The sequence below is a fragment of the Ambystoma mexicanum genome, chromosome 14, assembly GCF_040938575.1.
Source record: "Ambystoma mexicanum isolate Mex_15411 chromosome 14, UKY_AmexF1_1, whole genome shotgun sequence".
Lineage (NCBI taxonomy): Eukaryota > Metazoa > Chordata > Amphibia > Caudata > Ambystomatidae > Ambystoma > Ambystoma mexicanum.
The window spans coordinates 136,708,422-137,243,033 of record NC_090940.1 but is presented as its reverse complement, the minus strand read 5'-3'; the positions used below and the strand labels follow the sequence as shown (position 1 = coordinate 137,243,033).

The 534,612-nt window shown below is 46.8% G+C and overlaps 1 protein-coding gene across 1 annotated transcript; it reads left to right on the top strand.

Moving 5' to 3' along the window:
- The first annotated feature begins 276,007 nt into the window (after nucleotides 1-276,007).
- Nucleotides 276,008-530,136, top strand: LOC138527493 (retinol dehydrogenase 12-like). Its single transcript, XM_069638729.1, has 7 exons — nucleotides 276,008-276,324; nucleotides 384,575-384,693; nucleotides 455,559-455,714; nucleotides 480,094-480,198; nucleotides 483,382-483,591; nucleotides 507,372-507,561; nucleotides 529,308-530,136. Exons 1-7 carry the CDS (start codon nucleotides 276,257-276,259, stop codon nucleotides 529,408-529,410), a joined length of 951 nt encoding a protein of 316 aa, XP_069494830.1. The 5' UTR covers nucleotides 276,008-276,256; the 3' UTR covers nucleotides 529,411-530,136.
- The last annotated feature ends 4,476 nt before the right edge of the window (nucleotides 530,137-534,612 follow it).

Here is a 534,612-nt window from a genome sequence, read left to right as displayed (position 1 = left end):
GGTGGATCCAAAATCGGCATGGACCGTCCCCCATGGCTGGTCACTTCTCTCCATGGTTTGGATCGGCGGGGCCCTCTCCACCGGGTGGGCTGCTTGGCAGGGGATGCACCTTCTCACAAACTCCTCCACTCTGCTTTCCAGGTCGGGGAACCAGACCTTGAGTCTCAGTCTTGCTTTCATCTTGGCCATCCCCTGGTGCCCATTGTGTGCGAGCTGCAGGACCTTGTCAACCAGTGTTCTCGGAATGACAATCTGGTGACCTCTTAGCAGGAGGCCATCCTCGGCTATCGAGAGCTCATGGCGCACTTTCCAGAGGGCCTGCAGGTCTTTCTGAGCCCCTGCGTTCCTTCGTGAGTTGTCCTGGAGCTCACGCCATTCTCCATCTGCCATGGCCACCTTGATCCTTGCGAATGTCTCGTCCCTGTTGGAGCCTTCGGCGATCTCCTGGCGGGATAGGGCAACAGGCAGCGCCGATTCGACCGCGAGATGTATCGCTTCAACGCCCTCTGTCACTTCCACTGTGTCTTTTGGCCTCCCCATACCTGGATGACGGGACAGGTAGTCTGCCGGGTTGTCAGGGCCTGGTCGATACAGCAGTTTGACCCCGTACTCCATTAACGACAACATCCATCTCTCTATTCTAGGCGGTGGTTTGGATGACGTTCCGGACAGGATCGGGATGAAAGGCTTGTGGTCAGTTACCACCACGACCGGTTTTCCCAAGATATATATCCGGAAGTGCTTGCACCATCATAAGATGGCTAGAGCTTCCCTCTTGATCTGAGAGTACCGTCTCTCCGTCTCTGTAAGTGCTTTGCTGGCATATGCGATGGGCCTCATGGTTCCTTGATTGTCGGCCTGCATGAGGACGGCCCCCAGTCCTACGATGACAATTTCGGACTCCCGAACCGGATTAAAGTATGCCATCGTTTCTTGTCCCGATAGGGCACTTCTGATGTTGTCGAAAGCCCTCTGCTCTTTCTCCCCCCAGTTCCAGGCGATGTCGTTTCTTGTTAGCGCTCTCAGGGGCTCCGACAGGGAGGCTAGATCGCGGATGAAACGACCACAATACGTCACCATACCCAGGAAGCTTCTGACTTCGGAAGGTGTTATTGGCGGGGTCGCTTCCCGGATATCCTTCACTTTCTCGGGATCAGGTGATATGCCCCCCGCGTGGAAGACAAACCCGAAAAATTCCAGCCGGTCCCTCAGGAACTCACGCTTCTCTTTGTGCAGTGTCAGCCCTAGGTCGCGCAACCTCACCAGTGTGTTTTCCAGGCGCTTTAGGTGTTCAGCTTCGGAACGGGCAAAGACCAGAATGTCGTCTGACATGTTTATCACTCCTTTGAGTCCGGACAGGGCTCCCCTGATGGAGTTCTGGAAGACCTCTGCCGCGGAAGAGATACCAAAACTGAGTCTTTTATATTGGTATAACCCCTCGTGCGTCGTAAACGTCGTGATGTATCTTGACTCGGGGTGGAGCTCTAACTGATGGTACCCAGACCTCAAATCCAGTTTTGAGAAAACTTTCGCCCCTTGAAGCTCCCCAATGATGTCGTCCAGTGTGGGTGTTATGTGGCGCTCTCTTTTGATCGCTAGGTTAGGAAGCCTCATGTCCACGCAGATGCGTACCGCCCCCGGTTGTTTGGGCTTTGGGACTACCACGATTGGGAAGACCCACGGGGTGGGGCCCTCTACCTTCTCGATTATGTCCTTGTCTATCAGGGATTGCAGTTCGCGTTCCACCTGTGTCCTTAGATGGAAAGGGACGCAGCGGTGCTTTAGAGCCATTGGTCTCACAGACCCATCGATGTGAAGGCGTATCGGGTCAGCCTTTAGTTTCCCTATTCCTCGGAATATCGTTTCGAAACGACTCAACAAATTATCCAAGTTGGTGTGATAGACTGCAAATGAGAAGTGTACTAGGTCCAATGCCTCAGCCGCAGCACAACTCAGAAGGGAATGCGGGCTCACATCTGTGATTAAGAATCTTGCCCTTATTCTATTTTGTCCGTGAGTGACTGGAGCAACGAATACGCCTTGGATGGGAAGCAGTGTGTGTCCTCCGAAAGTGTATATCCGTGCTGTGGACTCTGCTAGGCCCGGTGGACCAGGGAGTGCGTTGTAGTGTTCCGTCGCCAGCACACAGACGGACGCCCCAGTGTCTATCAAGACCGGTGTCGGTGTCTCCCCAATGTTCACTGTGCACTTGGGTTGTCTTCTGCCTGGGCCTTCGGCTATGCTCGAGATGAAGAAGATTTTGTCTTCCTCCTCCTCCTCCTGGGCGATGTTCATGTCCTGTACGCCTTGTTCAATGGATGATACACCCCTCACTCTCCAAGCGCCGCCTCTGGCAACCCTTTCAGGCACTCGCGACGCGGCGACAGGTGCTGAAGCCCTGCACACCCTAGCATAATGTCCTGGGGTGTTACACCGGCCACAAGTCCTCGATTTGGCTGGACAGTCGCCTGCATGTGGCAGGTCATACCTGCACTATTGGCACGAGGGGGCGTTGCTCGGCCCCCCCGGGTTATCACTTCCTCTTGACGACCACCTTGACTTTCCTTGGTTATTGCGGCCAATTGCAAAAGCCTCACCTTCGTTCCTCCCATGCGTGGCTGCATCCATTTTCGCACCCCTCGCGTCAGCCAGCTCATAGGCCCTTCCTGTGTCCAGAATCTGTTGTAAGGTCAAGCCAGGTTCCCTCGATACCTGCCTCCTCAGTTTGCCAGAGCTGCAGCCCTGCAACAACTGGTTCCGAACCATCTCCTCTTCATTTCCCCATCTACAGGAACTTGCTAGAACTCTGAGTCGTGCACAGAATTGATCCAGTGACTCTTCCTCTCGCTGTCTTTCCGCACTCATGACGAATCTATCAAAGTCCACATTCGCCATTGGCAGAAAATGATCTCGGAGCTCCAGCTTCACTGCCGCATACGTCGCCACCGGAATGTTCAGAGAGTCATATATCTTGTGCACCTCGGCCCCTGCCGAGTACACCATGATTGCAATTCGTTCTTCGTCCTCCGTGATCCCCGAGGCTGTGAAGAACATCTCCAACCTCTTCACCCACAGGAGCCATTTAGGCCCCAACTTGGAAGGTGGGCCTGTAGTATCAAATTCGGGCATGGGGGCCAGTGTACTGCTCACCCTGCGAGGGATGGGGGCAGGAGCACCATCCTGTTCATCATCTTCTCCCATTTCCTTTCGTGGTACTTACAGGAGTACGTTGAACTGCTTCTAAGACCGTGCCCCGGAACACCCTTGGCTCAATATCTTCACTGTTGCCTTGGCAGAATGCCACAACCTTGCGGCTGCACAGGCTGAGGAGGGTCCGAAAATTCACTGAACTCGGTGTGGATTGCAGGTGGCGCACGCGCACCCTCACGGGCCGCAACCACTGCGTGTTGTGCTCGATCCAAAATGGCCGCCGGCCACACGTGTGAGCCCGTGCCGACACGGAGCAGCTGTCATGCTTCCCCAATGGAAATTGTGGCATTCATGGAGAAGCCATTGAATGGGTCGTTACGTTCTTGCAACGTTCCGCAGTGCGCGGTCTAGTGCTTTTCAAGATGGCCGCCCACTCCTTATACTGGAGACGGTGCTGGCGTTCTTCGCGTTGCACCTTCGGTTCTTTCTCCGTGCTGCCAACGCTAGTGTATTTTCATTCTGTGAGCTAACGCTCCGCGTTATTTGCTTCTGACTTTCTCTCCCGCGACCGTCCCTTCGGTTGCTGCTCTGTCTTCATTACTTTCAACTACCTTGTTCTTACCTGTTTTTCTCCTGTTCCGCTCTCCTTCGTCCGTACACCCCGTGTATCGGAACTTCCTCTTCAGCTCCAGCTTCCTCGCTTCTTACCTTCTTGCCTCCCCTGACTATTCCGTTGGTTATATCCCCCGGCTGCTACCTCGTTGTCGGCAAAGGAGTGCGTCTGATTCCTCGAGGCTTCTCGTCCGGAACCCAGGCACTACACAAATAGGGAAGTAGGTCTCCTTCCAGCAATCCCGCAAACCAGCAAGCCGGCAATCCAGAAATCCAGCAATTCAGCACAGGGTTTTTGCCGGGAGGCTTTTTTCCCTGTTGGAGGACGGTCTCCCTGCGGAGCCTCGCTCTCTGGGGGATTCTCTCCCCAACAGCGTGGCTTCCAGTGGAGACCGACCTTATTTACACGAGAAAAAGAAGACTAAAGAGCCTAAGGAAACACGCAGGAGAAGAAGGGCTACTCTACAGGAAGACGCCCACGAAGGCAAAGGTGAGGAGGAAGGGAGGAAGGATTTGGGTAGTTTTGACAGCGTGCAACGCCAGGAAGTATCAATGGCTTCGCTTGAACAATATCAAGAGCTAGTAGGGGCTATACAAAGTTTGACTGCAGAAGTACAGACACTTAAGAACGAAAACCAGATCTTACGTCAGCAAGTTAATACTCGTGATGATCATAGGAGAGATCTGCCTCCTCTCCCTCTACCTTTTGGTAATTACGATGGAAATCCAAGATCCCTAAGGGAATTTCTAGACTCTTGCATGATCTATTTTGCCTTCCGCCCAAGAGCTTTTGACTCCGACAGAGCAAAAGTGGGATTTCTTGTTTCAAATCTAGCTGGGAATGCCTTAGCTTGGGCAACCCCTCTTATAACCCAGTCTGACCCTGCTATTAATGACTACGCAGCATTTACACAATTGTTCAAGACACGATTTGAACGACCTGAGGTTCAGTTCTCATCCTATGAACAAATAATGGATCTCAAACAGGGTAGTCTGGATGTGCAAACATACGTCTCGTCCTTCACGAGACTCGCCGTAAACTCTGATTGGCCTGATTCTGCCAAACAAACCTTGTTTCGCCGAGGTTTAAATGACGAGATCAAGGACGAAATAGCCAGAACCGGAAGACCACCTTCTTTTCAGGATCTAGTGACTCTGGCTCTCCAAATCGAATTCCGGATAGGCGAAAGGAGGCAAGAACGCAGAAGAAATCCAGCAACACGGATGCCTATATTCCATCCACCTTCCCAGGATAGACATGCAGGTTCCCCTCAGGGAGAGGAACCTATGCAAATAGGGACCACACGAGGTCCGTTAACCTCGGATGAAAGAAGGAGGAGAAGAGACCTAGGTCTCTGTATGTATTGCGGTTCTCAAAGACATCTCTTACGCAACTGTCCAGAAGTACCTCCTCGACGACAGGGAAACGCTCCCCCCCGAACCTGAACAGGGGAAGGTCCGGGGAAAGAAGATCGACTCCCTGCGTAAATCACTTACCGGCGCCTTCCAATGACGATACTCGTCTGATGGTTTTTCCCGTTCAACTCACAAGCAGACATTCAGAACCATGGGAAGTGATTGCAATGTTGGATTGCGGTGCCGCTGGAAATTTTGTTGATATACAATGGGCAGAGAAGAACGGGCTACCCCTTCGCAAAAAATTACAGCCAGTACCCGTGGAAGGTGTAGATGGCCTTCCCTTATCCTCCGGGCCCATCCAGTTTGAAACAGAGCCAGTCAGCATCAAGATATTTCAACACCAGGAGATGATGGTGTTTGACCTCATTCGTGCAGCTCATTTCCCCATCATTCTGGGGATCCCTTGGTTACGCCGCCATAATCCTACCATCAACTGGACAGCCAATACCATTCATTTCAAGTCCTCTTTCTGTGCCGAGAGCTGTTTTCAAGGACTTATTTCTCCGCCTCGATTAGATTCTGCACAGTCCTTGTCAGCAGCCTCTATTCACCCGATTCCGTCTCATTACTTGGAGTTCAGGGAAGTGTTTCTAGATCATCAGCCACATCTCCTTCCTCCTCACAGAAATGGAGATTGTGCCATTGAGACTGTACCAGGAGCACAAATCCCTTTTGGGCGGATGTTTCCTCTATCTTTGCCGGAACGTCAGGCTCTCAAAGAATACTTAGACAGTAACCTTCATAATGGACTCATTCAGGAATCGAAATCCCCAGCTGGAGCTTCATTGTTTTTCATCTCCAAAAAAGGAACCTCCGAACTTAGACCGTGCATTGACTATCGTGGTCTTAACCACGTAACAATCAAAGACCGGTATCCGATGCCTCTTATTAAGGAGGTCTTACAGGCAGTACAAGGAGCCACCATTTTTACAAAGCTGGACCTGAGGGGAGCGTACCATTTACTCAGGATCCGGGCTGGTGACGAGTGGAAGACCGCTTTTCGGACACCCTTAGGTCATTTTGAGTATAAGGTAATGCCTTTTGGGTTAGTAAACGCTCCTGCCATTTTTCAGCGTTTTATTGACAAGTTATTTTCGGATCTTCTCTTCTCCACTGTAGTGGTATACTTGGATGACATATTGGTGTATTCGAACTCGCCCAAAGAACATCACCATCATGTAAGGGAGGTGCTTCAAAGACTCCTGCAGAACCAATTATTTGTGAAACCAGAGAAGTGTATTTTTGACTCCTCTTCAGTGTCCTATCTTGGCTTTATCTTGACTAAGGAAGGAATACGTATGGATCCCGGGAAGATAAAAGCCATCTTACAATGGCCTACACCCAAGAACGTCAAGGACATTCAGCGGTTCTTGGGGTTAGCCAACTTTTACAGGCAATTCATTTCGAGATTTTCCAACATGGTACTTCCTATCACAGCCCTACTGAAGAAGGGAGTGGCATTCAACTGGTCTCCCGGAGCTGATCAGGCATTCTTGTCATTGAAGCAAGCCTTTACGTCTGCTCCCATATTAATACAACCGAACCAAGCACATCCTTTCATAATAGAGGCTGACGCTTCTGACGGAGCGATAGGTGCAGTACTGCTACAAAGGCATACAGACGACAAAGAACATCCAGTGGCTTATCTATCACGCACTCTTACCCCCAGTGAACGGAACTACTCAGTGATAGAACGGGAACTGTTGGCTATCAAATTAGCCTGTGAAGAGTGGCGGCACCTGTTACAAGGAGCTGTTCATCAATTTACTGTTCGTACAGACCACAGAAACCTGAAGATACTCCAACAAATGGAATGCAGAAATGCTAGGCATGCCAGATGGGCATATTTTTTCTCCCAATTCGATTTCACTATTTCTTACATCCCGGGAAAAGAAAACGTTCTGGCTGATGCTTTATCCCGAAGCCAAGGTATGGAGGTTGAATCAACGAGGAGATCTGAAAGAATACTGTCGAACAATTCTTTTCGGATCATTGCCAATACCTTTCTCAATGCTACCAGAGACAGTCTCACCCACAATAAACCTTCCCAGGCATTAGGAGCGCAGTTACAAGAAAGATCTGGATTATACTTCAGAAAACAAGCCTTATATCTTCCCGACAAGGAACTGCAGACTCTAGTTTTGTCCTGGTGTCATGACACTCCATTGGCAGGACACAAGGGCCAGAAAGCTACCCAGGATCTGGTTTCGCGATATTTCTGGTGGCCCAATTGCAATAGCGATGTCAAGACGTATGTCGCTACTTGCCCTATTTGCGCCATCAGTAAACACCAAACGTCTCGCCCGCTTGGTCTACTTCAACAAGAACCAATACCATCTCAACCGTGGACTCATATTTCGATCGATTTTGTGGTCGATCTTCCGGCCTCCCAAGGGAAGACTGCCATCATGGTTACGGTGGATTCTCTCAGCAAATTGGCTCATTTCACATCCTTAAAAGGAATACCTTCGGCTCCGGAAACAGCCAGAGTCTTTTTTAGAGACATTGTAAAACTTCATGGCCTTCCTCAGACAGTGGTGTCCGACAGGGGCTCCCAGTTTACCTCGCTTTTCTGGACCTCGTTATGTAAACAGTTGGGTATTCAGAGGGCCCTTTCATCCGGCTTTCACCCCCAGAGCAATGGACAGACTGAGCGATTGAATCAAACTATGGAACAGTACCTACGTTGTTTCTGTAGCCAGCGACAGGAAGATTGGAATCTCTATCTCCCATCTGCAGAATTTGCATACAATAATACCCGCCACACGGCCATCAGAATGAGTCCGTTTTTTTGTACATATGGATATCACCCTCGCCATATGTCGGTAGGACTACCTGAACCTTCAAGATTGCCCTCTATTGAATTTTTAGTTCAATCACTTAAGGAAACCCATCAGCTCGCCGGTAATACATTATCGGCTAGCCGCAAGGAGTACAAGAGATGGGCTGACAAGAAAAGACTTCCTAATCCACCCTGGAGAGAAGGGTCCAAGGTATGGTTGGCTACAAAGTTTCTACCCCGGTGGGTTCACTCTGGGAAATTCGCGCCAAAATATATCGGACCCTACAAGATCAAGAAAAGGATCAACCCAGTGGCTTTCCAGTTAGAACTTCCCACTCAACTACGTCGAGTTCATCCGGTGTTCCATTCCTCATTGCTCAAGGAATACCGTCCAGATCCTTACCGAAGAAGAACCACCCGACTCACATATAACAAGCCCAGTGAACCTGAGGAGTATGAGGTCTCTTATCTAGTGGATTCCCGTTACTTCAAGGGAGAGCTCCAATACTTGGTCCATTGGAAGGGTTACTCTATTGAAGAACGCACTTGGGAACCCCACCATCATATACATGCTCCCATGCTAGTTCGGAAGTTTCATCGTCTCCACCCAGGGAAACCGGGAGGCCCCCCGGTGAGAAGGAGGCATACTGTCATGCTTCCCCAATGGAAATTGTGGCATTCATGGAGAAGCCATTGAATGGGTCGTTACGTTCTTGCAACGTTCCGCAGTGCGCGGTCTAGTGCTTTTCAAGATGGCCGCCCACTCCTTATACTGGAGACGGTGCTGGCGTTCTTCGCGTTGCACCTTCGGTTCTTTCTCCATGCTGCCAACGCTAGTGTATTTTCATTCTGTGAGCTAACGCTCCGCGTTATTTGCTTCTGACTTTCTCTCCCGCGACCGTCCCTTCGGTTGCTGCTCTGTCTTCATTACTTTCAACTACCTTGTTCTTACCTGTTTTTCTCCTGTTCCGCTCTCCTTCGTCCGTACACCCCGTGTATCGGAACTTCCTCTTCAGCTCCAGCTTCCTCGCTTCTTACCTTCTTGCCTCCCCTGACTATTCCGTTGGTTATATCCCCCGGCTGCTACCTCGTTGTCGGCAAAGGAGTGCGTCTGATTCCTCGAGGCTTCTCGTCCGGAACCCAGGCACTACACAAAGAGGGAAGTAGGTCTCCTTCCAGCAATCCCGCAAACCAGCAAGCCGGCAATCCAGAAATCCAGCAATTCAGCACAGGGTTTTTGCCGGGAGGCTTTTTTCCCTGTTGGAGGACGGTCTCCCTGCGGAGCCTCGCTCTCTGGGGGATTCTCTCCCCAACAGCGTGGCTTCCAGTGGAGACCGACCTTATTTACACGAGAAAAAGAAGACTAAAGAGCCTAAGGAAACACGCAGGAGAAGAAGGGCTACTCTACAGGAAGACGCCCACGAAGGCAAAGGTGAGGAGGAAGGGAGGAAGGATTTGGGTAGTTTTGACAGCAGCGTTCTCCTCTCTGGATGCCACCGGAGCGGAGGACTGCTCCCGCGCCGTCCTCGTCGCCAGTGTGATGTGTGGGGCGATGATAGGCCCCACCTGTGGGCGCACACACACGCAGTGCGCGCTAAGAGACACGCCGGAGACGTGTTGCTGCTCTGGTCTCCGGCGCGAACTGCCGGCCGGGACCATCTTTATTTCAAACACGCATGCGCGAGCCTCATTGTGGGCCGCGCATGCGTAGAACCGCGTATTACTACGCAACATAGAGGGAGAAGTGCAGGGGTGGGGTGCTGAAAGGAAGTTGCGACAATCCTTCTGTGCAAGTGCAAAACGTGGGGGTAATTTTTGGGGTTTGTGGGGGGGTTAGGGGAGCCAACTGTCCCATAATTTGCTGGATTGTCCCTTAATTGGGGTCTACGTCCTGCAGTTTGCTGAGTGACTCTGCGGGACACGGGTTGTCCCGATTTGATCTGTTTGAGCAGAATTAGGCGTGCTGGCCGCTACAGGGCGATGTCTCACAGACTAGCTGCCACTTGCCAGCCACTGTTATTCCGATTCCCGGGAAATGTATGTATATGACCCCCTCCCCAGCGGGGAGTGGTCACATACATATATTTCCTGCGAATCGGAATAACAGTGGCTGGCAAGTGGCAGCTAATCTGTGAATTTGAGTCCTATTGCACTGCATTGCACCCGCAGCTGCTGACCTGTTAGGCCTGCAGGCCTGTCACGTCAGCAGCTGTGCGTGTAATGCATTGATTCTGCCCGGTGAATGACGCTGTGACGTCATCACCGCCTTGTGTCCCACAAAAGGATCTCATAAGTTTGCCACCCTGGGGTGGGTAGAGGGAGAAGTGCATGAGTAGGGACTCGAAAGGAGGGGGAGCAGGTGCGGGGGGGGCAAGACTGCAAGTGCTAGGGGACAGGAGGATGAGTGCGGTAGACAGGCATACCAGCCTACATTCCAAAATGATTAACCCAGAGATCTACTTCACAGCAAGGCCACACCCACATATTCACAAGGTCACACCCATACTTTGGTGAGGGGTCGTGATTACGTTTTGCTCACACTGCTTCCTCTTCCAACCCAAAGAATGAGCCATTAGCTTTTAAATATGTTGACTCCCGCTAAATGTCTGCATCTTAATAGCCACATTTCTCTCTAACAAAAGGAATTCCTGAGGAGTAATATTAATGAAGGACGAGGCAGACAAAACAGATGGCACTCTTGGGAACCTGCATGTTTTTTAAAAACTTTTTGAAGCCTTTCTTTGTTGCCTATTAGCAATTATCAGAGTCACATTCATTTTCCTGAGTCTCTCTGCTTGATAAGGGACGTGGGTCTAGAATTTGATCCTTGTGGTCACTGGGAGCCAGTGGAGGTATTTTCAGGCTGGAGAGATGCAGTCCCTGCACTTGAGGCCAAGGATAAGTCTTGCAGTCCTATTCTGGATTAGTTGGAGGGGGCAAAGGGAGGAGAGAGGCATGTTGAAGAAAAGGTTGTTGCAGTAGTCCAGCCTAAAGAGAACCAGGGCTCTGGAGACGTTGAGCTTCTGGGGAAAGGTGAGGAAAGGTAGAATGCCCCTGAGGAGGTGGAGATTAAAGTTGGACTTCTTGGTAAGGTCTGTGATGTGTGGAGAGAAAGAGAGAGTGGAGTCTAAGATGATCTCAAGGTTGTTTGCCTCACAGGTGGGTAAGGGAAGGGGACCGAAGGAGGCTGGCCGGAGAGTGGTGGGTGGAAACAAGGAGCAGGCGTCTCAATGAAAAGGATCTCTGTCTTACTGGTATTCAGGCAGAGATCATTGGCAGCCCACCATGCCTGAATAACAATCGGGTATGAGAGAGGAGAGGGAGGAGGTAGAGGATGGCAGCCTGAAGGAGATCTGTGTGTCATCTGCATGGAAATGAGGGGAGAAGGTGGAGATCAAGTGGGCCAGGTAGATATTGAAGAGCCATGGCGATAGGATCAAGCCCTGAGGGACGCCACAGGTAGAGAGTGAGGTGGAGGAGAGAAAGGACCCATTTGCACTTGGGAGGGTCTGTTTGAAAGGAAGGAGGTCAGCCACGCCAGTGCCCGGTCTGTGTTGCCTACGGTATCATGGAGACAGTTTATGAAAATGGAGTGGTCGACTGTGTCAAAGGTAGTAGAAAGATTGATGAGGATCAGAACAGAAGGAGTGTTTGACCCAGGTTAGAGAGCAGGTCTTTGTGGGTGTTCAGGAGAGCAGCTTCCATGCCTCTTGGATTCGCTGAAACCGGACTGGTGGTCATATATTCAGCCAGCCATTTCAGTGTGGACGGTGAGTTGGGGGATCGCCCAAAAATGGGGTGATAGAGCTAGGGTGATAGTTAGCCGGGCAAGAAGGGTCAGCAGACGTTTTTTAATGAGATGATGCACAAGAGAGTGCTTAAGGGGTTGTGGGAAGAAGCCAGTGGCAAAGGAATGGTTGCAGAGGTCCGCCAAGGATGGGGTGATTTAGGCAATGTTGTCCTTGGTGGTTCTGGAGGGGCAAGGGGGCACCTATTTAAAGGAGACTTTGAAAAAGCGGACAACTCTAGAGATCTCGTTTGGTGCATTGGGATAGAAGGAGGAGAGTATGGGGAAGAGGGAGGCCAAGGGAGGCAAGAGAACGTGGGGTGTGTGGGGGGGCAGATGACAGAGAGGACAAGATGTCCAGAGTTTTGGAGGAGAAGTGGGCAGCCAGTGCGGTGCAGAGGGCCTGGGAGGGAGGAGGAGAGGAGGAGACTGCAGTGGGATTGGCAAGTTCCTTGCAGATTCCAGAGTTCATCCATGTTATTGGTGGCTCCAGAGATGTAGGCTTGGACATGACCCCCCTTCTTGGAGCAGATGGCGAGACGATATTGCCATTGGAGTAGGTAGCAGGTCAGTTTGTCAGTGGATGAGCTAGTTGCCTGCCACTTCTGCTCTGCAGCTTTACACTTGCATTTCAAAGCTGCCAAGTCAGAGTCATACCAAGAGTTGCATTTGGAGGCAGGGTTCATGCGGATCCGCATGACGGGCGCTAGGATGTCCAGGGTGTTAGAGATAAAGAGATGGAGGTTAGCTAGAGTAGAGTCAGAAGGAGAGTCAAATGAAGGGGGCGGAGGAGCGATGAAGGAAGATGCAAATGCAGCGACTGAGACACGCTTAATCGGTCGAATGATGGAGAAGGAGACTGGCAGTGCGGGCAGAGGCTTAATCTTGAGACAGGTGATGTCAAGGTGGGAAGAGAGGAGAGGGTGGTCAGACCAGGAGAGAGGGGTAGTAAGAGGCTTGGAGAGTGGGATGCCTGTTGAGATGAGAGCATCCAAGGTATGTCCGGCAGAGTGGGTTGGGCCAGAGGGAGGATAGTGAGGGAAAGAGAGTCACAGAGGTCGCAAAAGAGTACAGTAGCCACATCTGGAGAGTCAAGATGGATGTTAAAGACCCCAAGGAAAATACGTTTGGGGAGGAGGCAAGAAGAGAGGAGGACAGGTCCGCCCATTCTGAGAGGAAGAGTGAGGTCAGTCCAGGGGGCCTGTAGATGGTAGCGAAAGAAAGAGAGAAGGTAGGCGAGACAGCCTGCAGACTAGGCTTTCAAAGGATGTGCAGGCTTGAGTGGGGATGATGGAGGCAGGAACCCACTCGGGAAAGATCAGAGCCCTCTGCCACCAGGCTGGGAGGGCCTGAGATTTGACAGGATCTTGTAGCCCTCAGGGAGAAGAGTGTCAAAAGCAGTGACAGAGCTGGCCTTGAACCACGTTTCAGTAAGAGTAAGGACGTCAAGGTCTTTAAGGAGGAGACAGATGTCAGAGGAGTGTTTGATAGTAGAGCGATAATTGAGAGTAGCTAAGTGAAGCTGGTTGCCTCCTGTTAATGATTTGCAAGGGGGCACGGGAGTGCGGTGCCACCACTTGGAGGGATGGGGGCTAAGGGGTGGCAGGAGAGGGGGGAAGTTGAAGAGATATGGAAGACCCCTGTCAAGAAGGACGAGGTGGGGCTGAGAGCTCTGGGCCATGATATTGCCATTGTGATAGACATTAATGGTGCACTTGAAAGATGCAAAGTGATCCAAGAGCACTTCGCATCTGGTGCCACCAGAAATGGGTGAAGAAGAAAGAGGGGAGAGGACACAAACCACATTGAGAGTCCATAAGTCCGAAGAAGGAACAGCAAACAGAATGTCAGTGATAGTCTGTCTGGAGGAAGCTTTGATGTAGGTGTCTGCAATGCGTAGACCAGGGTTGGATGTCAGGAGTACCTTTTTTAAATGTCTTCCTTCCAGACTTTGGGAGAGAAGGACGATAGGTGACGGAGAAGCAATTAGAATAGATAGGGGAGACAGAGAGCACCATGGGGGCAGAGACAGAAAAGGGAGGGGGGAATCGGAGGATAGCAGGGGACAGGGTCAGAGGCACTATGCACAATAGAATCTCACCAGGCGTCTAGGAAGAAGAAATCAATGAGCACACTGGAGATGCCCACATTCAAAGATCATTAACACATTGGAAAGCACACCTTAATTCAAATTCACCAGAAATCACTAATAAGCAGTACAAAATGGAGGATGCACAGTTGGAAAGCACACCTAAATTCAATTGTGCCAGCAGGCACTAAAATCAGTGCAAAATGGAGGAGGCACAGTTGGAAAACACACCTGAGAATCAAAATTGAGTTTAAATTTTTATTTAAGCAGGGCATTATGAAAAACAGCAGATAATATTCAGTGAGAGGCAAAATATACATATTTCATTTGGTGCAGAGATTAGAGTTTATAGGGAAAGGAGCAGAAAATAACCAAAGCAGCCACAGGTAGAGAGTGAGGTGGAGGAGAGAAAGGACCCATTAAGCACTTGGGAGGGTCTGTTTAAAAGGAAGGAGGTCAGCCACGCCAGTGCCCGGTCTGTGATACCTAGGGTATCATGGAGACAGTTCATGAAAATGGAGTGGTTGAGTGAGTCAAAGGTAGAAGACGTGCTGTGTCCAAGGGAGGTGTGTGGGCCAGGCAAATGCAATCCATGTTTCTTACCAAAGCAATAGAAAAAGTAGGATTTTGTTTGTGGTGAAGCGTACAGTGGTCCCAGTCAGTGTGAATCATTTAGGAACATTGTCAAATGGCCAAGGCTCATGGAGTAGAAGCAGGCATTGTTACGCTCACCTGGTATCCATGGGGATGCCACCCAGCCCTGGTTGGATGATTTGCACTCTCGAACCATCTCCCGGTCCCTTGGTAAGGCCTCTGGTTAAAGATGGGTCTGCAATATAGGAGAGCTGGATGCAATACCAGATTGTCTTTATGTTTTCCCACCTCCCTTGGCCTGAACTCCTTCCTTCCCCCTGGGCCTTCTCCTCAACGAAATATTGTAAAAGGTGGATTCTCCGTCCTGCTCCTCGTGGCAGGGGCGCGTAGATGTGGGGGCGAGCAGCGACCAAGTTACTTCACTGGTGCAAGCCCCCCTGTGGGAATCCAGGCCTGCTGCGACTCCGTAGGTTTGCTGCTTTACAATCTTTATATGCAGTTCTTATGTTCCTCTTAGTTCGAATAATAATGTCTTGCTTCTTTCCTTTTAGGTATGGAAAGGTATTTTGGTGTTGTCGTGCAGTTTGAAGATGAGCATGGGCCGGTAGGCGAAAGCGCGGTGTGCGCAATGCTGTCCGGTGAGTAATGCGCGAAGCGTGGCGCTGTTTCGCCTTTTATATTGCTAACCTGTGTCTTTTCTCTCCTTGCAGGTTGCGCTGTTCCTTGCCGAGCGCCGTAATGTTCCAGCAATGATACTGACCAGGAGATGACTACCCAGGTAAGAATTGTGTGGCTTTCTTCATTCGGTAGGAAACGTGAGTAAACGCCTACTAATGCTGTCTTTCTTTCTCCTCTTTCCAGGTTATGGTATTCCAGGATGCATGCAGTGCCGGATGATGGAGTTCGTATCTTCAGGTCAGTGGAACTGAAGTCAGCGATGGATTGAAGACAGGATACTGTTCCAGGTAAGTTTCGTAGTGTTCTTTCTGTCGCTGCAGGTCCTTGGTTTCAGGTAAGATGGTATCAAAGAACTGGACACGGTGAGCGTTACATTGCCCATAGCAGAATAACGCAAAGCATGTTCTGCTGTTTGGGTGCGGTTTAAATAGTCTCATGTAAAGTAGTCCAGGTAAAGTAGTCCCAGGCCTACCACACTCAAAAGACTAGATCGCATAGCTCAGTTCCTTGTAACTGAGCTATATGTCTGCCTCCATGTTTGCTGAACCCCCCCAAGTTAAATAGTCCCAAGTAAATAGTCCCATTCTAATGTTGGTCTTCATGATGGTTATTAGCCTGGCACCAAAGGCACCAGGACTGACTCCAAGAGAGTCTTGGGTGAGGTTTTAAGGCCATTGACCTGGCCCTAAATGGAAGGCTGACTTGCCAGTGAGGGGCAGGGGCAAGGGTCATGACAGGCATAGGTGCTCCCTCCAGCTCCGGACAGGGCCAGAGAGGAGCCTTGGTGTGGGCCTTTGTTAGGGGGCCGGCTCAAGCTTGCTGGCTCCCCTAATGGTTAGAAGTAAAAACAAAGGCCCAATCAGGGATTCTGGGGCAGCCTCCCCCGGCCTCACAAAGAAGGCACAGAGGTGCCTGATAAGGTGGCGGCCATCTTTGGGTAAAGGAGGCCGGCCTGTATTCCAGGAAGCCCAAAGGATTACCTCTGTGTTGGCGCTGGTGGGGGCTTACTCTGGGCACATTCACAGGCTCCTGCTGCAAGCTGGTGAAGGCAGCGTGCCTGCTGGATTGTGCAGTGCCAATGGTAGTCATCAAAGCTTATGTAGATGACGTGCATCTCAACCTTTGAGGCCACCAGAGTGGATGAAAGTAGACGATTTAATTTCAGGTGGATGAGAGCTCACATGGACGTGGAAGGAGCTTGGCGGGTGAAAGAACGGCGAACAAGGCGGGTGAAACCTGCCAAAAGCATGTGAGTTGAAACATATGTATATATTGAGCAGCTGGAGGGCTAACTGCTTGCAGCTGCTCCCTGCTTTTTCTTGTGCTCCCTGCAAATTAACAACCAGGCCTACACTCCGCGTTTAACCCATAGACTCTCCGTTTTTACACTTTTCTCCTGGTCCCCGGTAAGAGTGTTGAATCTCCCGGATTCACTGAACCCCCAGCAACTCACCTATGCCTTTATGTGTTTGGCTACAAATAGACCACTAGTGTCCAATCAGGTGGGGTTGTGGGTGGATTTTTGCATGCAAATCCCACTCCTATCTGGCTTCACAGGGTAGTGTTTGGCTTTTTTTTTGTTTAAACATGTGGAGATGGGTGGAGTCTTAAGTGTTAATGGGCGAAGCATTGGATGACGTAGGTCTTCAGGTTTTTGTTTTAGATATGTAAGCAGTTCTGGTCACAATGTCAGGCAGATCTACCCTATAACGTGGTGCTCGGGCAGATACAAGCGTGCATCACTACATCATCCTCTTTTGTAAATCAATAGTCATACAGACAATATTTCAGGAATGTTCCTCTTCCTAGCTGTCTGTTCATAGCATACTGTGATCTGGTAGGTCTCTAAATGTGTTTATTGTTCTCTTCTTGCTTTTAAATGTTCACACTTCTCTGTCTGCTCTGTGGATCTTTCCTGTGCTCCTCCATCACAGTGAGGAATAACGTTCTCACTATTACTGTCACATGCAATTGATTTTCCTAGTCTCAGGACATCCTTCCCTTCCGAAAATGTTTGTAAGAGCAAGGATGGGGGTAGCTGAGTTTGTTCCTTTTTCACAGTGCAACTCATTACATGTTCGATTTCTTAACCCCCTTTGTGGTAATGGTGTCTTGATGTATCTTGATAATGTGCACCGGGGCTGTATCCTGATGACGTGGTTGTGGTCTTTTGCTGCATTATTATCTTCATTAGATCACCTGTATTGAACTCTCTGGGTGGGTATGCAGTAATAAAATTGCAGCAAAGAAGTTGCCTGTACAAAAAATCGCGGAAAAAATGCTGTGGTTTGACCCGGTAAAGGTGTAGCCCATTATACCACTTAAGGGGATCGGGGGTTACTGGGGTGTCCCCCGCTCCTCTTAAATGGTAAAATGTATCCAGGGGTTGCTGGGGCGTCCCCATGCATCCATTTCATGGATTGCGGTGGCAAAACCACAGCCTTTTTGTCACAATATTTTGTGTAAACAGCAATTTTTGACACGATTTTAACACATGGAACCTCTGGGTGTCATACTATTTAAATTATTTCCTTTGACAGTCTCGCGTGCAAATCACTTTTCCCTGGATCTCTGGAATGTGTGCTTACAATGTTCTTTCGTGAGTGTATTCAAGAAGGACTAAGCTTAATGTTCACTTTACGCACACTCATGAGTTGAAATGGTTTAACTCCTATGGTGGAGTTTTACGTAGCTCTATGATGTGTTAACATCCTTTGCACTGCTCCATGACAGTTTGTGCTATTTGCTCTGGCATGATTGGTTTGCTTTATCTTGGCCACGTGGGGAGACCTTGTGCTTACGCCCCGGACCCTTTCAAAAATCAGGCAAAGAATTACAAATAATACGTTTATAATAATGATAATATAAATGGCTTGTTTATTCACTCATAAGATAAAGAAAAAATAAACACACAATCAGTTATACATAAACATAGAAAAAATGCATCACAGTTAAGATAGTTGCAGAAGACACCTTCATCTTGGCCACAACAACACTGTTTACTCCCACAGCAGGTGGGCAAAGAGATTGCTCTTCCTAACAGGATTTGGAGTGGAGCGTCCATCCTCTCAGCGAGACTGCATCACCCAGGGTCCAAATTCTAACTGCTTTCCCAAGAGGGATACCTCTTCTCTTTATGGGGCTACTTTCGATTTCTGACCCTCATTGCTTACCAGACCGCTCTCGGCCGAAGAGCATACAATAAGCATGAGGAACAAAGAGTGGAATATACCAGCCAGAAGAGGAAAAAAACAACTTCTTTCCTTAATTTCGTTCTCAGTCCCTTTATCACTGCACTTGCAGAGCGCTCCGACTCCCTTTCTAACTTGTCCTTCGGCGGACAGTACAACAACTATTCTCCCCGGCTTGGTCGTCTGACATTAATATGCAACCTTGTCTTTGCTGCAGAAATACATGTTTACTTGCTGAACACACGAAAACGTAGACTCTCATTGCTGTTTCATTGTGGTAAATGGAAGTGACTGCCCAAGATGGCCGCGCATAGGCGCCATGTTTTGTTGGCTCATTTTTCGCACACTCACTACACTCCACCCCTTGGACAGTCAACTACCACAACCCAATGGGCGAAAAAAGGAGGTTCCGAAAACCTGCGAAACAAACTCCATAAATTCGGAATACACGAAAAACAACAACAACAACAAACCAAAATAGCATAAATACCAAAAAACAAAATCAAAGGTGAATGCAACGCTTCGGAAATCCAGGAAAACATTTGACCCACCAGTCTCCGTCCTTATCCTGTGTCATTCAGGTAACCAGATCTTTCAATTCTTTAATATGATCTTCAATGGAACGGGAACAATCTTCCAAGTCAAAACAACACATCCCCCTATACAGCGTTACACCCCAAATTATGGGTTCAGAAACAGATAATCAATAACTGCTCTATTTTACAAAATAGCCTTCCTAAACTTTTTATCATCCAACAATAGCTCAGTCAAAGCCTGCAAAGTCTCATTAAGCCCTTTAACTACCAAGCAAGCCACTTTAATCATGGATTAATATCCCCCAGCTGCCAGTCCCCAAATCCTGACTAAGTAAATAGCTAATGCCAACACTTCAGTCTCGGATAACAGATGGACATCGGAATTACAATCAAGAGATAGGGCGGTATACGGAGTGGATCGCGTAGACCGCCGAACAGCATGGCGTAAAGGAAATAGCCTCAAGCCAAGATGTGTTAAAGTGTAAGGACCACCTGAAATATTAGCAGTCTAGGAGGTTTGGTCTTTTGGGCAAATTCTGGATTTGGCGGTATTTTCTTACTGTGGTAAGTTGCTGGTATTTTGGCAGTAAACTGGACTTGCCATTAGAGAGAGTTCAGTCTTACCCTATTTTGGTGAGAATATAGTGTAAGCTTATATTGGCAGTAATGATTAGTAGTATCTTATTTTGCTGGTATTTTATAATTATGTTTTTTGTGGTATAGGGGTGAGCATGTTTTTTATACTACCGCCCCATCATAGAACAAACTCTCCCTCATTACAATTGTGACCCACCTTTGGCTGACTGTAGGTACTCCATGGACCTAGCACACCTTTAGGGAACCCAGTGAGTTTATTCAGAATGAAACTTATTGCATGTAACTCGTGTTACTGACTTATTTACATTCAGTAACCTATGTGCTCTGGGGCCCCGCCTGTCACACTCTACCCCCGGTCTTACCTGTTTGTCCTTTGTCGCTTTCTTCTTTGTAGGTTTCTCTGCTCTCCGGGATGTCCGGGACTTGAACAGGTAAGGCCGGTGGTCCTCCGTATCCAGCATGGAACGAGAATGGACTCAGAGGAAGAGTTCAGGATTCCGGGAAGGTAAGAGCAGTCAATGTCTGTCACAAGTCTAGGCCGAGAGTACAGGGCAGAGGCTATCTCTCACTGTATGCAAGTAGATTAAGAGAGATTCCGGAGACAATGTTAACATATAAAAGATTAAAGGTACATACCAAGCTGTTAGTTGAAACAGGTATTCACAGGAACTGCAGGAGCAGGCTGTAAACAAAGAGACATAGAAAAGGCAAAGACAAGCAAGTACATTGGGCAACACGGATTGATCAGAAATAAGGGTGTACTGGAATATGACAAGGGGTCTCCAGGGATTAAGGAAAGCCCTTGGGATAGGTACCAGCAGATTACTTTTAACAACAGTCATACAGCAACGTCATGACTTAGGATAGGATATCAGAAGTTAGAACAGGCAGGTTGCAAGGCAAAGAGCCCAGAGGAACAGGGCAGAAGGCAGAGGAGTGTGGCAAGGCTGCCAGGCAGGGAAGCCCAGAGGAGAAGGGCAGAAGGCAGCAGAGTGCGGCAAAGCGGTCAGGTGGGAGCCCAGAGGAACAGGGCGGAAGGTAGCGGAGTGCGGCAGAGCTGTCAGGCGGGAGCCCAGAGGAGCACGGCAGAAGGCAGAAGCGCCATCAGGTGAGAGCCCACAGGAGCAGGGCAGAAAGTAGAGGTGGGGGCCCAGAGGAGCAGGGCGTAAGGCAGCAGTGTGTGGCAGAGCTGCCATGTGGGAGCCCAGAGGAGCAGGGCGGAAGGCAGCGGAGTGCGACAGAGCCGTCAGATGGGAGCCCAGAGGAGCGGGGCGGAAGGCAGCAGAGTGTGGCAGAGCCGCCAAGTGGGAGCCCAGGGGAGCAGGACAGAAGGCTGCAGCAGACTGGAGAGGGAGCTGCAAGTATCAACAGCAACAGGAATCAAAAGGCAAAAAGAGGATTTCCAGGAAAGGTAAAAAACTGGTAACGGGAGCACCAGCACGAACTCCCAGTGGAAGCATTTGACTGACAACTGCTTCTGTTCAAAGTGAGCTTATAAAGGCCCTACCAGCCAGCAGGCCAGCAGGATGGAGCTGATTGCAGACTCTGGCAGCCGTGTTCAATTAAGCCCTGGCTTCAGTAGCCTGCAGCAGTAGCAGCAGTGGTTTCTAATCAAGTGCTCTCCAGCTCTCTGCAGCCTAGCCTGCAGTAGCTTGGAACAGGTGAATGCAATCAGGCTCTCTGCAGCTCTTAGTAGCTTGCTGCAAACACATGTATTTAGTATGCCCCATCCAGCCCTCTGCCTTTTGGACAGCATACATGCCCCAGAATGCATCTGCTGGTTTAACCCAAAAGCCGGAATGGAACATGCAATTAGATTAGTCCAAAACTGCAGCGGTAAAACAAGGAAATAAAGCAAGAGGCGCATGTATCGGTGCTGGGTGGCAGGCAAGCAGGATCGTGACAGTATGCCCTCCTCACAGGACCCCTCCTGGTGCCCTAAAAGAAGGCATAGTCCATTGTGTCTTTCAAGCAGTAGAAAGAGTAAGGGTTGAAGCACTAAAGTCAAAATCAATGCGCAGGTAAAGGTTTTATACTCCTTCAGTGTAGTACTTTGATCAGAAAATGCAAATCGATGATTGTTCTTCACAACCCTACCAAACGACACGCAAGGTACATCAGTATGTAAGGTGGGTGTGCAGGAAAACAGAATTGTAGACTGAAGCTCTTTAGAGGATACAGAAATCGAGGCTGGCACAGACACAGGATTTGCTGGTTTCAGGTTGTTCTTTGGATGCAGCGGTTGTAAATGTGACTCAGAATGCAAAGGAAATGTTTTACCTTCAGATGACTGTAGCATAACTGAACTATCTTGGTGACTTTCAGAAAGGGTAAGTTTATTCTTTGTCACAGAGAGCTGGTTTTCTGATGGCATTACTATTCCAATAGGTAGGCTTTGGCATTTAGCCGTGGATACCACACTCATGTAATTGGTTATTGGCTCAGAGTGTTCAAGTACTTGGGAAGGTGATACTGCTGAGTGCAAGGCTAGCATAGGCTTGATGAAAATCCTTTCACTGACAGGGAGTGCAGGTATCTCGTTCCACTGGTTTAAATGTTCAAGCAGCATAACACTAACAATGGTACTGATCATAAGGTCTTAACACTAAATCCATTACTGAATCTTCCTTTTCACTGAAGGATATGCTTTTGCATTCAAGGTAATCTTCATTAATTTCTTGTTGTTTAATTTCAGTTATGGGCATTTGGATTACTTCAGGTGTTGAAGTGGACACCGGGATAAGAATGGATGCACAGTCTTGATTCAGGTCACAGGCATGAGCAAGCGTTGAAACACAGTCTTTGAAAAAGAGGGGTTTTGGACTGGCAATCTGTTCGGATACTGCAGTAATTGTGGGGTTGTAAACACTAGAAAAGTCAATTGCATTGCTGTCTGTGTGCAAGGCAGTGCTCATTACTGGCATTGTAACCAGGGAAGGAGTTTGGTCCGAATAACAGCATTGGTGTTAGACTATGGTTAGGCTCCTGGAAAAAGCCTTGTACGGAGTCTGCAGAAGTGTCAGAAGAGATAGCAGAGGTAGACTCAGCTGGAGGCAGAAAAGGTCTCTCATGATTCCTGCCCCTCATGTCTCCAGCCCTCCAGGATGTCAGGCTGGAGCCAGGCACAATCACCTACATGGCCCTCAAGGGCCTCTCCATCCCTCCAAAGACCCACTTGGAGTCAGACTTGGCGCTTGTGGCACCAGACTCACTCACTCCCATAGGATAACATTGGGGATTGGACTTGTAGTGCATTGATGGGGACAAGATGGATGCCGGCACATATTTCAGTTCCCAGAACTGCATGTGCGGTCTAGTCTTTTGAGTGTGGTTCAGCCCAGAGACACCTAGGATATCCAGAGACCATTTAAGCCACACCCAGGCTGAGAAACATGCTTTGCATTTTCTGCACCTGCAGCGTGACACTCACCGTGTTTGGATCGGTCTCCAGTAGGCCTGCATCTTTCTTCTGCGCTCAGCTCCTGCAAGAACAAGAACACCGTTAGGAACAGCCTTACCCTGCAGCGCTTCTGCCCATCATTCATCGCTCCTTCTGTTCTGCGGGCATCTTCGGCGGTGTCATTCCCATCCCGGCATGCTACTTCCGGAGGAGAATGGAAAAGAACAGAAAAAAGGCATTAGTAAGCATTCTGCAAATCTTCACTTATTTTTAAATACTGTACGAGCTTCAAAAGCTTACCTGAATCCCAGCCGCACTGGGGGAACTCTGTCTCTGGAACTTCTCATCCATCTGCAAGAGGGAAAAGACACTCCAGGTTAGCGTGGAAACATCTAGAGGCACCGCATACCGCACTTACCCACCGCATTTGTTCTTCATAACCGGAATCCACGCTGAAAACGTCGTGGCACCCAAAAGACACAGAAAAAGAACTCAGTTCAATGCAAATACAAAAGGGGTGCATCGCACATCGCGCTCTCACTCACCTTCATCGCTACTCATCTCAGCAGCACGCCGCCATCCCCGGACGCCGGCCATCATCTAAAGAAGGAAAGGAACGAAGTTAGAGAACTGTTCAAAAGACTCATTATACTTACCTGTCGGACTCTTGCCAGTGAAGTAACTAGGCTGCAACGAGCCCGCATCAATCAACGCGCCCCTGCGCTGAAAGCAGGACGGAGAGCACACTATCCAAGAAAACAAGGTGAGCTGTGGATCAAAGGGAAGGGTTGGACCGCGGGGAAGAAGGGGTTCAAGCACACAGAGACAATAGGGAGTTAAACTCTACCAATCTTGTGTTTCTGGCCCAGTCTCCAGTCGAATAACCGCCAGGGAAGGGTCCGAGGTCGTAAGAGGTCATAACAGGCTGAGTGACCTCCCTGTGGATACCAGGTGAGCGTTACAAGGTCTTTTCAAAAAGTCACCCAGTGAGGTACAGGAGGACAGGTCTTCACCTAATAGATCGTAGTTGGGGAAAGCCTGGCTGGCATCTCGAACAGAAAGAGAAGAGCACTCCAAGTTAACCTGCAACTGGTAAACATATTCCTGCTTCAGTCTTTCTATTTGCTCCAACCTTCTTTCCTTTAACTTATGCAACTCATTAGGAACCCAAATTGTAACGCTCACCTGGTTCCCACGGGGGCGCTGGTCTAGTCTGGATTGCTGTGGCCTCTTCTAGCGTGATGCGCAGGACCCGGAACACCGATTGGACAGGACCTCCAAATCGTGCTTGCCTGGCCCGTAGGAATATCCTTCTGCAGATGAGAAAGGGGATTAACAGTCTGCGGAATAGTGTGCTAGCTCCCCCCTTTCCCCCTTCCCCCTTCGTTCCTCTCTAACTTCCTCCAAACCCTGGTTTAAGCTCACCTTATGGTTTGGAAGGATGAACTCTCCATCCTGCTTCTGGTTCAGGGGCGCGTGTTCGTCCAGTTACTTCACTGGTTTTCAGAATGGCGCTGGCAAAATCCACTTGACTTTCCTGAGCGATGCGCCGTAAGTATGAAAGTTCAAAGTTCAAGTGAGACCCCCTTTATGTTGTCTTTCTAACCTGTGATCTGTCCTTTATTTCAGGTGCAGAATGAAGGTGATGCGTCGAGGGGTTAAACTGCCGAGGTGAGTAGTGATGAGGGCGATCCCTCTAAATGTCCTTATCATTCCCCAGAAATGTCTCTTGTCCTTTCCCCATAGGGGCCGGGGTACGGTACCTGCCAACGGGGCGGCGCCGACCCGAAATGTGGAAGAAAAGCCGGTAAGTATTATGGCTGTTAATCAGGCTTTCCTTCTGTGTTCCTTCTGCTCACCTTTTGTTTCTTCCTCTCTCCCCTAGGTGCGGGGATGTGGCGTCCGATGCTGACAGTCGCGATGGAGCCGGGAGATGTCTCGAGGACAGGTGAGTGAAGCGTGGCGCTGAAGCGAGCAACGCGATGCTTTTAAATGGAAGTCTTTCTTCAGGGATGCTGGCGAGAAGATTCCGGATGCAGGTAAGAAGTTTGAAATAGTCCTTGGTTTTCACCTTTCTCTTCTCTTCCTTCCTTGCAGGTCTTCCAGGTTCGAAGCGGGCGTGGCTGGAGTCCAGGAGCAGGAGCAGACACGGTGAGCGTTAAGCTGCAGGAAGCAGAACAACGCGAAGCATGAGCTGCTGTCTGGGCGTGGCTTAAATAGCCTCCAAAGAAGTCCCAGGTATGTATCCTTCCCCAACTAGGTATGTATCCTTCCCTGGCCATGCCCGAGTGAAAAAATAGTCCCTATGAAAAAATAGTCCCTTTCAGGTCTCAGGGAGGCCTGAAGCGTGCAGCATGGTCTGCATCAGGTAACTGCACAAAACACCTCCCTTTATGAGCCTGGCGCCTATGGCGCCAGGACTGATGTCCAACATGAGCCTGGCGCCAAGGGCGCCAGGACTGAGTCCAAAGAGCCCCTATAAGGGGCCGCTGGGCTTTTACCCGAGGGCATGATGCCTGCTTCCGGGGGTGCTGGGCCTGGCCTGGTGCTCCGGGGGTAGGCATCATGACACAAATGTCATCAATAATTAGAGAGAGAATGTCTGGTTCAAGGTGACCTGGGTTACCTGAAGATGAAATGTATCCCTCTCTTATGTTTAGCCCGTACAGTATGGCATAGTCGTCATTTAAATCCATAGATTGCCTCTTTAGAGCAAATAGCTGTTTCTGGATACTTTCCAAATCAAAGACCTCCTCGGGGGACTTAGCTGGTCTTTCTTTAGCAAAATGTTTATTGGTAGAAGGCTCAGGATCTGCTGTTATTTTAGCATAAGACTCTGGGATTTCAGAGTAGATCTGTGGTTCAAAACAAAGTCTAGAGGCATGAGTGGCATTGTTGCGGCTACATGCTTGTTTGTCCAGATAATGTATAGCACCAACATAAAGCTTGTTGGAATCTTGCTTCATGTCGTCAGCCCTAACACACTGAATAGTGACAGGGCAATAATTTACAGGTTCACTGGAACAGTACACAGTAGGAAGACTATTCTCAGTGGGATACGTTGAAGCCTTCCAACCAGCCCTTATCTTGGAGGGGCATGCCAAGGATTGAGTCAAATACCTATTTTCTTCCTGTAACTGTTCTGCTGTCATCAAGTCGGGGTTCGCAGAAAACACAGAGTCCCATCCCGGAGTACTTGGTTTGGTAGAAAAATGTGAAAAAAATGTGGCACGGAGATACCCATTCTCTCTGAGGACGGTAGCTTCATTATGGGTAAAAGTCTCAAGTAACTGGGTGCTGGCAGTTTGCTTGCAGGATGTAGGGGTTCGCCAAGGGTTCTTGTTTTTCTTCAGAGGCATCTTGGATTGAACAAGCATTGGCCCAAGAATCAAAATGTCCTTTTTGGTCAGTCAATCTGTCAAGTCTAGGCGGAGAGTACAGGGCAGAGACCATCTCTCACTGTATGCAAGTAGATTAAGGGAGATTCCGGAGACAATGTTAACCTATAACAGATAAAAGGTACATACCAAGCTGTTAGTTGAAACAGGCATTCACAGGAACTGCAGGAGCAAGCTGTAAACAAAGAGACATAGAAAAGGCAAAGACAAGTAAGTACAGTTGGCAACACGGATTGATCAGAAATCCAGGGATTAAGGAAAGCCCTTGGGATAGGTACCAGCAGATTACTCTTAACAACAGTCATACAGCAACGTCATGACTTGGGCGTGCCGAGGAAACTATTGTACTCAGTGCAAGGGTAAAACTGAAAGACCATATACTGAGGCAGGTACGACTTCAACGGACTACGTGAAGGCAACAGAAGTCTTCCCTTGTCTGATCTGAACGGAGACCAACCCAGGGTCACACTGTAAAACGGATTCAAGTGGAGACACCACAGTGGACCAAAATGTATACAAGTAGAAAGCAGTGTTGAAAGAAATAACCAGGTACAGGACAGGATAGGATATCAGAAGTTAGAAAAGGCAGGTTGCAAGGCAAAGAGCCCAGAGGAACAGGGCAGAAGGCAGAGGAGTGTGGCAAGGTTGCCAGGCAGGGAAACCCAGAGGAGAAGGGCAGAAGGCAGCAGGGTGCGGCAAAACCGTCAGGTGGGAGCCCAGAGGAACAGGGCGGAAGGTAGCGGAGTGCGGCAGAGCTGTCAGGCAGGAGCTCAGAGGAGCACAGCAGAAGGCAACGGAGTGCAGAAGCGCCGTCAGGTGAGAGCCCACAGGAGCAGGGCAGAAGGTAGAGGTGGGAGACCAGAGGAGCAGGGCGTAAGGCAGCAGAGTGTGGCAGAGCCGCCAGGTGAGAGCCCAGAGGAGCAGGGCGGTAGGCAACGGAGTGCGGCAGAACCGTCAGGTGGGAGCCCAGTGGAGCAGGGCAGAAGGCTGCAGCAGACTGGAGAGGGAGCTGCAAGCATCAACAGCAACAGGAATCAAAAGGCAAAAAGAGGATTTCCAGGAAAGGTCAAAAACTGGTAACAGGAGCACCAGCACAAACTCCCAGTGGAAGCAGTTGACTGACAACCTCTTCTGTTCAAAGTGAGCTTATAAAGGCCCTCCCGGCCAGCAGGCTAGCAGGGTGGAGCTGATTGCAGACTCTGACAGCTGTGTTCAATTAAGCCCAGCCCTGGCTTCAGTAGCCTGCAGCAGTGGTTTCTAATCAAGTGCTCTCCAGCTCTCTGCAGCCTAGCCTGCAGTAGCTTGGAACAGGTGAATGCAATCAGGCCCTCTGCAGCTCTTAGTAGCTTGCTGCAAACACATGCCGGTCAAGTGGCACAGTGAGTAGAGCGCTCGCTTTGACACCCGTGCAGAGCCTGCTAACGCAGGATCGAATCCCGGCGGGGCCAAACTCAGCCTTTCATCCTTCCGAGGTCGATAAATGAGCACCACACACCGTGGGTAAAATAATAAGCAGCGCTCAGATACCTGAGGGTTTGTAGCGCTATATAAATGCCAAATTATTATTATTATTATTATTATTATTATTATTATTATTATTATTATATATTTAGTATGCCTCCTCCAGCCCTCTGCCTTTTGGACAGCATACATGTCCCAGAATGCATCTGCTGGTTTAACCCAAAAGCCGGAATGGAACATGCAATTAGATTAGTCCAAAACTGCAGCAGTAAAACAAGGAAATAAAGGAAGAGGCGCATGTAGTGGTGCTGGGTGGCAGGCGAGCAGGATCGTGACTATGTCCAGGAGTATGCGCGGAACCAGGAAGGGAAACACTACTCGCAAGTATTGCAATGGAGTTGCGAGCGCGGAAGCATCGAAGGGGGGAGTCCAGGAAGGAATGAGCGGACAGCCTCGGAGAAGGCAGCAGGCCACTTCAATAATCCAGGAATGAAGAAGAGTGAACACGATTGGGATCGGAACAACGATACGAGGAAAGGAAGGAAACAGTGAGCACACTAGCTGCAAGCTCGAAAAGGAGCGTTGAGACGCAGAGCGCTGTGGGGGCGTGCCCTTTTTCTAGGAGTACATGGCTCCGCCGTAAACGCTACAGCGCAGCATGGCTCATATGCTGGCCATTTTGAGAGGAGTCCGGCTCCAGCGGTACGGTGCATCATGGGCCAGGATGTCCAGAAGGGACGTAAATGGCGAGTCATGACACTGCTTTCTCTTCACAGCATGCAGAGAAAGGCGCATCCACACACACGCATAACCTTCTGTCTTGCTTATTTGTATATATTTTACCTTATCCTAAACTTGTCCCATGTGGTAAATGAGGTAGCAAAATTCTTTACCACATTAGTATGGCACTTGGATTACCCACTGACTTTTTCCCCTAATACAGTAATAATGGGAGACATAAATTAAAACCAATAAAGTTGCACCAGCTTTGTTTTTTTGTTATAATATTGGTCTTTGTTCTACACAATACAGAATATTACAATTCCACATATGCTTATCAACATCGTGCATCACTTTCTTACCCAGTGCAGACATGCGGAGAGAAACATGACATTTTTCTTTTAAACCTATCTCACTACACTGATTTTCAATAAGTGTAATGCATCTCATGCATTCTCACGCTCCTCATCTTTGAGACCTGACTCACCAAAATGTGCGAAGTCTGAGCCTTTTGTTGCCAGAGCCTTATCTATGTGAAACTCCTTCACACAGCCCCCGGGTGCAGCTTTCGGAATGCCTTCCACTTCAATGCCAGCAGACCGACACTTCTTTGCACTGCCTGCAAGCTATCTGCAACGCTGCATTCCTGGAGCCCGTCCAGGAAGGCACCAACAGCAATCCCTGGAAAGACTGACCTCTCTCTCCAGCTCACCTGATAAAAAAAACTCTGGCTGACTGTCAAACTCAGATCAGCCTCATCTGACATCATCATTGCCACATTTTGATTTCTACCAATCATATCACAAGAATGTCATAACAATGAAACTTCAGTTAACAAGCAACTGTTTCCCATTTATTTCAGCCGTGCACATATTTCTCCTCTCCATGGAAGAATACTAAATGGAATGAATCTCACTGTGTTTAATGAACTGCATTATATGTTAGAGGAACAATTAATGGGTTAGTGTCAGATGGGCTCTCCTCCTCCCCTGACTCCTCCTCACCTGTATGCTCAGGTACTTCCTCTACCCTGACTGAGCTCTTCTTCTTGGTCTTTATCTTCGTCCCTTGTCCAGGCTTCTTCTCCTTTTTTTTAACGTAAGTAGGGTCGCGCTCCCTCGGCCGCCTCCGTGGTCTGAATATAGTACAGATCCGGAGGTAACCCGAGGAGCACGCCCTAAAAATGGGGAAAAAGCCGGTTGGCAGAAAAAACCCCGATGGATTCCAAGACTGTTGTAATGGGAAGGTCCGATAATAAACTTGCAGAAGTGGGGAATCTGGTCTGCTGACACCACAGACGCGAAGCTCTGATGTAAATAGAAGAGGCTGGTTGCTGGATCCTACGGGACCCGGTGTAGGGGGTCCGTAGGCTTAAACGGTATTGCGGACTTCCGTGAAAGATACTGCACAGAGGTAACGATGCAGGTAAGAATTGTCAGAAAAGGTAACAATAGAGGGAACACGAACATTAGGATAGAACAGAGTAAAGATAGAAGTCTCCCGACACCAGAGAGGGATATGACGGCGGAGACTAAGTGGGTTGCAGAGAGAGACAAGTACACGGAATACGCGTGGAGAAAGGGAACGCGTAGTGAAAGCGAAAGCCGCTAGAAAATTCCCCGATCACCTTACCTGAAAACCATTAGACACCGCGAGTGGCAAGGAACAGTAAAGGCAAAAGCAAAGTAATACGGGAGACGGAGTAAAGCTAGTCGCTGTAAGAGACTGGCAGCGCAGGTAACACATACGATACAATGCGCCGTGTGCTAGTTTTATCAGCCAGTTATAGGTTCCGTCGGCCATCTTGGAATAAGCTAGACCGTTGGTTTTGCTAATGGATTCCATCTTAGCAGTACTTCCAACGGTCAGCTATCTTCCAGGGTTGGTGCATGACAGTATGCCCCCTCCTATACTTTCTTCCTCCTGGTCTCCCCGGATACAGTCTATGGAAACGCTGTACAAGTCTGGGGGCATTCACATGGGTTCTTGGCTCCCATGTTCTTTCGGCTATAGGATAGCCCTTCCAGTGGATCAAATATTGTAATGTTCCTTTCCTGTAATGGGAATCCACTATTCTGTCCAATTCATATTCTTCCGGTTCCTTCTGAGGTGTGACTATGGGTCTTCTCCTAGATCTCTTAAAGGGATCTTACTTATGTGTCTTGAGTAGAGAGGAATGGAAGACATGATGTATCCGCCGCAAGGCGTGAGGTAGCTTTAATCGGAAGGCCACTGGATTGATTTGAGACTGAATCTGATAGGCACCTATATATCTGGCTGCGAACTTTCCCATATGCGCCCACCGGGAAAGATATCTTGTAGAGAGCCAGACCAGATCACCCGGCTTCCATAGAGGAACAGCACTGCGTTTGGCATCAGCATAGGTCTTGTATGTCTTGCGGCTGTCCTCTAGTGTTTGTAAGGCTTCCTTGTGGGTACGACGGAGATCAGTGAGCATCCTTTACAAAGCGGGAGTGGTGGTCTGACCTCTGAGAACGGAAGTTCCTAGTAGATGGTGAGGATGATATCCATACGTGCACTTAAAATGACTCATTCTGATTGCAGTGTGGTAGGTGTTATTATAGGCGAATTCCGCCATAGGCAGCAGGACTGCCCAATCGTCTTGTTCCTTGTTACAAAAACAGCAAAGATACTGTTCTAGGTTGGCATTTAACCTCTCTGTCTGCCCGTTGGTTTGCGGGTGAAACCCAGAAGACAGGGCTTTTTGGATACCCAGTTGGGTGCACAATGAATTCCAGAACTTTGGAGTAAATTGCGTCCCTCTTTCGGATATGATGGAACGTGGTAACCCATGTAATCTAACCACCTCACAAAGGAATACAGTAGCTGTCTCTGAGGCAGAAGGAGGTTTTCAGCATGCAGTGATTGCATATCAGCTCTAAGGCCTTGTATGGCGTTACACATCTCTTGGATTTGTTCCGGAGATGCCATTTCCTTCCTTTGGCGTTGTATACTGTCAGCCGGGCTCTCCTCCTCCCCTGACTCCTCCTCAACTGTATGCTCAGGTACTTCCTCTACCCTGACTGAGCTCTTATTCTTGGTCTTTATCTTCGTCCCTTGTCCAGGCTTCTTCTCCTTTTTTTTAACGTAAGTAGGGTCGCGCTCCCTCGGCCGCCTCCGTGGTCTGAATATAGTACAGATCCAGAGGTAACCCGAGGAGCACGCCCTAAAAATGGGGAAAAAGCCGGTTGGCAGAAAAAACCCCGATGGATTCCAAGACTGTTGTAATGGGAAGGTCCGATAATAAACCAGAAGACTTGCAGAAGTGGGGAATCTGGTCTGCTGACACAACAGACGCGAAGCTCTGATGTAAATAGAAGAGGCTGGTTGCTGGAACCTACGGGACCCGGTGTAGGGGGTCCGTAGGCTTAAACGGTATTGCGGACTTCCGTGAAAGATACTGCACAAGGTAACGATGCAGGTAAGAATTGATCAGAAAAGGTAACAATAGAGGGAACACGAAAATTAGGATAGAACAGAGTAAAGATAGAAGTCTCCCGACACTAGAGAAGGATATGACGGCAGAGACTAAGTGGGTTGCAGAGAGAGACAAGTACACGGAATACGCGTGGAGAAAGGGAACGCGTAGTGAAAGCGAAAGTCGCTAGAAAAGTCCCCGATCACCTTACCTGAAAACCATTAGACACCGCGAGTGGCAAGGAACAGTAAAGGCAACAGCAAAGTAATACGGGAGACGGAGTAAAGCTAGTCGCTGTAAGAGACTGGCAGCGCAGGTAACACATACGATACAACGCGCCGTGCGCTAGTTTGATCAGCCAGTTATAGGTTCCGTCGGCCATCTTGGAATAAGCTAGACCGTTGGTTTTGCTAATGGATTCCATCTTAGTAGTACTTCCAACGGTAAACTATCTTCCAGGGCTGGTGCATGACAGTTAGTGGGACAAATTAGTATAGGATTAGTTAATTATATATTTCCAATGCAGTTCCACACAGAGAAAATCACCCCATCTGTACATATGCACATTTTCTACATTTTAAAATGACAGCACATTGTGCAAAATGTTTCTGAAACTAAACTCATTTTGCTAGTTTGGCTAAAGGCTTTTCCAAAAATTAATGCTTGCTGGCTTGTTGCTAAAAAGCTGCCCCTAGCACCCATTTCAAACTAACTGTATTTACATATTAACCAATGAAACCCCCACTTTTGCTGCCATTTGAATCTGTACACATGTGCTTTTGTTTGCACAAATATGTAATTCATGAATATATCCCCACATACCCTCCTTTTTCCCACAATTCTGGCTAATAAACCCATCATTGGATGAAACACGTATCAAACTCTAAAATGTATGTGTCCCGGGACATCTCTCTTTCCCCATTGTTGCTAGATGAACAACTGTTGAACCAATAACATCTTAATAAAATGAACATATATGCATTTCACAATAAAGCATTGTTAAACTGTAACATAAAAATGAAATAGAACCCAAATTGGGCATATCAGTCCTCACACACATGTGCATGTGTGATCTAATTACATGTGCATACCTCTGACTGAAGCGCACACCTCCATATATATTTTTGAATCATAGTCTTTGTTTATGCATTTTATGGAGTAAACAGTTCTCATCAATGTGTATGCATCACAATAAAACAATAAAATAAAATAATTAAATAAAATAACAAAATGGCTTAAAACTAAAAATATCCAATTTCCACTGTCTCCAGTTCAAGTCTCACTGGGTAAAGCACAGCACAATACTATGCCCCACCAGCAGTGCTGTGGAATTAAGTTAAACTAACCACTGTTCCATTGATGGCATTCACCATCTTCAGTACCACACCTCTGAGATGTCCTGATCACCAAACTTCCATACTCGCATCCTTTTCAGTGGAATCCCTTTGGGCCGGCGCTCATGGGCTCTTCTCCACTGAAATCATCTCTTTTGGCATCTGAAACTATTTATCTTCACCTCCATACTTTGGTCCGGAGGCTTTCCTGTGTCCTTGGTACTGCGGCCTCCCATGGACTCCCGTGATCCGTCATCTCCAGGAACCGGCCATGCCAGTACAATTGGTTAGTTGCATCTAAATTGAATAGAAAAGAACAGATTAAGTCCATAGCACAAAATAAATGTCCATCCCGTTCACCACTCAGCCAAAAATAAAAATGTGTTTCAAGCCCTCATGACTTATCACTTTGGATATCTGCAATTAAACACACATTAGAGAAAAACAACAATATTTACTCCTCACATTATTATACATCACAACAATGTTCATGCAGAATACATTTACCACACTGTACCAGAGTAATTTAACCTGATTCAGCACCTTCCATGAATGCATAGTACCACACATTTTTTTAAAATGTGACATTTTCATTTGCATTTACTTCTACACTAAACTATATCTCTGGTTCCTCACGGAGTGAAACATACACCACCTTGTCATTAGGTCACATGCATTATGAAACCACCCTTCTATGCATCCGCTAACATTAAACATATTGTGCTCTCAATTCTTTAAGACATTTTGTTTTATTTATTTATGCAACCAGTACACTTAACCCGTTTCCACTTGCTCAAGTCTCCTGATTTCATGCTTTGGATGACAGGGCTTAATTTGGTTACATGGACAAACTTTTCTGTCACCATTTCACCCTCTGTCTTTAGTATATTATACATTACGGGAGATATCTTATCTACAATCTCAAATGGTCCTTGCCATGCTGCGAGGAACTTTCAATTTGTATGCTTGTTTTTACCAAAATGGAACTTGTATACCCGATAACCTACCTTATATTCTCTCCCAGATGTCTTTTTTTTAATCATAATAGGACTTTGCGCTTTCAGCAGCCCTTTCCAAATTTCGTTGTGCAAACGCAAATGCATGTTGTAAATGCTTCCTCAATTATTCCACATACTCGTGAACTGTAGCTGCACTCACAAGTGTTTACTCATGTGTCCTGTACAATACATGTTGTGGCATTACCATTTTTCTTCCGGTCACCACCTCATGAGGACTGATACCTGTTGCTTTAGCAGGAGTCAACCTAATGGCCATTAACACTAAAGGTAAGTGTAAATCCCAACTGGAACCTGCCTCTGCCACAAACTTCTTTAGTATCTCCACAACAGATCTATTGCTTCTCTCTACATTCCCCGAAGAGGCAGGCCGATATGCGATATGCAATTTCCTTTTTACTCCCAATATCTGCCACATGTTGCTCATCAAGGTGCTCGTGAAATGACTTCCTCTGTCTCACTCTATTTATTGGGGTAACCCAAATCTTGAAAATATGTGATTTACCAGCAATTTAGCTGCTGTTTGTGCACTACAATCTGGTGCAGGAATGCATTCCACCCATTTCGACATTAAACATACCACCGTCAATAAATATTGGTTTCCTCTACCTGATCTCTTCACAGGCCCTACATAGTCGATTTGTAAATCTGACCATGGAAGGGTTAAACCTCTTTTCATTAATGGAGCTCTATGCATTGGTGAAGCAGGTTTAAATTGTGCACATACCAGACAGCCCATGGTATATAATTCCACATCTTGGTACATGTGTGGCCAGTAAGCATAACCTTTTAGTATTTCTAAAGTTTTTTGTGAACCTCTGTGTCCTGCAGTTATCGCATCATGTGGATGGTGTACTATTAGCCCTATGAATGAAAGAGGTACCACCCACTGTATCTGCCCTGTTATGGATTCCCTGATCATCAGACCATCCTGTAATTTGATTTGTTTTTTGTTCTTTAATAATACTCTCAACTCTTCTTTCCCTGTACAATCATTTTCAGTTAAGGGATTTTGTTCGGGGTCTATCAAATGATTATAATAAACTCCCAATATTGGGTCTTCTTTTTGTGCCTTAATCAAATCCTGATCTGGGGTATCATAACTCAATTGAACTACAGGTTGTTCAACTTCATTTGGAGATCTAGAGCGTGTAACTGCATCTACTTGTATTTCACCAATTAGGTGTTCAATGGGCAACAATTCTCCCATAACAGCCCCAATCCTGGCCAATTGATCTGCTCTATCATTTCCCTCCTTATCCTCTCCTGGTGTTTTCAAATGTCCACCACCTTTTCTCCAGTATATTATTAAACCATTCTCTGACACTAATTTGTCTATAGCTTGAATGATTTCCCCATGTTCAGGGGGATTTTTGTTATATGTGAGCATGCCTCTTGTTTTCCAGCCAGGCAAATATTCTACAAAGCTATTTCGTGCATAATTCGAATCTGTCACCAGGAAAATTTTACTGAATTTGTTATCAACTGCGGTAGTATTTGCTTTATAAATGGCAGCTGGCTATTCCTGGCCCCAATTCTCATTCCTGTACTAGGAATATCCTCACATCTCAACCAGACATTTCCTATCCCTGACACCAGCTGTTTATTGCTGTCATTTTCAATGTGAAAAGCACACCCGTCGACATACACAACTAGCAAGTCTTTGCATGTATTTCATCAAAAGCTATGTGTGGTGATTGTTCAAACTCCTGCAAACCGGACTCCACCTCTACTTCATCTGAGACACACTCAGCTGCACAGTCATGTAGATCCGTTAACCCTTGATCAATTGGGCTCTTTTTTATTCTGTCCATATCTTACTTCTACAGGGAACCCCTGCAATGCCAATGTCCAGGAAGTAATCCTGGACTGCACTGGATTGCCTGATCTAATTCTTTTACTTTGTAAAAACTGCAATGGTTGATGATTCATTTCAATAATTTATTTATTTATTTATATTTATATAGCGTGCAAGCAGCCCAGGGGCATTGAGGCGCTGTTACTTGCAATAACTTAGTTACAGGGTACAGGCATGATAGCGATTGTTGACACATTATGAATACTACACGACATCATACTATTGTTACAGATATTGCATTTGGTCATATATTACAATTTATATGATAAGTATTTGTGCTGATGTGTCGGGCCTTGTTATTGTAATCACCTTTTCCCCTTGAATAATGGGACGAAAATGTTGCAACGCCCATATAGTGATCAGAAGGGCCTTTTCACATTCACTGCATTTAGTTTCAACTTGAGACAATGCCTTGCTTGCATATGCGATAGTTTTATGATTCAAATCATGTTTTTGAGATAACACTGCTGACATACACTTCTCAGTGAATCCTATTTCTACAAAGAAATCTTTATTCGTTATGGGATAGGCCAAGCATGGCACCTTTATAAGACATTCCTTCAATTTAGCAACTGCATCAGACTGCTCCTTTTCTCATTTCATTTGGTGCATTCAGCTTCAATAATTTAGTCAATGTTTGAGTGATTTCAGTATAATTTTCAATACATTTTCTGTTATATCCTGTCATTCCTAATAGACTTTTTAAACCTTTCATGTTTTTAGGATTTTTCAATTTCTGTATGGCCTCCACCTTTTTCTTTTGTGGATTTAATCCGTGTTCAGTTACTTCATGGCCTAAGAAATTCACTTTTTTCTTGCACCATTGGGCTTTCTGTAAAGATACTTTGGCACCCGCCTTCTGCAATTGGCCAAGTACATGTCTAATGTCATCAAAATGACTTTTTAGGCTTTCATTTTTTATCAGGACATCATCCACATAAACTATGGTCCTTCTTTCTGCCGCATCTGGCATAGCTTTTCTCAAAAATATGCCAAATTCGCTCCCACTATTGACATACCCAAATGGTGTTCTGGACCAGGCATATTGCGTTTTATCAAATGAAAATGCGAACAAATTCTGAATGTCCTCTGCCAATGGCACACACCAGTACCCAGATGTAAGATCTAATGTGGTAAACACCTTTGACCCATGTAACAGAGCAAGGCTTTGATCAATGAATGGCAGCGGCCATCTAGACACTGGCACTCTTTTATTTAATTCCCTCAGGTCTGCACACAGCCACCATTGACCATTCTGCTTTAATACACCCAAAACGTGAGTGTTGGCAGTACTATGAATGGGCCTGATAATTCGCCGAGATGCTAGGTTTTTAATTATCTCTGCCAACGACTCCAAGCATGCCAGTGGCAATCAATATTGGCGCTCAAATACCGGATTTCTACCACACCCTTCTGGTAGTGTAGCAAAATATAAATCAGTTAGGCCGCAATCATATGCGTCTTTGGCAAAAACCTCCTTAAATTCCATAAATATTTTTCTCAATTCATTCTTATCCTCTTCGCTATCAAAGGCATCTGCTAATAGAATTTGCTCCTCTATCATTATGAAAATTCTGGCAAATCCTCCAATGGAGGAACCTCTGTGCTTTCTTCCAACTGTGTGGCTGTATCTCTTTGCAGAGTTGCCACTTTTAAATATTTTGTCATATCAGCCTCCATTTCAATGTGCTGATTTCCTGGTTCATTTTCATTTTAATCAAATAATATGCAATTCTCTTGGTGGCAGCACACTGTCTCATTTGAATCATAAGGGTATGCAGACTGAATTTTGAACATCCCTTTCGGTTGAGAATCCAGGGACTCTGCAACACACCCTGTACATCTGCATACCTCTCAGGGATATTCCCAATCACCATATTGTTGAAATCTGCAGTATAATGTGTTTTTTGAATTGCCATTCCTAGCATGGAATTCTCTTCTAAATGAACATCTCGACACCTTTTATTATTCACCATTATTTTGATGGGCCCATCCACAATATCTACCAATGGGGTATATTCACAGTTCAGCCCTTGCTGTTTTGCGGACTCATTCAAGCACACAAATGCATCAGAATCCTTCATTTGCTGTCCATTTTTACATTTTAGCGTTACAGCAACTTGTCTGGTGAATGCAGGAATGGTAATATCCTTCTTCACCTGTAGCTCAATTGCATATGGCACCAACTGTGCACAATAATAAGCCTGATTTTTATCTTCAAATTCAGGGACAGGCCCACCTAGCCGGGACCATACTTTTTGGTTAAGGAAATCTAACACCATACACATCCTGTGCATTATATCATTGCCCAGAAAAAAACCATTTTGTGTTACACTCACTATCCACACATTGTGTTAGATGTTTTTTTGTCCAACAGTAATCTTTAGAATACACCTACCTGCACTACGATTTTCAAAATCAGGTTTGTCCAATCCAGAGATGTATTGGTTTTTAATTCTAAACTTTGGGATCTCCTCCCTTTCCATTATTCTCGGAAGTAATTTCTCATTAATAAAACTCCTTTCCTGTTCAAGTGCCAAAGTGGCTTTTATCACTCCAGAATCGCCATTTATACCAATATGAATCCATAGCTGCTCATCTTCCATATGTATTTCAGCAAGGGTGGTGATATGTTTTTCTATGTCTGCTTTAGGGATGGGGTTTTGTTTGCACTTCTCTTCTTTTAAATAGAAGCGCAATGTGTGTTCATCTATTTCAGTTTGCCATTTCTTCCTAGGATCCAAACAAATGTGCACGGATTGTTTTTCTTTTTCCCTTTGCATTTTGTCCTGATACATTAAAATAACAGTGACACTAGGCACACAGCTATTCTGGAGAAACACTTCCACTGCATCTTTTGATTTAGCAACAGTATGGCATTCATTTACACTGCTGTTTTGTAACTTTGGGCCTCATCACGAGTTTGGTGGTAACCCTTAAATGCGGCGGTAGCGCTATTACCACCGCATTTAAGGGTCCGCCAAATCACGGCTTCGGCTGATTTCCACCCAACTCTTAGCTAGGGGGAAATCCGCTGAAATTTCACGCTCTTACCGCTGGCGGGCAATCCGCCAGCAGTAACAGCGCAAAATGTCCCCATTGATCCCAATGGGAAATGGGGAATTCTCGAATGGGCTCAATAGGGAATGGGCAATACCCGTTCCGCCAAACACGTGATCCGGAGCTATTAGCGCCAGGGGGTTTGGCGGTAGGGCTACTAACGCTGGCGCTAATAGCGCCGGTGTTACCGCCCAACTCGTGATGAGGCCCTTTCTCTTCTTAGGCCTTAATGGTTGTTTGGTTAAAGAACACAGAACCCCATTTACTCCATCAATGAGAGGCGACAATCTTTTCAGGCAATCTGTTCCCATCAAGAATGGAATTTCACAGATAGATGTGATCAATACTTCCTGTCTCATTCTGTGTTTTCCTATCTTTTTGTCAACTTCAGTGACACCTTCAATAGGTACCCCCTCACAGTTAAAGTTATGTACTGGGTCTTCATTTTGTCTCACTTTGATCTGATTCTGTGGGGATCTCCCTTCATTGATACTTTTTATCAATTCTTTGGATATAGTCGTGGCCTGTGTCAATCATTGCAAACGTATTGCACCTCTCTTCCACAGTAATGGGAGCATATCTGTCCTCAACTTCCTCCAATACACACAGAAAGTGTGAGTTTTTACTGATTTCAGGACTTTCTTTTCTCAGGCCCTTCTCACTCTTGGATAAGCACATCAGTAAATGAAAGGACATTTTCCCTCCTTTTTTCTCATTTCCTTTTGATAAATCTTGCCCATCTCCCCATGTTCAGAGGTCATTTGGAGTGTGGCCACTGTTTACCCCTCTGCCCGGGGTTCATCAGTGTTCACACTGCAGTTCTGCAATCATAAACACCACATGATAGGTTGGCGTTTTCTAATTCTGGTCATATATTGGTATCTGGCATGATATCAGTCTTTTTGATTTCCTCAAAAATATGTGGCTCAAAAAACTCTTCAGGTGACTGAACCGCACCCTCCCTTTTAGCACTTATTTTTCCTATCTGGATTTTATCGGCATCTTGATTATCTAGGGAGGGTGTTCTAACCGTCACATCTACTCCCCCATCAGTTATTATATCAGTGCGTAAGTTGTCTTTTTTGAATCTGTCTCTTTGCTCCTTTGGAACTTCATGTCTTTCTCCTTTTCCTTTTTCATTTGTACAGACTTCCAAAGTTTGATTCAACACTAGGTTAAACCAAACCTCTTTTTTAGGTGTGGTTGCAAGTTTAACTTAGCAATCCGCTCAGGACCGTTAAACAAAACTGGCTCATGGGAATCTGTATTTATATCATTGCAGGTGTCATGAATATTTAGTCACTTGTTATCAGAAGCCACCAGGTCACTTCTATGACCTTCTGCCCCCTCATTTGATGACTGTTTTTGAACTGTACAGAGTTTCCCTATTTGTTCAGCCAACATTTTTACCTGGGCCTCAATACTTTGAAACCTGTCAATTTCTCTGGATTCTTCTCTTTGCGCGTAGGCCGGTATTGGTTGTTCTCCCCCTGGCTAAATCTGTTCTGATATCTCTCAGAGGACTGGTTCCTATTTGAATTGTTTCTGAACTCTTGATTCATGTGAGGCGGGCAACGGGGTGTGCCCATTCTTTGGTTGTGATCCCCTGGTGGTAGTGATTGATTGTATTGACATGGAGCATAGTTCATATTTTGCCTCATGTTCTGTCTCTCATTTTGTGGGTACTGTTCCCTATGCTGATTCCCATTTTCAATAAATCGAAAGACAGCTACTGGATGCCGGCATCCAGATTTACGAAGTCAACAATGCCTTGATAAATTCTACTGTAGGAGTGGTCACACCCCAAGCTACAAAACCAAAGGTAAAGAGCGTCAATCCGAATCAAAATAACATTTGAATCGGCGAGGGCGAGGAGCACAAGCTGCAGATGGATGGGGCCAAGTTGCTCGAAGAACAGAAAATGAAAAAAATAAAAATCACAGTTGCAAATCCTAAGGCGAATAGTATTGAAAACAGTGCCATAGTAAACCCGAAGCAAAGAAATGTTGAAGAGGAAAATTTGACCTGGTTAGCAAAGTCTCTAAATGAAACATCCGAAAGCTAACACCATGAAGAGATCAAGCAAGTTGTATTAGCAACTTGGAATACTAGAGGATTTGCGCATCTAGTAGATCGCCCACCAGTTGAGCTCAGGACATGCGATATAATATGTCTCCAAGAGACTTGGTTGACTAAATGCCCATGCATAGATGGTTTTGAGGTAGTCCTGAATCCGGCAATACAACAAAAGAAGGGTAGACCAATGTCAGGACAACTTATTTTAGTAAACTGCAAAAGTGGGTTCAGCATAAATACAGAGCTGAACCAGTCACCTTACATCCAATATGCAAAATTAGAGGCGATTACTATGATGAACCATGAGAAAAGAGGTCCACATCATCAACGTCTATTGGAATCATCAAGCATCTAACCAAGAAAAGTTTATAGAAGAACTACTAGACCTTGTCGACAGTGTTCTGGTTGAGAATTCTGACCCACACATTGTGGTGTGTGGAGATCTGAGCATGAAACTAATTGAAATACAAGCGCACAAAGGAGACAAGTCGAAAGCTACACAGCAAGAGTTAAAACTGAAAAAAATCTGTTTTGAAGAAATGAACAACCGAACCATGAATATGATGAACGGGAACATCAGTGGAGATATTCCCCCCCCGCCCCCCCATGGAAACCTGGGAGAGAGGTAGCCAAAAGTCAATATTGGACTATTTCTTTCATCTCTGAAGCAATGGCACTTGAGATCACTACTCTAAAGGTCACAAAGTGACCATAACATGTTAACCCTGGCATGGAAACAATCAAACCTGAAACAAAAAGTACAATGGAAACAAGAGGTAGGTCTCTAACCGGGACGGAATCTCCTTCGAATGAACAACAACGATATAGCGACCTTAGCCGAGGATATCAGACCAAATCCTGTGACGAACAAGACAAATTTTATTGAATATGTTATGATCCGACCATTTTTTTTGGCAACAACAGCGTATGTGCACCCCTTATATCACCTGGAAAATCCCCTGGCGTCTTGGTCAACGCCGAAAGTGCGGTGGTCCTGTTCGGACTACAACTTCCAGCATTTCGTGTTAGTAGTTGAATCAGACGCTATGGTCACGTGAGGAGCACGGAACGTCTTCCGGCGTCCGTACGCGAGTAGTCTATTTATTGTTACCTCAAATGCGGCTCAGGTGCTCCTTAACTGTGTAATTGTTGCCAGTTTCGTAGTGCTTTGTATCCTGATACTTACGTCCGGATTCCTGTTTTCAAATTCTTGGCCTGTTATCACGGACTATTCTATTGGATTGCCCTTTGGTTCCTGGTGCCTGGCTCCTTCGGAATGATTCCGCGGTTTCCCCGACACCGCATTGCTTACCTGGATTGCCCTCTTGCTTCGTGTTTGGTTACGTCGATACTTGAATTCCTGTACCTTGGTGTTGCAACTCCTGAAACCTTGTCAAGTACTTCAGATTTCCGATTGGGCCATTTTGGTCTACCTGTGTTTCCCCTTCTTCAGTTTTCTTCCCTTTACCTTCCCTTCTTACGTTTGTTTTCACTTTCTACCCCTGGCAAAGACTCACTTACCTTCAAATCTTCATTATATTTTTGGGACGCTTTGCTGAATTTTCGAGGATCCTTTTTCTGGACATAAAGGTGACCACTCTGGACACTCTTCTGATTACTACGCTGGTCACTCCTCCATCTAACTCTGGGACGCTGTGCAGAAAACTAAAGGACTGCCGTGGAAATATTTGTTGGTTCACGCCCTCTTTCAGTGCTTTAACCTCTCCTCTTCTATTGGGATCTCGGGACTTCCTGTGAGGATTTGTTACCTTGTTTTCACCTTGCTGTATCCTGTGGGGCCAAGTAAGTTTTGGGTCTTTTCCTTCACGGAGCAGGTAAGAGTGGGAAGCAGTGGGTGGTGGCTGGCAAGGTTGGTATCCTTGATCATCGTACTGAACTGCTGTTGTTGTCTTTTCCTCTAGCTCTGTTGCTGCTGCTCCTGTCTTTTCCCTCAAGTCCCTGGTCTGTCAGGTAGATTATATTCATGCAGACTGTGCTCTTGTGAGAAAAGTCTGGTTGCAATTTAGCTCCAGACTAAGAGGGGATTGTATGTTAGAACTGTCTAGGTTTCGACAAATATCAAGAGTTTATGGAAATCTATAAGGTCAAAACAACAGAGCCCTGCAAACTCAAATATCAGCAACATAAATGCGATGAGCAAGTTGCCCAAAATAAAAGAGAACTAAGAAAAGGCATTAGGAAAACAAAAAGGGATAATACCGGAAACCAGAATGACCAAATAAGGACCTTAAAGAATAAACGCAAAAATTGTCTAAAAGCACACAAAGTAACTCTGGAGCAAAATGATGCAGAAGCCATTCTTAGCGCCTTGTCACAAAGAAACTCCAGAGGATTCTGGTCGCTAATAAATGAAATCGAAAACTCCCAGAAGGCTCTGGTGAGGAACATGGTAAATGAAAAGCAATGGATATCCCACTACAGTAAATTGTTTGCGAAACAAATGGACACAGAGTGCCCGCAGCTAACAACAAAACAACCATGGGAATTGACAATAGAACGTGACGATATAAGGAAGTGCATTCAAAACATCAGCTCTTCCCGAGCTGCCGGGCCCGATGGCCTATCCAATCTAATATTGAAAAATAACTCTGAAGAATGGTCTGATTTTTGCGACGTCTTATTCCAGAATATGATACAGGAAGCAAGAATACCCACCACTTGGAAAGAAGGAATAATAGTACCAATCTTTAGAAAGGGGTGTCGAACGGATCCAGCAAACTATCGGCCAATAGCCCTCTTAGATGTCGTGGGAAAGTTTTTTGCAAGCCTGTTATTAGTGCAATTATCGGACTGGATAAGATCAAAAAAAGTGCTGGACGTACGACAAACAGGATTTGTTAAAGGAGTAGGGTGTAGCCTGAATCTCTTTATACTCAACCTTCTAAAAATTGACGCTATTCGAGCTGGCCGCAAAGTCTTTCTGGCATTTATTGACCTAGCCCATGCCTTTGATGGTGTGGACCGAGAAATCGTATGGTCTAAATTAATAAACAGAGGATGTCCTAGCAGTCTAATACTGGCCATAAAAGAACTGTACTCATGCACCTATGTCAAGATTCGTCTAGATAATGAAGGACATCTTTCCAAGGCAATATTAACGGTGCGTGGAGTGAAACAAGGGTGCCCATTCGGCGCAAGGTTGTTTAACGTCTACAGTTCAGAAGTTGGAGGGGCCCTGGACGGAGTAAAATCTTCTCCACCAAAGCTGAATGGAACTCAAATAAGTTGGATCCTGTATGCGGATGATATAGTCATACTAGACTTGACCCCTATAGGATTACAACGAAAGCTAAATGCACTAAAGACCTACATCGAAGATAATGGGCTAGAAATAAATACTGCAAAATCTGAGATCTTGGTGTTAGAAAACCTAAAAGGAAGGACAGCCATAAAGAAAAACTCCCGATGGACGTTAGAAGATCTGTTAAAACAAGTAGACTGTTGCCGGTACTTGGGAACATACATCAACTCAAGTATAAGCGACAAACCCATGACAAAAAAACGATAAGTAAATGTAATCAAATAACAGCTCAAGCCGCCACGATACAAAGAAGATACAGCACATTTTCGTACAAGCCTGTCATAAACTTTTACAAGAGTAAAGTGGTACCAGCATTAATCTTTGGTGCAGAAAGTATGTTCGGCTGCACAAACCGGATCTGGTCCAGGTGCAAAGGCACGTTTTGGAAGTGAATTTTACAACTCCCCCAAGGGTGTCCAACGGCATGCATACTATACGAAGTGAGTATGGCGACCTTGAACGCTAGAATAATGTGGAACATGCTTACATTATACAGTAAGACAGTTGAAGTTTCATCTCCACAATTTGAAATAATGGCTGAGCAAAAAGCCAAGACGAATAAACCAATACTGCAAAAATGGAGACAAACATGTAAAGAGATCCTAAACCACATAGAGACAGATGTAAAGACTCTCATATCCAATCCGAATGCAGTAAAAAAAAGAATTATTCCAACTCGATTGGATTGAAACGAAAGAAAAGAGATGGAACCATAAATGCATGGAAAACATGCCATTTGAGGCAAAGAGCCTCAATAGTATACCAAAATATATGGAAGTGTTTCCGTGCAAGTGCCTAAGGAAAAATTATCTGAAATTTAGGCTGAATCTCTATGAAGCAAGAGAAATACAAAGACAAAGGCGGGATCTGCGTGGGGTAGATCTCAAATGTCGTTTTTGCCAAAAAGAAGAAGAAACTTTAAAACATCTGGTTTTGTTTTGTTCAGAATTAAGAATGTTAAGAACTAAATACCTGGGTCAGGAGTTGAGTACTGGTGTGACGTACATCGCTGAGTACTGGTGGACAAGAATGCATAGCAGTAACTGCAAAAATTTGGCACTCGCTCTCACACTGTTTCTTGAACAGCTAGAAACTAAGTTGAAGGAAGATGTTTGATCATTCGATTGAATGAAATACTTAAAAGACAATAAGGAGTTCTTAGATAAAAAAGAAAATGGACAGGAACTAGTTAAAGTACAATGTGAGATAACCTTAAGTGCTTGTTAGGTTAACTTGTTTTTTTAGGTTTTCAAAAGTTTGTAATAAACTAAATGAAAATAAAAAATTAAAAAAATCTGTATTTTTATCATTGCAGGTGTCATGAATATTTAGTCACTTGTTATCAGAAGCCTCCAGGTCACTTCTATGACCCTCTGCCCCCTCATTTGATGACTGTTTTTGAACTGTACAGAGTTTCCCGATTTGTTCAGCCAACATTTTTACCTGGGCCTCAAGACATTGAAACCTGTCCATTTCTCTAGAATTTTCTCTTTGCGGCCTAGCCCGGTATTGGTTCTTCTCCTCCTGGTTAAAACTGTTCTGATATCTCCTAGGGGATTGGTTCCTATTTGATTTGTTTCTGAACTCTTGATTCATGTGAGGGGGGGAACGGGGTGTGCCCATTCTTTGATTGTGATCCCACGGTGGTGGTGATTGATTGTATTGACATGGAGCATAGTTCATATTCTGCCTCATGTTCTGTCTCTCATTTTGTGGGTACTGTTCCCTATGCTGATTCCCATTTTCAATAAATCGATCCACATACCGTGGTCTGTCCTGGTTACCATATACCATGGTGTTGGGGTCAAATATGCTCTGTGTCCCCAATGTCTGGTAGGGCTATTACTTCTTTGATCTTGATTTTGTCTCTGATTGTTGTTCATGTCTGACATATCAGGCCGGTATCCTACTCGGAGTCTGTCTCTTAGGTACCTAGATTTAATGTAACTTTCTCTATTACTGTGACTGAAACATCGGTGCCTGGGGTGGCAGCCTCTGTGGAGTACCCCTCTGTTCGGATGTCATATTATTTTTGCCTGAAGTTTGAGCGGACTCTAGTTATATTTTAGCAGATCTGATCTCCATTCTGTTGCTGAAGATTCCTTAGGTTTTGATCTTGTTTCTTTCATTGTATATCCCTCTCCACTCTGGCAATATAGCACCTCATACAGTTTAGTACTTTGGTGTACAATCCATTCAAGGGACTTTTCACGATCAAACCCGCAAATTAACTGTGATATAATAGCTTTCTGCAATTCTTAGAAATAGGCAGTTTTAAACTCATTGGAATTGGGATTAAAAGATACATCAAAGCGAGAGAAGGCTCTTTTTAGTTCTTGGAGAAATTGGCGAGGCGACATATTTGGCCTAGCCATCATTGTATAGGCAGCTTTTTTGCATCTTGCAATGACTGACATGGAGAAAAATGGTGCCCAACCTCTTTTTCAAATTCTGCCCATGACATGTTCTCCTGTTCATTCAATCCACTGATGATGCTCGCTGTGGGAGCATCCACAGGTAAGTGAAAGTGTTGTCTGTATTGTTCCTTAGGTATTTCTAGGGCTTTAAATATATCATGTACTGCTTCTAGGTGTTCTTCTATACAGCACTCACCTCCTTTTCTGAACGGTTTAATTAGGGCCTTGATTGACTTCATTATCTTGATAGGGCTACTCAGCGCTATGTTTAGAGTTGCATTACTTTGTGGTTCAACCCTTGTCTCAGGCGTATGGGATTGGTGGAAACCCCCAATGGGTGAGTCAAACCCCCCAAATGCGTTGCAACCAAGTCCAGACACCGGTACAGCCACTCGGACACTATTTCCTCATGTAGAAATGGAGTTAACCTCAATCCCATTGAATGTGGTACCTTGTCGCTTGTTCTGAGACCTGAAGTCGCATATCTGCTGTTCCAAATCTTTGCACTTTTTATGGAGCCGGTCTGCCTCCTGACACAGGTGTTTTCATCGCCCATTTTTATTAATCACATTCTGCATATCGCTCATCTGTATTTGACATTCATTAAACTCTTTGTCCCGCTTGTCCCTTTCTTGAAACATTTTAGCTATCTCTTGATCAACAGCTTTGAGCTCACCTTCTTTCACTAGATTCTCTCTTTGTAAAGCATGCATCTCTAAAATAGCCTCCTCTTTGTCTTGTCTAATGTGGCTTACCAACCCTTTCAGGTGTTTTAATTCTTGTTCACTGTCCTCAAAATGTTTCTACTTTGGGACAATTGGGTGTCAAATTCATTGCATTTTGATTGCATGTCTTTTTGACATACCTCCAGTTCTGGGTTTTAACTTTTTCTCCAGTTCACCAGCTCCATTTAATTTGACTTTTAGTCTGCTAATTAGCTTAGCATAATTTTCTTGCATTCACAGAGACCTATTTAAAATGAACCACGTTTTGGCACAGAGCCGTATCAAACAGTCTTTCTCTGAATGTTTGTCATCAGCATTAAATAATCTCAGAAGACAGACCTGAATTATGCTGCCCTCTTCAAAAATGCTGTCCAGTGGTGCTTTCTGAACTTCCCCATTGATACGGTCATGCCATTCTATGGCATCATTTGATGACCATGTTCCATGTGCATATAATTTTGCCTCTAGGTATTTCACCAATTCTGGGAATGTGGCATCAATTTGAGACATCCTGAGATTCCACTTTCGGTGTCACAATGATCTCACAAATGAGTTCCCTTTAATGCACGTATGGCGGTGTGGGACACACTTGCCACGCCCAATAGTCACTCTACAGTCTGTTCCCACAAGGCCAACGCACCATTTTATCAGGAGGTATTGTCTTTTGGGCAAATTCTGGATTTGGCGGCATTTTCTTATCGCAGTAATTTGGCGGTATTTTGGCAGGAAACTGGATTTACCATTAGAGGTAGTTCAGTTGTACCCTATTTTGGTGAGAATATAGTGTTAGCTTATAATGGCAGTCATTTTTAGTAGTATCTTATTTTGGTGGTATTTTATAATTATCTTATTTTTGTGGTATAGCTGTGAGCATGTTTTTTATACTACCGCCCCATCATAGAACAAACTCTCCCTCATTACAATTGTGACCCACGTTTGTCTGACTGTAGATACTCCATGGACCTAGCACACCTTTAGGGAACCCAGTGAGTTTATTCAGAATGAAATTTATTGCATGTAACTCGTGTTACTGATTTACTTACATTCAGTAACCTATGTGCTCTGGGGCACCGCCTTCTCTTCACAGCATGCAGAGAAAAGCGCATCCATACACACACAACCTTCGGTCTTGCTTATTTGTATATATTTAACCTTATCCTAAACTTGTCCCATGTGGTAAATGAGGTAGCAACATTCTTTATCACATTAGTATGGCACTAGGATTACCCACTGACATTTTCAGCTAATACAGTAATAATGGGAGACATAAAATAAGTTGCACCAGCTTTGTTTTTTTGTTATAATATTGGTCTTTGTTATACACAATACAGAATAATACAATTACACATATGCTTAGCAACAGCAAGCATAACCTCGTCTTCTAGAAAATAAACACAGAAGAGAAAACAAGTACATGGCAACATGGAACAAATAAAAACAGTGTATGCAATTTTTCTGAAACACATGCAGCAAAAAGATATCAAAATAAAACACATCGCAAAATGAACTCAGTGTGCATCACTTTCTTACCCAGTGCAGACATGCGGAAAGATACATGAAATTTTTCTTGTAAACCTATCTCACTACACTGACTTTCAATAAGTGTAATGCATCTCATGCATTCTCACGCTCCTCATCTTTGAGACCTGACTCACCAAAATGTGCGAAGTCTGAGTCTTTTGTTGCCAGAGCCTTATCTATGTGAACCTCCTTCACACAGCCCCCGGGTGCAGCTTTCGGAATTCCTTCCACTTCAATGCCAGCAGCCCGACACTTCTTTGCACTGCCTGCCAGCTATCTTCAACATGCATTCCCGGAGCTCGTTCAGGAAGGCAACTACAGCATTCGAATCCCTGGAAAGACTGACCTCTCTCCCCAGCTCAGCTGATAAAAAAAACTCTGGCTCTCTGTCAAACTCAGATCAGCCTCCTCTGACATCAGCATTGTCACCTTTCGATTTCTACCAATCATATTACAAGAATGTCATAACAATGAAACTTCAGTTAACAAGCAACTGTTTCCCATTTATTTCCTGCCGTGCACATATTTCTCCTATCCATGGAAGAATACTAAATGGAATGAATCTCACTGTGTCTAATGAACTGCATTATATGTTAAGAGGAACAACTAATGGGTTAGTGGGACAAATTAGTATAGGATTAGTTAATTATATATTTCCAATGCAGTTCCACACAGAGAAAATCACCCCATCTGTACATATGCACATTTTCTGCATTTTATAATGACAGCACATTGTGCTAAATGTTTCTGAAACTAACCCCATTTTGCTGGTTTGGCTAAATGCTTTTCTAAAAATTAATGCTTGCTGGCCTGTTGCTAAAAAGCTGTCCCTAGCACCCATTTCAAACTAACTGTATTTAAATACTAAACAATGAAACCCCCACTTTTACTTCCATTTGAATCTGTACACATGTGCTTTTGTTTGCACAAATATGTCATTCATGAATACGTGCCCAAATCCTGACTAAGGAAATAGCTAATGCCAACACTCCAGTCTCGAATAACAGATGGACATCAGAATTACAATCAGGTGATAGGGCGGTATAAGTGGCGGATCACGTAGACCGCCGAACAGCATGGCGTGAAGGAAATAGCATCACGCCAAGACGTGTTAAAGTGCAAGGACCACCTGAAATATTAGCAGGAATATATTAATAGGTTTAGTTCCCACCGGAAAATAACCAACCCGCAGGAAGTTTCACATGGCTCAGGTGGCTGGCTGTTAGAACAGTAAAGTTACACCACATATTATTCGAAACATCAATACAAACAGAAGTCGGTCGAGCGCATAGGCGCCGCTCAAAATCCGTTCTTTTCTCATTTTGTTCTAAATTCAGTTGACATTTGCCAACAAAGTTCGGATCACAAGTCATTTGATAACAGACATCGGCAGGGGCAATATTGTGAGTAATAATACTTTTCATATTTCTCCATTTGCGGTTCGTATCTGCACAGAATTTACAGTATTCATACACTGAAAAGGAACTTCGCACATCAGAGTTCTTAGCTAAGGAATCCTAATGTAAGACTCCAAATAAATTTTGTAGCACCGGGACAGGCGTCGGCATTGCGACGAAGCAGGTGGAAACCAAAGTCGCTAAATCATGCTCATCCGACATACAGAAATATGAGGCGTTCAGCACTCGTCGGGCCAGGTAAACCCATATATTTTTGGTCTGTCTGACAAGTGTAGGATAGTTATTTTGCACCGTGGATATAGAAAGAGCAGAAAGGTGCAAAGCGTCGCACTTTCGTCTTCATTGTTTCCTCAAAGCAATGCGGTATGCCCCAATGGATGCATCATTGGGCTCAACAGTAGTAACAGACGTGTCACTCTTGATCCAAATCCCCGACACCATTGATAGAATGGAGACATTTGCCCCTTCCTCCAGCATGTCCCCGGACCCTCCTGAAGACACTCCAGCGCGCCTCACACAGGCACTCAGCATACACAGCGATCTGTGATCAAAATTCAAAAACAAGATATCAGCAGAGTACATCACTCACGTAAATAACATTTGTCAGCGAGAATATGAGTCGATTTCCTTTTCCCAGGTTCCATCACAAGAACCAATTGATCTTCTCCCGCCGCAATCAGATCCGCCGGCACGGGTGGACCATTAGGTTTCTCGACCCATACCTTGGCACCTAGCACCATTGTGTCTGATGAGCCAAAACCCTTGTGCCCACAAATGGTCAATACCGTGGGCGGCTCTCCCATTTTTACCATGGATAATTTCACAGGCACTAATATCAGTTCGGCCACTCGGTCTCCCTTATGAATAGGCAACATGTTTTCTCCACTATTTATGAGGATAACCTTGATTTTTCCCTGATAATCTGCATCCGCAATCCCACCCAACACTTGAATACCTTTCAGGGCTAATCCGGATCTATGGGCAATCAATCACATATGTTCAGATGTAATTTGCACCCCGATACCTATATCATTTACCCCAATACCTCTGGGCTCAAGTCAGATTTCTTCCTTTGCAAGCAAATCCACCCCAGCTGACTCAGGAGTAGCACAATAAGGAGCTAACGCTCCAAGAGACATTTCCCAATACAATGTTAATGTTAGTGCGCGGTACAAATATCCTTTAACATTATCACCAACGGAGGGGTCCCTTGGCGCTCTGGCGGCTCTGAAAAAAGGAAGGGGGATTGAGTTAGTGGGAATAAGCTGGAAAAGTGCAATAGAGCAGTGATGTGCTGTTGGCAGCCTCAGCCCATTGGGTCCGTTGACTGGGCTTCGGGTGTTTTATGGTCGGTAGTCGTTGTGGGCTGTTGTGCGAGTCTATGTTGTGGTTGTGTTTGGTTAGAGTTTGAGAGGTGTATGCATAGGGGTGAAATTGTTAGTAAATCGGTTAATTGGCATTGCTGTCCTTGCAGTTAGGTCTAGGTGTGATGCTTGCTATCATTCACTATTCCATCTGAGTGTGGCACTTGCTAATCTTCAATATCCTATCTAGATGTGAGGCAGGATAGTGATCACGATTCCTTCGAAGTGTGGCACTTGGTAACATTCACAGTTCTATCTAGATGCGATGCAGGCTAAAGTTAAGAATTGCATTTAATGTGGCACATGCTAACATTCACAATCCTATCTAGATGTGACACAGGCTAAAGATAAGCATTTCATCTAATTCCATCTAAGTGTGGCACATGCTAACATTCACAATCCTATCTAGATGTGATGCAGGCTAAAGTTAAGAATTCCATCTAACTCCATCTAAGTGTGGCACATGCTAACATTCACAATCCTATCTAGATATGACACAGGCTAAAGATAAGAAACAGAGTTTCCACAGCTTTATGGGTTCTAAATTGTAAGGCTAGAGTCAACATGCACATTAATGGAATCTCACCATTTGCTATGGGACGGTTATTATGTATCTGAACGGCATCTAATACACGTTCTCGCCACCTTTTCAAGGTTCCCTCATCAGATTTGCACAACTGTGCTTTCAACAATCCATTCATTCTCTCAATTGGCCCTGAATCCTCGGGGTGATAGGGGACATGAAAGATCCATTCAATTCCTTTTTCTTGACAATAGTCTAAAACCAACTTTCCATTAAAGTGGGACCCATTGCCACTTTTTATCTGCAAGGGAATACCATAGTAAACAGCTACTTAATCTAACAATTTAATTGTGTTCAATTTGTGGCTCTTTTACATGGTAATACCATCAAGTAACCAGAATGCAAATTGACATCCTCTGCTAATGGGCATGGGATAGATGTAATCGATCTGCCAAATCTGTCCAGGCAATTTTCCCTGCTTCAATGTGCCCTGAATTATATGTGGGATCTTTACTTCTGATGTTGACATATGGGACATTGTAACATTTTTATTTTCACAATCTCTAACAGAATGCTGATTCCCCTGTCTTGTGCCCACCTGATAGTAGCCTTCTCTCAGAGATGTCCACTGTTCTCTTGGGCCCATTTAGCAATTTCTTCCAGATCATCTTCCTCAGCCCTCACATCCATGATCGAAATCTTTGCATGTTAGTCTGCAACAGAATTGAACCACCGCTCCAATGAATCCGTTACACAATGTGCGTCTACATGATACACAGTTACTGTATAATGCAGTAGCATCTCAGCAATGTCTTGCCACAATTCTTTCCCCCATACTTCTTTAGCATGGACCTACCACCCATTCCTCTGCCAAGTAGGCATCCACATCACCAACCCATTTGCAATGGACCATGAATCTGTATACATGTAACAACTCCCTGGCGTTTCCTGTTTCCACAGCATATAATTCCACAAATTGGCTACTCTTCCCTTTGCCAGAGGTAGTTAACACCTTTTTCAATTTGGGATTATAGGCTACAGCTTTCCAGTGTCGCTCTACTCCCAAATATTTGGCTGAGCCATCAGTAAACCAGGCATGTTTAACTTGCTCACTCGATTGCTCTCCACATGGGTTTCTCCATTTAACTGGAGATTCACCAATCATCCCTTTCCTCTGGTTCCAAGTCTGCTAACAGAACCCCTGCCACTTGTCCATGTAATATGGCTACTCCACCCTTTCCCGTCTTGGCACGATCTTGAATGCACCATTTCCATTTAATAATACTTGCCTATTGTGCGTTCCCAATCTGATGTGTTTTAGGGGAACTCAGTATCCATTGTATGATAGGTATTTCCAGTCGGATCAATACATCATGACCCACCATCACTTGTTCTGTATCCACAAGTGCCCAATAACAGACCAACAGTTGCTTCTCAAATGGAGTATATCTGTCACCAGCTTCAGGCAACTTCCGACTCCAAAACCCTAAATGCACGCGCTTCCTGTCCTGTTTCCGCCACAAACTCCAGTTGGCATATGAATCTTGGACGTATACGTTCAGTTCCACCTCTCCTTCCCTTAATGGCCATAAATCAAGTACTTTCTGAATGGTGTCTTTGGCTAATTTGAATGCCCTATCTTGCTCCTCACCCCATTCAAAATTGAATTTCTTGCGTGCTACTTTGTAAAGTGGTGCCAAACTCTGCCCCAAGTGTGGTATATGTTGTCTCCAGAATCTGAACAGCCCAATAAACTGCTGGGTTTATTTTTTAGTCCTCGGAGTCGAAAACTCTAGGATCTTTTGTTTAGCATTTGGCACCATTTCATGATGTCCATTATGCCACTGAATTCCAAGAAAAATCACTGTCTCTGCCGGACCCTGGGTTTTAGTCTCATTGATTTCCCACCCTTCCTTCCTTAGACCATCCATAATAAGATCAAGGTGCACTTGCACGCTATGCTCATGTTTCCCTTGGATCAATATGCCGTCAATGTAGTGTATGATCTGCACATATCTGCTTGCGCAGGATTTTGTCCAGGTATTCTGCCACCAGCTGGTGACTGATTGTTGAACTATGCATATAACCCATAGGACAATGTTTAAATGTATACTGCCTCCCATTCCAGAAAAATGCAAACTGCTCCTGACATTCATCAGCAATCAGAACGGTGAAGAAGGCATTAGCCAAATCTAACACTGCATACCATGTTCCCTCAAATTTCTGTACATTTTCAATTAGAGTTACAGTGTCTGGGACTGCCGGTATTAGCAGAGGAGCATGCTTATTCAACTCGCAATGGTCATCCTGTAGCTTCCATCCGGTTTCTTAACTAGCCAGATCGGGTTGTTCCAAGCTGTGGTCACGGGATGCAACACACCGGCTTCCACATACCCTTTAATGGTTTCCTTTTTTTTTACTTTTCTTTATTGGCATGAGGCAGGAGCAGGCAAACAATACAGTACATTAGCAAATGGTGTTACAAATTCAAGACTGGTAGTGCATACAGGGGTTTTCTGGAAAGGGCGGACAAATAGCGCGCTTGACTTTTCAATTACAGGACATAGCAAAAACTATATGCCTGGTAGGGGGGAGGAAAGCAGTTCAATATCATGTTTACTGTTCAGGTAGCTACAAAAGTCTGTCCACACATTTTTGGGACGAGAGGTCGTGGGGAGGGAGTTGATGTAGTCCTCCTCGCACATTTGAGTCCAGGTGAGGGCCTTCAGCCACATCTCGAATGGGGGGGGGGGTGAGTGGCGCTTCCAGCACTGTATTATGCATTTTTTGGCCACCATACCTCTGACGTTCAAGAACCTGGACACCTTTCTCGCCCCAGCCCCGTCCCATAGCCCAAATAGAACAGCCAGTGGACCAGGGACGATCTGGATCCCAAATATCTCAGATAGGGCTTCCATGACGGCTTTCCAGAATGGACCCAAAACATCACAAGACCAAAACATGTGAGTGTGGTCAGCCTCCATAGATTTACATCTCGAGCAGGTATGGGACTGGCTGTGTGCAAATCTCCCCACCCTATGAGGCGTATAGTATATCCAGTTCAGGAGCTTATTTTGCATACACCTGAATCTGGAGTTGAGGGAGACCTTGCGTGTGTGTAAGCACATTTTACCCCACATTGCATCTGTGATAGCTACGCCCAATTCATCACTCCATGCATCCTGCGGTGTCTGAGGTGCATTATCCAACTATGCCAGCAACATTTTGTACAGGGCGGACGTTATATCCTTACCACCGGCTGAGTTGGTTATGAAGTGGATTTCAGGTGAGTTAGGGGGTTCGTCGGGATAGGAGGGCCACATGGCGCGAACCGCCGCCCTCAGTCTGAAATATTGCAGTAGCTCCAGCGCTGAATCCGAGTGCCCAGGTCTCCATGTCTGCGGGGTGATGAATTTCCCTTCGGGGTATAGGTCGGACAGCGCCTGATAACCAAGATCGTGCCAGTGTCGCATGAGGAGTTTGTCGTGAGTGGGGCTGAGACCCGGGAACTGCCAGATGGGCAGCCACTTATAGTATGGATGATGCTGTGGGTGGGACTGCAATAGTTGTCTCCATGCCATGGTTGTGGCGGCCACGAGATCCGCCAGGGCATCGGTGTGATAAGTGCGATGAAGGATTAAGGACATAGGGCCTCATTACACGGACGGCGGTAAGGAAATAACGTTACCAGTAAGTGAATACCGATAACGCAAAATTTCCTATCCAATTACGACCCGGACTTGCCTCTATTAGCGCCATCGTTAAGTACGGTGGCACTAATAGCGGCAAGTCCGTGGGCGCGCGACCCCCATGTCAGAAAGGGCGGCATGTCAATAATAGCATCCGATCACAAGGTAGGCGGACATGGTAATAGCGGCATGGTAAAGACCCCAAAACACCCTACCGCCATGGCGCTAATACCGGCATCGCGAACCACCCGTTAAGAGACCTGAGCAGTCCACCTGCCACAGGTGGACACATCCAGCACAGGTGTAGGGGATGGAGACTGTGGCAGCACAAAAGGGCACACCACACCCCTTCCCACACCCCTTCCCACACAAAAATGCTTCCAATACTGCCCGCATTACATGGGCTGGAGGATGTGATTGTAGTGCGGCACCATCAACAACACGAAGCACAGAGGAGACGCAGGAGGAGTAGGAGTAGGAGTAGGGCAAGACAGGCGCAGCAAGCACCAGCAGGGCACCCAGAAATACCACAGAACCAGCAGGAAGAGGACAAGAAAATTGCACATAGCCGTACCTGCGCTGTGATGGAGCAGGCATCCGGCCTCTACAACACACAGCACCGGTTCCTAAGCGTGCTGGGTGAAGCCCTCCTGTACGGCCATGACAAAGTGCCGAAGTAAACCATGGCATGTGTGTTGCGGGACTAAAATTACATCAGGCGGAATGTGACTATGCCACCTGACATGCAAGCACAAGATGAGGATGATGTGGATGGTGATGAGGATGGCTCAAAAGGCCGGAGGGACATGCAAGTGGCAATGTCCGGCAGGACACGATGTGCTTCAGCATCTGATGCATCAGATTGCATGTCATACAAGGTATGACTGTAATGGATAAAGATGGGTATTACTGCCCTGATGCATGTGGTCAGTCCCACAAAGAACCATCTTCCCAATACAGTACACACACAATGATGAATACCAAGCCAGTGTAAACTTTCAAACAGTGTATTGTGAACAAAAGACAACAATAAGTGCAGGGCCCCAACTGTGAAAACACCCTTACCCCCCTCCCCCCACAACACTCCCAAGATCACCCTTACCCCCCTCCCCCCACAACACTCCCAAAATCACCCTTACCCCCCTCGTCCCACAACACTCCCAAAATCACCCTTACCCCGCTCCCCCCACAACACTCCCAAAATCACCCTTACCCCCCTCCCCCCACAACACTCCCAAAATCACCCTTACCCCCTCCCCCCACAACACTCCCAAAATCACCCTTACCCCCCTCCCCCCACAACACCCCCATGTGAGCCTCATGGCGTGAATGTGTCCTTCTCCACATGTGGCACCCAGTCCTTGCTGGCCCTAATTGCCAGTGCCTGCTCCGTCATCTGGTGGTTGTGAAGTGGTGCGCCGCAGGTTGTGCTGAGACCGGCGTAGGGGGCTAGTTTGCCGTGAACTCCCAGAGGAGGTGGGGCCCAGTTCATCCTGGGTTGTGAGTGGGCATCGGCGCTCAATTGCGTCTGCTATGCGGTTCATGGCCTGCCTGAGTTGGGCCATTTCATTGCAGATTCTGTTGGTGCATGCCTCCATGCACTCCCTCGTCTGCTGTGCAAATGTACCGATGTCCTCCCTCAGACGGCCTGTCTCAGCCACATGCTGCCCTACTAGCCCAGTCATCTTGGTCTGCCTCTGAAAGATGGATGAGAGGTCATGTCGCATGGTGGGTGCTGGTTGGATGGCTGATCCGCCTGGATCCATGGCACTTGCATCAGGTGAGAATACCTGGGGGCTCCATGGCCCTTCAAGGGTGGGGTGGGTGATTCTCCTTGGCTACCTGATGACAACCTCGGGCTTGCCAGTAAGGGGCGTGTTGGTCTGGGGCTCTGGCTTAGATCCTCAATGCCAGGTGCTTCCTCCTCATCCGAAAGTGGGGCAGTGGTTGCTGCCTCACCCGTTGAGCTGGTGGCAGCAGAGTGCATTCCCTCAATGCTGCCTTCACTTGCTGGGAGACACACTCCCGTGGGTGCCACGACGGCAGCAGGCATGGCCTGTGGCTGCGTGCAACTGGTGCTCCTGCTGCCTTTGTCCCTGTGGTCATGGTCACTCCTCCTGGCTGCCCTTGAGGATGTGGCGGTGTCCCCTGTGGCATCCCTCCTGGGTTTTTTGCTGGATGTGGGAGCAGGTGTGGTAGTGCGTGCCTCCTCAGTTTCTGTGTGTGATCCTGTACGGGCGAGAAATGGGGAAAATCATAATTTATGGGTCGACCTGCCTTATGCTGAATGAATACGTCATGCCGTTCTATGCATTTAGGGCTCTTTAGTGTGGATGCAGGTAATGGGGATGTTGGGTGGGTCATGCATGAATGGCTCTGTGTTGAACGGGTATGTGGTGATGCATGCATGTTTGTTTGTGGCTGGATCCATGGCATTCTTATGGACACATGATTGGGGGGACCATCACACTTCACTGTGCATTGTTTGATGCCTACACTCACCTCCATCAGACGAAATGGCCACGCCATGCTCCATTTGTCCAACTCCCTCGATGGATTCCACTCCGATTGTCGATGCACAGGTCTCCTCCCACTCACTGAGCTTAAAGGGATGGTCTAGTAAAAATTTTTATTTAAAAAATAGATAGGCCACATAAAAAAAAAAATACTAGCATCCTCTGTTTTAAAACTTCCTATGTAAAATTTTGAGCTATTCAAGCTCAAAATTAAAAAAAGCAAGCACAGGGGCGCAGCCATTTTGTGAAATGGAGGCCCTCCTGTGCTGGCTTTTGCTTTTGCGGCACTAATGAAGGAAAAGCCAGCCAGCTGTAATAAACAAAGGCTACCGCTGGGTGGCTTTCCCTTCATTAGTGCTGTAGGCGGAGGACGGGGACCGGAGACCAGAGCAGGAAAGCTGCAGCTGAATCTCGGTAAGTGCTATTTATTTTTTTTACAGAAAATAAGCACTAGCTGCGTTTTTTTTCTAAGTTTTCCGGGCTGGAGGAGCCCGGAAAACTTAGAAATAAAACCACAGCTTTAAAAACGTTGTATTTATGTTTGCGGTCGCTTTTCAAGCGACCGCAAACATAAATACAACGTTATTGTGTTGGAAAACGCTGCGGTTTTTCTTTCCAAGTTTCTCAGGCTCCTCCGGCTCGGAGGAGCCTGAGAAACTTGGAAAGAAAAACCGCAGCGTTTTCCAACACAACCGCGTGTGTTTCTGCCTGCTGTGGCTATCACTTTGGGTCTCCGGTGCTCCCAGGGGAGCACCGGAGACCCAAAGTGAAAGCCACAGCAGGCAGAAACACACGCGGTTATGTTTACATGCCACGTAGTGTTTCGACCTGCAGCTGATTTCCCATTTGGGGCTCTCGGTCTCCCCGTGGGGAGCCCGAGAGCCCCAAATGGGAAAGCAGATTCAGGCAGACACAACGCGGTTGTTTTCCGCAATGCCGCGTTGTGTCTGCCTGAATCAGCTGCAGGTAGAAACACTACGCGGCATGTAAACACTACGCGGTTGTTTTCCGCAATGCCGCGTTGTCTGCCTGAATCTGCTTTTCCATTTGGGGCTCTCGGGCTCCCCATGGGGAGCCCGAGAGCCCCAAATGGAAAAGCAGATTCAGGCAGACACAACGCGGTTGTTTTCCGCAATGCCGCGTTATGTCTGCCTGAATCTGCTTTACCATTTGGGGAGCCCGCGAGCCCCAAATGGTAAAGCAGATTCAGGCAGACACAACGCGGTTGTGTTGGAAAACGCTGCAGTTTTTCTTTCCGAGTTTCTCAGGCTCCTCCGAGCCGGAGGAGCCTGAGAAACTTGGAAAGAAAAACCGCAGCGTTTTCCAACACAATAACGTTGTATTTATGTTTGCGGTCGCTTCAAAAGCGACCGCAAACATAAATACAACGTTTTTAAAGCTGCGGTTTTATTTCTAAGTTTTCCGGGCTCCTCCAGCCCGGAAAACTTAGAAAAAAAACCGCAGCTAGTGCTTATTTTTTGTAAAAAAAATAAATAGCACTTACCGAGATTCAGCTGCAGCTTTCCTGCTCTGGTCTCCGGTCCGCGTCCTCCGAGTCCCGGCACTAATGAAGGGAAAGCCACCCAGCGGTAGACTTTGTTTACTACAGCTGGCTGGCTTTTCCTTCATTAGTGCCGCAAAAGCAAAAGCCAGCACAGGAGGGCCTCCATTTCACAAAATGGCTGCGCCCCTGTGCTTGCTTTTTTGAATTTTGAGCTTCAATAGCTCAAAATTTTACATAGGAAGTTTTAAAACGGAGGATGCTAGTATTTTTTTTAATGTGGCCTATCTATTTTTTAAATAAAAATTTTTACTAGACCATCCCGTTAATCGGTGATTCGCTGCCTCCTCCTGTGCCCGTAGCCAGGTTGCGGTTTACAGATATGATGTTCCTCACACGGAGCCGGAGGTCGTCCCACCTCTTTCGGCAGTCTTTAACTGTGTGGGTGGTGGTGCCTACCGCGCTGACCTTGTGGGCTACCTCTTCCCAGAGGGCCTTCTTCTTCAGGATGGTCTCCCGCTGCATGTCGTTGCAGAAGACCACCTGAGCATTTTCTGCTAGTGTCTGAGTGAGCATTATGAGCTCCTCCTTACTGAATTTCTCCTTTGCGTTGCCGCTCTGACGATTTTTTCACGGCCCTGGGCATCTTTACAGTGTCCTGGAAGGATTTTCGAATGTGTTTCCTGGTAAGGTGTCCTGGATAAGGAGTATGGCAATGGATTGTGTTTTTAAAGATGGCCTCCGTGCTGTTTCCCGTTCCTGTGTGATGATGCTATTTCCGGTTCTGCAAAATAACGGTCACTGCTATTAGCGGTGACCGCTAATGCCGATGTCCGCTAATTGCGGTGACCGCTATTTGCATGTGGCGGCAGGTCGGAAGTGCTAACAGCGCTTTCGACGATGCCGTTAAGGGACTTTGTGGGGACTTTTTCGGCATGGCGGTAGGATCATTACCGGCATGGCGCTATGCTCGTGCCCGTGAACTCGTAATGGCACGCAATTGGCGGCCTCTTGCGAGGGCGGACACGCTAATTACGCCATGCCGGTAAATTCCTATTTTTACCGCACAACGTGTAATGAGGCCCATAGTGTTTACCTCTTCACTTGCTAGCCTCCCGAGTCTCACATATGGGGGTGGATCCGGGTGTGTGTACCAGTATGTGGCGTGTTGAGTTTGTGTGGCAATCCAGTATTGGGCGAGATCAGGGGCTGCGAAGCCCCCTGTCTCGTATGGAAGAGACATGTGTTGCCGCTTCTTGCAAACCGCACCGGAGTGCCATAGAAATTGGGCACATGCGGAATGTAGGTTCCTGAAGTACTGTTTCCCGGGCCAGATCGGGACATCCGCAAAGATATAGAGAAGCTTGTTATGTTATGTTATATGATTTGTAATGCGCACCTGATACCCGAAGGCTGATGGGCGCAGACTGACAAACACAAAACAAAACAACACATGCAGCCCAACTAAGAGCTGTCCATTGTAGCGACTAGCGAGACTCTAGGCGAAGAGCAATGTTTTCAACTTCTTTTTAAAAAGTTCTGTTGAAACCAACATTCTTAATGAAGTTGGGAGTGCATTCCAAGCGGTAGGGCCGCTACTTCAAAGGAACCCTGCCTTGTTTTGGTGGTCTTATGCTGTGGTACAATGAGTATATTTGAGTCATCTGATCTAAGTGATCTTTTCTTATCTTTCACAATTATGGCCTCCTTCAAATAAGATGGCATTGGACCTACAATGCATTTTTGAGTGATGAGAAGAAGCCTAAACTGAATTCTTTCTCCAACCGGTAACCAATGAAGGCTCCTTCTGGCCTCAGAGACGTGATCTCTTTTACTTAGGCCCCTCACTACTCTCACTGCCCCATTTTGAATTACCTGGAGGCGATGGATCTCAGTCTGGGGGATACCCACCAAAAGACTGCATCCATAGTCTAGTTTTGAGTCAATAATGGCTCTAGCCAGTGTTTCTGAATGTTTTTCAGAAATGAATGGGCGAAGATGGTGGAAAGGTTTAAGGAAATAGGAGGCTGACGAGACGAGGCTATTCACCTGCGCCTTCATATTTAAATGTCTATCCGGACATACGCCCAGTGTCTTAACTTTGGACAAGGTTTTAATGACACAATTGTCTAGGTTGACATTCTTGTATTCCGCTCCTAGTTTATCCAATTTGCTTGGAGAGCCTACAAGGAGGAGTTCAGTTTTAGCACTATTCAAGGCCAAACCATTGGACACCATTCAATTTTGAATTTTCTAATAAATAGCATTAATGAAAGCTTCATCTTTTTGATATATTCCTGAGATAGGTAGGATGCATTGCGTGTCATCCGCGTAGTTAGCGAACACGATCCCTTCCTCTTCTAACATCTGGAAGAAGGGGACCATGAAGATGTTATAAAATCACGGGGACACGCATGCTCCCTGTGGAACTCCATACAATAGCAGCATGTGATCAGCTTCTGCCAATTCACTGGCAACTCTAATTTGCCTATTCTTTAAAAAGGATGATATCAATTGAATGGCCTCTTCAGAAAAAGACGCATTCTCTCTTAACCTGGTGGACAAGATCGAATGGTCCACCAGGTCAAAGGCCGTGGAAAGATCTAAGATCATCAATAAGGCGTTCTGACCTTTATCCATACCCTGAATAAGATGGGATTTGAGAGCAAGAAGCACTGTTTCTGTGCTGTGATTGGCGCGGAACCCTGATTGATAGTTATGCAGAATTTGTTTCTGTTCCAGGAATAGAGAAATCTGATTACACGCCACCCGATCTAGTATTTTAAGGAGAAAGGCAGTATTGGTAATAGGCCTGTAATTAGAATGGGGAAGTGGGCATAGGTTGGGCTTTTTTAATAGAGGTGTAATCCATGCGTTTTTCAGATTAGCAGGCACTATCTTTGACTCAAATGAGGCATTAACAAATTTTGTAAGAGCTGGTATTAAAGTGGGTAGGCATTCCTTAATTATGATGGCAGAACATGGATCGCCTTTACAACTTGTGCTCTTCAGTTGATGAATGGTTTTTGCCAATTCCTCTTCAGATATGGGCAATAATCTGAATATAGGTTGATCTTTATCTTTAGCTGGGGAGTGAATGATCTTCTCCTGCTGATCTGATTTTAAAGAAAGTTTTTTAATCTCTATGATTTCTTTGATCTTGTCTAATTTATTCGACATAGCTGATTGAATTTCTGTGCACCAAACCTTGTTTTTAATAATCGGAACTGGTGTGGGTCCTGGCGTGTGTGTTTGTTCTTTTAATATTTTAAACAGATTCTTGCAATCTGATTTGGCATTGATGATCCTCTCATTCAATGCCTCCTTTGTAGCTGTTATAACCTCTTTTTTAAAGTTTGTAGCGCTACTTTAAAAAAGTTTTAGGTTACCAGGGGATTTATCATTTCTCCATGCATGATAGAGTTTGTTTTTCTTGGATTTTAGTTCTGATAACTCCTTAGTGAACCAGTTATTATTATGCTCAGTTCTCTTCATTTTATTTTTGATAGGAGCAAGCTTGTCGGTCACTGTTTTCAGTGAGTTTGTAAACATATCCGACATGGCATCTAGATTCCCTAATTTACTTATGTCGGTATTCAAGGATTGGGCCCAGGGATGTAACGCCTCTTTATTCAGGTTTTTTCGATTTCTACTCGTAAAGAATAATTTAGGGAGGGAAGGTTTAGTCCTAATGGATTCCACTTTAGATTGGAAACCAATACTGAAGTTGTCTGACCATGGACAATGTTATACATCTACATTAGTTACAGGGACATTAAAGGTGGATATCCAATCCAATGTGTGACCCTTAATGTGTGTAGCAGGTCTGACATGATGAACAAAACCTAAGGCGTCAAGGGTATTCTCCGATGTCTTTGCTATTGTGTTCAAGTCGCTACCCAGCCAGAGGTTAAAATCTCCTAACAGAACCAATTTGGTATTAGGTTTCAGAAAGGAGAGTAGTAAACTATTTAGAGAGTAGGGAAGGGTGGGGTCCACTGAAGGGGCTCTATAAAGTAAAAGAACATTCAGGGTCGTTTCTGCACTAATAGCAATTTTAATGAGTAGAATTTCTGAACCTGGAATGGAGTCAATCTTGGTTCCCCACTTTTTCAAAGAGAATTTGATGATAAACGCTACCCCCTCTTCTGAGTTCTATCTTGTCTGATCATATAGTAACCTTCGGGAATGGCAAGTGATAATGTAGGATCAGCAGCTTCATGGCTCCACGTTTCCGTCAGGGCACAAATATCAAGATCATATTCTTCTATGATCGAAGCCACCTCTGTGGCATGTTTTAGGAGTGACCTAGTATTAAGTAACAGATATTTGAGAGAACATAGCGGAGTACTGGAGTTAGAACTGATCTCACAATTATCTGTTGTTTTTATTGAGTCTATATTAATTTGGTCATCTTTGGTAGAGATAGGCATCCCACTCACAGCTAATGGGACATTGTGTGTCTCCATTCTCATATGCGTGATCCCTTGGGTGATACATACTAAATCCTCTTTAATTTCTATGTTGAGTACATCCGGCGAGGCAACTGGCAGGGTGGTGGACAATATTTGTGGTGTCTTAACATCCTCTATCTGTACAGTTGCTATAGCCTGGAACTTACAAGAATCAGATGTAAGCATGGGTGTAGTACTCTCATTGAATATGGTTGTCTGGAGCCCTAATATATTCATTAGACGATTTCTCTGAGAGCAGAGAATGAAAAGGGGCGGTGCTAAGCACTTCCGTTTGAGTGGCTTGTGTGATCTTTTGTGATCGTGTGTTAAGATATGCCCGTGAATCTATCTTTTCTCTTGCAACCCTGATAGCTTCCAACGCCTCTTTAATTCCCATAATGGGTACTCACAGTGTACTGCAAAGAGGGTGGCCCTTCTCCCTACTCCCGTCGCGAACCGGAGCAAACCGGCTTTGACGCGCCGGCGCTGACGCACCTGACATCGTCTAAAAATGCTCAAGGAACTACAAAGAGTCTGGGAATTGTAGTTTCCTAATAACAAAACACTCCTGCAGCGGGCGAAGCACGCGATTCAGCTCACTAGTACCACTGATTCCAATACAACTTTACTAATGTAGTCAAACAAGTCTCATTTAACCAGGATTCTACACTAAAAATATATGAAACAATTCTGCAGTTAAGGTAAGTTAAAACTATGGATAAGACCTAAAAACTAGCGAACAGCAATAAGTTACAACTTCCGCTTTCCCTATTAAAATAAATCTCTCTGTTCAACTAGCAGGTATTAAAAGACAATCAATGGGAAGAAGCCACTCGGTTGAATCTTTATACTGGAGCAAACCGGCTTTGACGCGCCGACTTAGGGACTAATATCATTTTTATTAGGGACAGCTTGCCTGATAGGGAAAGCGGGAGGTTGCACCATCTCGACATCTGGGACTCTGCAAACTGCGCCATAGTAGTGTAGTTGTCAGCCAGTAGCCAAGATCTTGCGAGGGATACCTGGACCCCGAGATATCTGATCCCGCCTGTGGACCAGCGGAGAGGGAATGTGCATGCTGGCTGGGGGGTTGCTGCGGTGAGAGGGAATATTTCATATTTAGTGTAGTTTATGGTGTAGCCCGAGAATGTGCCGATTTTGGTTATGTCCTGAATTATCGGGTCTAGATGGGCGGACGGATCTCTGACGTAGAGGAGCACATCGTCGGCGTACAGTGAGATTTTCTCTGGCGTGTCCCGCAGACGTATTCCCCTGCGGGTGTGTCTATCTTTGACACTATCAGCCATAGGCTCGATAGCTAGCCCGAATACTATAGGGGAGAACCGGCAACCCTGACGAGTGCCCCTGTGAAGCGTGAAGGGTGAGGACACCTGGGAGTTGATCAGGACTCTGGCCACATGGTTTTTATACAGTAGCTTAATATATGTCATCATGCACCGGCCAATTCCCATTTTATGAAGTACAGCCCACGTATATTGCCAGGACACCATGTCGAATGCCTTCTGGGCGTCGAGAGGAACCGCAACGGCCCTGGCATTGGGATCGATTCTGGACATAACGTTAAACAGCCGGTGGATGTTGAGGGCTGTTGAGCGACCGGGGACAAAGCCGCTCTGATCTGGGTGGACTAAGTGCGTTAATATGGGGAGGAATCTGCCTGCTATTACCTTGGCAAAGATTTTTGTGTCTGTGTTTATGAGTGATAGGGGTCTATAGGATCCACAGTCGTCGAGCGGCTTACCCGGCTTGGGGAGCACCCTTATGAGGGCTTCACGCATGGATTGGGGCAGGGTGACCAGACTAAGCGATTCAGTCCAGATCTCAAGGAGTCTGGGTGCTAGGATGGAGACATGTTCCTGATAAAATTCTGAGGTCAGCCCGTCTGGGCCGGGAGCCTTGCCCTTCGGGAGACCCGAGATAGCCTCAGTGATCTCGTCAAGGGTGATCGGGGTATCCAATTGCTCTCTGGTGGCACAGGAAATAAGGGTCATGGGGATTTGATCTAGTAGGAGGTTCATGTCATGAATGCTGTGCTCTCGCTGGGGAGCATACAGAGCTGTATAGAACTCGGTGAATGTCTCAAGGATGAGTTGATCTGACCAGTGCTGGACGCCACTTGCATCGCTGATACATTCTATGCGGGTTCTACCCCCTCCATGCGGACCAGTCTAGATAGAGTTCTCCCCGGTCTGTCTCCCTCGCTGTATTTCCACGCGGCCAGGGGACGGGCGTAGTATTGTACCTCCCTGAGGGCATGGGATTCGAAGGCTTCCAGTTCCAATCTTATCTGTGCTAGTGTAGCTGGGTGAGGTGCAGTGGTGTACTCCCTCTCGAGTTCTTTAAGCTTGGTTTCAGAGAGTTGTAGGCTATTATTAATGTCTTTGACAACCTTGGCTTCCCTGGAGATGCACATACCTCTAATGAAGACCTTGAACGCCTCCCACCGGGTCCCATCGGATGTGACATGTCGTTTGTTGCAGTCAAAAAAGGTATTGATGTCAGCTAGGATTTCAGCTTTAAAGACTATATCCCGCAGTGCCTCTGACTTGAAGCGCCAAGCAGAGCGGGTGGTGAGGTCGGGCCCCAGTTTGATCCGCAGTGTTACAGGGAATGGTCTGCGAGTGTGCGCAGCAGTATCTGTGTGTCTATGACCTTGCTCACCATCCCACTAGATATGAGGAAAAGGTCTATTCTGAACAGGCTATCATGTACTGATTGGTAAAAAGTATAGTCTTTCGTGTGTGGGTGGAGAGCCCTCCACGCATCCCTGAGGCCCAGTGAGACCAGGTGTGTGTAAGCAGTTGGCTGCCCGTGATATAGCTCTGTGGGCCGTGCCGGATCTGTCCAGATCGTTGTTCAGGATCAGGTTCATGTCCCCCCCATATGATTGGGACTCCAATGTATCTCATGAGTAGGGTGGTCACCTCATCGAAGAATTCAGGGGCGTCAAAATTCGGGGCATATGTGTTCACTAGGAGGCATTACATGTTAGCTATTAGACAGTGAAGGATTACATATCTGCCTTCCGAATCTATGCGGCTAGTGCACAGTGAAAATTCAACCGATTTGTGAACCAGGGTGAGCACTCCTCTAGAATGAGTTGAGTATCTTGTATAGTACCTATTGGAGCCCCAGGCCGGAGCCAGACATGCTGCCAGGTGCCCTAGAGCATGTGTTTCTTGAAGGAGGAGTATTTTAATTCCGTGTCTCTGGGCATATGCGGTTATCCTGCGGGCTTTAGTAAAATTACTTAATCCCTGGATGTTACAAGTCATAAGGTTGACAGACATAGGGCAGTATTATGGAACATCCCTGCAGTGATATTTGTCACCATTTGGTACCTTGCGCACAGCTACAGTGTAGTTGTACCACATTGTAGCCATAGCCCCTGTTCTCGTGCCGTTTTCATTAAACCATCCCCAAACTTTGCCACCCCCACCCTCACTGCCCACCCCCAACCAGCAGTGTAGTATTCCCCACCCAGATCGCAGGTGCCGGAGTGCCATACCCAACTCGGCAACACCAGCCCATGTGCCCAACAGAGACACAACTGAGAACAAACCGCCAGAACAGGCATTGCAATTACAGCGGGGGCCGCCACTGCCGTGTACACAATTTACCAGATGATACGGTGCAAGAACTATTGTCTGTTCGGCACAAGTGATGTGTTGTGCTGTCGGGTTAGAGGAAGGAGGATCTCATGTCAGTGGCCATGGGTGTGCCCAAGAGGTCCCCCTCCTGACAGGAAGTATCAGCCGCCACAGTCAATTGTCCATTAGGTCGTCTGCAAGATCCCTTAATGGGATCTGTGATTCGATGTATTTTACTGCTTCGTCCGGAACCGCGAAGAAGTAGAGTTTGTTGTGGTGGGTGAATTTCAAGCTTGCCGGGAAGAGCATTGCGCATTCGGTTTTCCTCTCTCTGAGCATTTTCTTAACTCCATTAAATTGTCTGCGCCCCGCCTGGACCCCCATGGAGAAGTCCGGGAAAATTCTGATGATTAGCGAATCCAGTCTAAGTTCACCCTTCTCACGTGCAAGGCGTAGTATGTGGTCTCTGTCTCTGTAGCTAAGGATCTTAGCAATTATTGGCCTGGGAAAGTCACCTGGTTTGGGGCGGGGAACCAGCGCACGGTGCGCCCGCTCAACTGTGAAGAATGGGTAAAGCTGAGGGTTGTCGAGGAGGTCTTTGAGAAGGGTCTCCACCGCCAGTTCCATCCGACCCTTAAGTGCGGACTCCGGAACTCCCACAATGCGGATGTTATTCCTGCGCGATCTTGACTCCAGGTCATCACACTTAGCCTTGACATTTTTCATGTTGCGTGCTAGCTCCGTGTCCGTGTTCTGGAGGGCGAGCACGCCATCCTCATTTGCCCCTATTCTGGTTTCCGCCTCAGTTATCCTAGTGCCATGTTGGTCCAGCTTAGTTCTAAGTGAGGTCACGTTCGCGTTTATATCATCTAGCTTCTCATGGAGTTTACGTTTATATCATCTAGCTTCTCATGGAAGGAGGCAAAGTTCTTTTCCATGGACCCCATCATTGCCGTGAGATCAGTCTGGGGGGGGGTCTGACGGTGATTCTATGTCATTGTGGTTAGAGGAGGAGGCCCCGTGCTCAGCCCTGGATGTTGACTTGGTAAACTTGTCCATAGCCCCAACCTTGTTGGCTCCGCGAGATCTATTCGACATCCTGTAGGTGGATGATGATATATGCAGATGCTGGCAGGTGCCACCTATGCAGCCCGGGGAGCAGGCCCTCCAGGCTCCAGGATCACTGGCCAGACGGCAGGGGGGAGCGTCGGCCAGAGCTAGGATGGGCGCCCCACTCCTTGGTTGATATACCCCCCAGGGGGGGCTGTTGAGTGAGGGTCTTCTCTGTACCGTCTGTAGGAGCACCCTGCTGTCACACCCGAGGCACCAGCCGGAGCGCAGGGCTATAAGAGCAGACAGGGTGCGATGAGGCAGTAGGAGCGGGTGCAGGCTGGGGTGACAGAGAGTACTGGTGCAATGGGTAGTAGATATAGTGCAATGGGGCCCAGGGGGCCTCCCACCGGTTCGGTCACTGAACTAGGCTCGAGGAGCAGCACTCAGGTACCCTGGATCGATGGGGGGCAGCAGGAAATCCACCAGACACCAGGTACAGCGAGGAAAGGATGCAGGGGCGGGATGCTCTCAGAGGGAAGGCAAAGTCGACTCCAGGCAGGGGGGGGGTAGCGGGGGTCCAGTGGATCAGAGCAATGTGGGCCCACTCAGCTGAGCCCCGCAGACCAAGTGTGGGGGGTCTCTGCAGCAGGGGACCAGGATATGAAGCCAAGAGTAGAGCCCACCACGGGAGGTTATTATCACAGCATAGGAGTCCTATGATGCGCTCCAGCAGGTTAGGCCAGCACTAGCCCCCCAGCAAGGGTGATCCACCACCTCCAGACAGTAGTTATTGCATGCACGGTGGGCCGTTATGAAAAGCGGGCAGCGAGGAGGATTAGCAGTTGTGACCTCCAGCACTTTTGAGTGACACTGGTATTTTGCACGTGGAACTCATTTGCGGCCCTCCATTGATGAGCCGGAAGCCGCCGCCGGGCCACCCAGTAAGCCGCAGTAGTGCGGACGCTAGGGGGCTTGCCCTGTGGGGATACTGTGTCAGCTGGGGGGAGAGGCAGGGGTCCGTCCAGGCAGGCGAAAGGGGTCATGCAGCGCCGAATAGGTGGCCCCCCAGCTCCTCACCTGCAGTCATGCTGGCCCGGGTCAGGACGGTGCGCGCGAAGGAGCAGTCCGCCTAGCTGCAGAGATCTGCACCACAGGAGGCGGCCTCCGGAGCGTGGGATCAAGTAGGGCCATGGGCCGCCCACGGCGCGCTGCCTTCCGGTGTCAGCGTCAGGCCGCGTGGAGCAGATGGGAAGCGGATGATAGCCACTGCAAGCGGGGGCCGCTCCGCGTCAGGTGAGCCAGCCTGGGTCCCAGGCGCAGCTAGAGGTGGAGGGCAGACACCACACGTTCCTCAGCACTGGGAGGTCCGGGCTTCGCAGCCCACAGCGGGTCCTAGGGTATAGATAGGAAGACTTTATGGGACAGCGCCGCCCCAGTCAGGGCCCAGTACGAGGAGGTGCAGAGCATCGCAGTTAGCCGCACTTCAGGCAGCAGGCGAAGGGTACCGCCAGTCAGCTGCACTTCAGAGGGCGCGCGGCGTCCACTCGCGGCACAGTATGGAGTGGGCCCTAGCAAGGCCCGCTCGAGTCAGCCAGCAGGTCGTCCTAGTATGGCTGTGGGGGACCAATTCTTCCCAAAAATGGATGTGGGTGTAGCTTGGGACAGCCGCTACACTGGGTGAAGGTTTCTGCTGCAGGATGGTGTTTAAAGCCGCTGATGCAATCAGATGAGCGTTGTCAGAGCTCGAAGGCTAGGCAGCCATTTTCCAGGCTGCACAACAGCACCCCCCGCCCTTTCATGGTTTCTGAAATCTCCTTTTACCCCCCGGGAATTCAATATTGTTTCAATATTGTTTCATGGACACTCTCTTAGTGGCTATCGGAACTTGCATCAGGGGCAGCTTTCCCACCACCACAGGGGTACAAGTAAACTCACTAACCCTAAAGTTTACCTCCCAATTTGAGTGTTAATCCTTCTAAAATGTAAAATCCAATAATATATTCAGGAACCGGGACCACCAATACTTCATAAGTATCCCTTTTCAAGCTTCTGATTTTCATGTCTACATTTGTTTGAACGGCAGGGGTCTCTTTGCCCCCAACCTTGTGATTGTGAAATGTCGTTGCTTAAACCTTGAGGGATTTCGATGTATCAATGAGGCCTCTGCCCCGGTATCAATTAAAGGGATGGTCTAGTAAAAATGTTTATTTAAAAAATAGATAGGCCACATAAAAAAAAAAATACTAGCATCCTCCGTTTTAAAACTTCCTATGTAAAATTTTGAGCTATTCAAGCTCAAAATTCGAAAAAGCAAGCACAGGGGCGCCGCCATTTTGTGAAATGGAGGCCCTCCTGTGCTGGCTTTTGCTTTTGCGGCACTAATGAAGGAAAAGCCAGCCAGCTGTAGTAAACAAAGTCTACCGCTGGGTGGCTTTCCCTTCATTAGTGCCGGGACTCGGAGGACCGGAGACCAGAGCAGGAAAGCTGCAGCTGAATCTCGGTAAGTGCTATTTATTTTTTTTACAAAAAATAAGCACTAGCTGCGTTTTTTTTTCTAAGTTTTCCGGGCTCTGGTGCTCCCCTGGGAGCACCGGAGACCCAAAGTGATAGCCACAGCAGGCAGAAACACACGCAGTTGTGTTGGAAAACGCGGTTTTTCTTTCCAAGTTTCTCAGGCTCCTCCGAGCCGGAGGAGCCTGAGAAACTTGGAAAGAAAAACCACAGCGTTTTCCAACACAATAACGTTGTATTTATGTTTGCGGTCGCTTCAAAAGCTGCGGTTTTATTTCTAAGTTTTCCGGGCTCCTCCAGCCCGGAAAACTTAGAAAAAAAACCGCAGCTAGTGCTTATTTTTTGTAAAAAAAATAAATAGCACTTACCGAGATTCAGCTGCAGCTTTCCTGCTCTGGTCTCCGGTCCGCGTCCTCCGAGTCCCGGCACTAATGAAGGGAAAGCCACCCAGCGGTAGACTTTGTTTACTACAGCTGGCTGGCTTTTCCTTCATTAGTGCCGCAAAAGCAAAAGCCAGCACAGGAGGGCCTCCATTTCACAAAATGGCGGCGCCCCTGTGCTTGCTTTTTTGAATTTTGAGCTTGAATAGCTCAAAATTTTACATAGGAAGTTTTAAAACGGAGGATGCTAGTATTTTTTTTTTTATGTGGCCTATCTATTTTTTAAATAAAAATCTTTACTAGACCATCCCTTTAAGGCATTGACCTCCTGTATGTTTACCGACTGCCAAAATAATTTTCCTTTCACATGAGGCCACCTGTCTACCTTAATTTGGGCATTTGTTTACCAGAGTATGACCCTCACCCTATTAATATTTTGAGTGCATGTTTTTGGATTCCATCTCCACCATCGCACTCGCCATTTTCCTCAAATCAGCATATGCCGGCTGGGATTGCGGAACGTACCTGGTGACTCATCATCTCCCTTTTCAGGAGGCAATTCAAAAGAATCCTTCTCCCTCTTCGGTCTATGTACTTCTTGCTATTTCACCTGTTTATAACGCTCTTTCCGATCCAAACCTGTCTTTTTATACATTTGATACGTTTCCCTTGTCTCAATCGCATCAATATCTCCCTGTGGCACTCCACAAAGCTAGAAACATATCCTTTCTAGATACACGTGAATCTGGGCTGTCAAACCTCTTCCCAGTAGTGCGTTTTTAACTTCGCCCCTCCCTCTCTCATTCTCGAGGTTGTTTCTCTGTCTTTTCCCATTCTCTTAAATCTGGCAATTGCCTAATAGCATCCACCACCTCATACGTTATTTTACCATTCGTTCCCACCAATAGGGTCATTAAGACATTCTTTTATGGGGGTGAGGGAGGGTAGTCCAAATAATGGTATTTCTGGCTGAAACAGATAACTCTTCTAACCTCATATGCCCGGGATCATCTAAATGAATTGCCTCTTTCATGGCATGTCCCCTCACTCTTTGAATAGCTTCTTTCAGCGTATACCATTTTTTCTCCTCGGTCGGCCAATCTGAGGCTATAGGATACTTGTGATTACATCCTTGGGCCGCTAATTGCAACAAGGACATTTGAGACTCTCCCCCATCGACCTCTCACGGAGGGCCTACACGTAGAATCTCCTCTATTTGGACTTCCTGCGTCAAGAGTAAAAACCTGGCAGAATCTGTTGCATCTACGTGAAGACCCGCTGCCCCTCCATCAATTAGCCTGACCATCCAGGCCAGCAAGGGTCCTCCAGCCCTCTCATTAAATCGGTTACCTATTTCCCCAATTTCTTGCTGTGAATAATCCTCTAGTGCGGTCATATCCACTACCCCTCCTCCCGAATTATTGGGATTACGACCCATCCTTCTTCGTATCACAGGCTGGACCTCTGGTTCTGAACCACTCTCGGTACTAGTGCTATCGAACACATCTCCATCCCAATTATCGGGATCCCAATCCACCCCTGCGGCAGCAATCACAGTGGCTACTTTGCGGGAGTTCACTCTGCTACTTCTCTTTCTATATTTGTAACGAACAAACAACCCTCACAGTCGGCCGTTCGGCTACAGCTTAATATTTGTCTGCTTTATCATGATACAATTTCATCTGGAGCTGCTGAATTAAGTCAAGTTGTTTTTCCAATTTCAGGACATTTGCCTTTAATTCTACATTCTGACGATATATTTTTCGGAAGGCATGTAACAAATCCAGCCCCTCCTACCTAGAGCCGAACACTCCTTCCCTTTTTCCACCAGCACCTGTTGTAGACAACCCACTACTTCAACCGGACTTGCCTCCCCTATGTTAGTATCTCATTCCTCGTTCAAGCCAGCACCACATGCCCAAGTCTGTGCGACTTTGTCATACGGACTCTTAGTCCATCCTAGCTCTGCCTGCGGAGCTTCCTTTTTTCCTAAGTAGAGAACTGATGTTACCAAAATGATATTTCACGTCCTTATCGTTAATACCTCACCACACACTATTCACTTCCCAAACTATTGCCCATCTGAGTCCAATATCCTTTGCGTATATCCAACAGGCAGGGATCTTTTGCATCAATATCAGCACAAAGACCCTGCTCACAGCACCAATTGTTTTGCTTTATCTTGGCCCCGTGGGAAGACCTTGTGCTTACACCCCCGGACCCTTGCAAAAATCAGTTATTGGACCCAGGTATGCAAAGAATTACACATAATACGTTTATAATAATGATAATATAAATGGCTCGTTATAGGCTGTTTATTCACTCATAACATAAAGAAAAAATAAACACATAGGGCCTCATTACGAGTCCGGCGGTAACCGTGCCGGAAAAACCAGCAGGCTACTGCTGGACCCGTATTACCATTCTGTCTCCATGATTCCCGGAATCACTGGGGCATTACGACCCCGGTGACCCGGGAATTCCGGAGGCGGAATTCTACAAGTCCCCATTCCCATGGAGTTCCATGGGAGTCCATGGGGATGGGGACAATGGAAACACCGGTTCCGTCTATGACGGATCCAGTGTTTCTATTTGCGCCTGCAGGTGGGTGGTGTAAATCCTGCCAGGTCAGACCTGGCGGGAGTGATACCTCCCGCCTGCAGGACTCTTAATCAGCCGGTCCGGAAACAACGCTGGCAGCGGTTTTACCGCCACCGTTCTTTCTGGGCCGGCAGGGTCGTAATGAGGCCCATAGTCAGTTATACATACACATAGAAAAAACGCATCACCGTTAAGATAGTTGCAGAAGACACCTTCATTTCGGCCACAACGACACTGCTTCGTTCCAGAGCAGGTAGGAAAAGAGATTGCTCGTCCTAGTGGGATCTGGAGGGGAGCGTCCTCCATCTCAGCGGGACTGCATCACCCGGGGTCCAAATTCTAACTGCTTTCCCAAGAGGGATACCTCTTCTCTTTAAGGGGCTACTTTTGATCCCCGCCCCTCATGGGTTACCAGACTGCTCTTGGCCAAAGAGCAGACAATAAGCATGAGGAGCCAAGAGTGGAATATTCCAGCTAGAAGCAGAAAAAACCCAACTTCTTTCCTTGCTTTCATTCCCAGTCCCCTTATCACTGCACCCGCAGAGTGCTCCAACTCCCTTTCTTACTTGTCCTTCAGCGGACAATACAACAACTATTCTCTCCGGTTTGGTCACTTGACATTAACATGTGACCTTGTCTTCGCTGCAGAAATACATGTGTACTTGCTGAGCCCACGAAAACATAGGCTTTCATTGCTGTTTCATTGCGGTAAATGGAAGTGAATGTCCAAGATGGCCGCGCATCAGGCCCATGTTTTTTGGCTCATTTTTCACACACGCACCACAACGGTCCATGGTTTTTTTATCATGCAATTTCCCCTCTACACTTTGTTGTTACCAATACGGTGGTAGAAGACTACGCCAGGGTGTTTGATGGTGTTTCTCTCAAGGAAAGTAACCATCTCATTGGATTTGAATTGGACTCCGGTGTCTGATATTAACACCTCAGGACATCCTTCTCTTCTGAATATATTTGTGGGAGCAAAGATGGTAGTTGCTGTAGTGATTGTAGGCATGAGGGTTCGCTTCAACCCACTTCGATGTGTAATCGACCAAAACCAGTGCATACTTTTGTTCAAAGGGAATATGCTTCAAGGGCCCTATAATATCTAGACCAATCTTTTGCAAAGGAATTCCTGTCCACTTCAATGACAGCATTGGTGGTGTATGTGTATTACGTCTTGTGTCTCCTTCTTTGCATGCTGCTCAGGTTACTACATGTCTCTCAATCTCGCTGACCATTTCTGACCACCAGAAGTGTTCCCTCAGTTTGCGCTTGGATAGCGTGCTCCCCAAATGGCCTTTGTGGGCAAATGACAGCAAGCTTGATTAGTGATCTGGGATGAATGAGCTGCACTCCGTCCCCATCTGTAATTTTGCCAGCCATTTTGCAGAAAACTCATAGAGTGGGGGAGAGGTCCTTTTTTGGTGGCCATTCGTTCTTGGTATTAATTATGTGGGGAAGTCTTCAACATTCTTCCGCCATGCGGGTGTTGATATGCTGGATACAGTGCTTTCCTCCACATCTTGAACTGATGCAACTACACAATCATTTGCGTTCCATTCTTTATTGGGTATGTTAGGTAGTGGAAGCTGTAAAAGACAGCCAGCCTGAGTGTTCTGGCACCCAGGAACATACTCTATTTTTAATATGAACTTGAGTAACTTTGCTGCCAGCCGTGCCAACCGTGATGTCACTTTGTTGGTACCTGTCACAACTGTGCCACTGGAGCACCAATTGGCACTCATATTGGACTATTTGGGACTCATTCATCACCATAATCTTCCCTGCACAATACCTATTCATATTTTTGGCTTTACTTTCCTTTTGCAAGACTTTGGTACTTCATTATTTAATTTCACAAACTATATATCCCATAATGCACTTTGTGGCAGTACTCATTCCTTGGCTATTCCTATGCAGCAGTCTGAGAACTACCATCCCTCAATGCTCTAGAGAACAGTGCTGCTTTCACTTTGCCAGGTCCATAGAGGGAGGAGGCAAATTACCTTCAGGTGTGGTGCTCGAGATGCTGCTAACGAGCCTACTTCAGCACCGGGCGAGTCAGTATTTAAGCAGCTGCCTGCAGGAGCACAAGGCTTTTGAATGGAGTTGGCATATAGCCCCCTGTGCTTTGATAACTGGCTTTATGCTGTGCCCTGTTGCTGCCAGTACCCACTCCTGTTCCTGTGCTTCCTGCCTTGCAGCCCTGCTCCCCTGCCTGCTGTCCTCTGTTCCCTGGCTGCAGTCCCTTGCTCTCTACCACCAATTATCTTGTTCCCTGTCTGCAGTTCCTTGTTCTGTGCCCATCATCCATGTTACCTGGCTTTAGCTTTCTAGATTCCAGTACTGATTTTCCTTGTTGTTTGTCTGCAGTCCTGCCCTTGTTATTCCAATCCAGAGGTACAGTTCCTTGAAATCCCTATTACCAATCTGCAGTTCAGTCCTTGTCCTAGTCCAGAGTTTCGGTCCAGACCTTTCTTGTACATGGTCTATGGTTCAGACTGCTGTTCCTTGATTTCGGTCCTTACTCTGCAGTTCCAGTCTCCTGTACAATTGCACTTGGATCCTTGTCTTCTTGCTTTTCCTCTTTCTTCCAGTTCTCTGTCCCGAACCTTGCTCACATTATTTTTCTACTCTTTCCCTGAATATTTCTGTTACTGTTCTTGTGCTTGTGTGTTCCTTTGTTCAGAGTTTGGCGGCTGGGTTTCCCAGCAGGCAATCTCTGCCTCTTTAATTTTTCGCATTACGGTATTGTGCCTTATTGTTAACAGTGTGCTGGTTCCTGTTTCAGGGGGCAGTCTCTGTTCAGTTCCTGCTGGACCCATACAGGTTCAGTCTTCAGTACTGTTTCCTTGTTCATGCCTTGGGGTCGAGACACAGACACCGACTCCTGATACTCCTTTCCATGAGCATTCAGCGTGGCACCCTGTAATAGTCACCAGCTCAGAAGGCTAGAGTTTCCCCTGAACCCGTGGGAAACTCTTCCCCCATTCTGTATACACCACAATTGGGAGCCTAACATGCTTGTCTTAATTGTACTCCCTGCCCCTTTCTGTCCACTTCCTTTATTGCCTATACTTTCTTGTCTGCAGGATTCCTTACACTCCTGTCTATTGTGCACGTTTCTCCCCTCAACTTTGTCTCTGCTCTCAAGCCTCTGACAGTACCTCCAGGCGTTAGATTACAGACTAACGGTTTGTGGTCAGTGCGAATAGTATGTACACACACATGTAGTTGCAGGAATGCTCTGTGGATCATGCACATGTAAGCATTTCCAAATAGTTCTTTTCAGGATCCGAGAGTGCTTGTGATGCAAAGGCACATGCTGAGTCACTATCTCTATCTGTTGCATCATAGTAGCATTGAGACCATATGCACTGTCATGATGCCTACCCCCGGGGACCCAGAACAAGTCCAGCAACCCCGGAAGCAGGCATCAAGTTACCCCAAGCAAGACCAACAACCCCCGCTACGGGCTATTTGGAGGCAGTCCTGGTGCCTATGGCACCAGGCTCATATGGAGAGTCAGTCCTGGCGCCATAGGCGCTAGGCTCATAGATTAAAACTTACCTGATGCCGACCATGCTGCAAAGTTACCTGATGCAGACCATGCTGCAAGAGCTCCAAGCCAAACGAGGCTTGGAAGGGACTATTTTACCTAGGGACTATTTTTTTACTTGGGTGGGGCTGTGGAGGAATACTTACCTAAGACTACTTTGGAGGCTATTTAAACCACGCCCGAAGAGCAGCACACGCTTCGCGTTATTCTGCATCCAGTAGCGTAACGCTCACCGTGCCTGCAAGTCTGCATCCAGTCTTCTGCCATGCCCGACTCAAGTTTGGAGCTCCTAGAAAAAGGGAGAAAGAAGGAGAAAAGGTTAGAACAAGAGCAATACCTTTGATCCTTACCTGAATTCCCGATCCATCGCGCCTTCAAGCTGGAAGAAAGAAGTTATTTTATGCGCGTCGCCTCGCCTGCTGCAGCGCCGCGCTGAACTCACCGGCCTTCGCAGCATCTTCACATTTCACCGCATCCTCCTGCATGTTCCCGCCGCACTCCGGCACCTAAGGAGAAGACAAGAACAGCAAGGTGTGCCAAGGGAATACACATAAATACACATAGGAATACCCACCATAGACTTACCTGATTTTACCACCGGGGGTACTATTCTTCTTCACGGGTCGGCGCAGCTTCCACTGCATCCTAGCCGAAACCCCAGTCCCCTAAGGGGAAGCAAAGGGACAGCAAGGTGAAACAAGGGACTAACAAGGGGAACCCTCCTCACCACAAAAGACTTACCTTATTTTACCGCCGAAGGCATTATTCCCCGAGACTTCATAATTTCTCTCAGCGGCTGAATAAGGGAGAAAGCAACAGGTTAAATATGGAAATTATTTTATCGAACTGTGTTGGATAATAAAAATCCTTACCAGACCATTACCGGTTGCCACGAGGAACTCTTCAGTAGGGTCAAGCTGCAACCTGCAAGGAATTGGACAAGAGTGAAAGTCAGGCATTTGAACTCTTACGAACTACATAATTACAGCGTCTTGCTGGGAATATCGGAGTCAATATTGTCCTGGAACTCACGAATTCTTTCGAGCCAGTGAAGCTACTGGTTATCTACGCGCCCCTGCGCTCAATGCAGGATGGAGAGCTCATCTTTTCAAATCATCAGGTGAGACTATAAGAGGGGACATCCAAGGTGACCAGTGGGGAGAACAGCGGGGTTGGGGGATTTACGCTCAACTCCACGGGTGGTTAATTCCCTTTCTCCATTTGCAGAAGAATATTCCTACGGGCCAAGCAAACGAAGCTAGGTGGGCCAGTCCAGTCCGTCATCTCGGCCCTACGCGTCACATTGGTGGAGACCGCAGCAGTCCAGTCCAGATCGACGCCTCTGTGGGAGCCAGGTGAGCGTAACACTGGCATCTGTGGTGATAATAGTAGGCGTGTCTGGTATAAATGGGCAAAGAGTATGGGCACTTATGTCCGGTTTAATGGTGTTGAACGCCGACTGACACAACAATGTCCATCCACTCTGGTGCATTCTTCTTGAAGAGAGCTCGAAGTGGCTCGGTCTTGGCTGAGAACGCTTGAACGAATTCGGCATAGTACTGTGATAGTCCCATGAATAAACATAATAGTCCTTGTTCTTGTGACTGGGGGCCATTTGTCGTTGCCTAGTGTATTGAAAGGTGGCCTGCCATTGTAACAAAAGCTGTGAAAGCTTTCGAGTCGGGATGAAGGTGAATTTGGTGGTTTGCGCTCTTAAGGCCCAACTTGGTGAACACTTTTGCATCTTGCTGAAGTTCCATTATGGTAGGTAGAGGATATAATCAGTGACAATGTTCATGTTTGGGCAATGAAAATCTATGCACAGATGCAGTTTCTGACTGCCTTCTTTCTTCATGAGTACCACAGGGCGTAGCTATTCTGTAGCTTCTATTGGCTCAATGATGCCTTGCCCAAGAAGTTCCTCCAGCAGCTTTCTAGGTTTATGGATGTGTGCACACACAGCAGTAATTTGTTTCACTGGCATCCAATTTGGACGCAGAACTATCTTGTGGACATATTGTTTGAGTTTCCCTGTTGCTTTCTGGAAAATCTCACAATGATTGTCTAGTAAATCTGTAACTATCATTTGCGAGACTGAGAACACTTGTGTGGAGAAACAGGGGTCTCATTTGATCGCCAGAATTCTTTGGTCATCCCAATCTAAAACAGCAGGACGTTTTTTTGATACATAAGCTTTAACAACTGCTGATTGACCTTTGAATAGGATCGTACTGTGTCTATACCCAATTAATTCGATTTTGGGTCTGCCGTAGGCTTCTGGTGCTATGTCTGGACAATGTAAACGATCCCTGCAACATGGTCATAGTTCAAAGTATTTCTCTTGTGGAAGAATTGTGTAGTCAGATCCGAGTCAGCTAAGACTGCTCTGAGGACATTGGGCTTCCTTCCCAGTGTAGCAGAAAAAATCTGGTGTTACCGTTATGAAGGTGGCACCAGTACCACCACCACGGGGTGCCGGAAACAAGGTAGGATTCTTCCTTGTCAGCCGCGCACATCCCCTATCTGTGGACCCGGTGCCACCGCCATCACGGTAACACCGTTTGAGACGGACGTACCGCCGCCAACGTTGGCAGTGCATCTGCCCCCCGCCGCATGCATGCCGGACATAGCGGCACCGCAGCCACGGATCTGGAAACACCAGATCTGGAAATAACGTGATTGCCGGAGAGAGCCCGGCGGCCATTACAATCCACTGCAATCTCCCTGTGCCTGAAGCCATCCCGCCTTTCCGACAGCCAGAACCTATCTAGGGACATGCCATCCAGGATTCGTGAAAGCCACGCTTCGGTGAGGCCGAACTGAACATGCTGGTCGACCACATTGGGTACAATGCCGGGGAGCTATTCTCAGTGGACGAGCGCCGCAGCACTCGGCTGCGGAGGAAGGCAATTTGGGTGGAAGTTGCCCAGAAGGTGACTGCTGTGGGGGTGACAGCATGCAGTGTTAAAGACTGCCATAAGCGGTGGGACGACTTGTGCTTGAGGGTGCACAAAATTCTTGCTGCACACAACAGGCACTGCACAGCTGCAGACGACGGACCACCATCAACCATCAAGCTGCTGCCCTGGGAGGAGAAGTGCAGGAGTGTGCTGCATTTGGGGGGCATTGAGGGAGTCGGTGCAGCAGAGGCTAGAGCAGGGACACTTGTTGAGGCTGGTGAGTACACAAACTCCACAATAATCAAGCTCACACCTGCCCACCCTGCCTCCCCTGTACCAACTGAAAGGTAGCCCAACTTACAGGAGTACCCCTAAAATACAGGTACCCCTAATAACACTCACACCAGAGTAAATGCACCTGAGTCATCTTGCAAGGGTAACAAACTTTAATCTTTACAAAGATGAGGATGGGGGGCAGAGGACTCTGCCCCACCCGACCAGCATTCTGTCTTCCGTGACTGGCTCCTGCAGACTGATGGCAAGCAGGCGTCTTTATATAGTGTTTGACTTGGTCACTGGATACCGGCATAGCTCATCCAAAACTATTCTTCTTCCTTAAAAGGGATGATGCAGTCACCCTTCTTGCGTGGCCAGGTTACAACCTACGTAACATACTGCTGCCTCTGCAGGAATACATTGTAGCTCTTGTTTAGCATAATTTTCTATATTATAAACAGTTATATAATATAAACACACTTTCCCGTCGTACTCTCAACACTTCACTCAATATTCTTACTTTTTATCTGGTCCAGTAATTCTCCTAAAAAACCTTATTTCCATAGTACTCTGTATGTCGTGCATTGAATATTTTTGTCTCCATTGGCTTTTTATGGACAGGGAACAGCTGCTGAGTTACCGCGTGCTTTCTGCCAGCCGTAGCCGACACCAGGCAATGCCTGTAGTCTATTTGTAGCACAGGCTGCATTCACCGTGCCTTGAGAAAAGCTAACTACAATTTAACAGTTTTACAAATATATTCAGCTAAATAATTATTGACACCTTATATTTAAATCCTAACTATCTTCATTTAGTAACCCTCCTCCCCCCTGGACTCTTGTAGTGCTTAGAAAACAGTGAACAGAAGTCTTGCCTATTTCTAACGTGCTTGGGAAGCTTGGGAATGAATAAAAGCACTACTCCTTCCCAACATTCCCCCTTTCGTTACTTCTACAGTAACAAACTCATCCCCACCTGACATATCTACAACCCGAGAAATATTAGATTGAGTTTTGCTGCTATTCTATGGCACGGTGTTTTAGATCCCCCAATTGATACCATCATCTTTGCACTATTAGGGATTATATGAACACAACATCAGAGACCCAATTGGCATGTGCAGAAGAGAACCAAGAAGAACATGATTACACGAATAGTAGTTTTACTACTGCCCCCAGCCATGACGGGACTCAATCAAAGGCAAGCAATAGCCACTCCGTGTTCTGAACTCCACCTTCTTTCTTCATTTGAACACCTAAATTGTGCACCGCCTTGGTGACGTGGGATAGCGATCCATTCTCAGCATCCTCCGGGGGTATAAAAGTGCAGCAGCTGCTTGTACCCCAGGAGCCAAAAAAGATGAAAAAGAAAGTTTCTGCTGAGCTAAAAAGTAAATACTTGTCAGGTATTCCTCTCAGCACTGCGGAACAGAGTCTTGAGACAGTTTGATCTCTTCTTTCTTCACCGCCATTGAAATCATCCTTTTTCTGGCAGCATCCCAAATTCTTGTGTGTTCTGCAAGCTTCTTTCTGCTTCCTTAGGTGCTAGAGTGGCTGTTGGCACCTCCACAGGCTTTTTTCTCCCTTCAGGTGTTTTCCCAGGAATACTAGTAGCACTGAGTGCAGGGTGGCCATTGAACTCTTGCCCCCAAGATGGTAGGAGATGCACGTAGGCTTGTCGGCCACAAACCCAGTAGTAATTCATCACTGCTGCTGTACCTTTTGTCATACCAGGGATCGCAAGAGTGTGGTTGCACTGCGTGTTTGTGCCAACAGGAACTGTTCCTTCATTAAGTCTATGGCTCTATGTACTCACACTAGCTTCTTTATTGTTGCAATTCGTGTCATCCTTTTGATGTGTTGGGACCATATTTGCGCACACATAGGGCCTCATTCGTGGAACGTTTTCCTATGGGATTGCGCCATTATAAAACACTTCCATGAATCAGGCCCATAGTCTCTACTTGGGATATTGCTTTGTCACTGTACTCGATCAGTGCCTCTGCGGGCACGTAACTGTGGTGCCCTGCCATTTGTCGTTGCCATTTGAGTGACCTCCCAAGGAAAAATATGGTCCTTGTATGCACTGGCGGCATTTCGTGCTCCCATTACATAACACTGGGATCAGTGCTCCTCAACTGCACGCTGTGTGCATGGAATGTGCCATTTATCCCCTATAATGCAAGATGTACCAAGCATTGTGCCTCTGTAATTGGGACTGGATGTGGAACTAAAACCTTTCTGTAATGCGCATATGAGAGTACCAGCTATTCAATGTTTCTAAATACTGGATGTCAGAAATACTGTCAAAGCCCAACCCCTTATATCAATCATACGTCATTCATACTTCCCATTTCATTCGTCTAAGAAAACTAGTAGAGGTGGCCAGCAAAAAGTGAGCCATTTTGTATTTCTTTTTTATAGACAGTAATTTTAGAATTTCTTTTTCTTCAACTGTTCATCCCCCCCTCTTTATATGGCCACCCCATATAACATCCCTTCATCCACTCCAACAACCGTAACCGGTGTCATACAAAACAACATAGTACTTTATATAATACATAGTTCCTAAAACAAATAACTTTTGTCTTAATCTAATCCATACATAACAGAGAGGTCAGTCAGCCATCTTTGCTTATTCCTGGGGACGAGAAAAAAGGTTATCGAGAGAAAGAGGGAGAGAGAGGGAGGGAGAAGGAGAGGGAGAAAGAGAGACCCTTTTCCACCAGGGGCGACCGGGTTCTGGACCGTCAAAAAATTTAAAAAGATAAAAAAGAAAAAACAATAAAAAATGAAAAAATCAGGTGTGTGCCATTGCACACCACCCTGGCATGGATCCTCAAAAATGTCTTTTCTTTGGCTATGCCCTTACTAAACTTTGCCTTGTCACAGGTGCTCTTCAGACATCCAAGAGATGCACCCAATAGCTAACTCCTTCATACGAACGGCGAGAGAAGTACAGAATACCACCTCAAATGGACCTTTAAACCTGAGGCTGATCAGTTCCTCAGATAATAATGGCCCAGTTGTAATATGGGTAATGCTGTGTATGGAACTATGGTCTTGCTTTCTATGGGGGTGTTCACTATTTCTCCCCCCTTTTACCGTGCCCCACTACCTCCCCTGTGTGCCTCCGTCCCGTCCTCTGGTCAATTATTTATGACCCATCAACATATAATATATCTTCTTTCCATCAATGCATGAACCGTTCATCAGAGTGAGAAAATAAATAAAACTCCTGTATATAATCAGGAGTTGCTAAAACAGGTGCCATGCAAATAGCTTAAGTCCTTAAATTTGCTGGTCATTTTATCTGTCTGTTCAAATGTACTTTTAAGTCCTCTGTCCTTCCCTGAGACTTTGTAACAGTGGCCTTGTGTAGACTGCGTAGTCTAGGATCCATGCCATACAATAATTATATAATCCCAAAAAATGGCTTAATTTCCTTCAGAGTACTGGGCCTAGGGCAGCGCGTACTGCCGCTGCCCTATCTGATAATATTTTTACCTGTTTACAAAAAATGAGTTGTCCCAAGTATAGTCCCTCCTGTTGGCAGTATTGTAGCTTGTTTGTGCCTGCCCTGTACCATTTGTGAGCCAGCAATTACAATAATGCAACAGAATACCTCTTGCACTGATGTTCATTTTCACTACATACCAACCGATCATCTACATACTGGATGACTGTGCTAAGCACCTGACTTCAATGTAATCTGTACTGAGGTCATATCTCTCAGTAACCCAACATCATGTGGATTAACAGTCCATAATTATGCTGGCACATATCGCATGTCCACCTCAAAAATAAAAATGGGTCACCACTGCCATCAGGGGCACTGTACCTTCCCATACTGCACCATGATATCACAGGGGATGCAGATTTCCAAAATAATCTCCCCATTTTGTTCACTGTCCTCAAATAACACCTCGTCAGTCATTTTGTTCAATTATACTGTCAGATCTACACATAGTACTGTGCGCCACTCGCACCCGTCCTTGTCTGTTCCAATCAGGACTACTCTTTTTTCTGACACTACTAGTCCTTGTAAATCTAATGACAATATTGTCCCTGCCACCATCTCGGGTGGCACCAAGGGGTTGAAAGTAAAATCTGTAGGTACTTGCCAACATTTTATCACAATTTGAGGCACTGCTTTTACTAAGACCTTAATACCATAAAAAAAAATATATATCTAGGTCCACAGGAACCCCATGGACTACTGACTACCTTGCTATTGCATTGATTATTACCATTGCTCGAGTTACACACATCCCTGGATTTGAACACACTACCCCTTGATCTGTGAATGATATAGTTCTATTTAGTTTACTGAGCAAATCCCTACCCACCAATTTCTCAGGGGAACTCTCTGAATATAACAAGGGGGCTCGTACTATCTCCACTCACACTTTTATATCCAGCTCCTCAGTGTATGGAACTGTATAAATCACCCCAGAGAATCCCAGCATGTAAAGAGTTTTACCTGACAATGGAAAGTTCTTCTCTATGATGCATGATTTGGTTGCACCTGAATTTACCATAAATATAAAGTGCCTGTTTCCTATTTCCACCTCCACCAAGGGCTCCTCCTCAAGGTGTGCAGTTATCAATAGGATTGTACATGTGAGCGCTTTCTGATGGCTGTCCTAATCTGAATATGTATTTGTCCCGGGGAATGAAAAAGGGCTGCCTCTGTCACTCACCGGTTGGTAATCCTGGTGGTTCTGCAGAACCTTGACCCAGGACTTGATAGTAGAGCCCGTAGTTGAACCTAACCAGGGCCTCCTCTCTGTTGAAGGAAAAGAACTCTTTTTAGCAATATGTCCCCAGACTGTTCAAAAGATAAAATCAAGGAGACCGATCACTCAAAAGAGCGGGAACACACACTGCTATCGACACCAGCTGTTAAGAAATGAAAATGTGTTAATATCAAGGAAGAATAGAGCATTCAACACAGCTAATTCTCAGTAATAATCATAATACCTGCACTGACTACAGCTGATTCTTCCTCTAAGTAACCTAACACTGCAATTAGATAAGACAATGGAATAAGTGGAAAGCTAACTAATTATAACAGGGTAAAACTGTAGAAGCAGAAGTTGGTACTGAGCTGTTAGTCTTACCGTGTTGATTGGAGCTTAAGATAGACAGAGTAAGGAAGAAGTCCACAACGACTGGTATAAAACAACAAATAGGAAGATTAGTAGGGGAACTACACCCGACGGCACGCGGATCTCTCTAGAGTCGGGGTGGTGCATGTCCCTGCAGAGCGTTCTCGTGCACGGAGGAGGTAAGTAACCAGAAGTATGAGGAAACAGTTTAACTAGTAAGAAGCAACAACCCACAGGAAAGACAAACTAGGTTACCCAGGTTAAGACACAGATACTTGCAATGCGCTTATTCACGCTGTAGAGTGGATGTGTTCCAAGGCCAATCCGTATAACAGTCCAGGTTCGGTACACAAGCAGAAGTGATCCAAGGCTAAAGTGGCGTTGAAGAGGATGATCCGTAGGCAGGCTGATGATTCGGTACACAGGTTGGAGCGATCAGGTACAAAGACGAAGGCAAAGAGAGTGGTCCGTAAAAAGGCTGAAGGTTCGGTACACGGGTAGAAAATCTCCAAGATAAGAATGCTGAAGGTACGCGAAGACGGAACTTCAGGAGAAACAAATCACCGGAGTAACTTCAATAGGAAGCATACTTCAGTGTTACGTGAAACATAATATGCAACTCAATGCAAGGCTCCATGATTCCCATTGGATGATAGAACGGAACCAAGGAAGATGGGAATTGAAGTCCGACCAAATCACGGACCATTAATGTAACCTCCAGCGTCTATGAAATGGCGCCACAAAGAGCTGTATTCGGTGACATAAAAACATGCCATGCCTGGCAGAACTTTGTCGGACAACATACCGGGTAAGAGTAGAAGTTCCATGAGCCTCCGGCGGTCTCCGTGGCATAACATCCTCCACCATTGCAACTCCTTGGATTGGAGTGCCTGGTCCCCCTTCCATCCTGTTAAACTGTGTTCCCTCACCCTGCTGTAGGCATTGCCCATGTTGCCGTTACCTGTCAGCTCCATAAGGGAACTGATTTTGACCCCCTCGCCAAATTGCTGTTGTCTCCTTCGTTGAGGCTCTTGGAGTCTTTGCCCTGGAGGTGATGGCCCATAATTAAATCTCATCCCAGGCCTATTCCTGCTCTCCCTTGTGAAATGTCCCATTTACCGCAATACCAGCACTATGATTTTCCCAATCTTCCTCCCTGAGGCCCTATCCCCCCCTCCCTGAGGCCCTATCCCCCCAAAGCCACCTGTTCTCCTTGGTGCTCCTTCATACTGCCCCTGTGGGTTGGGGTACTGTCCCCTCCCCCACCCCATTGTCCCTGTCCTCCTTCACCCAACCAATAGTGCCGCAATTGTGGCATTCCCAATTTTTTGAGTGTCTCCTGTACTTTCTCCGTGAGCTGGTGCCTTCACTGGTGCTTGAACGACACCCTTATTTAGTTTCTTTTCCACTAGTTTTGCCTCATCAGTTTGCCGATTCTGGACTGTTTCCTTGTCCCGCTCCTTGATTCTCTTACAATTGCAGACCATTATGCTTTGTATCTCTGCCCGCCCTTTGGCTTCAATTCGCACAATTGTATCTAGTGCCTTCTGGTCTTCTTTTGGTAGTCCCCTCTTTACAATAAATTAGAAAAATGGTACTGTCTTAACTCTCCACATTTCCTATAACTTAAGTATAAACCTAACTGGGTCCTCATCATCAGCCATTATGCACTGCATTAAAGAATGTAAGTCAGGGGTATCTGGGTACATCCTTCGTAGGGCAGCCCATACCCTTGCCCTTACCTCATCAAAGGCTGCTCCATCATGTTCATTATCTGCAAGACGTACCCCAGCCCTTGCCCATATGTCCACAGCCGTGTCCCCAACTATGGTGACCAGTAGACTCTTAAAATCTCCTAGTGCTAAGGCTACCCATGCTGTTTGTTTTTAAAATTTATAGATCCATTTACTAGCTCTGGCTATAAACTGGGGAGATCTTTAATCAAGTTATTTTTGTCAGTTTGAGTCCTTGGCACATACTGCATTATCCCTACTCCTTTATGTATAAGAGGCATCTGCATATCTATTTGGTCTTCCTCCCCTTTATTATTCTTCTGATCTTGAACTACCATGATTAAATCTGGTATATTTCTTGGTCTGTCCCTCCTCACTGCCTCTTGTGGCAGGGACGGGTTTCTTGCCACCTCCTCTCCTTGATCTGCCTCTTCATTATTTCTACCACCTTGATCTTCCCCTCCATTAGCCCTTGCTTGCTCTACTTCTTGTCCCAGGACTGTCCATACCCTCTGCCCATCATCTTTTTCAACACAAAAATTTCTTATTGCCCCAGGGTTAAACCTAAACAATGATCTCCTGACTTCCAATCCCCTATTTTCTGTACCGGTCACCTTTCTGATCTTCCATATCCTCAACTAATTGCCAGAGATCTAGAATCTCTTTTCTTTTTTTTGTACTTGTCCCCTTCATATTTTGCTGCTACAAAGATGGACATTTTTTCTAGCATGTTTCTGTTATGGGAACCCTGCTCTGGCAAGGAGCAGGACGTCCCCCCTTCCTTTCTTTCCACTATCCATTGTTTATTTATTCTGTCACAATACAGTGGCAGAACCCTATGCATGTGTTTTATTGGAGTTTCTTCCTCCATAATGTTGTGCGTGTCCCTAATACTTCACTTAGACCCTATTGCATGCTTCTGCTTTTTACACAAAAATACAGTTTAACCCACTTTTTCCCCACCCCCTTATACTTTATCCACTTTGATTTCAGAAATACACACACACACTGTGACTCATCCACCTTTCTTCCTTTTTTACCACAAAAGACAGTAAGAGAAAATATCAAAAATAATTGACTCCTTACTGAGCCACTGCTGTTTTTCCTTATATCCTTTGTAATACCACCTTCCCAGCATTTTTAATGTGCTGAGGATCCCATTGCTTCTATCGTCATGGAAGAATAATGTGTGGTACTACCTTCTGAACCTATTATGGCTGAGGATCCCTTACTTCCCAGTCGTTATAAACTGAGTTTCCCTTCTTCCACTATAAAAAGTAGAAAAACTAAAATACATGACAATTGCAATAAATAACCCACCTTCTATCCAATCTACTCCTTAACACATCACCTGAAATCCTATCCAATCTATCCTATCCAATCTGTTCCTTATCACCAAAAGTCCTATTCCATACTACATCACCAAACGTCCTATTCCATAATACATCACCAAAAGTCCTATTCTATCTATTCCATTGACCTTGTGCATCATTCACATCACCATAATACCATTCAAATCACCATAATACCATTCACATCAGCATCATATCATTCACATCACCATATCATACATACATGTTCCCATGTTGTTATGACTTGCAAGAGTATACTCACGCGGGCCTTGTTCACTCGAGTTTCCTCCGTTACGAAGCTTGCCTGTGTTCTGGAGCCACGCCCTGTTTCAGTCAGCGGAGAGGATTTCTTTTAAAATGGCTCCTACTAAAGTCTCTCAATATACATGGGGTTTTTGATTAAGAGGTCCGATCACAATGGATGGGCGGGGCTCTTTTCCTGGTGACTAGGCCTAGGCTTCGCAAAGTGCGGGAGAAGACTGAGGTCACGTCGGGGTCCCCACTGAAAGGTAGCCCAACTTCCAGGGGTACCCCTAAAATACAGGTACCCCTAATCCTGCTCACACCAGCGTAAATGCACCTGAGTCATCTTGCAAGGTTAACAAACTTTAATCTTTACAAAGATGAGGATGGGGGCGGCAGAGGACTCTGCCCCCCCCCCCCCGACCAGCATTCTGTCTTCCATGGCGGGCTCTGGCAGACTGATAGCAAGCAGGCGCCTTTATATACTGTTTGACTTGGTAACTGGATACCGGCATAGCTCATCCAAAACTGTTGTTCTTCCTTAAAAGGGATGCGCAGTCACCCTTCTAGCATGGCCAGGTTACAACCTACTTAACATACTGCTGCCTCTGCGGGAATACCTGGTAGCCCTTGTTTAGCATAATTTTCTATATTATAAACAGTTATATATAAGCACACTTTCCCATCATACTCTCAACACTTCACTCAATATTCTTATATTTTATCTGGTCCAGTAATTCTCCTAAAAAACCTTGTTTCCATAGTACTTTGTATGTCGTGCCTTGAATCTTTTAGTCTCCATTGGCTTTTGATGGACAGGGAATAGCTGCTGAGTTACCTCGTGCTCTCTGCCAGCCTTAGCCGACACCAGGCAATGACTGTAGTCTATTTTTAGCACAGGCTGCATTCACCGTGCTTTGAGAAAAGCTAACTACAATTTAACAGTTTTACAAATATATTCAGCGAAATAATTATTTGCACCTTATATTTAAATCCTAACTATTTTCATATAGTGGCCCTCCTTCCCCCTGGACTCTTGTAGTGCTTAGAAGACAGTTAACAGAAGTCTTGCGTAATTCTAAAGTGCTTGGGAAGCTTGGGAATGAAGAAAAGCACTAGCTCCTTCCGAACACATCACTGCACATAAATGGCCATAGCATTGGCCACATCACCACGACCAGACCCAGCACTCCCATGCCCCCCCCACTAGTTAATGTTGCGCAAAGCAAGTCACATGCCCTGCCGCCATGCATGCCCCATACCCAACCACATGACAAGGCACCACACATGACTGTGTGTGAACTGAAACAAGGGTGCCTATAAGTTGATCGACACACATGTTACCGGACCGGCACACACATGATGATGCCCCATTACAGTGGCTGCCAGGGCTGCACCGTCCAACAGGCCTCACCGTGGCGGGTTTTGCGGTCCTGGCAAGCTGAGTTGCCATGGAAGCACCGGCACTGTCAACATTGTTGCCATTGCTTCTGCCTACCTACTCCCATCGACCCCTATGGGACTCCATGGGAATGTGTATCAAGAAAATGTCTGCCATCTGACTTCCCAGCACCTGGACCTTTCAATAGGCCAGTGGCACCGAGAAGTTAGGAAATGGTCATTATCCATGGGTCACACAACAACCCACAGGTAGCACTGGCAGGGCTAACACTGTATCCATAATGAGGCCCAGTGAAACCTGCACACTGCATCACACATACCCCTGCAGGGACACCCATACACACCTACATGTACAACATGGTTACGGCATAGACCATGTACCTCAGAACACTGATGAACAATTTATAGGCAGTCTCAACTGACAATAGAAAAAGACTGAATCCATGATGCAGACACTGTGCATCCTGGCCACAAGTACTGCATGTGTGTCTGCCGTGCTGCCACTGCCACCATGGGGCATGTGACTTGCTTGTGCAACATTCAATGGGGGGCATGGAAGTGCTGGGTCTGGTCGGGGTGATGTGGCAAGCACAATACTGGTCGGCCCTCACCTGCACGTACACTTGGGAACCCACCCACCCAATGGGGAGTGCAAGTCCCTTACATGACGCTGCCAGACCTACTACAAAAACCCCACCCACATCCTGGGCATGCAACCAGATCACATATCGACTCCAGGCACGCATCCCCTAACACCCCCTGCAACACATCCCAAATACCTGCACACGGGCAGACCGGCATTGCACTACCCACAGCCAGACGCGGGTGTACATGTCGCAGTCCCAGCACATCTGTGTCACATGAGTCCGCACAGCACATGCATGAGTTAGACATACCATGCAGCACTACATCGCCCCACAATGTAATATTGCACAATCACCATGTTGCATGTAAATGTACAATTGTTAGCCAGGCAGGTTTCTAACATCATGCCTTTCATTCACCCACAGGAACATCATCTGACATGGATGGTGGCAAACCTGGGCAATCGAGGGCCAGCGGACGTGCAAGGAACACATCACAAGGTCCATCAATGTCCCGTGCAAGCACATCTAGCATTGTGCAAGTGACAACTGCCACCATACACCAGGCAGCCTCGGCAGATACCCCAGCTGCCCCTGTCACCCAGGCAGCCCCAGTGCCTGCACCACCAGCTGCCCCTGTCACCCAAGCAGCCCCTGGGCCTGCACCACCAGCTGCCCCTGTCACCCAGCTAGCCCCTGTGCCTGCACCACCAGCTGCTCCTGTCAACCAGGCAGCCCCTGTGCCTGCACCCCAAGCTGCGACGGGCCACCTGGCAGTATCGCTAGTGCCAGAGGGACACACAAGTGTAATGCCACAGGAACATGCACCACCCCCACCCCAGCAGCCCGACTGACATGCCACAGTCAGCAGTGATGGGAATGCAGCTGTTGAGGCAGGCCTTAACACTGGCGACGACACAGATCACACCCCGGATATCTTGGGCACATTCAGCCCCATGAGCCGGAGAAGTCCACAGCGCTCGCCCTAACCCTTAATACGAGAGATTAATGTGCATCTGCATCACATGGTGGAGCGTCAAGACACACTCACTGCCCTGGTGCAGTAGCACTTGGAAGAGCCCCGTCTCATGAGGTAGAGTAATCAGGCAATTGGACGGCGGGTTGCCCGTGCCATTGGGTGGTCAGCTTGTTCCACCATACTTTTGGCTAGGAGGGTCCGTGAGGGCAATAGCATACAGTAAATTATTGCTGAACAAAGGCCCCGGCCCTCCAGACATGCATGTCCAGACTCTCTCGGGAAAACGCACTGTGGCCCTCCACTAGCTCCACGCCTGCAAGCTCACAGGCAGCCAGCTCTAGGAGGAGATCCATGCGCCTGTCTGGCTCCTCTCACAAGCACACACATGCCGCCAAGCATGGCTGCAAGTAGTGTGGAACCATGTGCACTTGCTCCACGTGTGACTAGTTGTGGAGTGAGAGGGGGGTTCACAGTCGGGAGAGATAGTTGCGGAATGGGAGAGGGGAGGATAAGTTGGGGTGTGGGATGGGGGTTCACAGTTGGGAGAGATAGTTGAGGAGTGGGAGCGGGGAGGGTAAGTTTGGGCGGGTATTGAGGTTGCACCTGTTTTTCAAATGTCTAATTAAAAATACAGTGGGTTTCCCATATCAATCACGACTGGACATTCTGTTTCTGCCTGAGTATTAATTCTTTAATGGAAGTGCTTGAAAATACGTGCCACCAGTTGTGCACCATGTGCTTGTGAGTAGTGTTCAAAAGATGTTTTGTATCAGTGCATCCCGTGCATGTTGCCCATCCATTGCCTCCCGCCGGGGTCGCACTGGCTTCCCGTCATCGTCATCCCCATCCTCCTCCTCTGCAGGGTCCATGTCCGGGGGCAGTGCAATGTTGCATCGAATACACACATTGTGCAACATGGCACATGCCAGGACAATCTTGCCAACCTTGATGGGGCTATACATAAGTGCACCGCTGGATCTGCTGAGGCAGCAGAACCTTGCTTTGAGTAGTCCAAATGTCCGTTCTATAGTGCCGCGTGTACGTATATGTGCCCGGTTGTAGCCCTCCTCATGTCATCAGCCATGGCGTGAGAGGGTATCCGGCATCACCTGCATGGGAGTGACAGAATGGTGATTTAATGTTTGTGATGTCAGTTTCATGTCAGTGATATGAGCATGTACACATTTCCAACATTTAATTAGCACAAGACGTAGCACATGGCACAGATGACCCTATTGATGTTTGCAGTGTTACATGTAATGCCATGACCATATTCAAATGTTTGGTCACTCATTCAATCTGAGATTGTTTGGTCTGCTCACTATCTGCAGTCATGATATGGCCTTCCATGCTACTACATGTTTTTTTGGCTTGTATGGAAACAAGGGTGCGTGGCTGCCTACTAGGACCCTCCTATCTTGTCCGGTGCTAACAATCTACCTACTGCACCCGCAGCGCCCAAGAGGCCAGACACTGCTGTGCGCTGCTGTCCCAGTAGGTAATGTACTCAGGGGAGCACCAGCTACTTTCTCAACAGTGACAATACTCCCATGTACATATCCCCATTGCGTACTGTGGCACTCCATGTATAGGGGGAGTTGCATTTTACCGGCACCTGGCTTCCTGTGCCACAGAAACCTGTAAGGGCCCTGTGGCACCGGTAAGCCAGATGGATGTAAGGTGTGTGGGGTCCGAAACATCCCCAGCATGGGCAAGCTCAAGCTTCCCACAGGCCTACGGATGGGGCCCATGTGTGTGTTGGCAATGATGTCTCACATATTGATGCCCAATCCCACTGCATTGTTCTTTCATGTTGTGTGTTTTGCCTGCTTCACCATGCTAATCAACATCTTCAGAGTGCTCATATGTCAATTTGAGGTGCGTGTATGACCTGTACTGAGCACTTGGTTGTGTAGGCATGTGTACTGGATACCTGTGTGGGGGTCAATGCAGATGGTGTGTAGGTTTGCATTTTTAGGACTTGTCTGTGAAGCAGGCGGTAAAGGATGTGCACAGTCTTTTAGCAAGCACATTAGTAGGTTGTCTGATGCATTCTGGTACATGTGGTAGCTTTTTGTTGCCATATGGTCCTTTGGTACAGGCAGTACATGCCTTGGGTTTAAGGGATGCAGTGTATTTGTTTTGGTTTGCTTTTGCCACATGCTCTTCTGACTGTGCTTCTTCCCCCTCACCCGGGGGTCATGCATTGGTCATTGTACTCACTCAACAGCCAGGTGCACTCTATTGAGTGCCTATTTACCCCCCCCGCCAATACACATAGGTCATGCATTGGTCATTCTACTCACCCAACAGCCAGGTGCACTAGTGAGTGCCTATTTACCCCTTCTCCCCAATACACAGAGGTTATGCATTGGTCATTCTACTCACGCAACAGCCAGGTGCACTCTAGTGAGTGCCTATTTACCATCCCCCCAATACACAGAGGTCATGTATTGGTCATTGTACTCACCCAACAGCCAGGTGCACTCTAGTGAGTGCCTATTTACCCCCCTCCCCCAATACACAGAGGTCCTGCATTGGTCATTATAATCACACAACAGCCAGGTGTACTCTGGTGAGTGCCTACTTACCCCCGCCCCCTAATCCACAGAGGTCATGCATTGGTCATTCTATTCACCCAACAGCCAGGTGCGCTCTCCGATATGCCATGTACCCAGGCAATGTGGAGTATCGCAAGACCATTGAGTCGTGTGTGGATCCCAGAAACCGTGCACAGCAATGGGTGATGAGGTGTTCTGCATCACAGACCATCTGCACATTGAGGGAGTGGAATTATTTGCTGTTTCTATACACTGCCTCAATGGCATGTCTGGCCACCAACTCCACATGTGTGCAATCTAACGCAGAAAAGCAATTGGGCATGCCTAACAGGGCATGGAAGGCTACTTTAGTGGCATTACCTGGGCTGGGGTTCGGGGTAGGGCGATGTGGTCTGCCACATGGCGCAGCAGTGCATCCAGTACCTGGAACAAGACCCTGGAAAAACAGGGTTGTGACAGCCCATGCAGCATGCAGCTCACCCACGGTGTGTTAGTATGTGCCGGTTGCAAGGAAGTGCAGTACCGACACTACCTTCAGCAAGGGGGGATTGCAGTCCGTAGATTTATGAGGCTGCTGATGTCATCATGAATGAAGGTGACAATTGATGTTATGGTCTCCCTGTCAAGCCGGTACAAGGTGTGGATTTGGTTTGGGGTCAGGTTCCAGGGCGATGCCTTGATGCGGGGTATTGGGGGCTGCCTGAGGGGTGCTACCTGCTGGACATTGATGTAAGGCATGGCCAACTGGTTCCTCCTTTGCCTCCTGCACCTTAGCCACCTCCTCTGCCTCTCAGCTGCTTCATCCTCAACCCCTCCTTGCAGGTTCCCTAGCCCAATTGCTGTTACAGCGACTGCCCGCATGTCTGTGTCGGGAGGTGGGTTGGGTGTGGGTGTGGTCCTTTTGTACATTCCCAGTGGTCAATGGTGTGCAGCTTTGGCGGTTATGGATACCTGGGGCTTGTTGCTGCTCAACTGGCACTGTTTAACACATGGTCCGCTGTGCCGGTATTACAGTGAGTGCCAACAGCATTTTTATTGCAGTGTTTCTGCACTTGCGGCTCTGAATGTGCTGGTCCGGAAAACGGTGCTGGTATGGTGCTACCGGCACTGCTCTTTCCGGACCGGCATACTTGTAATGCGGGCCATTGTCTATCCTGATTTCACAAAACCATTTCCTATGATTTGTCTGGAACCCATGTATCAGATGACCAGTTGTACTCCAACTGTTTGCTAGGTTCATTGTCTTCCGATGCGTCTTGCACTGCCGCCACAGTGAGTCTTCTCCTGGTGTTGCACATGGATGCAAAATGGCCTATCTTGTGGTACTCTATGCATTCCTTTCCGATGGCTGGCCAGGACCTATTGCTGGCAATGTGACTGTGAAAATCTCTCTGGCTTGGTCCTCTTCTCCTGGTTTCTGGCAGACATCTTCTTCTAGAGTGTTTTGAGGGTCTGTGGTCCATGGGAACATTCCCTCTCTGTTTTGCGCCTTGGACTTAAACTTCCTCCTTGACTTGTGCTTAGCTCTGTAAGGAAGGCATGGTATCAAAGTAAGACAGACACAAGTGATCACAGTTCAAGGGTGTCTATTCAACTGCAAAATGGGTCAGATAAATGCCTAATCTAAACCTAAATCTAATATGGGACCAAGCTACGGCCATCAAATAATAATAATACAGTCCTTGTGGAGTCTAGTCAAATAAAAGGGCCTATGCTAAACTAACTATTGCCAATCCTTACTGCTATGCTACATAATAGTGTGGGATCATGTTCACAAAAACAAAGAAGTGTTCACAAAATGATAAATCGGGATGTGTAGGCCAGGGGCTCCCTTCCCCATGTTTTTAGCACGGGACATGGAGGGTCACTTGAGCGCAGCACACTACGGGGCTCCTCCGGCACCAGGTCAGAGTTCCTTTCACCAACATCAGGGCCTTCTGTGCCCAAGATTCTTTAGTGCAAAGTCTCTTGACTTAGAAGACCTGATGTCTCATAAACAATAAAGAAAAGTTCCTTTCTCAATATTCGCATAGGGTGATTTACTCTTCATCCAGGATCCCCCTTAGCCTGTCTTCGATCCTTCCTTTGCCATTAGCCTCAGTCGGGTTCAGACCAACTTCAATTTGTAGATATACACCCCTCAGTTGGGTTCACATTTAATACAACAATCTTCTCAGGTGTGGTTCATCCAGGATCCCCCTCTTCCGGGGTCAGACCCTTTCTTTACAATTAGTCCCCCTCTTCCGGTCTCAGACCAACTTCTCTACAATTAGTCCCCCTCAGACGTGCTCAGACCAACTTCAGTTTACAGAAAAGCAAAGACTTTCGAGTGTGCACGGGATTCAACGCAACCCGCTGCAGGAACACTTCGATTTTACAGTTCAACAATTCTTCCCCTCTCAGACGGCTGGAGCACCAAACGGAGACCTTCGAGTGAGCACCCACGCAGTGCCGGACCACTCTGTATCTGGTACCGATCTTAAGTTTCCCCAAAGTTCAATTATATTCAAGTTCTCTTACTTCATACAATGTTACTGCTTGCAACCTTGAGCATAACGCAGTCTGGACTGCTATCATTTGATCCAACTCACCGGCTGTGTTGAACTTGTTGGCGTTGCTTGGCTTTTGGAGTCAAGGCCTGTACCACATTGGCAATAGCTTCTCCCCGTCCTCTCTATCAGTGCGGGAGGGCCCTGTGTACCATTGACACACACTACACCCCACACCAGCTACAATTTCCGGTCTTATGTTTCTTTTCCTTGAGGCTTCTTGAAAGTAGCGGTTCTGGGTTGAAAAGGGCAAGGGTAATTCCCTCCTTGCCATCCTCTCAGCTCTTGCTGCCTTTCCCCTCAGTTTAAACTGCCGTCTCAGGATAGCTGCTTCCTTGTGCATTTGGGCTTCCTCAGAGTGTGCTTTCGTGCTCTGCTTTTTATCCACGTGAGCAAGTGTAAAGGGAGTCAGGTGTCTGTAGTTATCAGTAATTGCCTCACTAAGCCTCACACTTGTGTTGGGACATGTCAGTTATACGGGTCTGGTTTTAGCCTGTTGTCTCTCACGGTGAACTGTTCGTGAGAAGGTGTTTGTGTCGGAAAAGGGGGCAGGGTTGAGTTTCTAGATATCCTATCTGGTAGCATGGGGAAAAGGTGCCATAAGGAAGGGGATACCGCGTCCCACCCTTCGGTGTCCCACTTCCACTCCCTGAAGACCTCCCATCCAGGTGATCCTCCCTCACTGTCCACCCCTAGGAACTGGACCCAATATCGATACCTGTGTCCTGGCCACCTGGATGACAGATCCCTGGGGACTAGTGGGTGAGACACCTTCAAGTTTCTCACAGCTCACTTTCATGATTGCTCGAAGAGAGTGTTCCGCTGTCTTTGCTATAGCAATGGCTTGTTCAAGGGTGGGGTCTCTGCTCATCCATAGCACCCCTTGGGTTTTGGTATAGCAACAGTGGATAATGAGTTTGTCTCTTGTAATTTGGTCAGCCATGGTGCCGAAAGCGCACATGCTCACCAGTTCTTTCAATGCGGTCACAAAATCATCTATTAACTCGGAAGCTGATTGTAGTCTTGTGTAGAACATTTGTTGCACCAATACGATATTGGAGATTTCCCCAAATCTATTTTCTAACTTGGCCAACGCTTCCTCAGAAGCAGGTTTGTGCGCTGTGCAATTTTTATGTTAAGGGATGTTGTGAAAAAAATTATACAGGCTGTATAGTGTTTTCTTTTCACAACATCACCTAACGTGAAAAGCCGTTAGCCCTTGGTTCCTAAAGTATGTCTGCGTAGCGCTGACTTTCTTTCTGGGGAGACTTTGGTACTGTCAGTGGCCTCCATATACACGTGGAATTGGGAGTTCCACTGTGCCCAGGGAATTGGTGGCTCACCTGAGGTTTGAAGAAAAATGGGTGGAAGATTGACTTCTTGCATGTTGCTGATGAGCTTTCGCTTGTTGTCTGCTTTATTCCTCTATTGCTCACTGTCTTCAGATGTTTATGCTGCAGTGAGTGACTGGATATGGATTCATCCCATCCTCATTGCCACTGTAGAATGCAACCTGGTAGGCAATAATGAGGTAGTCATCAAAGCTTGTTTAGAAGAGGTTTATTTTTCATAAAATATAAACACCAACACCTGGTGTGTGGGACTATTTATCATATTTATATATATATGTAGCCACAGAAGGGCTAACTGCTCCCAGCTGCTCTGCACGCCTCTCTTAGGCCGCCCGTGCTCTGCGTCGCATCATAACATCAGGTGGGCCAATGTTATGACACAGCGCAGAGACAAGCGCGCATCACTACAGTTAGTTTAATCAGGCTTCTCAATTTATTGACTCTCCAAGGTAGGTGAAATAAGGTGTGATTGGCTGGTGGTCCCATTTAAGTCAATGTGAACCAATGCATTTTTGACAGTTGGTAGAGATTGTTCTTGGCTGTGAGTCCATTGAAAGTATAAAAGACAGTTGGTTTGATGGGATGGTAAACATTTGTCCAAAAAAGAGGGTGAGTTGAAGTTTATGTGTCGATGGAGCTGTTAGATGAAGTCCTCCAGTGGGAGTTTTGAGAAAATCCAGAGTTAGAGTGCTAGTGTTTTATTTATTCTCATAGTGATGGCTTAGTTTCTCACTCCTTCCCAACATCAACCGCCCCCCCACTCTGTGTTAGTGAGTGTTGCTCTGTCTGATGTTTTGCTGGGAACATTATGCTATTAAAGTCTATGAGAACGATTTGCCTCATTGAGATGGTGGCATTGAGTGCAGGTAGAGTGACATGTCCGATGATAACATGGGTTGAGGTTTGCAACATTTGTTCCCTATACATTGAAACGTAGTTTAAGGGATCAAGTTACAGTCATTGGTCATTTTGATCCCCATTTCACCTTCAATTGTGATTGAAAAAATGTAAAGCTTCTTTATCAACTTTGCATGTAGCATCTCCCTAGGTCAAAACAAGGGTTTGGAACAGCATCCAGTTGCCTTGTTGGACCAGGTGAGACCTAGGCTCCACTACCCCTGGTGTCCAAGCCAAGCCAACTACTCTCCTGCTCGCAATACTGTCATCATCCCTATAAGAAGTAAGTGAGAGGAGAGAGAATCATGACACACGATGGGTCCATCCTCAGTAGAGAGGCTGATTTTGCACTTTGTTTTCCTTCAAGGTCACATTATGTGTGGCTTCTCTGATTGTTTCGGAGTAGTTCTGGGTATAAGGAATCCGGTCATCCCGAACACTTGGAATTAATTTCCCTTTATTTGTACGATCTCCACCAATTTGGAAAGTGGAGGTGAGTACAAGCTGGCTACAACCATTTGTGGTTGAAACAGTATAATGTATTTACTATATGTAAGAAATGAGGTGGATTACAAGTGAGTGTTTTGTATTGTAGGTAGTGTGAAACCTTTGAAGGGGCAAAGACTTCTTCCACTGACATATAATAACAGGAGTGAGGATATGGTCACTCTCTTTGTCCTGAAGAAGGTCGCCCAATCATCGGGCCACAGTAGTTGGCCATCTATCGACCGAAACATATGTAGACAGATGGAGTCTATATGAGAACATTATTGGACTTTTGTGCATTTTGAGAAATTTGAGAATTCAACAAAAATATGGAAATGTGGTGCTAATATGATAAGAAGGACTGCACTAATAGTTGTTCATTCTGTTCATTTAGAATTGTTGGTGTAGGAGTGTAGGTATGGTGGTAGGAATGAGTATGACAGGTCGAAAATAGTGATTGTGCAAATCTATAAGAGCCCTGTACAGTATTTGTAAATTGTTTTGATAATTTCTATGGAAAATAAAAGCAAATATATATTTTTTAGATATAGAGGTTTCTAGGAATAGTGTGGTAATTCAGGCTCACCGCCACGGTTCATTTTTGATTATAATTATTACAAAAATCATCCCTGCACTAGGCATCTCCTGATCAGCTAGTTTCCCAAATGGTTGATCTAATCATGTGACCGATATTTACCAGCTGTCCTTATGCTCCCTTTTGCAGTGCAGTGCTACTGTGAGAATAATCTGCTTGGTCCTGCCTTATTCCACCCTCAGCCCCACAGGTCCCATTGCATCACATTGGCACCATTTTAATTGTGAGTCATGCATTTGTATCTTAAAAGTTGTATTTAGCTCATCCCTGGCCCTATGCTTTTTAACTTTTATTTTTGTAAGTTGCATTTTGGTCATCCTTTATCCAGTACATTGCCACCTTCCGCTGCTGCTGCGCTGTCTGTATTAGCTCCCTGTCCTTAACGGAAGCTGTGTATAAAAAATAAATCATTACCATTACTCTAGCTCACCATACCTTACTCACAATCCCCATAGACACATTTCCCGTTTGCCTGTTCCCCTTATCTCTTCTTTCAAGTTCTCCACTTTCTATTGTGTGCCAGCACTTATCCCACCCAGAAAAAGCCTTCTGCTGACCTGCTTTCATAAATCCTAACTATCCTCCATGCCTCCCCTTTAGTAATCGCTGCATCCTCTAGATTCTCCCGCTGCTCTCAATCTTGGAGTCTTGATTGCCCGATCAATCTGCCACAAAACTGCCTTCAAACCTGATTATGGGTAACTGGACAATTGAAAACTGGGAAAGTGATAAAAGGGAAAGAAATGAGCAAGGAGCAGTCTTAACAGGCGGAGGAACCCCGAAAGGGGTGGCCTTCCCAACATGTTTACTTATTTTAATAGCACTACATGTGACATATATATATATATATATTTTAACTCTTGGCATCATTTGACGCAACGGAACAAACATGCCCTGTTTCTAATTGAAAAGACCTGTAACTTAGATAAATCGGTAGCTCTTCGGCTGTGTAAGGAACTCATGGTGGCAACAGTAAAGACAGACACAAGTGATCACAGTTCAAGGGTGTTTATTAAACTGTATAATGTGAGAAAAATGCCTACTCTAAACCTAACTCTAAGATGGGAACAAGCAACAACCATCAAATAATAATAAGGCAGTCCTAGTGGCATCTAGTCCAATAGAAAGGGCCTATACTAAAAAAACGTATTGCCAATCCTTACAACAACTAAGTTTGAAATAGTGGGGGATAATGTTCAGAAGGAAAGAAAGAAGTGTTCACCAAATGATAAGTCTGCATGGTTTGGCTGGGGTCTCCCTTCCCCACATTTCTAGCATGAGACAAGGCAGGACCTCTAAGCACAGGACACTGTGATTGCTTAAGCTGTCGAACCCCTTCGTCTTCCCGTCCCTCCACACTCTCCTCACCTGAGTCTTCAGAGTGACCTGAGTTTCGTAGATTCCGCCGGCTCAGGTAGTCCCCTTCTTTTTTAGGTAGCACTTGCCTGTCTCGGTGAGAAGCCACAGTGACTGCTGCATAGACAGCCGTCCCGGGGCCCCTTTTCCAGGAACAGGCCGGAAAAAAGGGAAAAAACCCACTCGTGGGAAAAACCCTTAGGAGACTTCTGGCAAAGAAGTAGGTGAAGATCCACTGTAGCTGTAGGACTGGAAGCAGAGACGAGATCCACAGGGTTGACCACAGGAAGTAAGTCCAAAACGACAAAACTCCGATGAATGGGAGCAGGAGAGGGGAGGATCCCTAGGAAAACGGGATCCACCAGCCGAGGCGAGAAGGAAGCCACTGAGCAACCGGCCCAAGGAAAACACAGGCGCGGTAGAAAGAGAGAGTTTCTACAGGAGAGACAAGACAGAAAGAAGAAAGGGAAAAACTGGAGAACCGCGAGTGAAAAGTGCGGCAAAGAGGAGAAAAACGCCCGCCGCCGAAGCAGCGACCGAGACTAGGAGGAGGAAGCGAGAAAGTGCCGAGAGGTCGGCGAGGGAGAGACTGGAAGAGGGAGAGCCGCCTCCAGAAAACGAACCAGCAGACAGGGAGGAGAGAGGAAGCTCGTTCCCAAGAATGAGGAACGAGCCGGCAGAAACAACCCGCCGCACGCCGAGGCGAGCAGAGGGCACAGCTGGGAGAGTGCAAGAACCAGAGCCGCTGGAGCGAGGGCCAGCAAAGGGTTGAAACGCAGCAAATGTCGGGATTGAGGGGCAGATAACTTCCGGCAGTGCTACGATTGGCCAATGACCCGAGACCAGACACAAAGAAGGGACTGCACTGCCCTACCTGCCGGGTTGCAGCCTCCAACGTGGAAGGAGCCGCCACCCGCGGTAGCGATTGCGGATGACAGACACTCCTGGGCCTCACCAGCACAAGGTTACTGTTCCTTTCAAGGATGCCAGGACCTTCTGGGGCCAAGTCTATTTTCTAAAAAGCCTCTTGCCTTAGAAGGGCTGCTGGACAACAAACAATAAACAAACAAATGTTCCTCTGGTAATCTTTCAAGGTGGGCAATTGCTCTTCTCCCCTTGGATCCCCCTCAGCCGGGCTCTGATCCTTCTTGCAAAGTTAGCCTCCCTCAGTCGGATTCACTATGGCCTTTCACTCAAAACGTAACATTCAAAAAGTCTTAATGTCTTTGCAGGCATCCCTCAGTCGGGTTCACATTTGCCCATATCAAAGTTTACATTCTCATCGGAAAGCAGGGGTTCCCTTCCCCTGGCATCCCTCCATCGGGTTCACACGTGCCAATTTCACAGTTCACTCTGTTTCGAGTGTAGAGAGGTTTTGCTCAACTCTCGTAGGACCACTTTGACACTTCACGCCGGAGTCTCCTAAGGCCTCTTGGTTCTCGTAGTTTCAACAAAACAACAAAACACAAAAAGGCTCCAGTCAGAGTCCTTCGAATGAGCGCCCCACAGCGCCGGACCACTCTGCTTCTGGACTTTTCGCTACGGTTTCTTTAAAGTTCAATTTGCACAAGTTCTTTGTTCAACAATGTTGCCGCCTGCAACCTGGGGCTCAGCACAGTTCGGTTTACTATCATTCTTCTCCGACTCACTGGCTGTGCTGAACTGTCAGAGCTTCTTGCCTCGGGAGTCCAGGACGGCAACACAGTGGCATGCGCTTCTCCCCGCTTTGGCTATCGCGCGGGAGGGCCAGTGTGCCATTGACACCTGTCACACCACATGCCAGCTGGATTTCCTGGTCTTATGATTTCCCTTTCGGGGGCTTCGTGGGTCTGAGTTGAAAAGGGCAAGGTCAACTCCCTCCTCGTCGTCCCTCACAGTCTCACCCCCTTTCTCCTCCGTTTAAACTGCCGGTCCAGAATGGCTGTTTCCTCGTGCATTCGGCCTTACTCACAGTGTGCTCTCGTCAATTGCCTGACTCTGCCTGACCCTGGTATTGGGACATGTCTGGTAAACGTCTCTGGTGTTAGTCTGTTGTCTTTCCCAGTGTAAGAATGTGTTCGTGTCGGAAAAGTGGGGCGCGGTAGAACTTCTAAATAGCCTATGGGGTAGGATGGGGAAAAGGTGCCGTAAGGAAGGGAGTACCATATATCGCCCGTCGGTGTCCCACTTCGACTCCCCAAAGAGCCCCCATCCAGGTAATCCTCCCCGACTGGTCCACCCCCAAGAACTGGATCCAATAGCGATGGCTGTGTCCTGGCCACCTGGATGACAGATCTCCGGGGGCTAGCAGGCGTGACACCTTCAGGTTTCTCACAGCTGGCCTTGATGGAACAGATAAGTGACTAAAGCAGTGGGGAGTGTTTGCACCATCATTAGTAGGGTCGACTGCATGTCTAAATGTCAGTACGTTTAGGGTTGAGGGAAGTGAATAACTTACACAGACAGATCAAATATTTGAGATCTAGGAACGTGGGTAAGACTACGCACTTGTGCCATCAGAAAGTAGAGAAAAAGTAGAGGCGGAGAAGGAGGAACAGGACATTGTTGAATTCTTTACCCATATGATACTGCCAGTAATTGCAGGACAGAGACCGCCCCAGCAAGGCTGCAGTAAATGGCAGATGCCCAATTGCAAGCACTCAGTTGGTTCAACCCTCCACACCTGTAAACTTGGTCTGAGTAAATAGGGGGGCAACATGAGGGCATATGCTGATCGATGTGTCTGCCTCTTATACCCTGTCAGTGGCAAGGGGAGGAACAATATATGGGAGAGATCCTAAGGTCCTCCAAGCGTCTATTAGGCAAGTGCTGGCAAGTAACTAAGGGAAAGAAGGGGAACAACAGCCACGCCTCATTACTGTACATGTCCCGTGGACGCCAAGTGATTTGCGAAACTTGGCTAAGGAGTTCCCGAACATCAGAGAGGAACTGCAGCACTTTGTGGAAGAGATATAGACATCCTCCAATGGTACAATCCCTCCTAGATAGATATGAATCAACTCATGAGGATAATGATGTCATCGGAAGTAAGACAGCAGTTGGTGGACAAGCGGCTTGTCCGACTCTGGTTCTGGGATCAGGGGATCCATTGGTCTAAATCAGAGAGAGAATTGCACTCTCGATCTCTGAGATTTGCCTAAGAAAGACTGATTGGACTAAGATAGGGAATTGTAAGCAGAACAGGCGACAATCTCTGGCTGACTACTTAGATATGTTAAAGGAGGTATGTACTCCATAGGCAAGTATTACCGAGCCAGATGAGACAGCCCAGGAAGCTATTGCTAACTCTTTTGTCACTGGGTTAGGTGAGAAACCTGAAGGTGTCTTACTCACTAGCACCTGGGGATCTGTCATCCAGGTGGCCAGGACACAGCCATCGCTTTTGGATCCAGTTCCTGGGGGTGGACCAGTGCGGGAGGATCAACTAGATGAGGGGTCCTCGAGGAGTGGAAGTGGGACACCGAGGGGTGAGATGCGGTATCCCTTTCCCAATAACACCTTTTCCCCATCCTACCAGGTAGGATACCTGGGACCCCAAACCCCCTTCCCCTTTTCCCGACACAAACACTTTTTCACGGACAGTTCACAGTGAGCGACAATGGACTAACACCAGAGCCGTATACCTGACATGTCTCAACACATGTGGACATGCAATATCGGACAGTTACGGATTATTACACTCACCTGACTTTCATTACACTTCCCCACATGGGTAAAAGGCGGAGCATGAAAGCACACTCTGAGCGAGGCAAACACACGAAGAAACAGCAGTTCCAGGGTGGCAGTTTTACACAAGGAGAAAGACGGCGAGACCAGAGAGAGTCGCAACGAAGGAAATACCTGTGACCTCTAGAGACCATTACTTTCGTGAGCCTTGGAAAGTAAGAAATCGAAGACCAGGAACTAAGGGTGATAAAACCTGCATAAGGCCCAAATCCAGCAAAAATCTTCCTATGCCAAAAAGGTGAACTTCAGATCATTTTCCGTAGGATAAAAAGTATTGGTTCTTTTGCCTACCTCGGAAAACAAGCTTGTCTCTAAGTGGCATGGGCCATATGAAACTAGTAAAAAATAAGGTGTCTGTACCTTATTTAAACCCAGTGCTCACAGTTGACCCTTGTCGGGGTTGCACGGTGAAAATATTAAATTACTGAATCTGTTTATCTTCAATATTTCCAATGATTAGTCGTGAAAAAAATATTAAAATAAATATCACTTTAATTTTCACCAAAGAAATGTTGAATTCACATTTATATTCCCATATCTAATTTTTAGTGAGGCATCACATAAATACATGGGTTGTTTCATGAGTTAGTACATGTGCCAATGCATTTCGGTCTATGACCATCTTCAGGGCTGTACTAGTTTCAAAACACTGTACAATTAGTTCAAATAGGACAACACAACAATTTCAATTGGAATGGTAAATATATAAAATGTTTAACCTTTTTTGAAACCTATATACAGAACACAAATTGTGGTGCCCACCTACACTCCAGTATTCATGGGCCATATGAAATACTGGACCAAACAGGAACCTGTACTTATGAGGTAGCACAACCTGACAGGAAACAGAAGGTCCATCTATATCATGTAAATCTGGAAGGAAAACCCGTGTGCCACCAATACCACCATACTATCCTGTTTTGTGCCAGAAGAGGTAGACATCTTTGAATTCCTCAAGAGCTGTCTAGTCAACAACAACAAGATTTAAAAATGTAACTATCTCTTTCCCCAATGTATTCTCTGAGAAACTAGGAAGAGTGAAAGGCACCTATCACTACATTAGAACACCTGAAGGAAAAGTGGTTTATCTGAAACCATAGAGACCCCGGAAGCCCTCAAACAGATAAGGGTTGAGGAAGTGATTAAAATGTTAAAAGCAAATGTCAAACCCTCTTCAAGCCCAAGGCCCTCCACTATCATATTGATCACCAAACCTGACCATTCCTGGAGGTTTTGCATAGATTTCCGTCAATCGAATGCCATTTCCAACTTTGATGCTTATCCCATGCCACGCATCGATGACCTAATTGATAAACTCAGAAACGCCACCCTTCTATCAACCCTAGAATTAACAAAAGGATACTGGCAGGTCCCAGTATACAGGCCTGATAAGGAAAAGACAACTTTCACGACACTCCTAGGACTGTTTCAGTTTAAAGTCCTCCCTTTTGACTTACACAGGGCTCCAGCCGCTTTCCAACGGCTTATGGAACAAATATTACAGCCCTACTCTGATTTCTGTGAAACCTATATTGACGATATCATCATTTATAGTTAAACCTGGGAAGACCACTGTTTCCATCTTTTTACCATTATGAGAGTTCTCAGAGAAGCTGGCCTAACTACCAATCCATCCAAATGTCGACTGGCCTAATCAGCCGTGAAATACCTCAGCTTCTTTGTAGGGAATGGAATTGTGCAACCTCAACGCCAGAAAGTGAAACCCGCACTAGTTTCCCCTACACGTAAAACTAAAAGAGATCTAGAGCATTTCTAGGGTTAATCAGTTATTACCGTAGGTTTATCCCAAACTTCTCGGACAGGACAGCTAGGCAGACAGATAAACTAAAGAATGCAGAGCCCCAGAAAATTCATTGGACCGACGAGGATGATCTATGTTACAACAACCTAAAACAATCCTTGTGCCAGAACCCGATCCTAAAATGTAGTAGATTTCTCAAAAGAATTTGTACTGCAGACAGACTTCTCCCTTACAGGGTTAGGAGCAGTCTTATCTCAAATCTGCGACTGATTGGAACATCCTATCTTGTTTACGAGTTGCACATTTTTCCCACGTGAAATAAATTACATGCCATCAAGTGGGCCATTATCCATCTTAGATGCTACCTCCTAGGAAGAAAGTTAACACTTGTCACTGACCATTCTCCACTAGTTTGGATAAGCCAACAAAAAGAATCTCTAACCCTCGAGTCATGTGATGGTTCTTAGACCTGCAACCCTACTGTTTCACTGTGGAGCGCCGAAAAGGTAAAGACCAAGGGGCCGTGGATTTCCTCTCTCAGTTCCCCTGTGAAACAGATGCGGCTACATCGCATAGGGGAAGGGTATGTGAGAAACCTGAAGGTGTCTCACCCTCTAGTCCCTGTGGATTCTTCCATCCAGGTGGCCAGGACACAGCTATCGCTTTTGGATCCAGTTCCTGGGGGTGGACCAGTGCGGGAGGATCACCTGAATGAGGGGTCCTTGGGGAGTGGAAGTCGGACACCTGATGGTGAGATGTGGTATCTCCTTCCCAATAACACCTTTTGCCCATCCCACTAGGATAACTAGGAACTCACTCCCTCCCCACCCTTCCCAACACAAACACTTGTTCACAGACAAAGCACTGTGAGCGACGACAGACTAAAACCAGAGCCATATACCTGACATGTCCCAACACCATGGACAAGCCAGGGCAGGCAATTACAGATTATTACACACACCTGACTTCCATTACACTTCCCCACACGGATAAAAGGTGGAGCACGAAAGCACACTCTGAGCGAGGCAAACCACAGAAGGAAACAACAGTTGCACGGTGGTAGTTTTACACAAGGAGAAAGACAGTGATACCAGAGAGAGTCGCAAGGAAAGAAATACCTGTGACCTCTAAAGACCGTTACTTTTGTGTGCCTTGGAAAGTAAGAAATCAAAGACCAGGAACTAAGGCTGATCAAACCTGCACAGTGTGTCAGAGGTACCCGGGGCTCTCTGTGAGAAACCTGAGGGTGTTCTCCCAAGTTGACCCCAATAATCCCATATTCAGATGGCCATGGAAGGGCTGGCACTCTCAGATACCAACTATGGTGGTGGGCAAGCGAGGGGGGATCACCTGGGTAGGTGAACCCAGGGTTACGTATGCTCGGGGGATTACCCCAGGTGAGATGTGGTATTACACCTGGGAAGAGGACGAGGAGGACAAAGTCCCTGAGGCTTTTATAGGCTGCTCCAAACCGACCTCCCTTCCACCCAATGAATCTCCCTTACCAGAATCCAACAACCCCTCTGCATCTGGTAAACCTATTTGGAACCTAAACGCTGTTACAGCGGGAAACTACATCTCCCAGAGTCCCTATTTTCCACCGCCTGCCCGAGTACTCCCTGTCATTTGTCTCCCCGTACCTCTGATTATTATTTCCTGAACTCCCAGTCTGATTTGACAAAGCACTACAGTTTCCACAATCCCCCCTATTCATTTTACGTCAATAATCTAAGTCATTCTCTCGACAGACCTCCAAATTATTATTTTACAGATTTTTCACAAACCCTACAATTCTCACCCTTTCGAGTTTACCAACCCCCCTAGGATGAGGGTTAATGTACTAGGAGGTGGAAAGAATCTCCATGGGAATACAAGGCTTATAATTCCCTATGAAAGCCTGCTAGGTTGCCCCAGTCTTGAGGCCAGGCAGAGTCAGGAAATTATCGATAATCACACATACCTGACTTCCTTTCTCTTCCGCATGGGGATAAAAGGCAGAGCATATGAGCACACTCTGAGCAAGGCCGAATGCTTGAGGAAGCAGGTATTCCAGGATGGCAATTCAAACGGAGGAGAAAGGCGTCGAAACCTGGAAGGACATCAAGGAGGGAGTTGCCCTTGCCCTTTGCAACCCAGACCTGCAAAGCCTCCGACAAAAGAAACATAAGACCGGGAATCGCAGCTGGACAATGGTGTGACGGATGTCAACGGTACATGGAACCCTCTCGCACTGATAGCCAGGGCGGGAAGACGCGGTTGACATCGTGGTACCGTCCTTAACTCCAGCGGCAAAAGAAACACCAACGAGTTCAGCACAGCCGGCGAGTCGGAAGAACCTGATAGTGGGCCAGACTGTGTTAGGCTCAAGGTTGCAGTGGCAACATTAAGAAGATTAAGATGCAGAGGTCTTTTGTGAACGAATTTGCTACCAGAGATAGATTGGTCTGGCGCCACGTGGGTGCTCATTCAGGAATCTCTGGCAGGTATCCCTCTCCTGAACAAAGAGACTGTGTTGAACAAAAAGGGTATTGAAATTACAGGTACCAAGAGGCCATAGGGAAGGCCAACGTAAGGTGTCAAGGTGGTAATAGAAGGATCAAGCAAAATCCCTTGTACAATCGAAAGTCCTTGACACGTTGCAGAAGTTTTGACAATTGTGAACCCGACTGAGGGAATTGTGAAACTGGCGTTTGCACCCAGCGGAGGGGAAAGCCGTGCAAACTGTGATTTTGTGAATAGACACGCACTTGCCATAGGCTAACCGAGTGACCCAGCGAGACCTGATCACCCTTCGGAAATCTTTGTTGAAAATTGGCAAGTGCTGTGGAAGGTCTGAGCCCGGATGAAGGGGACCTAATTAAAAAGGTGGCTGTTTAAAAAGGGCATTGAGACTTTTGGATATTACAAATAAGGATATTGTGTTTGAAAGACGATAGTGTACCCGACTGAGGGACGTCAAGAGAAAAGTTGTGAAGGAGCTAAGTGAACAACATTGTGACAACAAGATTGAACCCAACTGAGGGATGTCCACAGTGAATGGTTGGTCTGTGCCCGAGTGAGGGAGGCTAATGAGTGAGATAAGGATCGTAGACTGCCTCAAGGGAATCCAAGGGTGAAGGGTAATCACCCAATGTGAGATTTGGAAAAAGGAACTTTTGTTTTGGCATACCAGGCACCCTGAAAGCAAGAGACTTTGCATGAGAAGAGACTTGGGCACAGAAGGTGAGAAAAAGAACTGTAAGATTGTGCCAGAGAAGCCCATGAGTGTGCTGTGCTTAGGAGTCCCACCTTGTCCCGTGCTAAAAACGTGGGGAAGGGAGATTCCGACCATAACATCCTGACTTATCATTTTGTAAACATTTCTTTCTTTTCTCTTTTCTTGTGAACATTATCCCACACTCTTTTGTAGCATAACGGTAAGGACTGGCAATATTATTTTTTAGAATATACCCTGTTTATTTGACTAGACTCCACTAGGACTGTATTATTATTATTTGATGGTCATAGCTTGCTCCCATCTTAGATTTAGGTTTAGATTAGGCGCTTATCTCACCCAATTTTACAGTTTATTAAACACCCTTGAACTGTGATCAATTGTGTCTGTCTTCATTTGATACCATGCGTTCCTTACATATGGTGTTAGAAGTGGGATTTGATTCAACTGAGACAAGTTGGGCACACTGCCAAAGCAGAGACCAGCACCCCTTAAGACCTTACACCTTACCACCAGAGTTAAGGCAAAAATCCACTGACTATCAATCTCCAAAAAGTGAATTCAGCTCTCTCTACCAAGAAGAAAGCCTATTTTCCTCAACCCCTTTTTCCATCAGTGGGTGAGGTCTATGGAAAACATGAGACAACCCTTCAAGCCCATGGAACAAAGAATTGGAATCCAATTTTTCCCCCGACCTCTCAAGCCATTACACCTGTTTTAAAGAATGTTGAAGGCAACACTTATTATCTTTTTTGCCCTCAGGATTATTTAGTACAGGGAAGGGACAAAGCCTTAATCTTTCTGCAAATAAGAGTAAGATATCCCTTGGGTTGGCCTGTCTATATTTTACCATGCAAGGAAGGTAAAGTGAAAATGTTACCCCTGTTTTCTTGTGAAGACGAATTAACACTTGTTTTTCTGAAATTCTTCACAAACCCTGTCAAAATCTATAGGCTAGACAGAGTAGGGATCATAGTATATGAAACACCCTGGGAAACACCCAGAGAGAACCTAACATGTTTTAGCCCCCTGAATAAGGATAGGAGAGGCTCAACATCCACTGTATCTCTGATTGACTCAGAAGCCTGTCATTTAGAACAATGCTTGTTTTGTGTAGAATGGGGGCATATTATGGAGGTTTGCACTGAAAATATAAAGGAAGAGTTAATGGAAGCTCAAGACAGAGAAAGGAAGACAAAGAGAGAAAAAGACAGAAGAGAACTCTTTAAAACATCTCCAGAACATACCCTTATTACCCTGATAAGGGTTGAGGGCCCAATCAATAACAAATTGTATATACTGGCGTAAGAGACCAATCCAGGTTATATGCTGGAATGCTTGGACCAGCAGTCTGGGTGTTCCACGGTGTAATCTCCAAGTGAAACACTGCAGTCCAACCAGCATAGGGGAAGGGTATATGAGAAACCTGAGCGTATCCTCCCAAGTAGACCCCAATAATCCCTTATTCAGGTGGCCAGGGAAGGGCTGGCGCTCTCAGCTCCCGAGCCTGGGAGTTGGACGAGCGAGGGAGGATCATCTGGGTAGGGGAATCTGGGGCTATGCCCCTTCCCTATAACACCTTTTCCCCATCCTACAAGGTAGGATATTTGGGAACTCAACCCCCTTCCCGACATGGACACTTTCTCACGGACAACTCACTGTGAGCGACAAAAAGACTACATCCCTTTTCTTGACAGTATTTTTCCGGATTTTCCTAAACTTACTAGTGCAAACTACAATCCCCGTAATTGCTCCCCTCTGTCATTTTTCTACAGTCACTGAGACGAGGAGGAGAGAGATCAGGACGATGAAGATTACCAACAGGTAACCACAGACACAGAAAACAGACTCTCCCCTTTCTACAGCAGACTCTCCCATTAATGAGGTCAGGCTGAGCCAGGCCTCCCGCTCTAATTACTCGCACCTGACTCCCCTTGTCTCTCCCAGGCAGCATAAAAGGCAGAGCAGGAAAGCACACTTTGAGGGATGCATGCGAATAGGGGTGAACCCTAACACAACCTAGAACATTGTGATGAATGAACTGTGTGAAGCCTGACTGGGGCTTTAGAGAGAGCCTGACTGGGGGCTTCTCATGCACTGGTGTTCCCTCCCGTACCTCCTCCTCACCTGGGTCCTCTGTGGAACTGTCGTGGTCTTCAGACTTCTTCTTGCGTCTTGGCTTCTTGGGATCTTTTACCTTCTTTACATCGTTTTGTTGTGGAGGTTGGGGCAATCGCCCTCGAAGGCCACCTTGGCCTGTAGCGTCTTCCAGGCCAAGGGGAACCCTGAGGAGCAAAACTGGGAAAAAGCCAGTCGGCATAAAAAACCCTGTGTACAGAGTGTTTCCCGTGTTCTGTGTTCTGGCGAGTCTGTTCGCCATTGCCATTGAAGGAAGAGGCGGGGTTTACCACAAAAACCACCATCACGCCAAGCGGAGCGTAGCGGAGTGTACAGAGTGTTTCCTGTGTTCTGTGTTCTGGCGAGTCTGTTCGCCATTGTCATTGAAGGAAGAGGCAGAGTTTACCACAAAAACCACCATCACTCCAAGCGGAGCTTAGCGGAGTGTACAGAGTGTTTCCTGTGTTCTGTGTTCTGGCGAGTCTGTTTGCCATTGCCATTGAAGGAAGAGGCAGAGTTTACCACAAAAACCACCATCACTCCAAGCGGAGCGTAGCGGAGTGTACAGAGTGTTTCCTGTGTTCCCTGGTGGTCCGTGGGGTTTGTGGAGTACGGTGAACTGTTCTACAGAAACTCCGGTAAGAAGATCAGCGAGCAAGCGTATGACCTTCTGCCCTCTACTTTCCACCCACCACCATCCACTGACCTGCCGCGTAGGTGGAGCACGGGGTAAGAGCGCGCGCGAGCTGATTGCAAAACAGAGCAAGCTAGCAAGCGAACTAAAATGTGGACTGGAGCCACGGCGAATACCCCTGCTCATGCGCAAGCTCAGGCCAAGCGCCATATAGAAACGGCAAATATTTCAAACCTACAGGCTGTTTTAGGAAGGAACGCGCATGGAGATGTGAGACGCTCTGTCCCGGCAACTCTGCTTGACTCACCGTTTCCCCGCCCAGCGATGATGGTTCACGCGGGCGTACGAACTGGTAGAAAGGTGAAATGGACTGGAGCGGTCACAAATAGAATGCTGCACGCTGATCGCGAAGCGAGCGATGACAGCGACTGCATAGAATTGAGTGAGAATGAGAGTGAGAGTGAGTTGGCGGATTGTGAGGACGTAGGATCAAGTACGGCAACGAGTAAGAGGGGAAGAACGAAAGGTGCAAATGGGTCAGCCCCTAATGAACATCTAATAAATATGAGCTCTCAGTCATCACAAGTGGACGAACAAATAGTGAAGAGAAATCAGGAGGAACCCTCGAGGGCTGTGTGCGCTGTCGGCGCAGGGAAAGATAAATGTCCGGTAATGATACATCATCTACAGGAGGAGAGCCCTCGTCCCGACCCAACCTCCTCCTCTCAACTCGATCAGAGGCAAAGTTTGCCTTACGATACATGCAGCGAGAACAGGGCCCCCAAGTTGAGCACTGCAGACTTGCCTACCCCGTCGTCCCCCAAAAATCAATGTAATACAAGCCCAAGTCCAAAGCAAAAAAACCACCTGGGACTAGAAGAGACGAATTGTCAAGGAAGTTCTATTGAAGAACATACATCGCCAGAGATGACTCATTTAACTAATGAGGCAAAGCGTGGGAAGGAGCTTTGCAATAAGGATCTATCACCTTCACAAAGTGCTTCAAGTATGGAAAAGACAATAAAAGCTGGATCTTCACTAAAACTCTTGGCGTGGCTAAGAGTGGCAGCAATGCACAAACCTGAAAATAAAACGCCTGAACGAATGTCCACATACATGCCATCACCTAATTTGAAGCAGACGGAGGACCCTAACCAACTAGTAATGCAGGAGAATGCAATCTCTGTTAGACCATCGAAAGTGCTAAGTGAGGACTGGTTGAGTCCCGAGGTATGGAATGAAAGGAGTGCTGCATATAATGTACAAGATGTGTCTAAATTATCAACTAGAAGGGACTCCTTAGAGATTGCGGACCAACTATTGAAAGATCTTGCAGAGATGAACCGCAAAATAATACATCCACGAAAATCCTCCCAAACATATGAGAGCGGGAGAACGTGCCCACAAGCAGAGCGAAGATTGCTCAATGATACGAACATCGGTGAAGTCTTGAGACTTGAGGCAGATACCCCTCCCTTTGAGACAAGAAATGATGAAATCATTGCCTCACAAAAGAGGAACAGAAGAAATATAAGCTCTGACACTGAAACAGATGGCACGAACAAGCGCTTCAAAGGAGGGAGTGCCGCGAAAGCCTCTACACCACCCAAAAGAGTGAGTGAAGATAAAAAGAGCTCTCCATCCTTGGAGTCAGCGAGCGATGAGAAGATTGAGCAAAGACTAAACGAGAGTTCGCTGAAGGGGGATCCTATAACGGCGAATGAGCGAATGAACTCTGGGATCAGCTCTGCATTACTGGAATCAGTAGTTACAAAGTTAAGCCTGATCCTGATGTCATCATCAATGATAGCCGTGGCCCCCCTGATGAAATTATACAAAAATCTAAATGAGAATTGGCGCGATCAAACCACGTTAATTGCACTACTCAACTCAAAATTGATAAAACTAGAGGGAGACTTAACGGACATGACAGCGCAGGTGGTGATATCAAGAAGAGGCAACGAAATCTCTTTAACAGCCCTGAAAGAGTCGTTAAAAAATTCAGCTGAAGACAAAAGACTGTTAGCAGATGTCACAAGACAAGCATTGTCGCTACTACAACATGAACGTGAATACAAGAATACCTCAGTCCCTACAAATCAGCCTTCTAGCATCTATCCAAGGGCAGAAATAACTAAAGATCTGACGCTCGTTGGCAATAGCACGAGTTTACCAGGTGTTAGACAACAAGAGAAATCATTAAAAAACAACAAGATTATTCCGATTCAAAACTGCAGTTACGGAAAAGAACTTACAATGAGTACTGCAGAAAACGATACCTCAGAGAAAGGTCTCACGGAAAATGGTATCCATATAGATACGGATACGCATTTAGTTGCCACTTGCACAACGATTCCAACAAACGTAGTCCCACAAGAAATAGTCCGTATTGGAACGGAGAAAGAAAATGGGGATAATCCTCTGACAATTGATCTGACCCAGGCTGATAAGTGCTTAAAAGACATTTCAGTGAGTGTGGACACCGACCCCAAAGTTGCATCCACAAAAAAGAATGAAGCGGAGTGGTTCGACATTTTTGAAAACGGGAAAAGTATGAAATCCAACAAAATAAAGGCAGTCAATCAGAAGCAGAACAAAGGTATAAAAAAATCGAAAAACCAACAAACCCAAAAGAATCAAAAGCCGAGAAGTTCAACAAATTTCTTTAGAAACATCAAAGCTTTGAACATCACAGTTAATAACCCTGAGCAAAAACTAACAAAGAGCAAACAAAAATGTGCCGATGCTGTGGTGGAAACAGAGACCCTTGAGTCTCAAACTGAAGCCAATGTCTCCGTCCCAGGATCAAACATAAACCCAAGGAGTCAGAATATTCCTCCAGTGATAGAAGATGATGAGGCTGAGACTAGGGAATTACTGAACCTGTCAACGTACAGCTCACCTGATATAGATGAAATGGAGAGTGAAAACATTGAGGAGCTCGATCAAAAAGGTGAGAAAAAGGGCTGTCAATGCCTGGTCCACAAAGGACGGAACTGGGCCACGGACGCCTTTAAAAGACCTTGTGAAAGTGAGCGAGTCTCAACCAAAAGGTAAAAGAGCTTTTCGTGGCCAAGGACTCCAAAGAAAATCAACGAAATAAAAGATAAGGACCGAGCAAAGCCTCAGGAAATCCAAAGATACTATACATTAGAGGAGAAACGGATGATAAGTATGCAGAAAGCTGAATCCACGAAGAAAAGCACATCAGATCCGCTGAAGAATATAAATGACTCAGTGCAGGATCTGTGCGCAAAGTCTGAGCCTACAAATGCATCTCAGCACTCTGGAAAAAACTCTGAGAGGACAGGATGGGATAACCAACCTAAGTCGAACCAGCAACAAAGCCCTGTCAAAAATAACATTTCCTCAATGCCTGCAGGACACCAGGCGTTCCGACTTCTAGTAGAAAAAACTGAAATCAGAAAAAGTGATACGCCTTTAAACAGGTATACCATCCTGCAGCTATTCCAAAAAATCCCTGCTTTAAGATCAATAAAAAGTGCCCGAATCGATTGAGTCAAAATAATAACAGATGCAAACCAGAAATTTGTACTATTACACATTATAGACAAAAAGGATGTGGAATTGGTCATGAGATGTGAGAGGCAGCTGTGGGATGCCGGGTACCTAGTCTACGAGGTGGACAACGCGCTGGTGGACGAAGTAACCGAAAAACCTACAGGCACCAACCCACCTGTTGAAACAGGAATCCTCCCACTGGGGAGCTCCCATGCGCCAACAAATGGAAGAGTTGAGGCTCAGAGGTGCAATGATGCGAAAGAGAAGATAGGAGATGAGACTAGCCTCTGCCCGTCGATCGTGACAAGACTAAAAGAATTCAAAATAACAGTAGATAACCGTGAGATGGTAATGTCAGCGGATTCTACGGTTGAGAAGAAGAACGTCCTGGAAGACACGGGTGATAAATGGGCATGGCTCGCGAAAACTCTAAACAGTCCAACGATGAGTTAATGCCATGAGCAAGCGACAAAGGTGATGATGGCCACCTGAAATACGAGAGGCTTTTCACATCTTTTGAACTCAACACCTGAAATTTTGGCAAAGGCTGATGTGATATGTCTCCAAGAAACGTGGCTCGCGAATACACCATGCGTAGAAGGTTACGAAGTTGCACTAAATCCAGCGATTAGACAAAACAAAGGCCGCCCAATGTCCGGCCAACTAGTTCTCATTAAAAGATCATCCGGTTTGAGAATTATATCAGCATCAAACATCTCTCCTTTCCTGCAGACAATTAGTGTAAGTTCAGTAAACCAGATAGAGAAAAAGGAGCAAGTTATCTATCTCGTAAATGTTTACTGGAACTCAACACCAAAAACGCACCAAAAATTTGAAGACGATCTGTTAGAAGCCATAGATAACATCCAAAGCGATAATCCGGGAGCCCCGCTGATTGTGTGCGGTGATTTCAATATGAACCTACTAGAAATTGATCAAATAAAGTCTCCCAAGAAATGTAAGGAGAGAAACAAATGTGAATGCTGGCTTGACGAAATGGCGCACAGGAATTTGATAATGCAAAATGGAACAACTCGAGGAGATATCCCAGCAAAGCCAACATGGGAACGAGGAGGACAAAAATCTATATTAGATTACATCTTTATCTCAAATAGTTTAGTCCAAGAGATTGTTACACTGAACGTGCTCAAGACAACTAAAAGTGACCACAACATCGTATCAATGGAATGGAAGATGAACAATCCAGTATTGCGGAAGCAATGGAGACAACCAATCTGAGTGGTTCCAGGACACAACAGACTGCGTGTAAAGAATGCCGACATAATGGCAGTGACAGAATCGTTGCTTCAACATCAGCGGCTCGGTGGGTGCAATCCGATTGAATACCAACAATTCTTAGAGATCTTCAAAATTAAAAAAAAGTCCACTCTGAATAGAGCTAGGTACCAAAGGCACCAATACGATCCTGAAGTTGCAGCAGAAAAAGAGAGCTAAGGAAGACACTGAGAAGAATTGGCGCTGAAAATCTGAATGATGCTAGGGCACTGATAAAAAAGGCAAAGAACCGATACACTAACTGGCATAAACAGCATAGAGCCTTAATAGTGCAACAGGATGCCGAACAAATGCTGAAGGCCCTAAACAAAAGGAACTCCAAGGGCTTCTGGGCCATAATAAATGAAACAATGAATCCCGAAAAAGCGATAATATCAAATATGGTAACCGAAAATGAGTGGGAAAGGCATTATGCAGAGTTATTTAAAAAAAGGTTAATCCCAAGTACCACAAATTTCGAGTGGAGCCACCCGTGGGAAATTGCAATAGATAAAGAAGACATACGTGCAACCATCATAAAAAGCAGTGCCTCATGTGCCGCAGGGCCTGATGGGTTATCAAACGCGGATCTGAAAGAGAACATCGAAGAGTGGGTGGAGTTTTGTGACATCTTGTTTCAATTAATAATAAAAGAAGGTCGGGTGCCATCCACATGGAAATCCGGAATAATCGTCCCCATCTTCAAGAAAGGAATCCGCACAGACCCCGCAAATTATCGGCCAATAGCTCTGCTAGATGTAGTAGGTAAAGTGTTTGCATCGCAATTACTTACACAACTTACAACATGGATTCGGAAAGAGAAGATCTACGACGACCGTCAGACCAGGTTTGTTAAAGGTATAGGCTGTGGTGCGAATCTGTTCATTCTGAACCTGTTAAAAATCGAGGCAATTAGATCCAGCCAAAAAATATATCTCGCATTTATTGATATGGCAAATGCGTTTGACGGGGTGGACAGAGAAACCCTCTGCAACAACCTTATGAGAAGGGGGTGTAGTAAGAGCCTGATCCAAGCCATTAAAGAGCTATATTCGGACACTTACATCCAAGTTCGCTTGGACAGTGAAGGAAACCTAACAAACCCCATAGCAACAAAGCGAGGAGTAAAACAAGGGTGCCCATTAGGGGCAACCCTTTTCAACTTCTACATATCAGAAGTTGGTACCGCCCTATCAAATGTAGTGTCTTTTCCACCGCGGATCAATGGAATTAAGATCGATCATATCATGTATGCAGATGATATGGTGATATTAGACCATACACCAATTAGCCTCCAACGAAAATTGTCAGCACTAAGATCCTTCCTAGAAGACCTGGGATTGGAGATCAATGCGGCCAAATCTGAAATCTTGGTACTTGAAAATAAAAAAGGAAGAAAAACCAATAATTTCAGACAAGGCTGGTCGATCGGAGAGAAAAAGCTAAATAAAGTACCTCAGACAAGATACTTGGGAACAATCATCAGCTTGAGTATTAATGATGAGCCGATGACCAAAAAGCTCTTAAACAGCTGCAAACAATTGATCTCACAAGCCATCATAATTCAAAAAAGGTATGGGAAATTTTCCATTGATCGAGTAAGAAATTTTTTTCAGAGCAAAGTATCCCCGATCTTAACCTATGGTGCAGAGAACATGTTCGGGTGCGACCATAAACTATGGTCGCGATGTGAAGGATTATTCTGGAAGAAGGTTCTTCAGATTCCACAAAGTACGCCCACGGCCAATGTACTATACGAAGTAGGGATTACAACACTTAACGTGAGAATCCCATGGAATAAGTTGGCCTTGTTTAGGGAACTACACGAAGATGCAAACCTCCCTCCTCTTATAATCTTGACGGCTAAGAAGACGCAAAGAAAATCAGCGTTAAAAGAATGGAAACTACAATGCAAGGGGATCCTAAACCAATTAGGAATGGATGAGCAAGTACTATGGTACAATCCAAATTTAGTAAAAAGGAAATTGTTAGATTTGGATTGGATCGACATAGGAGAGCAAAGATCAGCGGATAAATCCATGCTAAATGCACCAGCTGAAGCAAAAAAAGTAACACACTTTCAAAATATCTAATGTTATCACCTTGTAGCCGTTTGAGAAGGCTGTTTCTAAAGTTCCGTCTAAATATCTTTGAAACGAAAGACATTTTAAGACATCGACAGATGATGATTCCTGAAAGTAATGTAAAGTGCAGATTCTGTGGAAAAGAAGATGAAGATCTAAAACACCTGGTGCTGTCTTGTACAGATCTGAGAGTGCAACGCGAGAACTGTTTGGGGAAGGTGAAGAGTTCAATCCAGTCATACAAATCTGAAGAATGGTGGAAACATCATCACATTGGCGAAAGCAAAGCGCTGATGATTGGCACGATGAGACTCTTAGAGCATATTCAAATCCAATTAGAGAAAAGCCCTTATACTTCAACAGTGAAGCTTGAAACTAAGAGGGAAAGGAACTATGAAGATCTAATGGAAGGAATCAAGAGTCATTTATTAGTCATTGTTATGCAACATGGAGTAGAATGAATTGAACATTTTAAAGGTTAAAAAGTAGGACAAAAAGTGTCAAATAGTTTTGTTCTATGTTCTTTTATTTTTTTCTTCTTCTTCTTTTTAAATTTTCAAAAAGTTTGCATAAACTAAATGAAAAAAAAAAAGAAACCCTGTGTAGAGTACAACTGTGGATCTCACGATGAAAAGGTGTTTCCTTTGTAGAGGATTCTTCAGAATTAAGTTAGCAGTGGAACTGGATGACTTCAAGAGAACCGGGCTACAGGCAGAGTTCCAGTCAATGAATGCACAAACACTGATTCCAGCCGTGGTGCTTGGGGTATGGTCTGTATGGGTCCAGTGGTACTGAAGCAAGATGCATGAATGCACCTGGTGAGATGGAACAATAAGGGGACTGCTCCTTTGGTCCACTGGGAAATATAGCATAAGGATCAGGAGTAGTAATAGAGGAGAGTCCAAACCCAGGTGGAGAAACAAGAAGGGCTTCCTGGGAAGTCAGAGGAGAGTCTGAGTAGTGAGGTACTGCCCAGCGAGCAGTAGGAACGAATACCAAAGGAATTGAGACTCCCAGCGAGAAAGCGGGCGAAAGAATAAGGAAAAGGGGAACAACCCAACGAGAATCCTTGAAGAAGACAGGGGAGCGAAGAAGGCTTGTAATCAAGCAGATCGAGAGGAAGAAAGGGAAGAGTGAAGCCCAGCGAAGGCGCGTGAGAAATCTGGTAAGTGTGAACGCCATGCGAGAGAGCGGGCGAAGCCAGAAGAAAGGAAGAGCCCAGCGAGACAGTGGGAGAAACTGGGAAGTGGGAAGTCCAGCAAGGAAGCAGCAAGAAGGAAAAAGATAGCAACCCAGTGTAGACTGGGTATAACAGAAAAGAAGGAATACCCCGTGAGCGCGGGTGAGCAGACAGAGAGAGACCCTGCAGGGGGCAGGGTGAAAAGGGGCTCAGTTGGAAAACCGAGCAGGCGGTTCAAAAAAGGGCTAGCAAGCGGAAGGCAGTGGCTCACCAATGTGATGGGATACAATGCACTGCTCCTCAGTTTCAGCCTGCAGAAATACTAGCGGCTGCCATGTTGGTGGAGAGCTAGACCGCTAACTGACGTTGATGGGATAACGTAGTGGCAGCTCAGTCGAGTCTCCAACGCTGCTAACACTTCCAGGGATGCTGCATGACAGTATGACCCCTCCTTATTGGGGGTCCCCCGGGTTTGCCAGGGTTCAGCTGATGTAAACCTCAGATCAATCTGGGTGCCGGGATACGTCTTCTGGGTTCCCAGGTCCTTTCTTTCACAGTGTATCCCTTCCAGTGTACAAGATATTGCAGGGTGCCGCATCTGTTCCTGGAATCGACCAAATCGAGAGACTTCATACTCCTCGGGTTCTGGTTGTGTGGAGGAACAGAGACCTGGTGTCTTCCGTTGGAAGGGATCTTTGATGTATTCCTTCAGGAGTGATGTGTGAAACACAGGGTGTACCTGTCTCAGGCTGTCGGGCATATTCACTTTGAACACCACAGGGTTAATATGGACATGATAGGGAACAGCCCAATGTATCTGGGAGAGAACTTCCCTGCATGAGTCCATCGAGGGAGGAACTTGGTAGATAATGATACCAGGGTACCCTTGTCACAGGTAGGGTTCCTTCTTCTCCGCTGATCTGCCCTCTTCTTATAGTCTCTTTGGCTGTTCTCCAGAGACTGCAGGGCAGCCTTGTGGGTTCGTCTTAGGTCTGACAGGAGACGGTCTATAGTTTGGTTGGAAGGCGACAAGTCCCAGTGGAGGTGATGAGGATGGTACCCATAGGTGCAGAACAAAGGACTCATGCCAATAGCGGAATGCTTAGTGTTGTTATGGGAAAACTCTGCCATTGGAAGATATTCAACCCAATCCTCCTGCTCTTGATGACAAAAACAGCATAGATACTTTTCAAGGGTGGCGTTTAACTGCTCACTCTGGCCTTTGCTCTGTGGGTGATAGCCGGATGCTAACGCCCCCTGAATCCCTAGTTGCTTACACAAGGATGACCAAATTTTTGAGGTAAACTGGGATTCTCGGTCTGACATTAGGGTGCGTGGAATACCATGCAGTCTGACAATGTCCCTTAAAAAGACGGTGGTATCTCGGGGGCAGACAAGATCCCTGGTAGCAGGGAGAAGTGTGTCACCTTGCTGTAGGAGTCCACAGTGACCCTAATGGCCATGCTGCCTCTTGACGGCGGGAGCTTTCCAACAAAGTCTGTGGAGATATGTTGCCAGGGTCTGGATGGCAACATTTCCTGTTGATGGAGACCAATTGGTCTTAACGTAGAGGATTTGTTGGAAGCACGTGTAGGGCAGGAGGACACGTAGGTCTTGACTTTTTTATGAAGCGAGTGCCACCAGAAATTTCGAGGCACAAGGTCAAGGGTACCCTTCGATCCCCTATGTCTGGCAGTGGGGAGGTCATGGCACCACATCATCACCTTCATCTGTAAGGTTTTCAAAGTTAGGAACAATGCCTGGTTGTGGAAGTACAGCCCTTCTGTTTTGATCAAGGTTTGAGTAGGCGAACTGGGAACAGTCATCTTGCCGGTTTCCCCTCTCACATCATGAAGGAAGGTATTCACTTGAGTGAGGAACTTCTCCTCTGGAAGCAACATCTCATGTCCTTGGTATGTTCCTGTGTCTTCTCCGAAGTTCTCTGATAAGGTGCCCGCTAAGCATTTTCTGAACCTGGTAAGTATGTTATGGCGAAGTTGAACTGCGAAAAAAAGTTGGCCCAGCGGGCATGGTGGGATTTTCGACACTCCATTTGTTGAAGAACCCGTATGTTCCGATGGTCGGTATGTACAAGAAAAGGATGAGCTGCTCTCTGTAAAAAATGTCTCCATTCCTCACATGCTTGCATGATGGCAAGCAGCTCCTTCTCCTAAACAGAATAATTATTTTCGCTGGATGTAAGGGTTTGTGAATAGTATACCACTTAATTTTCTAGGTTGTCCGGAGTCTTCTGCAAGAGTATGGCCCTGGGGCTACTCCTGAAGCATCAGCTTTCATAATAAACGGCTAGGCCTGATCTGGTTGGATGAGAATGGGATCTGTGGTGAAGAGAGTCTTGAGTGTAAGAAAGGCATCTTCGACTCCCTGGTTCCAGTCAAACTTCACCCCTTCTTGAGTAAGGAGGTAATGGGCAAAACTATGTTGGAGAACCTAGGGATGAAATGCAGATAAAAGTTTGCCAGACCCAAAAACCATTTTACATCCTTCACGTTCTTGGGCTCGTGCCACTGTAGGATCGCCTTCACCTTCCCAGGGTCCATCTGAATCCCATCTTTGGTTACCTCGAGGTTGGCACTTCTCTGGCTTGGCGAACAACTGATTGTCTCAGAGACATCTGAGGACTTCCTTGACATGTCTGCGGTGTTCCGGCAGGGACGTGGAAAAGATCAGAATGTTGTCTAGATACACGACTACTGACACATACAGGAGATCAGAGAATATCTTATCAACAAAACACTGGAAAACCGCCAGGGCATTCACCAAACCAAAGGGCATCACTTGGTATTCAAAGAGACCCAATGGTGTCCGAAAGGCTGTTTTCCATTCGTCGCCTCTTCTTATCCCCAGGAGGTGCTATGCACCCGGAGATCAAGCTTGATGAAGACTCTGAAGCCTTGTACCGCCTCCAGCACCTCCTTTATCAATGGCATCGGATAGCGGTCTTGTATGGTGAGGTGGTTGAGGCTGCGATAGTTGATGCAGGGGCTGAGTTCATGCGTGTCCTTCTTAGGAATAAAGAAGAGTGAAGCACCCCCTGATGATCTGGACTCCCTAATGAGTCCGTTCTGAAGATTAGCCTCCAGATACTCCTTGAGGGCCCTACATTCCGGTAGGGAAAAGGGATACATCCTGCCGAAAGGTACAGAGGAGTCGGGCACTAGATTTATGGCGTAGTCCTCTGGCCAGTGTGGAGGCAACAATCAGGGTACCTTGCCTTCGAACGCTTCGGAGAACTCATGATAGTGGACAGCGGCCGAGGAATCCACAGATGTAGTAAGCGAGACAGTTCTTCCTTTCTGCGATTGGGTTTTTGTAAGTCTAAGTGTCAGGACTCCCCACGTGTGCCTAAACAGCTTTATGCCAGTAACAATTCTACAGGCACATTGAAAGGCACATTGAAACGTTCAGTAATGCGGAATGCATTTTCGCCCATCCATTCACGTTTCTCCCCACATTTGCAGAAGGCGTCATTCCTCGCTTGCTACTTTTTTCCATGGAAACTAGGACAGTGAGGCCAGATGCTCCGTCACGTGACTCACGCAGGAAGATGAGTTACATCCAAGTCACGTGACTAACTAGACATAAACATGCCCCCTGCCGATGAACGCTGCTTCTGAATGAAGTTGCTTGTTATGTCAGACCAGGCGTCCTTAGCGGGTCCCGCTAGAAGTCCAGGATGCTAACAACGGGCCCGTCATTAACGGGCCTGTTGTTAGCATCCTCTCCATTCCCATTGAGCCCTATGGGGGCTCAAATGGGAATGGGGATGTACCAGGTCCGTGTCCTGTGAAAGGGATTTACCGGGCCCTCCAAGGTTGGAATGGCCCGGTAAGTCCCCTTTTGCGGGACCCAGAACCCGGTATGGAGGTAGCCAGGCCGCTTTTGGCATACTGTGGCTACCTCCATACTTGTAATGAGGCCCCATGAGTCTATTGTCATCTCCTTCTTCAATCGATTGTGTGTTGTTGCAGGGATTTGAACTGCGCCCCCCTGAGTTTCAACCTGGCTAGGATAGGGGTGGAGCGTTTCTCTGGTGTCGAGGCGGAACTTCAGGGCAATTCCTCAAGATGTGTTTGGAGGACCCACAGTACATACACAAGCCAAGATCACGCCGTCTCTTGCTTTCTTCTGGTGTCAAGGGCCCTCGGGTGGTGCCAATCTGCATGGGTGCCTCAAGCGGGCCTCTGTCCTTAGGAATGGAAGGAGGGTTGGGATACTCTAGGTAATTCCTTGTCTTTCCCCTTTCTTGTCTGCATTCAGTCAGTCGGTATTCTATTTGCAGGGCCAAGGTCACCAATTCCTGAAAGGTAGCGGGTCGCGCTACACGGGCAAACTCATCCTTTATATCTTCAAAGAGACCCCTCCTGAACAGGGTCTGCTGCGCCGAGTCAGGCCATCCCGCATCTACAGACAACTTCTGGAACATGGATACATAAGATTGCACCTCCTGGGATCCTTGCCTGAGATCCAACAGTGCTTCATATGAAGAATGCTGTACTTCTGGTCGGTCAAACCTGGCTTTGAACAGTTGGACGAACAAGGCAAAATTGTTCAAGGCTGGGTCTGCATTGGTGATTAAGGGTGTTGCCCATGCCAAAGCATTGCCGACCAAGTTGGAGACGAGAAATCCAACCATGCCTCGGTCTAGTTCGTAGGCACGGGGTCTGAATGTGTAATAGACAAGGCAAGCATCCAGGAATTCCTTTAGCTGTTTCGGATTTCCATCATATTTTCCAAATGGAAAGAGTAGAGACGCAAGGCGACCAAGGTCTCCTCTGTTGTCGTCTCAGGTGCTAACCTGCTGACGTAGTACGATGTTCTCAGAATGGAGTGACTGGACTTTAACTGTCAAACCCTGCAAAGCTGCGACAAGTTCCTGGTACTGTTCCACGGAAGCCATGGGGTCCTGTTGGGGTTGTATTCTCTCATGCACTGGTGTTTCCTCCCTTACCTCCTCCTCAAATGGGTCTTTTGTGGAACTTCCGTGGTCTTCAGACTTCTAGTTGCGTCTTGGCTTCTTGGGATCCTTTACCTTCCTCTCCTTCTTTTTGTCGTGGAGGTGGGGGCGAGCTCCCTCGGAGGCCACCTTGGCCTGTAGAGTCCTCCAGGCCAAGGGGAACCCCGAGGAGCAAGCTCCCAACAGGGGAAAATCAGTCGGCACAAACAAAACCTGTGTAAAGTACAACTGTGGATCTCACAATGAAAAGGTGTTTCCTTTGTAGAGGATCCTTCAGAATTAAGTTAGCAGCGGAACTGGATGACTTCAAGAGAACTGGGCTACAGGCAGAGTTCCAGTCAATGAATCTACAAGCACTGATTCCAGCCGTGGTGCTTGGGTTATGGTCTGTATGGGTCCAGTCGTACTAAGTTCACTGAAGCAAGATGCCTGAATGCACCTGGTGAACAGTAAGGGGACTGCTCCTTGGGTCCACCGGGAAAGATAGGAAAAGAATTGGGAGTAGTAATAGAGGAGAGCCCAAACCCAGGTGGAGAAACAAGAAAGGCTTCCTGGGAAGTACTAGGAGAGTCTGAGTAGCGAGGTACCGCCCAGCAAGCAGTAGGAACGAATACCAAAGGAACTGAGCCTCCCAGTGAGAAAGTGGGCGAAAGGAAAAGGGGAACAACCCAACAAGAATCTGTGAAGAAGACAGGGGAGCGAAGAAGGCTTCTGCTCAAGCAAATCGAGAGGTAGAAAGGGAAGAGTGAAGCCCAGCGAAGGCACAGGAGAAATCTGGTAAGTGCGAACGCCCTGCGAGAGAGCGGGAGAAGCTGGAAGAAAGGGAGAACCAGCGAGACAGCGGGAGAAACTGGGAAGTGGGAAGTCCAGCAATGAAGCGGCAAGAAGGAAAAAGATAGCACACCAGTGTAGACGGGGTATAACGGAAAAGAAGGAATGCCCCACGAGCGCGGGCAAGAAGAACAGGTGAGACCCTGCAGGGGGGCAGGGTGAAAAGGGGCTTGGTTGGAAAACCTACCAGGCGGTTCAAAAAAAGGCTAGCAAGTGAAAGACAGCGTCTCACCAATGTGACGAATACAACACGCTGTTCCTCCGGTTCAGCCTGCAGAAATGCTAGCGGTGGCCATGTTGGTTGAGAGCTAGACTGCTAACCGACGTTGATGGGATAACATAGTAGCACCTTAATGGAGTCTCCAATGCTGCCAACACTTCCAGGGACGCCGCATGACAGGGTTTATGGGAAAGCCTGATTGGGGACTAAGACCCGGACCTAGGTAAAGGGAAGAACCTAGGGGGTCCAGAATTACTTTTTGTTGAAATGAGAACTGTGGCAAATGTGAACCCGACAGAGGGATGCCAAGACAAAGTTAGGAGAAAGGAACCCCTGCTTTCTGATGAGATTTGGAAAGTGTGAACCCGACTGAGGGAATTGTGAAACTGGCGTTTGTACCTGGCTGAGGGGAACGCTGTACGAACTGTGATATTGTGAAGCACTCACTTGCCATAGAATAACAGAGTGACCCAGCGAGACGTGATCGCCCTTCGCAAGCCTCTGTTTAAATTGGCAAGTGCTTTGCGAGGCTAACGCTGAAAGAAGGATCGAAGCCTGGCTGAGGGCATCCTAGGGTATAGGGTAATCACCCGACGTGAAAGTTACCTGAAGGAACTGTTTGTTTTGTTGTTTTTGGCATATCAGGCCCTCTGAAGCAAGACACTTTGCATGAAAAGAGACTTGGCACAGAAGGCCCTGATATAGAGAAAAGGAACTGTAAGCTCGTGCCAAAGAAGCCCAGGAGTGTGCTGTGCTCAAGAGTCCCACCTTGAGCCGTGCTAAAAACGTGGGAAAGGGAGACCCCGGTTATAACATCCTGATTTATCATTTTGTGAGCACTTCTTACTTTTCTTGTGAACATTATCCCACACTCTTTTGTAGCATAGCGGCAAGGATTGGCAATCGTTTTATTTGGTATAGGCCCTGTTTAGTTGACTAGACCCCAACAGGACTGTATTATTATTGTTTGATGGTCGTAGCATGCTCCCGTCTTAAATTTAGGTTTAGATTAGGCGTTTATCTCACCAATATTTACATTTTAATAAACACCCTTGAACTGTGATCACTTATGTCTGTCTTCATTTGATACCATGCCTTCCTTACAACAGGGCCTCATTACGAGGTCAGCGGTAACCCGCCGGTGAGACCGGCGGGTTGCCGCCGACCTCGTAACACCATTTCCAGCAACCAGCTTCCCGGTGCCACCAGGACATTACAGGTTCTGGCGGCCTGGGAAGTCAGTCGCCTGAAAATGTAAGTCCCCATTCCCATGGAATCCTGTAGGACTCCATGGGAATGGGGACTCGGAAGCACGAGCCCCATTGCCGGTGCTTCCATTACAACTCTGCCTGCTGGGGCCGCTGTGCCCGGCAGGGTCAGACCTGTCAGGAACAGCAGCCCCAGCAGGCAGACTTGTAGTGTGGCGATTTGGAACCAAGGGTGCCAGTAAGCTTACCGGCACCATTGTTTCCAGACCACCACACTTGTAATGAGGCCCAATGTCTTCCACTCCACTATACCCTTTAGTGAGATCAGCCCCAGTTCTCATCTGATCACCTGTATTGGGGTCGATCTCGGGAGGTCCAGTACTTTCTTCCAAAAGAGGCCTTCACCAATGGACCATTTTGTTTTGCAAAGAGAAAATAGGTACTCTGCGCCGTAGGTCAAGGCCGCCGTCACCTTTAGTTTGCAAAAGTCAACTAGCGGTATGAGTAAGAACCGACAGAATCTCCTGTTCAAAATCCCTGCTTGAACCTCCAGTGTTTTTGCCCTGGTCCTTATTAGATCTTCAGTTTTAGTCTCAACCCTACTGGAGTTGATAGAGATGTCCAGTTATTTGAAGGATTCAATTTCTTCAACTCGGGATTGCCCAAGATGCCACCGGAACCGCACTCTTGCCCTTGCTTGAGCTTTCTTTGGGACTAGAATTTTTGTTTTGGCCGTGTTGACAGCCAACTCGTTGGCCTTGACGTAATCCTCCAGTTTTGTCAGTTGTCTTTGCAGGCCAATGACCATCTGGTCGATTAATAACAGCCCCACTAGAGTGCTGTTCATCCTTGGTAGAAACGAGGTTGCTTGGCGTAAATTCAACCCTATATCTGAAATATAGAGGTTAAAAAGGGTGGGGCCAAATGGCAGACCGGCTTTAGACCTCTAAAGGTCAAGATTTCTTCAGAGAGCAGGCCTGCCCTGTTCAACCTTACTCTCAGGCTGGTTCCAGTGTGAAGGGCCCGTAGTTGTTCTAAAAGATCGCCAGGACAGCCCCATTTCTCCAATTTGTCCCACAGCCTTGGCCTGCTCACACTGTCAAACGCCTGGACTAGGTAAACAAATGAAACAAAAGTCTTCCCCTTTCCTGCCATCACCCTACCCTTAAAGATGTTAATCAGGGCAATGTTAGGGCTAGTTTCCAGGCCTTTGACAAAGCTGGACTGCAGCGGGTCCAAGTGGCCCGCTCTTTCCACCCACTCATTCAGCCTCTTTAGTAAGCAGCTTCCGTAAATCTTTCCAGTGAAATCCAGAAGGGCGATAATTATTAGAATCATCCCTACTGCCCCTCTTAAATATCGGGACAATGATGGCATGCGTCCATGAATCAGGGAGTGCTCGATTTTGCTCATTGCCAAATATTGCATTGAAAAAATTGAGCCCACAACTCTGGTTCTTGTTTAAGCATTGAATTTGGGAGAATGTCGGGGCCCGGGGAGTGAGAAGTGCTCAACTTTTTCATTTAGTCCACCAAATCTTCCATAGTTTGGAGGATTATCCAAGCGGCTGAGACTCCCGTGCCGGCAGCCAGGTCTGGGACTTCACAAGTAGAATAGAGGTCTTTAAAGTGCCGAACCCAGGAGGACTTAGGAACCCCATTCACCTGGAGTGCATCCTGTGACTCATAGGCAGACTTAATTAACCCCACAATTCCCCTGTATTTTTCCTGCTCATGGCCCTCAACATGTCCTCAGCGTTTTGTTGCGGCATCAAGAATTTATGTCCCCGCAGCCAATATTTGTATGTATTTTTCAGCTGGCAAGTTTCGGGCGCTCGCATCTCCTGTCCCAGCAGATTAGCCCTCCTATAGGCCTCCTTCAGCTCCCTTCTTTTCCCGGCCACCTTCTCGTCATATACATGACGGTGCTTCACCTGGGTGGTCATTTGTCCATATTCTGTCACCATAAAGGACTAGAAGTGGCATGGGTCATCCAGCAGGAGCTGTGGGGGAAACTCCCATGGTCGAAGTTAGCATTGAAGAGTATCTGGCCACCAAAGAATCTACGTTCTTTCTAGACATTCTAAGTCTACCTCCTCCATTGACTACATCGATGTTCAGAGCCACCCGTAGCTCGGCCCCCCAAGCCTCTTCTTACCATTGCAGTTTCAACAGATTATGGTCACTTAATGTGCAGCCCACCACCTCAAAGGCCTTCACTCTCTGAAACTAGTCATGGGAAACGAATATGTAGTCAATTATGGCCTCTTGATTGCCTCTGGACCATGTGGGCTTACAGAGGATGTCCTCTACAAAACAGCCATTGAGGAGATGAAAGTGTCAAGGAGTTCCCCCCTTCTCACCTGAGTTCGATCTTTGCTGGATTTCTTGATCGATGCCTTCTTGCGTACTGCTGAAGTCTTGAATAAGGCTGCACGAGTCTCTTCCGACTCCAGCGTGCATTCAAGTACCGGGATGCAGGGGTCCAGTCATCCAGGAAATAACAGGGTGCGCAACTAGCACACGAGTCCAGGAATCAAGAAAGGAAGGAAAGGGACTAGAATTGGGTAAGAGTGGAGGAAGCAAGGGAAACAATACTGGGAACTACGGAGCACACGTCTGATCGCTACTTCGCAATAGCATTGAGATGCGCAGGGCCGCGGGGGCTTGGCATATTTATGGAATGTACTACGTCCCCCGTGAAGGCTGGTGCGAGGCGTGTCACATGATACGGCCATGTTGGGAGAAACAATGAATGCAAGCCCCGCCGTGACAAGGACCAGGAAGTCCAGAAGCGGTGCGTTCTGTCATGATGCCTACCCCCGGGCATCCGGATCAAGCCCATCAGCCCGGGAGCAGGCATCCAGATATTTAATAAAACCTCAGCAGCCCTGGCTGGGGGCTGTCTGGGTTCAGTCCTGGCGCCTTAGGCATCAGGCTCATAATAGAAATCAGTCCTGGCGCCATAGGCGCCAGGCTCATAGACTTTACTTACCTCATGCAGACCATGCTGCAAATGAATCCAAGCCAACGTGAGGCCTGGATGGGACTATTTTACTACATGGACTATTTTTTACTCGGGTGTGGTTCTAGGGACTTCTTACCTGGAACTACTTTGGAGGCTATTTAAACCACGCCCGAACAGCAGCACATGCTTCGCGTTATTCTGCATCCAGCAGCGTAATGCTCACCGTGCCTGCAGACAGCATCCAGTCTTCAGCCACGCCCGTCTCGAATCCAGAGACGGTCGCAATAGAAGAAAGAAGAAGGAAAGGTTAGAAAACAGATATTATTTCAATCCTTACCTGAATTCCGGATCCATCACGTCTTCGAACTTTAAAAGGACATTTTTCTACAAGCGTTGCATCGCCAGCTGCAGCGCCGCGCCATACTCACCAGTCCTCACAGCATTTTTTTTCGATCCGGCGCAGCCTCCATCATTTTCTCCGCCGAATTCCACCATCTAGGGGACAAAAGAAACATAAGGTGAGCCGAGAGAGCCAACAAATACAAACTCTCCACCATAGACTTACCTGATTAACAACCGGAGGCATTATTCCGTAACTAACCACGACTTCTTATGCTGCACCTGTAAGGAGAGTGAAACCAGCAATTTAAACACACGAATCTTTTGCCGGACAGTGTTGGTAATACAGACTCTTACCTGAACACCATCAACTACCACAAGACAATCTTCCCTTGGACCCAGCTGCAACACAAGAAAGGAATGTACAAAAGTGAACATCGGACATATTGAACTCTTTGAACTTTATACTTACGGGTTCTCGCCTGGAACCTCGGAGTCAATATTCATCCGGAACTCCTCCAACGCCTTCAAACCAGTGAAGTAATGGGTATCTACGTGCCCCTGCGTTCCACGCAGGATGGAGAGCTCATCATTTACAAACATAAGGTGAGCTTACTGAAAAGTCAATATCTGTGATGATTAGTGGGGAGAACAGTGGGGTGCCATTACAAAAATCCACGGGTGGCTAAATCCCTTTCTCCACTTGCAGGAGAATACTTCTACGGGTCAAGCAGACGGGATTAGGCGGTCCAGTCCAGTCTGTCATCTCTGCACTACGCTTCACGTTGGAGGAGGTCGCAGCTGTCCGGGTCCGATCGACGCCCCTGTGGGAGCCAGGTGAGCGTAACACGTTCTGTGGGCCATGACAGCATGCCTCCTCCGAAAACCTGTTCCACCAGGTTTGCCCGGGTGTATAAGGTGAAATCTTCTGAGTAGTCGAGGGGTCTTCAGATTAGAAAGTGGTTCCCAGGTTCTTTCACTAGGAGAGGATATCCTTTCCATTCAACCAGGTATTGAAGCTGACCCCGTTTATACCTGGAGTCACATATTCGAGATATTTCATATTCCAATTGGTTGTTGACCAGTAGAGGAGTAGGTCGGTGGGATTTCCGGGAGCATTGGTGGTAGGGTTTTAATAAGGATGTGTGGAATACTGGGTGAATTTTCTTCCAAGAGTCTGGTAGACTAATCCGGTATGAAACTGGGTTGATAATTTCCTTGATGGGAAATAGACCATAGTACCGAGGGGCCAACTTGTTTGGCCGTAGATGCTTGGGTAGTAATTTTGAAGACAACCAGACTTGATTACTGATTGCATAAGAAGGACCTGGTCTCCTTTTTAAAACCGCATACCTCTTAGTCTATGTTCTGGCCTTCTCTAAATTTTCTTTGGCCTCTTGGTGTACGTTGATGAGGGTTTCAATCCAGGAGTCGACAGTATGTACTGGTGTAGGATGAGGGAGGACAGAGGGTAGAACTGATGGATGGAAACCTTGGCTACAATAAAAGGGGCTGGTCTTAATTGCTGAATGGTCAGAATTGTTGTAGGCGAATTCAGCCACGGGTATCAGGAGCGAACAGTCATCCTGAACCTTGGTGGCGAAACATTGAAGATACTGTTCCAGGGTCTGATTAGCATGTTCTGTGGCCCCGTTGGTCTGGGGATGATAACCAGATGAGAGGGCGCGTTGTATTCCCAGAATGCGACAGAGATGTTTCCAGAATTGAGAGACGTACTGAGGTTGTCTATCAGATATGATCTTGGAAGGGAGTCCATGTAAACGAAATATGTGTTCCAGGAAGATTCCAGCAAGTTTGGACGAGGATGGTAACTAACACAGGGGTGTAAAATGAGCCATATGAGTGAACAAATCTATGATAACCATGATGGTCATGTACCCTCGGGAAGGTGGTAATTCCACAATGAAGTCTGCAGCAATGAATTCCCATGGCCTTGTTGGCAGCGATGGTTGCATTAGAAGACCCGCCGGTCTCTTGTTATCATGTTTGTTTTGACTGCAGACAGCACAAGCTTTGATGTACTGCTGTATGTCGGTCTTCATTCCAGGCCATCAAAACTGTCTTTGTATAAAACGGAGGGTGTTGGTTGTGCCATGATGTCCGGAGTGAAGGGTATCATGACAGAGGTTTATCATTCTTTGTTGTAATTTCTGTGTAGGAATGACCAGTGCATTGTCCTTGAATAAGTATCCTTCCCTAAGTCTTAGGTTTCATGTATTCTTCCTTGAAATATCCTTCCAGCGGTCAGAGGATTGGGTTTGTACTCGAATTTCTTCCAGGAGGTTGACTGCTTGAGCTACAAAGATCGTGTGGGGAAACATCTTAGGATAGGCCTTGTCTTCAGTAGTTACATAGTCAGGACGTCGAGATAAGGCGTCAGCAATCATGTTTTGTGATCCGGGAACATGAGTGATTTGGTAATTTGGTATTGGGCAAAGAAGCAGGCCCAACGTGCCTGACGACTGTTCCTGCACTCCAATGATTGTAGAATTTGAAGATTCTGATGGTCCGTGCGGACCTGAACTGGATATCTAGCACCCAGAAGTAGATGTCGCCATTCAGTGAAGGCCTGACGGATGGCTAACAGTTCCTTTTCCAGGACAGAATAGTGTGTCTAACTGGGAGTCAGGGTTCGTGAGAGGTAAGCAATGGGGTGTTCCAGTTTATCCTCAAGTTCCTGTTTCAAGACCGCTCCTATGGCGTAGTTAGAGGCATCCGTTTCCACCAGGAATGGGCGATTTATATCTGGTTGGGCCAGGATGGGGGGCTTGCGTGAACTCTGTCTTCAATCATTGGAATGCTTTGTCTTGCAGTGTAGACCAGATAACGGGAGTGTCTTTCTTCAAGAGAGCAACAATCGGCTGGACAATCTCAGAAAAGGTAGAAATGAACTTCCGGTAGAAGTTGGCAAACCCCAGGAAGGATTGAACTTACTTGTTTCACAGAGGTGGGAGCAGGCCATGCCAGTATGGCCTTTACCTTTGAAGGGTCCATACGAATTCCTTCTGGGCTAAGGATGAATCCCAGGTAGTGAACAGAAGTAACGTGAAACAAGCATTTTTCGGGTTTGGCTAAAGGTTTGTGTTCACTGAGTTGTTGGAGTACTGCCTTTACATGCTCTTCATGCTTTAGAGGATCCTTGGAAAAGATCAATATGTCATCCAGATAGACAATGACAAAAAGGAATAACATGTCAGAAAACACCCTGTCTATAAAACGTTGAAAAACCGCGGGGGCATTAGCTAGTCCAAAGGGCATGACTAGATATTCATAGTGACCAAAGGGTGTTCTAAAGGCTGTTTTCCATTCGTCTCCTTCCTGGACACGGATCAAATGATAGGCACCCCGGAGATCCAACTTCGTGTATACTACAGCGCCTCTCACAGCTTCCAGGATATCCGAGATCAGGGGTAGTGGGTACCAGTCTTTGAGGGTGCATTGATTTAAGCCACGATAGTCGAGGCAAGGTCTGAGTTCCTTGGTGTCCTTCTTGGGAACAAAGAACAATGAAGCAAGCGCTGGAGATTTTGAGGGTCTTATGGTGCCGTTTTCAAGGTTGGTATCCAGGTATTCCCCGAGGGCCTTTTTCTCAGGTTCGGAAAGAATGAACATTCTGCCAAAAGGAATCACTGCTGAGGGATCTGTATCTATGGCACAGTCCTCAGGTCTGTGAGGGGGTAAGGCCTGGACTATGGTAGTTGAAAATACATCAGCATATCCCTGATAGGCCTCTGGGACTTGTATGATATTAGAAACCATGAGTGGTGTTTTCAGGTCTCTTGGTGGTTCTTTAAGGGGTGTCGAGGAGGGATCCAGGATTAGACAGTGGGACATACAACACTCTGAGCATAGGAATAGTGATCCTGCTGTCCAATTGATATACGGATTGTGCTTCTGTAACCAGGGCATACCCAATACCATGGGGTAATGGGCTGACTTGATGATGTTGAATGTAATCCGCTCTTGGTGATGGTTTATGGAAAGTTGGATCTCTTTTGTCTGCAGGCTTATGGGTCCTGAAGAGAGGGGTCTTCCGTCGATTGCTTCCACCGGCTGCATGGTGCTTCGTGTCTTGTACGGAATATGATGACTAACAACCCAGTCTTGATCAATGAAAATTCCCATAGCTCCGCAGTCCACCAAGGCCAGAATGGGATAGGTCTTATTCTTGGAGGGCAAAAGGAAGGCTTGTTGTATCACCAAATTGTTTTGTCCAGGAGAGTTCAAGGATGGAATTGATGTGGAGCAAACATCTCTCTCCCGAAGCTCTGCTCCATCTAGGATCGGGAGCTGGCGTTTCCCGAACGCCGAGGAGGGGCCAGAGGACACTCCCTAACTAGGTGTTTGTCTGAGGCACAATACATGCACAACCCCGTATGAATCCTTCTCAATCTTTCTTGCGGGGATATAGGTCCACCGAAGGCTCCTATCTGCATGGGTTCTGGTTCAGAGATTGAGCCTGGGTTTGTGTCCGCCTTGGTGGTACTCTCAAAGGACGGCTTCGGAGGATTAGCTTTGGATTTCTTCTTCTCTGCCTTTCTTTCCTGGATACGAAAATCTATTTGCATGGCAAGGTCCATTAGTGCCTGGAATGAGTTTGGGCGAGCCACTCTGGCCAACTAATCCTTAATCTCCTCATTCAGTCCTCTCCTGAAAAGGGTAAAACTCGCCTCCGGGGACCAATCAGCTTCCTTGACTAACTGCTTGAATCGGGTAACATAGGTGAGCATATCCAGGGATCCATGCTGAAAGTCTAACAGGCGTTCCTGGGCACTATAGACCTGTTCTGGACGGTCAAACATGGTCTTAAGGGCTTGTATGAAGCCATCATAGTCATCTAGAACCACGTCGCTGGAATTAACGAGGGGCGTGGCCCAGGTTAAGGCGTTTCCTGAAAGGTGGGAAATTATGAAGCCCACTTTAGCCCTGGGAGTTGAAAAGTAGTAGGGCTTAAAAGTAAAGTGGACTAAACATGAATCCAGGAATCCTCAAAGGGTTTTTGGTGAGCCATCATATTTGTCCACTATACCGCCCAGCAATACACTTTCTTTTGTGGCAGAATCGCGGGATAGAACTAGTTGTTTGAGAGCGGCGTTTTCCGCCTTTAGATTCTGCACCTCGGTTGATAGCTCTTGCATGCCACGCATCCGGTCCTGGACGGCCGCTTCCATGTCCATATCGAGTTCGGTCATTTGGTGTCTCAAACTGTCAAGGAGTTCCCCCCTTCTCACCTGAGTTCGATCTTTGCTGGATTTCTTGATTGATGCCTTCTTGCGTACTGCTCGAGTCTTGAATAAGGCTGCACAAGTCTCTTCCGACTCCAGCGTGCGTTCAAGTACCGGGATGCAGGGGTCCAGGAATCCAGGAAATAACAGGGTGCGCAACTAGCACAGAAGACAAGGAATCAACTACAGAGCACATGTCTGTCGCTACTTCACAATAGCATTGAGACGCGTGGGGCCGTGGCATATTTATGGAACGTACTACGTCCGCCGTGAAGGCTGGTGCGAGGCGTGTCACATGATACGGCCATGTTGGGAGAAACAATGAATGCAAGCCCCGCCGTGACAAGGACCAGGAAGTCCAGAAGGGGCGCGTTCTGTGGGTCATGACTGAAAGTCCCTTGAATCCATTAATCTGCACCAAGCCAACCCCCTTTTTTCAGAATGGAACATGTTTGTTCTATCCACTCGATTTATCAGCCCAGAGCCATTCAAACAGGTGTTATTCAGGTCCCCACAGATTATGAAGTGGTCCCCTCACCACTTCGTCGATGAGGTTGGAGGCTCCCTCAATAAACTCCTTGGCGGCAAATTCCTTCAGGTTCCAGTAGAGATTTATTATAGATAACAATGTCCCTCCCTCTCTCGTGGGCCCCGACCATGTTTACCCCGGTGCAAGGTCACCTTCTGCATCAGTGGGTTAGGCTTATCTACCCTATCTACTTCGATGCCAATTCCGTTTCTTGCTGCAACTAGACATCAGAGCTGACGCCTCCCACACCTCATTTCGAAGAAAACCCAAGGCCTGGTTCTTCACTTCCAATGTGTAGCCCGCAATGCCTACAGTATATTCACTATACAATCTGCCTATGTAAATACTTCTACTCTACTTCATCAGTACACCACTTATGTGAATAAGATTGCATATGTAAATATCACTGATTATTATACTCACGGATCCTATGCATCTGTAAATTATCCTATGTCTGTAAATATGTTGCTTATGTGAATAAGATGGCACATGTAAATATCACTGATTATCATACTTACGGATCCTATGCATCTGTAAATTATCCTATGTCTGTAAATATAAATAATAATAATATGTTCAATATAATATATGCCAAACTTATGTTTTCTCTTGTTGACTGTACCGCATTACCTGTTTTCCAGCGCTCAGATACCCACGGGTTTGGCGCGCTCTATAAATGTTAAATAAATAAATAAATAAATAAAATATCAAACCTGAGGATGGTCTTCCTATTCGGGCACATGAAGCAGGATTTAGTACAACGGTGAAGCCATCCAGAGTCGGCTTACTATGGAGCCAAGTCTCTTGGAGGCAGATAAAGTCGTAGTCACCCAAGGTAACTGCACCCTTTGTAAACCGGTGATAGAACCCCTAGTGTTCCACGAGGCCATGGACAAGTGCCTTGGGCTCCCATCCTCTGCCAGCCACTGAACCTGTGGTTGGGAGAGTGCCCCCCAGCTCCCAGATCCCCTGGTCTTCAGAGGGCATGGCCGAAAGAGGCTGTCTTGGAAATTCCACAGTTCTGGCTATTGTGAAGCCACCATTTGGCATGATTTGCATTCTTGGGTCCTAGTTTTGGCAACGCTGAAAATCGTTTGTGCGAGTCGGCCCGATTAGAGGGCCGGGCCCCCGAGGCCAGTCTCCATTGATTGTGGTTAGGGGCAGTGGCATGAGGCCCCACTGCTGCATTTGCCCCACCACGGCACTGATTCAGGGGATAGAGAAAGCTGTCAGTCAAAGCTTCTTGAGGGCCTTGTTCCCTGCCCTTTTCACTCGTCGCGCCCTGAAACGCTTGTGTATGGGCGGGATATAACTAAAATATCATATCATATCAAAGCCGGTTTCTGTCAGAGGAGTAAAATCGAAGCCCAGCAAATGAAGGCCCCAGCTTGCGTCAGGCAAGGTATGCTTGACTACGGATGATGTAATGTGCAGGAAATCAGTGTCAATGCGAACCTCGTCAACAAATTCAATCACTTGCAGGTCCTCAGAGCGGCATTGGCGCAGACTCGGGATACAGTTGAAAAGTACTGTAAAGTTTTTTCTGTTCAAGATCAAACGATCATTCCAGTCAATCAGTCTTTCCAGGCACAAGGAGTGAGACTCACACTTAGGGGTGCAATGATCCATCATTCTTTGACCCTGCTTATTGATGTTTTGCCATTGTTTGAGCGTATCTCTCCAAAGCAGCTTGTTTTAGTCAAATGACATCTCCACTAGTACCCCCCTCCCCGGCCTGTTTGGTAAAGGGGTCAGGTTTTGAGGCTTTATGAAAAACCGCCTGCACTCTCCTCGAGGAGAGCCTTCCATTCCTTCTTGACTGCTTTGGGATCTCGCAGGCCTAACACTCTAGGAAGCCCACTTTGGGGTACAGGAAAGATGGCAGCTTCTTTGAGATTCTGGGTTACTCGAAATTTCCTATCCGCTGCCAATCGTTTTTCTGCAAGAGTTTCAAACTTCTCTACAATTGCGTTCGAGGAGTCGAGGGACCTGGGCGAAGCTGAAGAAATGGGATCCACAACCTTCATTTGACAGTCACAATCTCCCACCACCTCTGATCCAGTTGAGTAGACTGACCAATCAGGAATCGAGTTCTGGTCCTTGGGGGGCCTCAACAGTTTCAGCCACCATCGACTCTGAGTCTACAGCCTCTGATGGCCTTGCAGCAATCCCCTCAGCCCCCTTCTTTAGTTGTTTCAAACATTTCCTTGGCCGTTTAGTTTCCACAGGTGGAGCAGAGGAATTTTCAATAAAGCGTCTTGAGTCGTTTGATCTAGTTGGTGGAATTATGTTTTGGTTCTTTGACTTCCGTAGTTGTTTTGCTTTACCCGTATTTTTCCTGTGACTTCGGACAAATATTTGGTAAGCTCGAGGCCATTTGAGAGGCACGTCTGCCCCTTCAATCTCGACATCAAGGATTGAGTCGTTGTGCACAGCTTTTGTAGCTGCATTATCAAACAGCTCAGGGCCCACCGAAGGAGGGGCCTCTTCTATCCGTGCATTGTCACTCATGGACAGACCTTCAGTGAGGTCACAGACTGAGTTGTCAGGTTTATCAGGACCAGCCTTTATGTCTGTACTATCCAGGGTGGAGGCGTGAATGCAAACGGGATTACACCCGCCCCCCATGTTTCCGGGGCCCACCGGCTTGACAGGTCCTGGGAAACGGTGGTTCTTCCCACTGCCAGGCACTCCAGGAATTTCTTTAACCACTACTCCACCATTTTCCCCAGTGGCTCTGATGTACCCCTCTATAAAGAGAACTTTGCTGTGCAACATAGCCCGCAATGGCCCTTGTCCTTGATGTTGTCATTGATCGACTCGTACAATTTCAAAAACGGGGCCAATGCGATGGTCAGCATTGACATGCCACTACAGAGGTCAGGCATGAATGTGCCTTTACCCGCGTGACAACTGTTTTTGCAATGATTGCTCATATATGCCACCAGGGTTCTAAGGAAAGCTTGGTATCAAATTAAGACAGACCCACACGTGATCACAGTTCAAGGGTGTTTATTAAACTGTATAAATGGGTAGGATAAACACCTAATCTAACCTAACTCTAAAATGGGAGTATGCTACGACCAGTAAATAATAATAATACAGTCCTAGTGGAGTCTAGTCAAATAAAAGTTCCTATACTAAAAAACCTATTGCCAATCCTTACCGCTATACTAGAAAAAGAGTGTGGGATAATGTTCACAAGAAAAGAAAGAAGTGTTCACAAAATGATAATTCAGGATGTTATGGCCTGCGTCTCCCTTCCCCAAGTTTATAGCATGGGACAAGGCGGGACTCGTGAGTACAGCACACTCCTGGGCCTCTACGGCATGAATGTACAGTTCCTTTTCAAATATCAGTGACTTCTGTGCCCAAGTCTCTTTTATGCAAAGTCTCTTGCTTCTGTGAGAAACCAGAGGGTGTTCTCCCAAGTAGAGTCCAGGAATCCCTTATTCAGGTGTCCAGGACATGGCCATCGCTGTTGGATCCAGGTCCTGGGGGTGGACCAGTGTGGGAGGATCACCGGGATGGGAAAACCCAGCGTTATGCTCAGGGAATCGCCCCAGGTGAGATGCAGTATTGTACCGGGGAAGATGGAGAGGAGGATGGTATACCTGAGGCCTTTGTAGGCTATAGCACATTCACCCACCTTCCTCCGGTTCGATCTATTTCACCCAAATCTACCATCCCCTCCGTTTGTAACAAATCCCCTCGGATTCCACACCCTGTTGCATTTTAAAACCTTCTCTCTCAGAATCCATGCTCTCCTGTTCCCTATCCGAATGCTCCCAACCATTATCCGTCTTGTCCCTTTGATTATTATTTCCCGCACTCTCAACTTGCCCATGTAAAATACTACAGTCCCCACAATCCCCTATGTTCTGTTCTCCATCCCGGTTATTCCCATCCATTTCACAAACCTTCCGTATTCCGTCCTGTAGGATACTCTGACACTCCAACCTCAGCCCTTTACCATGAAAGGACTGTCATTTCCGATACCCACACAAACAACAGACTTGTAATGTGAAACCTGTGTACCTTGCAGGTCCCAATCCGAGAGTCGGGCAATTAACTTGAATCACATACACCTGACGCCCCTTCCTTTTCCCCACAGGGATAAAAGGTGGAAGAAGAAAGTGCAGAACGAGCAAGGTGGATATGACAGGCAGCACGAGGGGACGGTTTATAGAAAGCTACAGTTCAAGAGAAGGAAAAAGGCGGCGGGAGGCGAAAGTGTGGCAAGGAGAGAAGCGACCTTGCCTTTTTCATCCCAGGCCCGCGGAACCTTCGTGTAGAGGAATCTGAGACTGCGTACAATAGCGCAAGTGTCCTGCTGCAGATGTCAGCGGTGCACAGTGCCAGCCTATAATGATAAGGTGGATCAGAGGAGACTCCGGCACCCGTGGTACCGGCCCCGACTCCAGAGAAGCCGAAAACCGAGCAGTTCATCACAGCCGGTGAGTCAAGGGGAGAATCGATAAGGACCGGGCTTTGTTGAGCGAGGATCACAAAGTGGCACATTTTGAAACTAGGCTAATAAACTTTAAAGGAACGGTTGAACGGGTTAGGGGAAGACCAGCTGCAGAGGAAAAAGCAGCACCAAGTGGGCGTTAACTCAAGCCCCATGTTCAGAAACTACAGAAACCAGAAGGCCATAGGAAGGCCGCCAAAAGGAACTCAAAGTGGTCATACATGAGGGTTGAGTAAAACCCCCATACAATCGAAAGACTTTGATCAGTAAATTGGCTAAAAGCAAGGGAAGCAAGTCCCGATTTGTGGATGAAGGAAGGGGACGTGAATCCTATAAACCTTTGAAACCAGTAGAACATTTTGAAAGGCAATAGTGAACCCGAAGGAGGGATGCCGAAGGAGAGGGACGGTGTCTAAAGGTGCAGCAAAAACAAGAGTGTTGAAGTGAACCCAGAAAAGGGCGATACACTGAACTGTTTGACAAAGACACTAAGAAACTAAGAAGGGACGAGCCCGGATGAGGGAGATCCAGGGTGAAAATTATACTCACAACACTGGTAGTCGAGAGAGATCCGAGCCCAAAGGAGGGAGATCCAGGGGTGAAGTAGTCATCCAAGTCCTGCCAGTCGAGAGAGGTCAGAGTCCCAGCAAGGGAGATCCAAGGAATGAAGCTATCACCTAAAGTTTAAAGGAGAAAAGAATAAGAGATGAAAAGAAATACGATTGAGAGAGGGTCAGCCCAGAAGAGGGGGACTCAGGGGTGAAGCCATCACCCTATCTGAACTTTGGATTACAATTGACAAGGGTCAGCCCAGAAAAGGGGGGCCCAGGGGTGAACCCATCGCCCAGCGAATATTGGGAACATACTTTTGTTTGTTAAAGGAACTTCTGTTTTGTTGGTTATCTGAACACCTCAGGCCCGAAAGCAAGAGACTTTCTAAGGAAACAAGACTTGACCATCGACGGTCCTGAGAACTGCCATTGGAACTGTCGTCTCGTGTTAGAGAAGCCCGAGACTGTCTGCCATTGGAACTGTCATTGTGTGCTAGAAAAGCCTGAGACTGTCTGTCTGTCATTGGGACTGTCGTCTCATGCTAAAGAAGGCCAAGATTGTACTGTGCTCCACCAACTCCACCTTGTCCCGTGTCTAAAACGTGGGGAAGGGAGACCCAGGCTACCGCCTCCTGACTTATCATTTGAGAACACTTATTTCTTTCTTTAAACTTAACTTATCCCACACCCTTTTTGTATGAAGCGTAAGGAATTGGCAATAGGTTGTAATAGTATAGGCCCTTTTGTTTGACAAAACCCTACTAGGACTGCCTTATTTTTATTTAATGGTCGACACCTGTCCCCATTTTAGATTTAGGTTTAGATTAGGCATTTTTCCAACCTGCATACCATTTCCATTGTTCAATAACCACCCTTGAACTGTGATCACTTGTGTCTGTCTTACTTGTTTCACCATGAGTTTCTCACACTTCAGAGGGCCTGATGTATTGTACATAACAACAAAAGTTCCTTAGCTTTGGTTAATCTTTACGGTGGCCGATTACTCCTCGCCCCTGGATCCCCTTCAGCTGGGCTCTGAGCCATCTCTCACAATAGCCTCCTTCCGTCGGGCTTAGACAAACCATTCACTGTGGACATCCCTTAGTCGGATTCACGTTTGTCGACACAATGTTTGCGGGTGTATTATTGTTTACCCCTATTCATAGGCATCCCTCAGTCGGGTTCACATTTTCCACAAACACATTTCACTGGGCTTCCACAACGTGTCAAAGACTTTCGACTGTACAAGGGTTTTGGCTTGGCCCTCATGACCACTTTGACACTTTACAATGGCCTCCCCGAGGCCTCTTGGTTTTTGTAGTTGAATAACCAAACAGTTCTTAATTAATTTCTTTCTCTTTCCTTACAAGAGGGGTACCAGTTAGAGACATTTGAATGGACGCCCAGGTGGTGCCGGACCCCTCTATTTGTGGTACAAAGTTTTTTTCACAAAAATACCTCTGTCTTATAATCTTCATTTTTATGATGTTGCCACTGCAACCTTGAGCCTAACACAGTACGGTTCAGTATCAGTCTCCTCCGACTCAACGGCTGTGTTGAACTCGTTGGTTCTTCTTTTGCCTCGGGAGTCAAGGAAGGTACCACAGCGGCAAGTACTTCTCCCCGCCCTGGCTATCAGTGCGGAAGGGCCCTAGGTACCATTGACATCTGTTGCACCACTCGCCAGCTGCGATTCTCGCATTTACGTTTCCTTTTGTGGAGGCCTTGTGGGTCTTGGTTGAACAGGGCAAGGGCAATTCCCTCCTGGTCGTCCTCTCAGCTCCCACCGCCTTTCTCCTTCATTTAAACTGCGGTTCCAGAATGGCTGCTTCCTCGTGCATTTGGCCTTGCTCAAAGTGTGCTCTCGTGTTCCGCCTTTTTTCCCCGTGGGGAAGGGAGAGGGTAATCAGGTGTGTGTAGTTATCGGCAGTTGCCTGACTGCCTGACCCTGGTGTTGGGACATGTCAGGTAAACGACTCTGGTGTTAGTCCCTTTTTGCTCACGTAGTGAGAAAGTGTTTGTGTCGGGAAATGGAGGCCGGGGGGTAGAGTTTCTAAATACCATGTTGAGCAGGATAGGGAAAAGGTGTCTCAAGGAAGGGGATACCGCATCTCACTCTTCGGTGTCCCACTTCCACTCCACGAAGACCCAACATCCAGGTGATCCTTCCCCACCCCCAGGAACTGGATCCAATAGCGATGGCTGTGTCCTGGCTACCTGGCTGACAGATCTCCGGGGACTAGCAGGTGAGATACCTTCAAGTTTCTCACAGGGTTGACTGAGTTGATTCTGATCTTTCCACCAAGGGGTGGAGGTCATCAGAGGCAAGCACAAGATCTTCCACAACGGCCTCTATGTTAGGTTTTTCCCCAGTGGGGGGGTATGTCTTTCCCTAGATCTCTAAGCATTTAATCAAATAAGTCTTAAGCCACAATATGACTTTTCCCAGGGTATTTGCCAGGCCTGTAAACTCATCCAGGTACCTAAGGTCACTGGCCTGTCTTCCCAAAGTCAATGGGCGGCTGGCATTAACCAGTTCTATCAAATTTTCTATTCTGGCAATGTCTCGCCTCAGTGAGCGTTCCATTGCCCTGTCACCAGCCTTTTCCTCCTCAAAGACAAATTGGCCTGAGGTGCTAGTTTGTTGTTTTGTAAGGGGCCCAAAGCCCTCCACCAAGTAATTCACTCCAACATTAGGTTTCTGAATGAGATTTTTCCCAGTTCGGGAGATGGAGTTTGTTGGAAAAACGAGGGGTGGTCCTATAACATTTTTTCCTTCAACAAAGAAATATATAAACAAATTCAAGGAACAGCAATGGGGGCAAAATATGCCCCATCTTATGCCAAACTCTATATGGGGCATTTTGAGACAGAACATGCGTGGACCCATCCTTATTTCAACATAACTAATCAGGTGACATATTGGGGCAGATACATTGACGACATTATCATGATTTGGAACGGCACAGAAAATGAATTGAAACAATATCATGAAGGTACCACATTAATATTTGAATTCCAATAACTACAAATTGAAATTGGCTATACAATACAGCCAAAGTAGTATCAACTTCCTGGATTTGAACCTCTTCATAGAAAACAACAAAATCCATACAACTCTCTTCATAAAGGAAACAGCAGTTAATAGCATTTTACATGCTGCAAGCAATCATCCAAGCCATATAACCAAAAATATACCATATGTAGAAATGTTAAGGATTAAACGCAACTGCACAAGGACACAAGATTTTGAAAAACATGTAAGAGAAAGCATTAGAAAATTCCAAAACCGAGGTTACAACTATAAACATCTAATTAAGAGCTATCAGAAAACCAACTTCAAAACAAGAACAGATCTTCTTAGAAACAATCCCAAGAAAACACAAACAGGAGAAACCATAAGATTCATCACAACATACAACAGTAAAAATAAAACTTTGAACAATATTCTCAAGAGGAATTGGAATATTCTACAAACCGACAAAAACCTGGAAGCACTACTAGACCCACAACCCAGTATTACTTATCGGAGAGCTAAACATTTCAAAAACATACTCAGTCCATCTCACTTTGTTTCAGAGAAAACTTATATCACCCCATCACAACAAATGTGGTTAAGAAATCCAATGACAGGATATTACAAATGTGGATCCTGCAACCAATGCCAATTTTCAGACAACAAGAAAACAGAAATGTCATTGCCCAATGGACAAACTAAGAAAATAAAACAGTTCATTAACTGTAACAGTAAACTGGTAGTATATGCACTACAATGCATCTGCACAAAACTGTATATTGGAAGCACTAAACGCATGCTCAGAACCAGAATCAGAGAACTCATTAGAGCAATAAGAAGTGAAATACCCGAAACACCTCTGGCATACCATTTTAAGCAGTATCATTCATTAACTGACATTGGAAAGCTTAAATACTTTGGCATTGAAAAAATTGTAATTCCACCCAGAGGTGGAAATGTTGAAAAAATGTTAAGGAAAAGAGAGGCATTTTGGATTTGTCATCTTGATACATGCCACACAGGACTCAACAAAGAACAAGAAATGTACCATTTCCTCTGAAGCAATATCAATGAATAAACCATGCCATTGGGCTATTTAACAACACATATAGAAGTATACCATACAACAACATTAGAAGTCTGGCAAGCAAAAGGACGAAATGTAAGACAAGTAAGAATCTACTCAATAGCATAGAAATAATTGCCTGCAAAAAAAGAAAATACAACAAATACAATATTTGCAACAAGGAAATGCTTTTTTTCAAAACGCAAGGTACCAATGAAATGCAAAATAAGAAGGAAAACTACAAGTTCGAACTGAAATAAGGATCTATAAACGTGACCAAAATTTTGAAACAGAGGAGAAACATAAAATGTATTCAATAATATAAAGCACAGAATCACCGAAAAACATATTTATTTAAGAACGGATAAGAAAAACAATAACAAACGTAGTCTCAAAACGTGTAAGATAAGAGAGAATAACATGCCCAAAACAAAATGGCGATCGTCACTAACAAACGTCACGTGATCGCAAATCTGAGAGACACGTGATGCGGAATATCGTCATCAAAATGAAACTAACACAGCCGCGAGAACAAAACACGACAAACAGAAGAAACGAAGGCGGACCATCGCACACGGGGGAAGCACAGAGATCACACAAACAACGGTAAGGCAACAGGGATGTTAGAGACTCAGACAGATTAGGACCATACGATTGTGCTATATATGAAAGTAGATGTCAAACATTTCTACGAAGTCAGTTACTACTAAGGGCTAAAACATTGCTATTTTCACATTTCCTGTGTAGACATATCGTAAAAACATTGGAATCCAGCGAAGGAGCACATAAATGATGAACAAAACATCTGATATTTCGAAAGAAGTAGCAAGGAATTAATAAGTTTGAATTTAAAAACGGACAGACAATTGTCTAAGAGCTAAGCACGTAAATAAGGAAATCGGAGAGATAAAAAGGTTTTCTTCAGAAAACAAGACATTTTTTAGAAACAATGGTAACCTAAAAGAATTAATGTCTCATACATATTGGATAATAACCATGCTTTTATTTTGGACTAAATGATCAGTATCAGTTTAAATAACAGAGCGACAAAAAGCAAATAAAACAGTGACACCGGTTTTTCTTTTACAGGCAATTTGAAACACAGATGAAATAGAACAGTTATTACAGTGATTTCCGAAACATCCACACATGGATAAAAAACCATAGCAAACAAATATCAAACCTAACAAGGAATAAGGAAAGGCAACTGAGTAGAGCAAACAAATTCAAAGCAAGGCAACTGTGTAGAAAAAATAAACTCAAATATCCTCCTGAAGAACCGTCAGATAAGTAGACGGGGAAACACGTGTCGAGGACACAAATAAATCAAAAGAGGACAAGTATTAAGAGGACACAAGAGGAACAAGTAAAAAAGCAAGAAGATAAAGGACTTAAACAAAGTGAAAATAATGAGCACATCAACAGACTGGAAGTCATTTATTACAGTGATAAGAGGACACAAATAAATCAAAAGAGGACAAGTATTAAGAGGACACAAGAGGAACAAGCAAAAAGCAATAAGATAAAGGACTTAAACAAAGTGAAAATAATGAGCACATCAACAGACTGTAAGACATTTATTACAGTGATAAACTAAGTGAACAACTGCAAGAAAATTATTGCAGTAATTAGTAACATGAATGCTTAATAAAAAGGCGCAATTTCAATCAAGTACAAATTCAAAAGGATCCCACAATACAGCTTCCTTCCCTTGCTGTTCAGAGTGAGTCACCCCAGATGCATATACACTTGCTCATGCTCGCCTCTTAACCAAACAAAAGGGGCGAAAAACCATGTACTTATCAAAAATATACTCATATTTTAATGTTTATCAAAAAACACATCACATTCACAATAAATTTTTAAAAAAACACATCATTGTGGTCCAAACTCATTGTGAACCACATATATCTGTACATACATTTTCCACTGTTGGCATAGAAGCTGACACTTCAAAAACCTTGTCTATGCCTAAATATGGGGTATTTATATATTTCAAACACCACTGTTACTCATGCCCTCCCTGATTTCTGTGGGCAAAAAGGCTGTGCCGACACTTCAAGAATGTGTTTCTAGAACCAACATAGATCTTAAACATACGAATATACATAGAAATACATCCGCTCTGTATATCCTGTTGGTGCTATCTTCAGGGCACTCAGTCTTTATACATGTTCTGGTTTTCACGCGTGTCATCACGTGTCAGTTTGCCACAATTTCAACATTTCTACAAAACAAACAAACATTGAATCTTAAAAACATGGTTTCTTTTCTTTTGTGCATAACACGTCGTACATCACATCTATACCAACTTCACCTCCATTATCAATGCAAACAGCAGGGTTCATTTCTTCCTGGTCTTATTACTTTCCCAGCTTTACTCAATATTTACACATTTTGCATATTCTCATTTTTTTACCACAAACTTATTTCAAGGAGGCACTATCCCATTTTTTATCGCCTCTTACCACACTTTATGTTCATTCTATCGTAGGGCTTGATTGCCTCTGTCTGTCTCTCTAAGATTTTCTCTGATCTATACATTTATTTACTGTCTCAATGTTACAGTCTATACAAGTAGGTTCTATTGTTTCCAACCAGATAACACCTACTTACCCTCCACATGTCTGCACTATATGAAGGCTTACCTATTAGAAGCAGGGCAATAGTTTCCCACTGCTATCCTTCCTTCAAAAGGTGTGGACTGTACTTTTACTGCAGGTCTCTGCGGCGCAACAATCTGTTTGGATACCTACACCAAAGACCTATAAAAAAATAGAGATCCATGTTGTAAAAAAGTTTACTCTTTGAAAAATGAAACGTGTTTCCTCTCTACCTCGTGCTGCTTACCTATTTTACTTCGCCCCACAATCTTCTTCTCTGGAGAAAGATTAGTGGTTTTCCACCACATTCGGCATTGTATTCTTGCTACGAAATCTAAATGGCCAAACACAACCAAAGGCACTTATTAGGTTTCCCTTATGGTGGTGCATCAGTAAATCTTCACACAACCGGCATCCTTCTTACCTAATGATCTCTGTGCTGGTCTCCCGTGTAACTCGCGTACGCTAGTCTCCTCTCGGAACGCTGGAGCGGATAGTTCGTCCCAGCTGCCGTCTAAAATAACCGGCAGATCTATCTCACGTGAGACATACGTCATCGCGTGCGTTTCTCGCTCATGTGACCGGCACCATCTTGCTTAGGTTCCCTCATTCGCCATGGTGGAGCGGGTGCATAAACTCGGTACTTGCTTCAGACATATTTGTATGCATGTAGATTAACCATGGAACACAAAAGATATAGGGTATCAATCTGCACCACTACCTATGTATTTTCCAAGTGTGTAGTCAAATATCTTTTACGTTTTTCATTTTTTATGGTGGATGAATAGAGACCATTCAATCGAAATGTTTAGCCCATTTTTTACACTGTCTAGGGAATAGATCCATTTCTGTTCCGCCTGTCTTAATTTCAAATCTCTGTTACCCCCTCTAGGTTGGGGGGGTATCATCTCAATGATGAACCAGTGAATATCATCCACTCCATGTCGGGCGCTCTTAAAGTGTGCTACCAATGGTTTCTCCGGTACCTTGTTCTTCACACAGGATCTGTGCTCACAGATCCTCTGACGAATCGGTCTCTTGGTTTTCCCAATATACAGTAAACCACATGGGCATCTGATGTCATAGACTACCCACTTAGAATTACAATTCGTGAAGTTTTTTAATTCCCATTTTCTTCCTTTAAGGTCGACTGCTCTCATATTGGATGTTAACTTGCAAACCGAGCAATGCCCACAGGTATAATGACCCACTACCGGTGGTAAATTCCACAATGTCGGTTGGGTCATAGACCTTTCTTCTGTGGGAGCTGTATAAGTATGCACCAGTTTGTCTCTGAGATTAGGCATACGCCGAAATGCAAAACGTGGTTTACTGATGGAAAAATCATCAGTATTGATAGTGTTCCAATTTTTCAAGATGCACCGGCGTAGCTCATTACTAACCGGTGAAAATGTGGATACACACGTAATCTTGTCTTCTGTAACTCTTGGTTGTGGTGTAAGACAATTGTTCCAATTTTTCAAGATGCACCGGCGTAGCTCATTACTAACCGGTGAAAATGTGGATACACACGTAATCTTCTCTTCTGTAACTCTTGGTTGTGGTGTAAGACAATTGTGGTACACGGCGATAAAAAATGGGATAGTGCCTCCTTGAAATAAGTTTTTGGTAAAAAAATGAGAATATGCAAAATGTGTAAATATTGAGTAAAGCTGGGAAAGTAATAAGACCAGGAAGAAATGAACCCTGCTGTTTGCATTGATAATGGAGGTGAAGTTGGTATAGATGTGATGTACGACGTGTTATGCACAAAAGAAAAGAAACCATGTTTTTAAGATTCAATGTTTGTTTGTTTTGTAGAAATGTTGAAATTGTGGCAAACTGACACGTGATGACACGCGTGAAAACCAGAACATGTATAAAGACTGAGTGCCCTGAAGATAGCACCAACAGGATAAACAGAGCGGATGTATTTCTATGTATATTCGTATGTTTAAGATCTATGTTGGTTCTAGAAACACATTCTTGAAGTGTCGGCACAGCCTTTTTGCCCACAGTAATCAGGGAGGGCATGAGTAACAGTGGTGTTTGAAATATATAAATACCCCATATTTAGGCATAGACAAGGTTTTTGAAGTGTCAGCTTCTATGCCAATAGTGGAAAATGTATGTACAGATATATGTGGTTCACAATGAGTTTGGACCACAATGATGTGTTTTTTTAAAAATGTATTGTGAATGTGATGTGTTTTTTGATAAACATTAAAATATGAGTATATTTCTGATAAGTACATGGTTTTTCGCCCCTTTTGTTTGGTTAAGAGGCGAGCATGAGCAAGTGCATATGCATCTAGGGTGACTCACTCTGAACAGCAAGGGAAGGAAGCTGTATTGTGGGATCCTTTTGAATTTGTACATTATTGTCCTCACCCACACAGCCCCTAAAAAGAGGACATTCGTAGCTCATCAGAATTGATGAGGCCATTTCAATCAATACAGTATTGTTCTGTTGTCTTTTTTAATTTTTCAACCCTTGGACAGCCTAAGGGAAACTGTATTTTGAATTAGAGCTGCCAGTTTGATTATAAAAAGGAAGAAGCTTTTACAAAATAATCTATATACATCAACAACATTGGGCGCCAGTAGCTGTCTTAAGGCTGATTTTCTACAATTCAATTTAGTGGTCCTCTATACGCCCACTTGTTTTGTAACCCGGCCAAAGGTACAGGTGTGGCCGGTTCCTGTGCCACAAAATCAGATGCGTCTTCCAATATCTCTGCATCAGTAACCTTCCTGGGATCTTCATGCCACTCCTATTGAACACTCAGCTTTTTGGGGAAGAAAGATATCAGTCCACTGAGCTGTGGTGCGCCCCCTTCTTAAAAGCAGTGTAGTTGGATTTAGCCTCCATCACCTTGGCTGTCCTTAATGTCACACTAGGAGGTCCACCCTTAGTGACCAAGGTGGCAGGGTCAGACTGCTCAGGTTGGACGTGGGGGTTGTTACTGGTCAAGTCATTAAATGTAGGCCACTCCAGTGCGTTGATGACATTGTTAGCTTCAGGGCCAAACTTGTGGTTTGGAGATAGTTAACAATTCACAGAGTGCTGCCTATTTTCATGGATCATCACCTTTATGGTATGAACCGCTACAGGGGCTGTTTCAGGAACTTTTGCAGGGGTACTCCCATCACCAACAGCTGGGAGACAGGGTTCCTGGATTACTTCACCATCTGTCTCAGCCATGACTCACAAAGGCAGTGGCCCCCCACAGTCTGACCCCAATTCTGGTCCAAACCTGGCGCGGGCCGACCCATCACACCTACAACATGAGCCTCCAGTGCGGCAGGCTGATCGACTTGAGGGGCTGCTACCGAACTTCTGATGACATCACCTGGCTCGCAAAAGGCCATGCACACACTGGCAATCCGACTTGTGTCAGGGCTGGTAGGATCCACCATGGCCCCGACTGTGGGAGCAGTGATCAACACAACAGGCAAGACTAGGTATAAGAGAGACCTCCCACTTGGGTTTAATTTAATGATTGCAGATGTTGTCACACTAAGCTTTGGAGCTGTCCCTTTTGGCCCTACAAGCACGCATCCCAAGTCCCAAGTCATAAATCTATAAATGCTGTACTTACAAGGGGATATAGCAACAGTGGTTGGTTGGCCAAACTCAGCGAGCCCAAGGGGGCTGCCCGCTCACCCGCAGCACTCCAACTGGGCTTTGCAATGTCTGATGAGACTGCATCGTCTCTGTCAGGAGTTGCAGGGGCAGAACACAATTGACCCAGAGGGGCTGAGGGGAGCAGGTTTTCCTAGTGGGCCAGAAACAGTTGCAGGACAAAACAAGTCAGGCTTACCACCGCCCCCTTTTCCTTTCGCCTTCAGCGCTGAGGCAGTTTATTGCCATTACCAACGCCAAGGAGCTGCTACCACACTTCCCCCTTCCACTTTGTAAGGTCCGGCCATTGCACGTCTCCATACAGTGGGTCTGGCTGAGGCAAAACTTTGTGCACCGTAGCGCACCAGGCACCAGGATCCTGGGAATCAGCGTCTGACTCTCAGCTCACTTGTTATCTTTCTGCAATATACCTTACCTCCTTGGTGTTCTGCTCTCCTGCCCCTCAAAGCCTCCCACATCACATGTGCAATGCATTTGCTCCAGATTGCAGAGTGCATTGTGCATCGCTACATGGCAGGAATTCTTTGTGTCTAGACCTCTTCAGTATGTGTAAGTAATTTGTACTCATTGCAAGCTGTAACTTACAATGAGTATCCCAATGTTTTTCCTTTCTCTGCTGGTCCACTGACCTTGTTTTCCCACCTGCGAGACCCCAACTAGGCGCTCACTGGCCATCTACCTCTCTCAATATGTGTTCATGGGAGTCTCTAAGATTGTCAGTACCGGGTGCCCAAAGGTCCCCTTAAGTCAGTTACCGAGAGCAGGTCACCCAGCTCGACTTCTTGCACTATTGATTGGCTGGTGGTATGTCCTTCTGTTCTTCTAGGAGGCTGCATGCTAAAATGGTGTCTGGGGTTTAGAAGGTCAGCAAGGCCTCACAACGAGGCTGTGTTTACATAGAAATCAGGGAAGCACATTTTGCTGTATATGGCTGTAGCCCTCTTGAGATTCCAGGTTGAATGCTCAGGGCAGTCAAGGTGACCTCTGGCCATGTGTAATGTATATATCAGTGTCTGGGATGTACTGCTGAATACACATCCTGAGTGTTTGACCAGGAAACGATCCAAGGACGTTTGGATTAGCTGGCTAAACAATGTTTGAATGATGCAGTGTGCAAATATGAATTTGGATATGCAAGCTCCCAAGAATATGTACAATGCCTTTCAGCCATCAATGTTTGTTGCAGAGCAGCAGGTAGAGGTTTTTATCCATGGAAGATGAAGGCTCTGCCTTGCTCTGAATCTATAATCCATTGGCGGAGTCAACCCTACAGTTGAGTGGCATATCCGCCACTATTAATCCCTAAAAACAAGCAAACATTTTCAACAAAAGAAATAGGGAGTAAAAATAGTTCCAGCAAAAAATAGGAACCAATGGATACATAGGAGCCTGCCCCCTGCGTCCAGAACTCTGTGTATATGTTTGGATCAGTGTTATAAGCAGAGCAGTGCTATAGGAAGGAGCTCTAATATTATTACTGCCTGGTGTGAGGAATCCTGCGGCTCTTTCACTAAAACCCTGCCTAAGGTCTCCTCCCAGGTGGCCAGGGAAAGGCAGACGCTTCCTGATCCTGACCTTGGGGATGGTGCACTGCGGGAGGACCAACTGGGAGGAGATAAGGCCCAGTGTGGTGTGGAGATCCCGTGGGATAAGACGCTGTACTTTTCCTTGAAAGGGAAGAACCTTTTGGGAATGCCAAAACACGTAATGGCTTATTGTCGTTATTATATATCTGAACCACATATTAAGTGAGTTGATGCAGGCAAAGTTGGTGTGACACCACAACGAAAGGAAAACCGGCTAAAGTCTCTGTAATATCTTTCAGGTGGACCTCCTTACACTTCCAGCCGTACTCTCTCTCATCCAATGACGGGGCCGACACGGGAGCTGGGGTGCAACACCTCTTGTCTTTATTAATCTCAGACATGAACTGCCGCTCTGCGCGGTAACCCCTCCCCTTCCTAATACGTGGGGCGCATCCCACTTGACAAGTGACAACAGAGAGAGGACTGTTCCTCTCCTCAACAATACGGTGACGACACCACAGTCTCTAAGATTGAAAATCCCCCTTTCTCCCAAACGTACACTGAAAGGAAACGTATAAATAATAATTTGAACAATCGGCCTACCTCTTTCAAATGAAATCCCAATGATTCTTCTTTAAATGCATTTAAGAAAACTAGATCTGCAGTTAAAACTAAGAAGTTAATAAAAACCCTAATATTATTATTTGGGAGTCCAGTTAATAAAAACCATAATATTATTAATTGGGACTACAAGTCCCACAATTCCATGAGTACTGGGATTTGGAAGAGGGCTGAAAAGCAATGTGTCAGACTTCGGGTCGATGGCACCTCTAGTATTCGTCTCTTCCTCCCCCTCCTTCTCACCTGTGTGGTCGCTGCAGTCTGGACTGATGGATCTTCGGGTCCAGTAGTCTTTTCCTCTCTTTGTAGGTCGACCGCGTCTCCCACGAGACGAAGCCACAGCGGAGGCCAGGTAAAGGCACCCGCTGGGACTCCGGTCCCGGGAGGGACAACTAGGGGAAAAAGCCGCAAGCGGCAGAAAAAACCCCTGCTGAAGGCACCGGAGTCCTGATGGAAGCTGAGCTCCGTGGGAAGTAGCTCGAGAGAAAATACAGGCTACAGGATGCGAAGCCGACCGGGAGAAGTGAGAGGTGAGAGGTAAGCAAAACTGGGCAAGGCGCCGAGGGGCATGGCAGGGGGAAGGGAAGCAGAGTACAAAAGAGCGAAAAACAGAGAAGAGGAGGCAGAGCAGAACTAGAGAGAAGGAGAGCATACACAACAGCGGCAGCGAGGAGAACAGCTGACGGAAAGGGTTGCAACGCGAAGCGCTGAAAGAAGGCGGGGCCTAAATAGGAAGCATGAGCCAAGGGAAAAGACTAGACCGCGCTATACGCTCGGCTATGATAAACCCGGGTCCTTGGCCAGTGACGCCAGGAAGGAACGCGGCGCGTTACAGTATGCCCCCCCCATACTGAGAACCCCCGGGCTTCCCTGGATGCCCTCTATGAAACCTCCAGAGGAGGATGGGGGCGTGGATATGAGAGACAGGCTCCCAGGAATCTTCAGCACTGGAGTAACCCTTCCAATGGACAAGGTATTCTAAGCGACCCCTGTGATACCTGGAATCACGAATGCTTGAGACCTCATATTCCTCGTTAATGTTCCCGGGTACAGGAACAGGAGAGGTACGGGCAACCCGGGAATTATCCACACTCCTCAATAAGGAGGCATGTAAAACAGGGTGAACCCGCTTCAAGGAAGGAGGTAGGTTAAGGCGAAAGGTCACTGGGTTTATTCTGGCTGCGATGGAAAAGGGGCCCACGAACCGTGGAGATAGTTTGGAGGGGCGAGACCAGCATAGGAGGAATTTGGTGGAAAGCCACACCTTGGAGCCCACCTTCCAATCGGGGACATCCCGACGGTGCCTATCAGCTTGTTGTTTGTACCCCCGGAGACTCTCAGATAAGCTCAATAAAGCTGTTCTCTGGGCTTCCTTCAGCCGAGACAACACATCTTCCACGTGTGGCAGTGAGGAATAGACAGGCGAGCGAGGGATTATAGAACGAGGGTGATAAACATAGGAACAGTAGAAAGGCGACATCTTAATGGCCGAATGTCTCGAATTATTATATGCAAACTCGGCTGTGGGCAGCAAAGCCACCCAATTATCTTGTTCATCATTGATATAAATCGTAGATATTGTTCCAGAGTAGAATTTAACCTCTCTGTTTGCCCGTTCGTCTGCGGGTGGTAACCTGATGACAAAGCCCTCTCGATGCCTAGATTTTTACATAAAGACTTCCAGAACCGGGACACAAATTGGCTCCCGCGGTCCGACACAATCTTGTCCGGGAGACCATGAAGACGAAAAATGTCCCTGACGAAAACCTGAGCCATGGCTACTGCAGTGGGCAGGCCCGAGAGTGGTGAAAAATGAGCCATTTTGGTGAAAGAGTCTATAGTAACAAGGATACAGGAACAGCCTTGTGAGAGCGGTAGATCCACAATAAAGTCAGTTGAAATATGGCTCCAGGGATGAGTAGGTACTTCTTCTTGTTGCAAGAGGCCCACCGATTTTTGAGTACAACATTTACTTAGTTTACAAATGGCGCAGGTCTGAACGAATCGCCTGACATCCTTAATAAGATGGGGCCAGTAGAAAGTCCTTTGGACTAGCTCCAGAGTGCTAGTTTGCCCCCTGTGTCTGGCTGTTTTGTAATCATAGCACCACGAAAGGACCTTGTTCTGAAGTTCCTTAGAAGGTATCCACAGCTGGTGTCCCTTAAACATCAAACCATCCCTCTTGATTAGGCCAATCGGTTCTTGGTGACCAACTGTTGCTTCTTTGACTTGCTGCAAGAAAGAAGGAAGGGTACTCACGATCTTGTTTCTAGGAAACATCCTCTCCAGAGAGCCAGTGAGATGCTTGGAGCTGTACGTCTTCCTGGAGAGGGCATCAGCCAATGTGTTTTGACTTCCAGGTATGTAAGTAATTAGAAAATCCTATTGAGAAAAGAAATGTGCCCAACGGGCCTGTCTGGAGTTCATACAATCCATAGATTGTAGCACCTGTAGGTTTTTGTGATCGGTCCTTATGATAAAAGGATAGGTGTTACCTTGGAGCAGATGTCTCCATTCCTCACATGCCTTTTTCATAGCTAATAGTTCTCTCTCTATAACAGAATAGTTGCGCTGACTCTCGGTAAGTGTCTTTGACAGATAGGCCACCGGATGTTCTACGCCTAGTGATCTTGAAGAAGAACTGCCCCTATGGCGGCGGACGAAGCATCGGTCTCTAGAATAAATTGCTTAGTCTGATCAGGCTGCCGTAGAATGGGTGCTTGGCAGAACTGCTCCTTGAGACGACGAAAACTATCCTCTGCCTTTGAATTCCAAGTGAACGGTCCGGAGGATTTCTTCAACAGGTTGGTAATGGGTAAAACAATGTTTGAGAAACCTGCTATGAACCGCCGGTAAAAGTTGGCTAGACCCAAGAATCTCTGTACCTCCTTTACTGAGGTAGGGGCCGGCCAGCGAAGGATGGCATCTACCTTGCTCTTATCCATCTGTATCCCATGAGGTGACAGAATAAATCCCAGATAGGGAACAGAAGAGACCCCAAAAAGGCATTTCTCTCTCTTAGCCAAAAGATGGTTACATTTGAGTCGAGTCAGCACTTCAGTAAGATGCTTGGTATGGTCGAGCATGTTATTGGAGAAGACCAAGATATCGTCGAGATAAACAACCACTGAAATAAACAACAGGTCGGAGAACATGCGGTCCACAAATCTTTGGAAGACAGCCGGTGCATTTACAAGCCCAAATGGCATTACATGGTATTCGAAGAGGCCAAAAGGTGTCCTAAATGCAGTCTTCCATTCGTCCCCCTTCTTAATGCGGAGAAGGTGGTAGGCGTTCCGTAGGTCTAATTTGGAGAATATTGTAGCACCTTGGACGGCTGCTAGTATATCTGGGATCAGAGGCATGGGGTAGCGGTCCTTCTTGGTTACTTTATTAAGACCTCTGTAGTCGATACACGGTCGCAGATCAGTGGAACCCCTCTTGGGGATAAAAAACAGTGGGGCTCCAGCAGGTGATTTAGACGGCCGGATGAGACGGTTACAAAGATTGTCATCCAAATATTTCCTCAAGACATCCTTTTCCTTCACCGATAGCGCAAACATCTTGCCGAAGGGTACCAAAGCATTAGGTGTCAGGTCTATGGAACAATCTTCAGGCCTATGGGGGGGAGGTAACTCCAAAGGAGAAGAGTCAGCAAAGACTGCATCAAAGTCCTCCAGGATCTGCGAAATTGTATGGACTCCAACTGTAGCAGCAGGCTTACTAGAATACGTCCTCACTGTTTGGTAATTGACGCCCTGCAAGCACTGTCTTTGGCAGTAGGTAGAGGAGAAATCTAGACGGTTGGAGGCCCAATCAATGTAGGGATTATGCTGGCGGAGCCAAGGAATACCCAAAATGAGAGGGAAATGAGCTGCTCGAATGATGTCAAATGTTATACTTTCAGAGTGTTGGTGGATGGTGAGCAATAACGGTTCTGTAGATTGGGTAATAAGGCCAGAGCTCAGCGGTTTGCCGTCCACGCCCTCCACCTTCTGTCCCTCCTGTCGGTCTATGCGCTTAGCTCCCATTGATTGACCCATAGAGTATCGGCAAAGTTTCCGGCGGCTCCACAGTCCAGGAGAGCCAATGCCTCAATCTGGTTCTCCCCGATGGTAATTTGTACAGTGATGACCATGAGGTGAGAGTCTTGGGAGGAGTCAGATGATCCGATTGACATGGAAACATAGGGACTATACAGCACCCCTCAACATCCCGTCCCTTCTAGGATCGAGGGTGTTTGTTTTCCGACTGTTTGGAAGATAATTCAGGACAATTCCTTAGAGAGTGTCGGTCTGATCCACAATAAGCAGATAGGCCTTGCTCCCTCCTTGTCTTCCTTTCTTCGGGAGTAAGAGAGCGGCGTGTAGCACCTATCTGCATTGGTTCTTCAGTTTGTTTGGATGAAGTAGGAGGAGGAGGGTGTCCCCCAGGGAAGAAACATCGGCTTCGCTGTTTCTCTTGTCTTCTTTCAATCATACGAAATTCAATCTGAAGGGCAGCTGTCATTAAAGCAGCTAGTGATTCTGGGCGAGGAGAGCGGGCCAATTCGTCTTTTAGATCTTCTCTAAGACCTCGTCGGAACAAAATTATCTGAGACTGTTCCGACCAGCCAGTTTCCAAGGCCAGCCTTTTAAACGTTGAAATATATGACTACACGTCAGATGATCCCTGTCGAACATCCAGCAGGTCTTCCCCTGCTGACATGGCGACTTCAGGTCTTTCAAAAGTGCTCTTAGAAGACCCAAAAAGTCCCCATAGTCCTGTAGCACAGGGTCAGAACTGGTTACCAGAGGAGTAGCCCAGGCTAGGGCATTACCTGACATATTGGAAATCATAAAGCCGACCTTGGCCTGGTCGGAGGTATAGGAGCGGGGCCTGAAAGTAAAATATACTGTGCAGGCATCTAGAAACTCTCTCAATTTTTTCGGTGAGCCTTCGAACTTGCCCGAAGAGAGAGCCATAGGAGGCAGATCTATGGAAGGTGGCTCCTGGGAGGCTATCATCTGTTTCATAAGGGTGTTCTCAGCTTTCATATTTTGCATCTCCAATGAGAGATTCTGGACCGCTGCCACCAGTTCCTGTACCTGCTCAGGGGTGGCCCTTGTAGATTGTGGGCGTTGCAAACTGTCAGACTTCGGGTCGATGGCACCTCTAGTATTCGTCTCTTCCTCCCCCTCCTCCTCACCTGTGTGGTCGCTGCAGTCTGGACTGATGGATCTTCGGATCCAGTAGTCTTTTCCTCTCTTTGTAGGTTGACCTCGTCTCCCACGAGACAAAGCCACAGCGGAGGCCAGGTAAAGGCACCCCGCTGGGACTCCGGTCCCGGGAGGGACAACTAAGGGAAAAAGCCGCAAGCGGCAGAAAAAACCCCTGCTGAAGGCACCGGAGTCCTGATGGAAGCTGAGCTCTGTGGGAAGTAGCTCGAGAGAAAATACAGGCTACAGGTCTCAGGTATGGACTGTGTGGTAACACCAGGTTCCCCGACCCCCTCCTCACCTGAACTGGTATGAGCTGTAGAGGATTCTTCCGATTTGCCTGAGGAGATTCCTTTCCTTCTTTGTCGCCAAGTTTCGCTGGTCTCCTTCTGGTAAATCCTTCCCTTCTGCTTGTAGTTGCAGGTATGGGCTCCACCGGAAGCCACTTTGCCAGAAATGCGGGTAAATCTGGCAGCGGGGACCCCAGGGAGCCCACCCCAGACCAGGGAAAAAGCTTGTCGAAAAAACCCTGGCAAGTTGTGACGGCGTATACCAGCTGAAGACTTCAATTCCCAGGATGCACTGTGATGCGGATGCGTGTATTCGGAGAAGGATTCCGGGAAGAGTGCTGCGCAGGAGATCGGCGAAATGGAACAGCAACAGTACAGCAAAGATTGCCAGGCGGAGAATCCAACAGAGGGAGTGGTCAGGCGAAGGTAAGCATAGCACAAGGCTAAGTAAACAGGGAAGCACGGAAAAGGTAGAAAGTACGAGACACAGGGAACAACGTACTGGAAAGAAGTCAGAAGGAGGGAAGGGCAGGAAAGCCGGGAAAGGAGAAGGAAGGGATCCCGTCTGAAAACGGGAAGGAAGAAAAACAAACGCACCGGAGCGTTAGGAAAAACTTTCCCGTAGCACTGGAAAGTTGCAATGCATGCGCGTTAGCTTCTTCCGGGTAATTATAGGCTGGAAGACTAGAATGCGCCTGATGTTTACAAAGACGGTGTCCGTCTACCATTTCCACCTTCTCCATACCTGCCAGGGTCGGCTGCTCATGATAGTATGACCCCTCTTCAGTGCTCTCCCTCCCGGTTTTCCGGGATGGAGATAATGAAACTTCCGAAGCAATTTAGGAGCAGAAATGTTCCTAAGTGGTTCCCATGTGCATTCGGTCTTTGGATACCTTTTCCAAAAGACCAGGTACTGCAGAACTCCCTTCTTGTATCTGGAATCGAGAATGCTGGATACTTCATATTCCTTTGTAGAATCCGGAGTCTTCTGCGGTGGTCTTTGTATCTTTCTAGAATGGGGATCTTCACTGTAGGCTTTAAGAAGCGACGTATGGAAGACTGGATGAACCCTCTTGAGACTTGATGGGAGATCCAGCTTGAATGCTACTGGATTGATCTTAGCTGTTATCCGGAGGGGACCCAGATATCTGGGTGCAAACTTTCCTGGACGAACCCATCTGGGTAAGTATTTAGTAGACAACCATACGCGGTCTCCTATTTCCCACTGAGGGTTCGGGCTCCTTTTGGGATCCGCCCATCTCTTGCAGTCTTGTCAGGCCTTCTTGAGATTAGTGAATGTATCCCGATGCAATCTTTGTATCGTGTCCAGTAATTGATCCACTGAAGGTGTAATGGTAGGAGGCAAACCAGACAGTGGTATATGCTTGGGTTCGTATCCGTAGGTGCACTTAAAGGGACTCATTCCAATGGATGTATGGATGGCATTGTTATATGAGAATTCAGCCAGCGGAAAAAGATGGAGCCAGTTATCTTGTTCCTGGTTACAAAAACACCTAACATACTGTTCTAAGGTGCCATTTAGACGTTCTGTTTGTCCGTTGCTTTCTGGATGGAATCCTGAAGAAAGTGCTCTCGTTATTCCTAACATGTTGCACAGAACGGTCCAGAACTTGGATGTAAATTGTGTCCCTCTGTCGGAGACAATAATGTTGGGGAGCTCATGCAGCCTCACTATGTCCTTCAAGAAAACTTCTGCGGTAACACTGGCAGCAGGGAGTCCTTTAAGTGGAGAAAAGTGAGCCAGTTTACTAAAGGAGTCCACTGTGACCATTATGGCGGTGTATCCACATGAGTCTGGTAAATCCACAATGAAATCCGTAGAAATGTGTTGCCATGGACCACCTGGAGGTGCTTCTTGTTGAAGAAGACCCAAAGGTTTATGGCAGGAGTATTTACTCTGAGCGCACACTGGACAAGTCGCTACATATTCTTTTACATCTTTGATCAGAGAAAGCCACCAAAAATGACGGGATGTAAGTTCTATCGTGGCTCTCTGACCCTTATGTCCTGCTGACGGAATATCATGGCACCAAGAAACCGCCTGTGTTTGTAGGTCTCGGGTAGGTAAAAACAGGGCATCGTTTTTGAAGAGAAAACTACCTTTCTCGTTAAGACATGTTCCCGTGCTGGGGTTTCTTTTTTGTCCTGCCTGTACCTTCTGTAGAAAAGAGTTGATTGTGTTGATGAATGTCTTTCCTGCTAGTATGAGTTCCTGTTCGTGTGGCTCTTCTGCTTCTTCGCAAAAGCTGCGTGAAAGGGCATCTGCTAGAGTATTCTCTTTCCCTGGGAGATAGGTGATAGAAAAATCAAACTGTGAAAAGTAGTAGGCCCATCTGGCATGTCTTGAATTACGACACTCCATCTGTTGTAAGACCTTAAGGTTTCGATGATCGGTGCGAACTAGGAAGGGAACCACGGAACCTTGGAGAAGATGTCTCCATTCTTTGCAGGCCTGGCGAATAGCTAGAAGCTCCTTTTCTAGGACTGAATAGTTCCTTTCACTTGGACTTAACGTTCGTGAGTAATAGGAGACAGGGTGTTCCAAATCATCTTCTTCCTTCTGTAGAAGAGCAGCCCCAATCGCACCTTGGGAGGCATCGGTCTCCACGATAAACGGTCTAGTCTGGTCCGGTTGTCTCAAAATAGGAGCACTTACAAATGCCTCTTTCAATACTTGTAAAAGGCTTGTTCGGTGCTTGTGTCCCAAATAAATTTGACTCCTTTCTTTAGCAAATTCGTTATGGGTAGAATAATCATTGAGAAGTCCGGTATGAATTTTCTATAGAAGTTCGCAAGTCCTAGGAATCTTTGAACTTCCTTCACGTTGGAGGGTACAGACCACTGGGTGATTGCTTTAGTCTTAGCTGGGTCCATCTGTACATTGTCAGCGGATAAAACAAAACCCAAATAAGGTACCGTGGTTGCTTCAAAGACGCACTTTTCGGGCTTAGCTAATAGACTGTGTCTTCTTAATCTGTGTAGAACCTCTGTAACCAACGTGCAATGTTCGTCCAGGTTTGTAGAATACACTAAAATATCGTCTAGGTAGACTACTACTGAAGAGAATAGCATATCTGCAAAAACATTGTCCATAAATCGCTGGAATTGAGCAGGTGCATTGACTAAGCCAAATGGCATAACCCTATATTCATAATGACCTAGTGGTGTCCGGAAAGCAGTCTTCCACTCGTCCCCTTCACGGAGACGTAAGAGGTGGTAAGCCCCTCTCAGGTCTAGTTTCGTGAATACTCGAGCTCCCTGAACCGCTTCTAAGATGTCCTTTATTAGGGGCATAGGGTATCTGTCCCGCACCGTAAGACTGTTCAGGCCTCTGTAGTCTATACAGGGTCTTAACTCAGTCGTCCCTTTTTTGGACACAAAAAAAAGTGAAGCTCCAGCTGATGACGACGACTCCCTGATGAGACCATTCTTTAGATTGGTTGCAAGATACTCCTTTAGGGCTTCTTTCTCGGGTAATGACAAAGGAAACATTCTTCCGAAGGGAACGACTGCGTCTGGAATCAGGTCGATCTTGCAATCTTCCTTGCGATGAGGAGGTAGTAGGCGGGGTTGTGTGTCAGTGAACACATCTACAAACTCTTGGTAGGGTGCTGGGATCATGTGGATACTATTAGAAGGATGTAGTGCTGCTTGTACACACCTTGAACTTTCTGCAGTAAGACAATGTTGTTCACAATACTGGGATCTGAAGTCCACTGTGTTAAGACTCCAATCGATATACGGGTTGTGTTTCCTCAACCAGGGTATGCCTAGTACCACTGGAAAATGTGCCGCCCTGATCAAATCGAAAGTTAGATATTCTTGATGGGAAGCCATTGTGATCTTAAGATCCTGAGTTTCATGACTGATGGGACCGGAGGTTAACGGGCTACCATCTACCCCTTCTACGGTTATAGGTCGTATCTTGGGGCGTCTAGGAATCTGTTGGTCCAGAGCCCATTTATCGTCCACGAAGTTGCCGGCAGCTCCGCAATCAACCATGGCTAGACATGTCACCGGTTCATGTTCGACCCACTCGATCTGGACCTTGATAACCAGTAAACAGTTATTGTTCAAAACCGGAGGCTGTGCTGGGCGACAGGGATTTACGTTATTCACCCCTTCCCTTTCCCTGTTTAAGGTTGGGGTCTTTCGTTTCCCTGTCTTCTGAGAGGGATTTCCGTACAGTCCCGTAGCAGATGGCCATTTGAACCACAATACATGCATAACCCAAGGTCCTTCCGTCTCTTGCGTTCACTGTGGAAAGCGGTCCTCTTGTGGTGGATCCAATTTGCATCGGCTCTTCCATGGATCCTCTTTCAGGTATTGAGGAGGGGTTTGGGCCTGGAACGAAGGTTCTTGGTCTTCTTCTTTCTGCTTTCCTTTCGGCCATGCGAAACTCTATTTGTAGAGCTAGTGAAATCAACTCTTGAAAGGTATTCGGTCTGGCTACTCTTGCCAGTTCATCCTTGATATCCTCACGGAGTCCTCTTCTGAAGATAGTTTGTTGGGCCGTCTCTGGCCATCCAGCTTCGGCAGCTATCCTTTGAAAACCCGTGACGTATGTCTGGACATCAAAAGAACCTTGGCGGATGTCCAACAGGTTTTCATATGCCGAATACCCTACTTCGGGTCTTTCAAATCTGTCCCGAAATCTTTGGACAAAACCGGAATAATCAGTGAGAATCGGATCTGCACTTGTCACCAGAGGAGTGGCCCATGCAAGGGCATTTCCTGTCAAATTGGAAACCAGGAATCCCACCCTTGTTTTATCTAAGTCATAGGTTCTAGGCCGAAAGGTAAACTGGATAGTACAAGCGTCCAAGAATTCTTTAATCTTTTTGGGATTTCCGTCATATTTCCCACAAGGTAATGGAATGGGAGGCAATTCTCCACGATTGTTATCTTGTTGTGGGACATGCTGCCCTGCTTGTTGGATTTGTTGGACTTTTTGTCTGAGTGCGGAATTATCCGCTCTCAGGGACTGTACTTCTGTGGTCAGAGCCTGAATGGCATTTACCATTTCCTGAAACTGTTCAAGGGAGGCCATTTTTGGGCGTTGCAATCTCTCAGGTATGGACTGTGTGGTAACACCAGGTTCCCCGACCCCCTCCTCACCTGAACTGGTATGAGCTGTAGAGGATTCTTCCGATTTGCCTGAGGAGATTCCTTTCCTTCTTTGTCGCCAAGTTTCGCTGGTCTCCTTCTGGTAAATCCTTCCCTTCTGCTTGTAGTTGCAGGTATGGGCTCCACCGGAAGCCACTTTGCCAGAAATGCGGGTAAATCTGGCAGCGGGGACCCCAGGGAGCCCACCCCAGACCAGGGAAAAAGCTTGTCGAAAAAACCCTGGCAAGTTGTGACGGCGTATACCAGCTGAAGACTTCAATTCCCAGGATGCACTGTGATGCGGATGCGTGTATTCGGAGAAGGATTCCGGGAAGAGTGCTGCGCAGGAGATCGGTGAAATGGAACAGCAACAGTACAGCAAAGATTGCCAGGCGGAGAATCCAACAGAGGGAGTGGTCAGGCGAAGGTAAGCATAGCACAAGGCTAAGTAAACAGGGAAGCACGGAAAAGGTAGAAAGTACGAGACACAGGGAACAACGTACTGGAAAGAAGTCAGAAGGAGGGAAGGGCAGGAAAGCCGGGAAAGGAGAAAAAAGGGATCCCGTCTGAAAACGGGAAGGAAGAAAAACAAACACACCGGAGCGTTAGGAAAAACGTTCCCGTAGCACTGGAAAGTTGCAACGCATGCGCGTTAGCTTCTTCCGGGTAATTATAGGCTGGAAGACTAGAATGCGCCTGATGTTTACAAAGACGGTGTCCGTCTACCATTTCCACCTTCTCCATACCTGCCAGGGTCGGCTGCTCATGACAACAGGATGCAAAGCCGACCGGGAGAAGTGAGAGGTAAGCAAAACTGGGCAAGGCGCCGAGGGGGCACGGCAGGGGGAAGGGAAGCACAGTACAAAAGAGCGAAAAACAGAGAAGAGGAGGCAGAGCAGAACTAGAGAGAAGGAGAGCGTACACAACAGCGGCAGCGAGAAGAACAGCTGACGGAAAGGGTTGCAACGTGAAGCGCTGAAAGAAGGCGGGGCCTAAATAGGAAGCATGAGCCAAGGGAAAAGACTAGACCGCGCTATACGCTCGGCTATGATAAACCCGGGTCCTTGGCCAGAGACGCCAGGAAGGAACGCAGCGCGTGACACAATGTTGCAGTGCAGGCCAGCCTGTTAAGCTTAATGACCCACATCTGAGGGAATGTCAAGGAACGACTCCGCGATGACTATGAATACCTCTGTCCCCAAGCACCGGCCAGGGAGGGACCAGACCCACTCCCATTTGAGGCCACAGGTGACGAAAGCAGGAACATCGGTACCCAGGCAGCTGCAAAGGAAACAGTCAATCACACATGAGTGAGTACAATGAAATGACACCTACCAGTAGACTGTCTGAGGATGCTATGTAGATGAGGAGGATCCCTGTGACTCCCTCCCGAGATGGAAAAAGGGGGAACCCAGCAGCAGCAAGGTAATAGTAGCAGGTCGATATAGGGATCTGTGATGTTCAAGTTCCTGCAATTTCTGATGGTAGTCACCAGAGCCTGAATAGGCAAGTAACAGATGTCCTGGAGTTGTAACAAGTCACTGAAAGCCAGAAACCAGACGTCCTTCCATAGTATCTTTGCCAAACGAGTATCCAGATGCAGTCCGTAAGACCAAATGTCAAAATTGGAGAAAAACCTTGAAGACAGGTAGCTGAAGCGTCAGGTCCAAGGGATAAAGCAAGTCAAGGTCGGTAAGCGTTAAGCAAGGTCCAAAATACCAGAAGACAGAAGATCAGGAATCCAAACGCCACTCGCCGCAAAAGAAAACAGCTAAGAAGTAGTGTTTAATGCGCCCGGTGTTCTTTTATTGCAGAGTATTTCCTAATTGGTCACGTGAGCGTGCTCTCAAGGGATCACGTGAGCGGAGCTGCGTGGAACCACGTGATGGGGAATGAGTAGCGAGGACGGACAGTGGCTTGATGTGGATGCCCCTTGAGAGCCATGGCAACTGCCAATGCCATCATGACCACAGCTGCCATGCCCGAGGACACAGTGATCTTTTTGCAGACTTATTGCGGTGGCGAGGATTTGCTGGGCAACGTTGAAGCTGCTGGGAGGGGACCAGGGTACAGGTATCATGACGTGATGTGTGTGTTGATGAGGGCATGACAGAACCCCCCCAAAGACCCATGACCACGTGGGCTGGACAGATTGTCCCGATGAAACCTAGAAACTAAGATCGGGGTGTGGACATTAGAAGCAGGTTCCCAGGACTGCTCCTCGGGACCAAACACAGATCAATCCACCAAGTAAAACAGGAGTCCCCCATGCATGCGGGAGCCCAGGATGCCACTGACCTCATATTCATCTGTTTTGCGGAGCAGGGTGCAAAATAGCTCTCGTGGTAGCCAGGCAGGGTTTTAACAAGGAGGTGTGGAACACAGGGTGTATGCGCCAGGCAGGAGGTAAAGACAAACAGTAAGCTACCGGGTTGATGACTCTGGTGACCAGGTAAGGACCCACAAAACGAGGAAGCAATTTACGACACCCAGGTATATGAAAGTGCCGGGTCAACAGCCAGACTTTGTCACCAACAGCATAAGTGGGAGCTGGAGCACGTTTTTTGTCTGCCAAGTGGTACATAACAGCTTGAGCCTCCCGAAGATGGGTAAGGACCTGTTCTTGAATGCCCCTCAAATCCCTTACACAAGTATCGGCAGCAGGGGCATGAGAAGCAGAGTTCAGGAAAGGGCAAAACACGAGGATGCTGGCCGTACGAAGTATAGAACGGGGAAAAACCAGTGGCGGAGTGCGGGGCATTGTTGTATGCAAATTCAGCAATGTGCAAAACCTGATACCAAGAGTGTTGGTGTTGCAGGGGGAGACAACGTAAGTATGTAAGTATTGTTCGAGGGTTTGATTGACGCGTACTGTCTGCCCGTCTGTTTCAAGGTGGTAAGAGGAGGAAAACCGGGCGTCAATACCCAGGAGTTTAGTGAGGGAGCGCCAAAACCGGGAAGTGAACTGGGCACCCGTGTCAGAAATCAGAACTGAAGGTAACCCAAAGAGACAGAAGACAGAGCGAAAAAACAGACTGTCTAAGGTGGGGGCAGAGGGAATGCCTGTGCAAGGGATAAAACATGCCGTTTTCGTGAAGGTGTCCACAACAACCCAAATCGTGTCGTGACCCTGAACCTTAGGTAGATTTGTGATGAAGTCCATAGTAACCGTGTGTCAGGGACGTAGGGGAAGAGGTAGGGGTTGAAGCAAGCCTAATGGGTGTCCCCTGCGATTCTTACACTGGGCGCATATCGAACAGCTAGACACGTAGTCACAGGTATCTCTACGCATGGAGGGCCACCAACACCATTGCTGTAGCAAAGCAAGGGTTAGTTTTTGACCGGGATGCCCGTTGATCGGGCATCATGTGACCTTTCTAGTGCATGTATGCGGGTATCATGGGTAGGCAGATACAGTCTATCTTGTACAAAAGGCAAATCCTAATGGAAAACCGGGCTCCATTTGTCTGCAACATCAGGATGCAGGGAAACCCATTGACGAATGGAGTCAAGCAGGCTAACCAGTGGGGTACAAAGGCGAATAACATGTTTTTTGTCCAATAGGGTCTCAGGAAAGATCGGAATGAATCCCCGGCTGGCAGAAGCGAAAGTGCATCCGCTTTGCCATGGACGACACCAGGGCTATGACGTATGACAAAGTCATAGGTCGAAAAAACAGGTGCCACCGAACCTGTCGGTTGTTGAGACTTTTCAGGGTTGCAAGGTCCTGTAGATTCCGATGATCGGAGTAGACCGTAATCTGATGTTTGGCCCCTAGTAAATGATACCTCCAGACCTGGAATGTGTCTCTTACAGCTAAAAGCTCTTTCCCTGTGACAGTGTAGTGTAGTTCTGTGGGTGTGAATTTGCGGGAGTGAAAGGTTGTGGGATGAAGGAGCCCAGTGGCAGGACAAGCCTGGGAAAGGACTGCGCCAAGTGCATATGATGAGGCGTCTGCTTCCACAATAAACGGCAGGTCAGCATTGGGATGTTGTAGAATGGGTGCTGATGTAAATGCCGCTTCCAGGGTCGTAAACGCATCGTCCTGTACTGGTGTCTAAATGTAGGGGTTCCGTGGACTGGTGACGTAAGTCAGAGGCGCAGCAATAGCAGAAAACCCTGCGTTGAACCGCCTGTAGAGGTTTGCAAACCCAAGGAATGATTGTATGGACTTGACTGTTGTGGGGACAGGTCAGTTCAGAACCGACTTGACTTTGGCAGTGTTCATGGAAAGCCCTTTAGACGTATTGTGAAACCCCAGAAAATCCACTTCTGTGTCATGAAAGAGGCACTTCTCAGGTTTCGCAAACAAGGCATTGATTCTGAGTCGATGGAGAACTTCACTGACATGAACCACGTGGGTCTGGAGGGTTGGTGAGAATACCAAAATGTCATCCAGGTATACGATGACGTAGGAATCGATGATGTCATGGAATATATAATTCATGAACCTCTGAAAGGTTGCGGGGGCATTACATAAGCCAAAAGGCATGACCGTATACTCATACAAGCCGTGCCTGGTGCAAAAGGTGGTTTTTCACTAATTTCATCGTCTAATTTGAATTAAGTTGTAGGCCCCCCTGAGATCAAGCTTGGTGAAGATTGTGGCATGTGTAAGACTGTTGAGTAGAGGATTGATAAGTGGTATGGGGTACCGGTTTTTTACTGTTACTTGATTGAGGTGTCTGTAATCCACACATGGACGAAGATCGCCTTCCCTCTTTGGTACAAAAAAGATGGGGCTAGCTGCAGGTGTTGGGGAAGGATGAATATGGCCCACTCTTAAGGCGGTCTGTCGGTACTCTTTCAGAGCCAGGACTTCAGTGGGTGATAACGAGTAGATCCGCCCACAGGGCACGACAGCCCCAGGGTCGAGTTCGATGGGGCAAACTGTCAGGAAGGTCTGTAATCTCCTCTTCCTCCTGAGATGCTCCAGACTCCCTTTCCTCCCCTTCCTCCTCACCTTGAAGTCTCCGGCGTTGAGTTAGCTTTGGATTGTCCTTTGTTCGAGTCTTCACCCCTTTTTTTTGAAGATAGGGACGACCAAGGTAGGACGCCACAGTGACACCCTTTGGGTGATCTGTGGCAACCCTCCTCGGTCGCTGGTCAATGGGGAAAAAGCCAGTGGCACAAAAAACCCCAGAAGATTTGGATCTTCAAGTGCAGAGAGGTTGTGGTATACACACTCCGGAGGCAGCAGCAGAGGGAGAGGAATCTGGTGAACACGGTCCAGAAATAGAAGAGGTTCCAACAAGGATCGGGTATGAGACCAGATAATGGGAAAAGTTCCAGGACAGATAGACAGTAGAGGACTTGGCGAGGCAATCCACAAAACAGGCTATGGTCGGTACACCGGGAAATCAACTGGAAGTAGTTCCGATTCAGAATAAACAGTTGAGGGCTGGGCGAGGCAATCCACAAGACAAGCAATGGTCGGTACACGGAGATGAAAGCAGAATACGAACAGGGGAGGCCAGTAAGGAGAGGACCAAAAGGTAAGCACAAAACAGGAAGAAAGCAAAAATCCACAGAGTAAGTACAGAGAGAAAAGCACGAGACGGGACGGAGGAAGGATAAGAGATGGGAACGGAACAGACAAGGGAGGAGGAGTCAAGAAGGCGAGGAGAAATACTGGCAAAAGGTACGGAGAGCAAGGAAAGTGAAACAACATGGCGAAAAAGGAAAAGAAGGACTAGGAGAAAAAAGGAAACTCAACGAACAGCAGTGCTGGAAACGGGGCGAAAAACACTGTATGTTGCAACGCACCTGACCCCGGAAGTGAAAGGATTAAATACCGGTGTCAGGGACGCTGCAACGACAGCTAGACCTGCACCGCGCGCTTCCTAAAAAACGTGATGGAACCCGCTATGGCGGGCGCAGCTTCCACCTCTTCCAAAGCCGCCAGGTCCCCTGAGGCATGACACAATCGTATGACCGGTGAGGCGGAAGATGCACAGCACACCCCTTGTCAAAGACTTCCGAGAATTCTTGGTATTCCACCGGGATACTGGAAACAGTTGCCCCCACAACATGGCTTGGTGAGTTTAGTTCCATGGCTTGGTCATTATTGAGCGTTAAACGGGCTGAAGCACCTAATGCTTGGGAAGCCGATACTACTTCGTCCGGAGAGACGAGACATTGATTCTGGCAATGGGTTGATTCAAAGAATACATCGCCCCGAGACCAGTCGATACCTGGGTTATGGATGTGCAACCAGGGAATACCAAGGATGAGACCAAACTGGAGTATGGAGATTAGGTCAAAGGATAGGGTCTCACTATGTACATCATGGATGATCAGAGTCAATGGGGCTGTCTGCTGTTTGATCGAGCCTGATACTAGAGATGAACCATCAACAGCCTCTACAGGTTCTGGCCGTCTCTTGTTCTGAAGTGGTAAATTAAGGGAGGCGGCCAGGGAGATGTCCACATAATTGCCCGTGGCCCCTGAGTCAATCATTAGTTGTACATTGTGTCGAGTGTTGTTTGCTGATATCAAAAGGTCGTGGATCAACATAGGTCCCATAAGACCGGAAAGGGCTACTGAGGGGGTCGGTGGTAGGCCTGTCCGCCCCCACATCTAGGGATGAGCCTTTCTGAAAAACCGTTGGTTTGGGTTTGGGGCGTCTAGGGCATTGCCTAACATAATGGCTGTTCAGTCCACAGTAGAAACAAGCATTTGCGGTCCTACGGCGTTCCCTTTCTGTGGCTCTGATCAGACTGCAAACATCCCCAATCTGCATGGGTTCCCCTAAGGCTTCGCCGGGTGAAGGACCGAGAGAGAAAGGCACGCTGTTCCCAGTTTCCATTCCCCTTTCTGCTCTGCTGGCGTCCACCTGTAGGGCCAGATCTACGAGTTCGGGATACCGGGCAGGTAAGGAGGGCACCACGGCTAGAGTGTCTTTCATTGCATTGCTAAGCCCCCGATAAAACACCACGGCCTTCTTGTTCTCGGGCCAGGCTGTTTCTACCGATAACTGGTTAAAGCGGGTGACGTAGTCAACTAAGGGGGATTTACCCTGGGTTAGATCCAACAACTCTAGGTCACGGGCGTGGGCCTTGTACCGGGTGTCGAAGACTCTGGTCATCTCGGCTACCAGTAAATCAAAATCGTACAAAACGGGACTATCAGCCTCTAGTAACGGGTTGGCCCAAGAAGCCGCTATACCTCCCAGATGTGAAAGAGTGAAGGCTGCCTTTGGCGTGGAATCCAGAAAAGCCTGAGGGCGACACAAGAAGTGGAGCTTATATTGATTCAGGAAGGTGCAGAATTTACGGGGGTCACCCTGGAACTTCTCAGGGTGGGCCAGAGGAAATGGGGTAGGCACATAGACGGGTGCTGGTGTCGGGGCAGTACTAGGTGGACCTGCTTGGGGAGATGCATCCCCAAACTCAGGGTCAGCGGATAATGCATGTCGTTCGCTTTGGATTGTGTCTAACCGCTGATGGATGGCGGCCGTAGCGGCTGACATATCAGCTCGCAACACTGTGATTGCAAGCACCAAGGCTGCCACCATGTCCCCAGCGGCGGCATCCATAGTCGAGGCGGAAGGCTTCTCAGTCTGTCAAGGAACGACTCCACGATGACTATGAATACTTCCATCCCCAAGCACCAGCGAGGGTGGAACCAGACCCACTCCCTAGCCAGTTATTGAGGCCACAGGTGACGAAAGCAGGAACACCGGTACCCAGGCAGCTGTAAAGGAAACAGTCAATCACACATGCGGCCCCAAACTGTAAGTATACAAGGAATAATCCCAAGTAAGTACAATGAAAGGACACCTACCAGTAGATTGTCTGAGGATGCTATGTAGATGAGGAGGATCCCTGTGACTACCTCCCCCGAGATGGAAAAAGGGGGAACCCAGTAGCAGCAAGGTAATAGCAGCAGGTCAATAGGGATCTGTGATGTTCAAGTTCCTGAAATTTCTGATGGTAGTCACTAGAGCCTGAATAGGCAAGTAACAGATGTCCTGGAGTTGTAATAAGTCACTGAAAGCCAGAAACCAGATGTCCTTCCAAAGTATCTTTGCCAAACGAGTATCCAGATGCAGTCCGTAAGTCCAAATGCCAAAATTGGAGAAAGATCGTGAAGACAGGTAGCTGAAGCGTCGGGTCCAAGGGATAAAGCAAGACAAGGTCGGTAAGCGTTAAGCAAGGTCCAAAATACCAGAAGACAGAAGATCAGGAATCCAAGCGCCACTCACCGCAAAAGAAAACAGCTGAGAAGCGATGTTTAATGCGGCCGGCATTCTTTTATTGCAGAGTATTTCCTGATTGGTCACGTGAGCGTGCCCTCACGGGATCCCGTGAGCGGAGCTGCGTGGAACCACGTGACCGGGAACGAGAAGCGAGGACGAACCGTGGCTTGATGTGGACGCCTCTTGAGAGCCATGGCAACTGCCAACGCCATTGTGACCACAGCCGCCATGCCCGAGGACACAGTGATATTTTAGCAGACTTATTGTGGTGGCAAGGATTCTCTGGGCTGCTGGGAGGGGACCCGGGTACAGGTATTGTGACGTGATTTGTGTGTTGATGAGGGCGTGACAGGGAAGTAGGAGGCTTAAAAAGCCCCCTCGGGTGCAGGCCATTAGTTGCGCAGTCAGTGCAGCAACAGTTGTAGCAGAAAGAAGAGAGTACAGTGTTGGCAATCCCAGCAGAAGTGGGTGAACAGAAGAGATGCTGGGACTTTGAACAAGCAGATTTCAATTGCCTGTCCTAAGAGGGTCTTGTTCCCCCAAACTCTGAGGTGCAGAGGTTTCGCAGTGGAAGGCATGAAGGAGCACTGCTTTTCCACATGTGAACCTGATTGCAGAGATTGTGCAGCGGAAGGTGTGCTGGAGACCGTGGCTGAGAAGAGTTTTGCAGACGAGGGTCTTGAGAGCAGGAGAAGCTTTGCGACTGCATAGCGGGGTCGGAGGCACCTTTTTAGAGGAAGAATGTATGCCCCAGAGAAGCCTGAAGCATTCCGAGTACTGCGTGACATGAAGGGAGTAACACAGAAGCCGGTGAGTGAAACCGAGCATTCTGAACTCTTGTGCGATTACAGGCAGGCAACAGTAGCCAGCAAGATTGTTTGCGTATAAGTGAAACCTGTTATAATAGGACCAGTGATGAATGAAGAATGGGAAAGAGGGAAAAGTAACACTTGCGTGCATGTAAAACTTTATTCCCTTTTCTAGCGTAAAAGCAACACGCAGAGAGACACTTTAATTGAATGTTTAAACCTCGGAAAACAGATGAAAGACTGGTTGTGTATAACTAAAAGCAATTCTGAGGCAAAGGTTAGCCTCTGAGTCAATTATAAAGTGGTTGAATGCAATGTTACACTGAAAAAAAGTGACTAACACATTAATAATTGTGAGTTGAGGAGAACTAGCATTGTCCAAGCCAAGAAGGATACAAGCACTGCCCAAGCCAAAAGTGTACCAGCATTGCCTAAAGTCAAAAAAAGAAACTGACCACAAGCTCTATTACTAGAATACTCTGGTCGGCAAGTTATCAAGAGGCAAAGACAAGGTTGGGAAGAGTGAAGTTTACTGCTTGTGATTGTTCTCTACAAGTTGATATAACTCACATTGCCAAAGCAAGGCATAAATTAGTTTCCCAAAATTGATTAGCAGAGTTTGCTAATTAATATGTTCTTATTAGAAAACCAACTCATTTGATTAGCAATGTTGTACTAATATTTTTAAGGCTACCAAAAGATACTTGTACCATACAAATAAAAATGAACAACAATGCAGCAGTTTCGTGTACCACTGAAGTAAGACATTAGCGAGATAGGTCAGACCCTGCAAGTTGTTTAAAATTCCACTAGACCTGCAGGTTGCGTAACTTAGTTTACCCACTTGAGCGAAGAGAATTGCATTTGACCCATGGCAAGGAATGAGAAAAAATTTAAATGTGATTTCTATAAAATGATGCATGTCACCACAATCCCACTTTAGTTTGGCACACTGCTGCCAGCAAGAGGCCAGCCCTGTGCAGTGAAACATTTATTTGACATTTACTGCAAACAAAGTAAAATTTAAAAACAATTTTGAAACATCCCCTGCAAATGGTACTGTCCCTTCTTAAAATCTACTTGACTGTGTGAGTGGGCAAAACTACTTAGCCATCCCTGAATGAGTGGCTGTAATAGGTTAGCTGCATGAATGGACACAAATAGATATGACAAAAAGGCCCTGAAAACAGTTTGGCCATGTCTCTCTCTACTGCAGGTGCTAATATATAATGTAATTGTAATCCTAGAGCATAGCTGTCATGCCTGCGCCATGGGCGCACACATTGGCAACCATCATGGACTATTTGTAATTCATTTATCTTCAGCATACTCTTGGAACAACCCCTATTCACACTTTGGTACTTAATTCCCATTTGCGTGACTTTGGTGCCTTCTTATATTACTCAACTAACTACATGTACCACAATGCACCTTGCCACAGCTATCAATTCCTGGCCATTCCCATTTGTCAGCATTGGAACCACAATCCCCAGAAGCCCTAGGGATCAGTGCTGCTTCCACCATCTCAGGACCAGAGAGGCAGATTGTTTTTAGGTGTGCTGCTCCAAGTGCTGCCAATTAGCCTGCCTCAGTACAGGGCAGGGCGGTATTTAAGCAGCTGCCTGCAGGAGCTCAGTCTCTTGCATCAAGAGTCCTCCTAGCCCCCTTTTGTCTCGAATGTGTATGCTGTTCCTGCTGCTGCCTTTTCCTGCTTTTGTTCCAGTGCTCTTTCTGGGCTTCCTGCCTTGCAGCCTGCTACACCCTGCTGCCTACAGCCCTAGCTTTTTGGGCTCCCTGCCTCACAGCCCTGCTCCGCTGGGCTTCCTGCCTTGCAGCCTGCTACACCCTGCTGCTTACAGCCCTAGCCTTTTGGGCTCCCTGCCTCACAGCCCTGCTCCTCTGGGCTTCCTGCCTTGCAGCCTGCTACACCCTGCTACCTACAGCCCTAGCCTTTTGGGCTCCCTGCCTCACAGCCCTGCTCCTCTGGGCTTCCTGCCTTGCAGCCTGTTACACTCCGCTGCCTACAGCCATAGCCTTCCGGGCTTCCTGCCTCGCTGCTCTGCTCCTCTGAGCTCGCTCCTTGCTGCCCTACTCCGCTGGGCTCTCTGTCTGCCGCCTACTACAGCTCTCAGTCCTGCTCCTCTGGACTCTCTGCCTAGCAGCCTACTACAGTCCTCTGCAATCCATTAGTTTTTCTGTACCTTGTACCATTTGGTACTGCAGCCCTGCTTCCTTGTTTGCAGCCCCCCTCTTTCCTGGCTGCTGCTCCCTTGCTCTCTTCCTTGTTGCAAACCCTTGTTCTTGATCCCTGTCCTTCTCTTCCTTGTCTCCTCTGCCCTCCCCTTTAGTTTACCCATTTCTATTGTACTGTTTCTTCCTTCATTCCCTTCTGCTAGATTTCTCTTAGACTTCCTGGCCCCTGGTTATTTCTGTTCTTGTCTCTCTTTTGTCTTATGTTGATCCTTTGTACAGAGCTTGACTGTTGGTTTCCGGCAGGCAACCTCTGCCCCTTCCCTTGTCGCGTTTTCTGTTTAACAGACACCCACAGCTGTTGTTCCCAGCCATGAGCAGACAGAGTGGACCTCTGTAATAGTAATCCGTGCAGAAGGCTGGAGTTTCCAAAGGTCTGTGGAACACTCTTTTTCCATATCTGCAGACACCCCAAGAGGGAATCCAGTTTGTTTGTATCTTTGTATTTCCTGCCCCTTTCTGTTCACAACTACAGTTGCCTACTTTTATTTCTTGATGAGTTTCCTGCTGTGTGTGTACTTATCTGTCACCTTACATCAACACAGCCACCCATATCCTACCTGGGGGCCCTGTGCCACTCTTGACAGAGTGCCATCCTTGACAGAATGCAAGAGCAAAAAAAATCTTGTTCCCTAGGCAGGAAAGGCACACACAGACCAAGGATGCTTTCCTTTCGATTCAAGAAACCTCTGCAAAAATCTAAAGCTTTCTTAAGGACTGCAAACAAAAACCCTAGATTAAAAGACAGACTCACCCTAGTGAACAAAGGTTTACAGGCACAGTACTACACTCACTGGCTCGCTGACCCTTCTATGTGTAACTACTATGACATTTGCAACTATGATCCGCAGTCTGTATCTGTAGAAGAACTACAGCAAGAAAATGAATTCCTGCAGATTTTGTGAGCCCAACCAGTGGAAAACACTCATGCGTTTTCTGGCATTTCTTCTGACACTGCATTCGACATTCAGCCGGTACACGAACTTTGTATTCTTTTATCCCAGGCTACCCTGTCTCAGGACCAATGTCGTAATACTGCTACAGCCAAGGATATTGCACTCATTGTGGCAGACTCTCAACCAGAGTACGCTGTTGCCAAAGTGATATGCTCAAGATCAGCTTGGCAAGCTACACAACCTCGCCAGACTGCTGGAAATACTCATTTAACAGGACAAGGCATTCAGTATCCTGAGGTTAGTGCAGCTGGTCCTGGGTACAAAAGACCAATACTGACCATTGGTTGTCTTAATGCTTCCCCAGTAACTACTAACCATGATAACTCTAAGGTCAGTCTTCCTATTGCAACACCTGAATTTTCTGCTACACCAGATTCTGAAGCTGTAGAACAGGCTAATGGAACATACCTGTTACAAGAACAACTCTTACGCCTTAAAAGACAAACCGAAGACCTCTATGATGAATTTGTCTATTTGCATAGTAAGAATCTAGCAAAGGGACACAATTTACCAGACCATCTGGCACTATGCCCAACACCCGACATTCTGTCTTTAGAGATTAGCATGATAAGGCCTGGAAGGGTAATAGAGAAAAGGATACAGACTTATACAGAGCAGATGGAAGACCTGAACTTGGCATATGCATACCTTCTAAGGTTTGACTTGGCTCATTCACTTACTAGCCACAGTAACTCAGGCTGTTGCTCAGATAGTGAAGAATTAACTCCTTCTGTGGGCCAAATCACTCACACTGCCTTTACACCACAAATCAAGTGTAATCATCTGGCTGGAGATCCTGCTGAGTCAAAGGATTGTCCCGTTCTTACCCTTGATGGTGGTCCTTTACTCACACTTACAGTCTCTAAAGAGGTGACCAAGTCAGAGAGGTACTCTGCTTCTATGGACTTTTGTGCACCAAACCATGTGTCAGATCCTGAACTATACCCACTACCTGTCTGGAATCCAGCTTTGCCAACAGTCAATATCCCAGACCCATCTATCCACCGGAGCACACAAGACTTTGAAGGCCAGCCATCAGAAAGCCTACCCTTCCCTGATCCTCCGTCAGCCATGCTACCTGTTACAGAATCTGCAAGCCCAATCTATGCTGCTCCTCCTGCTAGTACTCCTAAATCTGCTACTGAAGCAGCATCTCAAATCACTCTTACTGCAGTTGAAGTACCCCCTTCCTCTCTCCCTGCAAGGACAATACCTGTTGCAATGCCAGTTAACAGCTCTCCTATTAAGGCTACAGCTCCGGTTGTTCCAGCTGGTGCCTCTGCAGCACCTAAACTACCAGACTGTACTCCTTCAGTCTCAGTTGCGTCCCTACCCGCTGGTACTCCTGTGGCACCTATACTCCCAGCTGCTACAGCACCTGAACTTCCTACTGCCATTCATGATCTCCCAGCTGCGGTGGCTTCTGAAGTCCCTGCAACATTTGTGACTCCTGAAGTCCCTGCTGCAAATCTTAATGTTGCTATTGCTGCTTCTGAATATTTGGCAGACCCTCCTAGAGCAACCTATTCAGCTGTATCTCTGGTTCCACCTTTCAGCACTGTACCATTGCCAGCCCTAAGGAAAACCACTACTTTCAAAGAAATATATGCCATGGAGCCTGCAGCAGATCTTCACAGTCTCTCAGTTCATGAACGCACTGTTGGGTTTTGGGCCCTTAAGACTTTGTCCTTTCTGACTTCTACCTCAAAGGTTCGGAACATTGGTATTGTCTCCTCCCTTCAAGACTCTTACCTTGCAGCCTTAAACAGTTTTTGGAGCTTCATGATGTACCTTTTTGGTATAAGACTTTTTCACGGTGTGGCAGGACTTGGTCTTGCTCTTCTTGTTGGTCAGTCTTCAGGGAGCCTGGAGAGGGGCCTGGAGAGGGGCATACTGTCATGCCTGTGCCATGGGCGCACACATTGGCAACCATCATGGACTATTTGTAATTCATTTATCTTCAGAATACTCTTGGAACAACCCCTATTCACACTTTGGTACTTAATTCCCATTTGCGTGACTTTGGTGCCTTCTTATATTACTCAACTAACTACATGTACCACAATGCACCTTGCTACAGCTATCAATTCCTGGCCATTCCCATTCGTCAGCATTGGAACCACAATCCCCAGAAGCCCTAGGGATCAGTGCTGCTTCCACCATCTCAGGACCAGAGAGGGAGGAGGCAGATTGTTTTTAGGTGTGCTGCTCCAAGTGCTGCCAATTAGCCTGCCTCAGTACAGGGCAGGGCGGTATTTAAGCAGCTGCCTGCAGGAGCTCAGTCTCTTGCATCAAGAGTCCTCCCAGCCCCCTTTTGTCTCGAATTTGTATGCTGTTCCTGCTGCTGCATTTTCCTGCTTTTGTTCCAGTGCTCTTTCTGGGCTTCCTGCCTTGCAGCCTGCTGCACCCTGCTGCCTACAGCCCTAGCCTTTTGGGCTCCCTGCCTCACAGCCCTGCTCCGCTGGGCTTGCAGCCTGCTACACCCTGCTGCTTACAGCCCTAGCCTTTTGGGCTCCCTGCCTCACAGCCCTGCTCCTCCGGGCTTCTGCCTTGCAGCCTGCTACACCCTGCTGCCTACAGCCCTAGCCTTTTGGGCTCCCTGCCTCACAGCCCTGCTCCTCTGGGCTTCCTGCCTTGCAGCCTGTTACACTCCGCTGCCTACAGCTATAGCCTTCCGGGCTCCCTGCCTCGCTGCTCTGCTCCTCTGAGCTCGCTCCTTGCTGCTCTGCTCTGTTGGGCTCCCTGCCTTGCAGCCTGCTACTGTCTTCTGCTTTCAGCCCTGACCCTCTGGTCTCTCTGCCTCTACGCCCTGTTCCTTTGGGTTCGCTCCTTGCTGCCCTACTCCTCTGGGCTCTCTGTCTGCCGCCTACTACAGCTCTCAGTCCTGCTCCTCTGGACTCTCTGCCTAGCAGCCTACTACAGTACTCTGCAATCCACTACAGTGTTTCTGTACCTTGTACCATTTGGTACTGCAGTCCTGCTTCCTTGTTTGCAGCCCCCCTCTTTCCTGGCTGCTGCTCCCTTGCTCTCTACCTTGTTGCAACCCCTTGTTCTTGATCCCTGTCCTTCTCTTCCTTGTCTCCTCTGTCCTCCCCTTTAGTTTACCCATTTATATTGTACTGTTTCTTCCTTCATTCCCTTCTGCTAGATTTCTCCGAGACTTCCTGTCCCCTGGTTATTTCTGTTCTTGTCTCTCTTTTGTCTTATGTTGATCCTTTGTACAGAGCTTGACTGTTGGTTTCCGGCAGGCAACCTCTGCCCCTTCCGATGTCGCGTTTTCTGTTTAACAGACACCCACAGCTGTTGTTCCCAGCTATGAGCAGACAGAGTGGGCCTCTGTAATAGTAATCCGTGCAGAAGGCTGGAGTTTCCAAAGGTCCGTGGAACACTCTTTTTCCATATTCCCTGGCCCTTTCTGTTCACAACTACAGTTGCCTACTTTTCTTTCTTGATGAGTTTCCTGCTGTGTGTGTACTTATCTGTCACCTTACATCAACACAGGCACCCAAATCCTACCTGGGGGCCCTGTGCCACTCTTGACAGAGTGCCATCCTTGACAATAGCAAGCTCTGGAGGCTAACTACAGTGATGGTAGTGCAGTAGATCTATAGATGTACAGACTGGATGGAACTATTGATCACTGCTATGCGTAAACATCTAGTTAGCTTTGTCTATTTATTGTGCAAGAGGAAAGAAAGTAAGAGACTAACGAGAATGGATGGTGTAGCAGGCAGAGAACTGGGCAAACTAGGTGGAATATTGCAGTCAGTGGCCATCTCACTTTCAGGGTAGCTGCTATAAAGCAACAGGGTGATAAGACAGAATGTCAAGGAGTACGGGATCAGCTCGTGAGTTGAGCACCAGTTGTAAACTGCATGTAACCAACAGGTCATAGAACTAGGTTTGCCATCAAAAGCATTTGGCCGTTTGATCATGTACATTTTCAAAAGTGTCCACTCATCAATATGATGCATCTTCCCCAACAAAATGAAATATAGTTCACACTATGATATTTAGATACACTAACCTACATGTTACTGTAAAGCATGGAGACCATGCAGTGTTTTACAGTAGCAATACTGTATTTATGCATTATGTAACAAATAACATTTTTAGAAATGGAATTAAATGACTGCAGTAAAAAAAACATACCTGTCTTTGGCAGACAGGCTACGTACAGTTAGCTTACTAAAAGGCATTATCCCGATTACATCTGTTTTGCAATTATTTGAAAAAGAAAATCCAGTCTTGCTTGCATACTCTCAAAGGGCATGTAAGGGTGGAGGAGAGTGCTGCACTTTCTCTCCATTAACCTTTTTGAACTTGCATTGAATAGAGAAAAGAGGGTGGAGAGAGGCCTGAAGGAAAGAGAGGCATGCAGGGCGATCTGTGCTTTCATGGAACAGGGTAACTTAAATAGTTAGGTTTGCTACACAAGTGCCACTTTAAAAGCTACAGAATTGCATAGCACTGCTTATTTTATGCCGTGCAAAGCCAAGAGGTGAAAGGGAGAATTGCATCATAAAGGCATTTTGGTTGTTGTTGCAGACAGACAAGAGTGGCAAAGAGGCTGCCCTTCTGGAAAGTGAATGTCAGAAGAAGAGTGCCTTGCTTACTTTAAGGTGCTGGGGTGCACTAAAGTGAATCTTGCCTTATCTGTTTAAAGTCACAAAGAAAAAATTGTTCAAGCTTTGGTATTACTTTTGATTGTCAGCGGATTTAAAACTTCAGAAACACAGTGGCATGTGGAAATCTATGGAGCAGGCGAGTAAACCCGCATAGTGAAGTCTTACAGAAGGTAACCTGATATGAGAGTTGTTCAGCTGAGGTAGAAGTGCTGTGAAACCATTTTGACAAAGATATAAACTGTGTTTCAATAACCTAACTTGAAGCTGTGTTTCATTAACCTATCCAGAAGTTGTGTTTATCAAACTCTATTAAGGAACTGTGTCTCTTTTTTGACATTTATACAAAGCATCTCAGCCTGTAATAATATTGATGCTATTTGATGAAGTGGAAAATCATTGTTCAAGGAAGAAGAGGAACCTTTCTGTTGGTTGAACTGTGGTTAACAATTCTTTCTAGAATTCAATTGAGACTTGGTTTAAAACCCGTATTTCCTTGTTTCATTTTGTTGAACATTGGAACTGAAACTAACTTGAAACCTGCGGAAGGGGAGTTCACCCAGGTTACCAAGCGAGACTGACTTGGTGATATTGTTGTGAATTGCCATATATATTATTTGTGTATTTTATGTTTAAGTGAGAGTGCCATTTATCCTGTATTAGAGTGTTTTTCTTTAGTTTTGATAGGCAGGGAAATCCTCGTCCGAGTACGGATAGTGAGGTGTTTTATGAAATATATGATGTAATAAAATGGCACAATTTGAGAAATCATCCAAAAGTTGTCCACCTGACATTTCTGACCCCTCACAATGGTCTGAAGAGGAAGGTAAAAGGGTATCTTTTAATTTGCTTGAGAAGTATGAATTACAAAAACATATCTGCTTTCGAGTTCAAATATAATTTTTCTCACTCCTCATTGGGAATCAGAATTACTTTGTAAATCGCCAAAAGATGAATGTACTCACAAATTTCAAGAATAGAGAGTAAAATACTCTCATTTTAAAAATCTTATCTGAAGCCCAGAGCGTAGTACCCTGCATGACCAGGTGGAACCACACCAGTACACCATAAAGTTAATTCAGCAGGAACAGCTGTGTCCCTCCCCTCCCGAATTCTGGGCTCCTTGAAGAATCCTGTCACTGCACAGTCCTCCTTGTGCCTGGAACCTCTGATTCGCTTGCAAAGGACTGGCAGTAGGTAGGATCTGTGACTGCGACCGCCCATAATACAAATCCACCTTCTTAAACACATTGTGCAACTATCAGTAGTGGTTTGGCTATCAAAACTGCAATTCCTGGTACTCAAACAGCTGCATTGCATGCCGGCATCTAGTTAATCTTATTTTACTCCAACAACGGCCCCCAGGATCCCTGTGTCCCCGTCCTGGCCGGGAGTTTCTGCCGGCATACCCTGCACCACCTTTGCCAAACTGCAAATTTGACAGCTTCTTTTCCCTCTAACCAGAGGCTTTCCGGTTATCTTTTTCATATTGGATAACATAGGCAGTAGGAAAGCACTGGGCATAAGCTGACCACAAACACGACTTGTACTCAGGCGTGGAGCCAGCCTCAGCATTTTTGGGGAGGCTGGGTGGCAGTTTTGAAAGCTGGTAATGAATGGAGCCATAAAACCCAGTGCAAAGTGAAACCGTCTGGCTCAAAGTTGGTGGGCTTAAGCCCGCCCAGGCCCTTTGAGGGTGCCACCCATGCTTGTACTGACTCTGCTTTTGTTTTGACAGCTCATTTTTCCTATAACTGGCAGCCCCCCTCTTGTGTTCATCTCTCTGGATAGGAAAACACCTAATTTTAAACTCTAATAATTTTCTGAACATTTAGTGACTTCTCTGGAAGTCACAACACTAAAGACCCCAAACTTCATTTTTCTCATGTGCACAACTCTACACAAAGAATATTCTTTAACTAATATATTGTGTGGGCAAGCCCTTATTGTATACTTGTGGGATATATTGACCCACTGAACAGCATTTACCCACATCACCAAGCTGCCTGTCTGCAGAAAACAGCAAATGGCTGCGCAGGCTACTTTGCGCACCAGGACCTCAAAACTGCATTTGTGCAGCAACAAAAAGATGGCTGCACCGTCCTGCCAAGCACACTTCAGGCAGTATGGAACAAGGGGACAAACTGAAGGAGTGTGCCAGTGTGTTCTGAAACATATAAGTGGAATAAAGTGAAAAGGCAGCACTGCTTTGCTGAAAACCCAAAATTCCCCTTCAAAATGAAACTTTTTCACCCTTTAAAAATGCTGCTTTGACATTAATTCCATCTGTTTTATTCTTAAACTACTGTGATTACAAAGGCCCTGCCATGCTCAATATATTTCATTGTGCCTCAGCAAAACCAGGCATATTTCCTGTATGACAGGCCCTGTCAAACCAACTCTAAGAGAAATCAACAAGGAACTTCACTTTTACTCGTATAGGAACACGCGTTTATTTCTTTCCAAAAGTATCCAAACCTCAGCAGTTCAAAGAGATTCTAATTCTCTGAGCCAGGGCAGCTTCAATATATCTGTGCTTCAGACAAAACTCCTGCTTTCAAGAAAATGACTTTGGCTGCAAAGACAGTGCGGCAATCTGATGGAGCTGTCAAACCGAATTAAAGAAAGAAATGCTTGCTTTTCACCACACATGTAAAAATTGGCCTTTGCAAACTGAAGGAAAATCATGAGAGCAGTACTATGGATTAAAGCACAAAACAAACATGCTTTTAGATGCATTTTCTTAAATGATGTTTCTGCAACACACAAGCTGCATGTTGTCTTTTAAAACCATATGCGTTCCACATTCATTATATGTATCAGAAAAGCTCTTGAAAAGAAAATGGCCTGTTTAAAAAGGAAATTGTTGAATGAAAGCTTGCCTTATTTAGCAATGTAAAGGGGTTTGTTGTTGGTGATAACACACACATAGGCTATTTTCTTTCACAGGTTTGTTTTAATTTAGGACCCAAAATAAGGAAATAAAGGCATAAAAACACATGGGCTTGATTTGCAAGCTCTCAAAAACCAGTTATTCCAGATGGCAGAGCTAAAAGCTTCCCCCTAAGGAAGGGAGCCACACCATGAATTCTCAGCAGATACTAACACCTAAATGATATTTACTAGGTTGGAAAGAATCTAGGCTAGGCTAACCAACGGACAATGGGACTCCCAGGGCAAGGACGTTTGAAGTGTGAAGGGGCAATAAAACCTTCAATCAAGCTGAGAAACCCCCACCTTGCTTTGAAGGAAAGGACAGTTGGTAGCAGTTGAAGGAAGGAAAAAAAAATGATCCCTTGACAAAGGACTGCCATTTGTTTCCAAAGACTATTTCATAAATAAACTTTAAAGACGTTTATCTCTGCAGCAAGACTTTGTAAATATGTAGAATTTTCGCAGTATAAACGTGATTTTTGGGGCTTTCTTTTAAGACATGGTAGAATTCACTGACACCTTGGGGACAGAAATGGCAATGTATGGCAGATTACAAGAAAAGCATCCATGTTGCAAAGGCACATTTTTGTACATGCATCCCTTATGATAATCCACACCCATGTATAAAGTTATAGAATTTTGAGTAATATAAATCCCATTGAAAAGCGCGAAAAACTGGTAGAACGGCGAAACAAGGTCTCACGGACTGGAGGATTGGACTGCCATGTGCTGCACAAAATATGTAACCTGTGTATATAATTTGCTAAGAGATTCAAATTGTGTAAATGTATGTTTGTGGCAAAATCGGATTTTAGTTAAAGTAACTGTGGGAGGTTTTTGGACATTGTAATCCAACCAGCTGAGAGCGAGGCAGAGACTATCACCCTTGTCCAATCCCGGTGTTAGAGACATGTTTAGTTAACCCTGCCCCAGTCATATACTTTGATGCTGTCACTATGCATTATAAATAGGAGTCCCTGACAAGACTCTAGAGACACAGTCTTCCAGACGTTCCTGCGCTGCGTTCCTGTTCCATCCATCCAGATTCCAGATCCCAACTACAAGGCCAAAGCATTGCTGACCCTACTTCAGGGCCCACCACAAACCCCAAGCAGTGCTGATCCTATCCCCAGCAAGACCTCAATTCCAAAAACCCACTAACATCCCCAAATAACCAAAGGGGAAAGCTGTGGTATTTTTGGGAAGCATCCTGATATCACTAACTGCAGGCCCGCTGTAAACCTGCCATCCTGCTGATCTTTAGTATCCAGTGACCAGAATTGCCATTCTGGTCCAGTGCATTCCGGTGACCAGAACTGCCCAGCTGTTTGCCAGGCGCTCTGCCATGTATTGACCAGAACCATTGACTGTCCAAAATACAAAACTAAAAAGTAGACTGTGAGTATTTCACCACCCAGTAGAAACCCATAGCCTATCTTGTCTATGTCCTTGTCCCACTCTCTAAGTCATCCTATCCTTATCCTGATAACTTGTTCAAACTGTCAGAATCAATTTTGCAACCCTGCCCTTGATTTCTAGTGCTAGCGCATCTCTTTAGTAATTTTGTCTTCTGTAATCCTAAACCATTAGTCCTATTTCGAGTGATCGGACTGGTTCCACCAGGGCTGGGTGCTGGGGTGAGAGGATTGAACTCGCGAATCAACCCTGGAGCTTACTGTGTCCATCTTTGGTGGTCTAGCCTGAATACTCTAGTGTAAAGTAAAACTGTTCTTGCCACAACTGATTTCCTTTCCAATTTCGCACCTTCATTTTACTCAAAGTGCATCTTTCTATATCTTGCATAACTCACCCAATTTACAAGCTAGAGACTTAATCTCACTTCCATATTGTTCCTCAGATATACCTCTATCCCCAACCAAAAAACGGCACTCCAAATCATTGTATTTCAGTGGTTATTATTAAAAACCATTTGGGTAATTTCAGACGGGAATCGCAAAATTGCAAAGTTTCCAACGTGTCATTTTGCTACATGTTTTAAACTTTCCACTCATTTTCGAACTGTATGCTTTTGGTAATCCCCTCTTTGTGATTGTTAGTGTATTTGCATTGTTGCTGTAGTGAGGAATTATATTTGCTTCAAGGTTTTTGACACACATTCATTATTTATTTGTCCATTTCCGAGTGTCATTTCATAACATTGCAAGGGGTTTAAAATCTTTCTCTCTTATTTGGGGAGGCAAGGTCAGATTTGGATTCTGTTTCCTGTTCCTTATTCCTGACTACCTGCTGCTTCTGTTTATCCACTCAGAATTGATTATTTGTGGGTTGAGGGAACATTACAGGGGGAAATTTAACTTGGGTGCTATCTTTCCTAAACCAAAAAGTGCTGCTTTTGTGCTGTGCTGTGTCCATGTTCCACTAGAAGGTTAAACCCAGTGCATTACCCACATTCTCATTGTAATTATCAACCCATTGGTGACTGCTGCCGAATATTAAAAATGTTATGATTTCTTTTGAATTTAAATATAAATAAATAACTATTGCAATTTTACCAACCATCCTGGCTCATGGTCCATTGTGACCCGGGATATTTGAAAAGGAGGTGTGATATGACTGGTGTACCATCTCAATATTGAATCAATATAAAAAGATAAGCATTTCAGTCGTGCGCTGCATACTAGGCCGAGACCAAGGTGTGTGTCGCCTGATTGAAATCCTTAACATTGTATGGTAGCTGTGCCATTTATCACCCTGCACCCCGTCCTGAAAGGGTAAGCTGGACTGCGCAGCTACATATACTCTCTGGGAGAGTTATAGACAAAGAAGCCCCCCCCCAACCTAGGTGTGGATTGATCCTGCGGAACCCTAAACTTAGGAACAAGTAAAATCCTCCTTGGGAGACTCAGAGGCTGCTGCACATCTGGGTTGTGTCATCGCAGCCATTCTCCTCACGCTTACGCACTCCGTCATTCAAATCGGGACTATTGTGCCTTTCTTCCATTTTGAATTCTCCAATTCCTTCTCTTCCTTTTCTGAAGGATTTCAGAAGAACGGCTTGTTTTCTCTTTCCTCCTCGGATTCCAGGAAATTCTCTTGGCAAATCTGACATTTGAGTCTCTTACCTTTAATGCAGCACCACCATCTCCACGTGCAGACCGTTAGTCGTCCTCCGTGAGCACACCATTGTTTCCAGTTATTAGCACCTTATCAAGGCTACTGCAGGTCAAGACGGTGTCCTTCCTGACCGTGTTGGTGGATGGTGGGTCTGGGTGAACCGAGAACCAACAATGGTCCTACACCATTATTTCCAGTTATTAGCACCTTATCAAGGCTACTGTAGGTCAAGACGGTGCCCTGCCTGACCGCGTTGGTGGATGGTGGGCTTGTGTGAACCAAGAACCAACAATGGTCCTACACCCTTATTTCCAGTTATTAGCACCATCAAGGCTACTGCAGGTCAAGATGGTGTCCTGCCTGACCGTGTTGGTGGATGGTGGGTCTGGGTGAACAAAGAACCAACAATCGTCCTGGAAAAGTGGCTCCAGATTATAGTGTGTAGCAGCCGAGAGCAACCCCTCTATGAAAGGTTTGGGGGCTATCCCTTAAGAAAATTTAGAAACATGAGGTCAAATGGTGTTTTTTTAAACTCAGTCCCCATGTAATTAAAAAGAAGGTAGACCGTAAAAAACGGATAAATATATATGATTTGTTAAAAGTGAGGAATAACATACTGGAAACTTTATAAGAAACCTTGAACTTCAATTGTATGTGTGAGAGGAGGAGAGATGGGAGGAAGGGGGTAGTGTGGGTGGGGAGATAGGGACAGAGGAACAGAAACCCACTGCGTCCATGCAAAAGAGGCCATGGTGCAGAGGCACACCGGGAAACTTCCTGACTTTCCGGAAGACCAGCCACCCACTGATAATGTAATAGGAATAGAAAAGGCCAAACATATACTAGGCACATAATTCATAGACTACATCTCAGATATGGATTATTACAAAAGAAGACAGCCAGTGCTAGGCCTGCCAGGATGTCCGCCAGAGTAAGAAAGACATTGGAATCACTCAGATAGGAAAGGACTGTGTCATGTGTGGGAAGCATGCATTGCATGGTTGTACCGGGTGGGGGTCGCACCTGCTGCCAATGCCGTCCCACAGTTTGAAGCTTATTGCAGTGATTCCAGCTCCCCAACAACAAACCTTGTCCTAGCACCAGTGGGTGGATGAACCCTCTCTCACCTTTCAGCACTTGGCAGCCAGTATGCATGAAATATTCCTAACATGGGCTGAAAGCTGATGTAAACGAAGGCTCCAGGTGCATCCTCTCTCCCAGGAGAGCCACATCCACAATTGAAAAGCCTCCCCTAACGGGAGTTGGCAGATTGACGACTCTTTATTCTGTGCGGCAAATAATTATGGTAAATGCTCAGTAAAGCCAAGGATAGCTTTCTAACAAGTCCCCCGAGAAGAGCTTTCGAACAGCACTGAACGGGCTCGGAGGAGGTACCCAGGGACTTTAGAAGTCCCCATGTTAGATGCTGCTCAGTGCAGGTTCCATGCAGCAGTTTCTGGTGACAACCATCGCATTGCCCCCTTTCAGGAACCCTGCATGAGCTGGCAAGTCAACAAGGGGCTTGTAAGGGACCACCACACTTTCTATTACCAGACTTAGCCAATGGGAATTCATAATTTATTTATTTGCATTTGTATAGCGCACTTACAGCCATGGAGCATCGAGGCGCTGGATCACATGGCAGTCTCCAATAGCCGTATGATATAGCCTGTAAATAGTGTTCTTTTTACAAGCTAGTTGTGACAACACTACTAACCTGAAATAAAAAAACACACCATTACTGCTCTTTAATCAGTTATGCTTCAGATGTGACCTCACAGAGCAGAAAGCAGACTTCCAGCTCCAGCTCCTGCTGCAGCGTTTCATTAAAGCTGTGACAAGATTTGTAAATCCCTTTCTTGTAAAATATCTCTCAGACACACTGATAAAGCATCTTCTGAATGGCATGGCATGCATGTTAAGATGGAAGGTGATAGGGAGCAAGATCGCAGAGGCATTTAAGAACCACACAGAGTGACCGAGCTTGGAGCAAAGACTGACCAGGAGGGCTTCCAAGAGAGAAGAGGCAAGGAATGACGTGAGAAGATAAAGGGAGTATTGAAAGGAGGGGATTGTAAAATAACAATATTAAGTAAAGAGATTGTTTTTCTATGTAGGTCTGTGCGCATTCATGTATACGTTATTAGTATAATTCTATTCTGCAATCATTTTCTAGTGCACACTGTTTAGTGATTAAGAAATAAAAATGGTTTTCATTCAATTGCTTACAGTGTTTTAACATACGTAAATTGTTATTGAACTTGTGCCCAGTGGTCGAAGTGTACGAAAAGAAGTAGTGGTCTGCACCGCTCCCCGCAAACCCATTGCCACACGCCCTCCCATTAACAATACAAACCCCCACACATATGCGCCTGCAGTTTAAGGGAATGTTCAGTGCACTGCAAGTTTCAACTGCTTCCTACACTTTTATTTTAAAACGAAACCATTCCGGAGCAGTTTCTTTTTAAAATAAAAGTATAGAAACAATAAAACTTAATTAAAAGAAGTAGAGGAGCACCGCTGAAGACTGCTCCCGCCACTTCGACCACTGCTTGTGCCAACATACCTCCGCTAGGAGGCACGGGCATGTGTTTCATCCTTTCCTGGGCTTTGTCAAGGCACTAATACATTGGTTTAGCACATCAAGTGTGATTCATAAATACATTCCATTAGTTTGCATAATCCAAATACATTTTTCATCAACAATTCATTAACAGTGTTTTTTTCCCGTTGTCTTCGACTATTGTAGTTATTGAATGAACACATTTCCCTTGTCCTGAGGAGTTAGAGGGGAGAAGGGGATCGGGTTAGTTGGGAAAACTGTTGGTGTATAGGAAGGAGTCACCAACCAATTATCACTACCGATTGTCAGTTTGTCAGAATAGGGGAATCCCCACCTTAATTCTGGTGAGTGGTTCCCACTGTGCTGGGGTCCTGTTATAGTTGAAGATACTGCAACGTTATGCAGTCCATTTTCTGTTACACTCACCTGATATGCACGGGGACGCCACTCAGCCCTGGCTGGAAGATTAGCACTCTTGAACCCTCTCCCTTGACAATGTGTTTTCTTGGCTACAGTTCCTTTTGGCTCTCATGAATTCTCCAATTGATATGTTTTGTATAGTCTTCTGGAGATGGCAACTGTTTGGCTGTAAGGTTGCGTTAACTTCTGTCTTTTTACGGTACATTCTTGTTTCCAATTTCCCACCCTCTATGTATATGAAAAGATCCAAGAATGTCACTTCTGTCCTACTGGTTTCAATTGTGAATTATAGGCCAAATTCATTACTGTTGAGATATTCACAGATTCCAACATTTCAGTTTCATTTCCGTTCCATATGATGAGGATGTCATCTATGTATCATTGCCATTTAACCACTTTGTGTGACAGATTAGGGTGTTTGGTTGCATGTTTATGTTCAAATTCCCCTACAAATAGGTTGGCCATGGAAGGCGCAAAGCAAGTGCCCATGGCTATACCCTTTGTTTGCTGGTACAAGGTTTTGTTTAATATAAAAATATTGTTTTCCAGTACAAAGCTTAACAGTTCCTTGATCATTTCCATGAACATATAATGTGACGCAGATACATTTTCATGCACAAAGTCAATCTTTTTGATAGCTAAATCATGTGCAATACACATGCACAATGCTTTTGCATCCATTGTTACCAGCATATATTCATCATTCCATTCTGTGTCATTAAGTATTTCTAGGATATGCATGGTATCTTGTGTATAGGACTTACCTCTGGTCAAATGATCTTATCAATGAATTTTGATACATTTTCGGTGACCCGCCCTATTCCACTTACTATGGGTCTCACCTCAGGTAGTGTGCCATAATCCTTATGTACTTTGTGTAGAGAATATATAATAGGGTTTTTGTGTTAGTTGTTGCTCATGAAGGATTTCTCCTTATCAGTAATGAGTGCCATTTCCTATGCCATTTGGCTGTCAGTGATCGTAGTTCTTTAACACTCCGGGTTACAAAGCTTTTTTTAACAGTTTTGTAGCAACCTGGTGTTGCTAAATGCTTATCAGCTATTGCTATGTAGTCCATTTTGTTCAGAATAACGATATTTCCCCCTTTGTCGACTTCCTTTATTATTATTTCTTTGTCAGCATTCAATTGGTTCAGAGTACATTTTTTTTTGTGGTCAAGTTCTTATCTCTTCCCGTTTTGTTTCTGTCCCTTGCCAATTCTGTGACTTTTGATGCTGCTTTGCATCAATACAATTCCCCTGTTGTATAATAGGTATGAACTTAGATTTAGGTTTAAGTCCACTTTCTCTTAGTGCACTGCTGTGTATCGCCAGGTGGTCCAATAGGTCTTCCTCTGGTATATCCTTATTTTCTTCTAATGATAGTACAAGTCTAGTGTTGTTTAGATTTTTGATGGTTAGGTCACTAATTTGAAACTCAAATGTTTCTTCCTCCGCTATTGGTTCTAGATTGTGAAAAAACGTTTTTAGGTGTCAATCTGTAAATTGGTATAGTCCGGGTCTGTGCTTGGCGCAAAGGATAATCCTTTATTTAGCCCGCTTAGCTCTGTTTCATTCAGTATTTTGATGCAAAGGTTCATTACTAGGTTCTTCTTTGCTCTATTGTCTCCTTCCTGTGGTCTGATATGGTTTTTATTCCTTGTCTGTCTCCTCTTACCCTTTCTCCTCTTCTTCCTCTTCCCCTGCAGCCCCTGTTGTGGGAGTTGTAGTTGGTATAGTATTTGTTGTTGAGGTATTTAAAATTAATGGGTTTCGAAATCTCATTTGTTTTTTTGTTGTAAGTCTGTTCCCTCTGTGCTAGCGTTTTATTTCCTCTAAAAAAAACTTTTTGTTTGGTTCCTGGTTGTCTGACCGATTATTCTTTGTGGTCTCGTTCTCACTTTCTCCATCCGAACTTATAGTTGATGTACCTGGTGTGCTATCCCTTGAAGAGGGTTTTCTTTTATCATCATATTTCTGCTGGAACGTGTATACTCTGTCCTGTCTATAGTCCTTGTAATCTGACATGGAACCCGGGGCCTGTGGAGTACACTTGGATGCAAAGGGGGGAAGGGACACCAAGGGAGAAAGGGAAGGGTTGGAGAAGGGGGTGCTGGTAGAGATGGTGAGGCGGAAAATGAGAGAGAGGCGTGCGCATGGAGGCACAGAGAGACACACAGGGGGACAGACAAACAGGGGGACACACGGACAGGGGGACAGACGGACAGGGTAACAGACACCGAGGGGCACAGGTGCAGAGAGGAACAAGGAGGTACAGAGAGGCAGGAAGGTGGCGGCACAGGCTGAGAGGCCAGGAGAGTGAAGCAGGCGAAGAAAGGACGCAGAGGCCAGGAGACCCACTCGTGGACACATAGAACAGGATTGGGGAGGAAGGGAACTAGGGGCCTTCTTAGTAGAAACTACAAACAGCATACGCGAGAAAGAGTTGAACCCTTGTTGAGTCCTACTACAGGAATGTCTAAAAAGCTCCAATCTAATTTAGAGGCTACCACCAACCCCTTGGCTCCTCTTAAATGCAGAACATTTAGGGAGGGGGCTAGAGATAAGCAATGTTTCTCGTCAGAATTGAAAATACTAAAATCTTCTACTTTTAAATTATTCTTCAGCTGGAAAACGAGTCCCTCACCTAACGCGCTGTTGGACTATAAAAGTGCAGTCAAAGCCTACAAATTGGCAATTGTGGAAGCCAAGAAAAATTCCCTTAACTCTAGGATTTTGAATGCCCAATCAGAGGTCAAAGAACTCTTCAAAATACTTAAAGAACAGGAAACCACCAGTTCCCCCAATACGGGCCAATTAGCTAAGGATGCCACCTGGTGTCAGGACATCCAGGATGCCATGTCTGATAAATTGGAGGGCATCAGGTCAGACATTGTATGTAGGAAAGAAGATCTTCTTTTGGGCCCTACTAATGCGGGGATGGAACCATTCAAAAGAAGTTTTTCCATACCCTAATTGAGTCATCCCTGTGGTTGGTACTCATGCGACGAATGAGGCAGAATTAAACAGAGTTTATACCTCCATCGAGAACTGGTCGGGAATAACTGAATAGGGGCAAGACAGAGCTTTTGATCGTCGGCACGCAACTCCTATTATCTAAGCTGGGTCCGACATATGAAAGCTTCTAACTCGGCGAGGTCAAGATAACCCCCCTGAAGAAGGCCAAACCTTGGGTGTTATCTTTGACCAGTAACTCACTGTGAAGGCTCATGTGGGGAGCCTTGTCTCCTCAACAGCCATTTATATTAAACTTCTAGCCCACCTTAGGCCTTTCATCATTCAGGCAAATGCTGCGACAATTGCCAGAGCTATAGTCGGAACAAAATTAGATTATTTCTGCAGCCTCTTACCTGGCCTTAGTAAAAAAGAGGGGAATAGATTACAGGTCATCCTAAATGGTGCTGTGAGGGGTGTGATGGGCCTCTCACGCCGAGACCATGTGTCGGACGCTAGAAGAGGACTGCATTGGCTCCTGTTGGAGGCCTGTGTGCGCTACCGCCTTTTAGTGTTCACTTTCAAGTGTATACTGGGCATTATGCCCAGTTACCTGCAACAGCTTATAGTGGAAAAAGTCCAAAGTAAATCTCTTAGATCGAGTAATCAGAAACTCCTTATGCTTCCTAGATGCAGAACTAGAAAGGCAGAAAGGGTAGCTTTCTACCTCACTGCACCCAAAGCTTGCAATGATCTTCCTCTTGACCTCAGATGCCAGCCTAACTTAGAATCTTTTAAAAGAAAATTGAAAACGTGGCTGTGTGCTTAACCTCATCCGGTTTCATCCCTCATTTGCTCATTCTCAGTGTCCACGCCTTTATGTTTTGTCAGCGCCCTAATGCCCATAGGTCAAAGGTTTGCACTTAATAAATGTTTTAAAGTAAAGTAAAAGGGAGAAGGATAAGGCCAAACAGGAGAAGGGTACCTGCCAGAAGGGCCTCTGCAGCCACTGCCCCCAAACCACGTCAGCACAACACATCGCCAACAGCCAAACAAAACAGTGCATGCCCAGTGCTTTCTCCACAGGCTTATATAAGGCTGTCACTCCACCCATTGCAGGGACAGCCTCTCGCCCAGGAAAGTGTTTGTTTGGGCAAGTGTTTCCATTGTCGTTTCCAGGACCAGCCCCCCTCACCAAGGCAAGTGTTAGTTTGGGCAAGTGTTGCCAGGTTCGTATCCAGTGCCATCCCCCTCACCCAGGAAAGTGGTTGTTTGGGCAAGTGTTGCCAGGGTCGTTTCCAGGACCAGCCCCCCTCACCAAGGCAAGTGTTAGTTTGGGCAAGTGTTGCCAGGTTCGTATCCAGGGCCATCCCCCTCACCCAGGAAAGTGGTTGTTTGGGCAAGTGTTGCCAGGGTCGTTTCCAGGAACAGCCCCCCTCACCAAGGCAAGTGTTAGTTTGGGCGAGCGTTGCCAGGTTCGTATCCAGGGCCATCCCCCTCACCCAGGAAAGTGGTTGTTTGGGCAAGTGTTGCCAGGGTCGTTTCCAGGACCAGCCCCCCTCACCAAGCCAAGTGTTAGTTTGGGCAAGTGTTGCCAGGTTTGTATCCAGGGCCATCCCCCTCACCCAGGAAAGTGGTTGTTTGGGCAAGTGTTGCCGGGGTCGTTTCCAGGACCAGCCCCCCTCACCAAGGCAAGTGTTAGTTTGGGCAAGTGTTGCCAGGTTCGTATCCAGGGCCATCCCCCTCACCCAGGCAAGTGGTTGTCTGGGCAAGTGTTTCCATGGTCGTTTCCAGGACCAGCCCCCCTCACCAAGGCAAGTGTTAGTTTGGGCAAGTGTTGCCAGGTTCGTATCCAGGGCCATCCTCCTCACCAAGGAAAGTGGTTGTCTGGGCAAGTGTTGCCAGGGTCGTTTCCAGGACCAGCCCCCCTCACCAAGGTGTTAGTTTGGGCAAGTGTTGCCAGGTTCGTATCCAGGGCCATCCCCCTCACCCAGGCAAGTGGTTGTCTGGGCAAGTGTTGCCAGGGTCGTTTCCAGGGGAGATGGGATGCAGAGTGGGGCACACACTTTCAGGTATTCTGTGTGATTCCCAGGTCAGGGGAGCTGGAGTTTGAGCCTATAGGGGATGTTAATTGGACGGTATGGGGAGATGAAATTATACAGTGCAGGGCAGTTGGGGCCAAAGGGGAGGTTACTTCTTGGACTAGGGAATGGAGGAAGTTCCCAGAACAGGGGCTAGCTTGGTGACTCTGGATAATTACATTGTGTGGACAAGTTGCCTTCCAGAGCGCCCCACCCATAATGGTCACAAGTGGAACATGTTTTGCAGGGCCCAGGGAGGAAGACAAAGTGGGGATGGAGGACAAGTGGGTAGCTCGGCAGGGAACAGGTTTAACAGGTTTAATGACAAAGGTAACTGCTTTTCTTAAGAGTCCTTTTCCAGGGCTGGAGGAATTCCACAACCCCCCTCCCCCCACATAGCACAGGTGCAGGGGACAGAGTGGAATAAACCCAATGGCACACACCGGGGAACATGCAAGCACTTGACAGAAATAAACACCTAGCATAAACAGTGCAGTGAATATACAGTCATATGCAGTGCAAGGTGAAAACACATTTGGGAAACGTGAAAGTCACACACAGCATTTCCACAAGTGCAAACTTGATCAAACGACATACTGCATGAAATCTTGGTGGATACCTAAGCGAGTTCAACACTCGCCACTGGCAAGAACAGTCTTCACTAGACAAGTTCAAATCTCAGAAGGGCTGACTCGGCTCTTATCCAAGGTTGATGAAGTGATTACTATTACAATTTGTCAATTTTAACACCTGTTTGACAGCACTGTGACACAGGAGGAAGCAGTCATGAACAGGGGTGTATTGGGAACCAAAAGGGCCCTCATATTACACATTTTCAAGAAGGCCATCCCTTTTCCTATGAGAACATTTAGAAATACAAGCATTGGCAAAGCCAACACGTTTGGCTTGTATGGTAAGTATTAGGCATTTGCTAAGCACTACTATTATATATCCAGGTACTTGCACCATTGTGCAACTGCTACCATTGATTGTCAGTTAATACCACTTACGGCAGTGCCTTGCAGAAGCATTTCTTATCCCTATACAAAAGCCAAAACTGTTGGCATCACCAATGCTTGTTCCTGAGTTGCCGGCCTCTCTGGGTCTTGTGAGGTCTCGGTACGCTGCTTTCCTACTTCGAAGAAGGCTTTGCTCGTGTTGGAGGCTGCCACAATGGTGAAGGGGTTACCGCTTTGGCCTCAGTGATCTGAATCCTATGGTTGGTGCAGAGCGATTTGAGGTTAGTGCAATGTCCAGGGTTGCTGTTTTTGCACCACCATTTTCCCAGCGCTCTGATTGAGCAATTGTTAGAGGTGAGCACAGGGGTGTACCGAGGGGCAGATATTTTGCTCTTAGCACGGCTGGTTTTTAGGGGGGCATGAGTGTCCACCAGTTGCATATCCGAGTCGTTGAATAATTCTAGGAGAGTCAAGGCATTCCGTGTGGCAGCGAAGTCTGTGAAGTTTGCATATTGCAAGGCTTATAACTTAGGCTCCTGCTGGCACAACTGCACATAACTTTCCAGCACCCCAAAGCGGAAAGACTACGCAAGGGGCACGGCTAAAGACATTGCTGTGGTCATCATGGTTCCTGAGGCATAGTTGAAGGCACAGGGTCTATGGCTGCAGGCCTTGACCTATGGTCACTACAGGTAAGTTTACTGTGCCCGTGGCATTGCTGAGCACTGCAAACCAGGCCATTTCACGGGCGCACTCAGGATTTAAAAAAATGCAAGACAAACTGTAAATTCATCGATGCAACTGCAGTACGTTTGTGCATGTGCTTTTATGTTATTTTCTTAGTTTCCCAATCTTTATTTGTGTCTTCAAAGCGTCCAGCAAAACATCCACCCGCTTGTTTGACCCGTCTTTGCCTGATGTAGATGACATATGTGTCAAGCGAACCCTGCCTTGCACAAGCACCTGCCCCACCCCCACACTCCTTGCTAACCACAGCATGTTAGGCTGCTGCAGGTGCGCCGCCTGCACTTCCCTCTTTGGGGAAGACTGTCGTGTCAGCAGACCAATGAAGACACTGACAACCTCTGGTTACAGATTATCGGGTAATAAAATCGTGGTAAAAATGTCTCCGGTAAAAAAAATCGTGGGAAAAATGCTGTGGTTTCACCCGGTAAAGGTTTATCCCATTATACCATTTAAGGAGAGCGGGAGGTCTGGGGATTGCGGGGGTGTCCCCCGCATCCTTTACATGATTGTGGCAGCAAAACCACCGCATTTTGCCGCCATATTTTGTATTCACAGCCATTTTTGCCATGATTTTAAGGCATGGAACCAGTTAAAGAAATTGCAGGAAAACTCGTTTCCCGTGTTAGGTGTCCGTCAACTTCAATAGCAGTTCCACGCCAGGCGCCCTGCTGCTACTGTGTGTGTGTGTGTTAATTATTGGGGGACCTGTGAATGGGGGCGAGCGGAATAGCACAAGCAGAGGGACAGAGGTCCTGTGTGTGATAACAGACTCACAAGGGCAGAGGCGTAGAGAGGGTAGGGCCTGGAGCAGGCAAGGCCCACCAAAAATCTGCAGATGCCCACTTGGCAGCACTGCGTGGGCATTTACAGATGTTTATGTCACTGCGGTGGGCCCAACTACATTAGCTTCAGGCCCCACTTGTTAGACAATCCTGGCTATGCCTCTGCACAAGGGTGGTATGAAAAGGAGGGTTCTTTGGAACGTGGTGGCATAGAAGAGAGGATAGAAGGGTGAGAGTTGGGGTATAAATGTGGCAATACGTAACAAACGTGCGGGCAATAAAGTTGAAACCAGTATATTATGAACAAAGTGTAGAATAGAACGTATTTTATTTATTGTGCACTTGTTTAAAAACTTGCACATATAAAAAAAACATTCAAATTAGAATAGCATGAAAAGTAAGTTATTAGTTCATCATCTATGCCACAAAACAATGCATGCATAGACTAGAAGGTGTTATAGAAGGCGGGCAGTATAATGTTAATGTTAACGTTAAAGGTATTTGTATTGCACACCGCCACCAACGGAATTGGTCCCCAGGCTATCAGGCGCATCTGTAAACAAGAAGGCGGGGTGGGTTAGTAAGGTGAAGAGGAAGTAGGATAGTGAGAGAAGTGGTGTCCTGTTGGCGGTGTCAGTTCGGTATACACCGTGCGCTGAGCGTTGGTGCAAGTATCGGTTGGTGCGGCTTATGTGTTGTTTGTTGGTGTGGTGTGGTGAAGTGCGTGCAGCTTGCTGTGCGAGAGGTGGTTGTGTAGATTTCTGTATGAGTTAGGTATGCAGTTTTTGAACTTTTTTGGTTAGTGGGTTCTTTGTCTTGCAACTGACCTTCGCAGTTTGGCTAAATGCCTAGGGTTAAGAATCCTGTATGGGGGGGCAGAGGCCCAGGTCTCACAATACACTACGTTTCACCATACAATAGACAATGAAGGAGGCTATGCCTAGAATTGAGTGTCCTGTAAAGTGGGCATAGGCACCGGTTACACAGTAAGTGGGATTCCACATATGATAGACCGAGATGGAGGCCACACCTGGATTCGAGGACTCTGCAGAGTGGGGGAGTCTCCCAGGCCTCACAATACGTTACACTATACAGTAGACATCCATGGGCACTATCCTGGATTGAGTGTTCTGTATAGAGGGAGAAAGGCCCAGGTTCCGCAGTGAGTGGGTTTTAGCATATAATAGACAGAGATAGAGGCTACACCTGTACTTGAGAATCCTGCAGAGTGGATGCGACGCAGGCTAATGAATACAGTATAGAAGGGCGGAAGATATAGAATGGGGAGGGAGAATGGGGTGCAGGGTCGCAGTCTGCAAACAGTCGTTTCGTTATTAAATGAGGGTAGCATTGAAAGGAGGGTGACTTAGAAGCGAAGATGCCGTAGATGGGGCGTATCGAATTAAGGTGAATCTAGAAAGAAAGACGACGTCAAAGGGTGTTTTAGAATGGAGGACATTATAGAAAGCTGGGTGGTGAAAGGTGAGGTACGTAGTGGTATTTTAGGCAGCATGGTACAGGCAGTTAGTAAATAAAGTTACAAAATACAAAGGCAGCATAGAAGGAATGAAAGTGCACAAGGAAGGGCGAATTAGAAATAGCACACAAAGGCAGCGTTAAAGGGAGGTGTCATACGGGACAACAAAACAGATTCGTCCTACCCTGGTCTCGGGCATAGTGCCGGATAGAGGAGGAGCAAATTGCGGCATGCCCCATGTGCCCATGATGTCATCTGGGTGCGCCATTAGTGCTAGGGTATCAGGTTCTTTATTGCCGGCGCTCCCGCAGGAGAGCAGTTTTCAAACCTGTTGCGCAATCGTGAATGGTTGCATAACACAGAATGAGGCCGTTTTTCCTGCGGAGACCTGCTTTATAAGATAAACAGCTTGCAGGGGGCTTTCGAAAAGAATCACTCTGATTGGCCACCGAGCTGGCTGCTGGTGATCAAGAAGCAAGCAAATTGAATGTGCATTAAAGGCAGTGCCATATTATGTGCGTGTACAGACGAACAAAGTGAATAAAATGTGTGCCTTGTTAGGTAAGCAGGATGCAATGTAGGTTTATCCACCATGTCCTGGACAAACATGAAACACAACCAGTTTGCTTCGTGGAATCCTTTACAAGCGGCAAATAAGGTGCGATTTGATGTGCTCATCAATGTTATTGCATCAGTGGAGGGGTGTTGCAAGGTCTGTGAAATATCCGGGGCTAAGCAGATGTCGGGACTCAGGGCTAGTTAACCTTTCGGTTGTAGCCCCAGAGCTTCTATCCAGAGGCTATAGCCCTCTCACCCCCCCCCCCCCCCCCTAGCAACGCCTCTGCATCAGTGCAAAGCTGCTTGATGTTCTTCAGATAACGGCTGCTTGGAGCCGCTGCTCAGGTTGTTTGCCGGCCTCGCACTGCTGGGCTCCTCCATCTTCAGGGACTGGCCTGCCTCGTACCTGAGAAGCCTTCATGCCAGCACTAGCCATTCCCCGGGATCACACTGACCTCGGGGTTGGGGGACGGGATGGAATGGCAGAGAACCGAGGAAATGTTCGATGCTACCTGCGAAAGGCACAGGCGGTCTAATACGACGGCAAAGATGGAAAAGAAAGATCAGTGGGTGCCGGTGGCGGGTTAACAACATTCAATATATTTCTAACGTATTTCTAACATAAGTAAAGCAAATTATATGTCGGCGGCGGCATCGAAAAAGCCAAGCCACCGCCGACGTTCAAGTAATTGCACTAACTTGTTGTTAAGCTGCTGCCAGCACAGATCTGCAACGTTAATAAAAAAAATTCAAAACACACAAATTGACATACTTGTCCTCAGCTAGGAAAATAGAAACAAAATGGCTTATTTCTAGAAACAAACACACATTGCAGATCCAATCATATCACTAACTGCACAGCCAATCAGGCGCTCCTTACATCTAAAGCACTGGACCAATCCCCCACAAGTCACTAGATGTACATTTTCTGTGCCATTTAAAAAAAAATATTGAACTCTTACATTACCTTGTTTATTTTTCATAAACAATATTGTAAAACATTAAAACATGGCGGCTGCCATTTTGGAAGGAAACATGGCTGACAAATTCACCACAAAGTAGAAAATCAGCCAAAGAGTGCAAAAAGAGGTGTGGTTGGAAGGAACATGGGTGGGAATGGGATGTAAATCATATAGATTTCATTTAGCAATGGGCGTTGAATGGGTGGGATACATAGACACACTACATATATCCATCCTCATATGCCAACCTGCAGTGAAAAGCATTACAAACGTGCATTCACAGCCCCTATTTCAAGCTCTCAGGTTAAAGCTCTTATTTTAATGACAATAGTTTCGGCTTTATAGGTAGAATTTTCAGTGCCACCTAATACCCAAAACTAAAAATGGGTTACCACACAAAAGAGGCCCAGGAAGCAGAGGCCTACTCCAGAGTTCCCTATAGGGCTGTTCAGCCCTGGCCACAAAGCCCTATTTAGAAAACTAGTCTAGCTGGCTACTGGAAAACCTAGCCCTCATTAATATCAAAACATGCATTATTTTGCCATGCACAAAATAACAGGGCACAGTAAAATAAAGCAATCAGTTTGGCTGTAGATGTTAAGCACTGGGTTTGTCACATCTAGTCCGCTTGTCCTGTGCACCCACATTTTCTCGCTTCATTCTTGCCATTAAGGAAATGAGCTGCTGCAAGAAAGCCAGACAACAAGAGGGCAGACTTCATCCCGAATGATGACATCAGGGCCTTTCATCCTTTTCAGTTGAAAGGGGCCTTGAGTGTCATGGGGACTCCCAGCAACTGCCCGCATGTTGCCAGTCAGCATTTTTTTGTTGTTGTTGTAATTTTCTCTTTATTGCAAATTTTTGTACATCAACAACAGTAAACCATCTGGACAGGAAAATCAAACAACAATGGACAACCCTTTTGCGCCCAAGACCTCCCCTGCCTTTTAATTAATCCCCCTCATTCCACCCCCCGTCTCCCGGTTTCCAGCCCTTCCCCGATGGTAACGGGAACTTTTTTTAACTAAATAGAATCACCATTAAGAACCTTCAGCTGACTTGAGGTAGCGAGCAATGTAATTATGTAAAGCACTTGTGTCCTTGGCCGCCTCACAGGTGTTTTATCACATCATAAGGTGCTGCCTACCTGAAAATAGTCCCCAGGGTGAAGCACACCACATTTGCTTCGAGTCAGGCGAAAAGTCTTTCTTACAATCAACCATTGTTCTTGCAATTTTCTACATTCCAGTTTTCAAATATTAGCTCATGAATTTCCCCCATATCCTCTCATGCGGAGCTGCCCTGCCATGGAGCCCAGCAGTTATTCTTTTCATGAGGCATATATTCAGGGCCACGTAGTTCCAATGCCTTTTACATGGGTTTTGAGCACATTTCAACTTCATCACTAGGCAGGCCCGTGCTGCAAGCAGCAGTGACGCTGCCAGTAATGTCAACCTAACCAATTCCCCCTCCACTTCCTCCATGCCAAACAAGATCAGAAAGGGCGATTTGGTTTGGGGGATCCCTTCTAGGTCCTTAACCCATCGCAGGACTTCGTCCCAAAATACATGTATATGAGGACCACCCCACCACATATGCCAATAATCAGCTCTGGCCCCACATAAGCGCCAGCAGAAGGGGCTCGCAGTCTGAAATATCTTTGAGGGCCTGACAAGGTCATACTGCCACCTATGGAGGAGCTTGATGGAATGCAATTTGTATTGGCTCGAGATCGATGTCTGAGAGGCCCCCTACATAATCTTTTCCAGAGCACTGGATCTATTTCCCTCTCCATGAGGATCAGTTGGGGCATGTACCCCTCAAGTCTTGCTGCCAGTACCCGTGTGTAGATCTTGGCATTGATGTTCAGAAGGGAAATGGGGCGATAGGATCCACATAACCGGGGGTCCCTGCCCTCCTTGTGTACCACCGTTATCAGCGCACAAGAGAAGGATTCCAGGGCTTCCCACGTCTCCAGGATGTCATTGACCAATTCTAACATGAACGGCAGATGTGGGGCAATGAAGGTCTTGCAAAACCCTGCCGAAAAAACATCCTCCCCTGGGGCCTTTCCCATCAGTGATTTCACCACTGCTCTCTTAATTTCTTACTCCGATATCAGGGCCTCCAGTGCCTCGGCTTCCTCAGGGGACAGCCTGGGCATCCAGGTTTCCGCCCGCTAGGCTGTTATGTTTCCCGTTTCTGGGTTAGCCTCTGTTTCAGACAACTTTGCAAAGGAGGAAGCAAATGCTTCTTGAATCCCTTGTGTTGCTGGGTGTTGTATTTTATCCACCCCTTCTATAGCCTCCACCCACCTTTCGGCTCGCTTTCCCCTTAGCCTGGCAGCCAGTAGAGCATCCGCATTGTCCTATCTCTCATAGAACTTTTGTTTCAGGGATTTTCGATTGATTTGACCTTCCTCCAGGAGTATGAGTTGTTCCCTTTGCCCCCTTGCCTCCAATTCCCGATCCTCCCGCCCCTCGGTAGTCTCACAAACCCGTTTGTCAACCTGGCTAATTTCTGACCTCAGCCTATTTTCAACGAGTGTGCGGTCCCTATTTTCCTTGCTCCTTCCCTAATCAAAATCCCTCTCCATGTCACCTTCCCCGCTTCCCATACCACTCTCTTCGAAACCTCTCCCGTGTGATTTGTTTTTAAATATTCCCTAATTTCATTGGCCACCTCTGCCTGGAGCACCGGGTCCTTCCATATGGTATGAATTTGTTCCACCTTCATTTGGACCCCACAGGGACCATTCCCTGCCAATTCAGGTCCACTGATACCGAATCATGGTCCGACCAGGTGATCAGGAAATCTCTGCGCCCAATGCTTCCTCCCATAGGCCCCTTGAGATATTCATATAATCAATTCTGGTGAAGTGAAGGTACTATGAGGGGCAGAGTAGAAGGTGTACCACCGTTCATTTGGGTGCAAGTACCGCCATAGGTCGCGCATCCTTTGTGGATGAGATCACATCTTTAGTATTAGACAAATCTAAATCTAATTTGCAAATTATCCTCCTGGGAGATCTCAACTTGGGCTACAAGATCCTAACGACACTCCCGCGTTAGACCTCGCCAATACATTAACTGACCTACGATTTACCCATCACATCCAAGATCCTACCCACATCAAAGGTAGGACACTCGACTGGCTAGCTGATGCTAACTGCAACATTAGTTTACAAACTAATTCACCCTGCACATGGTCAGATCACCACATTATTACTTTCAATGTTGAAGCTACCCATAGACCCACACCTACGATCGCGCCTGCCTTACCGACCAGAAACAAAAGGGACATAACTAAAGTCAAATGACTCCCCCTTATTCTTCCCACCCTTAATAAAGCTACAGATTCTTGCATTAATCCATACATTTTAGCGGATACCTATAATCATGCCATGCTCACTGCTCTAAATTCTATAGCTCCCATTAAACCTAGGAATCGAAACCACACGCACATCTCAACTCGTGGGTCACACCACAGCTAAGAGTGCTCCGCAAAGCTAAACGCTGTGCTGAATCCCGGTGGAAAAGACACCGTTCTGATGCCCATAAGGACAGTCTTATTCTAGCCTCCCTCAATTACAAAGAAGCTATCTTCAAGGCTAAAAAAGAGATTTTTAACAACCGCATCTCACAAGCAGACTCTAACACTAAAGAATTATTTAAGATTCTAAAGGAACTTGAATCACCTGCCCCGCCTCTTGATACCTGTATCAAAGATAGTAAATGGTGCGCTAACATTCAGACCGCACTCCTGGACAAAATTGCATCCCTCCAAATAAAAATCAAAAATAAGCAAAATTGCTTACAGACAGATAAGCCCTGTACCACTCCTCCGAGTGGTACCCCTTTGGCCACCCCTAACATTAAACCTTTTACCTTCTCTCCCCTCTCTATCGCCAAAGTAGAAGGTATAATTAACAAAATCAAACCATCCAACTGTCAAGGTGACGCATGCCCTGCTTCTATCATCAAGGAAACCTCACACGATCTAGTGCCATTTATCACAGCCTTCATAAATTCATCTTTCAAAACAGGCATTGTCCCGGACAATCTTAAGGATGCTTGGGTCATCCCCTTGCTCAAAAAAACGTCCCTAGACCCCAGTATACAAACTAATTACAGACCTATCACTACTGTCCCGTTTATGCTCAAAATATTAGATCGAGCGGCATACCTTCAGATCCAGGAATATCTCGAAGTCAACAATCTTCTCGGTTTGAGACAATCTGGCTTCCGCCCTAGGCATGGGACTGAAACGGCTTTGATTGACCTCAAAACACAAATTGAGGTTTTAAAAGACAATGGGAAATTAGCTTTGCTCTTACTACTTGATCTCTCTGCTGCTTTTGATTTGGTCAATCACCAAATCCTGTGCCAGCACCTTACAGCAGCCGCCCACTTCTCTGATTCTGCCACTGCTTGGATCAGTTTCTTCTTAAACAATAGATCCATGCAGGTTTTCTCCCCTTCAGCTGCCGCGGACCCTGCTCCCATTCACTGTGGTGTCCCCCAGGGCTTGTGTGTGTCCCCTACACTTTACAATGTTTTTACCAAACCACTTTTTGATGTTCTTGACTATCTGGGTGTCTCATAAACTAATTATGCCGATGACACCCAGAAACTCATCCCCATCACGGGTGATGATACAGTGGGCACAAAATCCTTGAACAACGTCTACATGGTCATTCAGGCTTGGATGGCCCAACATGAACTTTGCCTCAATGATGACAAAATGGAACACCTCATTCTGGGCTCTACCCAACGTCTTAATAAACTAGATCATGCCTTCAAGTCTTTCATCATTGACGGCAACGTCATCAAGGTCTCCAAGGATACAAAAAACCTAGGAATTTATCTTGACTCCACACTATCATTGACAAGACAATCTAATTCAGTCAGGTCTGCGTCGGCCTACACATGCAAACTGATCACGGCCTGCAGACCATTTCTGTCCACCCCCAATTGCATCATACTGGCCAGAACTCTTATCATGTCTAAGATAGACTACTGCAGCGCCCTCTATCTAGGGACTAGCCAGTCCAACATTAACAAACTACAAATAACCCAGAACAAGGCTATTAGAGCGGCATTAAACATCCCAAGAAACCAACACATCCCCAACCACAGAAGTAATCTTCATTGGTTGCCTGTCAAGCACAGAATCTCTTTGAAAACGCTTACCTTGATGCACAAGTCCCTGGCCAACAAGGCCCCCTCCTACTTTGCCAATCGCCTTACACTTCACACGTCCACACGACCTTTGAGAGCAGCCCAAACTTACACTCTCTCCCTTCCTAGATTCAAACCACAAAAAGCAGGGAGTGCAAGCTTCCCTGTCCTGGCCACCAAGTTATGGAATTCCCTCCCTAATGGCATTAGAACTGAGCCATCATTCCACTTGTTTAAGAACAAAACCAAATCAGGGCTCTTCGCACAAAACTGATATACGTGTTTTGCTACTTATGACTTGGCCTTGCGGCCCCGAGCTCAGAGTACGTGACCATACTGCCTCGCTTGTCCTATTGTATATATTGCCGTGTACCTAACTTATGCTGCCACACTGCTAGCTGGTTCATACCTTCTATGACTGTAATATGGTTAGTCCAGCAGCACCGAGCACTAGACCCCTACACCTTTACGGTTTTATTGTACATATCGCCCTGTTCTTTAATTGACATTACATTACTGCTAGCTCATACCAATATGTGTCTGTAAATTGGTTGAGCCTTGTTCCGTTCCTTACTGTACTTTTTTCCACAAAGATTACGTGCCCAGTTGCCCTTGGGCCCGGTGCGTTTTATAAATAAATAAAATACAAATACAAATACTAGCCTTACAAGCTGCGTTTGCTGGTGCCTTTCTGGCTGTCACTTCCCTCGGCACTTGCAGACGAAGAAGGATTTATAGCTTTTCAGAGGGCATTTAGTGTTTCAGCTCTTTGCTGTCGGGCTGACTCGTGATAATCGGCGGCTATTAACCCCCGGCTGTATTACTTTGTCTCAATTATAATGTATGCACCCTAGAGGTGCCTCACACTGTTTTCTGCTGTAAGCAGGGAGGACACCAACCATCATGTTGAAATGGGCCCACGCACTTCTTCCGTCGGGCCTGGGTCGTTCCCCGTGTGTTTATTTGCGGCCGGAAGTAAAAACAAGTTCATTAGCTCTGTTTCTTCGAATTTTACCTTTTTACTTCGTTTTAGAAACAGAGTCCAATACTGGGTCTACGCCAAATAGTCCCAGGTCCGACTCTTCACCACTACACCACATTACCCGAAGCTCAAGGTGAAATATGTCTTATTCGATTCCCTCTCGTGGGTTTTGTATTTGTTTTTATTATTTGTATCGCGCACCGAACCCTGAGGTAACTGGGCGCTTGAGAAACTTATAGGCAGTGTACAAGGTGCAGGCATAATTCAAACAATAAGGAAAACAATGGAGGACCCTGGTTTTATTACGGAAAGCCAATTGAATGCATTTTGCATATTTCACTTTGATATGTTAATTTTTGGTGACAGTTACTTCCCATTCATTGCGCATGTTAATGAACTCCCCCACACCCAGGGCTTTAAGTGGGCCGGGGCCTGCTGGGGCCGGGCCTCGGCAGTCTCCAAAAAGTGGGACTGAGCCGGGGCCCTGCCGGGGCCCCCCCTTCCACTGCACGCAACATTGGCGGGATGCGCCTGCCATGAAGTCAGGCATCTGACAGAAGTGGCAGCCAACCACACCGATGCTGTGCCTGGCTGCCACTTCTGTAAGTCATAGTAACTGCCTCTGGTGACCTCTCCTCACCAGAGGCAGTTACTGTCCCTTTGTTTCCCCAGGTCGCCGAGGCGTCTTTAACCCTCGGCGAACCTGGGGATTCCTCGACATTTTTCGAGGTTTATGAAAGATGGCTTGAAAAGTACACAATTCAAGCCATCTTTTATAAAGCTTTGCCGACGGACAATTTTGTCCGTAGTCAAAGTTTTATAAAAGATGGCTTGAATTGTGTACTTTCAAAGCCATCTTTTATAAAACCGAAATGTCTAAAAAAAAATGGCCTGAAAAGTAGGCAAACCGTAAGGTATAAATATTTCTATGTTTAGAAAAGATGGCTTGCAAAGTACACAAACCATAGTAAGGTACGCACACAGATATATAACATTCATATATATCTGTGTGCATACCTTACGATTTGCGTACGTTTTAGGCCACGCCCCCCACAAGCCACGCCCCCAAATGAGGGCCCCCCTCGATTTCTTACCCCACTTAAAGCCCTGCCCACACCCCATATTTTTAGAACGTGTGCAGTCAAAACACGCGTGAAATGTGGAAGGATTGTCACAATGAGGAAATTTGACGAAAATATCATACGGCAGCCCACATTAACAGCCATGTATGTGTACACGTTTAAGTTCCCTGTCGTCTACAATAAAGGAACTCGCCATCATGTGGTGCTTCTCAGTTTCATTTTCGGCGGATGCACCTGCCCTGCGCGGAACTGACTGCAGGGGGGAGATTCGCACTTTGCCTGAAGAGGTCGCCAAAGGACAGGAGATAGCATTTGACAGCAGCGATTACATTACAAATCCATTTTTATCTGCAGCTTCACCAACCCACTCGTGAAACATCATGTTTTAAAAGTAAAGAGAATCTCGCGTTAAGCAGACAAATCTTATGCAAAAGAACAGAATGAGAGAGCTGATACATTGAATGCTACCTCATGTGCTTGTTGCTAGCTTTCAAAACCACACAATTGCCTACCGAGTCATAATAACACGTATTTTTGAAAGGTAGCAAGTTAACCACCAAAAACATGACACAAGCTAAAAAGACAGTACATGTGCAAGAATACATTTTTTGTTGACTTTTAAATAAAAATATAAAAACGATGCTCATTTGTAAAATTTCAAGAGCATTATTTCAGCTATGTTTTAAGTCGAATACTAAAAGCAGCACCAGACGAGCATGCCTTTTACAGAATCATGAGAAGGCCAGGAGGAGACTTCAGCTGGTTGGAATATCTCAGGTAACCTCTGTCAGAGTGGCAGGTGGAAAGATTGCGGAGGCTGCTAGCGGGCACCTTCAGATAATATTTGATTTTTTAAATAGTTCTTGCTAGCACGGAGTCAGCCTCAAAATTTTGGGGGTTGGGGGAGGTCTGGATGGCAGTTTGAAAACTGTTAGTGAGGCGAAACATTAAACCCCCTCCGCCATCCTGCCACCCGCTGAGTTCAGGAGGCTGAGTAGATATCACGCCTTCCTTTGGCTCATTAGATCCATATTTCATTCCAACTCACCAGAGGCGTAGCCAGGATTCTGTGACAAGTGGCGTCTGGAGCTAATGTAGTAGGGCCCACACTAAGAGGAGCCTGCAGAAGGAAGGGCACTTGTTCTGCCCCCAGCCAAATGCACAGGAGTGACAGAGAGTAGTGAGGGAGGGAGAACCAATCAAGGGGTGGGGGGTTTTCCTTTTGAGAAAAGTTTTCAAATAATAGGTTAAGACACTTTCTGTGATAATTTAGATAAAAAGTCACACAGTTTATAATCGGTTTTGTAGGGTAATAAATAAACTCTGTTAGATGCCAAGCCACCAACAATACACAGGAGCATTCCCAAACATATTTTCATAATGCCTTTGCCCACTATATGCCAGTACTCTGCAAGTGTAAAAAAGCATTTTGATACTGATTGTGCTCACACATGTCCATTCTGGTGCACCTATGTATGCCACTATTCCCACATATGGGAATACTCATATTTGCTTTGTCCATAATGCCTGTAACAATACTATAACACAGCAGGTTTATGCTGGCTCTGCCAATACATACCAGTATCCCCATATAAGAACATTCTCCTTTTGGCTTTGCCTTAATGCCAGTGAAAAGAAGCCATGCAACAGTAAGAAAACATATCCTTGGTGGCTGCACAAAGCCTCCACTCCCCAAATAAGAACTCTCATGATGTATTTGCTCCCAAACGACAGGTAAAATGTCATTTCATAGTAAAAAAACATTGCTTTGCAGGCTGCATGAATGCCCCCACCCCAATGTAAGAATACGTATGTTGCCTTTGCCCTTAACACCAGTAATAAACTGCAATGCCATAGTAAGAAAACATCTTCTGCCGGTAAAATAGCTCAGCGGGCTGAGGGCATGTTGTTATAATCTGAGTGTGATTCGCAGGTTCAAATCCTGGAAAGGCCGTCTCAGCCTTTCATACTTCAAAGTGACCTGCCTGATCTCTACCCTCCTCTACAGGCCTTGTACTGTTATGTTGTTTTTGCACCTTGTTACCTCCATCTTACTCTGTACTGTACTGTACTTTCCCTGCTCACCAAGTTGTACCAGCGCTGGGATACTTGCCGGTTTAGGCGCTGTCAATAAATGCGATATATAAATAAACAAAGCTCATTAAATTAGTGCAAACTTCGGTTTGGTGATCCATTTTATGTAAATATGGCCCATGGCCCACAGAACTAGGAACAGCACCCCCACCATTGGAAATAGTCAAAAACCATGGAGTCCTAATGGACAACGGGCTAACATTAGAATCACAAGTAAACGCAATAATCAAGAAATGCTTCTTCCTCCTACACTCGATAAAAAGAATCCTACCATTCCCGTCCTTCACACATAAAACACTGACAATCATTGCTCTCATCATTTCAAGAATTGACCACGCAAACAACCTCTACCTTGGAATGCCGGATCACCTGCTGAAGAAACCGCAATCCAAAACGCAGCAGCCAGACTCCTCCTTAAACTATCATGAAGGGACCACATCACCCGAGTGTTAGAAACTGGCTACACTGACTGCCAATCAAACAACAAATCACATTCAAAATGATGTGCATAACGCACAGAGAAATCCACGGCCAAGGAGCAGAATTCCTACAAAAGGAAATGACCATCTACCAACCGACAAGAACATTCACATCAAGCAATGCCACCCCCCTGGAACCAAAACCATACACAAAAAAACCTGGGTGATCCTCATTCTCCCACCTGGCAGAAAAAAGGTAGAACACCCTTCCCAAAGAAATATGCAATACAAAGGAGAACCCAAAATTCAGGAAACTACTCAAAACCTGTCTCTTCACCTCAGAACGAGACGGAATCAACTAACAGACACCAATGGAAATAGAACGTGCCACAAACAAACGCACGTGGCAAGAAGTAGCTGGGGGGGGAAGCGGCCCAGTATTCAACCTCTCCCAAGCCAAACCCCTATGCTAGGTAAAGCCCAAGGGACATGGACTGTAGGTGGAGATGAAGGAGCATTAATCATTAACTAGCACCCAACAGGACAGAGGGTGCTTATGACTGACTAGGAGGGAGGGGATAGAGCCCTAGGAGCTCAGGAAGGTAATGGCAGGCAGACCCTATTGACAACCAAAAAGCAACCCACACACCTAGTGATCTCAAGCTGGGGAGGGGAGGCCCTCACCACCTTCCCACCCACAGATCACTAGACAGTCACAGAGACATGCCACCGCCTCATGCAGAACCAGACGAATGAACCACCAAGGAACGCTCCAGCAGACAGCAAGGGCAGAGACACCTAACACAGATGTCCGAAACAACGAGGTAACCCCTCTAACCCACCTGCTAAATACCTCAACTCTCTGCTCACATCGCTTTGCACCCTAAACAAACACAACCACTTTCTTGCACAGCAAACCTCATGCGCTTCACTACACTGCAACAACAAAACAAACCACACATTGCCTCGCACAACAGCCCATGGGAGCTCAGCGAACAGTGTTAACTGAACTGAAGCTGCCAACAGGACATCACAAATCTCGCTCCACCTTTATCCTGCTACACTCTACCAACCTTCCTCTACCCTCTTACTTTTTCAGATCCGCCAGAGCGCCAGGGGACCACTCCGGTTGTGATAGTGCGTGGTATAAATGTCCTTTAACAATAACATGTACAAATATTTATGTTGCCTTTGACCTTAACACCAGTAAAATAAAAAGCCAAGTCAAAATAAGGAAACGTGCCCTCCCCATGTAAGAACACTCATGTTGGCTTTGCCCTTAATGCGAGTACAACATTCCATGACACAGCCCAGCCAGGCCAGCCCCACTGTAGTATTCCACCACCCCCACTCAAACCGCACCATCACATAAAAACACTCAAGTTGGCTTGCCTTTGCCCGAACACTGCAGTAAAACATGCCATGCTCTTGTCAAAAAATGTTCATGCTCCAATGCCCCTGCCCAGGCCCCAGCGTGAATACACACAGAGATATAGGGCCTCATTACGAGGTAGGAGGTAGCCATGGTGCTCTTAGCACCATGGCTGCCCCCTTACCGCATACCGGTTCTGGGTTCTCGGAATGGGTACTTACCGGCTCATTCCGGCTTGGAGGACCCGGTAAATCCCCATTCTGAGAACCATTCCTCATTCCCAGTTGAGCCCCCATACGGCTCAATGGGAATGGAGAAGTAGCTAATAACGGTACCGCGATTTGCTGTACCGGTATTAGCTCTGAAGTCTCTTAGCGGGTCCCGTCCTTAACACCTGGTCAGACCAGGCATTAAGGAAGGGACCCGCTAAGGGACCTCGGAATATGGAGGTAAGGGATTACCGGCACTGGCACCCTTGCTGGTGCCGGTAATCCCTTACCTCCTACCTCGTAATGAGGCCCATAGATACACTCAGACACATTCAACCATCGGTCATGCACAGGAGCACCCACAACATTTAGACTGTGCGCTCATTAACACGCGCAGTCACACCCATGTACACCATTCGGTATCAGGTAATAATGTCCCTATATATATGGTCGCCATACATAATGTCGACAGGAAAAGTTTGTGGTGACATCATATAGGTGACAATATATATAGGGACAGGGGTAGTGGGGGTCGCAGTGGTGTCTCCCGCTTCCCTTGAAAAACAAAAACTTTTGGGGGTTGCGGCGGTGACCCCAGCATGTTCCATATAATAACAGCAATTTTTACAGTGATTTTTTGCATGGCGACATTTTTGCAGGGACATTATCACATGGAACCCACCATTCACATTGCATTCATTCATTGGTGTGAACTTGCAGACACCTCCTAGCATACACACATAGACCCACTTACACACTCCCTCGCATGCATGCATACATTCATACATGTATGCATACATACAATCCCTGCATGCATACATACAATCCCTGCATGCACACAAATACACTTTTTTTAAGTAAATGGTCATTATTGAAAGCATGGGCTATGTAAAAGCTGAGCCAGCAGTTAAGCCTTTAGCTACCACATGGGGACGGGATGGGGGGGGGTGGAGTTCTACTGATGGCAGGATTTTGTACTCTGCCAATACGGTCACTTCAATGCCTGCTTTCTCACCTCAGAGAGCAGTGTATTTGCTTAAGTAAATACACCTCTCTCCGAGGTGAGAAATGTGACAGGTTCTAGTGGTCTGAGCCCGGGCTGGGTGTAACAGCAGAGTGTTGCCTGCTGAGTCAAAGTGGGGGGGGGGCTTTAGCCCTCCCAAACCCATGCCTGGCGCCACCCCTGCTTGCTAGTACTGAGTTGCTATTTCATAGCACATCCATGAAAGGAATTACCCCGTTTAACGGTACCCCACTTTTAAACGTTGGAAAGGAGAACAACTGAGTCAACCTTGATGGGATTTGAGCCTGCTTCCTACAGGGTGAACACGTCATTGCAGGGAGAACTTTGCTCACTGAGCTATCAGCCCGTTGTTACCTGTAAATCAGATTTTCTGTGTGATTTAGTTTACTTAAAACTTACACTAAATTTTAATGCCATATTTAAAAACAATAACATATACAACTCAATTAATTAGATAATAAAACCACTCCAAATTAAAATGTAAATTCCAGAAACATTAAACAAATTGCATATCGTCTCTCCTCTCTTCAAAATCTATCTAAACCCAATCCCTGCACTCATCCGCTCCCTCAATCCTACCTGCTACAACTATGCAGACGACACCCAGATCATTCTTAAAATCCCCAAATTGCCAGGTTCCTACCATCCAGATCTGTCATCATGCCTCTCAGATTTTAATACTGTATGACTAACAACCACCTCATCCTCAATCCTGGGAAAATGAAATCCTAGTCTGCAGAAAAACAGCGCTCCTTCTACAACCTATTCCCTGGCCGCAATCCCTAGGCCCCCCACCGGGGACCTCCACCTCAGTGAAAAACCTTGGAATGTACACTGGACACAGATGTACCCCTCTCCCAACACATCCAGAACCTGGTTCTTCCATCTACGCATCCTCAGGCCTTTCTTCCTATTCCTCACATATCCTCATCATTTCTCCGTCATCATCTCCATCATCCTCTCCTGCTTACATATGCAAACTGCCTTTACCTAGGCGCACCAGCGTTTCAGCGAAGGAAACTGCAAAGAATCCAAAACGCAGTGGCCCCCTTGCTCATTAACCTACTTCCCAGAGAACACACAGGCACCAAACTGAAAGTCCTCCATTGGATCCCTATTGGTCAATGCACTACCTTTAAAGCCATCTGCATCACTCACCATGCCATCCACAACACTGCCCCGGAATTCCTCCAAGGCAAAGTCACTCCCTACCACCCATCAAGTACACTGGGCGGATCCTCCTTTTCCGTCCAGGCGCAGATCATCTGGAACTCCCTACCCCTGCACACCCACAATATTGACAATCACTTGGCATTCAGAAAGGCCCTCAAAACCTGGCTCTGCCCTGCCTCCACTTGAAACTGACTTGCACTCTATACTGTTGATAGGTGCACAGAAACATTGATCCAAACACAACAACACTCCTATCCACCACTACTCCACGGATGCCGGCAGCATTCGCAGGGGCACAACGTGACAAACCCTCTTCCTCCCCCCAAACCCATTCACTGACAGATGATCGTACATCACCCCCTACACGTCCTAACGGGCCGCTCGGCAACTGCTCAGACTTTCGTTCCAGAGAGACGACGACTAGCGAGACCAGCCAATTGTATTGGACCAAGAAAAACATCATTGAAGCCGAACTCCTTCCAAGCTCACGGTACGTATACCTTGCACCATGTCCGTGGACACATGCCACAGGCACGGCCACCATCCATGCATCCTAGAATGCAGCTATGGCTATGCTATTCTGGTCTAGCAGCTCACATTGCCATCCACTCTAAAAACCCTAACGTATCTCAACACCTCTGCCATTAGTATACAGCGACAACCTATGAAAGATTTTGGTCTAGCTGGTCACACATCGAATCTCCAGCACTAGCACTCTATCCTAAACCACCAACAGCACCCGCCCATGTGCCTGATCTCAGGGCTGCTTACTGGAGCCGAGCTAGCCCACCTAAGTCCTAACCTGGCAAAATGCACACATGCATCTTTTAATTTAACTCTTAGAACCTCCTACACATGGACTCTGGTCACCAAGGCTGTTCCAACCACAAAGCGCATTGAGGCATACAAATAAGTTAAGGGCGCTATATAAATGACAAATACAATACAATACAATTTAAACATCTTTAACATTATTTTATACAAATGTAGTGCTTTAAATGAGCAATTATTCTACCTTTTAACATTCTTAACCAAAATAAATCTTCTGACAAAGTGGAGAAATTATAAACAAACCAACTAAATAGCACAAATCTGAGCTTCTGGTTGCCGGGACCCACGATGCACAAGTGTATTAATATTTCATGCAAGTGTTCTTTCCTTCCTCGCTATACCTTTAAATATGGCTTCATACTTTAGTGCAATGTTTGATTAAGTAAACCAAATCACAAAAATAACATTGAGGGAAATACTGTCAGCCTAAATTACAAATCACTTTATAGGCTGTACCGTTCACTTGGCTGGAAGCAAAAACAGATTGGAAGCCAGTGCGGCATAAGAGGCCCAATGTAGGTTCCATATCTATAGCAAAACAAAAGAGGTGATGGCTGGAAGGTTTAGAATGAATCTTAACCTCTGGCATTGCTCTGGGCAACCCTCCAGACCTTCGTTCTTCGCTTGCCAAGCCATTACAGAAGGGGGAAGGCCATATGCAAATCAGGCTTGGCCCCACCCCCAAAGGGGTAGTCCAGCCAGAACTGCTAGGTCACATCCCTTCTGCACGAGACCACAAGCATCCCCAGACATGTTTCAGCCTTGTTAGGTGTCATCAGTGAGGAGTAGCTTGGGTCTCTAGGCCCAGCAGGCACGGGACCCACGTCTGGACATACCTGTCCCACTCGGGGTAACAATAGCAAAACAAAAGAGGTGATGGCTGGAAGGTTTAGAATGAATCTTAACCTCTGGCATTGTTCTGGGCAACCCTCCAGACCATCGCCCTTCGCCTGCCAAGCCATTACAGAAGGGGAAAGACCATATGCAAATAAGGCTTGGCCCCACTCCCAATGGTGTAGTCCAGCCCGAACTGCTAGATCACATCCCTTCTGCATGAGACCACAAGCAATCCCAGACATGTTTCAGCCTTGTTGGGCGTCATCAGTGAGGAGTAGCTTGGGTCTCTAGGCCCAGCAGGCACGAGACCCACGTCTGGGCATACCCGTCCCACTTGGGGTGACAATAGCAAAACAAAAGAGGTGATGGCTGGAAGGTTTAGAATGAATCTTAACCTCTGGCATTGCTCTGGGCAACCCTCCAGATCATCGTTCTTCACCTGCCAAGCCATTACAGAAGGGGAAAGACCATATGCAAATCAGGCTTGCCCCCACCCCCAAAGGGTAAAAGAGCTAAAGATAGTGAGCTAAAGACTCTGAGTAAGGCTCTTGTAACCAGGACTCATGTCTTGCAGAGAGTCTCCCAGGACCCCCTTGTTATCTGCATATTTCAAGTAACTTTGGGTCTCACCCTAAGTTACTAGGGGAATCCAGACGTGGATCCCTTGCTCACTACTCTTAGAGAGGCACAGCTACACCCTACTGATGAGGTTCAACCAGACCCAAACAATGTGTCTGGGTTTGCTGTTGGTACTCTTGTTCAGAGGAGAATTGCCTTGCATTTCGGTGCTGGACTGCCCCAGGGCGGGACAAAGACTGATATGTTTGGGATATGTCTTCTCTGTAAAAGATAGTGAGCTAAAGACTCTGGATAAGGCTCTTGTAACCAGGACTCATGTCTGGCAGAGAGTCTCCCAGGACCCCCCTTGTTATCTGCGGTTCCATATCTGTGCATTGGGGCAGCCCGTTCTGCACCATCTGGAGCCTGCTGGCCAATCCTACAACCTTGCCATTGTCCAGGCATGTCTACCCAAATCTACATCTCAGACCCAACCCTCCCAACATCAAAGAAAGGGCCACAAGCCATGTATGAGAACTCAACAGAACCCTTATTGGACTAGACCCAGGATTAGTGCTTTTATAGGAAGGCTCAAGTCAATTGCTAAATGAATGTTGTGGGCCTTCATTCAATGGAATGAGGGAACCCAACCTGTTGACAAGTGCAGGCCAACCAGCTGCTGGCCCTTTATCAGGCAAAGCCCCCTAATGACATTCCAGCTAGGTTTGCGCTTTGTTAAACTGAAGGCTTACACACATGGTAGCAGCTCCTCTGCAAAGTCAAGCCTTTCTTTCCTGCCTGGAGTTTCAGATCTGTTGTCCAAACTCTGGTCATCTCCAACCTGAATGGTGGCAATGCCCTACTCGCAGGAGTTCCAGATGCCACTTAAGCCTCTATGAAAGTCATCCAGCATGATGCCTCTTGCCTCATCTCTGGTGTAAGAAAATTCACCCCCCATTCTCGAAGAGTGGCACTGCTGCCCGTTGAAGCAAACATCATGTTCTAGACAACCTGCCTCACTTACAAAGCCGTCACAATCTAAAGAGCACCATCTCTGGAGGCCAACTCACCACCAGATGTCACAGCATCGCGCTGCAAACAAAAAACTTCAAGTCAGTTAAAAAACAGGCATTTTTATACCATGCACCCTATCTCTGGAACACGTTAACAATGCAGGACAGACTGCACCCCTCCATCCTACGCTTCAGAAAGGACCTGGAAAACCTACTCTTCAGAGAACATCTCACCAATCACTGATCACTCCAGTCAATACTATTTCTTCCCTTACCCATCTCAGCTCCTCTACTAACCCTGGCACCCTACTTGTAACCCCTGGGTTCCTCCACTTTGTACAGCACTCCGTTGCTTCCCTGCTAGGTTTGTGCTTCATAAATCTCATACATACATACCATAGGTAGTCAGACAACATAATTCTATAGCATGGCACAGAGACTTCCTATTATGCACCATAGACTTTTTAATTGCTCCACATGCAGTAAGAAATACCACATAAAAAAGAACTACCATGCCCATAATCACCTTCTTCAATCCCCAACCCTCCCAAAGACCCCTTCCCATTAAAACATCCCTCATGAAACAATCCATCATCTTTCTTACTGCTCCACAATCTCGAAGTTAAGTACTGTGTGCATGCTACGTGGGCATGGCGGGACAGGTCTTTGTGGAGCTTTTTTGTGTGCTTACTTTTTGTGCATGGTTGATCCTAATAGAAAGGTAGGCGCTGCTTATGCGAACAATGCATGTGCTTATGTGCTTGGTGAGTAGGGGGAAATTCCTTTGGTAATAGCGCAATCTGCGTGCAGCAGCAGTGTTCCGGATATGGAATGATGGTAGAAAAGAGGCGCGTCAGGTTGAAGACTTGCAACCTTGCGCGTGGGCACGCACCGCCATTGAAGATGCATTGTTTAGTCTCTAGGTCTAGAGCTATTGGATAGCGTAATAGGGGAGCAACATATTTTCTGCAGCCATGGTTCTGGAAGAGAGGGTGGAGAGGGTCTCCATATTAGACCTACTGTCTGAAGATGAGAACGAGATCCCACTAGATAAACCTATCTGGCAGTCCCCTTTATTTGTTTTGTGACTACCTCACTACCCAGGCTGTTGAAAAGGCTTTTGAGTAGAAACTATCATCCCCTTCCCAGTCTATTCAGGCATCAGTTTTTCACCCTTTTGCCTCTGGGAATCTAACTACATCCCAATCTAAGCAGGCATAATGAGCTTGTCAGGGAGAAGGGGGTTTAACCCTGCTGAAGCCCCTTGCAAGAGGAAACATCCAGAGCTGGTGGTCCCCTGCTGTGATTCTCCTCAGCCCAGTAACCCCAGGGCAGGGATGGTACTGGGTCAGTCCTTGGTGGAGTTACTGCAGGTACTCACAAGAACCCCAGGCTTGCGGGAGCTCCAAAATCAGGCCAAGAGAGCTAAAGTAGTAGCTCATGACGCGTCGCTAGAGGATACAGGCTTGAGATCAGCCTCAGATATGATGGAATATTTACTGGGGGATGGTGATGCCAGTGAAGGTGGTGATAATCTGCTGGACCCCAGGAAGGGTCCTACAGGTCTCCTTGATTCAGTGGGTAACTCCATGTTTTGCCTGGACCTTTTGTCACACTGAAACCCCTGGTAGTGGGACCCTCCAAAATAAGCGCTGGAGTATACAAAGGTTTTCCTTAGGTGTAAAATGGAGCCACCAGACAGTAGCAGGGTGAAGGCAGTGTCCTCAAGACCCTCCCTACCCCGGAGTAGGCCATCCATGCCAAAGGGTCACTTTCTTTTGAAGGTATGAGAGGGATGTCTCAGACGGGTTAGTCAGAGCCTGGCAATCTTGCCAGGACAGATTGTTAAATGCTGCAGGCCTGCTAGGTAAGATTCTGGATCTAGCGGGAGTGGCTAAAGGTGCTGGGGGCACACTTAATCTGTGGAGGTTTGCAACTGGGCCCAGAGGGCAATCTGTTTTCTATGAGATGCTAATGCCACAATCTTACAGAAACAAAGACAGGGTATCCTACTTAATATTAGCACCAAAAGGTTTGGACTAGCAGATACCCGGCAGGGGTGGGGTATGGGGGGGAAGTTCGGTGAGGCATCCGACACTTTATTGTTTGAAAAAACCCATTGATAAAGATTTTTTCACTTGGGGTCTCTTCGCTGATCGGCCACAGCAGGTGCAGTCCAGCCAACTAAGGCTCCCGTTCTATAGGCCCCTCTGTCACCAGATGGGCTCATTCCGTCTCCATTCCTTAGAGACCCAGGCAGGCCTTCTTTCCTCAGAGAACAAGGGAGGAAGAGGACACAGAGTTAGATCAGGTCACAGAAGAGAAGCCTTTGCCGAGGGTAATGCTTCTTGTCCCTTTAGGCTTAGAAGGCCTAGTAGAAGGTCGATTACGGTACTTTATAAGATATTTTCTTGTTTCTTGAGATCTGTGGCTCCTTCAGACCATGCAGGGGCTTCATTTAGAGTTTCACCGGTTCTCCCCTTCAGAATATTTTTTTCCTGGGGTTGACGTCAGATCCTCCTAGAGTTTAGGGACCTATTGAACAAGCCGGAGTGGAGAGGGCAAGAGTTAACTCCAGGGCGTTCATCAGCAATACTATCTTGGTGAGGAAAACAAACAAGGGGCTCCGACTAGTGATGAATCTAAGGAATTTGTAATGTATCGTCACTTCAAGATGAGACAGTTGGGACTTTGAAAGATGTGTTGAGACGAGGAGATTGGTTTGTTAGGTTAGACCTCAAAGATAACGCCTACCACATAGGTCCCATTCTTAAGCCTCACAAGTGCTTCTTGCAGTGTTAACTGTTTTCGGTTCTACCCTTCTGGCTATCATCCACACTCTGGTGCTTTACCAAGCTGCTCAGGTGGGTGGCAGACTATCACAAGACCACAAGGGTTCAGTTACTGGTATATTTGGATGACATTCTCTTTATGGAGGCTTCTGAAGGAATTGCCCCTTTCCATGCTCACCTTGCAGTGGACCTGCTTCAGGCCCAGGGATTTGCTATACATTTTCAGAAATCCGATCTCGCCCTGTCCGAGAGCATGCCGTTTTTGGGGTTCCTCATGGATTACAGGGCACAAACCCTCAGGCATCCTACCAAAAATGTGAATCTACTCAAGAGGTAGGTCAGGAGTGCTTGCAGACTGTTGATCGTATCAGTCAGGCATCTGATTGGTCTGCTGCCATTTTCCATTCAGGCCATATTTCCCAGGGCCTTACATTATAGGGCTCTTCAGAGACTAAAAATTAAAGTGCTGTGTGAAGGGCTAGGATATGTCAGCTGGGACCCATTTTGCACTGGTGCAAATGAAGACTTGCTTTGCTGGGAAAGACATATCTTTGTTACCTCCCCCGTTCTTAGATACAGAGTGGGCAAGGGTTTTATTGTATCCTAAAAAAGTCTTGAGAAATGCCAGGTTTTTAAACATACACAATTGTACGTAACGCATAGAGCTTACCTGACACCTTACAAGATCTCTCGGTTTCAAGGAGCCGCTAGACAGCAATGCCCCTGGTATGCAGAGGACAATGCTGGCTTTCTACACATGTTCTGGTCGGTTCACTGATTTTTCTGAAATAAATCCATCATAAAAATCACTGATTTCTATTTTCCTCATTTGGGGGGGGTTCCCGCACAACCCCCCCCCATTTCCCTATTTGTTTAACCCCAGCCAGCCCCCTCCTCACCCGTTTTAACCCCCAAAATATATATATTTTTTAAATTCTGTGTTTTTTCGATGGATTTGTTTCAGTTAAATAGTCCATCGGAAATGTATTTTTCTGTAAAATCACTGGTGACCGTTCTGGTCTTGCCCAGTGATCCGGGAGTACTGGGAAAAGATTGCTGATAAGGTGTCTAGGGAAGGTATAGACATTTGGGAGTGGCCCCTCCAATCTCAATGATCACTCTTACTCTGTTCCACGGCACTGCATGGACATTGTGTTCGCTCCGTTCTCAATGATCACGCACACTCCGCTCCAGGGCAGTGCATGGACATTGTGTTTGCTCCATTCTCAATGATAACGCACACTCCGCTCCAGGGCACTGCATGGACATTGTGTTCGCTCCATTCTCAATGATCATACACACTCCGCTCCAGGGCACTGCATGGACATTGTGTTTGCTCCGTTCTCAATGATCACGCACACTCTGCTCCAGGGCATGCATGGACATTGTGTTTCGCTCCATTCTCAATGATCATGGACACTTCGCTCTAGGGCACTGCATGGACATTGTGTTCGCTCCATTCTCAATGATCACGGACACTCCGCTCCAGGGCACTGCATGGACATTGTGTTCGCTCCATTCTCAATGATCACTCACACTCCGATCCAGGGCACTGCATGGACATTGTGTTCGCTCCATTCTCAATGATCACGCACACTCTGCTCCAGTGCACTGCAATGATTTTGCTTTCACCATGGTGGAGGGGATAACCGTTGTTTCCATTGTTTCTGCAGATGTAAGTGGCACCTCTGGTTGGCCTGCCAGATTTCCCAAACATCCTGCCGGATCCAGCACTGCATTTACATCCAATGGTTCTGGGGGAGGTTTGCTGCAGCTCGTGCCATGGCTGGTGTCAGGAAAGGTTGGTCCCCTGAGGGCCTTTTGCAGGCAGCTGTGGTGCTCATATTCAGTGTTCATGGGCTCCCAGTAGCCTTAGGACATATGGGGCACCATTGTGGGTCTTTGGTGACACTGGCATATTTTGAGGAATTTGGATCCCTTTAATGGTGGAATCATTTAGGTGGTAAACCTTTTGGCTGGTTTAACGCCTTCCTTATCCTACTGCACTGTCAATATGAATCCTTCTGCCATTTTTTCCAAGGATGCGTTAGTGGAAGGCTTTCCTTTGGGTGAAAATCCACTGGTGTGCAGGCTGTTAGAGGGGATTCGGTTGTTCCACCCCCCCAACCATGTGCACGCATTTGTGTCTGTGGGATGTGGTGAATTTGATATTGTCTTTTTTCAGGATTTGGCTGCGGAACACTGTTTTGTCTTTGCAGGCCCTTTCCGCCAAGCCAGTGATGTTGCTGTGCCTGTGGTGCTTCCGGAGGGTGTGTGAAGTAGGAGCAGTGGACCTCTTGAGAGATTCTTCTTTTCTGAGAGGGTTAGGTTTCATGTTCATTGAGGAACTAAGACTGGATGCTTTTCCCAATGTTCCCCAATTGTGCGTGGTTCTGTGTCTCCAGGAGTATGTGTCTAAGACCTTAGGTCTCATAGGCTCAGCTGATCAGTTGTTGCTTTCCTTTGGTAAACCCCTTTGCCCACTGCCTTCTCTCACTCTGGCTTAGTGGGTTTGATGGGTGATGGACTAAGCCAGCTGGATGTCTCTCTTTTGGGGTTCATTCAGCTAGGGGGGCTATGCATCCAGGGCTTTCTAGGCAGGGGCAAGAGTTGAGGCAATCCTTCAGGCTGATGATTGGTCTAATGCAGGAATGTCTTATCCTTTTATTGCAAACCTACTGTGAACACTTCCCAAGCTGTCTTTAAAAGGCTTTGAACATGCACAATTGTTCCATGCCATAGAATGTTGATTGCTCCTAACCTGTGGCGGAGAGTCGGGATTATGTTAATATCATGGAGATGAGTATTATCCCACCCTTGAATTTCCTCACTAATGATGTTGTCAGAAGGACTCTACTCAGGGCATTCATTTTACTGAAGTGGTCAACAGGGTTTTAGGATGGTTGCCCAGGTTTTGGACTTTCTTGGTATTGCTTCATTTTCTTCCACAGATTTTGTCGCATGATGGAAACAGGATGGACTGTTTCACAAGGGGTGTTTTGAAGGAGGGTTCCTATGGGGGATTGGTGAAAGAAGGAGAATATGGGCATGGTAGTTCTTTTTTGGTGCATAATACTCGTCACCATGCCATTAATAGAATTCCAACTCTTGTAAGGAACTCATGGTGGCAACAGTAAAGACAGACACAAGTGACCACAGTTCAAGGGTGTTTATTAAACTGTATATGTGGGTTGGAAAAACGCCTAATCTAAACTTAAATCTAAGATGGCAGCAAGCTACAACCATCAAATAATAATAAGGCAGTCCTAGTGGCGTCTTGTCAAAATAAAAGGGCCTTTGCTAAGAAAAAGCTATTGCCTGTCCTTATGCTAAATACAAACAAGGAGTGTGGGATGAGGTTCATAAGAAAAAAAAGTGTTCACAAAGAATACGTCAGGATGCGGTAGTCGGGGTCTCCCTTCCACACGTTTTGAGCATTGAACAAGGCGGGACTCCGAAGCACAGCACACGCTCAAGCTTTCCCAGCATGAGCTAACAGTTCCACACTCAGCTATCGGGGTCTTAGTTGGTTAAGTCTCCTTTCTACAAAAAAGTCTCTTGCCTCCGAGGACCTAATGTCTTCCAAAAATAATAAACAAAATTTCCTTTCTGCGTGCACGTTGGGTGTTGCCCTTTCATCCGTGGATCCCCCTCTTCCGGGCTCGGATCCATCAAAAAGATATTTGCAATATAAGGACCTTCGGTAGTTAGGTTTCTTGCTTCTGAGGGTCTGATAGGTTCAAAATAATAAACAAACGTTCTTTCCTGATTGTCCTGGAGATATCTCTTCACCACTGGGTCCCCCTTTTCCGGGCTCAGACCCTTCTCGAATATCAGCCTCCCTCTGTCAGGTTCACCCTGGCTTGTAGTCAAAAGATTTCTCTGTGGTTTACTTGTCGGTGGGATGATGGCTTCTCATCCCTGGATCCCCCTCTTCCGGGCTCAGACCCTTCTCGACTGTTTCGCAACTCCTTCAGGTTCACTCTTTCCAACTTTGTCAATCGCACTTTTTCTCAACCAGTTCTTACGATGCAGGATTCACTTCCCTTAGGTTCACAATCATCTGTCGGTCAAAGACTTTTGAACATACAGCGGCTGTTACTGGACCCCTGTATGACCACTTTGACCCCCTTCTCGCCTTTCCCAAGGCCTTCTGGTTACGGTAGTTTCAACAATCGGGTAATCTCCCAGAGTTTCCTGAGTAAGCACCCACGGGTGCCTGACTCCTCTGTTGCTGGTTTTCCCCCTTCTGATGTCAATAGTTATTTGTACTTTTACAATTCAATTAGCCGTTTGCTACTTTTGTTCAACACAGTGGTTTCTTATTGGCTCTCCCCTCTACTCATTGGCTGTGATGAACCGCTTGGCTTTTTTTTCTCTCTGGAGTCAAGGTTGATACCACAGAGACAAGCGTCTCTCCCGCTTGGTTATAAGCAGAAGAGGGCCCTGTGTAGCGTTGACATCTGCTGAAACACATGTTGGCTATTGTTTGCGGTCTTACGATTCCTTCTGCTGAGGTTTCACAGGCCTTGGTTGGAAAGGGCAAGGTCACTTCTCTCCTTGTCACCCTCTAGGTTTGTGCCATCTTTCTCCTCCTCCTGAACTGCTGTGCTGGGTTAGCTCTCTTGTCGTGCGGTCTGCCTTGCTCGTATTGTGCTCTCGTGCTCCATCTTTTATCCCTGCGGGGAAGGGAAAGGGCCATCAGGTGTGTGCGGTTCTGGTCAATTGCCTGACTTTGCCTGATCCTTGTGTTGGGACATGTCAAGTAAATGGCTCGGGTATTAGTCTGTCATCCTTCGTGATATGCAAAAGTGTTTGCATAGGAAAAGGGGGGGTGGAGTTTCTAAGTATTCTATGTGGTAGGATGCGGAGAAGGTGTTATAAGAAGGGGGAATTATATTCTTTGTCCTGGGGGTGGGTAGGTGAATTCCAAAGGGTGAGTTTGGTAGGGTTTGTGAAATGAATGGGGGGGGGGGATTATGGGAACAGTAGTGTTTTGTCAATGCTGACTGGGAGTTCGGAAAATAACAACTGGATAGACGTGGAAAAGAATAACCAGTAGTATTCGGGTAGGACACAGGAAAACAGGGATTCTAGGAGGGATAGTTTCTGGGTGTAACAAGATTTGAGATCCTAGAGGATTGGTTGTATACAGAGGGGGTCATTGGGTATCTCGTCCTCTCCTTTTTCCCCCGGTATAATACTGCATCTCACCTAGGGTATTCCCCTGAGCATAAACCTGGGTTCCTCTACCCAGGAGATCCTTCCTTGTTAGTCTACTCCTCGGGTTGGGATCTGAGAGGGCCAGTTCTTCCCTGGCCACCCGAATAAGGGATTCCTGGGGTCTGCTTGGAAGAATACCCTCAGGTTCTCACACTCTCCATCATAGGCTAGGAGCAATCAACAAATATTACCAGTGCCCTATCATGGCTGAGCTTCAGACACTTGTGTGCCACCGAATTTACCAAAAAGTGGAGGAGCGTTATACATTCTACACCCAGAATGTGGCAGCAGTGAATTATTAAAGTGGCTGGGTGTAAACGTGTTCCATAGACTTGGCCAGAGAGAACAAGTTCAGCTGACATGTCTTACCAACTCTGGGCAAGAGGGGGAGGGCCTGTGGGAATACACAGAGATGGATTTTAGGAAATACCAGTAAAAAGGCATAGAATATACAATCCGTTTGTTTGGGGCAGCACGTGAAATACTTCAATAGATTCCAACTTGTCAAGAGTGCACAGAAGGATTTCACAATAGATTTTCATGCTGGCTGTGCCCAAAAGAATTCATGAGACCATTGCTCAACAAATGCCAGCATTGCCACCGTAAAACACATTTTCAAGTTGTTTGTGCCCAAAGAAAATGTCAAGACTTGTCCTAACAATATAAACCAGCCCAGCATTGCTTCCATTTTGTGCTGGCTATTTCAAAGAAAAGCATCTGGTTATTCTCAGCAGTACATGCTACTAATGCCACTATAAAGCACATTTTCATCCAGCTTGTGCCCAAAGCAAATCATGTCCCCGGCCTTATGAATATATGCTAGCATTACCACTGTAACACATTTTCATGCTGCCTCTTGTCCCAGTTCTGCCCCATGTCATTCGCCTTGTCCAAGTATTGCTGGAAGCTGCTATCCCGGCTCGAATTCCACCCCATGGCTGCCCCTGTGCTGCCCCATATGGCTAGCTCCCACTGCTCTGGCTCGGCCCCCAAGTGATTCCAAGTGGCAAGTACTGCCCCAGTGTGGCTCTTAGTACTGAGTTGTGCCCACGTGTCTCTTGGTGCTCAGTTCTGCCCCTAACTGGATCACAGTGGTCGGGTTTCTTTCCTGCTGTTGCTTTTATTGCAGAATTCTGTCACCATGTGTCCTTTCATTCCGTGTTCTGCCACCATGTCGCCCTCCATTCAGAGTACTAGCTTAGCGAATCTTCACCGCTCAGGTACTGCCACAATCGCAATTTTGGTACCCCCCTCTCCTCTCTGACAGCTTGCAGCTCTCCCCAAAACTCCCCTGCTCACTCACATACAATGACACCTTCCCCACCATCACTCCCACACATACACCATGAATTCAAACTTACCTGCAATCAAGGTGTTACTCACCGAACCAAGCCCTCTGGAGAAGCAGAAGTGACGGCCAATTTTGGGACAAGATGGTCTTGATTGAAGAGCCTAGGTTGTACCTTAACCCAGGCCTCCTCTCTTGAGGGAAGAACTCTTTTTTATGATACAACCCCCTGCGGTAGAACTAGTACCCGCCAAAGGGACACATCACACAAAAGAGTGGGGAGAACACAACGCCAGTAACCAAGGCTGCAAGGAAAGACACAATGATTAATACTCAATGTAATGGTTGTGTAATATTCTCCCGACACTATTCTTATGCGATGAATACCTGGGTGTGAGGTGTGTCAGGACTGCCTCTTCTCCAGGACCTAAAATGACAGTAATGACAATATAACCCCTGACAAGGATAAGAATTACACGCGTAAGAATGAGTCGCTCTTTCTTACCAGGTGTGGATGGACTTAAGGAGGAGGTGATGAGTAAATGAGGGAATCCTAAACAACGACTGGGATAAAATAATAAACTGGGAAGGTTAGTATGGGAAACTATGCCTGAGCGGCACGAGGGCCACACTAGATCCGGGTTGGTGCACAGAATGTCCCTGCAGAGCGTCCTGGATGTGCACAGGAATCCGTTGTAACAAATAAGTTTCAAATATAGAGGTGGTTATGTGTCCAGATAAATGTTCGGAGAGAGGAAGACAAATGCTGCAGGTCTGGAAAAGGTAGGAACAAATGCTGAGCTTCTTAGCATGAAGGCTCAAGTTGTAGAATGACCAAAAGGAGCAGACAATGAAGATTAATGGTGCTGACAATAGTGAGGAAGCTAGTCGAGGGAGGAGTCAAGGAAGACTCGGAGAGGCTTCATAGGAGTGTCTAAACCAAGTCGCCAAGCTACTGGGGCCAGAGGTGTAGGCAATCCGTAGCAGGACCCGAGTTCGTAACACAGATAAACAGCTATTTGTAAGAACAGAGGGAAGTGGGAGCATACCTCCAAACCAGCCTGGCTGAAAAGGCAGGAAGACAGGAGTCAAGCACACAGGACTGCCGGAAGGTAAGCGCAGCGTACCTTAGGTGGTGTCTGAAACAGGAAACTGACCGCGGTCGAACACCAAAGGAAGTCGAGCAGTGCGTGATGCAAGTACCGATAAGGGCCAAAGTTACGTTTTTAAAGTGTAGGCGGAGGCGGGCCGATAGCAGCAATCAGCTGACCTTGCCACCGCGATGGTGGTACTGGCGTTACCATGGCAACAGACCTCCGGCGTGTGAGAGCGGCTGCCGCTCTCTTCCAACGCAGTTTCCAGCACCAGAGAAAAGGAGCGGCGGCATGCCGTTGCCAGAGCATGGAATTCCTAGTTTTGAGCGGCCTATGAAGCCGAACAATGGGAGTTGTGACACAAGGCACCACTTAGACTTCAGTCCCCTTTGAAGGCAAGAGACGAAGGTTTACCTTGTGCTGGGTGACACCCCTTCTGAAAAGAGATGGATTTCCATGCCCTGCCAAGGTAGGCATCACCCAGCACAAAGTTCCTCCCTTGACATCTCCCTCTCACTGCTTGTTCACAGGCTGATGGTGGGGGTCAGCATTCTGATCATACCCCCAGCACGGCATGAGAAAGGTCACTACCAGTCACAGGCAGGGGGGGAGGGGTGAAAAGGCTCTTTTTTGTCTGTCTCGTGCATCTCCAAATAAGAATTTCGTGGGACCGAATAGAGCTGCCAAAATCAGCATCTAGGATCTCACACTGACCTGACCGCACTGCATAGTGCTGTGCATGTGAACATTCTATGCGCCCCAACTCAAGACCCATGCACAGCTCTGTACATGGAGTCAGCGAGCAGGGAATCAATATATTACTAGATTCTTATCAAATGCATCGAGTGCACACAGCAAGTCCAGTTGTATTATACAACCACGACGAGACAGACACTTGCTCAGTAAAGCAATTTGAGTTGCAGCCTGCCAGTCCCAATGGGCCCAGAATAGTGTGCGCGGGGAGGGGGTGGTGGTGGTGCCCAAACACCCTCGGCGAAAGAACCAGCTGCCCCAGGAACCCTTAATGAGATGGAGATCAGCGGATGCTGCAGAGGAAGTCACCGGAAGCACGTCACATTGCTCTGGGATACGGAGATCATCTTGAGGGCCTGAACCTTGTCTAGGGATGTCTAGCGTTTTTGCTGGATCTGTCAACAGCATCTGAATCGATTCTGTGGCCCATGAACTTAGAGTTTCCTATTTATCCTCTGCTGGAAGAATAGGGGAGGAAATATTGCATTCACTGTAAACATTCCTCACAGAATGAAAACAGTGGGTTCATTGTAAATCAAAACCTTGATTGTTTCATGCAGACTCCTTCAAGGATTGTTATTAGCTCTAGCATTATTGAATGTCCTTCTTGGTAGATAAGGTTGTAAGCAATCCCCAGGGCTAGAGTTCAACAGCCAATCCCCATCCCACCTTACCCCCTTCAGTCCCTTTCACCAGAAAGAGGCTGGAAAGCAAGGCCAAAGTGCAACGAAATGACTTCTGCTCTGCAGGAGTATATGAGTGAGTAGGGCAAAACCACCTACTCCTACAAACCAACACTGGGGCTCATTACAAGTATGCTGGTCCGGAAACAACGGTGCCAATAAGCTTTCCGGCACCGTTTTTTCCAAACCGACATACTACAGGTCTGCCTGCCAGAGCCACCGTGACCGACAGGTCTGACCCTGCGGGGCACATCGGCCATGGTAGGCAGACTGTCACAGGAGCACGGGCCGCCGGGGTTGTAATCCCCCGGTGGCACCGGGAAGTCAGGCGCCAGTAAATATTTACGGGTCCGATAGCAACCCGCTGGTATCACCGGCACGGTTACCACCGGACTGGTAATGAGCCCCACTGATTCCAAACGGGCACAGCTAAGAGATGTGGACGGAGAGTGGGTGGACACCGCTGTAATCTCGTTATTTGAATAGGAATGTGAATTTATAAAGTAAAATCGGTGCATATCCTCAGAGAAGACACTCAACTAGCAATGTGAGAGAAGACCTAGGCTGCCAACCATCTGTGAGAATAGCAAACCCTATAACCACCTGGCTAGCTAATTAATGTAAAGGTAGATATCAAGTCAAACATGAGTGCTATAAACAATACATAACACAACTCAATAAAAAAAGAGTATCCAATGTAATGGCTGATGCTAGCAGATGCCGATGGCCAATGCATTTCAGACCAGATTGGTCCTTCATCAGGGCAATATCTGCTCCGGCAGAATATTGTGGAACTGACCATACTCTGAAGTCCTCATCAAAGATCTTCTACTTAAAAGCAGAAACCTGCTTGCTAGCATCAATGCAGACAGGGAGTCAAGTAGCACTCCTACAGAGCGTGAAGTGTCTCCAACTTGCAGAGTACTGATGGAATCTTTAACATGGAAAGGTGCAGAGGGGTATTCAAGTGTCTGGAGAAAATGGTGAGCCGCAGACTTGGATGTCGGCCACGAACAAAGCTCTACTGTGGGGGTACAGCTAGAAAGGCTGTTGGTGCCGGCAGTGGAGGAGGATCCAGCAGTTAGTACTATGAAGGCGCTTGGGGGTAATGGTGGACCCTAATGCAGGTCACTGATCCCCTGATTGATTTCTACAGGAGCAGGTGGAGAGGAACATTGGGTCTATGTGCCCACATGGAATAATAGCCCAGAGTTGAGTCAGCAGCTTGAGACACCAGGCTGACAAGTTGAACCTCCAAAGCACAATTTTACACAACCCACCCCATGTCACAGAAGTGTCTGCGCAAGTCTCAGACTGCAGCTTGGTGGATGGAGAGCTGAGCATCTACCATGGGGTGTGGGGTTATAGAGTGACTGCAGGGTGAATTAAACATTTGGGAGGCGGTGAGAATGGCCAAATAACTAAGCAAGCAAAAAGACCTCCTCTCAGGAGACATCAAGGCCATAATGCAGGGACAGGATGCTTCGAAGCACTCACAGCAAACATCGGCGCAAATTCACTCACCTATAAACTCCACTGCGCACCTGGAGATGGAGGATCCCCCCACGAGAAGATCGGATCTCCAAGAAATGTTGGCTGAAATAAAGAAGGAGCTAAAGTACTGTGTAGTCAACTTAATTAAATCCATTACAAATTTGAACAAGCAAATGCTGGCGGTGGGAAAAGAATCGACAAGACCGAAATGAGACTGTGCAAGCAGGGTTACAAGCAGGAAGAACTATTGAGAGGTATAGAATCTCTTGAGCAGTAAATGGAATGGGTCGTAAATAAACTGGAGGACTCTGAAAACAGATCCAGAAGAAATAACATCAGGAATAGGGGATACCCTTGGCTGTCCTGGATGTTGACCTAAAGGATTGTGCTGGCCTTATTTCAACAGCTGGTGCTGACTGGCCCTGCAAGCGACGATATAGTACTGGACCGGACACACATGTTTACGCCTCCTATCAGCAAAAGAAAACCCTGACTCCGGACGTGCTTACAAGAGTGCATTTTTTTCAAACAAAAGAAAGGATCATGAAAGCGGCACGAAGGCAAGAACAGGTCAAATTTTGTGACTCCCCCATTGTGTTGTTTCAAGATGTGGCGCAGGCAACTTTGATGAGACGAAACGCCTATGAGTGGCCACAAGCTGACTACAAGATAAAGGAATTCGCTACAAATGGACTTTCCCGTGTGGCCTCTGGTTTGACTTTCAGGGCAAATCGTATCACATAACAAGGGAGGAAGAAATGGTGGATATGATGGAGAAGGAGGTCATTTCACGATCAAACGAGGTCTCGCCGGATAGAGAGTTCGGAGACGCGCCCAGTGTGCATGACTAAGAAAGAAGGATGGCGACAGGGGCATTCTTATTCCAAGGGGAGAGGGCGAGGTTCACGATGAACTGATGATACTTGATGGAATTATGTTTTTTTGAAGGGGAGTTAATGAATAGTGCTGAATGTGCAGGGGAGGGGATTGTAGGGGGATGGGGACTCATGCAAAGGGTTGAAGAGGAGACCGGAAAAGGATTGGTTTCTCAATTAGCTGGGTCGGCTGGGAATGGGATTTGGGGTCGCAGTTGGTTGCATGGGGGGAGATGCAATGGCGATGGTAGGGCTACGGAATGGGACCCTTTTGTATGAGGATGTGGTATTAAACCTGGTGGGGATTACAACAAGGTAATGTGTTGGGGATGGGGTTGTTTTAGGGTATTGAATTAGGAAGTTTGTTTGGGTTTGTTGTATGGCTCAGAACATTTTGAGGAAATGGATTAATGGGGCGTTAGGAGTACCCCTGGGGAATGGTTGATATAAACCTGGTGACTCTCAACGTTCAGGATCTAAACTCACGGGTGAAGCAGTGCTCTATAATGCAGCATCTGGTTGAACTCTGAGCCTCAGTCATTTTTCTCCAAGAGACCCATTTGCTCCCGAGGGATGAAGTGTGTATGATACACAAGGCTTTCCCTAAACAGTATTTTGCATCTAGTGGGACAAAGACAAAAGGGGTAGGGATACTGATGGGAGTCACACTTGGATTTCAGAAGCAATTCCTGTACAGGGACCCTGAGGGGAGGTTATTGATAGTTAAAGGAGTCTTGGGAGACCAAACGTTCACATTTGTAACAGTCCATAACCCGAATGAACAGCAGGATCACTTCCTGGCTATATTACTCTGGAAAATAGGGAGTAGGTGTGAGGGGCAAGTGGCGGCAGGTGGTGATTTCAATTGTGTCAGGGATCCTACACTGGATCAAACATTAGCCCCATGAACAACGATAACAGATTCCGGCAGGCCCTGGGGAAATTCCTTAGGGATTTGGGACTAATAGAAACTTGCCGGTTCTTTCATAACTCTGAAAGAGATTATGCACACTACTCTGCAGCACATGGGGAATTCTCAAGAATAGACATGACCCTAGTCTCAGCAATGTTAATTCCCCAAGTCAAGTTGATAGACATAGGAGCTAGGTACCTTACAGATCACGCTCCAGTGATCCATCAGATTGAAGTAACTAGGCCCCCAAGTGGAATCCAGAAGGATTGGTGATTGAACAAGCACTTAGGGACACAGCTCTTCAGACCTATATGGAAGAGGTAATCTTTGATTACTTCTGTGAAAATGACATGGGTAGGTAGACTGGTGCATGGTTTGGGATGTGGGTAAGGCAGTAGTTTGGGGGGAGTTTATGTCACAAAGGAAGGCCTAGTTACAGGAAAGAGAATTGCATCGTACAGAACTAGAAGGGCAGGTGAAGGTAGCAGAGGCCCAACAAAAAGCGAGACAATCACTTAAAACATTTGTATTTGTATTTGTATTTATTGGTTTATAAAGCGCTTTACACCAAAGCACTGTACAATTGAACAACTTAATACATAAACATAATCAGTATAACGGTAGAAGCAAATAACAATATGAATCAATCAACAAAACAGCAAGAAGAGCAATTAACTGAAGGGAACAGGGAGAATAGTGGGATAAGGCTGGGTGGAGGGGAGGAGTGAAGGGGAGTAGGAAGAGGGAAGGGGAAGGTGAAAGTGGGGAGGTAAAGGAGGGGAGGGAGATGGTCAAGGGGGAAGGTAAAGGAGGGAGGGGAGGCAGGAGAGAAAGGGGTTTTAAGGAGGAGAGTGGAGAAGGAGAGATTTAAGGGAGGTGCAGAATGAGGAAAAGGTGGTGGTAGAGCGGATTGCAAGAGGAAGGGAGTTCCAGTGCAGGGGGGCTAGGAGTTGGAAAGAACGGAAACGGGAGGGGGCAGAAGGGGACGGAGGAACAGTGAGAAGGAAATGGTCCGCAGACTGAAGGGAATGAGAGAGAGAGTAGAAGGAGAGGAGGGAAGAGAGATAAGGGGGAGCAAGACCATGGAGCGATTTGAAGACGAGGCAGAGAAAGTGAAATTTAAGTTGGGAGTGAAATGGAAGCCAGCCAAGGGAAGAGAGGGAGGCAGAGATGGAGTTGCGGGGGGTAAGGAGACAGAGGGTACGTACAGCAGAATGGTAGATAGATTTGAGGGGGGCGAGATGAGAAGTAGGTAGTCCAAAGAATAAGGAAGAGCAGTAGAAGAGGCGGGAGACGATAAGGGAGGAGATTAAGAGTTTGGTAGCATGGAAAGTGAGAGAGGGACGGATTTTACGAATATTGAAAAGATGATAGCTGCAGGTGCGAGAAGTGAGAGAGATATGGTGGGAGAAGGAGAGCGAGGAGTCAAAGTGAATGCCTAAGTTATGAGCATGGAGAGAGATAGGGAGATTAGAGGGAGGAAAGTGAATGAAAGGCAGAGGAGAGGGAGGGGGAAGAGAGTTGGAGGGGAAGAATACGACTTCAGTCTTGTCAGTGTTAAGGGAAAGAAAGCGGGAAGACATCCAGTCCTTTATGGCAGTAAGGCAGGAAGATCGTTTTAGGTGAAGGTCAGATGAGAGAGAGGAGAAAGAAAGGAAGAGTTGAGTGTCGTCAGCATAGAAGTGATGGGAGATGCCAAACGAGGAGATAACAGGGGCTAGGAGGGAGGTGTAGAGAGAGAAGAGGAACGGTCCAAGCACCGAGCCTTGAGGTACGCCGTTTTCTAGAGGTTGGGTTGGAGAGGACCGGCCGCCCCAGGAAACAGTAAAAGAGCGGGAAGAGAGGTAAGAGGATAACCAGCTGAGAACGGAGTCTTTGAACCCAAAGGAAGAAAGAGTCTGGAGAAGAAGGGGATGATCAATAGTGTCGAAGGCAGCGGAGAGGTCGAGGAGAATAAGGATAGAGGATTGCTTAGAATGTCGAGCAGAGAGGAGGGTGTTAAGGATATAGGTGAGAGCAGTTTCAGGGGAGTGTTTAGGACGGAAGCCAGATTGAGAGGGGGGTAGGAGAGCGAGATTGGTGACAAAGGATGAGAGCTGAGAGTAGACGAGACGCTCAAGAAGCTTGGAGAGGAATGGAAGAAGAGAGATGGGTCGGAAGTTAGAAGTAAGAAGGGGATCAGCAGAAGGTTTCTTCAGAGTAGGGATGATCGTGGCATGTTTGAAAGCAGAGGGAAAGGTTGCTGAGGAAAGACAGATGTTGAAGAAGGAGGTGAGGTAGGCGATAAGAAGAGGATAGATCTTAGGGATAAGAAGGGATGGGAGAGGGTCCGTTGGGGCGGACGTGGGGTGGGCTTTGGAGAGGAGGGTGGAGACTTCAGAAGGGGAGATCGGTGAGAAGTACGACATGTAGGATGATGGAGGGCGGAGGGGAGGAGTAGAGGGGAAATCCAAGGAGCAGTTGATTTTTTGCCAAAGGGTAAGGATCTTGGAGGAGAAGAAGTTAGCGAAGTCAGAGGGAGAAAGTGTAGAAGTGGAGGAGGGATCGGGAGTGGGAGGTGAGAGGAGAACATTACAGGCCCTATGGAAAATTAGAGCACACCTAGAGGCACATGTAGCAGATCGATCAGCTCAAACATTACGCTCAAACATTACTACACACTAAACAGACTTATGTTCAGGGGGTTGTAGTGAAAAGGGGGGACCCGCACCCTCTCCTGGGGCCAGCCCTTAGTGCAATAATCACTCCTAATCACCTTCCCACACAAGTAAGTATTTATGCAAAGCATGGTGAACTCAGTCTGGAAGAAAGCCAATCACACAGAAACTCTGATGCTTGCTAGCAATACCAATTATAAGCAGCATTTTACAATAATATGGGAATGAAAGTGCAAGCTGAGCAATACCAATTATCAATCACAGATGAATATGCAATAATTGATCGTACGCTCCTAGATATTGTAGATGGGGATATGATTGAATCACACCCAGGACCCTTACCACTCGAATTGCCCGGCACCCCTCGAGAGAGGAGGGGAGGACTGGCCAAGCCCCCCACAGGCCTGCACCAGAGCAGGGATGTGATGCTAGGAGTCTCCGCCCAGATAGTGCACGGCTGGTCGTCCAGGCGCAGTTCCTATCCGTATGCGCGTTGCACAAACAACCCAGGATAAGTCCCTCCCTCACTGGCCCGGGTATAGTTCTCTTATTAGGGGCTGCACGTCAATCACTATGACGTACCAGCTCTTCGAGAATCTTCTAGGCTCACCCTCCCAGGCAGCAAACATGTTTTCGCCTGGAAAGTTACAAGACTGGAAACAGCCAGTCTCGGCTCCCAGGCTTCATGTACGTTGCTTTGGGAAGGCCTGACATTCCTGTGTTATCAGTGCACCTGACTCGCAGAGCGAAGACGAGCAAGGCTGTGCCTGGCTCCTAAAGGCTGCACAGAGCTTCTTGCAAAGCTAGATGTTTTATGTCTTCTAGAAGGGCCTTTGCAGTTAACCCCTCGCAAGCATGCTGGCTCACTGAGTTTGAGAGGCCTGGTTGGTTCAGCATTTTTCCTCCACACTTTGAGATAGCTCTAAATACACGCAAGATAGCTCAGTAGGTTAGTGCAAGTGCAGGTTACTGCAAGCGCCTAGAGGCTTTTCATGACATTCCACCCCTTTCGAAGTGAGGTTTGAAAATGCTGACTCAGTGCCATGATTTAGAAGCATGTACGGTGTGCTGTAGACCGATCAACCGTTTTTCCAGCGCAGTCATTCTATTATAGAGAAATGTCATCCTGCGCAAGAGCCCAATAAAAACTATAGCAATAAGTATTAGGGAGATCAGCAGCCACAGCAAGGGATGCAGCATATATTAAGCAGCCTTGTAGAGGACGGAGACTATCCAGTGAGTATATCCCACCAGTGGTGAGTAGTAACCGATTGCAGATGGTCAGCAGTTTTAATTAATTGATTTCTGTCTATCATCAACTTGCACTCTGCAGAGATAACTGAGGTAGCTAGCATTTGGAAATCTTTCCAAGCAGTTTGAGCACATTGTCTAATAGCTTGAAGCCGGGCAGTAATCTCCCCATAGGGTAGAGTCCAGTTATGCAAATGAGTGAGTTCGGCATGCAGAGTAGTGTGAGACCACTGGGTTAATGAATATAAGGTGTGAGTAACAATATCTAATATAGTCACAACCTGATCTACGCAACATACTTGAGGATTCCCTAATAACCTATAATTGTTAATAAGCAAGGAATGATTAGTAACTACGCAGGCTTTATGCTGATCTATCTGGAAAATGTCAGTACCATTAATGTGGTATTGCATCCAGGTGCATTCCCCTGCTATGGGATGCATGCATGGGTCCGGAATCCTTCCAGTTTGGGGACACACCGACCCCTGATCCCAGGGCATGCAGGTGTGACTGTGGATGGTGTAGTTTTGGCTGTCTAGCCATTCCCCTCGTATCTGCGGAACCCACCAGGAACCGTTTATTTTCATAGGCAAAACTATAAAAGGACACCATATTTCTAAAGCATAAGCGGTTCTACTAACTTTCATTAAAGCACGGCATGTGTTATTCATGCAATCAAAAGCAAGTGGTTTAATCCATATGTTTGCTGGTAACTGTAGCTCTGTGTGCCAGTGGGTTGAGGATAGTCGCCCCCACTCGGAGCGAAAAGCCAACACCTGCTGATTTAACAAAGTTTGCCATAAAATGCATTGTGTGTCTTTAGCTGTCTTGTTGATCTGCCCTATGGCAGAAAAAATGTCTTCATAGTTAAAATTCTGCCATCTCCAGTGGTTGCCAATACTTGTAGCAGTGTTGCACAGGGTAGGGCTTATCAATGGGCCCCATTGGGCCAGAGGTTTTATAGCAGTGCTGGCATCAGAACCCATAGTGGCTAACTTATTGCGCACAGTTTCTATGTCAAAAGCGTTTAAAGCTCCCGTTCCCACCCCCGCTGCTCCCGCAATCAATGAATCTAACCCCCTGGCTACGCGCAGTTTGGTGATGGGCCATAGAAATTGACTCCATTGGTAGCAGCTTGGTAATAATAGGGAAGCATTGCCTTGTGATAAATCTATGTCTAAGTGTACCTCTGTAATGATAGACGCGTGCATTACGTGTTTGCAATTTAAATGTTGTCTTACTACTGGAAAATCTAGCATGTTCACAGTTTCTACTTTGTGTGATTTGAAAAACACCATCCTCCATGTGGGATGCCTGCCACATACAATATCAGTTTTAGATACAAACACCATACTACCATCCGGCAATGGCTGTTTCAACGTACAGTTGTATGAAATGCATTTAGTCAAGTTATAGTCCAAAAAATCTTGGCGAGTACACTCGCTGCAGTTCTTGGGGCAGAAGAAACATCAAACATCAAACAAATTATTGGATCCATTCACTGAAACGTTTGGGCTTAAGATTTCATAAGCGCCAGTCATATGAGTCAGTGACAAAAGATGCCCGACAATGTGCCAAGCCAGAACCCTTGCAGTTCCATGTGGATACTCATTAGTAGCGCTTTTCTCACAGGTTACGGTGCGGTTGTAGTTGTCACGCAGGACTGGAGCATCAGGTGTATTGCATGCGATTCTCAGAGTCCATAAAGCGTCTTGCATCAACCCATTCTTTACAGAGAAAGCATTTGCTTGCCAGGTCAGGAGCACACACAGCAAGGCAAGTCCTATCCCCTTCATACTGTTCTACGTTCGTAATGTGAGCCTAGTAGCGGGAATATAAACAGGCATGTCAGAATTCTGCAAAAGCACAACATAAGTACTTCCAACACCTTGACTTAACACTTCCCCAGCCTCAGGCTTTTTGTTTGGATGGTGAACCCACACCTTTTTCCCGGTGCTACCGAAGCCTCCTTCCCCCCTTAGTGTAGTGGCTGGGGCTTGCTTACTTTCAACCACTAGGGGAACAACTGCTTGCTCACAAATCAATTGTGCAATTCGGTCATATTTGGTTAATGGTACTGCAGATGCACCAACGTTATGTAAGAGTACCGAAACAGTCCCTCTATAATCAGGATCAATCACACCTCGCAAAATGTCAATGCCTTTTTTCGCCAGGCTGGATCGTGCAGCAATGCGTCCATAAGTGCATGCCGGCAATTTGATGCCAGTACCCAGCGATATGGATTTGGTTTTCCTCGCTGGTATAACATCTTCTTCACCGGTAGATAGATCAAGCCCAATGCTGCCTGCAGTGGCTTGCACAGGCAGCTTTGCTTCTTTGTCGGTTTTCCACACAACAAGAGTCTTTGTGGATTCCACTTTCTCACTTGTCAGTCTCACAAAGGGGGTCTGTCGGATTCCCAACGGACAATTGTTCAGTTCAAACAGCGCTTGTGCCAGGTGTTTGGACCACCTCTTGAGAGCGTGAGTCTTAGTCAGCTTCTTTATTTGTTGCTTGAGCAGCCCATTGCTGTGCTCCACCAGAGCAGAGGATTCTGGGTACCGACTGATGTGCAGTGTCCATTTGATGCCTTGCTCTAGCGCCCAGTTTTGTACAGTGTGTCCAGCAAAATGGCCGCCTTGGTCTGATTGGATTTCATCCGGAATGCCATAGTGCCAGATGAGGTATTCCATTCCTTGCAAGGTAGCCCGTTGATCTGCATGGGCGACTGGATAAGCTAACAGCAGTCCAGAGTATGCGTCTACCATGGTCAACACATAATGCTTTCCATTCTCGGGCGGTAAAGGGCCAATGTAGTCAACTTGCCATACGCTAGCAGCTCTTTCACCTCTTCTCAAAGGGCCCTGAGGCTTCTTCTCCAGAGGGTAGTGCTTCACTTCGCAGCACACGGAACATTGGGAGGCAGCTTGCTTGGCTTGATTCTTGGAAATGGGCAATTGTCTCCTTTTAGCCCATTGATAGGTTCCTGTTTGCCCTAGATGCCCCGAGGTTTGGTGTGCCCAGTCCGCCATTCCTTGCAGTACCTCAGCTTCTTCAGGTGTTGTCACTGGGCAAATCTTTGCCATTTGATCCACTTCGTTGTTGAACAGGGCAGCCAGTGAGGTGTCAGGGGGCATGTGTGCATCGACATGCCCAATGCAGATTTTGCACCTCTCACCTTTGCACCACAGCTCTTCCCAGATGTCCGGCCCTCCCCAGATCGGAGTGTTCTTGATCTGCCAGCCGTCTCTTCTCCATGCCGGTGCCCAATGCGTCAGGCCTTGATATGTGGCCCAACTGTCCGTGTATATGTATGCAGTCTCTGTCTCTTTCACCTGTTCAATCACGGAGGCCACCGCCTGCAGTTCAGCATATTAACTGGATCCTCCCACACCTTCTCTCATCAGCAGTGTTTCTCGGTGGGGCTGGAATGCAACAGCTTGCCAGTGTCTTTTCCCTTTATCATACTTTGCGGTGCCGTCCGTGAACCATGCAGACTTTTGTTCTTCCTCTGTCAATGTATCATAGGCGGGTGCGACTTTGAAGGGAGATTCTGGCAGCGCCACGGCGGTGCTTGGTTCAGGCATCGCCTCCAGATCTACTGCCTCCAGCATTTGTTCTTGCAGTCTGGAAACCCCTGTGCGTCCAGCTTTCACACGTTGCTGTAAATACCATTTCCATTTGACATGAGTGGCATCTTGTGCTCTGCCACTTTTCTCGCTTGCAGCAGTGTCGCGCACCCAGCCCATGATCGGAATTTTTGTGCAAATTGTCACTGGTTGCTCGCTTGTGATTCTTTCAGTCTCAACTAGAGCCCAGTACACTGCAGCAACTTGTTTCTCAAGCGGAGTATATCTTGTCGTAGGATCTGTGAGCTTTCTTGACCAGAAACCTTGCGGCACTCTTTTCTGTCCTTGCTTTGGCCACAAGCTCCACACAGCAACATAATTGTAGACAAGAATTTCCAGTTCAAAAGGATCAGTTGTCGTCATGGGGCCCAGTGTGATTTAATTCTGCAAAGCGTCCTTAGCCTGCTGAAAGACAGACTGTTGCTCTAGGCCCCAGGTAAAATCATGTTTCTTTCTGGTGACTTTGTAGATGGGTTTCAGTATCAGGTTTAAATGAGGTATGTGATTTCTCCAAAAACCCATTAACCCAATTAACCTTTGTGCCTCTTTTTTATCTGCTGGTGGAGCCATCTGCTGAACCATGTCAATTACAGGGTCGGGAATTTTCTTAACTGACTCAGACCAGATTGCACCTAAAAATTTCACCTCTTGAGCAGGCCCCTGTACCTTTTTGGGATTTATGGCCCACCCCCGGTTTTGCATTTGTGTAATCAATTTTTCATCAGCTTTTTCTACATGTTCTTTCTCAGCACTCGTTAGCATGATATCATCAATGTAATGAGCAACATACACATCATCCAACTGCACCATCTTTAAGTCTCTGGCAATCAATCCATAACACAGAGTGGGACTATGCCAATACCCCTGGGGCAATTTAGTAAAGGTAAATTGTCTGTCTCCCCAAGTGATAGCAAATTGGTCTTGTGATTCAGTGTCAATATCAATGGAGAAAAATGCATTGGCCAAGTCAAGGACCACGTGCCATTCACCCACTTCTTTTGTAAGGTTTTCAATCAGAGTAATGATGTCTGGCACCGTCACAGCCAAGGGCGGCACCTTCTTATTCAAAACGCGGTAATCAATTGTCAGACGCCACGCCCCATCTGGGCGCAAACAGGCCAGATCGGCGAGTTGAACGGACTGACTGCCGGCCTCATTATGCCAGCTTTCACCAATGACTCAATAGTTTCACCAATCTCTTTGTGCCCTCCTGGAAACCTGTACTGTTTCACGCACACTGGCTCAGCAGGAGGAGGTAAATGCAAAGGGGATAATTTTGCGTGCCCAACCACCACGGGGTTAACAACTCTCACATGGATTTTCCGATTGCCAAAAACAAATTCACCTAAATCTGTAGTTACACTTTTGCCCAACAACACATCCATGCCAAGAATATATTCCGGTATGTCTGCAATCAAGACATTTGCTGTGAAAGGCAATCCCTCGCCAATTGACATTTTTACATTGAAGGCTTTTACAACAGCTTCTGCTCCCCCATAACCATCGACCAAAACTCTTGGATCAGATATTTTACTGGGATTGCCATTCAAAATGGTTACCTCAGCTCCCGTGTCTAATAGAGTCAGGACGTGTTTTACTTTCTCATCCAAATACAATGTTAGTGGCACAAAAGGGCGTCTGTCTCTAGGACTGGTTCTCTTTATTAACCGTACCTCAAAGACAGAGCCAACCCTTCAATCAAAAATGGGGTCTGGGACCTCCCGTTTGTCCTTTGCCAAATCAGGGTAGCCTTTTGCTCAAACTTTGGGCTTCAACACCTCTTCTTCAGAGGGTGCAGAAGGCCTAGTTTTTCCTGATCCCTGTTTTCTCAGTTTCTCCCATTTCTCAAGCAGCACAGGTGAGGGTTTACCGTCTATCTCTTCCTTTGGAATTCCTGCTTTTAGGAGGTCCATCCTGTCACACTTTAACACAACTTGAAAAAGGATACAGACTTATAAAGGATACAGAATCAGCATCCGCCTTGGGAGCCCCTTTGCTCTGGGATATCTTGAACGCGATGTTAACAAGACTTTCCCCCCAAGAGCGCAGCCTGTAGAAATAAACTATAACTAACAAGCCAGGGGCTTGAGTGAAAAGGCAGGAGCAGCGACAACAGAGCTAAGGGAACAAAGCAAAACGATGGTTCAAGAGAGCAGCCAGAATTACCAAAGTGCAGCAATCACCCACCCGCAATTACCCTCTCTTACCTGCTTAGTCAAAAAGCAGTCCCGTAAACCTACGTGAGTTCAGCAAAGTGGTGACAAGGTGAAGAAGGAAGAAAGTCTCAGTTGAAGGAAGTCTGTGCAATAATCCACCTAACCCGAACGGCACGAGGGCGCAGCTAGATAGTCCAAATATAATCCCCAAGGAATTCAGCAAAGCGTCCCCAAAGTGAAAATAGCCAATCCAAGTAGTGACTACCAAATCAGGAGAGCGTCCAATCGGTCACTTCGATGTGTAGAGCAATGTTTCTTGTGATGAGAGCAGCGTCGTTGATAGATCCAGAAAAGGAGTGTTTTTGTGGGTTTGTGAAATACGAGAGGGTGAAGGGTTTCAGAAAGCCAGTGGAGTTAGCAGCCAGTAGAGAGAAAAAAAACTTGTGAATAGAAGTCCAGTTCAGATTTTCCTAATGTTCTGAATTGCGTTGAACTTGAGGTTAGCAAATTCCAAGGCGTCACAACAAACAAGGGCAAGAGGGAAACAGTCCGTTTGGAAAAGCCATGAGTTTGTTTACCAAGGGAAACAGCCGAGGGAAATGGCGCCAGGAGTCGTAGGGGAAAAAACGTTTAAGAGTAATCCTTAAAGCATGAGCCGGGTCCAGGAAACACAGGAATCAGGATATCAATAAATCGGGCACTCGAACAAATTACTTAGTTTAGGAGCACCCGTTGCAGGGATAGGCCGTACTAAATATTGGTATCATTTCCAGGATGCAAGACACGTTGTGTGCGCTTCACGTGACCGCGGGAAGAAGGAATGCTGGATGATGTAGTGCGGCGTATCCCACGAACTGAAAGCAGTTGCCAGGGCAGCTTCCACATGGAAATAGACGCCCTCGGACGTCTGTAGCAGGAATGCGGGGCATGACACATCCACATTTGTCTGCGCGTGACCTCAATTGTGTCAGTTTTCTCTTTAGACTTTACATTTTTGCCACGCTTTTTCTCTGAATCATTATTCGCCGCCACTAGGCGCGCTGCGTTGCCCACATCCAACCCTTCTAATTGCCATAGCAGCAGTGCCACTTCACCAATGGCTTTACCTTGCGCTGGACCCAGCAATGAAAGCAATGCTCCCTTCATATGACCCGGAGCATTTCTCAACAAGCGCGCGCGCATTCCAGCTGTAAACAACTCCATGTCAGGCCCTGCACAATTTGCACTGTACAGTGCGCACTGTAAACCCATCTCTCTAAGCTGATCTGTCACTTCCGTTAGTGACCCCCAAAGGCCCCAGTTCTCTTCCATGTCCATCGGACTCGCATACAGATTTATTAGGGCAGTCTGAAGCCAATTAAACAAGGAATGAGATCCTTGCTGCCCGAGCGCGCCGCGCAACATCTGTCCCAGCATTACATTAGTGGTGATTGGACCCATTTTTAACAATTCTTCTAGGGTTAAGAAGATCCCATCGGCACCTGTATCCCAGCCTCTTAAAAGCCACTTCAAAATCGGTTCACCTGCCTTCTGTCTAAACAACTTAGCAATGTCTAAAAGCTCTGTCTGTGTATAATCGCGAACAATCCTAGTATTCTGAATGTTTCCAGCGTCAGCTTGGCCTTTTGACTTGTTAGTGATTAACGGCCGCGCTAACTTCACCCGACCATAAATTTGGGTCCCAGTTATCTTTCCTAATTAGTGCACGAATCCTTATCTTTGACGGATGCGCTTGTGCGTACCTACACGCACAGCTAACGAGGCACACCTGTCCTCCATCTGATCGGCCCGCTTAACGGACGATTCAAGGGTCTCTCTCATAATGATTTGTAGCTCCTGGAGCAGTGAAATTTCATCGGTTAATTTGCGAATCTGCGCATCTTTAAGCAACTGATTCTCATGCAACATCCTGAGCGCCTGCAGGAATAACCAGCCTATGTTTCCTGCTGCTTTTAGCTCCCGTCTGCATTTCCCAAGCGGTAAACTCTCCAAGCACTCACTAATTACCGCCGGGGAAACATCATTTTCAAGCATGTCCCATGCCCTCGGTGCCGAATACTGATGCAAAATGTCTGCCGCACACGACCAGGCATTTGTTGCCGGCCATCCTGGAATGTGACAGGGTGCACTATCCCCCATATTGCATTCATCCTTTGCTTGTTTCTTCCAGAAAGGCATTGTGCTCGCAAATCCTGCCGACTACGCCAAATGTAGTGAAAAGGGGGAACCCGCAACCTCCCCTGGGGCAAGCCCTTAGTGCAATAATCACTCCTAATCACCTTCCCACACAAGTAAGTATTTATGCGAAGCACGGTGAACTCAGTCTGGAAGAAAGCCAATCACACAGAAACTCTGATGCTTGCATTTATTACTACAGTGTCTAATGAGAATTAAGCAGCATTTTACAATAATATGGGAATAAAAGTGCAAGCTGTGTAATACCAATTATCAATCACAGATGACTATGTAATCATTGATCTTACGCTCCTAGATATTGTAGATGCAGATATGATTGAATCACATTCAGGACCCTCGCCACTCGAAGTGCCCGGCACCCCGAGAGAGAGGAGAGGAGGACTGGCCAAGCCCCCCACAGGCCTGCACCATAGCAGGATGTGATGCTTGGAGTCTCGGCCCAGATAGTGCACGGCTGGTCTTCCAGGCGCTGTTCCTCTCCATACGCGCGCTACACAAACAGCCCAGGATGAGTCCCTCCCTCACTGGCCCGGGTATAGTTCTCTTATTAGGGGCTGTACGTCAATCAAATCACTATGACTTACCAGCTCTTCGAGAATCTTCTAGGCTCACTCTCCCAGGCAGCAAACATGTTTTCGCCTGGAAAGTTACAAGACTGGAAACAGCCAGTCTCGGCTCCCAAGCTTTGTGTACGTTGTTTTGGGAAGGCCTGGCATTCCTGTGTTATCAGTGCACCTGACTCACAGAGCGAAGACGAGCAAGGCTGTGCCTGGCTCCTAAAGGCTGCACAGAGCTTCTTGCAAAGCTAGATGTTTTATGTCTTCAAGAAGGGCCTTCGCAGTTAACCCCTCGCAAGCATGCTGGCTCACTCAGTTTGAGAGGCCTGGCTGGTTCAGCATTTCTCCTCCACACTTCGAATAAGCTCTAAATACACGCAAGATAGCTCAGTAGGTTAGTGCAAGTGCAGGTTACTGCAAGCGCCTAGAGGCTTTTCATGACAGGGGTCAAAGCCAATCGCTTCGTATTAGCTAAGCTATGGAAACAGAGGGCCCGCAATTATATTACACAGTAAAGGTACATCACTGGTACATTGCAATGTGCGGAAGCTGACAAATTAGCAGTGATGGAATCATTCCACGTAGACGTGTTGAAAAGGGAGGACATTGACCTGACTCTCCAGACTGACTACATGAGAAGGTTGGGGCTTCCCCAGATTTCAGACGATGATAGGGAGTGTTTGGAGGGGCCCATTATGTAGGAGGAAGTAGGTCTTGCTATAAGTTCCTTACCAGCTAATAAGGCACCAAGCCCAGATGGTTTCTGGAATGGCTATTACAAAACCTTTGGAAGCCACTTCATACCACAGTTGATAAAGCTCTTTAACATAATTAGAGAAAGTGGGGTGATCACGGAGTACATGGGCATTATCCACCCGTCATTGATTCTTATGCCAAGGAAGTACCCAACTGATTGTGATAGCTATCACGCTATCTCTTTGCTTAACAGGGATGCTAAAATCTACGGCAGGGTCCTGGCTGGGAGGTTGCCGAAGATAATCCATGGAGTTCAGGCTGGGTTTGTTCTTGGGAGACACACGCAAGATAATATAAGACGTGCCATAGATGTTATTAACCTGGGGACCAGACCGGGGCAGAGATTCTCCATAGCGGTCCTAGATGCGTGGCGGGCCTTTGATAGCCTAGACTCAGGGTTCTTGAGACACACATTGACAGCATTTGGAATTCACATAAATGGCGCTGGCCAACTTCCAAATCCCTTCTACGAAATGTATGTTTAATGGGCAACTCGCAAAACAGATGGAGATCAGACGGGGGAACAAGGCAGTGGTGCCTGTTATCACTGTTAATATTTGTCATTTGTTAGTGGCCCTACTTAGACAAGATCGAGAGATTTTGGGGGTGTACTGTGAGGACAGGGCTGTTTTTCCTGAGGGATACGAAATATACGCTGCTGAGAGTGATGGGGAGGGTATGGGATTTTACGGCAGTGTCAGGGTTCACCATTAACTGGGCCAAATCCAAGTCCCTTAACATCACTGATGACCCAGGGGACATACTAGAGTTAAGTAGCAGGCATCTGTTGATCTGGGAAACCATGGGGATAGAGTATTTGGGTATAACTCTAATAAGTGTGACTGGTGGCCCACCACAAAGAACCACACTGACTACTAAAGTCAAGGTTCAAGGGTATTTATTAAACTTAGTTATCCAAATGACTGCTTTGTTTTCCTCTTCAGTTGTTCAGGGCCTAATGAGCTGGGAACTTTCGCGCTAGGGCCTGCCCTTTCCTCTCTCCACTTACCGGGCCTGTGTCCCACCTCCCAGCCCCAGGCGTCCCTACCGGGCTGTTAGTCACTACCGATCAGTAACACCTATCTGTTCTTCTAGCTATAGGTGTTTTCCCTAAGACGCTGGCTATCTCTTCCCCAGGGAACCTATAACTGTCCCTCTCCTATCATTGGTTAGTGTCCCAAATGTAAAGGTCTGAGCTATTTCTAGCTCAAACCTGTTCTTTAGCTCCTCCTCCCCAAGTACAAAGGTTCACCACAGTGTTCAAGTTACCTTCTCTTGGAATTAAGGTAATGCAGTTCCACACCTTTAACATGCCAGGATTGCCATCCCCAAGTTCAGTACAGTTTCATTGCACCAAGTCTCAGGGTTCCCTTCCCTAAGTTCAATGTAACAGTTTTCACAAAAGGAAGTACCTTGAGGCTCTGTCTTTAAGAGAAGTTCCAACAATTCTCCATAGTTCAGGGTTACCTTCCCCAAACTTTAAATGCACTGTAAGGAAGGTATAGTATCAAACAGTGAGGACAGACACAAGTGATCACAGTTTAAGGGTGTTTATTGAACTTAAAATGGGTTGGTCTAATGCTTATCTAAACCTAAAGCTCTGGATGGGAGCCAGCTACCACCATCAAATAATAATAACACAGTCCAAGTCAAGTCTCTGTCAAATAAAAGGGCTTATACTAATAAACCATTTGTCAATCCTTACTTCCTAATACAAAAGAGTGTGGGACAACGACGTATGCAAAAGAAGTGTTCAAGAAATAATATGTCAGGACCATTGAGCAGTTGGCTTCTCTTCTCCATGTTTTCAGCATGGGGCAAGGCGGCATGTTCGAACTTCGCACACACTCTGGCTTCTTGGCCACAAGGATACAGTTCCAAGCACAGACATCAGGCCTTCTGCCAAAGCCACTTTCCAATAACAGTCTCTTACTGAAGAGGGTCTGTCATAACAAAGTCTCAAAGTTCCATTCCTATCAGGATTTTCACATGCACAAGTTCTCGGGTTCAATGTTCATCATGGGTCTCCCTCTTCAGGCTGAGACCCCCTCTTTATCATAATATTCACACTTGGTCTCCCTCGTTCGGGCTCGGACCATGGATGTCCCTCATTCGGGCTCGGATCCTCTTGATATGGATCTCCCTCATTCGGGTTCAGATCCTCTTGATATGGATCTCCCTCATTCGGGTTCAGATCCTCGTGATATGTATCTCCCACGTTCGGGCACGTATCCGCTTTATATCAAAATCGAAGACTTTTGAATGTGCAATGGGTTTTGCTTAAACCGTCGCAGGAACACTTTGATTAACTTCACACAATTATTCTTATCAATCTTCTACTTTTGTTTCTCTTGGCGGGCTACCTTACAGAGACTTTCTATTGAGCACATCCACAGTGCAGGGCCACTCTGTCAACGGTATTGTATCTTTCTGTCTCAAGTTTAAACATTCATTAGCAATTTAGCTTTACTCACGTCTTTCATCAAACACATTTAACAATGTTTGTTCCAGCACTCGTTATACAATGTGGCCGCTTGCAACCTTGACTTCAACACAGACCGGTCTTGCATCGGTCTCCCCAACTCACCGGCTTTGTTGCTCTTTCTGGCACTTCTTTGTTCATGGAGTCAAGGATGATACCACAGCTGCTGCTGCTTCTCCTCCCCACCTTGGTCAGATATGCGCAAGGGCCTTTGGTACCTCTGACACACAATGCAGAATTCCTTTGTCCGGTTTCCTGGCCTTACGCTTTCTGCCTCTAAGTTTTCTTGAAAGTAATGTAGTCTGGCCGAAAAGGTTAAGGGTAATTCCCTTCTTACGAACCCTTCTTGATTTGCCGTCTTCCTCCCCTCGTTCAGCTGCCGACTTGAAACTGCTGTACCTTTGTGTGCTTTGCCCTGCTCAGAGTGTGCTTTCCTGCTCTGCCTTTTATCTGTGTGGGGAAGTGTAATGGAAGTCAGGTGTGAGGGATCGTCAGTAATTGCCTGACCTCGCTTGACCACAGTAGCGGGACATGTGAGATACACTGCTCAGGCATGAGTCTGTTTTCTCCCTGAGCTGGCTGTCCATGGGAAAGTGCTGGGATAGGTAAAGGGGAGTAAGGTTCCCACATATCCTTCCTGATAGGATGGGGTCAAGGTGTTGCAGGGGGAGGGATACCTCATCTCGCCATCCGGTGTCCCACTCCCACTCCCCGAAGACCCCTCACCCAGGTGATCCTCCCGCACTGGTCCACCCCGAGGAACTGGATCCAAAAGTGATGGGTGTGTCCTGGCCACCTGGATGACAGATCCCCGGGGACTAGCGGGTGAGACACCTTCTGGTTTCTCACAACACCAATAGTAATTTTCCTTGTTGACACAATAGTAGGTTTCCTTTTCAGCACATAGGGGTTCTCTGGTCTTGGTGCAGTTGTCAGACCTCACAGTCCACCCATCACAGGTCGCGGAACCAGGAACCCTTGATTCTCTGTTATCAGTTTGATATTCAACAAACAAATAGTTTTGGAAATGTAGCTTCAAAAACAAATAGTTTCTCAGACTTGACTTCAACTCTGCAGTCAGAGTCCTTAATTCGACTTGGTTTACTATTTTCTTTCAGTGTGTGATTCAATATTTAGCAGATTTGCTACTTTCTTTCAGTTTGTTATTCATTATTGCCAGGTTTGCTGCTTTCTTTCAGTTTGTTATTTAATATTAGCAGATGTTCTGCTTTCTTTCAGTTCGCTATTCAATATTAGCAGATTTGCTATGCCTCGCGCCACTGCTTTTCTTTCATTCATGTAACTTCACAGCTCCATCTGTAAGTGAAGCATGTGTTCCCTCTGCACCGTTTACTACTTTTGCAGCCCGCATGGAGTGCCTCGGTCTCTGGGTAACCTCCCCAGCAGTCACCGGTCACAGGCGTCTTCCTCTGCGGTCTCTTGCTGCTTTCCTCCTTCGCTTACGCTGCTGCTTTCGGTTCTGCGAGTATGCTTAAATAGGTTTCTCAAACACACTCCCTATTTAAAAATAGCTCATCTAACTCCACCAACAGGGAAATGGATCATATTTATATACGAAGAAGGAGTAAGATGATTCTTACAAAACAATCACCTCATCACCCAGAACAAGTAATCTGCTGATGATCCGGCACACTAAGTCGTGAAAAAATGGACTGTGTGCAAATTATTTAAAAAAAACCTATTTCATCAAATGCATTTATTCAGAAATTAATTCAGTTATCTAAAACATATAGGGGACCCTAACATCATACACAGTGAGTTAACAACACTAAAACTATATCTAAAATGATATGACCAACAATGCGCAGACACAAAAGAGATTACATCAAACCATACAACATTCTCAATGTGTCATAAAAACATTATTATTCCCGACATGTTTCTGTTCATCAAGCCCAAACTTGGGAGACCATTCTTCAGGGGAACTTTTTGTAAAATTAATAGATTTCTTCAACACCGTGTTGAGAGGGTCTTTTCTAACATCCACAATGGAAGGCCACTTTACCTATAAAATTAAAGAAAGCGGATACTCAATGATACTGGGGCAAGGTACCCAACAACCATATTTACTTCTATAGCTCCATTACACTGGGAATAAATAACAGAGTAACGGCACACACGGGAGGGCCCACTACTTGACCCACCTCTCCCAGTTCCAAGTTTGAAACTCAAAGATTACCTTCAATGGTATTTCTTTAAAGGGCGTCTTCTAATCAATAGTCGCCTAATGTCTCATGATTGGGACACATGTTATTTCAAAAACGGCGCACCAAATTGCCTGTGTATTCTAGAGATCTTGTAGTACCAAACAACAGACAGAGCCAACATACTCTGTATAAGTATCATGATAAGACATTCACTACTGGGTCTGCAAGTCAGAGCCCTGCATTAGATGATGACAAAATTACCTCCATGAAGATCATAAGTGCCATCCAGATAATAGGGGTCACACTGGTCATGTACAGGCAACAAATCGTGAATAATTGAGTTATTCAAATTCCAACTCGCCAGCAACCGCACCTGCGGATGAAGACAACATACAAAAATGATGCAGTTCACAGTCACTGTGGACACTTTCTACCCACACCACCATGTGGTGGACTCATTGATGTCAAACATAGGGACATTAATGTCCAAAACTGGACACCTTGTGGGACGTGAAAAGATAGCTACATGTTGCCCAAACACTCAATGAGTATGGGCTAGCACACGTGAACTCACACCGGCAAGACGCCCAAACGAGAGCGGGTCTCAGGGACATTAATGCCGCTTCCACCATTGTGTACCCATCACCAGGATAAACGGACTGGTCACAAGGAAACTGAAGTCGTGCGCGCTCACCTCTTTAATAACAGTCTGCTATTCACACTCGCCGATATCAAAAAGCCCGAAAATGGCTGTGGCAGACACAGATATTGCATTCAAGGACAGCATTATGACGTGGGATGATCAACATAAAAAACGGCCACCCTCCTCTAGCCCTTGGACATAGAGGAGGTGACTAATTGGAAGATTTACGGAAGCGTGCCATGTTGGAAAGGGAGGCTCTACTAAGAGAGACCTACCCAGGAGCAAATATAACGTTAATTTACAAATGGGGAATGCGACCCAACGCATAGGTGTTGAAGGAATCTATTAGGCACCACAAATAGTCCGCAGGAGTATATCGCCCGACTACATATGGCACCATACTGTAAATACACCCCATTTAGGTCAACATGAATGTATGATCACATCGAACGCATTGGCATTACAATAGTGATACACAGGTAACCACCCACCCGATTCATTGCATGATCCGACAGTTTATGTCTGTGTGTATACAAATATATATGCGCACATGGTGTAAAATTATGACATCTTTTTCAAATTATTTACAACACACATTGGGGAACAGAATCTGACACAATGCAACATCTACCACACAGTATTTCAAGCATGTGTATACATGTTGCGCTTCACTTTCATTTACAGCACATATGCTTAATGGATCAGTGGTATACAGGGTCACAATTAGGCTGGACCAGCAGACACGGGACAATCCCCGTTCACAAAGCACCCAATTACAGTATTCAATATTCATGTTAGGTTAACCACATGCCAATCCATGTTTTCATTTAGCCCCAACACATGACTTTGGAGTTTGAAAATGGTTTTCTGTTCAAAATGTAAGTTTCCGGTCAATCTCTTCCTTGCTGCTACCACAGATCTTTTTTAATATAAGCCAAGTAAAATCATTATGACCATGTTTCAAATCTACAAAGTGCTTCACTATGGCCGCTGTGATCACTTTGTTTTTAATGCAACTCTGATGTTCCACCAATGCGGACCCGGCATTTCCTATTTGTCTTGCCTACATAATGCAGTCCACACGGACATGTAATCATATACACCACATTCTGAGTGTTGCAGTTGGTCATTAAACTTCCACACCAAATTGGGCAAGATTTGTATGGATCTCCTTTCTTCTGTTTGTGCGCACATGCTGCACTGCCCACATGGAAAATGTCCCTTTACTTCAGGTAGACCCCACAATCTGGTCTGACGTTCAGTCCATGTCAGGACTTCGGTGACATCATTTCTGACTAGCATGGTTCGTAAACTTTGGCTTTTTTTGAAAACCACCAAGGGGGGCTCGCGTGTGGACTGGAGCTCAGCTGGCACACGCAGCTTCAATGCCTCTGCGAGGCCGGACAAGGCATCCTCTTTGCTCTGGCCTCGCCGCAGCTCTGTTTGCTCCTACTTCATACGAGGCTCTCCTCGGCTTGGGGATGTCAGCCGGCGTCCCGTCTCCACCTCGGGTTCCAGCACAGCTGCCTCAGACTCCCAGGGTTTTCTGCTGATCTCTGTCCAAAATCCCCAGGTCTCTTCCTCTGTCCACTTCACGGGTTCTCCTTTTATACATCTGTGGTCCTTCAATAGGCTGCAGGTGTATTTCATTATTCAATTTTGCCTGACTCCGATGAAGAGGACATGCCTGACCTTCATAACTTGCAGGCATCTTCTTCATCCCAGTACCAAAGAGATGAGAGTGAGTGGTGATCATTACTCTCAGTTGCTTCTTCCTTGCCTCAGTACTAGAGTGGTGAGAGTGTGTGGTGTACATTACTGTTAACTGTCTCTTCCTTGCCTCAGTACTGTCAGGAGTCCCAAGAGGGGAAAGAAGGGGAACTGACCTACAGTAACCCATAAAGGCCGTGGAAGGGTTAGGTTGGTTGTCATTAGGATAAAGGGGATACCATGTCTCACCTAAAGGCAACCCACTCCCAATCGCCAAGGACCCTCCACCCAGGTGATCCTCCGTCCCCTGTCCACCCCCAGGATCAGGATCCAAAAGTGATGGCTTTTCCCTGGCCACCTGCGCAGAGGATCCCAGGGGAGTAGGAGTGAGAATTCCCTCAGGTTTCTCACAACCCCATCCCTAGATGTCCCTACCTGGCTGTTAGTCCCTACCGATCGGTAATACCCCTCTGTTCTTATAACTATTACTATAGGTGTTTCCCTAAGATGCTGGCTATCTGTCTCTCTAGGGAACTTCTAACTTTCCCTCTCCCATCGTTGATTAGTCTCATCAGGAATAGGGATTGGGGCCTTCTTTCACCCAGTGTCACCCTCACACCTTTCACAGCCTCTCACTCCTGACCCTTTTCTATACTGAACCTTCTAACGGTTCTCTTCCCACCACGTCACTGTCTCTCCAACCTCACAATCCACCTTTCCACCTCCACCCTCCAATCTTACTTCCTTTCCCACCCTTTCCCTTACTCTAACTGGTACCTCGAACTACTCCTCTACCTGAGTTCTTTCTTCTCCATCTTTCCTCTTACTCTACTTCGCCTCCTACTGTTCTTCTAATATGAACTCCTGTTTTACTTCATACCACTATCTACTCCTGTTCTCCCACTCACTGTTGTTCCCCCCACTCCATTACTACCACTACCTCTCTCTAACATCTTCCAAGTAACTCAGGGATATGGCCACCTTCACACCTCTCTCTCTGTTACAGAACCCGGGCATATGGTGCCCTGCTCATCCTCTACTAGCCCCTGTTCAACCCTCAGGGACTTCCAGGGATGTGTAGCCCTCTTCACCCTTCTACTACTAACTCCCACTCTACCTCTAATGTCCTTCGCTCTCTACTCCCACAACATACTACCTTTACTCCCAACAACTATCACTGCTACCTCCAATCCTACTACGTTCCCACTCTGCCACTACTCTACCTCTAATACTCACACTCCTCTCTCTCTCTCTTACACAAGCACTCCACAGACCCCCTCCTTGACAATAGCCACCGCGCTCCAAACGCTCTTGTCTCCACTGGTCTCTCAGACGTCCTCCACCACCTCCGGCCCTCAGCCAACTAACCCACACTTACACACAGACACACACTTCTTTAAATACCACACCCCTTTCAGGATTGGGCACTTACCTTACCCAATAGCTTACCTTTCTCCAGGGGTGTGACAGGGGAAGGACATAGGAGGGCTTAAAATGGCTAGTAAGCCCCACCCACTTTCCAACATGGATCCTGATGGTGTCCCTGGACGCTGGACTCCTTAAAATAATAATATTGTAATCCTTGGTGGCATAGGGAAGAGGGCCTCCATGGGCCTTTATTTTATTTTTTTAATTAAAATATCCCTGGTGGGTTAGTGGATTCAAAGACCTTCCCCTGGTTCTTTTATTAATGTAAAAACGTCCCTGGTGGCCGAGTGAGGCTTCTATTTATAATGAACAATCCCTGGTGGGTTAGTGGTCATGGAACCAATGCCATCGAACATGCCACTACCCCGCGGCATCCCCTCCTCCTCTCCCTCTTCTACAGGGCTGCTGGTCCAGCATCCCGCTGTACAGCGGGGCCTGCAGAAGCCCCGCTGCTCCCTTCTCTCTTTCTCTCTCTCTGCGCGTCTCCAGCGACGCTCCTCCTGCTGCTGGCACAGGTAAGGCAAGGGAGGATAGGGGGTCCCCCGTCATGCATCCCCACACCGTGCTCGGGAGGGTGATTCCCTCCCTCCTCTGACAGGGCTGGCACGCCGGCACTGTCACACAAGGGATTATAAAGGACTTTATGGGGCAAACATATCCACAATGGAAACATCTGACGGACAATCTCCATAGATAGGATGCACAGGAGTGTTTGTGGTTCACCCAAATAGTGGCGTCACAGATTACGTTATTACCCTGACTTCTAAACATACAGTGAGCTCTCTCTCTGTTTGGATTCCAGCCCTGGTGTTAAAAGCCCTGCCGGCAGAAATCCTCTCCTTGATTTTACATAAGAAAAGACCAAGGGTCCCTAGGTTGGATCTGTTTCGGTCGCTGCTGATGGGGGGCTGGGAGTTGCCGAGGTGAAACGTTATGTGTTGACTGCCCAACTGGTGCCCATGCTAAACTGGTCGAGGTCAGAAATAGAGAAGGGCTGGTGGAAAATTGAACAAGGGGTCACACTCACCTCGTTGGTTACAATATAATTTGAAATGATGTTAGGGGAGTGGGTGGCCCATTATTTGAGGTGACTAAAAATACCCTCTGGTGGTGGGATCAAGCATTAAGGTGGAAGAAAAAAGCTCCGGGACTGGGGCCTTATATGCCAATGGGTTACAACATGGACTTTATCCCGGGTTGGAGTGATGCTTTCTGGGAGTTCTGGGGAAGGTTGTGCGACCTTCAGGTTGATAGACTTTTTCCAGGGACCCTTTGCTTTTTGAAGAATGTAAGGATACATTTCAAGTTAGAAAAGAAACTGTATCTCGCAGAGAGTGATGAAAGAGCCGGACACAAGGCGGGCACAAGGGTGCCATTGGGACTAAAGCTGATTATGTGAGAAGTACTGTGGCAAAGGGCATCTCAAGGCTCTACCGCCTACTGGATAGGCGCAACCAGAAGATAGGCTCCCATTACCATTTCGGCAGATGAATTGCGACAGATTTGGAACAGGGCACACACGGCATGGCAATCCATGATCATTAAGGAATCAGCTTACAAAATCTGCTTTAGGTGGTACCTGTCCCCACAGCGCATACATAAAATGAACTTGCAGTACTCACCTCTATGAGGAAATGTTGGGCTGTGGGCGGCCTCAGGCATATGTAGTCGTCTTGCCCTGAAGCCAAATTCTTTTGGAAGGAAATACGGGGCATACCAACGAGATAACGGGGGTCTAACTACCTTCCTCTACGATAGTGATCTTGCTTGGGGCAATTGCATAGTATCCCTATGCTGCAAGCGGGGCCCCAGCGACCCTCATCACACATTTGTTGACAATGGCCCGAATGAAGGTTTCAAAACTGTAGAGGGCACGATGCTGGCCTGACGATGGGTCAAGATTTGGGGTGTCCATGTCAGTGGAGAAAGTGTGCGCAATAGCTACTGGGACATATTAGACATTTCTTAAGGTGTGGTTTCCCTTTCACAGAACACCCCAGCCAAGGCTCTCAATTTGCTAGAATGGGCGAGCAGCCAGGCTTAAACTTTCAGGAGGTGATGCAGGCTGGTTCTTAAGTACAGTGCTTCTCTGTCGTGATGCACTGCCGCAGCCCCAGAATGGCTGCCTGGTCAATATGGCGATGTTGGCAACGCTTCCCATACCGTTACGGAGTGTTGCACAGCATCATCACGTTGCATAGCATGATGACGTCATCAGTGACGGCACCCGCAACAAACTGCAACAGTATTTCAGCACAGCCTTCCCGGTAAGCGATGCGTCGCAATAGCTCCCCTTGTTGCCCTGACGCTATCCTTGTTTTCCTCCTGCATTGCTTGTCGCCCCTGTTTCTGCTCCTGCCTTCCCCCTCTCCTCACTACCAGCTCACTCCTCTCTGTCCTGGGCCTGGTTATCCTGCTTGCATTGTACTTTTTGTCTGCCTCTGCTGCAGCCTCCTGCATCAAACCTCACCTCCTCAAGCATCAGGACCTTCCTCACTTTTGACAAGCGGGTCTTTCTTCCCTCTAAGGGTTTTTTCCCTGCATACCGGGTCTGTGCACCCTGGGCAGGGCGGGACATCCATTTTCAACCTCTGGGTCGCAGTGGCTGCCCAAGAGGCAGGACATACTTTACCTCAATAGACCACATCCTCTAAGGCAAAGATAAGCCGTAATCTTGACATTCCCCAAGGCCACCACAAAGCAATGCCCACACACTGACTATGTTAGGTGATAACACAGCTTCTTTATATAAAATAAGGTTCAGTAATATATACATAGATTTAAATAATAACACATTGTACTTTAGCAATACTTATTCAAAGAATGGCAAATATATATACTCTAAGTGGTACCACAGAATACTTAATAGTAATAGATGCACTAACTGCAGACTGTTTTATATAGGCATGTGAATTCTTAAGTGAGGTGTAACAGCATACATTAGGGAAGAAAGGCAGGTTTGTTATGAACAGTGGCATAATGCTTTATTTAGACGGGATACACAATTCTGTGTGAGGAACCCCCCACATGGGCAATGTGTAATGGAAAGGTTAGGGAGTAACTTATCTTCCTTTAACAGCCCAGTCCAATAATGTTCAATAACCTTATACTTCCTTTTAAAAGGTTAAACCACCCCAAAATACCTCAGAGGCCAGAGGAGAACAGGATCCAAGACAAATCTGGAACCCCCGGACGACTCCTGAGGCCGGAAGATGTTCTTCCTCGTCACAGTACCTTTGGTGCCTCGGCAGGCGAAGTGGCAGAGTTTCTCAGTTTCACTCGACAATTCCCTCCGAGGACCCCCCTTGGAAAAAGGAGCCACTGGGATGCTGAGTTCAAGAAGAAAAATGGAACCAAAGTCTTTCTGAAGCGTAGCAGTTTTGCTCTTCGCGGTGCACTCCTTTGGTTGACGATTTCTCCGTCCTGGGAAGATTAAACTTGCTGTGGGCTCCTTAAAGGCTTAGCAGATGAGAGTAAGATCCCTGGGACCCTTCGATGGGTTCTTGTGGCGACGGGTGCTTAGATCACTTTTGGGTTTCGGATTTACGCGGTTGTCTGACTTTCGGTTCTTCTGTGCTGCAGCTGCAGCATGGGCAGCTTCTGTCAACCTTGACTCAACCACTGGAGTGACCACAGACCCTAAACAAGTCTGGACTCTCGAGACATCTTCATTAGCATCTGGTGTCGGGAAACCCACTAACGGACTTTCCTCTGCTCTCAGCGATTCTGGACTCTCTCTGGTGGGAAAAAGTTGTCAGTGATGATGGCAAGGATGTCCCTTGAAATGTGTTTAGGCAGTTTGGAACTTTCACAGCTTTGGGTGTCCAGCAGCACTATGCCAGGGTACCCCCTCTGCTGGGTGGCAGACAGCAACGGCTTTCAACTCTTATCAAACGCAGCTACGGACCCTGGGTGACACCAATGGACTTATTCGACTTGAGATGTCCAGGCACTCCTCTTCAAGACTCACAATGACCCCTTCTCCAGAGGGCAGGTGCACAGGTCAGGCTTCCAGGGCACTTCGGATGAAGAGCTCGTAGCTCGGGGAGGGGTCTCCTTTACAGGTCCCTCACTGGATCAGTCCTTGGAGGAACACAGCAGCTTTTGGATTACACAATGAAAATGCAGCAGCAGACTTCTCCTCCTGCTGGGCTTCAAGGAACAGCTGCTTCTTGCGTCAGCATCGATTTCAGCTTCTGAACAAATTGGTGAGTGAGAGGTTCCCCTGTTTTACACATTGGTTCCCATTCACTCAGGCTGAGCCGGGATCAGTCAACCAATCATGCAGAAAGTCATCCATGCAGGCAGACTGTCATGATCATCTCGAGAATCATTGGTTCATTGTGCAGACATGCAGGGGCCAGATGGTTAGCAGCATGGTGTGACAAACATTCCTCTCATTTATCAGTGTTAGAATCCACAGTGAGCCCCCATATAGCTTAATGATAGAGGGTTTCCCCCAAGATGGCCGCCTAGTGGGTAAACCAAAGACCCTACGTATCTAACAGAAGTTTTCACTGCAGCAGTTATCCAAGTAAGAGGAGCTTTTTTCCGAACTCCATGTCACAGACAACTACAATTCTTCTTCGACCTTCAACATTCTGTAACCTGCAATAAAAGGTATTTTGGTTAAAAGAGACATAAGTTACAGAACGCGTGCAGATACAAATTACGCGCTCACTTACCGCATTCCTGAGGAAAGCAGATTCTGAGTTCCGCGAGACTCGGCCACACAGCAAAGTCCAGCAGCAGGCCGCAACGCTCATCATTGCCGTGCGCCTTCGCTCACTACCCGCGGCACCTTACCTCAGCACTGCTAGACTTCATGGTGTTCATTCTAAAAGCCTGTGAATCCTCACTTAGGATTTCTCTCCTCAAAACCTGCAAATAAAAGAGAGACAGAAAAAGATTAGACTTTGTCAAGAGAAAACACCCCCTCTGAACACTGTTGTCCCCAGAGACTACCACACAAAGCAAGATTACAGCAAAACCATAATTGTCAAGATACTTACCACTTCAGAATCTCCTCAGCAATCTTCATTCTGGAAAAGTCTTGCCTCTTTATCAACGCACCCTTGCATGATAGCAGGACAGAGAGCTCCCCAAAACCAAATCAAAGGTGAGAAGGGAAGCGTGCACCCAAAACAAATTGTAAAAGCTAACAGCAGGGGTAATGGGAGCCCACCTTAGAGTGTAGAGTCCACATTAGAATCATTCCTATTTATTTTATCTCTCATTTAAAAGAGGGGGAAGCTTTTGACCAGCAACAGCAGCCCAAAGAGTTTTCAGGCCACTTACGCTCCTGCAGAGACAAGGTAAGCGTTACAGAACGTGAAGCCATTTACTTAAAATTACTCTGCCCATGCCCTGTTCTGTGGGCAACACACAAGTGCTCAAAACACACATAATGGGTACAAGGGGGTACCCCCACCCATGGGTGCCATAAGGGTATGACAGGGGTGTTGTTCACCAAATGAAAAACTTAAAGAGCTGCACTGCCAGAGGTCCAGGCTGGACCTCTTTGCCAGAAAACATAGAGAAAACACACACAGAGAAGTGGTAGGACAAGGACTAGGAGGCCCTGTCTCCCCGCTCTCTCCTAAGGCATTTCCAGCCCCACAGCACTCCACTTTTTTGCTTCAATTGTTAACTTTTAATTTTGCTGTCTGAAAGACTATGTTAAGACCCAATATATCAAATGGCACAAGTGATGATTAACCAATAAATAAAGGTTTTAAAAACAAAAAAAATCGTATAGGATCCCTGAGACAAGGAAGAAAGTAGTCATGTAGGCAGTGGAGAAAATGCTAAGCTCTGATATAATTGAACCAACCAAGAGTACGTGGTGCTCTCAGATTGTACCTGTTGCCAAACCAGATCGGTTGTGTAGGTTCAAGCCCATGAATACATTTCCAATTTGCTTAGCAGCACGCAGAATGGTCAACCAGGTGCAGGGTGCCCCTCAGTTACCCGGCCTTCCTCCAATTAAGGTTACAATCAATCATCACTTCAGCAACTATGTGTCAATTATTTTATTGTGGTTGGTCTCGGAACTGCATCTTCTGTCTGCGAAATTTCCAATATCTCTGCCTGGGCGGATGCCAAGCGTAGGTGTGAGCCCATGCTTCTCCTCGCTCGGCTGGTCACGTGCTTCTCACACCGCGAATTTGTCTAGTTTCTCTCAATTTGTGCATTTGATTCTTATTCAGCTTGCCACCTGCCTAAGCCTCCTTATCCTGACCTTTCAGAGACAGGATATTATGTTCTTAAGTTTCAATTATATGTAGCTACTGTTCGTTCCTTCTATTGGTATGACCTTGGCTCTCCTGGCACGAGTTGCATCTGCCGAGTTTCGATTCAGCCGTCTCTTCTCGTTTTACTAGAATATGAATTTCTGCTCATTCGGCCTTTAGTAACCTGGGTTGATTCTGCTTCGTTTACAAAGTGGAATTACACTTATAATGCTGTGCTTCGGTTTGAGGTAGATCATGTGTAATGGCGCTTGCAGCACTATTCTTCTACTTAGCATTGCAAGCCACATTGTTTTCTTACCTTTCTTGCGGTTCCAAGCATATGTACAAGTGTTAGTTGGTTGAATATCTTCATCCTGTTTACAGCTTAAGCTTCTTTGTATTTCAACATCGCTCTCCCCTTTTAGGTTCACGATATCCTTATTCGTGGCGTTTCGTCTCTGGGTGTCATTCTCTGGTTGTCATTTCTTCTACTTGTACATCAGTCCGGGTCCTCGTGACGTCACCATTCGTTTTCCATTAAGACCTTTTTGGTTTCTTCCGGGTCTGTACTTACAATCTTCATTTCGTCTCATTTGCTGGTAAGGTTTCCTTAATGGAAACCTTACTGTCCATGGTTTTCTTAGTATCGGTACTTCAATAGGTGTTGCTCTTTTGATAGGTACTGGGCAGAGCCCTATTCCAGCTCTCTGCTGGTTTATCTGCTCATCATATGTCATATATTTGGGTGTGAACGTTCCTGGTACTTCAAAATTGGCGACTGGAGTGCAGGCTTTATTTGGGACCTCCTCTACAAAACTGTTATATGCTAGCATTGTCTCTGGAATCTCCCTTAATCTACTTGCATACAGTGAGAGATAGCCTCTGCCCTCTGCTCTCCGCCTCGACTTGTAACACTTTGTCAACTTTGTTTTGAAAGAAGTGCCTGTTGTAGGATGCTATCAATGTAACTCTGTGTTTTGCCCCCTCCTGCTTTCGCCCTGCTCTTGTGGGTCCTTGAATGATTAGGACACGGGAGGGTCAGATGGATATCAGCATGAAAGGAACTGCGGGGTCTGAGCTGGAGGGCTCAGGCCTGGCGGAGGCTGTGAGGGCACAGGAATTTCAGTGGAGATGAATGGGCATTTGGATTTATGACATGTCAGTGTCTCAAGTTATCCTTAGAGCACATTCCTCCGCGAGAACAGGGCACGCGCAGACGTGACAATGGGGAGTAGATGGTGTGGGCTGGCTGAGCTAGGCACCGGGGGATGGGAGAGCTGCATTTGTACAGAGAGATGGATTTTCGGGCCTAGTAGAAAGATTAAATTCAGCATATTTGAAAATGGTTTCCTAATTATCTGTTTTACTTATCCTAACTGTAACTGATGTCCAAAAAAATCTAAATCACTAGCACTATTGATGGGTAAAAAGGTATTACGATAACGCGGTATTGGTGGATGCCAGCAAACTATTTCTTTATTTTCGAACATATCTCAAATGCCATGTTGGTCGGCCGGGCTAATCGCTCCCATGGAGTGAAGGTCACTTTGTTTGATGTTGCTTGTAGGGAGTTCATACCGACACATATTGTACAGTATGTTTTTGATTTGTGGCTTTCCTTGACAAAAACAAAGTTATCAGGCATACACGGTCAAAACAAGGTTCAATTGTTGTTCGGCCTTGGAAGAAAGGGAGGATTCGCTATGGATTGAAGGAAGGAAGGTGTTGAATACCCACAAATACAATAAGGTTCACTATTTTAAAACTTGACATTGGAACAATTATTTTCATTCTATGAAAACCGTTGTTCTGAGCGGACACTCTGCCTTACGCCAAGAGAATGGAAATACCAAAGCTAATGTAAGTTTGAATGAAGACGAGTTTACAGACGAACGGGTAAATGTTCCATTTTCTGACCGATATTGCTTGCCTACATTGTTATGGGTTATTGGTTGGGGCATATTGTGAGGACACGCAAACACAACCTCTATTCAGGCTTCGGATGTCTAAACCACTTCGTCCAATGCCATATCAGTGTGTGCTATCAACGTTGTTTTATTGGGTGAGCCGGGGGCAGAACATTTTCCAAGGGGACGTGGTTCGCATGTCGAAATTTTATGTTGCCAGTTTGTTACATTTTTTTAAAAGGCAGCAGGCGCTCCTCTCTAGAAAGAACATGGCATGATAACCGGTTCTGTGTTTTTTTCCCACTTTGATAGTCCGCAGCCATTACTTTTAGCTCACTGTACTTTTAACAGATGGGAAATATCAGTTGCATATTAGGCATTGTCCCGCCCACATGGGCGATCCAGCACCGAAATGCTATGGCAATTCCCTTCTGAACTAGAGCACCTGCAGCAACCCCATACACGTTTCAGCCTTGTTATGCCTCATTGGCGAGGTGGAGCTGTGCCTCTCTGAGCACAGTGAGTATAGAGTCCACGTCTGGGTTCCCCCAGGTTCCACCAACCCCAGGTTTGTTGCCAATATTCCGTTATAACGCCATCTATGTGTTGTTTGAATTTTTCCGTCAGCTTCTGCATCCCATTGGGAGCTAAACGTACTCCACAGCGCTAACCTCTCAAGCACATCGTAGACTCCAACTTTACCCGATACTTTCTGTGTGTTTGCATTGTTTGTGGTTTGTGTTCGTTATTAGGTTTCACCCGGTGAAGAATTAAAGGGTAAATGGATACATTTGAATAAAGAACGAATACTAAAATATATTTTTATTATGTTTTCTATACAGCTATATTTTGCAGTTCTGCGAATGCAATAGTTTCCAGATTCCAATAGATGAATTTTTCAGCCAGCAGTGGCAGATATGCCTAAACAGATGGATTTCGATGACGCTGATGTGGGACGATCGCCCGGGACTGATATATATGCCCTTTGGCGGTACCAGCTGCAAGTAGCAACCATTCATCGTTTATGGTGGTCTAGCAGAAGCTGATGCCAAAGCCTTGCGATTCAAGGTGCATCAAATGCGCATTTTCTCCCGAAAGGAAGACTGTGTGCCTCATGATAAAGTTTTGATACTATAACCCAAGGACTTTCAATAATTGGTGGTAAATTGAAATCACTGGATGTTCTCAGAGCGTTGTTTTTGTGTGAAATAAATGCACATTCTGAATTGCAGAGTATTCATGTTTCCTTTTAAAATTGTGTTTTCTGTTCTGATTTGGGACGCGCTGTGCTGTGAGAGGAAGTGTGTGTTGATATTCCGGGTTCTGCGTCAACTTACGTTAAGACGTAGGTAATGACTGGGCGTGTTTGGCTATGCTGCCCACTAACATCATGAAAATAGGTGGAGAATATTGCTAGGAATAGTGATGTCAGCTTCAGGGGCAGGTGATATGATTTAGTGCCGCAAGGGCTGGTGAACTTAGGCCGATGCGGCAACGGAAAAGATTAGCACAAGATGGCTGCACCCTGCGCGTTGATTTCGCATGTGTAAAAGTGAGGAAAACTAAGGTAAGGTGTATAGGAAATGTCTTTACGATCGATCACAGTTTGCTTAAAACCACATGCCCGAACGCTCGGGACAATAACATTTTTTGAAAATTGGTTTTATTGATTTTTCAAAGAGATATTACAGTTTTCAGTACAAACATAATAAGGTAACTTGTCAATTTCAAGGTGGGAAGGGAAAGGGAAGACAGAAAAAGGAAATAAGGAAAATGAGAAGAGGAGAAGAGGAGAAAGAAAAAGGAAAAAGGGTGAAAGAAAAAAGAAATTCGGTCAAGATTCTTGATATAGGTCAACTGAAAAAATATGTTGCATATTGGTTATTCAAAATATCAAATATACCCAACTTGTCCCACACCCCCCGCCCCCGCAACCCTTCCGTCTGGGGACAGTCTCAGTGATTTTCATAATCCGGCAAAGGAGTTCTTAGGCGAAATCATTAGTTAAGACAACAACACTGCATATGATGTTCAAGTTTAGCATTAGCATTTCGGGCAGTTCATTGGAATGGTATTCAGTAGTGTCGTGTTGCACACTTGGTGTGTTATGTGATGTACTTGGCCCGAAACTCAGTCCATTCGTTATCAATGGAGGTGGGGTCACCGTGAATGGCTGCTGTTAGTTTGTCCATATTGAAAATATTGCGGGAGACATTGATCCATTTGTTTTTTGTTGGTAGAGTTGTTCTTTTCCACACAGTTGTGAGGCAGACCCTCGCCGCAAGCAAGAGCCCATGTACGATTTTGGGTACCTTAGTTGTTCCTTCTTCCGTCTCTACCAGACTGAATAGGATCATGAGTGGTTGCTTCTCCCTCTCCTTCCAGCTCTTTGATCCAGCTGAGCACTTCATCCCAATATGCTTGGACCACCCTACATCGCCACCACATATGCCAGTAATCTGCTTTTTGGCCACAGCCGCGCCAACAGAATGGGCTTACGTCCTGATACATCTTAGTTAATCTAAGTGGGTCGTACTGCCATCTATATAATAGCTTAATCCCATGCAACTTGTACTGACAGGAGATGGAGATTTTCAAGGTCCTTCTACATATCTTAAACCATGTCTTTGGAGAGAGGTGTCTTCCGAGGCCTGCTTCCCATTTCTGTTTCAGTGTGGTTGAGGGGGTTGTGTCGATTTCAACTATTGCTGTGTACATTGCACTTATGAGGCCCTTGGAGCCTAAGCGAGTGTCTAGAATTGTTTCAAACGGAGTGAGGGCCCTTTGTAGGGCTTCCTTCCCGACCTCTCGGGTCATGACACCTTTCAACTTCAACTACTGGAACACCGAGACTGGGCCCAAGTCTAAGGCTTTCTCAAGTTCTTGAATGGTGATAAATGTCTTGTTTCTCCATAGTTGCCCTGCCCTTCCAAGCCCTGCCTCGTACCATGATTGGAAACTGCCTGGGTCGGTGATGTCATCCCGAACTCCCAGTACCCATAAGTGTGATAGGGGGGAGGGCCATGTTGTAATCCCTTTCATTCCTTTATTTGGTTTCCATATGGCCCATATAGTCCCGAGAATGGGATGATTTTTGATGCTATTCCGTAATAGGGGTCCCGGAACCCATAACCATTCTCCCACAGTAAACGGTTGGAGATGGTAGTTGTCTAGACCCATCCATTGGGGATCTTTTTGCTGTCTAACGTGTGGAATTAGCACTCGCAGTTGGGCTGCCCTGTAGTAGAGCTCTATGGCTGGGAGGCCTACTCCACCATTGTCTTTCCGAAGGTGAAGTAAAGCACCGGGGACTCTGGGTTTTTTGTTCTGCCATAAAAAGGTGTGTAGGGCTATTTTAATGGTTACAAAGAATTCCTTGGGTAGTTGGATAGGTAGCATTTGGAATAGGTAGAGCAACGTCAGCAGGATTAACATTTTAATGGTGTGCAAGCAGCCCATCCATGAGATGGTGAGCCTTGTCCATCTTTCAATATCGTTTCGAATTGTGTGTAATATCGGAGGGAAGTTGGCTTCATATAGGTCACCTAGGTCACGGGTTACATTGATTCCCAAGTACCGCAGCGTGGTGAGGCTGACCTTCATCCCAAGGGGTGCGAATTGCCCCACCTCAGTATCCTTGCTCTTATCGATCGGGAGGAGGACCGATTTGCCTGTGTTAATTTTCAGGCCCGCCAATCGGCCATATTGGAATTCCCAGTCAACTCTGTCGAAAGCCTTTTCATCATCTAGCGACAAGAGCGTTGGGTCATCGCTCCTCCCTCGTGCCTCAAGTATCAAATGTAATGTTTTCCTCATCGTCTCTGCTCACTGTTGTCCCATTACAAAGCCGACTTGGTCTGCGTGTATTAACTTAGGTAGACGTGTCTCTCGTCTGGCAAATTACTCTCGCATATATTTTGGCGTCTATGTTGAGGAGTGAGATGGGGCGATACGACCCGCAGTGTTTTGGGTCACTACCTTCTTTTGGGATGACCGTGAGTAGGGCCTGGGAAAATGATAGGAGTGCCAGGCCCGTCTCAAAGATATCGTTGAATAGGGTCACCAGGAAGGGGGTGAGAAACACAGTGAACGTTTTGTAGAAACCGGGGGTGAAGCCATTGTCCCCTGGAGCCTTTCCTGTCTTGAGACGTTTGATGGCTTCGGAGACTTCATCTCCAGTAACCTGCGCGTCAAGGGCCTCAGCCTCGGAGTGCAACAGAGCAGGGAGGCCTGTCTCTTTAAGATAAGCGTCAACACTCCCCAGTGGGGGAGGTGGGTCACTAGTGTATAAGTCTTCATAGAAAAAGGCAAATGTCTCTTGTATCCCTTCTGGGGAAGATTCTATTGTATCTATCAGGGTGCCATCTGTCCTCTCTATCGTGTCTACCCATCTTTCTGCCCTCTGCGCACGAAGCCTAGCCGCAAGGAGGGCATCTGCTTTGTCTCCCTTCTCATAATATTTCTGTTTCAGGTATTGTAGGGTCTGGGCCACCTTACCTATCTCCAGCACTTTCAGCTTCTCTCTAAGTTCCCTGGCTTCAGCTAGGTGTACAGCTCTACTTTGCGGGGATGTCTGTGCTAGGCTCTCCGCTGTGTCGAGTTTCATTCTGATGTTGGTTTCTGTTAAATTGCGTTCTCTCTTTTTCCTGGCACCCTCTCTGATGAGGATCCCTTGCCAAGTGGCCTTTGCCGCTTCCCATACGTTCACTTTCGTGACTTCACCTGTGTCATTGGTTATGAAAAATTGTTTGATTTCATTTTCTAGTTTCCTCCCAGAAGGCCGAGTAAGACCATAGTGATTCATTGCATCTCCACTTTGTGTTGCGAGGGGTAAAGCCGTCCAGGTCCACCACAACCATATCATGGTCAGACCATGCAATGGGGTGTATGTCTTCGGTCTGGAGTATTTTCATTAGGCCCTCAGAGAGGAATAGATAATCTATCCTTGTGAGCGTGTCATGGGGGATGGAGCGGAAGCTGAACCCTTTGTCCGCCGGGTGTCGGTGGCGCCAGCTGAGAGACCGTATAGGGCAAGGGTCGTTTTAATGTCTGCGTGCTCTTGTGTCTGGGGAGATTGGGAGGTGTCACGTGCCGTTTGCCTATCCATGGTATTCATCCATGTGTTGAAATCGCCCCCAAGTATTGTGTGACCTTGTGATCTGTTAAACAACCATTCCGTCGTTTTGAGGAGGAATCTCTTTTGACCTTGGTTAGGTGCATAAATCATGGCTAGGGTTATAACTTTGCCTTTGATGGATCTCACTACTGCCAGGACTCTACCCTCTGTTTCGGACCAGGAATTTAGTATCTCCATACGGAGGCCCTTTCGGATCAGGATCCCAACCTCAGCCTTTTTGAGGACGACCGAGCTCCAGAAAGTGTGGCCCACCAGGCTGCTGGGGATCTCTCTCTCGTCCCCTTTCTGGTATTTCGTTTCCTGTAAGAAGATGATATCGATATTGGACCTCTTAAGTTCTCTCGTGACCATAGAGCGTTTTGTGGGGGAATTTAGGCCTTTCACATTGAGTGTGCATATAGGTAATTTGTGACTTCTAAGTGTTGTCGCCATTGCTATTTTCAGGTGTAGAATAGCCCAATAAGTGCGTCTGCCTCATTATCTTTGCTCTAGATTCCAGCCGTGTGTCTGATATCTTACGAATGCGCCGGGTCTTGTATGGCCCTGTTAGGGCTGCTACACATTCCCGCTGCTCTGTGGTCAGCAATTTCAAAGATGCCTCTTTCGCCCCCCTTTCCTCGTACAGCTCCGTCCCATTTTTCCCTTTGGGTTGCACTTCCCCTCCCTCCCCACCCCCCAAAGCATACAGCGTCCGATTCGGCTGGGTTATATTCACCGGGTCGTTCTCGGACCACCAACGGGAACCATACATCGAATGGTCCCAACTATGTGTTAATATGAGTTAACTATGAATACCCAAACCCCCCCCCTGCATTTCAAGAACACGCTAATGAACTGAATCATGTTTCAAACTTGAATTCTTGGTTGTGTGAGCCCGATATCGGGCTCTCATTGAGTCGCCACATGGGCGATCGTTGGTACTATGTTAGTTTTCATCACTTTCCTTGTCCTTCCTTCCCCAGATGGCCTGCAGTCCTCGGTCTCCTCCCCCCCTGGATGCCAATTGAAGTGCATTGGCTTTCATCGTGCAGGTGTGATCTTACCCTTGACCAGTTCTTGGGTGCGTCATCTGCATCGGTTGAAGCGGGGTGAGGGGGAAGCCAGTCTCACCTTCGTCTGTTGCCATTTGGTGAGTGTTCATTCGTAGGTGTTGGTAACCTTCAGTCAGCCAAGTGTCCGTCTTTGGGTACACACATGGAGAAGCAGCTGAAGGATCAAGGCAAATTTAGTGTTCGGCGTCCGGGGAGGTGTTTATTCGCCTATATTTCCGAGCATCTTCTTTCTCTGTGAGCCCTTAGTGTGCCAATCCTGAGCCTCGGGCCTTTTCCCGCTCTGAGTTGGTTCCTCTTCATGGGTCACCAGCAGGGCGGCGATACAGCCCCGAATATCCTTTTTCGGAGATCAGTTTTATGGTGTTGCCCTCCCACTCGAAGGTGAGCGAGAAGGGGTATCCCCAGCGATATCTCACATCTTTTTCCTTTAGCATTTTGGTGAATGGGAGACATTTTCTCCTCATTTCCAATGTGAGGGAGGACAGGTCCTGATAGATGGAGATCTTTGCCGTGCCCAGCATGACTTGTGGGGTATGTCTAGCCTTTTCCAGGACCATGGCTTTGTCTGCATAGTTATGAAATCGGGCGAGCACCGTTGTTGGACCTCCTAGCTTTCCACCTGCTCTGTGGACACGGTCAATTTTGGGCTCATCAATCGAGTCATCATTGAATAACGATTTCATTATGGTGTGCAGAGTTCTCTTCAAGTCAGTCTCGTTCTCGCCTTCATTTTCTGGAATGCCAAAAATGCTTATATTATTGCGCCGCTCTCTATTTTCTAGGTCATCGATCTTTAGGCGAAACTCTTCCTCTCTGGCTTCAAGTTCAGCAATGCGTACGTCCATTTGGGTCTGTAGAGTGTTCAGGGATGACTGATTATGCTCAACCTCTTCAAGTCTATCCTCTATTTTATCTATCTTCTGGTTGATTTTATCAATCTTGCCACCAATATCTGCTCTAATACTTCGCATCTCAGTGAGGATATCGGCAACATCTGCTTTGGTGGAGGCTGCCTTGGATTTCTGTGTCGTCATTGTCGTGGCCCTAGGTGAGTGATAGCTGTCTTGTGAAGGTGAGAACTGGTATGGGGCCAATCTCTCTTTGACGTTCATATGGTGGGTTCATGCGGTAATTGGGCCCTTTTGGGGTATGACTCACCGGTTAAAGGGTGTTGTTCGCTTGAGGAGTCCAGAATGTTGAGGGGACGATGCTTATGCTGCACGTTGATTTCTTGATGGGCACAGTCCGTGCCTTGCAGGGGATCACCCCACTGTTCGATAGATGGGAGCGTAGTAAGAGTAGTGGATCTGAGAAGGGCACATGCCCTGCAGCGCAGGTGCCGAGCTCTCAGCGGGACCTTTTCGAGTGGTGCGTCCGATCCTTGAGGGGTGGGCCCAACACTCTCCAGTGGTGCCCAGCTAGGTGTGGATTCTGGTCTGCTGTTTGCTCCCAATCTTGAGGGTTGCTGGCCTCTCTCAGTCTTCGTCTGTTGCGTCGCCTCTGGTGTTGGTGCAGCTTCCACTTTGGCTCAGGAGCGCTTTAGGCGTGGCCACAAATGGCGGGCTTCGGGGCGCAATCAGGAAGCACCTGCTTGATGGGGTTGCTTCCACTCGCAGTCTCTGAGGGCCTATCCGGCATAGGCTCCCCGCTCCCACCGTAGTCTGCTGTGGTCCCCTGAGAGGGGGGAGGTGGTGAGGACTTCTCGTGGTCGTCACCTCCCCAGACAGCAACAGGGCACCCTGCGGGTGTTGTTGTTTTAAAAGTCTGTCGGGGGGGTGGTCCTACCGATGAAATGGGTCACCGGGCCACGCGAGGCACGCAGGCCGGGCCCAGGAAGCACTGCACTGACCCGTGATGGGCCTGCGCGTGACCGCGCTCCAGAGGTGTATTCCTTTAAGACCATCCTGGGCTCGTGCGAAAGTTATTTGTGAGATGACACGTGGGAGACGTATCTTCAAGTTCATAAAAGGTGTGCACGGCCGCCTGTGCGTCGGTCAAACTACCATCCATGACTCCTGCCTAAAGTACATTATTGCAGCGTACTCCAGCGCTGCACAGTCAGGCAGAGGCCCTACCCGCAGAGCCTTGCATTAAGGTTTCTGGTCCTCTGGCAATATAACAACTGGCAATGAGGGAAGGGTACGAACCCGGCGTGTGCCTGCCTGCCGGTGCGCGCTGCTGGTCGGGTCATGCCCAGTGAGATTCCCTGGTGTGTGCCATATGTGAAATGGATAAGAGAAAGTAGGGTGGGCCCTGCCCGGCGAATGTCAGCATTGCTTGCGAGGTCTTGCTTGGTGTGGGCATGCGGGTCCCGGAGGCCCGGTGCGCAGAGGAAAAGGAAATAAAAATAAAATTAATCCGTCAACAACACGCTGGTTCCCTCAGGTGAGGCCCAGGCTGTACAGAAGGAGGTCCCTGTGCACATAAAAAAAAGATAAGATGGATCACACTCCTGCCTGGGGAAAGAGTGCTGCAGCGAGGACCTTTGCCGATTCGCTGCAACGTTGTGCTCCTGCTTGGCAGAGAGAGGCACAACAGAGATTCTGGCTGCAGTAAATGTACTGATCCTGCCTGGGGGAGAAATGTGCGGCGAGGATCATCACTGAGATGATGGACAGTGTGCTCTTGCCTGGGGAGGAAAATGGGCGCAGTACAAACCACTACTGCACTTGCACAAGATCCACAACTGCCAGGGCATGCCTGACGACCATTGGCCACACCAATGAGGCCCTGCTTGATGCAGACCAGTGGTGCCGGAGAGCCCGGAGTACCATCACTGGTCAAGCTTGCCTATCCTAGCGGCCTCGATGACAAGCCTGGGCCAGGAGCAGGTCTGCCCCTCTTATTTGTCACTGGTTGTCTGGCATGGAGTCCTGCCAGAGTCCCGAATGGTCTCCCCCTGGTTGCGGCCACCAGCCAGCTCCAAAATCTTGCTGGCACTCCATCAGCAGGGACTACCTCTATCCAGGGACTGATGCTGCAGAGCAGATGTGGCCCCCTGTAACACGGGCATGGCTTTGCCTGCATGCAGTGAAAGGTCTTGTGTTAATGAACTAATGAAAGTGTTGCCCCCTTTATGTTGTGTCACCAAATGCCCCATGGACAATGATGTGTCTTCATGCTGTGCTCCCGCCCATCTATTGGGCTTAAAATGGACTCAGTAAAAGTGTGTCAGTGTCCAAACCCATTTAAATGTATGGTGTGTTGTCTCCCAATGCCCCATGGACAGTGAAATGTCTTGATGCTGCGATCCAGCCCGTCAAGTGGGCTTAAAAATGGCCTCAGTAACAGTTAAGGTAATTGTCTGCACCAACCTATGGCTCCTAGTGGACAGTGATGGGCCTTGGTGATGTGCGCCCGCCCGTCTAGTGGGCTTAAATTGGCCGCAGCCAGAACGGATGCTGCTGTCCGCATCCAGGGAAGTGTGTGTCCCCATGCCTAACAGACTATGATGCGCCCTTCATGCTGTGCCCATGCCCTTCCCGTAGGCTCAAACTGGCCATAGTCCAAGAGAACGTTGTTGTCCGCAGTCATGCAAATGTATAATGTATTGTGTGCCGCGTTGCGTTTGTCTTTGTTTTATTGTACTCCTGGCATGGGATGTTGTGACTTAAGCCCCTGCTGGGCTCGTGCTTAAGTCACGTGTGAGATGACATGTGGTCGACAAGTTAATAAAAGGTGTGCCAGTGAAACCAGCTTTACTGTGACAAGTCCGCACAGACCATGAAGACATCCAACCCACGAGTATACACTCAACCCGATTGGTATCCAGTAATCCCTGCTGATGGATAAAATCTGTCAGCAAGAAGAAGAAAGAGGCTTGCAGCCAGGGGAGTTGCTAGGTCTGGAAAAGACCCGGGGCTAAGCTGATGTCAGTACTGTTGGGATTGGGGGCTAGCTAGTCTTTTGGCTGTAGCTCCTGAGATTCTATCCGGGGCTACAACCAAAAGATCAGGGGCTATAGCCCCCTTAGCCACCCCCTAGCAACGCCCCTGCTTGCAGCTGTAAGTCAGTCAAACTACCATCCAGAACTTCTGCCGAAGCACATTCTTGCAGCACGCACCAGCACTGCGCAGTCAGGCAGAGGCCCTGCCCGCAGATCCTTGTATTAAGGTTGCCGGTCCCCCGGCAAAGACCTATGCGTAAAGCTGTCTGGTTACAGCATACTTGCCAACATCCTGTGACCAAAAAGATGTAGGATTTTTCAAGTTTCAAATATAACGCTTCACATAACAATTATATCACAGGAAAATACAAAACATACATTGTTGGCACCACTGGAGCATTCTAAAATACACAACCCATCAAATAGCACAACAGGGAAAGATGTCCAAATGTTTAAAATGTATAATTCTGAATGATCAATTAACACTTAATTCAATTACCTAACTTCACAGCAGGTAATCACTATGCATGCCAACCCTCCCGAGACTCCTGATGTTTTTTTAATTCAAAACAGTTCTATTTTTTTCTGTCTCCCGCCTAAAATAACAATATACCCAATTCATTCCTATGGGAAAAATGTATCCTCCCGATTTCGGTGCTGAAATCTCCCTCAGGGGCTTCAGAATGTTGGCATGTCTGAATCACACAGAGCTGGTAGGCAACGTTTGCCACTGCTCTGTAGTAGCAACATTGGCAATACATATGTATTCCTGCAGTGGAAGATGAATAACTGAACAACATGGAGACTGATACCCTCCTCAGTCTGATATGCTGGTGCTGTGTGTTGGTGGTACGCTCTGCCATTTGCCTTCACTGGCGCTTCAACTAAGGCCTGTCCAGGCCAGAGTGCAGGGCAGAGTCATGTAGCTGTCAGGTCACTCGATTGGTCTGAGCCCATCACTCAAAGTAATCACTTACCTGCCCAATGCACAGACATGCTAATGTGTTGCATGCTTTTTCTCAAGCAGCCTGCATTAAAGTCACATGAATTACCTGCCCAGGTAAAAAGCAGTAGGATCTGTCACCCAAATCTGTAGGTAAAAAGCAGTAGCCTACTGCCTAAATCAGTGGGGTTGGTAAGTATGTTACAGGGTTCTAGAGATGATGTATTTGTCCATGATATATTATTTTGGCCCTGTCGCGAGAAAATGGGACACACGATCCTCTGAGTCCCGAAAAAAGACCCCCATTTCGTTTTACTGTCCCGCGGCACACTGCTCCCTCACAACCATTGCCAGAAGCTGCTCCATTCATTTAGGAATGATACTTGGATTGTCCCGCCTCTCTGTTTCCTGGTTCTAACTCCATTGCGAGTCCCGTGATGCCTTTCGCGGGACTCGCTCCTTGTCAGCCGAGCAGCCGCTGCTGCCGACTCTCCACTCTGCTCTGCACTGCTGCGTGTGTGCCCAGGGCTCGGTGCCATGGACGCGTACTGGGCTTTCCTCCTCGCCCCCGTGTTTCTGTTCTACATCGCAGCACCCTACATCAGGTAAGTGCTGCTTCTAAAGCTCATTTATTCCACGTCGCAGCTCAGCTCGCCCTGCAGCGTTCACTGCACTGTCTGCAAATGTTCTGTTTACTGAGTTGCCATGTGTAAACCGGCATAGCGGACACACGCAGCGTGCATTAGCCTGGAAAGAGAGCGCGCAGTGATACAGCACAGAGTGCCCAAAGGTCGTTGTGCCCCTACGCAAAACATGCACCACCCTACTAAAGAAGCGAAGCATTCTGCAGGGCACGGGGTACTGCATAACTGCACAGGACAGGAGCAGAACATGCACTGCAAGCACTCAGGCATCGTCCTGCCCAGCGGCTTAGCATGCATCGTACAGCACAGATGTGACAGCACGCGTCACCATTTATCACGGTACTATCGACGGGGCAGTTTCTATACAATGTTGCTCTCAGGGCGAAACGCCAGAATACGGCTCCTCCCCCAAAATCATTGGAATTTAAATACATGTTATTGACTTAATTTGGATCATTAAGTAGACAACGTATAAAACAATATTTAAAACAGGAATTACTTATCTCTCTTTTTGTTGTTGTCCCACCTGATGCTTTGGCAAAAGCGTCGGTTGCTGCTGCAATGTACATTTCCAACAATTTTGCTCTCGATTGAAAGTGTAACAAGATCCAATAGCCCTTAAAAATAGTAAATACGCAGAGCTAAAAAAAAGGACATTTTCAGCCACTTTAAATAAGTTTAGATTATAAAGAATGCATGGAAAGTACTTCAAAGCGTTATGGGAGAAAACCAGAGAAGTAGAAAGGCTATGACGTGAAGCAGTCATGTTTACATGCGATCTACGTACCTAGACAAAATACAACACAACTTGCCAAATGTTGAATTTAATGGAAAAAAAGTATGTATATTATGAGAGTACCTGAGTAAAGGATGGCATGAGGCATGTGATGGCACAAGCTACATAATGGGGGTGCATTCCTTGACTTCCGGAAAATAGGTGCATGCCAGATGGATAGCTTTTGTGCAGGATGCTAGTATTGGGACAGGATCGAAACCCTGCATGCACCGACCAGGCCCTTCTTCATTCTGAGGGCAATGAATTGAGTACTGTCGGTCTGTGATAATAACTCTGATAAATACAGAGTTTAGAAGGGGTCCATCCACATGAAGCTGTATACCAATCACCCAATTATTATAATTATATGATGTAAGTACAATGCGAACGTATTGAAAAGCCTAGTCAATTGTGCTAGTTGCTGTTGTCTTATGGCAAGAGCTGGCAATGTGTATAACTGGCAAAGATGTGAGCTCCTTACTGTACGAGGACAATGCATGTAAAAGGTTTTAAAACCTATTCAATGATGGTAACTTGAACATGTAATTGTAACGCTAAGCAAACCGTGAATACACATGGGCATGTGTTCTCAATATCTACAGTAGCAAGAAAGAAAACCTTTGTCTAGAGAGACACATGTCAAAACTGGTGGCTTTGTCATTAATTGTTGCTACATTAATTCTTTTCTACCTTTGCACATACGTATTTTTTCCAGGAAAGGATACAAACCCCTCCCCCCCAAGGAAGTAATCCCCTTAAATGCAGTCTGTTAGGCAGAATCCTGTGCAGTGCCCTTAGGGACCACTACATGCAATTAAGACTACAGGTGGCAATACAAGTTTTACCTTTGGTACAAGCCTGTACTACTATGTTAAAGTGGTAGCAGTAGCAGAGCAGCCAGGCTTATCTCAAGAGTATATGAGCAGTAGCAGAGATTACACAAAGGGACCACAATTACTGTGACTCAAGCAAACACTGACTCAAGGTTTCAGGTAAAAAATACGTACATTTATTTTTAAACCATTCGTTATGAACACAACACTTCTATTAATTCAAAACCACACGTAATATACACTACAACCAACCAATTCACTATGGTACACTCTAACTCAAGGTAAGTATCCTGTGTTTTAACGGACCAGTGTTGTGAAACAAAAGACGTTACCGGGAATACACTTGCGATCACTTTTTGACAGTAATGACAGTTCGGTCTTACTAAAGAAACGCGTATCCGCGGCAAGAATTGCTACCGGGGAAAAAACACACTTAGCATCTGGGTTAACCAGAGAGAGTTGGGGGTAAAAATCATAGGCAATACTTTTATCAAGGCAGACAGAATCAGAGAACACTCAGACAGAAATTCAAGAGTCAATAGGCCGGAGCCAGTGTCAAGTGGAACCGGGTTCCTGTTGTCGAGAATCACACAGTCGGATAGTTTGAGATTCAACGTTGCGAGGAGTACTTAGATATTGTCAATAGAGGAAGAAAAAGTTATAAGAAGAAGGGAAAAACAAGGACAAGCCTTGGAGGAGAAAAAAAGGGATTCACCCTACTTCTTCGAGCAGAACACAGTACCTTATTCAATGAAGAAGCTGGTGCCACGGCAGTTGTTCCTGGTAGTTTCCTGCAGACCCACGTTTCCTGGAGCTTCGGTGTGAAGGAGGGCGTCTGGAGGGGTCTGCACCCCACAGGGATGAGGCCGGCAGCAGCGACGGTGAATAAAAGGTACACTCCTTAAAAACAGGAGAGGCTCTGCAGATGGCTATCCGGACCACTACAGCATTGTGCAGCGATTTCGACCAAGAAGAGGATCCCTCTGGCTGCGGAAGATGAGTGAGTTATCCCCACCAGGCTCAAGGGAAGGAGACTCCGGACTGGATCTTCTCTGGTCGTCGAAGGGTAGATAGCTTGGGACTGCAGCAGGGCTTCACCGGGACGGGGTAGTTGCAGCAGCCGTCGTCTTCTCCGCTTCTCTTTGGTTCCTTGTAGTTCCAGTGGCGACCCACTGACTTCTAGCCCAAGAGACCTGCCTTTTATGCGAAAATCCCCCATTCACACAGCCTGGCTGTCAATCACGCAGCAGGGGGGTTGTCCACCCCAGACAAACACCTCAGCCAATCATGGCAAAGTGCGACTTGGGTTTCCTAGGATACCCTGCGCAGGGGGTGACTACACCCCCTCCCTCAGAGCCAAAAGAAAAAGTATTTGGTCAAGCGGGTTTAAGTTGGAGGGTAATATAATAGCCTAAAACAATACCACGTTTATACAGTATAATCGGTTGTATACGAATTGTTCGTTTTACACTTTTCGAATTACAATTGACCTTTTCACAATTGACCGAATTGTGAAGGTCAATTGTAACATATATGTGGAGGAAAACCCCCCACCCAACGCCAAACCCCCAAAACCCAAATATATATATATATATATATGGTCAATTGTGAAAAGGTCATTTGTGACCCTTTAAATTCAGTCAATTGTTCATTCGAACAATTGTAAACGAACAATTTCGGTAATACCGTATAATCGCGGTAAGAAAGTTAGGTTAGATACCACTGCCACCAGCCAATTCTAAATGTTAAAAGAGCGAAACAATGCTCTAGGAGGCACAGATAAAAAGGGATACAGAGTAACCCTTTCCAGTACTCCATGTAAGATGGGGTGTACTGGATCTGTGGTTAAATGACTACAATGGCAACTTTACCCTTTTCTGGGGGACAGTAGTCAGCCTCAGAAATGGAGTCTGTGGGAAGTCTAAAAGACAATCCTGTGTTACTGCACTGAAGGTGCTGTGTAACACACAAAAGAAGGGGGCTACTGAAGTGGTGTACTCCAGATTCCACAATCCCAAAAACAGATAAAATACACATGGCAAAACATGGGTAAGTGTGGGGGAAAAGCTCCCACTCTTACCAAGTGAAAAAAATAACTCCAGAAATCCAGCAAAGGTGCTGGGGGACTCACTAGGTGAGGGAAATTAGCCATAAAATGAAAATGAAGATTCCCCTGCTAATAGCACAGGGGGCTCTTGGTTATATTAAAGACAAGGAGGCAAGCATTAAGCTTCATCTTCTTTATTTTCTACTCCAGCTGTTTCAACAAATATAAACTTAGTAAACTTTCATTTTAAATTTTGACTTTTTTTCTTTACAAATAAAACTTCAAATCCCATCATTCTTGTAGTCCCATAGTCTCTGGCCATGTGACCTAGTCCTTCCTATTCCCCTGCCCTTCCTCTTCTTTGACTGCTTGAACTGCAATCCTTCTTTAACTGCGTAACCAACTGGTAAACTTGTGCTGAACTTCCTGCTTTGTGCTGGATTGGTCTCTCACATTCGAACTTGCAAGCTTGCTCCAGGCGACTTAATCTGATTAGGGCTTTCAGCTGTTGTTTTGTTCATCCCCTAAATCCAAGAAGAAACAAAATTGTGTATGTTAGGGTGGGAATACACACCCTATTCTGGAAGAAATAGTCATGTTAATTATCAACAATGCATCACATCATTTATTTCATCATTGCATCCATTTGTGTATTCGGGATGGGAATTTAATGCTCACCTCCTTGTCTTTAATAGAATCAAGAGCTCCCTGCGCTATTAGCAGGGGGAATCTTCATTCTGTGTCAAGACGGAGGCGTGCATTAAGCTTGTTCAAAGCTTCTTACTACTACTTCTGCCATTGCATTAATACGTCGGTAGTGAAACGTTCTGAATGTCATATCACTAGCCCAGTCTGCGGCTTTCATAATGTCTTGTAACGTTGCACCTTGTCCCAGTGCTTTCGAGGCCATTGCTCCTCTGAGTGTGCACCAAATCTTGTCAAGTCTACGCCTGCTAAGCTCATGATGTTTCTGACCCAACGGGCTATGGTGGCTGTTGCTACTCCTCTGTGTGGTTTTCTGTGTGCAATTAACAATTGGGTTGTCCCTGCCGGTCTTAGTTCGGCTGTTTTATTTTCGTATTCCTTTATACATGCTGCTACACACCATTTCGGGTGCTCTTGCATGTACGGGTACTTGATAGTGCTAGAATCAGTTTTAGTCCTTCTGGCTAGGTTAAATGTTATGCCTTCCGGTCCGTACGTTCTCCTATTCACTTCTAAAGCTCTCACATATGCTACTCTCCTGCATGACACCATGCATAATAGCATGTCCAGTTTTTGTGACAGCTGTCCTAGAGACAAATACTTATTATCGGGCCAATCCGCTAATAGTTTTAGTACCACCGATGCGTCCCATAAAGATTCATATCTCGGCTGCGGTGGCTTCCTGAATCTTACTCCTCTTAGTAGCCGTATCACTGCTACGTTTTCTCCCACTGGTACTCCTTCCACGGGTAGGTGACCTGCCGAGATCGCAGATCTGTATACCCCTATTGTTCTGTATGCCTTGCTGTCCTGGAGGAGTTCCGCTAAGAAATTCAAGATCTCCACTAGAGGGGCAGAAACGGGATGAATATTTCTCCTTCTGCACCACGTCGAACACTTGTTCCAAGCTGCGTCGTAGCTCCTTCGAGTTGATGGAGCCCATGACTCGGCGATGAGGCTTTCAGCTTGTGACGAAGTGCCTGGGAGATTCCAGCATCTCCTGCTATCCTGCACGCCATCAGTGGCAGTGTCCCCTTCACTCTCAGAGGGTGAGATGCCCCAACTGGGTCCGTGAGGCGGCGTTCTCCTTGGGGCAAGACTCTCGGGTAATCTGCTATTAGCTCCATGAGTGCTGGGAACCATACTTGTGATTTCCAGATCGCAGCCACTACTGTCAGGTTCGCTGCCTCTCTGCATACCTTTGCTAGTACTCGGTTCATCATTATAAATGGGGGGAAAAGCGTAAAGTGGCTGCTTCCTCCAGTCTTGTAGGAAAGCATCCACTCCGGCTGCCGCTGGGTCCAATCTCCAACTGAAGAACCTCTCTTTCTGAGCGTTCAGCCTGGACGCAAACAGATCTGTGTATATTGGACCCCAGAGCTTTTCCAGTTTCTGAAATATCATCCGGTCCAGCATCCAGTCGCTGGAGTCTGAGAGATGTCTGGAGTTCCAGTCTGCCACTACATTCAACGAACCTGGTAAGTATTCGGCTACTACTGAGATCCCTGATTCTGGGCAGGAATGCCAGAAATCCTTGGCTATTTCCGCTAGTAATGTGGATCTTGTTCCTCCTAAATGGTTGATGTATTTGACTGCCGATATGTTGTCAATTTTCAGCAGAATACAGGAATTCACTTTCCCTTTCGTAAATGCTCTGATCGCAAAGGATCCGGCTAGTAACACCAGGCAGTTTATGTGTAATTGGAGTTCCGTAGCGCTCCATCTCGCTCCTGTCTGGAGATCCCCGCAACGGGCTCCCCAGCCTGCTCTGCAGGCATCTGATTATATTATCAAGTCTGGGCGGTCGCCGAAAATGGCTCTCCCGTTCCAGGCCTCCATGTTTGCTAACCACCATTCCAACTCTGTTCTGGACTCTTGATCCAAGAGTACCAGTTGGTGGTAATGTAGACCTTGTTGAAGATGTCGTATCTTTAGCTTCTGTAGGGCTCGGTAGTGTAATGACCCTGGGAAAATTACTTGTATTGATGCTGCTAGTAGGCCTACTACTCTCGCTATGGTGCGGAGTAATATGCTCGTTTTGCTGAGACATGCCCTTATTTCTCTCTTTATGTCTCTGATCTTTTTGTTTGGGAGTTCCAATGTCGCCGACTTGGTGTTTATAACAAACCCCAGGAATTCTATCCTCCACGCCGGAGTCATCTCCGACTTTCTCGGTTCACTAGGAAATCTAACGATGTTAAGAGGTTCACTACCCAGTCGGTCTGGTAGGCTAGGGTCTCTCTGCTGTCGGCCATCAGTAGGATGTCGTCTAGATATATAATCATCCGAATCCCTTTTCCTCTGATCGCTGCAGCTACAGGCTTCATCACTTTCGTGAATGCCCATGGCGCTGAGGAGAGCGCGAATGGCATTGTTGCGAGCTGCCATAATTGCCCGTCCCAGTCGAACGCTAGGAACGGACGGAAGTCCCTCTGTACAGGAATCGTAAAATAAGCATCTTTCAAGTCTATCCTCGCCAGCCAGTCCTTCTGTCTGAGTGTGTCTCTGAGCTGGTGGATTCCTTCCATTTTGAAGTGATTGTAGACCAGCCAGCTGTTCATGTGTCTTAGATATATCACTGGCCTCACTTTGTCTTTTCGGTGAACCAGGAACATGTTGCTCACAAATCTTGGTGGTGTTATGCATGCTCTGATCGCCCGTTTCTCTGCTAGGCTTTGCAGTTCTGCGTCTAGCAGCTCTTTCTCAGTCTGTGTCGTGACTACGGGGCGCGGCGCTTGCTCCTGAACGGGAGTCCCTGTGAATTCTATACACATGCCTTTCACTGCTTGTAGGACCCAGGCGTCGCTGGAAAGCGAGTGCCAGTTTTCCCAGAATATAGCTGTCCCCCTCCCTACTGGCGGATATGTAAAATTTCTCACCTGTGGGGAAGTTTTGTCCTCTTCCCTGTCCTCTGCCTCTCCTTCCTCTAGGGAAGCAGCCTCTTGGATGGAAAAAAGGTATCTGGTTGCGTAGACTCCCAGCATTGGTTTCTGTTGTTTGAGGCCTTCTAGCTGCTTGGTACCGACCGGTCGGGCGACCTCTGTAGCAAGCGGTGCCGCCAAAAACTCTCCCTGGAAAAATGTTCTTCATCGAAGCCTGTGCTTTCTCAAGGGAGGTGTAGGTCCCTACGAACCTCCCCATCTCTTTATCAAATGCCTCTCCGAACAACAGGCCCTGAGCTGCCTCGCCGGCTTTGTATGACGATAGATCTCCTAATTTACGGTCAATTTTCAGAAGGAGGCCTCTCCTGCGCTCCGATGAAATTGTGCAATTTGTGTTTCCTAACATGCATACGGGCCCGCTGGGCCCAATTCGCCAGAACTCCAGGGTCTATCTCCTCGCCTGTATCTTTGGATCGCTCGGCCAGGTCCATTATTTTAGCTAGAGGACCGGCTAGGTCGAGGAGTTTTTCTTGGCATTTCTCCAGGAGCGGTCTATGCTGTTTCTCGGGTCTCTGTTAGATTTGGAAACAAACAACAACATTTTAGGGTCCAATTCCGGGGCTTCCGCGACCTTGCCTGGCAGGTCTGGTCTTGGACATTCAGCCCTCAGTCTTTGTCTGACCTCTTTTTCGAGAGCTTTCCTCAATCTCTGTGTCATGCATTTCGCCACTCTTGGCAAGGGTACCCACTACGAGGACCTCGGATTTCTGATTTCTTCCGGTTGAAACATACCTACCGTTTCATCTTCTTCTATGTGGTGGAGTTTTCGTTGCCTTTTCTTAGGCGGAGGCTGGCTCCCCTCGTCCCCTTCATTATCCGCATCCTCTTGGGTGGATGTGGGGCATATCGGCGGCTCCTCGTCTGGGAAGCCTTCTGGGGATTCCTCCTCTGTACAACCCATATTGTCTTCCCCGGGTAGGGGGTCTGGAGGCTCGGCACCTGAGAATCTTTCATGAACGCTTCCTTTAGTCTGAGGAACGCGTCAGTAGCCTCTGGGGCTCTTGTACTCGCCCTTTTCGGTTGGCCCGGGAGGTCACAAGAGTCTTTGCTCTTCCGGCCTTATTACACTCCTTATGGTCTTTAAAAGTTGCCCTTGTAGACATGCTTTCTTCCTGCTTGGTACGTTCTTCCTTCTGGCTCAGGAATAGTTCTATGGTATTTAGCCTTTTCTGTAAAGGCCTCACTCCTTGGGCCACTGCCTGTCAGTGAATCTCCCAGCACTTCTTTGAAGCTATTGGCTAAGTCTCCTTGGTAGACTACCTCCTGCTCCTCTTCGCTCCAATCGAAGATTGACATCTTTCTTTGTATGCTGGCAGGTGCCTGAATCAATACCTGTCTAGGTGTAGTGGCACGTCCACTGATTCACTTTGCTTGATGCTGCACCTTCACTATACAGTATGTATGTTTGCAGGATATATCTTGCCAGAGATTCCTTTCAACGTTGGGGAAAAAGAATATTCTTGTTCAGATTCTGGCTGGTAATACTCTTGATTGTGTTAATCACTTGCTCTAATTGTGTGTCTCCGCTCCGTACCGGCATAGAGATAAGGGAATCGATTCCCTCGGAGCGTTGTGTATGAAGCCCCGCCCCCGCGAAGGTGGGAGCCGCTGCTAGGAGCGCTGTGCCTTCTATTGGCCTTTTCCCTGCACGTGGCCGCCCTCGCGAGGGGTGGGGGCTGCACAACATAAAGCGTACGCTCGCATCGCGAGCTACGTGGACTGGCCCCTCCTCCTCCCCAAGGATGGGAGCTGTCCTCCTCTGCTCCGCTCGCGGGGAATCTCCCGCTCGCGTTGAGCTCCACCCTTCCAAGGGTGGGGGCTGTGTGCTCGCGGCTCTGCAAGGGAGTTCAGCAGGCCCCTGAGGTGTCGTACAGTACGACACAGGGCCTTTGAATCTCTACTGCATTAAATACCAAATCACCAACGCTGCTTCGCGCGCTCAACTATATAGGCTTATCCTATCATTTTCCACCGGTGTACAACTCTATATACGTTAATGACATAAAAACATGTTCTGTTAGCCAAACATTACGCAGCTAAGATAAACTGGTGCTTATCTTGTGGAGAGCAGGAAAGGAAGAGGAAGGACAGAGGAACAGGAAGGACTAGGTCACATGGCCAGAGACTATGGGACTACAGGAATGATGGGATTTGAAGTTTTATTTGTAAAAAAAAAAAAAAAAAGTTTATATTTGTTGAAACTGCTGGAGAGTAGAACATATAGAAGATGAAGCTTGACCACTTTGCTAAAACTATAAAGGGTGGCACCAAACAATGGGCCTGAATTACACAAATCCTTTTAAATGCTAAAGTCCCATTGAAAACATTTTTGTAAATCGGGCCCAATGTGTATAAACATTGCTTTTTTTATCCATACTTCACTAACTGTTTTTGCCTCCCAGGAAAGAACATAGTTTGACGGGTGACTCTGTGTTGCCCGAGCGCGTGTTTCCAGTATGGAACCTTAGTCTAACAGATCAGTGCATTCCTGGAGGTGTAGTTCTTTGTTTCAACTAGATTAACATACAAGAACACGATTATTCTAAGAAACCCCACACATGTTTAGGTGACATGGAGCCACTCATTTGATTGCTCTAAAATATCCCACAAACAAGAAAATGACTCTAGACTCCTGCTAAAATACCATTAATGAATGCCAGTTTCTCACTTCTCATGTTGCTCCTGCTATTGGTCCTTTACTTTTGCCTGTATCTATTTAAGTCATCAGAACCACTTATGAGAACACACGGTTACTCTTCTCTAGGTGTCTCACCTCCTCGTTAAATGTAAAATAAATATGTACTTATGTCGTATTCTAATTAATCACCAGTAATCAAATTAAGACACAATGCTTAATATGATTAATTTCTGGTTGTATTATCATAATTCAAAAACCACATTTCAAATCAAAGAAAAAACATTTGTTTACATGACCCTCAAAAAACAAGGTTCTTGATACTCTTTTGTTATAATTCACAGGAGAGTTAGATTCCAAAATATAATTATACACTTTCCACAAGTTTAAATTGTGCACGTTGTACATACTCCAGTACAGTTTTGTGTTAATGTGTTATTGCACCCATAAATCAAAATCTTGTTCAAGTGTTGTGGCCACACTTACCTCACTATGCGTTTTGGGGCTAAAGAACCCTTCTTCAGGTGAAATTGCTACTGATTTGATAAGCTGTCAAGAAAGCGAAAGAGAGTCCATCACTTAAACTGATTTGTGTAGAACTAAATCAATACTGAAACCAATATAATTTTTTGTACCAACCTACATAGGCAGATTGTCTCTACTTCTTCATAGTAATGTTAACTCTGTTGTCCCTTGTGGGCAAGTCTATGAAAGATATGAGAATTATCTTTCAATGTTTCAATAATGAATTATTTACAATTAATTAAAAAGCCAAATTGAAAGAAATTGCTCTACTAAGAGTAAAAAAAATGCCTACTTGTTCATGGATGGTCGGAGAAACGAGATCACGCTCCATGTCAAGATGTACTTCATTCACGTTTCCCCTTTGCTGTCTACAAAGAATAGAGAACCTATGTTTCAAAAGATGTCAGCCATCATATTGAATATATTCAATAGCGCTCATGTAGGGCTGCTAAATCTAACCTGTGGGTTATCTTCCTTCCAACGCGATCCGGGAACAAAGGTACGGCTGCTGCCTCCCGTCCCACATCGCGTGTATAAATCTATTCCAAATGTGGTCACGTGATCGCTGCCTGATCACATGGCCAGCACTGCTGTGCAAGTATATGCTCCAAAATACAGATTTTGTCGTTCATTTTTTGAAAAAAAGAAAAGAAGCAGCACTAGGATGCTGATCCGCCATAGATAACTCGCATTAGTAATTTTGCCATATAAATTTCTCCCGATAACATGACTGTCTGTTACAGTGACACATTGCTTACTTTTACCATGGTGACTTGGTAACAAATACTTGTTTAAACATGTTAAACACAACAAGTGTGTTGTTACTGCTAAACGCCATTTCTTATTCCTGTGCTTTTGTGCAATATTGAAGAAAAGTTCCAGATTTTAATGTTTTAACACGTCTCTTAGTCACGTGAATGCCATTACGACCTAACATTACTGATTGTCACTATAATGAATGCCTGGCAAACGGTAACTGCTGCTAATGCTATAAGCCACCTTCATAACTGTACTGAATGTCAGAAAAAATCTTTTCTCTCATTTTGCTAACTGTTCGAAGAAAATGCTGTTGACCATCTGCTAGTGCAGATATAGATACATTTCCAAATGCTGGTTATAAACCAATATGTTCTCATCAATGTTGTCATGAATTCCCGGATTCGCCCCTTTTGGATTGCTTGGAAACGTAGAAATCGTCTTGCTGCATCCATGTTTTCCCACAACATGGCTGCCGCTGCCGAGATCGCTATTGCAGCGGTCTAGTTTTCCTTCACCACATCAGCTGATATGCGCCGCTCTCATGCAAGCCGGCGAGTCTCAATGTTCGGTTGCATCCAGCCGTTCTCAGCGCTTCTGCCGCGGACTTACCCTTGTTTTTGCTTTCCCACTCTCCTGTTTCCAGCCCTGCTGTCCTGTTTCCAGCCCTGTCGTGTCCTTCCATCCCTGCTGCTTTCCCTTTTGGGTGCTCACCGAATCTGCATTACCGCCGGACTCCTTCTGGGGTTCCCGGACACTTCCTTCCTGGATTCCTCCATCCTTCCTGGAACTTTCTGTGAGTCTGTCATCTAAACCAGCACCTTCAGGGTAGTGTCCCCGGAGGCCAGCCCCCTCTGCTCTTAGGCCGGCAGGGTGGCGTCGGGGGAGAGTCGCCCATATCTCAATGAGTCCCGGACCTCAAGAAAGAAAGAAAAGGATCCTTCCCTTAAAATGGAAGCCTCCAAGGATAGACCGGTGAGCTTGGACCCCTGGTTCCACTTGCGTGACAAATGTCCTCAATATTGCTTATTTGTATGAATAAATTAGACCTATAATCTTATTAGTGCTGTGTGCTGTTAAGTTAGATTCTGTTTTATGGTATGATGGCAACCACAATAAAAAAAGATATTCAATCATTAAGTGTGTTGATAAAAAAAAATGCTCAATTTCAGGAAAGCACTCATTATTAATACATACTATTCCATGCAACAGTCTTCACTAATGTACTGGTATGGTTTGCAATTCACAACACTTCTTTTAATATTAATCAAAAAAACGTATTCAGATAAAACAACTCAAGTCAAAGTCAATGTTCATCCCCTTGGGATCCAAGGAATCCGACCTGTCAATCCATTGAATTTCCTTTGTCTCAGTAAAACGTTGATGCCCCCCCTCTTTGTGGACACGTCACCTCTTGTACAAAAATCCATTTCATTTGTGCTATTGTGTGTTTACGTAACTTAAAGTGCTGAGCTACCAGTGAATGTAATGAGCCTGTGCGGATCTTTGACTTGTGCTCCGTCCATCTTGTTTTAACTTTCCTGGTTGTTAGTCCCACATACAATAATCCACATGGACATCTAATTCCATAAATTACATTGGTAGAGAGCACAAATACTGGTATGTCTTAATTGTTTTGTTTTCCTGTATGGGGGTGATTAATGCTGCTTCCTTTGATTACGATATTATAGTGCTGACAATTATTGCACAGCAAGGTTCCTCTGTAGGCAATTTTGTCTTATTTGGTTTGAAAATAGTCAGCTCAGACCAAGTGATCCTTAATAGATTTGGTCTTTCTGTAAGCAAAAGTTGGAATATTCTCAAACAGATGAGAGAGAATAGGGTCCATTTTTTACATTCTGTAACTTTGCTCCAAGTAGTAATGTATACTAATGAATCTGACTTGGTTTTTTGGTAAGGATTCCAGAATTTGTGATCTCCGGACCACTGTTGCTTTTGTTTGTGCTGCTTCCACTGTTTCTTTGGAATACCCAGGCTTGAGGAATTTATATTTCCATTACAATGATTGTTCACCAAATTCACTCTCTTCTGAGATGATTCTCTTATACCGAAGAAATTGACTGTAGGGTATGCTTTCTACTGTTGTCTTTGGGTGGAAGCTAGACGCTAATACAATGCTGTTTTTTGTCAGTTGGTTTGTTATAGATTGTGGTCTGCAATTTATTCATTTTGACATACACTTCCACATCTAGAAATTGGATTCGAGTAGTACTGCTGTGACTCGTAAACTTAAAACTTAATCATTGGTGCTAGCTGATTCATATGTTTGACAAAATCCATCCGTTCTCCTTGAGGGCCTCACCACACACCAAACACGTCATCAGTAAACCGATAAAAACATCTCAGATGTTTCTGGTATTCCGGCTTGTTCAAAACTATTGTCTGTTCCAAATATGACATGTAGGTATTTGCATATCCTGGCGCCATGGGTGTTCCAGATATTTGAATGAAATATTGGTCTTCAAATCTGAAGAAGTTATTGCAAAGGACCAGTTTCTACACAATACACATATTTTGTTAGCTGTACATTCTTGCGATGACAAAATAAGCCACTCCGTTGCTTCTAGCCCTGCTTCGTGCATAATATTGGTGTAAAAACGACACAGGTCCATTGTAAACAGTATATCCACTGTGTCGTCAAATTCTAGATCTTTCATCTTTAGAAGAAAATCTGTTGGCTCCTTCAAGTATGTTTTCGTAGATTGTACCAAAGGTTGAATCACTTTATCAATATATTGAGCAAGTGGTTCTAAAAGACTATCTGATGCCGCTATGATCGGTCTTCCAGGAGGATCCAGTATGCTTTTATGGACTTTCGGTAAAATGTATAATACTGGTATAACAGGATGATGTTTAGTCAAAAATAATTTTATTTTCTTTGATATCCAATCATTCTGTTCAGCTTCCTTCAGAAGTGAGTTAATAACATGTTTGACTTGTTCAATCAAATCTTGAAACACCTCTAAATATGTTTCTTGGTCTAATAATTGATGTTCTACTTCATTCTTGTATTTGACTCTGTCCATTATTACTAGTGCTCCTCCCTTATCGACTGGTTTTAAAATTATAATGTGACTATTTTCCCATGGATGAGATGTTTCTCTTTCATGTTTTGTGAAATTACCTCTAGTTTTTTTTCTTGAATTAGAGATTCTCAAAATCACTCTGCGTTTTTTTCAGAAAAACTTCTAAAACATGATTCTGCACCGGAGGAAAAAACAGACTCTTGTGAGAATTATCTAGAGGGTTCCATAGATTGTGACCATTCTGTGGTGCCAAAAAACAGTTTTAAGTCTAATTTTTCTTGTAAAACAGAAAAAGTATTGTTTTTCTTTAAGGAGGCTACTATTGTATCTAGGTACAAATGAAAGGCCTTTTTTTGAAAAACTTTATTTATTTCAGTTACAGAGTTATCTATGCATTACATGAGTTATTGTGACTCCCTTTACAGTTAATATGCATCCGGCTTGCCTGTTACCACCTCCCAGTGGTCCCTCCTCTGCCACCTCTTTAGTCTGTGGTGCTCTGATGGGTTGGAGACCCGTCAGGGCTTTGGGGGCCCAGAAAGTTCGATACCAGGCGGGATTGAAATGTTAACGCCGGGAATCGGGAGTGATAGTTTAATACTGGGGCCCAGCAGTCAGTGAAGCGGTGGAGAGACCCCTCCCTCGCCGCTGTGACTTTCTTTGCCACCAGGATCTCCCAAACTTTATCCACCGAAAGGCCTTTTTTTGATGTCCTTAAATCAAATGGACAAAGTATAGGAAGAGGAAGAGATGTTTATACCTAAATTTTTCTCTGAGTTAAATGTACTTGGCGTGCCGGATTTCTTCTTTTTAGCTCTTCTGGTTTTCAACCTCCTAAAAAAGGTTCTGAGCTGGTACTTGCGTCACCCTCCTTCTGCTCGAGCTTGTTGTTGTGCTCTTATTATTGCTTCCTTATTATTGCTTCCTCCTCAGTCTCTGGGCCTGAGGCCTCAGATGATGTTGTTAAAGATGTTGAATTTCTCCTTGGTCGTGCCTGAAATTGCTGTGCGGTTTTATTACTATGGTATTCTTTCCAAGTATAAGCAATGTCAAGTTTGTAATCAATCGTATCACGTCTAAACTTTCTCACTTTCTATTTTTCATTTAAACTTATACAATTTGGCGTTTATATCTTCCAGTATTGAAGATATGTGTGCTTTTGTCACTAGTGTTGCAAGTGTTATTTTGATGGTATCAATTTATTCAGTCAGCTGGGTAAGGGACTTAGATCATTCTTCTATTGATAAGATCCTAAGAACATTTGTTGAGAATTTGCCTCCAGCTCTTCATGAAACCTGGTCTGTCTCCTTTCGGAATAGATTTATACACGCAAGGTGAGATGGGAGGCTGTTTCAGCAGCTGTGCCTTTGTTCCTGCATCGTGTTAGAAGGAAGATAACCCACAGGTTAGATTTAGCAGCCCTACATGAGCGCTATTGAATATATTCAATAAGAGGTCAGACATTTTTTGAAACATAGGTTCTCTATTCTTTGTAGACAACAAAGGGGAAACGTGAATGAATTACATCTTGACGCAAAGCGTGATCTCTTGTTTCTACTACAATCCACGAACAAGTAGGCATTTTTTTGACTTTTTTTTTTTTTTTTTTTTTAAATAATTCTGTTTATTACGTTTTGATAACACAACAACAAAACACACATGAATCAAAGGCATACATCTGACCATGGTAGTAAGGCAATTTCAAAAAGCAAAAGGAGCTCTGTAGGGCCGAGAGCCATCAGACGTTTGTGGGATGAGGCAGGTAACCAATGTTAACAGCAGTACAGTTCTACTTTCATCGGCGCATCTCAGTTAGCGTCAAGCCATTTACCCCATATTTTTTCGAATTTGCGGGGGAAACCCCGTGCATTATAAATCCGGCCCTCCGAGGCCGCGCATCTGTCCAACTCATTACTCCAGCGGTTCAAAGATAGAGGGTCGGCAGAGCCCCAGTTAGTCGTGATAAATCTTTTGCCTGCCCCGAATGCCAGTGCCAAAAACATTTTTTCATATTTCGAGAGATCCACTTCACCCCAGATTCCCAACAGTATCATTTTGGAATCCCTGGGGATTGGTGTCGCCAGGGTGGCAGAGATCGTGTTAGTACAGCTCTCCCAGAAGACCTGTAACACTCGGCAGTCCCATATCATAGGGTAGAAGGTGGCAGGTTCCGTTTTGCATCTGAGGCATGTCCCGTCTTCCAGTCCCCCCCATCTGGCCGTATCAGTACGTGAATAGTATGTGCGGTGAAGGATCTTCAGTTGTATAAGTCTGAGTTTAGAGTCTATACCAATTTCTCTAGGGGACATTAATGCCTCTACCCAGTCTTCTGGTTCCATTTGACCTATGTCCTTTTCCCACTTTTCCTTGAGCCCATCTAGCTGTGCAGCCCCAAAGGAGTTAAGGGCTTGATAGAGCGTGGAAGTGACCTTGGAGGCAATGCATTGCGGGAGGATATTGGTCTCAATGGGAGTACAGGGGGGTATGGTTGTCGTATCAGGGAATTGGGTGCGGATGGCGTGGGCCAGTTGCGCATGTCGAAACCGGTCCATGGGTGCGAGGTCGAATTGCTCTTGCATGGCCTCGAAGTCAAGGAGGTGACCCTCTTGTATCACATGCGCTAATGTGTGTATCCCTTTTGCGCACCAGTGACCGAAGGGGCCCATCTTTACTATTTCGGGGAGGAGTGCGTTGTGCCATAGGGGTTGAGATAGTGTTGGTTTACCTTTCCAGCCTATTAGTTTGTGCGCATCTCGCCAGGCCCGGCAAATATGGTGTGTCATTTCGGGTAGCATCGGGGGTTGGTCATGGGTGGCGTACAGGATCTGCAGTGGGGTTAGCGGGGTCATGGTCTCTATTTCAAGGCGGATGTGGGGGAGTGTGGGGTCTGCGTGTATCCAGTCGTTTACCACCCCAATCTGGGCTGCAAGGTAATAGGTGCGTATGCATGGTAGACCGATGCCTCCCTCCCACACTGATCGCTGCAGCGTATCAAGGGCGATCCTGGGTTGTTTCCCTCCCCACAGCAGTGTGCGAAGGTGTCTGTCAATGAGTGCGAAGGTGTCTCGGGGGATGACGAGGGGGGCGTTTTGAAGTACATACAACAGTCTGGGGAGGGTCATCATTTTGAATAGCGCCGCTCTGCCCATTAGTGATAGTGGGAGTGATTGCCAGTGGGAGGTGTCTCTATTGAACCGGTCAATTATTGGTTGTAAGTTAAGTTGCAGGAACCGACCCAGTGTCGGGTCGAGTCGTATACCCAGGTATTTAAGTTCTCTAATAGAGACATGATATGGGCAGGCTTCAGGGATCGCAGACTCGCCGCCCTGGATCGGGAAGTAAATAGTTTTGGTCTCATTTACCTTAAGGCCCGCAAAGCGCTGATATTCCCTAAGGATGCAGGAGACAATCGGGCAGGAAGTGCGTGGGTTACCAAGGTATATGAGGAGGTCGTCCACGTAGAGGGATAGTCGGTCCTCTCCCCCCCCCAGGCCAGGCGAACCCTGTCCAATTAGTGTTAGCTCTAAGCTCAATTGCGAGAGGTTCTATGGCCAAGAGAAAAAGCAGCGGGGAGAGCAGGCACCCCTGTCTCGTACCTCGACCCAAGGGAAACGATCCCGAAGACCGGCCGTTCACCCTTACCATGGCCTCCGGGTGTGCATATAGGAGCTTAACCCACGATATAAACGTTTGTCCCACGTTCATCCGAGCCATGATTGCCCACAAAGCCTCCCATTCCACAGAGTCAAATGCTTTTTCAAAGTCCACTGCCAGGAGGGCCAGTGGGGCTGGTATTTCCTTGGCTCTACTCAGCGCCAGCTGAACTCTACGCAGGTTCATGCGGGTGGATTTGTTGGGCATGAATCCACATTGGTCGGGGTGGACAAAGGGTCTCTATAACTTGCAGTAGTCTGTTGGCTAGTGTTCTGGCGAGGACCTTGGCTTCGCTGTTGATGAAGGATATTGGGCGATAGGAGGCACATTCCTCCGGGGGTTTCCCGGGCTTATGTATGACGATTATGCATGCCTTCCTGAGGTCCGGGGGGAGTGCCCCCAGCTCTTTGCTGCGTAGAAACATACGGTCCATGTGGGTGGGTAGTGAACCGCCGAGGCATTTCCATGTTTCTGTAGGGAACCCTTTAGGGCCCGGGGTTTTTCCGGGTTGGATCTGTGCGAGCGCCTCTTGCACCTCGGTTACAGTGATTTTGGCGTTCAGGAGGTCTGTTTGGTGCTGAGAGAGCTTCGGGATCTCGATCTGGTCAAAGTAGCGTGCGGGTTCGGAAGGCGGGCTCTCGGTCGGTGGGGTATAGAGTTTCTCATAGTAGGCGGCGAATGCCGCAACAATGTCGGAGTCATCTGTGAGGAGTGTTCCGTCTGGAGATTCAATTGCCCATATGTGTCCCTTGGTCTGTTCGCGCCGCTCCAACCAGGCCAGGGTCTTATTCGCCTTGTCGCCCCGTTCATAGATTTGGCTCCGGACTAACTGATGGGCTATCCGTGTATTGTCTAGCACCAGGTTGCTAAGGGCCTCTTGTGCTGTAAGCAGAGCCTCTTTCGCTTCTTGGGTGCAGTGTTCTAGGGTCTGCCGTTCGCACTCCAGGACACGCGCTTCCGCCTCTTTGATCTTTTGGACTTGTCGTCGTTGGTAGGCTGAAACTTCCGAGATAACTTCCCCACGGAGGACAGTCTTATACGTCTCCCAGAGCGAGATCGGGCAATCCACTGATCCTTCGTTGTTTTCAAAATATTCTGTCGTCTTCTTTTCCAGTTCCTCTGCAATTTCAGGGAGACGTAGGTGATATGTGTTCAGGCGCCAGTTACGATCCGGACCACGGCAGGAGTTCTTCATGGACAATAGGAGCGGAGAGTGGTCCGAAATACCCCTTGCGAGGAATTCAGCGTCGAGGAGCCTGTGATTTATTCTGCGGGGGATGAAGGCGTAATCGATCCTGGAGAATGACTTGTGGACGCCAGAGAAAAAGGAGAACCCAGCCTCATTGTTGTGGAGTGAGCGCCATGTGTCCGTCATTCCCAGACCTTCGGCGAACATGGCGAGTGGTGTGGGGGCAGGGCAGGTACCTGATCTCCTGTGAGATCTATCGACTGCAGTGTTCATCACTTCATTAAAGTCCCCGCCGATCACCCATACATCGGCCTCATCTTCCAGTAGCCGACTCCGTAGCCTAGCAAATGTGTTTCATTTAGAAGGGCAATGTCCGGCGAGTAACGGTTAAGGTACTGGAGCACCAGTCTTCGCTTTATGCTGGAGCCGAGGCCGTTAACGTTCTGGGAGAGCACAGTTTCCTTGTTGGAGTTCATTCTATCTGCGTGGGGCTCTTATCTTGGCATCTGGGAGGATCAGTGGCGGTCATGTACACTCGGGAGGTGTGCAGCGCTGTACTTTCGGGGGAGACGTCCGGGGGTCGTCTCGTGTCGGTGTATCTGCTGCCTGGATGATGATCGCATCCGTGGTCTTGCCCATAGACAGTGCTTGATTCCTTTGCCAGCGCTTCCATGTGTCGTGCCTTCTTGTTTCGGTTTCTTTACAGTCCTTGAACTCCCCCCCCACCCTGTACTTCCCCCCCCTAACTGGGAGCACCTGTCGCCCAAACATTAAACCTCTAACTTTATAAACTTCTTCGGGATAACCCGACTGTGATAACGCGCACGCCGCATTAGGCGCGGCGGCCGCTAGGTGAGCATTCCCATTCTATCCATCTGCTGTTTGGGCCCCTTAGTACAGGGTCTTCATCCCTTTTCCGTAGGGGTCCTTGACGCGTCGTCGTCCGCATTGGCCGGGGAACGAGGGGGCGAGGGTCTCCCAGGCCGAGGCCGCTGTGTGGGTGGGCCCGATGGCACACGCCTCCCGTTGGAGTCCATGAGGACTTGAGTTTCAAGCCAGTCCCATGCATCGTTGGGGTTGTAAAACAAGTGAGTAGCGCCCTCATACTGGACTTTTAGCAATGCCGGGAAGAAGAGGGCATATTTGATGGATAGCGACTGGAGCTTCATCTTGACGGAGTAAAAAGACTGGCGGGCTTTTTGGACTTCTTTCGTGTAATCGGGATAGAAACCGACCTTGTAGCCGTTGTATGTGATCGGGCCCATGGCCCTTGCCATTTGTAGGATCGCATCCCGGTCGCGGTAGGCGTGCGATCATTGTTCTGGGCGGGGCTCCCGGTGTAGGTCGGCCGATGGGGACTCTGTGTGCCCTTTCCACGGAAAAGAATTTGGATAGCTTCTTAGGGGCAAAGACATGTTTGAGCCAGTCTTCTAAGAAGAGTTCTGCGCTGGGGCCTTCCTCTTTCTCTGGTATACCGAGGATCCTGAGATTGTTGCGCCGCGCCCTCCCCTCACTGTCCTCGGCGCGGTTTTCCAGTTGGGTCACTTTTTGGGCGATCGCAGTGAGCTGCTGTTCCATGCGGTGGACCGCGTCTTCAGTGTTAGACACCCTCTGTTCCGCTTCCCCCACCCTGGTCGATAAGTTGCGGAGGTCTTGGCGTATAAGGGTCACCTCAGAGGATAGGCCGCCCATTTTAAGTTCCAAGGATGTCCTCGAGTCCCCAATCGCTTTCATAAGGTCTGACAAAGAGATAGGAGGGTCTCTGAGTTCTCCAGGGTTACCATCTTCTTCTGGGGGCTGAGGCTCGCGCTGGGGAGGGGCCCCCACGGTGTAGAGATCCATCTTGCTCTGTAGCATTTGCCTCTTGGTTTTCTCCTTTCCCATGCTTTGGTCGAGCGGCTCTGTGTAGCAGGGATCTGGGTGCTCCACGTCCGCGCACCGGGGGTAAATGCTGGGTCGGGAGAGGTCCTGTATGGAGCAGACGATTGTGTATAGGCTGCGTAGGGTGCACACTGCGAGCCTCTGCAAAAGTTACGTTTAGGATGGCAGCCGCGCTGTCGCTGCAGGTGACAGTCTCGCTTGGTGGCGTGGTATTGGCTTGTGCCTATCTCCGACAAGTAGAGTGGCCCCGGTGGTTCCTGGCCAAAGTGCGTAGGGGTCTCGTGGGGAGGACTGGCCCCTGTTCATCCGCTGGTGTGGGCTGACCATAGGGTGGCCCCCCACGAGTTCTGCGGCTCGAGCGATGATTTAAGTCGCCTGGGGTGGTCCCAAGGGAGGGACCGGGCAGTTCCACAGTTCACGCCGAGTCCTGGGGTCCACCGTGGACCGGAGGGGGGGCTCACTTGGTTCTGAGAAGAGGAGCCCTTTGTCCCCACACTCCCAGTGTTGTTTTGCTGCGTATGTGGCTCGTGGGCCGTGTCAGCGTACTGAGTCTGGTGCTGGTCTATGGCGCAGCTGTGTCCCTCGCGGGCTCCGTGGTCTCTGGTTGCGAAGAGGGTCGCGGAGGGGGGAAACAAAGCAAAACATCCACCCCCCACACCTGTGTACCTTAATGCGGGTGCCTCCGTTTGCAGCGTGGCCTCTCTCAGCGGGGAAGCACAGCTTGCGACTCTCGCTGCCGCTCGACCCCAGGTGTTGCTGTCTTGCTGATGAGGGGGGGGAGGAGGGAGAAAACCCCGAGGGGAAGACTGGCGGTGCAAGCCCAGGCTGCGAGGTCTATCAGGATGTGGCGAAGCGTTTCTCTCGTAGATCGGGAGGTGTGCAGTGCGAGCAACTCCGGGTGTTTCGACGTTGTCCCGAGGGTGGAGCAGGTGGGGGGGACCTCAGCGGCCGCTCGTCGGCGCCTGGAGAGCGTTGCAGGGTCTTGTTGCAAACATCACCTCGCCTGGGAGCCACAGCCTCTTGGAGGGGGAGGGGCGATCAACTTCTCCCGCTCGCGCCGCAATGGCCGCGGATCATCCGCCGGCGGTCCGTGGGCTGGTTCTGGCGTCCCTCGCTCCGGTTCTTCACCGGAATGCAGCGCCAGCAACTCCAGTGGGTCCGCCTCCGCTAGTGGGCGGCTGAGGCGGGATTGTTTCTTGTAAAGGGAAGAAAATTCAGGATAATAGCAGCGGACGCCGGGAGCCGATGTATTTAGTTCTGCATGCGTCGCGCGCGCATGCACAGTCCATTTTTTTTTTTTTTACTCTTAGTAGAGTGATTTCTTTCAATTTGGGTTTTTAATTAATTGTAAATAATTCATTATTGAAACATTGAAAAATAACTCTCATATCTTTCATAGACTTGCCCACGAGGGACAAAAGAGTTAACACTACTATGAAGAAGTAGAGACAATCTGACTATATAGGTTGGTACAAAGAATTATATTGGTTTCAGTATTGATTTAGTTCTACACAAATCAGTTTAAGTGATGGACTCTTTTCGCTTTCTTTACAGTTGATCAAATCAGTTGCAGTTTCACCTGAAGAATGAGCCTTTAGCACCGAAACGCGTAGTGAGGTGTTAAGTGTGGCCACAACACTTGAACACGATTTTGTTTTATGGGTGTGGTGATAACACATTGGACCTCATTACGAGGCTGGCAGTAGCCGTGCCTGTAATACAGGCATGGCTGCTACCAGTATTTTATTTTTCCGGCGCCCAGAAATAGGCAATTACCGGGTCATTGCAGCCTAACTCTCCTGTGAAGCATAACAAAAGGGAGTATCAAGAACCCTGTTTTTTGAGGGTCATGTAAACAAATGTTTTTTCTTTGATTTTCTTTGATTTGAAATGTGGAGAAGAGTGACCGGGTGTTCTCATCAGTGGTTCTGATGAGTTAATAGATAGTTATAGTTCCCTAGGTAGCGAGAGTTTAACCCGGAGCACCAGAACACAGTAATAACAACTGAATTTTTCACTAATATTGAAGTGCTTTGAAATATCTAGTAGTGCCCCCAGACTTGAATACTGATACATTTACTTTTACCCCCCCCCCCCCCACAACGGCCAACTCCGCGCTCTCTGGACGTTTTGATTATGCCAGCAAAATAAAATAAATAAGCAGCCTTTTACTCCGCCATTAATGTCCAACGTTTATGCAGGTTTAGTTTCACAAACAAATGCTAATTTCGGAGGCGCAAGCCTTCTTTAAAAAAACCTTTGAACAGAATATTAAGCCATTGGCGGTATCGGGGAGGTAGAGGAATATGGGCAGGGCAGGCGCAGGATGGAGATAAACAGGCGGCCTGCTGCGTCCCTCAGCCCCCAATGTACCGCAGGCTGTCGCCCAGTTTGCCCGCGCCTAGAAGCGGGCCTGACTATCATAGCTCTCAACTCACACGCTTTTGGCGGGTGTCACCCGCCTTGTAAAGGGCTGAATCAGCAGCCAAGCCTTCTGCACGCCAATTCATTCCAATGGGCGTCTCATCCACCAAAAACAAAATCGGGTGATTTCACCCGCCTTTGCAGCACAAATGGTTGAGAGCTATGGACTATAGATGGGACAAGACCTACCAAAAAAAAACGGCGGTGTCCCATTTCCATACTTCATGGAAAGGGATGTCATCGGAAATTAACGTGTGAAAGGGAAATATGAAAATGTCTTTCAAATGGCTCTGCATTATCGAAGAAAGTGCACAGGTTGAATGGGTGTTTGCCCTACCTAACATCAACGCAGGAAATACAACCCAAGAGAATATTTGTTCAGAATTGAGTTGGGAATTTATGGCAAGTGCTCATGTTGGAAACCCGAGAATCTTTTCCAAAACATTTCCTGAAGAGCACGAGGATACCATAGAGACGTTTTACCTCAGTTCCGGCTCATGTTTCACCTGATCCTCTGCTCTCGCAGGGAAGTGTCGCAGCTGGGGGCTTGGCGAGCGCGTCAGGAATCTTCTGGCCGCCCTGATGCGAACGCGGAGTTCATTGTTAAAGAGACGGATAACCTCCTTTTGCTCCCAGCCCCAAAAATACACAGGGTGGAAGCTGCCCATCCGCGTGAACCCAAGACTTGGGAGGAGGAAAACACACCACAGGGACGCAGCACGCACCCCTGCACCCAGTGGCGCATTATACCTCACCTTGCAAAGGGGCACGTTATCGTTAACACGTCACAACAAACATATGTAGAACCCTGGGGTAAGGCACAGCACGGTGCTTCACACCACACCAGTACACAGCAGATATCGCCCTGCAGTGCCACACGCCATCAATCCCGATGCAAAAGTGAATCGCCCTCACAGGGAGCTGTGGGTTGTGATTATGCCTTTGTGTGATCGCTTGCTGGTCTATATTCTATAAAACAACTCGCTAAAATGTGCTATGGGTCATAGCAGGCCCCTAGAATCTCCAGGCAACTCGGTCCAGGGTATTGTTCTTGGAGGACCTGCCCTCGTTTAAGAGTGCCCATGATTGCTCACTTTTCCCTTCCACCAAATGTATGTTCGCGGTCTAGGGAATAAGTAGAAGAGTGTTTGCTCTCCTGTTCCTGTGTGTATATGTTGGCCACACACAGTTGCTACAGGAAGGCCTCAGAGCTTGACCACTTCTGAGCCAAAAGCATAGTCGCACTCATGGGGACATTTCACCCAAAAGGGTTCCTGATTGTAACAGCATAGAGGCCGCTAACAGAATTTCTCTACATCCCTTGGGGTTTATTATAGGCAAACACTTGCTGTCACAATTGCAAAAACTGTTGGATAGATTTACACCAAACTTGCGTTAAGTTTACTTCCTTTAAGCTTCCAATTAACTTTCTGCATAACTCAGCAATATTGATTGACTATTTTCTCATTGAGAGTTATATTTACTATCATTTTGCACAATGCTGTTTTTTTTTTCTCCAATAATGTTTTATTGAACATTTTCAAAATACCAAAAAAACATACATTGGCAATGAGCACATTTCCCCCACACACATAATTCAGAATAAACCCTCCCCTACCACCCCCCCACCAACTAAGCAATTACTGAGATCTGAACGGGACCGAAAACCTTCTAAAAGACGGGAACATAAATTAGCCTACAAGTTTCAAACATTTGCTGACGCAAAGGGGTTTAAAGAGACCAACAGGCTTAAAGGGAGACCCAGAACACAGGCCCATGAACCCCAGACGCAGAGATCGGGTAAGCTAAAAGAATGCATTCACAGTCTCAGCGACTCACAGTCCTTACGCAACAGTAGCGGAGTCCACTCCTGCAGAAAGGAAGTCATAGTATTGTGGGCCAACGCAAACAGTTTCTCATAAGTAAATATCACCCACAGTTTAGACAGCCACTCAGTTTTAGATGGAGTCAGTTTACTTTTCCAATTTTGCGCTAGGGCTAACCTCCCCGCTCTCAACATCCCCCCCACTGTCTGCGGGAGGACCCCCGAGTCATCCTCTGATCTTGTAACCCCAAACAAAATCTCAAGGGGGGGCGTTAGCCACAGTCACACCCATGATGTCCTTAATCCAACTGAGGAGCTCAGACCAGTAGACCTGAACACACGGGCACTCCCACCACATATGAAACCACGTACCCCGAGAGCCACATTCCCTCGGACACAGGGGGGAGAGACCCTGATACATCATTGACAACCTTGCCGGTGGGAGATGCCACATATGCAGGATCTTGGAATTGTGCTCCAATGCCTCTGTGTACAGAGAGCCTGAGCAAAGGGTGTCAAATACTCTAGACCAAGTAGAATCATCTAACACAAACCCATTGCACTATGCTCTTTAATTGTTAAACCTTACATAAACACTCTGAATAAGTTTGGTGAACTCTGCCGATTGCTCTGCCATTCTTTCTACGTAGACTGCTAGGTCTAAGCCAGGGGTCTGCAAGCTGGGTAGGGATGATGGGAGTTGTAGTCCGAAATATCTGTAGAGCCAAAGGTTGCAGACCCCGGATCTAGGGCGAGGTACTTAATGAGTAGCAGCCTTTCCTGCAGTTTCTTATTATTGCAGCACCTGATGACTCTGTCTCTTATGAGGCTGTTTATCAGTTCACCGAATTCTCACTCATTGGCAAGCTCGAGCAGAGCCATTACGCTGGACACCATCTTTTCAGTGGGGTCTGGTGTTTAAAAAAAAACAAAACAATTATTCACAATTTATTAATTTACCTAACAGTTTCAGAAAACCACCCAACAGTTTCACAAAAAATAACAAGTCCAGAAATCTGCACCGGATCTCCTCAAATAATTTGTTTTTCTTCTGATACCTGTAAATAACTCTGTTTGCAAAGGGTGAGGAGCTTGGTGTCGGGACAGCAAGGTCCCCTGCGCAACTTTCCCAGCGCCCTCGGGCTAATCAGGATGTCACACACCCCACACCTCGGACCCACGACCCCCATCTGCCTTAGGACCGCCCATGGCACACCAGCACCTTCTCGGCCGCAGCCAGCCCGCTCTCGCGCACCTGTGTCATGCCATTCGGCTTTAACCTTGCAACCTGCTGCAAGTTTACGTTGATACTCCTGTCTCTTTCTCCAGAACTGCTATCCAGCAACTACTCGGCACCCTACTCAGGGCCCCTCACATCTTGCTCTAACGGGAGCCCCCACCCCTACTTCAATGGTAAGCACAGCCTCCCAAGCTCTGCACTATGACTGGGCTCATTGACTTCCAGTTTAACCAGCCACCCTCTAACACTCTCTCATTTTATTTGTTTCCAATTTTCCCTTGTCTCATTCTCCTTGGTACTCTATGTCTATATTGGACCTCCTCTATTTTCTCAATACCTGCCTAATTGTATCTGTATATCATTGATGGTGCTACTTATGACATAATTACTGTACAACTTTGCACCAACCACCTCACCCACCACTCACCATTTATCTCCATGTGCTATTCATGCTACTTTACTCCTGCATCCTTGTCCTACTGTGGCCTCCACTGTATGAAACCATGACTTCCATAAAACACAATATGTCATTACTATGTCTTACCATGTCTGGACTAATATATTATTCTCTTCATCATGATTCCACCATATGCATTATGTCACTGAACCACTCACTCTCCCACCACTCACCAACCCCCACCTCTCACCAACCCCCACCTCACACAGCCTTGAGAAAGACTTTGGTTGAAACGCGCGTTGGCTGTTTTTTGTGTTTTTATGGTTCACCAACCTGGTACTTTGTGACCCAGGTGTTATGCTGCACTTGAAACAATGAATATTCTCTGCACTAAACATAACTCTGGACTGAATTGTGATATAACCAGTGACAGTACTGGAGTACCAATCCTCCTGCCAGCGCCACCAACTAACAAGGTTTTGTCAACCCACCCACTTTTTCTGTAAATAACTCTCTCCATCATCACCAGCTTGTCCATCTCGATCAGTCCATGTGCTCTCCTTGGGATGAACCATCGACTTCCAGTGTCTCAAGATCAGTTTCTTGACATCGGAGAACCGCTAAATGGCCACTTTTTCTGTGCACCAGTCAAATCAATGAGCTCATGTCCCAGTATCGAGTTACCAAATCATAATCAAATGATGTTCTCAGCACCCTGTTGAATATCAAGGACAACCATCCCCAGAAGTGCGTTACTTTATTACATTCCCATAGCATGTGTTCTAATGTTATGGTCCTGTGAGAACACCCCTAGCATATAGCCGTTTCAGACATGCCACGTTTATACAGACGCTCTGGCATCTAATAGACTCTGCTCCAGATCTTTACCTGTATCGACCTCTCGCCCAGACTAATAGAAGACAGAGCCTCATTCCTACACACAGCTGTCCAGCGCACCCCAGTCATCTTCCCAGACAATATTGCAGACCACTCTTTCAACAATGCAGAGTTGCTATTGGACGATGACAAAATAATTCTGTAGAACCTGCTCGCCTGGTGCCCCTCTTATTCAATCTGTGCAATTATCTCTCCAAAATGAATTGCATCCTTCTCAGAAACTTCTGAAATGCTCCTTCAGAATACAGAATTCTTGAATCGTGCAGTTAGGAACCCCCTTGCAGCCTGTATCTGGGAGAAAGTAAGTCCTTTCTCAACCGCCCTGAGGTCAAAAATCCATTGAACACCTTCAAGGCACCATTATGGCCAAAGCAACAAATTCCCTTCTATCCCTGACCTCCTGATTACCCCAAATTGAAAAGTCAAGATGTCGGAACACCCCCCCCCCCCCCACAAAAGGATCTCAAGCTTCTTCCAAGACGCCCTCAAAAACTCTTGTTAACAATGTAATGGTAAAAGGCTGCATATATTTAGTTGAAAGCAGAGCTTGTGGTGGCAACGGGCTGCACAAGCTGGCCTCCGCCCTAACCCACTCATCCAGTTCCGGATCCAGAAACAGCGCCAGATGCCCGACAGTAAAAGCTAGATGCTAGGCCTGGAAGTTAGGAACACTGAAGCCACCCCTATCGACGGGTAGTTGAAGTTTCTAGGGCTTCATTCTAGGCGGCTTGTTGTCCCGTAGAAAGCACTGTAACAGAGCATTGATATCTGACCACAACTTTCTATGTGCAGGTAAAGGCAACATGCTGAGCATATGTGTAATCTTGGGTGCAGAGTTCATTTTCAGCGTGTTCACTTTCCCCCCATAGGGATAGATTCAACAACCTCCATCTTTCCAAGTCCGATTTCAGACCCGACAACAGCCTCCCCATATTCTCCAAAATAATCCTGTCCAACCTGCTGTTCAGCCAGACGCCCAAATATTGTATCCGTTCGGGGCACCATCGGAAACCCCAAATTCACTAATGCTACCTTCCGGCAGCATGGCGAAACAGGTAACACCTCTGACTTGGACCAGTTCATTTTCCATCCAGAACAAACATTACATTCGGCAATCTTTTCCATTAAAGCCGGCAGCCAGTGGTCCAGGACACTCGGCAGCAAGAGTAAGTCGTCTGCATACAACCAAAGTATCAGTGTGAACCCTCCATAACCAACTGCTGTTATCCATTCATCCTGCCTGATGTGTGAGGCCAGGGGTTCAATCGCATATACAAAAAACAAATGGGACAGTGGGCAGCCCCGTTGAGTCCCCCGTTCCAAGTAGAAGGGTTCAGAGCATACCCATTTGTCGACACATCCACAGTTGGACTTGTACAGCAATCTGACTCATGAAGGCCTCTGGAAAGCCCATCCTCCTCCGTACAGCATACAAGTAACTCCAGCTCACCCAATGGAACACCACCTTCGCTTCCAAGGAGAATACAGCTGCCTTTCGATCCATGCCATTTGCTTGTGAAATAGTCTGAACTAACCTCTGCATATTAGTAGCCACATGCCTTTCTTTCACAAAGCCAGACTTGTTTGAGTGCATCAACTTTGGTAAAACCACCTCCAGCCGTCTCGCCATCGACTTAGCCAGAATTGTATTATCAGTATTAATTATGCTTATTGGTCGATAGTTTGCAGGCGGCGTCTGAACCTTGCCTATCTTCAGAATCGGTGAGATTGACGCATGCTGCGTCATTTTCTGGAGGCACCCAAGGGCATCGAAGGCCCTGTACATATCCCTCAGTAGCTCAAAGACAGAGTTCGGCATCATTCTATAGAATTCCGTGGGCAAACCATCTGGTCCTGGACATTTACCAGAGTTGAGGCACAAAGCCAATTTCCGCTGTTTGTATGCCAAGAAGTCCTTATAAAAATCCTCCCTTTCCTCAACAGAAAGTTCAGGAAGTACCAAGTACTAACCAAGTTCAGGAATATCTCTCATACCATCCTCCTACAGAGCATAAAGGTCCTTAAAGAAGCTACAAAACACCCCATTGATTTCCACAGGGTCAAATATGACCGAGCCATCAGGTTTCTCAATAGACGAGATGGCCTTATCCTTCTCCAAAGCCCTAAGCCTACACGCCAACCATCAATCACACTTCTCTCCTTTCTCGTGCATCTAGTGCATCAGCATGTATTCTGCCCTTTCGTCACTAACTTGTACTAAAATTTAAGCTGAAGCGACGCTCTCCTTTTTCCTTCATATGTCATTATCATCACCTCCCACTCCATGTCCTTAATCTTACACTCCAGTTGCCTCATCGCCTCTCCCTTCTTCTTTCTCAACAAACCAATCAAGAGACCTCTCGTACATTTGAATGCTTCCCACACTGGACCCGAGCCGATCTCCCCAGTATGGTTCTCCTCTACAAAGTAATTTGCCTTACCAACAATTTTCTCCATGACCTCCACCTCTTCCAGTAAAAATGTACTCCATGTCCAGAGTGAACTTCTGTGACAAGCGAAGTGCTGTGAAATAACCACCTCAATAGGCGCATGGTTAAAAATGTGTACTGTCTAAATACTTCCCAAATAGTTTAAGGTAACCAAACCAGCAGCCGGCAACCGATCAATTCGTATCATGTGCATTAGAATAAAAACTATAGTCCCCGCCCAACGTCCAGACATCCATTATGTTCACAAGTCTTTCAAGGCCTCCGCCTGACAGCCACCACATCTCACTACACTCTTGTTATTCCTATACAGCAACACATCTAGCACCTCATTCAGGTCTCCACCAAGGATGATATTGCTACGTCCCTGGTCTTTCGAAGAGTGAACACCGCCGCCTGCAGCCATACTGAGATGTTTTATCATCCTACCCTCCTTTTCTTTCTGCTCAGAGAGCACTTGGATTGCCAGGTTTTTGGGAACAGTATGGCCACACTACTGGAGCGGGAATTGAATGACGATCCATACACGTGTTCCACCCAACCTCGCTGCAGTTTGAAAGTTTTGGACTCACTGAGGTGAGTCTCCTGTGAAAACACTATGTTGGGCTTCAGGCTATGTAAATGATTCGGGATCTTCTTCCTCTTAGGAGGAATGTTTACCCCATTAACATTCCAAGAGACAACCCATGGATCACCCCTAGAGGCAGACATAATCTCAGTAGTCTGGCAGAGCAACCTATGAACCAGCACAACTTCTGACACTGAGGAATAAGAGCCCAGACTCTTTCTCTTACATGCCTTGCAGTTACAGAGTCTGTCGGTCGGAGACTGGTGGCTAGGCTACCTGGGAGTTCCAGGCAATGTCGTTGGGTCCTCTGCAGCTCTCGCTTGTTTCCTGCTCTACCCAAGACACATTTCACATTTTCAGAGGTTTACGCTCAGGGTTTCAGCGCTACTCTTTTACCTTGTGATAAGTTAGCCAGCTATCCAAGCAGGATTGCCGAAGCAAGCAGTGGATGAACTGTTTTGATTTCTTCTAGAACGATTCTGCCTTGGTACTACCTCATAGAGTAAGGACTGTGACGAAGAAGACGGACAAGGAGATAATAGCTCTTACTTACAGGTAATCTTTATTACCCGAGTCCAGGTCTTCCTCGTCACAGTCTTTGACTTCTCACCCTCCTAAGGCCCATCGTGATTTTAAACCACTTGGTAATGAAATCGGGAGTCTGGATGAGCCAGAGGTGCTTTTATACCCATCTTAGAGGAAGAGTTTAAAAAAAGGAAGAGCAAAACATGTTTGGGGGGGGGGCCTGAGAAAGGCCTGTTTCCCGGGTGAGGAAGCGCATCAAAAAAGTAAGAACTGTGACGAGGAAGACCTGGACTCAGAGTAATGAAGATTACTGGTAAGTAATAGGGTCATGCTCATGATTGATTATGAACTTGCTTTATTCCTGGCCTCTGCTGCCGTGGTATCTATCCTTTTTGTAAGTGACTTGATTTTTTTTAGATTTTTTTTGTTTAGTGTTAGAATATGTGCATCTGACTTGACTCCTATTCCTTTTGCTGCCTCACACATGCATAGCATCAACGCCGTGCAAATGTCAAGTTTCGTGCGTCACCGCCCACCTTGGCGAACTCGTTTTTATCACCCTCCAGCCGAGAAGAGATTGAAGAAACCTATGCCTTCATGGTTATCCACCGATCTCAACAGGCGCTCAACCCACTGGGCTATGACACTGGCCGCCTCAAGCGCCTCTTTGAAACATTGTGAACTTGCTCCCTGGCACTCGAATGGTCGGAGGCCAAGGGATGTTTTGTTTTTCTTGCTTAGAGCAGGGAATGTCTAAACGCTTTAGCCGAACCAAATTGGTTTTAATCATTTTAAATCCTGCTGCAAGATTAAATCCACGGAGCGCCTGCTCTCGGCTATTTATAGGGTGGAGGTCAAGCCCTTTTCTAACGGCGTATAATTCCTCTGCTTAATTTCCTTACTCGTGAAAAATACATGTGGTTTGTGTTAACTGTTGTGATGAACTCGTATGTACAATTAACCTAGGAGCCGTTAGACATGTAAAACAATTATTGGCGCAAAAAACTGGCTTTTCTCGCGGAATACACTGCTGAACTCTAAAATGGGGACGAAACGAATGGCAGAAAAATGTGACTTTGTCTGATAACCTGCGGTGCAGAGCAAGGCACGGTCTGATGCCCGTGACGATATCAGGGCTGGCCTAAATGACGGCCTCCCATGGTCGTTGGCGTTAGGCCAGAAGTGAGATTTAAAATAAAAAGCCAGATAACTTTACAGGAATGAAGCCAGGGAGCGCTGCTATCTGACCCTTTTTCACTCTGTTTTCCTGCTTTTTGCCATCATCTTCTAAGTGGCCCCGATTCCACAAGCGAGGCCTTGAGCTAGTCCTGGCGCTTCAGCCAGCGGAGCCGTGTGTTCTCGTGCATGTAGTTTATGAGCATGCAGTGATTTCCATAGAACTCCAGTGCAGGGCGAAGAACAACACCCTGCCCTTTTACGACGAGACCCGGCCACTGTGGGCCAGTTGTGTTACATTTGATGTGTTTTCAGTGTGCACACCATCAGAGCTGCCAAGGTGAGCTAAACGGCCATCACACACATCTGTATGTGAGCCAGAGTCCCTGGTTCAAATCCCGGCCAAATTTGCCCTTTATCCCTCAAAGGACGACAATACAGGCAATTAAATTGGGTAATGTGACCCGTAACTCAACTCTTAGGCATAGGCTCGGTATGATTGAAAGCAGCTCTATATAAAAAGCAAATGTTTTAACTAATTATTTTTTTAAAACATTTATTTATTATTTTCAGAAGTAAAATATACAACAGAATAAGCCCCACCCCGCCCCCTCCCTCCCCCTGCCGGAGAGTGTCCTTGGAGTCCTCTGTGTGTCTCTAATGCCCTGAACAAGTCTAATATTCTTATTTTGTGCGGGCACCACTGTTCCATGTAATCCGATTGTAGATATTCCAGCACCTTCCCCCAATCTTTTACGAAGGGGCCATTAGCGTCTTTCAGGGTGTGGGATAATTTTTCTATTATGATTAATGTCCAGACCTTTTGCAACCAGCTGACAACCAATGGGGGATCTGGATGCTTCCAATTCTGGGCTATTGCTGCCCAGGCTGCTATTAGCATATCCATAAAGCCCCTCCATTGCGACTTGGACATCTCTTTGGCCGCTGCGTCTTTAAGGCCACACATCCACACCCGCTCACCCATTTGTGCCACATTTGGGAAAATCCCCTGCATCTGTGCCTTTATTTCGTCCCAGGAGCCCTGTATCTTGTTGCATTCCCACCAAATGTGCCTCCAGGTCCCCTCACCCCCACACTCTCTCCAGCACCGATTGGACACCTGTGGAAACATCCCTTTCAGCCTCTCCTGCGTCAGATGTCACTGTGTCATCACCTTAACCAACATCTCCCTCATCTGACCCAAACGGGTCAGTCTTGGAATATCGCCCCAAAGTTCCTCCCACTGCTCTCTACTGGTGGGCTCCCCCAATGTGCGCTCCCATTTCACCATATAGGTTCAGCTGCCCCTTTCCCCTTGCCCGTTGATGAACTTATAGAGGTTTGATACCAACTTCCTGCTTCCTGAATTGTTTAATGCGAACTTCTCAAACTGAGAGAGGTCCCGTGTCGCCGCCTGTTTGATCGTAGGGGTGTTCAACCACTTCCTGAGTTGTTCATATTTAAATCTATCTGGCTCCCTGATTTTCAGGCTCTCTATACATGATTCAAACGAAAGCACCTCTTGGTCCCCCATCATTTCCCCAATTTTTGTACACCTCGCTAGTTCCCAGCTTCTATACGCACCTTTTTCCATACCTGGTGGGAACTCTGGATTCCCAAACATGGGGGTGAAGGGGCCCGGCACTGTTGAAATTGTGCTGCTCCTTGCCAATTCGTCCCACACGTCCAACAGAGCCCTCATAACCGCACTCACACGCAGGTTTGTGTGTCTATGCTGTTTACCCTTCCGCAACAGTTCCCTCAGAGGTGTTCTGGCTTCCGCTCCGCTCTGTCCTGTTCGGCTCAAACCCTCTGTTGCTCCTCCCCCATCCACTCATTCAGTACCCACAGCTGGGCCGCCTGGTCATACCTATAAAAGTACAGAAGAGCCAGCCCTCCCTCCTTTATTGGGGCCGTTAGTACAGCTCTTGATACCCTTGGTGTCTTTTTTTTCTCCAGATATATGAGGTAACTGCCTTAGTTAGCGCCTTAAAGAAGGACCTGGGGATCTTTATCAGTATGGCTTGGAAGTAATATGGCGGTTTCGGAAGTATGGTCATCTTTATCGAGGAGACCTGCCCCCACCATGAAATCGCCAGCGGATCCCACCTCTCTAGGTCCCGCTTAATTGCCCCCAACAAGTCTGGGAAGTCCCCCCCCGTACAATTGGTCCACCCTGCTCGTGAGAGTAATTCCTAAGTATTTAATCCCCTTATTAGCATACCTAAGGCCCAATGATGCTGCCCCCCCCCCTCAGGTCCCCTAAGTCCCCAGCCAGTGGAAACATTTCTGATTTGTTTCTATATATCTTTTAGCACCGCTATCACCCCAAAGGATTCCAACTCCCTTATCACTTCTGGGAGAGTGCGGGTCGGATCCGCTATGATCATCAACAGATCATCCGTGTATGCGACCACATTATGATGCCTGCCTGCCATTTCCATCCCCTCTATTGCCCTTGATTCCCTGAGCCTGCATAACAGAAAGATAGCATATAATAGGGGCGAGAGGGGGCACCTCTGCTTAGTTCCCCTAGAGAGTTCCACTCTACACGTGACCTCACCATTTATGCCTATCCTAATCGAGGGGGAGTTGTAATTCGCCCTAATCATCTTCCGAAAATTGTCCCCAAACCCTATCCGTTACAATGTTCTGAAGAGTATTGACCATTCCACCCGGTCAAATGCGTTTTCGGCATTGATCGCCGGAAGAGCTGCGGGGGTGTGCATGATACCCACCGCGCTATGCGCCTTAGGTTGTCGTGCATCTGCCTGCCTGGTATAAAACCTGACTGATCTGTATTTATCAGGTTGGGGAGTAGCAGGGATAATCTAGAGGCGAGAATTTTTGTGTATATTTTCGCATCCTGATTCATCAGGGCAATTGGTCGATAAGTCCCTGGATGCGTCGGGTCTTTTCCCGCCTTGAAGAAGACCAAGACCTTCGCCTCATTCATAGTTGGAGTCACATTTCCCTCCTCTTTAAAGCAGTTGTACAGTTTTGTTAGAAATGGGACCATCACTTCTATGTATTTTTTATAAAATACCGCTGTAAAGCCATCCGGCCACGGCGCTTTGTGTGATAGTAGCCCCTTAATTGCTACCCTTCTTCCTCCCTGATGTCTCCGTCCAATTCTTCCCTGTCCTTTTCAGTTATATGCGGAAATGTGAGGGAATTAAAATAGCTCTCTTGATCATCCACGTTTGGATTCCCTGTGGCATACAAGTCCCGGTAGAAGGCTCTAAACTCCTCTCCCATCTCAGTGGTACTGGTAAGCTTCTCCCCTTGTTTGTTACGTATTTCTTTAATCACTACCTTCTGTTGCTTTGCGCGCAGTTGTCTCGCTAATAGCTTGTCAGCCTTGTTGGCTTTAGTGTAGTACCAGTGTCTGAGACGAAGGAGGCTCGCCTCAGCTTTTTTTGTGCGTAGCATGTCTAACTGTCCCTGCACGTGCCTCAGAGCCCTCCTTAACAATAGCAATTCCCCTTGAATATCTGCCAGTTTTTCTTCCAGTTCTCTCTCCCATGCATACCTCTGCTTGTCCTTGGTCACCTTCATGGCTATGAACTGCCCCCTTATGACCGCCTTTAGGGCCTCCCACACCATTCCCATCTTTACCTCTCCCGTATCATTGATGGCTTAAAAACTCTTGAATCTTCCCCCTAATGTCTTCCCCCATAACAAGATCTTGGAGAACCTCATGTGGGAGCTTCCAACCCCAGAGACCCTTGTTCTTGCTCGAGGTTTTAATGTCCAGCCACAGAGGGACATGATCTGACAACAAGATCGGCCATGTTCTGAACTTTCACCATTAGGCCTGCCGTAACCCAAAAGTAATCAATTTGCGACATCGAATTGTATACATGTGAATAGTGGGTGTATCCTCTCAGCTGACCATTACGCACTTGCCATACATCTCCCAGTGTCAAGTGGTTCATCAAATGGCGGAGGTGTTTTGAGGGCGCCCCTGCCCCTGACCGCCTCCCGAACTCCTATCTATTCCCGGTTGCCACGCCATATTCAGGTCTCCCCCCAGGATTATTTCCCCTCCCGCGAATCCCTCGAATTTCCCCAAAGTCTCCCTCAGTAAGCCATCTTGCCCCGTTTTCGGTGCATAGATAGCCACTAGTGTGAGGCGGAGCCCCTCTATCGTGACATTTGCGAATATATACCTACCTATCTTGTCCGTTAAAGTCCCATGAAGGTGGATGTTTCTACTTTCGTGGGCCGCTATCAGGACTCCTGCCCTTTTGTCCTGGGCATTGGACTACCCTATCAGACTATGGGCCTCATTACGAGTAGCCCGGTAAAAGCGGGTTCATTACCGGCATGCCGGAATGAGCGGGTCCGTGCTCGTATGAACCCGCTAATAGCGGGTGATTACGAGTGCGCAAACACACGAGTTCCCCCATGCCGGTAATGGCAATACCGCCATGCTGCTAAAGGGCCTCCAACTCCCCTATACTGGCATCGCGGGACCCGCCCATAGCGGTACCGCCTCATACCAACCCCTAAATACCGGCACGGTAATACCACCATGGTAATACCGTGTTCGCAAAAAACGGACCCGGAAATTACCTCATCGCGCAGGAACGGGAAATGGGCCGGCGGCCATCATTAAAAACACAATCCATTGCCATCCTCCCCAACTACCAGTCCATTTGTGTTGTGCTGTGGCAGAAAATAACCAGGATGTCCAAGGCAACCAGAAAGATGACCACCAGGAAGCGCAAACAGCGTTTTTCAGACGCTGAGCTTAATATGCTCGCTGACACCCTGGCCCAGCATGCGGACACCATCAGGAGTACCGACATGAAGCATGCGGCCCAGACCAAAAAGAAGGAAGTCTCGCAGGAGGTCGCCCAGAGGATGTCGGCAGTGGGAACCACCCCAAGGAGTGTGCGCGACTGTCGCAAGCGGTGGGATGACCTCCGCCTCAGGGTGAGGAAGATCCTGGCAGACAATAGGAGGGCCGCCATGGCGACAGGCGGGGGGGGGGCACACTCAACAGTGAAGCTGACGCCATGGGAGGAGACAGCAGGTACCTTCATAGAACCCGAGTCCATAGAGGGAATCGGAGAGCAGGAGGTGGGCGCCACATCATCCCTAGAAGGTGAGTGACCCAACGCATCCCTGTAGGGTAAACCATGATGAGGCACAAGTGACGTGGAAGTGAGACTAGGCAAGGCAATGCATGTCCCAGGCCCACATCAACATATCCAGTCAAGAATGTGTGCCACACCCTGCCACACACAAATGCATGCTGAGTGCCAATCCCAACCCCAACACAGGTGCAACATGACTCGACCGTGCCCATGTAACTCACCACACAGACACCATACCAATGCCATGCCAACAGCCATGCATTGATTGCCCACATGCCCCCTCAGAACAACAAATGCCACACCACTGTAATAATTGGATGAATGAATGTATGAACATATCACAGCGCAATAGATTATCGCTGCCATGTGACACCATCACTGATGACCTGCATCTCTTCTATCCCCCAGGCACCGATGAGGAAGATGGCAGGCAGGACAGCGGTGCAAGTGCATCTACTTCACGGCAAGGAACCAGGGCCACCGCCACCCCCTAACCCCAGAAACTGCCCAGACCAACAGGCAGTGTGCCACACCGGGCAGAAACCCAGCAGGAAACACCTGCAGCCAGAGTCCAGCAGCAGCCACCCACAACAGTGGGAGGCGTTTCCGTTCCCGCTCCGCCAGCCACCGCAGACGTTGCGGATGCTGATGTGGAGAACGAGGGTGACACAGTCGTGTCCAACACACCCACCCCAAGCCCCATTACCAGCCTCCCCCCCCTCCCCCCTACAGAGGCCGAGAGCAGCGACGATCCATGCCTCCACGACTCGGACCTCGGAGAGTCTGACATATGCTTCTTTGAGGAGGACTGTGCCCTGGATGTGGGCCCCACGCAAGTGCCATCCACCACCCTGCCTACCACCACCCCGGCCACCAGAACTCCTACTGCCAACGACTCCTTTGAGGCTCGCCTGTCGAGGGTTGAGGCACGACAGGAGTCGATGCTTGAACTAATGCGACAACAAATTGCCGATGGTAATGACTCCATGAGGGCCATCGCTACAGCCATCGCTGCTAACACTGCTGCCGTTGAGGCGTCCACAACTGCCATAAGGGAGTGTCTGGGGGCACTTACTCAAGCCCTGATGTCAAACTTGCCTCAAATGCAGCGCCCACACCTTGGGGCAGGCATGGGACCGGCCACTGACACCCCCACTGCCACAACCCCTTCAACCTCAGCCCAATTAAGCCCCATGCGGATGACGCGGAGGAGTGCACAGCGCTTGGACATGTCACCCTCGGATCCCAAAATAGCGAAGAAGTAGAGTGGGCAGACAATGCATTGTCAATGGACATTGGTCAAGGGAACCGTGTTTGGTGTACATTTGGGGACATTTGGGGTTTGTAGGGTGGGTGAGGGAGTTCACTGGGGTATTTTTGGGGTTTGTAGGGTGGGCGAGGGAGTTCACTGGGGGGTTGTCAGGGGAATGTTTACATTATCACGTGTCTGAAAAATACACCCGTTGTTTGCAAGAAAATCAATGGCTGGACATACTTCATTTTGTGCATGTACATGTAATGTGTGATGGTGTACAGTGGCGAACTTCAAACAAAACAAGTGTGCATGTCCACATGCAGCCAGTGTGTCACTGGCACATTACTTTCATGGTCCCTGCGTTTCAGAAGTATTTGTGGATTAGTGCTTGGCGTACAGCATGGCCATCCGTGCATCACGTACTGGCAGGTGGGCTCCTTCGCCTCCGTCTCCACCCCCTTCATCCTCACCCGGCCCATGCATGTCAATGTCAAGTGGCAGTGGTACATTCCTCCGGACGCACATGTTGTGCAGCATGACAGAGGCCATGGTGATCTTTGCCACCTTCTCAGGCCTATATAGGAGTGCCCCACCAGACCTGCTTAGGCAGCGGAACCGCGCCTTCAACAGGCCAAAGGTCTGCTCAAACACAACACGGGTGCGAGTGTGCACACGATTGTACTCCTCTTCAAGGCTGTTCTGCGGGTTCCGCACAGGGGTAAGTAGCCACGGCCTCAAGGGATATCCTCCATCACCTGCAAGCAGATATAAATAGGTGTGTGTCACTCTGAACTGCCACCTTCAGGGAGCACAGTCATGGCAGCAGCTATTTGGTGTGGGCATGCACATGTCCCTGTACGTATACAAAATAGTCACCTAGATGCAATGTATACTGTAATGAGGTGTGGTACACTGGATGGGGTTAAATAGATGATGCAGGGTGTAATCATGCATGCTGAGGCAGATTTGCTGTGGTAGTGTGACAATTTTTAGCCTCCAATTCATGCTGTATATTCTTCACTATGCATGGTCACACTAGCCACGTTGCCACAGTTGCCATCCTGTTCAGTCATGCATTGCTTGCCATCACCATGGTGGCCTGGTTATGCCTCTTACTTGTTGTCATCCATATGTATTATTCGTGATATGTGGCCCAGTGATGTGTCATATTCCGTTTGGCTGGTTAAGGTGAGGAGTGTTTAGCTCTGCATGCATTCTCCACTCACTGGCTATTGCCACCCAGGTGCACTATTCCCCCCCCCCCTTCCCACCCAGGTGCAGTAGGCCCCCCCCTTCTGCATCCGCACACATCAGTACCCCACAGCACAGCCATGGGACAGTTGTGCAACTCACCAAGCAGCCAGGCACGTGGTCCAGCATGTCGCTCCATGTGACGGGGTAGCGTGGAGTTGCGCAGTACCATGGCATCATGTGTGGATCCAGGAAATCGGGCGCAGCAATGGGTGATGATCTTGCTGGAGTCGCATACCATTTGCACATTGATGGAGTGGTATTGCTTGCGATTGAGGTACACCGCCTCTATGGCATGGAGGACTACCAATTCAACATGGGTGCAGTCGATGGCACCAACACAATTGGGCATGCCTGCCGGTGCATGGAAGCCTACTTTGGTTTTGGCTATCTCCTGGGCAGTCCGTGGTAGGGATATGTGGGTGCTTGCGTGCTTCAGGAGGGCATCCAGCACTTGGTTCAGCATGCGTGAAAATAGTGGTTGTGAAATGCCATGCAGCTGGCCCACTGTGTGTTGGTAGGTGCCTGTGGCCAGGAAGTGTAGCACAGACACCACCTTTAGTATTGGGGGGATGGCAGTGCGTATTTCTATGTGGCTGGCAATGTCGTTCTGTATCATGTCCACTATGGTGGTGATGGTGTCACGGTCCAACCGGTACAGGGTGTGGATCTGCTCAGGGGTTAGGTTAAATGGGCTGGGTCTGGTGCGAGGGATTGGTGGCTGCCTACGAGGCACTGGTGACTGCACTGGTGGTAATTGCTGGGCCTGTCTCACCCTCCTTCTCCTCCTGCGTCTCCTCTGAGCTGCCTGTTGTTGCTGCTGTAGTTGTTGTTGCTGTTGTTGCTGTAGTTGTAGCAGTATAGGCATGTCCTCCAGCGCCATGATTGCAACAGCTAGTGGTAGCATTTTGGTGTGGGAAGGGGTGTGGTGTGTAGGTGTGCTCCTTTTGTACTGGCCCAGTCTACATTGCCTCCACCTGTGTGGGGGGGTGTGGTGTGTGGGTCTGTTCAGTTTATACTGGCCCAGCCTACATTGACTCCACCTGTGGGGATTGTGTGCACCTGTGGCAGCTGCCTTGTATCCTGACTGCTGTTTGCGGGTGGTCCGCTATGCCTGTATGGCCAGCATCGTACAGCCTCGCGATGCCGGTATTTGCATGTCTGCGTACGTTGGGATTTCCCCCTATTACCGGCATGCCGGTATTTGCACCCTGAAGGGGCGCGTGTACGCGCCTATGCCGCTTTTAGCGGCACCGTTATTTAGGGTGCCGTTAATACCGGGTTTGCGGGTCGGAATGCAACGGGATGGTAAACTATGCCGGTATTACCATCGTTTTTGCCTTACCGGGCAACCTCGTAATGAGGCCCTATATCCCTTTATGCGCAGCTTGTCCTTATCGCGCTGCCTTACGTGGGTCTCTTGCAACATTATAACGTCTTCTCCCTCCCTTCTCAGCAATTCCTCCACCTTCTTTCTTTTTACGGGGGAATTCAGCCCCCTAACATTAAAAGTTAGGAGTCGTAGTTTACCCATGAGCCCCTTTTACTGGTGGCAAATTGTCACCCGCGCCCGGCCATCTCCGACCAGCTCTCTGGCCCCTCCCCCCCAACTTCCCCAAATAACCAACAACTAACCCGAGGAGGGCCCATGGGACTATGGTTGCTAGGGCGTGCCGCCCTTTGCTCCTGACACTCTGCATACTCGGGTATAACTGTGCAGGGAATCCTAAACCCTGCATTTACCTCAGACGTCCTTGGATTCCAGCTTTGTGCCCCTCCTCCGGGCCGCTACCATTTATTCAGCGAGCTGTCATTGTCCTCTCCTTTACCCATTTTGGCCCCTTCTCCTCAGCTCGTGGCTTCCCCGTTTTCTTTCAAGGGTCTGCAGCGGGCCCAATTTCCATCCAGACAGATTCCTGCGGTGCTCTTCCCTCGACCGTTGGGGGTTCTCCGCACATCCCCCCTCTTGGAGACCCATAACCAGCAGTCCTTCCTCACACGTTTGGACCCTTCTCTGTTTCCCGTCCCAAATGGGAATGTCCACCTATCTCTTATTTCCCTGGCGTTTAGCTCCAGCTCCTTGATCACCGGTGCCATTCCTCTTCTCTTCTGCAGTGTTACCAGGGCAAGATCCTGAAATAGTTGGATTTCCACCCCATTCATCCAGATGTGATTCATGCCACGCGCACTCCTCAGAATCCTTTCTTTTTGGGTGTACGTGGAGAGGGCCACCAGCACATCTATGGGGTGCTCCCCCTGCTCGCCTGACCTCCTCGGTCCCACCCTGTGAACCCTGTCTATTCCCACTTTTTCCTCACCTCACCTTCATCGGCCAGGATATCTCTGAAGACCTCTTGGACAGCTGTTTTGAGATCTTTATCCTGCACCGACTCGACCATGTTCTTAATCCGGATGTTCGACCGACGTGAGCGATTCTCACACTGCAATTCCAGATTGTGGGTTAGGTTCACTAGCTGCTCTTGCAGTTCCCCATTTTGTTGTGCTTCCTCTTCAACCTTTTGAACTATCCGCTCCAGCGCGTCCATTCTTCCAAATTTGACACATCTACCCTGAGTTCCTGTAACGCTTGCTTCATGTCCTGCCTCAGCGTGCCAAATTGATCCTGCACCGTGGTCATGAACTTCTGCTGGAGTTCCCTGAACCAGATATGGAGATCCTCCTTCGAAGCCTGTGCTTGAGGTGGGGGAGGCTGCTCTGCCTGTACCTGTATGTCCTCCTGCCCCTTCCATTTTGGATTTGTCATGGTTTCTGAGGCCCACATTTGTACTAGGTTTGAGTCCTGCCTGGTGGAGGTGGATTGTGACTGGGGAGCCCCTCCTTTCCCCGGGTCTTAGACATGCTCCACACTCGGGGGCTGGCTCAGAGCCTCGCTAATTCTAGCACCTTCGACTCGCTGCAATCTCCGGCACTGAATTTCCGTCTCCGGATCCCCCTGCTATGGCCTAGGGTTCCTTTCGTGACTGGTTTGTCCACTTCTCCCCCCAGTTCCCTGCTGGGATCTTGAGTTTCCTCTCCAGTCCAGTATTCGGCACCTGTCCGGCCCTGTTAGCACTTCACAGGGGTTCCACTCCACTGTGCTCCCCTCCCCTCCGCCGCTGATCGTGTACTAGGGATTTGTATGTTGGGGGCCAATTCACCACACCTGCCTTCGTGTGATCCGGGAGTTATCCGCCCCCAGCTCCTCGGGTAGCCTTCAGCTCCGGCTCCTCGTTGTTTCCTTCTGGCAGTGTGGGTGGGGGGTGTCCGTGCTGACCCCCTATCCTTTGGGGGTGCACCGTGCTATGATCCTCTTGGGGGGGGGGGGGTCCCCCCGGCTGCCTCTGCCCAAGAGTCTGTGGTTCTGCCCGCATTGGTCTGGGCGCCGGGGGTCCCCACCCGGCCCCTGCTCTGGGTAGTCGCATATTCCTGGGCTCACCCGCCGCTCCTCACCTTCCCTTATTTCCTATGCGGGTCCGCCACCGGAGGGGACGCCCCCCACACTCATGCACGCTTCTTGGCTCCTGCTGTGAGCCCACCCTGTCCGCCTGGAGGCAACTCTTCCAATTCGCTGAGCGCCCCCCGCGGGGTGTGTCCTCAGTCCTCCCGGACTCTGGCGCCTGCTCGCGCTGTGGGCTGCGTCCTCACTCCCGTTGCTCCTGTGCTCCGGTCGGCTCCTCTGCCCTGCTTCCCTCCCTGCAGCTGCCACTCCAGAACCATCGTTCTGCGGCCCGAACCTCTCTGTGGGGGTTAGGGTGCTGCAGGTGGGAGGGCTGCCACCTTCTCCAGAAGCCAAGGCTTCCTGCCCCTCAGGCGGCGCAGACCTCAGTCCCATCTCCCGCTGCAGCACGCCTGTGGGGGAGGTGCACCCTTTCCGGCCCGTGTCTCCACCGAGCCGCGCGGCTCGCCTTCAGCCTCCTTGCCGCCGTCCCTGTTCGGTATTATTCATGGAGTCGGTATGGGTATCGCTTGTTCCAGCCCACTGCCTTTTTTGTGCACCTTTTTTTTGTCACGGCCCAGTGGGAGAGTCACTCCGACACGTCTCTACGTCGGGGCCGCCATCTTGGAATCCCGTGTTTTAACTAATTAAAGTCGTTTTTTGTGCTCCACACAAGTATGGTTTTTAGCCACGAAAAGTTTTAAAATAAATAATGCGCTCGAGTCCTGGGGAAATCAATGACTATGATGAGCCTACGAGCACAGGAGTGCAAAGTGCTACACAGCCAGCACTGCCTGAAAGTGGCACACAGATAGTTGTGGGTATCAAACTATACAAGGAAACCTGCATTGATTAGGGAAGGCAGAACATTTTCTAATAGGCTTTTTAAAAAAAATATTTTTTAAATTAAACATTTCACACAAAAGTCAAATTAGTTTTCTGTTCCTAACCTTCTCTTAAGAGATTAGAAAGGGGCCCCAGCATTTGGACCAGCTACGGTGGAAGTTAGTAGTGTCCATTTGAAAAAGATTTTCTGCTGAATTCAGCAGATCAGGTTTGGGGCATTGAACTCTTTGTGCTAATACATGAAAACGTGCTAATTCTAATGATTACATAAAATGATGGAGGGGAACCTCTCGCCTGTACACTGGAAGACACCATTACTTATCATGCCCTGTCAAGATGTTGATATTGTTTTGAACAAATACAAAATATTGTAGTGTTGGGAATGTTAGAAAGATAGCAACACACCCCAGGCATACTAACATTTCTAGACAAAGTTATAAGTCCATGAATAGTAGGCAAACCTTTCTAAAGTTTGACCTCACCCTCCAATTAACCCCTTGATACACTGTGAGGAAGTAATCTGTCTGGTTCTAGGGATTCTCCCAAGGGGTGACTCGGGGATGTGTGCCACCCTAAGCCAGTGGATATTGGGCTGGCAGTGGCATGGGGAGGATCCCCTGGCCATCCTCACATGGCAGGGGCAATCACAATGCATCTCTGCAGGCCAGTCCAGGTGGCCTAGACCTTTCCACCTTCACCAGTCAATTAGGGTAGGTCAGTGCTGACAGCTGGGACCCTCTGGAAAATGCTGGCAAGACTGTGCAGGACAGTAATAAAGCACCATTCAGCAGGTAAGAGAGCCTGAAGCTCTCACCATGCAGACGCAAAATTGAAATAGCAGAAACCCACCTGTTCCTTTAACAGGAGACACTTTTATTCCCCCAGTGTTTGCAGGAAGGGTTTTGACATTGTTCCCGCGAGCCCGCAACAGCAGGAAAGCCCTTTTAGGCCTTTAAAGAGACATGGGGCCTCATTTCGAGTATGGCGGTCCGAAAATAAGGGTGCCGGTAGCAACGTACTGGCACCTTTTCCTGACCGCCATACTACAATGATGCCGGTAGGGGCCACGGATCCCCCGGCAGGCCTGACCTGCCGGGTTTTCAGGCCCCTACCAGCATGGTTATCATGGAAGCACCGGCATCGTTAGCAACGGTGCCAGTGCTAGGACTCCATAGAAATGGGGACTAACCGTAACCGCCGTTACTTGTAATATCCTGGTGGCACCAGGATGTACAGGTGGCACCTGTACGGCTGTTACAGGGTTGCCGGAACGCTGCCACCTACCGTTGGGTCTTCTGGCAACCTTGTAATGAGGCCCATGATGTACTAGGGAGTCCTGGGGGACACAGTGTTACATGCTTGTGGGTTTTTGACTGCAGATTGTATCACTCTGTAAACAAAAGTATCAAAGCATTGTCTGTGGCAGAGCGTTCTCTCTCCAGAGACACAGTGCTGCCATATAATCGTGCACACACAGTTTATGGACAAACCAAGGATTTAACCTTCTAAGTGTTTCCTAAGGTTTTAACACACTATAGTGGGAACAGGAGATCTGGACTGAGAGCAGGCAGGCAGCAAAAAAAGGATTGGAGAAGAGATGTTAGCTGCCAAGATTATAGGCTTGGTCCAGCCCACTAAGCAGCCCCAGGCACCTCGTAAACCGCAACTAGACAGAGGATTCACCTAATTACACACCAGAGATGCAGACCCTTACTATTCCACCTCGGGGATGGGCGTGGAGGGTGAAGCAGAATATCCAGAGACCCCAGTTTTTTATTGTGGGCTGGAGGAGCGTGAGGGTCAGGTTTTGCAGTGTCTGTAGATACTTGGCAGAAACTGAAAGAGAGAGGGTCCAGGAGGAGGTGATGTGAAAGGAGAAAGTAGTAACATCTGAAGGAGAGTGGGTACAGGAGGGGGGATTACATCACAGGCCGTACACAAGTGACTCTAGGCACGACAAGTCAAGGGAGGGAGACGCAGGGAGGACAAAAACAAACGATCTTACTAGGCGTCCCATTGAGATTGTGCAAGTGCGAAATGCAGGGGGGGAGGGAGAAGGGGAAAGTTCCAGGGAGAGGGAAAGGGGGGGGGGAGTGTAATCGAGGCAGGAGCGCAGCTCTGGATAAGTGCAAGCAGAGGACTGTAGGGTTACAGTTAAAGCCCCTAAGTGCACAGTAGGCCTGTAGGCAGTGCAGGGGTGACTGGTTGTGGAGGAGCCTGGTACCCAGTGAGACTCTTGAGGGTAGCCAGGCAACCAGTCAGCGCAGCAGACAGGTAGGTCAGCAGGAGAGAGAGAGGAAGAGAGAAAGCAGAGGTGAAAAGGAAGATCATGAGCTGCTTCCGGAACTTCAGGTGGTCCGGCTCAAGTTTGAGAGGGGCAGGGAGCCCATACCAGAGGGAGGCACCTGCAGAGGAGAGAGATCTATCCGCACTCTCTGCCTGGAGAAGCGTCTGACCCTCAGAGAGTTAGAGGTGGCTGAGCGAAGGGCTCGAGAAGGAAGGTGTTTTGGAAGAGAGAGTTGGATGTAGTGCGAGCCTCGGCCCCAGAAAGCCTGGACGATGCAGAGGATCTTCAACTTGATCCTTGCAGCCGCTGGGAGTCAGTGGAGAGATTTCAGGGCTGGAGAGATGCAGTCCCTGGGCTTGAGGCCAAGGACCAATCTTGCAGTCCTGTTATGGATTAGTTGCAGAGGGGGGAGAGTAGAGGAAGGCAGATTGAGAAAGAGGCTGTTGCAGTAGTCCAGCCCAGAGAGAATCAGGGCTCTGGACACAGTGAGCTTCTGGGGAAAAATGAGAAAGTGAAGAATACCGTTGAGGAGGTGCAGCTAGTAGTGGGCCTTCTTGCAAGGTCTTTGATGTGATGTGAGGAGAGAAGGAGAGAATGTAGTTGAAGATGACGCCACAGTTTGTTGCCTCACAGGAAGGTGAAGTAAGAGGGCCCAATGAGGGCAGACAGAGTGAGAGAAGGCAAGCGGGAGCAGGGGTCCCAATGCAAAGGATCTCCATCTTACTGGCATTAAGGCAGAGATTGTTGGAGATGCACCAATCCTGAATCGTGATTAGACAGTCAGGAATGAGCGAGAGAGGAGAGGAGGCTGATGGGGAGCCTGAAAGAGAGCTGAGTGTCATCCACATAACACTGAAATTTAGAAGAGAAGGTAGAGATGAGGTGTGCCAAAGGGGCAGAGTAGACATTGAACAGCCAGAGCGAGAGGTTAGAATCCTGGGGAACACCACATGTGGAGAGGTGGTGGAGATAAAGGACCCCAGTTGGACCTGGGAGGGTCGGTCCAGGAGGAAGGAGGATAACCACTCAAGGGCCTGATCCGTGATGCCCAGGTTCTCAGGGAGTCGATTCATCAGGATGCATGATTGATCGTGTGAAAAGCAGAGGAAAAGTACAGGAGGATGAGGACAGAAGGAGGGCTTGAATCGAGATTAGTGAGCAGAACTTCACAGGTGTTAAGGAGAGCAGTTTCCGTGCCTCTTGTTGCTCTGAAGCCAGACTGATGGCCATGGAGACAACCAACAGATTCAGTGTGGACAGTAAGCTGGGAGAGGGTCAGCTTTTCCAGGAGTTTGCCCAGGAAAGGAATGATGGAGATCGGGCGATAGTTTGCCAGACAGGTATGATCGGCTGAAGGCTTTTTAAGGAGGTGGTGCACAAGGGAGTGTTTTAGGCGAGAGGGGAAGGTAGAAAGTATAACACCAAGGGGAGAAAGATGCCTCTGAACAGATAAATACAAGAGGAGTAGAAGATGGGTGTGTGGGAAAATATTTGCAGAAAGTGCGAGGTTAAAGTTGAAGCTCTCCCTTTTTGTGATCGTGTTACAAAGCATAGGCTGCTTTACAATGTAGAGGAGCAACATAACTGGGGTTTAGACCACAGTGATTCAGCGTCCTAGCCAGGATCATTACTCCTTCATGTATTACTGCTGTTTGGCAACTTGTCAATAAACAGGTGGGCCTTGAATCCTTCAACATCCACAGGAAGTGAGTACTTGCTATCCGGTTTCTTTGTAAGGTTCCAAGCCAGCACATGGCTGCAATTCCTTCAGCAAGGATGCGTGCTCTGATTCTTTGGCAAAGGTCTCTAGGCTACCCAATGAACAACAGTAATCCAAGCATGACTGCTAGTAGAAGCCACAGGAATGAGAAAGCAATCTCGGCTCCTCAAATAAAGAAAGCCCAGGGCTCGGCCCCTTGTCTTCCTTAAGTAGGGATTGGCGCGCTTGATTCAAGAAACCAATACAGGTCAAGTAAAAGAAGCGTGATTGTTACAGGAAGCCCCCACCACCAGGCCATAGCTGAAGCCAGGAGACAAGGAGTCACTTCAGGGCTATCCAACAAGCATAAGACACAGGACCCTCTAAACTAGCTTGGATGCTAGTTGAATATGCCCTTGTTCCTCTCCCTAGCCTCTCATTGTTAAACAGCTTTGGGCGGAAGGGTGGGTGGTGCGATATCTGTTGGGTCTTTTACTGTGATACACCTGTGTCTTAAGGGTCCATGCTACTGATCATTGTCTGGGTTTCTCTGGCTTGCAAGTAGAAGAATGCATGGCAAATTGCAAGGTACATAAACTAAGGGAACAACACAGCTAATCAACTCAAAAAGCACAACAATTTATTACAGCTGCCAGGGGCTGCAGCTTGAGGCAAGGCAGCCACTTCAGAATATCTATTGTGTATACTTGGTTGAAAATCCCAGGAAAGAGCACGTAGCCCATATCATTCTAGACACACATTTATTTATTTGGGCACTGTGAAAGGGGCCCCTCGGGGTCCCTTACGTCTATGAAAACAAGGCAAGTCACCACACACGATAGATACACCAGACACAAGGTTGTATTCCCAAAGCTAGGGTTTATTGCAAAGCAAATAGTCTCAGTTGGCCAACTCGGTCTCACGCCCCGCGACGTGTATCTCTAGACCTTGAGGGACGCAAGAGAGTGAATTACGTACATCAGTTACATATATACAAAATGCATATCATACAATCAGCTATGACATGTTTAACACCCCCCTTTATTGGGTTTCTTTGAACTCGGTGGGATGATGGACACTTTCGACAATTATGACACCTTCAAATATCTATTATAGTAACAATATGCAATTTTGCAAGTGCGGAGGCATCTTTTAGTTGTTGAACAGAACACAGTGCTTCTGTTCTTGGAAGCGAGCTACATACGGGGGAAGAGTCACATTCCAGACCTTGCTATCTATGAGGTGCTATTCGTGTCCTGGGAGCCGACACGCTCTACAGGGCTCGGTAAAGGGGGGCCGTAAGAAGAGCATAATTCAAGCCTTTAGCTGCTTTATTCTAACATATTCTACCATATAACGAGACTGGCTGGCAGCTGTGAAATGATTAAATGCCCTGCGGCTCTGCTTCAAGGCTACATTCGGGAGGGAGCCGGGCATTGCTTCCCGGCGCTGCCTATGTTGTGTTTCAACGAACTCTTATTAGCCTCGCAGCCCTGCGGCCTTGTCCTTTCACGTTCAGACAACAATTTTAACAGTCGAGCAGTGTAAGCAGAAAATGTGCTGCGAAGCAATAAGAACAGAAAGCAATGACCAATTGTTAGAAAACAAAATGGCGATCCTTGTTGCATCAAAATGGCCGTTCATTGGTAAACTCGGAAACCTGTATTTCTATCGTATCGTGCATGAGACGGTTGGCCCACGGCCACCAAAATACGTTTGCCGTCAATCATGAGAGGTATCCATTTTTCTAGACTGACAACTGAACCCAATTACGGTGTTCAAGCTCATAAAAGAGGGATAGGATGAATGATGTTTTGCTATAGACACTCTCAGGCTATTGTCTAGCACCTTCATAACACAGAGCTGGTCTTCAAATACACTTTCCACAGTGTACTAGTCATTGAGCAGGGAAATGTATATGCATACAGACCGCTTACACAGTGTTTGTCTATAGTAGCGTGTCAAATCCCGTGCATGCCATTCTGTCCCTGCCCGTTGACCAACGCCAATGAATGGGAACATACATCCACTTAATTTTAAGGCATTTTGAACTATTTGAGCCCAGTGCTAAAGTTACCATCGAGTCAAAGGATGCTGCTAAAGAGTGCCAGTGAAAAATGCTAGTGTACTGTGACGATGTCATATGACTTAACCTCCTCCTTTCACTATGTCATCTCGGCGGAGACGAGAATATTTTGGGTAAGCAGGTAAGTGGGGCAAGCAGAAAAATCCCTATGGTGTTCACATCTTTGAGGGTGAACCACAGCATCAGCACTTTACGTTTGCATGGTTCCCCACCGGAAGAAGAGAGCTGTAGGTTGCTCCAGAAATTAGGCAACACCTGGACCCCCTTTCACTTTTCAGGCCAGGAGAAAGTCAGATGGCAGTCATGTTAATGCTGCCTGACTTCAAGGTGGATGGGCCAGAAGTGATGTAACGGAGGCACAGAAGGACCTTTGCCATCACCTGCCTTGTGGGAAGAAGCGGGCCACAGCCGAAGACTGGTACGCACAGAGGTGTGGATTGGATGGCAGGTGGCGTGAAGGATAAAAAGCGGGCCACAGGTGATGAAGGAGATTCTGTTTGAAAGCCAGAGAGAGAGTTGGAGGGACAGGAGGAATGATGGAGGAGGACATAGAGCCCAGAGGAATGAAAGGAGCAGAGGGAAGGAGAAGGAGAAGGAGAAGGTGACAGCGAAGTTATAGGAGAAAGGAAAACCCAGAGAGGAGCTAGGAACGAAAGAGAAAATTGACAGAAGCTGAAACTTGAGAGAAGGGAATAAGAGGTACAGGGGAGGAAATTGATTGGCAGGGCATGACTGAAAGGACTTGAAACAAAAGAGAGGGGGAGAAAGGGAGGAGTCCGCAAAGGCATGGGGAGAGAAGGGAGTCTAGAAGGAAAAGGGAGAGTGAAGAGGAGGCAGAAGGGTGATAGAGGATGGAGTGAAGGAGAGGTAGGAAAGGTAACAGTATTTGAGGAGAACACGAGAATGATCGAGAGTGACCACTGCTGAAGAGCTAGGTGGAAGAGTTTAGCCTACAATGAGGGAAAGTCAAAAGGCAGAAGAAAGTGAGGTGGGAAAGAAGATATGGTGAAGTGACAAGGCGCTAGTAAGAAGGAAGAAGGGAAACCGAGAACGGAAGGATGTAGAGGCAGAGAAGAGAAAAGAACGAGAGGAGAAGGAGAGCAAGAGGAAACAAAAATGTCAGCGTTGTGCTCAAGGAGGAGAGAGACTGGAAGGGGGAGTAGAAAGAAACATGAAGGGAAAACAGGAGAGAGAAAGAGCGGAAAATAGAGGACCGGCTTCAAGATTTGCAAGGAAGTGAAAAAAAAGGACTAGGGAGCTAGAGGGAAGAGCAGTCCAGACAGCAGTTGACCAAACCCAGAAACGGAAAAGTTTCAGAAAAGCAGCAAGGTAAAGGGAGAAGCCCTAAGGTAGACAATGGGCACAGCGAAAAATAGCGTGTTAAATAAAGGCTATGTGATGACAAGTCATGATTATAAAGAGGATTGTGAAGAACACCTGCAGAAAAGGAAGGGGTGCAGGATGCGGTGCATCACAGAGAATAAGAAAGTTGAGACAAAGGTCAAAGTGAAGACCTAGAAGGTGAGAGAAGGGTCTGTGAAAGCCAAGGAAAACAGGACAAAACACTGAGTTAGAAAAAGGTGTGAGGAAAGTAGGTAGGTTGTTCAACCACTCCAGTCCACCCATGATGGATCGCACCACCACCACAGTCCTTGGACTCTGCACACTCGCCTATGCAGCTCCACCACCTTTCCCTCTCTCTAGATTTAGTGCGCCGGTTCACAACCAACTTGCAAGATGCTTCTCGGGCGTCCCGCTGTTAGTCTCCTAGCTTTTGGATACATGCCGTGCTGCAGTCTCTCGAAGCCCAAGATCTGCCTAACGAGCATCAACGCAGCCACCTAGCTCGCTGGGTTCTCCTTCTGGAAGTACAACCGCTCTCAGCATACCAGACCTGCACAGGCTACTGCCGAACGGGTCAGCAGATGGCAAACAACCCAGGCCTACAAGCTGTTTTGTTGAAATAGATGGGACAGGCCCAGCGTGACATCAGTCAAATTGGTAATGTAATGGTTAATTTGTAATGCGCCTAAACACGTGTGTCTCAAGGCGCAACAAGGCAAGGGGATGGGGAGGGGGAAACGATGAATGATCCTACTAGGCCATGTACATTCAGATCGTGCAAGTGCAGGTATTTATAGCACACTCCTTTTCTTTTGGCGCGGATTCGGGAAACTAACCAGTGTTGCTCAGCGTGATCTTGCTTCAGAGACCTGCGCGTTGCCACTGAGCTATCGTCCCTTCACAGAGAAGATGGTTCCTGATTGAGCATTCCTTTTGCTCAATGGTAGCGTTCTCCAGCTCTTCGTCCTCCCTGTACCTCTTACATCAGGGTGGTTTTATGTATGTATGTGTGCATGTATCTATGTATGCATGTATCTGTATTTCTTGAGCGCGAAACCAAGGCCCAGAGGCATCTGGGTGCTAGCAGTAGACCAGAAAATCAGCAAGATCAGCAACCTTAGAATAGAAAAGATTATCTGGGGTGTCTCACAAGCCTTGAGGAAGAGAATTCCACAAAATCAGAGAGAACGGAGAAGGAACGTCTTCTGGACCTTGACCTGCAGAAGTGTGGAACTAATAAAAGGTTTTGAGAAGCAGATTGCAGCCTACGCACTGGGACGTAGCCAGTAAGCTTTGACCGAAGAAAGACCGGACCTACGGAGTTGGCAGATCGATGTACAAGGCACAGAAACTTGAATTTAATCCAGCTTCTCACTGGTAGCCAATGAAGTTCAGTCAGCAGCCTCATAGAATGTGAAAACCTGGGGCTAAAATGTAGGGCCTCTGAACTAACGAATCAGGCTGCTCAAGGTAGATGCCGTTACAATAGTCCAGAGAGCCCATGATGGAGGCAGTGACTACCGTGGAGTGGCATTGAGGTGTCAAAAATGGCAGGCCTTTCCTCAACAGTTTCAGCCTAAGAAAAACGACATTACAGACGTTCGCAATCTGAGCCTCACGCGAACTGGTAGGGAGACGCTTTATAGGCTTTTCACACAAGGAAAGGGGATCTGTAGAGCCGACCACCAAGACCTCAGTCTTCTCCCCATTTAATTTCAGCCAGTTTCCAGCCAACCAGCACCCTATCTCAGTAAGAAACTCCTTCAGTGCCCTGCCCCCATTTCCTACTAAAGATAGAAACGAGGACAGTTCCTTTAAACCCCTAAGAGAGCTAACAAAGGGTGAAAGAAAGCCTATTGTAACCAGAGAAAGGGGAGAGGTGAAACCAGAAGGACAAACCCCAAGACCCATCTGCATGATATGCTTCTCGTGCGGGCAATCAGGACATTTGGCCAGACAGTGTCCTCCTAATAAGAAAGAAGAGCCCATGGAGATTGATTATATGGTGGGAAAAGCTTGTGAGGAAAGTGACTTCCCCGAAGATGTTGAGTCTGCTAGTAATTTCTTTTGTGCAAGTATTCCCTTTAAATCTCATGACTCCGCTGTAGTAAATGGAGTACCGGTTAAAGCCCTAATTGATTCAGGGAGTAAACAAACGACAATAAGATCTAATCTAGTATCAACTAGGGAACTTAAAAGGGGGAACCCCAATAAAAATGACCTGTGTCCATGGAGACGAGGAGATATATCATAAGACCCCAGTTAACATCCAAGTTCAAGGGGAATCCACAAAGATTAATGCTGCTGTTATTCCAGGTTTACCGGAGGAAACATTAATTGACACAGACTTTGCCAGCTTTGGGACCATACAGAAAAATGCCAACAAGATACCTCTTCTGATTCTCATTTTTATTCTTGGAAAGAAGATGGTTTTGTTTCAGAAGGCCCTGTTTGGAGATGGGAAAACTAAAGCCAAACAGTATCCTCCTCACATGGGGAAGGGTGCAAGGGCTGTTAATCAGCATCAAATGAATGGTCCTTCTGCGGGAAGCCAGGTCTTAAGGGGAAGGGTATGTGATGAATCCAATGGAGTCATCATGGATTCCTGGGGGCCAAGGGATGGCAGCCGCTACCTGATTCTGACCCAGGGGGTGGCTAAATGAGGGAGGATCACGTAGGAGGAGACAGCCACTGGCGAGATGTCATGGCTTCATTGGATGAGGCGCGATAGCCCCCATTTCCCCATGAGGAAGAGCCCCTGTTACCCAATACCCTAATGGCTTATTGCTATGCATCTATTCTCCCCTATAGGGAAACTAAATAATCCTTTTCCCAACACCCTTTAGGACAAACTCCCATCCAAAACCTAATGAGTAAAAGCTCTAAGAAAACCCCTTTTCAGTTGTTGTTTTCCTTCATGTAGATCTGATCTTCCATATGGAATCATTAAAAAAGACTCTGCAAGTACTAAGCATCAGAAACGATCAATGGGCTTCACTTCCCACAACCACCTAAGTACTGTGATGAGGATGAAGAAATTCATACCGAGCAGCAGGAGCGTCAAGCCTAATGAGCGTGCCAGTTGTTGGGTGAAAACATCTGCGCACGACCTTTCAAAATTGTAACCAAACTTTGAGCGAGAGCTCAGGAGAAAGGTGTGGCATCTCAATTGAAGGCAGACGGAAGCTCTAGGCAGAAGCCGGTGTATGGAAACTGGAGGCGCAAGCCGCTGTGGTGAAGCAAAGGAGCTTGCCAACAGAGAAGGAAAGTAACGCGGTGCGAGCAAGGTGTGATGTGGAGATGCCAGGGACCGCAAGAGGATTCCTGGGCATCCAGCAGCCGGGAGAAGCAACGTTGTCCTGGTATTAGCATAATTGTTTGGTTTTGTTTTGATCGAATGATACATTTGACCGAATTTGGTCCGTCCCATTCGATCAAAAAAACCCGAACAATTAGGCTAATACATACCGAACATGTGGAGCGAGGTTGCAGGGGTGTCCCTCACTCCCCATGTTCGGTATGTATTAGCCTTGGGGGAGGGGTTGCAGGGGTGTCCCCGCTTCCTCAATATTGGAGGCGGGGGACCGGAAAAATAAAAAGAAAAGGGCACCCTGCTGCGTCAGATCCAAACCGCGTTAGAGGGATGGATCTGACACCGAAGGGCTGAAGTGGACCAGGCGACAGGGCTGAAGTGGACCAGGAAACGGGAATCGGGTAAGTGGGGATGGGGGGTGGGGGGTTGGTGTGAGTGCGTTTCATCCTCTGAGAACGGAACGCATGCAGTCTGTTTTTTTCGAACAGTTTACCGCAATCATTTCTCACACGGTCAAACACACCCAAACCGGTGTCCTTACCAGGAGCCGAAAAGAAGCCAGCGTGCAGGAGCAAAGACGCGAGAGAAGCTGGAGAGACTTCAGAGCCGCCCCCCGAATGGGAAGCAAGTGTCAACGGTACACTGCGTTGATGCAAGCAAGACCGAAGACGCTACACAGAGCTGGTGAGACAGCGTGAGCAGAGTGGGAACCCCAGGGCGTTTCGGCAACTGCGCCAAAGAGAATTTGAACATTTGTGAAGTTACTGAAAGTAAAATAATAATAAGATTTGTTTCTGAATTAAAAGGGCAGCGTGCCAACCCGAACCCCATTACGAAGTGAATGCAAATGTGGGGGAAGCTTAAAAGAACTGTGAACAAATAGATATACCAAGCTAAGAAAGGTATATGCTACTTTAAAGTAAAGAGCAACTATAGTATATGAGAAGTCCATGCAAGCATACACCAGGCAGATGTATTATCAAGATAAGTCCTGGCAGGGGAGTACACAAGACAAATTGCATACCTACCAGGAGTGTCAAGCACAAACAGTGTAAGTTAAACAAAGAAGAACCTTGTAATAAAAGGAGCTTTTGTTAAAGAAGAACTTAAAAGGTTGAGCAGTTTTTGTCTAACAGGATTGTTGGGGGCCAAGTAAGACACAGAGAACGGTTAAACCCAGAGACATTTGTGATACCAGTGAATAATCCAGGGGAAGGGAAATCACCCCCTGGAACTAAGGTATTTTCCATTTTGGAGAAAACAAATTGAAGCGGTTTCTATTGTTATTTAAGAACACTCTTTGCAAATACCAGATTAAAGATATTTCCCTTTTCACTTTATTATTTTGTTTGTAGTGTGAGGGTCAGGATTGAATGTTTGGACATAAGGACGGCTTTTGATTTATGACATCCTGACAAAACCGATCCTTAGTTTTTGGTTCTAGGTAGGGACACTCCTCTTTAGAATAAGGTCAGAGAGGCATTTTCACAACCCATTTAAGTTGAATAAAAGTCTTTAACCAAAAACATGACATCTTTGTGTCCGGCTTTCGTTTCTGACCCATCGCACCCTGCACTACCTCCTACCCAAGTCAGTGGAAGCACATTCCTCTGGCCCCCAAAGCCCAACATGATATCCAAAACCTGCAGACAATGTTGGAGGCCGTTTGAGCAAATCTGCCATCTAATCGCAAGCACCCCAAGCTAAAGCTCTTGCTGCCTGCCCAGTCAGGGGTCCCAATGGGGCGTGGAGCACTGGTGTGGGGTAAAGCATCCCCCCCAACCCCTCCCGGAAAGGTGCTCATGACCGAAACAGCTGGGAATTGTCTATCCCTGCCCATCCTGCACCATGTTATGCTGCATGGGTGGGCTCATCCACCCCGAACAGAAAGTAAATAAATTCCTCTGTACCCTTACTTCGCCTGCCAGTAACTGCACTACCCGCCACCCATGTGGCCCGATGTCGTCCAGAACTTCCTGGCAGTGTCCTATCCAAAAGACGCAGCCGCAGGGCGCCCAGCAAAAACCACATGCTAATGCATTATGTACAGACAGCACCTGGACTGCCGAACTCGCGCCTGGGCACCAAACCCCACCCTGAAGCCTCATGTAGAAGCCGAAGCCTGTGCTCTGACTATTTTCTTCCTTGCCTCCAGCTACTCTTGCAGGCTCCATGCGACAATAATGCTCACCCCACCACCACGTGGGGTAGAACAGAAAAAATACTGGCTGAAGGCAACAACACCACTGTTCCTAAACCACCAGGCTGCAGCAGGCTTTACACGTTCTGCCTACAACTACCACCACTGTACTGCAAAAGCTTGAATGGACAGTGCTACTATGGGCTGAACGCACACCAAATAAAGTTGACAAGCACCGAGTTGCCAACCATTAAAGATTCCACAACCTTTAAGCCCCCATATAAGCATCTTCCCTTCTACCTGATCCCATAATACCGAACCACTCACCCAAACATCCCCTTGGGGGGAACTTTTTAAAATTTTTATTTTATTGATTTAAAAAAAATGTATTTATTTTTTTTCTTCCACCCAGGCCCTCTAGTGTCTTAGAATGTCAGTCCACATAGTTCGGGGAGGGGCGAGACCAGAGAGAGGGATGGTGACAGGAAGTGACAGTGGGGCGGACATGGGAAAGGGGAGTCCAATTAAGAACATGAGAGAATAAAGACATGTCTCTTGCTGCTTGATGTCTGCGTCTTTCCTTACAGAGATGAATGGCGCTCTGTGGGGGAATAGAGTGTTGTGATGGGCTTGTTTCACAACCTGACATTGCTGATGTTGCGGTCAAACCTGCACGCAAGCCGTAGACCACCCGAAAAGAGGCAGATGCGGTGCACCACAATACGCGTCAAGCCCATGAATTCCCGCGAAGGTACCGGGGCGTCATGTGGCAGTCAATGTGTTGAGCCTCGAGAGCAGCAGTGATTGGAAGGTCCAGGAGTGCCATGCGAGCAGTGGATGCAGCAGTAACGCAGGAAAGGGTCAAGAGGGCATGAGTGAGCCACGGGAGCTGTGGTGCTTAAGAGGGGCAAGGACTGCCCTGCCAGAGCCGTGGTAGTGGCAGGATCTGAGGAAAGATCCACCCTGGCTCAGTGAGCCATAGCAGAAGCCCTGAACACAAGTGTGACAAACAAGGGCCAGGCAACCCCATAGATAAGACGGCACCTACAGGGCACATGATGTCCAGGCACCAAGGGCAACAACATAAACCATCAGAAAACTCAAGAGGAAAGGGGAGTGGGGAGCAGTTGGCCAAGCCATCTGATACCACAGGACACTTCCTACACTGAAATGTGCCATGCAACCTAAACATATCGGAAGAAAACTACCAAATCCAATTCAGGCATGCTTACAGGATTCTCTATCCTTGGTTTTAGATTGTGAGAAAGGGTATGTCCAGACGTGGGTCCCTTGCTCGCTGCCCCATAGGGAACCAAACTGCACCTCACTCAGGAGGCCCACACATGTCTGGGGTTGCTTGTGTTTTTGTGCAGAGGGGACCAGGCCCAGCAGTTCGGACAGGGCTGTTCCCATTGGTGGCAGTACCTGACTGATTTGTATATGGCTGGATCCCTTTTGCAATGGCGCAGACGGGCAATGCCAGTGGTTCAGATTTATTTGAAAATCTTCTACCCATCACTTTTTTGGTTTTCGGAATCTGTATCCTTATAGCAGCCATGGGCATTTGATGTAACTGAAACAAGCAATATGGGACCCCGATGGACGAGATGGATGAGAGACTTTGAAGTTTACGTCTATGCGTTTGGTGCACTCGGCGACCATAGAATAAAATATCTCCTCACCTTAGCTTTAGGACCGGACACAAGAGACCTGCTTTATGAATTACTGGAAGACACCTTTACAGATTTGAGGACAGCATTGACAGACTATTTTACACCACACACTAATGTTGATTATGAGAGACACGTGTTCCACACCATGACACAAAACAAAGTGGCGTCCATGGCCACATTTGTGATGCAACTGCACATATGCACTGGGAATTTCATAATTGCTCAAATGTCAAAGCCTTAAGAGCTCACATCCTTTCCGGCTATGAATCAATACACTTTAGGAAATAGCTACTCCAGAAACCACAATCCCTGGAAGAGATCCTGATGCTGGCCCGATCGCAGGGTGCTGTGGAGCACCAAGTAGAGGCAATGAAAAAGCTAAAGATTCCCTTGTCGACAACAGCCATGGTAAACAAAATAGCAGTAGCAACCTATCCTCAAGATCAAACAGCAATTTTGCTTCAGATGCGTATACGAATTCCCACCTGAAATGACGTGCCCGGCAATCGGCCAACTGTGTTCAGCTTGTGGAGGGGAGAACCACTTAAAAACAGTGTGCTGAATGTCACAGAGCTCAGCAAGAGGAGAAGGGATGGGCCCGTCAGGTTTGAGAATGAGAGGTTGGCCGTGGCAATGGCCTCCCCATCATCAGCCCATCACTTATGAGAAAAGACAGTGGTACGATAGCAAGAGAGCCTAAGCAGAGACGACATAAACACTGAAGATAGAAAACACCTGACAGGAGGGTGCAACAATCATCTGGCTTAAGATTAAGACAACCCTGGAGGACGCAACGCCATGCAAGATGCCTCATGGAACAATCTCAATCTGAAAGTGGTTCAAGCTCGTCGGCGGAGGAGCAGAGACACAGGGCTACTTTATGCACTAGGGCAACAAGCACTAGAGCAAAGCTAGACTCTCCTGCTACAAATCAACAATTTACAAGCTGAATTGCAAGTAGAGACTGAAGCCACTGTAAACGTGATCAGTGAGAAGATATGTCAGAACATCCGAAAGCCCCACGTCTAAGACCATCAGAGGTAGACTTCTATCCCTACGAATACAAGAAGCCATTACCGTGAAAGGGATACTTTGAAGCCACGTGTCGATACAAGATGCAATCCAAGAGACTACCCATACATGTACTGGAGGCGGATGCTGAAAATGGGTGCATACTGAGCTTTGAGGCAGCGCTGGACATGGCACATAAATACATTGACACAGTGGCGAGAATGGAACAACCTAACAGGACATTCCGGTGAACCTTCAGCGACAAGCAGAAGAAAAATGGCATAATCTGTTAGAGCATGACATCATAATGCCAGCGATGGGACCTACTCCCTGGGTGTCCCCTATCGTACCCATAACCAAGAAAGGGACAGATACCATCAGACACTATGTGGACATGAGGAGATCCAATCAAGCAATCTTGAGGGAGCGGCATCAGGCCCCCTGCATCACAGACATGATACATTTGCTTAATGGGGCCCAAGTCTTTTCAAAGTTAGACCTCAACAAGGGCTATACCCAGTATGGTTTGTTGAGCGTGGTACCAAGGTACATCATCGCCTTCGTGACACACTTGGGTATATACAAATACTAGTGACTGCGCTCCAGAATGTCCTCTGCTGCAGAGATCTTCCAAGCCGAGATAAACAATGTCATCAAGCACATTCCAAATTGCTTAAATTAGTGATATTCTGGTGTTCGGCACCTACATAACACAATAACACCCTAACCTGAGTGTGCATGGTGCTGAAAGCAGCAAATCTCACGCTGAACAAGGACAAATGTGAATTTTGCAAATGCACGCTCACGTTCTTTGGTCAAATCTTCTCAGCCCAGGGTATGACGCCAGACCCAGAGAAGGTGGCCGCTTTAAACAAAACACATCAACCCACTAATGTGTCTGAAGCAGAGTAATTCCTAGGACTTGCTAGCTACTGCACCAGGTACATAAATGACTATGCAATGGTCAGTAAACGTCTAAGAGTACTGACAAAACACACCGCATTCTTGTGGTTGAAGGAATGTCTGGAAGCATTTGACATCATCTGTCATAGAATCTTGACAGCCGACAACATGGGGTACTTTGGTACAGCAAGGTGCACTGAATTAACAGTGGATGCCAACCCGCTGGGGCTGGGGCCCAAGTTGATGAAGACTCCTCGCAAAAGAGGCACATAGTTTCGTATGCCAGCAGAAGTCTATCCAAAACAGGGCAAGCATATTCACCAGTAGAAAAAGAGAGTTTGGTGTTAGTGTGGACCTGTGAACATTTCCATCTGTTCCTATATGCAAATACTTTCACCATCAGCCGTTACTCTTCATTTGCTGTAACCCACAGTTAAAGATGCCTCCCAGGATAGCGAGATGGGGACTCAGACTGTAGGACTATGCTTTTGATATCATGCATGGCCCAGGAAAAAAGGAAAATCCTGCTGACTTCATTTCAAGAAACCCGTTAGAAACAGCGACCCCCCTGAACCATCGATAGCGGATAGATGTATCCACTATGTAATACACCAGGTGATCCTAACGTGGTGGACAATCTGAAGCTATTACAAGACTTTGAGCAAGACTGGGTGTTTCAAATCATTGCTGAGTGCCTGAAGATGGGGCGTTGGAAGCAGCATCACAAGAAATTCAGAATGATCTCAAGAGCATGGCACTGGTGAAAGAAGATCTCTTGCTACCAGAAGATGGACTACTTCTAAAAGGAACAAAGCTCCTGGTACCAGCCACATTGAGATGCCATGTGATTGAATTAGCATAAGAAAGACATAGGGGCATTGTATCAGCAAAACGGTTACTACGGCAAAAAGTGTGGCTCCCGCAGCTGGATGGCCAAGTGGAAGAAATGTTAGAGATGTCCCACTTGCTGTGTCATAACACCCCAAAACACACCCAAAACCTCTCCAGATGACACAACTGCCGGAGAGGGTGTAGGAAGAAGTGGCTGTTGATGTCTTTGGCCCAATGCAGGGTGGACAGTACATACTAGTGGTGGTGGATGAATACTCACCATTTCCAGAGGCACACATAGTGGCGTCTACGGCAGCTCATCATGTTTTCTCAGCCTTGGACAGGATGTTCACGGCATACAGCATTCCCCGGGTGGTCAAGTGGGACCACAGACCCCGTTCACCAGCCAAGACTTTAAAAAAAAAAAAAAGAAATGTATTAGCATATAGTGTAAATAAATGCATACTTTTGTTTAAAGAAATTGATCATCAGTCCTCACATTTAGTGCCTTCATTAAGTTCCAGTTTCAAGTTCATTATTGTGTTTACCTAAACTCGGTTTGGCTATGTCTACACCCCAATTCTTAAAAATAAAAAATACATTCTCACACTCCAGTACTCCTTTACTGTAGTCCCTTTTCGCCATCTGTCAGTTTATTCATCATAATTTCAAGTAAGATGCAAAGGGCTCTAGTCACCTTTTGATTTTGGGCTTCATATACGGTGCTCCACCATACATTTGCATCTAGTTCACATACCGCTTCATATAAAATTCTTGTTCTTTCAACTTTCAGATCTTTGCAGAACAGAATTAAATGTCTCAATGATTCCTGGTTCTGCTTACACAGGCGACAAGTCTTGTTCTTTACCATTCCATATTTCATAACATTTTCTTTCGTCTTTAGGTTGTTTAACCTAAAGCGCAAAATCAGATCTCTGTTCTTTGCATTTTGTGCTTTTCCTTAAATATTTTTGCATAACTTTTGGACAGTTGAGTAGCGTTGTTGTCAAGTTATGGGACTTGGAGCCTGATCGGGCATTTTCTGAGTCTGCCCAGTCTACCGACAGGAGTAATTTTTTCGTTTTCAATGGATTATAAAAAAATAATTCGTCGGTCGTGCCTAGATTTTTAAAAATATCCATACATCCTTTTTTCCACTTAATTAGCGGCCAAAATGGAGCGTTTGCATTTTCCTGTTGTAAGATCTTATATTTTATTGGACAATCTACTGATTACATTTTTTTGTATGTTAAGGTTTTCCAAATTATGTTGACATGCATAGAGTATAGGCCCAACTCATGTCTAATCAAGCCGATCGGCACTAAATTTGGTAGTTTGAGCACTTTCCTCTAGAATCTTGCTTCTAGCTTATCCCAGGATTCCCAGGGTATTCTCAGGCCAGTTTCTCCCGCATAAGTTAGCATCGGAATTACTTTGGTGTTGTAAAAGTCTACCAGCGGTTGCATAGAAAACTTGCAAATTTGTTTTTTCAGCATTAGAGCCTGCCCTGTCAATTGGTCGGTTTTCAATTGCAGTTGCTCAATCCGTGGGTTCTCTTCCCAATCTGCGCTGAATATAATTCCCAAATATTTTGTTCTTTTGCTTGTCGGGATAGGGCTATTGTCTAGGCATCATTTAAATGTTTTTTTCACTTTTGTTTGTGCCTTTTTGATCACCAAGATCTCTGATTTGTTGACGTTAATTTTCTGTTTATTCTTTTCAGCGTATTTCTCAAGTGCGCACACTTTTCTTTGTAATCCCACTGCAGTGATATCTAGCAAAATGAGATCGTCCGCATATAGTAAGTGACTAATTGCCATCATGCCTAGTCATGGAGAATACGATCGAGGGGGATCGAGATTATCTTTAATGTCAAGAATATAGAAATTATATAGTATTGCAGTCAGTGGACATCCTTGTTTTAAGCCTACCATTGTTGTGGCTTAGGTTACCCTTCTGATCTAACTTTACCTGGATGGTAGTATCACAATGTAATGATTGGATTGCTGCCACCAGGTCTTCAGGGCAGCCTCTTTCTTTCATTTTGTTCCACAACATTTGCCAATCCACTTTGTCAAAGCGGCAGCCATGTCTATAAATGCCAGATACATCTTCTGGTTTTCCTGCAGTGTTTTCATTTTTAGTAGGTTCAGGCCACTATCCACTCTTTCCACAAAACCTGCTTGCCTTTGATCTTGGTGTCCCGTTGTTCTTATCCATTCTTTTAGTCTTTTTAATAGGACACTCGCAAAGATTTTTCCCAAGACATCTAGTAATGAGATGGGTTGATAATTCTCTGGATTCATCCTATAGCCCCTCTTGAAAATCAGGATCGTTATTGCCTTCTTCCACGAATCTGGAATTTGTGCTGTGTTAATGATTCTTGTGAATAAAACATAGCACAAGTTTGCCCTTAGCTCTGGAACCTGTTTTAGAATTGAATTAGTGAGCCCATCCGGGCCTGGTGCACAAGATGTACTTGCCTTGTTTATTAGATCCAGAATTTCCTGCTTTGTGAATTTTATGGACCATGGTTTATTTTTTTTTTGGATCCTCTTTCGATAAATCAACACCATTATTTGGGTTAGTGTAGATTTCACAAAAAATGTCGCTCCCAATTCATTTTTATGTATTGGATTTAGTTGTTCCAGTCCTTGGGGTTTTGATTTTTGGTTTATTAAGGTCCAAAAATAGGTGACATTTTTATTGTCAATTGCCATGAGCATCAATTCTGAATCTCTTCGGTATAGTAACGATGTGTGTCCTGTAGCCCAATTCCTATACTACTTTTTTAGCATTTTTCTTTTGCTAACCTTGGTCATCTCAGGTTCATATTTTAGAGCTCTTATGTGATAACCAAGAGGAACAAATAGGAGAAGCATGGAACATCGTCATCACGAGGGAAGAGATACCAGAAACCCGAGTGCACGTTGCACGCATTACGCGTTGCAAACACGTGACACAGCTAGGGGTGTCACAGTATTAGTTTTATGACGGTACGATAACCTTCTTGCCAAATGACGGTATATCATGGTTATCGCGGTATAGCAGGTGGAGTTAACTAATCTTAACAAATATTTTCTAAAAGGTCATAAATTGACAGATTTATCATCTCAAACAAAACCATGCACCCAGGGCCAGAATTGGGCTTTTCAACATACATTCCACTGAAATGACTTGCTTCCACCAAACACAAACACACGTGTGGAGAGGGGGAGGGGGCCCTGCTACAACTGGCAAAGCAAACTAAATAGCTTTTCTTAAGTGGTCATTTAGACTTTTTGTTCCCCTACTGGCTACTGGTGAAGATGAACATGTTGCTATCTTGATAACCTGCATGCCACAGATCAATGGAGGCTGATGGTAGTATACGCTTGTGCGCACACACACACACACGCACGCACGCACACGCACTCTCTCTTTACGTTACAGCCTTTAGTTTTCTTGCGGGCCAAAAGGTTTTCAGAAATCACAGACATGTTACCCTTTGGTATGGCAGCAGGGAATACCGACAGATGTGACTTATTATATGTAAATTCAATGATAGAACCAGGGAAATCCCCCATTGCCATATGTTTAGAGAGCATTATCCATTATAAATATATAAACCCCAAAGCCGCCACCCCAAAGTAAACCCTTTTCCTTCTTGGCACTGTATCTATTCTTCCTATTGCTAACATATTGATTTTGTGTCAAGCATGTGTGGTTTATGGAATGGCATTAAAAACTGCTCCAACTGAAACTACTTGGCAGACGGCAGATCCAACAGTGTAAGACCAAGTCTGCGCAGCACTTGCTTACTGCAGCCTTTACAAATCAGATTGAAAAGCACACTTAACGGTATGAACGGTATAACGGTATAAACAATGTGACGGTTATTATTGTTCAATTAAGTCGTTCACGGTATCTTTAACGGTATACCGTTATACCGTTACATCCCCAGACACAGCCCTTAACTGGCTCTGTTTGCGGCCTGGAGAGGTGAGCGGCGTGGAACGCTGCCGGATTCAGTGTGGCGGCATTTAATGACGCTTTTTTGAAGATAATCATCAGACAATGGAGCATCTAAAGACTAATGTAAGTTATACAGGAAGTCAGATGAGACTATGGAATGTCGGACAGGGCCATCTACATTTAAGATGTTTAAACAAAATTCGGCTTTGGCCTAGAAAGGAATACCCAGAAACTAGGACAAAAAGAGAATCTCCCCATGAAAGTGGCATCCCTGAACGCACGCTCGGCGATGGCACATGCTGTAGAGGTGGGAGAACTTATTTTAGAACTGGACTTGGAGCTATTGTGTTTAACTGAGACATGGTTTACCGAAGGGTCACAAACCATGTTCCACAAATTGGTTCCAGAGAAGTATACTATCCAGTTCATTAACAGAGAGGAGAGGAGGGGGAATTGCCATAATCTATAAGTCATGTTTGACTATCTCACATATGGTGAAACTAGACTGGAATGATAATATCCAGTTTGGGGAATTCTCCATTTTGATGTCTCATACTCAAACAATTAAAGTATGGTTGGGCTATAGGCCACCTGGCCCCCTACTGGATTTTTTGGAAAAATTGGATGCTCACCTTACATTAATGCGGAGTAAACATAAGGACATACTATGTATGGGAGACTGGAATATAGGTTAGAAAGAGATAATCCTCACCTACATTATGCGGCTCTGATAGAACTCCTGGATAATCATGACCTGGAGCTTATTAGCAGGCAACCCTCCCATAAGAAAGGGCATTGTCTAGACCTCCTAGCAGCAAGCGGGGGAATTGTCCAATCTGGTGAGATGATTCCACTGCTGTGGTCAGATCACTGTCTACAACAAGTAATAGTCAGGGAAACAGGACACCAGAGGGGGAAAGGACGGTAGAGTATACCTGTCTGGTGGCGGAAGGCGTCCGATCTAGAAACAATCCCCGGGGAGGAAGTTGAAAACAGATTGGCATGCATTGACACCAATCTGACATGTGAGAAACTTTTTAGCAAAGGGGCAGATTTGATAAAGTAAATCTGCGATAAATATGCACCACTTAGACTTAAGACAGCCAAAAACTCTAAAACTTGGTTTAATCCAGCATTGAGCATAATGCGCAAACAGGTTCGCCAGGGCAACAAACTTTGGAGGTCCTCTAAATTGGAGGAAGACGCAGAGAAGGCATGAAATCGCCTAAAGCAATATAAAAATGCCATCTTTATGGCAAAAAAAAACTTCCTCCAAGAAGAAATTAAGTCAGCAGGCAATCGGTCTAAGGCTTTATTTGATGTAGTATCTAGGTTTAGGAATTCTAAATGTATGTCAGTACCGACAGCTAACTCACAGGAACAGGCCAATAAGTTTAATAATTTTTTCGAACAAACATTTTTTGGATATTCAGAAGAGTATCAATGAAGTACTGGATGCAGAAGAATGGGGTGATGTGGGGCAAGAGAAATTAGAGATAGAAAATCAGGAAACTGAGGAGATCTTTAGCTTCCAGCCAGTCGAACAGGAAACAGTACAGGCTCTAATACTTCAATTAAAACCGACAAAAGATCTAGCATTCCCTATGCCAGCCTGTACTGCTATCCGCCTGGCAACTAATCTTACCCCCTTTGTAACCATCTTTGTGAACAAATCACTCACAGAAGCTATGTTCCTCGTGCACTTAAGAGTGCACTGGTAAAATCCCTACTCAAAAACCTAATTTAGATCCTAGGGCACTTAAAAACTATCGTCCGGTAGCCAACATATGCTGGCCTACCAAAATCCTGGAAAAAATAGTCTGTAATCAATTTCAGCACTTTGTTGACAGTAGAGACATTCTGGACGAACATCAATCAGGATTTCGCCCTAACCATGGGCCAGAGTCTGCTCTATTAGCAGTCCAGGATGACCTACTGGAAGCGCAGACAGGGGAAGCAACTCAATATTGTTGATGCTTGACCTATCTGCGGCATTTGATACAATCAACGACAAGACTGTTCTCCAACGAATTAGAAACATTGGTAGAGCAGCCAAAGTAGTGGTAGATTGGTTCGACTCCTTTTTACAGGACAGAACGCAGCGGGTAATACTGGGAGCATTTCTCTCGGAATTAATACAACTGAGGTGCGGAGTCCCAAAGGGGTCAGCTCTCTCACCTCTGATCTTTAATTTATATATTCAACCACTATTTGATATCTTGAGGAGACACTGTCTACGATTTCACTCATATGCCGACGACACACAGATTTATGTGGAGACAGACAATCTGCCGGAGGCATTTGAGATGATAGACCGCTGTATGCAAGATATAAAAAAGTGGATGGCCTGCAATCAATTACAGCTTAACGCAGGCAAGACGGAAATAATTCTATTTAGATCAGAGAAGAAAAATAGAGAGGAAGACACAAATTTGACTCCACAGATCTTGGGAGTGAGTATTCTGTTCTCAAGGAAAGTGAAAAACCTCGGGTGCATTTGGCAAGACAATATGGCCAGTGAAGCCCAGGTAGGGGCAAAAGTAAAAGCAGTATACTATTCCTTGCGGCTGCTTAGAAATGTGCTCTCCTTCTTAACACCTCAAGACTTTCCAGTAGTTGTGGGAGCTTTGGTAAATTCCCACCTTGACTACTGCAATAGTCTTATGACAGGGATCCCTAGGAAACAAATGCTAAGACTACAGAGGGCCCAGAATGTGGCAGTCAGGTTAACAGCCCATTTGGGTAAAAGAGACCATGTGTCCACAGCCAGGAATGCATTGCACTGGCTGATGGTGGAAGATCGCATCAAATTCAAGGTGGCATGCCTGGTGTATAAGTGCTATTATAAACGCGCACCCCGATATTTGAACACCAGAATTCGCCACTATTACCCATCTAGAGCCCTCCGATCAGAAGATAAACTTCTGTTATGTGTCCCGAGGACAAAACGTATTTTCAAAGGTGATAGAAGGTTCTCTGTGTTTGGGCCTAAACTGTGGAACCAGCTGCCTTTTAGCATCACTCATGTACCACTCTGGCAAGATTCAGAAAGGAACTGAAAACCTTCCTATTTAAATGAACCTACTTCTTCAGGGTTACTTCAGGCTTCCACAGTGATATGTTCAATTCTTTAATTAACATCTGCGCCTGAATGCAGTCATCTGCCTGGTGCGCATAAGAAATTATTCAAATTCAAATACACAACAATATCAAGAAGCTCAGTTCATCGCAAGCCCCTGGACCAGACGGTCTGACAAATGCTATTCTTAAAAAATAAAAAGAATGGGCGGACTTTTGTTATCTTCAAGATGATATTAAACAATGTGAAAGTTCCAACAACATGGAAACGTGCCATAATTGTCCCTATCTTTAAAAAAGGCTCAAGGCTTGAACCAAATAACTACAGGCCAATTGCGTTACTTGACGTAGTGGGGAACATTTTTGCTACTCAGCTATTAGGCGAACTAACAACATGGATCAAGCAAGCCGCTATTGCCAATATGAGACAAACTGGATTTGTTAAAGGCGTAGGCTGCAGTTTGAACTTGTTTATTCTGAATGTCCTGAAAATGGAAGCGATAAGGAAGAAGACGCTGATATGTCGCCTTCATCGGCTTGGCCCACGCCTTTGCTCCTATGGGCAAAAATGTCCACTGAAGGCTGTGCTCCGAGCTTAATTGCTGCCATAAAAGCGCTCTGTTCAGAGACATCAGTACAAATCCGGCTAGATACAACAGGACATGTAACCATACCCATAAGAACATCACGAGGAGTGAAACAAGGGTGCCCGTTGGGAGTGAAGCTCTTTACCTTCTTCAATTCAGATGTGAGAAGGACTGTAGAAGAAGCTCATTCCTTTCCGCCAAAAATCAACGGCATTCATATTCGCACAATGATAAACGCTGATGATATTGTGCTCCTCGACACAACACCAATCGGCCTCCAAAAGAAAATCGATGCCTTGAGAACCTAAATCTATAAAAATAGTCTTGAGATAAATGTGAAGAAATCCGAGGGATTGGTGCTCAAAAATCTCCAAGGGACGAAAAAGAACACCAGAACAAGAAAGTTTACTTGGATGCTTGGAAAGGAGACCCTAAACGTGGTCAAAGAAACAAAATATTTGGGAATCATAAACTCAAACATCAATGATGAGCCGATGGTGAAGAAAATCGCATCTAAATGCAACCAGTTGGCGGCACAAGCGGTCAGATTGCACATAAAGTATGGCAAGTTCTGGATGCTTCCTGTTATCCGCTTTTATAGGAACAAAATAATTCCTGTTTTGACCTATGGTGCTGAGATGCTGTTTGGTTGCCACTATGAGATCTGGACAAGGTGCGAACATGCTATCTGGAGGAGGATCCTAAATCTAGCAAAAGCTTTTGCAACATCCTGTATAAGGTACGAGGTCAGCCAATCGTCTATGGCAGCTGTAGTGATGTGGAATGCTTTGGTGCTATATCGAAAGGTGATTGGAGGCGACAATATCGCTCAATTTAAAATACTAAATGATGGAAGGTGGATAGCCTCCTTAATCAATGGAAAATTGCTCGCGAAAACATACTAGAGCAGCTGAATACTGACAAGAAATGGCTAATATGTAATCCAAATGCATTACAAAAGTTATATGAGAAAGATTGGATTGAAACCAACGAAAAAAGAATCCAACACGCAAGAATGAGAAACGCCCCGATAGAAGCCAAAAAACTGCATGTGATACCTGAATATATGGTGAAGTTCCCTTGCAAGGATATAAGAACAACATTTAGACTGAATCACCTTGACAAATGCAATGTCGGATATGGCATGAAGGATGTGGGAAAAAAACCTAACCTCATATGTAGGCTCTGTAACTCCCAAGAAGAATCCCTGAAACATCTAGTCCTATTCTGTGCCAAGATGAGAGAGGAAAGAACGAGACATATGGGTTCTGAACTGGGAAAATATCTGGCTCGATGTGCAGAGGATTGGTGGCAGATTCTACATGAAGGTACTAACAACAAAATAACGTTTGCACTATCCTTTTTTTTGTTGGAAAAACTGAAACAGAGCCTTGAGAAAGCAAATGGACTGAATGACAGCCTGAGATGATGTGCAGAATATCCCAATTTTTGTTTTCTGTTTTATAAGTCTATTTAGCCGCTTTTTGTTGATGAGATCAAACATGAAATTGTAGTAAATTTTAAAACAGTGTGTAAAATTACTCTTCTTTTAAAGATTTGTAATAAACTAAAAAAAAAAGAAAAAAATAGGGCTCTCATCTTTGGCCAGCTCTCGTTTTTTTTTGCCAGTTTGGGATTATATTGATGTAACCTTGTTACCATGATTTTCTCTGAGTCTCTTCCTGTATGTCTGAATGCCGTCAAGCAGGATTCTTAGTCAATGTTAATTTCCATTTGATTCTGCCAATTTTTGATGGCTTTTGACAATTGTGGAATTTTCTTTCCGGTCAGGCTCACCTGTTCATCCCATTATCGATGTTGACCTTGGTCGACCATAGTTGTTTTAATTCTCTCGTGTTTTGGCTTTGCTGATCCTGTTGTTCATAGGTTAGAATCAATATACAATGATCGCTCCTTGCTGATGAGATTATTCACAATGATGTTATTAGCTTAAACTTTGCTAAACCTGTAAAGTAATCTAACGTTGCCGATGCATTGAAAGAAGCCCAGGTTTTTGCACCTTGCAGATCTCCATGGACGTTACCATTTACCAAATGCATATCTCGTATTTGCATTTCATTCATCCATTTTCTTTTGGCAATTATGGGACAACTGCTCCCCTTGATCATATTTATTGCGACATTCTATATTTAAATCTCCACAAACGATAAGTAGGGGATTTTGGTATTCTGATCTTAATTTATCAATTTGACTCATAACCAACTGCTGAAATGTATCCCCATCTTTTGCCTTGGTGTTCCGATATAGGTTAAATATTATATGCGTTATTTTGTCGTTCTTTCCTTGTTGTTCTTCTTGCAAAATCGTTATTTGGATCAGTGGGGATGGAGAAAAAACACGTACTATGGATCCTTCATAGGTTTTTTTTTTTTATTATGGTCAATAGACCCGTTGAGGGTCTTCCTTTCTCCACCTTAGATGCCTGGCATAAGAAGCACATAAATCCATCCAGGAAGGGTTCATCTTGAAGCCAACATTCCTGTAAAAATATGATGTTTACCTTTTAATAGATCCACATTTATGTTTTCAAATAAATACTTATGAAGCAATTTGGATGCGATTTGTTCGATTTTGGCTTTCGATCTATTCTTTTGTTTTACTTGCTAGGGTCACTGCTAGCAAATACCAGGAGGTTTCTGTGTTAGATTTTGTCACAACTGCTGTTTCCTTTGTGGCTGATATTCCTGTAGTTTTCACCCAGAACCTCTAATCATCATCCTTAGTGCATTCGGGCCCCGTAAAACAGTTGGTGAGAATCTTATGGGTTTGGTATTCATATTGTCTCGTAATTTGTTCTCTGCGTTATTTAGCATAATCTCCATCGCTTTTTCATTGACGATCTGTTTACTCTCAGGTTCAATTTGAGGAGGTGGCTCTTGTTTAAAATCAAAGCCCAGAATTCTGAGCTCATCCATAGCCGAGCAAATTAAGTTCTGAATGGCTTTGGTAGCCAAATGTATTCATTGGAAATGTTACTATTTTAATGCCCCTTGGTTCCACCACTCGTAATTGGGGGACATTATAAAGTAGCCTCATAAGGTTTGCTCGATTCAATATCAGACCATCGTTTGCTTTGAGTACTCTCCCTAGCATAATTTTGAATGTGCCTTTCGACCCTTCTTGTGCCTTACCTGAGGTATTTGGTGGCTTTCGTTCTAGTCTCTTTGTATATCTAACTTGTTGATCACACTTTACGGTAGACTTTCCTTGTTTTAGGCGATCTCGTTTAGTCTCATCTAGCATTTCTTTGAGGAGGTTCTGTTGACTGTCTTCAAGATTCTTTTTTTCTTCAAGCTGTTCTCTTTTTTTTTCTTCCAATATTAGAAAGGGCCTATCCTTTAAGACTACTACCTCTCTCTTTTCAAAATTTTCGAGATTTCTTTGATGTTAAACCGTGATCAGTATAGATTCTTCTTCCATGATGCTATCATTTTCATAAACTGATAGTAACAATAAGGCCTCTTCATCACATTCAGTTTGATCTGAAATTTCAAGCTGTTCTGGTGCCTGTACATTTATAAATTGACGCCCTTTTTCTAAGGGTGTTTTTTGTTCCGCTGTTTGTTTTTTCATCTTCTCCAATTTTTTGATTAATTCCTTTAGTATTATTATTAAAGGATTTAATATTACAAATAAAATTGCGTGCACTTCCAGTTGTTGTGTTTGTCCTCATTTGTTTTTTTGTTTTCTTCTGGTGGATCTCCGGCATCCTCATTTCTGTTCTTGCTTCTTTCCTTTCTTGACCAGTCGACTTTTCTACTTCAAATATGCTATAAACCTCCTTATTTTGAGCCACTGCTTGCCTTGTTTCCATATGCCCTGTAAATGGATTAATCATATTTACCGTTGGTTGTGCCTCAGGCTCTGGGGGTGTACCCGATTTATCGCTCCTTATGTCTTTCATTACTGCAAGCTCTGACTGCTTATTAGGTTTTTTTTACCAATTTTTGCCTGGCCTTCATCAATTTCGTTTATTTCTTTTCTTGAGTTTAAACAGACTGATCTGCATGTGGTGGCTCCATAGTCTTACTTCTGGACATCGTAGTGGCAACTTTCTGTTGAGACTCAGTTTTTAATAAATTGACTGTGTCGTTAAAGTAAGACATAAACACTCTCTTTTCTTGCTTTGCATCCTCCATAAATTCAAATAATGTTTTGAAAATTATATTTTCTGAATCTTTCTCTCGGCCTCTTCTTTCCTTTGTGGCCTTTATGTATGCTTCAACGTAGATTCATTTGGATTGCATTATTGCTAGCAGCATTGTTTGATCTTTGTAATTTTCATGCAGAGCCTTGTATAATTTTAGAAAGGGTGCCAGCGTAATTGTTAGCATCGAGCTCACCGCTGCTTGAATGTTTGCGCAAATAAATGTCCAAGTCAACAGGCACCTTTTGCCTATTTATAGATGTGGGTTTGTTTTTCACACTCTTTGGGCTATGATAGTTTTTATTCATGAATTCCTCCTCGTTTTCACTGTCTGTCTCTGACAATGAGGATTCACGTCTTTTCTCCATGCTCTGCTTTCTGTTTTCTCTTCTCTTAGATGTAGTTGCTACCACGTCTCTCTTTATTTGCTGTTGCTTGTTTCTTTCTTCCAGTACAGGTTGATGTGTTTTTTCTTTGTCTTGAAATAATTTTTTTGTTTTGTTTTCCGAAGCCATACATAGGGCCGGCCTATTAGTTTCTACCTCGGTGAAGGAACGTTTGTCCCTTCTGCCTTAAGGCGTTGAAATTTTTGGTGATTTTGCTACATCAATCAAGGAGCAACTTTCATCCCATTGTTCGTCATGGTATGCACTTGACTTCATATTTATCATTTAATTAGCTGTTGTGAAAAGACTTTTTTTGCCGGGCCGGTACTTAGTTCTGCTTTATTTTGCTGTACTGTATTTTGAGCATTGCCTTTTCCCAAGGTTTGTAGCTCCAAGCTATTTTGTGTATAGGCATTGTTGTTTACTTTCTCCAACTGATCACAACCTCGCAATGCAGTCATCGGGTCCTTTTCAGATACCTCATGCCAGGTTTGTTGATTTACATCTGCTGTAGAGATAATCTCTCCATGCATTATTTTTTTATTTGTCTCTTGTGATGTTAATTCTTTAGGTTTAAAGTGCCATCTTATCGTATTCCCTTCAATCAAAGATTTTGCACGTTGTCTCGGTTTTTGACCTTGTAATTTTTTGTGGGTTACCGTCCCTTTTGGAGGCACCATTTTCATTAGATTATCCTGTGCCTCTACCATTTTCGCCTTGATGTTTTATCTTGATCTTATTCATGAGTGTGCCCGAATAGCATCACTGTGTTAATGTTGAATCTAGACGGTATTCCCAACATCATTGAGTGTGCCCAATAGCATAGAGTGTGCCCCTAACAATGTGAACTGACATTCTAAGACCCTACAGCCTACACTGTATTAGAGTTGAATTAAGATGGTATTCCCAACATCATTAAATATGCCCTAACAGCGTCACTGTGCTAATATTGAATCTAGACGGTATTCCCAACATCATTGAGTGTGCCCTAATAGCGTCACTGTATTAGAGTTGAATTTAGATGGTATTCCCAACATCATTGAGTGTGCCTGGTCGCATACACTTTACTGATTACCACAATATCAGACTACTACGCTTACACCACCATTCAACTAGAACACAGCAGTACTATGACACATTCGGTAAAGCTGTTCTAATACTAACATGACTCATCAAACTACCCATCATCCTAATAAAACACAGCTAACTAGCACATACCGGCTAGCTTAGGCATGTCCTCAGGCCTAACGCAGCCAAAACTCAGTCTGGATGTCCAGCCTCCAGACTGAACACATTCAACGGATCTCCTCAGCACCACACCTACAGCTAAGAAGCAGCTATCATGCATCAACCGCACCAGCTGCACACATACCTGGTGCGCACGCGCACTTTACTACTCTCTCTCTCTTTTTCTCTCTCTCTCTCTTAACTGACTTGAACTGCGGTTCCCGAGGGCGTTCAACCTACAAGCGCTTTGAGATCATACCAATGATACATAAGGCGCTATACAAATGCAAAATAACATAACATAACATAGGGCGTAAAGTCAAACCCTGGTCATCATTTTGTTCCTGGTGATTCTCCTGGTGATTATCCACTGTACTCATTGGAATTATAATGCTTTTCGCTATGGTTGATTCATTTTCACCCACTATTGCACAAATCGGTTCCACTTCTGTTTGCGTACTTAGGGAGTCACCCATGGCATCTACATAAAACGGAGACTCTACGCTAGCCATATGATAGTTTTTAAATTCAAAATCCTTTTGTTTGCTTGGAATGGTGAACAATGCTTCTTCAGCCGGTAAGCAGAAAACTTCTGCCTCTTGATTTTGGTAGTCATCATTGATCTTTTGTTGTTCTACTGCTAGATCGTTTCTCTGCCCCTGCCTCCTCCGTAGGTGGTGCGACTGTTGCAACTGAACGCTACCGGCTGGCATCGCGTTAGTTGCTTTGCGCGCCTGCGCAGCAGGGAGCTCTTCCGCCAGCGATGCCTGCTGTTTGAGGTGGCGGGCTGCCCGCCGAAAATGTTTGCTCGTCCTTGCTGTCCCCATACTGAGCCGGTAAGTGAGATCGTTGGAAATGATGCGCAGAAAAGGGAGGAGGGGGAGGAGGAGGGGAAAGTGCAGGCAGACGCGGCGCACCTTGCTCGTTACGCTCGCTTGCAGAAAGGTTGCTTACCTCCTGACTGCTGGATTCATACCGTGTAGCTTCTGTGATGCTTCTTTCACTTTCCGTGTTGTTTTTGGAGTCATTCCAAGCTTTTCCATATTCGTGGGAGTCTACGGGCACTTTATCTGGAGGCCATTATCAGTGATCATAGCTTGCTCACGCTCTCCCTCGAGACCGCCTTTCTCAATTTCACTCCAACATGTTGTTTCGTACGACTTCTTGCATGTGGTAGTTCCATTTCTCGTCGCCCTCTCTGCGAACACTCTGCAAACATTCTGCAGACGCTCTGCGTCCAATAGGGGTATTTGTGTTCGCAGAGACCGCCTCTCAGAGTAGAAAGTGAAGAGCCACTGATCCAGCACAGGTCTTCAGTCCAACAGGGTCAAAAACACTCTGCAAACACTCTGCGTCCTAGAGGGGTATTTGTGTTAGCAGAGACCGCCTCTCAGAGTAGAAAGTGAAGAGCCACTGGTCCAGCACAGGTCCTCAGTCCAACAGGATCAAAAACACTCTGCAAACACTCCGACTTTACAACCTTTGCTGAATACATGGGTTGCCGGGTTACTCCATTATGGCCTCAGGTCAATGAGATAGTGGAAAGAGCCATAGGGCATTTGAAGAGAGCTCTGCAGATTGCACAGTAGACCATTTGAGCAGTTATTGTATCAACTGCAGAGGGACTATAGAAGCACACCTAACAGTACAACCGGAAAGTGTCCCTCAGAGGTAATGTTTGAATGCAAAATAAGAATGAAGAAACCCCACCTCCTGATACTCAAGGAGGCTTCTCCGGAAGATGAGAAGATGAGGGAGCTAGACGAACAGGCTAAAGAAAAGATGAAGACCTATGCAGACTGCAAACGCCAAGCAAAGGAATCTGGTGTGGTGGGGGGGGGGGGAGTGGGGATCGTTCATCAACCCAAAACGCACAAGTATACAGCAGTTTTTAATGTTGGTACCCTGGTGGCCATTCAGAAGAAGGGATCCATGGTGACAGCAGAGAATGGGAGTCGTCAAGTCACCCGGAACTCATCACATGTCAAGAAAGTGTTGGGAGATGACTGGGTAAGGAGGTACCAAAGTGACAGTGAGGAGGAAAGGCAAGAATCTGACACGTCACACCACGGGCATGGGAAAGAGTTAGAGAGTGATGACATGGAGGATTGAGTAGAGAGGTTGCAAGTACCTTAAGAGAAGAGAGAAGAGAGAATGGAGAGACTGCAATGGGCAAGAACCTGGCCACACAGACTCATTGGAGAAATGGACTAAGGTGGACTTGTCGTTCAAATAGGGGGAGGCTGTAGGGTCTTAGAATGTCAGTTCACATTGTTAGGGGAGGGGTGGGATTTGAGGGAGGGATGGTGGCAGGAAGTCATGGGGAGGACACAGGAAAGGGGAGTCCAAGTAAGAACACGAGAGAATAAAGACGTGTCTCTTACTGCTTGATGTCTACGTCTTTCTTTACAGATAAGAAGGGTGACGTGTGGGGGAATCGAGTGGTGGGACGTCCATAGGGGTCCCGTGGACTCACAACTGGACTGGCCCCTCCATGTGTCCTGCTTTCATGGAGTATGAATGAAAAAGTCTTAATTTTCTGTGTCTTGTTATAATCCTTTTTCTCCAATGTGTCGCTTCCGCCAGAGTTTAACTGCACACTTCTTGTTGTTGCCTTATTACAAGGTGCCCATAGTTTCCGGGCAATTTAAGAACATGCACATATTCAAATTGTGTACAGAGCAAGTGACATTTAAATAGTCACAGAGCCAATATGAGAGCATAAAGAGAGTGGCTAGGCATCGTCGGTGGAACTTCTTCCTGACTGTACAGATCAAGTGTGCAGCCGGAACGCCAGCCTCAGCCCATGCTACTGCCTCGGGGCAGACTAGGTGACAGCTTGCACTGTAAGCATGTGCTCAAAGTACATGATGGTAATCCCCAGACAATCCCTGAGCAGAGCAGACAGCTGGTGGACTGTGTCATTGGCACAAGTCTGTAAAGTGGTTGTTTGTTGTGAGGGTGTTTGTTTCTCTAAAATTCTGAGACTGTAGTACCTTTTTGAATATGGGCATTAAAAAGATTTTCACAAAACATATCTTTTTGTGATCCATGCTTCATTACACCTTCATTTGAAATAAAAGATGCATTTTCTAACCTAATATTCCCCTTTAGAGTGAGTCTCTATGAATCTTCCCGGCATTTGTTTTGGCAAATGGCAACTTTGCCGAATTTGTTTTCACCGATTTGGGCATTTTTCTTTTTGTCACAAACACTAGGGAATGACCCCTGCATCACACTGCACCCCCACTATATACCTTACCCCAAGTAACCATGTACAGGTTTGTAGTAAAAACAATAACGGAAAAGGAAATACAGCAAAAATGTATTTGGCAAAGTTGCCATTAGGCAAATCTGATATATTCCTTAGCTCAGGTATGTGAGAAACCTAAGGGTCTCTCACTGTCTGAACCCCGAGGATTGCTTGCTCAGATGGCCTGGGCACGGCCACCACCCTTGGATCCACACGTTGAGGGTGGACAAGTGCGGGAGGATCACCTGGGTGAGGGTTCCTCAGGGAATGGTGGCTGAGACATCCGACGGCGAGACGTGGTATCCCCCCTTTCCAACACACCGCTAGCTGACATCCCTCCACCTGCATAGGGTGTTGAGTCCTATCTTTTTATCCCCTCCCCAATTTCAACCTGTGACAAGAGGGAGGTATACGAGAACATGGAAAAGGGAATTACATATATTACCCCACCTTACTACAACAAGGTGATTGCCCCCCTTTTTCCAACAGCAAGTTACCAATTTTTTCCACCATCCCTAGAAAAGCCTACGACTCCCATAATTCCTCCCCAGTGCATTTTCCAGAAACCCCTGGGACAAGGAAGAAGACAACAAGAGCCAGGATGATTCCCCATAGGGATCAATTCACCAAGGATCCCAATGGGTAGTCGCCATTTTGTCCCGTTAACGAGGACAGGCGAGGTCAGGCCTCCCTATCCAACCACTCACACCTGATTCTAATTGACTGTCCCATGGAGTGTAAAAGATGGAACACACAGGCACACTCCTAGCGAGCTGGTGTTGCTGGATGGAGCACAGAAGCCAGGAGGACAATCCGAGCTGGAGAGACCCTGGAAGGCCAAAGACTGCCTAATTGCTGGGCCTGTGAGTACAGGGGAGACTGCAGTGTGGCGCAGGAGTGCCAACTCCAGGGAGCCAAAACCACGGGCAGATGGGGGGGGGGGTTTCCTGGCAGTGCCCATACCAGAACTCCTTCTGTGGGCAAAACGGGGAAGCCCAGGTCTTTGAGGGGCAGGTGGTAGGACCCTGACCTCAACAAACATCCCCTTGTGCTCTTGCTGGTCCCAAATCATGGGAAAGCCTTTTTCGGGGAGCTAGCGAAGTGGAAGCGAAATAAAAGAAAGTGCATTCCGGGAATGGAAGTCCAAAAATATTTCTTTGGGAAAATTGAGAGGGGTCCGAGCTCGGCTGAGGGAGACCCATGTGTAAACATAAAGGAGGGGTCTGAGCCTGACGGAAGGTGAACCCCAAGAGCTTTGGGGAGGTGGAATAGCCGCCGCTGTACCCTCCTTGGCTCCAAGACCCAAGACAGGAATGCAGAAGTCAACACAGCCGGTGAGTTAGTGGAAAACTATGCAAGTCCGGTCTGTGATGGAGCGAAAGTTGCTAGGGGCAAAATAGTAAGAAGAGAGAATTACATTTTGAATGGAACCTTGATAAACTGTGCAAAAAAAACGAAAGGTACAAAGTTGACAGAGTGGTTCTGCATAGTTTAAGTGCCCAGTCGAAGATCTCTGATTCAACGTATACCGCATTGGGATCTTTGAACTGTGTTTTGTGTGATGGCAAGAGAAGCCGAAAGGGAAAAAGGAATAAGCAATCAGAGTGGTCATGCGGGGTATTAGTCAAACCCCTCGCACATTCGAATGTCTTCGATTGCAGGAAGGTTGAAAAGGATTGTGAATTACAGGTCCAAGCCCCGCTGAGGGAGATCTGTGAACATGTCAGAAATTGTGAAATAGGAAGGTCTGATCCCAGAGTTAAAGTGGCGGTTATGCTGCTGATCTGTAAGGAATCCTGCCGGGTCATCACTGAACCCCAGTTTAGGATCTCCTCCCATGTGACCAGGGGAAGGCAGCCGCTACCTGATCATCACCCTGGGGGTGGTAACATGAGGGAGGATCACATGGGAAGAGATGGCTGTCACGGGGAAGTGGTGACTCCTTTGGGAGAAACGCAGTATTCATCTTCTTGTGGTGAGTCCTGACTTCCCTCTCACTAAGTCAGGAAGGAAGACTTTCAAGAGGCACATCTTGGTCTCCAACCCAGGACTCCCTATTGCTGATAACCACATTGTTGCTTCCTCCAGACAGACCCTAACCAACATTCTCTTTGTCATTCCCTCTACAGATCTATGGACCCCTCATATGGTCTTGGTTCTCTCTCCTTTTTCCTCCTCTCCCATTAATGGTGGCACGCAGTGGGAGGTCCTCTTGGCATCCTTCCACTCCTCCAAGACCATTATTAATGTCTATCTGAATGGCACTGTCTTGGTCCAGGGCCCGCAGCCCAATCTCCTCCTTTTCGATTTCTGCATCTTATCATCTTCCTTCCTTCTCCTGCTACTTCTACCACCTCCTCTGTGGCTCCTCTGCCACCTCCTTCTTCCGCCCCTTCTCTGGCACCCTCCTCTTCTTCTCTGGCTACTTTGCCATCTCCTTCTGTCTCCACTGCCCACTCTCGGGGGTCCCCCAACCACCTCCGCAGGGCGTACCTCAAGCTTGTACAGACAGAAGTCATTTAAATGCATCAACCTGTTCCACACCGCTGCTCTCAATTCTCGCTCTGCTGTCAAACACTGCTCTGACATTTGCCACCTCCTTGAAGAAATTGACCTGGATGTCCTGGCTCTCAAGGAGACATGGTTCGCGGCCAGCTCTGTCATGAGTTTTGACACTCTCCTCCCTGATGGCTACAAGATCCTCTCTGAACCCAGGACCAACCGTCCCAGAGGTGGAGTAGCTCTGATCTTTCCGGAGTGGATCCCTTCTTCTGTCATTCCTACGCAGGCCTACTCCTCCTTTGAATGCCTGGTCTGCAGGCTCTCTATCTCTCCTGGCCTTTCTCTGACTGGCCACCGTCTACAGGCCACCTGGCCAGGTCGCCCTCTTCTCTCCTTGCCTCTACCTCTCAACTTCTCCTCCTTGCAGACCTCAACACCCATCTGGATGCTTCTAATCCCTCCTCTGGGCTCTTCCGCAACCTCTGTGACACACTCTCTCTTTCCATTCTAGCCTCTGGTCTGACACACCTTGGATATTTTTATCTTCTCACACATCTCTTTCGAATCCTCTCACCACTCTTCTCTCTTGGACTGACCACCTTCTGCTCTCCTCTCACCTGAAGCTCTCTGTCCCCCAGGTGAAGCTGACCCCAGCACTGCCACTTACCTTCTCTGTCATTTGGCCCATGACGCGTTGGCCAGTGGAGCCTTTTGTCGCTACTTTCTCTGCTCCTGCGGCTGACTCACACTCTGACATAGCCCTCTCTAACCTGCATCTTTCTGTCTCCAACACTCTGGATGTCCTTGCTCCTGTCATGAGAATCTGCCTGAAGCCTACTTTGAGAAACCTGAAGGTGTCTCACCCGCTATTCCCTAGGGATCTGTCATCCAGGTGGCCAGGACACAGCCATTGCTTTTGGATCCAGTTCCTGGGGGTGGACCAGTGCGGGAGGATTACCTGGTGAGGGGTCCTCAGGGAGGGAAGTGGGACACCGGATGGCGAGATGCAGCATCTCATTCCCTCTAACACCTTTACCCCATCCTACCAGGTAGGAGACTTAGGAACTCACACACACCTGACTTCCATCACGCTTCCCCATACGGGTAGGAGCACGAAAGCACACTCTGGGCAAGGCAAAGCACACGAGGAAGCAGCAGTTCCAAGATGGCAGTTTAATACAAGGCGAAAGACGGCAAAACCGAAGAGGATTGCAAGGATGGAAGTGCCCTTGAACCTTTCAACGAAAGACTGTTACTTTCATGAACCTTCGAGAATAGGAAATGTAAGACCAGGAATCGAGGCTAAAGAATCCTGCATTGTGTGTCTGGGCTCTCCCGCATCGATAGTCAAGGCAGGGAGAATCGTTTGCCGCTGTGGTACTGTCCTTGGCTCCTACAACAAAGCAGCACCAATGAAATCAGTAGAGCTGGTGAGTTGGGGAGACTGATACCAGACAGGTCTGTGTTGAAGTCAAGCTTGTAAGCGGCAACATTGTATAGTGACAACTAAAGAGAACTGTGTGTGAAGCGTATGTGGCAAGCGATGCAAACACAATTAAACCAGCAGATGAGTGATTGAACTTTGAAGCCAAGATATGATACCGCAGACAGAGTGGTACGGCACCATGTGGGTGCTCATTGGAAAGTCTCTGTTGGATATCCAGCTGAAAGGTGGCAAATGTGAAAAGTGACAAGAATCATGAAAATGAAGTGACCCTGCAATGGGCCAAGCCAAAACCCTGTGCACATTCGAAAGTCTTCAATAGTTGATGAAATCATAAGAAGTTGGTCCGTGCCCAGAGGAGGGAGATCAGCTAAAAGGTTATAGTTAAAGCAAGTTTGTGTAAAGTTATGAACATTGTGTAAAAAGGAATCTGAGCCCGACTGAGGGGGATCTGGGGTGAACCGTGAGTCACCCGAGAAAGAATACATTATGAGAAATTGGATGCATAAATAATTTAAGAACATTGTGTTGAGAGGATTGTTAGGCAGAAACCTGTGCAGTTCCCTTTGGGAACACTGCAAAAGATTTAGGACTACAGGTGTTAGCAGTAAACCCACTTGGTAGCAGTCTGTACCACCCAGATTTACCTGGTAGCTGTGGCTGAGCAGTCAGACTTCCCTCAAGAAGAGTTGGGCAGTATGCAAAGTATACACAATAGGCACTCAGACACAATGATACAAGCAAACACTGACCAGAGCTTTGGTATCAGAGTATATAATTATTTATTTAAAAAACACACTGTTTGAAACACTGCAGCACTCTTATTGTAAAACACTCTAAACACAGTTACTATTATAATATATACAACCCTTATTCCTTATCAGATACTTCTTAGTTAACACCACTTATTTTCATACAGAGGTGAGCGCTTAACTATAGATGGCACTCCAATAAGTTCATGAAGAAGGGAGGGAAAAAGACAGAATATGGAGAGATACACCACTCTAAGATTTAGGAACACTATTAGCAAGGCAGAAGAGCAAAGGTCACTTGTGAGCCAAAGTACATAGGCTGGGCCCACTCTTTGGTAGAGCAGAGCACAAATGCGCCCAAGATCACACAGTTACACTAGGCTTAGAAAGTCTTGCAGAGAGTTCGAAAAGATTTTAGAGAGGCTCAGAAAAGTTTAGCCAGGCTGTCCCAGGCTAACCCAGGTTCGAAAGCCGGGGGCTAAATCTACCCCGTACAGTCGGTGGCAAGGGAAGCCAGGCGGGACACCGTACCTTAAGTGGGAAGGACCCTCCAGCGGTGGCAGTTGTTCCTGGCAGCGGGTGACAGTCTTGTCGTCGTCCAGGGGAAGAGAAGATCTCGACTTGGAGGAAAGATGAAGGTCGTTGCACTGCCAGGGAAGAAACCAGCCGCGGAGTTTTCCGGTTAAAGGTATTACCCTTTATTTCGCGGTTGTGGTAAAACGTGGTATTCCGGTTGCTGGGGTGCATAGCACAGGCAAGGCGGCCATGAGATGCGTCGGGAAGGCGAAAAGACGGTGAAACTGGTTATCCCCACCAGTCAAACGAAGAAGACTCTCCTACGGGAGATCTCCTCTGTCGTTGGGCAAAGTGGTGAGACGGTCCAGCAGGGCTCCACCGGTGGTGTCGTTGTTGCAGGTCGGCTCAGCTTCTCCCTCGTCGGATTCTTAGGTCCTGTGGCGACTTCTGAAGTTCCAGTCCCCAAAGCCCTGCTTTTATGCAGAAACCCCCATTCACTCAGCCTAGCTGTCACTCAAACATGCTAAGTAGTGAGCCGGCCGGCTCACGACTTGGGCCAATCAGGACGGAGTGCGACTTGAGTTGCCTAGGCAACTCAGTCCAGGGTGCCTAAATCCCCCTCCACCCCATCTAAGTACCCCAGACAGAGTGGCACCACTTTGGAGGGCTTCTGTGGAGAAGCCCGCCAAAAAGTGGAACAAAGGGCTCGACTTGGGTTGGAGTCACAGAAGAGAACACAAACGCCATTTTAGAACCAAGTTTTGGCAAAAAATACCAACCGGAGAATTAATATTAAGTAAATAAACCGGCGGTATGTTCGAGGCTATCGTAATTAAATAAATAAAGATAGTAGCCTCGAACAATGGGAAAATCCCATAGAGAAATATTTGCGGTTGAATATAAAAAGTAGTATCCACTGCCACCAGCTAAAACTCGATCAGGGGGGACGGAGACGTGCCCCCTTTACTAACAGACCCCGGGGCAATCGAATTGCCCCAGCCAGTACGTCCACAATATGATGGTTTGTACTGGTTCTGTTCAGAATTCAAGACTAGTAAAGTCAATGGTGACTTTACATGCCCTGGGAGACAGTAGTCAGTCCCAGGGTATGGAGTATATAGTGGGGGGTCACTATGACACCCCTGTGTTACTGCACTGAGGGTGCTGTGTAACACACATCACAAAAACACATGAAGGCCTATGGAGTAAAAGACCCCATAGCCCATTAAACACATCCAGGGTCAAAGAAACACACTCAAATCATGCCCAAGAGTGAGGGTAAAAGAGTCTCACACTAGGCAGGAGAAAAAAATAAACCCCCAAAATCCAGCAAAGCTGCTTGGGGACTCACTAGGTTAGGAAATTCAGCCTAAACAGAGAATTCTCCCTAACAAGGATCTGAGCTCGGCTGAAGGGGTTCCGAGGCGAATAGTGAATCGAAGTTTAGTACTTGTGAAAATCTGAAAGAGGAAAATAACTTATAGTTTGTTTGTTGCATCAGGCCCTCTGAATGAAGAGACTTTGAAAGGCAAAGAGACTTGGGCATGCAAGGCCTTGATGCTAATGATTGAACTGTATTCTCGTGCTAGAAAAGCCAGAGACTGTGCTAGGCTCGAGTGTACTGCCTTGTCCCATGCTGAAAACGTGGGGAAGGGAGGACAACGGCCTGAACATCCCGACATATCATTTTCTGAACACTTCTTTCTTTTTCATAACATTGTTTCCTGCACTATTAGTATTTAGAGTTAAGGATTGGCAATAGGTTTATTAGTATAGGCCCTTTCATTTGACAAGACACTACTACGAATGCGTTATTACTATTTGATGGTTGTAGCTTGCGCCCATCTCTAGATTTAGGATTAGATAGGTGTTTTTCAAACCCTTTTTGAAGTTCACTAAACACCCTTGAACTGTGGTCACGTGTCCGTCTTACTGTTGATACCATGCCTTCCTTACACTACCTCGAAGTGCAACTCTTGGTATGATTCCGATCTCGCCACCCTGAAACGCAAGTGTAGGGTGGCAGAGAGGAAGTGGAGGACATCAGATGTATCCCCTGATTAACTGGCCTGCCGCCTGCTCCAATGGCAATACAGACTCTCTGCCATGACCAAGAAGAGAGCCTACATCCAAGCCCGTGTCTGCGGCGTCTAATAACACAGCCAAACTCTTTAAAATCTGCAAGGAGCTGTCCAATCCTTCTGCAGTCTCCACCTCTCTTGTTCCCTCCCAGGCCCTCTGCACGGCTCTGGCTTCTCACTTCACTAAAACTCAGGGCATCCTGTCCTCTCTGTCTCTCCTCTTCCTCTCCCTCTACCTCTTTTGGCACCCCCCCCCGGCCGCCTCTCCCTCTCCTCCTTTCTCCTCTTTCTCCCTGACCACTCCCGATGAGGTTTCTAGACAAGTCAGATCTATGAAAGTGTTGTCTAAGCAGGTGCTCCCCTGCTTCTCCAGAACCATCAAGGACCACATTGACTCCCTCGCTCCAGCCTTGGCCGATTTCGGCAATCACTCTTATGCCACTGGAACTTCCCCTTTTCCCCTCAGGCACTCTCTTGTGCACCCTCTCCCGAAAAGGGCTTCTTTGGATCCTTCCTGTCTGGCAAGCTACCGCCGATCTCTATCACTCCCTTCCTGGGCAAACTCCTGGAAAAGCTGGTCATCTCCCAGCTAACTCTCCACACTGAATCTGTTGGTTATCTCCATGACCATCAGTCTGGCTTCAGAGCAGCCAAAGGCATGGAAACTGCTCTCCTGAACACCTGCGAAGATCTGCTCACCAATCTCGATTCTAGCATTCCGTCTGTACTCATGCTCCTGTATTTTTCCTCTGCTTTAGACACTGTCAATCATGCCATCCTGATCAATCGTCTCTGTGAGAACCTGGCCATCACGGATCATGCCCTGGCTTGGTTGACCTCCTTCCTCCTGGACCGACCCTCCCAAATCCAACTTGGGTCCTTTCTCTCCACCACCTCTTTCTCCACTTGTTGTGTTCCTCGCGGCTCTAACGTCTCAACCTGGCTCTTCAATGTCTTCTTGGTCCCTTTGGCGCACCTTATCTCTATCTTCTCCTCTAACTTTCAGTGTTATGCAGATGACATTCGGCTCTCCTTCACGCTAGCCTCAGCCTCCTCGCCTCTCTCGCTCATTCGTGACTTTCTATCCGCGATTCAGGAGTGGTGCGCCTCCAACAATATTTGCCTTAATGCCAGTAAGACGGAGATCTTTTTCATTGGGACCCCTGCTTCTGCTTTCCCTCTCTCACTCTGGCTGCCCTCCTTGGGCCCTCCTCCTTCGCCTTCCTCTGAGGCTAAAAACCTTGGTGTTAGACTCCACTCTCTCCTTCTCCCCTCACAGACATTGCCAATAAGGCCCACTACCAGCTGCACCTCCTCAGGGGTATTCTTCCTTTCCTCATCTTCCCCCAGAAGCTCACTGTCTCCAGAGCCCTGGTTCTCTCTAGGCTGGATTACTACAACAGCCTCTTTCTCAATCTGCCTTCCTCTACTCTCTGCCCCTGCAACTAATCCAGAACAGGACTGCAAGACTTGTCCTTGGCCTCAAGCCCAGGGACATTATCTCTCCAGCCCTGAAATCTCTCCACTGGCTCCCGGTGGCTGCAAAGATCAAGTTCAAGACCCCCTGCCTCGTCCGCAAGGCTTTCTGGGGACAGAGGATGCACTACATCCAACTCTCTCTTCCTAAACACCTTCCTCCTCAAGCCCTTCGCTCAGCCACCTCCAACTCTCTGAGGGTCAGATGCTTCGCCAGGCAGAGAATGGGGGTTAGATCTCTCTCCTCTGTCGGTGCCTGCTTGGGAGAATTCTCTTCTAAGGATAATTTCCCTTACCTATAGAGTCCCCCAGCAGCTTTGCTGGATTTGAAGGATTTATTTTTTTCTTCTGCTAAGAGTGAGACCCTTTTTTCCCCACTCGTGGACAGATTGCTAGTGTATGTTTTAGGCTATCTTGTGTGCTCATGGTCCATGGGGTTTTTCTCACCCTCATAGGAATCATCTTTTTAACATGTGTGGTACACAGCACCCTCCGTGCCGTACCACAGGGTTGTCGTAGCGACCCCCAAACATAGACTCCATACCCTGGGACTGACTACTGTCTCCCAGGGCATTTAAAGTCCCCATTGACTTTACTAGTCAATAATTATGAACTAAACCAGTACAACCCATCTTACTATGGAAGTACTGGGAAGGGTTAATAGTTTTTCCCTAACGTTCATTTTCGAGGGGGTACCGTACAGTCCCTCTCTCAAAAGTTTCTGGCTGGTGGCAGTGGTTACTACTGTAAATATTCGACCGCAAATATTTCCCTATGGGATTTTCCCATTGTTCGAGGCTACCACTTTTACTGACAGCCTCTAACATACCGCCGTTTTTTTTTAATATTAACTTTACTCCGGTAGGTTTTTATTGCCAGAACTTTAATAATATTTCTTTCTCGTGTCTTTCTCTGTAATCCTAACCCAGGCCGGGGATTCTTTGTTCGTCCTTTTGGCGTGCTTCTACACAGAAGCCCTCCTTTTGGCGCCACTGAGTCTGGGGTAGACGGGATGTGTGGGAGGGGCAACCCAAGTCGCACTCTGCCCTGATAGGCTGGGGGGTTCTCCCGCCAGGAGAGCCAGCCCACTGTTTGAGTGACAGCTAGGCTGTATGAATGGGGGTCTTGCTGCATAAAAGCCGGGTCCTGAGGACTGGAGGACAAGACGTCGCCACTGGAACTAAGAAACCGAAGAGGAGAGAAGCTGAAGACATCTGCAACGATTGAACCACCGGTGAAGCCCTGCTGCAGATCCTCACCACTTTTCTCCAATGACTTGAGAAGATCTTCCTCTGCAAGAGTTTTCTTCCCTTGAGCTGGTGGGGCCAACCCGTTCGCCAATCGCCTTCCAGCACCTGCCCTGGTTGAATAGCCCGTGCCCAGCACTCTGAGACTGGATAGCCAGGCACCTGTCCACCAGGACCGCGATTTAAAGGAGCGTACCTTTTATTAGTTTTGGCAGCACCGCAGATGATTTCATCCCTGGGCAGTGCAGTAACTCGAACCTTCCTCCACGACAAGAGTCTCTTCCTCTGCTGGATCTCCTGAACTGCAGGAAAGGCCAGGAACTACCGCCACCGCAGGAGCCTCTTCCACTTTAAAGGTACATTGTTCCGCCAGGCCTCCCGTTTCATTGGGTATCGCTAAAAGTGTTTTAAATCCTTTACTTACCTACTGGGTTGGCCGCCCCTATCATCTAACATTGTCTTTCACCTTCTGCAACTGCCTTTTTAAATCGTTAAAGACTTGACTGCAGCTACTAGAACAGTTTGATCCTGGGCACATTGCCTTGTACCAGTGACTCTGGCACAGGCCGATTGACTATGGCTAAATCTGTTACAACTGCCTTCTCTAGATCGCTTCTCACCTAGAAATGTGTTGGTGCACCTAACTCTTACAACCACCTTTTTCCTTCCCCTTTTTAAACTTGTGAAGTGCCATTTTGCTCGGTTTTCACCTCAGTATTGCATATGCTAAAGTATTGCCTTACCTAACTTGTTCACAATCTACTTGGGAAGTGTTGCTGGTGTGTTAAAGAGTCTAAACCTGTATAACTTGATAACTTGTCCTTTCCCTCCCTTCTGAGAAATTGTTAGAGTGCCATTTCTGCTTGGTTTACACTGTGCCGTTTTGCTCAGTTTTCACTCTTGCTCAGACTTGTCTACAATTTAATTAGGGAGTTGTGTATACTTTTCTCGACTGATTTAACTTGCTTTAATAATAGTGATTTGTGTGTGAACATCCGAGTGTGTAAAATACATATATATATTCTTTTTGATACCAAGCTTTGGTCAGCGTTTCCTTGTTCCATAGTACTGAGGCCCTAATGTGTAAACCCTGAATACTGCTCATCTCCCTCTTGAGATAAGTCTGACTGCTTAGCCACAGCTACCAACTAAATCTTTGTGGTACAGACGGATACCAAAGGGGATTTATAGCATATTAATGTAGTCTTAGTCTTCTGTAGTGCTCCCTAAGGCAACTGCACAGGATTCCGCCTAACGGTGCCTCCCTCTGGAATGGCCTCCCTGCCGTTCTCAGACTTTAGCCGGACCACCTGAAGTTCCGGAAGCAGCTTAAGACCTTCCGCTTTGCTTCTGCTTTCTCTCTCGCTCTCCCCTGCTCCTGTATGCTGCGCTGACTGGCTGCCTGGCTACCCTCAGAGTCTCATGGGTACCAGGCACCCCCTTGACCAGTAGCCCCTGCACTGCCTCACGGCCTATCGTGCACTAGGGGTTGTATTTGGAACCCTACAGTCTCCTGACTCCTTGCACTTACCCAGAGCCGTGTTGCCCTGGCTGCACTTACTCAGAGCATTGCTTGCCCTGATTGCACTTCCCCTTCCCTCCCCCTCTGCACTTTGCATCTCGCACTTGCACGATCTGAATGACACACGGCCTAGTAAGATTGTTTTTGTCCTCCCTCTTGTCTTGTCGTGCCTAGAAACACTTGTGTACAAGCGCGTTATAAATGACTTATCTTATCATAGAATTCCCAAATGCCTAATGGCATGCCGTCACTGCACAAGTCCCTCCCATGAAACTACCCAAAGAACATGCTATGAAAAGTCATCTTAACAGAATAAGGTTTATAGTTTGGGACGTCAGGAATTAAATATGACATCCTCTAACTGTCATGCCTCTGTCTGTGTAGAGGTCCTAACCCCAAAGTTAAACCCCAATGTTAAATCACAAACCTTTTACATAACAACCTCAGTTCACAAAGCAGTCAAAACTAACTAAATGTCAAAGGACCAAAACCACTATGGAATTTAGGATCCATAACACCTGTGATACTGGAAAGAGGAAAAGGGACTCAGAGTTGGTAAGGATCCAGATTGCTATTTAACAAAATGTGTGCTCTAGTTGTGGTAAAGCAAGACACCTAGGTGTGACATTTAGACTCAAGAATGAGTAACAGTTGGAGAGAGATGTGGAAGGAGTCGTAGAGGCAGAACTATTCCGGAGTGCTGGGATTGCCGCAGAAGGAAGGACGCCAGCTGAAGCCGACGTGAGAAGAGAAGGCCGGCGATATTGCTGAGTGTGTGCAGCAGGAAGCGGCGTCGTGGACGACAATGGAAGAAGCCTAGCCGTAGGGATGACGTGCTCCCAACCTGACATGTGTGGCTTTGGTGTGCAAGAGTACGCAGAGGACCATCGGAGCTGGCAGAGCGCCAGAGAAGAGCCGTGCAGTCTGCTGAAGTTAGGGGGGAGCTGGTAATGGAGTGGGCAGGATGCAGGAGGTCCATCGCAGCAGCAGACCGTGAAGCAGAGACGCCAAAGAACACTAGTGAGTTGGCCTGAAGTTAAAGGTGTCCCCGGGGCGCTCCGAGCAAGACATTAGATGGTGAACAATAATTTTGAATGCCAAACAAATAAAGTAAAGAGGCGACAAGGGCTCTATTCCCCTTTTATGGAACACCAACTGCGGGAAACCTGTAACTCGCATTGCGAACACCTAAGAGGCTGTAAAGAAGCAGTCAAGAGGCAGCATGGGTGCGATTCTCCTTTCTTGAGTTTTTAGTTTGGGGAAACCTGTAACCCACATTGCCAAGAGTCAAGATACTACAAAAAGAGGCAGCCATTGTTCAGCCCCCCTCACATGTGATACTAGTGTGGAGAATCTTGAATCAAATGTTGCTGTTAAAATCAATTGTCGTAGGAGTTTTCCTTCCTGGCAGGCGAATACCCCAGGAAAAGGGATCATAGTAGTTGGTCCTGAGAGGCCCGTATACCATGAAAGAAGATGATGTCTTGAAGAAGTATATTTGTGGCAAAAAGGTGTGGTGGAAAGAACTAGTTAACTCGATTATCATTTTGACAAACTGTTGCATCACCAAAGGTAGTTGATGTGCTTACCTGACAAAAGTATTCCATTGGAAAAAATAAGTGTCATATGCTAATAATTGCTTTGCATCCTGAGAAGAGCAATTGCCTTGGTTTATGACTTGTGTTTTGTGAGAGACATTTGCCATACCAAGAAGGATATTGTGGAAAACAATTGCTTTGATTTAAAAAAAACTAATAAAAAAAAAAACTTTTAAAACTTTATTTTAACTTGCACAGTCGCTTACATTTGTCACATACTTTACATCGTTAGTGTTATCATTATTCCACATCTTACATATTGGGATCACTTTCCTTCAACGATTACAATCCTCCTGAGTCCTCTTCTCTTTCACTTTTGTCGGAAAGATATTGCCTGTACTTGCCCCATATGTCCCTGGGGCGGTTTTGCATGGTTAATAGCCCAGTGTATGCCTCCTCGCAGTCATTCGCCCATGTCATTTCATTCTCCCAATCACTCTTCGTTGGTGGTTCCCTGCATTTCCACCGCATCAGAATTGCGCGCTTGGCTAGCAGTAAACTGAGATTGAGCAATTTGCGCCATGCTGATTTAATTTTGCCCACTATTCCTAGCAAGCACACCTCTGGTTTCCACTCAATAGGCTGGTCTGACATCTCATCCAGTGCACCACACACTTCAGTCCAGTACTCAGACAGCCGTGTGCACACCCATAGCATGTGTAATATGTCTGCCTCTTCACTCCCGCATCTTGGGCACCTCCCATCTGCGGTGGCATATATACTCTTAAGTCTAGCCGGATTGTAATGGGTTCTGTGTAGTATCTTATAATGTATCAGACGATACTGTGAATTGCAAGATATACTCTTCGTTAATCCACACAGTTGTGTCCATTGTGTGTCTGTGAAGGTGTAGACCAGATCATGTTCCCATTTCCCTATGGTATCTGTGGTCGGAATGTCCCTGGTAGCCAATGTTATTTTATACAGCGTGGAGGGAGATGTCTTTGTTGTGTTTGCCGTGAATATGTACCCCAAGCCCAAGTGTGCTTGTGGTTCTGTAGGGAACGTCTCCCATATGTTTGCCATAGCAGAGCATAGCCGGAGGTACAGCATCTTCCGTAGTGGGCTGTCCCCTATAGTAGTCTTGACCTCCTCCCAACAGACAAATTGTTTATCCGAAAACAGGCCCCCAAATCGGATTTTTCCCTTGTCTTTCCAGTGTGTAGCGACTGATCTGTCTTGTGTTGGGGGGAGATATGGAGCGTCCCACAGTACCATATTCGGATTGTACAACACAGAGTGTTCGGGTTGCCTTGCCAGTCTCGCCCAGGCAGAGCATGTCACTAGCGCCGGGTTAATGGTCTTATCAGTTATAATCTTTGCTTCTGCTACTCTGTGTAAGAGGTTTGTTGGGCCATAAGCGTGTGTCTCAATGGTTGTGTAGGGTGCGGCAGGGTTTCCCTCTATCCAGTATGTCGCGTAGTGCGCCTGTGCTGCGAGGTAATATAATTCAAAGTCGGGGGCAGCGAGCCCCCCTTGTGGATATGTTTTGGTAAGTCTCTGCCAACATACTTAGGGCGGGCTGTTCCAAACGAAAGCTGTGCATGCTCCCTGAATTTTTTTAAAGAGTGCTCTACCTGACCATACTGGGACAGTGTTGAATAGGTAAAACAGCGTAGGTAGGAGCATCATTTTGATCAATGCAAGTCTACCCATCAGCGAGATTGGGAGTGATTGCCAACTTTCGAGCTAAACGCATAGCGCCTCCTATTAGCGTCCCGTGGTTTAAAGTGCTATCCATTGGCGCCGTATGTGCTTTTTCCACCCCTAGATATTTTACCGTGTTGGGGGCCCTTTGAGTCCATGTAGATTTGCGGGCTGTGGGTAGCCTCTGTGAGATGGAACATCTTAGACTTTGCTGAGTTAAGTTTCACACCAGAGTATTCCCCAAATTCCGTAACTGCTTGTAGTACCTTCCTCATTTTAGTGTCTGGGTTCCTTAGGTATAGCATAATGTTGTCTGCATATAGAGTGATAATCTCTATTTTACCAGCCAGCGGTATCCCTGCCCCACAATATCTAGCCCTCAGGAGGTCCGCTAGCGGTTCTATGACCACCACAAAAAAAGAGGTGGCAACGGACAACCCTGACGTGTGCCTCCTGCCAAGTTGAGGATCGCCGAGAGGGATCCGTTAACTCATATTCTGGTGTAGGGTTGCGCATACATTATCCGCACCCAGCTAATAAAGTTAGGCCCACACCCATAGTTATGCAGAACCCTAAACAGGAATGGCCAGGATACAGTGTCAAAGGCCTTCTGCATATCCAGACCCAGTGCCACTCCCTGCAAATGCAAACGTTGTTCATATTTGAGCTTTCACTTGGGCTTGGGGTCAAATGTTCACTTGTGCACCCGCATTGCATTTCAATAGACTCCATATTTGAGTCAAAGAAATTACATTTTTTAAATGCATTACAGACCCAAAGGCTGGAAGCCAAAAGGCTGTCAAGGATGATTCTCCAAGAGGTCCAAGTAACAGGGACCTGGCCAGTGGCGGAGAGAAAGGGAAGCCCGACTTGCGAAAGCGAACCGGGAAAGAGAATGCACACAGCCAAGGATGCGAGGGAGAGACTAACGCCCCAGAGCTGCTGAAGACAGAACAATGAGCGAGGCAGCAACACAGAAGCCCCACTCTGCCCATAGGAGAGATGGCAGACTGCACCGAGACTTCCCGGAGGTAGGGAAAGGGTTGGACCAGCAATTGGGGCTCGAAGGGAGCTAAATGGATAAAAAAGGCACATAAATACGTCCTGAGAAGTAAAAGGGGTAATAGAGGAATTATACAATTTGATACAAACTTTGTGAATAAGCCTATGTGGAACAATACCTGGCAAGAGAGAACACCAGGTCTGTTCATGAGGATATTCGATGAAACAGGGACAGTGGACGCACAGAAACAAGATACCAGGGTCGCGACCCATATGGAAACTGGCGAAACCCGCCAGAGAAGTATTCAAGGGCCAAGGACCGACGCCAGCACAAAAACGCATATAATCAGTGGGCTGAGACCCAAAGTAAGTTGGGGAGATGCTGAGAAAATATAAAGGGGTCTGAAAATCAGAGAAAAGAGAAACAAATGGTAGAACAAATCAGCAAGGCCCAGAAACAGTCCAGAGGGATCTGGGCCCAAGGCAGAGAAGGAAAAGAGGTGCAAGAAACCAGAAACCAGAACAAGAGGTCGTGGAGCCTTGGGCAAAGAAAGAAACCCATTTTGGAACAGTCAAGTCTGGCAGGATGGTGAACCAGACTTGATACCACATTGGTGACTTGCAGATTGTCATGCCTGCTAGGCGGCCTGCCCCTTCTAACCTACAGAATCTACATAATGCCCAGACTTCGCTTTCACACTCTGAATATAGAACGGCTAGACCGTTCTATACGAGGTGGAGACTATTCGATACCTTACATGGAAAGAGACATCTGTGGCGCCTTCAGTAGAAAAGCCGGTCGCATCATGTGATACGCAACTTGTCACATGTCACGTGGTTACGTATTTAGCAGTGCAGAAGCTTCCGTTCGCTGCTTCTGATTGTTGTTTGTTTCTACGGCAGAAGCTGGTGCCTTAACTCTGCATTCTCCTGGCTCCTGTTCAAGAACTATACAAACCACCGCCTGCCTCATCATAGCGGTATCAGGTTTGTTTTCGCTTCGTTACGAATCTGCTTTTATGTTCCTAAACAGATTTCTTTTGAATACCCATTTCCCGCCGAGATGGCGTTCTTTCAGCACGGCATTGAACGGCTTGCATCCATTCACTTCAAAGGTCAAGCCTTAAGCATTGCAATCTTCGGTGCTTCCTTTATGCTTAGCAGTGTCATATGGTGGTAAGGAGAAGGGGACACGTTGGGCACTTTCCCACTCACTCTACTCTAGTGCCTTGAAAACCTTACCAAAGACTCATCCAGTTCTGCTAATTACTTCCAATTTCTCTAAGAACTTGTGCTACCTCAGACATCAACCAACAAGGGCAGTTGGACTTCTTCATTCATCAGGCCATTGATCACTTCCTGCTTTTTAGGATTCGTGCACGTAACATTTATGAACGCTATCCAGAGTGCACCAGCCCGGCGCTAGCGTGCCCCTCGTTCCGTTCGGGATTAGCTCCCTTTACTAACTTACCTTTCCCTGTCGTTGTTCTACCTTGGATTGCCTGATGATTCTATGAAAGACTACTTCAAACTCTCTACGCCATCAAGTTAGTGTGTTCTTTAACGACTGATACCTTATCAAAACGACATTATATCAGTGATTAATGTAGTGTTTTCTTGTTACAGTCTGGCGAGTTGTTGTTACCTTCCACGCCCTTTCCACTGATTCCTCCTTCTGGCTTGAATTTTACCACTCAGAGGGTGACATCAGTTGGAAGGTCTACCTTGACCGTCCCATGTACCAGCCCATACCATCTCTATCCAGGGTAAGGCCTCCACACCCTGTATCCTTTGAAGTACTCCCATGACCTGTATCCTTTGGTTGTTGTACTTTGTAAATACAGTGCTTTGATCCATGACACATATTTTGGAACTTTTAGTTATTGTAAACAGAAGGTTTATGGTCAGGTCTGGCAGACTAGTGAACCAGACCTGACAGAACATTTATGAGCTGAAGTACAAACAAAGGAAGAGGTTCCCTCCAGAGGCCTGGGAACTGTTATGTATATGTTGGAATACACATTTAAGAATTAAACTTTGAAGTTAAAGATTCTTTCACAAGATTTTCTGATCAAGAATTGAGCCTTGGAGTCTATATCCAGAATGAAGGGGGCCCCCTTCTGGATTAAGAATACACCCAGTTTTCCTTGGTTAGTTTAGAGTCTAAGGGACGGAAATAGGTTTGGACACAGGATGGTGGACATTTTACTTTACGGACATCCTTACAGAGTCCTTAGTATTTTTGTTCACGTAGGGCAACCCCTCATAGCCATAGGGCAACATAAGCTTTTCTTTTTCTTTCACTTTTTAAAATAAAATTATTTGCCAACAAACATGGCACCACTGTGTCAGACTCATACTTCTGTCATCTTTCAGTGGGAAGGTGGTTATTGGGTCTTCACAAAATATTGCATTAATGGTGTGGCCTGCACTGTGTGTCGCTCCTTTGACCATTGGTTTGAGGTGAAAGCTGGTCATGTAGAAGTTCAAGGTTTTGGGTGCCAATTCCGTTTGCTCCTCAGACCAAATGTTGAAGTGTACAAGGACAGTTTGTGTGTGGTGTATCACTAGATTAGCAAAAACATCTGCAAGTTTTCTTCAAGAAAAGGGTTGTATGATGGTGGTCTGTACATAAGTGGGAAGCAGAGGCTGGTTTAGTGGTTGAGTATGAGGTGGATCAAGAGTCCATCAGTCTGGGAAGTCCATGGGGGGTAAGGCAATATTTTAGGTATTTGTGTGCCACAGCAAAACATCCTCCTGTTTTGTCAGACTGGTTAACCTGGATAAATTTGAAGTTGGGGGTGGATTAGTGCACTATTACCTTGAAGTCATCTTACAACCAGGTTTCTGTTACAAAGAACATTCCTTCACTAAGAATTGAATCTCCATTCTTTGTTTAGATATGGAGCGGGCATTGATGAATCTGCAGTTTATCTTGTTTCCTGCCTCAAGATCACGTGTTGGGGGTAGTGAATGCACGGTGTTGCTTCCACATTGTGTGTGAGCCAAGAAGCATGCATATAGATGGTTGATTGGTTGCCTGGGTCTGTGGTTGCATTAGATTTGATGGGTCCAGTAGGTTAATGGCTGGATGGTTTATTTTCACTGATTCTACGAAGAATGTGGTTGTTTGGTGGTCTGTGGTGATAAAGGAGGGTATAGGTTCCGGGTTCTTTTCAAGATCATGCAGTCACTTGCAGCTGTGCGGGGGTGAGTGGACCATGGTTTCGAAGTTGGTATTGTAAAATGATATTCTTGACTTGTAGTATAAGATTTTCTGTGGGGCATTCTTGCTCCGATTCCTGTCCTCTTGCACATATTTTCCTGAGTTCTCACTAGTGGGGTGTTTCGTGAAGGGCGCGTGGCCTGTAGGTAGGTGGAAAGGTAGCATGAAAGAAAGCAGGGTTTGGATTTGCTTATAGCCTTTTTCCCCCAGGGTTACATAGGTCACTGTTGCTCAGGGTTGTATAGGCAAGCCAGTTAGTGGACGGTTGAGCTTTGTTTGTAGTATTGGTGTTGCGCCTGGAGGATAGTTCCCTTCTGACTCGGCTGTCCTTCCTTGAGTGTCCTGTTATCACTGTGCAGTCTCATGTGCTTAGGTCTTCTACTCTTAGTCAGCAGTCCTAGTGTGTGACAGCTTGTATCTATTTTTTTCATTCAGGAAGGCCTCAACAAGTAAACTAGGAGATATCTATTAATTAACCAACCAAGCTTAAAAATAAAAAACAAAAACATTTTTGAATACCTTGGTCTCGTAAAAACACGTATGCCCTTTCTGAAAGAAATTAAAAAATGGAGGCGGTCTTGGAGAGCAAGAAACCATGGCTGCACCATGCTTTGTCATTTGTCAAAAAGAACATTTTGGAAGTTTGGAAATAAAGAAGAAACCTCCCTTTGATGAGTAGACTTTGTAGTTCGTTTGGGGTTTAAAAAAAAACTAAAATTAGCACACAGCAAGCAAACTTGAGAATATCTGGACTTTTGTCAATTATGTTTTTTAGTTCCATACTTAACTTTATAACGGATTTCTCAACTTAATAACACATTTTCTCTGTAGTGGTGTTCACACTTGCTTCTTATTATGCCTGTAAAGGACAAAACATTATTATTTTTTCTAGAACCTTGAAAGTGCACGTCTAGAAAGCAATGTTAACCTCCAAGGTGGTTACTTTGCGCTGGTGCAAGATGTCCGACAAGAGAACAATGATGAGCATTGTTGAAGGCAACTTGCAAGGACAGGATGGGCGAGGCTGCAGGGCTGTCGGACCTGACCCTACTGCGATGGCGGATGTGTGCAAGCAAGACAGAATGGGAATGGAGGGATCAAGGGAGGGGTATAAGGCTCCAAAGTTCCAATCTGAGACTGATGAAAGGGTTGGCCAGGTGTCAGAAGACACAGATAACTATACAGAGGGAACCTGAGTACCATACAAAGTACATGTTGATTGTTGGAGCAGCCCATTTGCTGGGTGCTTTACATAATCGTTATATAGCAGTAAATACATTAACCAGATGGTGGTGGGGAATGGGCTGGAAACGGAAAACGGGGACAACTCAAGACTGACATTAAGTACATCTTCAGTATTTGCTGTAGTTGGAGATATATACAGATGCGTGATCCATTGATGTCAGTATTTGGGAATCCTTGCTGAATGGAGGGGGCATTAGGGTAACCGCACTGTAAGACTCTGGGACTGCCCCCCGGCAGATACTGTGATTCCTAAGGGTGATATCTAAGCCAGCCACTTATGGAATGCCCTTTATTTCTCGGGGAAAGGGACTCCTGTGATGGGCAGCCTGAAGGGTGAAGGATGGAAAGCAGACGTCGACAGAGAGGGTGGACGGGAGATGATTTGGTTAAGAAGAATTTGGGGGAGAAGAGCACGGTAGGGTGAGTAGGAGGGGATAGATTCAGCCAGGTAGGCTGGGCTATTCCATAAATGGATGTAAGCAGCAGAAAAAACGAATTTGAACAGAAATCAGTTTTGCATCAATGCCCATCCTGCATGGGGGCCTTGCGCAGAGGCGGGTGAGTATCATTGGGAGGTTGTAAAGAATAAGGAAAGACATGTGTAATCTTTATATATAAAGCGGAATGTATGTATGTGTGTACGTTTGTCCGGCTATACAAATCCACACCGTTGAACCCACTGCTACCAAATTTTGCATGGATTACTCTTTTGTCTTGGTCAAGATCTTAGTCTATGTTTGGATGAAAGAATTCATTCCGTAGACACCCACATTTACGGATGCTCACCCCGATTCACTACAGGAGGTACTAGGAGACACCATTTTGAAGTGTCTGAAGCAAAATGTTCGACGTGTTGGTTATTCCTTTGAAATGTATTACTACTGTAAACAGTTCGAAAGTGTTTATTAAAGCATTTTTAAAAGGGAATAAAAAAAATCATTTTTTTTATCATGCCACTCCAAATATGGGAAATGGCTTAAGTTTATTCACGAGAAGAGAGCACAATCAATCAATCAATCAATCTTTCTTGGACATTTTCTCAAATGAGCTTCAGCCATTGAGCGACTGAAACATGCTGCACAAAAAACAAACATCACTTGGAAAAGCTCCATCTGATGCATCAATATCAAGAGCTTCTGAAACACAACAACAAACAGCTTGCCGACCAGAGGACAAGAGCAACATCCTCCAGGGCCCATGAGACGCCACTCGATCTGGACACGGGCAACGCTGGATACCCCAGCTAGTACATTATAGAAAGGGGCACAGGACTGGAAGGGGGTCCAGGGAGCAGTAATCCAATTGGTTGATGATTGGTGGTCAAGGATTGTTTTTATAAAGGGAGAGTTGGGATGTGGACAGGTTTTGCAACTGTGCAAGAGCTTAACCCGGACAGCTGTAGCAGTGGAGGTGATGAAATGCTGAAGTTTCAGGTCACCCTCTTTTTTGTTTTAATTTCTTTTTTTAATAAAACATTTTTTATTCGTTTTCATCAGCAAGACAAAAAAGAAAAAGATCACAGTAACCATAACCATTATTGCTTGACATGGCAGCATTGACAAACTGACATTGAATAATGTGGAATTGGAGGGCATACTGTGGCGGCCGTCAAGCACATCAGTCACAGCAGTGTCCCGCATTGCAACCCATCCCATAAACATCCCCTACCCACCACCCCCCTCCTCCTTCCATTTGCTCCAGACCTTCATAAACTTTGCAGGACACCCCCTGGCATTGTACACCAAGAACACACACATGTCCATTTCAGCCAACCAACTAGCCATCCAGGGACAGTCTGGAGACCCCCCACAGCGAGGCAATGACTCTCTTAATCAGTCCCCAGGCAAATGTCAGGAATATCTCCTCATATTTAGTCAATCCCCCCCCATACCCAAGTAGTATACATTTCGGGTCCAAAGGGACTTCCACCTTCAGTACATTAGACAACCTGTGGATACATTTCGCCCACATTAGTTGAGCCAGAGGACATTCCCATAAAGTATGATAGAACAAACACCCAGACATCCCACACCGCAGGCAACAATCCTTGTCGGCCCACCCCCACCCGTATAGCTTGGTCCGGGAGTAATAGACTTGATGTAAAAACGTGTACTGTATGAGGTAGAGCCTGGCAGATATACCAATTTCCCGCAGACACATCAGCACTTCCACCCATTCCTCGGGCCTACATCTCTTTCTCATCAGTCCTTAAGGCCGGACAGTTCCTGAGCTCCATAAGCCGATATTACTTGATACAACGTTGACGTGTCCTTTGTCTCAATTCGAGCTGCAAGAAGACACAAAGGGAAGGAAACTGTCCCCCTGTATCACATCTGCCAGGTTCAGAATTCCTCACCGCTCCCAATGCCTGAAGTGATCCATCTTGAGGAGCTCAGGGAGAAGAAGTCAACCCCTATGGGTGAATGCACAAGCCTGCTTCCCCCTCTAACCAATATGCACGTGTGCCTCGTCCCATACCGTTGCATGCTCTGCGACATAAGTGGGAGTGCACACCTCCCCCTGCCTTGCATATAGGACCTGCACCGGGGTCCTCTCCCCATCCAGCCCCGTTTTGACTCAATGTGGAGTAACTCTGTGTCCCTGTGTAGCCAATCGTTCGAGACTCCCATCTGCGCTGCCCAGTAGTATTGTTGCAAACAAGGTAGGCCTACCGCCCACCTCCCAAACTGACCTCTGGAGAGTTTTAAGGTTTGAACCAAGCTTGCCTACCCCCCCCACCCAACAAAAGTTCCCTGACAACCCCATCTATTCCCTTAAATATGATATGATGTGACATTTATAACGCGCCTATACACAAGTATTTCAAGGCACGACGAGGCAAGGGAGGGGGAACAAAGGGAAGACAGACAACGATCTTACTAGGCCAGGTGTCATTCAGATCGCGCAAGTGCATGGGAAAGGGGAAAGGAAAAAGTGCGTGGGGGGAGGGGGAGGGGAAAGTGCAGTACATGGGATAGTATAATAAATAAGATGAATAATGAACGGCCAGCTGGTGGCAAGTGCAAGGTAAGTGTAGACATAAGTGCTGGTAGGGGGACTGTAGGGATACAGAAAACAGTCCCCAGGTGCAGGGGTTGCCAGGGAGGCAAAGCAGGTGTGAAACTGGCGGGGCCTGGGCCCGAGATCAGAAAGGGTGGCCAGGTAACCAGTGCAGTTTCAGCCAGGAATTCAGCAGGGAAGAGGGGGAGAGAAATCAGAAGCAAAGAGGAAGGTTTTGAGGTGCTTACGGAACCGGAGATGGTTCTCCTCAAGTTTCAGGGAGGCAGGAAGGCTGTTCCAGAGGAAGGCCCCTGCCGAAGACAGAGATCTACCACCAACTCGTTGCTTGGACAAGCGACTGACCCTGAGGCAGTTGGAGGCGGATGAGCGAAGAGCTTGAGAAGGAAGATATTTAGGAAGAGAGAGTTTAAGGTATTGCGGCCCCAGGCCCCAGAAGGCCTTATGGACGATGATATGATATGGCATTTATAACGTGCCTATACACAAGTGTTTCAAGGCGCGATGAGGAAGGGGGGGAGAAACAAAGGGAGGACAGACACAGATCCTACTAGGCCAGGTGTCATTCAGATCGCGCAAGTGCATGGGAAGGGGGGGAGAGGAAAAGTGCGTGGGGGGAAGGGAGAGGGGAAAGTGCAGGACATGGGAAAGTGGAATAAATAAGATAAATAAAACAGCCAGCTAGTGGGAAGTGCAAGGAAGTGCAGACATAAGTGCTGGTGGGGGGACTTTAGGGATACAGAAAACAGTCCCCAGGTGCAGGGGTTGCCAGGGGAGGCAGTGCAGGTGGGCAATTGACGGGGCCCGGACCAGAGATAAGAAAGGGTGGCCAGGTAACCAATGCAATTTCAGTCAGGAATTCAGCAAGGGAGGGGAGGAGCGAAAGCAGAAGCAAAGGAAGGTTTTGAGGTGCTTCCGGAACCAGAGATGGTTCTCCTCGAGTTTCAGGGAAGCAGGAAGGCTGTTCCAGAGAGAGACGCTCCTGCCGAAGAGAGTGATCTGCCACCAACTCGTTGCTTGGAGAAGCGACTAACCCTGAGGGGGTTGGCGGCAGATGAGCGAAGAGCTCGAGAAGGAAGATATTTAGGGAGAGAGAGTTGAAGGTATTGCGGCCCCTCACCCCAGAAGGCCTTGTGTACAATGCAGAGGGTTTTGAAGTTAATCCTCGCAGCCACTGGGAGCCAGTGCACAGATTTCAGTCCTGGAGAGCTACAATCCCTGGGCTTGAGGCGAAGGACAAGTCTCGCAGTCCTGTTCTGGATAAGTTGCAGAGGGCGGAGAGTGGAGGCAGGCAGATTTAGATAGAGGCTGTTACAATAGTCCAACTTAGAGAGGACCACGGCTCTGGAGACAGTGAGCTTCTGGGGGAAGGAGAGGACAGGAAGAATACCTCTAAGGAGGTGCAGCTGGTATGTGACTTCTTAGAGACGTCAGAGATGTGAGGGGAGAAGGAGAGTGCAGAGTCGAAGATGACCCTGAGGTTTTTAGCCTTGCAAGTGGGAGTGGGAGGAGGGCCAAGAGAGGCCGGCCAGAGAGCTGCAGGGAAGGAGGCAGTGGGCGTGCCGATGAGTAGAATCTCAGTCTTACTGGCATTAAGGCAGAGGTCGTTGGTGGCACACCATTCCTGGATGGCAGACAGACAGTCGGAGATGAGGGGAGGAGAGGTGGAGGAGTCAGAGGGTAGCCTGAAAATGAGCTGGGTATCATCTGCATAGCACTGAAAGTTGGGACAGAGAGCGGCGGTGCGGTGGGCAAGGAGTGCCAGGTATTGGTTGAACAGCAAGGGAGAGAGGTTGGATCCCTAGGGGACACCACAGGTAGAGAAAAAGATGTCAGAGAGGAAGGTCCCAAGTTGGACCTGGGAGGGTCGGTCTGAGAGGAAAGAAGTCAATCACGCCAGAGCCTCACCAGTGATACCCAGGTTATCACGGAGACGGTTGAGCAGGATGGCATGGTTGACAGTGTCAAAGGCAGAAGAGAGATCCAGCAAGATAAGAACGGACGGGGTGTTAGAGTCAAGGTTGGTGAGCAGGTCTTCACTGATGTTCAGGAGAGCAGTTTCTGTGCTTCTGGCAGCTCTGAAGCCAGACTGATGGTCATGAAGACAACCAACAGATTGTGTGGAGATTGAGCTGTGAGATGGCCAGTTTCTCCAGGAGCTTGCCCAGGAAGGGAGTGATGGAGATTGGGCGATAGTTAGCCGGGCAGGAGGGGTCGGCAGAGGGTTTCTTCAGAAGAGAGTGCACAAGGGAGTGCTTCATGGGGGAAGGGAAGACTCCAGTGGCGAAGGAGTGATTGCAGAAATCAGCCAGGACAGGAGCCAGGGAGTCGATGTGGTCCTTGATAGTTTTGGAGGAACAGGGGTGAACCTGTTTTGACAAGACTTTCATAGATCAGACTTGTCTAGAAACCTCGTCAGGAGAGAAAAGGGGAAAGGCAGAGAAGGAGGGAGGAGGGGTGGCTGCAGAAGGGCCAGAGGAAGAGCAGGGAATAGTGGGAGGGGGGCGAGAGGAGGAGAGTGAGGATAGGATGTCCTGAGTTTTAGAAGTGAAGTGAGAAGCCAGTGCCGTGCAGAGGGCCTGGGAAGGGACGGGAGAGGTAGAGACTGCAGCAAGATTGGCCAGTTCCTTGCAGATTTTAAAGAGTTCAGCTGAGTTGTTAGATGCCGCTGCAGAGGGTTTTTAACTTAATCCTCGCAGCCGCTGGGAGCTAGTGCAGAGATTTCAGTCCTGGAGAGATACGATCCCTGAGCTTGAGGCCAAGGACAAGTCTTGCAGTCCTGTTCTGGATAAGTTGCAGAGGGCAGAAAGTAGAGGCAGGCAGATTTAGATAGAGGTTGGTACAATAGTCCAGCCTAGAGAGAACCAGGGCTCTGGAGACAGTGAGCTTCTGGGGGAAGGAGATGAAAGGAAGAATAGCTCTGAGGAGGTGCAGCTGGTAGTGTGACTTCTTAAAGACGTCAGAGATGTGAGGAGAGAAGGAGAGTGTGGAGTTGAAGATGACCCCGAGGTTTTTATCCTTGCAGGTGGGAGCAGGAAGAGGGCCAAGAGAGGCCGGCCAAGAGATGCAGGGAAGGAGGGAGTGGGTGTGCCGATGAGTAGATTCTCAGTCTTACTGGCATTAAGTCAGAGGTAATTGGCGGCACACCACTCCTGGATAGCAGACAGACAGTCAGAGATGAGGGAAGGAGAGGAGGAGGCTGAGGGTAGCCTGAAAATGAGCTGAGTATCATCCACATAGCACTGAAAATTAGGGCAGAGAGCGGCGATGTGGTGGGCAAGGAGTGCCAGGTATTGGTTGAAAAGCCAGGGAGAGAGGTCAGACCCTTCGGGGGACAACACAGGTAGAGAAAAATATATTGGAGAGGAAGGACCCACGTTGGATCTGGGAGGGTCGGTCGGAGAGGAAAGAAGTCAGCCACGCCAGAGCCTGACCAGTGATGCCCAGGTTATCACGGAGACGGTTGAGCAGGATGGCATGGTTGACAGTGTCAAAGACAGAAGAGAGATCAAGCAAGATGAGGATGCAAGGGGTGTTGGAGTCAAGGTTGGAAAGCGGGTCTTCACAGATGTTCAGGAGAGCAGTTTCCGTGCTTCTGGCAGCTCTGAGGGCAGACTGGTGGTCATGAAGGCAACCAACAGATTCATTGTAGAGATTAAGCTGGGAGATGGCCAGTTTCTCCAGGAGCTTGCCCAGGAAGGGAGTGATGGAGATTGGGGGATAGTTAGCCAGACTAGAGGGGTCGGCAGAGGGTTTCTTAAGAAGAGGGTCCACAAGGGAGTGCTTCAGGGGGGATGGGAAGACTCCAGTGGCGAAGGAGTGATTGCAGAAATCAGACAGGGCAGGAGCCAGGGAGTCAATGTGGTCCTTGATAGTTTTGGAGGAACAGGGGTGAACCTGTTTCGACAAGACTTTCATAGATCGAACTTGTCTAGAAACCTCATCAGCGGAGAACAGGGGAAAGGCAGAGAAGGAGGGAGGAGAGGGGGCTGCACCGGGGCCAGAGGAAGAGCAGGGAGCAGGGAGTAGGGTGATGGAGGGGATAGGAGGAGAGTGTGTACAGAATGTCCTGAGTTTTAGAGATGAAGTGAGACGCCAGTGCCGTGCAGAGGGCCTGGGAAGGGACAGGAGAGGTAGGGACTGCGGCAGGATTGGCCAGTTCCTTGCAGATTTTAAAGAGTTCAGCCGAGTTGTTAGATACTGCAGAGACTCGGGCTTGGATATGAGCATCTCTTCTTGGTTAGGACAGAGGGCGGATATTGCTTTTGGAGCAGGCGACAGGCCAGTTTGTCAGAGGATGTACATGAAGCACGCCATTTTCTCTCGGCCACCCTGCACTTGCATTTTAGGGTGACGAGGTCAGAGTCGTACCAAGAGTTGCACTTGGCTTTGGGCTTCAGGCTTATTCTCATGATAGGAGCAAGGATATCAAGAGTATTGGATTTAGCAGAGTGGAGTGTGGAGAGGGCTGTGTCAGGGTGAGAGTCAGCCAAAGAGGGAGGGAGGTGGTGAGAAGGTGGCGGCGAAGGCCTCAGCTGACACGCGCTTCATGGGTCGGATGACCGAGGAGGTGGGTGGCAGTGATGGAAGTGGCTTGTCCTAAGGGGTAGGGAGGGTGAGGCGAGAAGAGAGGAGACAGTGATCACTCCAGGAGAGAGGGGTGGAGAGAGGAACAGAGAGGGGAAGGTCTGAGGAGATCAGAACATCCAAAGTGTGCCCAGCAGAGTGAGTTGGGCCAGAGGGGAGAATAGTGAGTGAGAGAGAGTCACAGAGGTCGCGAAAGGGTACAGCAGAAGGACAGGAGGCATCCAGGTGGATGTTGAAGTCTCCAAGAAGGAGGAGTTGAGTGGTTGAAGCCAGGAGTGAGGAGGAGCGGTCCGCCCACTCAGCGAGGAAAGAGGCGATATAACTAGGTGGCCGATAGATATTAGCCACAGTAAGGGAATGGCTAGGGTAGAGAGAGAGCTTGCAGACGAGGCATTCAAAAGAGGAGTAGGCCTGCGTAGGAGTGACGGAGGCAGGAATCCACTTGGGGAAGATCAGGGCAACACCCCCATCAGGGCGGTTGAACCTGGGCACAGAGAGGATTTTGTAGCCATCAGGTAGGAGCTTATCAAAGCTAGTGACAGAGCTGGCCATGAACCATGTCTCGGTGAGACCGAGAACATCGAGGTCAAGTTCTTCCAGAAGGCGGCAGATATCAGAGGAGTGCTTGACAGCAGAATACCCTCCTGGATACCGGGAGCGGTGCGTTCTGCAGTACATAGAGAAACCTGGGTAGGGGTATCATTTTAAAAAGGGCCGCTTTTCCCATTGAGCTCAGTAGAAGTGACTGCCAGTGCATGATATCTACCTTGAATCTTAAAGTCTATAAACTTTCAAGAGATGTTCTCCCAGTTGAATACCTAGATACCGGAAACCCGTCCGTGATACCTGGTACGGGCAGTCCTGTGGGAGCGCTGCATCCCCACCCTGAATGGGGAAAATAACAGACATCTTCTAGTTAACCTTAAGACCACTTGCACCCTGATAATCGCATAATATCCTTGTCACCACCTGACGGGACTCGAACGGGTTGCCCATATATATCAGTAGGTCATCCGCATATACAGAGATCTTTCCTTCACCACCCCAGGGCCACCTGAAGCCCACCCACTCGGTGCTCGACCTGAGCTTTACTGCCAACGGTTCTACTAGTAGGGCGAAGAGCAGGGGGGAAAGGGAGCAACCCTGCGTGTTCCCACTTCCAGGGGAAAAGTCCTGGAGCAAACCCCATTAACCTGCACATCAGCTACCAGTGAGTTGTATAGTAAACTCACCTGTTTCAGGTCACTCTCAATGACATCCTCCAGATTCCGGGCCTCGTGGGATGGGGTGAAGAGGTTACCCTAAGGATAGTACAATGAGCGCCATGAACATTCTAGGGACCCGAGTTATGCATTGAAGTGCAGGAACTCCAGTGGGAACCGTTTGGCAACAGGTTTCTTATGATGTCTTTAAGAGTTCTGAGAGGGGTATGTTATTGGTGATGCTAGGAGCTGAGGCTTCATAGGTTGCAGAGGAATGTGGAACTATGCATGCAGCACAAGATTGAATAAATGATAAAGAACTTTGTTACTTATGTCCATTGTTAAATATGCTTTTTTTGCTATATCTGTATATCTTGAATGCTCAAATATTTTGTATTTATTTTCACCTTGGGTGCAACTTTGGGCTCTCCTAATGTTATGAATAAACTCCCACCAGCCCAACCCAGCATAGTCGGTGGTGATGGATCATTGGAGTCCTAGCCTAAAACGCTTGGAGAGCCGCCAGTTGCCGACCGTTGGCATAGACATGACAGTGGCTGGTGTATGGTAGACATATGGCAGGGTGTGCGTAAAATGCTCAATACCAACAGGAAGAGCTTGTTCAGAAGCAATAACTGCACATATTTGAAATGCTTGTTCAACAAAATACCCAAGTGGCATTAGCACCTCTTCTTTATTTTCCGTTGGATAAAGTTGTCTCGATCGCTTGTCTTCTGATCCGGCATTTAAGACTAATGTCGTGCTACACAAATGTCTTGGGCTGGTACAGTGAGAGTTTGTTTGATTACTGTGGTTTCCTTTCAGGAAGTTCGTTGGAGGGGGGGTGTGCAAGTCAACAGCCAAACTCCATGGAAAAGTGGTGGTAATCACAGGCGCAAATACTGGCATCGGAAAGGAGACGGCCAGTGACCTCGCCCGCAGAGGCAAGTAGGACTTCAAGCACAGCAGACACTTTCCTCTCTTGCTTTTCTTGCTTTTGGTTTTTGCATCTTAAAATCAAGCCTCAAACTTTGCACTAGCCATTGATGAGTGAGAATTGACTCTTGGAGAGTATGAAATGGCATGCTTTGTGCTTGTGGAGAATTGAAAGGGCAAGTGAATTTATAGGACTTGCTTAGTAGCTTGCAACCTGATAAAATAAGCGCTCCGACTGTGCGCACCTTTTATAGGTCTGAAGAGTATTCAGCCTTTTTGTTGCAGCCATTCTACTCACAGAAGGTATTCGCCATTTAGCAGCAATGTGCAAAGACTGTAGAGCCCATTATATTTGTAATTCATGCTCTACCAAAGGGGTCTGCAACCTCTTGACTCTCCAGATGCTTTGGACTATAACTCCTATAATTGCTCACCATGAACTATACTGGCTGTTGCTGATGGAGTTGTAGTCCAAAGGTCGTATACCAAAGTAACTGTAGATGAGCAAACCATGCTCACCGTTGTTGGGAAGATGTGGTCCATGAGATGCAGGGTTCCAAATGGAGGGAAGCTGGAAGCTACCTAGCTCCTGCTTGAGACTGGAAGAGCCGGGTTACTTGTAACCAACAGCTACTAGGAGCTACTTTTGGTCTCCCAGGCCAACTGATGCCAAACCAACACACCCATGTAAATTTGGTTCTATGAATGTTTGCGGAATATTTTTGGCCCACCTACACTTTTGTTTTTAACAACGTTTCTACTGTTTTACTGCAAAATGAGGTGGCAGACCCCCTTACACTCCCCACCCACTTAACTCCGACCCCATTCCCATAAATACCCTACACCAACGTACCATGTGTATTTTGCAGGAAATAAAAGTGGGGAAACCCTGGTAAAAATGCATTCATAAAAAGTGGGCTAGACCGTAAATGTAACACACTACAATCTATAAATATAAATTAGGACACATCAAGCATGTCTGTTCTCACTGTGCAGTGTCATATGCTGAGGTCTTCTTCTCTCAGTCAGGAATCCTAGTGTGTGACAGTTTATATCTATTTTTCCATTCAGGAAGGTGTTAACAAGTAAACTAGGAGATAACTATTAATTACCCAAGCAAGATTAAAAGTGAAAAAACAAGCATATGGGGTCATACATAATGGACAAAATTATACCTTTACATTTTATGTGTTAGTTAAATTTGCGCAACACCATGTACTAGCTCCTCATTGCCCAGTGGTAGCTCCTGGTCACTGGTTAATGCTGGATGCTTATCCCATCTTAATTTCGATTCCTGACATTAGTTGCTGAACCTAGGACTCTAATCCTGTCCTTGAAACTTGAGCACAGAAACGGAATTGTGTGCTTCTGGATAAATGGACTTAACATATCGTGCTGTCCCTCAAGTTGAAAATGTGTGTAGCAACATATAAATGTGTACAAATCAACAGGACAGTGCTACGTTAAGTACTGGCCCACTTTTACGCACCTACACTTTCTTCCATCACACCCTATATTTGTGTAATTGGTTTCAACCAGACCCTAAAACAGTCCTGTTCTACATGCACCACCACCTCGTGTTCACGATACTTCTTTTAGTTACATTATTGGGGTATTACGTGCCTGCTGGTTTTGTGCATGGTCTGCTACCTTTTCACACTGTCCAAGCGATGAAATAGCGCCAGGGTTCATCACTGATGTCATCTTAAGTAACCCTCGACTCTCGCTCATTAAAATATATTTGTATTTCAGAAATAATTTCTTTAGATCTTTTTCGATTTAACTCCTTGAGAGCCCTTAGGTTGTGCATAAATGCCCCCTACAAAAGTGGCAGGGAAATCGGGGTCAAACCAGTTTGCTGTTGCATTCTGAGCCTCTGAAGGGACAGGCACTCACAATGTTCCCATTGGCTGTTGCATAGTTACCAGACTCAAGCAGCAGTATTTCTTTGCATATATCTTCAAATGTGCATTCTAAATAATCACACATATCCAGTATCTATGACTTGGTTAATACACACATTCAATAAGATGTCCTGCATGAGGTAAGCTAGAAGAAAGTGGGTTGGAGAACATACAAGACTATATGATGCTTTAAAAGGACAAGCCAAGCCATTTTCATAGCGCTTTGGCAAATAGCTTTTCCAGTGCTAGGTCATTAGGGAGGTGGAGGGAAGCTTTACAACAAATGTGAACAACCCTAAACAAAGAAACAGACCTGCTGGCTTAATATTTATCGAACTCTTATCAAGTAGTTAGAATATTGAAAAGCCAGTTCCCAAGCAGTGATGAGCATTTCGAATGGATTTTGCCCTCCCCTTGTTCCTCATCTTTGATACATCCAAGTCTGCTTGCAGCTTGCGCCGGAATTTTTTTTCATAGGGTCGAGCGTCGTGCAGCGTCGAGTCATGGTTCTCGACGGCATCCGTAGCGTTCTTTGCCATAACGTCGACGCTGCTATATGAAGCACGCACATTGACCGTTACATTGCTGAGTACTTCGGAGCCATCGCCTCAGCGAAATTTCAATTGCGTTTTCACTCAAGTTCGATATGATAATCATTCGACATGCCCTTGACACCGAAGATGGGTTTTAAATGGTGTTCAGATTGTGGGGCAAAATTGTCTATTACATACCCTCACCATGCCCGTCTGTGGTGTTTTGGGGATAAGCCACAAGGTTGACGACTCTGGCTCATGTCATGGATTGACAGTCAAGGCCTTGTGGGAAACGAAGGGGAAAATTGAAGCAGGCAAGCCCTCTCACAAATCCCCATCCAAAAGAAAATCATCCTCTGACTCGAGGGATGTGTCCCCCCAAGAAAAAGCGTCCTAAACATCAGAGACACTCAAGATCCTGGTGCGAGTTGTCGTCTTATCACAAAAAAGTAAGAAGCAACTTCACAGATCTTCATTGACTTCCTCCTCCTCTCCCGATAGTGTCTATCCTTGAAAAACCTTCAACTCCTGCGCAAAAGGGAAGATTTCTGCTTTAAAATTATTTACATTTTTCAGAGGCAAGCTCCACTGAGTTCCCCTCTGAAGGAGTCTGGGAAATTGAGCCACCCCTCTTCGTCTACGAAGACCTGTAGGGAGTCTCAGGTGTTTGCTTACCGTGCGCCTAGCAGCCCGGGAAGAGAGACTCCTCGACACAAGTCGAAGGAGTCTTCATCGACGCATAAGAAAAAAACCTCTTCCTCCTCAAAGCCTTCATCTCCTGTCTCGTAGCTGTCGTATTTGTCACCTGAACCATCGAGGCACGTAATCCATTTCAAACTTCAGTATTGAAAGCCATCGGCGCATTCAATGACTGCTTCTGCAAAGTCATCAAGGCCCTCGGCGCCTTCGACGCCATCGTGGCATTCTGTGCCTTCAAAGACTTTAAAACCTATAGTTGACTCGACCATGTCTTACAGACCCCTACCTCGACCAGATTTCTTCAGGTCTATGGGTTCCATCTTCAAGGCGAATGAAGAGGAAGACCAAGCTCCATTTGGGTACGAGTTTGGAACACCCAATGTCCCAGAAGAGCTTATATCTCCAGAATTTAAAATGCTAAATCTGGTAGAGACACCAGCAGTTGGGAGACATCTCCTGAAACTGACTTTGGGAACCCAGAGGTGGCTGGATATTCTGATCCTTCCTATAGGTCAGTGATGAGTAAAGTTTCTGAATATTTAGGGTGGTCAAAACCTGCTGCAATTGTGGAAACTGATGACTTTACTGATATTTTAGATAGTGGTCCAGTAAAGGAAGCTGTGTTACCCTTTCATGTTGCCTTAAGGGTGAGAGTAATGGAAAATTGGATGAAGCCAGATTCCATACCCCCTGTTAATAAACTGGTAACTAAGAAGTACAGAACAGCTTCAGTAGATCCTCCCTTCCTCACCAGGCATCCAACACCAGAGAGACTGGTGGTTCAGGCCGCAAGAGTATCCTCCAAGTTTGCGACTTACTCTTCAACTCCTGCCGACAATGACGACGGGAAGGTTGACTCATTAGAAAAAAAGAATGTTTAGTGTAGGAAGCATGGCACTGAAATTGGTGAATGCTAAAAGTGCCTTGGCGAAGTACACACACAATCTTTGGGGTGTAGCTGGCCTTGCAGCAGACCATATACCAGAGGGAGAAGAAAGGGATGGGTTTTTAAACCCGGTCCAAGACGGGAAAGCTGCCATGAGACAATCATTACAGTCTATTCTAGGTACTGTGGATTCAGTAAGTAGATCAATGGCTGCCAGTACTGTGCAAAGACTCATTTCATGACTCCGAAAGTCCGGATTTTCGGTGGATGTCCAAGGACATTTGCTGGACTTGCCCTTCGATAGTACTTTTTTCTTTTTGGTGAAAAGGCTTCGAGAAGCTGCAGGCTTCAAGGGCAGCAGCGAAATCCTTGGGGGCGGCAATAAGACAACCAGGGCAACCCTCAGGTCAAGGGTGGAGAGGACACCCTTTTAGTTTCTATTCTTCCATCTCTAGAGGAAGAGGACAGTTCTCACAAAGGAGTCAGAGGAGGGCTCCTCATGGAGCCATAGACCGAGGGGGTATGTGCAACCCCTGCTGAAGTATACTGAGCTGCAAGTGGAGCACCAAAATGACTCCCACCCACAAGTCTGTGTTAGGCGGCAGACTGTTGCAGCACCTCCGGAGTTGGCGAAGCTTAACCTCGGATGCATGGGTGCTACAAACGGTAGACGGTTACTGCCTTCCATTTCTAAAGGATCCCCAGATTGCCCCCTGAAATCCAAATCTACCTTTGTTCCAGACCCGCTCCTCAAGCAGGAAATTCTCATCCTGTTAGAGAAAGGTGCAATAGAGCTGGTTCCTGCAGCATAGAGAAACCAAGGTTGCCATTCTCCCTACTTCCTAATCCCCAAGAAGGACGTAGGAGTGCAACCCATCTTGGACTTGAGATACTTGAACAAGTTCCTCAGGATGGGAAAGTCCAAGATGGCAACTCTTTCTCAGATCCTGTATGCTCTTTGACACCAGGATTGATTGGTGTCATTGGACCTTTAGGATGCTTACTTTCATCCGCCCACCCATCCGAAGCACAGAAAAAGTACCTGAGATTCGCGGTTGGGGGTTCTCATCAGTTTTAGGTTCTGCCATTCAGGCTCACTTCAGCCCAGAGGGCCTTCGCCATGGCAGTGGTGGCAGCAAGTCTAAGGAGGGAGGGGGAGTTACATCTATCCCTACCTGGACGACTGGTTGAATAGAGCTGGTTCTCCGGAACAGGCTCAGAATCACCTCAGGTGTACCTGCCACTTCCTCCACGAGCTGGGCTTCTCCCTGAACTTCAAGAAGTCCCAGTTGACACCTTCACAGAAGTTTCAATTTAATGGAGCAGTTCTGGATTCAGCCTCGGGAAAATCTTTGCCACCCGAGCTGAGGGCTCAACATCTCTCGCAAATGGTCCAAAAATGTCAGAGTGCCCAACATCTCCTGGCCTTAGACTTCCTAAGCTTGCTTGGCCTAATGGCATCCTGCATTTTTCTGGTGCAAGAAGCCCATCGGAGAATGAGATCCCTTCAGTGGGCTGTCAGATCCCAGTGGTCTCAATTGTCAGGCAGAAAAGACCTCGTTCAGGTCACGGCAAAGGTGGCCCAGGATCTCCTGTGGTGGGCCTGCCGGGAGGATGTGATGAGAGGAGAACCCTTTTGGCAACCATGGCCGCAGATAACATTTGTAACTCTCACAGGATAGGGAGCGCACATGAAAGATCTTTCAGTAAGCGGACACTGGTCTCATTCGGAGTCCAGACACCATATCCACCTTTTGGAGCGGAGTGCAATCAGACTAGTGCTAAACCCCAAGTTTAATATATCTTCTGCAGGTTGAAGCACCAGTAAAATTATAGTTGAGTGGAAGCTCTGTTGTCTGGCACTTCATTAACTGGCAACTGCCATTGCTGGCAATGCTATTATTCCGGTTAATAAAATGGTGGATTACAGATTCAGATGGACGGTCATTGCAAAGAGCACAAAGTCGGGAAGTTCTGTTATCTGCCATGTTTGCTCTTTTTTTTCGGATTCTCTGCTATTATGAGTACCAACAATCAGTTTTCTAGCGCATTTGGATATCCAGCACCATTGAGTACATGTCGGTGCCGTACAACGGAGCTTTTGCTATACACAACCTGTACCCCAAAGTAAGTGGAAAGACCAATTGATTAATATTCACTTATTTTGTCAGTAAATACCAATCATGACATATTTGTAACTAATATTAAAAAAAAGTTGTAAACATTTTTTATAATTTTAAAATGTCTATTTCTATTTGTATTTCTTGAGGGTATGTGACTGTACAAAAGCAATGAACAGTCCGTGGGGAAATCCTGAGCCAGTTTCTGGTCATTATCTGGAGTGAGACATAGTGACTGGCCGGTGCTCGTTCTTGGTTAAGTAGGAGGAGGCGCTTTAGTGGTGAGTTTAATGAGTGGACAGTAGTAGAATTTGTAACATGAAGGTAAGGGAGTCCCAAAAAGTTGAGCAAAAAAGGGAGAAGGAGCAAAAGGGAGAGCGAGCACAGTGAAGACGGCGACTGGGGGATTTGGGACTGTAGAGGATGGGATGTGAAGAGGTGTATGAGTGGTAGTATTGCCTCGACAGAGGGAAGCAAGTCCACGTAGGGGATTGAAAACCAGCCGTAGAAATGTACAAAGGGGCCGTTTTTTTTCTTCTATTTTTATTCAGAGCCAGCCAGCACGGAGACAGTACGTTTTGAGGTGGGAGAAGGGCGTTGACGACTATATAGAGTAAGGGTGTGGTAAAGGCGAGTGCTTTGTCAAGTGGGGGCGGGAGTAAAGAGGGTGGCCAAGAAGGAGACTGGCACGGTAGCTTAGACAACTGATTACCAAGCTAAGTTTTTGATGTTTTTTTTGTGGAGCTGCATGTAAGGAAGGTGAACATTTTACTGATGTTAAGGAGGTTAATCCTGGCCGGAGTTGAGACGGAAATAATATACTGGTGAAGGCTAATTCTGCTGTTTAAAAGTTACTGCAAGGTTGCGTGCCTTGGTGGGGATGAGATGTGCACTGGATGCAGGAATGTAGATGACTTCGGTCTTGGTGAAGTTCAGAAGAAGACCCCCCAAGTGCCACGGAGCGGCAGATGGCAAATAAGCACGTGGATAAGCGGGCAGAGGTCGGTGCTAAAAGTAGAGAGAGTAGAGGATTGACATGCTGTCTGCAAAGATGAGGCACGACAACCCAAAGGAGGAGATGAGTCGACTGAGGCAGCAGGTGTAACAAGTGAATAGTAGGGTTGGGGGAGCAGGAGTGGGGGTTCAGCACAATTCAAAACATGTTCAGTACTTCATGATATGATTCTTCATGAGGATTTTAAATGTGCACACCCTACACCGTAGGCCTTGTGGAGGGAATCCATGCTTCTACAAATGTTATTTCAAGAATGCAGGTGGAGGGTGGTGGGGGGGGGGGGCTTCCTGATTATTAAGCCAGTAGTCTTGTTAAGAGAGGTGATTTCCCAAGACTCACTGCACTTGGGGAAAGGCAACAAGCCACCACATTGCATATGTGTCCATGCAGTAGATTTTATGATCAGGCGCGCAACACTATTGGGCTAATTGCTCTTTAGCTCCTCTGCTCCCTCCACTTCTCTACCTCTCGCCCACCCCCCTTATCCCTGCTGGAAATTCGGAGCGGTTACTGACGGGACCACCTACCTACAGGGCTGTCATGGGCACGATAGGACACACATGATGAACCGTGCCCCTGGCTGCACGGCCAGCAGATTATCAAGGGACTGGCAATTATGTCTGTCACACATTGTTAATCAGTAGCACCTTTTAGGAAATTGAAATAGTGATGGGGTATTTCCAGCTGAAGGCCATTATAGACGTGCATTTACCTACAAACGAGTTGAGCAGTACCCCTTAAATGCGGCGGTAACTCTGTTACTGCCGCATTTAAGGGTCATCCCAATCTCAATGGAGAATGGGGAGTAACAGTTAGCGCCCAACCCGTGATCCGGCGGTAATACCGCTGGACAGGTGGGCGCTAACGCAAAAAAGTTGGGCGGTATCCCAGCCAGGATACCGCCGAACTCCTGATGAGGCCCAAAATCTGTGCTGGCTTTCAAGACAATTAATTATAGCGAGTCAAAGGCCATTTATTTATTTATTTCAAATACATTTTTATTAACAGTTTTCAAAGAAATAAGCAAACAATACCCTTTCCCTATAACTTCCCCCCGCCGCCATCCTCCCTTTTCCCTCCCCCCCAGGTCCATAAAGTAATCAACAAAGACTCAGGGTGTGGAGACATATTGCATGTTAGACCAGCAGGCTTCCCCGTTGGGTCCATATGCTAGTGTCTCAAAACCGCCACTCGGGCGGATAGTTGCGATAGACCTCACAAGTCCGACTCCTCCTGAGGATGAATTATACCCAGTAGTTCCATAGCTTTTGGGGCACCAGGCTCGGCGGGCCCTCGCTCTTAGGTATACCAGTAAGTTGGACCAGTCCGAAGTGAACCGCAAATTTTTGCCTTGGATGGAGTAGGTAAGCCACTCCAAGGCCACTAGTGACCAGAGGAGTTTAGCGACCCATTCGTGTTCTTGAGGGGACACCTTTGATTTCCATTTTCGGGCATGGACCAGAGCCGCCGACAGCATAATTATCCTGTATAGTTTACGGTCAGCGTTAGAGGCAAGGGTTGTCCGTATCCCGTTAAGGCCTAATAAGTCATGCCCTCTCTTTTGTCCTACCCTGACCCCCAATACCCGGGTGACCGCCCGCTGGACCTGAGACCAGAAGTGATCTATCTTTGGGCACTCCCACTGCGCCGCACTCCCTCCAGCATAACCGTGAGACATTAGGGTATATTTTGTTTAGCCTGCGTGGGGTCAAGTGCCACTTCAACATCAGTTTCAGCCACATCTCCCGGAGTTGGATGGATCTTGTAAGTTTCGGGATCAGAGACCACAGCGTAACCCATGATGATTCTTCTATGCCCGTCCCTACGTCCTGCTCCCAGCTGACCATATATTTCCAGGGCTGCAGGGTTTCTCCCCGTTTAATAAATTTATAAATGGACGCCACAACACCTTTGTCACCCGTATCCGTGTCTAAGTACTTTTCGAATGGGGTGAGGGAACGAGAACCCGCCTGCCTAACCAATGGCTGGGAGACTCAATGCCTGATCTGGAAATAGGCAAACCTCTGCCTCTCCCCCAGGTCGAAGTCTTTCTTGCACTACTCGAATTGTTTAAGCTCAGGACCAGCCCACATATCTCTCACCATCCGGCAGCCCCACTGGAACCAAGGATCAAAGGCCAACGAATTGGTAATTGCTGGAGTAAATTGAGGATTACCATTTATGGGGGTGTACAAGGATGGGAATGTGGTAATGTGCACCCTTTTAACTGCATGATCCCAAACGTCACCCGTAGTCGAAGTTATATCACTGCAGTACATTTGGGGAGGTCTATCAGGCTTCGGCAACCACAGGACACCCTCTAGATTCCCCCCACCACCGCCCTATCCATCGGTCTCCACACTTTCCCTCTATCGTTTCTTTCCCAGTCTCTGAGAACGCGAATCTGTGCTGCCAGATAGTATACCCTAACGTCCGGCTCCCCCACACCACATCGATCCGGCAGAGCCTTCATGAGGGAGGCCGCCACCCTCAGGCGTTTTTGATTCCAGACAAAACAACTGGTTATTCTGTAGATGGCCCTAAAGAAGGTCGCAGGGGAGGGCCGAAAAATGATATAGTAGCAGAGACAAGATCGCCATTTATGAGGCGTTATTCTTTCCAACCACGAGATCTCCAGGGGTCCCCAGTCCACCAATTTTGACTTCGAGGAGTGGAGGGTAGTTTGCCTTGTATAGATCCCCTAGGGTCTTGGTCAGATGAATTCCCAGGTACTTTAACAAAGTGTCCATCCATCTATAGTCATAGGCCTTCTTGAGGTCTTGCTCCATGCTAGAGGATAGGGAGAGAGGGAGCACTTCTGATTTGTGGGAGTTAATTTTTAGCCCTGCAACTTGACCAAACCTTCCTAATTCCCTGGCCACCGCACGCAAGGAGGTGATTGGTTGGGTTAATGACAGAATCATGTCTTTGGCGAAGGCCGCTACCTTGTGAACTTCACCTCCGAACGGGACACCCTCTATATCAACAGCAGCTCTAACTGACGCCAGGAAAGGTTCTAGGTGAAGGGCATAAAGGAGAGGTGACATTGGACAGCCCTGTTTTGTGCCTCTTTCTACCTGGACAGAGGCTGCGATTTGGCCATTTATTGCTAGCCGGATAGTTGGGTTTCGGTAATTTGCCCTAATTCGAGTGATAAATCCTGGACCAAACCCCATTCTGACCATGCTGGCAAACAAGAACCCCCACTCAACCCGATCAAAATCCTTCTCGGTATTGATCGCCAGTATCGGGGCCGGGATGTTCCTTTTTTGTGTCTTTTTGGCCAGGTGGGCCAGTCTTCTAACATTATCGGATGTTTGCCTTCCTCTAATAAAACCCAACTGGTCGTGATGTATTAATTTGGGAAGAATTGCCTCAAGGCGATTGGCTAGTACTTTGGTATGGATTTTGGCATCCACATTGATTAAAGCTATTGGACGGTATGATCCACACTCGGTTGGGTCTTTACCCTTCGTGTGGATCAGGATGACTTTCGCTTCGTACATTGAATTGGGGAGAACCCCAGTGGAGCCAATATGATTGAATAATTTGGTAAGAATGGGAATGAAAACTTCTTTATGAATCTTGTAAAATCTGATACAAACCCATCTGGACCTGGGGCTTTGCTGGTCGGTAAGTTATTAATTACCCTTCTGACTTCGTCAACAGTTATCGCCGCTTCCAGCGCCTCCCTTTCGTCCTGCGAAATCTGTGGACAGTCTGATACCTGTAGATAGGCCTCCTGATCCTCGGGTGTGGGCTCTCCCGACCTATAGAGGTCCGAGTAGAATTTGCAAAATTCTGCCTCTATATCGTGATTCTTAGTGTAGAGTACCCCTCCCTCCCCCTTTATAGTACCTTTGACGCAGTCTGAGGAGATTCCGCTTGGCCGCCCTTGTTTGCAAAAGGTTCAGCTGCCCTCTTACTGCCCGGTATTACCTTTTAATAGCCGTTGAGAGTTTGCCGCCCATACGGGCCATAACTTCTTTTAGTCTGGTTTCTAATAGTTGTTCCTCCAGTCTCAACTCCCGTTCTCTTCTGGCCTTGATTGCTATGATCCTCCCTCTAATTGTGGCCTTGAGGGCATCCCACTAGATTTGAGGGGCTGTGTCATTCCAATCTTTGTGGTTGATATATACGGCCACTTCACCCTCTACCTCCCTAACTAGGATTGGATCCTTGAACAGCGAGGCCGGGTACCTCCATTTCCAGATCCCTGGGGATCCCGTTGGCCTAGTTAATAAAAGGGTGAGAAGAGCGTGGTCTGCTAGGGAGATTGCCCCTACCTCCATGGCTAAGGCTCTTCCCACAAGAGGTTTGGAAAGCCAGAAGTAATCTATACGGGAGTGTGACCTGTGAACGTGCGAATAGAAGGTATATCCCTCAACGTCGCCATAAAGTTCCCCCCAAGCATCGACCAAGGCTAGATCCTGCATCTTCTTCACGAGGTCCCCGGATGGCCCCCCTGTTCCCTCCAAGAAACAGTACTCCATCTTTCATGGGGTCCCAGGCTATATTAAAATCTCCCATTAACAGGATATTAGCCTTAGCAAGTTTCCTTAAACGAGTGAGAATGTTTTGAATAAATGAGTCCTGTGCCTGATTGGGAGTGTAGAGGGTTGCCACTGTGAAGGCCTCCTCCTTCCCCTCGAGTATCACTGCTAAGTACCTAACCTGGTTATCCCTCTGCATGTCCTTGACGGTCAGGTCCAGCCCATCTTTCAAGGCGAACAAGACTCCCCCCTTTTTGCTTGCTTGAGTAGCTTGAAGTACTCGTGAGTATCCCCGGAACCTAATCCTATGGGTATCACTAGACTGCACATGGGTCTCCTACAGAGATACTACATGGGGTTGTTCCCTCCTGAGAAACCTCTCCACCTTCTTCCTCTTAACCTGGGAATTGAGCCAGTTCACATTTAATGAAAGGAACTTCAGCGCATCCATGCTAGCTATATGAGGAATTTGTGAGATTCAATTTTGACCCAGCGTGTCCATCTGGCCTCGACGACTCTCGCATTACCCCTATGCTGTGCACTTTCGATCTGCGGCCCGCTGGTTGGGGCCCCAATTCATGGACCTTGGATCTTCCATTCCTCATGATCCGTTAGGGGGGTTACCCACCCCCCGAGGGCATTCCCTAGGAGCGTTGTTAATGGATTTCCTGGGCGCAAGGGCCCGATCACCCCTCCTCGCGCGCTTGGACTTAATCGTAGACCAATCCCATGGTTTGCCTCCGACTGGTTGAGCTTCCGCCCCCGCTGTAGGGGGAGAGATCTGTTCCTCCAGGCCCAGCAGGGCCAATCCCTGATCGCAGGTTGTGATCTTGTGGTGGGAGCCCTGCCAGAGATAGGTCAGACCGAACGGGTGGGTCCATCCATAGCGGATTTGCTGAGAACGTAGGAAGGACAGAACTGAGCTCATCTGCCGCCTCTTGATTAGCATTATCTGCGCCAGGTCCTGGTATAGAAACATTTTGTGGCCATTGTAGGTAATGCTTGTGGCCCTTCCCGCCTTTTCCACTACCCTCTCCTTCATTGCGTAATTGTGGAAGGCCACCAGCACGTCTCGCGGCCTTGAGCCTGGCTAAGGACTTCGCGGACCCACTCTGTGGACCCTATCTAATTGCATGTCTGGGTCTGATTCTGAATTTAGCAGGTCTGCAAATATCTGCTTTAATATTTGGGACAACTCCTGCTCTGGTATGTCCTCAGGCAAGTATTTGATTCTGATGTTTGCCCTTCTTGACCTGTTTTCCAGGTCTTCAGCCTGTAACTCCAGGATTTGTGTAGCCGCAGCCTGCGTCTCTAGCAAGATGTCAGCTTTCCTTGCCTCCTCGGTCAACTCTTGGATGGCCTGCTCATTAATGTCGACTCTCTCTTCCATTTTGTGAATGTCTCGTTTGATTTCCCTTAGGCCCTCCGCCACATCCTCTCGCAACTTGTCCATCTGTTTTTGCCCTGCTGCAGTGATCTTCTCCACCAGTTCGCCCATAAACTGTGACAGCATCCCCTGGGAGACCGGCCTATCCTGTTCATCCTGAGGGACAGGTGCTTCCTTATCCTCCGAGCTTTGGGCACCCTCTTGGATCCCTGGGGTCTCCAAGTCTTTTGGCCAAAATTTTGAGAGGGGGGCTTCTGACGCTTTCCTGGGACCTTTCCCTTGAGCTGGAGTCTCTCTCCCCTTATTTCTGGACATTTTTGCACAGGGGGGCACAATGTCAGCCGGCCAGAATGTAGGGCACTGAGCCAGTCTCCTCCTCCAATCTAGTGGTTCCAACGCGAGTGCCGGCCTTCTTGTGGGCTTGTTCGCTTGCGTGGGGGCCCCAATCCAACCCAGGCCGATCACTCTCCCGCCTCGGGGCCAACTGCTACTTCCCACTCCCTCAGGAGCGGTGCTCGCCCTCCAGGCCACCCCGGTCTTACTTCACCGTTGGGGCCGGGGCCGCCACAAACTTGGGTCTGAGGATCAAGGGACCCCCTCCTCCCCGGTGGCTGCAACCCCGGAATATGGGGAAAAGTCCTGCGCAGCGGGTTTCACCCTGGCCCCCCACCGGGTGGTGCCGCGTACCTCCTCTGGCCTCGGCCGCTGGAACAATCTCCCCGGGGTGCCTCCTCACAGATGCGGGCAGGGGCAGAGCGTGCTCCCTCCTCGATGGCCCGCAGGGGCCCTCCGCCAATGCCACGCCCCCGATTCCAGAGACAGCTGGTGCGTTGTTTTCGGTGCCATTCCTTCAGGCGCGGGTCACAGGGATCACCGCCCGGGCCCCGCCTACGCTCGCCCAGACGAGACTGCGGCCATCCGCAGCCGAGCCCTCCGCGCTCTCTCGTCGCCAGCGGCTCCGCCAGCTCAGCTCCAATTGGGGGCTGCCCCCCCGAGGCCCAGATGTCACCCCCGCTCCAATGGGCGGCTCAACCTGCTTGGGGTTCCGGGGAGGACTATTTCCTATGCGGGCGGTGCAGTTTGGGCCAGCAGGTCCGGAGCCCGGGGCACGACATCCTCACCCAATTGCGGCCATCTTGGAACCCCAAAGGTCATTTATTTTTTTAAAGGTGCAAACATTAGAGTAAAACAGTTGAAACCGTATAATAAATCAATGCTGATAATGAAGGAAACCGCTCTTCTTAACCGCAGTCCTCAACTGTATGGTTTCATGCAATAAGGGGGACGTTATGATACCTTTCAACATGAAGGCTTCAGCTTTACAGTCTCATTGACAGTCTAATTGATAAGGGCGTAAAGAGGTGATGTGCCCTAGCACTGCACTGAGTCAAGAATGCCTTGAGCAAGAAAAAGAGTCATACAATAGATACCTTTTTAAAGCATGGCTTATATCCATGTCTACTAGGTTGACAAGAAAAAAGGTTGTTGTACATTGGGGCTTGTAGTCTTCCATTCAGGATATGGAAAACAAAGCTACAATGATCTTCTGGCTCAACATGTTTCTATAAGAATGTTCATATTATCAAGTGGCTTTAGTAGGTGATTGTCTACTGTGAAGGCATCATGAAGTAAGACACAGACAACAGATTCACTGTTCTTAAAATAAAAAGGGTTATTTTCTTGTTTGTCAGGATGGAGTAAGGCCTACCTTGCCCTATGCTAAGGTGGGATTTCCCTACCTAAAGAAACTAAGGATAGTCTGTGTCATTAAGTTCAACTCAAAAGTCTATCTGTGTCCAAAACCTATACTTGCCCTCACAACTAAAGATATACAATGTGTTGGGATGGCAGCAACCAAAGAAACTCTGTTCAGCATAGAGTTCTGAGCTTCCTCTGGCTCTTTGCTTGCATTTCAGATTCTCCTTCCGCAAGTTCAAAAGTGTTCCAAAAGGTCTTGGGGGTTTGTTCCCTTCTCCAAGTTCAACACAGTTCCAAAAGGCCTGGGGTTTCCCTTCTCCAAGTTCAACACAGTTCCAAAAGGCCTCAGGGTTCCCTTCCCCAAGTTCAAAACGGTTCCAAAAGGTCTTGGGGCGGGGGGGCGGTGGGTTCCCTTCCCCAAGTTCAACATAGTTTCTAAAAGCCTTAGGGTTCCCTTACCCAAGTTCAACACAGTTGCAAAAGGCCTCGGGGTTACCTTCCCCAAGAAGGCAGGTCTTCCAGCTTCAATTCAATTCTCTTGACTTTCAATAAGTATTCCCAACTAACTTGGAAGCCTTTCAGGCTTTTCAACAGTTCACATAGCTTGCTCTTCTCTTCAATCACTTTAATACTCAATAAACACAACCGCTTTAGTATATTCACTTTCCTTGGTTCACTCAAAGTAGGGGTTACTTGGTCTAGGCGTTTTTTCGGGCCACACGGTCCACCCATCACAGGTCACACAACCGATAACCCTTGGCATTTTTTATATTCACTTGTTCTCATTGGACTACTTTGCCGACACAGGCTCCCTTTTTGAACCTGTGTCATTAGTCCACTTGCAGAACCTGTCCCTTTTCTGTGCAAGTCTCTTGACTCTTCCATGATGTAACTTTCACACAATTCACTTTGTGCAGTGCAATCGTCGTCACCACCTTTCACACTATCCAATAGTGCTTATCATTTGCTTTTCACTTTTCTTCACAAGCCCTCAATGGCTTTCACTTGGCTCATACTTTCACATTGTCCATCAATGCTTTTTACTTACTTTCACTGTATTCGTAAATGCACATCACTTTCATTTCACTTGTGCAGTATTTTCATGTATTTTACACAACTTTTCCTTAGTTTAGTATTCAATATTTCATCAAATACTTTGCAGCTTGTTTGTCATCCAATAATCTTTCCATTGGTCTGCAGGCCCCTTTATTATAACGTTTCATCTGATCGGCATCTTCCGTTGCCCAAGCCCAGCCCCTGGAGCGCCCCGGCATGAGTGTTCTCTTTCCATCACTCACCGGAACTCGGCAACTCCTCTGGGTGCTTTCGATTTTCTCTTCTGCAGTCTCTTACTCCCCCTTCACTCTCCGGGAGCTCTGGCGAGCAGTAGCCTGTTTCTGACCCTTGCTGCTGCTGGTGGCTTCCTGGAGTATTCAGTGTCCCCCAGCTGCAGCAGGACACACACACACGGCACAGGGTCCTGCAGTGCCCTGCGTCCTTTTCACCGGCTCCCCACCAGCCTGCTCTGTGTCGGTTTGCTGCGTTTGCCTCCCCAGGCGGGCCTCTCCTGCTTAGATACACCTGCAGCCTTTTAACTGGCTGCAAGTGTAAGTCCTGTGCCTCACCACAATTACTGTTTCTAATGGGACATGGGTCGGCCATTGTAGCGGTGTTTCACAGCCCTCTTCTTCGTCTCAGTATCAGAGTGGTGTGCATTAATGGAAGTGTGCATTCTCCTGCATGGGGTCTGGCATGGATTCAAATGCTCATGAATATTCTCCGTCATCTGGGAATCCTCTGTAAAGAAAAAATCAGTTTCAGTTTTGTTTCTGAACTGTCTTTCTACTACTAACCAATCACTGGTCTCTGGGTCATACTGCCCCCAGCCAATGACTGCTCTCTACCCAAGCCCCTCCTCTGGCAGCCATCTTCAGATTTTTACCGCACGTTCAAGTGTTGGGAGTCCTCGTGCTATAGCCCTCAAGCTTTTACTGCGTTTTGCCTTTTTCCTAAGCGTTTTCTCTTATTTTCCGGTCAATTAGAGCCTCAAGCTCCACCGATTCTTCTTCCGATCAACGGGGACCCATTTTGGAATTTTCCTACGCCCCTCAATGGCAAATTTTTGTCGAGTTTCTCTTCTTGGAGGATTCCGGAAGATCTTTGAGGCCTACCCCGCGTGGACATGGCCCAGGACAAAGGAGACACAACGCTGACTGGATCCAAGCTGTTTAGGAACTGCCCTGGTTGTGGATTGCAGAATGTCTTTAAGGAGGATGAGCACTCCCGGTGCCTCTACTGCCTTCACGCCGACAAGTCGCATGTGGAGGAGGACTGTGCGTTCTGCAAGAACATGTCCGTCCGGACCATGAAGGACCGTTGTAAACGACTCGCTGACTGGCTGGAGGCGAAGAGCCCAGCAACAGTTGGGAAGAAGTCTGAGCTGTCTTCTAAGACCTTTGTGGGCGCTCCGGCGACAGGGGCCCAGCAAAAGGCAAAGCACTGAGAGTCCCTGACGTCCCCCGAGCAGAGCGCGATGTCCCCGAAGCCATCAACCGTGAGCCAATGCTCTGGCTTGGAGAAAAGGAAGTCTGAGAACCCGGGTAAGCTTTGGGAGAAGCCCCAGTCGATCCCGACAGAGAAAGCCAAGGGGGGGGGGGGGCGAGGCGGTGACCCTCCCCCCAAGGTGAAGGCCCCAGAGGCGGCCAAGGTCGTGAAGGCCCTGATTCACCCGGCGAAGGCCTCGATTGAAGGAGTCGTGGAGGCTACCCCAGTGGAATTGACTTCTGGGCCTAGAGTTTCCCTGCCACCCCGGAGGGAATCATCTTTTCAACCTATCGAGAAGACCCCTGTAAAACCCTGGGACGAGCAAGAAGGGGGGGGCGGGCATGGTAGCCATAACGGACCCAGATACCACCTCCGAAGATGAGCTGGCTGGCGTCAAAAAGATGCCGGACAAGAAGTTCGAGGAAATCCGGTCTGACGGGAGGGATACCGATGAGGCGGAGGTAGAGAGCAACGGTGGAGCCGACGAGGATCCGCGGGCCATGCAGGAGATGGAGGATCCCACGCCCCAGCCGTCACTCCCGTCGCGACCTATGCCACAGGACAACACAGGAGCAATCTTGATGGCTATCCAGACCCTGTGTACGGAGATAAGGACGAGGTTGCCCTTAACCCCTGCAGACGATCCAGCGGCGCCTGGACCGTTGGGGAGCCCACTGAGCAAGCAGAGGCAAATTCATCCTCCCCCTCCTTTCCAGCCTTCACCTTCTTCCCCCTCCACCGAGGGATGAGACGGGAACGGAGACGGCGACAACTTGGACGGACGAAGACAGTGGTGATGATGAGACAGATCTCCCAGCACCCCCTGCCCGGGCCTCCCCTCCTGACGAAATTGGCTCCTTTCACTCCATGATCGCTAGGGCATCAGAGCTTTTCCAGCTTTGTCCCAAAGAGCAGAAGGAGGGTTTCCTCTACCAACGAGGGGAGGCCAAGAGGAAGACAGTCCTCTCAGTCCTGTTACTAGACGACAACTGGGACGAGGGACTATCGCTGCTCAAGAACCCGTCCATGGCTCCTGCAAAGAAGGACCGGTATGAGAAAAAGTACTGGGTCCCAGATTCTGCCCCGATGTGCCTCAGAGCTCAGCCGTCCCTGGATTCAGTGGTCTCCGCGGCGGACAAGAAGAAACTGCATCAACTTCCACTTCCCCAACGGACGGCGAGGGGAAGAAGCTGGACGCCATGGGATGACGAGTCATCTCGTCGTCGTCGGCGACGAGCATCAAGGCGGCCCTCGCGATCATGGCTCGCTACGACAGGGAGTTGTGGTTCAAGATTGCTTCCTGCCAGACAACAAGAGGGCGGAGGCCCTTGAAATCCTACAGGAAGGCGGGCTGGCGTCGGACCACGCCATCATGGTGGCCACGGACATCGCCGACACTGGTTTTTGCCAGATGGGAAACAGCGTTTGCCTCCACCGGCGCGGGTGGCTCAAGGCCACCGACTTCCGTCAGGATGTTCAGGCCAGGGTACTCGACATGCCCTTCGACGGGAACAACCTGTTCGGCAAGGCAGTAGACGAGTCACTGCAGGCCATCAAGGCAGACACCGAGATTGCCCGGCCCTTGGGTTCTCTCCATCAACGACGGCCATCTTTTCGGACCCCCGGAGGCAGGTCTCAAGGTGCCTCCAAAGACCGCAGCAAGGCCGGAGGACATCGGCGTCGTCGGCAAGGAGGCCAAGGCGGCAAGGCCTCCGCGAAGCAAGATTGAACCGGTCAGGACGTCGGGCCCCTACCCAAGCACCCCGGTGGGAGGCCGGCTGGCGAATTTCGTCAATGTGTGGGAGTACATCTCCACCAACAGTTGGGTGCTGGATGCTCTGGCCAACGGGCACACTCTGGAATTCCAAAGAAAGTGTCCCCGTCTACCACCCGTGGCCAGGAAGGAAAACCACGTGCCACAGCTACTTCTGGCGGTACGAGCAATGCTAAAAAAGGGCGCGATAGAACTCGTCCCGAAGAGGCTCCGGCGCTCCGTAAGTATACTTGCGGTACTTCCTCGTCCGAAAGAAGACCTGCAATTGGCGACCCATCCTGGACCTTCGCCGCCTCAACAAATACATCAAGTCCCAGAAGTTCGGATGGTCACCCTCCAGCACATGCTGGGACAGCTGGAGCAGGGCGACTTCCTGTCGTCGCTGGACTTGGAGGATGCCTACTTCCACATCCCTATACACAAAGGACACCGAAAGTTCCTACGATTCGTAGGCCAAGGGCGACACTACCAGTTCAAGGCCCTATCCTTCGGTTTGAAGTTGGCGCCAAGGGTCTTAACCAAGTGCCTGGCACCGGTGGCGGCACGGCTGCGCCTGCAGGGGATCCACGTATACCCCTACCTGGACGATTGGCTCATCCGAGCAAAGTCAAGGGAACTTGCCGTCGATCACACAGCGAAGACCGTCCGACTGCTCGCGGATCTGGGATTCTCGATGAACTTCGCAAAATCCCACTTGGTACATTTGCAAGACGCCCTGTTCCTGGGAGCTAGACTCGCACAGTGGCGCGATTGGCTTCACTGTCGTAGGAAAGGACGAAGGCCATCCTGGGCAAGGTACAACAGCTATTGACCATGACCATGGACATGGCCAGGGTGAGGTCCATCAAGTCCCTACTCGGCATGATGTCATCGTGCATCTACCTCGTGCGCCTATGCAGGTTGCGGATGCGACCACTGCAGGAGTTCCTCGACACCCGTTGGATGCAAGCATCAGGCAGTTTCGAAGACAAGATTTCATCAACGAGACATTCCGCCAAGCAATCCGGTGGTGGGGCAACCGCGTGCATCTAGCGGCAGGTATGGACTTCCAGACCCCGACACATCAGGAAACAGTGATGACGGACGCCTCCCTGGAAGGATGGGGAGCGCACACCGGAGATCTCCACGCTAGAGGCCTTTGGCTCCCGGAGGAGAGGTCACTACACGTCAACGGCCCTCAGGTCGTTCCGCCTGTCCCTCAAGGGCAAGGTGGTGAGGGTCTTCACCGACAACACCACCAGGATGTTCTACATCCGGAAGCAAGGGGGCACCAGATCCCCAGCCATATCCAAGGAAGCGCAGGATTTGTGGCACTGGGCCGTTGCCCACAGGATGTTCCTGGTACCCTTCCACCTGGCAGGAGTAAAGAACATCATCGCCGACTCACTCAGCAGGGAGCTGCGCTCGTGCCACGAGTGGGAACTCCGGCAGGATCAAGTGGATCTGGTATTCCGAGGATGGGGCAATCCCCAGATAGATATCTTTGCGACGGTGACGAACACCAAGTGCCGGAGGTTCGCCAGCAGGTTTCCCCAGCCGGGGAGCATGGCCGATGCATTCTCCTTCCCCTGGGACGGCCTGTTCCTGTTTGTGTTCCCACCGTTGCCGTTGCTTCTGCGACTCATCAGTCAACTCAGACAGTCCCGGTGCAGGATGATCCTCGTTGCACCGGCATGGCAGAGGCAGATATGGTTTGCGGACCTTCTGGACTTGTCAGCATCCAGTCAAACTGTCGACGGACGCGGATCTTCTCGCCAGGGTAGGAGGCGCCATCCTACATCACGACCCAGGATCGCTGAACCTGCCGGCCTGGCTCCTGCAGCACTAGAGTTCGGAGGCTACGATATCCCGGCGGACTGCAAGGAGGTCCTTGTAAAAGCCAGGGCGTCCTCGACTCTTAAGTGCTGTGGGCATAAATGGAAGAGGTTCTCTGTCTGTCTGGTGCCGTGCACAGAAGATCAACCCTGTATGGATTACGGCCACTCAAGTGCTGCCGTACTTGCTGTCTCTGGCCAAGGTGGGGCTGGCACATGCCTCCATCAAGATCCATCTGGCGGCTATTTCCCGCTACACCAGAACTCCGGGGCGGCCGTCGCTGTGGTCTCACCGCCTGGTGAAGGAGTTCATGAAAAGACTGTTCTGCTCGTTCCCGCCGGTGAAGGCTCCGGCTCCGGCCCCGGCGTGGGAGCTCAACGTGGTGCTGACCAGGGTCATGGGCCCACCATTCGAGCTTCTGCATTTGGCACTGTTGAAATTCCTATTGTGGAAAACAGCGTTTCTTTTGGCCATCACCTCCGCACGACGAATGGGAGAAATCCAGGCCCTCTCCTGTAAACCTTCATATCTGACATTCCACGAGACAAGGGTAGTGCTGAGGACGCACCCCTCCTTCATGCCCAAAGTGCTGTCGGACTTCCATCTCAACGAGCCCTTGGTGTTACCTATTTTCTTCCCGTCGCCTTTATCGCCGGCCGAGAGGACTTTGCACTCGCTGGATGTGGCTAGAGCGCTGAAGTGCTACTTGGACCGCACGAAGAGTTTTCTGAAGACATCACAGCTGTGTGTGAACTTTGGACCTGTGAACTAAGGGAAGGCCCTCTCGAAGGCTTCCATTTCCAGATGGCTTTCCGGCTACATCATGCACTGTCACCGGTTGGCAAACTGACAGTTGCCCGGCCGTCCGAGAGCCGATTCGACCAGAGCGATCGCTGCTACTACGGCCTTCCTGTCTGGTGTGCCCCTGCTGGACATCTGCAGGGCTGCTACGTGGTGTTCGCCACACACCTTCACGAGAGTCTACTGCGTTGACCGGGATTCCAGGGAGGAGTCCAGAGTCGGCCAGGGAGTGCTGCGCGACCTGTTCGCTTGAACGTGAGCCTGGTGAGGCGGTAAGAGATGCTTAATGTTGAGCCTTGCCACCTCCCATGGTTGTGCATGTGTGTACTGCTATGTAGTCTTGTATTCATGAGCATGTGAATCCATGCCAGACCCCATGCTGGAGAAGGAACAAGTTACTTGCCTGTAACTGTTGTTCTCTAGCATGGGTCTGGCATGGATTCACATGCGAACCCTCCCTCCAACCCCTCTGCGGCTCTTCTCTTACTGCTACTTTACGTGCTACCAAATCTGAAGATGGCTACCAGAGGAGGGGCTTAGGTAGAGGGCAGTCATTGGCTGGGGGCAGTATGACCCAGAGACCAGTGATTGGTTAGTAGTAGAAAGACAGTTCAGAAACAAAACTGAAACTGGTTTTTTCTTTACTGAGGATTCCCAGCCTGACTGGGAATATTCATGAGCATGTGAATGCTGGATAACAACAGTTACAGGTAAGTAACTTGTTCCTTACTCCCAGTTGCCTCTTCTTCGTCTCAGTCTTAAAGACACATAATTGTGGAAAAATGTGTGTGTGCGAAAGAGGGGCAGACTGATGATAACCTGCAAAGGTAGCAGGAGGACAGGGTTTATTTTGACAGTTGTCTGCATTAGCAAGAAAAAGTGGATGTTGGTTTAACCTGCTCATATGATGAGGTGTCCTCCTTTTTGATCTCTTTCTTGACCCCCTATGCTGATATGTCTGAGGGTCATTTTCAAAGGGAAAAAACTGTCGTGTCTGACAGTACTGTACAAAGGTTTCTGGGACGGAAGGGTCATCGGAAAAAGGGAATGGGGAATCTGCGTCTCTTAAGGACATCCTCCTCTCCCTCCCCAAATTCCCTCCACCCAGGTGATCCTCCTTTGCCTATGCACTCCCAGGGTCAGGATCCAAAAGCGATGGGCTTCCCTGGCCACCCAAGCAGAGGATGTAGGGGAGAAAGAAGTGAGGACGCCCTCAGGTTTCTCACAGTATTTAGCAGGTAAACTCTCTACCAACCAAAGTGTGTGATCATGGGCAAATAGGTTAATCACATGGGACTCATTAGAGGGTGGCAATAATTCTGTGATTTTTTCTATGAAATTACAGTCAAATTCCTTTCCTGTTACCACCACTCTGTCCAGCAGATTTACATCCAGAGCACGAGTGGTGGTAAGGCAGTGTCAATGCCTGTTTTTGGAAGCTGTAGTACTTATGGGGATTTTTGTGGATGTACCATGAGCAGTATCTATGCTGCTGCAAATTCAATAATTTCAGGAGGTTAAGTGAAGGATTTACCTCCAGTTATTTGCTGGAGGTAAATACTCCACTTCAGATCCAACCTTGTAAATTCGGTGGTGCAGTAAAATGGCCAGTAAAGTCGTTGTCCGCAACGGAACAAAAAGGCACCCCACTGCCGAGTTCGTAATGAGACCCAGTACTGTGCCTTAACTGCACAAGTTGACGTATTTAACAATGATTAACTTCACAATATGAGAAGAAAACCTTCTTTACAGTGGGGAAAATGTCAGGCTTTTAGGAATAGGCTGGTGTCCCCTCGTGCCCCATTGTTGGTGGCCCCTGTGGCCATTACCTAGAATTGCTTTTTGGTAGCACTGGCCCTTCCTCAGTCTGATAAAGGAGGATCTGTTTACTCACCAGCCAATCAATGCACCAGACCTAGTGTAGCGCGCTGACTGCAGCAGAACCAGCAATCACACTTCCTTCCCTGTTGCTGCCAGTGACTGCAGTTCCTTGCGCCGCCCAGAACTTCGCCCCACGGGTGAATGAGTGAAATGCTGTTCTATGCCGTATTATGCTGTGTTATTGAGTCTTGCACGGTGCAGCTCAGGGTCTGGACCTCCCCCAATCTTGCAAAGCACAAGGCGGCACTAGAGGACTTCCTCTCACAGGAAGGAGGCCGTGTTCTCCCCTGGTGTCAGCACATAAAGGGAAAATTGAGTTCTATGAATTTGAGTTCATTGTCAGTACCCAGATCGTATCACAAACCTAACTAAAGGCTTGCTGAAGAGATATTTTAATATTGGGGTCTACAATGGTCTGAAGGAAACGTTTGTATCCTCAATGCTGGGTTCTGCTTATTGGAATATTTAGGGGACCTGAGGAGTACCTAGATCTGGTTAATCCTGCATATGCGCGCTCCCTATCCTTCAGATTTGGACTCAGCGCATTACCAGTAGCCTCACTGACATACTTGTGCGATGCATCAAGAATGGATATCTATCCAAGTTGTAACCGTGGGGGTGGGTATCCATTCTACACATCTTATCTTTCTTCCAAGGTGCGTGTTACTTCGACAACTGTATCGAAAGCCTGTACTACACAATGCTAATGGGTGCACAGTGCTAGAGGCCATGTTACCGTGCAACTCTCCCAAAAATCAAGACACTGGTCTACACAGTCTCCAAATTCGTTTATAGGGCCCGGCTAATGAGAAGTAAGACCAGAGCCCGGGACTTTAAGAGAAGTAGGATCAGTCAGATGGTTTTGCTGGGTTACCAAATGCAATATCGACAGGACTGTTGGAAAATGCCCGTCTCTGGTTGTTCCAAAGACTTTATGTAAGATCCTGTAAAGATTGCCATGTTAGTAACGCAGGCTGAGTTTTACCCTAAAGTAGCTACCCACACACTTGCACTACTGATTGCCAAGGCTGTCACATTATGTTTCCTTTGTGAATGCCGAATAGACTGGCGTTGATTTTTTTAAGATTGTTTAGTTAGTAACTTTGCCAAAGATTGTATTATCTCTGTTTTTAAATGTTTTAGCTGTTGTGTATGAATTTGTGTTAGTGTTGTCTTGGGCGTAGTGTTGTCTAACGTAGGAGTAGAATGCAAGGGCAGAGCTATAATGACACGGCTATCTGGAATGGGTACCTTACAGGTATTTTGTGGAGTTGTTTGGGTTAGTGGTTAATGTACGCTCCCAGTTGCTAATGTCAATTGTGTGGTTGTCTGTGGTGTGTGGCAGAGCAGCGTTTAAGGAGAATTGTGTTGATGCATCTGTGGCGGGTTAGCGTGGTGTTTAGGGAAATCTACTGTAGAAAGGAACCTTCGGGTGGTGTACGTTCATTTGTGTTAATTTACGGCTGGAGCCTTGCCATGATGAGGTGCCAGTTGGGGCGGGAGGTAGAATGATTTAGATGTGGTTGTTTTTACTATACCTTGCTCAGTAGCCCACCCAATAATACACGGGGACAACCTTTTTCTCTTTAGAAACATCTCACTTGTTCCTTTTTATTTGTTTCTATCGATGCAAAACATTCTGAGCCTCAGTTGGGCGGTAGGACCGGCGCTATGAGCGCTGGGGCTATTAGCGCTACTGCCAAACCCCCAGCGCTAATAGCGCCGGATCACGGGTTTGGCGCAGTGGTTGGTTCCCATTCCCCATTGGGCTCATTCTGGAATTCCTCATTCCCCATTGGGCCCAATGGGGAATTTTAGCGCTATTACTGCCGGCGATTTCCCGCCGGCGGTAATGGCGCCGAAAATCAGCAAATTTTCGGCGGATTTCAAGGCCATGATCTGGTGGACCCTTAAAAGCGGTGGTAATAGCGTTACCGCCACATTTAAGGGTTACCGCGAAACTCGTAATGAGGCCCTCTGTCTCCAACCTGTAAGGCTTGTGATGCTTCATCAGATTATGTTAGAGGCCAAGTCATGTGAAATTAACCAACCATTGTGCGACTCTTGCTTAAATGAGATTATGGTACAATGCATCTGGACATGAGCAAGGAATTAGCAGCTGACAAAACAACTGCACACCAAATCGCAATCTCAGCATTGCCATTGCTTTTGTCAGCTGGCGGGTACTAATCAACATTTTTATTTTGTCCTTGAATCCTAACATGTTTACTGGCAGTGGCAGTTGCCTGATGTGCTTTCAATTGCACCATTTTCTGCTAACTTGACACCAGTGGTCGAAGTGCGCGGGAACGGTTGTGAGCCCTGCTCATCTACTTTAAGAAAAAAAAGTTTTTTACTGTTCCTGAAAAACGTTCCGGATGGTTTACTTTTAAAATAAGTGTAGGAAGAGGTTAAAGCTTTCACTTCAGTGCACTGCACTTAACATTCCCTTAAACAGCAGGTGTGTATGTTTGTGGGGTTTGGGTTGCGCGTGGGAGGGGGTGTGGTCTCTGGGTTTGTGGGGAGCGGGGTAGGCCAGCAGGGAAATAGTAATCCACTACTTCTTTTTATACACTTCGACCACTGCTTGACACAAATATTCCCAGGGGAGGATCCAAATCGCCCACGCCACCCACACACACAAGTAGGTATGTTCCGCCCGCATAAAGTCCCTGAAATTGGCCCCTCCCCCCTGCCCCACCATTTGAAGCATTAACCCCCTGAACATTTAGTCTCATTGCGCCACTGATTATGAACTCGTAAAAGACACCATGTCAACTGGTAATCGCAAATGTTCCTGCGTGTAAGACTAGCCTGCCTTTTTCAAGGAACTATTGTACTGAAACATTAAATCCTGCGCAAACCCTGGACGCACACAGGCGCACATGATCGATGGGAAGTGGTCCAAACGGTTCAGAAGCAGTGAATTGTCCTAGCAATGAATGGGTCCATTGATGAAAGAGAGCCTTGTCTGTGAGATCTCCACAGCAGAAATGTCGCAACCATTCTCTCCCCAGTGCTGACCACAGATTTCATTGCAATCTTTTTATCGAGCAAAGAAAAGGAGAAACACATCCAGTACAGCATGTATATGGGGTGAAGTGCCCCCTACCGTACATTACAAAGACATGACCAGTCACTGGCGAGTTCTGTGACCAAATAGATGAACGAGGCCAAAGTTTGAGTGCCTTTACAAGGTCCCTGAACTCCACTTTTCTGTGCTGGAGGGGATATTTTATTCCTTATAGCACACGGACTCACGCTGCCATCAATACCCCTCCGCCCCCCAACCCCCTACACAGCCTCTTGCTTAATCTAATGCAACGGATATTCCTGTTGGTCATACATATCAATATAGAATCTTACTGGATTATACAAAAGTAATATGCATTGTGTAATGTGTTGCATATAAATAGTTTAAGCAGTTAAATTAAATGCATCTACAACATGTTCTGCTTTAAGTACTAACATGCTGATAGATTTCCTCCAGCAGTGCACAAAGTAAACATGCCATGAACAGATCTTATCAATTGATGGCTTCACAGTGTCTGAGAAAGGTATTTTGCAAGAAAGACATTTAAAAAGCTTGCCAAGCTTTATCTAAGTGCTTCATGGACAGCTGGTATTTTGCTGCATGCTGGCTCACGCAGCAGGTGCTGGGACGTCACTTCTGAACTGTACTAACTGATAGAGTGGTAGTGATGTCATTTTCCTGTTACAGGTTAGTAGTGATGTCTCAACTAGCTGTGATCAGAGCATTAGTTACAGGTTTTTATATGGTTATTATTGCAGGCTGCCATCTATTATAACCACATTATTTACAGGGTTTTATATAGATACTAGCTGGGGTATCCGGCGTTGCCTGTGTCCTGATCAAGTGGTGTCTGATGTGCCCTGGAGGATGTTGCTCTTGTCCTCTTGTTTGCAAGTCTTGCTTCAGTTTGCTCTGGTGTCTCATGTGACCTGGAGGATGTTGCTCTTGTCAGCAAGTCTTGCTTCATTTTGCCCTGGAGGATGCTGCTCTTGTCTGCAAGTCTTGCTTCAGTTTGCTCTGGTGTCTCATGTGACCTGGAGGATGTTGCTCTTGTCCTCTTGTCAGCAAGTCTTGCTTCATTTTGCCCTGGAGGATGCTGCTCTTTTCAGCAAGTCTTGTTTCAGTTTGCTCTGGTGTCTCATGTGACCTGGAGGATGTTGCTCTTGTCTTCATGTCAGCAAGTCTTGCTTCATTTTGCCCTGGAGGATGCTGCTCTTTTCAGCAAGTCTTGTTTCAGTTTGCTCTGGTGTCTCATGTGACCTGGAGGATGTTGCTCTTGTCCTCTTGTCAGCAAGTCTTGCTTCATTTTGCCCTGGAGGATGCTGCTCTTGTCAGCAAGTCTTGTTTCAGTTTGCTCTGGTGTCTCATGTGACCTGGAGGATGTTGCTCTTGTCCTCTTGTCAGCAAGTCTTGCTTCATTTTGCCCTGGAGGATGCTGCTCTTGTCCTCTTGTCTGCAAGTCTTGCTTCAGTTTGCTCTGGTGTCTAATGTACCCTAGAGGATGTTGCTCTTGTCCTCTTGTCTGCAAGTCTTGCTTCAGTTTGCTCTGGTGTCTAATGTACCCTAGAGGATGTTGCTCTTGTCCTCTTGTCTGCAAGTCTTGCTTCAGTTTGCTCTGGTGTCTAATGTACCCTAGAGGATGTTGCTCTTGTCCTCATGCCCCCTTGCTTCAGTTTGCTCTTGTATCTCATTTGCCCTGGAGAAAGTTGATCTTGGCCTCTGGTCAGCAAGTCATGCTGCTGTTTGTTGTTGTGATTCAGAAGGTCTTGATATTGATTTTCGCTTTGCATCATATGCTCGTTTTTCGTGTGGCATGTTTGTCACTCAATGGCTTCAGCACATTTGAGAAGATGTCCAAGAAAGATTAACTGTGCTCTCTTCTTGTGAATGAACTTAAGTAAACTGTAACCTTGTAATTTGCCATATTTGGAGTGGCGTGATAAAACAAATGTAACATTTATTTTTCTTTCTTATTCTCTTTAAAAATTCTTTAATAAACACTTTCAAAGTGTATACAGTAGTAATACATTTCAAAGGAATAACCAACACATCGAACATTTTGCTTAAGACACTTTTCCAAATTTTGCCTCCAAGTACCTACTGTAGTGAATCGGGGTGAGCATCAGTAAATGAGGGTGTCTCCGGAGTGAATTGTTTGCATCCAAACATAGACTACAATCTTGCCACAGACAAATGAGGAATCCATACAATAGTTAGTAGCAGTGGGTTCAACAGTGTGTATTCGTATAGACACACACACACACACACACACACACACACACACACTCACACTCACACACACACACACTCACGCACACTTCAGTCACTCACGCACACTTCAGTCACTCACGCACACTTCAGTCACTCACACACACTTCAGTCACTCACACACACTTCAGTCACTCACACACACTTCAGTCACTCACACAATGGCTTCAGCAAATTTGAGAAAATGTCCATGAAAGATTGACTGATTGTGCTCTCTTCTTGTGAAGGAATTTATGTAAATTGTAACCTTGCCATTTCCTATATTTGGAGTGGCATGATAAAAAATGAGATTTCTATTTTTTAATTCCCTTTAAAAATGCTTTAATAAAGACTTTTGAACTATACACAGTAGTAAGACATTTCAAAGGAATAGCCAACGCATCGAATATTTTGCTTCAGACACCTTTCCAAATTGTGTCTCCTTCTAGTAGTTACTGTAGTGAATCTGGGTGAGCATCAGTAATTGAGGGTGTCTACGGAGTGAATTGTTTGCATCCAAACATAGACTACGATCTTGCCCCAGACAAATGAGGAATACATGCAAAATTTGGTAGCAGTGGATTTGTGTAGCCGGACAAACATACACATGCATATATTCAGGTTTATATATAAAGATGCATGCAAATATACATGGATGCAAAAGATTCCATCATTATCCTACAACCAAATGTTCACAAAATCTACACATTGTTTTTATGTAAGGAAATGCAAAGCTGTTTCCATGATAATCCTGTGGGTACAGCAAAAATAAATGTGAGTGATTCCCACTGTAATCCTGTGGAAATCAAAATAAGGAAAGGGCTCAAAATAATATTTGGAGGAGGGAAAGGGTGGTTTCATAGTAGGGTAGGGGTGCAGAGTGGGGAAAGAGGACTAAATAGTTGGTGGCCATTTTGGGCAGGGCTGGAGCACCCGTTTTTAGTTGGATTGTTTTAATCATACTGCAGGAATCCCGCAGGAACATCGAAAGAAACTGTCTGGAAAAAAAGCATCAGGGGAAAGAACAGGTGGACATTTGATAATCGTCAGGAGGGATATACACAGTGGGGGCTAAAAGGGGGACCTCAAAACGAGTGGGGTGTACATGTAGCCAGGCAGTAACAATGGGGAACACTTTTCAGTGTTCGAGCATTTGCGCACTACCATACTAATCCGAAAATGCTGCTTTACCATGGGAACAATTACTGAGACTAAACAAGGTGCTGTTAAGGTGATCACGTGTATGATACCACAGACAATTGCAGAGGAAAACTATTACAGAAATGAAGGGGAGAAAAGGGTTAGGGCTAGTGTCTTCGGTCATGGCCAGTGGACAATTAATGTTTAGCATAATTGGGGAATGTGATGATTCATGGTATCACGTCACTTCTCCCCAGGGGGGAGCCCTTCACTGTGAGGCTAGGAAGGTGAGACCGCTACCCAATAGTTCCCCTAGGGGTAGTAGAATGCAGAACCTCACTGGGAGAGACTCCCCTCGTAGTGAGAAAGGACGAGGAAGAAGAGGGAGCAGCCAGTATGAAGCTAGCCCAGCCCAAGAAGTTCGAACGTGGGAATGCGAAGCTGTAAGGACGCTAATCGTCAGTGGCAGGGACGCCGAGGAATGGTCAGCGGAGCACGACGTCGGAATGCAAGCTCCTGATCAATTGAAGAGACGGAAAGAAACCAGTGGCGGCGTGACCTCAAGGAGGTGGACCGTGTGGTCCTGCAACGACGCCGGATCCGTGTGGTCTAAGTCTCTGCGGAGTCGCAAGGATGAAGCAGGGAGTGGAGTGAAGAAAGGAGAAGACGCCGAAGTTATCCGGGTCAGCTCAACTCCGCATGAAGAAACAGCGATGCAGTCCCAACGCAATACAGGTGACAGGAACAGCGGGAGACCCGCTAGGGGTTCAGGGTAAATCCAGAGTCCAAAGAAGCTTGGGAGTAATCTCCCTCATCACAGTAGTAATACCCAAAGAAACAAGAGTCAAGAGAAACTCAGGAGTAATCTTTCTCTTCACAGTAGTAATACTTTGAGCACCAAGTATCAAGAGAAGCTCGGGAGTAATCGCTGTTGTCACAGTCGTGATCATTCAGAGAACTAAAAGCCAAGAGAACCTCGGGAGTAATCTCCCTTGTCACAGTAGGGATATTCCAGGATTCAAGAATCAGAAGTGCATCGGGACGAGTCTCCCTTGTCATAGTGAAAATCCTACTTGAATTAAAGAGAAGATTATAATGTTTGGAGGTAATCTTTAGAACATTGTAAGATTGAGAAGAATTACCATAACTGTAAAGCAAAGGTTCAGAAACCCTTGGGAAGAGGTAAAGAGACTTTGAGGACTATTGCTAAAGAATATCCCGAGGCAGCCCCCAAGTCTGTGAATGTTGGGTCGCAAGTCATTCTCCTGACCATGCTTTTTTTTGTTGAATCAGAAGCCAAAGCAAAGGATTGCTGGAACAGAGATAGACTGAGCCAGTTTGCCATGAGAAGGGAGTCATTCTCCTGTTACTATTCTTCCCTTATATGCTGAACCTTTTGTAGACTAGTGGCAGGGTAAGAGTAGGTTTTGGACAGAGGACAGACACTTTTTAGTTGAATAAACATCCTGACGACGATCACCTGAGTTGTTTTTAGTTTAGGTAGGGATAAGCCTTCAGAGATAGGTTCTTTTCTTCAAATATTAATACAACTTTGCTGAAACATACCACCCCTTTATCCGGCTCCTTACTCCACCTCACCAGAGGCAATAAGGCGAAAGGCCATGGCTTGTGCGATTTGGTTATTTACCAGTGAGGGGCATATTGACCTTGGTCATTGCCTCCTCTTTTAGCCTAGTTGTGGCAATGTGGACATGGCCAGTGGGGCATGATCTTTTATAATATTATTTAATAGTATTGTATTGTATTGATTATGTTTATATAGCGATTTACTCCAAAACGTTGTACTTTTTAACAACTAGATACATTTAACATTATAACAGTAGAAGTAATTTACAATTATGAATCAGACCAACAAAACAGTAAGTAGAGCAATTAAACTGAAGGGAAGAGAGAGAGTAGTGCAGTAGAACTGAGAGGGAGAGGGAGGGGTGAGGAGGAGAAGGAGGCGGGAAACGGAAGGGGTTAAAGGGTGAGAGTGGGGTGGATGGGGGAGGGGAGGGAGATGATCATGGGGAAAAGATAAAGGAAGGAGGGGGAGCAAGAAGAGGGAAGGGTTTCATGGTGGAGATGGAGAAGGAGAGATTTAAGGGATGTGCGGAATGAGGAGAAGGTAGGAATAGAGCAGATTGAGAGAGGTAAGGAGTCCCATTGCAGGGGGGCTAGGAGCTGGAAGGAGCGGAAATGGGAGGGGGCACAAGGGGATGGAGGAACAGTGAGAAGGAAGTGGTTAGCAGAACGAAGGGAGCGGGAGGGAGTGTAGAAAGAGAGGAGGGAGGAGAGATAAGGGGGAACAACACCATGTAGAGATTTAAAGACTAAGCAGAGAAAATGAAATTTAAGTTGGGAGTGAAAGGGAAGCCAGCCAAGGGAGGAAAGGGAAGCAGAGATGGAGTCGCGGGAGGTAAGGAGACAGAGGGTACAGACGGAAGAATGCTAGATGGATTTGAGGGGGGCGAGATAAGAAGTAGGAAGTCCAAAGAGTAAGGAGGAGCAGTAGAAGAGGCGAGCGAAGATAAGGGAGGAGATTAAAAGTTTAGTAGCTTGGAAAGTGAGAGGGGGCGGACTTTGCGAATATTAAAGAGGTGGTGGCGACAGGCACGAGAGGTGAGAGAGATATGATGGGGGGGGAAAGAGAGAGAGGAGTCAAAGTGAATGTCTAAATTGCGAGCGTGGACAGAGATGGGGAGATTAGAAGGAGGAAAGTGAATGAAAGGTGGAGGAGAGGGAGGGGGAAGAGAGTTGGAGGGGAAGAATACGACTTCCGTCTTATCAGTGTTGAGGGTAAGAAAGCGGGAAGACATCCAGTTTTTAATGGCAGTAAGACAGGAAGAGAGTTTAAGGTGGAGGTCGGTAGAGAAGGAAGAGCAGAGTGTCGTCAGCATAGAAATGGTGAGAAATGCTGAATGAGGAGATAACAGGGGCAAGGAGGGAGGTGTAGAGTGAGAAAAGGAAAGGGCCAAGCACCGAGCCTTGGGGAAAGCCGTATTCCATAGGCTGGGTTGGTGAGGAACGGCCTCCCCAGGAAACAGTGAAAGAGCGGGAGGAGAGGTAAGAGGTTAGCCAGTTAAAAACAGAGCCTTTGAATCCAAAGGAAATAAGAGTGTTGAGAAGAAGGGGGTGATCGACAGTGTCGAAGGCAGCAGAGAAGTCAAGAAGAATAAGGACAGAGGATTGCTTAGAGTGTCGAGCAGAGAGGAGGGAGTTAAGGATGCAGGTGAGGGCCGTTTCAGGAGGGTGTTTAGGACGGAAGCCAGATTGAGAGGGGGGTAGGAGAGAGAGATTGGTGACAAAGGTTGAGAGCTGCGAGTAGGCAAGGCGCTCGAGTAGCTTAGAGAGGAATGGGAGAAGAGAGATAGGACGGAAGTTAGAGGTGAGAAGGGGATCAGCAGAAGGTTTCTTCAGAATAGGTATGATGTTGGCATGCTTGAAAACAGAGGGGAAGGTAGCTGAGGAAAGGCAGGTGTTGAAGAAGGAAGTTAAGTAGGGAATAAGAAGAGGGTAGATCTTAGGGATAAGAAGGGAGGGGAGAGGGTCAGATGGAGCAGACAAGGGGTGCACTTTTGAGAGGAGGATGGAAACGTCAGAAGGGGAGACAGGCGAGAAGTCGGACATGCAGGTTAAGGGGGAGAAGGGAGAAGGGGTAAGAGGGGGAATAAGAAGAGTAATTGATTTTTTGCCAAAAGGCAAGAATCTTAGAAGAGAAGAAGTTTGTAAAGTCAGAGGGAGAAGGGGTGGAAGAGGTTGAGGGATCGGGGGTAAGAGGGGAGTGAAGACGATAGAGTTTGGAAGATGCAGCGAGGGTGGGAGGCTTGGGAGTGGAGAAGGTTAGAGTAGTAGGAACGTTTAGCTGACGAGAGACAAGAGTCATTAAGAGTGGTAAGAGAAATATGAGGTTTGGTTGGAAAGCGAAGGAGATTTGAGCCAGCGTCTCAACACGTCGTAGGAGACGTTGCATGGAGAGAAGTTGAGGAGAGAGCCACGGTTGAGAGGGTTTCCGGGTTGGACGGAAGAAGGAAAGGAGGTAAAGTAGATCAAGAGAGGAGGAGATAGAAGAGGAGAGAGTGGATAGTGCGTCATTGGCCGACAGTGAAGAGAAATCTTGGAGAGAGGAGAGAGAAGAAGAGCAAGTGTCGAGAAAGAGGGAGGGTTCAAAGTTGCGAAGGTCAAGTCGGAAAAAGATGGAAGGGGAGGGCATAGGAGAAGGATGGGGAAGGGTGAGTAAGGGAGAAGGAGAGTAAAGCATGATCAGAGAGATAAATAGTTAGTTTAGAGACAGTAGAAGAGGGGTAGGAAGAGTTGAAGATAAGGTCAAGAGTGGAGCCAGAGGAATGAGTAGGAGAGGAAGGAAGAGGGGAAAGGAAGTAGGAGTCAAGGATGGAGAAAAGGGGTGAAGAATGAGGGGGAGAAGGGAGGTGAAGATTAAAGTCGCTGAGTACAGTTAGAGTCGGAGGGAGAGATGAGTGAAAGGAGGTGATCGAGGTCGTCGTAGAAGGAAGAAAGAGGGCCAGGAGGTCGATAGATGATTAGAAGGGAGATTGGATGAGGAGAGGAAAAGAATTTTTAAAGGAATTCGAAGGAAGGGAAAGAAGGAAGAGATGGTGAGGAGGTGGAGGAAAGGTATTTAGGGTGTAAGAGGAGGCCAATACCTCCGCCACGGCCAGTAGCGCGAGAGATATGAGAGAAGGAAGAAGAGGAGGTGGTTAGTGTTAGGCAGAATCCTGTGCAGTTCCCTTGGGGAACACTGCAAAAAGATTAAGACTACAGGAGCAGCAGTAAACCCAATTGGTAGCAGTCTGCACCACCCAGATTTACCTGGTAGCTGTGGCTGAGCAGTTGGACTTCTCTCAAGAAGAATGGGGCAGTATGCAGAGTATACACAATAGGGCCAAAACACAGTAGAGCAAACAAACACTGACCAGAGCTTTGTATAAAAAGTATATACTTATTTATTTGAAACACACTTTAGGTAATCCACTAGCACTCTCAATGAAAAGTAATCTAAAACACAGTCAGGTAAGTATATACACCTCCCTTGATAACTATCAGACAAGTCAGGGTTAAAGCATAACTATTTGTTAAGACAGGAGTGAGCGCTTAACCTAGATGGCACTCCAATAGTTTAGGCTAAAAAGGGAGCGAAAAGGCAGAGCATAAAATAAAACAGTTCCCAACACTTTTAAGAGTTCAGAGCAAGGGGAGAAGGGCAGGTTATACTGTAGAGTCAAAGTTCATAGGCCAGGCCCACTTTAAATGGAGCAAAGTGAAATGTGCCCAGGGTCACACAGTTTAAAGTGCACCAGAAAGTCTTTGCAGAGTGTTCAAAAGAGGTTGGGGTGATTCAAAAGATATAGTTAGAGATCTGGAGCCAACCCAGTATAGAAGCCAAGGATTTAAGGGTCACCTTTAGCAATCTGTAGAAAGGGAGGCCAGGCAGGACACAGTACCCTAAAGAGAAAGGAAGCTCCAGCGGGGGCAGTTGTTCCTGGCAGTGGTTGCAGTTAGATGTTTCCGACCAGGGGAAGAGAGGATCTCGTCGAGGAGGAAACTTGGAGTCGTTCCACTGCACAGGGATGAAAGCAGCCGCGGAGTTCCCGATTAAAAGGTGCAGTCCTTTTATTCGCGGTCAAAAGTGGTGAGCTTGGCTATCTGGCCGCCGGGGTGTTTGGCACGGGCGATTCGACCAATGGCCGTCTTTGGAAGGCGAAAAGGGTGAACTGGTTGGTCCCACCAGCTCAGAGGAAGAAGACTCGTCCAGCAGAAGATCTTCTCTTGTCGTCGGGGAAAGTGGTGAGGTAGCTGCTGCAGGGCTTCACCGGTGGTGTCATCATTGCAGATGGCTCGGCTTCGTCCCTCTTCGGATCCTTAGGTCCTGTGGTGACTTCTGAAGTTCCAGTCCCAAAGGCCCTGCTTTTATGCAGAAAAACCCCCATTCATCAGCCTAGCTGTCAATCACACATGCCAAGTGGTGAGCCGGGCCGCTCACCACTTGGCCAATCAGAGTAGAGTGCGACTTGGGTTGCTAAGGCAACGCAGTCCAGGGTGCCTATTCCCCCCTCCACCCCTCCTATGGAACCCAGACAGAGTGCCACCACTTGGAGGGCTTCTGTGGAGAAGCCCACCAAAATAGTGGAACAAAGGGCTCGACCTTGGTCAGAATTACAGAGGCGGACACAAACGCCATTTTAGAACCGAGTTTTGGCAAAAAGACCCAACCGTTGATTTAATATTAAATAAATAAACCAGCGGTATCTTTAACATTGCACCAAAAAGTGGTGCGTTTAAAATGAATGGGAAAATCCCATAGAGAATATTCTGGTGGAATATTCGCGTGGTAATCACTGCCACTAGGCAGAAACTGGACAAGGAAGGACTGGACGGTGCCCCCTTGAAAACAGACCCAGGGACAATATAATTAACCCCTTCCAGTACTTCCACAATATGATGGTTTGTACTGGTTCTGTTCACAATTTAAGGCTAGAAAAGTCAAAGGTGACTTTACATGCCCTGGGAGACAGTAGTCAGTCCCAGGGTATGGAGTCTATGTTTGGGGGTCACTATGACACACCTGTGTTACTGCACTGAGGGTGATATGTAATACATACAGAAAAACAGATGATACCCTATGGAGTAAAAAGGAACTCCATAGCCCATAAGCACATAACAAGTCAGACATACCTCAAATCATGCCTAAGAGTGGGAGTAAAAGAGTCTCACTCTTAGCAGGAAAAGAAAACAAACCCCAAAAATCCAGCAAAGCTGCTGGGGGGACTCACTAGGTTTGGGAAATTAGCCTTATAAGAGAATTCTCCCTAACAGTTAGGGAAGCGGGGGCAGTAGTGTTGTGAGGGGGGATCCAGGTTCCAGTTAGACATAGGAAATGAAGGTTGAGATGAAAGAACATCTCTAAAACTGCTGCGGTCTTATTGCAGAGGGATCTGGCGTTCCAGAGTGCAACGTTCATGAGGTTGGAGGGTTGAGCAGTGGGGGGGGGTAGAGAAGATTAGGACGGTGAGAGAGGGTAGGTGTGGAAAGGGAAGAGTGGGGGAGGGGATTGAAGAGGGAATGGAGATGAGTAGGAGGGAGAAGGAGAGTAGGAGAGGAGAGGAAAGGGAAGGTCGGGTGAGGGAAAGGGGGGGGGCAATGAGGATGTGATGATTATGTGATGAATCGAGGGATTCAGTCGCTTTTCCTCAGGCAGGAGCCTTTCCTTTTGAGGCTATGGAGGGGAGCCTGCTACTCAATACCCTCAAAAAGTGTAGAGGCAAGCGGGACCTCACCGGGAGAGACCCCGCCCCTCCCATGGTTTTAAAGACTCCTATTGTGATGAGGAACTCCCTTCCCAACCCATTCAGCAACTCTATAACAATCCTGTTGGGAGAAGCCAGGAAGAATCCCTGTATATCTGTTATTTTGATGCCTTGGGTAAAGACCAGTACCTGCCTCTACTGAGACGAAGAAAACCCATGTAAATATAATGAATAAAACTCAAAAATAAAAGAAGGCCTTCCATGAGAGACTGGGGAAGCCCAGGAGCAGTGTCTTAAAAGTGCGATGAGAGAAAGAATGCTAGAGAGAAGCCCAGGATCTTCAAGTTAGTTGCTGTAGCCAGACTAATGGGCATGGTGGAAAGCAGTTCCCTGAAGGGAGATCAAGCGGGAGAGGACAGGTGTTGGGATTGACGTGTTCCCAACATAGAATACAGAATGTCTGCAAAGAGTAGTCCTGTGTAAGGATGGACTCCAGAGACACGGAAGGCAGAAGTCGAACTGGGAAAAAAGAACTCCCAGCTGGGACACTCAGGAGGATAGCACAGCGGCAACGTACACGCCTTGGCAGCAAGACATAACGGAGCAGCACAGGTTCGATCCCGGGTCCGCGCTTAGAAACCTCTGGGTAGTAAGCGCATTATAAATAACCTATCATACTAACATACTGTGACTGGGATCTGCTGGAGCCTGACAAACGGCAGAGGCGGTTCAAGGAAAATAACCAATCTGGCAAGAAGGAAAAAAACAGAGGAGCATGGGAAACCCGGGAAAAGGGATGAAAGCAGTTCTGAGCATACACATATAAGCTCCAGAAACGAATATAGTGATCATTAAACTCTTACTCGTCCAGTGAAAGGGAAGGTAAGGAGACGAGAGTAAGAACCCAAGATTTCCGATTACCAAGCTCATGCTCATCCCAGTAAAAGGGGAGTTACTGAGACGGGTTTTCGCTGAATAAACACATATCATATATAATTTTCCCTTGACTAATACTAACTAACACTTGCAATTAGATGTTGACATTTCTCATTGTTAAGATAAATCTCTAAAACACTCTGATAGTTAAATACCAGCTGTGAGTTACCAGAAGTAAGGCTCGGGCACAAGGCTGGCAAGCTTTTGGGTATAGACTTTTATTGATCAAGAAAGGTTGGGAAAAGGGCCTCTCTATCCTTACATCTAAGAGGGGTTTCCCTGCCTCGAAAGAACTAATGAAAACAGTTAGGATGTCCAAATGTAAAAAGTCTGTCCCAGTCACGTCCCCAAAACCTATTTTTGTCTCCCACTCTATAAACCAACAACAATGGTGCAAGGATGATCTCCCTCTAAGGAAAAAAGTGTTCATCAAGCCAACATAAATGTTCTCAGCCAGTCGGGCTCCCAAAAGATTCAAAAATAATGTTCAAGAAATAATGTTTCAATATTAAGGGGCTGCTCCTTTCCCCTAGACTTTCCAGTCTCTTCTCATAAAGCATAAAGTGGTTTCTCAGTCTTAGGGTTTTAAACCCCTTTGGTTACAGCTTTCTATTTTTTAATACTTGAAGGGTCTTGGTGTACTCTCCTGCCAAGACCCAGTTATTTCATATATTCTCCTTCTTTCTCGTGTAGAGCTCCAGCCCCTGTTATTTCTGATTATCTTTGGGATACAACCCTTTTATCCTTAGTCTTTCTTTTGGGTGCGGCAACTTCAGGCTCGTTTGGCTTACTCTCCTGCCAAACTCAGCATTCCTTATTTTCAAACTGGCTTTCCTGGGGAATCCCCGACTTCCTTATGTACTCTACTTCAATTGGGTGCTTGTCCCAGACTCCCAATTGCTGTCCACAAAAGCCTGGTTCACTCTCCTGCCAAGCTAATGTTTCTTTTGTCTTGCATTTAATTGTCATGCATTCATTTGTCATATATTCATCATTGATTGGGGGTATCTACCCCCCTGGATTTCTGTATCTCTCCCAGGGTGTTAGACCAAAATGTTCTGGGACCCTTCTTTGGTCCTTTCCATGCTTGTCTCGGCTTCCCCAGACCTCCTTACTTCCCACTATCCTGCGTACCTTCATTTTGCGTCTGTGTCTTCTGGGCTGTAGGATTCCTTCTTGAGGTTCCAGTAGTTGTCTGGTTTGTTCTCACTTTGGTTTCTTGTTAGCAGCGTTCTGCGTTCTTCTTGCGGTCGGCTCTCACCTCAGCGTTGCCGTGGACAAGGTAAGACGCTCCCCCCATCTATTCCGTAAGTGAGCTTCAGAGTAGCCAGCTCCCAGGCTACATTCGTTCTCTCTCCTTCCCCCGACAGACTGTGTCTTGTCTCTGTGTCAGTCTCTCGTCCCCATGCTCTGCTCTCCAGCTGACCACTTTGCTTCTTCAGTCACAGCTACCCAGAGAGATCCTTCCCTGACTCTCAGCTGTACTATAGTTAAAATCCCGCATTGGGAAAGGGAGTTGTTCTGAACCAATCAGATTTCTTAAAGAACTAGAATGCTCACTTCGGTTTACCAGAGTATTCTTCATCCTCGCAGTTCTCTTCGTCATCTCAGTACATGGCTTCAGATATAATAAGTCCATAATGGTTTGCTATTTACTCTGTATGAATGAATTAGTTTCAGAATAAAACATATCAGTCATATCGGGGTTGATCGGAGGGGAATTTAATCCTGAGAAGGGGTTTAAGGACTTTCATTAGGGTTGTACCGCGTTTCCTGAAGATGATCGTCCCCAGCCCCATAAGGGGCTTCCCTTACCAGGTGATCCACCAGGTGATCCTCCCACTGTGCACCACACCCAGGGTTATTGTAATGTGGACGTACCACCCTGGCCGGCGGGGAAAGGTCTTCCCGTAGAGTAGAAGGGACGACATCCTCAGATTCGTCACATAAAATAAAGGGGAAGGGAATAGGTGCTAAGTAACTTGAAACCTTAAAAACTGTAAGAGAGACATCCGCCAACCGAAGTTTCCAGATTATGCTACATTTAGAAATGCACTCTTCCTTTCAATTATTATTATACACTTTGGTGTCCCCACAAGATGGGTACTTCTTTTTTTTTTTTTCTTATAAGCGTTGCCCTTCTTGGAGAGCCAGAGGTTCAAGCACACTCCCTCCACCTGATGTGCCCTTCCTAGGAGCTGAGAGAGGAAACTGTACACCAGACCCGGAAGGACTAAAACACATCTGACCGGATGCACTTGCATTATTACACACCCTGGGAGCGTGCCATCCGACCACAGGGTGTGATCTGACATTTTAAACTGGTTTTACAAGACCGATGTCCGGGACCATATGAAGAAGACACAAGCTAATTAGCTGCCCCAGACTCACTGTTCCAGGATTAAAGGGGCAGAAGCGATGTTGCAACTGACTACATATTGTGACAAATCTGAGGGTGTCGTCCCTTCTCCCCTAGGAGGAGAACTTGCCCGTGGGGCCAGGGAGGTGCGTCCACAGTACAATAGTCCCTCTCTAGGTGGTGCACCGAGGGATGATCACATGGGGGAGGAACCCCCTTATGGGTTTGGGGACAACCACCCTCAGAGAACACTGTATACCTCTGTGTCAATACATCTAAGCCCTTTTCCAATGTTAATGAGAAATGTCACCATCTAATTGTAATCGTTAATATTAGTCAAGGGAAAATTATATATGTGTGTTTATTCAGTGAAAAAACTTTAGTTCTGAGAGTTAAGGTGAACGACTTATCGCAACCAAATCTGTTAATTTGGTGGGTGCTGACATTTTATCTCATTGTGGATCTCTAGTGATCTTGTATATGTTCTCATGGGATGAGCAACGGGGCTGACTGAGACTTGGGATTGTCACTCTTCCCCTCTTTTAATAGGATCCGTATGTTTTGTTGCAAGTCAGTCAACCTAAAATACTTGACGTAACTAAAACATCTGAAAATGCAAAGTATGCTACAGGTGTTTCAATTTTGAGTGCTGTGAGGATGATGATGACCAGGAGTCCAAGGATCACTCTGGAGAAGCAGAGTGAGCGCTCTAGACTCTGTATGTGTGTGATTGGCCCAAAGCAGTTCAACGATAGATTTGATCAGCATTTGCAGATGGAAAGCACAAATTACCCCCATTGAAACTCTGCCCATTTGCTCTCCTCACAGTCCTCAAATTCAGATTGAGTTGAGAATATCGTTGCTACTCCCTGCAAATGTATGAACTAAAGCATGTTTTGAAATTGGAAATGCAAAGAAGCATTTCTTGTTGACCCCTTTTAAACACTGCCCCCCCCACACCTCGAACTTGCACTATATTCATTGTAACGATTATCCAACCCCACATATATTTATGGCCAAATTCGATGAAAACAATTTGTCTAAATCTTATTCTATTAATTCTTCTAGGGTGTAACCTGCCATACCCGATTTTAGATTTTATTCTGGTTATACATGTATTGTCAAACTCTTTTCAACCTCTGGCATCATGTGATTGATTTGGATTTTCCAGACATGGGATGATCCCTTTGCTAGGGGCTTTCACATTGGCCAATCTGTAGGAAACCGCAGGCTTTATCATCAGAGTCCCACTAATCTTTAGGACATCCGCATTTTGTATTCCTTATGCATTATCAGAGTTTCACCTTAATCAAGAAATCGTTCTTGCATTATTTCAGCCTTGGACTCTGCTTTTTCGGTTCAGGCAACACTTCATAATCCAGGCACGAAAAGAGCTGTTCAATTCTCCTTAGAAGCAACAAAAAAATATCTAAAAATGTAATGCCCTCTTTCGAACGTGTGGAAGGTATACCCGTGGGAGTATGTATGTTTATTTTTTATTTCTGTAAAACAAAGCACACCATAAAAACACAACAAGAAATAAGCAAACAACAATATTACAAACGAAAATGTAAATTATTGGAATCAAGCATGTCCCCCATAATACAACCCTTAGAAACAAAACCACAAAGTTCAAAATCCAACAAACCTTAATATAAATCCTCTCAAAGACAAAGCATTGTAAAATAAAAATCAATACAGCACACCCGTCCTGTACAGATTCCGCCCATAACAGATAATGCATTACTGGCTTATAACATCGAAAATCTAAACCCTGCAAAACAGGTTTCAATGTGTGCTCCATTATCGCTGAAAAGGCAGGGCTCTCTCTTATCCCGAGTAAACTGGAGTACATTTGTCTTTGCAGATTTGACTGCCCTAATAGAAGAAAAAGCATTAGTAGAAAAACAGTGACCCGCATCCACTAACAAAGCTTTTACATACCTAAGCCAAGGGATCTTCAAAGGGGGAACTCTAAGCACAGGATAGCCAATTAATTCCTGGATCAAAATAGCTTTAGTATTGCCCCAAATTCTAAACCAGTGTCTAGCAAGTAAGGATGACACCAGATCGCCAAGAAACCAGCAACCCAGTTCTTGGTGGACTCCAAAATTGGTAGCAGACCCAGGAACCCCAAAATGCTCTTAAAAAATATGTTCTCAATCACCTGGATAGGTAAAGTTGTGCCAAAACCCCACAGCTCGATACCATATCTTGCCACAGAAGAGGCTTTGCCATGAAAAACTTCGAGCACCAGCTTGATCGGCTTTGTTAAACAAGCCCAGAGCTCTGCCTGCCCCCCCAATTGCCTGTTTGAATCTTAGGGTTTTCTTCTCGACATGTGCCTCATCCCCAAAGTTCGATGAGAATCTCACCACCAGGTAATTGAAGTAATCCACTTTAGGGATTAACTCCCGCTGAACACCTCAGGGGACGCTTCCCCCTAAAGGATGCGATGACTGCTGATTTCTTGCCATTAATCTTCAGGCTCACAGCATCCATAAATTAGGCATACTCGTCAACAAGGCACTGTAGGGATCTGGCATATGATATAAGTCATTTATAATGCACCTTTATACAAGTGTTTCTAGGCGTGACAAGGGAGGGAAGACAGAGGGAGGACAAAACAAACGATCTTACTAGGCCTTGTGTCATTCAGATCATGCAAGTGCGAGAACGAGAAGTGCAAGGGGAAAGGGAGGAGAGGAGTGCAAGGGAGAGGGTATGGGAAACAGGGCAGCAATGCTCTGAGTAAATGCAGCGCGGCTCTAGGTAGTGCAAGGAGAACAAGGGGCTGTAAGGTTACAGTTACAGCCCTCAAGTGCGTGGTAGGCCCAGAGGCAGTGCAAGGGTGACCGATCAGGAAAGAGCCTGGTACCCAGTAAGACTCTTGAGGGTAGCCAAGCAACCAGTCGGTACAGCAGACAGGTAGGTCAGCAGGGGGAGGGAGGGAGAGAGAGAAAGCAGATTAAGTGCAAGCTAATACAACTGTCATCTGCATAGGCAAGTAAAGGCAAACGCCTATTACCTAACCTTGGAAAATCAGAGTTGGATTTAGGTAAATGGTCATATAGGCCATTTATATAGAGACAAAAAAGTGGAGGGGCCAAGGCACCGCACATTCAACCTGAAAAAGGAGGTACAGTGTCCCGCATCTCCACTCCTCACACAAGCCACCATTGAGAGATGTAATCTCTTCAAAAGATCCACCAGGGTTAATGCATGGATCTGAGCACGCTCCACAACCGAACACGATTAACCTTGTCAAACGCAGTGCTCAGGTCCATGAAAGCCAAAAATATAGGCTCATCCTTGATGAATAATGAATGTGCCACCACCAAGTAAAGATTCAAGACCTGCTCTGCGGTTCCCAGTCCAGGTCTAAAACCCAACTGGATAGGGGCGACGAGGTTTGTCCTCTCCACCTAGGAGTCCAATCTCTCAAAAAGGACCCTCCACAAGATCTTAAATACAGAATCTAAAAGAGAGATTGGTCTATATGACTCTGGTAAGTGCTCTTACCCCCTTCTTATAAGTCGGATGAATCACAGCGCAGGATTAATCACAGCGCGGGACCAGGAAGCAGGATGGCTATCTCCAGTACATAACATTGAACCCCAGTGCCAAAATAGTGGCCCACAGATTTGGTTCCGCCAAAAACAAGTCAGCAGGAACATTATACAGACCTTGTTCCTACCTTCACTCCTGCTAGAAAAGATTTCCCTTAGGTGCAATTTTCCCTCCATTTATGAACCCCCCCCAAACGTTTTGCTTTTGTTTGGGTTACCTAACCAGACTTTCTCCAGTGGAGCACAGGCTTCAGCTGCACTCCTCTGGGCTTTCGCTAATTTATTATGGGGAAACTGACACGTCCTTCATGCTGTCAGTACTGGGAAACTATGTTGCCCTTAGCCTTTGATTATGTTGCCATTTCTTGGTAACTTTTTATCTATGTGCTAAGTTCCTTACAGTACCACACATAGGGGTCCTTTTGTTTTATGGCCCTAGCCACCTTCTTGGATATTTTGGTGTTTGTACAAGTGTGCCTGGGATGAACTGGTGGCAGCAGTTTACTTTTAAAGTATGTTTACTTTGTTTTTATGGACCATACTGTGTTTACTACATTTGGCCCAAGACTGTGACCAGTGCCGAAAATGGCCATGGAACCAAGTCTTTTGTTCTGTCCTTTGGCCATTTTGTCCCTTTGCCTTCCCCTAGGTCGGGAGACCCGGGTATTCCTTATTTGGGCATGCAGCTCCCATGAAAACCGCATCTTTTCGCGGGCTCCTGAATGTCACGTGTGCTAGTGTCCAGGAAGAGGGTTGGGACTGTCTACTCCCAATCCACACTACTGGTGCCAGTATGTCTGGTAGGCCTGAATGACTTGAACCACCTTGGACCACGATTGGCCCACGCCTGGCATGCATGCAAAAGAGCAGATCTTTCATTGGCTATCTAAGATTTTGGCGCAAAACGAATCTTGGATAAGAGAATGGGCTCTGTATCCATTCCAGGTCTATCACCTGAAGTTCACGCCGAACTACCGAAGGAGCCAAGTATCCTTAATGAAAGAGCAGACTTGAGGAGCCGCCGGATGACTGGCTAGGAAGGTTTGGCACCCTAACTCCGCTGCTGTCCCATCTGACCCCTGCTTTTGCATTGTACCAAGAAGGCCTGCAGGGGTGCTTTGACCGTTTGGAGTAGTGGGCACAACTACTCTCGGCACCTCCTACTTACTCTCGGAAAGATCCTCTTTGGAAATGTTCCTGGGCCATCCAGTGAACTGACCAGCTCAAACGCGGGGTACCGCACAGGAACGCCACCGTCCTGAGTTGAGACTCGAGAATTTGGGAATCGCTTGCTTGTCGTCCGGGGCCCTCTCCCAACAAAACCCATTGCCCTAGCTTCTCTGGGTCGGGATTTATGAGTGTGCCACACTGCAAGCATTTGCGGTCCCTGTGTCGCCCTGCTGTGGCAACTGTTGCTGTAAGTGCCTGCAGATCTGCCCCACTGTGCCCTGAGACGTGCTGCAACGGAACTATCCTTCTCCTTTCTTTGAGAGTTGAGAAAAGGCTACTGTCCCGCCACGGACAATCGTCCCTTTCCGCAGCTGCTGAGAGTAGTAGCGTCCTGTAACTGCAAGGGTGACACCTACTAGCGAAGTGGACCAAACTGGCAAAGTTTCGTTCGGACTGTGTCGAGGGTCTGTGAGTACTTCCATCATTTACCAGTGGCCCCCTGGCACATCCATCTGTTTTTACGCACGAGAATCCCTTAAAAGATACTCACCTTGGCTGGGCTAGCCTGCACTCCCCAGCAATTCCAAACTCCGAAAGTCACTCTATATGCAAGGGTAGACCCTCCTCAAGGATTAGGGCTTTATTCTTCATCACCTCAACCCTGTTCCTGAACAGCTACCCCTCGCTGAAGAGAACCCGCTTTTCGCTTTACGCACTTTGACCATAAGGCTCCTCATTTCTTAGGGCTTGACTGCATAAGCTGGGGATTGACTATGAAGAACTTCCTAATGTGATGTCTGTGTTGAATTTATGCCTTTCTGTTGCAGGTTATGGTTATTTTATCCCCCTTTATCAGCATTAGGCTAAACGTATTTTGTACATATGTTACACAGTGAATAAGCGTGTGTGGTAAGTTTTTTGATACTGTGGTTTAATCGTGTTTTATTATAAAGGCCTATAACAAATGTATTTTTAAGTAATCAGTGGAGTTTTACTGTGTGTGCTCATTGTGGGCTTCCGATCACTCTCACCCCTCCTGAGACTTAGTCTTGACCGCCGGCCAAGCTACGGTAGATTGGTCTGGTTAGTCGAGAAGGTTCCCCTGTTCCACTAAACTAGGGTGACTTCCTAAACTTCTGCCCACCAGTTCAGAGTTTAGAAATCTATCTCAACAACTTTTGATAGCTAACACAATTTCCTCAACAGTGAAAATAATGTTGTCTTCCATAGTACTTAATAACTGATTAGAATCCAAAACAGAGGGCCAATCAATAGTCCCATCCCCCGGACACTTGTTATGTTAAGAGAAGTAATGAGCTACCCATTCCTGATCAGAAACCATCACAGAAGCGCCACCAAGCTTAAAAAGGCCCTTTTTTATTGTAACATTAGCTTATACAAACTTCTTTTACAAATCAAATCATTCCAAATTCCACAATTCTCTTAATTCTCAACAAAGTCCTATTTTTCGAGAGTTTTTCGAACTATATCATTGAGAATAGAATAGTTAAGATAATAAAAAAAGGTAAATCACGGCAACCAAGTTAAAGCAAGAGTCCCACTAAGCCCATCATCATGAGCTGCTTTCTAGTTTGGTGGGAACTGCGTTCATCAAGATCTTATCTAGGAAGTCTATTACTGCACACGTTTGATATACGTTATTACTAGAAAGCATCCTGTACCACCAGTCTTCCTGTTACGCTCACCTGGTCTCTGTGGGGGTGTTGGGGCACGGTTGTCGCCCTCCCTGGATTTGGCTCTCCAGGCTCAGGTTTCCTCCCCTGCTCCTGTAGTGTAGACCGCACTGGATGCAGATACTGCCTCTGAGAGGATACAATAGGCAGTGAGAATGCTGGAGTTGGACAATGATTTCCCTCGAACCCTTCTTCCCAGAATGAGATGAGTATGCGTTTTCCCATATGAGCTCTCCGTCCTGCGTCTCATCTGTAGGGGCGCTTTAAATGGACCTAGTTGCTTCACTGTTCCGTATGCGTGGCAGCCCAGACCGGTACTTACTCGAAGGTAAGTGTTTCTTAACAATGATTATTGCCCGTATCTTCTGCAATGTCTTTCTTCCGCGATTATAGTTTGTAACCCTTGTAATGTCTTTCTTCTTCTCTGTAGGATGATGAAGGGCCCAGCAGAGTCGCAGTGTTAGGAGCGAGCCCGGGTGGATGCCAGAGGGTTTGCGAGATCCCCAGTAGAAGGTAGGTTGGGTTCTTAGGTCAAGTGCGAAGAGTAAGCGGCGCACAACCTTAGCGTTAAGTCGTTATGTGTTCCTAACCTTGTTTGTTCTTTTCTCCTGCAGGGATGGCCTGGCGGCGACTGACGAGATGCAGCTGTCCGAAGGCCTGCTGGAGGTTGCTGGATGGACGGAACCGCAAGGTTGCTGGTGGAGGGTCTCCCGCGTAGCTAAACGTCCGGAACAGGTGAGGATGAGGCTCGCCAGTGATGACTCCTGAAATCAGGTAAAATGAGCTGCAGGAGATGATGATGCTGAAATCAGGTAAGCAGCGCTTCAGCGATGGTTTGTGCTGGAATCAGGTAAGAGCGCTTCAGCGATGGTTTGTGCTGGAATTAGGTAAGAGCGCTTCAGCGATGGTTTTTGCTGGAATCAGGTAAGAGCGCTTCAGCGATGGTTTGTGCTGTAATCAGGTAAGAGCGCTTCAGCGATGGTTTGTGCTGGAATCAGGTAAGCGAGCTTCAGCGGCGGTGAGTATTACGCTGCATAAGCAGACTAACGCGAAGCGCTTGCATGCGGGCAGGGTAGGCTTAAATAGCTTGGTCCTGCCACGCCCCTTTGGCTCCGCCTTGTGGCCCCACCTTGCCACTCCTGGAGAATGCTGCACGTGCAGCCCAATGCTTCCCTATGGCCACGCCAGACCTGGATGCACGTGGGGAATCTGCCAGAAAGGGAATAACTGGTGCGTCAGAAATAAAGTGTGCAGAGCACACTTTCTCATGAGCCTGGTGCCAAAGGTGCCAGGACTGGGTCCACTTGGACCCTTTAGATCAGGCTTGTCCAACCTTTTTGAATGTGGGGCCTAAGCATTAACTTTTTGTCACCAAGTGGGCCGGTGAGCCAAAAATCAACAACCGCACCCAAAGCAGTATATTAAAAAGCGATATTGTGTGACCTTTGACACAATAATATGATAGGTTATTTATAACGTGCTTAATACCCAGAGGTTACTAAGCACGGACCCGGGGATCGAACTTGTGGTGCTCCGTGTCGTCTTGCTTCCAAGGCGAGCACGTTGCCCCTGAGCTATCCTCCCGAGACAATCACAGGCAGTGTTAACCATGATGTCCCAAAGATAGCTCTTGGTGTCGGGGGCAGTGATCAAAGGTCAGTTGCTTGTGATTTCTTTCAGCGTGTATGTGTTAATATTTTTCAGAAAATAGTTGGGGCGACTCCACACTCTCCTTCTCTCCCCACATCTCTGACGTCTCTAAGAAGTCACACTACCAGCTGCACCTCCTCAGAGGTATTCTTCCTTTCCTCTCCTTCCAAAGCTCTGGTTCTCTCTAGGCTGGACTGTTAGGAAAGATTTCCTAATTGTAGGTAATTTTCCTTCCATGTGGCAACCCCTAAACATTTTGCTGTTGTTTTTCACCTTGTTCTTGACTTTGCCAGAGAAGTGCAGCCTTCTGCCGCACTCCTCTGGGCTTTCGCTCCTTTCTTACAGGGAAACTGACATGCCCTTAAGACAGTCAGTACCGGGGAACGCTGTTTCCCGTAGTTTCTTTTATCATGTTGCGGCTTTCGTGCAACATGACACAAGAGGGCACTGTAAGCTAAGTTACAGCTCTCTTGGGTCTCTAGCCTTCTACAGGCCCTAGATACTCGTTTAGGATTGTATCTGATCGGTTCAAGTGATTCAGGGACGGGAATGGTGGCAGCGATCGTTTCTTGTGTATTGAGCTCCTTTTGGCGTTCTAAGCGCGTTTCTCGCGCTTAACCCAAAATGGTGGCCTGGCTCCCAAAATGGCCAGACCACGAGGCTCCTTCGTCCTGTCCGCTGACCGTCTTGCTCCCTTCACCTTCCCCAGGTCGAGCCGACCCGGGGCCTTCCTTATTTGGGCATGTACTTTCCCGCGAAACACGGATGCTTTCGCGGGCTTCTACATGTCTTGTGTGTGCCTCCAGGATGTGGGCTGGGATGTCTGGTCCCAATACACATCCTGGGTGCCAGAGAGTCTAGGGTGGTGTGAATGCCTGGGACCACCTTGGTCCGTGATTGGTCCACGAATGGTGTGAATGTTGATGAGCGGATCTCCCATTGGGTCCCCTCCGTTTTGGCGCGAAGGGAACCCGTGGATAAGAGGGGGCTGGAAACACCACTACCATGTCGATCTCCTGAGTTCTCACGAACGAAGGAATACAGGAGCCAAGTATCCTGCAACCAAGAGGCTGGACCGAGGAATTGCTGGTGACCCGCTGAAGGACTTCTCCTCTGCACTGCTGTCGCCTTGTGAAACCCTTTTCACCTTTGATCGAACCAGAAGGCCTGTACTGGTACTTCGACCCTTGGAATAGCGGGAACAGCTATTCTCGGCATCTTCACCATCTCCTGCCAGTAAGCCTTCGGAAGCGTCTCTGGGCCATCCAGCTGACTGACCAGCTTACACGGGAGTCTTGCTCTGTAACCGCCGCCAGGTTGTATAGTATTTCGAGTCCTTGTCACTCTCACACGCTTCGTACACTTGGCGTTCCCAGGTCTGAAGTGAGTAGTGTACATTTGGCTCAGATACACATGGCCGCTCCGTTGCCCTGCTGTGGTAACAAACTGTGCGGGTTTCTTCGATTGGGACGTCTTTTTACTCAACACGACGACGAGGCGTTCCCTGCTCTTCTGAACCTGCCAGCTGCTGAAATTGACGCGGAGAAGCCTGGGTCTGCTTGCATCGGGGACCGGTGAGTAGCATAGCTAGGATCTGGTCGCCCTCCTGCAGGAGCCCATTGCTTTTCCCCGCTGTGTCAAACAGCACCCTTTTCCGTACTCGCGCTCTGCTTCTGCCCACTGTGGAGGCTGCGCTTGAGTCGCGGAACTTGTTGTTCTTCTTTTGTGCACTAAACTGAACTGCCTGATTTCCCTCGAAGAGCTTCTCCTTTTGCCCGTTGGCACCAGCGCGTGCAGGTACTTTTCAGCACAAGGCTCCACTCTTCGCAGGGCTCGGACTTCCATCTAGTTAGGTGCCTCTGAAGGCGAACTGGGTCTAAGCATTATTGCGCACTGCCTGTTTTCCCTCCCTTTTAGGTGGACTACACATTTCGTGCATATAACGCTTGAGACTTGTTGTATTTGTATATATATTGTGTTGATATGGTATGTGTTGGTTTACTATCGTTATATTGTGATTTTCTCGCTACGGTCATTGTTTTAAAGGCCTTGAAATAAATGTGTATATATTTTTAATATAACAACTGTTTGGAGTAGTTTGTAAGTGTTCTTGCTTTGTGTGCTCATTGCGGGCTTTCAGTCACCCTCACCCCTCTTGAGACCTAGTCTTGACCGCCGCGATCGCTACCTTGATTGGTCTGGCTCGTCCAGAGGTTACCCTGTTCCAAGTAATTAGGTTGGCCTTCTGAACTTCTGCGCCACCAGGACAGAGTTCAGAAATCCGTCTTAACAAATTGATGTACAGCGGTGGGATACGACTGAAGGTATCCAGTGTTGCGCACGAACTAAGGCATTTCAGGTTATTCCAACCAGGACACGTAGTGAATTGTTGTAGTATAACTTTAAAAAGGCCATAGTCCTATCTAACAGTATGGAAACAAATACCTTGTTAACTTTAAATGCTTCCAAATCAGAAACATTGAAAAAGATGTGTGCGGAGAGAGGTGTGTCCTCTCAAGGCACGAAAATGGAAATGATCCAAAGAATCGTGGCGTGGCAAGAAGCGCAGCTTGACGCTATAACTTCTGAGGACAGTGCGGAAGGAGGTGGGGCTGCTCTCACTGGTAGAACCGACGGTTCTGCCGCTGCACTGATCCATCGCGACCACGAGGACAGAGAGGACGAGATGTCTAATGTTTCCTCTGCCAGTGCTGATGGGGAGGCTATGCTTGAATTCAAGAAGCAAGAGCTGCGGTTTAGGCAGCAGGAGCTTGAATTCAGCATAGCCAAACTAAAAATCGAACAGGCAGAAAAACAAAAAGACAGGGATCACCAGTTGGAACTGGCCAAGCTTCAGGTTGCAAATGGGTACAAGGGTCCTGGACATGGGTCTGGGGCCTCCTCTCATCCACGGTTTCCGAAAGATCTGCTCAGTGTGTATGAGGAAAGGAATGACATTATGGACTGGCTGAATGCGTTTGAGTATGCATGCGAAGTTCAACAAGTTGACAATGCTGATAAGATTGCCTGGTTACTCAGCAGACTGCCCCATTCTGGCTGTAGTGCCATTATGGAAATGTCGAAGGCTGAGCGAGCTGATTTCGCAATGTTAAAGCAAACTCTCATTTTAAAGTTTGGGAAGACTCCGGCCCAATATTTGAAACGTTTCAGAGAGTATAAGAAAAAGGAAGGTGGTACTTGGGTATCTTATGTCACTGAGTCCTTGAAAAACTTAACTGGCTGGGTCGAAGGTTATAAGGTTTCTACCTTCGAAGGCATGATAAATCTTGTCATGCTGGAACACATTTTTGCATCTTCTTCCCCGGAGCTTAAGCAGCATTTGGCCGATTCGAAGGAGATAGATCCTAAGAAGCTGGCCATTGCAGCCGACTTATGGGTGTCACATCGAGTGTCCCATAAGGACAAAACTCATCCTGGTAAGCAGGAGGAAGGGAAAAAGTCCAAAGATATGGAGGGTGGAGAATCTGATAAATCTTCTTCTCATAAGGGCCACAAAAAGAAAAATAAGGGTAAGACACAAGAGAACTCACAGGGTAGTGGAGGCCAGCCTCCGAAACAGAACTCTGGTTACAATAAGTCTCCCTATGTAAACAGACCCAATGGATCTTGTTTTGCTTGTGGAGCAACTGACCACGTGAAGGGGGATCCCCGGTCTAAGGTTAGACCTTTGGGGGTCCACTCCGCTAATCTGGCCTTCTCCTCCTACGAGGAAGAAGAGATTACAGGAGCATCCTTCTCCTCAGACTCATTTCCCGGAGCCTAAAGTCGCAGAGGCTTATGCTAGGATTCCGGATAATACCAAGCACTACTTTAAAGACAGTGTGCTGATCAATGGAGTAGATACTCTAGCTCTTAGGGATAGTGGGTGCAGTCGCACTGTAGTGGATTCTACCTTGGTAGACTCAGAGGAAGTTGCCAGAGCTACTCTGATGCCCACTAAGTTGGCTGACGGCCCACTCCGTATGTTCCCAGTAATACCTGTAAATCTTACTTTAAATGGTACAGCAGTCAGGATTCCAGTGAGCATTCAGAGAAACGTCCCGGGAAAGGTCTTGTTAGGTAATGATCTCAGAGCTCTAGGGCTCGTAGGAGACACTGCCGAAAGACCCTACACACGGTCTCAAGCACGGGCAGCATTGGCCAAGACCAATACACCGCCCCAGCCGAAGGGGAAACCCAAGGCGAAAGGAGTCGACAAGTCAAGACGAGGGAAAGAGAATATTCCCCCGAGCTCGCCTACCAATGCGGTGGAGGAAGTTGGTCAATCGCCCGGGCCTGACGAGGAGGTGGCGATGCCTGAAGTATTTGACCCCAACGATCATCCTGAACTAAAAGACTTGTTAGTTGAAGGAGGTCCTGATAGGGACGAATTCAGTAAAGGCCAACGTGAGTGCCCATCTCTGGAAGGCCTAAGGAGACAGGCCTGCTCCCAGCTTGAGGGTGAACCTCCTGGGACGCATAGGATTTATTGGGAAGGTGGACTCCTGTATAGTGAGCCCACAGAGTCTACAGAAGGAGACCATAGGAGGTTGGTGGTTCCCCTTGCTGTTAGGCCCTTCCTCCTGCAGTTGGCGCATGAAGTTCCCCTTGCTGGTCACCTTGGTATGAAGAGGACCAAGCAAAGGTTATCCATGCACTTCTACTGGCCCAAGATGGGGGTGCAAGTAGAAAGTCACTGCAGGAGTTGTGCCTCCTGCCAGTTGTCTGGTAAGGTTGGCGCGACAATCCAAGCTCCGTTGGTACCGCTCCCAGTTGTGGGGGTACCATTTGAAAGGGTAGGGATCGACATCGTTTGTCCCCTTGACCCGCAAACATCCTTGGGCAATATGTTTATCCTGGTGCTGGTCGACCATGCAACCAGATATCCTGAGGCCATCCCATTGAAAACTGTAACTGCCAAGTCAGTTGCAAAAGCTTTACTTGGCATATTTACTAGGGTTGGCTTCCCTAAAGAAGTTGTGTCGGATCGTGGCAGCAACTTTATGTCGAAGTATATGCAGGCTATGTGGAAAGAATGTGGGGTCACCTACAAGTTCTCTTCTGCATACCACCCCCAGACCAATGGTCTGGTGGAACGTTTCAACAGAACGTTAAAGAGCATGATTGGGGCTCTGGAGGAACCTCAGAGAAGAAAATGGGATCTTCTTTTACCATGCTTACTGTTTGCCTACCGAGAGGTACCACAGGAGGGTGTTGGCTTCAGCCCCTTCGTACTTCTGTTCGGTCATCCCGTACGGGGACCCTTAGCCATCGTCAAAGAGGGATGGGAGATGCCCACTCCCCCTGTTACTACCAACGTAGTTGATTATGTGCTAGGGCTCAGAAAACGGATGGTACTTCTGATGGGCTTGGCTAGTGATAAATTGAAGGCAGGACAAGCGCTGGTGAAACATTGGTACGACCAGAAAGCTTCCCTCATCAACTTTACACCTGGTCAGCAAGTCCTGATCATGAATCCCATAAGGCCTCGAGCTTTACAGGACAAATGGTCAGGCCCTTACACAGTGGTGGAGCCCCTGGGTGAGGTTAACTATTTAGTGGACCTTGGAAGGCCTGGACAGGCTCCAAAAGTGTTTCACGTGAATAGGCTGAAGGCTTTCGTCCCAAGAGTCGAAATTGCAGCACTGCTACTGGCTTCAGATGTTGAGGACGAGGAGTCTGAACCTCTCCCCGACCTGTTCCAAAGCGGTCCTTCAGATAGCTCCTTTGAGGGTGTCCGAGTGGCCCCTCACCTGACTTCTTTTTTTTTAAAACTCTTTTTTATTAGGCAGCGTGGCAGCGAAACAACAGGCGAACAGCGCCCAGCAGGTACAAATTGACAATACATATCATGATACAGTCATGCGGAGATTGCACATTAAATGATTAGAAAAGCAGAGTTTACAAATGACATGTGGGGAGGGGAGGCTGACCAAAGTAATATGGGAAGTGCTCTCAGACTAGTGAGAAGAAGCAGGTGGAGGAGAAGTAACCGGAGTCATATCAAGGTCGGACAAGTAGGAGCGAAATCTAAGCCAGATGTCCCTGGGCCTGGAATGGGTAGGTTGCATGCGGGACCACATTTCCTCGGAGTCAGAGGCCCATGTAACCGCCTTTAACCATTGGGCATGTGTGGGGGGGAAGGGGCGAAGCCAGCAGAGCAGGATGGACCGAACCGCTAAGAGCATGCAGAGGCCAGTCAGTTTTTTGGAATCACGAGGGAGACCAGGGAGGTCATGGAAGAGACACAGTGCTGGAGAAGGATCGATGGGGTGATCGAGCATAGCAGATACCGTTGAGCAAACCGCTCCCCAGAATTGTGAGAGGCGGGGGCAGGACCAGATCATGTGGATGTAGTCCGCATCATCCCGCCCGCATCGAGGGCAACTAGATGGGTGCTCACTGGACATGCGATGCAATCTAACCGGGGTATAGTGGAACCTATGCAGCACTTTTAACTGAATGAGCTTAAATCGGGAATTAAAGGACACCCGGTGAGTGCGGTCGCAGATATGTGCCCAGCGGTCATCCGATATTTCCACCCCCAAGTCCCTCTCCCAGGACCCCCTGAGTTTAGAAAATTCTGGAGAGGATCTGGACTGCAGCATGGAGTATAGCCTGGAGATTTTACCTTTCATGGGTGAGGGGGAAGTGAGTTCCTCAATGGCCGGGTCGTCCGGTGGTAGCGCAGGGAATGTCGGATAATTACGCTTAAGGGTCTTACGGAGAGACGCGTACTGGAGCCAGACACTCCGGTCACTCCTCAGGGGTAGGGGAAGATCAGACCACTCGATGAATATGCCCTGGTCAAACACGTCTCGCAGTAGCTCACAGCCTGCCTCGGCCCAGCGACGAACAGTAAGTGGTGTGACCTGGGGGACCCCCGGGAGAAAGTTCCAGAGGGGAAGGTTGCCGTGAAAGGCGCGGGCTATGCCAAGCAGCTTCCATGTTTTGGCTAATGCAAGGGATGTACAGGAGACCGGACTCTGTGAGTCCAGCACCTGGGGAGCGGGTTGTATAACCAGAGAGCGGATATCGCGATCAAAGGCCGCAAGTTTCTCGAGTCGGACATGGGGGGAGGGGGTCAGCTGTATTAAACCAATGGGAGACATATTGGATCTGGGATACTAGCCAATATTTGTGAAAGTCAGGGGCGCCAAAGCCCCCCCTGGTCATGGGGGTGGATAGGGTCTCATATTTAAGCCGGACCGCTCCCGAGTGCCAAAGGAAGGTGTTAATTGTACGAGTCAGGTCACGAAAAAAATCTGCACCTGGCCACAAGGGTACGTTGGCAAACTTATAAAGCAGCTGAGGTAACACCACCATTTTCAATAGGCCCATTCTGCCCGCGAGAGAAATCGGGAGCTTGTCCCAGGCTAGGACCTTGGCGGACAGAAGTGTAAGGTATTTCCGGAAATTCTCTTCGAGGGTTAGTGGCTGTTGGCGCGTTACTGCTATCCCTAGGTACGTGAATGTGGATTGAGCCCATGTGAATCCCAGAGTATCAGGGGGGGGGGAGTGCATTCCGTGAGTGGGAAAAGGGTGGATTTCGAGCAATTCACCCTAAGGCCCGAGACCCGGCCAAAATAAATGATATCCTCCAGCACCGGAGGCAAGTTGAGGGATGGAGAGCGAATGAACAACAACGCGTCATCCGCATATAGGGAAACTATGTCCGCTCTCCCGGCAGTACGGAGGCCTCTGTGGGCATGGCGATGGCGAAGCATGTCCGCGAAGGGCTCTATGGCAATTGCAAAGACCAAGGGAGAGAATGGGCACCCCTGCCTTGTCCCCCTGGCAATCCCGAAAGTAGGAGAGCAATGGTCACCTGTACGGACCCTAGCCACGGGGGACGAATAAAGTAGCTTGACCCAAGAGAGAAAGGAGGGACCAAATTTACAGCTCTCGAGAACCCGCCAAAGGAACTGCCATGAGACCGAATCGAAGGCCTTTTGCATGTCCAGCGTAGCCGCCACGGCCTGAGTCTCTGGGCTAATCCTGTCAATTATATTAAATATGCGCCTTAAGTTCAGGGAGGTGGACCTCCCCGGGACAAAGCCCGCTTGGTCGGAATGAATGATGGCCGGAAGAATGGGAGCCAGCCTGAGAGCCAGGGCCTTTGCGTATATTTTGGCGTCGCAGTTTATAAGGGAAAGCGGGCGATACGATCCACAATGCGAGGGCGGTTTGCCAGCCTTTAGCAATACTGTAATCGTGGCCTCCCGCAGTGAAGGGGGGAACACACCTGTCTCGACCGACTCCTCCCATACAGCCAACAGGTGGGGAAGGAGAAGTGACTTATAGGATTTGTAAAATTCGACTGGGATACCATCGGAGCCGGGAGCTTTCCCCGAGGATAGGGAATCGATAGCATCGGAAAGCTCTTCCAGTGTAAGTGGGGAATCAAGAGAGCCCGCAGCCTCAGGGGATAAAGTTGACAAGGGGAGGGATTCGAGAAAGGAGTCGATTTCTTCCACTGATACCTCATCCGTGTTGGAGTATAGGGACTTGTAAAAATAAAAGAATTCCGTGGTGATGTCCCGGGAGGTGACGGCCAAAGAGCCATCCAGTCTCTGGATCCCGAGAATGTGTGGGGAACCGGTCTCGTATCGGATCAACCTCGCGAGGAATCGGCCAGGGCGCTCGCCCTCCCCGTATTTCCGCGCGATACCAGGGTTGTCCAGAAACTTCTGTTCACGATCAGCCAGGGAGCGGAATGCATCCAATTCCACCCCAATGGCCGCTAGGTTACCCGGAGAAGAGTGAAGCGAACATGCGGCCTCCAGGGTCGAAAGCCTGGACTCACTCTCGGCCAGGCCTCTCCTGATCGATTTGAGGACTCCGTTTTCCTTGGAGATCGCAATCCCTCTAATATAGGCCTTGAAAGATTCCCATAGTATGGCTATTGATGGTACCGAGCCTGCGTTTATCTCGAAGAACTCCTCAATAGAGTCCTCGAGCTCGGAGTGAAACTCTGGGTCAAGAAGGGCGAGGGGTTTCAGTTTCCAACAGCGGGACCGGCCAGGATCAGGGGCCCAACCAACGGTGATGGTCACTGGGGAGTGGTCCGACAAGGTTCTGGGTAAAATCATTAACTGTTTCACGTCTTTAACCAAGACATTGGAGATCACCCAGCGGTCAATTCGGGAGTATGAATCGTGGACTGAAGAGTAAAATGAGTAAACGCGGGAGTCGGGATAAAAGAACCTCCATGCGTCCACCATGGCCAACCGGGGTAGAGATGATAATGCAGCATAGGCTGCCCTGGAGAGATGACGGGGCTTGGTCCCAGATCTATCCAGGGCCACATCGAAGATAGTATTAAAGTCCCCCCCCCAGAGAATCGGAACAAGGGGGAAGCCATCTAGAAGGGACGTGATCTGTCTATAGAACTCGGGATCATCAAGGTTGGGACCATAAATGTTCAGCAAAACCACTTCTTTCCCTTGAAGTGTGGAATGTAACAGCACATACCTGCCCAGGGGGTCAATATGCGAAGAGATGAGGGTGAACCGGAGACTCTTGTGAATAAGGGTCATGACCCCACGACTCTGCGTAGAAAATTCTGTGAAGAACCTATGGGGGCCCCAGGTTTTGGCAAAACGCACACATTGTTCCGTGCGAGCGTGTGTCTCCTGCAGAAACAGGATCTTGGAGCCGTGGCGCTCAGCCTGCAGCTGGAGCTGCCTCATCTTTCTATAGTTCCCCAGCCCCCGGACATTCCAACTCATAAAGGTTAAGTCCCCCTCCGCCATAGATGTGGTAGTGGTATAGTCAAGAAAAGTGTCCAAGACCAATGGGTGAGTGCTGCACCCCCGTTCGCCCACGCCGCCAGTGCCAATTTTCTGAGAATAACACCCCAAACATGTCCCACCCCCACCCACATTCCCCTCCCAAACAGAGGAATGACAATCCCAAACCCCTTCAACCAGAACCAAACTAGAGGCATCATCGCCTGGGGGCCTGTAGGCCGGGCTGACCGCTGCGCTCCGGGCCGCAGCAGGACCAGTAGAGCTCAAGGTGCAACTGCAAACATTGAATGTAACTTAGAGAAGGTGTCTTGCACTCAGCAGTATGGCACATTATTGAGAAAAAAAGGGGAACTTGAGCAAGCCGAATCCGGGAGGGAGGATCAATGCGGTGCCGGTGTCGGGGAAGGGCCGAACTCGGCCGCGCCCCGCAGGGCCCGAGGGGGAAACTGCTGAGTTGTGTACAAGAAAAGGAAGTCAGCCCGGGAAGTGTTCGTCAATAAACTTGGAGGCCTCTTCCGGGATCGTGAAGAAGAACACCTGATTAGCATGTTCTATGCGCAGTTTGGCGGGGTAAAGCATGGCATATTTAATGGAATGATCTCGCAGTCTCCGCTTCACATCCTGGAAAGTCTTGCGTTCACGTTGGACGGCAGCCGAGAAGTCGGGGTAAAGATGAATCCTCGCGCCCCCCAATAAGAGCTCGCCCTTGACCCTTGCAGCCCTGAGTAGAGTATCGCGATCCCGGTAGTTCAGGACCCGGGCGATGATGGGACGAGGCGGGGCTCCGGGTCTGGGTTTTGCGGTAAGGGCACGGTGCGCCCGCTCAATAGCGAAGTGTGGGGAGAGCTTGGGCGAATCCAGGAGAGACATTAATGTGTGTTCAACGAAGTCCTCCATTGGCTTGTGCACCTCATTCTCAGGGACCCCGATGATGCGAAGGTTATTGCGTCGTGAGCGGGACTCCAAGTCCTCGTTCTTCTTCTCCACCGCGAGGACTCGGTTCGAGAGAGCGACAACCTCGGAGCGCAGTACCCCAAGTGCGTCCTCGGCGGAGCCGACCCGTGTCTCGACCTCAGACACGCGGCTATCGGTCCTCTCGATGTGGGCTTTGATTGAGGATATTGTGCCGTTCATATCATCCAGTTTCGAGTGTAGGGCAGTGAAACCCTCCCTGATGAAGTCCATCATGCCCTGGGCCTCAGGTGCCACTGCGGATGCAGACGCCACAGGGGCCTGTTCAATGGGGTCCTCTGGGGATCTCGCAGCTGCTTTCGCGAACATGTTGATGGAGCACTGCTTCCTCGCGCCCCCCCTGGTCATTTTGGCAGTGGTGATGGTTGAGTAGAGTGAAGGGGAGCCTCCAGTGGTCCCAAGAGGGAGACAGGGGGGATCCCAGGCCGTGCAAGTCAATAATCCAAGTAGGGTGCGTGACAAGTGAGGGGAGCAGGGAGTATCGTGTCCACGAGGCTATGCCGGAGAAGTATAGGCTGCGGGCTCCCAGCCAAACAGGAAAGTGTGGAAGATACCCAGAGATGGAAGAGTAAGGACCAACGGTATTGACGGAACCCTTCTGCAGAGTATCGCTACGGGTGGAGCGGCAATAGCCTCAAGAGAAGTGAGAGGAGGGGAGGCCAGCTCCCAGTGCACAGTAGGGCCAAACAGAACGAGGGATTCCAGCCGAGGTAGACCCAGTATGAAGCTGGTATGAGGCCCCCCAAGGGGGGGGGGGAGCAGGAGCCGAGGCCCAGAGCAGGAGAGCCAGGAAGGGCAGGGCTCACCGGGCAGAGCTGGTCGTCGCTGCCTGTGGGTCTCAGAGCCCCTCGCCGCAGAGAGTAAGACCCGCCATGGAGGGGCGGTCCCCGAGTCCCGGGGGAGGGTGGCAGCAGGTCCGGTAGATCAGTGGAGCCTCCCCGGCCCGCACCCGAGGGCCACGCCGCTCCATCCGCGCGGGGTGCGCAAGCAGTGGGGGGGGGAAGGTCCCCGCGATCCTCCTGCCGGGTCCCCCGGGAGAAGAGTAGAAGATCCACGAGCCGGCCGAGGGCTCAGTCCAGGCAGTCCACCAGGCACGGCGGGGGCGGCGCACCCCAGCCCGCCCAGCACTAGGGGGAACGAGAGCCCGGTCCCCCCAGCTGACCGCGGCGGCAGGCGGAACTTAGCGCGGCCCCCAGGCGGCCCGCCCGGCCGTGGAACACAAGAGGGGGGCCAAGGACCGGAGGATCACCAAGGCAGCGGCCGCAGGATCGCCTCCGGGGGCAGCGAGGACCCGCGCGGCCCGTATCTGGACGCCGGAGGGGAGAGGCTCCAGCGACCCCCCCCACAGGCCGAGGAAGCGCTCCGGGAAGGGCGAGGAGGGCCCCAGATGTAGTAGAGGGGGGGGAGTGTCACAGGCCCGACGTCCCTCCAGGGACACGGGAGCAGCCCGCCTCAGACCTCTCCGTCCCAGTCGGAGCAGCAGCAAAAGCCGGCGGGTCACAATCCCGGGCCTCCGACGGCCCCGCCGCCGAAAGGGATGAGGCACACCGGCCCCAGCCGATGCCCGGCAGATGTGGAAGGCGGCGCTGCAGGACCCCGGGCGGGTACGATCACCCTCCGCCCGGGCCCAGTGTTAGGCGCGCGGGAGCTCCGCAGGCAGGGGGATGGGTATTACGGAGCCAGGGAATGCCTTTCCCGACTCCGATTCGAAACAGGATCGGGGCCGCAGGATCCCCGGAGCCGCAGCAACAGAATCGTGTGCCCCGTACACGGCTGCAGATAGGGAAGGTGCCAGATATCAGGATTATGAGGTCCGCTCGCCGCGGAGCTCACGCATCAGGCGGCCATCTTGCTAGGCGCACAACAGCGCCCCCCCCTCACCTGACTTCTGATCAGCAGGCTGAGGTGAAAAGTTTGCTTAGGCAGTTTTCCCCCCTGTTTTCGCAGTCGCCTGGTTTGACACCTTGGTGCAAACATAACATTGACACAGGAGACAGTGTACCTACCAAAAGTAGGGGATACAGGATGTCAGACAAAGTACGGTCATATATTAAGACCGAGGTCAACAAGATGTTAGACCTTGGGGTGATTGAACCCTCTAGTAGTCCTTGGTCCAGCCCTGTGGTTTTGGTTCCAAAGGCAGGCACTTCTGAATTGAGGTTCTGCGTGGATTACAGGGCTCTGAATGCTGTCACCAAGACAGATGCACACCCCTTGCCTCGAACAGATGAGCTGGTGGATACTTTGGGTGCCACCAAGTACCTCAGCACATTTGACCTCACTGCTGGCTATTGGCAAATAGCTTTAGCAGAACATGCCAAGGAGAAAACAGCATTTTCTACTCCAGACGGCCTTTACCAATTCCGGGTAATGCCGTTCGGGTTGAAGAATGCACCTGCCACTTTCCAGAGGCTTGTGAATCATGTGTTGAATGGGTTGGACGAATTCTGTCTTGCATATCTGGACGATATAGCAGTTTTCAGTGCCACCTGGGAAGACCATGTGAAACACCTCGGGATTGTGCTCCAGGCTCTTCAGAAAGCACACCTGACCATAAAGGCTAGTAAATGCCAGATTGGACAAGGCTCAGTGGTTTACCTTGGACATGAAGTAGGTGGAGGGAGGATACAGCCTCTTCCCAGTAAAGTACAAGCAGTACAAGACTGGCCTACCCCCAATACGCAAACCCAAGTGAGAGCCTTCTTAGGACTCACAGGGTATTACCGCAATTTTGTGGCAGACTATGGCACCATAGCTGCCCCTCTGACTGCCCTCACAACTCCGAAGAAACCCAAGAAGGTAACTTGGACCGACGAGTGTGAGAAGGCCTTCAATGGCTTAAAAGACTCCTTGTGCCAGGCCCCTGTCCTCAGGGCCCCTGATTATCAAAGACCTTTTATCGTGCAGACGGACGCCTCTGACACTGGGATAGGAGCTGTACTATCACAAGTAGATGAGAAGGGTAAGGAACACCCTATTGGTTTTATTAGCCGCCAGCTTAAGGACAGAGAGCTCAGATGGTCCACGGTAGAGAAAGAATGTTTCTCTGTTGTGTGGGCCCTAAGGAAGCTGAGGCCCTACCTCTATGGGACCCACTTCACTGTGCAAACTGACCATAAGCCCTTAAAGTGGCTAATGAACATGAAGGGGGAGAATCCAAAGTTGCTTAGGTGGGTCCATAAGTCTACAAGGCTTCGACTTCACTATTGAGCATAGGCCAGGTGTCCAACATAGCAATGCTGATGGGTTGTCCAGAATGTTTAACCGACCTGAACAAGAGACTCATCCAGGGGTGGATTAGTTCCCCCTGTCCATAGTCTCGGAGGGGCGAGTGTTAGGAAAGATTTCGTAATTGTAGGTAATTTTCCTTCCATGTGGCAACCCCTAAACTTTTTGCTGTTGTTTTTCACCTTGTTCTTGACTTTGCCAGAGAAGTGCAGCCTTCTGCCGCACTCCTCTGGGCTTTCGCTCCTTTCTTACGGGGAAACTGACATGCCCTTAAGACAGTCAGTACCGGGGAACGCTGTTTCCCGTAGTTTCTTTTATCATGTTGCGGCTTTCGTGCAACATGACACAAGAGGGCACTGTAAGCTAAGTTACAGCTCTCTTGGGTCTCTAGCCTTCTACAGGCCCTAGATACTCGTTTAGGATTGTATCTGATCGGTTCAAGTGATTCAGGGATGGGAATGGTGGCAGCGATCGTTTCTTGTGTTTTGAGCTCCTTTTGGCGTTCTAAGCGCATTTCTCGCGCTTAACCCAAAATGGTGGCCTGGCTCCCAAAATGGCCAGACCACGAGGCTCCTTTGTCCTGTCCGCTGACCGTCTTGCTCCCTTCACCTTCCCCAGGTCGAGCCGACCCGGGGCCTTCCTTATTTGGGCATGTACTTTCCCGCGAAACACGGATGCTTTTGCAGGCTTCTACATGTCTTGTGTGTGCCTCCAGGATGTGGGCTGGGATGTCTGGTCCCAATACACATCCTGGGTGCCAGAGAGTCTAGGGTGGTGTGAATGCCTGGGACCACCGTGGTCCGTGATTGGTCCACGAATGGTGTGAGTGTTGATGAGCGGATCTCCCATTGGGTCCCCTCCGTTTTGGCGCGAAGGGAACCGTGGATAAGAGGGGGCTGGAAACACCACTACCATGTCGATCTCCTGAGTTCTCACGAACGAAGGAATACAGGAGCCAAGTATCCTGCAACCAAGAGGCTGGACCGAGGAATCGCTGGTGACCCGCTGAAGGACTTCTCCTCTGCACTGCTGTCGCCTTGTGAAACCCTTTTCACCTTTGATCGAACCAGAAGGCCTGTACTGGTACTTCGACCCTTGGAATAGCGGGAACAGCTATTCTCGGCATCTTCACCATCTCCTGCCAGTAAGCCTTCGGAAGCGTCTCTGGGCCATCCAGCTGACTGACCAGCTTACACGGGAGTCTTGCTCTGTAACCGCCGCCAGGTTGTGTAGTATTTCGAGTCCTTGTCACTCTCACACGCTTCGTACACTTGGCGTTCCCAGGTCTGAAGTGAGTAGTGTACATTTGGCTCAGATACACACGGCCGCTCCGTTGCCCTGCTGTAGTAACAAACTGTGCGGATTTCTTCGATTGGGACGTCTTTTTACTCAACACGACGACGAGGCATTCCCTGCTCTTCTGAACCTGCCAGCTGCTGAAACTGACGCGGAGAAGCCTGGGTCTGCTTGCATCGGGGACCGGTGAGTAGCATAGCTAGGATCTGGTCGCCCTCCTGCAGGAGCCCATTGCTTTTCCCCGCTGTGTCAAACAGCACCCTTTTCCGTACTTGCGCTCTGCTTCTGCCCACTGTGGAGGCTGCGCTTGAGTCGCGGAACTTGTTGTTCTTCTTTTGTGCACTAAACTGAACTGCCTGATTTCCCTCGAAGAGCTTCTCCTTTTGCCCGTTGGCACCAGCGCGTGCAGGTACTTTTGAGCACAAGGCTCCACTCTTCGCAAGGCTCGGACTTCCATCTAGTTAGGTGCCTGTGAAGGCGAACTGGGTCTAAGCATTATTGCGCACTGCCTGTTTTCCCTCCCTTTTAGGTGGACTACACATTTCGTGCATATAACGCTTGAGACTTGTTGTATTTGTATATATATTGTGTTGATATGGTATGTGTTGGTTTACTATCGTTATATTGTGATTTTCTCGCTACGGTCATTGTTTTAAAGGCCTTGAAATAAATGTGTATATATTTTTAATATAACAACTGTTTGGAGTAGTTTGTAAGTGTTCTTGCTTTGTGTGCTCATTGCGGGCTTTCAGTCACCCTCACCCCTCTTGAGACCTAGTCTTGACCGCCGCGATCGCTACCTTGATTGGGCTGGCTCGTCCAGAGGTTACCCTGTTCCAAGTAATTAGGTTGGCCTTCTGAACTTCTGCGCCACCAGGACAGAGTTCAGAAATCCGTCTTAACATGGACTAATGCAACAGCCTCTTTCTAAATCTGCGTGCTTCTACTCTGCGCCCTCTGCAACTTATCCAGAACAGGACTGCAAGACTTGTCCTTGGCCTCAAGCCCAGGGATCGTATCTCTCCAGGACTGAAATCTCTGCACTGGCATCCAGTGGCTGCGAGGATTAAGTTCAAAACTGTCTGCATCGTCCACAAGGCCTTCTGGGGCCTTCGGCCTCAATACCTTCAACTCTCTCTTCCCAAATATCTTCCTTCTGGAGCTCTTCGCTCATCCACCTCCAACTCCCTCAGGCTCAATCGATTCTCCAAGCAACGAGTTGGTGGTAGATCTCTTTCTTCGGCTGGTGCCTCCCTCTGGAACAGCCTCCCTGCCTCCCTTAAACTTGAGGAGAACCATCTCCGGTTCCGGAATCACCTCAAAACCTTTCTCTTTGCTTCTGCTTTTTCTCTGCTTCTCCTCTGATGACCTTCTGGCTGTAAGCGGTACTGCACTGGTTACCTGGATACCATCTGATCTGATCGCGGGCCCAGGTCCCTCCCCTGCCAAGCTGCACACACCTGCACTGCCCACCTGGCAACCCCTGCACTTGGGGACTGCTTCTGTATCCCTACAGTCCCCCTTCCAGTTCTTGGCACCTGATGTCTGCACTTGCCACATGCTGGCACTTACTTATTGTTATTGTTTATTCCCTTGTACTGCACTGTCCCTGCGCCCCTCCCATGCACTTGTGCGATCTGAATGACACCTGGCCTAGTAGGATTGTTGTCCGTCATCCCTTGTTCCCCTCCGTTGTCTCGTCACGCCTTGAAACACGTGTATAGGCGCGTTATAAATGCCATATCATATCATAAATGCCATATCATCACATAATGCCATATCATAACAGCAGTCATGATGTTCAGCGTGAGTGAGACATGGCAATTTCCTATGTTTAAAATCCTGCGGCAAAAATGCTACCTTGTCTCTTGAATAAAGTGGTATTATAAAAAAATACATTACCTTCGCAGTGACATTCAGACCTGTAGCTTGTTTTGAAAAAAAAAAAGATGAAAAAACAACCCGTAGGATACATTTAGTTGCATGTTTGGAAGAACAGAAGCAGAAAAGAAAGCATGTCCTGTCGCTTTACATTTTTGAAATGCGTATCAAACGAATGAAGGCCTGTCTGTTTTATAATAAGAGAACTAAAAGAAGTGGAAGTACCTGCGTAGCCGATCTTGGGTCGCAATTTGTCAAAAATGAATATTACGTTTTGATGGTTATCTTCAGTTTTTAATTGGCTGAGGACTGTAACGCCACGACCCAGTTAATTTATTTATTTATGATATGTTTGTCGGCTACCTGTTTCTGACAAACATTGCATAAATAAATACCCCACTAACTCCACCCCCCAGATCTCTTTGACATGTCTCTGCTTTTAAGGGGATGTCAACGATTTTTGTAAGCAGTCTTCTGAAAGGTAGTGGGTGAATTGCAGCTGTAAACTGCTCCATGTTTAACAAAAATATCTTAATCAAGTGTGCCCTCAGCCACTTGATTTGTAAGGAATGTGTGCCCTTGCATCTGTTGCTTGCACTTAATTCCTAGCGACGCCACCAGTTTGGGCTTTGGGGTAAGCATTTGCTAAGCACTGCTATAGTATGCCCAGATACTACCACAGTTTGCCAGAGGGTACCATCTTACAGCCAGGCACTCAAAATGCATATTTCCATGCCAATGCAAAAGCCAAACTGTTGGCTTTGACAATGCTTGTTTAGAGAAGATATACAGTCAAGACATGTCTACCCCATTATGATTTATAAAAACGTGCTCACAAGAAAATAAATGGGAGAGGGGAAGAAGTGGCCTTGCTTGTCTGACATTTCTTTTGGATGTGAGAACTCAGTGCATGCAGGTTTAAAAACTACAAGTGGAAACTCTGCCAAGGAGTTCACAACTGTAACTCGCATAGGGGGGCTGGGCAAGAGACCGGATAATCAAGAGCCCTTTTTAAAGGCGTGTTTTCTCAGTTTCTTGCTATTCCCTTTGTCCCTGGCAGGATCATTTTCCACAATGGAAGGCAATGCAGTGGTTCACTGGTCCCCACTCTAACGAGAGCACTACTCAGTCTGTGCAGGTCGCTTTGCAGTCCTGGCCTGATTTGAACAGTTAGCCATGCTAGAGTTTTGTTCCTGCACGCCTCCCAAGGATCATATCTTTTCACTTTGGGGAGTGGAGACAATGGCGATTATAAACTACGCGATTACCGGCTTGGCTGGACAATAAGGGCCCTTTCACATAGGGCTTAGGTCTTCACTTAATGGCCACCCAGGACAAGAAGTTCACAAAACCTCCAAGCTCCAATACCTGAAACCTTGGAACGGGAGGCAGGGTTCTGGGACATAGCTGCCAGACATCTTGAGCAGGACGAATTTTCGGTTGCTCACTTAGAATAATGTAATAAGTAACCAGGTCTTGGCTGAGGCCTGGAACGCCACGACGCAGTTTATTTATTCATGCAATGATTGTCGGATACCTGTTTCCTTGTGTCGACGTAAACAAATCAGTTTCCAGCCTTAATGTTTAAATCCCACAGAGACTTATCCTTGCTTTTATATTGGTTAGTCGTATATGTAAGGCTTTCTTCAGGACACAGTCAGTGCCCTGTATTACAGGGTACAGAATGTCACACGGTCAGTTGTGCAGTGTCTCAAGGTATCTATTTATACTCTTTATGCGCGATCTATTCAGTCGCGACTTAAAACGCCAATTCTTCTGAAGCCCGTCATTTTTTATCAGTCATTACTTTGACAAGTGTGGTCGAATTTACTGGTCTACAAGCAAAAGCAGCAGGTTTCAAGCAATCTGAGGTCCGATTTGGATAGCCGCCCGAACCTTATCAGTGTAGCGGCAATGTAAAGTTTCTATTTGGAATGCCGCGGCGTCACTCCCACTCGACCCGGACTCTCCCGATCACTACCCGGCATCAAGCATGGAGCACAAGAAAAATGGGGACTGTTTAGCATAACACGAATAGGCTAATTCAAAGTCACCCATCTGCTACTAACATCACTTTTTTGTTACAAAGTATTATGTGAATGAACACAAAGATCTAAATTGTCGAACAATTGTCTCTTTTACTTTTATTTGTATGTTTGATGAGATTTGCAAATGTGACCAAATGGTCTGTTTTATTACAGAATATAATAAATATATGAGATATTTTTGTTAAAATTGAGCCTTCCATCTCTTTATATTTGCTAAAAGATTGATGGTTTGTAAATACTCAGTCGGTCAAGTGGCACAGCGAGTAGAGCGCTCGCTTTGACACCGGTGCAGAGCCTGCTAACGCAGGTTCGAATCCCGGCGGGGCCAAACTCAGCCTTTCATCCTTCTGAGTTTGATAAATGAGCACCACACACCGTGGGTAATAATAAGCAGTGCTCAGATACCTGAGGGTTCGTAGCGCTATATAAATGCCAAATTATTATTATTATTATTATTATTATTATTATACATGGACATGGTGTGAGATCCAGTTTTGTCACCTCCGGTAAGGATATCGAAAGGTAGCTTGTTGTTATCCCTCTTTTTGTTTTTCTGTGCATTCCGTCCTTCAACAAGCCCCTACAAAAAAAGAGGACCTACGCTGTAAAAGCATGCTCATTGTTTTTTTATAAGGATACCTGTTTCCGACAAACATTGCATAAATAAATAAATTAACCAGGTTGTGGTGTTCAGTCCTCAGCCACGACCCAGTTAAATTAACCGCGTCATTGCTGAAGACTATCACTTCCTCTGATGAACCCATGCAAGGGGTCATCTGAGGAAGCTCCAGTTCACACGCATGCACTTTTTTTTCTTTTTTTCTTTTTTTTCTTTACTCTTCAGCCTCGCGGGCCACATAAAACGGCTTGGAGGGCCGCATTCTGGCCCGCGGGCCGTCGGTTGGACAACCTTGCTTTAGATGATGAAATTAGGGTTCCTTGCCCAGTGGCCATGACACTTCCGTCTTTTAAAGGGGCATTTTTCCCCAAGTAGAACGGTCTTTCCGTAGGTGAGTCGGAGCATTCAATGATCAAATGTTTGGAAGACTCAACTGACTTTTTGCAAAATCTACAAGTTATTGCTGGTGTCTTTGTCATGTTTAATCCACAGCATCTCTCTTGTTTTTATATGCATTCAACCGAAGCCTCAAGAACCGATTACGGTGGTGTCTTGATGTACATTTGAGATATTTCGGAAGGTGATCAAGACTATTTGCTGCTACTCCTATGTAAAGTGAGGTTGCTAGCTTACGACGTTGTTCATTGCTTTGTATCCAGTTCTACATTCTCATCGTTTTCTTAGCTAGCTGTGGATTTGACATCACTGTTTGCCATGTATAAAAAAGGGCCCATTATTAAAAATGTCCCAAAAAAGTGTCACATCATTTGTGACAGAAGAATTAACCAATTCCTCCCAAGACTTTTTCCATTTCATGCTTTCTATGAGCTATGACTTTCTTATAAATAGTTTGAGCCGTAATGATATCAAACCCGTGGGAGTAAGGCTGTCGTTGCCAGGTGGATAGTCTCCTGTACTTCATAGTTAAAAAGTTTAGGTGTTCAGGTTTCTCTGAGGCTTTGCACCCCTCCTACCACAGCTAAGGCAGAAACAGTGTCCTTCCAAGGACCTGTTTGAGTAGGACAGCTTGCGGGCTGCTCTTCGTGCTTTCAGCTATTGTTTTTTTCTGGATGCATTTCATGGAAGTAACGCTGTAAAGGAGGAAGGCAAGGACTAAGAGTGCTGCCATTTTTTTCCCATCGAGGAATGACGCATTCTTCCCCAAAGCTTTTTGTAACTTCCACTTGCGCTTTGCTCGGCATACGCGGTCTCCCTCCAACCTGATGGGATGGGGCCGAGATGGACACAAGAGTATGGAAAAATAATTCTTGCACTCTTACTGCGTGCTTTGCCTCCTTCACAACGCCCTCCCTTCCATCCTGTCATACTATGTGCTGTGCTTCAACCTTGCATGGTAGGTGACGGTTCGAGATGCACGTGGCTCGGCACGTGATTGGACACTCGCACTAGGTGTACAGTGACAGCTGTTTCCCTGTCCTGTCTATGGTGATGCTGTTCCCAACCAGTTGTGAAGGATGGAGCGGAAGAATGACGAGTACCAGAATCACCATGAAGGTTCCTGCTTAGGTAGCTTTTTATTTAAAGGGGGTTGTTTTGTAAGTGGGTGCTATTGACATTAGAATCTGACTGAGTGAATAATCAGCTTGTTTCTGGATCATCTTGAAATATTTTAGCCTGGGATCATAACGGATGCACACTATTTAGAAATAATCGGCATTTACTGTATCAGCACATGGGGATCATTATAGACCTCCTCTTAGCCAATCGAAATGCTTACCGTGCAGTCAATAATGACTGGTATTGACTGGATTCTGAACATTTCGTCTTCAAAAGCAGACAGGGAAAAAAGAATGCAATTTCCATGCAAAATATTTTTCAGCAAGACACTTCCTCCCTGGGAGGACCTTTTTTGTTGCTCGAGTATGCTATTTCTCACACGACAGAGAAAGCTAAGACATTGGAACTGCTTTCACTTTCTTATGGAGAAACTGTTTACTTGTATAGGTTCCCGACTGCGTGCTCGTGTTAAACCTGCTTCAGTTTAGCCAGGTTTCAAATAAAATGATTAACATTTAAAGAAAACCATGGTTATTTAAATACTGCAAAATAAAAGCCCATTCAATGTGTCTATTTATTTTACTCGCTCTTAAAGTACTTTTTTTTTTTTTTTTTACTTCACCACCCAAACATTTTTGCTACTTCCAACATCTGCTTATAGCCTCATAGATGTTGGGAGGTGTCATTATCTCTTGGGATACCGACCCTCCTCCACATATGACCCTTGGATTTTGCCTCATGCCATAACTTGGTGACGGGCCGTTATCTCACGATAATGACCCCTCCCTCGGCCTATAGTCTAGATGAGCTGTTTGCAGGTTGTTGCCAGGTGCACATTGATAATGATAATATGCAACCTTCCGGCATGCAGAGAGGAGAATAGGGTCCCTGCACTTCGAGAACAGCTCTGTACTGATCCACTTGCCTCTCCTCTTCTTACAGGTGCTCGAGTTGTCATCGCCTGTAGAGATGTGGCGAAAGGGGAAGCAGCCGCCAGCAAGATCCGCGCGGAAACTGGGAACGAGCAGGTGGTCGTTCGCAAGCTGGACCTGGCGGATACCAAGTCTGTCGGAGAGTTCGCAGAGCGCATGCGCAAAGGTACCACGCCAGAGGGGAACGCTTGCTTTTATCATAACAGCCAGGCTTTCATGGCATCTAGAGCCAGGCATGTTTTTGTAGCTTCAGGAAAGTAGAAAAACCAAACCTAAAGCCACCCCGGACACTGGTGTTAAATTTGAAAATATAAGTTTGAAAGATTGAAGTTTGGAAGGAAAACTGTGAAAACGCAAACGTTTGAAAACTAGCAACCATTTAAAAAAATAATGTGGAAGAAGTCATATAGTGGCACGAGTAAATGGAGCAGTGCCAACCTGTTTTTGAAGGGCACAATGTTCTGGGAAAGTGTGAGGTATGCTCCTCAGGGCAAAAGTAGGGTAGTAGGTAATGGGTGGGTTTCATCTGTCACAATCTTTAAAATAAAATACCAGTTGACAGGCTCGGGAACATGAAATAGAGGGCAGGACAGAGGGATGTCAGGAAGGCAAGAGAAGGGAAATCCCTTTAAGCGTGCATTTTATTGATTGATTGATTGATTGATGATCTGTGTTGTGCCCATTGCGGAGAAAGAAATGCACCAAGAAAATACATATTTTCAAGCTTACATTTTCGGGCTTAGACTTGGCAATGCAAAGTATATAACAAAAGGTGTATTTTCAAACTTTTAATTTTCGAGATTTAATTTTCAAACTTTGGTGCTTCAAAATGTACACGTTCAAACTAAAGGCCCCTATTCCTTGGCAAACCACTCTCTCTCTCTCTCTCTCTCTCTCGGTGATGCCAGTACAGGAACCAGGCCCAGTGCAGTCTTTTCACGGTATGCCAAGTCTTACACCTTCTGGATAGGGACTTGTGAAGATTATTTTTGCATTCACCTGAAACCCTAAAACATGGCCTTTCTTGTTGCTGAAAGGCTCAATTGATGCAATGTAACACCGGTATTCAGACATAATTTTACAGTCCATTGCGAATGGTGATTGAAACTTCCCGTAATCGTAGTGGCATTCTTTTGGGCAAATATTTGTTCAGCTGATGTTAAGTAATAGTGGGTGCTTCTCCTATGCTGCTCTTAGAAAGCTTCAAATTGCTGAGCAGGGAATGTGGTACGAATCAATGTAAGATTACATGGCTGAGCCTCGCACATTTCCCAGCGGAGCCTCGCACATTTCCCAACAGAGCCTCGCACATTTCCCACATTTCCCAACGGAGCCTCGCACATTTCCCAACGGAGCCTCGCACATTTCCCAACGGAGCCTCGCACATTTCCCAACGGAGCCTCGCACATTTCCCACATTTCCCAACGGAGCCTCGCACATTTCCCACAGTTCCCAGCAGAGCCTCGCACATTTCCCAGCGGAGCCTCGCACATTTCCCAGCGGAGCCTCGCACATTTCCCAGCGGAGCCTCGCACATTTCCCAACAGAGCCTCGCACATTTCCCACATTTCCCAGCGGAGCCTCGCACATTTCCCAGCGGAGCCTCGCACATTTCCCAGCGGAGCCTCGCACATTTCCCAACGGAGCCTAGCACATTTCCTACATTTCCCAGCGGAGCCTCGCACATTTCCCAACGGAGCCTCGCACATTTCCCACAGTTCCCAGCAGAGCCTCGCACATTTCCCAGCGGAGCGTCGCACGTTTCCCAGCGGAGCGTCGCACGTTTCCCAGCGGAGCCCCGCACATTTCCCAACGGAGCCTCACACATTTCCCAACGGAGCCTCACACATTTCCATTTCGCAAAAGAGACTCACACATTTCCATTTCGCAAAAGAGACTCACACATTTCCATTTCCCAAAAGACAATCGCACATTTCCCAAAAGGTCCTCGCACATTTCGCCTCACACATTTCCCATTTTCCAAAAGAGCCTCACACATTTCCCAAAAGAGCCTCACACAAGCACAGCGCGCACCCAAGCAAGGCCCTACAAGTCCCGCATGGCCGCAATACTTTGCTCCTGTTCTGGCGTGTGATCTTTCTTCCTTGTTGCTACACGAGTCTGCTAAGGATTTCAGGAAAGACTACATTTCCCAAAAAGTGAACAGCATTACCAATGACTTGACTGCACTTTTGTGCTATACTCATTTTTTGAAAAATACATTTTCTTTGTTGTCTAGGCTTGCTGAACGCCATTTTGGGGAGGTACTATAAAATCGTGAATGCGCGCGCACACCCAATCAAGTCCCTACAAGTCCGTCTTGGCCGCGGAGTTGCGGAGTTGTGGACCCGGGACATTAGGCTTGGAAAAACAAAGTCCTCTCATTGTGTGCATTGTTTTGTTATTCTGTCTGTTAATGTATGTTTTATGTATTCGCTATTCATTAATACAACTGCACGGTTCATGAGGGTGTGAGTTTACTCATGCATATGCAACCTTACACGTTAAAATCCAATATGCCAGATAAATCTAAGTTTTTAGATACTCCTTCACGCTCAGATTTGAATAAACCAATGGAAAAACCAAAACGAGCTTCTACAAGCAAAACTATAATACTTACTCCACGTTTAAAAACTCCAACATCTAGCAAAGATATTCGTTTGTTTTGCCCCCCTCTAAAGACTGCAGACATTGTGCCCTTGGCAAATCCGGTGCAATCCGATATCGCCAAGGTAACATCAGTGGGTAATGAGGAGACTGAAGACCCTGAAGACCAACGTGTATCTGACACTACCATCCTGCAGGTCTCATCTGACCCAAGTTGAAGAGATTTCAGAAACTGAGGAAAATGAGGAAGCATTTTCGGAAATCTCTATCCATGCAAGTAGCAGAGGAGTTGTATCATCTCCTCGGACAGCTTCTCCTGACTATCGCAAGCGATGCTCAATGGATTCTACCATCTCACTTTCTGCCTCCTATATTCAACCAACTCCGAGGTGATGACTATCCACCAAAGAACAAACTACACGCCTGTTAATCACGGTTTAATTGAAATCACCTTGGTGACTGTAAATTCGACAATACACAGTTTATTCAAATTATTTGAATCGCTCGAACTGAAAATTAATCAGCAGTCTGCCAAAATTGATCAGATAGCCACATGGATTGAAACACACTCTCATTATTACTCGCTACCTTCAATGCAAAAACAACCTATCGATATAGTGGATAATGTGGTTAATTCAAACATAACGACCCTCCAACCTGTAGCAAGTACAATAGTTCAAGGTTTGCCATCCTTTGGCCATATCATTCGCCCAATTGAAATTGATGCACCCATTACAGTGGATCCTAACTCGTCCTGGGTAAGCGTAGAAAATCATCCAACCACTGGCACTCAGAACTCAAAAAAACATTCTTATGAAGTCTTCAACAAACGGATTTGCATTAAAGGACGAGCAAGACATCTTATAACTAAACCTTATCAAACAAATAAAGCAAATAAAACAACTAATTCTCACTCACGTGCACAGGTGATTGATCTTACCAAACCCACTCAAGAACATCAAAAAATGAAATCATCACTAAAAGCCGTAACAGGACTGGAAACAGACAAGTAAAAATGAAGGCTCTACAAAACAAAAGGAAATGATTCCACCACAACCATTGAATCACTCACCTTTAAATCAATTAATAACCGTCCTCGAATCTGATGCAACTGATAGTTTGGCGGGACTAAACCCGCCCACAACTCCGGGAAGTCTATTCAACCACCATTAATAAATCCTCTCCTTCTGATCTCAAAAGAAAGAGGTTACAAAAAACATAAATGATCAGACTACAATAATTAAAGCAGCAGTGGAAGCTTATCTTTTACAGCGTGCTAATGAGATGAGATCGTCTCTCCAACAAAAGATGTTGGTCAAACAGCAGTTTACACAAGTAACCGTGGAGCTTCCAACGTCCGTATGACTCAACAGAGGATAGTTGAATCAGTGAAGACTCAACGGAAAAATTATTCTGATGAAAGAAATAACACATCACCAACCCATTGAGGAATGTAACCATAAAAACCAAAAGTTGGAACTCAAAAAGAATAAGTTTGCAAACTATCATACACTGATATTGAAATGTCGCGACGCCCCCCCTATGGAAGATACGATTTATCTAGAACAAGTATCTTAAATATATTTAATGACATACTTGAATTGGAGGACATCACGTCAGCTGACATTGATCAGGTTGAGTTCATATGCGATGTAAATCTATCCATTGTACGATTATGGATGAAATCGGGCTTAGTCCTAAATACATTGTGGAGAGCAGAAATTGAGCTTTTCAGAATGAGATTCCTTTTGGCACAAGACCCAGAACGTATGAACAAAGAAAAAACAGCCGAACAACAAACACTGATAAAAATCAACCATATAGAATGTCGATGTTTGTTTTGTGATTTGGGTCAAAAGACACAGACAGGAGGCAATATTCATACACAAGCATAACCATTACTTCAAGAGACCAAAAAAGAAAACTTCTTTTCACTAAAAAGTTGGAACACCAGGGGTAATAGCCATCTGCAATGGGGTCGACATAGTAGCCTTGCAAGAGACATGGATAACAGCAACACCAGTGTGGGATGATCATGACATGGTTCTTCTTCCGGCGATACCTGCTCAGAAAGGATGCCCCATGGCAGGCCTTCTAGTCGCAGTAAAGTCAGCACAGGCCTATAATTACACTCCTGGGCTCTCCCAACAATTTTATCCAACTTGTTAGAATCTCAAATGGCATTCAAGATCTAGCGCTTATTAATCTGTATAGGGGGGCGTGGCTAAGAGGGCCATGTAGGAGGACGCGATCTGGAGGAGCTCCCGAGATCCTGAAATGATCCTGGCGAAATAGTGCATAACAACGTGCCTATGACTGCTGAAAACACACATGTCGGTGTGTGAACGGTCTGCCTGCGCTTGGTGAACTTTTGGAAGGCGTGGGAGGAACGGTGGTGGAGTTTTGTGCGAAAAAGATAAGGAGCGCCGGAGACGGAAGACAAAACAAAATGGCCGATCAACGACCGGAGCAAAGGAAGGAGCAGGCCGCACGGTGGTCGGGCGATAGGAGCGGACTGTGTGCGCATTCGTAACTTGCGCGGAACGCAGGTCCCCTGGGTAATATTTAATAGAACAGTGAGACCGAAGGCAAAGCAGCCCACGTTGGATGACTTTCCCAAGACGTCTCCTGGTCCGGAAAGTTCCAAGAGCAAGGATAAGTCGCCTGCAGGCGGCATGCCTGTGACGGGTACTAACCAGGAGGTCCTGGCTGCGATTGCGGACTTGAAGGCGGCCTGGGAGGCTAAGCTTGAACTGGCCGTAACTGAGCTGAAAACGGCATTGGACCTTAAGGTCGGTGAGGTGCAGGAGGAGGTGAATTTACTCCGACAGGACGTCAGATCCCTGGCGGAGCGCACTGAGACCTTCAAGAAAGAGGTGAGCCCGAACACCGCGGATTGTGCCTCCCATAAGGCCGAATTGCATGCCCTGGTGCAGAGAGTGGGCAACTTGGAGAACAGAGCGGAGGAGGCGGAAGGACGCGCCCGACGGAATAACATTCGCATCGTGGGCCTGCCAGAAGGATCGGAGGGCCACGATCCCACGGAGTTCATCGAATCTATGCTGTTGCAGGAGATACCCGGAGGAGCCTTATCTCAAGGATTCGCGGTGGAACGTGCGCATAGAGTTCTAACAAGGAGGCCGCCACCGGGAAACCCACCTAGGCCAGTAAGTGCCAAAATCCTTAATTACCGGGACCAGGAGAGAATACTAGAACACTTCCGCAAGGGAGGAACGATTACACGAGGAGCGGCAAACATAACGGCCTACCTGGACTATACCCTGACTGTGTAGCGTAGCCGTATGAACTTTGGGACGGTAAAGCGGAGATTGAGAGAGGCGGGCCATAAATACAGGTTGCTGTACCCGGCAAAATTAAAAGTTTTCCACAAACACAAGACTTTGTTTTTTGAGACTCTGGAGGACGCCATGGGATGGCTCGACGCGCAGGGATGTCCCCAGGAGCCTGACGTTCGGACGGGAAGAGGAGATGGAGGAGATAAGTAGTGGGAGTTTGAGTTTGTACATGAGGCTACAAGAAAAAGCCAGAGGGCTGTATCTGTATCGCGTGGGCAGGTGGGATTTGCTGCACGGAAGGGGGGAGGATACTTATGAGCTATGGGGGATCTTAAGATCGTAACGTGGAATGTCAGGGGACTCAATAGTTACTTAAAGAGGAACAAGGTCATGATGTATTTGAAAAGACAGTAGATTGATATTGCACTGTTGCAGGAGACGCATCTGACTCGTGAAAAGTTGGAACTGGTGGGGAAGAAGTGGAGAGGTATTGTAGTAGGTTCTCCGTATTCTGCCTACGCTAGGGGAGTGTTGATCTGGGTGGCACCGCACGTTCCGCTCCAACTTACACAAGAGGTGGTGGATACAGAGGGGAGGATGGTCATATTGAAGGCACTGGTGGAGAATAAAGAGGTGTGCATTGTAAATACTTATGCCCCCAATCAAAACACGGCGGCATATTTTAGGACTCTGTGTACCAACCTGGGTACGTGTGTGGGTGGGGTGGTTATTTGGGGAGGGGATTTTAATTGTGTGCTGAACCCCAGGGTAGACAGATCTGATGATAACATTGATAGGCCCACCCCAGCGGCCAGGGCATTGCAGACACTGCTCGACGACTTTGGGCTGGCAGATGTTTGGAGGCTGAAACATCCTAATGAGGAACAGTATTCACATTATTCAGCCCTGCAACAACTGCACACGAGACTTGATTATTTTTTTGCCATGCCAGATGTGGTGGTAGAGACCACCCAAATAGAATACAAAGCGAGGTTCCTGTTGGACCACTCGCCTCTGGTCCTGGGATGGCAGTACTGCCGCCCCAGAGCGCGGATACCGACGTGGCGCCTCCGGGCTGAGGCGCTCAAGGATCCGGTCTTCAGAGAGAATATCAGGGATGAGATCATACATTATTTCGAAGAGAACGCTGGCAGTGTGGATTCGGCGGGCACGCTCTGGGAAGCCTTTAAGGTGGTATTGCGGGGTGCTACCATTGCTAAATCAAAGGGCCTGCAGGGTGGGGTCCTAACGGAGTTAGGGGAAGCTGAGGATGAACTGGAACGGGAACTCAATAGGGGAGGGGGGGATGCGGAGCCAGTACATAAACTACAGCAGCGGTGTGCGGAACTTTGGGAAAGGCTCTGCAACCTTAACTATAAGAAGTATGTTGAGAGGCAGCATGCAGGTGGGGATAAAACGGGCCGTCTCTTGGCGTGGCTATACAAGAATGAAACCCCTAAGCCCCCGATTAGGACGATAACCAGAGAGGATGGAGAGGAAGCGAACACCCAGGAAGGAGTCAATGAGGCATTCTTAGATTATTACAGGGCACTATATGAGGACAAAGGGGGGGGGGGGCAGCCGAGAGGAGATAAGGGAAACTTTAAGAGATATGGGATTACCTAAGATTAGTGCCGAAGAAAGAGAGGAGCTGGATGCACCGATTACTTTGGAGGAATTGGAGGAGGTGGTCAGGCAGCTGCCCACCAGTAAGACCCCTGGTGCGGACGGACTTCCTAGCGAATTTTATAAAGCATATAGAGAGGAGGTACTCCCTCCCCCCCCCCCCCATGATGCTAGAAATGCTTAATGAATCGTTTGAGGTGGGCCGGTTGCCGGAATCGCTTAGAGAAGCGATAATAATACCGCTCCCTAAACCCAACAAACCAGGGCATAGCTGCGGCTCCTATAGGCCCTTGTCAATGCTGAACCAGGACGGCAAGATATTGATGGCGGTCCTGGCTAATAGATTGCGGAGAGTTATTAGTAAATTGATACATCCGGACCTAACAGGTTATGTCCCCAAGAGGAATATAACCCACAATCATAGGCGACTCCACCGGGTGATTGAATGGGGGAGCAAGAGCGAGGGTGAAATGGCGGTTGTGTCCTTAGATGCAGTCAAAGCTTTCGACTCAGTCAGGTGGTCGTGGTTGCTGGAGTCCCTGAAGGAATACGGAATGGGGCTGGGCTATGTTAGGTGGGCGAAGTTGCTGTACAGTGAGCCGCTAGCTAGGGTATGTACAGGAGCGGTGATATCCGAGAGGTGGCAACTTAGCAGAGGCACCAGACAAGGGTGCCCCTGGTCCCCGATGTTATATATTCTGGCCCTGGAGCCCCTGGCAGTGCACCTTCGGCAACAATATGACATGATAGGCATTGAGGTAGGGGAGAGAAACACCTAATATCCCTGTATGCTGACGATTTGCTATTATATTTGAAATATCCGGAGGAAAATCTTCAATATATTCTGGAGGTAATGGAAAGGTATGCAGAACTGTCTGGCATAGCGGTGAACCCCTAAAAATCGAGCATATTTCCATTGGGTAGCTACAGAGGAACCCTTCCGGAGCGGTTGCCAGTGTTGCCGATACCATGGGCGGTTGGTTCCTTCCGCTACCTCGGAATAGATGTGTATCACACGGTAGAGGAGGAAATTTGCATAACACCGAGGTGGCTGTGGAAAGAATCCGTATAAGCATGAAGTTTTGGGAGAAGTTGCCGTTGGCGATGATGGGACGGGGGGCGATGCTCAAAATGGTGGTCCTGCCTAGGCTCTTACATTTTTTAAGCAATATTCCGTATATGATACCAAAGAAGTTTTTTGCCAAGCTGAATAGTATGTGCAGAGACTTCCTGTGGCGTGGCACCCGGAATAGAGTGGGGCTATGTAAGTTGCAGAATTTCTATGAAAGGGGGGGTATTAAGCTGCCTAATTTTGAGGCCTATTATGTAGCTGGTAGGTTGCAATATGTGGTCAAATGGCTCTCTGATGAGGTAACTCCCGAATTTAGGCTATTTGGACAGGACTGCACTCCGTTCTACCTGAAGGAAATTATTTGGTTGCCTAGGTCAGAAATGAAAGAGCGCCCGGGAATGATGTTGCTGGGGTGGAAGATGTGGCGTAGATTATGTCGAATGATGGAGGACCCGTACCCGTGTTCCCCGCAGGTGCCGTTGGTTGCTTTGGCAGGGGAAGACAAACGACTAAGGATGATAATCGGGACCTACTGGGAGTCGGTCGGGCTGGTCACATTGGGGGATGTCTGGCAAGAGGGGGCCATTAGGGATTTTGAAGGACTAGGGGAAGAGGCGGGCTTGCATAGGGGCCAGTATGTCACGTACCTAAGGCTGGTGCAGAATATTCGTAAAATCTGGCCTGAGACTGTATTGGCGGAGGAACCAGACGCCACTATGGGGACAATATATGGCAAATCAGAAGGGGGGCATGAGATCTCTAGATTGTATGAGATGGTGATGACCCGGGTTGGGAAGGAATTGACGCATTTGAGGTTGGATTGGGAAACAGAGGTGGGAGCACAGATGGAAGATGGGATGTGGGAGCGTGCTATGGGATACCACAAGAAGGTGTCAAGAAATGCTAGATTACAACAAATACAGTTGTATATAACGCACAGAGCTTACATGACCCCGATGAGAATATCGAAGTTTGGAAATGCGGGACGACAAGCGTGCCCAAAATGCGATAAGGAAAATGCTGATATGACACACATGTTTTGGTCTTGCCCAGTGATTGAGAGTTTCTGGGGAGAAGTGGCGCAAAAACTAGCGGACAAAGGGGTTACGCTCATTATAGATACGGCCTGGGCCTGCCTGTTGGGAGGGTTTCCCAGACCACGGAAACTTAAACATGTTGGGAAATTGAAGGACTTGGCATATGTGCTCGCAAAACGAAGGATTGCCATGGGATGGAAGCAGTGCCATAAGCCACGGGTGGAGGTATGGTGGCGGGAACTGCAGAAATCGGCGGAGGCTGAAACGGTGGTATGGCAGGAGGCATGTAGCATGTGTGGGGAAGAAGTAGTGAGTACCCTGCTGGCATGGAGAGTATTAATAGCAGGACCGTTTGGAACAATAATGTATTCTGCAGTCGCAGAAGGAGGTGATACCCTGCCACACGCAGCAGATACGGAATGAGAAGGACAAACAAGCTCTTGAGGGGGGAGGGACTGGGGGAGCAGTGGTCTTGACTAATTGATGTTCATGTAATTGTTGTAAAAAGCGCTGCCAGTTTGGTTTGTATTGTTTGTTTTAAAAAATAATAAAAACCGTTTAAAAAAAAAATAATTAATCTGTATAGAAATCCAGCGGCTATTTCTGACAAAACTTTTAATAGAGATTTATCCATTTTGTTTGAACTAATGGCAAAATCAAATGGAATTACATCAACGGTTTTAGTTGGAGACTTCAACCTCAATTGTATTGAACTAACTAATGGAAAAAAACGCCAAGAGTCAACAAATAGATTAATTTCATGAAAGATGCCAACATGAGAATGGCTAATGGCTCCTTACCGGGAGATGTCCCATCGCAACCAACATGGCAGAGAGGAACTTCTAAGAGTTCCATCGACTATGTATATCTGTCTGAAAATATGTTCACGTTGGCAACAAGATTCGAAATAACAACACAAACAGTGAGTGATCATCATATGTTAACGTTAACATGACCATGGAGCGGTATTCCAGATGAGCAAGAGCTACAATGGATGACTCAAACATTAACTATCAACAATGCTAAATCACGCTTTAAATGGTCCGCTGACAATTTTTCATCACCAAATAATGTACTGAGTGTGCAACATTCGTGGTCTCACTTTGAATCCTATGTAGGAGCACTGTCATCATTTAAAAATCTGCACGTTCCTAACAACACCAACATGAAGAAACACAATCATGTATTTGATTTTCAAATTCATCAGGCAAAAAGTATCTACCGAAGAGAATTGAGATGCTCCAATCACCTTCCTTCAGCTGACAGAATCCAAGCACACAAATCCATCAAATGTTGATATAGAAATTGGTCCTGAGCCCACAGAACAAAAATGTTCCAACAAGATGGTGAAACCTTTTTATCTGCAACAACTAACAAAAGTGCTTCACAAATCTGGCAATTATTAAATGAAAAATCAGGACATAGTCAATCCCAGTCTCAGTTAAACAGTCTCAGAAAATCAATGGGTAACATATTTTTCAGAATTATACGCTGACAAGAACTTTGATTTGTATAAATACAAAATTAAAACCGAATCGCCATGGCTTCTATAGTGTTCAGAAACTATAATAGAAGAATTTATACTCCAGTCATCATCTTCACGTGCTGCAGGGCCTGATGGCCTCACAAACTACATGCTGAAACATCCTAAGCATTGGGCGACCATACTTAACAACATCTTTCAACATATTATCAGCACACAAAAGATACCAGGATCATGGCATTCGTCTCTTATAGTTCCAATATTTAAGAAGGGTGATCGAGGAACGCCATCAAATTACCGCCCGATAGCCTTATTGAACTCCCCAGGCAAAATCTTCTCTCGTTTAACCTGAGAGATTTTAATAGATGGACACAAACCAGTAAACATCGTGATCAGAATCAAACAGGTTTCGTGGCGGGCATGTGTACAGCGGTCAATTTACTGACACTCAATGCCTTGAAAGAACAAGCTCATAACACAAAAACATCATTGTTTTTTGCATTCATTGACCTAAATGCAGCCTTCGACTCGGTTTCGAGAGTTAAACTGACAGAAAAATGAATCAAAGCGAAATGTCCACCAAGTCTTATTGACATTATCTTCTTGCTACATTCGTCTACATCCATACAGGTTAGACTCTCTGTTATAGACCTATTGTCTACAGTGATAAGAACATCAAGAGGGCTGAAGCAAGGTTTTATCCTTGCTTCGGCACTATTTAACTTCTTTATTCAGGATGTAAGAGAAGTCTTCCTCACTGTAGCCCCGATTCACCCAAAATGAACAAGGTGGCGATACAGGCCCTATGGTATGCAGATGCTCTTGCTTTAATTTCAAAAACACTGATTGGGCTACAAAAGTTACTATCTGCTCTTGCCAAATACTTTGATGATAATGCACTCACTATGAACTTTAAAAAAATCACAAATAGTAGTGTACACTCCCAAACGAACCAACAGAAATAAATTTGAATGGAGAATTAAGGACACTAATTTAGTCATTGTACCTAATTATAAATATCTAGGCTTACCCTTTGATGGAAACTCTTCATTCGAATTTCTTTCGCACACTTTACGAAATAAACTGAGCTCAGCCATATCTCAGAGCAGGCTAATTTTATTTAAATATGGCAAATTTACAATCAATGCAGCCATTCTTTTTTGGCGACAAAAAATATCTCCTTCATTACTATATGGTTTGGAAACTAGAAACAGCATTGCATCAGATTGTTTGAATAAATTGGAGGCCAAATTCTGGAGGCAAATCTTAAATGTCCCACAATCCACTCCTGGTCCGTGGCTGAGATATGAGCTGGGTCTCACATCTTTAAAAGCAAAATATCATCGGCAATTATGCGCTCTGTTTCGTAAATGCATTGTTTAAACCAAGGAAGAGACAATTCTTGCATTATTGTTGTCTTACATGTTTTCATCTACTCATGAATTCGTCCAGAAATGGACCAAATATGTTTATCAACTCATGGTCACGGCGGACATCACATTAGAGACTCTAATCATGAATCCTGACAGAGCCAAAAAGAAAATCTTCCTTCAAGATTGGATTGACACACGGTTATCATGCCTTCAATACAAGCATTTTAACAGTCAATGCTTTGGTGACAAGAAAATGAGGGTTGTCAAGCCTTTTCTATCTAAAGCCCCTTCACCTCAAATACGTCTGGCTATTGTGAGACTGAGACTGAACTTGTGGCTTACGCGTGATGTTTTGGCCCAACATAGACAAATTAGTGATGAGGACAATGACTGTAGATTCTGTAATAACTTAACAAACGAAAGAGACTCTAGAACACCTCATCACAGAATGTATAGCATTGGTCAATCTGAGAAATACGTTTTTTGAGAAACATATATTTTTAATTGCAAATGTGTTGCCCAAACGTAGATGGGCTTTGATCATAAGCTCTCCAAATATGAGTTTAAGAATAGCAACAGTGAACTTTCTTAATGCCCTTCATTTGAAAGAAAATGACAATGATGTATAGGCATGTTTTAAATAATTTGCCAATTGCAATAATACTTCAGCAACTATGCAGACAATAGGTTTTGAAATCCCTTGATTGAAGTTACAAAATAACAGATAATACATGAAAATCAAAAGAATGTATTAATGGTCATGATTTAGCTTGTCATTTAATTACATTGGGCCTCATTCCGAGTTTGGAGGTAATCATGGCGCTATTAGCGCCATGACTACCTCCAATACCGGTACCGAGTCCGCCCTCGTTCAATGGCGACTTACCGGTCTATTCTGACCTTTGCGGGACTGATAAGTCCCCATTGAAAAAGCCATTCCCCATTCCCATTTCAGCCCCCATAGGGCTCAATGGGAAGGGGGAAGGTGCTAATAACGGGCAAATTGCGGTACCGTGATTAGGTCTGAGGTCCCTTAACGGGCCCCGTCCATAACGCCTGGTAAAACCAGGCGTTAAGGATGGGACCCGCTAAGGGACCTCGGAATAGGGCACAAAGGGATTACTGGCACCGGTGTCCTTAACGGTGCCCGGTATCCCTTTGCACCGTACTCGGAATGAGGCCCATTGATTTTTATTTCTTGTAGATGATTCCTGAATTTTATTTGTGTAAATAATTCCATTTTTTTCCCTTTTTCTTCTGTAAAATGTTAACTGAAATGTGTTGTTTTTATGTAACTTGTGAATTGAAAAAAGTTGATTAGAATCAGCTAAAATTAAATAAAAAAAAGCCTCAAAGATTTCCCAAAAGAGCCTCGCACATCCCCCAAAAGAGCCTCGCACATCCCCCAAAAGAGCCTCACACATTTCCCAAAAGAGCCTCACACATCCCCCAAAAGAGCCGTACATATCCCACCCAACACACAGCATCTTAACCTGTTCTCACGTTTCCAACTAACCCCAAAGAGGTGATTGGATGACTCCCAACCGGGGTTGCAGAAGGGGAAAGAAGGGAAAACATTGAGTAATTTCTACTGACTCAACCACCACAAGCTTAATTGTTGGAGTGAATAATGCAGCTACCACCAGGATATCGAAACTTGTGTGTAGTAGATTAAAAAAAAGCACATTATGCCCGTTTGTATTTCTGACAGCATAATGATGTCATAGATCCTAGAAACCAAATGGAGGAAAATTGCAAAATGTATAATGGCCCCATAAAATGGGAAAGCAGAACCCCCAAAAATGGAATTCTGCCTAGGAGCCTCTCTAATGTCAAGGCAGGCAGTATGTTTCCTCTGCCGTATCACACACACAAAATACTGTCACTGCTGTGAGGGGCAGTCTGTGTGGTTGACTGGCGAATCTTATGTTGGATGTCTTTAATTTTATCTATAAACAATACGTTCAAATCGTTGGATAGGTCTAGCAAGAGGGTTAAACTAGATGCATTGCTTGTTAGATGTAGAAATAAGTGAGAACAATTCTTTAGGTTTATTCTCGGCGGTTGCAATGTTATTCTGAAGCTATTTAGCTTTAGCATAAAAAATCACCTTTGTATAGGCTTTCCAAGCTAATATAACGCTAGCCATAGTGTTGTTGTCTCTGTTTTTCCTCCAAGCTCTTTCTTTCTGTTGGTATTCTTGTTTAAAATGTGCCAGTATTGTTGAATACCGGGGATGGACATTTTTTAAGTGATCTCTATTGAAGTGGAGCACATCTATCACAAATTAATTTAAGTGCATTCATGCCCTTGTTTAAATATTGTATTGTATTGTACTAGTCATTTATATAGTGCCTTTTCCCATTTGTATGGCCTCAAAGCACTTTATGGCAGGAACGCCCTCACGGACCGAAGTCATGGTATGGGAAAGTTCTCAGAGGAGGCTTAAGATGCGTGTGTGCATTTGGCCAAGATTAAGATTTAGGAGGGATGGATAGGCTCCCGTAAGCAACCCAAGAGGTCAGGCACGTGGACGGGTGCAGAGGAAGGTCAAGGCAGAGCGTTAGTGCAGGAGACTCGATATGTACCCAGCTAGACTCAAATTTGTTATAGGTTGTCACTGCTTTCTGATGGCAGAGGTGTTGAGGCAAGTCTGGTGTTTCAATGCAAAGCGGTTATGTGACCAGCTAGACTGAATTTGTCATAGTCGTAGCTGCATTCTAAATTGCGTGGATCTATAACCGTGCCTGCGGTAGATGTCCACCAAAGTGTGGCGTTTATACATACCTTAATTTCAGATATGCTCAGTGCTTAATATGCATCACACACAGTGCCTCGGTCGCCCAAATCGACAGCAGAGGCGAGTTCTGCCCCAGATATTGTTGGAACTGCATTTTTGATGCGTCACAAAACTGTGTCTTTGGGTTGAGTGAAGGATTGGGCCATCTGGGTTAAGTTGAAGGAAAAGTGTCTTATGAAATGATCAGACCAGGAGATGGGTAACGTGTCCCCCACAGAAACTCATAATCCACGTGATAGAATTAGGTCCAAACAGTGACCATGAAGATGTGAGGCGGTCGTAGTAAGAGGCCGAAGATCATGGTTTATAAGGATATTGCATAGCAGAGCTGATTCGGATAAATGTGGTGCATCCAGCCAAATGTTAAGATCGACCTAATATCAAAATTTGTGGGTATCGAAGAGCAGCTGAAGCTAAGATTTCCTCCATGTTTTTTAGGAAGCTAGCGGCGGGTCCGGGAGGAGGGTAACACAGTGGGACTTCAAAGATAAAACCGGCAACCGTGCTATATTGAAAAGGCCAATCTGAGATGTCCCATCCCACCCAAGTGCCTACAAATTAGAGATATTCCAATGGGATTTGTAGATTAATGCAATTCCCCTGCCTCTGTAAGCATCTCGTTCAAATAGCTTTTAGGGACCAATCGGTGAACACAGAGATAGATGCATCAGTAAACCATGTTTGCGTTAGAAATACACAATGCAGGTTTTCTGGCTTATTCATATCACACAGTGCCTCTGCACTATTGACTGCTGATCTAGCATTGTTCAGTGCGGCATATGCCTGCTTTGATCTGTAATCAGTATGACTTGCAGTTTGTTTCGCAGGATAGGCATAGATATGGTGAATCCTATTTATAATTCTCAGGGTAATAGTTCCCGGTTGTCCTCTTAGGGCCAGAAGGCTTTCCCTAGAGTAGATAACCATATTTTAACCCCACCGCAATAACTAAGTAACCAGCTTTTAAGACATTAATAGGTGGGAGAGGTGAAAAACGTACCTGCAACTGAAATAAACAAGGCCAGTATAGACTGATGTCAAGGTACTGTGAGAAACCTGACAGTATTCTCCCGAGCAGGCCACAAGAATCCCTTATTCAGGTGGCCTGGAATGGGCCGATGTTCTCAAACCCCAACTCTAGGGGCGAACGAGCGATAGAGGATCACCTGGATGGGGGAGCCCAGGGTTATGCTTGGGGAAATGACTCTGGTGAGACGTGGTATTATACCGAAGAGGAAGATGAGAAGGACAGAGTCCATAAGGCTTTTGTGGGTTCTACCATCTCTGCCTCCCTTTCTCTCACCGCATCACTCCTGCCCACATCCAACAAACCCTCCATATATAAATCTCCTCCTCCTAGGATCACAAACCACTGTACATTCAGAAACCACCCTAATACTGCCAGTCATTCTCCTGCTCTTCCCTTTGGATTGTTATTTCCCACACTCCCAATCAGCTCAAACAAAACACTACCGTTCCCACAATCCTCACTGTTCATTTTATGATAATAATTCCGGTCATTCCCATTTGTTTCACAAACCCTACCAAACTTACCCTTCCGAAATCCCCTACCCCCAAAGGACGAAAGCTATAATTCCATATAACACATTTTCCCCATCCTACCACATAGGATATTCAAAAATACTACCCCGCCCCTCCTTTTCCGACACAAAGCTTTCTCACCCCACAAACAACGGACTAACACCAGAGTCGTTTACCTGACATGTCCCAATGTAAGGGTCAGGCAATTGACCAGAATCACACACACACCTGACGGCCCTTTCCCTTCCCCCCAGGTATAAAAGGTGGAGCATGAGAGCACAGGCCGAGCAAGGCAGACCGCACAACGTGAGGGCTAACTCAGCAGAGCAGTTCGAGAGGAGGAGAAAGTTGGTGAATATCGAGAGGGTGACAAGGAGAGACGCGACCTTGCCCTTTCCGATCCAGGTCCGTGAAACCTCCGCAATCGGAAATATAAACCTGCAAACCAAGGCCAGCGGATGTTGCAGCAGATGTCTACAGTACGCAAGACCCTCCTCCGCTGATAACCAAGACGGGGAGAGAGGCTTGTCTCTGTGGTACCAACCTAGACTCGAAGGAGAAGAAAGCTAAGTGGTTCATCACAGCCGGTGAGTCGAGAGGAGAGTCGATAAGAAACCGAACTGTGTTGAACGAGAAGTAACAGCTGATTTGAACTTTGAAAGGAACTATTGAGAAAAGGGGGGGAAATCCCGTAACAGAGGCGTACGGCACCATGTGGGTGCTCACACAGGAAACTCTGGGTGATTACCTGGTGATAGGAGACTACCGTGACCAGAAGGCCTTGGGAAGAGGCGAAGAGAGGTCAAAGTGGCCATACAGGGGTCTTGGAAAATCCTATGCAACGTCGAAAGTCTTTGACCAACAGATGATTGTGAAAGAAAGGGTAATGAATCCCGCATGGTGAAAACTAGTACATGAACTGTTTGTCTGTTTTGTTTGTTTAATATTTATTATGCGCACCAGACCCAGAGGTATCAGGGCGCAGACAAGGTAGGAAGTCATACAGCTTAGCACATAGGTTACATTAGTTACAATGGATACAAGGTAAAGGGGAAACAGTCTAGGGACAATCACTAAAGACATCACTGAAAAGATACCTACAGGAGCAAGGTAGTGACTATACAGTGGTGCGGAATAAATAGATCAACAATATACGAGAAGGTGTGCAGTTATTTACAGGATAGGTAATTTACAATTTACAGGTTCATTTAGCATCATTTTCTAGGAGCCATGTAATCAGATTTAGCCTCAATTTGGTGAATGTTTGGTCCATTCTAAGTGTGGTGGGTAGTGAGTTCCAAAGTTGGGTTGCTTTGACTGGGAAGCTGGTGCCCCCGATGGTGGCTAGTTTAAAGCGAGGCACTTGGAAGCAATTGGAATTCGCTAGTCTAGTAGGTCTAGTTGAATTCTTCCTAGAGAATCTTTCTATTAGATATCGTGGAGCTTTGTTGTTTAGACATTTGTGGATGAGGGACATAATTAAGTTTAATTTTCTCTAGGGTAGATAGCCACTTGTGCAACCTTCTTATTTCAGAGATATGTTCTCTTTTTAGAGATACTGAGTGCCGCTCTAAGGGCATTATTTTGTTGTATTTTGTTGAGAATGCGTTTAGTTGTTCCGATATAAAGGGCATTACAGTAGTCTAATTTGGAAAGTATAAGGGCTCTGGCTAATATCATGCAGCTGTTGGAAGAAAGGAATTGTTTGCCAGCTCTAATTAGCTTACATGTGTAAGCTGTAGAAGAGGCTAGGATGTTTACCTGTTTGGTGAATGATAAGGTAGCGTCTAGGTAGAATCCTAGAGTTTTAACCTCTTTGGCGACCTTAATAAGATTCCCATCAATAATGAAGTTGGAATATTCCTTGCCAAGTTTGGTGAGAAGAGATGTGGTTCCCAAGATAAGCAATTCTGTTTTGTCATCGTTCAGGCAGAGGCCATGAGTGGCCATCCATGCCTGAACGATGCTGTAAATTCTATTCACCAGTGCTAAATCCTTGCTATAGTCCCCTGTGAGTGGTAGGAGGATCTGGGTATCATCTGCATAATTAGTGTAGGTGATACCCAGAAGGTCCAAATCATCAAACAAGGGCTTGGTGAATATATTGTACGGTGATGGGGAAACACACGAGCCCTGGGGCTCCCTGAAGGTAATCGGGATAGGGTCTGCGGCGGCAGATGGAGAAAAAACCCTTATGGTCCGGTCGCTAGGGAAAGATTGGATCCACGCTATTGCCTTGCTAGAGAAGTGGGCAGCTGTATCTAAGTGGCTACATAGGACATATTGATCCACCAAGTCAAAAGCCCCCGACGGGTCGAGCAGTAGGAGTAGTGCAGGTTTTCCTTTATCCGTTAGTTTATCTATTTGGGCTTTAAGGTCAATGAGTGTTGTTTCAGTGCCATGTAGTGGACAGAAACCAGATTGCCGGGAGCCTAAAAGTTGATTAAGTTCTAAGAAGTTCTGAATTTGAATATATGCCACCTTATCTAGAATCTACAGAAGGAATGGTACAGTAGTGATGGGCCTGTAGTTTGTCGGTATAGAAGGGTCTAGAGTCTGCTTTTTGAGGAGTGGGAGTACCCATGATTCCTTCAGGTTACTAGGTATTGTGCCAGATGTGAAGGAGGCATTAATAAGTTTAGTGATGAACGGTGCTAGTTCCCTAGCGGCGTCCTTAATCAATTGTGCTGGACATTGGTCACCCTTACAATTGGATGGTTTAAGGCCTAGTATGACTTTCTCAACCTCTTTAATGGAGACTTTGGAAACGTGCAATTGGGTGATAGGTTCAATTTTGGGTGTTGTTGGTATTCCTCTTTTGGTGGAGGTGGTGGTAGAGTTTAGTGACGTTTTCTTTAACGCTATTTTGTTTTGAAGGTTCAGAACTTTGTTCGATAGCGCATGCTGGATGTCCGAGCACCAAGTTTTATCTTCGACACAGTTGTTTTGGGAAGTGATAGGGTTTTCTAATTCTTTTAAGACAGTGAAGAGCTCCTTCATACTGGAGTTTGATTGCGTGATTTGGCCAGTAGGATATCCTTTTTGTATTGGGTTGAAGTCTTGATTAGCTTTTGCTTGTTTTCTAAAGTGGGATGACGTATCCAGGCAGTTTCGCATTGTCTTTTGGCTAGTCTTAGGTTTTTTAAGTGAGGGGTAAACCAGTTGTTGAGGTGGCTTTTAGGCTTACTATTTCTAAGTTTTAGCGGGCAATAGTATTCAGAGATTTGATCATGACTTTATTATATGCTTCAACTAGGCGACTGGGATCCATGTTGTCAGGTAGGGCGTTAAAGGTCGGCAGGATGTGGGGGGAGTAGTTTGTCTACTGTGATATTTTTCTTATTTCTAGTGAGTGTGGGAAAGGCGCGTGGTGGCTGTCGATTGAGTCTTTTGCTGGCTATACAATTTGACGAGAGTGAACCCAGCAGAGGGATGCTAACGAGACAGGGCAAAGTCTAAAGTCCCATAGTGAACTATCTGTAGAAGTTGGCGAGAGTGAACCCGGCACAGGGAAGGCGACAACCAGAGTTGGCGCGTTAAGCAAAGTTAACCCGACAAAAGGGATGTCTACAGTGAACGATCTGTAAAAGTTGGAGAGAGTGAACCCGGCAGAGGGAAACCGACACTCTAGAGGCAAAGCCTGAAGAACTGTGTAAAATGACATTAAAACCTGTGAAAGTAAGGAGCATTGGAAGACTTGGGGAAGTGAATGGTCCTCCTTGTCAAGTGGGTCCGAGACCGGCAGAGGGAGATCCAGGGTGAAGAGTCCTCAACCAAAGTCCATTGAGAAAGTAACTGTTTGTTTGCTGTTGACTACACCAGGCCCTCGAAGGCAAGGGACTTTTTGATTGAAAAGAGACTTATCCATCGAAGAACCTGATAGTTGGAACGGAACTGTTAGCTCGTCCCACCTTGTCCCGGGCTGAAAAGGTTGGGAAGGGAGACCCCTGGCAATCGCATCCTGGCTTATTATTTGTGAAAACATCTTTCATTATTGAACCCTTATCCCAACATTTTTTTTTGTAATTAGTTGTAAGGAATTGGCAATAGGTTTTTCTTTGTATAGGCCCTTTTTATTTTGACACAATGCTACAAGGACTCCCTTATTTTTCATTTGATGGTCGACGATTGCTCCCATCTTAGATTTAGGTTTATTTTCCGAGTTTTTCGACCCAGCATTTACAATTTAATAAACACCCTTGAACTGTGCTCACTTGTGTCTGTCTTTACTATTGCCACCATGAGCTTCTTACAGTACCCAACAGGCAGAATCCCATGTTGAACCTGCCTAAACAGGCTTCACGTCAGTGCTTTGCGCTGAGGCAAGTCAGTTAAAGCCTGTGGTCGCCTCTGAATGATGTCACTACCGAGTGCAACTACGGGGAAGACAGCAAGATGTAGTTATTAAAATGCAGCAATATAAATGTCTCACTAGATAAAACAACTTCAAAATAGTTGTCTAATATGGATAGCTTAAATGCAGCAGCAAACAGATCAAATGGCTAGAAACAAAATGATGTTTAAAAGCGTGCAAATAAGTGCTTTCTGTTAAATATCATGATAAAAATGTCAGTTAGCAAAACTCATAAAAACAAATGAATGCAATTCCCTTGAGCATGCTTTTTTTTTGCTCACACTGACCCGCCTCTCAGCCCAAATGCCACATTGCATTCAGCAGTGAGGGTGCGCGGCCTGAACCGCACAGGGAGAGGTTGATGGAATTTGAAATAATTTGCTCAGGTGATGTTCCTTCCTCTGCAATTGTCAGCATGGCTCCGCAGAGCAAGTTAGCAAGTGGAGCATCTGCCATCTTGCCGCCCCTTTTGCTCCAGCAGCCCCTGCCGCCGCCGCTTGCTGCCTCCCCGTTATGCCGCCGGAAGCCGCAGTGTTTCTCTGGCTCCTGGGGCAACTCTGAGTGCTTGCCAATCACCAAAAGCTAGTAACTTGTGGCCTGTTTGTCTTGATTTGATGATTGCAGATGACGGACGCCTGCTTCCGGTTATTCTCTAGTGGGTCCTGTTGATATGAATCAGTTTTTTTGCGCACGAGGCCAGTGTCTACCATAACTTGGCAAATGCTGTGAAAGAGAAGATTGTTGTGACTCGGGACCACCTTGGGACAATGGACATGGTAACCCTTGCAGACTTTGCAAAACAATGAGAATTTGGGCAGACGTGCGTGGGTGATGAGCTTTAAGGGAAGTATCAGTGAGCACCATAGGTTTACGGAGGACCCTCCTGGTTTCTCCTTCAGGCCCTACATCACATAGAAGGTGGTGGCTCCCCGGCTACCATAGTCTTCCCAGTCTCATCTATTAACCTAAGGCATGGAACTTTGTCACAAGTGCATTAAACACTAGTGTTGGAAAGAAACTAAGGAAAATGAATAAGTATTGACTTGACTTTCGGTTTATGGACTTATGGTCTGGCCTGGGCTAAGGGAGCATCTCATTGGGGTGTTGTAAATGGTTTGCTTGTTGAACAAAGTTACCTTCCCATGTAATCTCTAAAGTGAGAGAAGGTTGCATGATGAGTACGATTAAGACTTGTTTTTTTGGAATCAGACCTGTTGATGCTTGCAGTGAAAAGGCTTGGGGAAGAAAGCAATGGCAGACACCAATGCACAGGGTCCTTAGCGTGACATTGTGGTTCTTTTGTGGCTATGTGACAGTCTCCGAGTGGTTGTTAGGGCATAGGCTGTTCGATGAAGCCACACTGTCCAGGACGGGGCTAATTTTCCCCTATTTCTTCTCGTTCTACTTGTCGGGCACACTGGGACAACTCCGTGTCTGCCTGCCGTGGCAGCTGTGCCCGACAGGTCTGACCCTGCCGGGCACTGCGTTCACGGTAGACAGACTATTCACGGAAGCATCAGCACCGTTGCTTCTGTGTCCCCAGTCCCATAGGACTCTATGGGAATGGGTACTAACAATTTGCCGGCACCTGACTTCCCGGGCACCTGACTACCAGGTCCGGCGGCAACCCACTGGTAGCACCGGCAGGCTTACCGCCGGACCCATAATTTGGCCCAATGTCAACAATACCGTTCAGCACAGCAAGTGTAGTTTGGGGCACTGACCCAGAATGCACCCAGATGTCAGATGTAACGACCTTGTTAGGTGCAAAAGCGCCACACAGTGGTTGCTTAGGTGCCTCTCTCATTATCTCTGGCACCACTTGAAGCATCTAGTTCATGCAGAGGGGCATGCAGGCTGCAGAAAGCTGCAATATCAGTCTCTTTTGATATCAGCCACTTCTCTCTCAGTTCTGCATCCTGGCACCAGAGCAGATGAACATGGCCATGACCTGGCAAAACTCTAAAACAGCTGGAATTCGTATATCTCACCATCTCGGTAACATAAGCCAGTCTCTTCCGGGATTCTTCGCAATGATCACAAGTATGTCACCAATTGTGATCTAAGAGGCAAGGGTCGCTTTTGTTCCATTCCTAGTAACTCCAGCTCACCACCTCTGCGCTGTGCTCGCGGTGAGGCTGCGTGGGGTTACTATCAAACAAATACAAACCAAATAACTAAAACAAATTCCGGAACATCATGGGTTTACCACAGGGCTTTCCAGGGCACATACTACACAAAGAACGTGAGCTGGCTTATGTAGAAGCCCTTATAGAAATACAAAGGCTGATTTACTGGCTGCGTCTGTGTGAGAGTCCACAATTATCAATAACTAGGGCCTGACCTGCCGGGACTTCAGGCCTGTACCGGCAAACAAATGCCTGAAAAACTGGCACTGTTACTATCTGTGCATGTGATTCAGTAAATCCCATCCCATGGAGTCCTATAGGACTCCATGGGAATGGGAACTTACCGGCACTCCGCTGCCCGTAATACCGAGATATCGGGTGCCGGGGAAGGTAAGTGCATTTTGCTAGTATTTGCCTGATTATAAGCTTGCGGGTATCCCGCCGGTATTACCGGCATACGTATAATGAGGGTCACATGTCTTGCAAGTGCTGGCTGCATGTCTGGGTACATTGTTTCAGACACAGGTGTGAGGCGGCATGGTGCAGCAGAAAGTAATTGGTTAAGAAATAGTAAAGTAGGGGGCCTGTTCTAATTTACTACAATTGCAGACCTGGTCTACCCGTGCGTGGATAGGAATAGCACTGTGATATGTTTCATAGTAGGAACATTTTAGTTGATATTGGAAATGGACACCTTGCGGCCCGTGTTTTACTTATAGATTTACAGAGTTGTAGATTTATGGTAGTCTGAGAATGGGGGGATAGGGCTGTCAAAAGTGGCAGGATATTCATCTTAACCAAACCTACGATAAAAGAAGCATAGACTACGCAGGTCCTGTAGAAATGGCATTTGCAAAGCTGCTTTTATAATATTTCTTGCAGATTAACCCTTTTGTGTTTCATGAGATTATTATATTTATAAGCACATATTTCAATTTATACTTATTTCAGTCGAAACCAACAACCATTTGTTTATCCTAACTTAGAAGATTTAGGTAATTTGTCACTGGAATGGTTAAGGATAATGGGCCAGTTCTACTGTCAGTCTAACATTAATTAAATGTTAAAGTCATCCAGGTTCTGAATGTGTAGCTTGGCTCCATGTTGTTCTGAAAAGATGGTATTGTTCGAGTCCTTTTTTCTGAGCCACTGCCCGGCCCACAATGTTGCCTAAGGTGCTGCAGAAGACTTGGTTAATTAATTGTTCTCTCCATATATATTTGTAGAAGAAGAGCGCATTCATATCCTGATTAACAATGCCGGGGTGATGATGTGCCCCTACTCCAAGACGGTGGATGGATTCGAGATGCAGCTGGGGGTTAACCACTTGGGTGAGACCAATGTTTTCATGATGTCAAGAAGATAACTTTTAACTATATCCAGAAAAAGTCTTTGTATGCTTGAATGTGACGTTTCTTTTAAAGCATAGACACATAGGAGTTGTTCTGATGAATCAGCCCAATTCTGGCAAAATTAAGACCAGAAGATTTATAAAGATACCCTTTATTTTTCCGCAGGCCCAGAAGATGGAGAGGCTATACAAAGTAGCAGTTATAAAATTAGTTTAAAAGAAAAACATTTCCAGAACTTGACTCTGAGTCTTATGATCAGTGGTCTACAATTGGGCTCCCTTTGGTAAAACGTGAGATAAAGAGAAAGGGAAGGGTTTCTCAAGCAGGTATTTTTAAGCAACGTCAGCAAGAGCCTGGGAGTATAGACGGCATCATAAACTATCATAGGAACCTAGTAGTCTTCCCTTTGTCTCACTGCTAGACGATGATGGAGCTTTCTATGAGCACAATTTTGGATCACATGACAAGACGCGCTGCAGCATTTGGAACTGCCTGTAGTTTGGTTGTGGGGAATTCTGTCATTCCAAGATAAAAAGTGTAGTAGCAGTCATTACCTCATTTCACTAGTGCAGCATTGAAAGAACATTTTCTTTCCCTCTTAGTCACCCTCCTTGGAACAAACCGGATGGTATTGCTACCAGGATATGTCATGTGTGGGCTAGTGAGTGCCAAATTAGACCTCCAAACTCTTCAAACTGATCTTGACCTCTGCTGTGTTTTCACCACTGAGGTCTAGGTGGAGACATGGTACTTTTCTTTAATGTGGGAAGACGGCGGCCACAGAAGTCGGAGAAAAGGTGGGCACCACTTATGGTTATTGGAGGAGTTCTCTCTTTACTTGAAAATACATTTATTTTTTGCGGAGCAATCAGTCTGTGAGGGTCCTTGTGACACCCGGACCTCAAAAATTCTAGTCAGGAGAAGAAAGCTGGATAAAACCATGCAGCAAGGATTGGTGCTCACGCTTTTGCTCAGTACCCTGAGTTATTCTATTGTTATAAGTAGTTGTATTTGTTTATTCAATAACGATTCATCCAAATGTTTATAATACATTATTAATTCACAATTTATTTTTTGTTAAGGTATACATATGCAAAATTATTCCACTTGTGTATTCATCTGCGTTATGGGTAAACATAAAACCATCCTAGTCGACTGAAAAAGGGTTGTGGTTGTACATGCCTATGCATTTCGGAGTCTAGCTCTTTCCTCTGGGCCTAAACCACATTCTACTTATACTGTTCAAGCATCAAACAACAGTTTGTAATTCAGTGATGAAAATAGATTTGAAATGTAAGTAAATGACCAACATCAAAAAAGAGGACATACCATATAGCACGTGCAGATGTATAGCGAAGAGAGAGAACAGAAAGTAAAAAACATAGAATTCAATGAATCGCCTGTACGAATTCGAACTTAGTCCAAAGTGTACGAAAATATTTCTTAAATAAATAATGCATAGACACTGTACCTGACAGTCAACAATCTCTTATCTGCAATGCAAATGAAATAAATAGCAAAAATAAATGCATATATAAGAATATATATGTGGGTCTGCATGTGAGAAACATCACTGCAAGGGTAGTGTTTTACCTTGTGCGCAGATGTATGGGTGGAGTAAGAAAAACTCCTCAAGCAATCTAGATAAAGAGATACAAAAAGAATTTGAAGAAATAAAAATACGGAATAATGTGGGTTCTATATGAGGTATTCTATATGAGGTACACCCACAGAATATATGTTGTCAATAGAGTCCCAAACATTCTCAGTGCACTGCCTAGAACCTATCACATTGACACCGCAGGCCGACTTGCAGGCGTTTCAGGAATGAATTAAACAATACTGGATTCAGTGATGGACCTGTGGCACTGCACAGTCATATTCCCATCAGGCCAACCTCCTTAAACCTTGGTCCTAAGAAGAATTGGAATCACTACCCCACTGGGTATCCTGGTGACATCCCTCGGACGGTATAGTTCTAACATATGGCCAAAAGTATGAAAAGATGCAGAGCTGCCCCCCATGATTCTCAAAAGGGATGCTTGTATACCTCACCCTGAATGATATCCGCAGCCGCGACTCTACCATAACCGTCGGTGCAAGCCACAACTCACATTGAGGTGCACCAAGGGCACATCTTCACTGTCGCTGGCCTTCCCTCCCCTCAAGCAGTTTTTTTTAAAGGGGTGGCCTGGAGACTCCCAAGAATGGGCTACGTAGGTGGAATGAAGAGTAGAAGTTGATCAGGTGCAGCAGCAAAACAAAGTACTTGTGGCCTTGTTTCGCCGAGTTTGCCCCCCCCCCCTCCTTCCATCCCATACACAGTCCAGCAAACTGGAAGCAGTGTTTTGGGCCTCCAAATCCTGTACTCAATGTGTAAGTGCTGGAGTGTCTTTTGGGTAAGCTAGATGACACTAAATGCTATGCCACTTTGCTTGTTCAAATATAATTAGCAGTGTAATTAACAGGGTATATTGTATTAAGTGCATCTACAATTACAAGGTTTTAGAACCCAGACCGCTGTCTGATGAGTCATGTATCTGGCCTTGGGCTTTCGGTTCAAATGATGACAGCACAAACAGGAGACTAAGATTCCGAGCTCCATGGTACCAGGCCCAAAATTAGGATAACAAAAAATGAGGATGCCTGATATTGGACTGAGAAGGCGACTTGCCAAAATAAAACCCAAGCAGAATGTCAACTTACGTAGGAAAAGACTGGTTAAGGTTGGAGACAGAGACATGTTTGGGAACAGGCCAAGGGATTGGGGCAGGGCTAATTTGCAGGACCGAAGAGAGGAAGGGAGAGTGTTGGGAAGAAGAAAAAGGGAAATATTGAGTGGCCATCCCTCATAAAGAAAGAAACAAAATAGAAGGTGGTTGACATTTTAAATGGTCCACATTTAGGAGGCACCTAAAAGGGGCAACTAATAAGAATAAGAAGTTGCCCTCTGGGTGGCCAACCTAAACTCTATAAAAGTAGGTAGTCTCTTAAGTATTAAAGTTCGGACATGAAAGCCTGGCTTTGTAATGCTATCATTCTTATAACTGAGTTAGCATGGCCAGAGAATTTACCTTGAAAATGGCATGCTATAGTGTGGTTCTCCTCCCCTTGTTTTTATTCCCCGAAATATTGACTCCGACCCATACCATGTTTTTGCAGGCCACTTCCTTCTTACATATCTACTGCTGGACGTGCTGAAAAAGTCTGCCCCTGCCAGGATTGTCAACGTCTCTTCTTTGGCTCACCATTTTGGAAGGATCAAGTTTGAGGATCTGCAGTGTGAAAAAAGCTATCAAAGTGCCCTGGCTTACTGTAGGAGCAAGCTGGCCAATATACTATTCACACGGGAACTCGCTAAGCGTCTGAAAGGTAAATTGGGTTTATATGCTCTCTTGTCTTAAAGTTTATCTTTTACTAGCTGGGGTACCCAGCGTTGTCCGTGTCCTGATCGAGTGGCGTCTCATGTCCCCTGGAGGATGTTGCTCTTGTCTTCATGTCAGCAGGTCTTGCTTCAGTTTGCTCTGGTGTCTCATGTCCCCTGGAGGATGTTGCTCTTGTCTTCATGTCAGCAGGTCTTGCTTCAGTTTGCTCTGGTGTCTCATGTGCCCTGGAGGGTTTTACTCTTGTCCTCTAGTCAGCAAGTCCTGCTGCTGTTTGTTGTGTTTCGGAAGCTCTTGATATTGATTTTCGCTTTGCATCAGATGGAGCTTTTCCAAGTGATGATCGTTTTTTGTGCAGCACGTTTGTCACTCAATAGCTTCCGCACATTTTAGTAAATTTCCAAGAAAGATTGATTGATTGTGCTCTCTTCTTGTGAATGAACTTAAGTAAAGTGTAACCTTGCCATGCCCCATATTTGGAGTGGCGTGATAAAATTTATTTTTTATTTTTAAATGTTTTTTTTTAAATTCCCTTTTAAAAACGCTTTAATAAACACTTTCGAAGTGTATACAGTAGTAATGCATTTCAAAGGAATAACCAACACATCGAACCTTTTGCTTCAGGCACTGCTCAAAATGTTGCCTCGTTCTAGTACCTAATGTAGTGAATCGGGGTGAGCATCAGTAAAGGAGGGTGTCTACGGAGTGATTTTTTTGCATCCAAACATAGACTATAATCTTGCCCCAGACAAATGAGGAATCCATGCAGAATTTGGTAGATCTGGGTTCAACGGTGTGGATTTGTATAGCCGGACATACATACATTCTCTCTCACACTCTCTCAAACTCTCATTCTCAAACTCTCACACTCACTCTCTCTCTCACTCTCTCACTCTCTCACCCTCTCAGCCTCTCACTCTCTCACTCTCTCACCCTCTCACTCTCTCACAGTTTTATATATATAAAGATTGCCATAATGGAAATATGCAGCTGACATCACACATCCATTCTCTCACTCTCTCACTCTCTCACAGCCTTATATATAAAGATTGCCATAATGGAAATATGCAGCTGACATCACACATCCATTCTATCAGCCCAGATTGTCTTTATTGAACACGGTGCCTTGCTTAGGTTCGCTAGGAATGAATAGTTCATTGCTGTCTGATGAAGTGTTCCACAATACATTGTACTTACTCAACCCACTTTTCAGTGTCTTGGGCCCACAACCTATCTGATTCAGATGAGGGCTTGTGAAGACTAATTTGGATTGTAGGCGCAGGGTTTCCCTTGAAATCCTCCTTACTTTACAATGGTAGTGTGACTGAGCAGTCTGGCTCCCCTCTTAAGTGGGGGGATGGGGTTAACTTGAAGTACAGTTTCCAGGCAAATCCAAACACAATAAAAAAAGTCCACAACGTTAATTACTGTAAACATACTCTTTATATAAAGTTAACAAGAAATGTCTAAGTTCGAGGTAAGTAGTTTTAAAAATAGAAAGCATGTGTATAAAACAAGTAAAGGGTCCATACAAATCTCAAACCATAACCTAAACGAGCATTAATCACAAATGAACAGGTAAATAATGTATTCAAATACTTGTAGGCTATTAAAAGTTAGAAATGTTTGGCTATAAACTTTAACGTCACAAAGACAGTAGGCAGCTCCCAGGCAGAGTGAAAATACAGGACAGTAAAACCTGTGTCAAAGAGTAGTTGCAGGGAGGCTGGCTACGATGGTGGACCCAGAAGACCCAGAAACATGTCCACAGACCAAATGCCCTTGCAAGAAGGACCGCAGCGACAAAGCCATGCCCTATTGCGGTGAATGGGGCAGTAAGGTGGGGCTTGGAAAATAAATCAAGGTGAAGACCCAGGAGAACAGCATTTTAAGAACCCCTGGAAGTGGACCAGGCTGCTGGAAGAGGTCAACACAGGAGCCTCGGGTCCAAAGGTTCATTCTGGTGTCACAATTTAGTTTTGACATGGTGCAGTCCCTGGTGAAGGCTGAGTAAAGAAAATACTCCTTGCAACATTGAAATACCCTTTAAGGCGATCCATGAAAAGCTGGACTTGAAAGAAGCAGCAGCCGCCAGGAAGCACATGGGTGACCCTTTACAACAGGTCGCAGGATGCTCTGGTCCGAACAAAGGACTTCAGGACAGGTTGCATGAGGGTCCCTCGAGGATGAACAGATGAAGAGGTACAGGCCGTGATGTCCACGATGGGGCAGGCACTTGATAACAATAGGAAGAATTTGGTTTTCATCAGGATTTAGGGGCTCCCACTTCTGTCTCATTAGGGTACAGGGTGCAGGCCCATCTATGAGAGTTCCCAGGGCCGCAGATGAGGACGATTCAAATCCTCAGGGAGCCTAAATCCGAATTCCATTTGATGGATGCACAGGACATTGTCCCAGGTACAGTCACTGGCTCGGGGTCACCACAGTTATACACATACACAGAGGTCACCATGCAAGGTTTTGGAAGCCACCCACACAGTGGAGGCCAGTCAAACTCCCCTTCCCTGGGCACACCAGAGTGTTATTGACTGATCCCTCACCCAGTCAGAACTGGGTCGCATTCAACAAAAATGAGCCATTATGAGCCCAGACCAGCAGAGCCCCAAAATGTCAGTTTCCACAGTAAAAACGACACAAAGAAAGTCTAAAAGATGATGTAAGTTAAAATGCATTGGTTTTCATTTGGCTTCTGTTAGAGGTTCAATGGGCTAACAATGCTGTAAGAAAGCTATACAGTGTTGCAGACAATATAAATGTAGACAGCTGCCACTGGCCTATGGTACAGCCATACTTTCTGGGAGAGGCAAATCAGCCAGGGCCAAAAATGGGGCTCTTTCCCGTAGTCCCCACATGGGCTGTTTAGGGCTGCCCTTTTAGGCAGACTCTGGAAGAAGTCTTCTAGTCAGAGAAAATAGTCAGTCCACCAAAACATCAAAAAAAAAAAAAGATTTGGACACTATGTGAGTTAGCAAAAGGAGACCTACAAAATTGATTTCAGGCACTTTTACATTTGTGGTCTTTTTTTCCACGTATTTATTATGCTTTATTTTTAAATGGTGGGAGACCTTGTGCTCCCCTCTTTTTAACACTGTTTATTTTCCCTACCCCTTTTGCCATGTGGTTGTTTTTGTGTACTTTCTACTATATCCTATCCCCTACACTCCTTACTAGGGGGTGTCTGGACCATGGAGACTGGTCTCGTGCTAGGAATGCACAACAAATCAGAATGCCTAGTCCAGGGCTATTGCACATGCGTCCAACCTTATTGTGCTCCCTCCCTGCTCTACCCTCTTTAAATATGCACCATCTATAGGGCTGGATGATCCTAGAAGCACTGTTGATTTCACCCCGCTTTATCGTTGAGCAACCTCCAACGTCTTTTCAATCTTAACCACAGACAAAATTTGATAGAAGCCATTCCTGAATTTTGTGTCTTGCAAGATAGTTCTCCCAGTCTTCAATGTAGAGAAGCACCACCAGAGGGCTTGCTCTCAGCGCCAGACCCGAAATCGGAGCAAAGTCTTCCTATTCCCTCTCTGCTCCACTCCAGTCGGAGGCTGTGTGGCCCTTCAGGTTCCAGGCTGGGTCAAATATCCAAGAATCCTTGGATCCAGTCGATTTGAAATTGCCACTTTGGCAGTTATCCGATTGATAGCAGAAGTCCTACTGTCAGAATTGGGATTGTTGGTGTTCTTTTGGAGGTTTTTCATTGTGCAAAAGAAGAACCAGGAAGCCAGGTGCATCATACGAACCTTCACAAACCTAATTGTTTTCTTCCTCAGTCAAAATTTAATATGAAATCTCCAGGGTAGATTCGATCTTCCCTATGTCTGGGGAACTGAATCTGCGCAGTGCACCTGCAGGATGTGCACCTCTTCACACTGTTCTAGCCAGAGCACTGCGGCTTTGCACACCTTTTTTTGTTCAGAGGCCTGGTTGTAACTAGTCTGTAGCCTTCTACCCCTTCTCTGACCCTTCTCTTGTTACCACTCCCGGTATTCCCTCGTTGCTGTTTTGCCACTTGTCCTTCCTTTCTGTAAAGTCCCCCATTGCTTCCCGAAGCGAGGTTCACGCTCACTCATCTAATACCCACATAATAATTAATAACCGTATCAGTACAAGTGGTTACCCTTCAGCTTTAACTTGGCTCCACAAGACTTTACCAAAGTCATGGTGGCTCACCTAAGAATTTAGGGATTTATATGTGTTCCTACCTGAACAATTGGCCGGTATAAGCCAACGTTGCTGGATCTTCTTTCAGGCTCTGTCTTTCTGTCAATTTAAAGAAATCCTGTTTGACACCTTCTCACTGATTGACCATCAAAGACTGTGGACCTCACTTACAATGGTTATAGGGGAAAGCATCTAAAACAAAAGGATCAAATGCCTTTTTTTCGACACCAAAAGGACTGGATAAAAAGGGTCAAATGCATTTTTTTTGTTTTTATGGGGGCGGGGGTCCCCCCACCAACTCCCCGTTTTCTTTTTTTAAAAAACATTTTTATACATATACTAAACTAAAAAATATATAAATAAATAAATGAAAAGGGCATTCAACCCTTTTTTTTGGTCCTTTTGGTTTTTAAAAAAAAGGGCATTCGATCCTTTTTTTCGATCCTTTGACTGGACAAGCATTTACGAACGTGGTGGTAATTTTCCAGTATCTCCATGTAATTATTGCCAAACTTGTTTACCGTTAATGTTACTCGGACCCATCATTTTAATGCAGGGTTACAAGTATGATGGGGCCTGTGTAATTCCCCATTTTTTAAGTTCATTGGTCTCCATTGGGGATTTGGTTGGATTTTACGCAGATAGTTCTTCTGCCTGCACTAAAGCCAGTGATTTTTGGCCTTGAAGTGGAGGATTGGCCGCCATCTGCATGCTGGAGCTAAACTCGTTCAGTTTAAAACCAAACCTATAATTCCTTAGTGCAGTAAAAGTTGCAGTAATTCTGTTACTGCTAAAAAAAGTAGAGGTTAACGGAATTACCGCCACTTTTTTTACCACAGCGCCAGACTTGCTATGAGGCCAAATGTCTTGCAAAGGGCAGGCGGTGCGGCGCAGGAAGAGGGAGATGCATACAATCTGGTCCACGCTAGGACCCTGCCAATATTTGTTGGGGCAGAGTCTTCAAAATTCATATGCCTCTGCAAAGGGTTCGCGAAGATCCGTCAAGAGCAGTAGGCACAGCACAAGCAGCAGGAGAGGCATACATTCTAGCCGCCGCTAGAACCCTGCTGCCGTTTCGGAAAGAGGAGTCTTCAAAATCCCTAAACCTCTGCAAAGCGGGCGCAATGGGCCATCAAGACCAGTCCATGTGGCAGTCTGCGTGCATGCTGCGCAATACTTTTGAACTGTAAGTGAAGTTCTACAAGCATATGGAAATTGAGATTTGAGAACAACGCAAACTGATCTGTTTCAAAAAGCATTGGAGCCCCATCTTCCCGTTTTCTGACTCTCCTCTCCCTGCCCCACAGCCTCTTGGATTGCTCCCCCAGGTACTGTTTTCCTTGTTACGCTCTTATTTTCACTCGGAGCACTCGGAGCACCTTATGCTGCCATGTGTAAAACAATGCTTTATTATTTAAGAAGTTTATGAATGTTAAGGGTACATGATTTTACTCATTGTCAGCACTTAATTGGATGTAATATTTAACTGACTATCTTAGACTCCATATTTAATTTATGTTTAATTTAAATTTATTTGATTTACGGATTAATTGATTCGATTTGGGGATTTTGCCTTTATGGTAACATATAGGAATATTTGTATACTTATACAATAACTAACTGCACTTTGTATACTTACTTTTTCTGTATGTTCAAGAGGAGACTGTCTGTAAAAATAGAAGGGAGCTCGATTGCAGTAATGGCCAAACACAAAACCACAAACCCCATGGTAAGAGGTGTGACAATATGTAACCGGCTACTCTAAATAAGATTGTGTTGTAGGTTGAGAGTAAAATCCCCTTAGCTGAGGACCAATTGAGAAAGGAACAGGAGCTCTGGCAATATGCAGCGGTGCTTGTTATGGCACTTGACAACGCACGCAATGTAAATGAACAACATTCAGCCATGTGATTGAGTAACACCCGGCCATGTAGTTGACTACGATCCAGTGAGGTGAGCGCAGGCCACGCTCAACAGGTTAACAATGTGGGAACGGTATGGACTACATTAGATGGTATGTCCAGAATCCTTCCCACAGCTCAGGCAACAGAACGAAGACCATACGCCACCAACTCAAGTAATTCTACAACTCATCCGATGGGTACAAACAATAATATGCAACCAACCGGATATATCTGTAATATTCCCCAATGCTAAGTCTGTGGCTCAGCGGGAACGGGATCAACTTGAATATTCAGTGACTCAAAAAGGAAAGTCAAAGCTATAAATAAACTGGGGCAAAAGACCAGTGTAAGCAGGCAACAAAAATCTCACAGTAATGTGTGTCACTCCTACGGAAAGAGAGCTATATTAACGAAAGTCTTCATAAAATGGAGATTTCAAGAGATCAAGATAAGGGAACAAACAGAGGTAGTCTCAAGAAGCAGACAATCGTTTCACATGCACTCACATTCAATACAGTTAAATTGTTATCAACTATTGAGGCAACTCTTCTTAATTTGGTTGAAAGGGTCTTTTCTCTTGAAGCTGCTGTACATAAATATGTGATCATCCAAAAGCAAAAGTGAGTGTTTCCATCACTGCTGAGACAAGTCTTTAGCAGCAAACTTGACAGATTGCTATATCAGTCAAAGAGACTGTTTAATGTCCCAGAGTTTGGCGTGGGTTGGTCCACATCACAAATGTTGCCTTTGGGAACGTCATTGTTTTATCTTTCTGAACATCATTATGAAAGATGGGTGTTAAATACGTCAAACAACTAATCAAATCTCCATAGTTGAGTAATTGAAATCTGGCCACTGGGTTTATTCTATTCCCCATAACACTTAGAGAGACTAGAGGTTGTAAACCTATCTTTTTGTCTTGGAACTACGTGCAACAGCCCTCTTCAAAACACTGTCCACAACGTAGTATTGTATGTGCACGAGGTCCCTTGCTTTCCACCACTCAACCAGACTTTGACCACAAGCGCATGTCTTATTTCAATTAAATTCCAACATATTACAGAAAGGTTTTGTATCCAAAACGATCACTATTTTATTCACATCATAAAAAAAAAATATGTATTTAACATCTTCATTCCAATTATCAACAATATACATTACAATATTTCTAAAGTTAACCATCAAGTTTTCTTTCCTTTTTTTTTAAACAGTAAATATTTTGTGCTCCTCTATATACACCAACTAATAACCTCTTAGGCTGTTAAACATAACCTATGATTTATCTCACGGGGACAATTCATTTTCAAATCTAATGTGTTATTGCTTTCTAATAACAGTTTGGGGTACTCAATCACAGGTTCTATTGTTATAGAATACTGTGTATGAGTATCTCTAAATTCTTACATCGATGGTTCACCAATCACCCATTCTTTCATTCCTTAAACAAACATACCCGACATGTTTCATTCCTCACTATCAACTCACATACTAACAGGAAATTCTTCAGGGGAAGAAAAAACACATTAGATAAAAACAATCTTAATTTTTGAATTGCTCCTTTTTCTCGGATTTCACCAAACTTCTAGGTTTTCTTTCTTATTTCTTTTAGTTAAAGCTCTAGGTCAAATTCTGGATGATATTCTGTGGAAATCCAAGGAATACAGAGGGCTCTATTATTCACCACTCGTATAATGTAGTGTCAATCATACATTTTAAATGTTTCAATTACATTTTTAGATGGGTACAATCGACCCGATCTTTTACTATTCCTCCTTTTCCCTAATGACATCCCCCCAACACCTGCGAGTTCACGCCGTCGTTTTTTCATATCCATAACATCATGTAAATGTGTCTTCAATGGGATACTAATCCCATGTATCTGTCCATTATCATTCTGTCTAGATGGAGATTATTTAAACAAGGACACATGTACAGATTATCTGTGGAACAGGTGTTGGCGGTCTTCCTAATATTAGTGGTTGTTAGTTCTATTGCAGCCACAATTATCACTCTCCTTCTTCTTCAGATATTATTGGGATACACCATTGGCTACTCCCCTTCTCTATGTTGGAAGACAGAATGGAAAAAACATTTCTATCAGATCAGCTTCCCAAACATCTTTTAGCATAAGGTTGTTAATCAAAACATTTCCAAAGGTTAATTTTACCTTGTTCCATATATCTCCTCTTTGTTAGATGGCGCGGCCTTGATTTTAAACGAAACTGACAAACTATTCCTTTTCTAGTATTCACCGCTCTTGGCCTCTCTTTTTTTGCCCAGGGACGGTGGATTATTAAAGGTCAATGCAGTCGTATTTAACCAGGTTTCAGTTTCCTCTACCCTGAAAAATACATAAATCATGTATTCATTAGGGCAAAGTGCTATATTTTGTGGCCATATAATTCGGCTATTGATTTTTAAGAATAAGCATTTCTGGCCCGTTAAAACTGTTCCAATCTCATCTTACCTATATCAATGTCTCCAAATGTTTAGTTCGTCTAGCCATTAGATGTCCCACGGAGGCAGGAGGCCGCTACGGCGTGATGTTTCTGTATTTCCTCCAAATTTTGTCAACCGCGCTATTTCTTGCTTCTTTGTTCAACGGTAGCGTTGTCCTTCTTAATTGGATTTCCTTCCGTCTTCTCTTCGTGTTGCCGGCGCCGTCCATCTGCCCCGACCCTCATTCAATGTTTGTTCAAGCCCACGCAGTTTAATATTCGCTGTGATGTCATTCCGTCGGCGTCACGTACTATGGGTCCTGTTCTCTAATTAACGTGTTGTTTACTTTACCTGCTCTTTTCTATTTAAGGCACGTCTTATAGTTTAAAGGTACGTGGCTTCTATTTTTTCGTTTGGCTTTTAATATTTATGTATAATCCATGGTACATCTGATTTCAAAACCAAAAAAAAAAAAATATTTTTCCAAATACTTCCATCTGTATCTAATATATATATATAGATACCATTATCTTGACGATGACGGAATTTAGCCGGATTGTTAGGAAAAAATCCACGGTTACAACCATATCTTCACAGGCATTAGTCTATTTTATTTAAGCCTATAACAGCACTCCTTGTCAGGAAAATGAACTCTTTCTCCTTTTTGAGTAACCTTTTTCGATCTATGTTGATATCATTACTCCGTTTTAGTTTGAAAATAATTGTCCATATTAGATCTTCTGATTTATGAATGTTTTCCACGTAACGTCCCACTAAGGGTGCTGAATGTACACGATTTTTTATACAGCTCTTGTGTTCTGTAATTCTTAGCTTCACTTTTATTTCCGTCTTTCCCACGTATAATTTATTACAAGGACACCAGATGCCATAGACTACAAAGGTCGAATTGCAGTTTGTCATACTGCTTTGTTTCCATTTCGATGTCAATCCTATGTCTATTTCAGACGTTTTTCTTGTCTGTTGGCAACATGCATGATTTCCACAAGGGAAATGGCCCATTGGGGTTGTTAATCCCCATGTTTCAGTCAGAGTTGGCTGTTTCTTTTTCTGTATGGTAATATCATTTCTCATCACTTGGTCTCTAATGGTCTTACTTCTACGGAATGCTATCAAAGGTTTTTCAATCAGAGTGTTCCCTTTTTCCAAGATTTTCCAGTTCTGATAAATGATCTTGCGAATTCTGTTTGACAGGTTGCTATATGTATTGGCAAAAACTATGCCACCTTTTTTGTTTTTTGTTGGTCTTCTCTGATATTCTAAAAGGACCTCACGGTTGTTATTATCTGCCCTTTTCATTGCTTTTTTTGTTAGTTTTACTGGATAACCCCGATTGTGCAGGTTGTGTCTCAATTTTCTGGCCCCTTCCTGATAGTCCTCTCTCTTGGTGCTATTTCGTTTAAGTCTTAAAAATTGACCAAAAGGCAGGTTATCCCTGATGTGGACCGGATTGTAAACTTTGGTAGTGTAAGATGGAATTTCGGTCTGTTGACTTTCTATAAGGTTTCACATACAGTGTATCACTTATTCTGTCAAGCTTGATGGTGATGTCTAAGTAGTCAATCTCTTCTCTATTATGATTGTGTGTAAACTTCAGATGTATGTTTTGCAAGTTTAGCCATCCAAAAAATTCCATCAGTCTTTGTCCATCTCCTCTCCATAACATGAGCACATCATCTATATATCTTTTCCACAGTATGATGTTCTTTTCATATGGATTACTTTGACTGTAGATGATACTTATCTCAAATGCCTCCATGTAGAGGTTGGCTATGCTGGGGGCTAGCGTTCCATTCTCCACCACAAGTGGATATAACATCTGGTGACCATGGCCATAATGCTCAGTGCAGTTTGAGGGTTAAGATGGTTTGCGAATCCTTCAAGGATCATTATAAGACAAAACAGGGTTTTCTTGCCAGAAGTCCTGCCAGGACATTCCAACCTCAATTAAGGAAACTGACTGAGCTAATAGGAGCTGTGCCATCTGGTGTGTATCCTACTGAATGAAAGCCATTTGTGCGCTCGGCAACTATTGGAAAAGATGTATGTCTACGGCCCTAGGTAATGGGACATCAGTCCTTAAAGGTTCTAGCATGGAACATTGCAGGAATCGGTTGCAAACTGGAACAGATTGGCTTACTTGATTTTCTTCTAGGCCTCAGTATTGTTTTGTTGAAAGAGACCTAGCTCATAGACTCATCGTCATTTAATGAATTTCAATTATTGTAGTATGTGAGCATCAAGGAAGAAGAACAATGCCTCAGGAGGTTGTTGGATTTAGATCAATGGGAATTTATCTAGCGCTCTGATGTCTGCTACTCTCCTGCATGATACCATACATAACAGCATCGCCAATTTTCCTGATAGTTGCTCTAATGACAGGTACCTGTGACTGGGCCAATCCACTAGTAACTTTAGCACAACTGCCACGTCCCACAAAGAATCATACTTTGGTTGTGGCGGATTTCTAAATCTTATTCCTTGCAGCAGCTGAATTACTGCTACATTCTCTCCTACTGGCACCCCCTCTATAGGTGTGTGACCTGCTGAAATCACAGATCTGAACACCCCTATCGTTCTATAGGCCTTCCCATCTTGCAGAAGTTCTGCTAAAAAGTTTAGTATCTCAACTAAAGGGGCCGAAACGGGATGTACAACTCTCCTTTTGCACCATCTCGACCATCTGTTCCAAGCGGCGTCCTAGCTCCTTCTAGTCGATGGCGCCCACCACTCAGCGATGAAGCTTGCAGCCTGCGCTGAAATTCCAGTAGGTTCCAGCGTCTCCTGCTATCCTGCACGCCATCAGCGGGAGAATCCCCCTCCCTCTCAGAGGGTGAAACGACCCAGCTTGGTCCGTGAGAAGACTCTCTGCTGGCGGTAGAATTCTCTGATAATCTGTCACTAGCTCCATGAGTGCCGAGAATCATAATTGTGATTTCCATATCGGAGCTATTACTATCAGAGTGTCTGCTTCTCTGCGCACCTTTGATAGCACTCTTCTCATCATCATGAAAGGTGGGAATGCGTAGTGCATCTCTCTTCTACAGTCTTGCAGAAAGGCATCTACCACTGCTGCTGCTGCTGGGTCCAGCCTCCAGCTGAAAAATCTCTTCCTCGGAGCGTTCAGCCTGGACGCAAACAGATCTATGTGTGCTGGCCCCCAGATCTCCTCTATTTGCCGAAATATCTCCCTGTCCAGCATCCAGTCGCTGCAGTCTGCTAAGTGTCTGGAGTTCCAGTCCGCTACTACATTGAGCACACCTTGAAGATATTCCGCCACTACTGAGGTCCCTGACTCTAGGTAGGAATGCCAGACGTCCTTGGCTATTTCTGCTAATAATCTAAATGATTGCTGTACCTGACTGCTGATATGTTGTCCATTTTCAGCAGAATACATGATTTCACTTTGTCTTTTTGTGAAAGCCTTTATTGCAAATGATCCGGCTAACAGCTCTATACAGTTTGTGTAGTTTGAGTTCCTCTGAACTCCACCTGCTCCCTGTCTGCAGTTCTCCGCAGCGAGCTCCCCAGCCCGCTCTACTTGCGTCTGACTCTATCACTATGTCGGGCCGGTGGCCAAAAATGGCTCTCTTGTTCCAAGCTTCCATGTTATGTAACCACCACTCCAGTTCTGTTCTGGACTCTCGATCTAAGGGTACTAGCTGGTGGTATCGCAAGCCCTGCTGTAGGTGTCTTATCTTCAGCCGCTGAAGAGCTCGGTAATGCAAGGGCCCTGTGAATATCGCCTGGATTGATGCTGCTAGTAAGCCTACTACTCGCGCTATTGCCCGGATCGAGATAACTGGTTTGCAGAGACAGCCGCTTATCTCTCTTTTTATATCTCTTATCTTCCTGTTCGGTAGCTCTAGTGTAGCCATCCTGAGTCTATGACGAACCATAGGAATTCTATCCTCTTCACTGGTCTCATCTCCGACTTCTCTCGATTCACTAGGAACCTGAGAGAGGCCAGGAGGTTCGCTATCCAGTCCGTCTGGTACTGGAGCGAGTATCTACTGCTCGCCATCAGCAGGATGTTGTCTAGGTAAATTATCATTCTTATTCCTTTCTCTCTGATCGCTGTGACTACAGGCTTCATGAGTTTCATGAACACCCATGGCGCCAATGCCAGCCCAAACGGTATCATTACAAATTGCCATAATTGCCCATCCCAGTTGAACGCCAGAAAGGGATGGTAATCCTCTTGCACTGGTACCGTAAGATAGGCATCTTTCATATCTATCCTTGAGAGCCAATCGTCCTGTCTGAGTGCATCCCTGAGCTGGTGAGTCCCTTCCATCTTTGAAATAGTGGTAGACCACCCAGCTGTTCATATCCGTTAAATTTATCACCGGTCTCACTTTGTCCTTCCTCTGTACTAGGAACATACTGCTTATAAATCTCGGATTTGCTTTGCAAGGTTCTATTGCTCGCTTCTCTGCCAGACTTCTCAGCTCTGTCTGTCGCTAGTGCTGCGAATAGTGGGCGGGGGGCTTGGGATTGGGTCGGGGTCTCTGTAAACTCTACGCGCAAGCCTTTGGCTGTCTGCAAAACCCAGGCATCGCTGGAAAGCGTGCACCAATTTTCCCAGAATATCGCTGTCCTCCCCCCTACCGGCGGATATGCCGCAGTTCTCACCTGTGGGGAAGTTCTGTCCTCTTCCCTGGCCTCTGCTTCCCCCACCTCCAGGGAAATGGCCTCTTGGCGGAAAGAAGGTGTCTGGTTGTTTGTTCTCCGAATAATGGGCTCCGTTTGATTGAGGCCTTCTGGAGGTTTGATATCGACCGGTCGCTCGGCCTCTGTAATGACCGGTCCCGCCACAAAAACCAAGTCCTTGTGCTGCTTCGCCTGCTTCGTAGGACGACAAGTCCCCCAGTTTAGGATCTATCTTGAGTAGCAGCCCTCTTCTGCGCTCGGAAGAGATGGCGCAGTTGGTGTTTCCTAAGAGGCATAGTTCGCCTGTACTCATGGGTCTATTTCCTCTCCTGTGTCCTTTGCTCGCTCGGCTAAATCCATGATTTTTGGCAGTGGCCCTGCTAGATCTAGCACCTTTTCCTGGAAACCTCGCCATAAGCGATCAATCCCTTTCCTGGGACCTCTGTTGGACTTGGCCACAAAGGCTAACATCTTCGGGTCCAGCTCTGGGGCCTCTGCCACTTTCCCTGGCAGCTCCGGCTTTGGGCACTCTGCCCTCATTCTTTGTCTCACTTCTTTCTCCAGTGCCTTTCGCAGTCTCTGGATCATGTACTTCGAGACCCTCGGGGATGGCACCCATTCCGAAGACTTTGGATTAGGGATGTCCTCTGGGTGGAACATATCCGATGTCTCTTAGTCCTCTATTTTGTTGAGCTTCCTCAACTTTTTCTTCGGCGGTGGTAGGCTCTCCTCATCTCCTTCCTTGTCAGCCTCCTCCTGTAAAGAGGTCAAGACTATGGGTTCTTCTTCGGGGAATCCTTCCTCCATATAATCCATATTATCATCCCCTGGGTAGGGGGTCTTGAGGCTCGGCACCCCCGACTTACTCATGAAAGCTTCTTGCAATCTGTTAGCGTCGGTAGCCTCTGGGTCCCTTAGATCTGCCCTGTCTGTCTGGCCCGGGGCGTCAGAAGAGTTCTTGCTCTTCCGAGCCTTCATACACCCCTGTGGGTCCACTGGCGTGGCCCTTGTGAACGTTCTTGGTTTTGGTAGGGTGCTTTTATCTTTCTGGCTCAGAAACAATTCGATTGTTTCCAATCTGTCCTGTAGGTGCCTGACCCCTTGAGCCACTGCCTCAATGAGTGAGTCCCCCAGCACCTCCTTAAAACTATAGGCCAGGTCTTCTGAATAGACTGCCTCCTGTTCTTCTTCACTCCACTCAAAATCTGCCATGATTCTGTGCTGGTAGGTGCCTTCACATACCTTTCCAGGTGTAGTGGCACATCCACTGACTCACTTGGCTGTGTGGATGAGGCTGCACCCTGGTCTGCTAAGCAGGCTTCTTAATATGCAATACTGCAATGTGTGGACTTCAAACTGTGAAAGCAGCAGTGCTCAAATCTGCTCTGTGACATGTGAGGGAGACTGTAATTGACATGGGCTAATGAACGTAATGATTTCGTATACTACGAGCAGAGCGTTCTGTTGGTGAACGCTCCGGCCCCTCCTTCCCGAGGGGGGGGGGGCTCAGCCCCTCTCACTGAGCTCTGAGCTTCCCGGCTTCTTCCTGGCTTCTTCGCCGGTCGCCCCGCCCCCGTGAAGGTAGGGGCTGCTCTCCCCGCCTTGCAGGGAGCGAAACTTCTGCTTGCGGGGACACGCACCGCCCCTATGAAGGTGGGGGCTGCCTGCTCCTTTCTATGTGAGCGCGCAGAGCGCTTCCTAAGAGAGGCAGCTGGCGAGCCCCTTAGGTGCTGATAGTACGGCAGAGGGCCGCCGGTTCCTCTTTTGAAATGTACCGTAAATCTTGTAAGACGCTGCGCGGTCTCTTCTACGTGCGCTATGGTCATCAAACAGTATCAAAGCCTAATACATCTATCCTTAAACCAATATCACTACTGGAGTCATGGAATGGAAGTACTTATCTCTAGAGAGCAGGAAAGAAGAGGAAGAGCACAGGAAGTAGATGGACTAGGTCACGTGACCAGGACACTGGGACTACAGGGGCTAGGACTGATGGGACAAGTAGTTTAAAAGAAAACGTTTGAAATTGTGTTATTTGTTGAAACTGCTGGAGAGAGGGAATACATGAAGTTGAAGCATAATGCTCGCCTCCGTCTTGACATAGAATTATAGGCTATTCATTGTTGATACTTATAATTCCCCTGTGAATGTGTCTTGTCAGGAACTTTAGCTTGTTCTTGCTACTTCATTAAGTGTACTGAGCCCTGGCAATAGCAATGATGACATCTTATTTGTGGGGGGCAGAGGCGTTGCTATGGGGGTTTTGAGGGGGCTATAGCCCTGGATCGTTTGGTTGTAGCCCAGGATAGAAGCTCAGGGGTTACAACCAAAAAGGTTAGCTAGCCCCCAGTCCCGACAGTCCCAACATCAGCGTAGCCCCGGATCTTTTCCAGATCTAACAACACCCCTGGTCGGGGGGATTTTAATCTTGATTTGGGAAATAAACGCCCAAATGCTTTTTTTGATATTAGCAAGGGTGCCAGTTGGAAGCGTCCAGATATTAATATGTTGGATCCCCAATGTGACAGTTATTGTTTTAAATTCCATGCATTCCTAATGGAATGGGGCAATTGCATTTCTTGACCTCGCCAGCTCTAGCCTGTGCTCTGTGTATGTGCTGCTTTTACCCCTTCCCATTTCTATGCTGCATAGTGGCTGGTCCCTTTTCAACAATACCTATGTCATTTGCTTGACTCTGGAGGTCAGTCCTCCGCCCCCATCCCTTTTCTGACCTTCCCCCTGCCCTTTATTTTGTTAGTCACTCCAGGTAAAGCAACAATCTAAAACTCCCTATTTACTTCCTCTTTTGATTATCTTCTCATTAGGGAGCAGGAATGAACTTTAGTAGACACTGTGGTGGTTTCGGAGAGAATAGAAAGGGATCACATGACACTATTTCTTAGCTTTAAAAAGGGGCTTTATATTCAATATACTGTTGATTGGGATAGCCCATATCATAATAAAATAGCAAATAGTGGCAAAAACCTGAAAAGGGCCTAATTGATTCGTGAACACCTTATATCTCATATGGCAGAGCTTGCCAGCAATGAAATGGCACTTTTGCCAGGTGAGGCCAGTGAAGCCAAGGTCCTATTAGGATATTTTGCAGAATTGTAGCAGTCAACGGCAGCATAACCCACAAGCTAAACTCACTCTTACTGAGTTTACCAATACTTGTAAAGAACTAAAACAAACGTTGCTTAAGCCCCCACTAAAATATCAAATTGTGATCTCCCATCTTGGAAAGGAATTTAAATTAGCCTGTGAGCTAGCCAAATCCAACCACATCACTTTAATATGCACTTAAATTGAAAAAGTCTCACTTGCAGACAATAGCAAAAACCTTTGGCATTTGGTTTCCAAACAACTTAATCCAGCAAGAGTTGACAGGCAGGGCACTTTCTTTAGCTCCTCTAGTTGTGTCTATCACAGCTCTAAAATGTATAATGATAAGAACAGACACAACTTTTTAATGTTCACAACAATGAACCAGAGTTTAGCTGGGGTAATGATTTGGACTTATAATAATTACTTGGGAAACTTGTGCAACCAGGCAATAGGAGTCTGGGCCCGTACTAAAGGCCAGTGGACTTATTCACATACAATTAGGATTGTTGGGCCCTATTGCTGGTGATTTTGTTTGCAACCCAATCTGCATGTCCAGAACAATTCCTTCATCGTGACATTCCACTTACCTCTATATATTAAAAGGGGATAAGAAAAGTCTTCAACCTCATCTCGACCAGCCTCTCTGCTGGGTGCTCAGTCTAAACACACAAGTACATTTTTCAGCGATTTTCCAACTGGATTTTGGACACTAATATTCCAGCTGTAAAAAGGTTGGGCCTTCGAAAAGGGCTGGGCACAAGAGAACATGTAATTAACTTGTATCAATGTAACCACTGTTTTTATGCTCTGCTTACGATATGGTGAATAGACGCACACCTTGGACTATCTTTGAAGCTTACCAAGTACCATTACATTTACGTCACATAGTTGTCCTACTGCATGTTGATGCCACTGATTGTGGCCAATTTAGCTTGACCAAGGAGTGTACCAAGTTGTTCACAGCGACTAGATGGGTACGCTAAGGGTGTATACTGATGCCCCTCCTTCTTAAATTACTTGCCTATGCTGGTGTTGACTTGTCAAGTTAGAAGAACTAAAAACTGTAGTGAATAGAGTTGATTTGGGACTGTTAAAAAGCATCAAAAGAAAACCATCTTCTACATCAAGCATTAGTCAACAGGGGCCTATAGGCCAGTTGGCTGTCTGACAACAAATCATCTATAGGCGGGTCTCTTTATTTTTTTACACCTTCTATGGCACTGAGAACACCATACTATCTATGACATGTGTACCTTTGCTTAGTGTTTATTTTCACTACAGAAAATTAACTTGAAATGTTTTATGCTGCCTTTCACAACTATAGTGCATGTCAGTAAATGTAACTTTCATTTTTTCATGTATCTGCACAATATAGGCTTTTTGTAAATACAGTAATTTATCTTTATATTTGATCATTATATGTATGTTTCGCAGTAGTTATTGTAATCTTTCTTTTAGTCACTGCTTCACTCCATAGACCAATATTGGATGTGAGAAACAGCTAAAAAGGTATAGGTGTATAGTGTAAACATAATGAGGTTGACCCTTTGTAGTTTTTAATACGTTCCTGGTATGAGTCACTTTCATTTGGGACTCCACATTCCTTAAAGGAGCCTCCAGATGAGCACCATTTTGTCGATACGGCAACGCTTGGTGGACAATTGGAGTCAGCTCTCAGATCATCTTTATTTATTTATTTATAACGCGCCGAAGTTTGCAAGCATCAGGGCGCGAACAAGTACACGTGAACAGAATGAAGCACATGACAACGAGAAGAAGAACGACATCAGTGTCGGATTAGAGGAGAAGTAGATAGTAGTTCAGGAGCTACCTAAAAAGGGTAGTTTTGAGTTGTTTCCTGGAAATGTGGAGATTGCTTTCGAGTCTGAGATGGCGAGGTAACTCATTCCAGCTGGAAGTGGCTTCGGTAGAGAAGGCTCTGCCCAGACCCGTAGCTTTTTTCTAGGGGGGGCCTGGTTCCAGTAGTCCCTGATATTCCGATCGAAGGCTACGATTTGGTTCGTACCATTTAAATTCCTGCTTGCGGTAGGCAGGGGCTGTTCCGTATAGACAACGGTGGACCAGTGTCATGGATTTGAATGTGATGCATTCCTTTATTGCTAACCAGTGGAGGTCTTTTCACTCACGTTATGTTTTCATCTGGATTTGCCTGAAATGGACCAAACTGCGTTGTTTTGTATTATTTGGCAGTGTTTGATGTATTTACTGCTGGCTCCCAAGAGCAGGGCATTTCCGTAATCGAGACATGACAGAATGGTGGCTCGGGCTATCGTGGCACTATTTTGTTTATTCAACAGAGGCCTGATGCGGCACAAGAGCCTTTGATAGTATTAGCAGTTGCGCTTAAGGTATGATATTTGGGCTTCTGCTCCTAGCGAGGATTGTAAATAAATTCCAATTGTCTTAACTTTGTCTGACACTTTGATAATGGAGGCCTTTATAAGGAAGGAGGAATGTGCCGTGCCTAAGTTGTTTAAGGCTTTAGTTGAGCCTAGTTAGGCTCTAGTCACATTGCATTCAATGTTGGGAACTGGCTCTCCCAAGACCGCACCTTATCTGGCGAGTTTGTGGGGAGCAGGCTCTCCTAGATCTTATTCTTTGCTGGACCTTAAGGGCTGTGGTTCACATTCGTCCTCCACTCCCTGCCCCTTGCATGACTGCCTAATGGCCGCCTCTGCGTTATGTTTTGTTTGAGTCCAGCCCGCAAACTGTATAGGGCTTTCTCATCAGGCACGCATCACTCTTGGGCAACCACTCGAGGTCTTCCCGAACTTATTATGCAACTTTTTTGTTCGGGCTATTAGCTTGCGACACCTATAAGCCTAAACTATTGTAATCAAGTACAGATGGGGAGGAATGGCATATGAGGAGAGGCACACAGCCCGTAGGTGTTGTTTGGTTATGACCCCCACCTATTGACTTCCCATGGCCATGCTAATCTATGTGGCCATTCTCACCCATTCCTGCCTCTCACCGCCCAAAACTCCTCCTCGTGGAAACTCTTTCAAATCGCTTTAATCAAGACTTACCATCTGACTTTGGACTCAAAGTGCCTGCCAGGGTTTTTTAAAGCAGTTTTCTGGGAGGTAAGTACTTAATTGGAGTTGTAAACACACTGAGGGTGTAATAATAATAAAACGGTTTTATCAAGCCTGCCACAGCCACACAGAATTGCAACGGTTAGCCAATGTATTACACTTCGAAGAATTTTGAGAGCAGCCAGTGTATTGCACTTAGAGGAATTGTGAAGGTTAGCCAATGCATTGCTCCCAATAGAATTGTCAGGGTCAGCCTATGTGCTATATTTAGATTTGTGAAGGTTTGCCACTGTATTGCACTGAGAAGAATTTCGTGGGCAGCCATTGTATTGCACCTAGAACTGGGATGGTTAGCCAACGCTTTACACTCAGAAGAATTCTAGGATGGCCTATGTATTACGCTTAGAATTCTGAAGGTTATGCAATGTATTGAAATTAGATGAATTGTGAAGGATAGCATATATAGTGCAATTAAAAAAAAATTAGATACATGTCCAAATTTCAGCTGAACACATGCACAGCATTATCTCATCAGTTGCAAAGAAACCGCGTTGCACACAGAATCAGCATCCTATAGCCACACATGTATACTGTGACACACCACATAATAGAAATGCCTTCAAGCACAAATTCAGCCTGACCAATACAGGCAGCACTCGCAGGCAATTTTCAACATTCTGGAACGGCGACTGAATGCCCTATGTTTTTTCAAATACATTAAAACAAGCTTACATCCCTTAATTCCAATTTAAAATATCAAATCTTCCTGTAAAATGACAAAATGAATTCATAAAATGTGATAGATTGTGGAATAAATTCACAGGGAAATTCCTCTTATGAATGATAAGGCGTGTGTCCATTGTTCCCGCACCAACATACAACCAATCCCCTAATGGTTCACGCTCACCTGAAGATCGTCAAAACCCATAACGGATCCCTCGAGTGCATATGGCGAACATCAAAAAAACCTTAGCAAATCCCTGCTCGGCCACCATAACTATAAATACGAGATCCAAAAAGCCCCAAAAAACTACTATTATAAAAGAATACTGAACTGCCACAACAGTAGTAAAGAGCTCCACAGAATCATCTCGGAATTCGTGAACCCCCGTTGCACCACTGCCCCTACCACCCCCACGCAAGCGCTGTGTAGGAGATCAGGCTAGATCCATACTCAATCACTCCTTCACTGCTGGCTCCTTCCCAGACTCCTTCAAAGTAGGGCACGTCAAACCCCTTATGAAAAAGGCAGGTCTCGACCCCTTCCAGCCACCCAATTACAGCCCCATCTCCAACACCATATTCCTAGCAAAACTCCTCAACTGCTCTGCCTACTCTCAACTCAACCTTTTCGCTGAATCCAACCACTAACTAGACCCCACACAGTCTGGCTTCAGGCCTCGCCATGGAACTGAAACCACACTGCTCTCGATCTGGGACAACCTCAAGGTCACGGCAGACTCTGAAGGATGCGCCGCTCTGGTTCTCCTTGATCTCTCAGCTGCCTTTGACACCATGAACCACTCAATCCTCCTCGACCGGCTCCACTCACTTGGAATCAGAGACTTGGCACTCAACTGGATTTCCTCATTCCTTAACAGGAAACAATTCAGTATCCTGCCCCTTTACCTCTTCAGCTCGACCAGTGAACACCAGAGTACCCCAGGCTGCTTGCCTCTCTTCGCCCCTTTTCAACCTCTACAACAGCCAAATCATCCTGAGAATTTGCAAGACGAGCTCTGATCACCCCTCTAACCTAGCAGCTTGCCTCAATGATATAGACCTATGAATGTCTAGAAACCACCTACTTCTCAACCCAGGGAAAACGGAGATCAAGATATTTGGCAACAAAACAGCTCTACTCGCGCAACCACTTGCATGGCCTCCCTTCTTCAGCCCTCCTCCCCAAATCCCGCCGCCACCTCCAACACAGTCAAAAACCTTGGCTGCACATTGAACTCAGACCTAACCCTGTCCAACCAGCTCAACAATGTATCCAAATCCTGCCACTACCACTTCAGGCTTCTAAGACGCAACTTCCCTTCTCTCTCTTTCCCCAACAGATTGATCTCTATTTTGTCAATCGTCATGTCCAGAATGGACTGTGCAAACTCCATATACCTGGGTGCTCTGGCATACCAAATTAACAAACTGCAAAGATTCCAAAACACAGTCGCTAAACTCCTGTGGACGAAGGGACCACATCTCGCCTGTTCTGCGCACTCTCCACTGGCTACATAATGGACAAAGGGCCACCTTCAAAATCCTGTGCATCACCCACTGAGCAGTGCACAATGCCAGCCGATCATACCTCCAAGAGAAGACTATGAGTTACTGCGCAACACGCAGCCAAAGCTCAAGCACAGCCCTCCCACTTATGATCCCAGTCTCCAATTCTGTCAGACTTGGTGGGTCAGCCTACTCTACCCTTGCACCAACTCTATGGAATTCGCTATCCCTTCATATTCGGCACAATCAGGATTACATGGGCTTCCGTAAAGCGGTAAAAACATGGCTTTTCCCAAATCCATGAAAAAGTACGCCCATGACCTTATACCCATCCCCTTGCGGCCATTGTCCTGTGAGACTTAGCACTAACCTGAAAAAAACATCACCACACAATATCCCAAGAAGCATCCAACAACCAAACTGAAAACCCCTACAGGGACCCTGAAAATGAGCCCTCCAAGTCCAACCACAGAACGTCTCAAAAAGGACTGCCCATCCAAAATTAACCATACCGTCACCGTCCAGGTGCCACCCACTGATAACCACAGACACTCATTCATACCATTATGCTCACTCTCCTCTTTACATCAACAAACAATGGAACGCAGCTACACCCCTCAATCAATTCGGCGTAGTTGCACACAAACCTATATCGCTCATAAAACACCCCAACAGCCTGGTAGTACTCAGCTATACCCTATGAGAAAATCGGCTTACCCAGCACACATAATCTCTTACACATGCCTCACGCAGTGAGAAGGCAGATTCAGAGACTACCCTCCTTGCTGCGCTCATTACACTGATCTCTCACATCCACCGCACCACACTTAGCATTAGAATGCAGCCAACCTGCGAAAACCACTCTGTCTGCTCACATACCATGTGCACCCAAGCACTATATGCTACACTCAACTGATACGGACCACGATCCCCGAGGCTGTTCAACCCATAGCGATTTTAGATCATACCAATGGTACATAAAACACTATACAAATGCAATATAACATAACATTATATTATACGGTAGTGGCCTTGTGTGTAAAGAAAAGAATATGTTGCGAAGACCCATTATTTCGGAAATACTGATTCTGGCAATTAAATGAATCTATTTGATTAAGTGATCAAGCCTGTTGGTTGAAATTTTTTGTGATGTGTTGAGTCAGTGAGGATCACGTGTTCAGTGTATGTGGAATCCTCATCCCAAAATCACAAGTCTTAGTAAACGCGACTGCTTTGCTTACTATCTCTCTAAAGTTAATATTGACCACAAAACTCCCTTAAACAGCTAACAAATTTGAGAATGATGGCCGCAATCCTGAATGTATAAATGATGCCCGTTTGATAGTGCCCGACCTACCAATAGCCCCATAACTGAAGCCATACATGTGTACTGCCTGTGTGCATATATTGAGTATATAAAGCGACTCCTAAATGCACTACCATGAAAGAGACTGAATGCCTGTAGAATCCCCTGTAGAACCTAAGGAACAGCTGCATCCTTGGATTTGGGATCGGATGGTGCAAATGTGCACTTATGCAAGCCTATGCCTAGGAGATGCAATCCACAGTTTTGGTAGAGGTGGGCACGGCGACTACAGCACCAGCTCTCGTTTGGGAGCTGAATAGGAGAGTCGCTTGCACTTGGGCTGCTTTATGTACGGGCAGGGTGACTGACTGCTGGGCACTGGCTGTACCCGCAGGGGTTGCAAAGTCATTTCCCTGACTCTGTTAGGACTATTCTCTGTGGTGTTGGTGTGGGTGGCCTTTTGAACAAGAATTCCCTTTGATGTGGTGGAATTAAAGGTCATACTACCCTTACACATCAGCGCTCTTACATTGGCTCTTAGCAAGAGTTTGGATAGTTGGGCACCAGAGAACCATTCACAGCACCCCTTTCACTTGCTTTCACTTGGCACCCCCACCTCGCCCGAGTGGTTTGGCATCCATAGAAGAGGGTTCTATAATTGCTGCACAAATCGAGAGAAACTGACAAATGACCTTACTGCGATGGCAGGAAAAGAAAAACTCAAAATGGCTTCCTAGCAGGTTGGGATGGAGTATTCAAAGATGTGACATGTAGGTGCATACGCACATTTCTGTTCATTATAAAGAAAAATGTTGTGTTATCTTGACCTTTATGAACCTCCTGCTTCTTTTCTTCCCAGGAACACAGGTTACTGTGAATGCTCTGCATCCCGGATCGGTGCGATCAGAGTTAGTAAGGCATTCCTTCTTGTTAAGTAAAGCATGGACACTTTGCTCTTTCTTCATAAAAACCCCAAAGGAAGGAGCGCAGACCAACATCTACTGTGCAGTGGCTGAGGAACTGGAGTCTGTGAGCGGAAAGTATTTCAGGTTGGTATCAAATTCAGAATTGATAATGGCATACAACTGCATGGCTTGACACAAGCCGTAACACTTGTTCTAATCATTGACAGATAATTCATCCTGTGTGTTGCAGTATACAGAGTATCCCTTTGTTATCAATATACTTGTTATACCAAGCAAATGTTATACCAAGCAAACATATTAATAGACCTTTTTCCCCGCAACAATTCTTTTGAAGTCAGAAATAACCCTTGTTATGTTTCTGAAGGGGTCAGTATCTTGGGCCTTCTTATTGTTACTGATCCAGGTACAGCTCTGTCCTTACAGACCATTTTATGTGCAAAAACTTGGCTGAACCCATAATCAAGCGTTATCCTATTTGCTGATGCTGCCTACTACCATGGGAGATACGTAGACTTGATTCCTGTGTTCCAGGTGCCAACAGCCCCCGTGAGAGGAGAACTGTTGAGGCCCAAACACAAATTGATGAAGACAGGACAACACAGTTTTGCAGTGTCTGCCACCAGACAGTAAAGCTGGCATTGGGATACTCTTTAAGGATGTTGGGTTCTAGATCCTTCTAAAGGGTAAGGGATACCAGGTAAAAATGACTGATGTGGTCCTAAACTCACATCAATGAACACACACATCTTATAATGTGGCAAAGACAAAACACCAATACCTGCCTGTTCTCATAAGACTGACTTTAGTTTAATCTATCTTTGTTTGAGAGGATACAGCTAGCTCATAGCATCCAGTCAGTAAATCCCCTTAGCTTAAACTCTAAATAGTCAAGTTTCAGACTTCCCTGTCATGAAGTGTCAAGATTTGGATGACCATGTTTCACGCCTTCGACCAACCCCTGAAGAAACAGATGCCCTTTCACACTGCTAGCTTTCAAACAGATGTCACAAAAATGAGTGAGGTAGGATGACATCTCCAATTCTTAACTAACCATGTGCAAGACCACAGACAGCATCTATGCCTAATTCACTGCGCAACAACGCCATGCAGGTATCGATCCCCGCCCACCCCCATACCCGAGGCTACATTGACCTGAATTGCCTGCCGACCCCGAATGCCCAACTTATTTTGATGCCTAGGCAGAGAATATATCTCCTCTACAGCAGGATTATACAATTCTTCCTCCAACAACATAAATAATATAACATTGTATATCAAGCCCACCGTTCAGCGCTTTTTACTACCTGTTCTATTCCCATGCCATGCCTACTACTTCAAAGGTTCGCCATCCGGGTATACTCCTCTGCCCGAACAACTCTTCAAAAATATATTGTTTTTCAGTCGTAACCTTTAAGTTGAACAACTTTGCAACCACTTCACAATGCTCTTTGGTTAGCAACATTAAACTGTTATCAACCTTTCAGCGAGACAGGCTTCATCTTTGTGCTCTTTAAGATTCCTCTGCAAATTATGCTTCTCTTCCTCTGAATAAACTTCTTCAGGAGGGCAGCCTGTTTGCCACTTTTGTTTCTCCACTGCACCACTAACCAAATATTGACAAGGATATGGATGTGTTCTGCTTTTTTTGGATGTGTTGGCAATGTGTGCTTATATTGGCTGTTGTTATATAGTTCATCAAACCTGAATAACTGACTTCAAAGCCCCGGGGGTCTTCTATTATTCCCCTTTTCCCTTTGGCACTATCTGGTGGACTTACATTGCTTAGGTTTCAGCCTCTCTTGGCTTGGGCAATAGGTGTAGGCATTAGCTTTCAACAATGTTGCCTCCCCGGTTTGTTGGACTTTCCATAAACTCACATGCCCAATTTTACAGTCACTTAGTTCCTTAATAGGTCACTTCCACTGCTTTTTGATAGTTTGGGTTTAATTTTTTTTTTTAACACTTCTTTCACTCATATGTGAGTGAAACTGTCTGCTGTGAGAAACCAGAAGGTGTCTCACCTGCTAGTCCCAGGGGATCTCTCTCTCAGATGGGCGGTGCACGGGTCATCACCTTTGGATCCAGACCCTGGGGGTGGACCTGTGCGGGAGGATCACCTGGGTGAGGGATCTTCTGGGAGTGGGACACCGGATGGCGAGACGCGCTATCTCTTCCCCTGTAACACCTTTACCCCATCCTACCAGGTCGGATGCGTGCAAACTATTCCCCCGCTTCTCTTTACCTTCACAAACACTTCCACACGGGAAGCCCGCTCTGGGAGAAAACAGACTCCCACCCGAGCAGTGTACCTGACATGTCCCGCCACTATGGTCAGGCGAAGTCAGGAAATTACTGACAATCACTCACACCTGACTTCCATTAAACTTCCCCACACAGATAAAAGGCAGAGCATGAGAGCACACTCTGAGCGAGGCAAAGCACATGAAGGAACAGCAGTTTTGAGTCTGCAGCTGAACAAGGGGAGAAAGACGGGAAACCAAGAAGGGTTTGCAAGGAGGGAAATACCCTTAACCCTTTCGGCATGAAATCATGACTTTCAAGAAACCTTCGAAGCAGAAAGCATAAGGCCAGGAAACCAGACTGGAGAATCCTGCATTGTGTGTTGGAGATACCGAAGGCCCTCCCGCATAACCAAACAAGGGGGGAGGAGCAGCAGCCGCTGGAGTATCATCCTTGGCTCCAATAGCAAAGAAGCATCAGAGAGCTCAAACCAGCCGGTGAGTTGGGGAGACTGATGCAAGATTGGTCTTTGTTGAAGTCAAGGTTGCAAGCAGCAACATTGTGAAATGAGCGCTGGAACAAACATTGTTAAACACGTGTGATGACAGACGCGAGGAAAGCTAAACTGCTGATGAATTTATGAACTTTAGAAGGAAAGATGCGAAACCCATCGCTAAACTGAGGATAGCACAGGGGCAACACGCTGGTCTTGGAAGCAAGACCACGCAGAGCAACATAGGTTCAAATCCCGGATCCGCTCTTAGAAACTGACCTCAGGTACGGTATTAGGCTCGTTATCAAATAAATAAAGCGCACATTCGAAAGTCTTCGATTTTGATATTAAGAGGATCTGAGCCCCGAACAAGGGAGATCCATGGTTCGAGCCCGAACGAGGGAGTCAAAGAGTACACGTTGTGATACAAAGTGGTCCAAGCCTGAAGCAGGGTGACCCATGATGAACATGAACATTGAACATCTTAGAAATGGAACTTGATATTTGTTTGTTACAACAGGCCCTCTGCAGTACGAGACTGTTATTGGAAGAGAGACTTTGGCAGAAGGCCGTAGTGTCTATGCTTTGAACTGTGTCCTCGAGGTAGAGAAGCCAGAGTGAGTGCGAAGCTCGAACGTGCCGCCTTACCCCATGCTAAAAACATGGGGAAGGGAAGCCAACTGCTCAACCGCTCTGACATATTATTTCTTGAAGACTTTTCTTTGTTGCATACATTATTGTGCCACACCATTTTGTATTTAGAAGTAAGGATTGGCAATAGGTTTATTAATATAGGCCCTTTTATTTTGACACAGACGCGACTAGGACTGCGTTATTATTATTTGATGGGCGTAGCTTGCTCCCATACTTAGATTTAGGTTAGATAGGCGTTCAACCAACCAATTGAAGTTCAATAAACACCATTGAATTGAGATCGAGAGAGAGAGAGAGAACATAAGACAATTAACAAAGACAGCACAACCGGGACAGAGACTGTTGCCTGCTTCAACCCCTCTTCCCGGACCCATCTCCAGAGCCGTGATTGCAGACACAGAACCAGAGGTGAGCCGCACCCACGCGCTCCAGCCAGCCTCGCAGCTTAAAGGGATTAGGGGAAGGAGAAGGGAAGGCGGGGAAACACTACAGTACTTCCCACAGCACACTTACCCTTTGTTCGCCCCTTAGGTTCCACCACATCCCCGGACACCAGAATGCAAGTCCTGTACACACCCAAACCCCTCCCAACGTCACTGCCTCCTTAGAGGTTTTTCCACCAGGAGACACATGGGTGAAGGCATGGTTTTGGACATACGACCGGGTGAAAAGGGGATCGGCACGGGGACCAATCTGCAGCACCGTCCGGACCTGGCACTCTTGCAGGGCACCAGAGGTAAGCGTGACACATGCCTTCCCTATGTCGCCTCCACCATGCGAGTGACATCGGAGCATCCCAGAGTCACTTTCACACTGTGAATTCACCAAGTAGGTTGTACACCTCCGATCCTCTCTGCGTTGCAGGTATTCCTCTGCTGTGGCTCCCAGAAACCCGGCAGACGCTGTGCTCTCTCTTGTTCAGTCTTCGTCCATGAAAATTATTGCTGGCGCCTTCCTGGCTCCTGAGAGTTCCTTGAGCACACCAGCCACCGAAGAGCTCTCCAGGGGAAAAACATTACTTGCTGCTTTCACATTCCGCTGCGCAGCCTCTGCAGAATGAACCTTGAAAGGGCCAGCGTTCCCTCAACACACTTCCTGCTGCATGACCCCTGCACCTGGAGACACTGACCCTTTTCGAACCGGCCACAGTCTTTGGCTTTCCAACGGTCTCTGCGTCTTCTTTCTCCAGTCCCGGCCTGTGCTGCATACACGGTCAGCACTGCTCCCTATGCTCGTACTGCTCTCCTCCTGCTTTCTCTACTTCGGCCTCAGCATCTCTTCTCTCCATTAGCTGCACCTGAGGGGGGCCCTTTAAGTCTCTCAGTCTTCATCAGGTGTGGTTCATTTACATTCATTTGTTGACCACTCCTGCATTTTTCCTCTTCAGCCCTCTTCCTCGTCCAAGTACTTAGGGGATTATGGGACTTGAAGTCTCTAGTAACAAAGTTTGTTTTTCTGTTATGCACATTTTCTAAAGATGTGTCATAAGGGTTAGTCATGGGGCCTGATTGATAGGAGGAATACAGTTCTTTAAAAGTCAAACTGTTATTGTTCACACACTTCCTTTCACTTTACCTTTGGGAGTTAGTGGAGATTTTAGTTGTATGAGTTTCTCTGGGTTGAGAAGGGGTTTTATTTCTGCTAATTAGTATGGTCACAAGCCATTATATACTTTGGCATCTGTGAAATGTCTTCCTTAGAGGAAGGTAAATCCTGCTTCTCACCCCATATATTCCTCTCAGTTCCCTGGGCCTTTTCTCTTCCTATGTGATTCTCCGCCAGAACACCACCCCCAAGGTCAGGATCAGGAAGCGTCTGCCTTTCACTGGCCACCTGGGAGGAGACTTTAGGCTGGGGTTAAGTGAAGGATCCATAGGGTTCATCACAGGAGACCGAAACGGATATTCTATTGCATGCCCCCTCACAGCCATACAAATGCATTTAAATGTGGAGTAACATACATTTCCTGCCTAAAATGTTTACGCATGCATTTTAAGCATTATTTTCACTTTGGACCACAACAAAACAGGACCATTTTTGTAGTATACATTTAAAAAAACTAAATATTGCTCCAAAATCTAATGTATCCTCTTCATGTAGCCATTACTTTGAGCAAGATATCCAGAGTAAAGATATTTTTCAAAACCCACAGCCTTAAAAGCAGCAACATATCCAGTGAGCCCCATCCCAAAAATGTGGCCCCTGGAGAACATGAGGATGAAACAGCACAAACAGAAAAGCACAAGATGATCTATGGCAAAAGACAACTTGTCCAAAGTAATGAAGTGTTCCATCTTGGAAAGGCATACACCATAATCGTTATGGCTGCATGCCCTTCTGAGATACACTGTAGCAACAGTATACCTCGGTTCCTGCTGTATGTGCAAAGGACCTATCAACTGCACAAGATACAATATACCAAAATGCACACTAGAGTATTTTACTATTTTTGCAGCTTTTCTGTGTTCTTATTGGTCGGTTCATCTTTGCTGTAGCCAGTGTGGTATTGCATTGGATATTAATATGTCGTTAGCTATTTGGTGTGTATGTTGTCATCACTTGGCAGTTGTTTGCATGCATTTCTTTCCAGCTTCAGAGGCAGGTGTGGATTACGGCGTTGAGGTGTTTTCTTTAATGTTCTATTTAGCTTATGCATTGCAAGATATTGATTATTCATTATGGCTTGCCTCATGATCCCTGACAACTAGAATGTGAGCGCTCATGCCATTTTTGGAGTGGGTCAGACTCCCCTGTTCTAATCTATCCAGCGTGTCTGTATTTATGATTTTTGGGCATCTACTTGATATCCCAGCTGGATTCTGTTGACTCATCTTGCTAACTGTTTATGCGGTTATGGGTATTATGATCAGGCACGTTGATTTCTATCTTTGTGCTCTTTCTGTTATAGTCCCCGGTATTCCCTGCTTTGTGACATGGGTGTATTGATGCACAAGATCCTAGTTTGATTGGCTGGAATATTATAATAGAGGTATCCTGGCAACCTGACTCAAAGGCCCGTATGAAATGGGCAAGTGATGTGATCCACCCGTTGCTCTACCAACAATTTATCATGGCATTTTTGTTTGGTGACAAATAATATAGAGCCAGGGCTCCAATGAAGCTTTTTGAAGTTGGGAGTAAAATGATTTTACTTACTAAAATGTATACAGAATGTTTGACCAATTTGGAGAAGATCAACTCTAATGAAGAAGAGCTACTCTCTAGCCCCAATAAGATAGAATCCCAAACTGCCCTTTGGGATTGGATCAAGCAGCATGGAAATCTGTGGCAATGTAAGGTTTATAATCACTTTAAATATATAATAAGAGAATGTAATACCCAACCCCGTTATTTAATCGATTTTCCTTATAGAAAGGTCTCATTCTTATAGTTTCGTTTGAACATTTTATGTACACTAGATGTCTTGGGACCTCCTATAGGTATTCCGCTCAGTAGAAGAATTTGTCAACTTTGTATAACGCCAGATAAACAAGAAACTTCGAAACGTCTGCTGGAGTGTGATGAGGTTGTTGGTTGTAAAAATGTGTGATGCTGGAAATGCATCAGAGGGACAGGGCCTCTGAATCCTTGTCCTTTACTGCTTTTTATCGTGTGTTCTGTCATGTTTTCTGCTCAGGAGTCCATGTGGGACTCCTGGCAGTGCAGCTCTCTCTTTTGGTTTGGTGAACAGACCCATGGGATACCCTTATGGCACCCATGGGTAGGGGTACAACCCTGTGCCCCTAGTGTATGTTTTTGGGCACCTGTGGGTGGCCCACAGAGCAGGGTATGGGCTGGTGGCAGCTCCATGCTGAATTTGACAGGTGCTCTGGGGCTCCTCCATTTTGGGATACCCAGGCCCTGCTATTGGGATCAGTTGATTCCTGATAGGAAACAAGATGGCCCCTGTGGCCTCTTGCTTTCTATTGCCTGTTACCTTGTTTCCCAAAGTCCTGGGAAGCCCTGACTCTGTCCCTTCCCCCTGACTGGCTGTTGGGTGGAAGTTCCATATATGGTGTTGTTGTGAAGGCCCAGCTAGACTGACTGGAGCCTTCCCAGAGACTGTATGTTGTGGGTACCTCCTGTGGGTGGGACCTGGGTGAATGGAGTGTGTGACCAATATACACTCCTTGTTGTGGTTGTCTGGTTTCTGGCATGAGAGACAAAGACTGAGACAGCCCTGCCCGAAACTGGCCTGAATGGAGTGTGTAGTGTTGAATGGCTGGGTACTTGTCCCAATCCACATTCCTTGTTGTGAGTGTCTGAAAGGGAGGAGTGTGGCCTGAGTGCACTGTGTGCCTGATTGGCTGACTGACTGCATGAATGCCCTTCTGTATGATTGGCTGCTGAGTGTGTGCCAGCAGTGTGGATGAGAGACAGAATAGTATATCTGGGGACCTCTCACCACTGTTCAGAAGGTTCAGGGAACGTTCAGAAGCGTTCTGGAGCTGAGTCTCCACTCTAAGAGTAACTGGAACTGCTGATCCTCGACGTCCAGCTGGAAGAAGACTTGCTGTTGCATTTGCTTCGACCGATCCGAAGGCTGCCGAAATCGTCGAAGGCTGACCCGAGAGAGGACCTGGTAAGGCGCCCTCTTCCCGTGCTCCGAGGGACCATCGAGCACCGCTCCATCTTCGCCGAAGCGCCCTGGAAGACAGACCCTCGAAAGGCTGCCGACCTGAGACGGGACCGCGAGGAGATCGAAGTGAAGCACCCGGACATCACCGCCGTCGAAGTCCATTGCCGTCGACCAGGGTTCGCAGGTTTGTGTAACCGCTGGAGGCCCGTCGAAGTTGTGTTGCCCAGCCGTGGGAACTACTTGACGCCGTGCCGCCGACGACCGGAGCCGTCCGCTCCTTTGCCTAAGAACATTCGAATCGAAGGACTCCCTCGTCCACACCGTCGACCGCTTTATCCTGCTGGAGAAAGTCGAGAACGACCAACGCGCTGAGGAGAAACCTGCCGGTGGGTTTCCCGCCACCCGAAGACCACAAAGACTCGAACGACTCGACGCCCTTGCTGGGCCTCCGTCTCCACAATCTTTGCGGTCCAGAACTATTGTCACCGAGGTGCCCCGCACGCCTCTGCCTTGCAGGACGCCGACGCCCTGACGCCGACGAGCACCGCTCTGACGAAGCTGCCGCCTCATCGACGCCGTTCTACCCTGTTTGTCGACGGACGTTCGACGCCCCGTGTCTCCCGCTTGAAAGGGAAGGCATTCAAGAAGGGCTGTCGATTCCCTGTCGCCGAACACCGAGTTCCTCGACGCTTCTCGACGATCCGTGACTCCCTCTTGAAAGGGGGTTGCTCAAGAAGGGTCTGTCGACGCCTCTTCGAAGAACTCGACTCCACCAGGTACATTGGGGGGGTAAAAACATTATAGGAGGGAATAAGACTTGCACAACAATATATGGACTGGGCTTGTGCTATATCTTTATTTTAGAGGTTGCCCAGGTGGGGGGATCTCCACACAGAACTGTGTCTAGTGGTAGGGGCCAGTATTCTGCCTATTGCTCAACCATCTTATTTTCTCTCCTCTCTCTATTGCTGGTTTCACTCTATTGATCTGTGTGACATTGTTACAGTATTGTTGATGCACTTTAATGAGATCTAATACAAAGGGCGGTACCACTTTAGAATTGTATATATTTGCCATTGTTGATTTTCCTAAGTACAAAGTGAGTTATTATGATAAGTGTACATAACCTTGAATATTGATTATATAAAGACTGTGTTCTAACCAATACAGTGTGTGGACATTCCTTTGTGGGGGCTTGGGGACTACACTGTACTTAAGAACCAGCCTGCATCACCTCCTGAGAAGCTAGGCCTTGATTGCTCATCCATTGCTACCGTAATAGAGAATCTTGGCTGGGGTCTTCTGTGCCTCTCTTCTACCATATAGAGAGCAGAAGTACAGACACCCCCTACCGGTCTTCTTCACACTGGTGGCAGCGGTGGGATGCTTATGGTCTTAAGAATCAGTGTATAACCGTGCCACTTACAAAAGACATCCGCACTTTATTAAATTAAGGTTTAGTTGTGTACAAGATAACTGCATTACAAACAATGGAGTCTATTGCAAATGGCAAATTGACTCGGATGAGCTTGGAGGCTCTCCAGAGTGCTTGTGAAGCCAGGGAGTTAGACTTTGTGGATAAGTCTAGGGCTGAGCTGATAGCTGCCCTGGTGGACTACCAGACTGATGGTGAAACTCTTGAGGAGGGGGGGAATGCAACCAATGAGGACTCTGCCCCTGGGGTTTCTGCTGAATCTGTTTCTGGGAATGCCGCCATTCCTGCTGCCTCTGTTCCAAACCCCAGCAATTCCTTGGAGCTTGAGTTATTAAGGATGAAATTGGCCTTTGAATACCGCAAGTTGGAAATAGATGCTGAACTTAAGAAAGAGGAGTTGGCTCAACAAGTGGAGCTCAAGAATAGGGATCTTGAACTCAGAAATAAGGACCTTGAACTCAAGAGCCAGGACACTGAATGTCAGAGAATCCAGCTAGAGAAAGCTAGAGTGGAGACTTCAGTTAAAACCAGTGAGAGTGTCAGGTCCCCAGCCACCAAGTTTATGAAAGATTTGGTTGGTGTATTAGTGGAGGGTTCAGATATCCTCCAATGGATTGAAGCGTTTGAAATGGCTTGTGCGATTCATGATGTTGATAAAAGAGATTGGGCTAAGTGTTTGTTAAGCAGAGTGCCTCAAACTGGATATGACTGTATTCTGCAGCTGAGTGTGGAAGAAAGGGGTCAGTATGAGTGTATGAAGTCTGCTTTGATTGCCAAGTTTGGCAAGACACCTACCCAATACCTTAGAAGGTTCAGGGATTTTAAGAAAAGAGAGAATGTGTCTTGGGTTGACTGGGTGAGTGCTGCGCACATGAACATGATGGGGTGGATCGATGGATACAAGGTTAAGACTTTTGTTGAATTGTCCCACCTCTTGTTTTTTGAGCATTTTTCTGAAGCCTGTTCACCAGAGCTGCGTCAGTATGTGGCTGACCAGAACATTTTGGACCCCTTTAAGCTGGCTAGGTTGGCTGACAAGTGGGTCTCCCACCGGGTGTCCCCTAAGGACTCCAGTGGGAAGGACAAGGACAAAGAAAAGGGGGCCTCTCAGAAAGCTGAGGAGTCCCACAAGCAGTCACAGTCGGGTAAACCTTAACCTTCCTCTCCCAAGACCCAAAAATCTAGTGGGGATAAGTCATCTGTGGGTGGGAATAAGAGTAGTGGTCCACCTGCTGCAAAGCAGGCACCCAGTGGTTCCAGTACCATACCCCGCACTCCTGGCGCTTGTTGGGACTGTGGGGCTCTGGATCACAAAAGGGGTGACTCCAAGTGTAAAGGTAAGGCACTTGGAGTACAGGCTGTCAGCCTGACCTACCCTTACCCCGTGTCTGAGGTGGAGGCCACTGTCCTCCCCTCCTCTACCGGGATCACATTTGGTGCTCCGGTAGAGAGTTCCTTAGTGTCCCTTGGGGCCTGGGACCAGTATGCAGAAGTACTGGCGACTATCCCACAGAACACCCGTAGGTTTTTGAGACGGGTCCTCTTGAATGGCCAGCCTTCTACTGGTTTGAGAGACACTGGGGCAAGCATGACAGTGGTGGACAGGACCCTGCTCAAGCCAGAGGACTATGTAGGTGCTCCTCTGCAAACCACCAGGTTAGCTGGTGGGCCTCCCAAATTATCACCTGTAGCCTAAGTCACACTCATGATTGGAGACAAGACAGCAAAGCTTCCTGTCCTGGTTCAGGACAATGTCCCTGCTAACATTCTGCTAGGAAATGATCTAGTAGAGTTGGGGTTGATCTCGGATGGTCTTCCCATGACTGCTGCTGCAATCACTAGGTCACAGGTGACACCGGGTCTGGCTGTGGGTCAGGTACCCGAGCCAAAGGCGAGGCCGAAGTCAAGAAGAAGGAAGACCAAGAAGGCCACCTCTGTGGAGGGAACACCTTCTCTTCCTGCTGTTCCAACAGCACCCATTGGGATCCATGCTCCGGACGGGCTGGGTCCAGTGGAAAACCCAAACTCAACTCCTGTGGGAGAAGAGACAGAAGACTCTCCTGTGGGAGAGGTCGTCAACCGGAGGATCATCCCGACCTTCAATGCTTGTTAGCTGAAGGGGGACCCTCCCGGGCAGACTTCTGTAAGGGACAGAGAGAGTGCCACTCTCTCGAGGGACTGAGGAAACAGGCCCTGACCAAAGGCACAAGGAGAAGTGCCTAGGACATTCCGGATTTATTGGGAGGGTGAGCTCCTTGTTAGTGAGCCCACTAAGCCTGAACCTGGTGCCCTCAAGAGGTTGGTGGTACCCCAGGTTTACAGGCCCTTCCTACTGCAGTTGGCGCATGAGGTGCCCTTGGCTGGTCATCTTGGGACCAAGAAGACTAAGCAGAGGCTCTCTGCCCATTTCTACTGGCCACGGATGGGAGTAGAGGTGGAGTCCCACTGCAGGACCTGCCCAACTTGTCAGTTGTCTGGCAAGACTGGAGGTAGTGTCATTGCCCCACTGCAGCCATTGCCAGTGGTTGGCACACCATTTGAGAGGGTGGGCATCGACATCGTCGGTCCCCTTGACCCTCCCACTTCAGGTGGACATCGGTTCATCCTGGTCTTGGTAGACCATGCCACCAGGTACCCTGAGGCAATACCCCTTCGGACTGTTACTGCCAAAGTGGTTGCCAGGGCTCTCCTGGGCATTTTCACCCGTGTTGGATTCCCCAAGGAGGTTGCCTCTGACAGAGGATCCAACTTCATGTCTAGTTACATGAAAACCATGTGGAAAGACTGCAGGGTAACCTAAAAGTTCTCCACCTCTTACCACCCCCAGACCAATGGTCTGGTTGAGAGATTTAATAAAACTCTCAAGGGCATGCTAGGGGCTTTGGAAGAACCCCTAAGGAGGAAATGGGATCTCCTCCTGCCATGCCTGCTGTTTGCTTATAGAGAGGTACCTCAAGAGGGTGTTGGTTTCAGCCCCTTTGAGTTACTCTTTGGACATCCCGTGAGGGGGCCCCTCGCCTTGATCAGAGAAGGCTTGGAAGCCACCCCTCCAGGTCCCGCCAAGCAAGTGGGGGACTATGTGTTAGGCCTCAGACGGAGGATGACACAGATGATGGGTCAGGCAACAGCAAATCTCAAGGCCAGCCAGGAATTGAATAAGTACTGGCATGACCTTAAAGCCTCGCAAGTGGATTGGACTCCGGGACAGGAAATCCTTGTGATGGAGCCTACCAAGCCTAGAGCTCTGGCAGACAAGTGGACTGGACCCTTCAGGATCATCTCCAAGATGGGCGAAGTCAATTATCTGGTTGACATGGGAGCCTCTGGGGTAGCCCCTCAGATATTCCATGTCAACAGGCTCAAGCCTTTCCACCGGCGAGCAGAAGTCTCATGTCTCTTGCTAGCTTCAGGGCAAGAAGAGGATGAGAGTGAGCCCCTTCCTGATTTGCTGCATAGCAACCCTCAGGATGGCTCAGTGGAGGGAGTACATCTCTCTCCGGATTTGACAACAGAGCAACAGAGGGCCTGCAGGGCTTTACTCCAACAGTATGCCTCTCTGTTTTCACTGACGCCAGGCCTTACACCGTGGTGTAGGCATGAAATTGACACTGGTGACAGTGTGCCTGTCAAAAGCAGGTGCTACCGTATGTCAGATACCGTCAAGAACCACATCCAGGCTGAGGTCGCCAAGATGTTGGATCTGGGTGTTATTGAACCCTCAACCAGTCCCTGGTCCAGTCCAGTGGTCCTTGTCCCCAAGGCAAGTTCCCAGGCGGGTACCAAGGATTGGAGGTTCTGTGTGGACTACCGAGGAGTCAATGCCGTCACCAAAACTGACGCGCACCCATTGCCCAGGGCTGATGAGCTCGTGGACACCATAGGTGCTGCCAAATTTGTGAGCACCTTTGACCTTACCTCAGGCTATTGGCAAATAGCTCTGACGGACCATGCCAAGGAAAAGATGGCCTTCTCAACACCTGAGGGACTCTACCAGTTTAGGGTCATGCCATTTGGGTTGAATAATGCCCCTGCCACCTTCCAGAGATTGGTCAACCATGCGCTCAGTGGGCTGGAAGCCTTTTGTGTGGCTTACTTAGACGACATTGCCGTCTACAGTTCCACCTGGGAAGAGCATTTGACACATCTGGATAAGGTGTTGCAGGCCTTGAAAAGGGCTAACCTCACTATCAAGGCCACCAAGTGCCAGATAGCTCAGGGGAAAGTTACCTATCTTGGTCATGAGGTAGGAGGGGGTCAAATCCACCCTCTCTCCAGTAAAGTACAGGATGTACAGAACTGGGAGACTCCCACTACTCAAACCCAGGTGAGAGCCTTTTGGGCCTCACTGGGTACTATCGCAATTTCATGGCAGACTATGGAACCATAGCTGCACCCCTGACAGCTCTAACTTCACCCAAACAGCCTAGGAAGGTTAATTGGACCGAAGACTGTCAGAGGGCCTTTGATGGCTTGAAAGAAAGTCTGTGTAGGGCACCTGTGTTGTGTGCGCCTGACTACAGCCGACCCTTTATTGTCCAGACAGATGCCTGCGACACCGGAATTGGAGCTGTCTTGTCCCAGTTAGATGACAAAGGGAGAGAACATCCTATCATATTCATCAGTAGACAACTCAAGGGTAGAGAATTTAGGTGGGCTACTGTTGAAAAGGAGTGTTTAGCATAGTTTGGAGCCTTAGGCATTTTAAGCCCTACCTTACGGGGTCTACCTTCAAGATCCAAACAGATCATAAGCCCCTGAAGTGGCTTATGCAAATGAAGGGTGAGAATCCGGAATTGCTCAGGTGGTCCATTAGCCTGCAAGGGCTGGACTTCACCATAGAGCACAGACCAGGGAAGAGTCACGATAATGCAGATGGCCTTTCCAGAAGGTATGTTGACCGTCTGGATGAGGGTGTCTATCCCGTGGGAGATTAGACACCCTCCACCTCAGTCTGGGGGGGCGTCTGTGATGCTGGAAATGCATCAGAGGGACAGGGCCTCTGAATCCTTGTCCTTTACTGCTTTTTATCGTGTGTTCTGTCATGTTTTCTGCCCAGGAGTCCATGTGGGACTCCTGGCAGTGCAGCTCTCTCTTTTGGTTTGGTGAACAGACCCATGGGATACCCTTATGGCACCCATGGGTAGGGGTACAACCCTGTGCCCCTAGTGTATGTTTTTGGGCACCTGTGGGTGGCCCACAGAGCAGGTTATGGGCTGGTGGCAGCTCCATGCTGAATTTGACAGGTGCTCTGGGTGTCATCCATTTTGGGATACCCAGGCCCTGCTATTGGGATCAGTTGATTTGTGATAGGAAACAAGATGGCCCCTGTGGCCTCTTGCTTTCTATTGCCTGTTACCTTGTTTCCCAAAGTCCTGGGAAGCCCTGACCCTGTCCCTTCCCCCTGACTGGCTGTTGGGTGGAAGTTCCATATATGGTGTTGTTGTGAAGGCCCAGCTAGACTGACTGGAGCCTTCCCAGTGACTGTATGTTGTGGGTACCTCCTGTGGGTGGGACCTGGGTGAATGGAGTGTGTGACCAATATACACTCCTTGTTGTGGTTGTCTGGTTTCTGGCATGAGAGACAAAGACTGAGACAGCCCTGCCCGAAACTGGCCTGAATGGAGTGTGTAGTGTTGAATGGCTGGGTACTTGTCCCAATCCACATTCCTTGTTGTGAGTGTCTGAAAGGGAGGAGTGTGGCCTGAATGCACTGTGTGCCTGATTGGCTGACTGACTGCATGAATGCCCTTCTGTATGATTGGCTGCTGAGTGTGTGCCAGCATTGTGGATGAGAGACAGAATAGTATATCTGGGGACCTCACACCACTGTTCAGAAGGTTCAGGGAACGTTCAGAAGCGTTCAGAAGCGTTCTGGAGCTGAGTCTCCACTCTAAGAGTAACTGGAACTGCTGATCCTCGACGTCCAGCTGGAAGAAGAAGACTTGCTGTTGCATTTGCTTCGACCGATCCGAAGGCTGCCGAAATCGTCGAAGGCTGACCCGAGAGAGAACCTGGTAAGGCGCCCTCTTCCCGTACTCCGAGGGACCATCGAGCACCGCTCCATCTTCGCCGAAGCGCCCTGGAAGGCAGACCCTCGAAAGGCTGCCGACCCGAGACGGGACCGCCGAGGAGATCGAAGTGAAGCACCCGGACATCGCCGCCGTCGAAGTCCATTGCCGTCGACCAGGGTTCGCAGGTTTGTGTAACCGCTGGAGGCCCGTCGAAGTTGTGTTGCCCAGCCGTGGGAACCACTTGACGCCGTGCCGCCGACGACCGGAGCCGTCCGCTCCTTTGCCTAAGAACATTCGAATTGAAGGACTCCCTCGTCCGCACCGTCGACCGCTTTATCCTGCCGGAGAAAGTCGAGAACGACCAACGCGCTGAGGAGAAACCTGCCGGTGGGTTTCCCGCCACCCGAAGACCACAAAGACTCGAACGACTCGACGCCCTTGCTGGGCCTCCGTCTCCACAATCTTTGCGGTCCAGAACTATTGTCACCGAGGTGCCCCGCACGCCTCTGCCTTGCAGGACGCCGACGCCCCGACGCCGACGAGCACCGCTCGGACGAAGCTGCCGCCTCATCGACGCCTTTCTACCCTGTTTGTCGACGGACGTTCGACGCCCCGTGTCTCCCGCTTGAAAGGGAAGGCATTCAAGAAGGGCCATCGATTCCCCGTCGCCGAACACCGAGTTCCTCGAAGCTTCTCGACGCCTCTCGACGATCCGTGACTCCCGCTTGAAAGGGGGTCGCTCAAGAAGGATCTGTCGACGCCTCTTCGAAGAACTCGACTCCACCAGGTACATTGGGGGGGTAAAAACATTATAGGAGGGAATAAGACTTGCAGAACAATATATGGACTGGGCTTGTGCTATATCTTTATTTTACAGGTTGCCCAGGTGGGGGGATCTCCACACAGAACTGTGTCTAGTGGTAGGGGCCAGTACTCTGCCTATTGCTCAACCATCTTATTTTGTCTCCTCTCTCTATTGCTGGTTTCACTCTATTGATCTGTGTGACATTGTTACAGTATTGTTGATGCACTTTAATGAGATCTAATACAAAGGGTGGTACCACTTTAGAATTGTATATATTTGCCATTGTTGATTTTCCTAAGTACAAAGTGAGTTATTATGATAAGTGTACATAACCTTGAATATTGATTATATAAAGACTGTGTTCTAACCAATACAGTGTGTGGACATTCCTTTGTGGGGGCTTGGGGACTACACTGTACTTAAGAACCAGCCTGCATCACCTCCTGAGAAGCTAGGCCTTGATTGCTCGTCCATTGCTACCGTAATAGAGAATCTTGGCTGGGGTCTTCTGTGCCTCTCTTCTACCATATAGAGAGCAGAAGTACAGACACCCCCTACCGGTCTTCTTCACAAAATGTGCCCTCATTCTGATATAAACAAGAAATGACATTGTATGGGGGAGTCTTCTAGCTGGTAATGAAAGGTCTCTTATTTTGGCGCGTGTGCGAATAAAGAAAGCAATATATGATAGGTTGGGTGAGATTTTACGAGTTCGTAGTTTCGAGTATTAGCATGAGAAAAGCCAGTACACATTAGTTTACATTATATGATTGTTTTTATAGGAATTATATACTTAATGTTAATGTATAGATTTTAACTGCGAATACTTTTGGTAAATTTGATCATTTTACCTTTAATGGGTACGGTTTAGTAAACCAAATAGCATAATTAACATTTTTTAAAATTATTTTTTAAGGGAGTGAAAAGGAAATGTCCATTCTAAATGTGGATATTTTTCAGGTAATTAAATATATATTTGAACTCTAGAAGAGCCATCTTTTTGTACTCTCTGCTACTTTGCACCTGTTTATGCAAATACATTTTAAAGATTCAATTTCCGGTGGTAATAGCGTTAAAACCACTTCCTGTGACTGTGCTCTACTGGCAACACTGATCTGAACATATCCATGGAGCTGTGTGGGCGGAAACAATGGGCAGAATCCTCTGTGTGTGTGTTATTTCCCATTTTTTGTTAGGATTATTTCTAGTCCTAAATTTGTATGCTGGGAGTGGCTGGCACACTACTCTTCAGGGATGTGTAGCACAATATTGAAGTTGATAATGTGATATAAAATCTTAGTGCAAACCATTCATAGATCGACCGACTAGAGATGGGACTTTGTTTGCACTTGAGAAGGCTTTTTAGTTAATTGCCGCCTTCCCAGACTGGTTGTGGGATGAGCTAGCCTACTGGAGTGAGGACCAGGACGACCTGTGTGGCGTTGCCAAAGGAGGTTTCAGTTATTTGTGAACATTTGTTGGTTATGGGCCTGTTGCTCGTTTTAACTGAACGTGTTGGTGGCAGCTAGTTTCGATGCCGTATACCGGGAGTTTGTGGGCCTGATGTCTCCTCTTGTTTTTCTATGCTTAGTGCAGATTTTCTTTAGGTTAGCTGAATCTCGTGACACATCCTTTTATGTATCAACTTCATATATTCTTGTCTGCAGTCAGCCTGAGGAAGTTATGCTTCTGTTATTCCTTTGCTTTTTGATATTAGCTAATTTCTACAGTTATATTGAGCTTGGTTATTTCCCCTGTGTCTGTTTTTTACAGACAGAATTGCAAGATAGTTAATGTCTTGTAGGTTTGGCAGCATTTTGCGTATTATGCCTTTTGAGATCTTCAACTTCATTTTACAGGTAATGTTGCAATGCTAGTTGTATGTTTTCAGCAATTTTTGGTATGGATGTTTATCCGTAAATCGTTTCTGGGCTTGTAGGTGGATTGTATGAATCGCTAGGTAGTTTTCTGTAGGTTCAATAGCTCATTGTACAGCAATTTGAAGTTAGCAGCTGTCTAGCAGGTGTAAGGTCTTCTGCTGATCTGCTCGAGTTTGGGTGTCTTCGTTTTTTATGGTTGTGCAAGTGGTACTAATGTACTTTTTTATGGACTTAAGGTACTGTTGAATGGCTGTCTACCATTTGGCAGAAACCCTCTAGATGCCGTAGATCGTGTAGAGATTAGAAGGGGCCACTAAACAAGACTAACCGACTCTGGCTACTACCGCTGATAGTAAGCCACTTGCATTCGGGGGCGATACCATAGCCCCTCAACCACAATGGCAAACTCAAAAATAAGGTCTGATGAACACAAATGTATAAATCGAGGATTTTAATCTGAGAAACATGTGTGGCTTTTTACGGCTGCTGCCTGGTACCACAGTGTAGTAATTGGGGCAGATGTTGTTCTTCCTGGTATCAGACAGTGTTGTTGTGCAAATGGATTATGTTCAGTCGCGTCCCAACTGATCCATTTTGCTTTTTTGTTGTATGCTGTTCTGGGTCTTGGGGATAGAGTGGCAGGATTTGCCATTGGTCTGTGAAAGGAAACACTGGTTGATAAGTTTATCCGGCAGTACATGTAAATAGTTATGAGCCATATTTTCTTACTTAAAACAAGCAAAAGTTTCCAACATAAAAAGTAAGGAGTAAAAATGTTCCCAACAAAATGTATAAAATATTGTACGCACAGGAGACTGATCCATACTGCATCCCACACAGCTTTACACCTATGATTATCTTAGTGCCTCCAGCAGCCCAGTGCACCCGGAAGGAGCACTAATATGATTACTGCTTGATCTGAAGAGCACATTTTAATTTGCTTGAATGAATCTGTGCAAAGACTTATCCATTACAAAAAATATCTGTTTCATAGTTATATTTTTATTTGTCTTAAAAATACTCCTCTCGGAAATAGGATTGACTTTTTTACCACCTAAAAATCGTTTTACTCCCAACTTCTCAAAATAAGGATTACAATACTTACACTTGAACTTCATACCTGAAGCGCTGGGGAATTGGTATTTGCCTAAGGCCATCGAAGTAGAGCTCATGGTGGTTGGTGAAAAGGGGAGTGGGCATACAAATGTTACTCTTTGGGAACCCACACTTAAAATACGGTCCTCCAGTAATATTTTTCAGTTGAAGAGATAAAGCGCAGAAATACATTGTATACAAAGGGGGACATACCACTCCGGCTTCTGGCATTAGTCCCGAGGGGCAAACGGCCAGCCGAGATCATTGAGGCCATTAAGGATAACACAGGGAGCATCCTGACTGGAGATACAACCATCAACAGTCGCTTTGTGGAGTATTACAGGGAGCTCTACGCTGCAACCCCGGCCTGAAGCCAGGAACTGGTGCAGGACTATTTGTGCCAACTACCCCTCCCGGTTATAACCCCTGAGAACCTGGACATGCTCAATATTCCCATTTCAGATGACGAAGTGGCTACCGGTGGTCAGTCAAAAGACCGAAAAAAAAATCTCGAATTACAATAATCTCGAAAAAAAAATATTGAAAAAAAAAAGTCGAATTTTTTATTTATTTAATTATATGCTTTTTTGGGGTCAGGTAAGTAAAAAAAAAGGTAAAATAAAAAAAAAATGAAAAAAGTGGGGTTGCGGGGAACCCCCCCATTTCGAACAAAAAACGTCATAAAAAAAAAATTCGACTTTTTTTTTCGACCTTTTCATTTCAAGATTTTTTTTTTCGGGATTTGTTTTTTCGGTTTATGACCATAAACCGTGGCTACCACCATCAGAAGCATGTCCGCCAGCAAGGCCTCGGGCCCTGACGGCTTGCCAATTGATATTTACAAACACCTCGGGGATGTCTTAGCTCCTGAAATGGGGCAAATGTTTTGTGAGGAGGCCGAGGTGGGTAATCGCCAGTCATAATTACTTACGGCCAGCATAGCCGTCTTTCATAAGAAAGGCTGAGTTCCACTCCTGTGCAGCGCATATAGGCTGATCTCTTTAATAAACTCTGACGCTAAAGTACTTGCTGAAAGCCTTGCGCAACGCTTAGAGAAACTGATGCCCGCACTGGTACATCAAGTCCAGACAAGCTTAATAGTACTGCGACACTCTACTGATAACCTGCGGCGTCTGCTGCATATGATTGAGTGCCTATCGAACCCAGACGATGTAATACTATCTCTAGATGCCGAAAAAGCATTTGACAGGGTTTGTGGGATTATATGTTTGCGGTGCTCCAGGGGCTTGGGTTCTCAGGGCAGATTCTGCACAGGATACATGTTGCAGTGATTACTAACGGCCATACATCAGAGCCCTTCCCACTACACACTGGCACGCGGCAGGGCTGCCGATTATACCCCCCCCCTACGATATGCACCAGCCATCGAGCCCCTAGCTATGAAGCTACGCGTGGATGAGGGATGGACGGGAATCATGAAGGGAGAGGCTGAACATAGTCTCCCTCTACGCAGATGAATTCCTGCTATAAATTAGCTATATATTAGCGACTGCCAGCGCTCCTTTCCCAGAATTGAAGCTATTCTAGTAGTCTATAAACCGGTGGCAGGCTACTGCATCAATTGGGAGAAGTCCGAAGTGATGCCACTCAGACCGTAGATACCCTGGGACCCTGGTGGCACAGCATCATTTCAGCTACAGACCCAACACATTAAATATCTAGGGGTCAATGTAAGCACAGACATCACTAAGCGGAGCTCCCTCAATTACCCTCCATTAGTACCGAAAATACAGGCAGACGTGGAAAGCATGTCAGGCATCACCCAGTAGGCAGGAGCTACCTCTGGGAAATAAGGAGTGAGGACCAGCACACCGCAAATGTAACTTGGACATGAGATACACAATTTAACATTTTGCTCATTCGGTATTTTCCATTATGCTTAAATGTGTACTAGATGTGTCATAATTTGTCTCTTCATTAACATTATCAAATGCTCAAAGTTAAAAAGTTAATGTCACATATGCATGTTTGTAAGGCACCAGTTTGCCTTGGTAGCCAAACATATCTCCTGGTAGCTGTTGGTTTCAAGCTAAGCAGCTTCTCCTAGGCATGAAGAAGGTACTAAATGCTCCAGGGGTCTGCAATCTGTGGTTCTCCAGATATTCTGGACTTTGACTCCCATGATCCCCCCCCCCTCCCCACACCATGAACTGTAATAGTTAGGGTTCAGGGGAGTTGTAGTCGAAAACATTCGGAGGAACAAAGGTGTCCAACCCATAAACAAGGCTGTGAAAACAGGCAGCAGACAAGATTTAAGATCCATCACAGGAAAAATGTGAGCTATACAGGCAACACAGGAGTGTGTCTGGGGTACATCGGAGGCCCCTATACATGTGTGAACGCAAAGTGAGGCCTACACAATAAATATCAAACTCTGAGGAGTTTCAATTAGCAAGGACGTGACCAATCCTTCTTTTGAAACTACTCCTCGGTCCCCAGTGGGGAGCCATTTTCGTCTTCTGTAGTAGGTGCATAACATTTGGCACAATGTAATTATACCAACTGTCAGTTTTAAATAAATTACACGGCTCTTATTTGTGTCTTTGATTCAATATAGTACTTAAATAATTTATTTTAGCAAAGTGTCTCCTTTCTAGGACATAGCTATCTGTGTAATAACTTTAACCTATCCCTCTTGTTTCCACCACCCATCAGTGATTGCAGCCCAGCATACGTCTCCTCCCAAGGCCGGAATGATGAGACGGCGCGGAAGCTTTGGGATGTCAGCTGCCGCCTTCTGGGAATACAATGGAACTAGTGAATAAAGGATGCACGCGCAGGGCTGCGGCCTACCGGACCTGACATCCTGCATACCTGCCACCTTCTAGGAATGCAGTGGTACGAGTGAATAAAGGACGCATGCGCAGAACTGGGACTTGGGGCACCTGTCCTCCTGCATCGAAGAAAAACATTTCAGAATTCTTATTTCCAGTTTAACAAGTGACCCCCTCCCTCTTGCTCCTTTCAGTTTAGACATGAAAAAGTAACTTGTTGCGGATCCCAACCTCCATACATGGTTTTGCGTGGGTGGATGGATTTCTGTTGTTTTTGATCAGAAATGTTGTACCGGGCAATACCTCTTATGGAAATAAGAAGTTTGTTTAGACTTGAATTTCTTGTTTCAGATTCTAATGTTATCCTTAATGAGCGGTTTTAAATTAATTCTTTTGTGTTAGAAATACGGGTTTTCTACTGTTGATGGTATTCCAGTTGACGAATAAACTGTTTATCATTTCGTATTTCTGGTAATTAATCCCCAATTAAATGAATGCAGTTGAATTATTAGCTTGGTGAAAGGGCACTGCTGCTGAATTCCCTTTTCTTATGGCCGAAGTCACTCTACTCCAAGTTTTTTTTATGTCCCTGGTAGGAGTGTACGGAATAGTAGATTTAAGTATTCGGCCGAATACCGAATAGTTGCCTTTTTAATAAAGTTATGTAAACAAGAAAAACACTTTGTAAATTAAAAACATGCTTAAGTATATCTATTCTGTATTGCATTTCATTTCTTTGTTGTCCATGGAAGATGTGTGTGTAAACCATGAAAGGAATACATCATTAGAAAATAATCTGTGCAACAACAGCACACTTTGTATTTTTCTGCATTCATAGGTGTCGCTTGTAGGGGAGGGTCCAAGTGACTAAGAATAGCCCAAATGTATAGTATGCATGTAAGCAATCACTGTGGGGGGAGAACGGGATGTGCCTACTTGTGTTTTCAAATGTTCCTTTTGGGCCTGCCCAGCTTTAGACGTCTGGCTCCAGCAAGGCACTGAAACACAAAGAAGTGATTACATCAATTATCGCCCTGCTGACAGCTGAGCTGCTACTGAATACAAACCAGCGGGATGCTAAAGCCATGCTTTCTAGCTGTGGTACTGCGTGGGGATGAGGCCTTTGAAAAATATCTTTTCATTAATAGATGGGGTTTTTCTTTCTTTTTCGTGTGGGGTATGTTTGTGATGTTTTGTGGCATGATCAGACACCAGATAAAAATATATAAGGAATGCTGAGCCCTCAATGGTTCTCGGCTGACCATTTAGGGAAGGGATAGTGATTTTCAAATCTTTAATTGGCATGTGCTTGTTTGGGTTTACTTTTATGGTTCGCTTGTAACTCTATAATGTTGGTAGGAATATTTCTGCTAACACAGACGGGTATTTTGGTTAAAAAAATATATCCACGTTCTTTAGTAACATCTGACGTTTACTCAATCCAAAGGGACTCATTTACATGAAGAAGTTGGAGGGCACAAACTATGTTTTGATATTATAAACACATCTCTGCTGCATGCACACTTCCCAATGAGCCATTTTAACTTGCTTGACAACCTGGCCCTACAGGCCGAATACAGTTCTTTGCTGCAGGCACACTACCTCCTGAGCTATTTTACTCAAGGTTTGGAACTGGTGGGACTAGAACCTGTAACTTTCATATGTCTCACACAAGTAATCAGCAAATCAGTAAGAGCCTAAAGAAAATAGCATTTTCCAATTGTGATTTCATAAACTATTGTTCCAGCTTAATGTTTTTCAACTGCAAAATACGTGGGAGACCAAAGATAAATTCCAAATATTGAGAGTTTTGCTTCAGCTCACCCGTCCCCAGCAAACCAGCACATGAACGGCAGGGGCTTTGTTTTCACTGCCACACCTCTGCTCTGCCTGTACTCAATCAAAAAAGTGACAGCAGCATTTGTTTAATGATCCTTTTAAAGGATAAACATGACATGCCTCATTGATTGTATTTTGTAGGGGAATCTATTCAGTTTTCGAGTGATAATTCATTAAGTATTCATCCAAAGCCAAATATCTAATTTTCAGCCAGAATTCGGCCGAATACTTACTCCAAACCAAATTTCAGTACACCCCTAGTCCCTGGGAGACAAACCATGCTGGCCAGATCAGGTAAGTATCTCCTCCCCGGTTGCACATGGGTGCTCATCTTGTAATGAATGTTGTGGGCTGCTCCTCCCCTAACCCAGCTTCTTTGTCTATCCTATCATTAGAGGCGGATAGTCCATGCAACAGTATAATTCAATTCAAAATAACACTGCCTATAAGGCAATTTAACTTCCTTTCCTACCCTGGACAATGGGGCAGTTGTCCTAAATGTACATGGTTGAGCGCATGTTGCCATGTGCCTCCCACATACCAGGAATGGTCCTGGGGAAATGAGAACCGTCACAAACTGACAAACCTTTGACCTGTTTTCTCCACCCCTGTGCATTACCCGATCAGTACCTTCCGATGAGCGCCACCCCATGGCAACTTTATCGACCTATACCGCTCCTTAGCCCACAACTAGCAACAAAAGGCCATACCTTGAAATTTTCATCAAATTCTTTAGAGGCTAGTCTACACTATTTTCCAGTGTGTTAAACACACCAACACCTGCACTGCTAACGTCCGCACACCTCAAACCTCAAAATCACAGGGCTAAGTAGGAGAGAAACAGCAAAGATCCTGGGTGAAGGTGGGTGAGTACCCCAAGCCTCTAGTCCACTTGGAACATGGCGGGGCAAGAAGGAAAGCTTCCCTCTCTATTTTCAGTTTATGCTCACTGTTCACAATGCACCCAAAACTCTCATATCAGGTTGCCACTTCCAGCACCGTATAATGATGATATCATCACATCACCCATCTGCAAACCTTTCGGCCCTCAATGAACCACCCAACATTGTAGCTTTTGAAAGACAACTACAATATGCAGAAATCATTTTATGTTATTATTAGGGTACTTATTGAGAGCGGACCAAACTTCGGGAATCAGCAGAGTGCTTTACAATCATTGGGGGAAGAACAAGGTTAGGGAGCAGAGAAACAATAGAGTGGTGATCTAACAGGCGAGGGAGGGCAGTTGTGAGCAGTGGACCTGCAAGTAACAAGGGTTTGAAATGGTGGGGGTCAGATCAGTCTTGGGTATGCTTGGGAGTGGACAGAGTGTGGACTTAGGTGTTGGGGAGAAGCCATTTCTCGAATAGGAGTGTCTTGAGTTCCTTCATAAATTGTTGCATCAAAGGGGCGAGTCAGATGTTGAAGGGGAGGAGGTCCAAAGTTTTGGGGGTGTAGACAGTGAAGGCCTGCATGTTGGCATACAACTAAGCATAGATTAGGAGGAGATGTAGTCTAGTGTGTAAATTGCAAATGGTGGAACCAGGAAAACTGGTCTCAAACACTGGATTTCTCACTTGACCAAACTAGTGCATACACTGCATGAATTGTCTTTTAGCTTACTCAAAGCGAAGTCACATGTGAGCCATGATTGTCCCCTCCGAGATAGGCAAAATCAATTATATACTTCAAAGTTTGGTGGGTTAAGGGTAGCACTTTGGAGAATTGCATGCAGAATTCTGGGTAGGAGGCATGAAAGGATGTGATTATGACTATGTGTCACATCTTGCAAATTAGGGCAATACAAGATATGATTGGTAATATGCAATATTTGCACCTGTGCAAGTGCAATTAGCACAAGAGCAAAAATTGCCCCTGTGCAAAAAACATTCTTTCAATGCATTTTGCACCAGAGCAATGTTTTCCCTAGGTCCAGCTCTAGCAAACAATTAGCCCTTGTACAAATATACATTGAAAGTCAGGGCTTGCAAAATCTACTATCCCACTAGCATTGGGGAGTAGTTTTTATGAACGGCGAGTACCATTTCCATGATACTTGACCTTACTGGCGAGTATGGGGATGTTAGAAACTTATTTTCCATTTACTGCAAACACACCTTGTTTGCAGTAAATGGCAAATGCAAGTTTCACTGTGCTTGCTTGGCAGCATTACACCAAATATGAACTATGCTTATGGTGACATGCACCATTTTACAAAAAGCACTGGTAAATATTGTGTCGCCAGTCCCCTTGGGGCGAGTGCAATTCTCTTGGCTCTAGTATGTAAACTAAGGAACTTACCTTACAGGTCTAGTGGGATTTCTAACAATTTCCAAGGCTTGAAAGTAGGTTTTTTACACTACGGCAATATTTGCTATAGTGTAATTGTACTTGCCCCGATGAACATTTTCTGTAAAATGGCCCTCAAAGGCACATTCCTTATAATAAGAGATGCTTTTTTCCATTTAAAAATGCCTAATAAAGTTTAGTTTCTCAAGTGGCCAGTGTCCTTATTAGTTGGCGATGTAGTATTTGGATTGTTTGGAAATCTCACACTAACCCCTCCTTGCATCACCAAATAATCTACACCCCTGAAAAGGCATGCAGAGGTTTTAGCAGCTCCAGGTTCCCAACCTGGCAACATTTCTTAGGCACTAGATCTTCCCTTTCATTGGCTTATCTCACTGCTTCACTGCCCTTTTCCTCAGCACCTGTACCATGCATCAGACTGGTTTTGCAGGGACTCTGGATTCATAATCCCTTGGGAGTGAACATTTCGTGATCTCTGTAAAATGTCAAGAATGTGTAGTTTTTTTTTTTTAGTATTCCAAGTTATCTTACTGCTCTAGAATTTTCACGGGAGGCATAGATGTTGTGCGAGGATCGGTTTGTTCAAACATTGGCATGTGTTCTTCTTTTATAGCCTCTCGCACATGCTGCAGTTGGGAAAACTATGCATGCCAGACACTGTTTTACCAGCAGATCTTTAGAGAGATCAATTGAAAAGGGATGAGTTTTCAATGGGTTTTTGGCATTCAGGGTTGCCGTATTGTACGTACTGCTGCCCCTCCGAGTCTCTCACCAGTCAAAATGGTGGGGCAATTTGAACATGCCCCAAAATGATGGAAACACATTGCCATCAACTAGTTACCCCAACAGGTACAATACGTGGAAGCTGATGCACCTATAATCGAGGTTGATGCTGTTCAGATGAGACCAATAAGAAACAAGGATGTTAAGAATGAAAGCATCAATATAGTAGCACAACACAGTCGTGCAGGGCCAATGTGAATCACAGACTCCAGCAAAATGTTGTCGAGCTTCCATGTGTAACTAAACTGTAATCC

Excerpts from the sequence above, each read along its gene's own strand:
- LOC138527493 (XM_069638729.1), top strand. The coding sequence starts at position 276,257 with ATGGACGCGTACTGGGCTTTCCTCCTCGCCCCCGTGTTTCTGTTCTAC. Across the intron at positions 455,715-480,093 it reads CGCAGAGCGCATGCGCAAAG|AAGAAGAGCGCATTCATATC; the intron begins GTACCACGCCAG and ends ATATATTTGTAG. Across the intron at positions 483,592-507,371 it reads ACTCGCTAAGCGTCTGAAAG|GAACACAGGTTACTGTGAAT; the intron begins GTAAATTGGGTT and ends TTTTCTTCCCAG.